This window comes from Homo sapiens, chromosome 4 (assembly GCF_000001405.40).
Source record: "Homo sapiens chromosome 4, GRCh38.p14 Primary Assembly".
NCBI lineage: Eukaryota > Metazoa > Chordata > Mammalia > Primates > Hominidae > Homo > Homo sapiens.
In genome coordinates, this window is record NC_000004.12 from 177,699,241 (window position 1) to 178,275,956 (window position 576,716).

The window sequence follows — 576,716 nt, forward strand, 5'->3', positions numbered from 1 at the left end:
TCCACAGGAATAGACAACTCGGGATAAGCCAATAACCCCACCGAGCAGACTCCTTCCGCCAAAGGACCTCAGAAAACTGCCTTGATCCAGAAGCCTCTAATTGCAATACGCTTATTTGCAAGTTTTTGTTCTTTATTCTCTATATTCTTTCCCCCTACTGGAAAAAGGTTCTGAATTTTTAGCAGATACCCCTCTCCTGAAGTCATAGTACTGCACGACTCATTGATAATGACCAGGTTATGTGAATTCACTGTCACACCAGATGACGGAAAAAAGATCACTAAAGAAGAAACAACATGACTAATTCCACTTGAAGAGGTGAAAATACACTGTTACAACATGATACAAGATTACTAACCACTGAGTGAACAGTGTTGCAAGTTTGGATTGATCATATCCCCAGGAGGGGATGGTTTGTCCTTTAGCTTAGCCTGAAAGCCCACCAGATGCGGAACTAATGAAATAAAAAAGTACCTGGTGATAGCAAGGGTATGCATACGTGGGTTGAGGGTGGGGATGAGAACTTAAGCAGAAATCATGACTTGCAAAATAGACTGATTTATTATTCACAAAATAAATCTATCAAACAAAACCATAATATACATGCCACACTATCTGTAATTAGATTTTTTAATATCAGCTTTATCAGACCCATATGCTCCAGGAAATCAAAGAACAACAGAAAAACTTCCCTCCATTTCTACATGAACCCATGTACTCTAATGGTGAGATCACTGACTAGTCCAGCACTTTGCCTATTTCCTGTATCTTGGAGAATCCTTGCCAAAACAAGCTTATGATTAACTTCAGCCTGTCAAATTCTAAAATAGCTTTTCCTTAGCTTCTCCTATGAAATACTCCGTGATCATTCATGTGTATGTCATTCTTTGCTGCAGCAGGCTACATAAACCTATGTCTTTTGAGTTACAAATATCTTCTCAGTGGTCTTTAGTTGGAGGATCTGTCATTAGTTTAAAAAGGTAATTAGTTTTTAAAAATTGTTTTGAAAAAGATATAGATGAGATCCAACACTACCATTTCAAATTTTTATTTAAATGGCTAGAGAATATTATATCGATTTATTTTACATAGTTTTCTCTTACAGCTTTTAATTAAATCTAGATCCTGGTGAGTGGAAAATTAGACAGTTTTAGAGAATGAATAAAACAAAAATATTCTAAATATACAATCATATCATCTGCAAACAGAGACAATTTGACTTCCTGTCTTCCTATTTGAACACCCTTTATTTCTTTCTCTTGCCTGATTGCCCTGGCCAGAACTTCCAATACTATGGTGAATAGGAGTGGTGAGAGAGGGCATCCTTGTCTTGTGCAGGTTTTCAAAGGGAATGCTTCCAGCTTTTGACTATTCAGTATGATAGTGGCTATGGGTTTGTCATAAATAGCTCTTATTATTTTGAGATATGTTTCATCAATACCTAGTTTATTGAGAGTTTTTAACATGAAGGGCTGTTGAATTTTATCAAAGGCCTTTTCTGCATCTACTGAGATAATCGTGTGGTTTTTGTCACTGGTTCTGTTTATCTGATGGATTATGTTTATTGATTTGCATATGTTGAACCAGCCTTGCATCCCAGGGATGAAGCCAACTTGACCATGGTAGATAAGCTTTTTGATGTGCTGCTGGATTTGGTTTGCCAGTATTTTATTGAGGATTTCGCATTGATGTTCATCAGGGAAATTGGCCTGAAATTTTCTTTTGTTGTTGGGTCTCTGCCAGGTCTTGGTATCAGGATGATGCTGGCCTCATAAAATGAGTTAGGGAGGAGTCCCTCTTTTTCTATTGTTTGGAACAGTTTCAGAAGGAATGGCACCAGCTCCTCTTTGTACCTCTGGTAGAATTCAGCTGTGAATCTGTCTGGTCCTGGGCTGTTTTTTCTGTTAGTAGGCTATTAATTACTGCCTCAATTTCAGAACTTGTTATTGGTCTATTCAGGGATTTGACTTCTTCCTGGTTTAGTGTTGGGAGGGTGTATGTGTGCAGGAATTTATCCATTTCTTCTAGAATTTCTAGTTTATTTGCATACAGGTGTTTATAGTATTCTCTGATGGTAGTTTGTATTTCTGTGGGATCAGTGCTGATATCCCCTTTACTATTTTTTATTGCGTCTATTTGATTCTTCTCTCTTTTCTTCTTTATTAGTCTGGCTAGCATCTATCTATTTTGTTAATATTTTCAAAAAACCAGCTCCTGGATTCGTTGATTTTTTTTGAAGGTTTTTTGTGTCTCTATCTCCTTCAGTTCTGCTCTGATCTTAGCTATTTCTTGTCTTCTGCTTGTTTTTCTCCTTAAGCTTATAAGCAGCTTCAACAAAGGGTCAGGATACAAAATCAATGTGCAAAAATCACAAGCATTCCTAAACACCAATAATAGACAAACAGAGAGCCAAATAATGAGTGAACTCCCATTCACAACTGCTACAAAGAGAATAAAATGCCTAGGAATACAACTTACAAGGGAGGTGAAGGACCTCTTCAGGGAGAACTACAAACCATTGCTCCAGAAAATGAGAGAGGACACAAACAAATGGAAAAAGATTCCATGCTCATGGATAGGAAGAATCAAGATCGTGAAAATGGTCTTACTGCCCAAAGTAATTTATAGATTCAATGCTATCCCCATCAAGCTACCATTGACTTTCTTCACAGAATTAGAAAAAACTACTTTAAATTTCATATGGAAACAAAAAAGTGCCCATATATCCAAGACAATCCTAAGCAAAAATAACAAAGCTAGAGGCATCATGCTACCTGACTTCAAATTATACTATAAGGCTACAGTAACCAAAACAGCATGGTACTGGTACCAAAACAGATATATAGACCAATAGAACAGAACAGAGGGCTCAGAAATAACACCACACATCTACAACCATCTGATCTTTGACAAACCTGACAAAAACAAGCAATGGGGGAAGGATTCCTTATTTTATAAATGGTGTTGGAAAACTGGCCTAGCCATATGCAGAAAACTGAAACTGGACCCCTTCCTTACACCTTAACTCAAGATAGATTAAAGACTTAAACATAAGACCTAAAATCATAAAATCCCTAGAAGAAAACCTAGGCAATACCATTCAGGACATAGGCATGGGCAAAGACTTCATGAATAAAACACCAAAAGCAATGGCAACAAAAGCCAAAATTGACAAATGGGATCTAATTAAACTAAAGAACTTCTGCACAGCTGAAGAAACTATCATCAGAGTGAACAGGTAACCTAAAGAATGGGAGAAAAAATTTTCAATATATCCATCTGACAAAGGGTTAATATCCAGAATCTACAAGGAACTTAAACAAATTTAGAAGAAAAAAAACAAACAACCCCATCAAAAAGAGGGCAAAGGATATGAACAGATGCTTCTCAAAAGAAGACATTTATGTGGCTAACAAACACATGAAAAACAACTCATCATCACTGGTCATCAGAGAAAGGAAAATCAAAACCACAATGAGATTCCATCTCATGACAGTTAGAGTGGCGATCATTAAGAAGTCAGGAAACAACAGATGCTGGAGAGGATTTGGAGAAATAGGAACACTTTTACACTGTTGGTGAAAGTGTAAATTAGTTCAACCATTGTGGAAGATAGTGTGGTGATTCCTCAAGGATTTAGAACTAGAAATACCATTTGACCCAGCAATATCATTACTGGGTATATACCCAAAGGTTTATAAATCATTCTGCTATAAAGACACATGCACACGTATGTTTATTGCGGCACTGTTAACAACAGCAAAGACTTGGAACCAACCCAAATGCTCATCACTGATAGACTGGATAAAGAAAATGTGGCACATATACACCATGGAATACTATGCAGCCATAAAAAAGCATGAGTTCATGTCCTTTGGAGGGACATGGATGAAGCTGGAAACCATCATTCTCAGCAAACTAACACAGGAACAGAAAACCAAACACCGCATATTATCACTCATAAGTGGGGGTTGAACAATGAGGACACATGGACTCAGGGAGGGGAACATCACACACCAGGGCATGTCGGGGAGTGGGGGGCTAGGGGAGGGATAGCATTGGGAGAAATACCTAATGTAGATGACGGGTTGATGTGTGCAGCAAACCACCATGGCATGTGTATGCCTATGTAACAAGCCTGCACATTCTGCACCTGTATCCCAGAACTTAAAGTATAAGAATAAAAAAAGGAAAATACTTATAAGAAATGTGGTGGCTCACGCCTGTAACCCCAGCACTTCGGGAGGCCGAGACAGGTGGATCACCTGAGGTCAGGAGTTGGAGACCAGCCTGGCCATCATGGTGAAACCCCATCTCTACTAAAAATACAAAAATTAGCTGGGCGTGGTGGCAGGCACCTGTAATCCCAGCTACTTGGGAGGCTGAGGCAGGAGAATTGCTTGAACCTGGGAGGCAGAGGTTGCAGTGAGCCAAGATCGTGTCATTGCACTCCAGCCTGGGTGATAAGAGTGAGGCTGTGTCTCACTACAAAGAAAAAGAAAAGAAAATATTCCTTCTTCATTCCCTTAATGTTTAGTAGTGTCAACAACTACAAGCATTTATGAAAATTCATGCGTATAAAATAAGTCTTACTTCATTTTTTTAACCAATAGACTATCTTTATGATGTCCAATTTTTTAAAGAGGCAAATCCAATACCTGAATTATCAATTTATTCTATTTTCTACAATCAAAACAGGCAAGTTAAAAGGTATAGTCTAATCAAAAGTGCTTTTTAAAAATTAATTATTTTAGATTTCTAGAAAACTCCACCTGACACTATCTGAATGCTGACATAATAATACTACCCCATGTCCCAGCTATTTATTGTCTTTGAATTGTCCTCAGGAAAAAAATTCAGAGAAATTATGAGCTTCAGACTAACCAAAGGGAACAATTACATAAATTATTCAATATTGAAAATGTGTGTAATTTAGGCTATTATAATTATACATAAAATGATAAAAGCAATTTCACATTTAAAAGATCACATTTACCTTTTTCCTCTCAGGGAAATATATATGCATAAAATAAAGCTTAGGTAGCAATTATAAATTATAGATAAAAATTGAATAATTACAGTCCTGGTTTCTTACATTGTGATTATGATGATTATTTTATTTCATTAAACATACTTACCAAAACCTTTAACTAACTGCATTTTGCCCCATAAAGCTAACAAGAAAAGGGAGTCAAGCCCTGCTTCAAAATTTTTCAGTGTAAGTTCTCACCCATGAATGACACAGACTTTAGAGTTTGAAATGGCATGAGTGAAGTTATACGGATTAACATGTTTAACAAAAAGAGCCAGTTTTTCTTCTGCCTTAGGCTCCTTCTGATCCAACACAAAATCTATTTAGTTATATGAATAATTATGTTATCCACTTCATTTCCCCAAAATAAATACACTTGAGTGGAAAGTGCCCCATTTGTAATGAAATCTTTGTTTCCATTTTAAGCTCATTAGTCCATTTAATTCAAGAAAATTAAATCGAATCAAGGAATGAAAATTTCAATAAGCATTGCCGTTTAGGTTCTCATCATAATACACAAAAATGAAAACTCCCTAAGTTTTTGCCCCTAGTTTAAACTGCTACCCTTGTTAGATTAATTCTTGCTGAATCCTTGTGCATGCTTTATAGTAAGCAAGGAAATAAACTTTGTTTCAAGAGTTCATTTTATCAAATTCAATTTTCTAAACTGCTGTGTTTTTTTTGAGGTAAAACTAGATATAGGAATCATTCAAAATAAAGAGATGTCTTAATTTTTGCATTATTATTATTTGAAGATCAGGTTAGAATGGAACTCCTTTGCTGCACCTAAGTAATGTAGTTGCAAATGTTGTGTTATTTCACGTAATTCAAACAGTTTAGGTATGACTCAGTTAGGTGATTAGTTGATATTATTAATTTTGACATAAGTCTGATAGCATGCAGCACACTCAGGAAATAGGTTTATTGAATCATCATTTATTAATTGGAGCTGCGTATCTATTTTGTCCACATTGAGATAAAAATTCCTTTCTTTAATATTTTTCCGATAGTAAATATAATTGCTACTAATTAAAAAACATTTTGGAAAATATTTTAGAAAAATAACAACCAAAAATTAGCCATAATTCCACCATCCAGATTTATCTACACTGTGCTTTTAAAATTTCATCAATAGTCTTTAAACATATATACCTTAAAATCTGGTCTAGAGCCATAAAGACAGTATACAAGGTAATAGTATGTTAAATTTTGTAAGCTTCCTATTATGCTTAACACCATATTATGTTCCCATATTCCTAAGTATTCTTGCACCTGTTGCAATGTCAATTTAACCCACAGTGATCAGAAAAGCATATCAGTGAAATTCTTAACTGCAGATGACTCATTGTCACTCAGAGTTGTTCCGGAATATGTGTGAAGTCCAGGTGACAGAGCCAGTTCTTCACTGTTGTCCTCTGGTCCATCTATAGGCAGTGACAGAGCAGACTCATCAACATTTTGAAGCCTCCTCCTCTGGTCTCCTTTCCTCTTACCTTTTCTACTTCTTTTCTATAGGTAGCATCTCTGCTACACATTGCTATTCCTTTTTCTACCCATATTTGTGATTCTTCAGTGTGGAGTTTCTACAACAAAAAAAGAGGCTGGCCGAGGCGGGTGGATCACGAGGTCAGGAGTTCAAGACCAGCCTGACCAAGATGGTGAAACCCCATCTCTACTAAAAATGCAAAAGTTAGCTGGGCGTGGTGGCGGGTGCCTGTAGTCCCAGCTACTTGGGAGGCTGAGGCAGGGAATTGCTTGAACCCAAGAGCTGGAGTTTGCAGTGAGCCGAGATTGCCCCACTGCCCTCCAGCCTGGGCAACAGAGCGAGACTCCATCTCAATAAACAAAAAAAAAAAAAAAGAAAAAAAAAAGAAAAAGAGGCTGGGCTTGATGGCTCACGCCTGTAAACCCAGCAATTTGGGAGGCTGAGGTGGGAGTTTGAGCCCAGGAGTTTGAGACCAGCCTTGGCAACATGGAGAAACCACATCTCTACAAAAATACAAAAATAGACCCGAGGCCAGGCGCGGTGGCTCATGCCTGTAATCCCAGCACTTTGGGAGGCTGAGATGGGCAGATCACCTGAGGTCAGGAGTTCGAGATCAGCCTGGCCAACATGGTGAAACCCCGTCTCTACTAAAAACACAAAAATTAGCTGGGTGTGGTGGCACACACCTGTAATCCCAGCTACTTGGGGGGCTGAGGCAGAAGAATTGCTTGAATTCGGGAGGCGGAGGTTGCAGTGAGCCTAGATCGTGCCACTGCACTCCAGCCTGGGCAACAGAGTGAGACTTTATCACAAAAAAATATATATATATTAACCAAGCATGGTGGTGTACACATGTAGTCCCAGTTACTCAGAAGGCTGAGGCAGGAGGATCACCTGAGCCTGGAGGTCCAGGCTGCAGTGAGCTGTGATTTGTGCCACTGCACTCTAGCCTGGGTGACAGAGGACAGAGGGAGACCTTGTCTCAAAAAAAAAAAAGAAAGAAAAATAGATTGTGTGTATATATAATTTTATGTAAAATTATAAATATACATTTATAAAATATATTTATATTCTTACATAAAAGAAAATGATTTTATATATATAAAATATTATATTTATATACACAATATTTTTTCTTTTAGAAATGTAGTTTTTGACTTCTCAGTCCTGACATACTATATTAGAGAAATACATTTTCTCAAATAAAAGTGAAGATGGTGAGGGTGCAAAAAGGTAATGAAAGCATAGACCTTTTTCATAAGTGTTAAACTGTGGGTTATTCTGCATAGCATGATGCAAACCTGGACTGTTCCTGCTACCTCACCTGGAACATGAATCATTTCTTTGTCGGGTGTCTTCTGGCTATAGATGCTACCCTCCCATTAGTCACTTGGTACCCATCGTGGTGATCAGGACATCACAGGGCTGGTGTTCAAATAACTCTTACTTTACTTAATCATGGCCCCAGAGTGCAAGAGTGGTGATGCTGGCTATGTGGATATTCCAAGAGAAGCCATAAATTACTTCCTTTAAGTGAAAAAGTGAAAGTTCTTGTCTTAATAAGGAAAGAAGAAAAACTTTTATTGCAGCATATTGTTAGAATTATTCTATTTTTATTATTAGTTATTGTCATTAATCTCTTACTGTCCTTACTTTGTAAACTAAACTTTCTCATAGGTATGTATGTATAGGAAAAACGTGGTATATATAAGGTTCTGTACTATCTGTGGTTTCAGATATACACTGGGGGTCTTGGAACGTATGCCCCACGGGTAAGGGGCATGATTGTAATGGCAACATATTATGCCATCATATGGACATACCAAACGTATTTAGCTAATCTATTATTCAAGGATTTAAGCTATTTTTACAGTTTCCATTTATAAATAACAATGCAATGAAAACTGTTCTTCTCCAATAGATTCCTTAAGATAAATTCCTAGAGGTGAATGATTAGATCAAGAATATAAGCATTTTTATGGCTCTAAATTCGAAATATCATGTGTCTAATAGAGAGCTATGATTGACACTCTCTGGTAGTTGGTTATTGTCTGTTTGCCTCCTCTTCAACTGACCCGAAACCTAAGATCCATCTTTGCCTTTTTCTGTTCTGCTTTACCTCCTAGGAAGTTGATTGGCGTGAGCTTGATTACACCATATGGGCTTCCTTGCCCTTGGTGTCTGGTTGGGTTCGATTAAAGAAAGGCACTGGCAGGAGATGGAAAGGTGGGAATAGAAGATCAGGGGATTTATCCATACTCATCACACCTTCTCTATTTTTCTTCCTGGAAATAACTGTGGTGTACATTTAGAGTTCTTATAGGAAATCCCAATTTCTACAGTGCAGACTTTAACCAGTCTCCTGTAATCCAATTTTCTCCCTTTCTGGGCTGAAGTTTGGTAATGGTTTTCTGCTGCTTCTACTTCTTTGGTGCCTCGCTTATAATTTGTAATTCCCTTAACTGTGTTCACACCCCAATAAATAGAACCTATTGACTCCGCATACACTGACTTTCTAAAGTAAGTCCAGAAAAGTTTTCCTGATTCCTGGGACTGCTGGCCTCCTCCCTGAAAGCCCTGACTTGCCTGTAGCACTGTGATTGATACTTAAGACTCAGCGTCATGAGCAATGCCCCACATCTGCCATGTACCTGTGCCCGCATGACTGCCCAGCCACCCCGAAATCAAGATGACTTCTCTCTTGTGCCTCTTTTCAACTCTTGCATAGTGCCTCTCAGTAGAAGACTACAGCTGGAACCCTGCTGTGAAAAACAACTAGGAAATGCAAGAAGAGCTTAGAAGGGTAAGCCTGCTTCTGAAAACAGCAAGCTGTATCTGGTACCGTTCACCACTTGGATAATAACTTTTATATACATCTTCCACTCATATTTAAACTTTCAAACTCATCAGTGGCAACATCATGTTTTGCCTAACATGGTGCCAAGAAGATGTGCTCATTACAAACCCCAAAATAGGAGGTCAAACTTCCTATAAGCCTCTGTACTTTCTTGTGATGTGTATTCATTTACTAGTACAGCCACCGTCATGTTTTGATCTTATACAACTTAATGACCACCACCACCAATTTACAGTAGAAAATTTTAGTAGATGGGAATGAGCTTCTGCAAAGGATTCTGCAACTTGTCATGAGGTTGTATGTGGAACTTATAATTTTTTCATTCCATATTAATTTCTTGTTTCTTTGCCCTCAGCTTGAGTTTTATGAAGTCATAGCTCCTGACCTTGTAGATTGAGTCAAATTATCATTGAAATTCTGAGTCATGCCAGGCGCGGTGGCTTACCCCTGTAATCCCAACACTTTGGGAGGCTGAGGCGGGCAGATCACCTAAGGTTGGGAGATGGAGACCAGCCTGACTAACATGGAGAAACGCCATCTCTACTAAAAATACAAAATTAGCTGGGTGTGGTGGCACATGCCTGTAATCCCAGCTATTGGGAGGCTGAGGAGGGAAGATCGCTTGAACCCAGGAGTTGGAGGTTGCGGTGAGATCGCGCCATTGCACTCCAGCCTGGGCAACAAGAGCAAAACTCCGTCTCAAAAACAAAACAAACAAACAAAACAACAACAACAACAAAAAAGAAATTCTGAGTCATTAGTGATCTTACTACTTGGGAGTGTTTTAGTGTTTCATTATCTTATGTCATTGGACAGGGGCATTACTAAGAAGTACAATCAGGATTTCACTTGAATTCCAGAAATTATTCTTGTGGTTTCCATTTTGTAGGAACAGCTGCATTTTTCCCTTGATAAGCAGGAATGATCAAATGTGATTCACCTTTGTTGCTAATTGATGACCTGTACATGATAATGTGGCAGCCTCAACTTGGAATTCAGGACAGCCATTGTGCTCACAGGTGGAAACATATTATCTTTTTAAAATCAAAGTCCTATAAATTATTATTGTGCAAGACTTGGAGGAGAGGAAGTGTAATAAAGAATTGGACACCATATTTTGATATTTGATTTTGATATTTGACTGCCTCACATGCCTTGCTCCCATGAATACCTCTCTGCCTCCCGTCTGGGCACACTGATAAGAAAGCCTGGCTGCTCTCTCCTTTGGTGCAGGCCAGAGGTTCAAATGATACAAATTCCTGCCTGTGTACAGCAGCCCTCACCATGCTCCTACCCCAGACACAATAATAACCCTTAGGCCATGAGGGATCCACCTTCATGGATGGGATTAATGCCTTATAAAACGGCTGAAGGAAACTAGCTAGGCCGACTAGTTCAATTTTTTACTTGCTCACTCAAGCCAGTTTTGGGCCTGTTGAGGAGACCTGCCCTGCTCCCTCCAGAAAATAAAAGTAATAAAGCTTTTCATACCCTCTTAATAGGTATGTGGTGTTATCAGTCTTGACATCTGATCCAAATGATCAGTGGAGGACCATCCTGTATAGAGGTGCTACAATAAGTGGTAAAAATGTTGATTTTGATCATTAGGATTAATAGTAAGAAGAGCCATTGTATTTTCATCCTTTGGCTCCAAATGCATTTTGGCAATGGGAAAAGCAACTCCTCATGTTGGTAAATTGCTATCTTTCAAGATATAAGGATATATTAAAGAATAGCATTCCAGATATAAAACGAGTTATCACCAGCCAGCTTCATAATTGATCTCTAATGGATCATTTTACCATTGTATAAATAACATATTTGTGTCTTCCTTTTGAAAACTTACAACTATTTTTAAAAATTTGCTGAACTAGCTGAGGCCCCTAGCAGAATGATGAATAGAAGTAACAATGTGAGGCAACTTTACTTCATTTCTGAACTCAAGGGGGAAAAAGAGCAATGTTCACTATTAAGATAGATGCTAACATTTTTTCTTCAGATTTTCATTATCAAATGTATCTGTTATTTGTCTTTGTATCAAACCAAATCATGAGTTAGTAGCTTCAATCATTATCATGTATTTAGATGCTAGGTCTCTGGGTAAGAAGTTTAGGCTAGGCTAAGTTGGGTAATTCTTTGATGGTCTTGATAGATGATGTCTGTTCAACTAAGCCTTATAATTGTTGTGAAGTGATCTACTTTATTTCTGGTACTTCATTTTGCTTTAAAGTCTACTTCTTATTTTAACATAGCTACCTTAATGTTCTTCGATGGGTGTTTATATAGTATGTCTTTTTCTATACCTTTACATTTTCTGCATGCAAATAATTCAGATGTATTTTTTATGGGCATGTATATATACATTTTGCTTGTATTTTTTCATTTAGACTGACAAACACTTTTTTTCACATGGGAAATTGTGAATTTATTTATACATTGAGTTTTAATTCTGTGATATGATTATGTTATTCTTATTTGGCCCTAATATTTTACTTCTGATTTCCTTTCTTTTTGACTGATTAATATATTTAATATTTTTATTATTCTATTTTTCTTATTGGTATTTTAGTTATACAGTCTTTCACTATTCTATGAATTGTTAACCTAGACATTTGATGCTCTCTTGACTTATGTAATTCTTTCATTTAATATTTTCAAACACAACAGTGTATAAATTTTTGTTTTATTCAAAAATGTTACTTTTTTTTTTTTTTGGTCTCACTCTGTCACCATGGCTGGAATGCAGTGGTGACATCTCAGCTCACTGCAACCTCTGCCTCCCGGGTTCAAGCGGTTCTCCTGCCTCAGCCTCCTGAGTAGCTGGTATTACAGGCACCTCCCACCATGCTTGGCTAAGTTTTGTATTTCTAGTAGAGATGGGGTTTCTCCATGTTGGTCAGGCTGGTCTCCAACTCCTGACCTCAAATTATCTGTCCTTCCTCGGCCTCCCAAAGTGCTGGGATTACAGGTGTGAGCAATTGCGCCTGAAATATTACTTTGTATTTACCCACATATTTCACATTTTCATTGCTTTTTGCAATTAAGTATATATGAAATCTTCTAACTGTGACCTTGCTATCTCTTATCCCCTCTTTTGTAGTTTTTATTGTTTTGTCTTTCTGAGCTTTAGTCTTGATAGTTTCTTCTCATCTGTCTGCAAGTTTACTACATTCTTCATTTATATCTCATTTCCTCTTATATTTGCACACTAAATTATTAATTTTGGTAAACATATTTTGTGTAAAATGTTTACACTAAACTTTTTTTTAAAAAAGAGTTTTAAAAAGTATGATACCAGTTTTTTTTTTTTTTTTTTTTTTTTGAGATGGAGTCTTAATCTGTTGCCCAGGCTGGAGTGCAATGGCACGATCTCGGCTCACTGCAACCTCCGCCTCCCTGATTCAAGCGATTCTCCTGCCTCAGCTTCCCGAGAAGCTGGGATTACAGGCACCTGACACTGCGCCTGGCTAATTTTGTATTTTTAGTAGAGACAGGGTTTCACCATGCTGGCCAGGCTGGTCTTGAACTCCGGACCTCAGGCGATCTGCCCGCCTTGGCCTCCCAAAGTGCTGGGATTACAGGCCTGAGCCACCATGCCAGGCTGATACCAGTTTTTAAAATCTTTTAGTTCTTTCTTGAAATGCTGCTTAAACTTGCGTTTATAGTAACTGTAGATATTTTATAACCCATACATATTATTAATTCTACTCTTTGGAGTACCTGAGGACCTAATTTTATTTAATATTTTGTGTATGTTGGTCCCTACTCATCTGCCATATCTTCTAATTTCCCTAGATATCTTTGTGTAGTGGACATTTTAGTTGAAGCACTATTTTTAGAAATAAATTTCAAGATATTGGATAATCTAATATCCTCCCAGAGAGAACTTTTTAACCTCTTCAGGACCTGAGAACATAAGAAATATATGACCAGCCTAATCCAATTTCAGAAAGTTAGATTGTTTAGGACTGCTGGTGTAACTCAAAGAGATGTTATAGTCCTATGTAAGGGCTTGCTTACTTCTATGTATGTTTACTCTTAGGACACAGCACTTTAAAACTTCAACTCTAAATAAGAATGGTTTACAGTGCCTCAAAGTTAGCATGTTCTATTGTATTCTTATTCCTCTTCTTCTTGTTCCACAAGGGTACAAATTTCCTGCTAATTCTATCAGCATAGTGGCCCTAAATGCTTGGTTTCTTTCACTGATATACAATGTATATCAGTGTATCTTAGCCTTGTAACTTCTTGTTATTTGATTATTCTAGGAAATTATTTTAGTTACTGCAGTTATAATTTTATTTTGTTTTAAGTAAAGATTGCTATTTCCTAAGTTCACTATTACTAAAATCAGAAGTCTCCCACTTCACTGTTTTATTTAGGCATTTTCTTCCCCACTCTGTGTCTTAGTCCATTTGTGCAGCTATAACAAAATGCCTTAGACTGGGTAATTTATAATCAGCATACATTTATTGATCACAGTTAAGGAGGCTGGATATTTAAAGATCAAGGTACCGGCGGGATCATTGTCTGGTCAGGACCCAATCTCATTTATGAGGCATTAATCCTATTCATGACAGTGGATTCTTCATGAGCTGATCACCTCTTAAATGTTTCACCCCTTAATACGGTGTGCTTTGGGTATAAGTTTCAGTATAAATTTTGAAGAGCACACAAACATTCAAACTGTACCACCCTGATAGGAAAAGCTGATAGAACCATAAATCTCATGAACTAGAGATGATTTACACAATATTTTATTGTAAAATAAAATTCCCTGATCAAAGGCAATGCTGAGTGAAACGTTATGATGATGAATAAGATATTTAATAAATATATGGATGGTAGTGTTGGCGGAATTAATACAGATAGAGAATGCAGCTGCAAATTAGGTGTAAGTGTCTATTTTACTGCGGACAAATGGCTGCTCCTGCCATGATGGAAGAATTCCAATGTAATCAATCCTAATTTGCTACCAGTTGGCTGTTCTTCCTCTCCAGGGAATGGTGCCATATCAAGGAATCAACACTATTCTGTTGTTGACATATTAGATATGCAGTAGTAACGTTAGCCAAATCAGTCTTGGGAAGACAAGATTATGCAATCATTTTATCCTTGCTGGCATGGCTATATTTTTTATGTACTCATTTAGCAAGAACCAGGTCATTTGGGGAAGAAGGCAGACTGACCTCTATTGAATAGATCATTTTATCTACCTGATCACTAAGAGCTTGATTTATAGAAGATACGCTCTGATGATCGATCTTATGGCAGTTAAAGCTTCGTATGCTCAGTTCTTATACTGAGTATCAGTCCAGAGATCTCATACTCATTCCTCAAATGTTATTCCTTCAGAGCCTATGATAATCAGCGAAGCCATTAGCCACTGTTCATGTTTCAGTATGGCTCCAAAACTTGGTTATCTCTTCTTAGAGCCGAAGTAGACAAACAGATGTGTTGTTCCACATTCTATCCATGGGAAGTAATTTTTTATCCACTGTTATTCAAGGACATACCTGTGAAGGACTTTGGGAGCAACCAGTGTTGCCTTAGGCCGTATCAACCTATTATATGGAACTATCCTAAATGAAGCTCCAGATTTTTTTATTTCTCATTTAACTGGTCATAAAGAATTCCACATGAAGCCATAGATTTGGGTGGAGGTAGAGGTGGTAATAGTAGGTCCTTGGGAGCCTGAGCCATTGATTATAAGATTTTTGCCTTCAGAAAGAGCTTTGTCCTGATCTTTTCTATAACACTCACACTTGGCAATAGAATACTTAACTCTAGGCCTTCATAGATCATACATATTTTCTGATACATATATATATTTTTTTTTGAGATGGAGTGTCGCTCTGTTGCCCAGGCTGGAGTGCAGTGGTGTGGTCTTGTCTCACTGCAGCCTCCACCTCCCAGGTTCATGCCATTCTCCTGCCTCAGCCTCCCAAGTAGCTGGGCCTACAGGCGCCCGCCACCACGCCCGGCTAATTTTTTGTATTTTTAGTAGAGACAGGGTTTCACCATGTTAGCCACGATGGTCTTGATCTCCTGACCTCGTGATCCGCCTGCCTCGGCCTCCCAAAGTGCTGGGATTACAGGCGTGAGCCACCGTGCCTGGTCAGATACGTGTGTTCTAGTATACATATTTTCTGATAGGCAGGTCAGATCACAAGATCCATTTGTCACTCATGGTCAGGTATTCTGTCTCTACTAGTGCCCAGCATTAAGCCAGAAGTTGTTGTCAAAAGGAGAATATCTTTTGGAAGAAGAGTGCATGCTTATCAGAGCTTGTCAGAAGCTCCATGTACACCAACCATATCTGCCACAGACACTTGCAGTTCTATTGACCTGGCTCATACAGCTCAAGTGGCTTAGTAGCTTGCAGTGTCCTGGACTTACTCTTGTTCTTGAACCCACAAAAATTGACAGCCTTATAGTTTATTTGGTAAATGGGTCCAATAGGTATACTATACCAATAAGTTATATATAATTTTCCCATTGTAGAGAGTTGTACTTCTTTCTTAGAAGAAAATCCCAACAACTTTATCATTTTTCCTTTGGAAAAACAATCTAACATACCTTAGAAAACTAGACTCATAGAATCTTTTCTAAGTTAATGACCATGATTTTCACTTAATTTTTACTTTCTGATAAGAGGTAAGCATTTCTTACCAATAGGATAAAATAGTTATTACTTCCTGATCAATCAGTCCAATCAGCAAGTGACCAATATGGCAAAATGGTATGATGCTTAAACTGATATCAAGATAAGCAAGGTCCATTAAAGACTAGACTATGACAATAACGGAGATGACATAATCCTGAGGTAAGACTGAGAAGTTATGCTTATGTCTCTACCAAGTAAAAGAAAACTACATCTAGTGGTCTCTACTGAGGACAAATTGCTGCTCCTGCCATGATGGAAGAATTCCAATATAATCAATCTTAATTTGCTACCAGTTGGCTGTTCTTCCTCTCCAGGGAATCGTGCCATATCAAGGAATCAACACTATTCTGTTATTGACATATTAGATATGCAATCGTAATGTTGGCAAATCAGTCTTGGTAAGACAAGACTATGCAATCATTTTATCCCTGCTAACATGGCTATATTTTTTATGTACTCATTTAGTGAGAGCCAGTTCATTTGGGAAAGAGGGCAGACTGACCTCTACTGACTAGATCATTTTATCTACCTGGTCACTAAGAGCTTGATCTATAGAAGATACACTTGATCTATAGGAGATCTAAGAAGATACATCTCTTTTTTCATTGATAGAGATAACAAAGCATTTTTTGAATAGATAGCTTTATGTCAGATGGCAGAGGCTGTGTTAATTTGCTTACAAAGATAAGACATCAGTGCAATTAGGGTTCTCATGTGGTTATATAATGAATTTGTATTGTCATTTTTAAAGATAGGTTTGCCTTATACAAAGGTTAATGAGAAAGTTAAGTAGAAATATAATTCATTGTTGCTTTAAACTTTGAAATTCCCTGAGAAATATGGTTTTGAATTTAGTTGTCTATTTTGACAGAGGAAGTTCAATTGGTTCTATCTTTTTCTTTAACACATTGATCGTAGTTATTTTACATATCCTATCTGAAAGGGTCTATATCTTGGCCATTGCTTACTGATTAATTTCTCTCTTGTCAATACTCCTACTCCTACCCCACCCAACTCTATTTTTTTTTTTTTTTGAGACATAGTCTTACTCTGTTGCCCAGGCTGGAGTACAGTGGCACGATCTCAGCTTCCTGCAACCCTTTCCTCCTGGGTTCAAGTGATTCTCCTGTCTCAGCCTCCTGAGTAGCTGGGACTATAGGCACGCACCCCCAAGCCCAGCTAATTTTTGTATTTTTAGTAGAGATGGGATTTTGCCATGTTGTCCAGGCTGGTCCACCCAACTCTATTTTATGGCTCATCATTTTTGATTAAATGACAGACACTAAGTGTAAAAAACAAACAAACAGAAAACATACAGTTCAAACCTGTGTTGTTCAAGGGTCAGCTGTGCTCCATTTCCTCCTGGGTTCAAGGGATTTTCCCACTTCAGCCTCCCGAGCAGCTGGGATTACAGGTGCCCGCCACCACACCCAGCTAATTATTTTTTGTAGTTTTAGTAGAGACGGTGCTTCACCATGTTGGCCAGGCTGGTCTCAACCTCCTAACCTTATGATCCGCCCTCCTCTGCTTCCCAAAGTGCTGGGATTACCGGTGTGAGGCACTGTGCCTGGTCATCCCCAGATTTTTAATGGAAAATGATGCTGTACTGAGATGAAGAGCTTGTAGTGAGTATGAAATCCTCATGTCTTTGTGTGTGTAGGACTCCCAATTATATTCCAAACTGATATTCTAATCATACTCAGTCTTTACAATTTTAGCTGAGTTCTTTCTACCCGCTTCTATGACAGCCACTCCTTCCTCTCATGCTTTGGTAAAGGGAAAACCATTTGGTTTTCTTCCTCCTCCTAGGGATTTGTCACTCTTGCATTTAGGTGTCTTGGTTACCTTATGACCTTCAGCTCTTTGATGAGTTATAGAAAAGTTAGGTTGTATAGATTGTCTATTTTTTTTTTCCTAGATGTTAGGATGGTTGTGACTTTGGTACTTTCTACTACCAGTAAGATTTTTGACGCAGGAAATTCGAGGCAAACAAAATCATTGGAAAGTTTGAGAAGTAAAAAAATATGGAAGCTCAGAGATTATCAGGAAGCCACCTCCAGCGGTTTTATCTGTGATCACACTGAAGTAGATGGTTCTCAGCAGGGCATCCAAATCTATAGGCTTCTGCCTTCAGCAAATTGCTGACAACTAAGCATCTACTTGCTGTTGCCACTTGAGAATAATCTCTTCCAACTTTCCAAACCAATAGATAAATTTCTTGTAGAAATCTTTCCATAACCTTCCTGGCAAGAAAAACTTGCAAGTAAAGTGTTCAAGATTAATGCCTCTGCATACCGCAAAGAGTTTGCAATGGTATAAAATAGACTGAGTATCAACAAATAACATCAGGCACATCTCAACCCATTCAATTTTAATTTCCAGTATAAGCAAATGATTAAATCTCTAAATATGTGTTTATATAACTGATCTTTTAAATAAATGTTACATGTTTTATAATCCCTAAGTTATATTTAGAATATGCTGTAATGACTCTGCAAATATCACAGGATAAACCATTTTAATTTATTTTAAAAGCACCAAACAAAATTTCTAAAGGAAACTCATGCTAAGCAATTGTTAAAATTAATCTCTGCTTGATAGAAGTCATATTAGTATATAGATTCTATACCTTATGAACTTTGGGGGCTTATGCTTTTTAAATAAAATAATTACATAGATTATAAAATGCTTCATTTTGGACATAGTAATTAATGTGCTAGTTTATGTGGGTAAAATATTATCATTTTATATAGATTTTATAGCAAGGTTTTCTCAGAGTCAATGCTATCAAGTCCAGTATGCACTTCTTAACAATGTATTCTAAGTTCTTCAGAATACACCTATGGATAAAATACTACTCAGCAATACAAATGAATTAACTACTGATGCATACAACAACATTGATCTCAGAAAGCAATATACTTAGTGAAAGAAGCCAGGCATAGAAGAGTTCTACTGTATGAGTCTATTCACATTAAACTCGGGAAAGGACTAATTTAGTGAGACAGAAAACAGATCAGTGGTTGCCTAGGACTGGGGGTATGAAGGGGGCTGACTGGGAAGTTACAAGAAGGAAATTTTGAGGCAAAGGAGATATCCTATATCTTGATTTTGATGGTATATAAATTTATCACAACTCACTGAAATGAACACTTCAGTGGGTGCACTTTATTTACATAACTCATATTTCAATAAAGTATAATCAGTCCACCCTATCGGTGGGTTCTGCACTCATAGAGTCAACCAATTGCAGACCAAAAATACCGTAGTTCCCCCTCATCTGCAGGGGAAATGTTTCAGGACCCCCAGTGGAAGCCTGAAACTGTGGATAGTACTGTGGCTTTAAATACTGTTTTTTTCCTATATAGTAAGTGGCAGGTAGCACATGTAATATGGTTGCGCCAGACAAAGGGATGATTCATGTCCCGGGCAGGACAGAACTGGATAGCATGTTTCACCAAGATACTCAGACTGGCATGCACTTTAAAACTTATAAATTGTATAATTCTGACATTTTCCACTTAATATTTTCAGATCACTATTGATGGTTAAATTAAAACCACACAAGCATGATTAAAACCTTGGACAAACTGGGAGTCGTGTATTAGGGGAAAAAAACTAATAAAAATAACAATACAACAATAAAAAAAAGTATGGGCCGGGTGCAGTGGCTCATACCTGTAATCCCAGCACTCTGGGAGGCCGAGGCGGGCAAATCACAAGGTCAGAAGTTCGAGACCAGCCTGGCCAACATGGTGAAATCCCGTCTCTACTAAAAATACAAAAAATTAGCTGGGCATAGTGGCGGGTGCCTGTAATCCCAACTACTCAGGAGGCTGAGACAGAACCCAGGAGGCGGAGGTTGCAGTGGGCTGAGATCCTGCCACTGAACTCCAGCCCAGGCAACAGAGTGAGACTCTGTCTCAAAAACGAAAAAAAAGAAGTATGAATAAAAATTACAGTATAACAATGATTTACATGGTATTTACATTGTATTAGGTCTCATAAGTGATCTACAGATGAATTAAAGTACATAGGAGGATTTGTGTAGGTTACATGCAAATACTGTGCCATTCCATAAAAGGGACTTGTGGAGCCATAGATTTGGTATTTCCTGGGTTCTGGAACCATTCCCTCTTGAGAGACAAACTACTTATTAAAACAAAGAAACAAGCAAACAACCAACAGAAAAAAACTGTCAGATTGGCATGAGGTGGCAAAATTCAGTTTAATGGGGGAGGATGGACTTAGATATAACAAAAACTATAACTATACATGATTCGAGGCAAGATGACACAGTTTTCAGGAAAGCCTTCTGTTAGAGAATATTCCTAACAATCAATAAGATGTTTATCTGAATGGTGGTTATCCTCACATCTTCTGGAAGAAACAAATATATATATATACACATATATTCTTTTTTTTTTACTGAGACTTTTTTTTTCAAGATGGAGTCTTGCTGTGTTGCCCAGGCTGGAGTGCAGTGGCACGATCTCGGCTCACTGCAACCACTATCTCCTGGGTTCAAGTGAGTCTCCTGCCTCAGTTTCCCGAGTATCTGGGATTACAGGCACATGCTACCACACCCAGCTAATTTTTGTATTTTAAGTAGAGACAGGGTTTCACTATATTGGTCAGTCTGGTCTCAAACTCCTGACTTCGTGATCCGCCCGCCTCGGCCTCTCAAAGTGCTGGGATTACAGGTGTGAGCCACGGTGCTCGGCCTCACTGAGACTTTTAAGAGGGAAGAGACACTGGAGTCCACATCTTTTCCTCTTATAAATGATGGCATTTCACAACCTGAGCAGCAACTGAGTAGGGCTGGAGCACAGGTTTTTTGAGTCCTGCTGTTGGCGCTTCTTAGACCACTCCTCCAGCATTCCCCACCACTGGGAGTTAACGTATAACGTGTAGCAGAAATAACAACAGGCTTTGGTGCCCTATAGACAAGGATAAGAATCCCAGCCTTGCCACATAGTAGCTTTGTGAACTTGGCTGGATTACTTGCATTCTATTTGGTTCAGTTTATTTGTTGGTAAATGAGAAAAATCCACGTGAGCATTAAATGGGGCTGCATATATGAAGCTCCTAATGCAATGGCTGGCATATAAGAAATGTCAAATAAACACTCAGTATATTAAGCTGTAGTAATAGAGGCCAGGTTTCTTATTTCCATTCTACTTAATTAACGTTCTCTGATATCACTCATGTTTTGTGAGAAAACTTACAAATCAAACAAGCTCCATCACTCCTCCCATCTTAAATGGTGATATGAGTTACCAAGAGGACTTTTTGCCACCTATTTGCATGATCCTTAAATTAGTTGTTTAAATTCATCTAAATAAGTTCACTTAGTTAAACTAAAAAGTTTAAAAATGTTCATTTTGTTAACTTAGTTCATCCAATCGAGTAATTAGATCATAATTTTAAATCCAAATTGTACATGGGACTAATTTAAAACTTTTACAAAGGAAAACTGCAACCCATTGAGCACAAAATACATTACAAAATGTTAAAACCGAAAGGACACTTAGAAATCAGATATTGAAAATGTATTGAATTTGTAGCTGATGAAATTGTTGTTCAAGTAGCTTAAAGATGTGTCTAAAGCAATTGAAATCATTAACAATGGCCCTGGAACCATAACGTGTAGCTCAAACATGGCCTTCAAAGTCAGGCAAGTTGTAATTCAAATTCCATCTCCATCATTAACTGTATCTGTGTGAACATGGAGAAACTGCTTCACATTTTTTAACTTTAGTTTTCTTATCAATGAAATAGAGGATAACAATAATTACCAGATAAGATTGTCATGAAAAAATGAAAAAAAATATATATATGTATAATGTCTACATAATGGCTGGTGTATAGTAGGTACTCAAATAATGTTAAGGCACTTTGATACCTAGTGCTTTTCAGACCATGCCACCATGACATAAATAGAAACCATTGGCTTCCCAGAATCCCCTGTGCTCGCTCAGATAGTCATTTTATACTATGATTTTCATGACCATATTGATTGGATCAGGAGTACATATAAGAGCCACTCATATTTGCATCCTTCAGAATTTGAACCACAAGAATGAACAGAAAAACCAGGCAGAAAAATCACACATGAAGTGTGAGTTCATGGGAATTGTGCCAGGCTTAACAACAACACTTCAAAGATCCCCACATCCTAATCTATGCCACCTGTGAGTATACCTCCTTCCATAGCAAAAAGAACTTTTCATATATAATTAAATTAAGTGTCTTGAGATGGGGAGAGCAATTTGTATTTTTCAGATGGCCCAAAGGTGTTTCTAAATGAGAGGCAGGCGGCTCAGAGTGGTAGCAGGAGACGTAGTAATGAACCCAAGAGGTTGGAGTGATGTGAAAGGGGGTCATGAGCCAAGAAGCATTGGTGGCCTGTAGAAGCTGAAAAGGGCAAGGAAAGGAATTCTTCCCTAGAGCCTCCAGAAGGAATGCAGTCCTGCTGACACCTTGATTTTAGACTTTGACCTCCAGAACTGGAAGATAACTAATTTGTACTGTTTTAAGCCACTGTGTTATAATTTGTTGTAGCAAAAATATGAAACTAATGCAAGAATGTTAGATAACTTGAATGAAGGTCCCCAGATCCTTTCTGCAGGAGGTACCTGGTGTCACGTTGAATCTAAGATCACATTTCTGATCCAATTTCCTTGAGGGCCCTCATTATAATGGCCCTCTATTCTTAAGTTTCCTTGAGGTCACGACCTTTCCACCACCCCACCCAATAGTTTGAGAGAGGTAGGAGGTCTCTCTCCTCTCCTATCAGACAACTGGTAAATAACACCCATATTGCCTTTAGCCATTCATTCATTAAATATGTGATGTTGATTACAAGGGTCTAGCTGAGCTAGCCAAAGAATGACCTAGGGCAAGCTTATTATTGGTAATGCAATAAACATAAAGTTCTGTATCTTAAATTGCAGCTAGAAATAGAAAGGGAATATAAATACATGTATATTTCCAGCCTCAGAAGCACACTTAAATATATAGGCCACTTAGAAAGGAAAGGGTAAAATAATTTGTTTAGAAAAGTGATATTTAAAATGAACACATTCTAAATCATTCTTGGAGGCGAAAATTATTTGCAACAACAACTACCTTCTAGGAAGAACTGTTCAATGGATTGTAGTATGTATTTTTGGCTGCCTTGCAAGTATCTGAGTGAGCTGAATGTTTTCTTCAGACTGATGATTTTGAGATGTGGAGCACTGCAGGTTGAATACTTTAGTGATAATGAAACATGCAATTCAAATACACCCTTGTGATGGCTATAATTACAAAGAAATGGTTTACAGAGAAGGCTATATTTGAAAAGTAGATTTCGAGATTTTCTTGTAACTTTAAATGTTAAGATGAATAGAAGACAGAATCACGTTCTTCGGTTTTCAAGTGATGGTAGATGACAATACTTGAATGGATAGTCTTGCCTCACTTAACGAAAGGGATACATTCTGAGAAATGTGTCAGGTGATTTCATCGTTATGTAAACACCATGGAGTGTGCTTATCCAAACCTAGATGGTACAGTCTACTAGGCATCTAGGTCATGGGGTTTACCCTACTGTTCCTAGGCTATAAACTTGTCAAGCATGTTACTGTACTGAATACTATAGGCAACTGAAACACAATGGTAAGTATTTTTCTATCTAAATACAGAAAATGTACGGAAAAATATGCTATTATAATCTTGTAGGACTACTGTCCTCTTATATGTGGTTGTTGATGGAATTGTTAGGTGGCACATGACTGTACTTGTTTCCAGGCACTCTGAACTTGCTAACTTTGTCCCGAAGATGCACTGGCATTAAAGAGCAATGGAAAAATATGAGGAGTTAAAATCTCGTAGAAGCAGGTACAATTGTATGAAAAGGTCATTTTCTTGATGGATTACATCACAAGGATTTTAAATACTTATTCAGCATCGCCATCGAGCACAGTTCCTCAGCCTTGGCTGCAGACTGAGGGGAATCACCTGAGGTGCTTTCAAAATGTAGGGACACCTGACTTCTACCACCAGAAGCTGATTTAACTGGTTTCAGGTGTGGCCTGCGTATGTTTTAAAGCTTCTTGCACCCAGATAATGGTAACATTCAGCCTGGCCTGGCCTGCCCACCTGCTTGCTTTTGGATCCATCCTCACTCTATGGCTACGGATCTCTTAACTGAAACTAACTTTTGGCTGTCTAAGCCTTAGCAGGTCTGATTGTCAACATGGCATTACTTCCGCTATGAAAGACAAGCAATGACCCAGCTAAAGCCCAACACACTGGGAATAGCTGTCACAGTGATCTCAAATTAAATATTATCAAAACATCCAGGACCCCTGCCACCAATTTTTCTCTCCTCATAACAAGATATTTTAATAACTCTGATCCATATGTGGGTGGGTGGGTAGCAGTAGCTACTTGGATAGCATCTTGGCATTACAAAGGCAGTCATTTATCCTAAGAAATCTTAATTCAGCTATTGTCTCTTATTTACCTTGGTCTTGAACTTGTACTAAAATCTAGAGACATGCTGTTGAAAGAAGTAACCTAACTCAATCAGCTGACAAGGAAAGGAATATATTCTGCAGACCTATGGACATTAAAAGTTACTCTGCTTTAATGGAAAGTGTTTTTTTCTCTGATTTTATTTATTTTTTATTTTTATTATTTTTTTGAGACGGAGTCTCGCTCTGTCACCAAGGCTGGAGTGCAGTGGCACGATCTTGGCTCACTGCAACCTCTGCCTCCAGGGTTCAAGCGATTCTCCTGCCTCAGCCTCCCAAGTAGCTGAGATTACAGGTGCCCGCTACCATGCCCAGCTAATTCCTACATTTTTAGTAGAGATGGAGTTTTGCTATGTTGGTCAGGCTGGTCTCGAACTGCTGACCTCAGGTGATCTGCCCACCTCAGCCTCCCAAAGTGCTGGGATTACAGATGTGAGTCACCGCACCTTGCCTTTCTCTGATTTTATAACCTTATTTCTTATAATATTAATTTAGTAATCTAACATAAATACACTTTTTAAATGACAGGGATTACTGTTACCACTTTCATCTGTTCTCTAGTCTGTGGCTTGCCCTTTACTAACCTCAAAGTTGAGTGTCATATAGGGATCTGGGTTGGAGGATTTTGTTTCTTATCGTGGAGAGACTCATTTTCTAGAGGATGAATAAAGGGTATATGTGATGCCTTACAGAGTTTGGAAGCAAAAGATCAGTTGTAGTAAAATTGTTCGAGCTGTTTCTTTTGTGTGTGTGTGTGTTTTTTTGTTTGTGTGTTTGTTTGTTTGTTTTTTTGGTTTTTTTTTGAGACGGAGTCTCAGTCTGTCACCCAGGCTGGAATGCAGTAGCCTGATCTCTGCTCACTGCAAGCTTTGCCTTCTGGGTTCATACCGTTTTCCTGCCTCAATCTCCCGAGTAGCTGGGACTACAGGCGCCCACCACCATGCCCGGCTAATTTTTTGTATTTTTAGTAAAGACGAGGTTTCACTGTGTTATCCAGGATGGTCTCGATCTCCTGACCTCGTGATCTGCCCGTCTCAGCCTCCCAAAGTGCCGGGATTACAGGCGTGAGCCACCGCGCCCGGCTGTTCGGGCTGTTTTTTACCTGGCAAGATGTTCTGGCATTGTCAGAACCAGGACAAGCTGGCTGTGTGTTTTGCAGTCTCTTCTCTTATTCCAACTATGTAAATATATAACGTTAGAACACAAACATACACACAAGCTGTGGTCAAAGAGAAAGATTTCTCAAAGGAGCTGCATCTGTGAGGAATTCTCGAGAGAGTGTAAGTAGGTGAGGGTTTACTGAAGAATAACATGGCAGCATGAGATCCTGCAGGAGAGAAAATCACAGAAGATGGTGGTCATATTAAAGGAGATATATGCCTGGAAGTGGTGGATCCTAGAAGCAGGGGAGGCCTCGGAGCACCTGCCAGGGAGATTAGTTTAGGCATTGCAGTGGACCCAGTCAAACTGCTGGCTCCCTGCACACTCCCTGCGTCACTGTGAGCCACGGCACTGGAGACATGACATCCAATAAAAGTGGGAGCAGTCCTGAGCACAGGGAGGCTGATAAGCCTTCATAACCTCATAGCAGATAGTCTTAAGCTATCTCAATGAGACTAGTTTTTAGGAGCAAATAATCAAAGTGGATATAGCAGACAATTTGTGTAGAAGCATGTAATTGCTGAAAATCAAGAACTAGAAGCAATAAGAACTCCCCACCCCAAAAAGTGAGAAAAGAATCTGAATTGGCAATTCACTGAGAGAAAATAAAAATGGCCAATTCATATGAAGCAATTCTCAGCATAACCACACATTTAGAAACTGAAATTTACAAAGAAATTTTTTTTTGGCAAAAGTAAATGTCTGATAATGTCAGTGGTGGCGAGGATAAGGCTAAGGTGTCATATATTACCAACAGGGAGAAAATAGTTGTGGACACTAAATAAAAATGAGCAAAATCTAGTGAAATTAAAAATATACAATCTATGATTCAGCTACTTTAATTCCACATGTAAAATTTTGAAAATATTAATTACGGTAAATAAAATGGCATTACAAAGATGTTTATTGCACCAGTACCATAACAGCAGATAAGTGAAGAAATGTTATATATCTATGAAAAGCACCAGAGTAATGTCACACAACCATAAAATGAAAATTATCATCAGTTAAAAGAATGAATTATACCTACGGTCATCAATATGAATACAGCAAAATATAAATTTTTGAGTGAAAAAGCAAGGTAAAATTGAATACTTTGAGCATTACACTATTTATGTGAATATTATGGCACAAGACATTAACAAAATTATATACACACATATTAGTTGCCTACATTCCTCTTAAACGTTGTCAGTCTACTTCCTTTCATAACAAAAGTTGTCAGAAGAATTGCCTGTACTTGTTTTCTTTTTCCTATTTTCTTCTTTAACTCACTCGTGCAAGGCTTTGTTCCCACCTCTCCACTGAAACCACAAAACCAATGTTGTCTGTGACCCCTACCTTGTCAAATACACGGATTGTGTCATAGTCCTTGACTTTAGTGACTCACTGCCTCTTTCTTGAACTCATTTCACTGCTTGCTTTCCAACATACCACACTTTTGTTTTCCCAAACTTCAATTTGTTTCTAGTTTGAATAAATTAAAATTGAGTTTAAGAAAAGGAAGTTAGAACTTACTTCCTGTAAGTCTATTTATCTTTTTCTATCATTTTACATACTACGTAGAAGCTGATGGCACTAAATATCTTCAGAACAAACTTCTCCCCCTGAAATCCAGGCTTAGTTAATTAAGTCACTTTTCACTATATCTGCTTCCACTACCTCCTTGGAAGGTATTATAATTTTTCACCTGAATACTGCAGGTCTAAAAATACGTCCTCATAGGCTCTACTTTTATACAATGACAGTCTATTCTTTATAAATCAGACTGGATACACTTACAGAATTCCTGATATAAGCTTCATATTTTTGAGTGAAATGTGGGTTGTAAGTCTTAGCATTGACTGATCAAGGGAGAATTAGCCCTAAATTAATGAATTATAATAACTAAATTTTTATACCTTCTTTTTCACTTGTGACATGATACCTGAATTATTCAGAGTGCCTACAAATCTTGGGTACTCATTTCGAGGAAAGACATGACCTTATATTCCACTTGCCAGAGAGGGGTTAAATCATCATCTTGAGGTTACAGCAATCTATAGATTCTATACATATTTTAGTGGCAGATTTCAGTGCTTGCTTTATATATATTTTAGCAGCAGTTTTCAGTGAGTGGCAGATTTCAGCAAGTGCCAAAATCTCACTGGGACAAACCCTTCAGAAAATAGAAGAGAATACTGCTGTCTGGGACTAGGTGAATACAGATCTGTTTTTAATTTTCAGGCTTCCTTGTGAAAATTTAATGTTTAAAACATCTAAGCCAGGTTAAAAGTTCTAATAGTTCTGACTGCTGGTAGAACGGACATAATTCTTCATTGCGAGGTGTCCTTGACAGAACGCCTCTTGTTATTATAGAGATACAGGCCTTATGAAGATTCTTTCCTTCATGGTTACCTCTCTTCCTCTGTTTTCATTTGTTTGTTTGACCAAGTCCTACGCTGTGCATACTCCAGAATCACACACACACTGTGTCACTTATCAATCCTGCCGTCCCTGATTTCAGTTGATGATTTTTGTCTATTACTAATGTAGATTATCTGATTCTACCATCACTCTATTAGCTGCTAATGGCCTAATTCAATTGTTATCTATAATCTGTTATTTTTCTTAAGAAATTAGGTCTATGATTGAATTTTTCATAATTTTTCTCTGCAGCAAACTTCGTTTGGAACATCTGGGAGTGATAACTCAAAAGTAGCAATATTCTTGATATGGACAGGGTAGTATAGTGAAAGTGGCGGTGATTATCCTCATTTAAAAAGTGAGTCTATTTTACATTTTAATTGTGGTGATGAACATATTTCAAGGAGATACTAGCTTATACTTAGGAGAATGCTCTCAGTGCCAACAGACAATGAGGGATCAATTTATCATTAACTGATTAGACGAGACTTATTTTGGCAATTGGAAAGAGAAGGCAAATATATCCAGAATGTTCAGAGAATTTCGTTTTTTATTCCACTTTCCATAGTCACTTGTATCCAGAGCTTATATTTTATTTTTGAGTTGAATAAAATAACATTCATAATGTTATGGCATGATGTGTTTTGGTACATTCAGCAAGTGCCACAATCTCACTGGGACAAATCCCCATACCATTCATAATCGCCAATAGTTACAATAATCACTGTTTAGCTTTGTATTATGTACTATAACTTTTACCAGGCAATAATAGTCACTTGAAATAACCATATTCAACTTAAAGGAAATTTAAGAGTTAAAAATATCTATGTGATTATCAAAGAAAATGTAAAAAGCTGAACATAGAACTGTTTCTAGTAATATGGTAGATAAGCTACCTAGAAGCTTGGCTTATACACCACAAAACATTTAGGAGACTTGTATAAGAAAACTCCCAGTATTTTTTTTTTTTTTTAAAGGAAGCTAGAAACCAGAGCTTTCAGCTGAGGCTGTGAATGCTGTAAGCTACACGGATGTGCTTTGGTCAAGGAATGGGCCGAGGCAGACATCCCGGCCTGCATGACTCAGCGGGACTGGTGCACAGGCACACACCTCTACTTGTTATATAACCTGTTTCTGTAAGCTCATACTTGGCTCTATGCCCCTATTGTTTGTAAAAGGTATAACTGCCCTGCTGATGCTGTGCAGGGGCTCTTGGGCGTGGCTTGGCTCGGCTTGGCATAACATGGCTCAACATGGCGCTGGTGCCCAGAGAACGAGAGAGCGAGCCAAAGCTGTCCGTCTTGAAGGCGGGCAGGGGGAAGCCAGGAACCAGGAAAGAGTTAAGCTTCTGACCCGGAAGAAAAGGGAGAGCTGGCCGCGCAGCTGTGCGTGGAAATGGCCGGCTCAAGCAGCCGAGACAGAGCAGAGTGTGAGAGAGCTAATGGAAGTAAGCTGCTGAAGAAACCGTATTCACCTGCCTATGGCCCGTGAGTGTTCTTGAAGCTATCTGGCGTTCATCCACCCACTCCCCTCGGACCTCAGCATGGGCTGGAACCTCACCCTAGACCTAACAGATGCTCTCATGAGCACTCTTCAAACTCAGAAATTTCCCTTACGTCATCACGAGCCGAAGATTTCTAATTAAAGTATGTCAAGATGAAGTGGACTTAATTGACATCTGCCTTTTAAAGTATAATTCGTTCTTTTCTTGAAACTCGGATCTCTAAGTAGTAGAATATTTAGTAAATATAACTCCCATCCTTATTCTAGGCGATTTGGGAAATAAAATATTAGATGTGAAGCTTAATACAACGTTTGAAAATATTATAAACACTTTGTTTTAGTCTATTATTTTGGTTGTTAATGTCAGAAACTCAGATCAAGTTGGATAAATTTAGGAGACTCAAATATTTTCATAAGGGTGCGTTTTCTCTCCATTTCTAGTATTTCCTCTGTAGTTTAGGTTTATTTTCTCCCTCTGTAGATGGACTCCCTCTATAAAGTCAAGGAATATTACGGCCACGAGTGGTGGCTCACGCCTGTAATCCCGGCACTTTGGGAGGCCGAGGCAGGCGGATCACGAGGTCAGGAGATCAAGACCATCCTGGCCAACATGGTGAAATCCTGTCTCTACTAAAAATACATAAATTAGCTGGGTGTGGTTGTGAGTGCCTGTAATCCCAGCTACTCGGGAGGCTGAGGCAGGAGAATAGCTTGAACTAGGGAGGTGGAGGCTGCAGTGAGCTGAGATGGCACCACTGCACTCCAGCCTGGTGACAGAGCAAGACTCCATCTAAAAAAAAAAAAAAAAAAGTCAAGGAATATTACTAGCGGCTCAGATTTGGTTGCATAGTTTATCTGCCACAGTGGGAAAGGGGTGTGAAGCCTTCTTACCCAAAAATTCTGATAAGAGTGACTAGAGTTAATACAACGTGATTCTGATGATTGGCCCTTGGTTCTGAGCCAGGTTGTCAACCCAAAACAACAACAAAAAGCTAAGAGAATATGCTAATCCCATTGCCAAGTCTAGCACCATGCTTGATGCCAGAGAGTTGCGTCAGTTCCAGCCAAATTACACAGATAATTAGGAGAGAAGAGATAAATTGTCAAAGAAAACAGGTGTGCAGTTACTAGCAGGAGAGCAAATGAGTGAGTTTACTCTTCCTCTGGTACTCCCAGAACCAAAAATGTCCAAAACCTAAACTTCATATGTCATCTCATTTTATTTGCTATTTGGTGAGTAGCTTTACCAAGTTGTCATTCTTTGAGAGCTCTAGGATCAACGGATTCTTCTCCCTGCCTTTGAGCTTTTAACAGATTCTTTAACGTCCGCTGAACTGTTAATACACTGCAAATGGCATTGGATAAAGGGAATGGGTTGTAGCTTGCTTCTGCCAGTAGTTACTATCAGTTATAATTGTAGACAATAAATCCAATTTCTTTAAACTCCAAATTTCTTGTTTGAAAAAATTCTATGCAAGATTCAATCAATTTTTTAGACTCTAGATCCTCTTGGATCCAAACAAGTTCCCTCGGTTCTTTCAAAGTCACTGAATTTGATTGCCATATATTTATAGAGTTCATGGCTTGTAAATATAACTTTTGGAAAATACTCAAAATTTTAGATTATTATAATTGCAGATCCTTTTTCACCCCACTAACATCTCCTTTCTCCCGATTGTATGCATTGTCATCGAACCTTCGTGGTCACTTAATAAGTTTAAACAATTTTGGATATTTCCAAAAGCCCGTTTTGTTTTACCTTCAATTTGAAAATCAAACAAAATACTAACTTAGACTCAAACATGTAATCCCTTTCAAAGGTGTAGATTTGTTTTTCTGTTTTTTAGCTCCTAATGAAACTGATAAAATATTTATTTTATCTAATATAACTAGAGAGAATATTGGTCATTGGTATTTGCATCCCTTCCTACTGTTCATCTTCAGTATGTTACAAATTTTAACAAATATCTTAAACAATGGCCTATGAGTTTATGTATTTTCATTAGTTATAAAATATAACTGACATAAAATAAGCTGCATGTACTTAAGGCATATAAAGTGATAAGATTTGATACGTGTATACACCCATAAAACCATCACCATAATCAAGAGTGAGTACATCCATAATCCCCAAAGATTTCCCGTGCCCCTTTCTTATATCTTTTCTTCCCCCACCCATGTCCAGGGCTACCACTGATCTGCTTCTTTCTCTATAGATTAGTTGTGTTTTCTCAACATTTGCATAAATCAAGCCACGAAGTATGGCTTCTTTCAGTTAGCATAATTATTTTGCAATTCATACATGCTCTTGTGTTTCAATAGTTCAATATTTCTCACTATTAAGCAGTCTTCCATGATAGGTATATACTAAAATTTGTTAATCCATTTAATGATGGGCAGTTGTGTTGTTTCCTGTTTCTGATTATTACATATAAATCTGCTATGGCCATGTGTATACCAATTTGTATATGGATGCATGCTTTTTTTCCTCTTGGGTAAATACCTAGGAGTAGAATGTCTCCATCATATGATAGGTAGATGTTTAAATTTAAGAAGCTTACGTTGTCTTACAAAATGGTTGTAGTTGTTTACATTGCTGCCACCAATCTTTCAGTTTCAGTTGTTCTGTGTTCTTGACAGCACTTGGTATTGTCAGTCTTTTAAAATTAGACAATCTAATAGATGTTTATTGATATAGCATTGTGGATTTAATTTGCATTAGCCTAATGATTAATATGTTAAGCATCTTTTCTATGTATTTATTTGCCATTTGTATGTTTTCTTGGGTGAAATATCTGTTCAAATAGTCTGTCGACTTTTATATTGAGTTGTTTTTTAAAAAATTATTGGTCTGAGCATGCTTTATATTTTTTTAGATACAAGTCCTTTGTTAATGATTTGCCTCAATTTTCTGCTAGGCTGTGGTTTGCCTTTTTTACCTGTTTAGCAGTGTATTCTGAGGATCAAAAAAATTTAAAAATTGAATGTAGCTAAGTTAACCATATATTCCTTATTTGATTATGTTTTAGACTCATATTTTTAACAAACCTCTGTAAACCAATTTTCACAAATATTTCCCACATTTCTTGAGCAACTTTTCGTATATTTTACATGATATAGAACAAAGTTCATTTTTTTCTCCATATGGACTTACCATTTTCCTAGTGCTGTTCATTGAACACAATCCTCCTACCACTGAATTGCTTTGACAAAAATTGTATTTGTGGGTCAATTTCTGGGCCCCCTATTCTGTTTTATTGATGTACTTTTCTATGTTGATGCCAATTAAATCAGTCTTGATTACTGATGTGGTTTGGCTGTGTCCTCACCCAAACTCTCATCTTGAATTGTAATCACCGTAATCCCCATGAGCCCCACCTGTCAAGGCAGAGACCAGGTGGAGGTAATTGAATCATGGGGGTGGTTTTCTCAATGCTGTCCTCTTGATGGTGAGTGAGTTCTCACGAGATCTGATGGTTTTGTGTTTGTTAGTTCCTCCCGAGTTCATTCTGCTTCCTGCCACACTGTGAAAAAGGTGCCTTTCTTCTGGTTTGCCTTCTACCATGACTGCAAGTTTCCTGAGGCCTCCCCAGCCATGCAGAACTGTGAGTCAATTAAACCTCTTTCCTTTATAAATTACCCAGTTTCGGGCAGTTCTTTATAACAGTGTAAAAATTGACTAATACAATTACTGTAACTTTTTAAGTGTTGCAATCAATATCCTATAATTTTGTTCTCTTTTAAAATTATTTTGACTATTCTAGTTCCTTTGGTTTTCATATGAATTATAGAATCACCTTGTCAATTTCTACAAAAATTCTGTTGAGATTTTTATTTTTATTGAAATTGTGTTGAATCTTTAGGTCCCCTCTGGGGAAATTTACATCTTAAGAAAATTGAGTCATCAGAATTATAAAAATGGCACATCTCTCCCTTTAAGTATTCTTTAATTTCTCTCAGCAATGTTTTATTTTTAGTGCATGTCTTGTATATCTTTTGTCAGATTTATTTGTAAGAATCTCATTTTTGATGCAATCTAAATGTTTCTTAAATTGTCAGTTGTGTCCACTGCTAGTATGTGGAGATATTTGATTTGTTTTTATCTTTCCACCTTACTAAATTAGTTATTAATTTTGATAGCTTTTTGTAGATTGCATCAGGTTTTCTACAAAGTCACAAGTGTCATCTGTGAATGAAGAGAGTTTTATTTCTTCCTTTTCTATGTGTATGTCTTTTTATTTTTTGATGACTTTTTGCACTGGCTAAAATGTCCAGTTCAATGTTAAATAGAAGCAGCGAGAGAAGACATTTCTATCTGCTTGCTCGTTTTAGGATGAAAGCACGCTGTCTCTCACCATTAATTACGATGGTAGATGTTGGTTTATTGTAGATGTCCTTTATAATATCGAATAATTTCCCTTTTATTCTTACTTTGTTGAAAGTTTTTATCAGGACTAAATGTTGGATTTTTTCAAATGTTTTTTCTGAGTTTAAGGTTATCATATAGTTTTTCTTTTCAGTTTGTTAATATGGTGAATAATACTGATTTCTCTTCAAACGTAAAATCAAACATCATATATATTTTCAGATTCTTATATATTAAAATTTTGTTTGAAACTTTACATTTATGTTCATTGGGAGTACTTGTTTGTAGTTTTTCTGGAAATGTCTGCTTTTGGCATCAGAGTAATTCTGGCCTTACGGAACGTGCTGGGAAGCATTCTGTCCTCTTCCATTTATGTTTGGCAGAGTTCAATGAAGTATTTAATATGAGCATATAATTTTCCTTGTGGGAAAGCTTTAAATTCCCTTTTTAAAATTAATATGAGACTTTTATCAATTATTTTTGTTTTTGAAGTAATTTGTCATTCACATTATATTGGAGTTGTTGAATATTTTGGCATACATTTTTCATATGATTACCTTAAAATTCTGTTAATACATAGAATATGAACTACTGTTATTTTTTATTCTTGGTATAGTTAATTCGGATCTTATTCCTCCCTACCTTTTCTTCCTGGCAAATCTGACTCAAGTTTTATCAGATTTTTTTTCCTCTCTAGAGACAGTTTTCAGGTACATTGATTTTTGTTGTTGTTTTTCCCCCCAATTTTTCTTTTTCTATCATGTATTTCTGTTCTGATCATTAATATTTCCTTTCCTTTGCTTTATTGGGCTTGTTTTTTTTCTGACTTCTTAAAATAGCACATGTGGTCATAAATTTGAGTACTTTTTTCTAATATGGCTTCTTCAAATTTATGCCTATACACTTACATCTAGTGACATTCTAGTTGTTCTGACATTTTGTGCTTTCATTGGCATTCAGTAAAATTTCTAACTTCCAATTTGATAGCTGCTTTGATCCACATATTACTTAGAAGTGTGGTGTTTTAATATTTAATTAGGAATTTTCATGAGAACTTTTCTATTAATGACTTGTAATTCAATTGTCAGAGAACATACTTTGCACTAATTGAGTTATTTTAAATCTGTTGGCTTGTGTTATGGCCCTAGATGTTCTATATCTCAGTAAGTGTTCCATGTACTCTTAAAGAATTGGTGTAATCTGCTGTTAATTGGATTCTAAAATTGTCATTTTTTTCTTTTTACCATTGTAACCATTTTTAAGTGTACAGATAATAGTGTTAAGTATATTCACATTGTTGTGAAACAGATCTCCAGAACTTTTTCATCTTGTAAAATGAAATCCTATACCTGTTGAACAACTTCCCATTCTCTTCCCCACCCCCCGCAAGGCCCTGGCAACCACTATTTTATTTTCTATTTCTATTAGTTTGACTACTCTAGATACCTCAAGTAAATGGAATCATACCGTATTTGTCTTTTTGTGGCTGGCTTATTGCACTTAGCATAATGTCCTCAAGGTTCATTCACGTTGTAGCATGTAACAAGATTTCCTTCCCTTTTAAGGTTGAATAATCCATTGTATGTTTATACCATATTTCATTCATCCATTCCTCCATCAGTGGACATCTGGTTTGCTTCACCTCTTGGCCATTGTGATAATGCTGTTATAAACATGGGTGAGCTAATATCTTTGAGATCCTGCTTTCAAAACTGTCAATTTCTTTGATTTGGTTGGTAGTGTTCAAGACTTCCATACGTTTATGGAATTATATATTTGTTCTATCAAGTTTTGAAAGAGTGCTATTGAAATCTTTAACTGTAACAGTAGATATGTATTTCCCCTTGCAGGTCTATTGAGTTTTTGCTTCATGTACTTTGAAGCTCCATTACTGCATACATAGAGTTTAAGATCTTAATGTCCTCTCAACGAACTGATCTCTTTATCATTGCAAAAAGAATTTTTTTTGGTCTTTGGTGATATTCTTTGTTCTGTAATTTACTTTGTCTAGTGTCTTGCAGTTACAGCCACTTTATTTTGATTAGTTTAGCATGGTGTATCATTGTTATTCTACCCACTTAGATATCAGTGTTAAAGTTTCATTCCCTTTAAGCAGTAAAAAGATAAAACTGTATTTTTTATCCAATCTGATGGTTTTTCTACCTTTTAACTATAGTGTTTGTCACTTACACTTAATGTGATTGTTGACATGGTTGACTTTAAGACACCTGAAGTTGGCCATGGAGTTTATGACTGGCCATTTTCAACTTCAGTGTGAATACAGAATATTTATATTCCTGCATATTTTATTAAAAATTGAAAATGGAAATCTTTCAATTGGTCACAGAATGGAAACTAAAAACAAATACCAATGTTTGCTTTTATCAAGTTGATATGGTTTGGCTGTGTCCCCACCCAAATCTCATATTGAATTTTAGTTCCCATAATCCCCACATGTCATGAGAGGGACCTGGTGGGAGGTAACTGAATCATGCGAGCAGTTACCCTTATGGTGCTTTTGTGATAGTGAGTTCTCATGAGATCTGGTGGTTTTTTTGAGGGGCTTTCCCCCCTTTTGCTTGGCACTTCTCCTTGCTGCCCCCATATGAAGGACATCTTTGCTTCCCCTTCTGCCATGATTGTAAGTTTCCTGAGGCCTCCCCAGCCATGCTGAACTGTGAGTCAATTAAACCTCTTTCCTGTATAAATTACCCAGTCTTGGGTATGTCTTTATTAGCAGCATGAGAATGGACTAATACACAAATGCTAACCTATAATTGTAGTATTTAAAAAGAGACTATAAATTGAGGCTTCTACTGTTAAGATAGAAGCCTAGTTTAAATAAGAGTTTTCTAAAATGTCTTAATTGGCAAATCCTGGACCAATTTTATTTTTATAGGTAGTATTGTATGCTATGCATGAAGCTAGTTTGATAAATATTGGTTAAATTGGATTTTCTGAATCTTCCTGGATGTTTAGTTTAATACATTTTGTCTCATGCCCCTAACATTGCTTTTATCAATTTCTAAGACTATGTCTAGGTTTCTAATTCCTTCTAAAGTTTTAAATTGGCAGAATCATTAGAAGCAGTCGGATAAGTTATCTGCAGATCCAGGAAAATTTTGATTTCACTGGTCACATTCCCAAGGTTGTCCAATCCCATATTCTTCCATTTTACAATGTGGCCTGTAAAAAGGAAGATAATTTTCTCACTCCTTCCACTAACTCCAAACATGAGGAACCTCTTTATATATTTATTAAAAAAAGGTATGATAGCTTGATAAAGCTGGAGTTTGAATTATGGTAAAACAAAACCAAACTGTTTTATGCATACAGTAAGAAATTATATATATATATAAATTATATGTGTATATATAAATTATATGTATATATATAAATTACATGTATATATATAAATTACATGTATATATATAAATTATATGTATATATATATAAAAATTTTGAGACAGAATCTCACTTTGTCACCCAGGCTGGAGAGCTGTGGCACAATCTCGGCTCACTGCAACCTCCGCCTCCTGGGTTCAAGCAATTCTCCACCCTCAGCCTCCTGAGTAGCTGGGACTACAGGCATGTGCGTGGCTAATTTTTTGTATTTTTAATAGAGATGGGGGTTTCACCATGTTAGTCAGGATGGTCTCGATCTCCTGACCTCGTGATCCGCCCATCTAGGCATCCCAAAGTGCTGGGATTACAGGTGTGAGCCACTGTTCCTGGCCAAAATTTTATATTTCTACCTTTATATTCTGTTTGATATGATTCCTAAGTTATTAATAAATATTGTATATTTTATATCTAATAAGAATTGAACTATTAACAAAATTACTAATATACACATACATAAACTTGAGTCAAATGGAAATAGTCTTGATATATTCCACTCAATTGTTAACTGGTGGGAATGGATTTATGATTTAACATAGAAGGCAAATTTAATAGTTGTTTGCATTGTGAAGATAAGTCCCTGACAGCATTTCTTTTTATTGAAACTGATAGTTATAACTACTTTGAACCATTTACTTATACATCTATACATAGTGATCTTTAAAGACAAAATATTGAGTAATATTATAACATCTGGAGACCTATTAAGCCGTTATAAACAATAGGTCATAGAACACTTTCACAGAGAGAACTGATTCTAACAAATTATTGTACTGACCCATATAATTATCTTTAATACAAGAAGATATGATACTTTTAAAATAATGGTCAGAACAGAACTATAAAAGGATTTACCCAAGTATATGCTGATGCATATTTGCCTGTGATGCCCTAGTATGACAGACTGAGGACAAATATGATGAACATTACTCCAGATAAAGTTTCATTTTCAGTTCTCACTAATCTAGAACATGCTACTTTAGCCAGGACAAGATAGGTAGTTTATAGGTCTCATGGTGACCACATCATATTCCAACAATAACTAGCCTTTAAAACTCAGCAGTTTTTAACAGTAGTTTCTCATGCTTTTCGGTGATTATATGCTGAATAATGTCCTAATGTTCTGTTGGAATGCATAGTTTGAAAATATGAGATTCACTGATGCAAGTCTCAAGTAAAACCACATTAAACCTTCATCCATGACTAAGTGTAGTTCTTGCGGGGCAGGAGATAGGTGGGAAACTAAAGGAGGAGAGCAAATAGGACAATGCTCTTATAGGATTGTATTGAACTACAAGTTCAGATTGTGTTTCTGAGTTTGCTAGTAGTATAGAAAGCCATATATGTATGTGTGTATATGTGTGTGTGTGTGTGTGTGTGTATAGAGAGAGAGAGAGAGAAACAATGTTACACATGGTAGCTGATCTCAAGCCATCTAAAAAAGCTTGTAAGTAACATATTAGCATTACTATGCTTCATATGACATACAGGGCACAGAGGATAATAGTACTGAAATTAATGTTACTACTAATTTTAATTTCCCAGGTGACTGGAAAAAATTTCAAGTTTCAAATTCAGAATTCCACCAGCATGATTTTCTACTTCTAGTACTTCTTATGAAAGATTGTATTTTCCAAAGATGACTATACCCATGTATACATATGAAAATCATCCTATATACTTAAAATGTAATGGTAATATACCTCTATTGAGAAGTACAATCTATGTTCCCTCTTCCCAAAACTGGGCGTACTTTTGTGACCTCTTTGACCAATAAAAAGTGGTAGAGGGGTGTTGCATGACTTCTGAGGTCTGACCATGAGTGGCGATGTGGTTTCTCTTTTCCTTGAAAGACTTGCTAATAAAACGGAAAGGCCATTGTGTCTTGCTGAGAGTCCCAGCTAGTCCCCTAACTGACCGTCAGCATCCATGGTCAGACATATGAGTGAATGAGGTTTCAAATGTTTCTAGGCCTGGATTTTAAGTCTCTCAGCCATGTCCCAGACATTGTGGAACAGAGACAAACTGTCCCACTGTATCTTGTGACCAACTGAAGCAGACAGATAATTATTCTTTCAAGCTCTAAGTTTTGGGGTAATTTGTTGCACAGCAATAGACATAGTTTTATGATTGTACCTGTTTTCTTCATGGCACCGCCACATTTGTCCCCCTGGCTACATACATTTAGCCCTAACTTTTTGCTACAATGGCAAGGTTTAGGAGCTCTGACAGTACCAGTTCCAGCACTGGGGAGGGTAAGTAAGTTTGGAATGTGATAAAAGATACCAGGAGGAATAATTATTTCTGCAATATCAATTACTACAAGTATGGTGAATCCAGAAGTGAAGGAGAAAGATTAGATTCAGCAGCACTTTGAAGCCCATCAATATGTAATATCACTATGAAGTTGCTTTGCTATTTTGCTTCAATAGCTCGTGATTAAAATAAACTTTATTAAATTCTAATTTAATGATCTAAAATATTATTTTACTATTAGAATGCATTAGCAGTGCTTAAACATTGAATTGTTATTGCCATTTGTTAAGATTTAGAAAACACCTGCTTTTAATAAGTTGGTACTAGCAGTAGGTCTTTATTTGAAGTTGAAATTTTTCCTTAAGGTGTTTGAGAAATAAGTGTACGAAGCTTCATTTCTAAAAAAAAAAAAAAAACAAATAAAAATAAGTGGTCAAATGAAGTTGTACTCATGTTATTTGACCATAGTTAACATTTTACAGTAAAAAGAGTAGATAATTTGCAGTTGGACAGTGGATTTTGAATATGTAGGCAATATTGATTAAAACAGTCAACTAGTTAACCCCTTTCTCAGTGACCTGAATAACCCAGTGCTATTGCTATTGTATTGTGCATTCTTTTCTTGAAACTCCGGAGAAAATGCTGAGTCTTTTATACTTTAGCTAACAAATTATTGGAGAAAATCTTGCATTAACAACTTGTGATTTATAGGTAATTTCTTGTCAGTGACAGATTTATGATCTCTTAATTTTTAGCCAGGTCTACTTCTGTAAGTACTAAACTCTAGCATTTATTTTTTAAAATTGGAAATTAGAAACATTTGACTTAATGACGGTTGTCAGTATCAATAGAATGATAGTATGAGCAGTGATCTGCAAATTTTAAAAAATCAAATGACATGGATTTATTATGTTTTAGATGACCATATTTTAAAAGCCTTATGGAAACATAGTCCACAATACATAATGTGTTAGAGTCTGGTCAGAATTAAAACAAAAATAAAGCAATTGCCAAACTAAAATTTCATGCAACATAACTTTTTAAATAAGAATAGAGAGAGACATTTCCAGTGACATAAGCAGGTGAGTTTTCTTGGCTCTCTTTTTGACTACCTCCGTGTGATCCCTATTTTCCTGCTAGAATGTACCGCCGGTCAGGTAAAGTTTAATATTGGATTTGAGTCTTACTCTACCAGTGGTGGAATACAGCCTATTTATATACTTCCTTAGCTATTTTTTATAATGCTATTCAAACTACAATTGTCTGCCAGGAATACTCAATGTTTAAGGTTCTAATCCATTCCACCTTCTCTGTGAAGGCCTTCCCTTATCACCATCTAAGCCACTTCAATTTCAGGTAAACCTTCCACAACTCACTTCCACTGTTAAGGAATCTCATGTATACCTCTCCTAGAGCTGTGTGATTGTTTTTACAATATTTTTTTCTGAACTCATTGAGGGCAGAGACTGGGTCATTTTTTTGGAAGTGACGTTCCATGGGACAGTGCTTGGAATATATTACAAACTCAATAAATCCAGTTTGAATGAATTGAACCCTAAATGATAAGAAGGATATTAGAGTTTTACCTTAATAAGAGCAAAGAGTTAAAGACAGTGCAAGGCATAATTTTAATGCGTAATTAGACGAGAGAAGAAGGGAGTAGGGGGATAACCAGTAGATGAGACTAGAAAGCTAGAATGGAACCTTTAAATCCAGCTCATCTGTTACTTCACCTGGGAAAGCTTCTCTAAGCAGGGTGCACAGAAATCTGTTCTATGAACTCTTTATAGAGTTTCCTTAACTGTCTCATACAAATTTTTAGATACTATCTGGTATTAGTCATTTGTGGATATGATTTATCATTTCCGTTGAAAAGTGAAACTCTTCAAGGCATACTATGTTATACCTCAGGTTTCTGGTCCCAGAAATACTTACTGTTACAGCTTCTACAAGTGAGTGTTCAATCATCATTAGTTACATAAATAAATGTATTTAAATAAAAAGGCAAATAGTTATTATATAGAATTCTTTAAAACTGGCTTCAGAAAGGTCATAAATCAAAAAACAGTGACATATAGTGAAATTACATGCTGGACGTTATTTGTGAACTTTTCATTTCTGAAAATATAATTAGAAATAATATTTATAGTTAACTACATACATAAAACTAATTCTAGAAAGAAAAATAATGCCAGCTTTCTTTGTGCTATGAAGACTAAAGTAAGCATTAGCTGTCTGCTTTTATGAGAATTTTTTTCCCCTTTGTTATAATAAAAATGTCCTTCAAATCCTCAGGCATTCTGAATTTCTAGAAACAAAACTGAGAGCATTTAAAAATACACGTTGTTAGACCATGATTTATTATAGTAATTATTTTCTAAAAACAGAAAACATAAAAGCACAGGACCTGAGGGCAGGGACATCTTTTTCATCCTTTTGGCCCCAGCTTAGTACATTGCTTTCAGAGAATAGGTACTCTATTTTTTACAAAGTATACTCTATCTGCTGAACTGAACTAAACTGACACACGCAAAAGAGTGAATATGAACATATACATTTATACATGTCAACATGTGCATGTTTACCACACTTAGGTTAATTAGAAACATTTTCCGTTGGAGTAAAAATACTTGCTAACGTTCATAGTAAGGAAAAGAATGGAAAGAATACATTAGGAACCTATTATATATAAGGCATTGTAGAAGATACTAAGAAGCATAAAATTCCTAAGAAATTTCCACTTTAATGAGAAAAATAGCCTATGTATAGAAAGTTAAGCAACCATTAAGGATAACTAACAGTGCAATATATTAAATAGGTAACTACTGAGTTGTGATCATTATTTGTGTTTCCACTCGTCATCTGTTTTTTCACCCTTTTTAATATCATCCTGGTTTCCTCGAGGAGGAGCACTCTTTTCTACCTCGGTAAGGTGGAATAGCAAGGTGCTTGTGTTTTTCCGTTAGAGTCTCGGTAGTATATTTTTGTTAGATACCCTTTTTATACTGTTGACAGCCAAATGACAGACAGGTGATCCTGGCCAATAGTATCTCTCACCTGGGACATTGAGGCTAAATTGGTACAAGGTTAAAACATTCATAAATGATGAGCTCTGTCAAGGTACCTATAAGCTTGCGTAGTGGTCCCTTCTGATAGCTGTATGTTCCTATCTAGTCTGAGGATGGTTGTGTTACCAGTGGAGGGTCTTGACTATGGGTCATCCAGGCTCTTGGCATTTTGAACAAAGAATTGGACAAAATGCCCAAACAAAACAACAAAAGAAGGAAGCAATGAAAGCATAGGTTTATTGAAAGGGAAGTACACTCCATGGAGTGGTGGTAGGCTCCAGCAAGCGGCTCAAGAGCACTGCTTACAGAATTTTCTGAGGTTTAAATACCCTCTTCCCATTTGTTAGTTGGTTACACCCTACGTAAATGAAGGAGTGGCCCACCACCGGTCTGGTTGCAGGAGGTGACCCATCAGAAGTCCTCTCCATTTTTTAATCTTCAGGCTGAAAGTGGGGGTTACCTCTGATCCTTTTGTTACTTGGACATGGAGAGGTGGGGTTTTCTTTTTGATTCAATTCTAGGAAGTCAGTGAATATTGAGCTTAGGTTCCCTGCCTTCAGACCCTATTCTCCTCCCTCAGTTATTCACCCTTTCCCTCAATCCTCTGAGTGGCCTTTCATCCTGCTAGTAACAGCTGCAATTGTTGAAAGTTAGGCAACATTGCTTGTTTTGTTCTTGTTTCTATAGATTTTTTTGTTGTTAATTCAGCTTTTTAAAAATCCTGATTAAAATAATTACTAAATACTTCTAGTAAATACTAGAAAAGGTCAGAGGTAGGAGAGAGTTCTATGCTGCAGTGCTCTGAAAAAAAATAATTTCCAAAGAAATATTTGATGTGGGACTTTGAAGGATAGATACAAATTGACCAATGTTAAATGAAGAAGGCAGGCAGGCTTTTTAGTGATGAGGAAAGCCTGGTATTAAATGTTAGAAACTGAAGATCATGAACTGCCACTGGGAGAGAGAGTAAGTAGAAATAATTTTATGTGGAACTACAAATGTAGAATAGAAAAGGGGTTGAGCACATATGTTTAAAATCCTGATTCTGGGTTTAAGTGTTTGGTGTTTATGACATAAAATATTTGAAGATAAAACCAAGTTAGAATGCAAAAGAGTAAAGCCCTACTTTAGATAAGAAACAACTAATATTAGCTACAGATCAATAAAATGCACTTTTAAAATATTTTTTTGCCTTGCTATTGAGTCTTGTTTCAAATTAAAGTATACACAGTACACATAATAATCAAAGTTGGTATTATAAATATATAAATCCTATCTAAATTAAGAATATTACATGTTTTCTCTTATATAGAATGAGAGAAAGAAAAAGCTAAGTCTTCTGAAATCAATTTTTGAGATTTCATCTTAAGATTGGTAGACAAGGAAAAATGAGACAAGAAGTAAATCACAAAATTACGAAGTACAAGGAGATTTTTGAGAATTAAAAGAGAAACTTAGAGCTTTTGATCATAAAGGAAAAAAGGAAATTGCATCCTTCTGTACAATTACATCAGTATTGATGTATAATCCACACCATTCAGTATCTAAAATTTGACTGGGCCTAAAATAGCTGCTGTGATTTCCATGCTAAATTAACAAGATAAATTACAGAGCATCATTTTATTGCTATTGTTGATGAAAAGTAAAAGTTGCAATCAATCATCTAAATGAATTTTGGCATTATGGTTTGGGCAAAACATCTGGATTTGGATAGACATGTTTTGGTTTTTATTATCTGCACAAAGTTACACTCAGATTTCCATACTTTTTCTTTTAGGGAATGTATCCTATCAATATGTTTTCCAAGGTTTTAACTACTAATTACTCTGGTTTTGATTAAACATAACACAAACTAAATAATGGAGCTTAGATATTAGATACCATCAGCATTTGTGCTGTACAAATGGTAGCCATTGGCCATATCTTGCTACGGAGCTCTTAAATTATGGCTAGATTGAATTGAGATGTGCTCTAAATGTAAAATACATACTGACTTTGAAGACTTAGTATGAAAAAAGAATTATACATATTCATATAAAAGATAAAATATATATGGCTAAAACATTCCTGTTAAAGTAATTTCACTTGTTTCTTTTTACTTTTTAATACGGTTACTAGAAACTTAAAATTCTACTTGTGGCTTGCATTGTGTGTCTACTTGACAGCACTGATCCAGAGCCTGAAGTAATGAAATCACTGTAGTTGAAGACGGAAGGCTGCCTTCTCTCTCCTACGTTCTCTGATCAAATAACCTGGGGCCTAATTGTGGACACAAATTGCTTAATTGTAATCAGTGATCTTGGTTTCTTCTGGGAAACCAGTATCTAAGCACCCATGATTGTTGCTCGTATAGCGAAGACTTGGCAATGAAAATTTCATAGCTCAGAATATGGGGTCAGTGTTGATAGATGAAGGGTTTTGAGCCTCCCCCTCCATCTTGACCCATAGGCAGGAGAGGATACGCTTATTTCAATGGGCAGTGGGACTATGTAGGGGCTGCCCAGGAACCGTGAGGCCTCCATGGCAGGGCAGTCATGAACTCTGCCTTCACTCCTAAGATCAGTTGAGTATTGGATCCATAAGCTGGCTAAGTGCACTGGCTTGCCATTGGATTAAAAAAAATGCCTTTTTCAGTGACAGATTTGTTTTAATTCAAGTACTTAGACTGTTTTTTTTTAATTGCAAAGCATCAAAATTGGGTTTGAAAAGCTGCTTATCTTCATTATGTTTTCCCAGGGGGTGGCCTAAGATTCCCCATGTCACCGTATGTACAGAAAACATTATTTTGAATAAATGTGAATTCGCAAGTGCCATTAATCAAATTTACAAGATGATTGTTTTCTAATAAGCTTTGCCTGTCAACTTTCTTAGTAATTCTTTTACACCCCATGGTGAAAATGACCCATCATGCAATCTGTTGATGGCATTCATTGAATTAGAATTAGGCTTATAATAAATCTCACATACTTTAAAGTACAGTAATCAAGAGGATATGTTACTTAGCATTCAGCATTTCCATCTGTTGTACATTGGTAATCACTGGGTATTTCAGTCCAGTGCAAGAGCATATATCTGCCCTGCCTACACATCTAAAAAAATAGGCAATGTATTTGTAAGCTCCTCATTTTTTGCGTTGTAATTCAAAACATTTTCCAAAGAAATTTTTAAGGGATAAGCCTATATAACATGAATACTTTAAATGTTGAGACAGCTTTTTATTTAAGTCACCTACCTACACAATGTAAAATCTTAAATGTAGGTAGTCCTTGTTTTGCATAGTGTCATGTTACTGAAAGCTTGCGTAGATGGGAATGGAGTCCTCTTTCGTAGGTTCCATGGTAACTAGCAATTGCCAAACTGTTTAGGAAAGCCATATGCCTAACTATGAAACACTCAAAATTCAGTTAGACACATTATACCATTAAGTATAAAATTAGAAATAAAGACAAGTACCATCGTAGATAATTGTCAGATATTTTGTGCCAAATTTTATGATATTCCTAAATCCACTGGAGACTCCCGAACTGCTATGGATTTAGAGAGAAAAGTCATCTTCTCAGTTGTCTTTACCGTTTTATCTCTTCTTTCACGTTTACGCTACAAAAAATTGATTATAAATCTGGTTGCTGTGCAGACTAAGCATGGCAAAATGACACAGCAATTTAGGAAATGTTTTGTAAGGTTCTTGGTGAGCTACTAGAGTCAAACCAATGGAGTGGCATAATGTCAATTTGCACCCTATTGACAAGTCCAGATTTACTCACTTTGATAAGATTCTTCTGTAGATAACTTACATTTATCCTAAAACATAAATCTCCAAGCTTTATGTATTAGTGGAGAGGATTTTATATGCAGAGAATTAGGAAGCAATGAAAACTACCGATTTTAATTTGATCTGTTTGAAAATATTGAGAAGGTCCAATGCAATATAAGGCTAACATCCACCTCCTTGTTCCTATAACGTGACCACCCCTCATCTAGCATATTTTCATTCATCTTGACTCCTTTGCCAGTACAAACAACCTAACCAAATAATAATACTGAATTACAATAAATTGCCAAGAAATATATTATTTCCCTGAGTTATTTTAAAAATTCTCATAACCTTATGAAGTTGGCATCATAATTATGTCATTTTTTCAGAAGATGAAATAAAGCTTACAGGAAATGATATATAAAAATTCCACAAATTACATGAACAGCAAGTGGAAGAGTTAAACCTGGGAACCTGAACGGAGCCAGTCTAATTCCATAGCTTTTCACTGACATGCTATATTGCAACTCCCTGTTCCTTGTGAAGAAATCCGTAACTCATCTTGGGTTTCTGGTGTGTTATTATCATTCATATTCTCTCTCATTTCTTTATTACCCATTGTTTCTTTCATCCTTTATAATTTCGTCTTATTTTTCAAAATTTTGCTGAAACTACAAACCTCCCAAATTTCTGCTTTCTCATTACCAACTTAGCCTCATTCTTTTTGGCTTTATTCAAATGACATCAGATACAATTAACCAGGTTAGCCTCTTAAACGTCTCTCCTTCATTTTGACAGCAGCATATTAAACTATTTCTCTTTCCTTTTTCATAGTGCTTGTATTTCTCATATGCTGGCTCTAACTACAAGTATTTCTGTGTTTTATCTTTGATCATCTTTTTGGTAATCCATTTTAATAGCTTCAGCTCTTGTTTCTAAGATGATAATGCCTTATTTTTAATTGAGAGTCTTAAATTCTCATTGGATGTCTGTTCTAATATTTTGAATTGTCTGATGTTGACTTCCACTGGGACACTTCTCTACTGTATTCCAAGGCTCATCTAAGAGGAAGATTTTTTCATAAAGAAGGCAGTTGCTCCAGCACTTTGCTGCCAGATTAATAGACACAAGACAGCATTCTCAACATCTCTCTTCCCTCTTAAGAGCAACAAAAACAAAAATAAACAATAAATATTTACTCTTTATATACTTGTCTGGATTTTCAGACCTAGTTTAATGTGACATTTACTTATCAATCCCTCTTCACAATACTTCCTCTTATTGCATTCCTGTGTTCTCCCATGCCCCATGTTTTCCTTTCTTTTTCCTTTTTTCTCTCATCTCATTGTCCAAAAATACATCATCTTCACTGCCCATAATTTTACTCTTTTTTTTGTTTGTCATGGTGTTTATTATTCTTCCTACTTATCCAAGTTTTTGTAAATTGCATTGGCAAAAGTGAAAACCAATATCCTCCATTAAGCGGACTACTTCTCTGCCGCCTCTTCATGGCTTTTGAATTATTAAATTGTCCTGGAATACTTGTTTGACTCTTAGTATAAGAGTGCATGTTAACATTTGTTAAATTTGCATGTGTGTTATTCATTAGTTCTCTTATGGTGACAACCATTTTTTTCTTTCCTATTCCTCCTATAACGCAGCAGTGCTAAGCACACAATATGCATTCCAGTAAACACTCATTTTGATGAATTCTTGGTCATCAAATACATGTTTTGTTTCTCAGAAAACTAAATGGGGAGTTAGCTCTTATTCTATGTGATGTTGTGACAAGAATTCTTTTTAAAAGTGACATGTTGGTTACATAACTCCTAAGTTCTTCAATGAATTCTGATGACTTTTTACTTAAAAACCCAATGAATTATAATTATTCAGATATTCTAGAAATACTTTGTACAAGGCTTACTTCTCAACCACAAATTAGACATGCATAAATATGAATTTGAATGACACCCATTTAACCTACCTTTTCTGTAAGGTTACTACTTTAAGCCATTCATTTATTTGTGACTAGCTACCACTTAGCTGCCATATAATAGCATTTATATACACTGTCCTCGTTCTACTGTCTTTTATCCTTCACATACCCTTGGTTGCATGGCATCAGAGACTTACCGTTACATAGCTGCAGTGGCTTATTCGTGTAACTCTGTTACCTATGGCGTTTTGTATTAATTTGTATTCATTTTTGTCAATAGGAAGATAATTTAAGACAAAAATGAAGCTTTGCTTTTCTCTAAATGCCCTGTGGGTATATTATAGTCCATCCAAAGATATTTCTGATTATATAACTGCATTTATTGAGTATAACCTTAGCCTGACAGTGAAAGAGTGTTTTCACCATGTGCAAGAGGCCATTTGTCAAAACTGACCTTTTCTGTGAAACGGCTACAATTATTAGTTGATCCAAGTGTCAAAGCTCCATCATAAGATAAGGAAGTCAGCTAGGAAATTTTTTCTCATTTGATAATAGGTTTCCAAAAGAGTTAGAGATGGATTTGATGTTTCTGTCTAGGGTTGAAAACCTAGCCTGAAATGTGCTCGAAACAATTTAGATAGCCATCTTTGTTGAACTGAGTTACACATCACAATTTTGGTCTTCTTACAGATTGTTCATAAAGTACACTCTGAGCAATATCTTATTTTCATTTATGTTTTAACTCTAACACATAAGCAATATACAAGAAAAGCTTTATAAAATAAACAAAACTTCTCTATATGATACATTGTTTTACAGAATGTGATTTTAAGCAACAGATGACAATGAAGTCTTATGAAACTCAGATACAGATATAACATGGATGTTATATTAATGACAATTTATAATTTACTGTAAAATAAAGTGCCATAGTTCTATAAACAAGATAAATAGTATAAATAAAAATTAATAAGCATGAGAAATTCAAAACCAATAAGAAAAACTTCATCAGGAAAACTTTCAATGGGACTAACAAGACAAATTTCTTCATTTAACAGACTATAGACATCCTTCTACGTATCAGCACAATGCTTAGATGTAGATGGTATGCCAAGATTGTGAGGGCTTGCACAGATTTTATAGAATTAAAACATAATCACATGAAATAGAAGTGTTAAAATAAAACTTTTTGATTGGAAATAGAAAGTGTCAAAATGACACTCTCAAGTACAAAAAAAATGGAACAATGGGAAAATAAAGAAGCAGAAAGGGAGAAATTTTTAAAAGGCAAAACAAAAGAATTTTACATAAAATTCATGAAGTGTGGTAGGCCTCAAGCTTACTTCCATGATAAAAATGTCCCGGCAAGAAACTAATGTGCCTTGTAATGGCTAGTGTAGCATTAAGTCAGCCATAGGGAGAGCTAAAAATGACCTTGCTAAATCCATCTTTTTGCTGTAGAAGATGTCACCTTGAAGTTAAGAATAGAAATATGAACATCATAGATACATGTTAATTATGGGTTTGTCTACATGAAGATACCAAATGATACAGAAATAAGTATATTGGAATAAAATTGGCATGAGTAAATTTCTAAATGCCAGTAATTTTTAAAAATTAAGTTTTATTTTTAACTGACAAATTGTATACATTTATGGAATATGATGTGATGTTTCAACACATGTTACATTGTAAAATGATCAAATAAGGCTAATTAGCATATCAGTCACCTCAAATATTTATCATTTCTTGGTGCTGAGAACACTTAAGATCCTCTCTTTCAGTTATTTTGAAAAATGTAATTATTAACTATAGTCATCCTGCTGTGCAGTAGAACACCAGAATTTATTCCTGACATCTAATTGAAACTTTGTATTCATTGGCCAATGTTTCCCCATTTCTCTGTCAACACCCCTCTACCCTCACCCACCTCTGGTAATCACCATTCTACTCTCTATCAGTTCAACTTTTTATATTCCACATATAGGTGAGATTATATTGTATTTATATCCCTATGCCTGGCTTATTTTACTGAACATAATGTCTTCTAGGTTTATACATGTTGCAAATGACAGAATTTCCTTTTTTAAGGCTGAATAGTATTCCATTGTGTATATATGTCATATTTTAAAAATCTATTTGTTGATGGACACTTAGATTGCTTTCAAATGCTGGTTATTAGGATTAATGCTGTAATAAGCATGAGAGTACAGATATCTCTTCAGCATACTGGTCTTAATTCGTTTAGGTATATATGCCCAGGAGTGAGATTGCTGGATAGTTGAGTAATTCTATTTTAAGATTTTTGAGGAATCTCCATACTGGTTTTCAAAATGGCTGTACTAATTTACAATACCGAAAGCAGTGTGTAAGTATTCCCCTTTCTCCATAGCCTCACTAACACTTATCTATCATCTCTTTGATAATAAGTGATCTAATAGGTGTGAGGTGATTTCTCATTGTGATTTTAATTTGCATTTCTCTAATGATTATAGATGGTGAACAAATTTTCATATATCTGTTGGCCATTTGTATGTATTCCTTTGGAAAATGTGTATTCAGGTCCTTTGCCCGTTTTTAATAGGGTTATTTGTTTTCTTGTTGTTGAATAGTTTGAGTTCCTTGCATTATATAATCTGGGTATTAGCCCCTTATCCAATGTACGATTTGTAACTATTTTCTCCCAGTGTGTGGGTGGTCTCTTCATTCTGTTGTTTCTTTTGCTGGGCAGAAGCTTTTTGGTTTGATTCAATTACATTTGCCTGTGTTTTGCTTTTCTTGCCTGTGCTTGTGGGGTCATATCTAAGAAATCACTGTGCAGGCCAATGTCAGAAGTCAGCGAGCTATTTGTCTATATTTTCTTCTAGTAATTTTATAGTTTCAAGTCTTTAAGTATTCAATCCATTTTGAGTTGATTTTTGTATAAGGGGTGAAATAAAGGTTCATTTTTATTCTTTATATGGATATCCATTTTTCCAGCCTCATCTATTTAAGACTGTCTCTTCCCAATTGTGTGTTCTTGGCACCATTGAAAACCAATTGACTGTAGATACTTGGGCTTATTTTGGGGCTCTCTATCATATTTGTTTGTTCAATATATCAATTCTTATTTTGTCAGTACCATGCGGTTTTGATTAATATAGCTTTATAATATATTTTGAAATCAGGTAGTATGATGCCTCCAGCTTTGTTACTTTTGATCAAGATTGCTTTTTGGCTACTTGGGATCTTTTGTGGTTTCATGTAAATTTTAGGATTTCTTTTCTATTTCTGTGAAGAATGACATTAGAATTTTGATAGAAATTATATTAAATTTGTTGATTGCTTGAAGTATGAATCTTAACATTCTTCCAATCCACGGACAAGGGATATCTTTCCATTTATTTGCGTTATCGTCAATTCCTTTCATCTGTGTTGTATATAGATCTTTCACTTCCTTGGTTAAGTTTACTTCTAGCTTTTGGTGTATTGTAAATGGAATTATTTTCTTTTTCAGACAGTTTCTTCATGTATAGAAATGCTACTGACTTTTATAAGTTGATTTTTGCATCCTGCAACTTTACTGAATTTCTCAGTTCTAAAACTTTTCTTGTGGAGTCTAGACTTTTCTAAGTATAAGATCATGTCATCTGTGAACAAGGCTAATTTGATTTCTTCCTTTCTATTTTTGGATGTTCTTTATTTATCTTTCTTGCCTAATTGCTCAGGCTAGGACTTCCAGTAATATGCTGAATAGCAGTGGCAAAAATGGAATCCTTATCTTCCTGATCTTAGAGATAAAGCCGTCAACTTTTCACTGAGTATGATGTCACTGTGGGCTTGTCACATATGGCTTTTATTGTGTTGAGGAATATTCCTTGTATACTTAATTCATTGAGAGTTGTTATGGTGAAAATATGTTAAATTTTGTCAAATGCATTTTCTACATCTATTGAGATGATATGGTCCTTCAATCTGGTAATATAGTGAATTACTGTATTAGTCCATTTTCAGGCTGCTGATAAAGACATACCTGAAACTGGGCAATGGATAACTTATTAAAAGAAAGAGGTTTAATGGACTTATAGTTCCACATGGCTGAGGAGGTCTCCCAATTATGGCAGAAGGCAAGAAGGAGCAAGTCACATGTTGCATGGATGGCAGCAGGCAAAGAGAATGAGAACTTGTGCCGGGAAACTCCCATTCTTAAAACCATCAGATCTCATGAGACATATTTACTATCACAAGAAACAGCATAGGAAAGATCCACCCTCATGATTCAATTATCTCCCACCTGGTCCCTACCACAACCTGGTAATTATGAGAGCTACAAAATGAGATTTGAGTGGGGACACAGAGCCAAATGATATCAATTACATTTATTGATTTGCATATGTTGAATCAACCTTGCATCCCACGGACAAATCACTTGATCATGGTGAATAATCCTTTTAATGTACTAAATACTGTTTATCAGTATTTTATTGAAGATTTTTATATCTGTGTTCATCAGTGATATTGGCCCATAGTTTATTTTTCATGTAATGTCTTTATCTGGTTTTGGTATGAGGGTAATGCTAGCTTTGTAAAAGGAGTTTAGAAGTATTTCCTCTTTTATACATTTTTGGAAGAATTTGAGAAGAATTTGTATTAGTTTTTCTTTAAATGATTGGTAGAGATCAGCTGTGAAGCCATCTGGTCCTGAGCTTTTCTTTGGTGGAATAATTTTAATTACTGATTCAATCTTCTTACTTATTATGGTCTGTTCAGACTTGAAAATAAAAATGGAAACATAACATACCCAAACTAATGGGATGCAGTAAAAGCAGTTGTAAGAGGGAAGTTTATAGCAGTAAATGCTTACATCAAAAAAGAAAGATCTCTAATAATCCAACATTACACCTCAAGGAACTAGAAAAAGAACAAACTTAGCCCAAAGTTAGCAGAAGAAAAAGAGATCAGAGCAGTCATAAATAAGGGACTAGAAAAACAAAAGATAAATGAAGAGTTGTTTCTTTTTAAAAGTGAAACAAAATTGATTAAAAACTTATAGTTAGACCTAGAAAAAGACAAGACTCAAAATGAGAAATGAAAGAAGAGACATTAGGACTGATAACACAGAAATACCAAAGATCATAAGAGACTTTTGTGAACAGTTATACACTAACAAATTAGACAACTTAAAAAATGGATAAATTCCTAGAAATATTAAACCTATCAAGACTGAATCATGAATATTGGAAATCTGAACAAATTGTTGATCTAATCCCTCCCTTCAAGGATGCTGTGTCTTATTTTTTTTGAGGCAGGGTCTCACTCTATTGCCCAGGCCAGAAGGCCAGAGTGCGCTGGCACAGTTTTGGCTCACTGCAGCCTGGACCTCCCCAGGCTCAAGTGATCCTCTCATCTCAGCCTCCTGAGTAGCTGGGACTACAGGCATGTGACACTATGCCTGAATAACTTTTGTATTTTTTGTAGAGACAGGATTTTGCCATGTGAAGGCTGTTACCCTGAAAAGTCATCTCTCCCTAGTTTTTGCTTTGAATGGTACAGTAAATCATCTAAATCTTCTGCAAACTGAAGCTGAAGGATAATCATAATAATCAATGGATAACTTATGATTATTCCATGACCTGTACACATTTTGTTTGAAAATATTAAGCACTCCTTCAATGTCACTTATAAATGAATAGAAAAATGAAAAATGGTTTAGTAATTATCTATACTGTAATTTGAAGCATTGGTAACACTAAGAACTAATGTGTTTTATTTCATTGTAAAAAACCTACCAGGAGTAGTTTTGAGTAGTGTTTGCCTTTTTCTCATTGCATAGCTTACAATATGAAGCAAACATCTTTGCCTACACAAATTGTCATACTCCTTTCTGAGTTTGCATCAGCTTTCAACATTTTATCTTTTGTGCCTTCAATGTTGTATAATATCTGAATTCCTTTAACAAGAAGCTTTTCTCCCAATTTTCTTCCTTTTAATAATAATCACTTTCCTTACTTATATGTAAGTTCACCTTTATGGCATTTTTTTCTGGCTGCAAGTCTAGAGTCTCTTGAACAACAGCTGTGTCAAAATTTCCACCGTGTATTTCTTCCACTTTCAATTTCTGTTTGAATCTTTAGCCAGTTCTTCTTTTCAATTATGCAGTTTTGTAAAGATGTTCAGTTTATCACTGGGAGTAAAGGAGGCAACACAACTACAAGCTTTACTGTCTGTGCATGAACTAAATAACAGATGTACAGTGAGGAGCCACCAGTAGACTTTGAAGTAATTCGTGTGGTCATGGATCATGATGCACATGTTGTTTATGTAGTAGTTTTCATGCTAAAGAGCTAGCAGCAAAGTTTATACTTCATGCAATTACAGTTAACATAACTATACAGTTAACACAACTATGCTAACTGAAATTTAAACTGTTAGGTAAACCACAGTAACTTAGGTTCAAGCATATATTGAAGCTATGCAAAGTACAGACTGCCTCTGTGTGTGTGTGTGTGTGTGTGTGTGTGTGTGTGTGTATGCAATTTTGTATGCTCTCTTGTATTGTTTGGCTTACGCATGTCTATCTTCTTGTAAGCCTCAAATATTCTGTCCCTCTCTCTCAGAATGTAACCTTAAAAGCTGCATAGTTGTTTTAAAAACACCTCTAAATGCCCATAGTTTCCTCTGAATCAACTTTTGACATCTCCACACTCCTTGTGATGTTGTCATATGATGATTTTAGGATTTTCCTATAATAGTCTCTAAAGATATTTTATACTCCCCTTTTGAAGAGTACCTTTTGCTGGAGGAAAAGATATGGAAAGTTGGGCAATTGGGGCACAGTGAGTCATTTGACTCACACAGATATGAAAAGTCTCAAATTAAGCTGTAACTTCATCTTTAAATGCTCTTATTTGTACAATCTGAATATACACAGACAAGATTTAGATAATATTACTATTTTTATTTTACCAAACATGTTCGTTTTCAGACTAAGCTATCTGTAATATACCATTAAACCCATATTTATTAAAAATATTTCAATTTTAATGTTTTGTTAAAATGTAATGTACAGACATACCAATGTGTATGCTTCATATAGAATGTGTATATATGCTCTTACTACATACATATTACATTATGCCAACAGCAGCAATTTAAGTATACAATTTCAAATACATAAAATTCATTTGGTTATTTTGGCATCATTTAAAAATCTTGGGTACTCACAAAAGGAAGAGGCTCTAGGTTTCTTTTCTGAAGGTGTCTTTACTAACACAAACCTCTTAGTGTCATAGAATTGCAGAGCTGGAGGAGATCATGGATTATTTGTATACATCTTTCACTTTATCAATGAGAAAATGGGAAATCAAAAAAGATAAGTGAAACAAAATGAAAGTGGGATCATATTTTCTCAACTCCACGTAGTAAAAATACCTCTGTGATGTTTATAATCTGTAAATTAGACTTTGTGTTTATCGTTTAATTCTCACAATAAACCTCTGAAGTCAGGCGGCAGGAATTAACGCATCTGTACCAATAGAAAACAGATTTAAAGGAGTCAAATGTCTTCCCTGAGGTGACACAGCTGGCGGGTGGAGAACTCCTGACGCTCTCATCTCCTCATTGTGGAGCCCAGGCTTTATCTGTTACCCACCCGTGGCTTTTGTAATGGAAATGGAAACAGTGTCCATGCATAGGTGTAGAATCTCATTTACAGAAACAACGACATAAAGCATTGAGTGATTTTCTGCATAAGCCTTTGGCAACCTTGATGTTTTTTTTTTTTTTTCCTAAGGTTGGCAGGTGTTATCACTTTAATCTGCAAAATATAATTTGCTTAGAACCACTTTTAATTCAGGGTTAGGCCAAAAGCTTCCTGTATTCATATAGAGTGAAATGATTACTAACTCTGAATGCAGACTGTATTCCTTTTAAATCATTCGTGTACTGTTAATGCTTTGCATGTAGAGCAGTCTAGGTGGGCTCAGAGCTCAGTTATCCTGTGTCTCTTCCTTCCCACTTCTACCACTAACTTGTGTGGCAGTGCCTGCACTCATTGGTTGACTCCTCCAAAGGGCTCCTAAACATTATAGACAACTTTTCATTATGTTGCATGCATATATTCAGAATTTCCTTTCTACAAAAATATGTGTTATCTAGGTAAGAAAGATAGATATGCTAACACAGATCACATACATTTGTTAAGGAATTAAAAATGGTATTAAACCAAGTACGTACAATATCTATCCTTACTTAAATATCTTGTTTTTTTGAGTTCTCTGTATTGGTACTATGAATATAAATCAGCCATCCTAAAATAAGAGGATGCTTATTATAAAATGGTGACATTTCTAAAGCAGTGATAACTGCTATCTAAGTTACACCTGTGATTTCTCCAGTGCATCTTTCATGCTCAACTACCCTGTATACGAGGCTTAGATGGTTAAAATCTTTGTGCAGAAAATTACATTGTCTATAGCAAATTTGATGTGATAAGTGAATCATAAAAGTAACTTTGAGACCAGATGTGATGGCTCACGCCTATAATATTCCCAGCACTTGGGAGGCCAAGGCGAGTGCATCACCTGAGTTCCAGACCAGCCTGGCATGGTGAAACCCCATTTCTACTTAAAATACAAAAATTAGCTGGGCATGGTGGTGGTCACCTGTAATCCCAGCTACTTGGAGGCTGAGGCAGGAGAATTGCTTGAACCCAGGAGGCAGAGGTTGCAGTGAGCTGAGATCACACCATTGTACTCTAGCCTGGTCAACAGGAGCAAAACTCTGTCTCAAAAAAATAAAAAAATAACTTTGATCCTTTTGTCAAGACATAATAAAACCAGTGGTAAACTTAATGGAGTAAACATTTGCAGGTATGTTTGTGGTATTAAAGTATTTGCGTTAAAATGCCAGGATGAGTATTTTACATAGACCTTTTCCAGTAACAATATACAATCAACAATTTTCCCTTTGTTCATCATAATTATAAAAGGTCAAATAATTATACTTTTTCTGTAAATGGTAACTAATTTCAATAGAATTTATAAGTGTTTCCAATTTTTATGAAACTTTCTAAGATTCACTATTTAGAAATATTTCACTTAAACTTACCTGAATTAAGTTTGGCAAATCATGATTTGTCAAGCAGTCCGTTGGGATAATACTGGACAGGTTATCTTTACTCCAGCATGGTTTGGTCACCCTCTCTTACATTAATGTCTTGAAATTCCACTCGGAGTTAGCTGTATGTAACAAGCAATTCGTTTAAGGTGAGGATCCTTACTTAAACATGTCTGAGGTTTGCGTATTTCCTAGAGGCTCACGTTAAATCCCTCCAAGTCTAATGACCTTGCCACCTGCTTCCTCACAGAAAACTAACATTTACATTTGTAAGGTTAAATCAAATATATAACGGGAAAAGTAGGAGGAATAACTATTATAAATCAAAGAAACATATTATAGGTTTTCTCATCTTCCCTGACAACTTAAACTTTCGTATAATGATCACATCAAGAACAATATCTAATCATGAGTTGTCTGCATATTGAGGTTGACAATTTCAGTTAGTGTGACAAACTGAAATAATTGTTTTACATAACACATAGGCTTTTAAAAAATGAGATTATTCTGGGTTATGATCTCAAGAAATATGTTATACTATTCCTGCCACCATAGCTTCCACACTCTGTAAAGAGATCCGAAATATGCTGTAATAGTATGGCACCAAGCTGGTGAGATATTTTGGATAAGATAAACAAGTGCAATTGAATAGATTCATTTATTTTTGATAAAATTCTAAGCAATGTCCGTTGTGAGGAAATATGATTTAAGAAAAATAGACTTGTAAATGTATTTAAGCGTAGTTAATAAATGAAAGAACACAGAACAACTTTTCTCTCACAATTGTAATTAACTAACTAATTAATTTGTTTGTTTGAGACAGAGTCTCGCTCTGTTGCCCAGGCCGGAATGCAGTGGCACAATCTCAGCTCACTACAACCTCTTCCTCCCCGGTTCAAGTGATTCTTCTGCCTCAGACCCCTAAGTAGCTGGGACTACGGGTGCATATCACCGCGCCTGGCTAATTTTTGTATTTTTAGTAGAGACAGGGTTTTCCCATGTTGGCCAGACTGGTCTTAAACTCCTGGCCTCAGGTGATCCATCTGCCTTGGCCTCCCAAAGTGCTGGGATTACAGGTATGAGCCACTGTGCCCAGCTGTATCTCACAATTTGAAATAGTTTCTAAATGTAATTGTTTTTCCCTGAATCTCCTGTTCCCCGCAAACACCCTCATCTTGTTATAACTCTGTGCCTGGGCCTTTGGGTTTACAAATCTCAGTAAGAGTCCATCAAACCTCTCTAAGGCATTGGGGATTTTAAAAATATCCTCATCTTCTCAATTTTATTAATTTGCATAGAGTGCTTACAGTTTCCTTTTGAATAATTGCATTTCTATGACAAATGTAAACAATTTGCTATACCATGTCTTACTTGCTTTCCTGGAGAAGATAACTAGCAATTTAGTATAATTTTCATTCTCACCATAGTTTGTGTGATCTTCTGTTTTTGGAATTCTAGACATTTGATGTTAATATGAGGCCAGGTTATCTTTATTCCAGCAGGGTTTGCTCACTCTCTCTCAAATGTCTCATCTCACATCCACCCTGCACTTTGAGCTACATTGACTGTTGTTGGTTGAGAGAGTTGACATGGCTACTCAGCATCCTTCTGGGAGGCAGGTAAACTGTTGTCCCCTGTTAGAATTAGCAATGGTATAGGTTGATTTATTTTCTTCATTGTAAGGCATTCTAATTCAACTAGTTCAATTTAAATTATAGTCAACATTAACAGAATGATTTCATGGAATCTCAAAGGACTTTACACAATTAAATCTGCTCATAGTGAATCAGTTCCTATTGTATTAACAGCAAATGACTTCTTTTACCAGAAGTTGCATTCTAGGGCAGCAGGTCCCATAACCTTAAAAGTGGGGAAAAATGTTTTTGGCACTTTGTGATATCATCATATTCCAAGATATACCAGAAAAATCAGGATGACAAATGGTTTTCTCTCTTCAATGGCATTTATAAATTTCAGCCACATTATTATTTTTATCTTATCTATCTTCAGCTATCGGCTTATCCAGCTGCCTAGACTTCTCCTTATAAATCCATACCTTCATTCTTTAAGTGATTTTTAAAAAATAGACTTTTCTTGTTTAATTCCAGAAGAACCAGATCCTAGCTTTCTAATGGCATATTTCTCTAAACACATAAAAAGATTTATATTCTATAGCTTAATTATAGTGAAGAAAGTAGTTTTCATCAAAAGAACTTGGTTAAAACAATATATTTATGGTCTTAAGTATGGCTAGATTTGGAATGTGTTAAGAGTTACCACGGTATCAGTCTGAGAAATGTTACTGAGTGATGCTATGAGGATTGGTGTTTTGACCTACACAATACTTGATGCTTTAGAGCAGTGGTCCCAGCCTTTTTGGTGCCAGGGACTGGTTTCATTGAAGGCAATTTTTCCATGGACCTGGGGGGTGAAGGCTTCAGGATGAAACTGTCACTTCAGATTATCAGGCATTAGTTAGATTCTCATAAAGAGCACTCAACCTAGATCCCTTTCGTGTGCAGTTCACAATGCAGTTTGGGCTTCTATGAGAATCTAATGCTGTTGCTGATCTGACAAGGGGCAGAACTCAGGTGGTAACGCTTGCTCTCTGCTCACCTCCTGCCTTGTGGCCTAGTTACTAACAGGCCACGAACCTGTACCTATCTGTGGCCCAGGGATTTGGGACTCCTTTTTTAGAGTTAAGAGTGAAGCATATTCTCAAAAGATATTTGCAGTATAAGGGGATATAATGGTGTGTTAGGATAGTATGATGGCAAAATAGCTACTATCATGATAAATTAGAATAAAAGTCCTGCAATATTCAATCGTGAGTGTTATGAAATAATAGAGAAGCAATACCAACTTGTATTTGAGACAGTGAAAAATTATACCTTTTTAAACCTAAAGAGTCTTATTTAAGGAATTATCTCTACATATTTTCCACAATTCTTTTTTTTTTAAGAGCTAGGGTCTTTCTCTGACTAGGCTGAAGTGCAGTGGCACACTCACAGCTCACCGAAATCTTGAATCTTGGGCCCAAGGTATCCTCCCACCACAACCTCCTGAGTAGTTGGAACTACAGGCATGCACCAGAATGCCCGGCTAATTTTTAAGTTTCTTGTAGAGACATGTCTTGCTATGTTGCTGCCTAGGCTGATTTCAAATGTTTGGCCTCATGTGATCCTCCCTCCACAACCTCCCAAAGTGCTGGGATTATAGGCGTGAATCACTTTGCCCAGCCTAACCACAATTCTAATCTAGTTAAGAATAATTTGGAGTCAGACTGTTGGAGTTTTTATCCTTGTGGTACCACTGAGGGCACTGGATAAGGTATTTTGTATTCCTGTTTCATAATTTCCTCATCTACAAAATGAGGATTAAAATCGTATTTCATAAAGACACTATAAATTATATGTGAGAGCATATATGTAAGCCATTACATAGCACGAGCTCACAAACTTTAGCTAAAATTCCTTTCATTATTGCTATGTGCAAATCTGAGGAATCCAAAATTGAAAACAACAGCAACAACAGAAAATACTGTTCTTTTCCAAAAAAGGAAACCTGCCAACTTACAGATTATACAAGATAGTGAATAGAAAGAATGTATTTTATAGTGACTGAAATTCGAAATCTGTGCTTGGGTGTTACAGCAAATTTAGATGATCGAAAGCTCTCAGATTAGAACTCTGCAGATTTATTTCAGTCCAGATATTTGATATTGCTTGAAGCAGTTGTTTTTGTGGTTCATAATTTTCACTAAATCAAACCTTAATTAAAAAGTTTCTGCCTGGAGACGCTTCCTTTGAATTCCTAGGCGAGGCTCAGTAGGACTGTTGCCTGTTTGTGACAATATTAAATGTCAGGCTGACAAATGTCAGCTCAACAGATGGGTAATTGTATACATTAACCCTACTAATGGACAGATGTGTTTTAGCATAAATTGTAATATAATCTGTGACTAAAACCATAGCTCATATAGGAATAATCCTATTTACAAATGATAATGTTAACATATAATACACATTTATACAGTACTAGTTCAATAATACCATTATACATAATTATGTATGAGCACTTCTTAATACTAGGAACTCTACATTAAACATAGGTGTCTTAGTTGCATTGCTGAAAGAGTCTGAGAGAAGGGCCACAGTTCTTATTTGAGACGTGACTCCAACAAGTAGGAGAGAAGAAGCAGGGAAGGATGAGAATGTGATCAGTGTCATCCTAGTAGGCACCAGGGATTGAATTTTGCAGGGCCGTCAGAGAAGCATGTAGAATACTCCTTAGAATTGCCTGCAGGCCGTGGCATTTGTCCAGTGGCAGCTTTTCCGTGTCGGTTGAGGGTGGTCTCCAGTGCTGCTGATTATCCCTCACTTCTATAATGCATTTGTGTCGGCCCAGTCAGAATCTCAGACTGAAGATGACTCTACAACAGAAATCTGAAAGTGGTTGGAAAGGCGATGGCAGTGGAACACTAATTTTGAGGGCCAGTAGACAAGTAATTCTCCACTTTGGCTGTGGATAAAATTGGAGGGGCCCAAGGGAATGAGGAGGGGCAGCAATAGCATCTTCTGTTCTGCCTTTGTTTTGCCTGCCCTTGGTATTGCTCAGATCTCTCACTAAGTCTACTCCATTACCAAGCCTGTAAGATGGTGGCCAGCCACAATTTATTAGACTTCTTATGGGAAGTGTGTGCAACAAGCTTGAGTCCTCATTGTTGCAGTTGGTTCAGGGGCAATAAACAGTATATCTCTTTTCTGATCACCCATGCTGGATTTCCCTCCCTCTTGCCCAACAGTTCAGTTTGCTAGTGAATGCAAGGCTGAAATGGAAGAATGCAATCCTGAATTTTATCTCTGGGGGATTTGACCTCCTGTCAGGTCATGAATGCTGTAATTTGCCTTTCACTGCTGTCAGTAAGCATAGAAACACCAACAGACGCCCCGGGGACTTCTCCAGGTTCCAGGCTACTTATCCCCAGCAGGTAGTCACACGACCCTAGAAACTCATGACATTCAGGTCCGCTACGATCACCAGCGTAATCTGTGCCTATAACAGGTTCGGTAGTAAGAAGCCACAGTTGGCATCTAAGACTTGCTCAGAAGGAGCCTGTGCTGTTTTGCCCATGCGTCGTCTCTGTCTCCATCGCCAGGACAGATTCCTTTGTGGGTCCACAGCACCAGAACCAGGATGGCCGAGGAAAGGGGCTGGCTGAAAGCCTCAACAAATCATCTCGTCCACCACACATTTGACAGCCTCATCTGTGCAGAATCCTTTCTGATGGACACTGACACAAGACACAGAGATTCTCATACTTTGTAGTTTATCTCAAACGCCCATCCACATATTTGTTCCACAAACCTCCTGGTTTACCATCGTAATCTTGCTATTTTGAAGACCACGTCCAAACAGCGAAGACATTTGCCTCTGCCTAGGAGTTCACATACACCTTTATGTTAGGCTAATTCTGCCTCTATACAAAGTCATCTGAGGGTAAAAAAATGTGGCATTAAACTTTGTTGAGTAGGATTTTCTAATCATCACCTTTAATGCCACCTGTGAGTCTGTAGTAGTTTACTAGTGTAAAACATTAAGCTGTACTGTCTCCCATGTATGAGCCAGATAGGAGGTCCTCCTGCCCCGTATGCTAGTCACAGGGGACCTCTTTAATGACACAGGTTGTGCTAAGAAAGGAGCCTTGGTTCAAGAGTTCAGAGGCATAGAAGTTCTCTGTATCCTCTTTACTGACTTTAAGACTTTGTAAGACATTTGATTCATCTTAAGCCTGATCACCAATGTGTACTGTGACCATTGCATGAAGGATTTGTGCTGTACCCAACTGATCTTATGACTTGAAGATCTGATGATACTCACCTCATCATGGGAAGCTCTGATCTTAGTCACTGATGTCCCATGATCAGATGCTAACTCATCATGAAGACCCCGTGGCATGAAAGGAGCCATTTACCAAAGGCATCTTTCTCTGCCACAAAGAGCATGGCCTTGCTCTAAAATCCTAGCAGTTTGTACTGTGACTCTCCTATAAGGCCCTGCCAGAGACTTTTCAGTGCATCTTTATTTACTGTGGCTACCTATGGCAGCATTGACTTTTCCAGGTCACATAGCTCAAATGGCAGGGGTTTTGCAGCATAGTCTAGACCTGATAGAGTCCTCTCTTGTTCTGGGACCCACTTGAAACTGACAGCCTTATGAACCAACCCATAATTGAGTCATAGTATTTTCAAGGGTGGCATAGGCTGCCGCTAAAATCCTTGAGGGGCCTGTCAAAGCACTGGAGCTCTTGCTTTTTAATAGGGAGCTCAAGGTATACTAACTTGTCCTTTACATTGGAGGTGCTGTCTTAAACTGTCCCAGGTCATTGGACCTCTGAAAACTTCACCAATATAAAAGGCCTTGCCGCTATTCCTTGGTCCAGTTTCCATACACTGTGCCAGCATGAAGCTCTATAGAATAAGATGTCAAGTCTGTAGAATAAGATGGCCGAGGAAAGGGGCTGGTTGAAAGAGAGGCAAGACTGTGAATGTGTACTGCTGCCCTTTCCACATAAAAGCAAACTGCTTTTGGACGAGGCTTGAACAGACTGTATTCATTATATCAATAGCTATATACTGAGTTCCAGAAGTTGCGTTGATCTATTTTAATAAAATATTACTTCCAGCACATGGCTGTAATAAGGGATTCTACTTGAAGTTTCTTTTACTTTCCTGTCATCTGCCATAATTTCATTTATAAAGGGACCATAAATGTTAATTCAATAGTAATATATTAGTAATTAAAATGCTATCATATTTTAAGTCTGAGGATGGGATTAAACTTTATAAAGCCACCTGATACAGTATTGCTTATGATTTATTAGGCTGGAGGGTGGAAGTTTTAGGGGCTTCTATTTGGTCCTTCCTGCTATAGTGATTCTTTTAGGGTCAACATATCAAGTGAGGTTTTGATAACTGCCAAGTGTATTCATTCCAGTTATACATTAGGGGACGTTTGATTCACTCAGACCCATTGGACCTACTTGCTTAACTGTAGTAAGATAGAATACTTGGGCTACTATGTATGTCATTTATCTACTCGATTCCATCAAACCTCTTTTTTTTTATTTTTTTCTAGACAGAGTCTTGCTCTGTCTGCAGGCTGGAGTGCAGTGGCGCTATTTGGGCTCACTGCAACCTCTGCCTCCCGGGTTCAAGCAATTCTCCTGCCTCAGCCTCCTGAGTAGCTGGGACTACAGGTGTCCGTCACCACACCCAGCTAGTTTTTTGTATTTTTTGTAGATATGGGGTTTCACCATGTTGGCCAGGATGGTCTCGACCTACTGACCTTGTGATCTGCCTGCCTCAGCCTCCCTAAGTGCTGGGATTACAAGCGTGAGCCACCACGCCCAGCCTCATCAAACCCCATTCTAACCAGGGTGCTACTATGGATTTTGGGAGGCGTGGGGAAGGAAAGAGGTCCTATAATGTATTGGCTTTCTATTTCTGTGACACAGATTTTCACAAACTTAGTGACATAAAACATTATAAGCATTATCTTACTATTCTGTAGGTCAGAAGCCTGCACATGGCATGATTAGGTTTTCTGTTGAGGGTTTCACAAGGCTGAGGTCAAGGCATCAGTTGGATTGTGTTCCCATCTAAGGCTGGAGGCAACTATTGGTCCTATCAGTTTGCTCTTTCTTCCAAGCTCACTTGTAATTAGCAGAATCCATTTTCTAGCAGCTGTATCACTGAGATCTGTTTTCTTTTATTGCTGTTAGAAGGAGACCATGCTCCATTCCTAGGAGACAATCTCAAGTCCTAGCTGCATGACTCCCTTTAAGGACTCTTTCACAATATGCACCTATTTCTTCCAAGCCAGCAGTAGAATTTCTATCATGCTTCCAATTTCCTTTTTTAAGAAAGGTCCAGACCTTTTTTAGGGCCTACCTGATTAGGCTAGGCCTACTCTGGATAATTATCCTTAAGATTGATTTAGGAATCTTGGTCATAGCTACACAATTTCTTTAACTTGTCACATGAGATAACCCAACTGTGCAAGCAAAATCCATACGCCCAGTCCCAACCACTCTCATGAGGAAGGATTACAGATTATGTCTACGATGGGGCAACAATCTTGAAAGCCTTCCTATAATTTTTTCGCCTACTACACCCAATATTGTTACCAGCTCAGACACTGTATTATGCAGCCTTATGAAAAGTTTGTGTATTTCCCTTATAAGAGACTACAATAACTCAGATAAATGGCTGCAGGTCCCATTGGAGAAAGACTCACTACTCACATTACAAAGACCAGTTTATTGGTGCTATCGTCTACTGAGCAATATAGGAAAGTCATAAATATTTTGGTGATATCGCTCTTTTCGCCAGTGCTGTATTGTGCAACTAATGGAATGGAAATGATTTTGAGGATGATTAAAACTAACAGCATAGCAAGAAACTTGTCATTGGTGTTTCTAATTTCTATATGGAATTATAGAATGGTAGATGACACTTCTTGCTGTGGTCTGAAAACAAGAAGTCAAGGTACATACATGCAAATACTCCTGTACATGTTATACCTTTAGCTGTGTAACAATGAGCAAGTTATATTTCCTCCTAAGTACAATTTATCTTCAAAATGAAGTGTCTTTCGGATGTTAATCTTCAATGATTCCAACACACGTGGTGTTTTCTCTTAACTTCTTGGCACCCGATATGTTCCTACTCCGTAACTCCCCATTTATTTGAAGATAGACAAGTGTTTTCTACTTGAGCCACAGAGTTTGACTTATAGTTATAGAATTATACCCCATTAAGTCAATTGGGCAGGAATTTCTATTAAAGCAAGGTAATTTTCTGATGTTTTTTCTGCAGGTCTAGAAAATAGATATTCAGCTACAATGTATAATAACGACAATGGACTTAATTATAGCTGACATGGTTGTAAAGAACAGAGAGAAAGCTCTAACCATTCTAGATGCTCATGGACTTTATATCTCAAGTCTGTGGATTCTGGCTTAGTGAGCTATTTGGGATAGGTAAGCAAAACAGTATGCTTTTGAAAGGCAAATTTTCCCAGAACAAAATTTTATCTGACAATGCAATTATCTAGAGACTTAGTTGACTGCAGACATATTGACATTATATGTCCACATTTAGAGATGTACGAAGCCTTGTGAAATCACCTTTAACTGTGTCATCATTTATGCCCTGGGAAGTCAGCTATTAATAAGGTAAATGCTGCATCTCAAAATGGAGATTCTCAGTTGTGTAGCTGTGGCTAGTTACTCAGGTGGGTCTCAGAACAGACTTAATGAAACCAAGATTTCAGATCATTTTGTTCTGCTCAGTTCCATGACTAAAGTCTGCCCTTATTAGGTGCAACCCAGGAGATCATGGGTTATTCTGTGAAAATTCATCACGATTACAAGTGGGGGAAATAAAACAAAAGAGAAAAATTCCTGTTTCCAACGGTTAATGGGGTCATCTCCATCAATAAAAGTATGCATTCGGGCTCTCTAGAGAAACAGAACAATAGAAGACAAATACAGTTTTGAGAGGGGATTTATATGGGGAACTGGCTCACATTACTATGGAGGCTGAGAAGTCACAATAGGCTGTCTGCAAGCTGGAGAATCAGGAAAGCCAGTAGCATGGCCCAGTCCAAGTCTTACTGAACTTATGTAGTGATCTTATTTTACTGCTTCTCCAGGATAATATGTCCTTCATACCACATACTGTATGCGGAGTATTTATTATTACTTGAGTACACTTCCTTGGAAAGGACATCAGGGGTTTCATAAAGGCCTCAGAACCAGGGGTGCTAACAGTGTAACTCTCAATTTGAGGTCAAAGTCCTGATGTATTAGGGTTCTCCAGAGGGACAGAACTGATAGGATATATGTATATATGAAAGGGAAGTTTTTTTGGGGGGAGAATTGGCTCACGCGATTACAAGGCGAAGTCCGACAATAGGCCATCTGCAAGCTGTGGAAGAGAGAAGCTGGTCATTGCTCAGTCTAAATTTGAAAGCCTCGAACCCAGGGAAGCTGAAAGAGCAGGCTTCAGTCTGTGGCCGAAGGCCCCAGAGCCCCCGGGAAGCCACTGGTACAAGTCCTAGGGTCCAAAGGCTAAAGAACCTGGAGTGTGATGTCTGAGGACAGGAGGCGTGAAAGCAAGCATCCAGCATGGAAGAAGAAAGAAGGCAGCCAGAAGCCTCAGCAAGCAATTGTCTTCACTTCCACCTGCTTTGTTCTTGCTGCGCTGGCAGCCAATCGAATAGTGCCCACCCACAATGGGGGTGGGTCTTCCTTTCCCAGTCAACCAACTCAGGTGTCAATCTCCTCTAGCAACACCCTCACAGATGCACCCAGAAACAATACCGGCCACCTAGGCATCACTCAATCCAATCAAGTTGACACCTAATATGAACCATCACACCTGAAAACCTGGGGGGGCCTCTGGTGCAAGTCCTGGTATCTGGAGGTTGCAGTGCCTGAGCTCCTGATGTCTAAGGGCAGGAGAATATGGGCATTCCAGCTCCAGAAGAAGAAATGTACCTTTCCTCTGTCATTTTGTTCTGTCCAGGCCCTTCGCCAATTGGATGGTGCCTACCCACATGGGGTGAGGGCGGATCTGTCTTACTTAGTTCACTGATTCAAATGCCAATCCTATCTGGAAACACCCTCACAGAGGTACCCAGACATAATGTTTTACCAGCTGTCTCAGTATGCCTTAATCCTGTCAAGTTGATACCTAAAATTAACCATCAGAGTATACAATATTTTTTTACGTTTTTGATAATTGGAATCTTAAATACTATTTGTTTTCAAGTTGTATACTACATACTGTAACATAAGTCATCTTTCAAATGAAATACTTTCTGTAAATCTTACTGCTTTATGCATCTGTATGTTAAACTGTGTAATACATTTATTATCTCATAAAATTTATTCACTGCATGGTTCATTTTTTTAATTTATGCAATCTTGTGTTGTCACCAAACTTAAGTAGTTTTAATTGATAATTTCACAAAGTAGCTATGAAGTGCAATAAGGATGTTGGAGATACCTGAGTTTGTTTTTTCTTCCCCTTTTCTGCTGTTCCTTTTAATTAAAGATCCATAGTAATTTTTTTTCCAAACTAAGCCCCCTGGCTTGATAATTCACATTTTTGCATAAAATTGTATGTTTTTTGCTTTTTCTTGAAATATGTGTACATTACACATAAGTTTTATTGGCTTACAATATCAAAATCGGAGTATAGAGCTATGTTGAGTCTCCTAACTTATGCTGTTAAAAAGTACAGTGCCGTTTTGCAACGTCGAGTCCCGGCCTTTCTGCTTCCTATGGGTTGGTAGCTTTATATATTATTTAGATTCATTTTTCAACATTGATATTGCATTGGGCACCTTCCAGTCTTTGCTGATTTCGCCTGCAGTGTTCTATTAAGTATTTTTGCTAAGAGTTGTTCAGTCTGTGTTCTGGTTTCTCTTAAATTCTGAAAATTCCAAAATGATATTCTACTGAACCAAGGTGATTACATGCTTTGAATGGATCTAGTGACATATTTGTTTGTCAATTTACGGTACAAAGAGAAAATTTAAACTAAATTTTTTTCCCCGATGTATGAGATTTTAGGAAATGCACCTTTTCAGATTTCTCAATTGACAGTTACAAACAATCAGAATGTTGAAGAATTATAACCACAGTCATCATCTGCGGTTGTTCCCCCTTGCTGCCTTGAGGAATACCCTGCATTTGTACATGTTTCTCCTCACCTCAAAGTTGGAAGTGTGTGAATGTTTTATCACAAACTGAGGTGATGAAGCCGAGTTCTGGTGAGGAAGCTTGTATATCATAAAGAATACAAAACTGGAAATAATATAGTACTGGGTTTAATCTGGACTGGGCTATTTTACAACAGCTGACATTGACAATTTAACTTCTTCTAGGTTTATTCTTCTTATTGATAAAATAGGCTAATATCTACCCTAATGGCTTTTGGAGGATGAAAGGAGACATTTTTTGCACCTAGTGGATCTTACACTGCCTACCACATGGTAGGTATTCTTAAAATGGTTGTTTTCCCTCTCTATCCAACACAGTCAACTCATGGAAGAGTTGCTCACTAATATTACCATGAACTCATTCTGGTAGAGATTGTGCCAAATGTACTTGTAAGCTAGTGTAGCAGTCTAAGGAGCCTGCTTCCAGCTTTTATATTGATAACATTTCTTGCTATCAACTTTCTTTGGTTCTGAAATGTGAGCCTAAGCCTCAATTCTATGTACCTATGTAGGCTTCAGTTCATTTTTTCCAGCTTAACTGGACACATGAGTTTTTCTTAGATTTAGACTGACCCAGGAAACTGCCTTGAATGACCATATACTATCCAGAGGTGAGACTGTGTGGGCAGGATGTCCACGTATCCCTGTTTCCAAGTTTATTTGAAATGATAGTGCTCCACTGGGAGAGTTCATAACGTTTCCTACCTTTATACTCTAGACATCTTCTTCACAGACACTACACATGTGCGGGGGTGTGCAGGTTGCACCGTCAATGAGAGTTTATGTAAAACACTTAAGAGACTTCAGTGTACTGGGCAGCTCAGCTGATTAGAGTTATGTTATGATCAAAGACAGTTCCTTGTTCTCAGTGTAGGAGGGGCTTAAAAACAATAGCCCTTCCTACCAAACCTGGTTGGAAACAAGAGCTTGTTTTGAAGCTGTGTTTGCATACTCATCTCTTTGACATTTAGGTTCTATATTTGCATAGTCTGAGGAATATGAAGTTAGAACTTCCTATTATCAAATCACCTCTTGGAGTGACTACTTAACAGTTTGCTCTACATTGTGCAAGTTTAGTTCTTATAGAGGAGCAGTGGAGGCATTCTTATTCACCTAGATCTTATTTAGTGGATCAAAGCCAACTGATTTATGCGGAGCTAGACAGACACAGAACCTTGAAAGCTGTTGCTGTTGCTTACTCTTAGCTGTTTGATGGTAATTAATATGACTGTCATTGCATATCATGTTGTCTTTGAATTCTGCCACTTTAATCTTTAAAATTATTTTTAGCTTTACTGGGTGTTTTTTTTGTGTGTGTGTGCTTCACATTGTTTTCTTTGGTCTTACAGACACTTAACAAGGCACATACTGCCTGTAATTAAACTGTGTGTTGTTTTTCATTTATGTATAGAAATTGATCTCTCCTACTTATCACTAACACATTTTATATGCACCTTAATTTTATTGTGCATATAAATCCACATCTGTGAATATATGCCACTCAACATCTATGGGAGGAATTATAGCTAAAATGTTTCTTATTTTCAGCAATGATTATAATTATTTCTTCTATCTTCTTCTGCCTTGCTGGCCATTTATTCTCTCTTTGTCTTTTAAAATTGTGTTCATTTACTTTTTTATGCCTGTAGAATTACATACTAAGGTGGAATAGTACATAGTATTAGCTCTACTAGTATATCTCCAATCTCATTTCCACTTCTTAATGGACTCCAGTCAATGTCTTGGTACTAAAAGCCTGTCACTACTTTCACTCTGGCCTTTTTATACTTTTTCATTTGCTTGTTTTATGGTATAGTTGCTCTTTTTTGTCAAGTGGTTTATAATATATTCTTCCAAGTGCCAAAGTTTACAATCTAAAACATCTATAACTTCACTTCATAATGACTTTCTACTACTATGTTTCTCATATATTACTTTTTGGAATAGCTAACAGAAATATGCATTTGATATAATTTCTATTTTTTTTGCTAACCCAACAAATACTGAAACATGCCCCCTATCAATTTCCTTATTACCCCTAGAGCTATCTTATATAAAAAGTTAGTATCTGGGAACAATGGCTGTAATGGAAATTTGAGGGATAAATCATTTTTAAAATCGTATTTTATAACAGTTTGACTTCTCCTTTCCCACCTACCAGACAGGGCATCACTCACACTCCAGCACTGCTATGAGTGTCTGACATGGTGTGGTAGGATATGGACTGCTCTTTCATGCAAGTGTATGCTTTGATTTGGTAGCAGTGGGTTTACACTAAAAGCATCATGACAACTTTAGTGTGGACCAAGATGCGTTCTCCTTGCTAATTCTTTTAGAGCCAGTCTGTGACAGTCATCCCAGAGCAATCTGCCATGATTTGGGGTCATTCTTGTTTTGGAAGACCTCCAGAGAGTTTGTTAATTATGAGGTTTACATAGAGGTTAAGTTCATTCAGTGTCTGGGGTAGTTCAAGAAACAATGATTCATCCAGAATATATGTACTACATGTGCTGCTAAATCCTATGGCCATGCTTACGCTTTAACCAGTATATTTTTAAAAGATGATTATTGCCACTACTGAAATGACTTCCATATAGTCAACTGAAATGACTTCTATACAGCTATCAAATATTTAATAGTGCATGGGAAGGAAATCTTTTTATTCATGGGTACTTGTTGAAGCTCTGTTCTTCAAGCTGCATGTTGACTTATCTGTTAAGTAAGCCTACTGTCACAAAGATGTCCCATGTCAGTGGGGTTTGTCCCTGATTCCCACTTTATTTAGGGGCTATACATTGGACACATCCAGACCCTTGTTACCACTGCTTCATTTCAGCTCATCCTAAATTGCTTAGGTGTCCTGCAGTCACCCCCTCCTCAGTCATTAACAGAATTAAGCTGCACAAAGCATGGCTTCATTGTCAGTGGATTGGATGTATTACAAAAGCTCATGGAGTTTTTTTTATTGTTTTCTGCCATTTAGTGATACATTTGGCTTTTAGGAAATACAGGTGAACCAATTCAAAAAGATTATTCAAATGCTATTGCTCAGTGTGTATACTACGATAAAGCTTTTTTAAATTAACCTCTGAAATAACAGCTTCAGCTTTACACAAAACTGTACACACATATTTAAGCGTAGGTAGTAAGAAGTTTCTGGATGTCTTTTGATGGAAGATACTTAAGCTACCTTTGGATTATACCTAGGTTTACATACAGGGAATATATCCAAGCAGATTATGTTGTCTGAGCTTTTTCCAGCTCTGTTTTCATTGTTTACACAGTATATATAAAGAAGACAGAAGCAGGAAGCACAAACATCTTTTTATGGGCAGAGTTGTCTGCATGGCAAAGAGGCTTGGACTATATCCCTTAGTAGTAGAGTGCCAAAACCATTTAAACCCTTGGATTTTTCCAATTCAAAATAATTTCTTCATGGAAAATAGATGACTAAGGAAAAGGAGGGAAAAAAGTAGTGAGAGGCAGAATATCTGATTTAAATATGTACAATATGAAAAATCAGGACTTTATAATGTAAATAATGTATTATACAAGTCAAATTAATTTTTTTCCATATTTCTGCATTTATGCCTCTAATGTGGATAAGTTTTTATCTTTTTAATCCAAATACATGTATTTGATTAAAATGCTCCAATGTGTATAATGCTCTGCTTTCCTTTTGGAGAATATACCTCTTTGCTTGCAAGTTATTAGTTGCAAACACCTGCTTAATTTTATTATGTCTTAAAATGGTGAATATTTCTATAAAATGTTGTTTTTGTTATAAAATTGTACATTAGTCAAAGTTTTGGTTTCTCTTAATTTAGTTTTGCATTTTAGGCTTGCCTTAATTACAGAGACGCAAAACGACATGTTGGGTTTTTATAACTGAATTTTTCATTTTTCTTCTGGAACCAACATATTTTAGTAATTGCTAAATACTTTGTAAAACCATGAAAAAATTAAATGCCTCACCTGCCCTAGACTCGTAAGAGTAAGAATAGTTGGCATAATGAAGAATTTTTAATACAGACTTTTTTATACTTGGGTTACTTCAGCTTTATTAGAAACACACTGCTATAAACTTAACAATTTTTGCAACACATTCAAGTAATTGCTTGACAGAATCATAGCTTGTCTTAACATGATACAAAAATGTGAAACATTAATAACTATAGTCTCAATTTTGCTCCAATGCAAAACATTCTGTAAGCCTATTTAATCAGAGCAAGATCAACTTTCTTGTTCAAGATTTTAAACATTTATGTTGTCCTAATTTTACTGCCATATATTATGTAGCTAGGTTTGTGAGATAAATGTTGAAGGTAGAACACTACCACTGAAAGCTTCTTAAAAGCACAAATAAAATTTTCTAATTATTCGAGGAAGGAGAAATGCTTGCAAGGCCCGCCATTTGCAGTCAGCCTCTTCCATTTGATTAGAATCAGTGAAATGGACACAAGCTCTTAATATGAAAAATATTTTCTCCTTTCTCCCATTCTGACACATGCGCGATCCCTTTTAAAATATAGTTGAACAGTGAACTAAACAGATACTTTAGAATAGCTGCATCAATTTCTCCATCTGTTCATTGTTGATTCAATGGAGCTGAGTAAATCAGAAGTGGGATTTAAGAATCATGAAAAGCACTCAGTCAGCAAGGACTTACTGAGAACCTCCAATGTAAAGAATACTGAACCAGTCAACATACGGCTAAAAGAGAATTCAAAGGCAGACTCTGGTCTCAGACGTATACTTGATAGATGATTCAGTATTTCAGAAAACATCTCTTCCTATAAAACATTATTTGGTCTCTCTCCCTCCTCTAAGTTGGGCTTCATAAAAATACATGAAAGATCTTCATGTCCTTTAGATAACATCAATATAGATGATTAACCACTTACGGACCCATAAGCGCTGTCAACTCACTCAAGTTTTCAATGATTCCATACTGCCTGTAATTATTAAATGCAAATTCTTCTTTCCTATTTCAACTTACATAGACTATAAACTCAAATTTGCATTTCAATACAGTATCTCTTTAGTATTAAGTAACGTTATTACTACTACTTATTGTGGGTAGTGTCTACTTATTCTGTGTCCACTTTATCCAAGCCTCTGACACAGGATGACAAGCATACAGGCAGTCTTCACTTAGTCACAGCTTTTAGTTAAGACAGTGCCATACTATCAGAACCATGTCTAAGCTTTGTACTTTGCATTTTATTTTGAAATGATTTCAGACCTACGAGTTGCAACAATAGTATAAAGTTTCCATATATCCTTCACGTAGTTTATTGGTTTCAGTTTATATAGCCATAATACATTTATCAAAACTAGTAAATTAACACTGGTATGATATTGTTAACTAAACCACCGATATTACTTGTATACTAGTGGTTCTTCTACTAATATGCTTTTTCTTTTCCAGAAAATTGCATACCATCCAGATCCAATGTGGGATATCCAGTCTGGGATACTATTTCGCATTTAGTTTTCATATCTTCTTAATCTCTCCCAATCTGTGAAAGCTTCTTGAGTGTCCCTTGTCTTTCATGATCTTAACACTTCTGATGACTACTAATTAGATTTTTTTTTCAAATGTCCCTTCGTTTGTGTTTGTCTTACAATTAGATTGAGGTTACAGATTTTGTGGAAAAATACCATTGAGGTGTCATATCAGGGATGATACCAACATGACTGACTTTTGGCGATGTTGACCTTGACCATTTGGTTAAGAAAGTGTCTGCCAGGTTTCTCTAGTGTAAAGTGTCTATTTCTCTCTTTCTACACTTTAATCATTAGAAGAAAGTTACTGAGTACAGCCTACACTCGAGGAGTATGGTGGTAGTGGTTAAATATCATCTCTGGAAACAGGTGGTGACAATTTGTGGACTCTTGTTAAAATTATGATAGTAAATATTTCAGGAGTACAAATATCTCTAACTATTCATGACAAATTTTAGCACTGCTCCATAGATCTTGCTTGTAGCTGTTATTACTGTGGTGTTCCTAGAAATAGTGATGCCTCAGTAGCAATAAGAAAACAAGGTGTTGCTTTACAAATAGCATTCTACAATAAAAGAAAACGAGCTCACTGGAGAAATGGCTGATTCTAGGGCTGAGTCAGGAAATACACAAGATGAACCTGGAGCATCTTGCATTGCCAGAAGGTAAATAAATGCTATAAAAACAAAATAACAACAAAAACAACAGGAGCTTGTCAAAAGGACACAGAAACAAGCCCCCAAAATCTGTCAGTAGCCAAAGCTAGAAAAATACAATGACCAAAGTAAATAGTGACAGTATTGGATTATAATGTCAAGAGTAAAATAACTGAGTCTATACTACCATTCTGATAAAACTAAATGACTGAATAAATGCAGAAGAGAAAAATATTGCTTATGGAATTCCAGTTATTAAAAGTAGAAACAGTGAGGGAAATAGGAAAATCACTGAGTCACAAATGAATTCTAGTATCCGATTTTATATCTGTCAAAAGTGTATTTCACATAATTTTATCAAATATATAAACCACTTTGCATCCTACTCTTTTACTTAGCAATTAATCCAAATATCTTATGCCATATATCTTATAATAAAATTAACATTGTAGAAAATTTGGAAAATGAACAGAATTAAGAAAAATACATGCATTCAGGCCAAAAATGAATAAGGCTCTTTGGATTTTAGTATATTTATTCAGTTTTTAATTTGCATTTTTACACTGTTAGCATTTGTATATTTATACATATTTTGTAGAAATTTTGAATAATACTGCAGATGCTGTCATTTAGCAATTTCATGAACTTTTTTCTAAGTAGTATTAAGTATTTTTTAAAATACTAAATTACTGGGTCCTCTTATGTAGACTATCCATATACATATCTAAAAGTCTCCCTTAGACATTATATATAGAATGCTATAATAAATACACATATATAAATCTTTGCCTACATGTTATTTTGGCTAAAGGTAAGTTCTTAGCAAGATGAAGAGGTCAAATAATAGAAACACTTAAAGCTCTTGGGCACATAAACATGGCTTCTCAATACTATCATGAAACTAATACAATTTAATTAACTACTCTATTATTTTGGGCATTTAAGTAAATTCCCTGCATTTTACACTATCAGCGATGGTATCTGCATCTTTACCTGAATTATTGACTGTGAATTATCAACTCTTTTAAGCTGCTAATACATATTGATAAATTGGCTTCCAAAATAGATTGCACCAGGGGAAATTCCCACCATCAATAATTGTTTTTGTCTCATATACCCTTGAAATGTTAACTATAATCATTTTGTTTAAATCCTTGCTAATTTTACATATGATCAAGGTATTTAACTGCTTTTCTTTGATTACTTAGTGAGAGAGATTGAACATACAACATTAAAAATGGACCTGTTCTTTGAAAATGTTATATTACATGAATATGGATATAAATTTATCTTTCACGTAATTTAGCCCATATTTCTAATAGTCAATTAGTCATCACTAGATACTTCTATTAATTCAACATAACTTCAAAATGGACTCTTATTCATAAAAATTTTTAATATAAATATATATTTTTTGATGGCAGGCAGTCAGAACCTAGCAAATAAAACTACTTTGAAAAGGACTGTGAAAATTAACCTGAAAAAATAGCCTATATGATATTTTTAAAAAATATGTTTTTATATTTATACTCATTTTAGTTCTTTTAATTTTATGGAGTTCAAATTACCATGTAAATATTATTAAAACATCCAGATTAGTTATTTTACATTCTTTTAAGATATAATAAAAATTTGAAATAATTTCTAGTAATTATAACATTTTGCAGTCCCAACAGGGAAAGTCATCACAATTTCAATGAGATGCTCTAGAGTAGCTTTTAAAATATAAACTATGTGTATATCAGTAACCTGTTAGTAGGTTATGAGTATGTAACTTGGAATGCCATTAATATAATATTTTGATCATTAACCTGTTGAAATTAAGCTAGTAGGTCTCTATAATTTAATGAAATAATACATACTTGGATATGTTCCGCTGTGTTGTCTGCCAAGGAAAAAAAAAGACACATTAAAATCTTTATGATTGAAACACCTAAAGAGGCCAGAAGGGACTTTAAGTTCTCTCACAGAAGTGCAAGAAGATACAAAAATGAAGGTGGAATGTACATTTCATTAGGTTAATGTCTCTTATCAGCAAAAGTAGAAAAGCCATCCATCTGTTGAACTAGAAAACATGTTTGCCAAGCACTTTATTCCTTTTAACTTTAATTCTTTTGTATTTTAAGAAAAATGAAGTCTATACATTTGCTATTATTACTTTTAGATTCTACTAAAGTTAAGCAACTTTATTCAACTTCATTGAATTTCCTCTCAATCTCTTTTTAATTAGTATTACTACTTAGGTATAAAAAGGTAGAAATAGAACTTGATTGGTTATATGGATATTCTTTTTATTTTTTCATTGATTCATTTCTTCATTTGAAAAACTGAAGTGGCAGATTCTGTCAGGGACTGCATTGAATCCTTGTACAAATCTGAAGATAAGTCATGGTGCTTGCCATCAAGTTGTTCTCACTGCAGTGGCAGGAAGAATTAAGGTGACCACAGCCTTGAGAAGTGCTTTAAGAAAACAAATCCATGAGGGGGATTATCTATGTCCTTGATGAAATATGAGTAAGAGGATAGTCCACATCATTGGAGTAATCGAAGGCATCCTTTGGTTTCTGGTTTAGAATCTTATTTGGATAGCAATCGTAGCAGTCTCCTAATTGCGAGTTAGATACACATGAAAGCAAACGAAAACTATGACCAATCATGAATCTCACAAAATTCAGTGAATGATTGGATTGATCTGGGTGGGGGGGTGTTTTGACAAATTGGTATTGACAGCTAACACATGTATAAGCTTCCTATATGACAGGTACTGTTCTAAGTGTTTTATCTATAATATGAGGTTTAATCCTTACAACAAACTTGTGAAGTAGTTAGAATTTTCCCCATTTTACAAGTGGTTGAGGCAAATTTGATAAATTCTACTGGAATCATACATTCGGATTCCAGGGTCTGTGTTCTCACAATCTTTATGTTCTGTTACTTTATAGAAGCATGGGGGCTAACAAATTTTAATCAAAAAACTGAACCAGCAGTATGCACTGGGTTGTACTCCTTTTTTCTTGAAGATAGTCCAGGAAGGATGTAGGAAGAAAACTTTAGCCTTTCTCTCACTATGGTTCTTGGCTGAAATCTGAGACTTTGATAAAGTGAAACATATTCTTTAAAGTTACAACTACAGGTATATGATCATATATGTCATATGATATGAAAGGTGCTTCATATCTGTACAGTTTAATGCACTTTGCATGCTGTGTCAGCCACTCATATAATACAATGGACCACCACGCCCTTTCAACTTTCATCAATGTGGCTTCTGCAGTCTAGGACAGAAAAAGAAAAAACCAGAATTGATAATGTAAAGAACATGAAAGCTAGAGTCTAGTTGCTCAAAACAAGCATATGATAAATGAAGACAAAACAATCTAAATTTGTTTAGATCAATGATGAATGACATTCTTACATCTGAATATGTCTGTTTCTTAAGGATGGATGGCTAAAGGAAACTAGAAATGCTATAGTAGAATTAAAAGGAAATATTAGAATTGATAGAAAATCAAACTTCCAGAATACACAAATGTGCAGCAAAATGATGCAAACTCTAATAAAGGAATCCAAAGAAGAAAGAAAAACTTAACACAGGCAATATTTAGTATAAAAATCAAATGATCAAAAACAATTGTTAGACTGGCTTCTTACTTGGTTTGCGATATTAAACTTGAGAAAACAATGTAGTAAGTATCTAGATATTTTAAAGGGGAAAATAGAATTAAGCAAGGATTTTCTATAACTGAACAGTCATCCATGTGTGAAGGCAGCAGAAAATATTCTCATGTGGAAGAGCTCAAAGTATACCAGTATCTAATTACAGAACTAAGAAAATAGAAACAATTATCAAAACATTTTTTCTTTACATACAACTCTTTATTGTGTAAAATACTTTGAATAGAATAGTTGAGCAGAGATACATAAAGTGTTCCAATTTTTATCTAAAAATAGAAACATACTGATATCTGCTTGAATGTAATTAATGCATGTTAAATATGTGCTTTTATAAAACACCCTAGTAAATTAAAACCTCAAAATCACTGAAAAGGTAGACACAAACCAAGCATAGTTTATTGAGGTTCATAACATATGCAACAAAGAGTGAGCAAAGCGAGAAACACGAAACCCCAAAGACATAAAATAGGGGAACAGAAAACCAGCCACAACTCTTATGAGAGAAAATTCAAATGGTTCCAAGTTTTACATTAAGTTAAGGATATTCAATTAAAAATAAAGTTCAACTATTTTTGAGATAGCTGGGAAGCAAAATTACTGATATAAGTTAAAAATTAAAGATTAGGCAATAATTTATTAAGCAATAAGAATAAAGTCAGGTTGATCATATTAATTTCAGACAAAGTTGAATTTAAGGAAAGTCAGTGCATTAAAGTGTCTTATAAAAATACAGTGGTCATGAATTTTTAAATTTGTAATAAAGATAATCACAAAAGGAAGTTAGGAGATGATTTGTAATTTGAAGAAAAATTAATCAACAATTTAGGAAAACAAAATCCATTTAATATATAGCAGAGACCTGTTAGATAATTTTACTGAGGCCCTGTGATCTTTATTTGAAAGATTAAAACCCCCCAAAAAGGTTAAAATTTTCAGTAGCTCAGTAAGTATGATTTTTTTCCCGTCCTTCCAGCTTTTTTTTTTTTTTGTAGTTGTTGGTAATACAATCTTGATAGTTTATATATTCACTTTGATGTCAAACCCAGCTAGGATACTATGTTTCTCAGCCGGTGTTGCAGCTGGTGTGAACACAGAACTGGGTTCTGACCAGAGATGTAAATGAAGTAGTGTGGGACTCCCTAAAGGCAGCATTGTGGGAAGATTCCACAAGGCAGCTGGCTCAGTTCGATGATAGGACCTGTTTGCCGTTTCCTCTTGCTCCTTCCAGCTATCTAGAACACAGATATATAGCTGGAAATTCAGTAGTGGTTTCAGACCAGGAGGTCATGTTGATAAGAAAGCCATGGACTAGAATAGCAGAGAAAATGAAGAAATTTGGGTTGCTGATAACAATGGAGTTATCATTTTTGATCTTGATTAACTACCTTTAGATTTGTTTTATGAGAGAGAAGAAAATCCTCATCTTGTTTAACTGTTATTTTGAGTTTTCTGTCTATTGCAGTTAAATATCATTTCTAACCAAGACTGAGATAAAGGGTTTTAGTCTTAATGTTGAATCCATTTATATACTATCCAAAAACAATGAAATATTTCAAGTATCCATATCATATTTTTTTAAAAATGAATCTAACCTAGATGTGAGAGAGATTAGTACGTATTAAATTTCTAAAATGCAATGGACTGAGTGGAACCCTGAGTAATACCTAGAAACTATTAAATAATACATTCTAAAACAAAGCTTCAAAAAGTTATAACTATTTAGCAAAAAATGGCAAAAATGAAAAACATTAAGTAATTATCAGGCAGGAAAGGTGACATTATACCTGCACTAATGACCACAAGCTTCTAGGCTCAAGATCCTCTACCTATCTTGACCCACTAGAGGTGTCAGGGGTTCAAGACACCCTACCCTTGTAGCCTCCTGGGGAGGGCTGTGGACCACCTTTAATTACACACATTTGGCCACATTATTAGGAGTGATTCATAGCCTGTGGCATAGTAATTCCACTTCTAGATACGTGAGAATAATCCAAAATGCTGACTGGGATTTATGCAAGAGTTCAAACTTAGCAAAACAAAGGAAATAACAAAAATGCCTAGCAATGGAAAAATAGTTAAATTATGGAAAGCAGATAGCTAGCCAATCATTATAGGATAATGTCTTGGTCTATTTGGGCTGCTATAGCAAACTACCATAGACTGGGTTGTTTGTAAATAACAAACTTATTTCTAACAATTCTAGGGGCTGGGCAGTCTCAGACTGAGTTACCGGTGTTTAATGAGGGCCTGCTTTCTGCTTCACAACAGTACTTTCTGGCTGTGTCTTCACATGGTGAAGGGGATGAGGAGTCTGTCCTTTGCCTGTTTTATAAAGACACTAATCCTTTATAAAAGACAAGAAATGGGTACGGGCTGTGCGTGGTGGCTCATACTTGCAGCACTTCGAGATGCCAAGGTGGGTGGAGCACCTCAGGTCGGGAGTTTGAGAGCAGCCTGGCAAACATGTTAAAACTCTGTCTCCACTAAAATATAAAAAACTAGTCTGGCATGGTGGTTTGCACCTGCAGTCCCAGCTACTCGGGATGCTGAGGCACGAGAATTGCTTGAACCTGGGAGGAGGAGGTTGCAGTAAGCCAAAATTGCACCACTGCACTCCAGCCTGGGTGGCAGAGTGAGACTCCATCTTGAAAAATCAAGGCAGCGGGTTCAAAAAAAAAAAAGAGACCTAGTATTTGATAGCACAATAGGTTGTTGACTGTAGTCAAAATACATTTAAAAATAACTAAAAGAGTATAAGTGGATCGCTTATAAAACAAAGAATAAGTGTTTAAGGAATTGCATACCTCATTTTCCATGATGCGATTATTATGCCTTGAATGCCTGTATCAAAATATCTCACTGAAATAGAAAAGGTTCCCTTGTCCCCTCGAAGGGTGTGTGACAAGGGGAGTGGCTGGCCTTTTCAGTGCCCCGCTGCTCAAACCTCTAGGGGAACATACAGACGGGCAGGTTGTGGGGCTCCGACCCTAAGGCAGTGACTAGTGGTGGATGTTTACAGCTCCTGAAGCCCCAGTGGGTGTGTGTTAAATGGTGCTCTTTTAGTTTGCTGTCTATAGGCATTTAGTTTGCTGTCCATAGGCAGCTTGTATTAACCAGCTCAACTGGACCCTCTACCTTGTCATAAGGACAGAGGGCTGTCTGTTTCCCGGGTTCTTGCCTTGGTATACTAGAAGAATCGGACCACAGGTGGACTTGGAGAATGAGTGCAAGGTTTTATTGAGTAGAAGTAGCTCTCAGCAGATAGGGGAGCCAGAAGTGAGATGGTTTTCCCCTGGAGTCAGGCCACAGCGGCCAGGCTCTCCTCCAACCACCCTGGCCAAACTCCATGTTGTTCTGCCAGTCAATGGCCTGCTTGTGTGCCAGTGCCTGCCAGTGTGTTCCCCAGGTGCTCTCCATGTCCAGCCTCTTATATCTTCCTCCACCCATCCACACCTCTTGACGTCCAGCCCTTTTTTTCTTCTTCAACCAATCTGCTTTTCTGGAGATTCAGGTGCTTGTATCTTCCTCCACCAATCTGCTTCTCTTAACCAGCCACTTGTGTGTCTGCCTGCTAAGGTCTTGGGTTTAACAGGCCCAGGGTGGGGGCGTGGCGGGTCAGGGTGGTCTTGAAAAATGCAACATTTGGGCATGAAGGCAGGAGTGCCTGTCCTCACCTAGGTCCATAGGCACAGGCCCAAGGGTGAAGCCCTAGCCAGGGACTCGCCTTTCTCTACCCAGCACTTCCCTGCCCCCCTCCCATATCCTCATGTATCCCATGAATATTAAAAAGCCCTTGTGAACTAATCATTCTCAAATGTTCTACCTCCTAATTTCATCACATTGTGGGTTAGGACTTGAACATGTAAATCTGGTCAGGGGGACACAAATGTTTAGACCATAAAAATTTTAATGAAAGAATTTAACTGTTTTTGTCAGATTTGTCAAAGATCAGATGGTTGTAGATGTGTGGTATTATTTCTGAGGGCTCTGTTCTGTTCCATTGGTCTATATCTCTGTTTTGGTACCAGTACCATGCTGTTTTGGTTACTGTAGCCTTGTAGTATAGTTTGAAGTCAGGTAGTGTGATGCCTCCAGCTTTGTTCTTTTAGCTTAGGAGTCTTGGCAATGCAGGCTCTTTTTTGGTTCCATATGAACTTTAAAGTAGTTTTTTCCAATTCTGTGAAGAAAGTCATTGGTAGCTCGATGGGGATGGCATTGAATCTATAAATTACCTTGGGCAGTGAGGCCATTTTCACGATATTGATTCTTCCTATCCATGAGCATGGAATGTTCTTCCATTTGTTTGTGTCCTCTTTTATTTCGTTGAACAGTGGTTTGTAATTCTCCTTGAAGAGGTCCTTCACATCCCTTGTAAGTTGGATTCCTGGGTATTTTATTCTCTTTGAAGCAATTGTGAATGGGAGTTCACTCATAATTTGGGTTTAAAAACAAGAAATGGGGAAAGGATACTCTATTTAATAAATGGTGCTGGGAAAACTGGCTAGCCATATGTAGAAAGCTGAAACTGGATCCCTTCCTAACACCTTATACAAAAATTAATTCAAGATAGATTAAAGACTTAAATGTTAGACCTAAAACCCTAAAAACCCTAGAAGAAAACCTAGGAAATACCATTCAGGTCATAGGCATGGGCAAGGACTTCATGTCTAAAACACCAAAAGCAATGACAACAAAAGCCAAAATTGACAAATGGGATCTCATTAAACTAAAGAGCTTCTGCACAGCAAAATAAACTACCATCAGAGTAAACAGGCAACCTAACAGAATGGGAGAAAGGTTTTGCTATCTACCCATCTGACAAAGGGCTAATATCCCAAATCTACAAAGAACTTAAACAAATTTACAAGAAAAAATCAACCCCATCAAAAAGTGGGCGAAGGATATGAACAGACGCTTCTCAAAAGAAGACATTTATGCAGCCAAAAGACACATGAAAAAATGCTCATCATCACTGGCCGTCGGAGAAATGCAAATCAAAACCACAATGAGATACTATCTCATGCCAGTTAGAATGGCAATCATTAAAAAGTCAGGAAACAGGTGCTGGAAGGAACACTTTTACACTGTTGGTGTGAGTGTAAAGTAGTTCAACCATTGTGGAAGACAGTGTGGTGATTCCTCAAGGATCTAGAACTAGAAATATCATTTGACCCAGCCATCCCATTACTGGGTATACCCAAAGGATTATAAATCATGCTGCTATAAAGACACAGGCACACGTATGTTTATTGCGGCACTATTCACAATAGCAAAGACTTGGAACCAACCCAAATGTCCATCAATGATAGACTGGATTAAGAAAATGTGGCACATATACACCATGGAATACTATGCAGCCATAAAAAATGAAGAGTTCATGTCCTTTGTAGGGACATGGATGAAGCTGGAAACCATCATTCTCAGCAAACTATCTCAAGGACAGAAAACCAAACACTGCATATTCTCACTCATAGGTGGGAATTGAACAATGAGAACACCTGGACACAGGAAGGGGAACATCACACACCGGGGCCTGTTGTGGGCTGGGGGTAGTGGGGAGGGATAGCATTAGGAGATATACCTAATGTAAATGATGAGTTAATGGGTGCAGCACACCAACATGGCACATGTGTACATATATAACAAACCTGCACATTGTGCACATGTACCCTAGAACTTAAAGTATAATAATAATAATAAAAAGAATTTAACTGTATTGATTATTCTGGGACAATTTTAAAATCAATATAAAAAATAGATGTAATCAATAAAACTTTCAAAAAGAAACAAATGTATTAAAGGTGTTCTCTATTTAGTGGGAAAATAGCCAATTCTTTTCTTTCTATGATTTTTTTCATTTTTCCAGTTTTCTGCATGCATGAGTTCTTATTTTCATAGAAAAATTAGATTTTTTAAAGAATAGAACTGCATCTAAAAAAATTAAAACAGATCCATAAAAACATGTTCAGTAAAATGTTATATAAATATGAAGTAATCAGGGAATTCTTTGAACTAAGTTTATGAACCATATGCTAGTAAGCATATGCTGTCAGAATCAGGAGAGAATTGTTTTGCTATATTCTTTCAATGTGTTAAGAGGGAAGACGATATGGTTTTACATATAGTTGCTCCTGAGGTTGAAAAGCATTTCATTGAAGGTTTAAAAGTCCACTTTCTTATACATAGAAAAGATTTGTGTGATGCAGAGAAGTTTCCCAATGTCTCATTATAGACCAAAAGAACCAGACTCAGAAAATATTAAGTCAAAAGGCAAATGGATGATAAACCCTACATCACAAAAATCTTTTCTATGTATGAGAAAGTGGACTTTTTTAATGATATGATAGTTTACCTAGAAAACCCTAAAGACTTCCCCAAAAAGCTCCTGGAACTGATAGATAAATTGAGCAAAGTTTCTGGTTACAAAATTAATTAATGTATACAAATCAGTAGCTCTTCTATACACCAATAGCGACCAAGCTGAGAATCAAATCAAGAACTCAACCCTTTTACAATAGCTGCAAAAATATATATATACTTGGGAAGATACCCAACCAAGGAGGTGAAAGACCTCTATAAGGAAAACTACAAAACACTGCTGAAAGAAATCATAGATGACATAAACAAATGGAAACACATCCCATGCTCATGGATGGGTAGAATCAATATTGCGAAAATGACCACACTGCCAAAAGCAATCTACAAATTCAATACAATTTCCACCAAAATACCACCATTGTTCATCATAGAACTACAAAAACAATCCTAAAATTCATATAAAACCAAAAAAGAGCTTGTGTAGCCAAAGCATGACTAAGCAAAAAGAGCAAATCTGGAGGCATCGCATTACCTGATTTGAAACTATACTATAAGGCCATAGTCACCAAAACAACATAGTACTAGCATAAAAATAGGCACATAGACGAATGGAAAAGAATAAAGAACCCAGAAATAAACCGAATACTTACAGCCAACTCATCTTAAACAAAGCAAACAAAAACCTAAAGGGGGCAAAGGATACCTTATTCAACAAATTGTGTTGGGATAATTGGCAAGCCATATGTAGGAGAATAAAACTGAATCCCCATCTCTCACCTTATACAAAAATCATCTCAAGATGGATCAAGAACTTAAATCTAAGATCTGAAACTATAACAGTTCTAGAAGATAACATTGGAAAATCCCTTCTAGACATTGGCTTAGGCAAGGGTTTCATGACCAAGAATCCAAAGCAAATGCAATAAAAACAAAGATAAATAGTTGGGACCTAATAAAACTACATAGCTTTTGCACAGCAAAAGGAATGATCAGAAGAGTAAACAGACAACCCACAGAGTGGGAGAAAATCTTTATAATCTATACATCTTACAAAGGACTAATATCCAGAATCTACAAGGAAATCAAATTAGCAAGAAAAAAAACAATTCCATCAAAAAATGGGCTAAGAAAATGAATAGACAACTCTCAAAAGAAGATATACTAATGGCCAACAAACATATGAAAAAATGCTCAACATCAGTAATGATCAGGGAAATGCAAATCAAAACCACAAGGTAGTAACCGTACTCCTGCAAGAATGGCCATAATCAAAAAATCAAAAAATAATAGATATTAGCGTGGATGTGATTAGAAGGGAACACTTCTACACTGCTGGTGGGGAATGTAAACTAATACAACCACTATGGAAAAAAGTGTGGGGATTCCTTAAAGAACTAAAAGTAGAACTACCATTTGATCCAGCAATCCCACTACTGGGTGTCTACCCAGAAGAAAAGAAGTCGTTATACAAAAAATACTTGCACACACATGTTTATAGCAGCACAATTCGCAACTGCAAAAATATGGAACCAGCCCAAATGCCCATCAATCAACAAGTGAATAAACTGGTGTTGTGTGTGTGTGTGTATATATATGTGTGTGTGTGTATATATATATACACACATACTAGTGTTTGTGTGTGTGTGTGTATATATATATGATTGTGGTTTGAATAAAATCTTATATTCAGTCTCAATTTTTCTGAAAAATTTCTTTGAAATTAATCAAACATGGAAAACCCCACAAAAACCTAAATGGAAGGTTTTCTTGTTTTAGAAACGCACTGGGGGCAAAACAGCTGGAGTGTGTTTAATGGTCTCCCTTATGAGCAGGGTGTGTATAGCATATTATGCTGTTTGCAGAGTCCTGTGAACTAAACTAAATGGGACTTCTGGTTGGATTTGTAAGTCACCTAGGTTTAGAGTACTAGAAGCTGTGCTACTAGAAGGAATACCCCAATAGCAAGGGAAAGGAGAGCTATAGTATAAGTTTTTCTTGTCCATATGTATTAGAATATTTTTTATTAGCTAATTTTTTAAATTTTGTTTATTTATTTATTTTTGAGACAGTGTCTTACTCTGTCGCCCAGGCTGGAGTGCAGTGGCACGATCTCAGCTCCCTGCAACCTCCACGTCCCAGGTTCAAGCGATTCTCCTGCCTGAGCCTCCCAAGCAGCTGGGATTACAGGCACCCACCACCACGCCCAGCTAATTTTTTACTTGTTGTTGTATTTTTAGTAGAGATGGGGTTTCACTATTTTGGCCAGGCTGGTCTCAAACTCCTGACCTCAGGTGATCTGCCTGCCTCGGCCTCCCAAAGTGCTGAGATTATAGGTGGGAGCCACGGCACCAGGCCTGTTTTATTTTTTATCTAGTATTTTGTTATTTTGATACCTCTCTCATCTGGGTCCCAGCATGTGAATATCTCTTAGCTGAAGGGAGGTTTGCTATACTAGAATATAAAAGTGATAGGATAAAAATTTTGGGTTTTTTGAAATTCAAAAAGTTCTAAGTGGAAGGAGTAGGGGCTGGAAGAATGTACAACTGGAAATATTCCTATGTTCATAGCAGAAACAGTTGATGGACTAGGTTAGGGTGTGGCGGGGGCAGAGAATCAGATAGAATTCAAAAGCAGGTTATCTTAGTGGGTCTCATTTGCAGGATTCAAGGGGTCCTAGAGTAAGATATTAGAGATTTGAGAACAGAGGTGATTTGTTGTCCCAGTTTTTGGCCAGGCTTGAAAAGTGGTAAGATCTCACTCTGTACTGGGAAAGGCAGGGCAGCACAGGCTAGGAAGGATGGCAGGCCATTTTGAGGCAGTAGTGACCTAAAACAGCCTCATAGTGTTTAGGGTCAAGCAAAAGCATCAGAATTTTTTTTTTTGGTTACCCTAAAAGGAGCTCCAAACTGCTGGAAACACACAGTGCTTAGAAAGGACTTAAGTTTGGGAGTGAAAGACAATGATACCATGACCTTAGCGGTAGACACTGAAGTCTATACAGGGTAACATACATTTCAACAAACACTACCATGGTCCAGCGTGGACAAGCATCCATCTCTTCAGTGGCATTACATAAATCCTAAGAACCGTTCAAACTTAAAAGTTAGATCATCTTCAATTAAAGTGATATTACTTAGTTGGGTTAGTTGCAGCTTTGAGACTTGTAACTCATAACTGAAAGACATAATTCACCAATAATCCTGATAAACAGAGCTTTTGACAGTTTGTGTTTCTGATTATTCTCCAATACATTTTCCAGATTGAGTTTCCTTAAACAATGATGTGTAGACATAAGGAAGGACTCATGAAAACATTGAAATAGATTCTAGTAAGTCTTAGACCATTAAAAGTAAAATTTTACAATAAACGTGAGCAAAGCTTTAATAGTACAAAATTGTAAAAGATCTAGAGCAGAAGTATATATAAAATAGGCTTAAAAATAATGCAATAGTTTTATAAATATAGCATACTAGTGTTATAAATTCCCCATTAAACATCAAATTAATAGAAATTCAAAATCCTTTCGTCTGGTGTGATTCTATACAAGCAAAAGGATTTTCTTTCATATCTAATCATTCAAGTTGTGCTTATTTGGCCTCCTAAATATTTTTCCATAATTGCCTTTTCTTCATCACTTCTACAGCTATAAATACAGACATCATGCTAAATAGTGGAGACCTACCATGTATGTGGCTCCTCTGTGAAGGAAATGACTGTACAGTGTGACAAAGGTTTTGCTGGAGAAATACAAAGTACTACAGTGGAGGTGATATCGTTTGGATATTTGTCCCCTACAAATCTTAGGTTAAAAATTGATCCCCAGTGTTGTAGTTGAGGCCTGATGAGAGGCGTTGGGTCACAGGAGCAGATCAGTCAAGAATGGCTTGGTGCGGTCCTTGTGGTAATGAGTTTTGCTCTATTCGTTCCCACGAGATCTGATTGTTAAGAAAACCCTCGTACCTCCTCTCATCTTTCTCCTTGCCTCTCTCACCGTGTGATATTTGTTCCCCTTCCACCAAGATTAAAAGCTTCCTGAAGTCCTGACCGGAGCAGATACTGGTGCCATGCTTCTTCTATGGCCTGCAGAACTGTGAGATACATAAACCCCTTTTCTTTATGAATTACCCACCCTCAGGTATTCCTTTAGAGTGATGTAAAAGGGACTAACATGGGACAGATCTAACTTATCCTGTAGTGTTGAGAGGAGGTGCCAGCTGGGCTTCCTGGGTCAAGTAGGGTCTCAGAAAGCTGTGAAACTTACTCATTTCCTGCATCAGGACTTCTTTCGGTCCTGGATGAATAAGATTGAAGATATATGCTTAAAATATTCCTAACACCGGGGTTTGTGCATGTGTTTTCTTCCCCAAGAAAGCTATAAACAGCACAAATTTTGCTCTAAGTTTCCCTGTGTCCTCTCTCCCTCTCTCCCTTCCCCCTCCCCTGAAACTAAAGTAAAAAGAATGCTAACTGCCCATTTTTCTGTGACCAGCGGACCTTATCTATACTCCCAATTCCAATTCCTTGTAAACATACTTTGTAAAGTCCTGTAAGATCCTGTCTCCTTTGCCATGCCGCTACAAGGCCATAAAGTAGATAAAACCTAAGTTGCAATTCCAGTCTTCCTCAAATCTAAGACATGTCACAAAATAATTTACTGCCTTTGTTTCTTGCTCCTGTAACAAGCTTCCTGCCTCACGTATCTCCCACCTTAAAATGTTTAAAAGGCGAATACCCAAACTAGCAGTGGCTACCCTTTCGGGACCCCTTCCACACTGTGGAAGCTTTGTACTTTCACTCTGCTCAATAAAACTTACAGCTTTTTCTCTCTCTCAGTTGGTGTCTCTATCGCTCGCCGCAGTCAGCCGCCACACCAATTCTTTGGCGTCGCTAAGCAAGAACCTTAGGCGTTACAGTGTCAGGGATGAAAGCCCTAAAGAAAATAACTTGAGACTGAGAGGAAGTTTTCTGGGTAAAAGGTCTTTGGAGTGAGGATGGAAATGGGGTGAGAACATTAAGAATAGGAAACAGCATGTGGATGGTATCTGAGAAAAGGGAGAATAAGGAGGGCTGCCTGAAAATAGCTAATGTGGTGGAGCCAAGAGTGCGAGGGGAGTCACGTGATACAAGGCTGGAGAGGATCCAGAGGATCGAACAAGTTAAGGATTTGTTCTAAAGGCAACCATCAAAGGGCCTTAAGCAGCAGATTGACATAAACTGTACTTTTAAAGAAAGCTCTACCTGTTGTGAAGAAGATGGAGTGGAGAAGAGGAGCGAGGACTGGACTGGGCAAGATGGGTTGAAGTTAAAAAGCCGCTCCATGTGAGGGATCCTGGTGACCAGGGCTAAGGCAACTCCACACACACACACACACACACACACACACACACACACACACACACACACGTATGTATACATATACATAAATGCTTATATTCATGTACCAACGTTTGATTTCAAGTATCCATTAAACAGATAAAATGACCATATAGTAAACATTTTTCAAAAACAAAAATACGTTTTGCAGTTAATCTAACCATGTAGGTAAGAAATACCTTAGGGAAATGTCTTTCAAAAGCTGTCTTTTGAAAGCTTATGTTTCAAGATGCTCATTTAGGGTCACGGATTAGAGACAAGATGAGATTTTTAGTTTTGGTTAAGAGACTATGATTAATTCTATTTCCAACTGTCCTAGGTGTTTGCTGAAATGTCAGCAAGGTGTCACCTGTCCCACTAATTGAAATGGCAGGACGTTTCCTGCAAGAAATATGAACCACGGTAGTACACTGTGTGAAAAATCCTTAGTGATGTGGAAAAAGTCTGTCACTGTGTCAAGGCCTTCAGTGTCAGCATGGAATATGCATATCATGAATTTGCAGGTGGAAGAATCGGCCACATTATCTGCCTCAGTACCTGGTGATTGAGGAGAGTCTGAGCTGCTGCAGTAGGAATTGCAAGATGAAGGATGAATGCTGGGGTCATTTTGTAAATTAGTGGACTTCAAGTAATTATCTTTTGAATTGAGCATAGTTTACACAAAGAGAAGATACCATGGTTGAATACATTGTGAAAAAAATTGCTATGCCTCTAGTTAGGTCAAGATAAAGAAAAGGAGAGCAATTAGTAATTGGAAAAAAATCACCAAAAAAGTTGAATGTACTCCCTGTTGCCACAGAAAAACATTTGGACCATAATAGTCAAGTCTGAATTGTTAATCTATAATGTGTACACAATACTAAATTGAGGGGAAATGACATTAAGATTATAATTAATGTGCATTTTCTGGCAGGACAGGTGGAGGAGGAAAAATTATGGACATTTATAGTTTGGTAATAACTGGTTATTAGAATAATTAAAATCTGAGGCCTATATCAATCAGTAATACGTATGAAGCATCCACAGAACGCCTTGTCAAGCTCCTGTGGAGATCCTTATTTTTCCCATCCAGAAAGACCTTGGCAGTCAGATACCATTTGACACCTATCTTGCCTCTAGAACTACACGTTTGAAGTATTCTCGGAACTAGCTGAACTGTAAAGTATATTAACACTATGTATATAATTTTACTTTCTCTATTACTTATATAGCTGTCTCATATAAGGTTGTCTGCAAATATAAGACCACACCCCTCAGAAGAAAAGTGCAATTTGAAGTTAGCTTTATCCAACTTCACATCCATTTAATATGCTGACATATGTCTTTTTTAGAATTATATACCTCTGTTGTGTCTTCCTGCAAGCAAATTAAGATGCAAGCTACAATGGCTTGTTACATTTCTAGGTCTTATATTTTTTCCTGACCCCATATTGGAGGCAAGTTTTCTCACCTCCACTCATTTCTCATTTCGAAGTCATAGGTTTAACCTCCATTTTCATGCCTAACATCCGTTTTGACATTAGGTTATATCTTTAGGAACCTGATGTTATTGATTAAAATACTTCAGCATTCAATATTTTTGTTCTTAACGTCATTTAACTTATAATAATCTAGTTCCTGAAGTCGGTCATGTCCCAACAATCTAAATTACATCTTAAGTTCAGTTCCCCAAATATTAGTATTTTTGATAACAGTTCTGTAGCACAATACGTTCAAGATTGGTATCATCTCTTAGTGTGACCAGAAGTTTCAGCTACGGGGTGCTGGATTCTACCAAGTAAGAACCAACTTTCTGCTGTTTATCTACTTTCCAGAAGCTCCACAAATTTAAATGTTCCTGGATAACACCATTTCCTGCTACTATCTAGTGAACTCTATTAACTGCTGTGAGTAAAAGTAAAGAATACCCTACCGAGGCAAACTATAGAAAATTCAGCCTCAAATCATAGGCTACATGTTGACCAAGAAGGCTACACTGTCCAGGTAGTGTACCTGCATCATGGTGAGGCCACCATCTACCTAGTTCCCAGTCCCTGGAGCAAAAGTTCTTGTGTGTGTATGTGTCAGTCCGTTTTGTTTTGCTATGAAGGAATACCTGAGGCTGGGTAATTTATGAAGAAAAGAGGTTTATTTGACTTATGGTTCTGTAGGCTGTACAAGAAGCATGGCACCAGCATCAGCTTCTGGTAAGAGTCTCAAGGAGCTTCCACTCATGGTAAAGGCAAAGGGGAGTAGGCATCACATGGTGGGAGAGGAAGGAAGAGAGAAAGGAGGGGAGGTGTTTGGCTCTCTAATAGCCAGATCTGAAAACTGAGTGAGAACGCATGCAATCCTGTGAGAATGGCATGAAGCCATTCATAAGGGATCTGCACCCATAATGCAAACACCTCCCACCAGGCCCCACCTCCAACACTGGGGATCACATTTTGATATGAGATTTGGAGGGGACAAACATTCAAACTATTTCAGGGCATATTGCGGAGTTCATTTGACTTGAAGAGTTTGTTGTTGCAGCATAACTTTCAAAATGAACACAAAAAATTACTAATTTGTCTATTGATTTTAGGATTGTGAAAGAAAAATATTGAAGGGTGAATAACAGTTTGATAAGTGAACTAAGAGAGGGTGGTATATTTCAGGCAGAAGAAATAAACATTAAGGAAATTACAGAAAAATGCAAACAGTGTGTTTAGAGATTAGGAACTATTTTGGAATTATTCTCTTTTCTACTTTCCCATTATACTGTATATCTCTACCATAACATTTTTTCCATGGTTACAAATTAATTTTGTATATGTCCATTTCTTAAACTTTGAGTTCCTGTGAGCAAGAACATATTTTTTCATCATTTTGTCCTCCATGTAATCTATCTTGTGCAAAATAGCTATCTAATGTTCATAAGTTTAAGTTACGTAGAATTAAAGAACTTATTTTCTTTGAATGTTTAATTCCCTTATTGAAAACATTGTCATTTAGATACACACTCCCAGAAAAAGTATCTATTCTTCCCTGAGAAAGACATACAGGACTGCCATGGGCTTTGTGTAAACAAAGTGATTTCAAGCTGACAAGACACATTTAGATTTCTGAGTAATTATAAAAATAGCCCTAGATAAAGTCCTTATAAATGCTTATAACATTAACAGCTCTGTGATATGCATAAATACACGTAAGTAAAATGCCACAGGTTATAGTCCTTAAAAACGCTTCGTGCTTACAGTTCACATAGCAGTATGCATAAATACACGCATTATAATATCACAGGATGCAATTGTTAGAAACTGCTTGTAACATTAACAGGTCTTACCGTGAAGTGCATGTAATAAAAAATACTCAACAGAAGTATTCATGGCCAAGACATGGGCTTAACCACAAATAATTTTTCAATTGGGAGCAACAGATTCAAAGCATTCAGTGGTGCTGTAAATGTTTGCATGCTTCTTTTCAACTAAACCAGACATTATGTGACCTGAAACAAAATTTTAGTAACTTCAAGTGGTTTCGAAAGAGTTAAGTTTGTTTTTTTATGAAAAGCTTTCTGTCTCCCCTCTGCCTTTGAAGCTCTTCTACAGAATGTGAATGCATATGTGTGTAAATATCCTCATTGTTTCCAATGCCAGAGAAGATCTTCACAGTGATTCTATTTATCCAAGGAACTGAAATTTATCAGGTCTTAGATCTTTGTAAACAGGACTTTACAACTCAAGATATACTGAAAGATTGACATTGGAGCCTTCCTTCAGGACCAAAGCTAGCTGTCAAATTCCAAGGACATCTATAGGATAAGCAGCATTGCCCTTCCTGTGTAGGTGGCCACCAGCGTGTGATTTCAGCTGGTTTGAGATGGTTTCTAGCAAGAATCCCTCACACTAGTTCCTGTGTTTGGTTGGTATTTCTCTTAATTAAGAGTGATTTTCTTATTATATTTATCTTTATAATTCAAATATTTCTATAACATTCATTAAAAACACACAAGTTATCGTAAAATAATTTCTAGAACAGAAGCGAATAATATTCTATGATAGGAAAATTGAGGAATAAAGTGCCAAAACTGGAGTTTGAACAGTACTGAAAATATTTTAGACCAGTGATCAGTTAGAAACCAGATCTGTTTACTACAAGGAAAAGGGTAACAGGATAAAACCTTATTAGCAGTGGTAACAGGGAAAGATTCAGATGGGTTGTTCAGTGTCTGCCCTCTTTTATAGAGCCCCCTGGTAATAGTCAGCAAATAATGGTCACGCCATAGGAACCTGGCAGTAAACAAAGGGCAGTCCTAAAAATGTAGAGTCTAGCCTTCCCTTTGATGAAGATGACCGCCAGTATGATACACTCAGGTCAATGATATTACATTTTACCTTCCCCAGAAGACAAGCCTGATAATGAGATGCCCACCATAAGGAATTTCTGATGACTTCTCATAGATTACAGAAAGAAATTCAAAATTCAGCATGACAAACGAGACCCTTCATATTTGATGTTGCACTTTCCTTTAAGATTTACCTTTAACATCTGTTCTCTGTCTAGCTCCAAGCATATTGCTAAGCAGAGGTGGTATTCTTCACACTTCCCTTTTGCACTTGAACTTTCTCTTGCCGGGAATGTTCTCTATTTCACCAGAGGAGCTCCTGCTTAGCCTTCAAGACACACTTCATTGTTCTTTTCAGCTTCCTCAGTGGACCAGTTATAGGGCACTTCAGAATGTTTCAATTTTGTGTTTAGACGCCTCAAGGAGCCATTAGTCCCTTAGCTCCATGAGGAAATGGATTGTCTCTTATAGGAGCCTCATGTGCAACTATAAATTAACACAGAATCTGATATGCTTATCACCATACAACTCTACAAAAACAATGTTCACATTGAAAGTTTTTTTTCTGTTTTAATAAGTACGCCAGATTTAATGGAAGTATTTTCTTTTGTTTCCTTTTTCTCTAGTATATTTAGATTGCAATTCTAAAATTGAGACTGGATGACACCTGAAAATGTGAAATGAATAAATAATATGAGAACTTTTAAAATTTTCTGATCTTTCTGACAAAGCTCAAGTTTTGTTCGGAGTAACTCATATTTTTAGAACTATTTCTAAATGTTTACCTTAACATGTAATTTTCCGTTGTGAGTTTTAAATAATGCCACATAAAATGTAACCAGTTATAATTTTATTAAAAATTTGGAGACCAAGCTACTGAAAAAAAGTTGATGACATTAAAGAACTTTCATAAAGTATGTAATTTAGTTTTGTGTGTGAAGCCTTTAGTAATTGGACAACTGGCTGCCTTGTGAAAATGCATTATTATCACTAATATCTTCATTATTTGTAGTATAACCATATGCCTCATGATTCTTTGTGACAGCCTGTTGTTATTTTGTGAGAAAGATGATTAGGCTATTATTTGATTTCAGCACATGTATGGTTTATCAGAAAGTCTGCACAATGTGAATAGGCAGTTTTTACACCCTCAAAGCTCCAATTTTGTAATAATTATATAAATAGTATTCTCCTCAAAGTGAGGCTCTTCTTGTTAATGTCCAGTGTACAGAACTTGGCTTGAGTATGGGCATGAAACAAAGCAATTGCGCATCTGCAAATACAGGACATGTACTACCATGTTTGTGTCAGTTTCTTACAAAGGCTAAGAATGGTTGTGGTGGTGGGGGCGGGAGGAAGGTAATGAGTGGGTGGGATTTAGCTGAAGGATTAGAAAAGAAGCAGCTCATTGATTTATTCAACACATACCTCTTTGATTCCTAGTACCGAACTGTGGTTTAATGAATTGTAAGGTATAGCATAAAAACAACGGTTAGATTAGTGGTTTTGCCCTTGAGAAATGTTTCCCGCCTGTAGTCCCAGCTACTCGCGAGGCGGAGGCAGGGGAATCGCTTGAGCCCGGGAGGCGCAGGTCGCAGTGAGCCATCGCGCCACTGCACTCCAGCCTGGCGACAGTGCAAGACTCCGTCTCAAAAAAAAAAAAAAAAAAAAAAAAAAAAAGAAACAGAAATGTTTCCACCTGATGATGAGCTAAACAATTAGATATTATGGCATCATAGAGAAATAAGAAATATCCAGAAATCTTATGCTATATTATGCTGCATATTGATATTTATACCACATAGCCAAGTTTTTCCTTTTTAAGGAATTCCCCCATCCTAGAAGATATTTGTAGTTATTCATATATGAAGATTCCTCACTTTTGAAACTTTAGGTCTGTATTCCATTTGGATTTATTTCATTTTCTTTACCTCCACAACTGGTAGGATTTCTGTCTACCATCCATTTAGGTTCTCATTTTGACTATCCAACTTCTTGAAAGATTCAGCACTTTTCAGCCTCTGAGCTCTGCTCTGTTCCAAATAAACTTTGATTCACCTTCGCAGTTCTGATTTCTCTCATCCCTGGGACTTCTTTTTCTTGCATGAAGTCCTGGGAGCAAGCTTCTCACGTGGTTTTGTTCCTTCGTTGTGGGGTGGTCGGGGGAGTGTGGTCGGTTCTAGATAATTTCCTAAACAAAAACATTAAATTGCTTTTCCAGGTGCCAAAAGAAAAAAAAAAAAACTCTAGCATTACGTATGGCAATCAAAATCTTCCTCATTATGATCCTGTGACCTACTATTCCAAATATTTGCACTTTTCCTCAGAAAATATTAAATAACCATTTTCAAACACATTCTTCCTTTCCACCACAGTCACTTCTAGTTATTTGTGTTAGTTACGTTCTATAAAATTGTTAAGAAAAATAAATTAGCAAATACTGAACCATTTGCTGCCAGGGGAAACACGGGGTCAGATTTTCATGAACAAATCAATACATAACTTTGATGTTTGTTTCTATTTAAAGACACATTATTTGATATATATTGTTGATTCATTAACAGTAAGCTTATAATCACATTATAATATGTATCTGAATGAAGTTTATTTAACAACATGTTTTCTTTGTAAGGAATGTGACAGCCTTGTTATGCTAGAAACTACTTCAAGCTGTGCTTGGGGGTTATTTTAAACACCAACAAAAATCACAAAAGAGAAAAATGCAAATATAAATATGTCACTGAGAAAAGGATACTTGTTTATAGTAGGAGAGCTGCGATAAGAAGGCACAGTGTCACCTGCTTTGACCTCAGCTGGGAACGTTCTTGTCAGGCAACTCGAATTTTTCTCCGTTCTGCACAGGTCTGTGAATGACTGTGAAAGCACTGGTAGTACTGATTTGGGGTTACAAATAAACTTTAACAAGCAGGTGAGTTTGCAAATACAGAATCCACAAATAATGAGGATTCTGTCCTTGCTTCTAGTTGAGGTAAAAGCAAAAAGTTGCAAATGGATTAAAAAAGACTATTTTTGGCAGAAGTTGTAGCATTCTTATCTATTGTAGTATTCAAACATATATTCTCATTTTTAAAAGAATGATAATGGTTAAATATATACTGAGTTCTCAGTACGTATCAGGTCCCGTGCTAAATGCTTTATGTGTGTTAACTCGAGCCTAATCCAAAGTTTGAATTGTGGAGGAAAGTTGTATTATATTGTGTTAGCTTGGATGCGTACAGGAAAGAACTAATAATCTGTGAGCCAAGCAGCCACCGTAAAGTTGAGCTCAGATGGAACAGGTGACAATGATAGGATTAATAGGAAATAAGTGTGAGGGCAGAGTGAGTGCAATCTCAAACAGTGTGTATTAGAAGACGTTTACAAATAACCTGTTAACAAAGCCACATGTTTGCATGTTTTATACCAGAACCTTGAATGTGGGAAAAAATGTTACCGTCTTTGCAAAAGAATTACATGCACTTAAATTTTTGAGAAAAGATTGGCTCCAAGAAGTTGACATAACTATATTAGCTAAAGCTCAGCTTCCAAATTGTAATCTTTTGTAGGTTTTTTAAAAATGTTTTATTTGCACATTTTCCTCCATTTTCTCAGGAACTCCATGTGAAATGACATTCTTTCCCACCTTGGAGGAAGGGGTGAAATGTGAGGCATTCATTTACATGGAACAAAATGAGTGTAAAACTTTTAATTATATCTTGGCTAGAATTTGCCTGAGAATTTAAAGTGTAGGCCTGGCCTTATGCCCCTCACCTAGCATTCAAGGGAAATGAAATAATTAAAAGAATTACCAATGCTTTTAAAGCATGACCTTTTACAGATGACTCACAGTAGATGATTTTATATATATCAACTAGATACAGTCAAATAGTCAAGAACATTTTGCCTAGAAACTCACTTGTTTTTTACTGCTATAATGTAGGCTAACTTTCTTTGACCTCTGATGTGTAATAGCCTCATATCTTAAAACCCCCACTCAGATCATCCTCTTTTATTATGAGCTATTTCATCGTCATACCATTGCTGCTTCCCTTAAAGAGCATCATTATACTCTTGACATTATTTTATCAGATGGACTTGTAAACTATCTAATTCCATTAACAAATCTATGAAAAAAGGGGTGAGGAGGGCAATTCTTTTAATTAACAAGTTGATTTTATACCACAAAATAATGGAACTACCTTGAAAGCAAATTTAAATTAACAGCTTTAAATGAGTTGGTTATAAAATGCTTAGATACAAAGAAGAAAAGAATGAAGCAGTAAAAGAAGATAAAGAATGAATATCTTCTTCAAAAGAAGGCTGTATAGATACCTATCACTTTGTGGTGAAGCTCTTCTAGTATACTAAAATATTTGATCCAGCACAGCAAAGAGTCTTAGAGAGAGAGGAAAAGAAAGATTAAAACAAGACCTAAACATGATGGTTTCTGTCTCTTGTGTTGCCGTGCTCTGAAACTTGGCCTTATTTTACCCTTTAGTTTCTGCTTTCCCCCACCCTTTTCCTATCCTGTGTTTTGTGGGTCATTTCATTTGCCATTCTCTGCAGCAAATCCAAAAAGAAATCCTAACTTGTGGTTAACAGTATTAGTACCTCCAAATTCCTAATAACCCCTCTATTCCTCTGCATTCAATCGATTTGACGCTCTGTTTTCAAGATTGTATATTTTGCATTTTTCATCAGAAAAATAACAGTATCTGCTTTATCAACTTAAAATTAATTGATTTCAGAATATATCTATATTATGACAGCTGATTCATTTATGCATTCATCAGTAAACATTGAAGAAGTGCCTAAGGTGCTTCAGAAACTATGTTAGGTTCTTATTAGGAACCAATAAGGAAATAAAACTACCAGGTGCCTGGCTCTCATGATCCCTTCTGTCTAGTGGAGGAGACAGACTTAATAACACGATCGCATGAGTCAATGTATCATCACAAACTGAGACAAGAGCTGTCGTGGAAGAAATCCATTTGGATAAGCAGAAAAATCTCTGTGAAACGCCCGGATGTCAAAAATGATTTCCCTAAAGAAGTAAAACTTGAGCTGAAATCTAACCACAAGAAGAGGTGGTGGTGGTAGGCAGCATATCATAAAAGAAGCATGTGAAACCCTACACAAGGGAGGAATGGGGAAGTTTGAGGAACCAAGAGATGACCAGATATGCAAGGGAGTATGGCGGAAGATGAGACTAACAGGGCGGAATCTACCAGGGCATTTGGCACCTCACGTGCTTTATTTTGGGTCTCAGCCTAGTGCAATCCAAAGCTGAGAGAGAATTTTAAACTAGGAATAGATGGAAGAAGTGAGTAGCCAGGACATATTTGCACTTTGAAAAGTCTACTCTCACTGAGATCATTTTTTTTTTCTTAAGTCAGTAAATACAAGAATTACATATTTCAGGATATGAGAATATTTTCCCTCTATTTTTGATTGAATTTTAATATATTACTTACTGTTTATTTGGCCCCTAAGCTAAACATTATTTGCTGTGTCAGTTTTGAAATCATGTATCAAGTCTGTAACTAACCTAAAAAATTTAAGTAGAATGTATCCTTTACATATAGGATAAAAGACAAAGGTTTTTCTATAAATTTAAAATATTGTATAAGTGACCTTGACAAAGCAGCAGTTTATGATACGCTGTATCTGACCTGAAAGAAAATGTTTTTTGTTTGCTTTTTGTTTTTTACTTAAAATTACTCCTGTATTACATAGCATAGAACAAGTTCCCAAGAGGTTGTGAGCCGGAGTTTTGGGGCGTCATTGCCCCAATGCATCAGTGCAATGCATCTTTCCTTTCAGTGGGAAGAGAGGACCATGAAATTTGACTGGATTCCTCTTCTTTGTTTGGCTGATCTCCGGTATTGGTTTGCTTTTTCTATAACATGTCCTTGAGCAGTTTTCCAAGTAGGTTATTGCTCCTTGTGAATGTTCTCACTCGGAAGTGTTTTCTATAGCTTTGGCCCCTCTCCTAACTACGCCTTATTTTTAAATGATTTGCCTTGTTGAGTAGTATCCAGGTTAGGGCTCCAACAATGTGGGCCATATCGTGGCACATACAATATTTCAAAAAATAATATAATTAAGAAAGTAATATTCTTTTTTTTAGATAGTGTCATTTGTTTCATTATACTGGTCTTATCTTTCGTTTCATTTTCCAGGTATTCTATAAAGATATACTTTCAAGAATTAGACCCACTGAAATTACATAAATCTTACCAGTGAAAGCAGGGACATCTTGCTGATGAGTAGCTATGATCCCTCCCTTTTCTTATTTATTTTTGTTTTTATTTTATGTTTAATTGATGCTAATTGTGCATATTTATGAAGTGCAGTGTGATGGATGTTTTGATATATATAAAGCTTGTGTAATGATCAAATCAGGGTATTTAGCATACCTTCACCTCAAACGTTTATCATTTCTTTGTGGTGAGAACATTCAAAATTTTTTCTTCTAGCTATTTTGAAAAATGAAATATAGTACTGCTAACTATCGTCACTCTAATGTGCGATAGAACACGATCACTTATTCCTCTTGTCTAACTGTAACTTTGTACCCCTCCACCTATCTCTTCCCATCCTTTCACCCCTGCTCCTCCCCATCCTCTGGTAACTACTGCTCTACTCTCTACTTCCAGGAAGTCAACTTTTTAAATTTCATATAAATGAGATCACGCAGTATTTGTTTTCTGTGCCTGACTTACTTCGCTTAACATAATGTCCTCCAAGCTAATCTGTGTTGCCACAAGTGACAGGATTTAATTCTGTTTTTGAGGCTGAATATTATTAAATTGTGTATATATGCCACACTTACTTTACCCATTTATAGGTTGGTGGACACTTAGGTTTATTTCATATCTTGGCTATTGTGAATAATGCTGCAGTAAAGATGGGGGTGCAGATATCTTTTCAACATAGTGATTTCATTTCCTTTGGATATATGGCCAGCGCCAAGTGGTAGGATTTTTTGATCTTATGTTCTATTTTTAGTTTTTTGAGGAACCTTCATACTGTAGTCCATGATGGCTGTAGTAATTTACATTTCCGCCAATAGTGTGTAAGCTTTGCTTTCTCCCGTCCTTGTTAGCATTTGTTACTTTTTATTATGTTTATGATAGCCATTTAAACTGGAGTGAGGTGATAATGTCATTGTGGTTCTAATTTGCATTTCCCTGAAGGTAATATTCTCGATAGCAGAAGAAGCAGTATGACACCTTCTCTGTAAATTTATGTTTCTTCTCAATAGTCACTTGTGTCTGTGACCTCTGGTGTACATAGTATACATTTGGCTACCTCTGAAATCCTTCTTTATACCACCCACAAGTAAAAGCAATGAATAGAACTTTATCATCACTCTATTATTCCCATGGTTATCTTAATTCACATACTATATTCCATTTATTTATTTATTCAATTAATTATTATTGATTGATTAATAATAAACTAACAATTATCACTGTACCAGGTACTGGAATTACAAAAGAGGAAAAGGCATGATTTCTGCATTCAGGAACCTCTCTGTTCAGTAGGGAAGAATTGCATTAAAAATAGATCATCAGTAGAGTGTGATAAATCCATCATTAGATTCATGTTTGAAATGCCACTGGAGCACAGAAATAAAAACTATTTGGGAGACTATGAATTATGAAATGGATTAAATATTGCAGATTAGATAGGACACTACCTATTGTATATATTTCCAGAAATAATCTAACCATGATCTGATCAAATTTTTATAAAACAGATAATGGTTTACATTTTCTCAAGTATCACAGCAGTTAATTTTAATTTCTGTGATATCATCCTGCTTTACACTGCCTTTCATGTCAGAATGAATCCCTATTTCCTGAAAATATCCTGCAGCTTACACTGACTCTTCTGCAATGAATCATGCCTGCAGCCTAAGTACTTGGTGCCTCATGATGGGGGCATATTATGTTCAATAACGACATGAGCTGACAAATGTGAGGATTTGTTTTAACTGTCACATCAGTTAAAGCCTGATTAGATGTCCTTATCAAAATACATACTGATAAGACAGCTGTGCTCCACTTTTGTTTTACCAAACCTAGCAAGTATTTTATTTGCAATAAAGAAACTGAAGGGCCATCAAATTGTGTAGAGCCATCTGCTTCTGAAATTAGTTTCATACAGGGGATTTAATCCACAGTAATTCTTATCTACTTATGATCTTGGAAATGCATTGTGTTCTTTAAGTCTACAATTAACTACGAGCATCTAATTCTACTCTATCACCTTATATCAAGTGTGTTAGCGCCATTTTCCAAATGGCAAAACATGGTAATAACCCAGGACTTATGCATGATAATGAATCATATCACAGGGCTCAGTCTGTCTAAAAAAGTACTAGGAACTCTCTATGCCTGCTAAGAAGCATATGGAGAAACATGACATATGATCCAGTTTATAAAAGAACAACTTAAAAATTTAATGTAGTTAAGAGCAGGTGGGAATTCTATAAATAATGAGTCAGACTACATTTTGTCAACATCTCAATTGGGACTGAGCCATATATTGCCATTGCTTAATTTTCCTCAGCCTCTTGGACTATAGGATAACCCATTAACCATATTTTATTCATCTATGTGTTCCTAGGGGCATCTCTGACCCATTTTTCACAAAACATAAGGAATTCATGTGCAAGGTTGAATATATGTGAGTTAGATCAAAGGTGTTTTAAGATGTTTAAACGGCTTAAATTCATTTTAACAAGATGTCTTTTTAAGACAACCTTTCCCAAGCCCCCCAAAATCAATATCTATCGTTATTTGCATCTACAGTATATGGCACCTTCTTATACTATCTATATATAGTCTGTCAAATAATTAGTGCACTGCCTGGCTTCCACCCCTGTTTGTTCCCAAGGCTGTTAATGCTGCTGCTTTTCCTCACTAATTCTAAGGCTTTGACACACGTTAATGTGCTCTGACCCAAACAATGAGCAAACTTTCTGGTTCACTAACACAATTGCTTTTTGCAAGGCTATGTCTAAACAGACCACTATGAGAGATGAATCTTCATTCCCTGGAGTTTAGCAGTCCAAAAAAAAAAAAAAAGTAGAGCGTATAAGTGTGATGAAACATGTCTTCTGTTATTAAGAAAAAAAACCCCTTGTTTTATATAAGCAGAAACAAGTGGAGTATACTATAGGTTAAAATGTTAATATTTGTAACATAGCAATTTTGACTTATTACAGTGTCCTGTAATATATTTCCTTTATCAAATGAATGCACATAAAGTGGAATTTTTTAATGAGAAACAAGTATATTTATGTATTCCAGATTTATTCATTTTATTCATATACTATGTGTTTTAATGTGTACTTATACACAAATAAATCAACAATATATAAATGAATAGCCTTTGAAAACTATCCTTTTAAAACTAGTAAAATGCATATCCAATTTAACTTTTGAATATTAATTACAGTACTTTTGAACCTATAAATACAGTAAGTTCTAAGATTCATACTTTAAAAAATGCAAATAACATGAATATCCTTTGATTTATTCTTTCAATTTATTTAAACAATATTCAATTAATTGACATCTGTCAGGCAGTGGGGATGCAATTATGACCTAATCAAACTTAATTCCCACCCCTTTGGGTAGATTTGATTACACTTTAGAGAAGAAGATGGATAATAAAGAAGCGAACAACAAATAAATATCTAAGGAGAAATTATAAGTACCATAAAAGAAAGAAATTAATCACCACCCAGATGAAAATAGAGACCATATATCTGAGTAAAAGAGTCTCAGGGTGGAAAATTATGGACTTGGATCTATGCTCTGATGGTAGGGGCTTGGACTTTTTCAATGCCGACATCGAAAATAAACTATCCCCTAATATGAAACCTAGTAATGATTTTACAAAGAGAAAATTGCTCTTAGACAGAAACATTCTAATGTTCTATGTGAAATTAATCAGGTTTTCCAATTAGAATAGCAATGAGAAAAGTATTACAACTTAAGAGCAATGCAGTATTCATTTTAGTGTGTTTACCCTACTTAAAGTGCTTTATGGTGTAATTTTGTGTCATGAGATGAAGTTAATTAAATTTGATAATTCTGTATTATTCCTTCAAATAACTAGAGAAAAAATTAACTCACTTTCCACATGTTTATGGGACTAAAAGAAGGTTGAGAATCACTGGCAAAAATAGTGTGGTTCAACTATTATGCCAAATATGTAATTTATACATTTTACATCAGATTGAGAAAATCCTTGTCATTCTTTTCCTTGGTTTTGTGATTTAGAAAACAATATCTATTACATGTAAAACTAGTAAATATATTACATTTAAATATCAAATATATACTGATAAGATTAAATGTACTGAGTTTATCCTAAATAGAATGACATTGTTACAAGAATTCTCTTTTGACTTTATCACTAATGCTTAGTGATAGACTTAAATATTATTAAGTACAGTGATTTAGGAACTTTGTGTGGTAGATCCTGTGTTTGGGTGTTTCTTCTACAATATTTCTGTGAAGTTAATTGTAATTAACAGAAAAAAAAAACATAGGAATATAACCATACTGTTTTTTATTTTTAAGATACTCATTTTATTTAAAATGTATTCATGGTCTAATAAATTTTTCTTTGTTCCCTAAATTACAATAATGATCTTAGTAGTGTAAAAAAAAGTGGATATTGACTTACATACAAGCTTGATGAAATGTAACTAAAACAGACACAAAATGGAAAGATTCTGATTCATTAAGACAATATTGTTAAATTATTAATACTACCCGAAGCAATCTACAGATTCAATGTAATATGTATCAAAATCCCAATGTCATTTTATATAGAAATAGAAAAACATTAAAAAATCCATATGGAACCATGAAAGACCATAAATAACCAGATCAATTTGGAGAAACAAGAACAGAGCTGGAGGCATTATTGTTCCTTATTTCAAAATATATGACAAATCTATAGTAATCAAGACAGCATGGTACTGGCTTAAAGGCAGACACATAGACAAATGGAACAAGAATAAAGAGCTCAGAAATAAACCCACACACATATGGTCAACTGATCTTTGACAAGGTTGCAAAGAATACACAATGAGCAAAGGTATTCTTTTCAACAAATGGTGTTGGGAGATCTGGATATCCACATGCAAAAGAGTGATATTTGATTGATATCTCACACCATACATAAAATTCATCTCAAAATGGATTAAAGAATTAAACATAAGGCCTGAAACTGTAAAACTCCTAAAAGAAAACAGGCAAACACCTTCAGGACATTGGTCTTGACAATGATTTTATGGATATGACACCAAAAGCACAGATACAAAAAGCAAAAATACAGTGGGACTACATCAAATTGAAAAGCTCCTACACAGCAAAGGGACTACAGATGGCCCCTAGCTTATGATGATTTCACTTACAATTTTGACTTTACAATCGATTTATTGGGGTATTGAATGCATTTTTGACTTAGGATATTTTCAATTTGGATGGCTTCATTGGGACATAACCTCATAACAAGTCAGGGAGTGTCTGTAAATCAGACAGTGAAAAGGCAATTTATGGAACGAGAGAAAATATTTGCAAACCATATATCTAATAAGGGGTTAATCTCCAAAATATATAAGGAATTCCTACAACTCAATAGTAAAAAAATAATAACCCAACTTAAAAAAAGGGTAAAGGACTTAATAGATATTTCTCCAAAGAAGATGAAAAAATGGCCAACAGGCCTGTGAAAAGGTGCTCAACATCACTAAATCATCATGTAAATGCAAATTCAAACCGCAATGAAATATCACCTCTCAGCTGTCAAAATATGTATTGTCAAAAGAGGGAACGTACTGGCTAGGATGTAGAGAAATGGGAACCCTCGCACACAGTTGGTAGAAATGCAAAGTGGTACAACTGTTATAGAAAACAGTGTGGAGATTCTTCAAAAAAATAAAAATAGGATTACTATATGATTCAAGTAACCCCACTTCTGCATATTTATCCAAAAGCATTGAAATCAGGATCTTGAAGATCTATAAGACCCTTATGTGTATGGCAGCACTATTTGCAATAGCCAACATGTGGAAACAATCTCAGTGCCCGTCCCCAGACAAACGGATATAAAACTGGGGCATATGCATAGAGGGGTGTGCCTTTGAACCTTTAAAACAAAGGAAATCTGCCAAATATGATAACATAGATGAAGCTTGAGGACATTATGCTAAGTGAAATAATCCAGTTATAGAAAGACAAATGCTACATGATTCCACTTTAATGAGGTATCTAAAATACTCAAATTCATAGCATCAAAGAGCAGAATGGTGGTGGCAAGGGGCTGGGGTTTGGAGAGATGGGGAGTTACTTCCTAATCAGGGGCTTACAATTTCAGTCAAGCAAGATGAATATGCTCTAGAGATCTGCTGTACAAATTTGTACCTTTAGTCAATAATAATGTACACTTTAAATACTTAAGAGGGCAGATCTCATGTTGAGAGTTCTGTCTTATTTTCACCAACCTGTATTTCATGAGTAAGAATTTATAAGACAAAATTTAGAATACTGATCCCAGTGGTTTGAGATAAACATGCAAGGCCAGCAGACTTAATTTACTTTGTTTATAATCAAATTGCAATTGGAGACGCAAGAACCATTCTCACCGTGCTGCTTCTGAACATTACAGCCATGAGAAGAAGGTGCCAAACTTTCTAATTACTTCACTTTTCTTCGCTGTGAGGAGCTCTAGACTTTAAGAGAATGGTTCCTTTTCTGCCTCTGTGCTCACATTGAGACTAAAAGCAGGTTGAGAGAAATGATGTACATAGTACATAGCCACATTTAAAAATCTTACTGATACTTTCTTAGTTCTTAGTGAAATGAGAGAGTAAGGTAAACCACTCTAAGAGCCTATGCAACTCCAAATTCAATGTCACTATTAAGTCATATTTGGTAGTATAGTAATGCTTACACCCATTATTAAAATTTTGCTAGCCTATTACTTTACAATTTTTAACTTAACCATGATGATAATGGCTGGGCGTGGTGGCTCACGCCTGTAATTCCAGCACTTTGGGAGGCCGAGGTGGGCGGATCACGAGGTCAGGAGATCCAGACCATGGTGAAACCCCGTCTCTACTAAAAATAAAAAAAAATTAGCCGGGCGTGATGGGGGCGCCTATAGTCCCAGCTACTCGGGAGGCTGAGGCAGGAGAATGGCGTGAGCCCGGGAGGCGGAGCTTGCAGTGAGCTGAGGTCGTGCCACTGCACTCCAGCCTGGGCAACAGAGCGAGACTCTGTCTCAAAACAAACAAACAAGGAAACAAACAAAAAACCATGATGATAATGCAGCAGGAAAGTTCCCTGACTCGTTCATGGGCGGGAACTGGAGTGCATGGGTGCTGGGACTAGCTGGCCACTTAGGTGCCAACAGGGGTGAACTCCACTCATTGGAACCCACAGTGTTCCACCCCTCGCGAGAAGGGGAGCATGTGGGTGAGTGAGTGCAGGGGCCAGGGCGAGTGCTTTTGGGAGCCAGCAGGAGCAAACTACATTCTGGACCTGCAGCAGCATCTGGGGGGCATGCTGCGACCCCTGAAGCCCCAGAAGGAGAGTTACAATGTCCTTTTAGCTCTACTATCTGTGGATGGTTTAACTGTTAACAGCTCAGTGCAGGGTCAGTGTGACAGCCTTTTGTACCCACACTCATGGCACCCGAGTTCTTGTCTGGTGTCCAGGAGGGATGAGGACACATGAATGAATTGAAGATGGTAAATGTAGGGGATTTTATTGCTGATGCAAGAGGCTCTCAGTGGGAAGGGTTGCTGAGAAGAGGACAGAGTAGGAAGGTAATCTTCCCCTGAAGCCAAGCTTCCTGGCCAGACTCCTCTCCTAAAGCTATGCCATTAAGACATCCCTCTGAAGTTAAGCTGCTTCTCTCTAACATCCAACCATAGTCTCTGACATCCAGCTGCTTCTCTGTTAGCTGAGCCTGGGGTTTTTATGGGGACAGAATGGGGGATGGGACAGGCTATGACTGGTGGGAAAACAGGGGTGTAAGTTCTCACTTTGGGCCATGGTATCAGGCTTTTCAGCTTGAGGGTGGGGCCCTAGCTGGGGACTCAACCTCCCAGAATTTCTCTGCCTTCTGTCCCTATCAATAGTAGACTGTAAATGCATTTAAATTATCTAGATAAAATTATTGAATAGAATAAAATTTAGTAGAATTAAAAAAACACACAATGTAAAGCTTTTCCTTAAATATTACACAACTCTTGATTCTAACTGCTTTTTGGGGAAAATCAAATATCACAAAAATATATAAATAGAAGATCCAGCTTTAATAACTGATTTTAAAAAGGATTGTTTCCCTTGGACTTCGCATTCTTGGAATAATCTTCTCCCCCTGCCACCCCTCCTAAAAGAGTGAGAGAGGCCGGGAGTGGTGGCTCACGCCTGTAATCCCTGCACTTTGGGAGGCTGAGGCAGGCGGATCATGAAGTCAGGAGATCGAGACCATCCTGGCTAACATGGTGAAACCCCGTCTGCACTAAAAAAAATACAAAAAATTAGCCGGGCATGGTGGCAGGCGCCTGTAGTCCCAGCTACTCGGGAGGCTGAGGCAGGAGAATGGTGTGAACCCAGGAGGCGGAGGTTGCAGTGAGCCGAGATCGTCCCACTGCACTCCAGCCTGGGTGACAGAGTGAGACTCCATCTCAAACAAAACAAAACAAAACAAAAAGGGCGAGAGAAAGTGAAGGCAGAAAAGCAGAAATGAACAACAGCAGTGGCAGCTCTCCTGCAAACACCAAGAAGCAGCCACCCAAAAGGACTGTGGTCTGGGAATGAATTTCCCCTCCAAGTTATAGTGCTGTAGGTGTCAACTGCTAAATAAGCTTTAGCACGGGGTAGCAGTTAATTGATGTAATTGATTATTTTTCCTCAATAGAAAACTGCATCTTCTTTATGTACAATCGTATCATGGGGAGAGTTAAGTTTAGACAATTTGAACAAGATGTAATTATCAATTATGGATTCCTCTGGGTCCACGGTCATTATTATCTTTTAATGACTTTGTTCCTTTTCATATGATTATTTGGAAATTACATAGTTATTGTTCCCCTTAGTGAATTGCAAAAATTTTCTAACACAATGACATTCTAATGAAAAAAACAAACCTAGTAAGATACTCGTATCATCCTTTGGATATTTTGACAAAGCATGACTTAAAACAATTCTATGGGGAACAATGAACCAAAATGACACAAGTGTACCACAAAACGATTTCATTTTTGATGTTCCCTGCTAATATTTTTATTGACCTTTTAAGTTTATCTAAGAGCTTTTTAATGCAACAGGCTATGTTAGTAGGGCTGTGTGTGTGTGTATATATATATATATATGTAAACTTTTTTTGCACAATATCATACATTTCAGTCTTTATCACGCTGGGAACAATAAAGTAACAGACTGCAATGCATTAGCATCATAAAGAAAATGTAATAAATGACTTTATAACTGTAGTAAAAGTTGCATGAGCACCAGCAGCTGTACCAGAGATGTTGCTACAGCAGCGCTTTATGACCTAATGGCACTCAGTGGGCTGATAATATTATGTGTGTGTGTGTGATGCCAGCAGTTTCCAAGGCCTAGATTTCAATTCGATAAATAATTGAAAGCACTTTTAGACTTTCCCATAAAATGTTTAACAAGGGATCAAATCCTCCCTCCCTGTACTAGAAAATTAAATAGTTTTTATGGGAGTATTTTATGATGAAATCCTAACTACTAACTGTGGGAAAAGTGGTATTTTTAAACACAGCAGTTGAAAATAACTCCTCAAAGAGTTCGTATTGCATTGAATTTGATGAACAGTTCTTTCAACTTAAATTTTTCTTCTTTGCTTAAGTTTCTGGCTTTTCAATTTTGAAGCCTGCCTGTAAGAACTGGGTTTTTTGAAATGAACGTGTGGAGGATGGCACAGTCATGGAGCACTGTGGACACGAATCAGGAATGCACATAGGCTAGAGGACTGCAGTGAGTCAATATTCTGGAAATGACAGAATGGATATTCCTGTGCTGTCAGTGTGCAATTCACCATGGGTTCTTTACGCTGTTAAAGGGGGACAAAGAAGTGAGACTGACTTTTCTCCTCTCTTTAACAGAACACATGAGATGTAAAATGAGTGCTCTGTGAGTGGTTAAAAATTTCTTATAATGTACATACAATCTATGAGATTGGAATTTTATTTAAAATGGAGAAAACAAAAAATATGTTTCCTTCAAATAAGAGAAATGTTAATGGTAATTTTTATTACTACGTGTGACTTTTTTTCTTAAGAGGAATAATTTCATAATTTTTGTTAAATGCCTTGCTTCTTCTGCCTGTTTTTGGCTGTTCAGAGTCTGAAGGGAATTAGTGTATACACTGCATCAATTGAAGTGAGGTTACTAATCAACTGTCATAAACATTGTCTGTCAATGACGCCATATGGCATATGTTCTTAGTTAATCCAATATACATCATGAGTGGGACATCATCTTAATGTGATATGAAAAGACAAAAATTACATAAAATAGTGGAATCTCTCTGAGACTAACTTGTTTAAAACTATCTCTTGAGAATGATTTAACAGAAAGTAGAAAAAAACTAGCAAAGACAACAAAAAAGAACACTTAAAAATGGTTAGACTATATATGCTAAATGTGACCACCTCAACTCCCCAGTAGCTCCTTACTCCAATTCCATTAATAAACAAAAGGGACAAGAAACAGCCATCAGTATTCCCACTAACCTAGGTGTAAATTTTGAGCAAAGCCATTTTGTCTAAAGTAGAACATTCTTCTCCCTCATTTTTTGCTTTATGTTTATAATATTTTATTTGCTTTTGTAATAGCATATTCTCTGAGAAGAAAAAAAGCTGTTACTATTTGCCATCAGGATGAAAAACGTAAACGACAGGTAAATAATCTCATCTTAAGACACCGTGATAAAATGAGCATGAAGTTGAAGAGACTCTGAGATGCTCCTACCATCTGCATCAAATAATGGAAAGATCATTACTGGATTTGAATGTTAACTCTGCCCCTCAGTAGCTGTATGACTTTAAAAAAAATCGTATGGCTTCTGAGATTTGAAATGTATTTAATCACGGACTGATGTGATGCTTATGGAAATTACTAAGCAGACAGCACATAACTTAGGAAAAAGCAGATCCCAGTTTGTTGCAAATGTTTCTTACTGTGTATTTTGCTCTCCCTCTCCCTTTCTCTAATAGCTCACTGAAATTCAAAATTCCAGAAAGTTTGAGATGACATTTCCATTGGTGTTCAGTTTTTGAGCAACTGTTTTGCCCATATTTGCATGTCTCTATTGTAAAAATTTCAATATCATCACATAAAGCATCCTAAGTTTCTTCCTGTACAGAGATGACAACAACATTGTTAGAGGAACAAAAATCTATGGTTTTCCCAGCAGCGTCTGAATGAGGGCAATCTGCGTAACTACACACAGGACTTCCATCCCAATGAAAACTCCTATCCTTTTTCAGTACAACTGTGTAAGGGTTTGAAGGAACGTGATAAATCAATACATCTCTTGACCACCCATGCTTAGAACCAACAAAGAAATAGAAATAGGAGTCAGAGAGAGGGAGACAATACTAGCTATATTTCTTGAAAAAAATGTTAGCGGGCTAGGTAACAGAAAACATCAAAATAAGACAGACTTTCCAAACCAGTCAGGCTGTGTTAGATAAATCCCGTAGCTACAAAACTTAAAGCACAGGAGAATAGCACAGAATCCAGCCCTTCTCCAAGACAAAATGGAGCAAAAGGGCTGAACCATACATGTTCAGGGCTGTCTTCTAAACTCAATCTACCACACTCCCTTTCGGGGGAAAGAAGAGTAAAAGAACAGGGAGCAATTCAAATGAAACTTCTTCCACCTCTGAGAGATGGATTAAATTCTCCGTTAGCATTTTTTGTTTTCTTTGGCTTCCTTTGTTTCTTCAAACCATAGTCAGCCACAATGTGCTGTTTTCATGAACGATACTGGCCAGCCTGGAAGCACAGACCTGCTTCCACCTTGATGAAGCTGCTTCCTGCATAGCAGACATTGCTTCTGTGGATGGATCTTCCTGATGCCACTTCAATGCAGTGTTGATTTTGTTACATGGTCCTGAAATGTGCTAAAATGGTTCATAAGTATCTCCCACTCTGCACCAAAGACTGAATGTCCTGTTTTCCACCTACATGCTGTCAAGGTGCACCAGCCAATAAGCTCATCTCCTCTTCAGTGGGTCGAAAATGAATGTTAAAGGTGTGCCTGTTAAAACTGAAAGACCAAAGAAATTAAAGTTGAAAACTAATTTTCTTACTCTTGTGGTTAGATGATTTATTGCTCAAGACTTTTAAAAACAAACTCTCCAAGCCCCTCCCCAAATTCCAGTGTTGTATTTTGCTTAGCCTTTTCCCGAAGGATTCCCCACGCAGGGTTGTTCTGGGTTGGGGGTCTGTCTTCCTGCAGCTGAAGTCAGACCTGAATTGCAGGGCAATGTGTGTCATTCTTTTCAAATTCAGAAGATGAAATCAGTGAGTCTCTGTTCATTCTCAATTTTAAGCAGGACAAACAATGAAACAAGAAGGATAACCCAACTGGCCCTGTATGGTAAAAGTTTAGAAAACAAAATCAGTTACCGAAAATAAAACCATCTACCTAAACACTACTCTTTGGGATCATGGAAGACCGCAGGGAAGACTCAATTACTCAAGGAGGGAGAATGGAAGGAAAAATCTTCTTAGCCAGGGTGCTGGCCAATCTATGCCGTATGTTCACAGTCCACATAATAACTCAATTGAAACAACTCTTCATTAAATGTTTACTTTTAATAGCATATTTATATGGAAAAAAGTCACCCATTGTACCCCATCTTCTCTTTCTTAATGGAATTTCAATCACTGCCGCTCTCTGGCAAAGGTTATAAATTTGTGATGCTAGCAGCCCAAACCTGGGCCTCATTTCAAACCACCTTTATCCCACAGAACATAGTTAAACCTCTTAATTTCCATTTCCTCTTAGAGCTTTTCATTTCTGAACCATAGAGACACATGATGTTAAAATCTGTTAGAAGCTGATGCTATTGCTCCTTTGTGTGGAATTACTGAGTCCTCTAAAATCTACCCCATCCACGTAAGTCCTAATGGTTTTAGCACCCATTTGTGCTAAACGGCTCCATGTCCCTATTTTTGTGTCAGCTATCAGGTCATCATCGGTAGGCTCCTGACACTACTGTTGATTTTCCTGCAAGTGAAGTACATCTGCTCCAACTTCCCAGGGTAATCTTCGCTTATCATTTTCGGATATTTCACTACTTCTTCCCAGAAAGTGTCATTAAACCTCCTTGTAAACTCGGTTCAGCTCCTTCAGTGGCTGCATGGGGTTGATAAGATTTCTGGACTGAATTGTTTCTTCTATTCCTTTTCCTGTACTTTCTGGTATAGTAACAATTCACAATATTACATCTTATGGGGATACCTACATGCTTATTGATTACAAATCAGTGAGTTCTGGGCCCAGTAAAACCATTCACTCATCATTCAAACTACTCACTTTCATCTACAAAACCTAGAGATGGGTAACCCCACAAAACAAGTTGTTTTTCAACACACCACCATCAACAACAAAAAAACAAGCCTGGACTATTATTTTCCTGCCAGATTCCCCTTTCAGAGGCTCATTTTGATTTGCATTCTTTTAGCGGTCTTATTCCTCAAATTTCTCAAGTTATTTTCTTAGGGAATAGGCAAAAATAGCATGCCTACCCTTAATTGCTGTCGCCGCAAACTCATGGAATAATTTTTTGAGAGTTTGATCTTTCCAAACTCTTCTAAAATTTGTACACATTTTAAATAAACAGTAGAGCTGTCCCAATCTATAAGGTACATTTTCCCAATGGCTCTAAATACAAGCCTCTTTTTAAAACATCAGTGTCTTGCATTCTGAATCCCTCTGCATGCATCATCTTGGTCTGCTCTCTATGCATTATGCTATGTTTCTTGACATCCTTGTCATAAAAAAATACACTTTTATCTTTTAGAGCAATTTGAGGTTCATAGAAAAATTGAGAAGAAGGTGCAGAGATATCCCTTCCCCAACACGTGCACAGCCTCCCCTATTATCAACATCCCCACCAGAATGGCACATTTGTTAAAATTGATCAACCTGAGACACATCGTTAGCCAGAGTCCATAGTGTACATTAGAGTTCACTTTTGGTGTTGTCTACTCCACGGATTTGTACAGATGTATAATGGCATGTATCCATGATTATAGTATCATGCAGGGTATTTGCACTGCCCTAAAATTCTCCTGTGTACTGCCTACTCATCCCTCTCTCTCCCCTAACCCCTGGCAGCAGCCACTGATGTCACTAATTTTTTTTTTTTTTTTTTTTTTTTTTTTTTGAGATGGAGTCTCGCTCTGTCACCCAGGCTGGAGTGCAGTGGTGCAATCTCAGGTCACTGCGACCTCCGCCTCCCAGGTTCAAGCAATTCTCCTGCCTCTGCCTCCTGAGTAGCTGGAATTACAGGCGTATGCCACCACACCCAGCTAATTTTTGTATTTTTGGTATAGATAGGGTTTCACCATGTTGGTCAGGCTGCTCTCGAACTCCTGACCTCATGATCCACCTGCCTCGGCCTCCCAAAGTGCTGGAATTACAGGCATGATGATCTTTTTACTGTCTATACAGTTTTGCCTTTTCAAGAGTGTCATATAGTTGAAATCAAACAATATGTAAACTTTTTGGATCAGTTCTTTTCAGTTAGTAATATTCACTTACAGTTCCTCCATGTTATTTGGTGGTTTGATAGCTTTTTTAGTGGTGAATAATATTTCACTGGATGTACCATTGTTTATCTAACCACTCTACAGAAGTACATCTTCATTGCTTCTAAATCTTGGCAAATATGCATAAAGCTGCTATATGGCAAATATGCATAAAGCTGCCATGTGCAAGTATGTGTGTGGACATACATTTTCAGCTCCTTTGGATAAATGCCAAGGAGTTAAATTACCGAATTGTACATTTAAAAATATGTATAGTTTTGTAAGAAACTGCTGAACTTCCCTCTTAAGTGGTTGTACCTTTTTACTATTTTGAATCCCTACCAGCAATGAAAGACAGTTCCTGTTCTTCCACATCCTTATCCATATTTGGTGTTGTCAGTGTTCTGAATTTTTGGCATTGTATTAATAAATGCACAGTGGTATCTCTTTGTTCTAATTTGCATTTCTTTAATGATGTATGATGTGGAATAACTCTTCATGTTCTTATTTTCCATCTGTATCTTCTTTGATGAGGTTGGCTTCAGCCCATTTTTAAGTGGATGGTTTTCTTCTTGTTAAATTTTAAGAGTTCTTTGTATATTTTGGAAAACAGTCCTATACCAAATGTCTGTCACAAATATTTTCTCTCACTCAGTGGCTTTTCTTTTCATTCTCTTGACAGTGGCTTTCAAAAAACAAATATTTTTAATTTTAATGAAGACTACGTTTTTTGCTTGTTTCATGTTTTTTTTCTGTTTTTCTTTTTTATTGTTGTTATTTTCTTTTTGAGGCAGGATCCCACTCTGTCTCCCAGGCTGGAGTGCAGTGGCGCCATCTTGGCTCACTGCAACTTCCATTCCCCAGAGTCAAGCGATCCTCCCACCTCAGCCTTCAGAGTAGCTGGGACCACAGGTGCGCCACCATGCCTGGCTAATTTTTGTATTTTTTGGAGAACATGGTTTTTGCCATGTTGGCCAGGCCGGTCTCGAACACTCCTGGACTCAAGCAATCCACCTGCCTTGGCTTCCCAAAGTGCTGGGATTACAAGCCTGAGCCACCGTGTGAAGCCAGAAGTCTACCTTATCAATTCTTTCTTTCACAGGTTGTTATTTGCTTCAGTCATTTCTATGGAATAAGAACTAAAAACAAACTATTTTCAGAATACCTTTTTTAAGAAGTCATACTACTCATTTTTTTTTCCAGCTTCAACTTCAAGATGACTATTTTTTTTAAATTTAGCTTCGTCTAAGGTCCCAACATTTCCTATAATAAATATCTTCTCATCTTTCTGCCAAATCGTTTTTTTAATTGGTCTTCATATTTCATATTTTCAACAGATTCAGCTCCTCCTTGATTTTCTAAGTAAACTTGAGTCTTAGAGACAATATCTATCGACAGCTTTTTAAAATAGTGTACTTGGCCTTTGGGTTTACAGTAAATTTATTGAATTATTTAACTACCTTAATTCAGAAAAATGGTATATATATTTGTTTGTAATAAGTGTCTACTACTTTTAAATTTTGTATTGAGATATGATTTGCATAAAAGTACAATGTTTAAAAGTAAATTTTTAGTGAATTTGAAAAGGTATAACCCATACTTGAAACTCATACTTGAAAAATAATAGAGAATATTTCCAGCACATCCACTGTACTCTTTTCTGGTCAATTTTGTCCCCAGACTTCTAAAGTGAATTGGAAGTTCTGATTTTAAATCACAATACATTATCTTTGCCTGTTCTTAAGCTTTAAATAAAAAAAAATCCTTTCCTTTATTCTACCAACTTGTATTTTCTTTTCTTTGGTTCTAAGGTAGAAGCTTCGTTTTTTGCTTTTTGTAACAACAGACATTTAAAGTTATAAATTTCTCTCTAAGGGCACCTTACTTGCATCCCACAAATTTTGATAGTGTTTTCATTATCACTAATTTGGAAATATATTATTTCTCTGAGTTCTTTGATCAATCGGTTATTTAGAAGATTGTGGTCACCTTTTAGGGAGTATTTTTTAGTTATTTTTTGCTATTTCTAATTGAGTTCTGTTACGATCAGAGAACATATTCAGTATGATTTCAATTTTTTAACATCTATTGGTTTATTTTACAACCTGGCATTTTTCTCTCTTTGTGAATATACCATGTGTACTTCATAAGTGTATTCTGCAATTGTGATTATACAGTTCAATAAAACTCAGTAGGTTAGGTTGCTAAGAATATTATTCAAATCTTCTATATCCTTTTAAAATCTCGTGAGTGGAATCTTAAAATCTAGAATTCCATGAGTCTGTCTCTTAAATCTGTTATTAAAAACCTTGTTATAGTAGCATGAATATTTAGAATTCCTTTTTGAAATGGAGTCTCGCTCCCTTTAGGCTGCAGTGCAGTTGTGTGATCTCGGCTTACTGCAACCTCTGCCTCCTGGGTTCAAGCGATTCTCCCGCTTCCACCTCCCGAGTACCTAGGACTACAGGTGCCTGCCGCTATGCCTGGCTAATTTTTGTATTTCGATTAGAGACAGGGTTTCACCATGTTGGACAGGCTGGTCTTGAACTCCTGACCTCAGGTGATCCACCCGCCTCGGCTTCCCAAAGTGCTGGGATTACAGGTGGGAGCCACTGCACCCGGCTGTAGGATTTGTTTTTTTGATATTGATATTTTTATCTTTTTGAAATATGCTTCTTCATGTCCAGTAAAAACATGTCTCCTACCTTCAAATCCTTGATATCATTACATTCCTATCTATTATATTGGATCAAAGATACATTGTATCTACATACATACACATATAAACACATTATATATAAAGGCTTTAATATTCTGTAAACAGTATGTCAGTGGATCTTTTCAAACAACCTAGAAATCTCTTAAAATGTTTAGCTTATTCACATCAAATGTAATTATTGATATGATTGGGTAAAAATCTTACATCAAGAGAGTCTTACTCTGTAGCTCAGGTTGGAGTTCAGGGGCTCACTGCAGCCTCAACCTCCCAGGCTCAAGCAATCCTTCCACCTCAGCCTTCCGAGTAGCTGGAACCACAGGCATGCGTCACCATGCTCAGCTCATTTTAAAAGTTTTTTAGAGATGGAGTCTCTGTTGTCCAGGCTGGTCTCAAACTTTTTGCCTCAAGTGATCCTCCAGCTTTGGCCTCCCAAAATGCTGGGATTACAGGTGTGGGCCACCACAACTGGCCAGATTATTACATCTCTTATTTGTTCATTTATTCCTTATTTCCTACCATTTTTGATATTAATATTTCTTTTCTTTTTTTTCTTTTTAGTATTTTAATTTGTCTCAAATTAGTCTTCAGAAATATGTCCTTGTGGCCGTGTGCGGTGAGTCATGCCTGTAATCCCAGCACTTGGGGATGCCAAGGCCGGTGGATCACTTGAGGTCAGGAGTTGGAGAGCAGCCTGGCCAACATGGGGAAACCCTGTCTCTACTAAAAATACAAAAAAAAATAGCTGGGCCTGGTGGTGGGCACCTGTAATCCCAGCTATTCAGGAGGCTGAGGCAGAAGAATCGCTTGAATCTGGGAGGCAGAGGTTGCAGTGAGCCAAGATTGTGCCACTGTACTCCAACTTGGGCAACAGAGGAGGACTCCATTAAAAAAAAAGTCCTTGTTTTACTTCTTAATAGTTGCTCTAGGGTTTCAATATATCTTTTAATTGATTTTCTATCATTTTACATTAAATAAATTATAGAAGTAAAATTTTTCAGTCCTTTGTTTTATCATATATTTACTTCTATATATGTTACAAGCCTCACAATCTTTGCTATTATTTTTTGCTTTAAAGACCCAGTGGTGGCCGGGCATGGTGGCTCATGCCTGTAATCCCAGCACTTTGGGAGCCCAAGGTGGGTGGGTCACCTGAGGTTAGGAGTTGAAGACTAGCCTGTCCAACATGGTGAAACCCCATGTCTACTAAAAATACAAACATTAGCTTGGCATGGTAGCAGAAGCCTGTATTTCCAGCTACTCCAGAGGCTGAGGCAGGAGACTTGCTTGAACCCAGGAGGCAGAGGTTGCAGTGAGCAAAGATGCGCCATTGTACTCCAGCCTGGGCGACAGAGCAAGACTCAGTCGCAAATAAATAAATAAATAAAATAAAATACTCAATGGTATTTAACTAAGTAGAAGGATGCAGTTTTTTTTAAATATCCATATGTCATCACTTCTGACACTATTCTTTTTTGTTGATATGAATTTCCAGGTGTAGCCATTTTCTGTATCACTTTGTAGTGTTTCCATGGTTCACTTTTTTTCTCTGCGTTTGTTTGAGTTCACTGTTGCATGATAATTTCACTAGTGATCCGCCTGCCTCAACCTCCCAAAGTGCTAGGATTACAGAGGTGAGCCACTGTGCCCAGCTGGTGTGATTGTTTTTGGATAAGAAGTCAGCCATCATTTTCCTTGTCCCACTGTATGTATTGTGTCTTATTTCACTGCTTAAAAGTATCTGTTTATCTTTCATTTCCAACACTTTAATAGTGATCTCTCTTTGTGCTTTTATTTTTATTTATGGCCTTTTTGGGACCATTTATGCTCCTTACTATGTGGCTTGATGTCTTCTTCAGATTGATAACAATTTTATCATATTTTCCAAATGCTTTTTTATAAATAAGAAATATCACCCTAGAATGAAATATCATTCTAGGACTAAATATTAGATGATATTTTCTCACAGGTAGTAAATGTTTAATTCATGTTTTTTCGAACTTTTTTCTCTGATTAAATGGACACAATTCTATTAACCTGTTATCAAGTTAATTTATCCGTGTTTCTGCCATGTCTAATTTGTTGAAATTTATCCAGTGTAGTTTTATTCACAAATTGTTTTTTTTTTTTCTAGAAAGTTCTTCTGGTTCTTTTATTTCTCTTCTGAAATAAACTGTCTCCTTACCCTTTTATATCTTTTTCTGTAAATTCTTTAAAAAAATTTATAATATTAAAGGTTTTTATCTGCTAATTCCAATAATTTTGTCATCTATAATTCTGCTTCTATTGACTGCTTTTTCTTTCATTATGAGACATATTGTTCTGCTTTTCTGCATAACTCTTAATTTAAAGAATCTAGATATTACATATAAAATAATAAGTGTAATATTTTTGTCTCATTTTTTTCATTTTCCCAGAGACTACAACTCTTTTTTTCTATATATTGTCTGGCATTTATGGTAAGTAGAATAGGTCTCATCTGTACCTTTAATTAGATGAATTCACCTGTGAGTAGTCCCAATTCCACTCTCCCAAGCTTTCACATTTAAAAATGTGCAAATATTTAACCTGGGATGGGTTGACTACTATTTTAGATATTTTTCGGGTTTTATTCTGATACGGCCCCTGGATTCAACCACTGTGAGAATGTCTGTGACATAATTTACTTACCATTTCTTTTCCACTGATGCTTTCTAGTCATAATTTTAGCAGTGTGTGTGTGTGTGTGTGTGTGTGTGTGTGTGTGTGTGTGAGACTTGCTATACTGAATGTTTTATTTTTGGATTTACATTTCTTCCGATTCCAGTTTATCTTGCCATCCCACACTATCTTCTAAGGCTTGATTGATTTCATATTATTACTGTTATCTCAGTCTGGTACATCCATTATCAGATACTCACACAAACTCCCAGGTGTGGAATCTTTCTTGGTTCTCTGTTTCCTTATGAAGAGATATTTTTTCTCTGGAATTTAGTGCACCAAGGCTTATTTTTATCTGCTACCTTTTACTGTCTCCATAAGAATATATAAACTTATTTTGTCTGGGTTTTGCTTTTCTGTAACCATAGGAGTATTGTTCTTTCAGATGTATCTACGACCTAACTAGTATTAGATACTTCCTATTTCTTCCTATCCCGTTAAGAAGACCATTGCTTTTCTTTGGATTAATACATAGTTTGGGTCCTGAGATCTTAGCTCAGGAACATAATTTACAGAATTAGCAAATTGAAAGCTAACTCAAGAGCATGTAGAAGATAGTGGCTAAAGGACATTCTACTTGAATTCAGAGTTTGTCCTTCAATGTTGCTGTCTAGTGGCCTTGAAGACAATTCTGAATGTCTTCAAGAATGTGGCAGAGGTTCTATATAATTCTAGAACTGTATAGTTTTTCTTAACATGAAGGGTTTAAACTAGAACTTTTCCTCTCTAGGGTAAATAAAATAGTAATAGCTTGCACTTACTGAAGGCTTCCTATTTGTCAGAGTACGTATGTAGCTAACTGGTTTCACCTAAAGCAATCCTAGGAGATATTTAATATTATCATTTTAATTCATAGATGAGGAAAATAAAATAGAAAAGTTCTAATAATAATTTCACAGTTCAAAATGGCAGCACTGGAATTTGAACTTGACTGTTTCTTTCCAGATTCTGTTATTTAAATAGCTTTGTTCTATTAGCCCTCCAGGAGTTGCCCACGAGAAAAACCACAGTAAAGTAAGCACTATCATTGTCTTCCTTTCATGGAGACCTTTTAATGGGACTAAAAGTCTCTTTAAGTGCAATTTTACTGAATGTGCCACTTTTTAATGACGCTTGGTCCATGCATTTCAAGATCTGCTATAGAATAGGTTATGTAAAACTGGCTTGTGTGTGGGTTGCTAATCTACCTCTTGTTAGGTGGCAAAACCTTTGTGCCTGCTGACATGAAACAACCATTCACCTGTAGAAACACAGGCTTTTATCTTGGAGAAGACTGCCTCATGCTTCAGTGACTGCAAGTTCAAATGCCTCAGGATCCTGCCGCGAAAACTGGCGTCTATAGTGACCAGTCCTGGAACCATCAAAAGCATCTCTGTTGGTTATTTCAATCCCAAATTCCACTCATTGTCAAATACTAAAGAGTCTCAGTGTGGGTTTGACACTCATATTTTCTACCCAAATTTGGATCAACTAAGAAATGGACAAGAATCCAGCAAATTGCTATATTGCAGATAAAGTCTGGGTTGGAAGATGATCCCCATGTATTTGGAATTAATGGGCTACCTAGTACATAACCATGGTAATACAGGGAATGGCCCCTCCAGCCTCAGATGGGGCTTGGAACATGTCAGGACTCTCTCCTCCTTACCCTAGATGCAAAGCCTTAGGAACAGCCATGACATAGCTGTATGGGGCAGGTGTTGCTGTAAGTAGAGCTATCCCAAATAAAAGAAGATGAGTTACATTATGTATCTAATTAGCTAACAAATGACCCTAATAATACTCCAAAACAAGTGTGATGTGTTCTCTCACGGGACGGGGGTGGTGGCTCACACCTGTAATCCTGGCATTGTGGGATGTCGAGGAGGGCGGAGCCTGAGCTCAGGAGTTCCAGACCAGCTTGGGCAACACGGTAAAACCCCGTCTCTACTAAAATACAAAAAATTAGCCAGGCGTGGTGGCACGCGCCTGTAGTCCCAGCTACTCAGGAGGCTGAGGCAGGAGAATCGCTTGAAGCCGGGAGGCGGAAGTTGCAGTGAGCCGAGATCGAGCCACTGCACTCAAACCTGGGCGACAGAGCGAGACTCTATCTCCAAAAACAAACAAACAAATAAAAAACAATTGGGGCAGGAAGAACAGATGTGTTATTCTAACAGAATTTCCTCTTCCCAAAGGCAATAAAAGTCAGAGATAAGCATAATCCACAATACACTTGATTATGTCTTCTTGACATTTGTCCCTGCCTGATTCTCTAAGTTTACTTTTGGAAAAGCAGATGTATCACATTCATTCCACTGTATAACAGCTAGTGGAAAGGAGTGTTGCAACTATGTACCACAGTGGAGGTACATGTCATCCTTCTGAATTATGTCATATTGAACTTCAAAAGATTTAACAAATTCTTTGAGATTTTAAAATCTTTTAATTTCCTCAAGAATTCAAAATTTTACCTAGGGAATTCTCAGCAAAATCACCAAGCACTGGGTTTCATGGTGAATATGCAGACTTTCCATTTGAACACTTGGAAGAACTTCTTTTACGTTCCTCTCAGGACATAGAGGACCTTATGGTCCATTCTCCTCCCCCAATTCAATTTTCTTTCAGGAGAGGGTCAAAAAATCACGTGAGGTTTAATGTCAAATACCATCTGAAAGCGTTAATCGTCTTAGATTTACCTGGAATTAAAAATAAGTGAATCCAAGAAAATGGCATAAATTTGGAATTTTTAGGCATCAATCAGTGAGTAAGGAGAAAGGGGTCTTCCTGATGTCATTTAGATGAGAGTCATCTTCTGTGGTCTCACATAGCTTTTGTTTCATCATCAGGTAAAACTAATTTAAGGAAATCCATAAAAGCCTTATCCCTTTAACTCTGAGGCCCAAAGTTTTGCATAATATCAATTTGTTTTCTGGAGTATTACCAAGGTCATTGTTTGGCAGATTAGATTATCAGTCAAATTGGGTGTTAAATTTCAAGACTGCATATTTGGGTGCAATAATCTAATATATAGAAAACTCTATCAAATTTTTAAAAGATGTAAATCAATATATAAATTGCTGGAAACTGAAGCACCTGTGCCACTTGGTACTTTTTTTCTCTCTTTTTATAGAGGATCATTTATAAATAGTAAAATAGAACAAAATTTATGGAATGGGCCCACAAAAACACAAATGCTGTCATGAATACGTACACAGTCCATCACCAGAAGGGCTAGCTGAAAGAAGTGTTTTGTTTTTGTTGCTGTTTTAAATCTTCTGTGAAAATGTTTATGGTGAGATTGTCTGTCTGTTCCCTATGTAACTGTCCATGGGATAATTCGCTGCTTGAGTGTAGCTAAAGAAATAGATGTTTATTTGGTTTTGTTTGCCGATTGATCTGTATGGGTGATGGCTTTTGGTGACAACTGAAATGTTTTCTAATTTTAATGACTCATTTTCATAATGTCCAAAAATTTAAATCTATATTCATTAAAATCCCAATATACTTTGTGTAATCATATTTACTGTATGTGTATCTATGACTGCGTTTGTGGTTTTGTGGGCTCATTACATGTTTTATCTTATTTTATCATTTAAACATATATTCTTCCATTGTTTTTATATGTATGCTACCTTCTACTTTTTAAAACAGACAAAAGAATATGACAGTAAAAATTTTAATTTCTGAAAATTATTCCATATTTACCAAATTGTAACAACTTGCCAATTTATAAAATAATAATCCCAGTGACACAACTCATAATATATTGATAAACATGTTCAGAAAGCTCATTTTTCCCCTACTAAATCTTGAGATTATCATCGTGGGTCAGTGAATGTCTCCCAGAGATGAATACACATAGCCCTTCGAAATGATTCTTTGTTCCTGGATGAAAGGTCTGTCTGGCTCTACAAACATACAATGAATTTGATTTAAAAAGAAATAGTGTGGCTTCTCTCCAACACTTGACCTCTTCCCCTACAGCTTATTCTAGAGTCAAAAAACGTTTTTTTTTCCTGTATCTCAATTATCTCTGTACTGTCAATATTTGTGGGGATATGCCATTTCAGATTTTAAAATAATTTTTGTCATTAGAGTTTTTTAAAAAAATAGATGCTTCAGGCAAGTCCAGATGATGATTGTTTTGACTTCAGCAGTTCAACTTTCAAGGCCTGTGGATTTTGTGCTTATGGTACCTAAAACACTGCATAGGTTTTTGCAGAGAATGCTTCCCACTCAGAGCCACCAAAAAAGCCAGAGGAGACTTCATCCAACAGTCAAGCCTACACCTTGTCCTTGCCCTACAGTACCAGTGGTGTTGAAAACATCGTTTCCATTGCTTTGTTTCTTAAAAATGTGGAATAAAATAAAGATGTAAAGTGTTTATACATTATTCAGAGGTAATTAAATGGTAAGTAATGAGCTAAAAAGCCTGAGTATATTGGATTCTGTGATTCCTTGACCTGAATTTATGTGTAAGTTCACCAAACAAAACCTGTACTTGAAAGCTTGACATAACCACAGACATATAACACATCATCCTTTGTTATTTACTTATGTAAAAGATTTAGGATGGTGGAGATGCAGAGAGGTTCACATGTAGAATTCTTTCTTCAGATTCACAGATGAAATTTATTTTCTTGGTATTGTTTGCTCCCTTTAAAAACAAATACGCCTTTCCTATATATATACCTACTACAGTGCTTTGTAAAATACGATTTTGAAATCATTTATGCATCATACAATTACTTTATTATGTTGGAAGGTAATTTTAAAAATGAAATATGAAATTAGAATAGATAAAAATACAGTAGAAAATGCAGAAATATATTACACATAGAATAAGAAATGTTTAGTAAACTTTCATTTCAATTATGTGTGTTTATGCAAATTCATGCATAAATTGTGTTGTAATGACAAAATATCATTTTACCATATCATAATGGTAAAATATATTTTTGTGTGTGGAATAGGGGCAAAAGTGTTTGTAAGTTACTGATTTAATGCCTAACAAGGCGTGGTTATATAAACAGCCAATAGCTCATTTGTAGAGTAGACATTGATCTATAAAACATATTAAACACCTCAGGATTATTTATCTACAGTATCAGAAATGTGTCAAGCTTGATATAAGAGATCAATCCATGTTCTTAAGTCTAACCCTAAGCCTTAACCTTAAGTGGTTTAGAATTAAAGATTAGCCAGGCTACATATTTAAATTTTGCCACCTAGGACTCTTTCAAGATGCCTGAAATAAACCCCAAGTTGTGTCAATGTTCCTTTCGATAGTATTGATTGAAAATATCCTCTATGCCAAGCCCTAATTTAGACACTGGGGACATAGCTGTGAAGAAGTCCTTACCTTTATTGAATTTACAGTCTATGAAAAAATAGGTAATAACAATGAAGCCAATTTTGATATAGGTAGGGATATAAAAATGATATTTAAATATGATATAAAGCAGCGTAATAAATGGACCGTAGCCATGGGAAAGTGTTTTAGATAGGCTAGTCTTAGAATGTTTCTCTGAAGAGGTGACATTAAGGAGGAAATGTAGTATCAAACAGAAGAAGCCGTGTGTGCAAAGTAGAAGGTAGCAATGAACCTGGTGTGTTTGGGGAACAGTGAAAAAGCCAGTATGGCTGAAATGATAATGATCATGGGTTTGTTACAATACATAGAAAAAATGTGGACAGAACTCAGAACAAGTACAGCTTTCTCTAACTTTTAAGAATTTTGGACATTGTTTTGCAAGTGATGGGAATATTTTGAAGATTTTGAGCTGAACAGTGATGTGGTCTATATATTTAAGAGATCTTTGTGACTGTCTGAAGAACAGATGATGAGACGGCAAGCATTTGAGGAGGAGGTCGACTAATGAGTCTGTGTAAGTGGTCCAAAAGATAGTTGAAAATGCTTCAGATTAAGGTGAGAGGTTGTCACACCGAAGCTGTAGTTGTGAAAAGTGCTCAGAGCTAACAGAAATACTTAATTTGGGATGGAAGGGAAAACAATATTTTATGGACATTTTCCCTGATTAAACGGTAATGTCTTTATTATTGTAGACTAAAATTAAATTCTAAGCCCCACCCAAATGACTGAATGAGTCATTTTTTGGAGAAGGGGACCCCAGAGTATCCTTGAAAACTGAGTTCTCAGCCATGATAGCATGGTGGGGTCAGACTATCCTCCCCTTGCTACCCATGATTAGGCTTTCTTCCCTAAGAGCTCAATAGGAACCGGCCCTTTCAAAAGACTCCACCACTGATCTCAACCAATCTCTGGTTGCTGCTCCCCCCTTCTTGCCTGATAAGAAGCCACTGACCATGGACTGTTTCTGGCTAGTAAAGGGAGCATGCATAGGAAGGGTCCTGATGTTCTCTGCTTCATCTTTTCACTTCAGAGAGCCAAAAACTTCACCCTGAGATCATAACCATTATTTGAACATGAAGCATGAAGCTCAAAAGCACTTGCATACGTTTTCCCTTTCATAAATATTCATGACTCCTATAGCTTACTGAATATGCATATTTGGCCACTCTGCTCAGCATAAATTTCTGTTCCCTTTTCCCCCCTCTCCAAGTATCTGTGGTTTCTGGCTGGAGGCTCTGCTTCTCAGCCTGTCAGCATGGTCACCCTGCTGGCTGTAGCCCTTTATAAGAAATAAAATCTTCTCTTCTCCTTCTCTAAATTTATAAATTGCATATTTTTAAGTTAACAAAAGATGGGGAAGTACACAGATGAGGCAGGTTTACTTTATTTTTTAATATTATATAGTGAAGAAAAGACATGGAAGCAAAGTTCTATTTTAAACTTGATAAGCTGGAGATGTCTGCTATGCTTCCAAGTAAAGATGTCAAGTAGACAGTTTCATCTATGGATAGAGATGATTTAAAACTTGGGAATCAAGATTATATGTATGTGATCATTTGACTCCTAAGTTTCTAACGCCTATCTCTGAATTATTCATCCAGAACGTCTTAAACTAGCCTTTCCTTCTAAGATCTTAACCTACGGCAAAGACACACAAGTGGCTCTTTGATTAATTCTACCATCATTTCGTATTAATCTGTTCATGCATTCATTCATCAAATATGTATTGAAGTGATATTTTTAAATGTGGGATTCAAAGAGATAAACTGGGAATGAAAAGAGAGAGGACTAGGCACTGAACCTCAGAGTATTTCGACATTTAAAGATTCTAATAAGGGAAGGAGTCAGTCCAGAAGATTAGAAATGAGAAGCCTGTATTTTAGGCAAAAAACCAGATTCATGTAGAAAATACTCTAAGAAGGAGTAGAGGCTGTGTCAAGTGATTGCCTAATGAAGGTCACTGGGCTTGACAAGGTCCATTTTAGTAGAATGATCCTTATGGAAATCTGGTTGGGGTGGGTTAAGGGGACAGTGGGATGTGAGGCCGTGCAGACTGCTGGTTTCAACTGTTTTTTTTTTTTTTTTGAGGAGTATTCCTATTAACATAAATGAAATCAGGCTTCAGCAGCGTCCGCAGCAAGTTAGGAGGCCAAATATATTTTTTTTACATGGGAGATACTTAGATGTTGATAGTATTTTAGCAGGAAAGAAAAGTTAATAACATGGGAGAAAAAGTTGTAGGAACAAATTAGTTGTTTAGATGGGAGGGGGTAAGACTGTAAAAATGATGGGTTGAATTTAGATAGGAACCAAGAAAGTCTATCCCATATTATTCCAAGGAAAGCAAAGAATATAAGTGAAGATACAGTGAAATTATACAAAAAAAAGTAAAAAAAAAGAGAAGAGAGAACAGGTGTGGTAGGTTTGGGAAGAAAGAAAAACTATGAAATAATCATCTTGGAGAAGAGGAGAGAAAATTGATCAGAGAAACTAGCACAAGATTGCTGAGTAGTGCTGGAGGCTCACTTGGTACTTTTTTACTTAAATCTGTATTAAAAGCGGGCGTGAGTCCTTGGTTTTCTGTAATCACATTTGGCTGCATGGGTGATGGCACAAAGCAGAAAGAAAACTGGATTTAACCAGACCTGGGGTGCTGCCAGGTGAAAATGATAGGTGGGGAGACAGGCAGAAAAAGTTGAAGCTGCATGTTAGGGAGTAATTGCAGTGTTCACTAGACCACTAGACCATTAAATCTGAATGGTTTAGGAAGTAAAATAATTTCAGGAGGGAGGTATGGACAATGTAAAGGAGGGCTGAACTAATGTCAGGAAAGTTGTAATAGTAAAAGTCTGGGTGTTTGTGTTCCTATCATAACTGAAAACATAAGAGGCACTCATTCAATAATTGCATGCCCGAAATTGGGATTTTTTTAAACCTAGTTGAGTTATTGATAATGCTAAAATTTAGTTATTGTTAAAGATATGAGTAGGGCATTTGGTGGCTGAGTTAAGACCGAAGGAAAAAAGTTATCTGCAGATAAGTCAAGAAACTTAGGGGCCAGGGTGTTGGCCAGATCCCTCTCAAGGATGTGGGCACTACCAGGATTGATGAAAGAAATAGTGCTGAGAGGAAGGTCAGCAAAATTAAATATTTGCCAAGAAGTCATATTCTTTGTGTGTCAATTTCTTTATGTGAAGAGTATAATCAGATTAAATAGATTTTTCTCTAAATTTTTAGAGAAAATTTAGAGAAATCTCTTCTTTGAAGAGATTTTCTTTTAATTTTTAAAATGTTTAGCCACTAAAATGGCTCTCATGATTAGAAACTTTTGAAAATTTCAGCTGTTAATCAAATAACTAGAACCTCCCTGATGCTTAGCAAATCTCCATTTCCTTTGCCACATTTTAATATTTATAAGTGTTTCTAGTCTTAATGATTTTCATGTGTATGAAATTATTAGTTATTGAGGATAAAAAACGAAAAAGGCAGGCTTCTATGTGTACATTGTAATTGGGGGTGTAGTCAGGGTGAGAAAAACATAAGAAAAATGAATCTTAATGAGAATGCAGTTACAATAATCCATTTATTTAATGACTATTTATTGAGGGTGTCCTGCGTACCAAGTATTTTTTTTCTTTTTCTTTTCTTTCTTTCTTTTTTTTTTTTTTTTTTGAGACAGGGTCTCACTCTGTCACCCAGGCTGGAGTGCAGTGGTCTAATCTCAGCTCACTGCAACCTCTGCCTCCTGGGTTAAATCAATTCTCCTGCCTCAGCCTCCTGAGTAGCTGAGATTATAAGCACTTGCCACCACACCCGGCTACTTTTTTGTATTTTTTTAGTAGAGAGGGGTTTCACCATGTTGGCCAGGTTGGTCTTGAACTCCTGACCTCAAGTGATCCACCCACCTTGGCCTCCCAAGGTGCTGGGATTACAGGCATAGTTTTTGTGCCACAGATTAAGTGGTGAATAGGCCCTACTTCTCTAGTGATCCTATGCTAGAACCAGATGATCCCACATCTGTCCATTTGAAAACCCGCACATGTACACTGTCTTCAGTCCTGATGAGAGGAGAAGCCAGCTGGACTTCATGGGTCCTGGGTCGAGTGGGGACTTGGAGAACTTTTCTGTCTAGCTAAAGGATTGTAAACACACCAATCTGCACTCTGTAAAAACGCACCAATCAGCACTCTGTGTCTAGCTAAAGGATTGTAAACGCACCAATCAGCACTCTGTAAAAACGCAGTAATCAGCACTCTGTGTCTAGCTAAAGAATTGTAAATGCAGCAATCAGCACTCTGTAAAAACGCACCAATCAGCACTCTGTGTCTATCTAAAGGATTGTAAATGGACCAATCAGCACTCCATACAATGGACCAATCAGCAGGATGTGGGCAGGGCCAAATAAGGGAATAAAAGCTGGCCATCTGAGCCAGCAGCAGCAACCAGCTGGGGTCCCCTTCCATGCTGTGGAAGCTTAGTTCTTTAGCTCTTCACAATAAATCTTGCTGCTGCTCACTCTTTGGGTCTGCACTACCTTTACGAGCTGTAACACTCACTTCGAGGGTCTGCAGCTTCATTACTGAAGTCGGTGAGACCACGAACCCACTGGAAAGAACAAACAACTCTGGTGACACCACCTTTAAGAGCTGTAACACTCACTGCAAAGGTCTGTGGCTTTGCTCCTGAAGTCAGCGAGACCATGAACCCACAAGACGGAAGAAACTCTGGACACATCTGAACATCTGAAGGAACAAATTCCAGACACACCATCTTTAAGAACTGTAACACTCACTGTGAGGGTCTGGGGCTTCATTCTTGAAGTCAGCGAGACCAAGAACCCACTGGAAGGAATAAATTCCCGACACACTGAGAGTGTGTATGTGTGATTCCCTGGGGTTCAGAAGCTCGTAATACAAGAAGCTGTAATACAAGCTTCTGAACCCCAGGGAATCACACATACACACTCTCAGGGTTCTTTCTACTCTGTTTCTTAGATTCATTATAATTGTCTCTAAGAAGGACTCAGAGTTTTAAAAATTGTTTCTCCAATGTTATGCAGAGGATTACAAAAGCAGATTTTCAGATTTTTTTAATAAGAAATTGTGATTCAAGGAGTCTAAGGTGAAGCTCAGGGATGTGTATTTTAATGAGTTTCCTAGAAGAATTTGATACATATTGTCTGAGGACTAAATTTTGAGAAAAACTACCTTAGAGAAACAAAAATAACGTGATCTTCCCTGGGGATAAGGATTAATTAAACCTTAAAAACATCAAAGCAATGCAACTTCTTTCTGGGAGATTAAGAAAAGTTTATGCTTCACAGGTAGGATACTCTCACAGAAGGAAGCTGAGAAGTTCATTTTGTAATTTGTAAGTGTTATTATTGGGTGTTCACACACATGTGTGAGATGTGGCTCCCCTGGACATGTTACCAGCCTGATGAGGTAAAGAGACTATTAAAAATCTGAAGAACTCCAAGATACCATTCTTGCTAAAAGCAACACAGAAAACAAAATGCGGTTACATCTCTAGGGTACCGCAGTGGACACCCCAGCAGCTAAATAAAGGCTAAAGATAATATTTGGCAAGAACCCCTTTTCACAAAGATCTTCATAATGATTTGATATGAACATGCCCTATATTAGTCCACTTTCATACTGCTATGAAGAAATACCTGAGAGTGGGTAATTTATAAAGAAAAAGAGGTTTAATGGACTCACAGTTCCACTTGGCTGAGGAGGCCTCACAATCATGGCAGAGGCAAAGGAGGAGCAAAGGCACATTTTACATGGTGGCAGGCAAGAGAGCATGTGCAGGGGAATGCCCTTATAAAACCATCAGATCTTGTGAGACTTTTCACTATCATGAGAACAGCATGGGAAAAACCTACCCCCATAATTCAATTACCTCCCATGAGGTCCCTCCCATAAACGTGTGGATTATGGGACCTTCAATTCAAGATGAGATTTGGGTGGGGACACAGCGGAACCATATCATGCCCCAATGTGACATAAAACAAGGTCAAGTGAGACAAAAAGCTCATTCATTAGTCCCAGGGCCTGCCTTGTGTTTCCAACATAATGGTCCAGGCCAAGATATGTCTTCAGATCTTTCCGTCCACCTTCTGTGGACCTGTCAAGATCATAATGCTTGCTCTGTGCTTCTTGTCTTGACCTAGATCTCCATCCTTCTCTCACTCCTGAACTTTTCTACAGAGCTTTAATTCTTCAGTAATCTCTCTTACATATTAACTTGACTGTAGGATGTTCTCCCTCTCCTTGCCATACCTCAATCCTAGTTCTCCCTGAGGAAACTAATTCCTCTGTAGTCCTTTCACGTGAACTGCTTATTCCTCCAAATGCTGTTTATCTCAGGGTCTAGATCTGGAGTTGTCAATGAGTTTTACCTCTATTCGCTACTTCAATGCTCTCAATTCCCTCATCCTACTTTAAAGCTTTTGTTCCTTTGAGATTCACCATCTCTAGCACTTCACGTATTGAGTATTCCCCAACTCATCTCATTCTAGAGTTTTGATTTTTTTTTTTACCCTCCCTTCTGTGAAGTGGTAGACTGATAATGCCCTTAATGTCTTCAGTGATCTCTGTACCTTTTGGTACTCACTTTACTTGACCACTTTTCAGAATTAGATATGGTTGACCATATTTTCCTTCCTGAAATTCACTCCTCTGGGCCTCTAAGTCACAGGGCTATATTTTAGTATTCCAGGACCCTCACTTGGGATCATTTGATATCACCTGCCAGATGAGGGAATAAAAACAAAACTAACAAAAAAACTCAATCACGTTAACTAGTTTCTTAAAGTTCCCAGTACGAATAAGGGGCATAATGGAAACATAAATCTATGGCAAACATGGGATCTTTACCGCTACATTTTATGGACCTCCTGATTTTGAGGAGTTCTTAATTAGTTCAGTGATAAACAGAGGCCTTGGGAAGGCAGAAGGTAACATGGTGATTCTGGAACCTGGAAATGGCAGTTGGATGTTGAAAGCAACTAGTGTTTCAGAAGATAAACCTCACTGACATCCTCCATACTATGACCTTTGAGCCTCAAGTGAGACTCTTATTACATCCCCAAAGTTTTAGTCAGATGCCTGAAATAATTATTTTTACCAAAAGAATAAAAAAAAATCGGTACAACAAATAACTTCCTGATCATGAAGCTGAATTCCTTTTACTTTAGGGCCACTTCTCTTGAGTCAGCAAACGTTGTCTTTGTGTTTTTTGTTGGTGTCTTCATCTAATTATGCAGCCTCATGTTTGACTGTCTCCATCAAAATACATTCAACATTATTTCCCTACTCTATTGCTACTTCTGGAAAATACAAACTTTTGTGAGTATTCTGATTCAAAATTATTATGACAAATATGTCTCCATAAAGGATTGCTAGTAACATGATTAGCTTTAAAATATGGATATATAAATTGTAACCTTCTTTTAAATTAAATAACACAACTGATACAATTTTTAATCTTCAAATGTTCCAATCATGTTTTTTCTTTCCTGCCACAAGAGAATATTAAGTCGATTAAAAACAGATTTTTGGCTCTATGCTGAGTAGAAACTTACCTAATAGTAACTTATTTAGTGTCCTTGTGAATACAGCTTTCTAATATGCCACCAGGGAGTAAATTCAACTTTGTGATAATTTGGATTATTAGGTATTTAAAAAAATAAAACCTCAGCTAGAATTGTACTTTTAATACAAACAACATTGCTTTATGTTGTCAGCTCCCTAAGGAGAGTTACTCTTTTTTTGTTGGAAGTAGTTTTTCCATTTACATAATTTATGTTCAGAAAAAGAATTTCAGATAATGATAATGTCATAAAAGGAAAGGTTATTATCTATATCTATGTAAAAATGTGATGAGAGGTACATTTTGATTTGAGGAGAATGAAAGATTGGAGCTCTGTGATGCTTTTGAATAAAGTATATTTGATTATTTCCTTTCTTGTTTAGTCCAACTGTGGTTTAGGAGGACTCCTGCAAGAAGACAGGTGCATAAAGATACTTATCAACTAGATAAGAGTCCATTCAACCTGGAGGCTTATTTTACTTTTTTATATTGCTATTGTAGAAATGCAGTTAAGTGCAAGGTCTACTGATGGAGATATCATGAAATGATAAAAAATTTATATTTGTTCTCACTATTCTTATTATCTTTATATATAAACACATAGATAAAACACAATTTCATAACAGAAAAGGAAATTGACTTTTTTTCCGCTTTTAATTCTGTATTGAAAATATCTTCATCATAAAACACACTTTGGCCCATGCAATTTGATACCTACTTGCAAATCCTTATCAGCAACATACTTTTAGATCTTTGGATCCCTAAAACTGTTACTATCAAAGACATATTCTCTCACTTAAACCTGCTTATATACATGCCTTGGTTGAGTATTAATTTTCTTTTACCTTATTTGTAAGACAGTATTAAAGAGAATCACTATATAAATCAAAGTTATTATTTTGGTAAACTGATTATTCTTTATATTGTATGCAATAGCAAAAAGAAAAATAAGCAAATATCCTCCCAATTTAAGGGAGAATGAAAATGAATCCTTAGGAAGAGAGGTGAAAAAATAATGGTTTTATTAAAATAATTTACAATCATTCATTGAAGCTGAGCTGTACCTTTTATATAAGTTTTTCTGTATAAATTTCAACGAATCCTTCTCCACATCTTCTGTGGTAAAGAAAGCATTAGTGTTGTCATTTCCATGGAAGGCAGTAAAGCCGAGCTGCTGGGATGAGTTGCCCAAGGTTACACACACGTGGTAAACAACCCAAGTCTTCTGGTTCCAACACAAAGTGTTCTTTTTATTAACCACAGCTGCAATCTCACCATTTACATTTTGGAGAATAATTGGAAATAATTGGATTATTATTGGCATATCTTACATGTACATAGAACTCTGATTCTGCATGTTTTTCCACCTTTAAAACCAAGCAGTAAAGTATGTTCCCCTTTTCTGGGGATATTTTTGGATTAAGTAATCTTAAGAAAACAAGTATCCTAAAAAAATATGATAATAAGAATTGCTGGTTGACTTTTATTCTTGCCACAGGCAGCAGTTTGGCAGGTGCATGTAAGTCTTGATGAGACTGTCTTATTAAATTATAGGACCAATTAGTGCACCTAGATATATTTTGACTGGTTCTATACCTATGGCACCTATAAATTATAATTGGCTGGTGATGGTTGTGACTTAACTATACCTGGAACTGATAATCATATGTTATAATTTCATATAAATGATAAAAATAATTATAACTCCCAAATCTTGGTGATTGATTTAGCAATAGTCTTTTAGAAGTACCGTAATACCTTACCTAAGAGATTTTAATAATCTTGAATTGATTCAATGAGATATTTCTTCAAGTAGTTCTAAAAAATGCATAGATTTCATTATCTTTACTATGCTGTGACAAGTAAAACATTTTCCGTCCATGAGTTTTTGGAGATACGAATTCTGTCATGGAATTACAGACTGGAGTTTTACGATCGCTGAGAAAATAATCATTAAAGATAAATCTATTAAATCCTAATAAATAGACAAGTCATCTAAGCTTTAGCATCTACAGTTATGTGGGGTGGTAATGGTTCAATCTTTCACTTTTGTTAAGAAGCTGAAATGTTTTTCAAAGATATTGAATGTTAACAGCAAAAGATAAATTCTTCATGTTGACACAGTGTTTCAAAAGAAGTGTCGATGTTATACTTATAGCAGGTGAATTACTCTTTAAAAATCTGTTGTCTGCATTCCTGTGTGTGGCTTCCTGATCCTCTCTAGTTTACAGCTTACAAGTATACTACCTGTCATCGTTCAGAAGGCTTGTTTCTAGTATTCTTGGCTGAATATTCTGTGTGCCTTAAATTTTTAAAGACCAATATGGATGTGGCATAGACAGGTGATTCTCAAAGGTTAGCATTCACCAAAATTGCCTGATGGGCTTGTTGACATACAGTTTGCTACAACCTACCCCCCAGAGTATGAGACAGTAGATCTGGAGTAGGGCCTAACAAATAATATTTCCACCAAGTACTAGATGATGCCGCTGGTCTAGAGCTTTTGATAACCACTGGTCTACAGTAACAGTTAATAGCTGGTTCTCTAGAGACGGACTGCCTAAATTAAAATTTATTTCTGTCACTTAATAGTTGGTTTACATTCAGTGAGCTGCTTTTAACTCTGTGATTTAGCTTCCTCATCTGTACAATGAGTCTCATACCAGTACCCAGTTCATAGAACTATTCTAAGATAGTACCTGGAACAGAGTGAGCACTCAACAACAGTCAGATATTATCATTCTTTTCAGAGATCCATTTGACTCTAAGCTCATGATAGCCAATAAAAAAAATTATCTTATTTTTTTTTAATAAACATACTGTGTTCATGGTAAGGAATACTGAATATAGGGCAGATAATACCTGGAGTAATGTATTTAACTTTTGCAAACATATTTTTAGAAAGGCTTTGATAGTCTGGAATGAGTCCAGGGAAGGTAAAGAGACTTAAAATTCTGCCACATGAGGGAGGGGTAGAGACATTTTTTGAGAAGGGAGTCTGTATTAGTGACACCCTAACTGTGTTAGAATACTCAGGCACTTATCATTGCCTGAACACAGATATGCTATTCAGTGCTTTTTAAAGAATTTTTGCCTTAATATAAAGAACATTATATCAATTATATTTTTCCAAAAGAATGGCTTACTCTGTGTGTTTGTAAATTCCTTGTTATTTACTGTGTTTAAAAAAGAAATGAGCAATTTTTTATTATAAAGTTTGGAAAACTATGTCCTATCTTGCTAAGAAAGCTGAGTTAGCCTCTCTTTTAGGGACTTTCTATATCTAAAATACTCCTTGGTCTTATGAACTTGCTTTTACATTTGACCCCATAGATTATGTTTCCAAATGTCAGACTATATTTAAAGTCTATGCAATTATGATGGAGTAAAATGTGACACAAAATCTGTTAATTTTATTCAGTAAATTCTGCCTGCTTGGCCCCACAAGAAGTGGAATCTTGATTATGTCAGTCCTGTTGCTTAAATACTAGTCTGGGACTATTATACTGAGCTGTGACAAATTGGACTGTCCATAATTTCCAATCATGCCTGATTCCACTATTGTTGTATGAAGATGGACTGCACTATCTTAGTGCAACCACTTGGCTCACCACAATGCAAAGCTGCTGTTGCGGCAAAGACAACAAGAAGGCCTGCTGGCAAATAGGCTACTTGAATCAGACAGTAAAGCGAGAAGCAAGGAGTAATGGTTATGAAGATAACTATCCTCAGGGAATATTTTTTGCTGTGAAGCGTCTATGAGTGTTTGGTGCATAATCCATTCAGTTTACTTAATGCTTTTGCCAAATCATGCCCTCATGTTTCTGTTTCCCTCCAGACAAATGAATATATGTGAAATGACAAAACTTTAGGTGATATGTGGCATGGAGATATTAAACAATAAACTACAGTGAAATAAAAGATTTAGAAGAATCTTCAGCAAAATCACTGTTATAAAAGAAAAGGCATGGAGTTGGATAGACCTGATTCAATGCCACTTCTTTTCCTTTTTTATTTATTTATTTTTTTGAGGCAGAGTTTTGCTTTTGTTGTCCAGGCTGGAGTGCAATGGCACAACCTCGGCTCACTGCAACCTCCGCCTCCTGCTTTCAAGGGATTCTCCTGCCTCAGCCTCCCAAGTAGTTGGGATTACAGGCATGTGTCACCACGCCAGGCTAATTTTGTATTTTTAGTAGAGACGGGTTTCTCCATGTTTGTCAAGCTGGTCTCGAACTCCTGACGTGAGGTGATCCGCCCACCTCAGCCTCTCAAAGTGCTGGGATTACAGGCGTGAGCCACCGCAACCGCCTAATGCCACTTCATTTACTAATTCCTGTTTGGACTTTAGCAAATTTCAGTAGGGCTTGGTTTCTTATCCATAAAATGGATAATTATGCCTTAAGCTTGTTGTTGTTTTGTTTGTAAACTGCGGGGAAAGATCTCCATGAACTAGGGAATGACATGTCCTCTTTGATAAGCAGACTTTTTACATCCAGTTATACAAGTCAAGTTATACAAAGCATAACTTGACAGTCACATGTAGTAAAAGACAGAATGGCTTATAAACATGCAACGCTTTTCTTGAACCTTAATTGAATGCATTTAGCATCTAAGGAAAGAACAAGTCTTTGGACTTGTTCTAAGGAAAGAACACATGGACACTCAGGTACTGTTCAGGAACCAGGAAGTGAAATACAATACAACATCAACATCGACTACTCTGTTGCCATTTTAAAACTATGCCTTTGGCTTTAAACATTAAGTGTTTTGTTGTTGTTTTAATTCAATGTTCAACAGATACCAATCTGTGGAAAATTATTTTTCCTGTTTAAGACTAGTTATCTGAGAGAGTTCCAGTCTCTATTATGGTTATATAACATTTGTCATTATAAATTGAGGCTTGTGGATTTGGTTAGTGAAAGGCAACCTGAGAGACTAATTCCCTCGCAGTGTGTATTAAAAGATTTCTGAGCCTGCATGGATGAGAGCCAAACCTTGCATACTCACCAGCATGATCCATTTTACCCTACGAGACCTTTTGGGAGACAGCCGGCCAGTTTGTTTTGAAGTAAATGCCCCTGGACACCAACTTTACTGCATGCAGAAATTTTGAAACATCTTAATCTCCCTTGTTGTGAAGTGTTCAGATTTAGAGGCAATGTAAGGGAATTGACTATAACTTAATGGACAAGTCTTTACTAAATGTAACACATAATTAGATGTAGACTTCTGAATTCAAAATAGGTTTTCTGAAAACCTATTGTATCTGGGATATGTTATTGAATGAGTAATTCAGTGGGAGTTACGAAGGGACTGTAAAAATGTATTTGTTAAATGGTGAGCATATCATAATAAAAAGTAGACCATATTTATGGAATGCACCGTGTATGTCAGGCATTATATATGACTTTTTTTTCTTTGGAGACGGAGTCTCGCTCTGTCGCCCAGGCTGGAGTGCAGTGGCGCGATCTCAGCTCACTGCAATGCAACCTCCGCCTCCTGGGTTCACACCATTCTCCTGCCTCAGTCTCCCTAGTAGCTGGGACTACAGGTGCCTGCCACCACGCCCGGCTGATTTTTCGTATTTTTACTAGAGATAGGGTTTCACTGTGTTAGCCAGGATGGTCTCAATCTCCTGACCTTGTGATCTGCCCGCCTTGGCCTCCCAAAGTGCTGGGATTACAGGCGTGAGCCACCACGCCCGGCCGTATATGACCTCTTAACCCTCAAAACATCCCTTGGAAGTAAGTTATCTTAGTCTCCCTTTAGGTAGCTGGGTCATAGTAAGGTGAAAATAACTCTCACAAGTTTCACAGCTGTTGAGTGCTTTGCCCAGAGAGTCTGGCAGAGACCCTGTGCTGAAAACACTCTGGAATACTGTGGTATGTTAGAAGATGTTGCAGAGATACAACTTGTTTCTTCCCAACATCTATCATACCACTTTTGCATGCTAAGAGGACATCTGTAAGATTGAGAATGCAAACAAAGAAACAAAAAACCCAAAAACAACTTAACTGTAATCTCCCTTTTTCCTTAGGTGTAACTTTTCTCCTTAGGTGTGACTAAATTCTGACTATGATAATAAAAGTTGTAAAGCTGGAATTCAGGAATGTCACATTAAAGGAAGAATAGGTAGTTTGTGAAATAATTGTATTATGTGTTTCGTTACTCTTCATCCTCTTTCCCTTTTGGTGGTAATGTAGGTATAAAGTTTGGAGCCCCAGCAATCATTTTGGATCTTGGGATGACCTCAAGGATGGAAGTCACATGCTAGTATGCTTATGCAGATAAAGAGTTGGTCTTTGATGAAATGCAAGCTGCAGTATCAAGTTTGGACATTTTTCATCTGGACCACTTTTTATTTGATGTAAACCCTTGTGCATTTAAGCCAGTTACATTTTGAATTTTCTGTTATAGGTAATCAAATACGATCCTAACAGCTAACAAGAAAGAGAAGGCAGCAGTAAGAGATAGAATATTTTTAACCATGTTTTTATATTAAAAATGGAAACGGGCAGCAGTGGTGATCTTTTTCATATCCCTCCGCTTCACTCATCTTTATCTTCTTTCATGGGTATCTCTGTCTTAATGCGACTTATGAGTTTGCTAGCACTTCAGCATAGTTTCATAAAGGCAGGATGAACCTGCTGTGGGATTTTAAATGATGTAACCGATAATGTCCCCTAAATGGAAAACTTGTGAAAATGAGAGGAAGTACTATGAATAACTATAATTGTCTAAAGGGTGTAAGCCAGGGCTGCTCTAGATATACCTGGATGTCAAGTCACCCTAGGTTTAATGATAGAAAGACTGAAGAAAAAGAGGAAAAGAAAGAAAGGTACTGTAATAGAAAAACGTGGACTAGAGAAATAGAGAATGACTGATTTTAAAAAATACATCTAATTTCTATTCTAAGGTGCTTCACAGTTTCATGAATCGTAAGTGTAATAAAGATTAGATACTGATAATGGTGCTTGCTATGATTATTATTACAAGGATGATCCCAATTATGATCTATAAAGCCTGTTCAGCATGAACACCAGGTTTCAAAGGGAGGTGATGAAAAAACAAGACCTAAAAGGAATCTCAGATTTCTGCCAGTCCTTTGCAGGAACAATGCATCAGGGGCTGATAGAAATAAGTAAGTCTGCTAGTTACAATTTCTTTTCCCAGAAAACCATAGGCGATCTAGGTAAGCTTTAAACAGACATGAAATTCTAGTTGATGTTCAGACCTTCTATGACCGCTAGAATTTGGAGTTTCAGATTTTTATGGCTAAAACGTGGGGTTTTCTCTGTGGTTTACAATAGCATACACTTAAGCAACAACATGAACAAACATACCTGTTTTTCTCTGAATCCTCCTGAATTAATGCTGAACAACCACCGAGGCAGAAAATAGGAGCAGATACATATGAAGAAGAATTCTTAGAGTATTAGAAGAGTATGGTGATACAGCAGTTTCTTGAGGGTGGACTTAAAAACAATAACGAGAAACCCAGTGGGAATGAGAAAAAATAATAGACTGGTTAATGACAGAGCTAACTAAAGAACAACAACAACAAAAAGAAAAACAAATAAATGTAGCCATTATATCAAAGGACAGAGAACCACAATATAAAAACTAAATGGGGAAAAAACTAGTAATAAAATGTCTCCTCTCAGGTGGGCACAAGCTCATGATAGAAAGTCAGTAAAATTTTTTGAGTGTATTGTAATTGATGATTCAGAGCAAGAAAAAAAAAAAAGCCTTTTTCTTCCCTAGTCTTCTAAATGAATCTTCCCATTGTGATCTCAACAAAAGGCCAAAATAATTAAAAAGGAGTAAGTTATGTGTGCATAACAACCGTGGAAAAACAGGTACCCAACAATGAAGAAAAGCAATGCAACTGAGAACAATAGTGCTTTCAGGATAAATGGCTTCCCAGAAGCTTAATTTCCAATGAGAAAAAAATGTTCTGAAAATTGTACCCAGGCTGTCACAGAACACAACATTTAGATGGTCTGTTATTCTGGGGAGATTAGCCATAGATAAAGAGAAACCTATTTTCAACTTTTAATTTTTCTCCCTGTCACAATGTGCTTTCTGGCTTATTTTGTTTGGCTTTAAGTGAGACAAAAATATTCTTCTACTTATAAATAACATACTGGTGGCAGGTGATTGAACTCCAACCTAGACATATATTGCTGAGAGAAATGAACAAAAGCACTTGTGGAAAGGAGAAAAGCAGAAATTAAGTTTACTATTTTATATGTTGCTTTTCCAAATTTTTAATCCTTAGCTTTTAAATTATTAAGAAATACATAATGTGAGAAAGGATAACAACGTCTAAAGCCACTTATTTAAAAAATCCTTTTAAATAACTTTCTGGATAGTAAAACGAGTCAAATTTATTTTTAACTATTTCACTTACAAATTTTAGGGGTTTTTGTTACTCACAACAGATAAATCTATACACCACCACTTCCTCCCAATAAATTTTTTCAGTTTTCTTTTTTTTTGGATTATTTTTGTTATATTTCATGTACTAATTGATACATATGAAAGAGAATAAGAAGTTGTATATGTAACAGAACACAATTTTTAAAATGAATATCAAACCAGTACCCAACCTAAGAGCCAGAATTATTGTATTTCCCCGAGTGTTCTTCATTCCCCAGCTCCATGAACAGATAATCACTGTCCTAGATTTCATGTTTTAATCTTGTACTATTTCTGAAAAACACAATTTTATTGCATATATGTTTTTTCTCTATGTAAAACATTATTAGTTTTGCTTGCTCTTAATTTGTATAGAAATTGAATCACACTTCATTTGGTCTTCTAAATTAGATTTTTTTTTTGCTCTGTATTGCAAAGAATCACACGCATTGTATGTAGCTGTAGAACCTTCCTTTTCACTGCTATGAAATCCCATCACATACACAGAGTGCAATGTGTTAATTTTTCCGTTGAATAATATTTTTGTTTTTGTTTTTATTTGTTATGAACAAAGCTGCTACGGCCATTCTTGTGCGGAACTCCATTTTCACATGCAAAACTAGTTCTATATTTTCAGCGGATAAATATAGCATTGGAAATTTATTTTAATACAGTAGGTGAATATTCAACTTGAAGGATAATTCCATCTTGTTTTCCAACATGGTTATATCAATTTATACCTTCAATAAAGGGTTTAGGAGCTCTAATTGATTTATATCATTTCCAACACTTGGTATTTTCCGATTTAATTCTGGAAATGTAATAGGTATAAAACTGTATTTCAACGCCATTTTAGTTTGCATTTCCTGATTACTAATGCAGTTGAATATTTTATCCATCTATATTTTCTTGATAATTCCTCTTTTATATGTCCATGTCTTTTGCAAATTTACACATCAGATTGTTTTCAATCGACTTGTTTTTTTTTTTTTTTTCATTCAGAATGGTTTATTACTCACGTATTGAGCAGTGTGGCTCCCAACCAGATCCAAAAGTGGCTTGAGAAAGCCAGAAAAGGAGACTGGCTTTGGGCTTTTATGTTGGTCAGGGTGTGGCTGAGCTGAGGATGCCATCCAGCAAGCCTGCCCTTTGTACGTGAACTTCCCGCCTGCTGATGCCAATGGAGGGAACACTTGGACTTTCTTACCAGCTTGCCCACATGGAGGGTAAGAGGAAAAGTGGGAGTGGTGGGGTTCAAAGTTGTCTCCAGTGAAACATCAAAATTAGAGTCACACTCATAAGTTATAAGGTAGGAACCCAACTTCACTGTATCCATGTGGTTAGCCAATTGCCTTTGTGCCATTCACTGCATAGTCCTTTCTTTCCCCGGGGTTCTGAATAGAATATCTCTGTTCTATACCAAGTTTTATGTCTGAGTGGGTCTGTTTTTGTAACATTTTTAAAATTTGTTCATGCTGGTGCCATTGTATTCACTATTATCTAAATTATAATAAATATTGATATTAGGTAGGGTAAGTTCCTACCAACATTTTTTTCTTCTTCATCAATACTTTGTTTACTATTTGCCCTTACTCTTTCATGCAAATTTTAGAATCAGTTTGTCAAGTTATGTGGATGAAAAAAGCTTTTGTTTTTATATTACATCAAAGTTATGAATCAGTTTTGGGAAAATTGGCATACATAAAACATTGAGATAGCCTATCTAATTAACAGGCATAAAGTTTCACATCAGCAAGTTGCATAAGCTCTAGAGATCTTCCAATGTACAGCTATTGTACCTATAGTTAACAATACTATATTGTATACTTAAAAATTTAACAGGGTAGATTTCAGGTTAAGTGTTTTACAACAATAAACTTTTTTATTTATTTATTTATTTAGTATTATACTTTAAGTTTTAGGGTACATGTGCACAACGTGCAGGTTAGTTACATATGTATACATGTGCCATGCTGGTGCCCTGCACCCACTAACTCGTCATCTAGCATTAGGTAAATCTCCCAATGCTATCCCTCCCCCATACCCCCACCCCACAACAGTCCCCAGAGTGTGATGTTCCCCTTCCTGTGTCCATGTGTTCTCATTGTTCAATTCCCCCCTATGAGTGAGAATATACGGTGTTTGGTTTTTTGTTCTTGCGATAGTTTACTGAGAATGATGATTTCCAATTTCATCCATGTCCCTACAAAGGACATGAACTCATCATTTTTTATGGCTGCATAGTATTCCATGGTGTATATGTGCCACATTTTCTTAATCCAGTCTATCATTGTTGGACATTTAGGTTGGTTCCACGTCTTTGCTATTGTGAATAATGCCGCAATAAACATACGTGTGCATGTGTCTTTATAGCAGCATGATTTATAGTCCTTTGGGTATATACCCAGTAATGGGATGGCTGGGTCAAATGGTATTTCTAGTTCTAGATCCCTGAGGAATCGCCACACTGACTTCCACTATGGTTGAACTAGTTTACAGTCCCACCAACAGTGTAAAAGTGTTCCTATTTCTCCACATCCTCTCCAGGACCTGTTGTTTCCTGACTTTTTAATGATTGCCATTCTAACTGGTGGGAAATGGTATCTCATTGTGGTTTTGATTTGCATTTCTCTGATGGCCAGTGATGATGAGCATTTTTTCATGTGTTTTTTGGCTGCATAAATGTCTTCTTTTGAGAAGTGTCTGTTCATGTCCTTCGCCCACTTTTTGATGGGATTGTTTGTTTTTTTCTTGTAAATTTGTTTGAGTTCATTGTAGATTCTGGATATTAGCCCTTTGTCAGATGAGTAGGTTGCAAAAATTTTCTCCCATTTTGTAGGTTGCCTGTTCACTCTGATGGTAGTTTCTTTTGCTGTGCAGAAGCTCTTTAGTTGAATTAGATCCCATTTGTCAATTTTGGCTTTTGTTGCCATTGCTTTTGGTGTTTTAGACATGAAGTCTTTGCCCATGCCTATGTCCTGAACGGTAATGCCTAGGTTTTCTTCTGGGTTTTTATGGTTTTAGGTCTAACGTTTAAGTCTTTAATCCATCTTGAATTGATTTTTGTATAAGGTGTAAGGAAGGGATCCAGTTTCAGCTTTCTACATATGGCTAGCCAGTTTTCCCAGCACCATTTATTACATAGGGAATCCTTTCCCCATTGCTTGTTTTTCTCAGGTTTGTGAAAGATCAGATAGTTGTAGATATGCGGCGTTATTTCTGAGGGCTCTGTTCTGTTCCATTGATCTATATCTCTGTTTTGGTACCAGTACCATGCTGTTTTGGTTACTGTAGCCTTGTAGTATAGTTTGAAGTCAGGTAGTGTGATGCCTCCAGCTTTGTTCTTTTGCCTCAGGATTGACTTGGCGATGTGGGCTCTTTTTTGGTTCCATATGAACTTTAAAGTAGTTTTTCCAATTCTGTGAAGAAAGTCATTGGTAGCTTGATGGGGATGGCATTGAATCTGTAAATTACCGTGGGCAGTATGGCCATTTTCATGATATTGATTCTTCCTACCCATGAGCATGGAATGTTCTTCCATTTGTTTTTATCCTCTTTTGTTTCCTTGAGAAGTGGTTTGTAGTTCTCCTTGAAGAGGTCCTTCACATCCCTTGTAAGTTGGATTCCTAGGTATTTTATTCTCTTTGAAGCAATTGTGAATGGGAGTTCACTCATGATTTGGCTCTCTGTTTGTCTGTTGTTGGTGTATAAGAATGCTTGTGATTTTTGTACATTGATTTTGTATCCTGAGACTTTGCTGAAGTTGCTTATCAGCTTAAGGAGATTTTGGGCTGAGACAATGGGGTTTTCTAGATATACAATCATGTCATCTGCAAACAGGGACAATTTGACTTCCTCTTTTCCTAATTGAATACCCTTTATTTCCCTCTCCTGCCTAATTGCCCTGGCCAGAACTTCCAACACTATGTTGAATAGGAGTGGTGAGAGAGGGCATCCCTGTCTTGTGCCAGTTTTCAAAGGTAATGCTTCCAGTTTTTGCCCATTCAGTATGATATTGGCTGTGGGTTTGTCATAGATAGCTCTTATTATTTTGAGATATGTCCCATCAATACCTAGTTTATTGAGAGTTTTTAGCATGAAGGGTTGTTGAATTTTGTCAAAGGCCTTTTCTGCATCTATTGAAATAATCGTGTGGTTTTTGTCTTTGGTTCTGTTTATATGCTGGATTACATTTACTGATTTGCGTATATTGAACCAGGCTTGCATCCCAGGGATGAGGCCCACTTGATCATGGTGGATAAGCTTTTTGATGTGCTGCTGGATTCGGTTTGCCAGTATTTTACTGAGGATTTTTGCATCAATGTTCATCAAGGATATTGGTCTAAAATTCTCTTTTTTGGTTGTGTCTCTGCCCGGCTTTGGTATCAGGATGATGCTGGCCTCATAAAATGAGTTAGGGAGGATTCCCTCTTTTTCTATTGATTGGAATAGTTTCAGAAGGAATGGTACCAGTTCCTCCTTGTACCTCTGGTAGAATTCGGCTGTGAATCCATCTGGTCGTGGACTCTTTTTGGTTGGTAAGCTATTGATTATTGCCACAATTTCAGATCCTGTTATTGGTCTATTCAGAGATTCAACTTCTTCCTGGTTTAGTCTTGGGAGGGTGTATGTGTCGAGGAATTTATCCCTTTCTTCTAGATTTTCTAGTTTATTTGCATAGAGGTGTTTGTAGTATTCTCTGATGGTAGTTTGTATTTCTGTGGGATCGGTGGTGATATCCCCTTTATCATTTTTTATTGCGTCTATTTGATTCTTCTCTCTTTTTTTCTTTATTAGTCTTGCTAGCGGTCTATCAATTCTGTTAATCCTTTCAAAAAACCAGCTCCTGGATTCGTTAATTTTTTGAAGGGTTTTTTGTGTCTCTATTTCCTTCAGTTCTGCTCTGATTTTAGTTATTTCTTACCTTTTGCTAGCTTTTGAATGTGTTTGCTCTTGCTTTTCTAGTTCTTTTAATTGTGATGTTACGGTGTCAATTTTGGATCTTTCCTGCTTTCTCTTGTGGGCATTTAGTGCTATAAATTTCCCTCTACACACTGCTTTGAATGTGTCCCAGAGATTCTGGTATGTTGTGTCTTTGTTCTCGTTGGTTTCAAAGAACATCTTTATTTCTGCCTTCATTTTGTTATGTATCCAGTAGTCATTCAGGAGCAGGTTGTTCAGTTTCCATGTAGTTGACTGGTTTTGAGTGAGATTCTTAATCCTGAGTTCTAGTTTGATTGCACTGTGGTCTGAGAGATAGTTTGTTATAATCTCTGTTCTTTTACATTTGCTGAGGAGAGCTTTACTTCCAAGTATGTGGTCAATTTTGGAATAGGTGTGGTGTGGTGCTGAAAAAAATGTATATTCTGTTGATTTGGGGTGGAGAGTTCTGTAGATGTCTATTAGGTCCACTTGGTGCAGAGCTGAGTTCAATTCCTGGGTATCCTTGTTGACTTTCTGTCTCGTTGATCTGTCTAATGTTGACAGTGGAGTGTTAAAGTCTCCCATTATTAATGTGTGGGAGTCTAAGTCTCTTTGTAGGTCACTCAGGACTTGCTTTATGAATCTGGGTGCTCCTGTATTGGGTGCATATATATTTAGGATAGTTAGCTCTTCTTGTTGAATTGATCCCTTTACCATTATGAAATGGCCTTCTTTGTCTCTTTTGATCTTTGTTGGTTTCAAGTCTGTTTTATCAGAGACTAGGATTGCAACCCCTGCCTTTTTTTGTTTTCCATTGGCTTGGTAGATCTTCCTCCATCCTTTTATTTTGAGCCTATGTGTGTCTCTGCCCGTGAGATGGGTTTCCTGAATACAGCGCACTGATGGGTCTTGACTCTTTATCCAATTTGCCAGTCTGTGTCTTTTAATTGGAGCATTTAGTCCATTTACATTTAAAGTTAATATTGTTATGTGTGAATTTGATCCTGTCATTATGATGTTAGCTGGTTATTTTGCTCGTTAGTTGATGCAGTTTCTTCCTAGTCTCGATGGTCTTTACATTTTGGCATGATTTTGCAGCGGCTGGTACCGGTTGTTCCTTTCCATGTTTAGTGCTTCCTTCAGGAGCTGTTTTAGGGCAGGCCTGGTGGTGACAAAATCTCTCAGCATTTGCTTGTCTGTAAAGTGTTTTATTTCTCCTTCACTTATGAAGCTTATTTTGGCTGGATATGAAATTCTGGGTTGAAAATTCTTTCCTTTAAGAATGTTGAATATTGGCCCCCACTCTCTTCTGGCTTGTAGAGTTCCTGCCAAGAGATCTGCTGTTAGTCTGATGGGCTTCCCTTTGAGGGTAACCCAACCTTTCTCTCTGGCTGCCCTTAACATTTTTTCCTTCATTTCAACTTTGGTGAATCTGACAATTATGTGTCTTGGTGTTGCTCTTCTTGAGGAGTATCTTTGTGGTGAACAATAAACTTTTTTAAAAAAAAATATCTATTAATATAGAAATTCTCATCTGCATGGATTTTAATATCTTCAAATAAGCTACATCACATTTTTGCACAAATTTTAATTGGCTTCTTCCTACTTATAGTTTCAGCTGCTACTATAAAAGCAACTTAAAAACTTCATTTGTACTACCTGCCGCTGTGTTTAAAAATTCATTTTTATGTATTTTCCTTAAGGCACTTGTTATAAATTATTTAACAACTCAGCAATATTGAGCTATCTTTTTATGCTTACCTCTGTTTAATAAGTGATGGAATCCTTGCCAATGAGAGACATTGGTTTTATTTGGAAGAGGGAATATAACCAGTCTTCAAGTGTTATTATTGCTCCTTGGTAGCAGAGACCTGGTGTGGGCTTTACAGATGTTATATTTTGTGTTGGATTCTTTACTTACTGTATACATACTTTTTTTTACTCCAAAAAGGTTTTTAGAGACAGGGGTCTCACTGTGTTGTCCAGGCTGGGTTTGAACCCCTGGCCTCAAGCAATCCTGCCTCAGCCTTCTGTGTAGCTGGGATTATGGGCATGAGCCACTATGCATAGCAGTGCTTACTGTTTTAAATTACTTGCACTACTATCACACTAAAGGCAGCTGTGATAATTGTTGGTGGTTTCCTTTGATTTTCTTTTGTTATTACAAATTGCAGACTCTCTTGATTCTTGTAGTAAACTTGAGAGTTCAGAGTGAATTTTCTTGTCTTTCGTCCTACCACCCCTTTAAAATACTAATTATTTACCTCTGTAATAAAGTATCTCATACTTGAAATGCATAGTTTCTTCTAATATTTTATGACCAACATTTTATTAATACAACAATCCAAGTTATACCCTATTATTTTTCTGTTTTTTAGTTTTTCATGTAAGCAAATATATAATATGCAAGTCATAACAGTTTTTTTTTTTTTTAAATATGGCTCTCTAATTCTTAAGTCATCAATTTATTTTTCTTATCTTAGTGCACTGGCTAGGTCTTCCAGTATAATAATAAACAGAATTGGTGGCAATTATTCTTTTATGATTTTAAAAAGAATTCTACTTACATTTCATAAATAAGAATTTTGTATACTGTGATATATTAGTAGAAGTCCTTTACCCCTTTTCCAGGATAATTGTGTAACAATGTATTTTTTGGTTTGTTAATAATTTTATTATCGATGGGTAATACCTTTTTCAAAGGTTTTTGTTGGTCGGTTTGTTTTTAGGAAATAAGATTTAAATTGAAATTCAATTTATTTAAAGTTATAGGTCAACATAGGTTAACTAACCTATAATGAAACAGCCTGATATGCTCTATAACTTTTAGAGAAAATAAATGGCAGTTTATTTTTTCTGGAACTGCTTTCATTTAAATTATATATATTTTTAATTTATACATAAATTATATATAATTCATATATTTTGTATATATTTTATATAATATTTTATATATTTTTTAAAATTTCTATTTTCTGACAGAAACTAATTCATTTTAAATTTCTGCTGTAGTGTTACTTTTCTTCAATTTCCTGTCTAATATTTTTTGTGACTTCTCTATTTCTTGGTTTATCTATATTATTAAGCTTCAAAAATTTGTCTTCATTGCTCCTTTTCATCTTTAATGGTTATTTTAAATTTCAATTAAGTCTGCTTTGATTATTGGTTTCTTTGTTTTCTGTGTTTTTTTTTCTGTTTCTCCAACTATTTTTTAAAGATTGATTACTTGGCTAGTCGTGGTGGCTCACACCTGTGAACCCAACACTTTGAGAAGCTACAGAGGGAGGATCCCGTGTGCTCAGGAGTTCAAGACCAGCCTGGGCAACATAGTGATATCCTGTCTCAAAAAAAAAAAAAAAAGTTGGATTATTTCCTTTCCCTCAAATTTGTACGTTCTTTTGTCTAATGTTTTAGTTTTTATATCTTTAAACTTCATACTTTCAATTCATTACAGCTAGGTATACACAATATTTATTTCTATTTTCAAACATGTTACCGTAATATTTTCTCACTCTCTATGCATGTCAGACCTTTCTGGTATCACTGTCTTCCTCCGGAGACATATGCTTTAGAAGTCCCTTTAGTGAAGGTCCATTTCTGCCATTTCTTGTTTTTTTCTTTATTTTAATATCCCAAAATGAGTTTATTTTACTGTCATTTATAAACAATAATTTCTTGTCAGGTTGTAAGTTAACTTTAAAAAAAATCCCTTTGATGATTTCACTGTCTTCTTGCTTAATGCTTGCCATTGAAAAGTCAGTAATTTTAAGTTATATGCATTTTTTTTTTCTCCCTGGATGCCTGTAAAAAAGAAATTGTGTCTGCTTCTTCTCAGATTCAGGGATGGCACAGGCTTGGAGCTAATTTAGTCCACTTTGTGGGCAATGTCTTAATATGGGAGTTCAGGGTTATGTGGCTCAGTCAGCCCAGCTTGTCCCGGGCCTGAAGATGACTACTGATCTCGGGGCTTTTTGCATCCCCTTGAGTCTTTAAGCTCATCTTCCCCAGCTCCAGTTTCAGCCTGTTATTTGTTTAACACAGTCATTTACTTTATTGTTTCTGGTGGCTTTTTTTTTTTGTAGGTGATTTTCTCACATTTCATTTACTATATATTGAAAATATTGTTACTTTAAAATCTAGGATCTAGTTGTTTGATATTGTAGAGGTTCTCAGAGTACCTACATCTCTGTACAACCAGAAGCAAATGTTCTTTCATGAATACAGTTTTATTCTAACACAGTCACATGATTAATTTATGTATTGTCTAAACACTATAATTATAGATTTAAGTAGTTGTAATATAAAGCGTACGGCCTACAGAGCCTAAAATATTTACTATGTGATCCTTTACAGACAATTCTTTGCCAACCCTTGACAGTTCTACATGACTAAAAACTAATTTACATCTGCTCCATTGTCTATGCTTAACATTTACTGCATCTTTGTATCAATTAACATGCTTTCAGTTGCACGTAATAGTCCCAATTCATGACATTTCCAGATTTAATAAACTGATTAATTCAGCAACTTACACAACATTATTAAAGACAGTTTATTTGATTTCCTGAATCATCCTCAGTGTGCTAGTCTTTGTTCTCCAGTTCATGGTAGTAAGATGGCTGCTAGATGATCATGCAGACACAGTAGGAAGAGATCATTTCCTAATGTTAATCTTTTTGTGTATCAGCCAGGAAAAGCCTTTCCTGAACCCATCCCTCTGCACATTTTCCCTCACATCTAAGATAGTGTTATCTGTTCATACCTAAACCTGCCACTGGCTAGAAGAGTAAGTGTCACGATTAATGTAGAAGTCAAGTTTCTGCTGCAATAATGGCATGAAGCAAACATTCCCAGTATTTCAATGGCTTCTATTGTGAAATATTTCTCCTCACAGGTCTGCAGGTCAGATAATATAGCTTTTTCTTTAGAATACAGGTCAGGCTAAGGTCCTTTCCACATTCCCTCTCTTTGAAACTGTTGCTGATTGGGTTATGCTTTTCTAATGGGGGCAGATAGGATCTCCAAGAGGGCAAATAAAACCACCCAGGCACATTTAAGGCCCTCGTAGGGCCTGGCATACATTATATCAGCTCTCCTTCATTGGCCAAGGCAAGTCACACAAGTTCAGTATTAGTATAGGAAAAAAGACCTCTTAAGGGGGAAGCATAAAGTCACACGATAAATGGTATGGTTATACAATCCTATTACAGGGAGGGATAAATGATTGAAAACCATAATCAATCTTTACGACTAGCTCAAATAAATCAAAATTTTGCTCTTGAATTGAGTAGAGGATCAAACTCCCAGAAATATTACCACTACTTGATATGATCACGAAATAAGTTTTGTTATCAAAAGATAAAGAATGGATGCAGCTTTAGTCTTCATTTGCTTCATTCCAAGTGCTGTTGCAATATTTCCCGTACCTGAGGAAACTCAAAGGGATGGCTTTAATGCTATCAGAAATCTGAGTCCTTAGAGTAAGAAAATAAATACAAAATATTCAAAAATTGCTTGTACTAAATAGCGCATATTGACAACAATAGTCAAACATAATATGCCACTATTTTCTCCATAAACAAAAGTCCCCCAAATAAATCGCATCTCTCCAGTCTTGTCACTTAGAAATAGTAACTTAAATATTTTCCATTTAAAATAGTCTAGAGACTCAAATTTCTTACTGTTGTCATCTTTCACACATGAAAACTGTTTCAATTTTTTTTTTCTAATAGTATTGCTTAAAACACTAATTTCTTCCTACTTTTTTTTTTTCTTTTTTTGTTTTGAGACGGAATCTCACTCTGTCGCCCAGGCTGGAGTGCAGTGGTGGGATCTTGGCTCACTGCAACCTCTGCCTCCCGGGTTCAGTGGGACTACTGAGTAGCTGGGACTACAGACGCCCGCCACCATGCCTGGCTAATTTTTTGTATTTTTAGTAGAGACTGGGTTTCACCGTGTTAGCCAGGATGGTCTCGATCTCCTGACCTCGTGATCCGCCCGCCTCGGCCTCCCAAAGTGCTGGGATTACAGGCATGAGCCACTGTGCCCGGCCTCTTCCTACTTTTTACAAACTGTATTTTTTAATCAATGATATAAAAACTGACTTCTTTTGTATAAGTTACTCTTCTTACTATTTTTCTGATATGATTGTCAAAAGACATGATCTTTTATGACACTGAACCTTGAGGACATATTTATTAACCTTTTTCCTTAGAAGTTAATAAAGGGAGGTTACTTTCCAGTAGTTGATCTTATTTTTAAGATTTGCTATAAGTTGTAAAGAGTCATTCAAAATAAATCATTTTTCAACCCATCCCTCCAGTCATACCGATAAGAAAGGCATTTTTTTCGATCATGTCTTGTTAATGAGCACATTCTTTGGGGATGCCTCGGTCCTAATTACAAGTGGGCAGGCAGCCATGAGTGCAGGCTGGAAGACCTGGTGAGCGGCAGGCCAGGGAAAGCATGCGGTGGTGCTGGGGGCACCCGTGCGGGACAGAACTGGAGCTGACTCTAAGGCTCCAGGGAGCAATGGTAAGCTGCAAAATGGTACTAAGGGAAGCACACAGAAAATTACCAGAGAAAGACAGATGGTTGGGATGTCCAAAGCTAAGAAGAAATCTCTAAAATGACTAGTGAGAGGGAAACGGTAGATGGAGTCCCTGAGATAAAAAATAAATAATAAACTAAGTGTCTGCACGAGGCAAAGCAACAGCTAGATGTCACAGTGCCGAATGGCAGGCAAGTCCTCCAACAGCCTAATTCGTAAGGGTACAGCTGCCAAGGAGGGTCAAACCAAAGTAAACTCTCAAACCTAAGTATTACCAGTTAGCATCCTATCTTAGGGTCACAAGTGAAAATTTCAAGGGTTGGGAAAGTGATTGTTATTATTGTCAGTTCTCCCTCTGTTTTGTGTAGGTGAACTCATTGTTCAAACAATACTGAGAGAATATGCAGACAGTGGTATACAAAGTTGAAGAAAAACATTTTGAAGATATTTATCTTTTGAAAGGTATTTCTACCTAGACCCAACTCGGTTAAGCTGTTAATGCAACTTCTATGTATCAGGTTTTCCTCTGGAATTTAACAGCCTCTTATTTTCTCCAAGGACCTTTGGCTGTTAAACAGTGTTCATGTAAGCCCACACCACTGGCCAGAAGAGGCATGCTCAGAAATCACCATTGAAAGCCCCAAACGTCATCAAGGAAAACCAGTAAACATAAGAAAAGTTAGGGATGAAAGACACCTGGTCAGTTTTTCTCACTCCCATGCCACGTCAGATTTACAATATGGATTACGTCAGAGCTATTCATCTGGATTACGGTGAGTGTCAGTTTGCTATGTGCTAAGTACCACAACCTGGGTATCTTCAACAACAAATTGCCTCAAAGTTCTGGAAGCTGAAAGTCTATAATCACTATGTCAGCAGGTTTGGTTCCTTTGGGGGCTTCAAAGAAGATTCTCTTCTATTCCACTCTCATAGCTTTCAATGGTTTGTTAGCATCTTTCTTTGAAATCCTTTGGCTTGTAGATGTAGCACCCCTACATCTCTGCCTTCATCTTATTTGGTGTTCTTCCCGTGCATGCGTCTCTGCGTGCACCTTTCTGCTTTTTATAAGGATACCAATCGTATTGGAAAGACCTACCCTAATGACCTCACTTTACCTTGATTGTGCCTGTAAATATCCTATTTCTAAATAAGGTCATATTCTAAAATACCGGGAGTTAGGATTTTAATACATCTTTATGGAGGGCACAGTTCAACTCAGAATGGGTGCAAGAAGCTGAGGAATATGTCAAATACAATTTATTGCATGTCTTTTAGAGATCACTTCCATTGTCCATGTATTAATGGTGAGAAAATTGAGGTCGAGACGAGAGAAATTACTTGCTCAAGAAGGATCATTAGAATGGTCATAGGTGGGTCTAGGCCGGAAGCAAGTCTCTTGATCTCCAGCACGATGCTTTTGAAGCTTCATTGTAAATACCACTAAACATTATTTACCCTTTAGATTAGTGCTTCAGAATTTTTGGGTCACATAGTCCCTTTGAGACTGTGAAGGAGTCTCTGAACCCTCTCCTCGGAAAATGGCTGTGAACAGAAACCACCCCAGTCTTATACAACTTTCAAGGACATCTTTGAACCCTATCTCTAACTATCCTCTCTCCAGATTTTCTTTAGTCAAGTCATCTTAAGTATGTTTTGATTCCTGAGAAAATTGCTTAAAATGCTATAAAATTGTCTGAAATAGCAAGAAGAACATGTTGACTTTTGGCTTGGAAAAAAATGCATACTTATCCAGAGTGGGAAATTTCCCCCTTATGGCCTTTGCACTGATCATAAGTGAGAAGTGGCAGAAAGAAAGGGACTGTGTTCAACAACGTGATTCTCATCACATGCCAGCTCCTTCAGCTTTCTGTTTAACAGTTGGGCAGGTAGGCTTGCCTAGGGTTTTGCATTGATGCACTGTAAACATATTCGTCTTAGTTACGAAACTATAGAAAGCATTTAAAATAAAAATAAACCTCTTTCCAATTTGCATTGCACATAGTGGATTAATTTGTCCAAAGTCCATGCTATTTAAATGAAGTTTACATTTTCCAAATGTTTAACAATATGAAAACGAATATTTCACTTGAAAGTCTGAAAGCACACCATTAGAGTCATTCAGATACATGGATGTTACATCTGGAATTTTATTAAAATTCAACGTTTTTGGCTGCTGTCCTCTGGCTCTGAGCATTGGCCCCATCCTGTTGTCATAGCTCTCATCTGACTTGTTCCTCCACAGGAACTTTCCTGCTTTGGAAGCCTGGGGTACACGATCTAAGGCCTAAAAGCTGCTTGCTTTCAGCTAGGACTCCTTCCAAGTCCTAGCATGTCAATATGCTTTTACAAAGATCGCTATATCATGGCTTACTTTTTTATCATTGCAACAACAATGATAGTTAAAAACAGTGTTCAGAGCAAGGTTTGCTCTTTTCAGCAGTTTCTTCTCTCCAAATTGCTTCTTCCAATTAACAAAAAGGAGTTGAAAACCCCATTTCCTGCAGCCACCTGTGGCCTCCCTTTCTTTAGGATAAATTTCTCTGGCACAATCAAGAGTTCCTGTAAGCTCCTGGGTTCTTTTTGAATGGAAATTAGGTAAAATGAATTTTGATTCTTTTTCAGATCTGGGGTAGTGGTGGGTGTTGGATGTAAAATTCCCTGATTATATTTCAATCATCGTCTCACATCTTTTTTATAACACAACCTCTGATACTTTTAAATTCAAGATATTGACATCATTTTGCCGGTGAAACAGATGCTTTGGCACTGAATTTGGAAGTATATACCTTGGGTGATACTTTCACATCTAGCGGAGATTAAATACGGATATTGACAAGGTGGCAATTATCATTTGAACTCAGACACGGAGGCTCACTTTGCAGCTAATTTGGCACAGAAAAAAATTGTTCTAAACAATCAAAATTTTAACCAGAAGTTTCAATATGTATTTCACATTCTTTAGAGGGCTTGTGAAAGCCTATATAATTTGAACTACCCTGACTTTTCAGTTTCTTCCTTCGTCTAACTCTCTAAGCTGCTAGAACAACCACAGTCCATACTGAACTTTGTGCACACGGAGATACTGGATGAACAACGGACAATGTCCAGACCATCTCTGGAAACAGAACCCTGACCCACACCCCTTCAGCAACCTGCCAGGAAGGCCAAGCCACAATCTCTGTGGCAATTGGCTCAGGACGGTAAGGACTTGCTCAAAAACTGCCAGCTTCTCTATTTTTTTGCCTCTGTTTTTAACTCAGGACCAACAAGAGATAGCTAAATATGCTCACCAATCAGATGAGAATTTTTACATATAGGCTCTGTCCTGTGTTTGTTTAAAACCTTGGTTTTTCCTTGGATTACAGTGTTTCCATAATTCTGTTTTTTTAACCTATCTATAGCTTCTATTACATTACATTATATACAACTTTTGCGTTTTTCTTAAATGTGTATATTTTTAATACTTATGTTTCCTAGGATATAAAAAATTTTGAATTTTCACATGTACGTGGCATTCTTCTTTCCATAGCTGGCAGGACTTCATCTCCCATTGCACACCTCTTCGAATGTTGAACACTGTCTGACACACGGTTTTAGTTGCCTTGATTATATATGCCCAATACCACCCTATCATTTGCTATTCGATTCCTGACTTTTGCTTGAATTTCCTATGTTTACTTTTGCTATGTTGTCTTGATAACAGTATTCTCTCATTCTCAACTGAATTTCTTCCCAGTAAGGTATTGTGGTTATCTTTGAACAGTGTTTCTCAAACCTTAATATTAGTATGACCCACCTTTGGATATTGTTAAAATGAATATGCGAATTCATTACTTCTGGGTTAGGTTCACATTCTGAATTTCTCCTATTGCCCAACTCCCAATGCTCTTGGCCCACAAAATGCACTTTGATACATTTTGTTTTCCAAATCTGAGAGATTATAAAAAATTTCTGAGGATATAGATACATCAATGTCTATATATCTACATCTACATACACACACACATACTACACAGGCAGTTGTTCCTCTATATCCGTGGGTTCCCCAACCAAGGACTCAAACAACCACAGAGAAAATGTTGTTAGGCCTAGGGCAGTTGTATCTGTACTGGACGTCTACTGACTTATTTTTTGTCATTATTCCCTAAAAAATACAGCATAACAACTAGAGTCACCCCTTGGTACATGTGGAGCATTAGTTCTAAGATACCCCACCCCTGTGGTCAAGTCTCTAATATAAAATGGTATAGTATTTGCATTTAACCTATGCACATTCTCTTGTATACTTTAAATCACCTCTAGATCACTTATAATAGCAAATACAATGTAAGTGCTATGTAAATAGTTGTTACTCTGTATTTTTAAATTTGTATTATTCTTTGTTTTATTGCTATTTTTTACTTTATTCTTTCAAATATTTTTGATCTGTGGTTGGTTGAATTTGCAGATGTGGAACTGGAGGTTATGGAGAGCCTAACTTCTTTCTTTTTTTTTTTTCTTGAGATGGAGTCTCGCTCTGTCACCAGGCTGGAGTGCAGTGGTGCGATCTCGGCTCACTGCAACCTCTGCCTCACGGGTTCCAGCGATTCTCCTGCCTCAGCCTCCCGAGTAGCTGGGACTACAGGCACCTGCCACCACGTTAAGCTAATTTTTGTATTTTTAGTAGAGACGGGGTTTCACCATGTTGGCCAGGATGGTGTCCATCTCTTGACTTCATGATCCGCCCGCCTTGGCCTCCCAAAGTGCTGGGAGTACAAGTGTGAGCTACCACGGCCTACCTTATTTCTACAGCATTTACACAGATTTGGATCAGTCCATTCCAACTCATCCCGCTGACTGAGTTAGCCATGCTTATCTTGTCATCATCCCCGCACTCTATACTCACCCACATGAAGACACACGCAGTCGTGTATAACCATTGCATTTGGTGGTGTGACAGGCTCTGGCTTATGGTTGATTTTGAATTATATTATTTTTTAAAACTATTTTAGAATATGTCTATTTTCTAAATGTAGCACTTTACGGCATTTTATTATGTAAAACACGTGAAGGTCAGTGAAAATATTGAGGTCTTATGCAGCCAAGGTTAGAATTTAAAAGGTCTATATGTGAATCTGTCATTGTACTTTTAGAAAATAAAGGTGAAGGCTGGGTGCAGTGGCTTACACCTGTAATCCCACCACTTTGGGAGGCCAAAGCAGTGGGATCGCTTGAGCCCAGGGGTTCAGGATCAGATGGGGCAACATAGTGAGTCCCCATCTCTACAAAAAAACCCCAAAATTAGCTGGATGTGGTGGTGTGTCTATAGTCCCAACTATGTGGGAGGCTGAGGTTGGAGTATTGATTGAGCCCAAGAAGTCGAGGTTGTAGTGAGCCGAGATTGCACCGTGCTCTCCAGCCTGTGTGACAGAGTGAGACTCTTCTGTCTCAAAAAAAAGAAAAAAAAAATTTTTTTTTTGGTCAAATTCATATTCTGAGGTTTAGTCATTAATGTGAATGGGAGTAAGATTTATTCAACATTTACTTTGTGAAAGATACATTAGGCTTACTTAACTTCATGAATTTTAAACAATAATTTGTTGAGTACCTAAATCTGAGAAATTGTGACATTAGATTTCCATGCAGCATGCAGTGTTTTTAAAAGTTTTTAATACCTAGTTTTATTTTTACTATTAATGCTATGAATTAATATATTTTATTGTTGCAGTTAGTAACAAACTTCTTAAATTTTTTAAATAACATTCTTTTATACATTCAGACAAACAATTGGCTTTAAGAAAATTATAATAAACATCTGCAAATTAGATTCAAATATAAGAAATTATTTCACCATATCTAATTGTCTTATCTCAATGTGTCATTTATAGTTCAAGAAACTGTGACTCAAACAGATTGTAGTTTTTGTCTAGGATCATTTTCCAACAGTTGAAATAAGAGTTTAACCTGGGTCCTTCGATGCCAAAGCTGGGGCTGTAATCAGTATGGTCCAAGATTTTTACAATAGCCCTACAGAAATTCTAATTAGTTAACAGATATGCCATAAGTAATTTTATACAATGTAGACAAAACTATCTGATACTAAAAATGTGGAAGAACAAATGACTATTAATTGTAATCTGAGATTGCAAGTGAAGAATAGATCACTTTTATTCTGATGTTTTTAAAACTTCCAATAATTTTCATTTTTTCATTTTATGATACTCTTATCAAACACATCTGAGCTAAACAAACTTGATTCTTTTATCTGTCAATATTACTCATAAATTAAATGTGGGAAAAGTCAAATATTTGAATTATTGCCTCTAAATACATCAGCCAATTTAAATTTCATAATATGCCATTTCAGTTGCACATTTAATAGAATATGCTTGAAAATCTAAATTCGCATAAGAGATAAACTTGGGAATGAACTACATCATAATGGCTTTAAAATATCCCTAAAAGTGCTTTTTAAAGAAAAGAATAGTTCAGTTCACTGGGTATATATTTACATTTTATTAATATGTTGACAAAAGTCTAGTGCTTTGAAAACTAAAATCCAGAGAGTTGATTTTTGAGTATGAATGGTGATAAAACATAAGAAAGTTATGAAAATAACACTTGGGCAAAGTTCCAGTAAAATTAATTTTCAGTAGCTTAATGGTAAGAAACTTGGTTGTGATAAATAGATGGTGCATATACTCCAAATCCATGGGGGCTGGAGAGGTACAGTTGCTTACTCTATTAACATTATTCAAATAAACTAATCATGAGAAATGAACAACACAAAAGAAGTCTCAAAGACCATGTACTTTTGAAACTTCTCATTGGTTAGCTCATGGATTTTTTCTTTTTTTGGTGGGTCTGTTAGATCAGGTTTCCCACAAGGGTTGCAAGGGCATGTCAAGGATGATGAAGAGGTGTAGAGGAGTGAGGAGGGATTGCTGCTTTGTAGATCACCTCTCTCTAGATAAATGACACTTTTGACCAACAGTATTTTCAGCCTGGTATCAGGTTCTCTACAATTTAGTAGCTTAAGATGTGAAATTAAATTAAATTGAACAAGAACCAAACATTGCAGATTGGCATCTTATTCAAACTTGATCCAAAGACATGATAGTTTGATTTGTTTGATTATTATAAGCATTTATTTTTATTGTGCTTTTCATTTGTGTGGGAATATCCATGGCTAGCGAATAATCTTTGTAGTTTTCTATTACCTTATTTTACTTGCTAACTCCTGAATTCTTTAAGCCAAAAGCCCTGAATTTGATGGTTTTGAAGATCCCTTTGAAATCGAAATTCTAGAATCATATGCCATAGATAGAGCATGCCTGGTACAGAATTGTGAACTTGTAGCAACCGCTGCCACAAAACTGCTGGAATACTCCACTTATTAGGATGTAATTTTCATCAGGGTCTAGACCAAATGCTGCCATTGCACAGGACATCATACCACAAATGGGACCAAAGCAATGCAGCTAGTTTCTCAACTTTGCTTAGAGAAGTAAGCCAGATATGGCTCATTCTCTGCTTGCCTTCACCAGTGCCAGAAGTCCAAGACTCCGGAGAAGTCAATCATGACTCAGACTGTTCTCATACCGTGGTGCACGACCTGTGAGGTGACTCAGTATCCCACTTCCCCCTTCTTCTGAAGTCCTTTAGCAGTGGACTCTGGAACACCAATTTTTTGAGACAGAGTCTTGCTCTGTCGCCCAGGCTGGAGTGCAGTGGTGCGACCTCAGCTTATTGCAACCTCCACCTCCCGAGTTCAAGCGATTCTCCTGCCTCAGCCTCCTGAGTAGCTGGGACTACAGGGGTGCACCACCAGGCCTGGCTAATTTTTGTATTTTTAGTAGAGATGGGGCCTCACCATGTTGGCCAGGCTGGTTCCAAACTCCTGATTTCAGGTGATCTGCCTGCCTTAGCCTCCCAAAGTGCTGGGATTACTGGCATGAGCCACCACATCCGTCCTTGAAACACCAAATTTTTGACCTGCACGTTTCTTTATATTTTAAATCTGATCTTTGAATACTGCATTTTCCTTAGCCTTCCTGCCCCACTCAGGCACATTTTTTCTACAGCTATCTCAAATATGGCTCATTTTTCTCCGTGGAGGCCCATCGCCTATCAAGTTCCTCCCAGGTTCAGCCACAGCCACCGGGTTGCGGCTCCAGACCCCAGGATCCCTGTGCTCTCGGGGGCCCAGGAAGCCCCTTGCCCCCACAGGCTTGGAAGTGCCTGCTCCCATTCTCTAGCCTCTTCTTGCTCCCAGTGGCTGCTCCCGGGCGGAGCAAAGTTGTGGCTGAGCCCAGGCACCATCGTGACCTGGCCTAGTGTGCACGCATTTGGGGCGATGCTGACACGTCAGCCCCCTACCGCCTTGGCTCCCTCTGGACTTTGGCCACCAACGATCATGGGAGGAAGGCTGAGAGGATATTCAGGGCGGCTCAGCACGGGCCTGCAGAGGACCCTCAGCAAGAACAGCCTGGACGCGGTGGATGGCATGTTGATGGCACCAGGAGGTAGACAGGCTCTTGAGTGGAAAGGGGTGGGTCCCAGGTGAAATCCCACCTTCAAGCCGGGGATGGCCTGAAGACTGGAGGCTGGGCTGTCAGTTTTGGATGGAGTCTGTGGCCCAGAGTGAGAATTTACGGTGCTTTTTCCAGGCCGCCCATGGCCACTCATGGACCAATCAGCACACACTTTCTCCCTCCTGAGCACGTAAAAACCCCAGATCCACCTGACTAGGACAGACATTCGGACTACCAGCTGTGGAAAGGTGCTACCCACTACAGGTCTCCTCACTGAGAGCTGGACACTTGCTGGGCGACCTGCCTGCAGAAAGGACCTACCCAGTATGGGTCTCCTCTCCACTGAGAGCTGGGCTCTCCTTGGAATGACACACCTGCAGAAAGGAGCTACCAACTGTGGGTCTCCTCTGAGCTGTCCTGTCACTCACTAAAGCTCCTGTCTGTCTTGCTTACTCTCTAGTTGTCTGCATATCTCATTCTTCCTGGATACAGGACAAGAACTCGGGACCCACTGAATGGCGGGACTGAAAGAGCTGTAACGCAAACAGGGCCGAAGCACGCCCCCCCACCCTCCGCTCACCACGTTGGGGGTGACAAGAAGGAAAGAAGAGCTGCGGCCCTTCGGGGATTCTAGACCCAGGGGCTCCCTGAGCCAGGGGTGTGACACCCTTTTTGGGGCTCCGTGGTTCCTGGCGTCTCCAAGGTTCCGGCACCACTGCGTTCCCCTCATCCAGACACGGGTGCCCTCAGTGGAAGCTGCTTGCAGTACATCTGATCCAGTCACAGTCCTGCACGAAGCCAGTGCCTGTGCCGGCTCCTGGACCTGCCTGCCCCGCTGCAGTAACTGGCATGCCTGGCTGTGTGCAATGGCCAGACCCCATGCTTGCTTGCTCACACACCCCTTGCCACTCTGCACCTGGCTTGCCCTTGGTAGGCATGGGATCCAGGCTGCTAGACTGAACTGAGCTCAGCCTGCTAGGCTAAGTGGGCGGAACAAACCCAGTGGGCCTGAACAAGAACTCGGGCAAAGGCGCCACCGGCCACAGAGGTTTCCAGCTGGAAAAGTGACACCCTAAGGATTCCGAGACACTATTGGATTGGGGCCCAACTTTTATGACCTCATTCACCCTTCATTAGTTCCTAAAAGGTCTTATCTGCAAATATATTTAGACTTGGGAGGCCTTGAGTATATAAATTTGACAGGGGTTGGGTGGGGGGCGGGGACACAGATTAGTCTGTAACACCGGGTGATTATCTTTTTATACAAATACCCTCAATTTTCTTTTATTATTTTTTAAAAACTCACCCCAATGCTCATAAATATGTCTCAGCTACTGCTGGTTCCTTTTCTAACTAAACTTTAAATATTGGTTATTAGGAATTGCTCCCAGTTGCTCTTCTGTTTTTGCAATCTCTTACTAGATGATCTCTGTAAGGGCAAACACAAATTAAAATTAAGAGGGTTAATTTCCCCTGTTGAGAATAAGGAAAGAGAATTCTTGCCCCTTTCTTTTCTTATAGAATTACTTTAGAAAACTTGTATTTTCTTCATTTCTTTGAAATGTATTTAAATATTTTTAAAAGCTAAATAAACCTCTTGCCAGTTTTAAGGGAGAAGAATGTCTTTATCAAGGACCTGGAAAACATCTCTTTGGAATGTAAATATTAAAGGAAGATAAGTGCCTCCATCTCCCAGGTTCTGTGGGAGGGTAGGACCTAACTTCAGCTAAAGCTTGGCTCTAAGTTGCAAAACTACTGTCTATCATACAGATATGAGAAGTGTATTTTCCTTTATATAAAGCCACCTAACTAGTCACCCCAATCGCTAGGTGAATTGCTGTGTGTGAAAAATACCGCTGCCAAGTTCTTGACTTGAGGACTAGTCATTCTTTATCTTGAGGGCCTGAATGTAATGAGTTGTATCTACTTGGCTACATAAAGGGATAAGATTTCTTTCCATCTTTGCCATTTCTTAGCAAATTGCCTGGGATGTATATCACATTCTGGTTTAATACTTGTTCAATAATAAAATTGTTTTCTGCTATCTTTGTGGAGAGGTTATCCAGGATGGGAGGATAATTGGTTTTCAATTATATTTTCCTAATATCTCATTCATATTTTTTGCTGGCTCCCAAATCTGATCTCTGGCCAAGGCCTCTTCTCTAAGTCAGATTCTCTAGATTTCCACATGGATGTCTTGCAGTCATTTCAATTAAAAAAAAATAAAACAAACTCAAAATACAATCCCCAATGTTGTCTTCTACACCTTGTCATCACCAAGTTTCTGCCATTTCAATGTAACGTGCAACTGTTGAATGGTTCCTGCAAACACTATATTGACTTTTTTTCTTATTACACACCAGCTTTATTTTTTATTTTATTTTAGCAATGTGTCAGCAAAGCCTCTTGCTTGTATTTCCATTCAAGACCAATGTAATTTCAATGTAGATCTTGATGTTGTCATCTTCTCTGGTCTTACTAGTCTAACATCCTATAATTTTGTGATGGGAATATTGTAATATTGCTTATCTTTCTTTGTTGATTTTTACCTCTCCCTAAACTACATTCCACACCATAACACATTTTCTTAACAAGTCTGTCTCTTAACACAACAGTCTATTTGCAAAATGTGTTTGACCATAGGACAGTTTTGTAACTTTTGTGATTTTCATTGAGCTATTAACATTTCCATTCGCTCATTAATTCATACCAAAAATATTTATTAAGAAAGGACTGTGTGCCAAGAAGGTAACTAGCTTTACTTGGAATGCAAATTGATAAATATAACACTAAGACATACAATTAATTTATTTTCTTTGTGAAGTTATTTGATAAAATTAGAATTGATTTACCACCTACATGGTCAAATGTAATGCTGTTAATGAAAGTCAGTGCATTCCATACAATACCAACTTATTTATTAAGCATAAATCAGAGCTATGGCAGATGTGGCCAAGGAGATGCCCTGTACTGGACCACTCACTGTGTAATTAAATGTTCCTGTCTCACAGTGCTCTCCAAACATTACAGAGATTCTTTTTTTCTCTAATGAAAATAATTGTTTCTTTATAGTAAGTAGTCTACTGCTGTGATATTTCCAGGAAATGCATATTATGAAAAACTAGAAATTGAATCAGAAGCATAAAGTAGCCCATCAGCTGAACTCTCAGGATTCACAGACCTGTTGAGGTCCAAAGTGAAGTAGGTTGTAAAATCACTGTTATCTCACTGACAGGGTTAAAGTTTTTGAATATGTTCAATGAAAAATTGAAATATGAGAAGTAAGATAAAAATTCATGAATAAGATTGTTTTTATGCAGCACCTGTTAGTTTTCAGGCATTTATCTAGGCATCTCCAAAATTTGTGGTGCATCAGTGAATAAAATGCTCCTTTTCACTCTTCCCTATCTTACACATCTGGGCATGGGGAAATAGAATATAAAAATAAGCATGATGATAAGTAAATTGTAGTGTTATGTTATGAAAACATGACTAACAGAGAATTGTAAGGTGGATATAAGGTACATGAGTCAGGGTGCCAGATGGGGACAGCTAACAGGATTAAATAAGGTGGTGAGGGGAGGTTTTCTTGCAAGAGGATTTGAAGACAGTTGAATGAATTGAGAGTTTTAGCCAATGGGATATCTGGGACAATGAGATACCTGCAGAGGGGCCAGGTAGAAAAAAGGCGCTAGAGTGGGGACCTGATGAGTGTGTTTGAGGCACTGCATGGAGGCCAGTTGGCCTAAAGTGGAGTGAGCAGGAGAGAGGAGTAGTAGGAGGGAAGAGGAAGTAAGAATGGCAGCAGCGAGCCAGATTACCTATGGCCTTAGGTGTCATCAGGCTGTTGTGAAGACTTGGCCTCTAATTCTGTTTACGATGGGGACTCATTATAGGGAACTGAGCAGAAGAGCACATTGTCTCACTTATAGTCAAACAATCACTTGGCCGGGTGTGGTGGCTCATTACTGTAATCCCAATATTTTGGGAGGCCAAAGTGGGTGGATCACCGGAGGTCAGGAGTTGAAGACCAGCCTTGCCAACATGGTGAAACCCCATCTCTACTAAAAAAATACAAAACTCAGCCAGGTGTGTTGGCAGACACCTGTAATCTCAGCTACTCAGGAGGCTAAGGCAAGAGAATTGCTGGAACCCGGGAGGCTGAGGTTGCAGTGAGCCAAGACGATGCCATTGCACTCCAGCCTGGGCTGACGACAGTGAGACTGTCTCAAAACAACAACAACAACAAAAACAATCACTTTAGCTGCAGTGATAACTTTAGGGATGAAAGGAAGAAGAAAGGCAATATGTTAGAGGTTACTGCAATAACACAAATAATCGGTGATAATAGAGATAGACAGGAATTAGAAGTGGATTTCATGTGAGTGCTTGGTTTCTGGACATCCTGTGAAGATCAAGGCCCCTGATTTGCTTTTAGACTGGATATAGATTGTTAGAGAAACAGAATGACTCCAAGGTTTTGGCCTATGTCATTGGAAGATTTGAGTTGTTATCTACTGAGAAGGGAAGTCACAGATGGAGTAGTTTTTGTGTGTGTGGTTTTAGATTGTGTTAGTAGAGAGGATATCAGAAGTTCAGTTTGGTGTTTCTTATACTGAAGGCAACTCTGGGATATTTACGCCAATGCAGAAGTGGATAGGCAGATGGGGAGCTTCATGTCTGCAGTTTGAGAGATAGGTCTGGGCAAGAGATGGAAATCTGGGAGTTAACAGTTCATAGGTGGTATTTTAAATGATGAAACTAGTTGACAGCAATTGAATTAGTATAGGTAAAAAGGTAAAGAGAACTAAGGATGAAGCTTTGGGGTGCGCCAATATATAGAGTTCCAGACAACAGAGGAGAAATAGTGAAGAAAATTGTAAAGAAATGTAGTAGAAGGAAAACCAGCCAAGTCAGTTGTTTGAAGTACATTTTGGTGTAATCAATAATAACATTTTTTTTGTAGATTGATATGAAGGGATGAGGGCTGAACTAAGTCTCCATCAGGCTGATAGAGTGTGATGGAGAGGAAGGACTTGTGGCCTAAGTAGCTGCCAGTGGCTCCACACTGCAGCACTCACAAAGACCACATGCCTTAAAGCTCTGCTGTCACCGTCTTGACATGCTTAATAATTCAATAATTATTCAATTAGTATTTAAGAATAATTCAATACTTCAATTTTTAACAAGTCCTTCCATTTTAATTTTACATTGGGCCCCATATATAATGGGATTGGAGTATCTGATGATAGAGAATGTTGGGGAATTGCATTCTATTTTTAGATTATGTTTTAAGTATGTGATGTATAATACAGAAGCAACTTATTTAGAGATGATTTGGAAAAAATCATAGATCTTTTTCTGATTAAATCCCCTCCTCCCTGCCATTTCTTACAGTAGAGTTTCATAATCTTTTCCAAACAAAAATAGAATTTCTAATTGCTAAAAGACTTTATGTTATATGCATAGTTCTGCCAATTGCTTTCTGGATGGTAGATGTGTCTAATACAATATTTACTTGCTTTAGAAATAGATATATTTGGATTAAAATCCTTTCTCTGTTTTTTAATATTTGTGACCTTGAAAAAAGTATATAACATTTTTGAATTTCATTAACTTCATCCAAACAGTAAAATGTATAGTATCTTTCTTCAGAGAATATAAATAATAAACTGAAACGCCTGACACACACTAAGTACTTATTAAATGGTAGCTATTATGATGATTTCTTAGAAAAAATTGTTCCATGTCTTAATTTTCTCTCTTTTGAAACTCAAAAATATCTATATGCCTACCTTAAATTTGGGGAATTAAAAAAAGAGATAATGCATAATTTTATTTACTTGTATAGCAAAACAACTTATTTTTGAATAGGTAATCCAGGCTTACTGTATAAAATAAAATGGTATTATAAAAACAGTTGTATTGTGAAAGTTTCTATCCTCCAGTCTTTTAGCTCCCCTCCCAAAATTTAACCACTTAACATATTTCTCTGTATCCATCAGGATTCTTTTTGCCTTTCAAAAATGGTAGCATGCAATACACACTCCTGTTCCCCTTGATTTTTTTTTAACCTTGGCTTAGGTATTATACCTTTATCAATGCATATAGAGATTCCTCCTTTTTTTTCTCTAAATAGAGACTCTCTATCAAGGTGACCCTCCAAGAAGCATGGACAAAGCAGAACATGTTTAGGGGCTAACCACGGAGAATGTACTATTCACTTTTAAATACAAGTAAGAGATACCTAACAATACATAGGTTCTCCAAAGAGCTCATAGGTGGTATTTAAAATGATGAAACTAGTTCCCAGGAGACCCTGCGAAAAAGTTAGCAATAAACACTATCAGATCTAAAAAGCAGGATGCCAGTTGGTCAAATAAAACATATATGTATATTTTTTGCTCGTCCCTTCTACCTGTTTTGGTCCTGGAAGGGCCAAAGTTTATGGGTAGCAAGAGTGTAAATCAGCACAAGAACAAGACAAAAACAATTAAACCGGCCAATAAACTCCCCATCTTTAACATGGTTGGCAGTCACTAAGTCAAAGCTCTGAGAAGGGAGAATACCTATGACTACGAAAAAGTTTAAAGTTTAGTTATTGTTATGGGCTGAATTGTGTCCCCCCCAAAATTCACATGTTGAAGTCTTAACCCCCAGTAGTGGAATATCTAGTAAGCCCCAGTGCAACTGTATTTGGAGATAGAGTCTTATAAAGATAATTAAGATTAAATGAACTCTTTAGGGTGAACCCTAATTCAATAGGACTGCTCTCCTTATAAGAGGAGGAGATTAGAACACAGTCGCGGGGGAATGACTATGTGAAGGCAGAGAGACAATGGCCATCTAAAAGCCAAGGAGAAACAACCCTGCTGACACCTTCATCTTGGACTTTTAACCCCCACATCTGTGAGAAAACACTACATATATTGATTACTAACCCAAGGATACTTTGCTACATAAAGTGGCAAGGAAATTAACAGGACTTGTTTTAACTTCACCCCAAAGCCAAAAGAACTAGTACCAGGAAACACATTTAAAAGAGAAAAGGAGAAAAAAACCCAGTAAAGACACTTGAAAATGATATCTCATGAATCCTGCCTATTAAAACATTGGTTTGCACATAGATGCACTTCGGGAGAGTTGAAATTTTATGATACTTTTCTTAATGTATCCCCTGCCATTATTTGAAGTTATCTTTTTCCCTTTTAGTGATATTAAAAATGTCTTCATGTAGATTCTGGCTAGTTTTAAAATTTAGTTTTATATATTATGCATAAATCTAGTATTTTCTTCCGTAATATCTATATGGAAGTTTATTTTACATACAGGAAGGATATTGGTATGTTAATTTTGACTCCAGCTGCCACACTAATTTATCTCAATGTTTACATGACTTTTTTTAGTCAAATCTTTTGGATTTTGTATGTAAGTTATACAATTATTTGCAAATTGTGATAGCTTTATGTCCTCCTCTATGTCTTTTATTATGGTAATACCTTAAAAACTTTAAATGAGAGTAACTGTGGTAGACACCAAATATAAACAACTTTTTCAGCTGACGTAGATTTTGTAAAAACTCTTAAAGAAAAATACATATACTTAAAACAATATTTAAAAAATAAAGAATGGATACTGAATTATATAAAAACCTCAGTATCTATGGAGAAGATCACATCATTTTGATTTTGTTTTTATCCTATGGTGAATTATATTAATATGTTTCCTGATTTTGATATGTTCTTGCATGTATGGGATATACTCTGTGGTGTTTCTTACTGTTGATCATATTTGTTTATTGGTTTCAGGATTTTTACATTACTTAGCATGAGTAAAACAGATATATAGCTTTTAAAAATATATGTACTTTGGTGCTTATTGTCAGTTTTCTTGGACTTGATTAAAAAAAAAGAACTTGGGGCTTTCACTTCTGTTTATGCCACAGTGAATGTTACTGGACATACCTTCTTGACGTTAAATAAAACTAAAAACCAAAAAATTCTAGCAATATGAACAAGCTATATGAAACAATTATTTTTCAGAAATTGAAAGATAGGCAGTGTAGGACTATGACCCCTGAAAAAAGGGAAACAAATAATCTAAGCCATACAATCACCCCACATTACAGACTGCAGCCATTTCCCAGGTCATGGAGTAGAGGGGTAAACACAGGCAGAGCACAGGGGTCTCAATGAATTGCAGAGATGAGTCTCAGAGTTCAGGGAAATTGAGGCAAACTGAAATTTGGGGCAAAATATTTGAGGCAAGGTAGCTACCCAAATAAATAGCTCTAGAAATCTGAAAAAAAAAAAAAAAAAAAAAAAAAAAAAAACCCAAAAAAACAAAAAACAAAAAACAAAAAACTGGTTAAGCACTAACCACACATGGGAGAGAGTAAGACTCCACCAGACCAGCAAAAGAAGACATTCTGAGAAAGAAGTGCCAGGGACTTCTAAGCTAGAAAATGTCTACTACTCAAAGAGGGCTGTGAGGAGTTTGCTATCCAAACAGTCAGATGTCACAATGATATCACTGCCTCACTGTGAAATTATAAGAATGATTATATATATAGTACTACTTAGCTAACTCTTGAGTGAAATCTAAATCCTCTAAAATACACTTAAAAACTATTCTCTAGATTAAGCTGCATTGCATTTAGCTGACTCTGACCAGACTAAACCCATCCCTCTTTCAAGATAGAAAACAAAATATTAGCATTCAACAATATCACAATTACAATGTCCACAATCCAATCAGAAATTACTAGACATGAGAAAAGACAGGAAAATGTGACCATTAACATGTCGAATTGATTAATAGTCATAAAAATAGAAATGAAAGAGATGGTAGATTAGCATAAGAACTTTAAAAAGACTATTATAATTATTTTTGAGAGCTTAAAGGAAAACATGTACATGATGAAGAAAGAACTAGAAGAATTTTAAAAAGAGCCAAATATCTTCAGAGATAAAGAATCCAGTATATAAAATAAAATTTCACTGGATAGATTTAACAGCAGAATAGATATAGAGGATCCACAAGCTTGTAGAGTTTTGTCAAATTTCATCAAACTGTCCTCTTAAAATGAATGCATTTTATTGTATTAAAATTACACTTTAATAAAATTCACTTTCAAAAAAATTAGAAACTTTCATTCTTATTCTAAGTTCTAGAGCATCCTAGATAGATTGAAATTTCTGTCTTAAAGATGAGAGACCTTTCTCTGAGAAAAGTGTGTGGTCCTCTTGATTTTGTTGAGAGTAGAATCTCTTTTACTACTTTCTCGATTTATTTTATGGAGTTTTATTTTTATTTTCTCTCATTTCTGGGGTTAGGGTTTGTAGTATATATCAACCTATAAATAATTTCACCAGAATCTCAAATTACTTGCATAAAGATGGGTAAAATGGTCTCTTTTGCTTTTTAAATTTATCATATGTACCTGGTTACTTTCTCAGTATCATTTCTCATTTTATGTTATTTGTTCATTATAATACAATTATATATCATAATTATATATTAGCTATAATTATATATATAATGGCATTAATATGTAGAGCTCAGTTTCACAGAAATGAAAGAAATACATATTCAGCTTGCTTAGGTCTTAAATACTCCTATGACAAGTATGTATTTAAGTAAACTTTGATGCTTTATGTGATTATTTATACTATTTTACTTTCAATGTAATTGCTTCCTTTAAGTACAAAGTAACATTTTTCTTAAAGGGCTAGCTCTTTCTCTTCTAAATATATGTGATTATTTTCAAATTCAAACGTAAGCAAAAGTAGAAAAAAGTAGTATCAATGAATTTCCTTGAATCCATTGCCCAGATTCCACAAACTGTCAATTTTCTTCTCTTCCAGTTTTATTTCTTTTTCCACTATTTTTTTCCAAATGTTTTGAAGCAAATCCCATTTTATCTGTAAATACCTTAGTACATATCACTACCAGATAAGAAACTTTGAAGCTGAACCTGAATGTAATCAAGCTTTTATATTAACACGCCTATGGGAAATACAGGCAATAAGGAAAAGCAACTAAAATGACATTATAAGGATGTAAATAGCCAAATCTAGAATATGAGATATTGTACCGGACAAATGACACAAAAAAATAGCATGGATGAGAAGACATGAAGAGGGAGAATTTTTGTCTAGGTAGTAAGCCTTAAGACATATACTATGCAGATGCATCTGTGGAAAGTGTTTGAATCCTGATGAACTGTCAGAAAAATCATCTTGAGGCAATCATAATAAACTGTACACAGAAATTAAATGATATTAAGGAAAAATATTAATTTTCTTGGGTTTGATACTGGTGTTGTGGTTTTCCTTTTTTTTAATAAAAGAGAAAAACCTTTAAAATTATAAAATTCATGTTATCGAGGAGAAAAGCATTATTACTCAGAATTACTGTACTTCATTGTTTAGCTTAAGGGTAGATTGTGAGATACAATTTGCTGAGTTAAGTTTTGTTTAGGTTTTAATACCTGAAAACGTATTTTCCCTTACAGAACTTCTTGTATCATGAATATACTCCCTTTCTTAAAAAAAAATGACTATGATTATAACATTCTTCATAATTTCTTCTGTATTGGAGTTTTATTTTTAATTTTTTAAATAAACCTAACCCACAATGAATATTGCCAAGATGAAGGTCTATTTGCTCTAGCCACATCGTTTGAAAGGGGGTTGAAACATCCTCTCATTGAGAGTAAAGATACAGGAAATGGTGGGGGTTTCTTGCTCCTAAGGTGTCCCTGCAGCTGTGCCTCAGACTTAGTAATTTCACAGAAAACAGATTGAGGCCTTCTGTTTTACCCAAAGAAAGTTGGACTTAGATGCTGGTGGGATGGAAAGAGGAGATATTTTCAATTAAGAGTCCCTGTAGGGAGACCTATAGGGAGAGATGCAGAATACTGCCTAGATCCCCGGTTTAGGACTGAAGCACTGATTGCCTTATGTGCTAGGCGTGTTGGCTTCTGAGGGCTCATAGGTGAGTAGAGCTAAGGATTGTTTCTGGTTAAAGCAGGCTTCCTTACTCAACCCCCAAGAGGTTATGTTGCCTACCTTTGTAGTGATTCAAGGGTGAAGCAACTTGGCCTCAAATGGAAATATCTCTAAGAGGCCATTTTGGCCAGTCAGGATATCAGCTGAAACCTGCGTTGCAAGTCTATTGCTGTTCACCTCTTCTACCTAATATTGCTTCTGTCATGCCCTTACAAAAATTGTTTCTGGAAGCAATGTCTACTAAACTACCTGTTTTTCCCCAGATTCTCTTTCTTGGGAAAATGACCCATGGTAGAACTCCACAAATTGAGATGAAAGGTAATTACATATAATATTTCTAAGTAGTTGACTCCAATCACTGTTATACTAAATGACATTCAGTGGCTGATTTAGGGGGAAAATGACTTGAAATAAATGTTAAATGTACGACTTACAAAATATAGGACTTTAGCCATTGAAATAATCTGATACAACCTGGAAAATACATGGGTTAAGTAATGGCTGTAAAATTGACCTAGTGGAGCTACATAGAGAGTGGAAAGCATAGTTCATTGCACCCACTAAATTCAGTAGTATGGTTTTCCCCTCAAGCTATAGAGTAAGAAAGAGGTCGACAACTTAGCAATTTGCAGCAGACAGTCCACCATTAGCAAGAGGAAAGAGATCACTAACTCATTTTTCAAAGACTCTCTTTAGGACTTTACCTGTCAAGGTCATGATCAAATTTATGCTTTAGTCTTCAAAAATGCTATGTCTCCATGTCAGTATTTTCAAGTCTGTAATTTATAGGGCCAAATCACATATTTTGGAGGTACTTATTCTACAAAAACCTTTCTGTCTTAAATATTATCATCTTTGTACTCAAAAGAACTGTATTTCCTTTTCTTTTATATTTTGAAAAATATGTCTAAGGTTTCTTTTTCCACGTCAGGCTCATTGTTCTTGATATGCTGTTAGCATTAAATAACATAAAAACACCAAAAGGGAATCAAAAAGGAATAAAGAAAGAATTGGGCGCAAGGGGATTATTCTGTTATATTAGGATGTAATTTACATAAAGTAAAATTTGCTAGCTGCAAGAGCACAATTCGATAAATTTCAACAAATGTCGACAGTCATATACCACAATGATGATCATGATATAAGACTTTTCCATCACCCCAAGTTTTCTTATACCACTTTACAGACAATCCCACACTCTGATCCCTAAATGCCTGTAATCACTGATCCGCTGCTGTCATCAAAATTTTGCCTTTTCTAGAATTTTACCTGAATGGAATCATACAATAGTAGCTGTTTTTGTCTACATTCTTTTGCTTAGCGTGATGTTTTTGAGATTCATACATGAGATGCTCATTTTTTTTTTTTTTTTGCTGAATGGAATTTCATTGTACAGATTTATCACAATTATCCATTAACCAGTTTTTAACATTTATTTTCTTTCTAGTTTTTGGTTATTACAAATAAAGCTGTGTTGATATTCCAGCACAAGTCTTTGTGTGAGAATACATTTTCTCCAAGTAAATACCTAGTAGTGGAATTGCTGGGTCAGGTGCTATGTATATGTTTAATTTAATAAACCACCAAACTATTTTCCAAAGTGACTGTACCAGCATTACTGCATTTTTACCAGTAATGTATGAGTATTCCAGTTTCTCCACATTTTGACCAACACTTGGTATTGTAGATTTTAAAACAATTTTAGTCATTCAAGTGATTATGTAATGTCATTATGATTTTAGTTTGCATTATGATTTTAGTATGCATTTAGTCTCAAAACTAAAGCATAATGTAAATCCTGTATCAGATACATATTTTGCAAGTGTTTTCTTCCATCTGTGGCTTGCATTTTCTTGATTTTTTAAGCAGTATCTTTTGAATAAGAAATTTTAAGTGTGTCAATTTTAACAATTGTATTTTATGTATAGTGTGTTTTAAAAATTCATCCCAAGAAGTATTTTTCTGATCTAAAGTCACAAGATTTTCCATGGGTTTTCTTATCGAAATTTTATGTGTTTAGTTCTGACAGTTAGGTGAATTCAAGTTACTTTTCATAAATGGTATGAGGAAAGGAATGAGGCTGATTTTTCTTTTTCTTTTTTTTTTTTTTTTGAGACGGAGTCTCGCTCTGTCGCCCATGCTGGAGTGCGGTGGCGCCATCTCAGCTCACTGCAAGCTCCGCCTCCCGGGTTCACGCCATTCTCCTGCCTCAGCCTCCCGAGTAGCTGGGACTACAGGCGCCCACCATCAAGCCCGGCTAATTTTTTTTGCATTTTTCAGTAGAGACGGGGTTTCACCGTGTTAGCCAGGATGGTCTCAATCTCCTGACCTCGTGATCTGCCCGCCTCGGCCTCCCAAAGTGCTGGGATTACAGGTGTGAGCCACCGTGCCCGGCCTGATTTTTTTTACATGTGGAAATTCAATTGTTCCAGCAACAATTTTGGGAAAGACTATCCTTTCTCTGTTCACTTACCTGAGCACCTTTGTCAAATATTAATTTACATATGTATTAATCTATTTTGGGGCACTTTCTTTAGTTCCATGTATTTATACGTCTATACTTACATCAATATCATATTGTTTTTGTTGGTCTGATAGTGTAAGTTCTCCAACTTTTTCTTTTTTCAAAATTGTTTTGACTAGCTTTGGTTCTTTGCATTTCCACGTACATTTTAGGAAGAGCTCCTCAATTTGACCAACAAAAAAAGAATGCTGGAATGTGATTTGGATGTCACTGAATCTGTTAGTCAATTTGGAGAAAATTATTATCTTAATAATACTGAGTCTTGCCAGTAGATACTTACATGTTCCTCAGTAACGTTTTGCAGTTTACAGAGTACCGATCTTGTACCTATTTAGTTAAGTTGATCCTTCAGTATTTCATACTTTTATGCTGTTGTTCTATCTTCTTATTAAAATTTCAAATTGCATCCTAACATTCAGGAATAAAATTGTTAAAATATTGACAACGTGTCATAAAGCTTTGCTAAGATTCTTTTTATAGTTCTAATAGCTTATGAGTAGATTCCTTAGGACTTTCTACATGGATATTTTGTTTTTGAAAAGACAGTTTTACTCCTTTCTTTCCAAAGTTCTTGCTTTCTATATATTTTTATGCCTTTATTGCATTGATGGGGACTTCCAGGGTAATGTTGACTAGGAGACATGAGGCGTTGCACATCTTGCATCCTTACCAATCTTAGGTGAAAGGTATCCAGCCTTTCTCCCTAAAACACGGTAGGTGTAGGTTTTTCACAGATGCTCTGTATCAGATTGAAGATGATCCTGTCAATTCCCATTGTGCTAAAGATGGCTGTTTAATTTTGTCAAATCAAAAAAAAAAAAAGTAAAATGACCATATGGCTTTACTCTTTTATTTTGTCAATATGGTGGTAAATTGCATAATTTTCAAAAGCTAAATCAACCTTGCATTCCTGGAATAAAATTCAATTGATCCTGATATATTATACTTTTTTCGTATTGCTGAATTCAATTTGCTAAAATTATATCAAGGATATATTTGCATCTATCATCATAAGGTGTAGTGCTCTATTATTTTCTTGTGTAATGTCCTCATCTGGTTTTTTTTATGGAGGGTACTGCTGGCTTCATGAAATTAGTTATAAAGAACAGAATTTTCTTCTGTTTCTAAAAGAGTTAATAGAGGACTGTTACTACTTCCTTAAAAGTTTGGTAAATTTCATCAGTAAAGCCACTTAGATCTGGAGTCTTTCCTCTTAATTTTTCCGCTTTTAGGAACTTAATCATTTCTTTTGTGAATATGGATACACATATCACATGTTAAGGATGTATCCTTAGTGACCCTGATGAAATTGTTTGCTCTTTTACCACGAAGGTTATCCTAAAGATTTGATCCATAAAGCGAGACGAATTATGCTAGGTTGGCTGAGTGCTTAGCACTAGAATGGACAAAGGGCCATACTGTTGCTGGGGAGCACATTGGAGCCCCGTGAGTGTCCCCATATTTGGAAATGGTACATACTTTCTTATATGGTTTCAGATCAGAGTGTTTATTGTCTACTCTTCCCTCCCTGAACTGTGGCTCACTAATGGTTTTTTCATCTAGCCCTGCACTCCTCCGAATATAGTATAATCCCTAGTGCATTTTTAATACTTATGTAATAAATGGAGTTTGTCTTCAGTTGTATCAGAGATTTGCCAGTTTACTAAACATAAACAACAAAACTCTTAACAAAATAGTCAAAAGAAACTCTAGATTAACTATGGTGTAGACATATCAAAATATCTTTCTATCTCATTTTTGATCCATTAAGTGTCACTTTTTCCAATTTTTAAGTAGAGTTTATTTTTTAGAGCAGTTTTAGATTCATAGAAAAATTGAGTGGAAGGTGCAGAGATTTCCCATATACTACATTCCCATATGTATCTGCCTCCACATATGCCCAGCCTCCCCAACTATCAAATTTCTATACCAGAATGGTACAATTGTTACAATCAATGAATCTACATTGACATATTAGCACTCAAAGTCTGTAGTTTACATTATGGTTCACTTTTGCTGTTAGTGTTGGACCAAATATATAATAAAATGTATGCACCATTATAGTACCATACAGAGTAGATTCATTGCCCTAAAAATCCTCTGTTCCATGCCTGTTCGTCCCTCCCTCTCCGGTAACCCCTGGCAGTTATTAATCTTTTTAATGTCTCTATAGTTTTGTCTTTTCCAGACTGTTATGTAGTTGAACTCATACAGTATGTCGACTTTTCAGACTAGTGTCTTTCATTTAATAATATGTATTTAAGGTTCCTCCATGTCATTTCATGGCTTGATAGCTCATTTATTTTTAGTAATGAATAACATTCCATTTTCTGGACTTACCAGAGTTTGTTTATCCATTCACCTACCAAAGGATATCTTGGCTGTTTAAAATGTTTTGGCAATTATGAACGTTTTGGCAATTATGAATAAAGCTGCAATGAATATCTGTATATGGGCATTTGTATGCACAAAAGTTTTCACCACATTTGGATAAATACTAAGGGGCATGAATGATGAATCATATGGTAAGAGTATATCTAGTTTTATAAGGAACTGCCAAACAATCTTCCAAAGTGGCCAAACCATTTTGCATTTCAGACAACTGAGGACCAATAGTTCTAGCTTGGTCCACACACTTGCCAGCATTTGAAGTTGTCCGTGTTCGGAATTTTTGTCATTTTAATAGATGCGTAGTCTTACTTCATGGTTGTTTTACTTTGCCACTCCCGAATCACATATGATGTTGAGCTTCTTAGGCTTATTTGTCATCAGTACATCTTTGGTGAGGCATCAGCTCAGGTCTTTGGCCCATTATTTAATTGGATTGCTCACATTCTTATTGTTAATTTTTGAGTTCTTTGTATATTTAGAATGAGTCCTTTACCAGATAATTCGTTTGCAAATAGTTTCTCCTAATCTGTAGCTTATCTTCTTATTCTTTGAGCAGTGTCTTTCACAGAGCAGAAGTTTTTAATTCTAATAAGTTCAGCTGATCAATTCTATTTTTTTCATGGATCAAACCTTTGGTGGTATATCTAAGAAGTCATCACCATACCCAGGACCATCTTGTTTTTCTTGTCATGTTTGAGAATTTTATAGTTTTGCTGTTAGGCCTATCATCCATTTTGAGTTAATTTTTATGAAGGGTTAGGGTCTGTATCTAGATTTATTCTTTGGCATGTGGATGTTCAGTTGTTCCAGCACAATTGAGAAGAGTGTCTTTGACCTATTGTATTTCAAAGATCAGTTAATTATATTTGTGTGGGTCTATTTCTGAGCCCTCTATTTGTTACATTGATTTGTGTATTAGTTCACCAGTACCACACTTTCTTAATTGCTGTACTAATCAGTAATCTTACAATAAGTCTTGAGGTCAGGTAGTGTCAGCCCTCTGACTTTGTCCTTCTCTTTCAATATCATGTGACTATTCTGGATTTTTGCTACCCCATGCAAACTTTAGAGTTTACATTTCAGTTTATTGATATCCGTGAAAGAACTTGCTGAGATTTTGATTGGGGTTGCATCAAATCTATAGACTGGCTTGAGAAAAATTGACATTGTGACAATATTAAGTTTTCCTATGCATGAACATGGAATATCTCACCATTTATATATGTTTTGATTTCTTTCAACAGTGTTTTATGGTTTGCCTCACATAGAACTTCTACAAATTTAATTAGATTTATCTCTAATTATTTCATGTTTTGGGGTGTAATTGATACTGTGTTTATAATTTCAAATTCTACTTACTCATTGCTGGTATAAAGAAAAGTGATTTTGTAAAATATTAACCTTGTACCCTGCAACCTTGCTATAAACATTTATTGTGGGAGCATTTTTTTGTTTATTTTCTTGAATTTTCTATGTAGACAAACATGTAATATGTGAATAAAAACAGTTCTATTTTTTCCTTCTCATCTAGCATCACCTTTATTTTCTTTTCTTGGCTTATTACATTAGCTAGAATTTGCTATTGAAGTTGAAGGTGTTCTTTCCTATTCCTACTTTGCTGAGAGTTGGAAAAATCACAAATGAGTGTTGGATTTTGCCACATGATTTTTGCATGTCTATTGATATGATCGTGTGGTGTTTCTTCTTTAGCCTGTTGATGTAATGGGTTATATTAATTGATTTATAAATGGTGAATCAGACATGAATACTTGAAATAAATCCCACCTGGTCATGGTGTATATTTCTTTATATAGATTGTTGGGTTTGATTTGCTAATGTTTTGTTGAGGATTGTTGCATTACGTTCAGGAGAGGCATCGTTCTGTATTTTCTTTTCTTGTAATGTCCTTGCTTCGTTTTGGTATTATATTAATGCCAGCTTCATAGAATAAAGTAGAGAGTATTCCCTCTTCTGTCTTCTGACTGTATGGAATTATAGATGGGTGGATTTTTTTTTTCTCTCAAGACTTTAAATACTTCACCCTACTCCCTTTTTGTTACATGGTTTCTGAGACATTAGATACAGTCGGAGCCCCACAACCTGCCCATCTGAAAGCTCCCCCTAGAGGTTTGAGCAGTGGGGCACCGAAGAAACGAGCCACACCCCCATTGCATACTCTTCAAGGGGGAGAAGGGAACTTTCCCAGTTTCAGTTTGGTGTCTGACATCAGTTTGAGAGAATTCTTGGTCATTACTTCCTATATTTCTTCCTTTTATTTATCTCTTTCTTCTCCTGCTGCTGTTTCCATTACATATGTGTTATTCCTTGTAGTTGTCCAAAGTTCTTGGATATTCTGTTCTACTTTTTGAGTCTTTTTTCCTCTTGGCTTTTGAGTTTTTGAAGATTCTTTTTAGTTTTCAAAGATTCTTTCTTCAGCTGTGTCTAGTCTACTGCTAAGTCCATCAAAAGCATTCCTCATTTCTGTTACAGTTTTTTTGATCTCTAGCCTTTATTATTTTTTTTTAGAATTTTTATTTCTCTACTTACATTGCCCATCTGTTCTTGCATGCTACTTTACCCATTAGAGCCTTTAGCATATTAATTCTACTTGTTTAAATTCCCAGTCTGATAATTCAAACATCTCTGCCATCTATGCCTGTGACTCTGATGCTTGCTCCATCTCTTCAAACTGTGTTTTTTTTTTCTTATTAGTATGCATTGCGGGTTTTTCTAGATAGCTGGACATAATGTACTGGGTCAAAAGAGCTGTGGTAAATAGGCCTTTGGTAATGTGGTGGTAAGGTATGGAAGAAAAGGTAGCCTTCTATTATCCTATAATTATTTCTCAGTGTTGTAGTGAGCTTTTGCCCCCAGGCTGTGAACTTCACTAGTGTGTCTCAGTTCCTCTCTCCTTTCCACTTAGATGGGACAGGATGGCTAGAGTGGGCTGAAGTTTGGTATTTCCCTTCTGGTAGGTTGATTAAGCTTGGGAAAAACACTCAACAGTGTAAACTCTAATAAAATAGTTTCTCTTGAGGTCAGGTCCCGGTAAGAACAGAATTCTCCCATGTATTTCAAAATTATGACCTTTCCCTCCACCCTTGAAGTACAAGGGGATTTTTCTCCGATATGTGAAAATCTGGCTGAACTCCTTTCTACTGTAAGTCAGCAGTACACTTACAGAAGTGTGTGTGGCCCCATATGGCTAGATTTCCTGAAGTTTTTAACTCGGCCTTATCCATACTGAGCTTCCACCAATTTGTCACTTAGTTTTATGTTTTTCACAAAGGCACTGGCTCCCATGGAGGATTCTGCTTGTGGACCTGCTCAGGAAAGTTGTGATTCTCTGTAATCTGTCTTTCCAGTTTGTGGAGGGGGAAGCAGGCTGTCCTGGGACCTCACTTATCTGATGAATCTAAGAAGAGTTGTTGAATTTTCAGTTTGTTTAGCTTTTTGCCTCTTTGTTAGAATAAAGTGTTTACTTTCAAGCTCCTTATATCCTGAGCCAGAAACTGGAAGTCCTCTTACCTGTTAGTATTTTAATTAGATAATCCCTACACATTCAACTGAATGTGAATTTGTGAACTTGTATGTAGTGTTTACCAAAGAGATTTGCCAAGCTTGTGAGTATATCATAGTGGTATTAACAGGATTTCCCATCCCCACGATCCCCTAAAAACAACCAAAAAAAATTTCCATTGTAGCTTTGTAATACTCAAAGGAGAACAATAAACCTTTGACTTAAAAATGATGAGTAGGAATATTTTTGTGATGTACAGTGGCATTGTGGCACTGAAAATGTGATAGATTTTAACATAGTCAGAATTTAAACTTTAGCTTTTTCACTTTTTAGCCATATTATGTAAAGGAAGATATATAATGTCTTTGAATTTATATTTCCCTACTAGTTTTAAAAAAGTGATTTTTGAAATATTGAGTAAAATAATATTTAGGACAATTCTTATATAGGTACTCAAATATTTTCTCCAACTTATGTAAAATTTGCTCATTTTGGGGAATCTGAAGATTATAATTAAAAGAGCTCTATTTGTATAAAAGGAAGACAGAACATTTTGGAAGGCTGTTACAAGAGTTAAAGAAGAGAGAACTGATAGAAAAGTGGGAAATGGATAAGACTTAACTCATAAATGTAAATTAAATGGTAATACTAGATTTTAATTTGATATAAAATTTCTTACTTAGAACAACCTAAAGCGCATTGACTTCAAATTGGTTGGTCAGAGTAGAAGAATCCAAGAAAATGCCAATATCAATCTCAATTTAGAGTAAAAGGAAGCCAGGAGAGCGCAGGCAAGTGTCCAGGTTCTTTTAAAATAAATCATCTAGATACATGAAAGCCATCCTAGAAAGGAGTCTGGTGGGTGGCAGAGTCCAGATCATTCAATTCTACTTAATTTGGAAAGAAATCCAGTGCCAGATTATACAATGAATGCACAAGGTTTAAATTGAGTAACTGCTCAATTGTAGAAAATATGTGTTTATCTTTTCAATTTTTTCCCATACTCTGATTTACTTCCATTGATTTTCTTGCCAAATTAACTAGGATGAATTCTACATCAAATAAAATAGTCTGTAGGAATCATTTGGGCATTTTTTTAGAGGTGATTCTTTGAAGAACTTAATGTTTTAAATTGTCATTTACCTATGTACTCACAAACATTGTAAAACTGTATTAGAGGTCGTCCTACCAGCATTTGAAATTGTCTGCCTATTATCTCTGTAGAGTACTGTTTGCTGTAGTATTAAAACAATTTTGCAAAGCTTGAAAGTAGGAAATTTGTTTATTTTGCTTGTTTTAGTAAAAACAGGTGTGACAGAATCTAAAAAGAAAGTGCTATAGAATCAAATCAAATCACAAAAACAAGAAGTGCCATTTTCATAGATAGAAATTTTGGAAATCAGTTGTTTTTGGTTTATAGTTTTTCCATGCTAACACGCAGTATTCATTAATAAAACATAGTCATTCTTTATTATAGACAAAGCAAATGTTCCATACACCACCCTAGAGAAAGACCATTTAGAAATAAACAAGTGGTGCTGAAGGAGATGTGTAATTTAGCAAAAATAGCCACCCAAGCTGAGTTATCTTTTGGGAAAAGGAAATAGGAGACAAACAACTATCCTGAAGGGAGTTGATTTGGAAGGAAATTAAACATTTTCCCATGAGAAGCACAGCTTAGAGAGATATCAAGTGTTTGTGAATATCACCCAGCAGCCATTCAAGACAAAAAGAACACCCAAATGACATATAAACAAATATGTTTTCTTTTGTAGTTGTTCATTTGTAAGTTTTTAAAATTACTTGTAATCTGTTAAAAATCTCATTGGTCTTTTGTTATTAATTCAAAAGCATTCTTATATTTTCAACTTTTTAAAATTTAATTCTTGCCTTCAGTTTCCCTAATATTTTGTAAATCTCCTTTTGAATCAGCATTTTGCACTTCACTTTTATTAGCATCGTTTTTTTTCTTAAAGGTGAAGCAAGTTTCTTATCTTTAAAGATTTGCCATTTCAGCTTTTTATTAGTGACTTTGAAGTCCTTAAAATATCTCTCCTGATTTAACCTTACAATAATCTTAGTCCTATGTTTGCTAAAAATCAAAGCCAAAGATGATATTCAAAGTTGATTTTGTCCTAAAAAATCTTATTTTGGAGGTTTCCATCTGAAATTAAAATAGAATTTTATAGTTTATAATTCACTGAAATATTGTGGACAGGGTAAACATTTGGAAGCCCTCTTATCATTTCCTCTTGTCATCTCAACTTCAGACTCCCTGCAGTCATTGAGGCGAGCTAAGCATGCCAGTGGAACTCTACAACCTTACACAAAGAAATCTAGTTTTCTTTTGCTAGTCAACAACTACTCACTGTATCTTGACTTCAACTTATGACATCTCTTGGTCTTGTTCATTTCAATGCTCATATGTGAAGAGTTGCCCAAATAACTCCATTAATGAAATGCAATCTATGTGAGAGTCTTCCTCTGCCATTCTGTGGTTAGCATGCTGATGGTCTATGCCCTGTTTTTTATACTATTTTTATTTATTTATTCATTTACTTATTTATTTTTGAGATGGAGTCTTGCTCTGTCACCCAGGCTGGAGTGCAGTGGGGTGATCTCAGCTCACTGCAACCTCCACCTCCCAGGTTCAAGCGATTCTCCTGCCTCAGCCTCCTGAGTAGCTGGGACAACAGGCGCCTGCCCCCATGCCCAACTAATTTTTGTATTTTTAGTAGAGACGGGGTTTCACCATGTTGTCCAGGCTGGTCTCGAACTCCTGACCTCAGGTGATTCACCTGCCTTGGCCTCCCAAAGTGTTGGGATTACAGGCGTGAGCCACTGTGCCCGGCCCTATGCCCTATTTTATGTCTCCGAAACAGAAAGGAGAGACATGCAAACACATTTTCATGAGGAATTGTGGCTCACTTCCTCAATTCTCAGCTATTTTTGCAGCTTTAATTTTACTTTCTGAGGAATGTAAGAATATTATCCAAGCAAATACAAGCCTTTGGTTAAAATCACTGGATAATGTAACACTTGATCAATAATCCTATTTCCAGTGATTTTCCTAATCATAACATTTTATTCACAAACATCCAGACAGTTATATTTACATTCAACTCACCTTCTTGGTGTGGGCTCTTACCAAAACAGACCTGAGAAAAGGTTTCAAGTATACAACTGGGAAGATGGTACCAGGAAACACTGGTAGGGAAGTGAATTAAAACAGGCAAATGAACAAACCGTAGTTGCTATATGCCACTGACTAAAGAAGGTACTACTACTTCTGGTGAGGTTAATCTCACTGTGGAATTCTGTGGCAGACTCTAGATTTTGCATTATACTTGTTCCATCCAAGCGACTGGGAAACTGTTTTTATTTAGGTTTGTTTGTTTAGCAAAATTCTTATGTGTGATTTGTTGATATCTTCGTTTGGAAACATCAATGCCCAATATTTCTCACTGGTCCTATAGAGGCCTGAACTTGCTTCCACAGCTTGGAAATAGAAATTTTTCAGGCAGAAAGTAGCAATGTTTATGCTAAGTATATCTTTTCATGTCAGGACATAGAGGTGAGATATGAGAGTATCCTGACATGGTGTAGACAGTAGCTGCTATGCATCCGCACCCTATCCATAACCTTGTCCTACTAGCCACGTATGGTCTTCATGAAATATGGGAGGTAGCTTTAGTTTTGTGATTGTTAATTTTGTGTGTCAACTTGACTGCTAAGAGATGCCCAGACACCTGGTAAAACATTGTTTTTGGATATGTTTGTGAGGGTGTTTGCAGAAGAGATTGACATTTGAATCAGTGGACTGAGTAAAGACCTATCAACACCCATGTGGGTGAGCACGGTCCTATTTGTTCGGGGCTCAAATACCAAAAAAGGCAAAAAAAAAAAAAAAAGGATAAATTCTTTCTCTCTCTTTTTTAGCTGAGACATCCATCTTCTCCTACTCTCAAACATCAGAGATTCTGACATATGGGCCTTTGGACTTTGGGACTTACACTAGGGCTCCCCTGCCACCCTCTCACCCCCAGTTCTCAGACCTTTGGCCTCTGACTGAACTACACCACTGTCATCTTGGTTCTGAAGCTTACAGAAGACGTATCACAGGAATTCTTGGCCTCCATAATTGCACGAGTCAATTCCCATAATCTCCTTTTACATATCTATTCTCTTATTGATTCTGTTTCTCTGGACAACCTCAACTAATATAAGTTTGTCAAATGTTTGCCTGGAATCATCCTAGGAATTACTCTTCCCAGATACCTATATTATAGAAGTTCAGGAATGTTGGCCAGATACCTTTCCTTGCCCCATATGGAATAGTTAATGTTTACTGATGCTTAATCAGTTCCAAACTCTACATACTATTGAATAAATCACTTAATACAACCACATACTGAGCTATCTGATATTAATTCCATTTTTACTGATGATGAAACTGAGTCAAGATAAGTTACAATATTTAGTTAAGGTAACACAGGTTCTTATGGTATGATTTCAATGCAGGCATGTTTCATCCAAAGCCCTGGTTATAATTATTCTTCATTCCTAGATTATCAAATCTTCTTAATCAATCAATGTCAGGTCATGTTGATATCTGGCAATGTTGGAGTATGTTTCATTTTGAGAATGGTAAATATTCCTTAGGATCACTTTGGAAACTTTTTTTTTGATTGATTGATTGTCATCTTAAAAGTATATAAGTAAGAACACCTCATCATACCACAAAGTCTCTACTAGTGACAGTGAAAACCCACGGAGTCAACTAATATTCTACCTATGCACTTGCATTTGATGTGCTGGCTTTAATCAATGCCAGGAAGCTCCAGTTTTTAATCTTTGAGCAGATATACACATGTGCATATCAAATTTTCAAGCATTCTCTTAATAATTAGTTATTTCTTTGTTTCACTGTCTTCCTGTTTAGTTAACCAGCAGAGCTAGCTGATAGAGGCTAATGTGCTTTACTTATAATACAGTCTTTTTTTAAATGTATTACTAGTAAAGTATTAGCCAAAATTCTGAGTTATTGTTAGTGATAACTTTTAACATTTGGCAGTATAATAGCATATCAGTCAGGGTTTAGGCTGGAAACAGAATTCACGGAAAGAAATTCTGATGAAGACAGTGAAAAGGCTATCGTAAGATTTGGGCAGAAATAAAGAGACACACAGGCATATCGAGGCATCCAGAGATTAGCAATACCACTGGGAAGACATTTCCATTCCCATGCCTAAATGCCCAAGGTGGTGAAAGATGTTACTAGAACCCAGTGAGAGCTGGAGCTCAGAAGGCCCAGCCACACAGCTGACCTGGTGGAGGAAACCTTCCTGCCTCTGGTGGAGGCAACTACTGCCATGAGAGGCAATAATCTGAAGCTGGAGAAACAGAGAAGAAATAACATCTTTCTTTCCTCTAATCTCAAAGCCCCAGAATGCAGAAACAATGATTTACATGAAACTCAGGAGTTAGCCTCCTGGCTCACAGAGGAGCAAAGAAAAGCAGAAACCAGATTGGCCGGGATGTGGTGCTTAAATAACCGGTGGAAATACTTAATTTTGGCTCATAAATAGAGCTTATATTATCTTCCTTTAAGACTCTTTCTCTTTCTATTATACTATACTTGTACTTTGTTTTGTCTCTTTTTAAATTATTTGACTTAACAAAACTAAATTTTATGTTGTACAAGGAGGATGCAATGTTCATTCCCTCTACTTCACAAGGTTGCTTTGGAGATCATAAAAAATCAATTGTTTTCTCAATATCATACACGACCCCTCTGCCAACTGTGGATAGACTGAAGCATGGATGGTGGTTATATATGTCCTCGACCCTCTAGATACTTAGACCCTCCTAGGCTCTTTGTTCAGTACTGTGTGAAATTATAAGGAATATATAAAATTAACTGAAAGAAAGAGAAAGCAGTATAATTCTTAAACACATAAAATTGGCTCTGTGTATAAAAAGAGTAGAAAAGAAGTTGTTAACCGCATGGGTGAGAGGAAGGTATCAGTAGTACACATCTGAAGGATTACCATATTATAGATTGAGAAGAAAAGAAGTAGATTAAGCCGGTTTAGTGTCTGGGATGAAAAAAGAGAATAGAATACTTTTCCTTTACCAGAGGTGACGACTGACAGAGGTGCAGGAGAAAAGAGTATATCTATATTTATTAGCAGAGTATGAATTATTAAAAGGAGAATTAGGAGTCTATAATTAGTGTGTAGCTTTTCTATCCTGAGCTTTACTAATTTGAACATAAGTTTGTGCTTTTAATCAGCTGATGAACCAAAAGTGGGAAAGGGCATAATCAATACAATAAACTCTAAACATTTTATAATTCCAAGATTATATAGTCCCAACATTTAATGGAGGTCCAATGAAAGCATAAATCCTTGAACTTGTGAAGCTGGGCAATAACAGGCTGCTTAGATAATTCAAACATTATGTACACAGCATCAATAGAAACAGACTAGAAATTTACCAACAAGTAAGCAGGAAGCTTGCCAGGCTGTTCAGAAAAAACTGGAGTTTAAAGATACATCCCCATAATGATCCATAGAAAACAGATGTATTCATTTGTTGCACCAATTATCTGTTACAGATCCACTGATGTGATTTCAAAAACAAGGAAGTACCGTGTGACACAATTTGCTTTGAACTTCTATTTCTGAGGTCTCTTATTTCCTGGAATTCAAAGCCAAGGAAAAGAGGGCTGCAGTTAATCTTCCTTTTAGTTATTATTATCATGATTATCAGAATTACTATTATGAATTTTTTGAGTCCCTTTGTACTTCTGTGTCAGTATTATTACCAATGATTACCTATGCAGTCATTATAGGAACTCTCCTAGTAAGCCCCTAGAATGTTTGTATCCAAGATTCAGGTAGGTTTTAGGTGATGTCTGCTCACACTTGTTTTGACATAAAACAAAATTTCCTGCTTTCCAAATGCTGTACATTGTCTTATAAACCTGAGCCATTTCTCTTCTTTGTGAACAAAGAGTTGTAACTGGCCAAAATATAACTTTTGCACTCTTTCATTCTAAATTGCTAAAACGTATTGTTTCTGGGACGAATGTGCTATTTAAAAATTTTGCTTCTCAGTTTCATATAATTAGTCTCCCACTCTCCAGAAAGCTGTTGGACAGACTGTTGGAAGTAAGATCAGGAGTCTATGAGATGAAATTTTTATAACTCAAATCCCTGATCTTCATTTTAGTTCTAAATGTTGGCTAATTCTTGGCAGGGCTCAAGAGACCCTATGTAACTACAAACCATCTAGGAAGCTGGAGGCCAAGAATTAGGTAAACATTGAAAGTACTTATTAATTTTTGCGGGAATAATTTGATGAATTTTTTATGATGTGAGAAAAAAATTAAAATTAGACTGTAATTTTGAAAACAATCACATCTGTGCAGAGTACCTTGCTCTATTCTAGGAAATTTAAAAAATAGAAGGCATGATTTCTATAAAATGAGAGTATGTATATACATTTTTGTTACTAGTTGTATATGGAAACAGGACGTTTTTGAGGTTTCCTGTATATGAGACTCTTCATGGCTATAGAATGAAGTTTATAGCATAAGATATCTATGGTCACACTTTTATCATTTCTCTCCAACAACAGGCTTATTTTTTAAAAAAAGTCAGGTACCATTTTACAATAAAAAATAAGTCATTTGGCCAGGTGTGGTGGCTCATGCCTGTAATCCTAGCACTTTGGGAGGCCCAGGCGGGGGTGGATCACCTGAGAGGTCAGGAGTTCAAGGCCAGCCTGGCCAACATGATGAAACCCCAGTCTCTACTAAAAATACAAAAATTAACTAGGCATGGTGGTGCATGCCTGTAATCTCAGCTACTTGGAGGCTGAGGCAGGAGAATCGCTTTAACCCGGGAAATGGAGGTTGCGGTGAGCCTAGATCACACCACTGCACTCCAGCCTGGGCAGCAAGAGTGAGACTCTGTCTCAAAAAAAAAAAAAAAAAAAAGTCATTTAACGGATATCATGTTTGACAACATTATCCAGAATCTGGAATATTAACCATAATACTAAAAGAACAATTAGCATTATCAAAATTATAATAAAAATATATATTAAGTATTCATTGGGAACAAGTATCAACACGTAATTGAAACTTAACACTTTCTAACTTTTCTTTCTTTCTCTTTGTAGTGCCTTCTTAACACTTTTAATCATAGTTTTTCAATGTGTAAATCTTCTTTGCAGTGTTAATTGATATTTAATATTTCAGTTCTCTTTTCTGGCAGGACTACAAAATGCTTATGAATTTTCTTGAGGTTATTAATGCTGCCACTTTAGAAAAACATCAAATTTGTCTACTACGTACAAACAGTGTAAATTAGAAAACAGTGGTTTAGGCCGGGCACAGTGGCTCACGCCTGTAATCCCAGCACTTTGGGAGACCGAGGCAGGCGGATCACGAGGTCAGGAGATCGAGACCATCCTGGCTAACACGGTGAAACCCCGTCTCTACTAATAATACATAAAAAAAAAAAAATTAGCCAGATGTGGTTGCAGGTGCCTGTAGTCCCAGCTACTCGGGAGGCTGAGGCAGGAGAATGGCCTGAACCCGGGAGGCGGAGCTTGCAGTGAGCCGAGATTGTGCCACTGCACTCCAGCCTGGGCGACAGAGCGAGACTCCCTCTCAAAAACAAAACAAAAACAAAAACAAAAAACGGTGGTTTCTATGCAGTTACTGAAATTGTAAGAGTAGTACCCACCAAATTAACAATTTCATGTGGTTGTACAAAATACTCATAAGTCTTGCCTTTTTCTGGCTCTTTTCCTTTTCATTCATTAAAAAATAGTTTTCTTACGTTTGAAAATTCTTCTTAAGAAAGAAGTATAAATTAGCCGGGAGTGGAGGTGCATGGCTGCAATCTCAGCTACTCAGGAGGCGGAGGCAGGAAAATCGTTTGAACCTGGGAGGCGGAGGTTGCAGTCACGGTGAGACTCTGTCTCAAAAAAAAAAGTATGATTTTCTTGAAATTTCTTTCTTGACCTCCTCTAAAGTTCTTATGTTTATCTAGGGGTGTCTGAGTCTGTCTTCTTCTTCACATACTCCTTCAATTTTTTTTTTTTGAGACTGAATTTGCTGTTGTTGCCCAAGCTGGAGTGCAACGGCATGATCTCGGTTCGCGGCAACCTCTGCCTCCCAAGTTCAAGCGATTCTCCTGCCTCAGCCTCCCAAGTAGCTGGGATTACAGGCCTGCACCACCACGCCTGACTAATTTTGTATTTTTAGTAGAGACGGGGTTTCCCCATGTTGGTCAGGCTGGTCTCGAACTCCTGGCCTCAGGTGATCTGCTTGCCTCGGTCTCCCAAAGTGCTAGGATTATAGGTGTTAGCCACCATAATATTTTTAATTGCTTTCTTGGTCAGGTGTACATAAGGAGGTGGGGGACTTAAACTTCACCATAGAATTTCCTTTCACCAAATCTTGCTGAAATGAACAAAAACTAGTAAAAGTAAATAAATGACAGAAACAAGACAAATAAAAAGTTCTACCAACAAAGTAAAATAAGAGAGAGATAATCTAATAAAATCATGTTCAAAACTCCAAGCCAAGGAATAAAGCAAGATTCATTTCATTGGTTCTTGTAGGAAAAGCAAAAAGAAATGACAGTTTAACAAACTGTTGTATTTCTCTAGAAACCAGGATGGTTTCTAGAGTAAATTATAAAGTCCTGAGGAGTTGGCCATTAACATCTCCAAATGTATAGAGGAAGAAAACAACCTTTTCCCTAGTCTGATTGAGGAATAGTGGAAAGTACTGACAGCTAGAAACACAGTAAAGCATGGTAAATTGAACAGGGCTGATTCTCTTTAATAAATTAAAGACTATATGCCTACATATCGGATTGGGGAAATGATCCAAAGCCTAATGGTACCCTTCTATGTGAGTAGACATATATCACTAAATTAACTGAAATAAATACCGCTAATGGGAAATTAACAAAAGTCAATGTGTTCTAATAAAGACTGCATATGGCCTGAAGTTAAGCTATTGAAACTCAAGGATAAAGACAGAATTTTTTTTTCGACAAGTAGACCAATAAATATCAACTAAAAGCAGGAAAAATTAGGGTGATCTTCAACTTCTCCATAGAAACAGTCAAAGTCACAAGACAATGAAGCACAGTCTTCAAAGGACTGCAGGAAAGAAAATGCAACCCAGAAACAGTATTCATGTACAAGTGTGAAAGAACTTACGAGGTATGAACCACGCATTTAAAGTAAAAAAGAAAAAAATATTCCTAATAAGGCTATTTAGACAATTAGAGATTAATCAAAATCATGAGCTCAGGATTCAAAGTTATTGTTACTTGGTGAGCACAGAAACCATTCATATGTAGAAATAATAGTGATAAAACAACATGGCACTACCTGTTGTTACTAGGTACCTGATAGTTTTCTAAGGACTTCCTTCAATTAATTTTCTCAAAATTTTAGAATGTAGATACTATTATTATCTCCATTTTATAGACAAGAAAAATGGAAGTGTAAGTGGTCAAGGCAACTTCAAAGGCACAGAAAGAGGCAGAGCAATTAGTTTGAATCCAGGAAGAGTCACAAGGATGGCCAGCCTCCCTCCCACTTCCACTAACTGCCCCTGTAGCCCCCAGCCCTGCAACCATAGGCATTCCCGCTACAGAGCACATGGGGCCATCACAAACCTGGCTCAGGGTTATTAGGGAAGCCATGTTGCCTTTTGATATATGTTGCATTTTAATTTGAATTACTGTAGATCACTTAATGTGAAGGAATTCCTAGTATATTCACAGTTATATTTTTCAATTTGCCATTGTTCTCTTTGTCATAGCTGTTATTCCTTTTTCTCTCTTGCCATCTTTTGGATTCATACTGTGATTATTGTATTTATTCAATTTTCTCTGCTCTTGGCTTGTCAATGATATGTCCTCCTGCTAGTATTTTAGTGGTGACCTTCCAGATTAAAACGTGCATCCTGGGCATTGTTGTTATTATATTATTAGAGTGTATCATAAATCGGTACTTTTATATTCTCCAGACAAGTCTAGGGACATAGAGCACTTTAAGCACATTGATCTATCTGCCTCTGTGTTCAGGACTGAATCCTGACAGATATAGATATAATAACTCTACAGAAAGGTCACAAATCATAAGTATGCAACTTGACACAAAATGAAAATATCTGTATAAACAGCACCCACATCAAGAAACAGGACATGGCCAGTATAGGAAAAATTCTTATGTCATTTACCAGTCCTTACCACCTCCAAGAAAAACCACCATGTGACTTCTAACATTTTACAAAAAGGTTTTGTCTGCTTTCAAACCTTAAAAATGAAATCACGATTAATACATACTCTTTTGCCTTACTTTCACTCAAGACTCCTACATAAACCTTTGCTTCTATCCATGGTATTTTTTTATTTTAATTGCTATATAATATTGCACTGTACAAATTTACTGCAATGTTACAGATACTAATTCTGTGCTATAAACCATTGAAAAAGACATACTGACTTACAATAATTATGTATGTAATTATATGTATGTATCTGTGTTATATATAAAATGTTTATATGTTAATTTATGTAGTTATATATGTATATTATATATTCCATGCCAGAAGACAAAACCCACAGCCCTAACTCTCCTCTGCCTTACTCTCCATCTAAGTCTTCGGTAGAACAATGCTCTTACGATTCTTAGAAGCCCGATTATTTCATAAAGAGGATCTGAAAGGCATTCCCTGAGGATATTTTTAGGTCTTTTTTCTGTCTGAAAGATTTTATGAATCACTTCATTAAATATTTCTGGGTTCTTAATAAAGGATGTTATGGTGCTGAGATTTGTTCTTTGATAATTTGAGAATGTTTTGCCATGAGGGGTAGGCTGGAAATGAGAAGCAATTTTATTTTACAACCCAGTATGTCCTGGCTTTTTACAAGTTCAACTCTTCTTTATGTCTTGTCTCTCCTCTCACATTTTATCTCAGACAATGAGAAGATACCAGATGGCACTTTAAATATTCTACCTGAAAATCTCCTTAGCTGGGTCATCAAGTTCAATGGGCACTTTTCCTAGTTTTCTCATTACTGCAGATGACAGCGTTGTCAACAATTCACCGTCTGCAAAACATGGGCCATGTTCCTCCCCCTTCCAATAACAGTTCCCCTCCTTTGAGTGTTCACTGGCAGCCTCCTGGGGCCTCTACACACCTCACTAACAATTGTCAGGACAGCCTTTAGGCTGTCACCCACTTTCTGGTTCTAACACCAGTGTCACAGATTCAAGCACTCATTTCTGGTATCCAATTCTGTTCCACTTATTACTGATACATAAAAAGTACCTCAAAATACAGTGACTTAAATCAATGCCAATCCTTAATTTTAGTGACAAACCTGTAATTTGGGTAGGACTATGCTGGGTCAGTTTATCCCTGCTAGGCCCAGTGTTCGCTGGAGTCAGATTGATTCAGGGCTTGGGGATTAATTTTAAAGGTGGCTTGCTCATGTTGGGGGCATGATGGCACAAGCAGGCAGCTGTAGGCTCATCCAGGGTTCAGTTTCTCTCCAGGCTGGTTAGTCAATGGGCTGCCTGGCTTCATGATAGCATGGTGCCTGGGTTCTAAGAGTGAACATCTCAGGAGAATCAAGTAGGAACTATCTGGTCATTTTATGACTTAGCTTCAGAAGTCACATAGTGTCACTTTAGAAATAATTACCCGTCCACCCAAATTCAAGGGGAGAGGGATACTATACATTCCACCTCTGGAGAATAAAATTGTCAAAATTTTATTTTAAAAGGAGTATGTTGGATTGGAGATTATTATAATTAGTCTCACACCACTGAACCATTTCCCTGTTAAAGAATGTGGCCTTATTTTTCTATTTGTGGATAAACAGTGCTATAATATTATTTTAGTGCATTTCTTTGGAGAACATATATTTACGTTTGTGTAACCATCTAGAACCATAACTATCAGATGTTAGGATTTGTATATGATTAGCTTTAGAAGATGATGCCAAACAGGTTTCACAACTGGATCACAGGCATACCTCATTTGATTGTGCTTCTCAGATACTGTGTTTTCATTTATTTAATTAATTACTATTATTATTATTTTTGAGACAGAGTGTCTCTCTGTTGCCCAGGCTGAAATGCAGTGGCATGAACTCGGCTCACTGCAACCTCCGCCTCTGAGGTTCAAGTGATTCTCCTGCCTCAGCCTCCTGAGTAGCTGGTATTACAGGCGTGCACCACCACACTCGGCTAATTTTTTGTATTTTTGGTAGACACATGGTTTCTCCATGTTGACCAGGCTGGTTTCGAACTCCTGACCTCAGGTGATCTGCCCACCTTGGCCTCCCAAAGTGCTGGGATTACAGGCGTGAGACACCGCACCTGGCCAGATACTGTGTTTTTTTACAAATGGAAGGTTTGTGGCAACCTTGCATCTAACAAGTCTATTGGTGCCATTTTTTTTTAAACAACAAGCACTCATTTCATGTCTTTGTGTCACATTTTGGTAATTTTTGCCATATTTAAAACCTTTAAGTTATTATATATGCTATGATCTGTGATTAGTGATCTTTGATGTTAATATTGCCATTATTTTTGGGTGCCACAAATTGTGCCCATATAAGATGACAAACTTAATGGATAGATGTATGTGTTGTGACTGCTCCATCAATTGGCTTTTCTCCCATCTCTGTCTTTCTTTGGGGGCCTTCCCTGAGACACAAAGATACTGAAATTAGGCCAATTAATAACCCTATAATGGCCTCTAGTGTTCAAGTGAAAGGGAGAGTTGCACAACTCTGACTTTAAATCAAAAGCTAGAAATGATTAAGCTTAGAAATCAAAAGCTAGAAATGATTAAGCTTAGTGATGATGGTATGTTGCATATTGAGATAGGCTGGAAGCTAAGACTCTTGGGCCAAATAGTTAGCCAAGTTGTGAATACAAGTTGTGAATACAAAGGAAAAGTTCCTGAAGGAAATTAAAAGTGATAATCCAATGGACATATGAATGATGAGTCTTATTGCTGATATGCAGAAAGTTTGAGAGGTCTGGATAGGTCAAACCAACCATAGCATTCTCTTAAAGCCAATGCCTAATCCAGAGCAAGGCCCTAACTCTCTTAAATTCTGTGAAGGCCAAGAGAGGTGGGGAAGCTACAGAAGAAACTTTGAAGCAAGCAGAGGTTGGTTCATGAGGTTTAAGAAAAGGACTATCTCCATAATATAAAAGTTCAAGGTGAAACAGCAAGGTCTGACGGAGAAGCAGCAGTGAATTATCCAGAATATCTAGCTAAGAAAATTGATCAAGGTGGCTACACTAAACAACAGATTTTGAATGTAAATGAAACAGCCTTCTGCAGGAAGAAGATGCCATCTGGGGCTTTGATAGTTAGAGAGGGCAAGTCAAGGGCTGGATTCAAAGTTTCAAAGGACAGACTGACTCTCTTGTTTGGGGTTATGAAACTGGTGACTTTAACTTGAAGGCGATGCTCATTTACTATTCCCCAAATCCTAGGACCCCTGAGAATTACATTAAATATACTCTGCTTATGCTCCAGAAATGGAAGAACAAAGCCTGGATGACAGTACATCTATTTACAGCGTGGTTTACTGAATAATTTAAGCCCGCTGTTGAGGCTTACTGCTAGGAAAAAAAAGATTGCTTTCAAAAGATTATTGCTCATTGACAATGCACCTGGTCACCCAAGAGCGCTGATGAACATGTACAAGGAGATAAATGTTTTAATGCTTGCTAACGCATCATTCATTCTGCAGCCCATGAATGAAGGAGTAATTTAGATTATGAAGTCTTATTATTTAAGAAATACTTTCTGTAAGGCAGTTGCTGCCATAGATAGTGATTCCTTTGATGGATCTGGGCAAAGTAAATTGAAAACCTTCTGAAAAGAATTCACCACTTTAGATGTCGAGAACATTCACAATTTATGGAAGGAGGTCAAAATATCAAGATTAATAGGGGTATATACCCAAAGGATTATAAAACATGCTGCTATAAAGACATATGCACACACATGTTTATTGCGGCACTATTCACAATAGCAAAGACTTGGAACCAACCCAAATGTCCAACAATAATAGACTGGATTAAGAAAATGTGGCACATATACACCATGGAATACTATGCAGCCATAAAAAATGATGAGTTCATGTCCTTTGTAGGGACATGGATGAAGCTGGAAACCATCATTCTCAGCAAACTATCGCAAGGACAAAAAACCAAACACCACATGTTCTCACTCATAGGTGGGAACTGAACAATGAGAACACATGGACACAGGAAGGGGAACATCACACACCCGGGCCTGTTGTGGGGTGGGGAGAGTGGGGAGGGATAGCATTAGGAGATATACCTAATGTTAATTATGAGTTAATGGGTGCAGCACACCAGCATGGCACATGTATACATATGTAACAAACCTGCACGTTGTGCACATGTACCCTAAAACTTAAAGAACAATTAAAAAAAAGAGATAGGAATTTTTAAGAAATTGATTCCAACTGTCATGGTTGACTTTGAGGGGTTCAAGACTTCAGTGGTGGAAGTTTTTGCAGATGCGATCGAAATAGTAAGAAAACTAGAACTAGAAGTGGAGCCTGAAGATGTGACTGAATTGCTGCAATTTCATGATAAAACTTGAATGGATAAGGATTGCTTCTTATAGATGAACAAAGAAAGTTGTTCATGAGATCAGATCTCCTGGTGAAGATGCTGTGAGCATTGTTGAAATAACAAGGATTTAGAATATTACATAAAATTAGTTGATAAAGGCAGTGGCAGAATTTGAAAGGATTGACTCCAATTTTGAAAGAAGTTGTACTGTGGGTAAAATGCTATCAAACAGGACTGTAAGCTGTAGAAAAATATTTCATAAAGGCAATAGTTAATCAATGTGGCAAACTTTATTGTTGTCTTACTTTAAGAAATTGTGACAGCCATCCCATCCTTCATCAAACAGCACTCTAATTAGTCAGCAGCCATCAACATCTAGGCATGATCCTCCACCAGTAAAAGATTATGACTAGGTGAAGACTCAGATGACTATTAGCATTTTTTAGCAATAAAATATTTTAAAATTAGGGTCTGTACGTGTTTCTTTCAAGACATAATTCTATTGCACATTTTTAGATTACAGCATAGCGTAATATAATTTTTGTACCCATTGGGAAATCTAAAAAATTTATGTGACTTGGTTTATTATGATACTGGCTTTATTGAAGTAGTCTGTAACTGAACCCACATATCTCGGATGTATGCTTGTGTATGATTTTACAATCCCACTAACAGTTTATTTCCACTCCTCAAAAGTACTTGTGTTTGTGTAGGCTAATAATAGCTGGCAATTATTTGTTCCTTGTCCTTGAGAAGGAGAGTCTGATTCTCTTCCCTTTCAATCAGCTCTGGCCTTGATAAATTTCTTGGCCCAGCAGACTGCAACAGAATTGAAGTTGTAGGACTTTCATGGCTAATTAGAAATTATGAAAAACCCAAACCTTGTGCTTTCTGTTTGTGCATCTTGAGATCCCCTTGTTTAGAGCTACACGCCCCGATGGAAATGGTCTGACCACCCTGAGATCATGTGCTGGAGGTCTTGTTGACAGTATGGTCCCAGCCTTCTAGAACATTTTTTAGATGTCTGTCACATGAATGAAGTTGTCTTGAGTATTGCCCACCAGCCCACCCACTAGACTAGTCTTGAATACTGCTAATGATTTCCAACAAGGCTGTGACAGAAGAATCACCAGTGTAAGGCTGCTGGATTCTTGACACATGACATCATGAGATAGAAATAAGGAAACAGAAATTTAATGAGAAAGAGATAATGAGATATAAAATTGAAGTGCTTTAATCTATTAAGTTTTGGGGTAGTTCATTCTGCTGCAATAAATAACTGGAAGGGTATGTTGTTTTAGCCATTATGATCGCTATTTTGCTTTAGCCATTATGATGTACATGTGGTAATAGAGCATCGTGCTTTTAGTTTGCATTTCGCTGACAATTATAGTGCTGAGCAACTTTCCATGTTTCGATAATCTTTAGTGACATCCTGTTCAGTTTTTTTCTTTTGCCATTTTACACTGAGATTATTTTTCTTTGTGGATTCTTTACATTAGATTGACCTATATAGAGTTGGGCTTTTAAAAAATTTCTCCTTTAATTCTGTTTACTATTGCTTTATTCATCTTGAAGCTTGATTAATGGTCTTATACAGATTTAGGATTATGATACTTTCCAGATATGTTGGCCCTTTGCGGCAGTTATCTTTTGACACAGTGTTTTATAATAACGACACAAATCTGGTAGCCAAAACAATAAGGAGCTATATATTTATTACAAGTCAGTGGACTGACTGGGCAAATCTTTTGGTCAAAGATAGATTCACAGATGCAACTGCAATTCGCTGGGGACACTTAGGCAATTCTTCCAAGCTTGGCTTAGCGCTCTCATAAGTTGCATAAAAACTGTGCTCCCCTTCATGTGTTTTTCACGTTCACAAGTCTCTCCTATCATGTTGTCTGGTAGCCTTCTTGAAATATTCTAACTGTGGTCCCTCGGCCCAACACACACACACACACACACACACAAACATAAACCAGGAAGAAATTAGAAGCACACGATACTCTTTCAAGCCTTTGCTTTCAATAAATCTGCTAATATCCTTTTAGCCAAAGCAAGTTTGTCAGTCTGTACCCAATCAGGAAAAAGAGATGACACCATTATTTAAGTAGAAGAAGTTTAATATAAATAATTATGAAGCTATATTAGGAGAACAACCTATAAAGATGTAAAGATAGTTAATAGGTGCTCCAGGGTTGTGAGAAGATCAATAAAGGAGGGAAAACATAATAGAGGGTGGTGTTCTTCCAAGGCTAGGGGTCCAATCTCATTAGAGAAGCTGCGGCTTTAGCTTACTTGATGACAGTAACACACACTGATGACATCTTCCAGAGTTAGTTCAGTCACCTGGTAATCAGGCTATAACTTTCATGCACGTGAAGGTGAGCTGAGACTTGGGGGTAGGTATGCAATGAGAGTTGGAATGTCACTATCGTTGGCAAACACAAAAAAAGAACACAAAGTTCATATAGAGGAGGCCATGAAGAGTAAGCAACTAGGGCAACAGAGAGCTGAGGCTAGCAAGTGGGCACATAGAATCATGTCACTGCTGTGTGCATGAAGCCTGAAGCATGTGATTTCCATGTTAGGAGGGCCCCTGGAAGCAACCTTCCAGGATGCAGGTAAACCTAGGCTGGTGGGAGATTGCACAGGGTGCTTCTGTGGGTATGAGGCTGGGAGCATGCAATATTTATATCAGGAGAGCTGTGAGAAATACAGCTCTCTCCTGCAGACAAGATAAAGGCACATAGGGAGAGCAGGGTGCTACTAGGAGGCTTGGAACATGTGGTGTCTGCACTGGGGACCCCGAGAAGTCACCAGGCCAGGCCAGAGTCATAGGACCACTGAGGGACTACCACTCTGGACATCGGCTGGGGCAGAGACCCAGCAGATGTCCACACATTTATGGCCACAGATAGATAGATCATAAAGCAGGAGCAAGAAAAATAAAAATACAGAAAACTCAACTCAAACTTAGAAGAGCACGCTTTTTCTTCCTACATTGTCTTTCTAGTGACCTCTCCTAACAAAACATCATGCTTACTGAAAAGGAGAAATAAATACAATGATATTGCAGAGTAGGTACTGAGGGTGAATTTGGAGCTAAGGGACCATAAATTGATGACTAACACAGGCAGTCATGTGGCAAAGCTTATATTCAGCGTATGGGAAAATTGACTCCATCTCTTTAGTGAGAAAACTGCAAAAGCATAAGACAAAGGGCAAATATAAACATAGAGCTTAAGTTTTTGGTGATCAATCAAAAATGTAATAAACCACAAGTCAGTCCCCAGCCATAATGACTCAGAAAACTTCCATGTAGAAAACATGCTCATTTCTCGCCTTGATCCCTCCTCACATTTCATTCAGTTACATCAAATTCATAATTCAGGATCTTCTGATCAACCTCAAATCCACGTATGTGGTTCCTTTTGTGTAGCTCCTTATATTCTGCAGAATTTTTGATGAAAGAGGGATGTTATCTGGACCCCCCCACCACCTGTAACTTCAATGGTGCAAAAGAAAGATAACTACCTGATGCATTTATTGTAGAAAATTTTACTAATTTTCTACTCAAGAATGAGAACAACGGCCATATAGCTGTCACTGTCTCAATGGTATTCTGAAATCTAGCTTGGAAAATGTTGGCAGATATTCCGAATTTTGGAATATTTTATTTAGGACTTAATTATAATAATTGAGAGTAGACCTACAAATCATTTTCCTCCACATTTCTTGGTTCTGGTTTTTTGGACATTCATTTTATTTTTATTCTTCTCCTTAACTACTTCTGAAAGGACACTGGAAAATTTGTGACTTAATCAACTTTTACATTCTCCTTTCTGCCTATAGAAAGATACGGCAGAGAGCTTTTGTTTTTGCATTTTGAGCAACATCAGTCCATTTAAATCCAGGCTGGAGGCATTTTTGACAATTAAACTCCCTTAGAAACTTTGCGGGTTTCCAATAAAATTGACTTCATTCAACACCATTAACCAAAATCCACTCCTACAATTCCCTAACAAATATGCTACTCTTCCTAGATACATGATCACTTTGCCCATAATAAGCTGCTATATCACAATGTTCTCTAGATTTTTGAAACTGAGATAGTATCCTATGCATTGCATATTTGAGATGGTATCTACCTTAATTAATTCACAAGTCTTTTACTGCCATACCCTTTATTTTAAATGCAATTGCATTCTATATTTTCTTTTGAGAAGCTTTTGCTCTCTGGAATGTTTGGAGATTACATTTTCATATCTAACATATCAAGTTCTCTTTGCTTTATAAATTCTGTAAATTCATCTCTGTATGTTCTAGTACAGCTTATCATATGTAGCTTTTACGGGCCAACTGACCCTGTCAACATTCCATTAGAAATATGTTTTGTTTTGGTCCTAACCAACTGTTCACTAGGTATATTTTTCTATATTCTAATTTAATGCACATGATTGTTCTATGGTCATTTCACTACTGCCCAACACAGGCTGTAATGTTTCTGGTCTTCAGTAATTTTCTTACCATTTTCTAGCCTTTCCTATCAATTTTCTTGCTAGTTTTTTTTCAGCTCTGTCCACTGTCAAGTACTAAAACCAGTACATATTTTAAATTTTGTTATGATATCACTCCTCTTCTGATACCAGTTTCTGTATCAGTTATCTGTTTTATATAATAATGTTTCTAAATGCAGTGGCTTAACAAGTGAACATATTATTCTTTATCTGTCTACAAGTGGGCTGAGTGGTGATTGTATTCATTTCTCAGTTCACTACCACAATGCTAGTCAGCAGCATGTAGGTTAGTTTATTGATCTTGGCTGTTCTCTCACTCCCACTCTCTTGCCTCCTTCTTTGGAAGCTGTCTGACTATTGGCTGGACTATTACAGTCTTAGTTTGGACAACTTATCTCTTCCCATGTGTTTCTTTTAGCCACATGTTTCTAAATTCTTTCCAGAAGGATAGTTTGGGCATATTCTTCTGACTATCACAGACAAGCAAAAGAGAAATCCAAAACCCACAAACACTTCATCAAGGTTTTATTTATGTTAAAGCTGCTAACATTATTTTTGGCTAAGACAATTAATAGCAGTAAGCCCAAATTTAGGGCTGGGAAAATATACTCGAACAAATTAGTTAAATGAATTTCACAGTCACAGCAAAGGACATGGATACTGGTGGAAATGCACAGTTGAGGTTACCAATACAATCATTCAATTATACACCTTTGCCATTATAAAATATACATCTCTTTCTTTCTTAATGCTATTTGTTTTACCTTAAAATTGAATTTTCATGATATTAATGTATATAGATAAATTTTTTGTTATGTTATTTTTCACTCAATTTCAATATTTCTGAATACAACTGTAATTTTTAAGACAACAAATTGCTTTTTTTAAGGCCAATAATCTTAGTGTTTTATGTAGCATATTTAATCCATTTATATTTATTGGTATTGCTGATATCTCACTTTTTATTTTCTCTTTGACCTACCTCTTCTGTGTTCTTTTTATTCCATTTTTGATTTAATTAATTTTGTCTTATTAATTTCTTACTATGCTTCTACCTTTTCCTATAGATATTACAGCATGCATTTTGATGTATTATGGAGTTTAAAACAAACGAATATTTTGACCATTCTCACAATACCGTTAGCATCTTTAAAACTGTTAAGCTCTATCAACTCCGCACCCACCTCTTGCATTTCATGAACATGTATATCAATGTACATATTTTGGCCATCATAGGAAACTGTAATAATTATTTATTAACATGAATAGTAATTTATATTTATATAGTTACTCTTTTCAGTGCTTTTTATTCCTTTTTACATTTTTACATTTCTATGTGGAATAGTTTTCTTTCTAATTGAAACACATATTTTAGTTTTTTCTTTTTAATATATTCCTGCTGGCAACAAATACTCTCAAACTTTTCTGAAAATATTTTTATTTATTTTCTTTTATTTATTCCTTGAATCTTTGTTTTTCTTGGAACACCATTGTTTCCCCTTCATTTTTGAAAAGAATTAAAAAGTACAGTGAGTTCTCATTTATTCTGAGGGGACCTATTTTCTTCCTACAGGATACCTATCTAGTCAACTACCTTTTTAATTTTAGTGATAATTTGTTCATTTGAGGTATTACGTGGCACCCAATAATTAAGTAGTGAAAATAAAATACCATAGCAACAAAATTAGGTTAAAAAATGTTTAAAAATTGAAGTGTTTGCCTAAACTTGTAGAGAAAGGTATCATCTTTACAAACTTTTTGAGTCATTTTTTTCTTTCAGTTTACTGACAGTTAAATATCATAGTTGCCTCCATTGTAAGTATCATATCATTATACATACTTTTTGGAAGGGGTATTTCTGAAGCTCTATGGTAATAAATTGCATGTTTTGTGATCATGTCCACTTGATATGTTCATAAAAGTTACAGATACTCTTGCCATAAATACATTTAAATATCAAATTTTATACATACACAGAAAATTGTGTATACATTTTCAGTGAGTTCACATATCTAACTAAATTATACTTAAATAAAAGTACAGCTTGGGCTGGGCACAGTGGCTCACGCTTGTAATCCCAGCACTTTGGGAGGCCGAGGCGGGCGGATCACCTGAGGTCAGGAGTTCGAAAACAGCCTTAACATGGAGAAACCCTGTCTCTACTAAAAATACAAAATTAGCCGGGCGTGGTGGTGCATGCCTGTAATCCCAGCTACTCGGGAGACAAAGGCAGGAGAACTGCTTGAACCTGGGTGGCGGAGGTTGCGGTGAGCCGAGATCGCGCCATTGCACTCCAGCCTGGGCAACAAGAGAAAAACTCCGTCTCAAGAAAAAAAAAAAAGTAGAGCTTGGACAAGAATTAAACTTTGACTACCAATTATTCAACTACTCATTGTTCTGTAGCACATTTACTCAATTAAATAAACTACAAGAGTGTAATTTAATAGATATAATTTTTTCTTTTAGGAATAATCTCTATATATTTTCTCTATATAATTACAGAAGTAATTATTGTTTTATTAAAGTATTTTCAACATTTATGAAAAATATTAATGCATATTGACATGGTAGAAAAGTTATGTTTTGTTGCATTATTTAAAAAATTAAATTATTTTCTCTATTTTGGGGCATACAATTTATAGATGCCTAAAAATGTTGCACGTTTAAAAAAAAGACAAAGGTTATTGAATAAGTGGAAAACCAAAACACAGATCCATTAGACATATAGTAAATAAACATCTTATAGCTTTTACATCAACAGAAATTACAATTGTGCTGCTTTTCTGTTAGATGGGGACAGATTTCTATGGCATACTTGCTACATTTTCACCTAACATTTTCTTTGATCAATATTCATCATTTAATAGAATACTTTACGTGAATCTTCACTTTATTATACTGTTCTTTTACCAAGTTATTAGCACTTTGGAAGAATAGTGTTGTTAATTTTGCTTTCGGAATCTCCTACAATTAGAGAACATAGCATAACTCTTTTTACAGGTTAATCAACCAAAACGTTATCTAGGTAAGATCAGTTATGAAATTAGGACTGTACATTCCTGAATTCAAATCCAATGACTAGCCCACCGTATTTCTACCATGATTCTTAGCAATAATAACATAAAGACTTCATTAAAACACATAAAAAGACAAATGAAAAAACACACCAAAGAAGCCCCAACACCATCAAAAGGAGGTTGGTTAATTCTGATTGATAGGTTCAAACAGCCTTTGCACACAATTTTCCCAAATAAAAAAGTCCAAAGTCTTTAAGACTTGCAAAGCCCTTGATTGCTTCTCTGGTATCCTTGTCATTAACCCCTTCTTTTCCACCATCCGCACTAACATTTTACTCTGCGGTTATAGTTGTTTTTAGGTTTCAAAAGTTTAATGTTTGTTATCTCTTTCTATTGCTTTCCCAATATTACTCTTCTCTTACCCATAAAGTAGCAATAAACTCACTGTATTTTGTGTTTTTCATTTTCTTCATAACTCCTACAAACTACATACTGAGTGAAGGAGAAACCATGTCACTTTTGCTTGTCATTGTATCTCCAATGTTCAGAACAGTAATGGGTATATATTTGTTGAATAAATAACATAAACATACTGCTAGTGAGTCTGATATTTCCAATCTAGAGCATTAATATAGCTATGTAAATAAGTTTCCCTCATTGATTTCAGTGCCTTTATATTTAGAAACTACAACGATTCTGCTAGAGAGAAAAAAAATTACTTGTACTAAAACACACATTTTCATAGAAATTCTCTAGGATCCTCTCTCAGAAAAACATCTATTAAACATTGGATGCTATTTTCCATTAATGCTATTTTAGGAGTGATAGACTTTAGAAAAATTTCTAGAGTAACAGAACATATTATTATATGTAGTAGCCTCTACATTATTTAAGTATTTGATACAACTGATAGAACAATTTGAATATCATGTTTAAGAGGGTTTAAATGTCTATTCATATAATGTTCTAATGCTAAAGGCTAAGAAGATCTGGTTGCTAAACCAACTGAGAGCAGTATTATCTTGAAATATATATCAGTTTTATAGCAGCATAAGGTCAGACTCTAGCTATGATAACTTTTTCTCTAGTGATCCATTGAGGGCAGTGTAAGGGTTTTATGATGATATCTTCATTCTCCGTCAATCACTCCATTTTAAACCTAGATCTTTGGATATTTGCTAACAAGATTTCTTTACAATTAGAATCACACTTTAAGATTCTGTTGTGACAAATATCTTAAATATAAATATTTGTAGGATAGTACTCTTGTAATCTAATGTGGTTTTGTACCCGAAGTCTTCTAAATAACTTAATTTTCTATGTAACCATAGTATTAATATAACAACTCTGTACTACAGTAATAGCCTTTTAAAAATATTCAAAATATTTCATGCCTGTAGAGGGAACAAATAAAAATATATTCAAATTAATATCCTGTTGTGATCATTGTAATGAACATACTTAAACCTTTGCTTCATGACTCAGGTTCATCATTTTGCTTAGTGATTTTACTTTTCTCTAGAGTATGTGTAAGTGCTGTGAACTCAGCATAATCTTGGGTTTATCTCTTCCTAAATAAATTTCACCTACAGCCATGATTTAATTAATGTGCCACCACATTATTATTATTGTGTGTGTGTGTGTGTGTGTGTATGTCTGGGGGAATTGCCTTTTCTAAAAACAGTGTAATGCACATTCTTTAACTCTAACAAAACTGGTCTCCATATATAAAGAATACAACATCGGTGGTATTCTGAAGAAAGGCTAGAGCAGTATAGTCAAAATGCAATGCAGGATACATTGAAGTGTCCAAAGAATAAGGCAGGTGGGGCATCTTTATGAAACTGTTACCAATCAGAAGATGAGCACAGAGTGGAGTCTGTGTCAGAGAGGTAGTCCTGAAACAGGGCTTTAAATGTTGTGGTTAAGAAGATAATATGTATCTCAACATTTCAAAATCAGGTTTACATAAGCTACTAAATATTCACCAGGGACAGTTTATCCTTAAACCATAAATCTATGCCAAGTATAGTTCATAAAACTGCTATAGGGAAGTTCTCATTTGTCTCCACAATGTATTCTGAGAAACCTTACTGTACAGCAGATTGTTATAAAAATTTTATATTTTCTCATAGGAACAATGTTATAATTTGATGTTATATGGTAGACCAAGCATTTAATAAATCATAGACATGACTGAAAATATGTCTGAAAGTAACATACAACTACGAATTTGTGCAATAATTTTAAATGATAAAATTATGCTTGGTGTTCTGTTCAATGAACATAAATGTACTATATACTCTGATAATTCACAGGCCCCAGTGAATCATAAAATGAAAGCAGAATATATAAAAATACAATTCTGCTACATTATAAATTTGACCTATCATAAGATTAATTTAATTTTCCTCTGTGATTTTGTATATTGTTTTCTCTAAGGACCTCCTCATTCTATTACTACACCCCCATACACAACTGAAATAGTTCCTATATTCAATGTAAATTTTAATACTCAAATCCATCCCACTTACAGTATGATTAAATGTTGAAACTGAGAAGCATCTCAGACCAAAGTGTGGAAAAGATCAGATGGTTATTTGGAAACCCTATTTCTAAATGGTAGAGGGTGTGCCTGAGCTACTACTGACATACGTTTGTATGGATGTTTTGTTTGTTTTTGTTTTGTTGTATTTTTGGAAGTCAATTGTATAAAGGAAAAAAATTACTCTTTGAGCAATTAAAAAACACGTGGAAGAATCTCCATAACTCTTTCTCTCTGTTATGTTCAAGGAGGTGTCATTTCAGATACTGTGCAAATGTATTTATTCCAGGCCTTAAGTATATTTCTTTAAAATTTTGGTCAATATGCTCTTACTGTTTTTTTTAGCTGTTTTTATCTACAGTATCTTCAGTATTTTCTGACATCAGCTATTCCCAGTCTCTTATATCTTTAATTTTATCTTGCTGAGGCAATTTGGCTAATAAGCATGTTCAAATTTCACCTGTGTCCCAATGTAAACACACACACATACACACAGAAAAACAACAACAAAAAAATTTTAAGAACTCTTACCTTTTCCCAGACATCAGTTTCTGTGTTTATAACAAACCTTCAAAGGATGTCTGTGCACGCTGCCGCTGCCTCTGCTTCCCATTCTCATGACGGTGGAGCTTCCTCCCCTCTGCTTTCTGGCTTTCTCAAATGTTTTTTAAAGTAAGTAGCTGACAAAGTCAATCAGCCTTTGCCATTCCTCCTCTTTTTCTCCTCTGGAACATGTGACACTGTCAACACTTCCTGGAAATCCTGCACTCTCTCACGATGTGCTCTTGTACTCCTCCTGCTTTTACTGCTGTCTTCTCAGCTTTTTCCTACTCCCTAACACAGTTTTTGCTCTAATATTCTGCACTTGTTTATCTTTTCCAGCACAGTTATCTTCACCAATCTTATTTATGCACAGCGTTTTTCGTTTCTTCACAGAGAAAGTTTCCCAATTGTCCATCCGTTTGCTGACTTCTCCAGGACTCACATTCCGTAATACCTGCTGGGAATTCTGAGCTGGTTATCTCCCCAGAAGTTTTCTGCCCTAGATAAGCTACTTGCTTTCTTCCCGTTTTATCAGTTTCAAACCTAACTGCTCTCTAAAATTCAGGTGCGATATCAACCCGGCTGTGAAATACCCCAGTTTCAATAAATGCTCCTTCACTTGTGCTGCTTTCTACCTACATTTAGAACCTCTCACATCTATTCTTACATTTGTTTACTAAATGTGTTCTTATCACTACAACAGTATTTTCAAATTTACTGAAGGAAAAGAAACAATTCCGAAACAGCAAAGTTATTAAATATTCAGTTAGAAACTATTTTGGTAATATGCATATCTATATCTATATCTATATCTATATCTATATCTATATCTATATCTGTGTGTGTGTCTCTCTCTCTCTCTGTGTGTGTGTGTGTGTGTGTGTGTGTGTGTGTGTTAAAAGTTAGACTTATTTCCAGGATTTTTTTATTAGAATTTGTGAAAATGCTAACAGTGTTAAAATACAGTGACCTTAAAAGCTAACAATATGACAAGGTTGGCTTCATTTTTAGAAGTAGGTACACTGTCTCCAAAGGGTTTTATTTACTACAGATATTTGGTCTGTATATTTAGTGCTGAATTGTATGATTCTAAACATTAAAATGTAAGCAGCACATTTAACATAAAAAGGAAACCAGCTCTAGGTGAGATACATGTGTCACAGAGATTCTCAGTTATTAATGTTGCTACAAAATTTCCATTCTAATAGCACCACAAGAATCCAGGTATGCATAAGGCAGTCTCCATTAAGAATCAGTAGCAATCTTATGTTGCAAAACATAGGGTGTCTTTAGTTTTAATATGTTAATTTTTATCTCAATTCTGTGATATCACTTCAGTGTGGAGAAAACTGAAAAAATACACATCAGGTTCACTGCTGATTAAAAGCTTTTATTTACATTTTTACCTGATTTTTCATTCTAACCTAATATGCTAATTCATTAAATAAACTTCATATTATCATATTGTGAATTATTATCAGTAGCCCAGATGGAATCTTCATGTGAATTCAAGATAAAGGCATCCTATCTCAATATGCTTTACTTCCAACTGTCATACTGATTTCGTTGGAACATACATGTCATTGCTATCTATCAAATAATTGTTGCAACAAATATATAAATACATTATATTTGTGAATGAATGGCAGCTCCTTAAACTGTGGCATGCTTGTGTAATACACGACCCCCACAACAGTGTGTGCTGTGTGTACAGGCCATGGACTGTGCTACGGTTTGCAGATTAAATGTCCCTGAGCTTCAGTTACCTAATTTCTTAAATGAGAATGGCACCTATCTCATGACTTTTTGTAAGCATATGGAAAGGTATTACAACGTGAAGTATAAAATCATTATTCAATAAATCTGTTTTCTGTGTGTGTGTTATTTTTTAACCTATACTTCAGAACACACTGAAGATTACTTTCTCTAAGAATGGTGTCCTGATGCTCTCGGCCAGGGGTCAGTACGTTTTTTTCCTATAAGCTACCACATAGTAAATACATTAGGCTTTGCAGGCCGTCTGTTCTCTGTTACGACTACTCAACCATTGTGTTATAAAAGAAGCTGTAGATAAGACAGCATGCAAATGAATGATCGTGATTGTGTTCTAATAAAATTTAATTTACACACACAAACAAAAATAGACTGTATGATTTGGTCCACAGGTTATAGTTACTGACTCGTCATGCCAGCCCACACTATCTCATTTTCAATTTTCAATTTTTAGGCTTTGATTCAGAAAAAAAGTTTCAAAGTAAGGAACATTAATTTTCTCTTAAATCTCAGTTTGTGCCTATATTAAGGCTGAAGTTAGAGAAAGCTTATTTGCTGAAGGCCTCTTTTTCTTGACTGTATGTATCTCTGAAGTTTTTTACTTTCCTTTTTCCTTTTCTCTTTTTCTTGACTGTATGTATCTCTGAAGTTTTTTATTTTCCTTTTTCCTTTTCTCTTGTCTAAACTGATGTTTTTCTTCCCTTCTTTTGGGAAGAAAATACTTTTTTTTTCTATTGACGTTCATTATTTAGGCATTATTCCATTTTTTTTCACTTTTTTTCTCATAAGTATATGTTTATAAATCTACTTTATGTAAGCAACTTTATTTTCTAAAGTTATATACTTTTTTAATTAAATAAAATGCTCAAGGCAGCCTTTCTCATATTCTGGGGTGCCCAGCATCTATGTCATACCTTTTGTGGCCTTTCAAAATTCCTATATTCTGATAGTCTATCTCCTTATGAATTTTTGCTCAAGTGAAATTATCAACCCTATTAATGGTCAGAGCTATTGTTCTACAAGTCACCATTAACTCGAGTTTGAGGCCTGAAGCAATCTGTGAAAGAAGGCCTTGGAACAATGCAGTTGTTCTACCGTGTATCACAGAAAAGCTAATTTAGCTTTCATAATGAAAACAAGTATCAGTGTCCTGAAGTTTCCCAGCCCTGGGCAGGGATGCGTATTCAACTCCATCAATGTGAAAATAAAAGTTATTTTGCTATTTTTAATAGCGTCTATTACTCAAAGAGTATTTACTGCTTCTTATTCTTCCTTCAGAGCTGGTTTATTTATTTCAGTCTTATTCTTGCTATAGAGAATCTAACTAACTTTTTTTTAAAAAAGAAAACTGAAGTCAAACCAATAATCTTCAAAGACATATGAAACTACTGTATGCCAAGCAGTGTGGCATCAAGTACAACCTATTTTAAAAGTTAAGAAGAAACATAATGAAAGATTTGAATGTACCACCTACACTATATTATTGATTATGTTAACCCAAAGTACATACTATGTAGCTAGTTAAGTATTACAACTTTGTTTTAAAAGAAAAGGGTCAGGCGCGGTGGCTCACGCCTGTAGTCCCAGCACTTTGGGAGGCCGAGGTGGGTGGATCATGAGGTCAGGAGATCGAGACCATCCTGGCTAACACGGTGAAACCCCATCTCTACTAAAAATACAAAAAAAAAAAATTAGCCGGGTGTGGTGGCGGGTGCCTGTAGTCCCAGCTATTCAGGAGGCTGAGGCAGGAGAATGGTGTGTACCCGGGAGGCGGAGCTTGCAGTGAGCCGAGATTGTGCCACTGCACTCTAGCCTAGGTGACAAAGCAAGACTCCATCTCAAAAAAAAAAAAAAAAAAGGCAATACACTAAATATGAATTTAAGTAAAATTCAAAGCAGAATATTCTTTTATTAGAATTTCCACCAATACACTCAAAGGAATTCAAAGACTCATGACCACAAAACAAGTTTGCATTAATTATCACGGTGTGATATCAGTATTTTTAAATATATACATGCCCACTTATGATAGGGTTATGTTCCAGTAAACCCAAGCTAAGTTGAAAATATCATAAAGTTGAAAATTCATTTAATACATCTAATATACCAAACACCATAGTTTAGCCTAGACTACTTAAACAGGAAATTTTTCTTGTCCTGTTTGCAGGCTTTCCAACAAGGGTGTCTCACTTACTCAGCCGGCAGCTCTCAACCCCTTATGGGAGAGTAAGCGCGCAGGTGAGTGTGTGCAGGAGCCGGAGCAGTGCTTTTGGGTGCTGGCAGGAGCAAAACTCTGTGTGGTGCCCAACAGCAGCTTCTGGGGGGAGTTCCTATGACCCCCGAAGCCCCAGAGGGTGTGTGTTACAGTGCTCTTTTAGCTTTGCCATCCACAGATGGCTTAAGTGTTAAACAGCTCAGTGGGCCCTCTGCCTTTTCATAAGGGCAGAGGGTCAGTGTGGCAGTCTTTAGTGTCTGCACCTGTGGCACCTGAACTCTTGTTCAGCATCCAGGAAAAATCAGGTCATATGAATGAATTGAAGGGTGGTGAATACAGAGGATTTCATTGCTGATGAAAGTGGCTCTCAGCGGGAAGGGGAGCTGGAAAGGGGATGGAGCAGGAAGGTGATCTTCCCCTGGAGTCCAGCCATCCAGGCCAAACTCCACTCCAAAGCAACACTGTTAAGCTGTCCCTCTGAAGTCAAGTTGCTTCTCTCCAACGTCCAACCACAGTTCTGATGTCCAGCTGCCTCTCCTCTTCTCCCCTCCTCTTCTCCCCTCCTCTGCTCTCTGACAGTTGGGTCAGGGATTTTTTTTTTTTTTTTGAGATGGAGTCTTGCTCTGTCATCCAGGCTGGAGTGCAGTGGCACAATCTTGGCTCACTGCAACCTCTGGCTCCTGGGTTCAAGCGATTCTCCTGCCTTAGCCTCCTGACTGACTGGGATTACAGGTGCACACCACTATACCTGGCTAATATTTTTATATTTTTAGTAGAGACAGGGTTTCACCATGTTGGCCAGGCTGTCTTTTTTTCCTGACCTCAAGTGATCCGCCTGCCTTAGCCTCTCAAAGTGCTTCAATTACAGGCATGAGCCACTGCATCTGTCCCCTGGGTCAGGGTTTTTATGGGTACAGGATGAGGGGAAGGGCAGGCCATGGGTAGTTTTGGAAAAGGCAACATTCTAGCAGGAAAATAGGAATGCATGTTCTCACTCTGGGCCACAGGTCGAGGCTTGAGGATAGGACTTTGCCAGGGACCCCATGCTTTTCGCCTAGAATTTCTCTGCCTCCTTTCCCTATTGCTACCATAAACGTGCTGAGAACACTTACTTTAGTCTACAACTGGGAAAAATCATCTAACACAAAGCTATTTTATAAAAAAGTGTTGAATATCTCATGTAATTTATTGAAAACTGTACTGAAAGTGAAAAACAGAATGGTTGTTTGGGTACTCAAAATACAATTTCTATTGAATATGGATCATTTTTGCACCATCTTAAAGTCAACAACGATTAACTTGAGGACCATCTGTATGGATTAAGATATACATAACCTTGGTTTAGAATCATTTTCATGCTCTACTACTCTACTCCTACTTTTTGTTTTCTCTGAGTGGGTATTATTCCAGACCATGTCATAGACCTGCTCAGCTCAGTGTTTCCCCCTTTCATGGATTACACTCAATTATAGCAAAAATTTGTTCCCACATTTGTAAAAAGTACAGCTTTTTGATTAATTCCCAGGTAAATAAAAATTGCAAAATACATGCAAAAGAAAAACAGGAATTGAAAACAGTACCTGGAAAAATTCTAAGTTACCTGCAATCGCTATCTACAGATAAAAATATGATAATAAATTTTATTTTTTTGTATTAACTTCTCTGAAATGAGTGAGTATTAATCTTAGAAAACATAATCACAATCTTCTATGATAAAAATTTCTTTCAGCTCTGAGTCTATAAATATCAACTAAATGCATGGAAGTACTGTAATTTCTAGAAGGGGCTCACAAATGTTGATCCTATTCAGGAACTTTTGGGTCTTCCCAAGTTCTAGCGGGAAATATTTAGCTGTTGTTACTGTGCCTAGAACTAGTTGAGGATAGTCTGAAACTCAGGCATTTGACTGCAAGAAACTTCTAGCAGCTCTTTCCACAAAGACATTTTATCATTGGCTTTGGAATTAATTGTTATAGTGTGAGGACCGTAGGGATGCAAATGTAAAGTCACTTTCACTTTCAGGGACTAACTAAAGTTCTGTTACCAAAGAACAAAAAGTTACCCATTTTGCTTGTAACTGAAATAATATAACCATATCCAATATATTTATTCATTGTACAGGTAATTATTAGGCACCCAATATGTCTCAGGCATCGTTTAGGCAGTTGAGATACGTCAGTTAAAGAGAAAGAAAATGCATAAGAAACCCTTTATTGAAGGCTACACAATCCAAACATGTTGAGGGTTAAATGTTACTTTGTACAATCTTTCCTCACACTGTCTACCTGCTATATTTCACTAAAGAACAATGAGAATTTCTTGCTTTTCTAGTTTCATGTTTTGGGAATAGCTCAATTTTTCAGCAATGCAGAAGTCATTGACAGACAAAAATATTTCGACTACATGATTTATTATCTGTCATTAAATGAAACACATACATTCACAAAATTGTTGTTCTTGTCTCATGAATTTTCAGATTAACTTTTGGGTTTCTTTACTGTTACTGCATATATATTTTCTCTTAGATTTCTATCTATACTAACAAGAAGACTAACTTTTAATTTTCAGAGAAAAACTACATATTCTCTATAAATATTTTCAAGAGCTCCATTTACCATTAATATGTTATACTTAATAGCCTAGCCTGGTTATTGAATATATATATGTAATTTTACTGATTAGAATTGCTTTAGGTCAGAAGTTCTTCTTTTCTGAAAGTGCATCGGAGGATTTCTAATTGATGAGTTCCAAAATTTGTTTTATATTCCTGCAGAATTTTGCCAACACAGTGAATGGAGCAAAGGGCTGAAACAGCCATAGCTCCATGAAGCTCAGATGACACTTCTGCAAAATGAGCTTCAATTCAGTTACATTTACAAGTAAGAATTAGTTTTCTGGCCTTTGGCTCCAGATGATGGACTCCTATAATTAGACTTTAAAGTTTTGCATGTGATTAAATCTGCAATCCTTTGATTCCCCTCACCAAAGCACGTTATACAAGTTTTTAAACCTCTCTCTATTTGCCTTCAAGCTTTTGTGCTTTTCTCCTTATGTAATCTCAAAACAGTTTAATAGGACATCTATTTTGAGTCCTATAAATATAAATACCTTGGGGAGTTTTTTAAAAAATAAATTAGATAAAAATTAGTATGATGACTACTCTTTCTCTCCTTTTTAAAAATGGGTTAAGATACTTTGAAAAACTTTTAAGGTTTATAAAGTAGGTATAGAAGAGGAAAAGTTTAGAGAAATCTTACACTCTAAGAGGGAGCTCATTTGGCATCAAAAGATAAAGGCACACAGTCCTGCCAAAATTAGAAAGGGACAAAGCCAATAAAGTAAAATATCTTTTCTTTATGTATAGCCCCTGGCATATTATACTTGCTTAGGAGATGTTCATTTAGTTATAATTATAGTTATATTATAATTATAGATAATTATATAATGATTATATAATTTATTATGATAATGAAAATGCCTCAGAGCTGGTGAACAAGTAATCACTGGATTAAGATCTTCTTGGAGGTGCCTCCATTTCTAACAAGTCCTTTTATTTTTATGTAACATAAATTATGCAAGAATATGTGCTTAATAAAACAAAGGCAAGTCAAATGAAAGTAAAATTTCACATTATATTCTTTGATTATATATATGTGTTTTTTAAATTTTATTTTGGTAAGATAGAAAACATACAATTTCAACCATTTTAAAGTGTTCTTCTTTGTCTATTGTAACAATTTTTGACTTGAAATCTATTTTTTTTAAGTAAGTGTAGGTACCCCTGCTCTCTTTTGAGTATTGGCATGAAATATCTTTTACCATCCTTTCACTTTCAACATAGGGTTGTTCTTAGACCTAGTGTGAACCTCTTGTATAAGCATGTAGTTGGAGCCTGCTTTTTTTATCCATAATAATTCTCCGTGTGTGTGTGGTTTATTTATCAATCAGTGGACACTTGGTTTTATTCTACCTTTTGGCTATTATGAATAATGCTACTATGAACATGAGTGTACAAGTATCTGTTTGAGTCACTGCCTTCAATCCTTTTAAATTTATACCCAAAATTGGAATTTCTAGTTAATATAGTAATTTTATTTTCAATATATTGAGAAACCACCATACTATTTTCTATAGTGGCTGCATCATTTTACATTCCCACCTGTAGTAGTGCACAAAGGTTCTGATTTCTCTACATTAATGCCAACACTTGCTATTTTCCTTTTTTGATAGCTATCCTAATGGGTGTGAAGCTATATCTTAGTGTGGTTTTGATTTACATATTGCTGATGATTAGTAATGTTATTTGTTTGATGTACTATGGTTCATAATACTCTCTTATAATCATTTTTATTTCTGTAAAATCAATATTTTCATTTGTAATTGTAGTTGTCTTCTCTTTTTTATTGTTAGTAAACCTAACACTTTAACAAATGTATTTTTTTGCGAAGAACCAACTCTTGGTTTCGTAGATTTTCTCTGTTGGTTTTCTGCTGTTTTCCTATCTCTGGAAATTCCCATAAAAGGAATTTTTATTTCCTTCATTACACTACCTTTACAGTTACTTTCTCTTCTTTTTCTAGTTCCTTCAGGTGTAAAGTTAGGTTGTGAATTTAGATCTTTCTCCTTTTCTTTTTTATTTATTTATTTCTTTAAAATTATTCTTTAAGTTCTGGGATACATGTGCAGAACATGCAGGTTGGTGGTTTGCTGCACCCATCATCCCGCCATCTACATTAGATGTTTCTCTTAATGCTATCCCTCCCCTAACCCCCCACCCCACTGACAGGCCCCGGTGTGTGATGTTCCCCTCCCTGTGTTCATGTGTTCTTATGTTCAACTCCCACTTATGAGTGAGATGAGTGAGAACATGTGGTGTTTGGTTTTCTGTTCCAGTGATAGTTTGCTGAGAATGATGGTTTCCAGCTTCATCCATATCCCTGCAAAGCACATGAACTCATCCTTTTTTATGGCTGCATACTATTCCATGGTGTATATGTGCCACATTTTCTTTATCCAGTCTATCACTGATGGACATTTGGGTTGGTTCCAAGTCTTTGCTATTGTGAAGAGTGCTGCAATAAACATACGTGTGCATGTGTCTTTATAGTAGAATGATTTATAATCCTTTGGGTATATATCCAGTAATGGGATTGCTGGGTCAAATGGTATTTCTGGTTCTAGATCCTTGAGGAGTCACCACACTGTCTTCCACAATAGTTGAACTAATTTACACTCCTACCAACAGTGTAAAAGCGTTCCTGTTTCTTCACGTCCTCTCCAGCATAGTTGTTTCCTGACTTCTTAATGATTGCCATTCTAACTGGCATGAGATGGTATCTCATAGTGATTTTTATTTGCATTTCTCTAATGACCAGTGATGATGAGGTTTTTTTCATACGTTTGTTGGCCACATAAATGTCTTCTTTTGAGAAGTGTATGTTCATATCCTTTTTGATGGGGTTGTTTGTTTTTTCTTGTAAATGTGTTTAAGTTCCTTGTAGATTCTGGATATTAGCCCTTTGTCAGATGGATAGATTGCTAAAATTTTCTCCCATTCTGTAGGTTGCCTGTTTACTCTGGTGAAAGTTTCTTTTGCTGTACAGAAACTCTTTAGTTTAACTAGATCTCATTTGTCAATTTTGGCTTTTGTTGCCATTGCTTTTGGTGTTTTAGTCATGAAGTCTTTGCCTATGCCTGTGTCCTGAATGGTATTGCCTAGGTTTTCTTCTAGGGTTTTTATGGTTTAGGTCTTATGTTTAAGTCTTTAATCCATCTTGAGTTAATTTTTGTATAAGGTGTAAGAAAGGGGTACAGTTTCAGTTTTCTGCATATGGCTAGCCAGTTTTCCCAACACCATTTATTAAATAGGGAATCCTTTCCCCATTGCTTGTTTCTGTCAGGTTTGTCAAAAAGCAGATGGTTGTAGATGTGTGGTGTTATTTCTGAGGGCTCTGTTCTGTTCCATTGGTCTATGTGTCTGTTTTGGTACCAGTACCATTCTGTTTTGGTTACCATAGCCTTGTAGTATAGTTTGAAGTCAGGTAGCATGATGCCTCCAGCTTTGTGCTTTTTGCTTAGGATTGTCTTAGCTATACAAGCTCTTTTTTTGTTTCCATATGAAATTTAAAGTAGCTTTTTCTAATTCTGTGAAGAAATAATAGACACAATAAAAATGAGAAAGGTGATATCACCACTGATCCCAAAGAAATATAAACTACCATCACAGAATAATATAAACACCTCTATGCAAATAACCCAGAAAATTTAGAAGAAATGGATAAATTTCTGGACACACACACCCTTCAAAGACTAAACCAGGAAGAAGTCGAATCCCTGAATATACCAGTAACAGGTTCTGAAATTGAGGTGGTAATTAATAGCTTACCAACCAAAAAAAACCCAGGACCAGATGGATTCACAGTCGAATTCTACCAGAGGTAAGAAGAAGAGCTGGTACCATTCCTTCTGTAACTGTTCCAAACAATAGAAAAAGAGGGACTCCTCCCTAACTCATTTTATGAGGCCAGCATCATCCTGATAACAAATCCTAGCAGAGACAATAAAAAAAGAAAATTTCAGCTCAATTTCTCTGATGAACATTGATGTGAAAATCCTCAATAAAATACTGGCAAACTGAATCCAGCAGCAATCGAAAAGCTTATCCACCATGGTCAAGTTGGCTTCATCCCTGGGATGCAAGTCTGGTTTAACATACGCAAATCAATAAACACAATTCATCACATAAACAGAACCAATGACAAAAACCACATGATTATCTCAATAGATGCAGAAAAGGCCTTCAATAAAATTCAACACCCCTTCATGCTAAAAACTCTCAATAAACTTAGTATTGATGGAATGTATCTCAAAATAATAAGAGCTATTTATGACAAACTCACAGCCAGTATCACACCGCATGGGCAAAGCTGGAAGCATTCCCTTTGAAAACCGGCACAAGGCAAGGATGCCCTCTCTCACCACTCCTACTCAACATAGTATTGGAATTTCTGGCCAGGGCAATCAGGCAAGATAAAGAAATAAAGCGTATTCAAATAGGAAGAGAGGAAGTCAAATTGTCTCTGTTTGCAGATGACATGATTGTATGTTAAGAAAACCCCACCGTCTCAGCCCTAAATGTCCTTAAGCTGATGAGCAACTTCAGAAAGTCTCAGGATACAAAATCAATGTGCAGAAATCACAAGCATTCCTATACACCAATATTAGACAGAGAGCCAAATCATGAGTGAACTCCCATTCACAACTGCTACAAAGAGAATAAAATACCTAGGAATCCAACTTACAAGGGATGTGAAGGACCTTTTCAAGGAGAACTACAAACCACTGCTCAAGGAAATAAGAGAGGACACAAACAAATGGAAAAACATTCCATGCTCATGGATAGGAAGAATCAATATCGTGAAGACGGCCATACTGCCAAAAGTAATTTATAGATTCAATGCTATCTCGACCTTTCTTTTTAAATGCAAGCATTTTTCAACTATAAAATCCTGTTATCACTGCTTTCACTAAAATCCCTAAATTTTGATATGTTTCAATTGTCATTTATTTCAAGATACTTTTATACATTCTACTTTTTCCTGTAATTTCTTCTTTGACCCATTCAGAAGGGCACTGTTTGATTGTAACAAATTTGTGGATTTTCCTAGTTTCGTTCTGCTTTGATTTCTAGTGTCATTCCATTGATTAGAAAAGACACTTTGTATAATTTCAATCTTTTAAAATTTATTGAAAGTTTTTTTGTGGCCTAATATATGATGTACCCCAGAAAATGTTCCATGTGTGCTTAAAGAAAATGTGTTTTTCTATTGCTGGGTGCAGTGTTCTGTATATGTCTGTTAGGTCCAAATGATCTACAGTGTTCACGTTCACTGTTTTCTTACTGATCTTCTGTTATGTTTTTTCATCCATTATTGAATATGGAGATTGAAGTATCCTACTATTATTACAGATGTTTATTTCTCCGTTGAATACTGTTGATATTTGTTTTTGATATTTAGGGAGCTTTGATGTTTAGTTCATATATGTTGGTGATTATTACACCTTTTTATGAATTCACACTTTTATCATTATAAACTGTCCTTCTTTGGCTAGCGTAACAATTTTTGACTTGAAGTCTATTTTTTTTTTTTTTTTTGGAAATAAGTGTAGGTGCCCCTGTTCTCTTTTCGGTATTTGCATGAAATATATTTGACCATCCTTTCACTTACAACATAGATTTATTCTTAGACCTAATGTGAACCTGTTGTATAAGCATGTAGTTGGATCCTACTTTTTTATCCATTCTGCCAATATATGTCTTCCGAGTTTAGAGTTTAATCCATTTACATTTACATAATTACTGATAGGAAAAAAGTTACTATTGCAATTTTGTTTGTTTTTGTTATGTCTTACAGCTTCTTTGCAACTTCATTGTCTTTCTTATTGCCTTCCTTTTTGCTTATTTTTTTAATGACAGGTTTTTATTCCCTTCTAATATCCTATTGGGTACATTCTATAGATTTTATATGTGGGGTTACCATGGGGGTTACATATTGCATCATAAAGTTATAGCAAAAGCTATTTTAAAATGATACCAACTGAACTTCAATTACATAGAAAACACTACTTCTTTACCACTCTGCACCCCCCGATGTATGTTACTGATGTCATAAATTGCATCTATATATAATGCATGCTCCTTAACATAGATTTATAATTACTTTTGTGTTTCTTTCTTTTAAAATCTGTAGTACTATTACGTGTGTGGTTGAAAAGAATGTATTCTGATGCCATTGGATGGAATGTTTTATATATGTCTGTCTATTATGTCTATTTGGTCTAAAGTGCATTTAAAATCCAGTGTTTCCTTACTGCCTTTCATTTGGACGATCTATCCATTGTTGAATGTCAGGTATTAACATTACCTATAATTATTACATTGCTATTTTTTCTCCCTTTAGCTATGTTAATGTATATATATGCTTTGATGTTGGCTGAATATATAATAGTTTTATCTTGTGATAAATTGACCCTTTGTCATTATATAATGACCTACTTTATCTGTTGTGATAGTTTTTAATTTTAAGTATTTTGTCCGATGTCAGTGTAGCTACTCCTGCTTTCTTTTGATTATCATTTTCATAGAGTACCTTTCTTCATCCCTTTACTTGCAGTTAATTTGTATCCTTAAAACGGAGGTGACTCTCTTATAGGTAGCATATGGTTGGATTTTATTTTTGGTTGTTTTGCCCCCCCCCCTCCATTTAGCCACTCTGTCTTTTTATTGAAGAATTTAGTCCATTTGCAACTAAAGTAATTATTGATAGGTAATCGATAAAGACTTACTGTTGCTATTTTGTTAATTATTTTCTAGCTGTTTTATAGATTTTTTGTTTCTTTCTTCCTCTCTTCCTTTGTGATTTAATGATTCTCTATATTGGTATGCTTTGAATCTTTTTCCCTTATTTTTTATATATTCACCGTAGATTTTTGCTTTGTGGTTGCCATGAAGCTTACATAAAATATCTTACAACACTCTATTTTGAGCTGATAACAACTTAACTTAGATCATATATATGAACTCTACACTTTCACTACCCCCCATTTTATGTTTTTGATGTCACAATTTACATTTTGCATTGTATATTAATTAACAAATTATTGTAACTATAGTTATTTTAATACTTTTGTATTTTAACTTTTATACCAGTTATTATAAATCATTCACATGCCACCATTATAATACTATCCTGAATTTGATTGTTTACCTTTACCAGTGAGTTTTATGCTTTCATATGTCTTTAAGTTACTAATTAGTATTAATTTATTTCATCTCAAAGAATTCCTTTTAGAATTTCCTGAAAGTCACATCTAATGGTGAAGAACTCCCTCTTCTTTTATTTGTGTGTAAAAGTTTTTATTTCTCCCTCATTGCTGTATGACCGCTTAGCTTGGTAAAGTATTCTTGGTTGAGAGATGCTTTTTTTTCCCCTCTCTTTCAACGCTTTGTATATATTATCTCACTCTGCCCTGGCCTGTGAGGTTTGTGCAGAGAAACCCACTGATAGCCACATGAGAATTACCTTATATGTGATTAGCTTCTTCCCCCTTGCTGCTTTCAAAATTCACTCTTTTTCTTTGATTTTTGACAGTTTGATTATAACATGTTATGATGCAATCTTCTTTGGGTTGAACCTCATTGGAGATATGTGATCTTCATGTACTTAGAGTTCCATATCCCTCTCCAGATTTGGAATGTTTTCAGTCACTACTTTTAAAGTTTTTAAAAACTTGTTAATTTCTCTCTACTATACTGCTAATGTTAGCTTTCTTGACATCTTATAAATCTCATAGGCTTTTAAAATTTCTTTTTTTAAAATAACTTTTTCCCTTCTGGGTAATTTCAAACAACATTTCCATGAGTTTTCTTATTCTTCTGTTTGTTTGATCAAATCTCTACTTATGCTTTCTATTTTATTTTTTAATTCAGTCATTGCATTCTTCAGTTCCAAAATTTCTGTTGCGTTCTTTTTAAAAAATGTTTTATTAATGTTGTTTAAGTTTCTCATTGTGTTCTTGTATTATTTTTCTGATTTCATTAAGTTGTTTATGTCCTGTTGTAGCTCACTGAGCTTCCTTAGAACAATTACCTTGAATTCTTTGTCATCCAATTTATGTATTTCAATTTATTTTGAAATAATAATTCAAAAGACTGAGGATATCAGTCTTTTTTCTCTTAAGACATCCAAATGATTGGAGGTATCAATCAATCATTATGCCTAGTTGATGCATAAAATTAACCATCACAAATCTACCCCTTGTCAACTTGACACCCATACATGTTTCCCTAAGCCATAGTTAATTTCTAAATAAGGATAAGAGGTAGGACATACTTATATTTAACATGAAACAATTCAAAATGCACTAACTCTTTATCCAAAAGGTAATCCAAAATGTATAGGTGTTGTTCACTCTCTTCCTTGGTATCCTGTAACTTAAATATTATGATGTAATCTTAAGAACACTTAAATACTATGATATAATCAACTTATATAATAAGGAGGTAATAGAGAAAGAAAAATACATCTTCTATGAACACACACAAATGTGTCCATAACAAAATAAGAAAAATATCCTTATGACGCTTATAGTCCTTGCTTCTGGAACTGGTCACATTGTTGTAGTTGGTATTTATAACCACCTTCTTCCATTATCCATTCAATATTCCCTTTGCCTTCAGCAAGTACCTCAGCTGATGATGGTTCTTTATTTAATGAAGTAAAGGGTTATTCCTGAAGATTCCAAGTCATTAGTAGTCCTGTCTTAATTGGGTTGTTTTGGTTTGTTCTTGGCTTTAATCACAGGACACAGCAATACTAAGAAATATCTCCCATATTCCAGACATTTTCTTTCTTATTGCCAATGTGAAATAGTAGTCCAATTTCCCCTTTGTAAGCAGGATCAAAACATTGTAACTCTCTTCTTTTCCTATTGATTCAGAGACATGAAGATCCCAAAGTGGGTGAGTAACAGTCTTAACTTTCAGTTAAATAGTGTAATTGTTGTGTCTTGTTGTAGAAGCATTTCTCCCTTTGAAGCTAAGACTGTTAGGCCAGCAGAGCATAAAGTCATGGGAACACAAAGCAGAATTTTTCTAGTGGGCCACTAGGAGTAGCAGTGATGCCACAGCCATTTGCACCCCATGATTCCTGGACCTGTGAATCCTGGATATGGGGGTGTAACCTACCACATTTGGCAGCTGATTGACCTGAGAGAGTTACAAGTACAGAGAATACTCAAACGCATCCTGTTTTAATTCCCAGTGTCAACATTACTTTGTACCCTCACTGTCAGTACCCTAATTTAGATCTTTATTGCAGTAGGAATAATTTATTACAGTAGTCCCTAAATTATTTACTTCTTCCATCTCGCCTTATAATTTCTTGAGCATTTATTCTACATGCTGCTATTTTACATATCATTCCTTCTTAAAATTATGTAATATTCCTGTGTTCACAATACAAAGTTTACATAATTTTTTCAAACTTTCAATTACATGAAAAATGACCTCTATTTGCCTTACAGTTCAAAATATGACATTATACAATGCAAATGACAATTATGCAAAATAATTTTGGCTAGATAAACACTTTGGCTTAAAAAATATAAAGATGAGTTTAAATCTCAAGCTACAAGAAGCATAAGGACACAGTTTGACCTTAACCATCTTTTGTCTTGGCTCTCTCATACAGAGCTCTGCTTCTTTCTGAATGTGAACTTAACTCTTTCTCACTGATGATAGCTGTCTCCCCATGGGGGTAATATAATTACCAACCACTCTAGAGCCATACACTTCATAGTTTCTGTCACTAGGCAAGAAAAGACTCTTTTTTCACCTCATAAAATTCTGGAATGCAATCTCACTGTTATGGTCTAGAGTCATGTGCCAATAGAAGATTCAGCTCTTGCAGAGACTTCATATTTGAAACAGAAACAGACAGAAAGCAGGAGATAGGGGAGGTAAGATCAAATGAGAGTTAAAACACAAACACAATCTTTCAAATTTCTTTTGACTTTTTCTAAACAAAACCTGATTTCTCCAGATTTTCTGAGACATACAAAATGCATTTCAATCTGTGTTAGTGCCGTGTTTCTCAACTTCAATGTCTATTCCGTGTTCCCATTCGCACATCCAAGTTTTGAACTTCCTATATGGGGTTCAAGTCTACTACTTCTACAAAATGTTTTAAAAGCAATCCAGACTTCAGGACTTTTAAGTTATTCTAATGACATTTTTTACTATTTAAAAAGTGGTATATACTAATTTCTGTTCCTGTTTACATTTATTCTAATATTCATTTTTCTGATTATATGAAAAATATAGCCTCATCAATGTAATAATCAAAATTTACAATACCTAGTAACTCTAGTGAAGAATGAATTTCCCAACACTAATTTCTTTTGCTGTTACTGAAATCATAAAAAACCAGGCATTCAAATTTTGAGAACTCTTGAATGTCAAATTTAGAACTCTAATATGAAGGTGTTAAGAATTTGTATAATTTTTCCATGAAAAATCAACAATAATTAAAATTGAAATTATGCTTTTGGAGGATTAATGTGGAAGTGCTTTTTTGATTAGTTAAAAATCAAAGAAACGAGGCAACAAAACTCAAAAGATGATTTTATTGCAATCCTATTTTCCTATTTTGATTTTATTCAGTGTGATTCTTCTTATTCAAAAAAAACAGTTTACCTAACTGCAGAATTCAAGACATGATTTAGACTTAAATTAAGCATTTTATTTTTATTTTAAAAAATTAAAAATATGGGGGGAATAGAGAGATGTAAGTCAAAGGGTACAAAGTTTCAGTTTATGTCAGATGAATAAATCTAGAGATCTAAGTACAGCATGAGGAGTATAGTTAATAATATTATACTATATACTGGAAATTTTCTAAGAGAATAGATTTTAGGTGTCCTTCGCACAAAAAAGGTAACCATGTGGATATGTTAATTGGCTTGACTGTAGTTATCATTTCACTATATGAATATATATAAAAACGTCATGTTTTATGCATTAAATGTATGCAATAAAAAGAAAAAATTAAATTATTTACCACTTTTATGAAGGCCAAAAACTTCTTTTCCCACTCTGGTTGCTCTGGATAGTGACAGTTTTTAGTTCATCAATTATATGTATATGTAATGTTTCCGTTTTGGTTCTTTATAGTGAAGCAAAAATTCAAGTAAATACTTTTGAAGCAAACTATGTATCTTCTAAATTTTTACAATTTTATAACCTATTCTTTTTGAACGATTTACTGCTTACAAGAAGCTGAAAAAATAATACAGAGGGTTTTCATGCACATTTCACGCAACTTCCTCCAATAATAATAATAGCTTACATGACAATAGCACATTGTTAAAAAATGGAAACTTACATTGAGGTAATACTGTGAACTGAGGTACAGGTTTTATTTGAATTTAACCAGTTTAGATATGCACTTTTATTTTTAGTGCATAGTTCTATGCACCTCCACCTCCCAGGTTCAAGTGATTCTCCTGACTGAGCCTCCCAAGAAACTGGGACTATAGACACCTGCCACCATGCCTGGTTAATTTTTGTATTTTTAGTAGAGATGGGGTTTCATCATATTGGCCAGGCTGGAGAATTTTTTAAACATTATTTTCACCAAACTTGTTTCTTTGCTTTGATCCTGAAGACATTACCTTTTCAGATGGCTTTATACATAGATTTTGCTTTATGTGGAACTTTTAGATCATGGGTTTGGACTATGCTGTTTCAGATTATTGTGCTAACAATGGGTTTATCTTGACTATGCATATAATTTAAAGGGAAAAAAAGGAAGGAACATGTAGACCAGTTGACTATACATGGTTTTATATTGGGTCCTCTACTAAAAACTTTAGAATATAATTTTGAAAGAAGTTAGGGCTTGAAAGAGCTTGACCAGCGTATAAAATGCTAATGCATGATGTTTTATAAGTACAAACTCAACTGAACTTTATTTATTTTAATTTCAAATTTTAAACTTTAGATTCAATCAGCGCACGTGTAGGTTTGATATATGGGTATGTTGTATGATGCTGAGGTGTGGGGCATGATTGATCCTGTCACCCCAGTAGTGAGCATAATATCCAATATCAACTGAATAGTAATACAAGACTTGCCAAGTTGTCTAAAGATTTAAAAGATGATAAAACATAGGAAATGGACCCAGATGAGTCTATTAGAACACAATCATATACAATTGAAAAGCAAGCTCTTAGTTGGATACTTTCACAGAAAAACCAGTGAAGAAATTCTACCATTTTTGAAATGGTAAAGTAGTTACCATAAATAGTAACACATTCTTGTTCCTGAAACAGGTCTGCCAGGAATTATTCTTGAAAGAGCTCTTATTGATTGGGCAAGACTATTACATAGATATTGAAACAATGCTACCAACTCCTGTCATAGCAAATATCTTCCTCTAGAAATTAAAACTAATAAACTGAGGAAATAATATAAGTTGATGAACCTATGAAACATCTACCAGTGAAAACGAATAAACTAATTAAAAACACTATATTGATCAAATACAATATGCCTTTGAGTATATATGGCAACCAGACAGATGTATCCTCTGAAAGAGTGATAGGTTGATTTTTGTGTGACAAGAGGAAGAGAGAAAGGGTGAGGAGGGAGAGAGAAAAGGATAGTCTGGGGGTGATATTGATTTGGGGAAAAGAAAATTATTGCTCAGACACATTGACCTGAAAGTAAAACCAGATGTACAAGGAAAAATAGAAATAGAATGAAAGTAACAAAAATAATAAGAATGAGCTGTTTGAAATCAAGGACAAAGGATGTTTTAATAGCAAGTGTTAGAAATAATTGATTACACTTTATTTATTTATTTGTTTATTTATATTTATTTATTTATTTATTTGAGACAGAGTCTCGCTCTGTCGCCCAGGCTGGAGTGCAATGGTGCGATCTCAGCTCGCTGCAACCTTTGCCTCCCAGATTCAAGCAATTCTCTTGCCTCAGCCTCCCGAGTAGCTGGGATTACAGGCAAGCGCCACCATGCTGGGGTAAGTTTTGTGTTTTTAGTAGAGATGGGGTTTCACCATGTTGGCCAGGCTGGTCTCGGACTCCTGACCTCATGATCTGCCCGCCTCCGCCTCCCAAAATGCTGGGATTAAAGGCAGGAGCCACCACACCCAGCCTATCTTCACTAATTTTACCAGGCAACTCTTTCAAATGATATTAAGTATAAATAGACAAACTGAGCTTTAAAGTTTAAGAAGGTAATATGTTGCAAACTTTAAACATTATGAATTCATGTATCCTTTTTTAAAATAAGTCTTCTAATACCTAATAATGTTACTTATCTTTGGCTTAATAATAAAATTATAAATTGACTAAGATGGATTGAGCATTTATTCCATTTTAAAAACTGGACACTACTTAGTAGATACAGATTTTATTCTTATTTTACTCATGAAAATAATCTACCTAAAATAGAAAGAAAGTTGATAAGTAGTAAAGAAAGGACTCAACTTTGGTCACTAGTAAGATAGTCACATATTTACCTAGGTATAACTATTGCAAAATCCTCAAAGGAGGTTGATACCTTCCTTTTTGCTTCATGTTTTTGAGAACAGTAATTTGTTTGACTATACAAACAAGAATGCAGCCATGAAAAACGAAAGACCTTATGGCATTAAAAAAAATACAAAAGAAAACAAAAAACGAAAACAAAATTAGCTACTTAGGAAAAAATAGACAAGTGTTTTCTACCTCTCTGTTTCCAGCAAGAGAATTTTCAAGTATGTACTTTTGCTCATATGGTCCTTTTGTTCTCTCGTGTTTCCAACATTCTGGCAGAAATCACTGTAAAAATGTTGGGCAGTGCAGAATTCTATGAGGCTGGAATAGATTTTGAAGTATAAGTCCCAGGTAACATGCCTGCAGTATGCAAAGTTCAAACAACCTACCTGGTTAGAACAAAACAAGGGTTTATGACACTGTTAGAAAACATTTCCCTGAGAGCGTCATGTGGGAGAATAAAAGCCTCTTATGCCTGCATAAATCTGTTTTCTGTTGCTATAACTGATTACCATATGCTGAGTAATTATAAAGAAAATAAATTTATTCTTACAGAAAAAAAAAAAAAAAAACTTTCAAGAAATATTTTGGCCGGGCGCGGTGGCTCACGCCTGTAATCCCAGTACTTTGGGAGGCCGAGGCAGGTGGATCAAGAGGTCAGGAGATCGAGACCATCCTGGCTAACATGGTGAAACCCCGTCTCTGGTAAAAATACAAAAAAATTTAGCTGGGCATGGTGGCGGGCTGTAGTCCCAGCTACTCGGGAGGCTGAGGCAGGAGAACAGCGTGAACCCAGGAGGCGGAGCTTGCAGTGAGCCGAGATCGCGTCACTGCACTCCAGACAGAGCAAGACTCTGTCTCAAAAAAAAAAAAAAAAAAAAAAAAAGAAAAGAAAAAAGAAATATTTTACAATAGTTTTGCTTTTTCTGCTCGGGTTTCATGATGCAGAATCATGCTGTAAGGATCAGAATCAGCAAAAAAAAAAAAAAAAAGAAATATTTTACACTATTTTTGCTTTTTCTGCTCGGGTTTCAAGATGCGGAATCATGCTGTAAGGATCAGAATAAACTTTTACCAATATGATTGTTTCTGTAATATTTTTGATAATTTCCTTAAAGATATAATACACATTTTACCATAAACTCATATAAAAATAGCTGTTATCATGGATTACAATAATAATAAAAACGTCATGAAGCGTTTTCATTTTTGTGTCTTAAAGTTAAATGTACGTATACATATTTAGGTAAACCATAATTTTTTGTAAAGACAAATAACTACCCAAGACTAACACTTTAAAAATTGTGAAGAAATTAAGGGCAAACAATTTGTCTTTGATATCAGAAGTGAGTACTCCAAAAGACAAACATTAAAGAAAACCATTCGCCTGTAGTCCCAGCTATTTGGGAGGCTGAGGCAGGAGAATGGCGTGAACTGGTCAGGCGGAGCTTGCAGTGAGCCGAGATCGCGCCACTGCACTCCAGCCTGGGCCAGAGCGAGACTCTGTCTCAAAAAAAAAAAAAAAGAAAAGAAAAGAAGACCATTGCCACTTTTAGAGAGTTAGAATTAAGTAGTCTATGTATATATTTTTCCTTCAGTATCACAGGTAGAGAGTTTAAGCACAATCTCTACATGATTTAAAGTTATCTGAGCCTCCTTTTACACTAGCTGTAAAAAGGTCTGAACAAACTGAATTTGATAAATATGAAATGACAAACATTAATTCAATGCTGTCACATCAATGTATTTAAATGGGGCAGTGGAGAGAAAGACCAATAATTAGGCAGAGAACTCAAAGATGTAAAGCAAAGTGGACCACAGGTCATGGTACTGGAGCAAGAGAGGCACTGTGCCTGTAGAAACAAACCCAGGGTCAACAGGAAAGCAGGCAAGGTACCTGGTGTCCCGTTTGCTATTGGTAATTAACAAGCCACCCCCCAGATGTGGTGGGAAAATAGCCATTAAGCTCACAGACTGCGTGGGTCTGAAATTCAAGCAGGGTACAGAGCAAAAGATTCGTTTGTAGTCCACAGTCAGGCTTTAAGAATGTGTGACTTTCAGTCTCAAAACCATGTAAACCCCACATAAACGAGAACAAATTGCACTGTAGAAGAGCATGTGCACTAGAAGATTTTGCTATCACGAGCATTCTAAAATAAAAGCTATCATGATTAGGGACATGGACAAAGAAACTCCTTGATTACCTGGCTAGGTGAAGTACCATTACCCTGGCTGACAGCAACATATTTTAATAGACTTTACTAAATCTTTTTTACTTTGTATCCAAGGTGTATCATACAATACCTTACATATGTTTGGTTAATATTTATTGCATATTCAATTATGGGTTAAATTTTTTAAAATGATGATAAAAATAAGCCCAACACTAAAGCTGGACTGACTTTTTAAAAATTGAGATATAATTCGTACCATAAAATTCACCTATGTAAAATGTACAAAGGTTTTTAATATATCTACCAATGTGTGCAAACATCATCACTATCTAATTGCAGAATAAATTCATACCATAAAATTCACCTATGTAAAATGTACAAAGGTTTTTAATATATCTACAAATGTGTGCAAACATCATCACTGTCTAATTGCAGAATATTTTTATCACCCTCCAAAGTAACCTCATACCCATTGGCATCTGCTACTCAATTCACTCTCCCTCCAGTCCCTGAAAAACACTAATCTACTTTCTGTCTTTATGGATTTGCCCAGTTGAGACTTTTGAATGAAATCACAGAGCATGTGGCCTCTACATCTGACCTCTTTCATGCAACAGAATGTTTACAAGGTTCATCCATGTTGTAGTATGTAACAGTACCTCATTAGTTTTTATGGCTGAATAATGCAGATATACCTTTTTTTGCCATTTAATTGTTAAAAATTTATTTTTTCTCAACTTTGTAAGGCTTTTATATTGTCGCTGTAAACAGCCTTGTATACTTTTGTATGGACATGTTTTAAATGTTTTCAATACCTAAGAGTGGAATCCTGGGTTCTATGATAAATATGTTTAACATTTTGAGAAAATGCCAAATTGTTTATCAAAGTGTCTGAAACATATTACATTGCCACCAGCACTACATAAGGGTTCCAATTTTTCCACATACTCACTAAAACTTGTTATTGTCCTTCCTTTGGATTATAGTCATCCTAGTGGGTGCAGAATGGTTGTAATTTTGATTTGAGTATCTCTAATTACTAATGATGTTGAATATCTTTTCGTCACAAGTTACTGGCCATTTGCGCTTCTTATTAAAGAAAAGTCTATTCATGATTTTTTGCCCATTTTTAAATAGGGTTCTGTTAATTGGGTTTTCACTCAGTTCCCTTTCTGTGAGTTATTTCACTTTCTTGATGAAGCCCTTTGAAGCAAAAATATTTAATTTAAATGTAGTCCAATTTATCCATTTTTTTCTTCCGGTTTTGATGTCACAGTTAAGAAATCATTGCCAAATCTAACGTCACAGAGATTTATGTGTATATTTCCTAAAAATCTTAATTTTTAGCTCTTACAGTGAGGTCTTTGATCTATTTTGAGTTAGTTTGTATGTCATGTGCTATATAGAGGTCCAATTTTCCTCTTTTGCATGTGGTTATCCAATTGTTGCGACAATAGGTTGTCTTTCCTCATTTAATTATCTTGGCAACCTTGTCAAAATTCAACCGATAGTAATGTAAGAATTTATATCTTCTTAATTCTACTCCTTTGATATATTTGTCTCTCTTTATGCCAGTACTATACTGTCTTAATTACTCTAGCTGTACGCTAAGTTATGAATTGGAAAGTTTGAGTCTTTCAATTTAGTTCTTTCTTTTAGTTTCTGACTATTTTTTATTCCATTTCCATGTAAATTTTAGGATCTGCTTTATTTTCTACAAGAAAATAAAATAGCCAGTCGAGATCTTATTAGAGATTACGTTGAATCTGTTGATTTAAGTTGTATTGCCACCTTTACAATATTACGTCTCCCAATCCATTAACATGGGATACCTCTCCATTTATTTAGTTCTTTAATTGTTTTTGAAAAGAATTTTACAGTATAAATGTGTAAGATTTGCACTTCTTTTGATAAATGTATTCCTAAGTATTTTATTCTTTTTGATGTCATGAATAAATTTGTTTAGTCAAACAAATCATTTTTTGATCATCCATTGCTAGTATATAGAAACACTATACACTAGTATGAATAAACAAAAATAAATTTTTATTATTCTTGTATTCTGTAATCTTGATAAACTGATATATTAGTTCTAAGAGTTTTTTTCTCTCTTTTTTTGGTGGATTCCTTTGGATTTCATATTCAAGATTATATCATGTCTTAAAAGAGATAGTTTCTCTTTCTTCCTTTCTATGTGACTAAATGCTCTGGCTAGAACCACCCACGTTACGATGAATAGCAGTGACAAGGGTGTACGTGCTCACCTTGTTTATATTCTTAAGGGGAGACTATCAGTATTTTACCTTTTTTTTGTATTATTTGTAATGTCACCTGCAGTTTTTTTGTTTTGTTTTTAAAATAGATGCCCTTTATTAGGTGAGAAATTTCTCTTTTATTTCTACTTTGTCTTGTTTTTTTTTTTTTTTAAACATGAAAGGGTATTGAATTTTGTTAGATAGGAGGTTTTTTTTTAATCATGAAAGTGTATTGAACTTTGCATCTAAGTGACAATTACGTTTTCTTCCTTATTCTATAAATATTGTGTATTATATTGAATGATTTTCATAGGCTGAATGAACCTTGAAGCCCTGGAATAACTCTCAGTTAGTTGTGGTGTACAATGTTTTAAAATGCTACTGAATTTGACTTGCTAGTGTTTTGTTGAAGGCTTTTGAGTCTATATTCATAAGAGATATTGGTGTGTAGTTCTTGCTCATTTGTCTTTTTCCTTATAATGTCTTTGAGTGGTTTTAAATTTTGCCATTATTTTGTTGAAGGCTTTTGAGTTTATATACATAAAAGATATTGGTCTGCAGTTTTTGCTTTGTTTTGTTATAAGGATAATATTGAACTCTTAAAATGAGTTGAGAAAATGTTTCCTTCTATTCTATTTTCGAAATAGTTTGTGAAGGATTGGTGTTAATTTTTGTGTAACTGTTTGCTAGATTTCACCAGAGAAGCCATTTAATTCTAGGCCTTCTTTTATGGAAAGGTTCTTGATAACTAGTACAATACATTTTCTGGTATGAATCTAATTAGAATTTATTTCTTCTTGAGTCAGTTCCAGCCACTTCTTCTAGGCAATCTAATTTATTGGCACACAGTTGTTCATATTATTCTCTGATAATCCTTTTTCTCTCTTTGATTGCTGATTTTAGTAACTTGAGCCATCTCTTTTTTTTTAAGCTCAGTCTAGCTAAATATTTCTAAATTTTATTGATCTATTCAAAGGAATAACATTTCATTTATTTTTCTCTGTTTATTTCAGTTATTTTCACTCTAATCTTTATTATTTCCTTCTTCTTGCTTTTTGTTTAGGTTGTTGTTATTTTGTAATTTCATAAGTTAGAAAACTAGCTTATTGATTTGAAATCTTTTCTATTTTTTAATATAGACATTTACAGCTATAAATTTGTTCTGAGTCCTGCTTTAGCTGTATTCCATACGTTTTGGTATGTTGCTTTCATTTTCTTTCATTTGTAAATATTTCTATTTTTTCTTGTGAATTATTTCTTGACCCATTAGAAATGTTTTCTATAATTTCCACGTATTTCTAAATTTCCCAATGTCTTTCCATTATTAACTTTAACTTCATTCCATTATGTTGGAAAATATATATTGTATGATTTCAGTCCTTGTAAGTTTATTCAGATTTGTTTTATGGCTTAGCATATGGTCTATCCTGGAGAATGTTTCATGTCCACTTGAGAATAATGTGTATTTTTCTGTTGGCAGAGTGCTCCATAGCTGTGTGTTAGGGGAAGTTGGTTTATAGCATTGTTCAGGCTTCCTATATCCTTGCTGATCTTCTATCTAGTTGTTTTATTCTTTATTGATACTGGGTAATTGAAGCCTCTACATATTCTTACTGAGTCTTTCCTTCCTTCCTCTTTTCTTTCCTTCTTTCCTTAATCAATATAAAACGTATTTTGCAGGCTGGACGAGGTGGCTCATGCCTGTAATCCCAGCACTTTGGGAGGCCAAGGCAGGAGGATCACCTGAGGTTGGGAATTTGAGACCAGCCTGACCAACATGGAGAAACCCTGTCTCTACTAAAAATAGAAAATTAGTTGGGCGTGGTGGTGCATGCCTGTAATCCCAGCTACTTGGGAGGCTGAGTCAGAAAAATCGCTTGAACCCTGGGAGGTGGAGGTTGTGGTGAGCCGAGATCACCCCACTGCACTCCAGCCTGGGCAACAAGAGCGAAACTCCATCTTAAAAAAAAAAAAAAAAAAAAAAAAAAGTATTTTGTCTCTAGTAACAATTTTGGCTTCAAAGTCTATTTTGTCAAATATTAGTTTGTGTGTTATACCTTTATTATTTTCAACCTTTTTTTGGTCTCGAGTCTAAAGTATATCTGCTGTAGGCACCACAGAGTTTAATCTTTTTAAAAATACATTCTGTTAATCTGTGCTTTTAATTGAAGTGTTAGATAACTTTGCATTTAGTATGTTTACTGATAGGGGAGGAATTACCTTTTCTACTTTGTTATTTGTACAGTGTATGTCTCCTTTCTTTGTGTGTTTATTCCTCTGTTTCTCAATTACCATCTTTTTGTACGTGTGTTAAGCAGATATTTTCTTGTGTACAATTTTAATTTCCTTGTCAATTCTCTTATATATTTTTGAGTTATTTTCTTACTGGTTGCCCTATGGATTAGAATTAACAGCTTAATATATAATCATCTAGTTCAGATTAACAACAATTTAAAAATCTATGGATCTTCACTTCTATATACTTTTATTTCTTCCTCCATGTTTTCATTGTAAAATTGCATCTTTGTATATTATTTGTATATCAATACAGTTCAGTAATTTTTTCTTTATGTAGCTATCTCAATTACAGAGATGTAAACGAATTACACACACACACATATATATATATTTGAGTTTATCTTACTTGGAGTCAAATTTTTTGAATGTGTTGGTTAATGAATGTTTTTCTTCAAATTTAGAGAGTTTTTGTACATCATTTATCGAAGTATTCATTGTGCCTCTTTTTGTTTTCCTTATTTCTGGGACTCCAATTAACTGTATGTTGGTCTACTTGATCATTTTCCACAGGTATCTGAAGCTCTGTCTATGCTTCCTTCTTTTACTGTTTGTTTGTTTCTCAGACATTTGCTGTTAATTGTTTTTGGCAACTGCCCCAAGGAAAAATCTGGTTGCTGTGAGAAAAGCTTTGAGTTAGGTCAAATAAAGATAAGCCCTGTTTCTGGATGATTTGGGGAACTGTCAGACAGTTCAGATGATCATAATGCACTGCAAAGGGGGTGTCTGGATAGTTCCCAATGTGTGTTTGTTCCCCCTCTGGTAGCTACTAGGCTGCTGGTTTTATGACTACAGTAATTGCAGGGCTGTTGATTTTCAAGGCTACCACGTAGCTGGGGATAGGAAGATGGAAATAGAGCATGTTAAAACACCACAGTGTTTGTTGTTTAGCCATTTTTCTTGAATAAACACTTCTCAGTTTATTGAAAGCCTTGGTTAGCCTTCAGAGTTGTGATAAAATTGATTTTGACAATTTTTTCAGTGTTCTGATTGTTTTCATGGAGGAATCGATTTTTGGAAGTCCTTCCTCTGCTGCCCCTGCTAATGTCATGGCACTAATCAATTTTAGCTTTTTTTTTTCTTTTAATGATTTAGTTGGTGCACAAATCTTGTGAAGCTTTAGGATCTTCATTAACAAGAGAAGCTCAGTTTCTGATTCAATTTTAAAATGCTAAATAATGCAGTTCTGGTTGTTGTGAAGTTATATAAAACAACATTTCAAACAAAATCTCCTTTTAATTGGAAAATTTTAAATAAGGACAGTTTTAGTAATAGTAACAAACACAAAATTAATTCTTTTTATGGGCGTTGTAAGGGCTCACCATTCCTTAAATAAAAAGTTATTGTAATTGTTCTTTTCATCATTGAAACCAGTAATAACAATGCACATTTACATTTACATAAACAAAAATATTCAATTTGTGTTATTTTTTTTTAGCAAACAGAAGCAATGTAAACTTTCATTACTGGATAAGGATTTTTAACGTTGGTAATAACAAGCATATTGTGAGCATTGTTGCACTTGAAGTGTTTTTCACAAAGATAGTCTGGGGACTAAAAATGGAAACATTAAGGCAGTTTAGGTAATTTAATTTAAATGTATTTATGATGGTATTATATCAAACAGATTGTTTACTCAGCACAGTGGCTAAAGTCTTTTCTTGCTTCAGATACAAAGAATTTACTCATAGTTAAGAACTATAGTCCCCGATTTAGACAAAAAATTAATAGGGACAAGAACACTCAGAAAAGATCTTAATAGCCTGGATGTAATCAGGGACCAAAATTTAATTTGGCTGGCCACAATGCCTAATTTTTCGATAAGTTCCTGCTTTCTGATACATGTTGTTTTGTCCCAGAGTAAAAATGAAAGAATAAGCTTAAGAACCCTCAAAATTTGTAACTATCTTGTGCTAGAAAAAGAAAGGGGTGAGAGGTTGTGGAATGCAAGTAAGAAAAGACCACATAAAACTTACACTGGCCTTAACACAGAAGATCAGAATTTGGCTCACAGTTCTTCCATAATTATCTATGAAATCATGAAATTAGAGGTTTCAACTCTCAAAATTGGATAACAGTAATAAAATGGCTATTATGTAAATGAGATGAGAGTATATGAGAAGGTTGAAATATGCCTTTGTATAAGTTGTCAGACGTTCTTATGACTTCCCAAATAATGCTTTCTCAAGGAAGCTTCAAACAACTGTGTTTGACTTTGCTTTTCCACTTTTCTCAACCCTCTGTTGATCATATATTACAGTCTGCACACACAGGAAACTCCCATCACAATGACAATTTGGCACATTAAAATACATGTCTTCATATGTCTTTGTGCTTGGTATTTATACTGCCACAGGAAGCTCAGTTCAGAAAGTCTCTTCTGTGCAGGACGGTGCCTGTGTAGAATATTTTGGATGCTCATAGGGTAATTGGACTCTTTCTGAGAGAACTCAGGTAAATGGTTTTTCACTATAAAGAAAATATTCTCTTTCAGTGTCATCAGGGGCCTGTGTGTGGCTTGGTGGGAAGAAAGAGGGTGTTAGGAAAGATCGCAATAACTTAACTTGCAACCTGCTGTTATGCACCTGACAGCTGAATAGATGCTTTTTCTCTGTGGGAGCCTGTTAACCTGTTACCAGCAAGTCTGATTCTTGCTGAACTTGGTACAATATTAATGAAAAGCCGCAGGAAGCAGAGGAGAGGTGTGTCCCAGGCCATGCTAGGTGGCCGCGACTCCAGTTAATCACCTCCCAGTTCTTGTTAGAAGTTTCCTTTTCCTGCCTCTTTGAATTAAAAAATATCGGGTTTATTCAGGATGTAACTACAGAGAAACATTTTGAGTTTGGAATCAGAAGGCTGGACCAAAAAAGAAGCAATCTTGTTCAACTTCAAAAGATTAATGGGTAGAAAATTTGAACAATAATCTTAAATGATTGAGAGAAAGTTCTGAAGGCAGGGTATTTGATAAAAATATATTTATTTCATTTAAAGCATTTTCTGAAGAAGAAAATTAAGTTTTAAGTTAAAATTATTATAAGATTTAAATTTATTTAAAATTGTACTAGAGAACTAAGTAATATAAAGCATTAAGCTTACTGTTTCTCTTTAGTGAAGGTCTCATAAAACTCATATAAATCTTTGTAAAAATTTTTACTGTTAAAATTTATAAACTATTACCATTAAATTAGATTTTTTCTCCTCTTTTTCAGGCTTGTTTTTCTGATTTCTTCATCTCTCTTGTGTCTCTGCTGCCATTCCTCCCTCTCATGCTGGTCCCTGGAGACGCGATAGTGAACAACAAAATGTTGACCCTGCTTCCTGCTCTCGGGGAGCTTATTCTATAGCTATAGATTATATATTATTCTATAGTAGAGGGCACAAGCATGAATCAACTGTAAGAGAAAATGTAAAACTGGAACATTGGCTATCCTTGCAGCCATGGATAAACATGAAGTAAATTTTTCTCCTGATGGTGATATTTTATATATATATGCGTATATATATATATGTGTGTGTGTGTGTGTATATGTATATATGTATATGTGTGTGTGTATATATATATATATAGTGTGGTACAGATAGTGATATATATATCTATCACACTATATATCACACTATGTATATCACACTATATACATATACATATACTATATACATATATACATATATATGTCACACTATGTATATCACACTATATATATATAGTGTGATAATATATATAGTGTGATATACCTAGTGTGATATATATATCAACACGTATGCCTGAGAGCACCGTTGTTGGATATGAAGGTCTGGCTATGATCCCAGTTTTCTTATTAATTGACAGGGTTGAGTCAGAACAGTCAGCAGATCATGCCAATCGCTTTGTGTCAACACCCTGTTGAGGAAGCTGTAGCTATCTTTGGTAGCAATGGTCAATGTTCCAGTTTTCTGGAACAATTTTCTCACACAATGAATTCATGCTTGTGCCCTCTACTATAGAATAAGCTCCCTGAGAGTAGGAAGCAGGGTCCACATATATGGTGATGATATATATCATCACCACATATGCTGATTTAAGCATATATGTGCTTAAATATATATATACTGCATATATATATATATATATATATATATATATATATGCTTAAATCAACATGTCCCTTTCATGTCTGCAAAATGATAGCTTATGAAAATATATTCACTGTTATGGTGTAAAACTGTCCCTAATGCCATTTCCCCTTTATTTATTTGGGTTTGTACATTTTGAAGTACTGGTAGAAGAAAAGAATTGTACAATTTTCTTAAAGTTTATATTATGGGAATAATAATGGAAGTTCCAACTTTTCTTATTGCTAGAAGACAGCCATAGTTTTTACTTTTCAACACCAATTCCTCAGGTAGGTGACTGTACATAATTTATAAAAATGTCTTCAATAAATGACTACTATTGGAACAATCACTGGAACATGGTGATCTATTTGCTGTTCCAAGAATACAAGAGAATCAAATGTTAGATTTTTTTTCTTTCATGGTTTACCTGAATTCCATGCTATAAGTTTGGTAAACTTCTTTTTTATTACACAGATGTACTTAGCTAATGTGGTCATTGATAAGAGTGTTTTTTTAAAGAAGCAGAGATGAAAAAAATCAATGTAAAAGTGTTCATATTGGGAAATGAGCTGCAGTAAGAAATGATTACAGGCTTTATTTAAGCTGTGAATCAAAGCAAACATATATTCTCTTTGCCTGGAAGACTGATGAAAGTTGGCAGCAAGAAAATTAAAATTTTTCTGTATATTCACTATATAATTGAAGTTCAGTTTCTGCAGATTCTGTCTGTTCTCTCATTGATTACTCAAGCACTTCTAAAAAAATTCCTGCCATCTTACTCATAATGCACCTTCATAACAGGCACGGTGTTCAATTCTCTTTGTGCGATATAGTTAGCAACAGTGCAGTAGTATAAGGTGAGTATTACACCTTGAAAAGCAACTTTTTTTTTTTTTTGAGACAGAGTCTCGCTCTGTAGCCCAAGCTGGATTGCAGTGGCGTGATCTCGCTCACTGCTGCTTCTGCCTCCTGTGTCCCAGTTCAAGGAATTCTCCTGCCTCAGCCTCCCGAGTAGCTGGGATTACAGGCATGCACCACCACATCCAGCTAATTTTTGTATTTTTAGTAGAGATGGGGGTTTCACCATGTTGGCCTGGCTGGTCTTGAACTCCTGACCTCATGATCCACCTGCCTCAGCCTCCCAAAGTGCTGGGATTACAGGCATGAGCCACTGTGCCTGGCCTGCAACTTGTTTATTAAAGGCTGTCATATAAAAAGCATATATTTCAAGAAATTTTCTTGATATTGAGAACCATATATGGCACCTAAAGACTATGCATTTATATGATTAAACTGTTTACGTGGCTAAAACAAAACATATCATCTAAAAGACAATTTTCAAATCTTTTGGTGGGATTGTTATTTGGTGATGCTTTATAAAATTTTATTTAAAATTTTTGCTTTTCAACTTGTTTTAATATTCTCTTGTCTGTAAGAAGAGAATAAATATTTTCAGATACTTTTATATTTTAGTCATTCTCATTGCAAGTTGCACAGAGAACATCATCAACTTCCATGTGACATATCTGGTGGATAAGTTCTTTCAGATTAATCCATGCAATTTAGTTCTGCATTTATGTGAATAGTTTTTAGTCATTTTGAATTCACAGAACCTTTGAAATTTTCCACCTTTTTGCTATGACTATTATCTGGTCGTGGGTCATCCAATTTTACTTAATAGTCATTTATCTTGCTTCTCTATTGTAGTGTTTCCTCTTCTGTATTATAGGCGAAGAGATTGAAATATTATGATTTTTTTCTATTTTATTTTTATTTTTTGCATTGTAGGTTATGGGAAGAATGTCTTGAATCTTTAAATGATATGTGTAAAAGTCATTGTACATTAATTCAGACAATTTAGCTATGCTCCTTTTATATACGTATTTTAAACTTCCTGGGGTCACAGACGTGTTTTGAAAAGTAATGAAACTATCAAATGCATATACAATTTTGCATTTACTATTAGAGGGATCATTGGCACCCTTAAGACATTCTAAAGACTTGTGGATATGCATACCCACACGGGTAGAGACTGCTGGGCCATTTAAGAAGATATTCAAGATATACAACTACATTAAACACAACAGAGGCTTACTAGCAGGAATATTTTTTCCAAGGAAAAATAGGGTGTTTTGGAGAGGATGGCATGGAGGATGGTAATTTGGGGATAGGTTATTGAAGAGTTTAGGAAGAGGATTATAGGTGGTTTAGTTAGGAGACCTAAAGAACACACAGAAAAGTATTTCATCTTACACCAAGCTTATGTTTTACAGAGAAGTATCTACTGTGGCAAGACTAACACTACTCATTTTTGAGTTACCATAAGACAGATTTCCGAATTCCATTTAGGATGAAGTTCAAAAGTTCTAAGATTTAATAGCTGAAATGCCATACTGGTTTTTAGAAATATTTGAATTTTATATTGAAAGTATGTTTGTTAAAAATGAAAACAATGAAAGAATTTACGAGTTTACATAAAAGCCATTTCCTAAAAATTTTTCTAGATTTCCTTATCTATTGGCAATGGGAATTAGTGATTGTACTTTTGTCATTTCCAAGGCACATGTCTTAGAACCCAAAGCAGCTTATTAAATGGCAGTCTCTGGACCAATATAAACTAGGTGTTAATTTTAAATCCCAAAACTAGGAAGATAAGTATTGTTTAAATGTTTAATGGTTCCATTACTAGAAAAAGTCTTTCAAGATTTGAAAACTAATTGTAGTCTCTATTTCAAGGTTATAGAAAACTGACTGGGATAGGGACTCATTTAGTTATTCCATGTGCTTTTGGACATTTTTGTTTGGCAAATCTGTAGTTAGATATCATTATTTCCCTTTAAAACTCCTTTACCAATTTGGCTGCTTAGATGCCCTACTAGAAGAGACAGAAGACAGCCCTTAAGTCTGGTAAATATTATTAAAATCTATAAAACAAGGCAGAGAGAAAATAATATATTTTTACCTGTTTTATACTCTAAATTCATTTTAAACTTTTTAGTTGACATTTTCAAACAAAAATGTGATGAGAATAATATAACAAACCCCTATATATATCACGGAGCTTTAATAATTTTTAATACTTTGCCATATTTAGCATATTTATTATTTGTTGAAACATTTTTAATGTTTTTGAGTGTTAGAACCATTCTTAATTGCTTGAACATATACAGATGATTGAATAAAACAAAATATATTGTTCAGTGGGTTAGCGCACGCAAAGACCTGTGTAATGTCTACCGAGGTTGGGATCTAGAACATGGTCAAAACCCAAAGATCATGCTGCTTCCTCACCACTACACCCTACCTCCCAAAATTAAACAAACAGTATCCTGAGTTCCATGGGAATTACTTTGCTTTGGCTTGCAGTTTTACTTAAGAGAACATGCATTTTTAAATACTACAGTTTTATTTCATAAATTTTAGTGGAATCATAGACTAGGTATTCGTTTGTATCTGGCATATTTCGAATATTCGTTTCAAATATTCCTAAATGTTATTGTGTGTAACACTTTTTCATTAACTTTCAGGGTCGTATAGTATAGATGTACCATAATTTGTCTATTTCACTGATGATCAACATTTGGAATGAGTTCTCACTTTGCAATATTATAATGCTGTATAAAATTCTTGTGTATACCCTGTTTACACACATGTGCATCCATTTCTCATGTCTGCAGAGAAAAATTATAGGATCATTAGATATACAGATCCATGTTTAGAAGGCAATGACTATTAGGTCTACTTAAGTCAAATTTTTAAATCGTGTTATTTACAGATCTGTATTCTTATGATTTTTTTTCTTTTTGTTACTGAGAGAAATGAGAAAATTCTCCCACCATGACTTCAGACCTATCTATTTCTCATCTAATTTTTCCCAATTTCTGGCTGTTCCGATTTCTTGCCCTCTTCCTAATTTTTCTTGTGAGTTTTGATTAAAGATCTCTGAAGAAGAACATGTCTGTGGATGTAAACTTCCCATGGGTTTACAGTCTCAGGCTTTCCCGGCCTTTAACAGCATATTCAAAAATTTAACTATTTTTACCTGTTTACCAGGCACCTCTGCTTTCCTCCCAAGCTCTGCCACAGTTGGACAAATAATTATCTCCTGTCTTTCTTTGGAGGTGCTCTTTCCTAAACTCATGTCTACTTTTTCTTTTCTATTTTTTTTTCTTTTATTTTTAGAGATGGGATCTCTCTTCTGTCACTCAGGCTGGAGCATAGTGGTGTAATCAATGATAGTTCACTGCAGCCTTGAACTCCTGGGCTCAAGGGATCCTCCTATCTCAGCTTCCTGAGTAGTCGGGACTAAAGGTATGCACACCCATGTTCCGTGTTCTGCTAATTGTTTTTTTTGTTTTTTTGTTTTTTTTTTTTGAGAGCCAGGGTCTCACTTTATAGCCCTGGCTGGTCTCAAACTCCTGCCTTCAGGAAATTCTCCCACCTCGGCCTCCCAGAGTGTTAGTATTATAGGCGTGAGCCACCTTATTTTTTTCCTGAAAAAAATATGATGTACACGTTTTGATATATGTATACATTGGGGAATGGATAAATCAAGTTAAATAATATTGCTGGCCCTCATTCTTTTTCTTTAAATTCCCAAAAGTTTCTCTTTCCCATACACATGCTTTTGGTGTTTTTGTTTTCAATGTTTTCTGAATTAATTTATATAATCCTTTTCTGTCTTCTATTTTGTCTATTAAGATTTTTATTAGTATTTACCTCTTCTTTTTTATTTTAGTATGCATTTTCCAATTCTTAATATAATTCATAAATTCTTCTTTGTACTTTTTCCTTTTATAATAAAAATATTCAAGAGTAAATGCTTCTTTTAAGGTAAAGATTTCACCGATGCATTGGTTTTTATATAAAGGCTACTTTAGATGTGAAAATTTAAGTTCCATTTAGGTTAAATATGTAGGACATCGTTTATTCATATGTATTTAAATAATATCAGAGATTGTATACAGATGCATAATTAGCTTTTATTTTGTTTTATGGATGTGTAAATATATTCTCAATTTGAAGAATTAATCTATTAAAATAATTCACTGGTTATAGTCCTTAAATTCTTCATTATCTTACTTATTTAACTCTTGATCATATAATTTTGAAAAATACCTATTGAGATTTCCCAGTATAATTTTGTCAATGTATATTCACACTTTGAATAGTTTTTTTATAGAGTTATTGTTATTTGACACATAAAGGGTTTTGACTTAATCTCTTTCCTAAATTGTGAATTTTAACACTATATACTACCCTTCTTAGCACTCTAAATAATGAAAACGTTAAGGTTAAAAAATTTCCCTTGGCTATAACTTTCATGGTGACCCATTTGCATTGATCCAGAGGTTAATTTTAGAGTGTTATTTTGCTTAATGGTTTTAATATTAAATCCCACTGTGACTGATAATATTTCCAATCTTGATTTGTTTTCTTCTTGAACTGAAGAACATAACTTAGAATTTTCATGCTTTATTTTAGTGTTCTTTCTTTCTTGTAATAGGGCTTCTTTCTGGTAATAGAATAACCGTTTCCATTTAGCATAACAGTACTAGACATTTTCATCATATTTTTGTTTACTGTTTATTGTAGTTTTTTCTTTTAATTTTCCATGACTTCCTTGTTTTTCAGGTATAGAGTTGTCCTTTTTTAATTTGAAATTTCTCAAGAATTCTTTCATTATATTAGAGGTAACTTCTTTTTCATAGTACTTACAAATGAACATATATTTCTCTATTATCATATAAAATTCTCTAACCCCCACTTTTTCTCTTTCTATCCCTCTTAATAAGATAGGACGTGCCAGATGCTTCTATTCCCCTGCTCCCTGTCTCCTCCAGTGAGACTTTTAAGACACTTTTGCTATGACTTCTATAATCTCAAAGCCACTTAAGCTCCTACATCTTAGATGGCTTTTACTTTTACTTCATGCAATTATTACATTTTTAACCTAGAGTATATTTCTTCATAAATCTCTATGTAATATTTAAGCTATACATCGTCATTTATTCTATATATCCATAAACAACTCAAAGTTTAATAATTTACCACTCTTCACTATCTTCTCATTTTCCCGTATAGGTTGGGATTTACTGCTTTGTTTATAATTATTCCTGGAATATTTTTCTTACATTTGGCATATGAGTGATATATTTCAAATCCTTGTATTTCCAAAAGCATCTTTTTTCCTCCCTGATAACAATGATATTTGACTTGAAGCTCTACTTGCAACCTAGAGTCCTTACCTCTTCTTAGTCTGTAGACATTATATTGTTCTAACATTTTCTTTTTACTCGGTGTGAATAAGCCATGGTTAGTTTGATTTGTAGGCCTTTTTAGTAGCTTAGTCTTTTTTCTTTTTTTTTTTTTCAAATTTTCCAATACTTCTTTGTAAAATTAAGTTCATAAATACTATTAAGAATTAGAAATAAAAGAGGGATAGAGAAAGTGTGTGTGTGTATTGAGCTTGAAATTCCTTCTGAGGCCTCTTTGTGTTGTTATTGCAGTGGTGTTCAAATAGTGTCTATTCTTACTATTTTTCATTAGATTCTGTCAGCTCTGTGTATTTCACTTGCTTTTCCTGTCCAGGTTATGTGCATTTAGGTCTGTCAGTCTTCTTGAACTCCTCACTTTTCTCTAGTTCTGCTACTGGGATTTATTGAGTGGCTGAAATCCTGTGAGGGGCAGGGGGCACAGTAGTTTCTGTTCTTTTTGATCAGTGATCCTCTAGCTATCAGTTTACCGTTCTCCATTTAGGCACTGGGTTGAAGTTCCCTGCTCTTTATCTGTGTGCTTTGGTGCTTCTCTCACCTAGAGGAACCAGCGAGTCCTCCAGGGAACACCTGCCTTTTTCTTTAAGAAAGAAAAAGGGAGGTTAGGGGCACAGCAGAGTTCTCTGCACATTCTTCCATTTTATTTATATTATGGTTCAATTTGAAAAAGATGTGATTTATACACAACTTTTTAGGCATCTATTGAGTAAAATGAAATATATCTGTAATCTTCTTAGTACATTATATTTATCAATATATCATACTTTTATTACTTGGTGGAAACACTATTAAGTAAGAAGTTCATTCTCATTTCATGTTCTTAAATATTTACAAGATGCACTGCTTCCTATGCCAATCTATGATTAAATGTAAAAGGGAATTCCTAGCACAAGTAATTTAATAAAATTTATACCTATGGACAAAGGAAATTGAAAAATATCAAACGGATTACTAAAAGTCTCATTTCTTAGGCTAGAATTGGAGAATTAAAATAAGACCTAAGCTTTAGTCTTTCTATGTTGTAAAGACTTGTATTATGTAAAGTATTCTTGCTTTTTAACTATACAGTGAAAAATGTAGTTACTACATAATGCCACCAAATACATTGCTGGACAAACACTTGAAAAGATCTAATTTAATGGCAATATTTTTTGTAGATTGCATTTAACAATCTTATTTTATGTCTATGTTTGGTTGGAATAATTCTTAGGTTTCCTTTCTCAGTTTTTTTAAGCATAAGGTCCTATTTGCAAATAAAAGACATTATATAAATGTCAGATTAACATTCATTCAAAATATAACATTTTGAAAAACATTGTTAGTGGAGCTATGGAAACTACTATTGGTAATCTTTGGTGGAAAATCATATTTTGAATAAGAATTACTTGAACTAATAATCTATTAAATAGAATCATTCTCATGAGGGATTTTATAGGTACTTTTGCAGTTTCTTAAGTAAATTCCAAAGTACTATTTCTTGCTTTAAAAAAAACAACAACAAACAGGCTTTCTTTGTTAGGTATCTTTATAGTTGATGGCCTGTCAGGTTCAGGCATTAAAACCATTTTTTAAAAAATTATTTTCATGAGTTATGTTGACTATTTCTCAGCTAAGCTCCATTTCACCAAAGATTGACCAATTTTGCACATGGCATAATTTTCCAAATTGCTTCCTATACATATTTAATGGATGACATATCTAACAGAAACAAACCTCTCTAGGAATCTAGTAATGGGATAGTGTTGTTAGATACAAAGGAAAATCTCATTTTGAAAAGTTAGACCTTTTATTTGTTTACCAAACACTCTGTATTGTAGTGTCTTAGCAATATTAACACATTTAATACCCATAACTATACTTTGAGGTTATTATTCCAATTTACTGAAGAGGAAATTTAGACACAGCTAGGTTAACACATTTATCAGAAAAGTCATACAGGTGGCGGATGGCACCAAAGATCCCATCCTGAGCTTCTTCCTCTAAGGCCCTATTTTGAGCCTCCAGCAAAGCTGACTTCCTTGTGATGGCTGCCTCCAATTTACTGATTGTGGGAGCTAATGCAAACTGCTTAACCTCTCCATGCTATGGTTACTCTCCCCAGAAAGTAGAGATGATAATACTTACTCTGTTTTTTTTTTCATAAGATTAAAAGAAATGATAGATGTAAATCATTTAGCAGGGTACCTGACTTCTATTATTATCTAATAGTTCATTTTGTTAAATTACAAGTTAAAAAGAAGTAAAATCTTTGAAAACGCTGAGTTAGGTTTAATCACAGTAGAAGTTTTACTGATGTGAGCAAGTATTTTGGAAAAATAGACACAGAGTACATCCTATGACATTTCATTTTCCATTCCATCTTTAATATTAGCTTTCCCCCAAAAGGCAAGAATAAGTCCTGGAAATTATACTAGACCACTGTACATCTTAATGTTCTTCATGAAATCCATTGTTGGATTTTTCTTTTTTAAATAGAGAGGTTGATATTGATTTCAATATTTGTAGGAGAAATATATTTAAAAGCTTTTCGGCTATTTGTAACAAACATGATTTCCTACTTGTGTCACTGTACAATATTGGATGGGAGGCTATTTAATTGTATATAATCCATTAACCCCTTTGATTCTTTTTGTAGTAACTAAAGCTAGTAGTAAAAAAAAAATGTAAAATCTGCTTTGATCTGCAGTTATTAACTAGAGGATACTCCAAATTTGGATTTAAAGCCATATATTGTGTAAAGCTACTACTCAATGAAAAATCCTCAATTATCTTAAGAGCTTGTCTTTACCATGCTTTTACATTTACAGTGCTTTCCCCTTCTCCCTTTACAAAATTTCTGCTTCCATAGTGCCGGGATGATTTAAGCAATTATTTATGATGGCATTACCTCATACTCATTTTCTTCTCAGCAAAGTTGCATCTATGTCAAGACTAAGTAGTGAGAGCCAATTGAACTTACTCCCCCTTCTTTGCTATAATCAATAAAATGCATTCCCTTGAGATCACACTTATTTTTCTCCTTGGATTAGCTGCAGTATTCTTTTACCCTGCAAATAGGAGAAAAAAAAAAATCAAAAGCCCCAACGACATTCCAAGATTCTGTTCTTGTCTTACTAAATTTCCTATTGTTGGATTATGGTAAGATTATAGACTAAGTGCAATTAAAGACACAAGCATGTTTAGAAAAATGGTTGGTCAGTTGATTTTGACAATGGGATATTCAAAACTCAGTATGAATCCTGCCTATATGAAAACACAATATGTGAATGATCTGGAAAGCATTTCCATTTTGACGTTAAGACCTTTATTATTTACTTTTCAGCTACTTTTGTGAGAAGTTACCAATCACTTCGTTCTGTGATGTATTTAGTCAGAGGCCACCAGATTAATTTTCTTGGTGACATGAGTACTATGGAAGCAAAAGCTAAAACCCAAATCAATGCTTCTATATGTTTTAAAATTCTCTGGCTTTTGGATAATAAAAGTCTGCTAATATAGGCAAAGGATCTTTTTCCATTGTAAAGTTTGTAGAAATTGAAAATGATGCAAGCAATTTAATAACATACTTTAGAGATGTTTTTTAATACTCCATTTAAAACATTTTAATAGAATCTTGCAGTTGAGAATTAAGATTCAAGTATTAACGTTTATAACAGGGAATGATAGACATGTTAATTCTGCCCATTATGGCGTTTAGTAAAATTGTTACTACGTGACAAATTCGTATTTTCTAAAAAGAAAGCTAACTTTAAAAAATTTCTGGTTCAGGTTGTCTAGCTCATATTCTTTTTTTCTAATATAAAATTATAGACTTGGAGGAGGGGTCAGAAAACACTGAAGGGAGAAATAAAACCAAGAATCTAAAAGTTTTATGGGAGTTCTCTGGGTATATAATATTATTAAGGCAAGCGTAACTACCAGTTGACCTGAATACCTCTAATATGTCCATCCCCCGAGACTGCAGAGTCACGTTCTCAAAAGGAAAACCGATTAGATGTCAAAGCTCTCTGAAGCACCTGAAGAAACCTTGAAAAAGACTATAAATTAAGTTTAGGGAGGCTATAAAGATAGTGGAAATGGATAGCCAAAAGTTGCAGTTGGATTAGAGGCTGTAAAGTTGAATAGCTACCTGATGTGCTCCACTTTATAATATATGATGCTTAGAAACCTTTGATATTAAAATGAAGTTGGATCATTATAAAAATAATTAACTTGGTAACTCAGAAGGGCAAATATTTACTCAAAGCATTTCTATATGGAGGGCAAAGTGAAAATAGAGTTTGAGATCTGAACACATTCTAAATAGTTACTTTTCTCCCTGTCTACAAGTCGGTAATTTCTAAAGATCACCTTAGTATAACCTACAGATACAGATGTAGAGATACTATTGAGTCTCTCTAATAAAGACTGTTGGACCTATATGAATAAAATTCATTAAAAAATAAAATGTAGAATTTTGTAGATTGCTCTTTAATCCATCAAATTTACTGAATAACTGTTTAACTCTGCACTTCATTACGCCTGTCTGGGTACAAAGATGTACAGCTTTATGGATACTCCACAACTCTAAAAAAAATGTAGAATTTTTTAGGTTGCTTTTTTTAGTTCATCAAATTTACTGGATAATGGTTTAACTCTGCACTTCATTTATGCCTGTCTGGGTAGAGAAGTACAGCTTTATCCATACTCCAAAACTCAGATTGGGTACTTGTCTACATAGAATATCTGATAGTTATACCTGGGTCAATTTATTTTACCCTGACACATTATTAGGGACATTGAATGCCCCCACCTTTCCAGATTGTTGACCAAGCGATTAATCATTGCTTGATTAATTTTTATTAGCAATATAAATGAGTAAACGAATCAAGTAAACAATGGTTCTATTTTGCCTTCCACATGATTAATCAATTTATAAGATTATTTTTACTTTTGAAAATTTCTTTTTATTTGCTCTCATAATTTCTAGAAGAAAGCAAATTATGAGTGTTTACCTTTTCCAAAAGTCTACCAAAAGGGCTTTGGTAATAAGATGATATTTATTCCTGGTAGACATCAAGCATGTAATCATTATTTTAAGAAGAGCATTGAGAATCCTTTGCCTAGAAGACCTGTTGCATCTATATTTATTTCCTTCTTTTCTTTCTCCCTCTCTTCAACCCTGCTCTTTTCCTTCCCTCTCCCTTCCTTTCATTACTACTTGCCTTTCTTTTCCTTCCCTTCTTTTCCCTTCCTTTTTTTTTTTTTACATTGCATTCCTCTCCTCACTTTTCATACGGTTGTACTAATACTCTCCTTACAGTCTGGGCCTCACAGGTAGAAAATCAAATGGATTTGAAGAAACAAATAGATCTGAGCCCATGTTCCTGAGGCACTACGCTCTATCAAAAATAAACAAATAATAGGATCAGGCATTCAAACTGGTGTTCCCATCACACTTTGTATATTTATATTGCAAGTCTAACCCTTTTCATTCTAAAAATATACTATCAATATTTGCCTATCTTTCCTATTAGAAGGTAGTATCTAGAGTTTTTTCACTTACATTAGTATGTTTATTACTTAGCATGATACCTACTTGACCAAGCAGATTAATCACTGCTTAATTTTATCAGCAATATGGATGAATAAAAGAATCAATAAATAACCATTTTGCCTTCAGACAAAGGAGTCAATGAGTACATTCAGAAAGGACCAGCCATAGAATTCGTAATTGCTCTTTCCAGGACTCATGGTTAGATAAACATAAATATAGGGCCCTGCAAGCTTGCTGAAATAAAAAAAGTACATTGAGAAGATTTGCTCCAGGAAACCACTTTGTCTAATTGATGTATTGGTTTCCTTAGGGTCAGCATAAAATTAGTCCTTTAATTTGTTATGGACTGTGATGATCAGAAATGTTCACTCTTTGTGGGTCTGTCTTCTGATGTAATTGCTACAGTCTTGAGTTCCTTAAAAAAAAAAAAATCGATGATCCTTAAATAAATCTTGAGCAATGTTCAGGTGATTATTTCTGCTCCCACCATCTCTCTTGCCTTTCCTAATACCTTTTCCCTAAATAAAGCCTTTCTCTAACACAACTTTTATCCAACTGGCTTTTAAGCAATTGAATTTTAGCTCTAGTGTCAGGGCATGTTCAGCTGCAACTTTGATGCAATAGTCTCCTCAGTGACTAGTAATGAAACTGTATAGTAGCATCAGTGAACACTGAATAAAAATTTTATCAGTTTTCTCTCAGTTTACATTGATGGGGGAGCAAAGATAAAATGGTGACGTCACTAATGTGAGAATTGCGATGTGTTAAAATTAATTCACAAAAATTTATATGTTTGTTTTCAAATGATATAAATATATTCAGTCTTCCTTAGCTATTTCTCTTGTCTTCTTTTCCACCTGATATTTTTCTGATACATATTTATTACTTTTCAATAAAAAGTGCTGTAAATCTTCAAGATAAAAGTATTATTATACACATCTTCCTTCTGTTCTTATGTGAGAATTTATCGAAAACAATGAGCATTAATTGGTGTGGCTGATTAATCTTTTATATCCCTGCCTACTACAGTTATGTAATTTCATAATAATAAAAACCTGGAAATATATATTTTTTTGCTTTCATGAGGCGTTATTCACCAATTGCCCTGGCTTACGCGTGCCCTCCCCTCCACCCCCCAACACCTGCCACTCACACACACGGATTTACTCTGTAGATCTATGGACTGCATTCTGCTATCCTTGAGTCTCTAAATCTTTATGAATTCTGGCTAGAGATTGTTTCAACATAGGAATTCACATGTTTTTTGCTCATATCATTTTTCTTTTCATTTTTGCATAAATTGTTAGAAATGTATTGGTTAAAAATTTTAAGTGCCCTTAATTTTTTTAAAAAAGCTAGTATTTTTTCTGATGAAAAATAAATTTATACCTTCTTCCTTGAAATATGACATACAAAATTTAAAAAATGCTAGAACATAATTAACATGGGCCTAGCTGAGGACCAAACCATGAAGTAAAAGTGAAAGAATTAGCTCATAGTCCTACAAAATTCAGAATTGAATTAGTTAAAATATAAATCTAGTAAATCTAATCTATAGATTTTAACGCATCCTACATATTTGTATTTAATGTATATATTATTAAGGAAATTGTTTTTACCAGCATTGCACGTGTACCATTTCACATGCTATATTTCACAAGAAATATTGCTCAGCCTCCCCACTTTGTGTGTTAATATTCTCTAAAGAGCCCAGTTGCACTATCCAACTGAAAAATCACTTTAATCAGTCTGTTTAGTAGTGAGGACGAGGATAATTTAACTCTAGAGGATTCTTTCCACTTGACTAATAGATAGAGCCTCAGATCTCAACCCGCACTTTGAAAAAGCATTCTTAGGAACCCACGCCAACTGGACGACTGATGGGGTACTTCACTATTTTGTGGCAGGAAAATAGGAGTATGAACATCCCCCAACCATAATGTGTCTACTAAATGAAAATACATGTTTTATTAGAATGAAAACCCACAGAGAGAGATTATACGAGGGCAGCAGTTTTCCCTTTCTGTTGTGCACACAAAGTAAACTGGAGCATGCTTAAGCGTGGACTCTAAAACCAGATACTCTAGGCTTGCTTTCTTCAAGGTATTTTTCCCTCATCTTTACATTATCTTTACAAAAAATTAAGGCCAATTACAGAGATTAAAAGAGTGAGAGTGGAGAAAGTACACAAATGCAAATATTTATACTTTAAGGATTCATGATATTAATAAAATTTTAGCCTATGTTTTCAAATATCAATGCCAGCCCATTCAATACTTCTTCTGAGTTTAATTTTTTGATGTAGCACTTACTGCTGTGCAATTTTAATATATTAACCCATTCTCCTGTTTATTATCTGCCTTTCCCCACTGGAATGTTGGCCCACATGGACAGGAAGTTGGTCTGTTTTGTTCATTGCTCTATGCACAGTAACTAAAAGAGCACCTGTACTTTATGGGAACTCAATAAACATTTGCTGAATTCAGCCAGGAAGTCAGCCTCAGAATGGTCATTGGAAAAAGAGGAGTTTCAGTATGGGAGCTCAGGAGGACAGTTTACAAAGAAAGATCTCCATTCTCCTCCTCACAGATCTTCACGATCTGTCATAAATATTCTACGTGCCCAGATCTTTATAAGTATCTGTAATGAATGATGTTTACAGTAAGATAGATATTTTTCAAAGACAAAAATCCAATTTTATTAGAAACTTCATGCCTCGGGCCTACATGTTGTGTAGTTTGTCATGAACTCTGTAACTGCTCATCTTTGCTTCTCATAGCGTACACATGTACATTCATTGTGCATATTGTTTTACGGAGAATTCATGCTTGGAAACATTTCCATGAATTTTGGAGACACTGTAAGAAATCAAGTTCTTTATGCTGCATGGTCTCCTTTTACACCAAACAAATTATAAGGTAATGTTAACTTAGTATATTTAGGAAGAAAGAATAATGCTGAAATTTGCTGTTGTACTTCTAAGATGTTCAATTTCAGGATAGAGCAGCATGAATTTATTGAGTATCAATTAATGATATAAGGCAATTTAAGAGCATTATCTTAATGCTTAATCTTAGAATGTTTGTTTTAATATTATATGCTGAGGATGAAGCAATATTGAAGTGCTATAAGCTTCATTTGTATTTAGCATAAAAGATTTTAAACTAATTAACCTAAAGGTGTCCAATAGGTTTTTCTTCTCTGTCTTTGTGTAGTTTAACATATATTGATGTTAAAACATAATTATATTTACTTTTGCCTAGAGAAGTAACACCACTTGGGGAAAATATTTCTGAGAGATAAGAAATACCCTTTTATAATATTTTCATATGCTCACCAAATCATTCTATTAGTTTGGCAAAATCCACAGACATTTATTTCCCACTGGCACTGGCTACACTGAACGTTTACCAAAGTCATTTCATTTTTAATGAGATTCTTTTGGCCTTGCTGTTTAAGCGCCAGAAAGTGCCAGAGGGTAAAGCTATACAGTAGGTTGAATAGTGTCTGACTCTGTCCAAAGACCCAGTTAGGAGAGTTTAGTCAGGGAGAAATTTTGTCCTAGATTAGTTGTTAATGTCCATGTAAAACCATAGAGTAATTGCGCATTTTAAAATTTACTTTGCTATAAGGCACTTGGTTTAAAATGTTTTTGGGAGTTCTGCCTTTATATTTCTAACAACGAAGTAACAAAAAAAAATCCAGATATCATCTGGTCTAAACCTATATTTAGGTTGAATGTGAAATAATCTAAGACAGATGGTGATCTGTGTTATTTTGGTAGAGTTTACTTCTTTGGCTTTAATTTTCACTGGCAGGTGGATTCAAAATTCAATCACAATAAAGTTATTAATTTTAGATGTATTTTAAATAGAATGACTCCCACTATTTTCTCCTAGCATTATAATTTATGTTTTATATTCATTATCATGGTTTATACATTTGGGCAAATCTCAATTTTCTGAATCTTGGTTCCATCTTTTAGAAAAAGATGGAGGTTTGTTGGGGAAGCTTAATGGTCAAAGTTGTGGATATAATAATAAACCAGATATAGGCTTAATTATGCCTATCTTTATTTACAGAAATTGAAACAATTTTGAACCAACACTCAAAAATCATGAGATTTTAGTTCAAAATCTGAATTCCCAGGTTCGTCTGGAAAATTGGAAAAGCTACAGATTAGAAGGCAACATTCTCACACAGTAATAATCATCTAGAGCCGATCACTGGCTGCTTGCTAGTTGGTCAGTTTCTATGACTTCCTCTTGCCTCTTCTCTCTGACACTGAAACTAAAGAAAATTTCTAAAGGCTACTTTAAAGTTCATATGGAACCAAAAAAGAGCCTGCATTGCCAAGTCAATCCTAAGCCAAAAGAACAAAGCTGGAGGCATCATGCTACCTGACTTCAAACTATGCTACAAGGCTACAGTAACCAAAACAGAATGGTACTGGTAGCAAAACAGAGATACAGACCAATGGAACAGAACAGAGCCCTCAGAAATAATGCCACATATCTACAACTATCTGATCTTTGACAAACCTGACTAAAACAAGAAATGGGGAAATGATTCCCTATTTAATAAATGGTGCTGGGAAAACTGGCTAGCCATATGTAGAAAGCTGACACTGGATCCCTTCCTTACACCTTATACAAAAATTAATTCAAGATGGATTAAAGACTTAAATGTTAGACCTAAAACCATAAAAACCCTAGAAGAAATCCTAGGCATTACCATTCAGGACATACGCATGGGCAAGGACTTCATGTCTAAAACACCAAAAGCAATGACAACAAAAGCCAAAGTTGACAAATGGGATCTAATTAAACTGAAGAGCTTCTGCACAGCAAAAGAAACTACCATCAGAGTGAACAGGCAACCTACAGAATGGGAGAAAATTTTTGCAATCTACTCATCTGACAAAGAGCTAATATCCAGAATCTACAATGAACTCAAACAAATTTACAAGAAAAAACCAACCCCATCAACAAGTGGGTGAAGGATATGAACAGACACTTCTCAAAAGAAGACATTTATGCAGCCAACAGACACATGAAAAAATGCTCATCATCACTGGCCATCAGAGAAATGCAAATCAAAACCACAATGAGATACCATCTCACACCAGTTAGAATGGTGATCATTAAAAAGTCAGGAAACAACAGGTGCTGGAGAGGATGTGGAGAAATAGGAACACTTTTACACTGTTGGTGGGACTGTAAACTAGTTCAACCATTGTGGAAGTCAGTGTGGCGATTCCTCAGGGATGTAGAACTAGAAACACCATTTGACCCAGCCATCCCATTACTGGGTATATACCCAAAGGATTATAAATCATGCTGCTATAAAGACACACACACACGTATGTTTATTGAGGCACTATTCACAATAGCAAAGACTTGGAACCAACCCAAATGTCCAACGATAGACTGGATTAAGAAAATGTGGCACATATACACCATGGAATACTATGCAGCCATAAAAAATGATGAGTTCATGTCCTTTGTAGGGACATGGATGAAGCTGGAAACCATCATGCTCAGCAAACTATCACAAGGACAAAAAACCAAACACCGCATGTTCTCACTCATAGGTGGGAATTGAACAATGAGATCACATGGACACAGGAAGGGGAACATCACACATGGGGTCCGTCGTGGGGTGGGGTGGGGGGCAGGAGGGATAGCATTAGGAGATATACCTAATGTTAAATGACGAGTTAATGGGTGCAGCACACCAACATGGCACATGTATATATATGTAACAAACCTGCACATTGTGCACATGTACCCTAAAACTTAAAGTATAATAAAAAAAGATCATTTTTTCAACAAATGGTGCTGGAGCAACTGAACATCCACAAGCAAAGAATAAAAAGGTTCTAAACACAGACCTTACACTTTCACAAACATCAACTCAAAATGGATCACAAACATATACGCAAAATGCAAAACTACAAAACTAGAAGACAACATAGGAGAAACTGAAGGTAACTTTGGTGATGACCTTTCTTTAAATCACATTTTATCACAGTTTATTTGTAGAAGCAATTAGAAATCAAAATACTGAAAAATGCTTTGCTATACATAAAAAATTCCTATTTTTTTTAATTACAAGGTGATGCCTGTGCATGGATAAGGCAATTTTTTTCTTACAATTTCTAAATATGAAGATAACTGGATTAAAACTATTAAAAATGGAATATTGGTTTCTTTCAGGCATTATTGGTTAAATTAGTGAAATTCAAAGTGGAAAAATATGCTAGACATCTATTAAAATAGTCATTTCAGCTATGGTAGCTAATTACTCTTTTAGTAGGCATTTTAAGAGTCTTTCATAATGTATAGAAATTGAATGGCTATTAAATCATTTATTCATTTTTTTTAAAAGACAATTTCTTTTGTCATTGTGCTTTAAATTTTTTTCAAGTAGATACTATTTTTCTGTGTGTCTCTAACAGGAAGCTTATAAAAGTTAAACCAAGAAGGATAAGCATTCATGGAAAATTAAAAGACCCTATTATTTAATAGAACTTAATAATATTCTTATCTGTTTAATATGCAAACATAGTGTATCTATGTAAAAAGACTGCAATTTAAAGCCCCAATTCAAACAAACCATAGTAACGGAGATGAACTACATTCAAAAAGATATATCATGAAAAACTTAATGAACTCAAAGGAAAAGGCTGACATTTCAGGAGGGTTTATTTTGAAATGCAAATAAGCACAAGCACTGCTGCTCTGAAAAGCAATTATATCACAAATGAATAATGAATTGTCATACATCAATACTTTTTTAAATGGTAATTTTTAGAGCTGTTCTTATTAAATGAAGAAAAATTGCACATAGAAAAGTAACACATGGCAAATACAAGGGTAACTGAAATAACTGTTGCCCAGAAATTTGGAAACATGGATGAATACACCAAGTTCATATTAAGTTAAAAAAAAAGAAGTAACTGATTTTTACTGTTTTTATTCTCTGCTGATGTCTTACACATTTATGATACATCATCAGTGGAATTATGATGTCTCAAGATACTTGTGAACATGAGGTGTATGACTAAGACAAATTCATAAAATGATTTTGTGTGTGCGTGCACATGAGTGTGTTGTATAATTGCCGGAGTGTTTAACATAAAATTGTCAAGATTAATGACTAAAGGCAGTGTTTTGAAGATGTTCAGTTAATTTTGGACTTAATACGATTCTTAAATCCTATTTGGAAATGTTTAGCAATGACAGAATAGCTACTCTCATTCAGCTCATCATTCGCCATGAATTACTTTACTTAAGAAGTTAAGCTGGAAATCATGCTGGTGTCAATGATTAAGCCAGACATTTGTGTACATTCCCATAGCATCAATGATCATCTTCTGAACTCTCTGGAAGAAGGATGATTTGTCACTTGATATTGAACAGATTCTTTGAAATGTAAAATGTAGTGTTTATTTCATCTAAGATAAAAAAATTAATCTTAGCTCACAAGCAAAGACGGAATCAATGATAGTCTTTTCATCATCTAAATGCCTTATAGGATGCCATCTCAATGCCTTAAAGGATACTTTCCAGTTACAAGTAGTAACTGGAAAGTATGACTTGCTTACCTGATTTCTCATGAAATTATGCCTTTGGTAAGCTCCTTGGTCAAGGATTAACCTGGCAAATACTTCTTGGCAGAAATCACCCTGTGGAGCTTAATAGGATTGCATGAATGGCATGTCTAATATCATAGAGTTAAGAAATAAAATGTTAAGAAAAGTCTCAGGATTAAAACTTTCTGACAATGACCTCACATTGTTAAATCACATAATATGACTAGGTAAGTCAAGAGCCAGAATCAGAAGATACTTTACGCTGGCACAGTCCAATTCCAAAAATTAAATGTAACTTTTACTTAACTTAAATGTAAATGTAGCTTTGTGACTATTTTTTTCCAGTTATAAACTGAATAAAAGTAAGCAATGCTGCTAGTTAAGAGATTGAAAACAGAATTCTGTATACTGTGAAAGCACACCATAATGCAATGCATAAGAGCTGGCATCTTGGTGTAGGACATGTCAGGTTTATTTTTCCAAATCAAAGAAATTAACAATGTTGGAAGATATTTCTATTTTCATTTTTTGAGTTTTCAATTTCAGCTTTTAAATATCTCCAATAACATACTTACTCTTGTGGCAATATACTTATATTTCAGTACTAACAGTTCATACATCTTTCTGAGAGTTGACAATGTTTACAGCTCATCAATTGCATTCATTTATATTACATGCTTTATCCATTAACGCAATACTTGTCTTTAGCTCTAAAGATGTCTGAGTCAGTATCTCTTAGGCTAATGACAAGAGAAAAATTTGGAGAAAATCTAACTCATCCTAAACATAAGATGTCTATCCTGTATTTTAAAGTCCCCAGAAATGGGCTTTAATGGTGCTGTCAGAAACTTGTTAATTTTGATTTTCAAATGTGTTTATGTATGTGCATTTTCAATATGTACATATGTATGTATATCGTATATCTTAGCTTGTTGAACATCTATATCTTTAATCATTTATGCTCCATTGAAATGATATAGATATGATCCTGTACGCTATGCTAAAACCATAGTCTAAGAGAAATGTATATAAAAGGCAAGGGCCAACTTTCCACTAAAATTGCCATTTACTAGGTCAGGATATGTACACTTATTTGGAAGAAGACACAGCCACATGGAAAGAAAGGTTATGAAGTTCTATTTCTTATAATTATTTAAACGAGTCTGAGATTATAATATTTCTCATATGTAGAAATGATTTAATATTCACTTAGACTTCTCTCAATGTATGGAACACATTTGAATATAACATTCGTTTAATTAAACTATTTATTTAGAGTTTCCTTGAATGACTTTCTCTACAACCTGACTTCAACAGATAATTGACAATTCTACACATCCTTTTATAAAACTGACTCCTAAATACAATTAATTAGTAAGCTTTGAAAAACTCCCACATCTCAAGGATGTTTTATAAAAAGACAAAGTTAATGATTTCAAATCTTAATTTATATTAAATCAAACTATTCCCACCATCTGCAGAAAGAACTATCTTGCTTTAAAAATTGGAGAAACAGAAAATATAGCCACTCAATAACCACTGCATCACTAACCTTTATGGTATATGACCTATGGTGCCATTTAGGGTCATGATCCCTTCTTTCATTCTTAGATAATATATCCATTGCTCCTATATGTAGAAGGAACTATTTAGAGGCAAATGCTATTCAAGTACTGTTCCACAGAAATAGAAAGGTACAATGTCATGGTGTTTGGAAGTGAACTGATGATGCATTGCACTAGCATATAGAGACATTGTTCCCATAAAACTTGTAACATTATAGTTCAGGGACTATTTAACCTTTAATACAAATCATTTTTATTGTCCCAATAGAACTCGCAACACTTTATTCTTTGCATTTCTCTTCAGCACTGTGTACCAACTACATTATTATTTTGTCAGGGTGGAAAGAAAAGACATGTTAAGTCTAATCCATGTGCAAACACATCTGAAGAATATTTAGGAAGGTACACATCTCCATCAAATATAGAACATGAAGACTCAAAATTTGTCACTGATGACAGAATATTTCTGAAATAAAATGATCTTCCAGACTTTCCTTTATTTTCAGAATTACGTACAGTTTTCCGCTTTCTTTTACATGCTATCAGTGATGTGCTTTCAAATAATTCTAATAAAACAATTCTGCAACATTGAATAGGGAAAATGCCAGAATAAAGCTTACTGCCGCCAGTGTGTTTATTTTTCGTACTGTCTATTTGCTATTATTTATTTCTAAGTTTATCTGGCAGAACTCATCAGAAAAAACATAAAGTCAATTTATTTCTAAATTTTAAAAATCTTTTTTTGATAGGGACTTAAGTTCATTTACATTAGAATGTATCTTCTGAGGAAATTGGTTCTTCATCTTTTGCTAGTTTGTTTTGTCTTGCAATCACGTTCCTTACTCTTTTCTTTTTTACAGTTTGCCAAAGACAAAATTTTCAAGGGGCATAGTATAGGGAAAAGGGGAAACAAAAAGAAATACAATATAACTAAATTAAGTGCTTTAAATTCCAGTGGGAAAATAAAAATGATTTGTGTTAAAGGTTAAATAGTCCCTAAACCATAATGTTACAAGTGTTACAGGAATGATGTTTCTATATTCTTGTGCAATGCACCATCAATCTACAGCCAAATACCACTGACATTGTATTTTCTTTTTTTATCTCTGCAGAACATTTGGATACCACTTACCTCTGAGACAGTTCTTTTGGAAATTATAAATATATTTCTTTCCGGGGATCAAAAGAATCCACATCAACATGAAAGATGAAGTGTTGAATCTGAATTCACAGCTGCTTTATGCAATCTGGAAAAAGTACGGGATTTCTCATTTTAGTTCAGTTCTCAAAGCTTTGTAGATAGAGGCCTGAAATGAAATATTTGAATTTTTAAAAATATTCTTCTTGTCTGGCTGTGTAAATGATTGCAATCAATCAGATTTTCTTTGTTCAAGAAAAAAAACATGAAATTACAATATGAATATTTTTCACATGTAATTTTAGTTATACAGTGGGCAATGACTGACAGCTTAACAATGTCCCACTGTGGCAAGAGTAATGTGTTATTTTGGGAAAAATATTTTTACTTAAGAAAAGTTAACTTGCAATAAGTTGATTTTAAAAGTCTCCTTGGAAAATAATTTTGAAGGTCACAAAAGTATATTTGGAGTCTATTATTTTACAATTTTATAAACTAATTTTAAAAAATGTATTAAGACCTTACCTGTTACAAAAACAGAAATCTGCAGCAAAAATAAAATGATCTATTTCATGGTTGTTTATAATATACAAACATTTCAGAGAAGTATCATTGCCTATTTCAAAAGTGTTACATTAATTACAAAACAAATTTTAAATATTGGAAAAATTATATTACAAAAATAAATTCCAATGGCAGGATAGATTATTATAATCAAATGGATGCATTTTTTGCCATTTTGAAAGAAAAGCTATGTTCACTGGACGTTTTATAATTACACTGTTTCAACAAATCAAAACTAAATATTTTGTGATTTTGCTTGAAGATTCCAAAATGAGTTCAATTTTAAACTGTAAATATACAATATTTAATATAATTTCCCCCTTTGAGTGGGAGATTTTACTGTAAAATTTGTTTTATCCATAAAACAAATTTAGTATAAATATTGTTGTAATCAAATATTATACAGAGTTTGAGAGTGATGTCCACAAAATGGTAAATAAAATAGAAGATCTCCTGCCATCACTCCTTTCAAAAGAGTACAACAGGAAACTATTCAAACCAAAATTCAAGGAAGTAGTGGAGAAATCCCTGGGTCCATGTGGAGTTTAGACTTTAGACTTTATCTTACATGCAATGGGAAGCTATTTACAGGTTTTAAGCAAATGATTATGTCTGTGTTTTAAAGGTATTATATTCTAGATGCTTCATGGAATTACGTCATTTATACTTTATAAATCTATAATGTGTAACTGATTAAAAACAAGCTTGGAAACATAAACTCAAGTTAGAAAATATGGGTTTGACATAAAACCTTAAATATGTTTCATTTGTTTGCTTGTTTGGCTTGTTTGTTTCTAACACAGGTTTAACCTACATGTGAGTCACCTTTGGATTGATGAGTCTAGAGTTTGAAACAGACAATCTGGGTACATATATTTAGAGAAGGTCAGTCCGCAAATGATGCTTAATGATCCCTGGGTGATGATCACCTTAAGGAGAAAGTGCATGGAAAGAAAGGTCCACACATACTCTGAAAAACTTAAAAATGGTCACATAAGAGGAGCAAGACTGAGACTCACATTTTCTCTACCTTGAAAGGGACAGAAATAGCCATATACATAGGAATAAATCATGTTTCTTATAATTATTTATGGAGTCCAAGGATAGAAAGGATTTGCCAGGTAACCATTTAGTGTTTGCTGAATTTATAATGTGTGAAATTGACAGAAGCCTGAGCTGCAGGGGAAAACCTGGAGAGTGAGAATAAGGGTCTTAAGAAGTAGTGGTTGTCTTGGTCAATGTTGAAAGGTCAAAAAAGTGAGAACTACAATTGGTCATTTGGATTTGGCTACATAGTCACTAGTGACTTCTGTAAAGAGCAGTTTCGGTGGAGTGTGGGGATAGGAGACCTACTGAAAATGCACCAGAGAATGAATAGGAGGTAGGGGAAGGGAAATAGCCTGTGTGGGAACAAACAAAACAAACAAAAATGTTTTTAACAACCGCCCTTGTTTGATCCTTCATCCTTGCGAATTAAAACCCAAAGGAGAAGGTCTTACATGAGATCACTGCACTCATACAAAATGTAAATCAAAGGAAACTATGAATGACTCAAAGCCAGGAGTTCTAGCAAACACATTATTTAGGTGGCAGGATCGTGATGTAAAATGGTCCCAATAGGTTGGAAAGATACAAATATAGGTTAGCGTTTTTTCATGTCAATTTTCCAAATTCACCAATGACGCTCCCTGCTATTATTTTGGGTATATCAAGGATTCTAAATAAAAACATTCAAAAATCTATCTTCACAATTTTTGGTCTTCTTCTGAACTCTGAAAATTTATCTTTATTCCACTTAACATCCTTTCATAGCGTCAACAGTAGTAATAATGGTTGCCAGTTCTAGATTTCTACCATTTACCAACAATAATCCAATTGGTTTATTAATTTAATCCTCATGGCATAAATTGAGGTTTAGATCATTTGTGCAGATAATAAATTGCTTAAGCAATTTATTTAATTGTTTTTACATAGAATTAAATTAGTTTTTACCTAGAATGTTTCACTTCTAAAACCCACAAATTCTTAAATTTGGATCAATTCTCAATACTGCTTCTTCATATGCCAGGCTGCTGAGTACAACAGAGAAAATCACACAGCTGGCTAGATGAATATCTAATTTATCGTATATATTTATACTACAATGTATTCTCAGAAATTTCATCTGGGTTCTTTCTTTTTTTGGTCACTTTCTCATTTCTGCTCTGCCATGACTCAAAAACTTCTCTGTTCAAATATCTTACCCAATATCCATTATAATCTTCATTGTCAAGAACCTCATATCCTATTTTACAGAGAGATTTGAGGCCAGCAGATTTAAACTTGCTTTAATACCTATCTTTATAAACAAATGTATTTTTTTTCCTACATTCATTTTTCTCTTCTTCGTTCCAGGCTCAAAGAGAAAATGGCCCCATTCAGAGTTTAAGGTTATTCTTTCTGTAATTTCCATCTGAAATATACTTCTTTAGATCTATTCTTCACTGAGAAACTACAATTTGTGCTTCAAAGCCCTGCTTACATTTTCCTTTTGTGAAACAGTTTCTGACACAGGAATTTTCTGCACGCTCCCCAAACACAGTCAGTAATTTTTCTACAATGCTAAGGCTATACCTATACACACATTCATCGTACTTATCAATGCATGGTTTATGAGGTGGGTGGCAAACATGGTTGAATATTAGGAAAAAAAGTTTCCCAACCCCCTTTGCCACATACTATGATTCTATAGGACTGAGCCAGAGCTTAGAAATTGATGATTCATAAATATTGCTATGTGATGATAATGATCATCCTGGGTTGGAAACCACTGAATCATAGGCCTCAGGTCAGGGAAACAGCTTTAATTTCAGCTCCGAAACTTAATAGAAGAATGGTTTTCCACAAACTTCTCAAATATCTGACTCCCAGCAATAAATCTTTTCTCTGTTTTCAAACTATGTTGGGATTTCTACCACGTCTTCCCATTTCTATCAGTATCCCCAGCCATCATCATCTCTCTCATCTGGCCTAATGCAACCTCCTGACTGATCTCTGATTCACACTTGCTTCATCTATTATATTTTCTCCGTGTAGAACTGAGAGACTCCTTTATGGAAAAGTAATATAATGCCACTTCTCTCCTTAAAAATCTTCCAGGGACTTCCTTTGACATGCAGAATCTAATCCAAATTCTTCACAATAGCCTATATGAAAGTATAACTTGCTGTTACAAATTTCCCTTTTCCAATTCCTGTTATTCCTTTGATTTCTCCTACTTCCTTTTCACTTGTTTATTTCAACTCAGCCATGCTGGGCTCCTTAATGTTCCTTAGCTACACTAGACATGCTCAGGCCTCAGAGTCCTTGGATTTAATATTGTTTCTGTGTAGACTGTTTCCCTGCAGATATTCATATGACTCTCTTCTTCCCTTTATTCAGATTTCTTATCAAAATCACCTCCTCTGAGAAGTATTCCTGGCAAAAGAGTATGCACACATTGCATTCACTCTTACTCATCACCGCAAATCACTTATTAATTTTTAAAAAAAATTTGTTTTTGTCAATTTCCCTGACAAGACAGGAAAACACGACATGAATTGAAGAGGCCAGAGAATTCTGGGCAAGGGATGCATGAATGGTTCTTGGTGGTGGATGAGGAAACATTGGGGAAGAGATAGCAAGTGATTATATTCCATCCTGACCAATAGGGTCACTCACAGTGGTGCTGAGACCTTAGCAGCCAAAAGCTCAGAAATAGGATCTGATTTCTTAGTGCCTGTGGAAGACATCAAACCAGGAAAAGTGATGCAATCTTCTCAGTAAGGAGACTGCAATATTTGTTCTTCCCTAATTTTATTTGCAAAATGTTCAATCACAGTTTTACTTCTGTGAGAACAACTCTTTCTTACTGGGACTAACACAAACAAAACTTTTTTCTTTTTTCTTTTTTTTTTTTTTTTTTTTTTTAGATGGGGTCTCGCTCTTTCACCCATGGCACAATCTTAGCTCACTGCAACCTCCACCTCCTGGGTTCAAGCAATTCTCATACCTCAGCCTCCCGCGTAGCTGGGATTACAGGTGCCTGCCACCACGCCTGGCTAATTTAAAACTTTTTTCTATATTTAAATTTTTTTCTGTATAGTCTGGTTTCTATTTAACAAGCACTGTAATTAGATGGGGCAAAATTTGTTTAGTGTGATCTGGTCATAGTTAACTGGTGATATTATGGTGAAAAGCTGTATCATATTTTTCCAATTCCATTTCTAGTCTCTAAAACCATTTCTTCCTCACACACTGTGTTTTGAAGACAGAAGTTAAGTGTTTTTGAGTCTGGTTCCAGGAAGCCTAAAATAACATACCAATTATTTTGATTAAAGAAAAAGGTTGTGGGTCATTTTCCTCATTAGACTATGTCAGTTATGGTATTGCTGAACATCTATTATTTTTTCTCCCAAATAAAAATGGGCTCTATATAATTTTATTTTAGTGTTGAATGGAAAAAGTGTGGTCCAGAAGCCTTGTTATTAGTTTTCCTTTGTAAAATGTCTCTCAGTTAATTAGAATCGTATCCATTTATAAATATTTCATTGCAAATTTATTAAATAAGCTTTAAGCCTTGTCACAGAGGTGGATGGTGATTGTCTAATTTAAGCCTGAATTTTTGTCTGTAACACTGCCTTTGTCTGGTGACAAAATTTTGTATGAGCTTAGTGAAAGTGGGTTTAGCTTATTCTATTGTCCTTTTGTTGCATTGCCATGACAATGTTTCATACAGACCTATATTCTCTTTTACTTCACTCTTTACCACTTTATTATCTGTTCTACCTTTAAATGACTTCTGCATTAATTTACACAGTAATCCATTGTGCATTGGTGTATGCCACCAAAAAACTAAAAGCATCTAAAAATATGATTACTGTATATTCATTGGTCATTCATTTGCTTTCAATGTAGAAGATTTAGGTGAGGTTCATAAGAACTGGAAGATTTATCAGCTGTTTCAAAAAAAGTCTATAATAAGTGTGCCAAGAGACATTACCTCATAGAAATAAACCCATGAATGTTTGATGTCCCCTCCAGTTTACTCCTGTACTTTAAAACACATCATAATGCACGTTTTTCAAGTTTTATTAAAGTGAGCATTTTTCTATCTATTCAAAATATCATATTCAGCATAGTGATTATAGGAAAATCCTTTGGATAAGGCAAATGACTCTGGATTCTTTCTAGTCCTGGCTACAACTGAATTTAATAGGACCTTATTAAAGTCAGTTTAACTCAAAGGGTCTCAGTTAAGTATTCTCGTCATTTTCTTTCTTTCTTTCTTTCTTTTTTAATACAGGGTCAAGCTGGAGTGCAGTGGCCCAATCCTGGCTCACTGCAACCTCTGCCTCCTGGGCTCAAGGCATCCTTCCACCTCAGCCTCCCAAGTAGCTGGGACTACAGGTATAAGCTACCACATCTGGCTAATTTTTGTCTTTTTAGTAGAGAAAGGGTTTTTCCATATTGCCCACGGCATTCTTGAACTCCTGAGCTCAAGCAATCCACCCACCTTGCCTTCCCAAAGTGCTGGGATTACAGGTGTGAGCCACCACGCCTGGCCAGTATTCATTTTTTTATGAGGGAGTGAGGGGTCAGTTTTCTGACCCATGAAAGCAGATATTGAGAGTTTAAGCATTTTTAAATTTAAAATAAAGTTTTATATAAGATCGCTTTTTGTTAGTAACTTAATTGCTCCTTGGATGCTGTAGATCAAAATTTTAAAGACCGTTAAGATACAACTTTATATACACCACGTGCCTCATTAGATGATTTGGTCAATGAGAGCCCACCTATACAACAATGATCCCATAAGATTATAATACTATATGTTTTCTGTACCTTTTCTATGTTTAGATACATAAGTACTTACCACTGTGTTACAATTGCCTACAGGATTCAGTAGAGTTCATGCTGTATAGGCTTGTAGCCTGGAAGCAATAAGCTATACCATATAGCCTAGGTGTGTAGTAGGCTATACCATCTAGGTTTGAGTAAGTACATTCTATGATGTTCCCACATTGACAAACTCTCCTAACAATGAATTTTTCAGAATATATCTCCATCAAGGAGAGACATGACTGTACTGCCTTTTGTTTGTACCACTGTGTTCTTATTCAAAGAAAAATATGCACATTACACACAACTTTAAACTTATTCACACTCATATTAGCAATCAAGAATGCAGGAATGTACAGTACATGCACGAACTGTGCCTTGACCATTTGCTGACCTGATACATGACTTAATGTATTTGATCTCACTTGAGGAAATCGAGTTTGGAAAAGAAAATGTGCATTTAACGTAAGTAAAATTATATTGAATGTTTCTTCCTAGTTTAAAATAATTTTTCAGTAAAACAGGATCTCTTAAAATTATTTCTCATTAAACATTGAGCTATTTTTCTTTTATTAGAAATTACCTATCAAAATAGTGGCTGTCTCTCTTAATTAAAAGTGGATTGGTATAATGATATACTATTGGATCTGTACCCTTTCTATTCTGTTTTTTTATTCTAATTTATAGAGTAATCACAACTATGATATCAGGAATAAAAATGTCCTCAAGAACAGGTGCCTAATTGGGAGAGAATTTGACACTTCCCATTTCCATTTTAGGAGTTAAAAAAATCTACACGTTAAGTTATTTTTATAGTTAAGAAGTTTAAGTTTGTTTAAAATACCACAAAGTATAAAACGTGATCTGAATATTGTTAAAAGGTCATGCAAATTAGAACCATGCTTATTCAATTTGAATCAAAGTATATTTAAGCCATTTTTCATAAAATTATTGAGATTATTAATATTTAATAACCTAAATCATTTTTATAAAGTGATAATAAAACAGATTATCCTAAGAGATTGTTTTTGTTATGGCTGCATCAAAAGAAGCTAAAGTGCATTGTGGCAGGAAGGACTAGTGTCATTTATAGTGACATTCAAGTAATCTGGGTGTGATAGATGCTTGACTGCTAAATTTATGCTAGGATTAGCACCATTTATCTGCTCTTAGTGTGTTAAATACTCAATGAAATATGTATTTATGAAAGTAATTCAGTGTTTTTCAAATTTCATGACGCTTTTAATAAAGCTGTTAAATTAACAGCTTTATGGGGTTATAATTGATATACAAAGAACTGCACATATTCAATATGTACAATTTGATGAGTTTGAACATACACAAACACCCATCATATCATCACCGCAATCAAGGTAATCAACATATCCAGCACATTTTAATAGTACCATAAAGACTTCTCCGCCTTTTAAGAGTCCTGGTAGTCTCAGTGAAACAAAATCTCTTGATTTTCAACATTCCTCTAATTTATCAGTTCTTTCCAACTGGGATTTACCAAGCAATGTCATTTTGTGTTGAATTACCATGAGTTTTTAAAAGATGCTAAAAGAAATAAAGTATGTTAGAATTTCATTGCCAATCAAGATTTTGATATGCGATCTGAATTTTTAGACCAGTGGTTCTAAGGTTGGTGAGGGAGAGGGGAAGTTGTACTGTGTGGGAGACAGTTGGCAACGTCTGGCAATATTTTAATTGTCACAATTGCAGACTGGTGCCAGAATCTAGTATGTAAAGGCCAGGGATACTGCTACATGCCCTACAAGGCACAGGGCAGTCTTGTAGTATCTGGCTTACAATGTCAGCAGTGCTGAGGTACAGAAACACTGATTTAGATTAATCATTGTACTCAAAAGTATAGAGTGAGCAAAATGTGTTGTTTGCCTTGTGAAATTTGGAGAAAAAAAACAAAGCTCTATCCAACCATTCTACATTTCTGACATCTGTGTTACATATGATTGGAAATTCTCTTTCTTCTAAATACCCATTGTGTGCTTCAGTGACTGCTGGGATACGAGCCACTTGTTCCTACAGTAATTGTCACAGGATAGCTGCCAGATGGTAATACTGAGAAGCACAACATGAAAAAAAAGTGTGTTTTTTTTCTCATTTCATTCTATCTTCATAGGCTAAATAAGTTAGTCTAATGTTTGTTCTACCCTACTTTAAGCAGAAGACATAATTCCTTCTTGCAAATGGCGCCTAAATGGTGAACAGACATGTCATGTGAGATTCTTTTAATAGATCTGCTTATTATTTGCCCTTATGGACCATTTGACATTATTCAAAGAGGAAAGATTTTTTTTTTTTTTTTTTTTTTTTGCCACTAAAAGAGAATCTGGGTAGGCCTATGACTCTTCTGTTCACTCTTGGAGAGTGCTGTGATAACTTTAAGTCATACATGCTATTAGAATGCCCTGACTTCATAATATGTATAGCTATGCATTTGATTTAAATCTTCACCGTGACATGTAAGACTGGCTTCAGGAAGGCTGTTGCCTGCAAATAGGCGTGACCAGCTTGTTCTCTCTTTTCCATTTGACTTTTTGCAAAGCCTCTCAAATTGAAACAGAGAGAGGGGCATGGTCAGGGGGTAGACTTTTACTTAGAGGTGCTGCTCTAGAATGGGTCTGCATTCACTATGTCTGGCAGGTTGTTAGCATGGACTTTTCCAGTTACTAGCCTAATTTAAGGTTTCGTGGTATCACTAAAGCGCCTCTGCTTGGACTCCCTGCCATGACGTGGCTACAGGCACCCTTCCCCTGAGTACTACTCCCTGTATACCTCTGGTTTTTCAGGGGTCCCTTTCATGGAAAAACTCTTTTGAGTCTCACTGTATACACACATGATACTCTTGAGCAGGAATCACATTGGCTCCAGGCCGACACTTCCCTGCATGACAAATTATCTGAATTATAAGAAACATTTACCTATCATTTATCTTGACAGATTCTAGCAGTGAATTTCCTACCAAAGAATTATGGCAGAATTTCTTTCTTCTTGATGGCTAACCTTCAAACTCCATGAAACACAGATCAAGGTGACCTTTGTGAGTCACCTGTCTCTAGGCTTAAGCAGGTAGCATCTTTCCGGTCATCCACATTTGGAGAGAATATTGGAACTCAGCACAGCAGCAACACTCTCCAAAGTAATCTCTCAATCTCCATTCTCTCAAACTGATATGCCGAGCTACATTCAAAATCTGTACCTTTGTAGGCTCAGAATTTACTCGGATAACTGACATTTATTGTCAATTGGGGCCTGAGTCTAAATATCTAAGATGCCATTTGTGATTACCGGAAGCATCCACATCGCAATTTGCTCATGAATCAAAATTTCATAGTATTTGGAAAGATAGAATGAAATCATATTGATAGCATTGTCCTCATGCCTCATTCTAATGGTTAAAAACTGTAAACAATATATGTGCATAAAATACTCATTGGAAATTACAAATGCACATAGATATCTATATGTATATATGTATATGTTTATACACGCATGTATATGTATATGTACACATATTCATGTATATGAATATATGTACACATATACATGTATATGAATATATGTACACATATACATGCATGTATGCATATGTATATACATATGCATGCATGTATGCATATGTATATATATACACACATATGCATATGTGCATAAAATTCTCCTATATGCACATATACGTATATGTGTATATATATGCATATATATGCACATATACGTATAGGTGTATATATATGCACATATACGTATAGGTGTATATATATGCACATATACGTATAGGTGTATATATATGCACATATACGTATAGGTGTATATATATGCACATATATGTGCATAAAAGATATACATATGTATACATATATGTGTGTATATATATGTGTGTGTGCATATATATAGTGTTTTTCTTTGTTAAATGGTTTATAATAGTGCAATTTTCAATTTTGGTGTGAAGTATTAAGTAACTGATGTTAAGACAGAAATCTAAGAAAGTTATTTTAAACAGTAATATTTTGGCAATGCAAAGCTATCTAGTAATATTGCTCAGACAATACAAAGCTAGTTCTATTCATATTTGTCCTGCTGATCTGGAAGATAAAACTGATCCCTCCCTGCAAGGGCTGCACTAGCTGGAATGAGACATTGTGTTTGTAGAACCTATGATCTTCTTTACAGAGAAAAGCAATTCATAAAGTTAGAAAAGGGCATCATGTAAAATCCAACTCACATTTTGTAGAAATAGCATGAGGATTGCTGAGAGTGCTAAGAAAGAATAAATAATAGCAACAACCAAACCAAAAACAACAAGAAAAAAAATCCTATTCTCCATAGTTTATTCTTGAGAATATGACATGCAAAAAGTATGCCTCAGAAAATGTATCTTAAGGGGGAATGTTATTTGTGTATTTTTTTTCAAAAGGGCCATGTTCTTAACTGTTTTTGCACTGCATTTATATATTGTTAATGTCCTTTTATAACTTGAATATATCTTAATTCTACAGCCTATTTTGCATTAAGTGCTCTGGATCAAGGCATGCCAATATGCTATTTTTGATCTTGTATTTTAGTTTTGTCTTTTTCTTAATTCCAGGTAGCACACATGATTATTATGAGAAAATGTTTTAGATTTACCTGTATGTTAAACAATTTTATTTTTGTTGTTAACTCTTCTTTCATCTCAGCTTCTTTATAAGATTATTTTCCTTTTTCCTGAAGTATGCCTTTGTAGGTTCCTTCAGTGAAATTGTATTTACCGTGTTGATGAGTCAGTTTTTATTTTTCTGAAAGTGCATTTATTTCTCCTTTAGTCTTGAATACTTGCTTTGCTGGATTAAAAAGCTTACTTGATCCTAATTTGCAGGCATCAGGGCCTTAATTTGAAGAGACTTTCTTGTGGAGAAAATGTGTCTCCTGCTTCACTTGAGGACCATGAATTCCTAACAACGTGGTACCACTTTGTCTTCCTTTGAGAGGCCTGGTTAGTGTGAGAACCTCGTAGTCAGCTCTCCACCAAGGATATAAACAATGTTATTAGCGGCATCTTCCATTTCAGGAAGATATTACAATGGTTTTTACAAAGAGCATTTCACACAGGAGTATGTTCAAATTTTATTTGATCTGAGATATGAGGGTATACCTAAGGGTGTTCATGGTATACTGTGAAAAAATTTCTAAATTGTAAGTAATTTAAAAATAATAATAATGTTAACATACTAAAAATAAATTTAATAATTGTAGTAAAGTTTTTAAAGATTGTCAAAACCTTTTTCCCCTGCCTTCTTTGTACAAGGCTTAGGTGGTAGACTTGTTAAGTAGGGAAATGAGATATTCAAGTTTAATGCTTAAGGCACAATGGGTTAATGACTATAATAACAGGTAATACTCTTCAAACTGTTGTTTGATAATACATGGAATGACTAAGTTCATGTTAATAATGCACAATGGTCTTCAGTGGGGGAAGCAAGGGTAAAATTGAGATTTAACATAGAAACTACAGATTTAATATGTAGCATCACTTTACCACTCAAAATTTAATTTTCAGATCACAAATTTTATATCTATTTTGTTCTAATTTTAATTACTGCCTCCAGATTTCTTATGTAAATAAATTCTTATAGATGGTTAGATTATGTACCTCTCATTATTATTGTTTGTCCTAAAATGGAATCAGTTTACAGCTAGAAAGACATCATTACCAAACTGGATCTTATAGATGGATCCGCCAGATCTCAGTAGTTGTTCAGAGCTCCAGGGTCTGTCAGTCAGGATGGGGGGCCTAGAGAGCACTCTGCCATGTGGATGTGGCACATTCTGTAACCACATCTTGCTCAGATTACATGATACTTAAGACTCATCAAGCCAAACTTGAGAGGAGGTGGCTCTTTTGGCAAGATTTCTAGTGATCCCAGAATCTTTGTGAAGAGAAATTCTTATTTGTTTACAAAGCTATTATAATATGTATAAAACACTAAGATTTAATTTTATATTAATATTTGTAAGTATATTTTTGTTCTGGCATTTGATTAAAAAATATAATTCCAGAAAGTACATTTATAAATAATACATAACAACAGTCATATAAGCTTTTTTTTTTTTTGAGACGGAGTCTCACTCTGTTGCACAGGCTGGAGTGCAGTGGTGTGATCTTGGCTCACTGCAAGTTCTGCCTCCTGGGTTCACACCATTCTCCTGCCTCAGCCTCCCGAGTAGCTGGGACTACAGGCGCCCGCTACCACGCCCGGTTAATTTTTTTTGGATTTTTAGTAGAGACGAGGTTTCACCGTGTTAGCCATGATGGTCTCAATCTCCTGACCTCATGATCCGCCCGCCTCAGCCTCCCAAAGTGCTGGGATTACAGGCATGAGCCCCCGTGCCCGGCCTAAACATCTTTTAAAAATTTAATTCTACTCCTTATATGGCTGTCTTGGTCAGAATTGTTAAAATATAAATGTAATAAAAGCCCTAGCACCATCTTATATCTTATAAAGAAGAAAAATTACTTTTAGCTTTTATAGTGAAACCCACCAAAATGATTGAGTCTGACAGTATTTTTCAAAAACAATGTTAACAGTTTGACAGTATTTTTCATAAACAATATGGCCCACAAAAAGTGAACTAACAAAATTTCTTAAAATATTGGTAACTTCATTGATACACAGGAAGGTAGGTGGGCATTGGGTCTCCAACTTAAGCATTTATATGAAGCATTCCAAAATAGTTTCTTGTTTTGCTTTGAGAGATGTGCAAGTTCACCAACATAGAGAAAGTCTTCAGTTTTGAATCATTTTAGTGCTTTGTAATAGTAAATGGGCATAAATCAGGGCACTTGTATAATAATAGCCTACAGTAAAGAATAGATGTTTCAGCCGGGCGTGGTGGCTCACACCTGTAATCCCAGCACTTTGGGAGGCTGAGGTGGGTGGATCACCTAAGGTCAGGAGTTCAAGACTGGCCTGGCCAACATGGTGAAACCTCATCTCTACTAAAAATACAAAAATTAGCTGGGCATGGTGGTGGGCGCCTGTACTTCCAGCTACTCAGGAGGCTGAGGCAGGAGAATTGCTTGAACCCGTGTGGCGGAGGTTGCAGTGAACCGAGATAGCACCACTGTACTCCAGCCTGGGCAACAAAGTGAGACTCTGTCTCAAAAAAGAAAAGAATAGATGTTTCAAAGTGTTTTAAAGAATTATTTACTATCCATAATCTGGCTTTTTACATTCATTTTCTTATTTTTAAATCTAGCCCTTTGAAATTCATCAACTGTCATGTATTATTTTCAGATGAAAATAATGAGTGATTATTGAAAATGGAATTTAAAGTTCTCTGAATCAGATGGGAAACAAAAACTTGCCTTCAGTTTTTACAGATTCCACCAGACTGTAAAATTTGTGATGTCATAGATTTTCTCTGTTTTGTTTGCTGCTGTATCTCTAGTACCTACAAGAGTGACCCACACAGTGAATTCATGCATTACTGCATGCATGAATGAATAAATGTATAAAGAATCTCACATGTGGCCATTGCTCACTTATTCAGCTCACAACCGTGATACTCTGTGTCACATTATTTTATCTCCTCTCTCATTCTAACACCTAGCTTTTATAATATGCTTTTCCTAGCATTATAGTTACATTTAGACAGGTGATTTTATTTTAAAAATGCAAACCATTCTTTACAAATGCCACTCAAAGCCAATAAAGAATTAATCCCTTTAAGATATATACTTGCATATATTGAGACTTTCAAGCAGAGTCAGACTTTAAAGCCACCAAATGAAAGAGCTCTCATATGTGTCCTATTATCACAGAGGCTGAGTACCAGGATTTTACTTTTAAAATTTTTATATTCTGTCTCTCCCCTGCTCTTCTAAATAGAAGGGAAAAAGCCAGTATGTTGGCTATACAGTCTTTATGTTGCATTTTCTCAGAGAAATGTTGAACAGTTATGAATAGAAAGAGTAAGAACCCAAAAGCATGGCCTGAGTCATCCCTTGCTTGTCATTTTGTGGGGAAGTTGAGTCTCATCCTTATCAGTTCTGTTGCTAGCCTGGGAAGCTGAAACCACAGTCCCTTCCAAATGATAACCATAATTTTCTCCCTTCTACTTTATTTTCTCATTTTTTCATCTTATAATGAGCAGTTACAAAAACTTTTGGGTCCAAATGTTTTACCAAGTCAGTTAACTTACTTCTTAACCTTTTTGAATAGCCCATTTGAAGCCAGTTAACATTGTTGACTCTAAAAAGACTAAATATAAAGTTTTACTAAGATAAGTCATCATGTTGAATAAATACACAAATATGACCTTTGGTATGGATGTGCATATAAGCAGTGGGGTAAAAGCATCCTTGTATTTAAAAGTAAAGAATTCTGTACTACAAGTAGAAATCTACATGCAGAAACACACACACAGTCTGGCCGTAGCTACAGGTAGCATGCATGTTCCTTTTACATGTGAGTCAGAAAACCTGATTTTATTATGCTCTGTGTTATTCATCAAAGTAGTGAGGGCCTTTGGGATAGTGTGCATTCCTTGCAGAGAAAGCAAAACAAGCTGTTGAATTTTCTTTTCTTAGGAGAGAAGACAATGAGGTCAGCTAGAATGATGGATTGTCATCACTGGGGCACGGGAAAGGGGTTGAGCAAGTCAATGTATGTTTTCCAGAGCCTACAGAATGTGTCTGATTCTCTGAAGTATATTTTTTCTAAATGCCAGGTGAGTATGCAATGCTAATGTGAGGTAGAGATTATTGTCATAAGCATTATTACTTAACATGTTTTTCCTCTTATATGCTACACATTACGATATAAGCTTTAAAATATTATATTGGTTTGATTCTCACAACAAGCCTGTGAGTTTGGTATTGCTAGCAATAGTTAACATATTTGGAAAAGTCGGAAGAGAGAGATATAATAACTCGTACCCATGGAATTAATCAACCATTGATATATACAAGGAGACTGGTTATTTTAAACAAAGGGAAAGTGTGACTAAATAAAACTTTAAATGAAAAGGAGTGCAAAAATGCTATCGGGATCGGAGATACATTTTAAAAAATTTGCTATGTATTACAATTAAAAAATATATTAATGAAGTATTTTGAATAGAGTTTCCTAAGTCTAATAAATTTTGCCAGGGCATGAGTGACTAAAATACAAACAGGCTCCTCAACATATTCTCCTTCACTGTTTCATCAATGCCATACGTACTTATTAATGGTTAAGAAAAATACACCCTGCTATGGTTTATTGCCAAATAGCAAAGATGTAAATTACATCTCCGACACTGACATGCCACTACATTATTAACAGGGCCACGGAGGCCATTGAAAGTACACTGTATGCACATTTACAGTAGAGGACATATTAAATGGTAAGCTTTAGTATTTTAGTATATTTAATTTGGCACACTTGTTGCTGTTCTTTGTGAATGTTAATCTTTCAACCAATACAGCAGCATGTCAGTATCTTCATTTGCAGGGTATAATAGGCTTATATCCTGAAACAATAAACTTATAATAGCTTGTCTGTTGCTTGGTGGAGATGTGCGTATTCAGCACGAAGGTGTTGCATGCCCTATTTTTGCTCAAGGTTCTTTACACATGCCCTTCCTTTCCTGTCAGGAACACAAGCCACATTTATAAGTTTTTGCTATAATACCAACTACATAGTTTGGAAATTTTCCATTGTAGTACAATTCACTTTCTTTTTCCATTATTGATATAATTATAACTAGGTACATCTATATTTGAAATGTGAAGTGAGCATTAGACTGGTTTTTAATATTACATTGAGACTGATTTCTTTTTTTAGAGACAGAAGTAAGATTTGGAAAAGGTGCACGCTTGTAGTATAAAACAGAAATGTACATAAAAGATCTTAATACAGATTACTTCTTTCTACCAATGGTAATATTCAACTTGGTATTCATCAGTGGGAAGGTTTGAATCCATTCTATTTAACTACTTTCTTTTCTGACTAATTTCATCTCTGCAATACAGTAGATATATTATTAAGAACCAAAAATTGAAACAAAACATTTATAGGTCACTTAATAAAAGATTTCTCTTCCAAATATTCTAAAATGGTATTAACACATATTCTATTTAGAACCCTTACTTCCTGTGATCTGTTATATTAAAACAATTGAGGTATAAATTTCTAGATAAAAGGGCATTACTCTAAAATCCCTTTCAAAAGATTGCAGCCTCAGTTGTACACTCGCATCGAATGACCCCAGTGATTGTGCTGCTTCATTGCATTTTACTTCTGACATTTCTGTCCTATGCACAAGATTGAAAAAGATCAAATTTGATTTGTGGCAGTCACTACTTGTTATCTTCAAATAAGTATTTGCAGATTAAACAAAGCATGATTCTAGAAGTAAGCATTACTGAGCCTATTTTAGAAAGACTTTTGTAAAATTAACCCATTTTTTTTTACCATCAGACCTATGTGGTAGGACATAGAATGCCTGTCGCACATATTTCCAAATGAAGTGTGACTTTAGAATGTGCTCCTCATTATGCAGGTCCAACTCAGCATTTTAAAGCTTTTCAAATCAAGTGCATTGGCACCATACACTTAACTGAATTTTTCGAAGATTTTATGGTTATTATCTAAAATACTGTACTAGCCAATCTATTATTTTCTCAGATTGTGTTTCAGTTTTAGTGATTAAGTTTCTGTTTTGCAAATTGATACAATATTGAGGATTACATATATTTTAAACACACATACAGATAACACACACACACATTACCCCTATACTATTAAATCTAGAACTTACTGACCAGTGTAAGTTTTTCCTCTACCTTTGGGAACCTTGAGCATAATAGCTTTGTTCATTAGATTATACTATTAACTACAGATAATTAAATGTTACTTTAGAAACTGCTGTAATAAAGTGATTTAGGCTTACCAATTTAAATCATACAAGCCTTATTAAAATAGTAGTAAAATTCCATTTATCTCTTAAACAACTTTAAGGACTTTTTGGAAAAACAATAATGTATTTAGTATACTCCCCTTTAAAGGGGTTTCTGATTTTTTTTTTCTCAGCAGTCTAAAGGCAGCACAGAGCATTCCGTATATTAATTTCAAAACAGATTATGTTTCATATTAAATAGAAGATGACATATTTCAACTATTTTGTAGTGGAGAATAAAGCATGGAAATTTATCAGCCTGGCTATTCTATTGTGACTTTTTTTCTAAGTTGAAATGCTTCCAATGACATTCCCCAAAGAACGATTTTTACATGAATGATCCCATATATATGTGTGCATGAATATGTGTGTACATATATATGTAATTTATTTGGTAATTTTTTTTGGATTTTTAAAATTTTTTTTACTTTTGTAGAAATGAGGTCTTGCTATGTTGTCCAGACTGATCTCAAACTCCTGCTCTCAAGCAATCCTCCTACCTTGGCCTCCTGAAGTGCTAGGATTACAGGTGTGAGCCATTGCACCCAGCCAACTTTTGGTGCTTTTGAACACTACTCAGCTTTCCAAGAGGGATTCATGATGGGCATGACACCTCCAAAAAATAGAGTGACTTAGGGCAAAGATGGTAGACAATGTTTGCTTGTGTTAAGGAGTTTTGCCTCTCAAAAGTGCAAGGTTTTTTATAAAACATAGGAATAATTTTACTTTATAGGATTGATGCGTTAAATTTAAAATCTATGAAATGCCATTCACTATTCATGTCACATGGTAAATGCTCAATGAATGGTAGCTTTCATTAATATTACTAATAAGAAAGTAGTTGTTAAATATACAGATTCTATAGCCAAATTATTTCTCTACTATTTCTTAGCTATTTATCCTTTTCAAGTCAATTAACTTCTCAGAGCTGCAGGTTCCTCTTCTATAAAATAGAGATAAAACTTGCCTCTCAGTAATTAATATATACAGCATAAAGTGCACAACAAAACTATGAAAAGTGTTGCTCCTATTTTCTTGTCCCATAGAGGATGTGTCTTTAGTTATTGAAGGTTAACCAAGGAATTAGTAGTGTTTTGTGCAGAACCGGGTTGGAGGGGAGTCTGGAAAGACAACTAAGAAACAGGTAAACATTATAAAAGTTACCAGAAATATTACAAATGTTATTACTTCATGCCACTAATAATGCAGTTTAGAACTGAAGGAGCTGCACAACTTAGCCAAAATGTAACAAGAGGAGTTGAGGGAACATGGAAAGAACTGGATTATGAGAGTGCTTGGTCAAGATGGGTGGAGATTATGCCAGAAGTCAAGAAAGTTACTGGTATGGAAGCACCCACCTGTTACACAGGAGTTCCATCCTACCATGCATCCGGGATGGCTCTTAAAGCTGAGAGAGAGCCAACTATGAATGAAGGAGCAATGCTATTGTATGGCAGGGGGTTGAATAAGGGATAGATACAGACTGTGGGCTGCAATGGATGCTACAGGACGTTGCCCAAACCCCCTTTAAGACCGAAGCACTCGTTCTCCAACTGCTGGGAGTGTTGCTGGCTGATCACTGTAAGTGAGGTCTACCACCTTGGAATTGAAATCACCCACTGAAGAACAGAGTGGCTTCATCAAGTGTATGGAAAGCAGCCTCTACTCAATGTCTGTTTGATGTGGATGGTATAAAGATTTCTGCTCTTGTCTTCAAGGTGGGTCAGCTCTGAATGGACACTGGAGTCCGGCACTCCCTGTGGAGTCAGCTGAGGTCCTGGTTGTGACCGCATTGCAGTTTAACACCTCTTCTGCCAATCCTACTTTATTCTACTCCCTAACAGACTTTTTAGTTTTCCTTTTTGTAAAGATACATAACATAAAGTTTACCTTGTAACAATTTTTACATGTACAGTTCAGTGGCATTAAGTACACTTTTACTATTATTTTTCAACCATCACCACAATCCATCTCCAGGTCTTTTTCATTATCCCAAATTGAAATTTGTAACCTTTAAACAATACCTACCTATTCTCCCTACCCTCAGCTCTGGCAACCACCATTTTACTTTGTGTCTTTGTAACCCCAAGCCAATTTCCATCTTTTAATATTCATATTTAATATTTAATGATCAACTAAAATAAATTGAAATCAAATTATTGTATCAAATGTTTTTCAAAATAAAAAATTTTACCTGGGAATACAAAAATATATAAATATATTTTTATGAAGAACCCACAGTTTAGTTAAGAGGTCATAGTATGACAAACATCCAAGAATCTCATTTTTTTTCTCCTGTTTTTTTGTTAAATCTCCTGTTTTTTTCTTAAACTTTTCTATTGATGCTCACTTGATGTGTCATAATTTTAGCCAGATAATATTTTTGCATCTTTCTTTTACTGTCTCTTCATTATTTTGTTGGTAACACTCTTATAATTCATTTTTTAAAATACTTTGATTCTTGCATTCATTTACAGTTACAATTAGTTTGCACTCTCATTGATCTGTTTCTTGGCTCCTGTTACAGATTCCCTGGAACTAGTCCGCTACTTTTATCTGACTTATTTCCTGCTTTTCATGACCAGGTATCAAGCACACTCTCTTCCAGTTGTACAGTTGGAAAGACTGAACTCAAAGTCTGAACCTCCATGTTCAGAAATACTAACTAACTGTGCAAACTTGAATCAGCTTTTTCCTTCCAACTTTTATTTTAGGTTCAAGGGGTACGTGTGCCAGTTTGTTACACGGATAAATTGCAAGTCACAGGGGTTTGGTGTACAGATAATTTTGTTACCCACAATATCAGCATAATACCTGATGGGTAGTTTTTTAGTCCTCACCCTCCTCCCACCCTCCATCCTCATATAGGTCCCAGTGTCTGTTGTTCCCTTCTTTGTGTCCATGTATACTCAGTGTTTAGCTCCCACTTATAAGTGAGAAATGTGGTATTTGGTTTTCTGTTCCTGTGGAACCAATTCTTTAATGTATTTTAGCTTCATTTTCTACATATGTTAACTGGAAATCATCATCACTTCTCACTCAATACTATAGGTGACATAACACAGCCTACTTTTTATTTTAAAAAATTATTTTTAAGTTCCAGGGTACATGGGCAGGATGTGCAGATTAGAAAATTTTTTAAAAAATATTTTGTGTAAACAATTTAAGAAGAGTATAGAAGCCAGGATGTTTGCTGATATACATGACAGTTGATATTGGAATCTTTTGAATGTTCATATATGTGCCTACCCATTGAACAGCCTGGTTGCAAGAAGTTTAAGGCACTAGAGGAAATACACAGAGAAATTAGACACTGCAATTGTTAATAAAGCTCTGTGGTACCATGCCTAGTGGCTTCACAGCAAATAAGTAGGAATTAGTAGTCTTTTCTGGGTTCAGAGGCCGATTTAAAATTTTAGATTTTAATGTACTATGAGCTTTACACCTTCTAAGGTCTTTTGCAGTGCAATTTTGCCAATATTAATTATTCTGAACTTATCCTTGTAATTTGTATTTTTACATCTGCTATATCCTTTTGATTTATTGCTTTGATCTTATTTTAGGTTCAGCAATAAATTTTGGTTGAGGTCCTGATCACTCCAGTTAATTTAGTGAACTACAAGATATAAAATTATTTTAAGTAAAATCTCCTCACATTTTCACCGTGGTAGGGGTCAGGGAGAGTTCTTACATGAAATATTTAAGAAACATCTGACTATAACCCAACCAGCATGTGGAGAAATTACATTATTTCTTAGACTATTTTAACATCAAAGCTCTGAAGTGAAGGATAGTCATTAAAAGCCGAATTACTGAAAGCATATCTGGTTAGTGCACTTAAACACATTTCGGCAGACTAAAATAATTTAAAATCTGAAGTGAAGTGTGATCCAGAATCACATATGTCAATTACTATGTTGTCTGTGGTATTAAAAATGCATGCAGCTGGAAGCTTCAATTATATGAGATTTCTGACTTAGAGATGCTTTGACTTTTACTTTTTGAAAAAGTCACCTTTTCAGAAATCCAAGGGAAAACATTTGTAAAATGCATAGTGCCTTTTCCAATTACCTCTTATTGAAAGACAGAACAACACTAGAGAGTTATAAAAGTGAACTGAAAATATGATTTTGTATGAAATTTGATTAGTGTTTGTTGAAACCTTATCTAGGAAAAGTAAATCTTTGTGCCAGACTTTTCTTCCTCAAGTCCCGATCTCATTAAAACAAATGTGATCCAGTATTTTTTGTATTCTCTCATTATAATAAATTTAGAGTTTAAAATTATATTTTTCAAGTAAATTTTGGACTTATATCTCACAAATAGGTAATATTTATTTTCTTCCCATTAAAACAAAGGCACGCAAAATTAAAATATGATATATATCATATATAAATATAAATATTACAGGCTTTTTATTGTGCATTTCCTGTATGTCACCAGATCCTTTTTTTAAAATTATCTTATATAAAGCTACATGAGTTGCTTCTAAATATGTGACTAATAGTTACATTATTAGAGTGATGGCACTAAAACATGGACTGCTATGGTTTAAATATGTCCCTAAATTCAGATGTTGAATCTTAGTGGACAGCTGGGTATGGTGGCTCATGCCTGTAATCTCAGCACTTTGGGAAGCTGAGGTGGGTGGATCACCTGAGGTCAGGAGTTTGAGACCAGCCTGGCCAACATGGCAAAACCCTGTTTCTACTAAAAATACAAAAATTAGCCAAGTGTGGTGGTGTGCGCCTGTAATCCCAGCTACTAGGGAGGCTGAGGCATGAGAATTGCTTGAACCTGGGAGGTGGAGGTTGCAGTGAGCCGAGGTGGTGCTAATGCACTTCAGCCTGGGCAACAGTAAGATTTCGTCTCACAAAAAAAGAAAGAAAAAGAAAGAAACTTAGTGGCCCTAGTGATGGTACTAGGAGGTGGGGTCCTCAGGAGGTGATTAAGTCGTGAGGGTAGAGCCTACCTGAGTGGAATTAGATACCTTTATAAAAGGGCATGCTGGAAAGAGTGTATCGCTTTTCCTTTTGCACCTTCTGCCCTGTGAGGACACAGCATCCTTCCCATACTGAGGATGCAATGTTCAAGGCAGCACCTGGAAAAGCAGAGACTGGACTCTCACCAGACACCTGACCTGCCGGCACCTTGATCTTAGACTTCTGAACTTCCAGAACTATATAAGAAATAAGTTTCTGTTCGTTATATTACCTGATATGTGGCATTGTATTATAGTAGCACAAAACAAACTAAGAAATGGACCTTGAGAAATCATGAAACCATCCCTTAAAACAAACAACAAAAAATCCCAGTAACATATATTTTTATTTTTTAGGGAACAGATGATGTTTTTAAAAACCATGTTGTCTTCAGATTTCAAGTCAGTTTAGGTCTCAGATACAGATAAGGAACATGACATTTCTGAAGCACATATTTTTTCCTTAAAAAAATCTGTGTTATTTGCAAAAGATCTAGTCCCTCTGATTTCTATTTGCTGGAATGTCCTTCCTTTTTTCCGTCTCCAAATTCCCAGGCACAATGCAGCCCTTCACACTTCCTGGGGAAGCAAGCTGCACAGTGACCCAAACCACACTCATGTATGTTGGAGTGGTTCACTGATTTGATGGTTTTCTCTCGTATAAATGATATTTTTCATCTCCAAAAATGAGCCTGGGCTGACTTTTGTTCAGAATCAAAGAGAGTGTTGGAATAAATCTCCTCTTCAAGTAGCAGGAGAAAATCAAATGTATCTCTCATTAAATAAAAAGTCAGTGTGAGTTTTGGAACTCTTCCTATTAGCTACAAAACATGTCTTATAGGATCCAGAATGAGGATGTGAAAGAAAAAAATGACCTAATTTTCTAAAGGGATTTTCACATAATAGTTGTTCGGTAGAGTGCCATTGAAAAGGTCTATCAAGTAGAGAAGATATTGATATTCTTTAAGTGATGAGGAAAAGTGACATTCTTTTCACAGCTATAAATTCAGTCTTTGGCCAACATTCTTTTTATTCATTTCAGGTCTTGTTTTTTTTTTTTTCTTATAAAAATGTGAGAACATGGCATCGTTTTCAATTGGATATTTTACCTTATGTGGCATGAATTATCACTTTCCTCACTGAACGGCATGCACATTGCTATTTCTTGGATTGCACATATATTTGTGGTTTTTATTTAAGGTCAGGAATTCAAGGCCCCAAGCATGGGATGAGATTCCCCTTAGGCAGCATTGTGACACCAACATCTCCCATTCTGCACACTGCCACTGCCTTCTCCCCAAAAATATACTTCATTTTTCCTGAAATAGTTAAGTAAAATGGCTATTCTCCAGATAATTTTAAACCAATCTAAAAGCAAACAATTTAGTCGTTTTCCATCTTTTCCCCACCTGTGCTATAGAAGTTACCAGTATTTGAAACTGTGGCCTTAAGCCTCAGCAGTTTTGGTGCTCCCTTTTCAGTGGAATAATTATACCAAGGAACAAGCTGACCAGGTTTTGAATGGAAATGTGCCTGCTACTGTAAAAGCAGGCCAGGGGATTCTGGTCACTCTGCATGCTTTCACCCAAGACCATTTTTATCATGTTGATTCTAATCATGGGTGTAGTCACGTAAAGTCCAATGTTCGAGTTTTGCAGTACCCCCAAGAAGACTGAAGACTGGTATCATGAAATCCTTCTAATGTTAAAAATAATTTTAATGAATTGTGGCATTTACCTTAATGTTTTGGGGTTTTTATTTTAGAAGATTTTGACAGGGGAGTAATTCCTATGTTTTTAATTACACTACTTCATAGCCAAACAGTATCTTGGAACTTGCCTTTTTCTATACCTATTTAGCTGACGCTAAATCAATTGAGGAATGTCCCAAGAATATTTAGCATGTTATTGGTCCAGCTAGAGTTGTCTTCAGTTCTATTCTAACATTGTTTTCTGCTGTACTAGGTTGTACATTTTACAAACAAAAATGGGTTTCCAAAGATATTATATTAGGAGATTCCCTAAAATGTCAATAATAAAGAAAACCATGACTTTATTACTCTCTTCACAAATCTTAATTCCTATATAGAGCAATTAAAATCATGCTGTTATCTGATCAACGGACAACAGCTGAAGCAGAGAATGCCTGGGCCTCCATACTCCCTGTTAGAACAAGGTGCTCTGTGGTGTCATGCTGACAGGGCCTGGGAACAGAAGACCTGTCTATCTGTAAACTACATAGTGGTTGTTGGATCTGAAGCCAAGCACTTAACCTCTATTTGAGAAAAGATTACTCACATATGTAAAATGAAGGAAATATCTTACCTGCTTCACAGAATGGTAGTTTGATAATACTTATAAAATATTGTATAAAGGTATAGTTTTGAAATTTAAAAAATCATGTAATGTCAAATTATCGAGGATAATTATCAGCACGATCTGCTCAGCAGAAATATGGCACTTGCCTGTTACCCCACCTTGTACTATATATAAGACCCTAGATTTCTGTTCCCTGATTGAAATATCTAAAGCAAGCAGATATACAATCCTTGGGAGAGCCATTTTTTTTTCAATATCCAGGTTTAGGCAAGTGATATAGCACTGTGCAAGCATTTTAGAGCCAAAGTCAACGAACTAAATCATTAAGAGACTCTCTAAAAACAAATTTACCTATGTTTTGTAACCAACTTTTTATGTTACGGTGACAGATAACTCATGGAACTTGAGCTTCTACCTAAACATTTTCAGTTCCACCTTGTCACATCATAGAAGTGTGTTTTTTAAACCTCTGGTGTGATTTTTATCATTTACTGATTTCAATACAGTGGTATCTCCTTAGAACAGATTAAACCTTCATGCATTTTAACGTATTCTCCTGAAAGTATTAGACCTTTATCACTACGTCTAGAAAGAAATGTGTATTTGGAGGAATATTTCTTCTTTTTAATAAATATGCCCCTATTCATGTTGCAGTGCCATTCCTCTAAATTTATATAGCATATTTTTGTATCCTGTCATCATGGCATTTGTTTTGTGATTGGCCTGTATTTTCCCAGGTAGTAATTACTTTACATACTAATTTGCTACACACACACACACACACATTCACACATACACATAATTTGCTTGCTTATATATTTATTCTGTATAAATATCCTGATACAGGCTACTTTTTCCTAACAAGTATTTTTACCACCCATTTGTTAAAATCATGCAGGCATTCATTTGATTCATGCAGCTGGTGATAAACCAGCTCTATTTGCAGGCCTCACGCATGCATTTGGCTATGTCAAGTGACATGATTCAGTTATAAGTGCATTCAAGCATACATTTACCTCTGAATCCTTGAGTGTTCTTGAAGCAAGCCACAGAGCTAGCTGTACTGCACTGCTTCATAGATGAAACTCTAAATCAATAGTTTTCAGAGGTATGAATATATATAATTATTGTGTGATATTATTTCATGTTTCAAAGGCTATAAAAAGTAGATTTCTCAGATCAGAAGATGTGACACATTTACACATGAAGGATACTTTCTAATACTCTTATCCTCTCTGAAAATCTATGTAAATTGTAACTGCTAACAAGAACACTGATATTCACATATAGTCTTACATGAGAATTTCATGTTTATATACAGAAGCAATAGATTCAATACGTACTCAATGCATTCTATATATTAAGGTTTGAGATACATACAAGCTAAAAGAAGACAAAGACTGTAGCATTAAAACAAAGAGCTTTCCAAGTTAATAAATAATTTTAGTTATAAAGGTAATTACAACTTACTGTTATTTGGAAATAGAGACTAGTAGCTACCACTTCTTTTTCTTTTCACTTTTTTCTTTCTTTTTTCTTTTTTGGGTACATAGTAGTTGTACATATTTATGGGATTCATGTGATATTTTCACACAAGCAAACAATGTGTCATACTCAAATCAGGGTAATTGGGATATTCATGACCTCAAGTATTTATCATTTATTTTTTCTTTTATTTTTATCATACCACTTATCACTACTTGACATTTTCTTATTTATCCATTTTCTTATTGTCTATATCCTTCTAGAATGTAAGTAAGTGTCATGAGGGTATGGACATTTTTTGCCCTGTTCAATGCTCTATCTAAGATGTTCAGAAAAATTCCTAGCACGTAGTGCTAAGTAAATATTAAATTATGAAGAAAATATAACAGGGTTCACAATTTTAGTTTCTGGAATTTTCCAAAATTATATGTCATTATTATTATTATGCTTTTTTTAAAGCTACAATAATTATATCTTTTACTTGGTTTTTATTATTTTTAAACTTTACATATATATGTGCATATTTATGTAGCATTATGTTCACATTCTTATATTTTGAAGGAACAATAGCAAACTTAAAGATGCCTCAAAGATATATAATATATAATACATACTATTCCCCAAAGAGGTAAGAATAGAGATGGAGTAGGCAATACCAATACTAAGGAAGTCAGCAGAGAGTAGAGCATTTTTATTTCTGGGAAAGGGAACCACAGAAGAAATACTGCCTAGTCACTTAGTCAGTTGTTTTCCTGCATAAATCTGTCAGAAGAAAGAATCAAAGATAATGTGTGAAAAAGTCCCACATATATTACAGAAACATTTGAAAAGTTACTACTATAAGAAGTAGTGAGTAGGGTGAATTATGAGCTTATTTCAAGACTCTAATCTGGTAATGCTCTCTCCCTGAAACATAATTTTAAGGCTTTGATGGTTTTACTCCTACAATTTAAAAAAAGAGAAGAGTGTATCCAAAATATACAAAGAACTCTTAAAATTCAACAGTAAGAAAACAAACTAATTTAAAGTGGTCAAAAGATCTGCTTTACCAAGAAAGATATACGAATGGAAATAAGCATATGAAAAGATGCTCAACATTTATCCTTAGGAATTTGCAAATTATAATAACAATAAGATGCCACTATACACCTAAGAGAATGGCTAAAACAAAAACAAATAAACCAAAAAACCCTGACAATACCAAAATCTGGCTATGGTGCAGAGCAACAAGAACTCTCATTCATTACTGGTAGGAATGTAAAATGGTATAGTCACTTTGGAAGAGTTTGGCAGTTTCTTACAAAGCTAGAAATATAGTCTTTTCATATGATTTAACAATTGCATGCCTACATATCTTTTGTGCATTTACACAGTGATGAAATATTCCATGTTAAAAAGAAATGTGTAATCAGGTCACCAAAGGATAAGAATAAATCTTAAATGCACATTGGTAAATGAAAGAAGCCAGTCTGGAAAATGTCACATACTGTATAATCCAACTATATGGTATTCTAGAAAACGCAAACTACAGAAACCATAAAAAGACCAGTTGCTTGCCAAGAGACCAAGGGGAGGGGGTAGGTAAAAAGTAGAGCATAGGGGGTCTTTAGGGTAGTGAATCTATACTCAATGATGCTTTAATAGTAGATACATGGCATTTTGCCTGTGTCAAAACCCTCAGACCTTTATAGCACAAAGAGTGAACATTAATAAAGAAAACAACCATTTGGGAAGTCAAGGAATCCCAGGAAAGATACAGGTTGAGACATGAGAATCTAAGCGTATTGCAATTGTATGAAACAGCCTCGATGAAGAGGTTCAGTTTGGGGAGATACTGATGTAAGTAACTTTGAAAAAAATGAAATCCAAAAAGGCAAAAGGAAATTCACATAAACCTGTACCATAGTTAACAAAATTACTTTTCATGGGAGTAGAGCTTCATTCTGAAACTGCTTTTTGGGGATATAGAATTGATCAATTAAGTAAATGGATGACACATGGTGGGAGGCGGGATTCCCATGGCTGAAGTGTGAATTTACAGATAAGCAAGGAAAGGAGGGTAAAATAATCCACGTGGTAATGAAATTAATTTGAAGCCATAAGTACACATGTTTAACCTAATACAGATGATTTCATAGAGAAATACTTTAGATAAACGTATATACACAGGTTAGTATACACGTATGGATTTCTCTGTCCATTTAAATGAGAGGATCTGTAAGAAATGACACACCAGTAGCAATGAGCATGCCTAGTGCTCAGATCTTAGTTTCTCCTAACATTCTTTAATAAAAAATGACCCATTGGACCTACGAGAAATGGCTGATTATAGGGCTGTGATAGTAAATATACAAAATGTGTCTGTAGTACTTTGTAATTTCAGAAAATTCTAAACACACGCACACACACAACTTTGATTGGGAGTATGTCAAAGGAGCACAAGAGCAAACTAAAGAGCTCCCAATGTCCAAAGTGCAATGCTAGAGGAATTTGAGCAACAAAATAAATAAAATAGTATTAGATTATGTCAACATATAAAATGGATATTCCTGACTCTATATATTTACAGTAAAGTATTGAACAAATTAACAGAGAGAACTTAAAATCTCCCATGCAGAATAATATTTTTAAATAACTTATGTAGGTACTCCATCCTCAAGGAGGGAAAGCACATCTCCTCACTTGTTAAATGTGTGCTGCACAAAGTAACTTCCTTCCAGAGCCCAGCACAGAAACAGGATAGAAAAGGGGTAATTTTACAGTGCAGAAAAATGACAAACACCTTCTCAGCCAGGTGATAAAGGTCAACATTAACAGTGATAAATCACGTTGTTAGTTTGCACTCTTCACATAATGCGATGAATATGGCACTTTATTTCTCTGACCTTTCCCCCCAGACCCATAACCCCAATCCAATCATGAAAAAAACAAATTCCAATAGAGGAACATCCTACAAAATTCTTGACCATTACTCCTCAAAGCTGTCAAGGTCATCAAAATAAAGTCTGAAAAACTGTCATAGCTAACAGAAGCCTAAGGACAGATGGCAATTAAATTTAATGTGGTGTCCTGGATGGGCTCTCTTAACAGAAAAAAGGACATTAGGGGGAAAACTAATGACATGTGAATAAAGTCTAGACCAGAGTTAATAATAATGCATCAATATTGGCTGACTAATTGTGACAAATATCTCGTACTAATGTAAAATGTTACTATTAGGAGAAACTGGGTACGGGGTAAATGGGAACTCTCTGTACTACTTCTCAATTTTTCTGTCAACATAAACCTGTTCTAACAAATCAAGTGTATTTGTAAATGGTAGGCAGAAGATAAACATCACTCTGAGGTAACTAGAATGCTATTTTTGAAGCTGAATAACTTGTTTTCTAAAATACTGAGTAACATTAATCAAAAGATTATGATGCACAATTGTTTACCCTGTGAGCTGCATGTGACTCTATTCCTGAGCTGATCACCAACTCAACAATTTTTCTTATGTTCAAACTTGCAGAACCTAATAATGTACATGTTTTATTCTAGATTCAAGCATTAAGCACTGTGCAGTTTTGAGAGAAGAAGTTATAAAGCAAAACTGACTTGAGTAACCACCAGCCCAACATTCGGGACTTTGTGGGGATTGCTATGGCTCTGCCGGACTTACAAGCAATAGTGATGCAGAACCTGTCATTAGCATGTGTAATGCTTGTCAAAAAATAATCTCCCAAGAAATGTTTTAATTTTCACTGGTCAGTGCACTACCAATACTAGTTTTGGCATGGCGGATAATAAATAACAAACCTTTGTTTCGAATACATGTTTGTCCAGTTTCTACTTTTTGCTAAATCCTGTGACCATGTGCTCCCACTTGATAGCATGTTATATGGTACTAGTAAATTTTACTTGCTGTTTAATAAAGGAGGATTAAATGAATGCTGTGCTACAGTGGGTATACTGACAGGGAAGGCATGATAGAAAACTGTCTAAATACAACTGAGGGAAGAAGAAAGTGTTGAAGGGAAGGTGAAAATGTGCACTGAGGTTTGATGGGTGAGTAGGACTTCAGAGAGTGGAGAAGGCCCTATGGCTTTTTAATGGAAACAATAGCATGAGATAAATGTCAGGGCTATGGAAACGCATACTGCACCAGGGCAATGGTTGTAAGTCTGAGATGGTTGAAGAACAGGGTTTAGGAAGAGATACCGTGAAAAGTAAAGCTTAGAACTGAGACAAACTGTCTCCAGCTCTGGATTCTCAGTTATTCCATTTGAAACCTAGTAATATAAACAACTTGAATCCATTACAAAGGTTTTGATCTGACTTGGGCTTTGGAAAGAGATTTCTGACTTTCTGTAGCTCAAAACTCTAAGCAACTTAGTTTTCTTCTCTACTCTTTTTTTCTAAAATAAGGATAATGATACCCATCTGACTGAAATTTTATGAGCATAATGCAAAATTCAACATGGAATCCATGGTGCTTTACAAAATAATGTGTGTTGTCTCTCCACAGAATGAAGTAGTATTTGATACTATTAACATAGAATTCATGAAAATAGAAAAAAGAACACTTCTTGAGTGGTGAAAACTTCCCAGTATGGTAAAAGTTAATTAGAATTTGTGTGAATTATACTGTGTAATTACCAAGGCAAGCAGAGTATTAATATGAATTTAAAATAGTAAGAGTAAGATTAAAGGCATATAATTTAGTTCAAATGTGACATCTTGACAACCTGCAAAAATTGCTAGAAATGAATGGTTCTTAATATTAAGAAATATAATAAGGATTGGTTGATTATTTAATAATTTAGATAATTTACATAAGAGTTATTGCAATGTGGGAACAGTGTTCTTGTTAACTGATTGTATTGTGTGGTTATGTTACCGACTACAAAAATTTAAACTAAGGGGAAAGAATCACTTTACTCTCTTTTTATGTGAAACGACATTACTCTCACTGTATTGTTATAGTTGTAAATCCTAATATTTTGTCAAGTAGAAAACATAATCTCTAGGTGTTATGTGGTTCCTTGACTTAATCTAGTCCTGATGTACTAGCCCTTATTATTATTTTTAAGCCTGTTGATTTTCCTTGGTCCATAATCAATCTTATATTTGACATTTTAAAAAACTTAAAAAGTTTTATATGTATATTATATATATATAACTCATCAAATGAGTTTTATATATATAAATGAGATATATATAAATATAAATATATATATACACATACACACACACACACACACACACACACACACACCTCATTTGATGACCTGAAAGCATGAAAGCATATACTGTATGTTCTGGACTTGGGTTTATGGAATAAAAATGTATGATTTTTAGGAAAATGTTATGTTTCTGGTCCAGCTGTATTCTGTTCACTCATTCCCCAAGTTAAATAAAATAATTTGTGTTCATTTTGTTTCTGAGTTAGTTTTCATCGTATAAAATTGGAATGATCCTAATTTTGACTCCTTAAACAATGTTAAAGGAATAAACCATGCTATTTTTTTTAAAGAAAAGCTACTTCAAATTCCTATGCTTTGTAAGATACAGTGGATCAATATAAATGAGCAAGGACGTATAGACCAATTTATTTAATGTGTCCAAGGAAATAGTACATTTCACATTTGTGCTATTTTCAAAGTGATCCTGGTTAATTAAAAAACAACCACAACAACAAAAATTCAAAGACTATAAGCCTAACTTGATCCTTCAAAGCTGTAAAAAAAAAGTGTGATTAAATATCCAAACAGAGTTTCTATGTTTTGTTACTGTGGCTGTCTCTTTGATATAGGTATTACTGAAGTATGTGAAACAATAGAAATTCTTAAATGCATTTAAGCTGGTCTATGAATTTATAAGGTCTATGAATTTAGGCTAAACATGTAACAAATCTGCACTGTTAAGCAACAATAAAACATACACTTATTCAAGTAAATACAAAGAAACAATGACATCTCTCAGGAAGAGAAAGAAAATAAGATTGGATAAATTTTAAAAATGATACCTCTAATTTTATTTTTGCTCATTCTTTTATAGTGTGATATGTTTTTTAGAAATCATGTCTTGATATTTCTTTTAACATCTCAAATTGGCTCTTTCTTATGATTTTCTATTTCTGTAAATGTTTAGTTGTGATAGAGTTCTCTACATTCATATATATGTATATATATGTGTGTATATGCATGCATATATATACATGTGTATATCACCAACATCGTTTTTTTGTTGGTAACCATAACAAACATAAAAATGTAATTTTATATACTTTATATGTTTACAATATTAAAGCCTTAAAATATGTTCTATATAATCGGTAATATATGCCAAGTAATATATAATGTGGGATATATTTAATGTATAATATATAGATATGAAATATGATAGAAAATGTATAATAATAACATAGAATATATTAGGAGTCCTATATTGTCTATTCTGAATTACATATATAATCATGTCTTATTTATTTATAACAAACCAAAATAAATGATAATTAAAGCAGAAAGCCTGCTTTGCTTAGATAAAATTCACACTAATTTTTAGCTAAAATTTTATGTTGTCATAAAGAGATGATTTAAAATCTACGGAGTGAGTTAAGGGTCTGATGTCACTCTTCTGCATGGGGATATTCAGTTTTCTCAAGACCACCTACTAAAGAGAGATTCTTTTCCCCATGGTGTGTTCTTGGCATTTTTGTTGAAAAATCATTGGATTAAAGACTTAAATGAAAGACCTGAAACTGAAATTACAAGAGGAAAACACAGGGGAAACCTAAACAATATGTGTCTGAGCAATAATTTTTTTATTTAACCCCCAAAAGTCAGGCTACAAAAGCAAAAATAAACAAATGGGATTTTTTCAAACTGAAAAGATTTTGCACAGCAAAAGAAACAATCAATAAAGAAAAGAGGCAACCTACAAAATAGGATAAAATATGTGTACATTGTGTATTTGTACAAGGGGTTAATATTCAAAATATATCAGGAACTCAAATGCATTACAGCAAGAAAATAAATAATGCATTTAAAAAAATGAGCAAAGGACCTGAATAAAGATTGTTTAAAAGAAGACATACAGTGGCCAAAAGACATATTAAAAATGCTCATTATCACTAATCATCAGGGAAACGCAAATGGAAACCACAATGAGAATCACCTCATGTCTATTAGAATAGCCATTTTCCAAAAGATGAAAGAGAAGTGTTGGTGAGGATGTACAGAAAAGGAAATCCTTGAACACTGTTGGTGGGAATGCAAATTAATTCAGCCATTATGGGAGCAGTATGGAAATTCCTTAAAAAATTATATAACAAAACCTGAATATGATCCAGCAATCCCACTGCTTGATATGTATCTAAAAGAAAAGGCAATCAGTATATCCAAGACATATCTGCACTGCTGTGTTCACTGTGGCATTATTCATAATAGTTAAGTTATGGAGTCAACCTAAGCATCCACCAATGGATAAATGGATAAAGAAAATGTGATATACAGGCTGGGTACAGTGACTCATGCCTGTGATCCAAGCACTTTGGGAGACTGAAGCTGCAAGATTGCTTGAGGCCAGGAGTCCGAGACCAGCCTAGGCAACACAGTGAAAACCCATCTATACAAAAAAACCGTAAAAATTAGCTGAGCATGGTGGTATGTACCTACAGTTTCAAGTACTACTATACAAATTCTAAAATTTGTATGTAGAAAATACCAGTTATATGACTCGGGAGGATCCCTTGAGACTAGGAAGTTGAGGCTGCAGTGAACCATGATGGTACCACTGCACTCCAGCCTGGATGACAGAGAAAGACCCACTCCACCTTAAAAAAAAAAAAAAAAAAGAAAAGAAAGAAAAAAATGTGATATACATACACAATGGAATACTATTCTGCCTTAAAAAATTGTCACTTGTGACTACATGAATGAACTTGAAGGACATTATATTAAGTGAAATAATCCAGGCACAGAAAGACAAATACAGCATGTTCTCATATGTGGGAACAAAAACAATGAAACTCACAGAAGCAGAGAGTAGGATGGTGAACTACCAGGGGATGGCAGGTGGGGATCTGGGGGAGATGTTGGTTTAAGGGTACAAAATTTCAGGAACACGAGATGAATAAGTTCAAGAAATCTATTGTACCGCATAGTGGCTATAGTTAATAACAATGTATTGTATACTGGAAAATTGCTGAGAGTAGGTTTTAAGTGTTTTCACCACAAAAAATTATGTAAGGTACTGCATATTAACTAGCCATTTCATAATGTATACTCTACAAAAATAATGTTGCCCTATATATATATATCTATCTATATATATATATATATATATATTTGTCAATTAAAAATGTTTACTTAAAATTTGTATGTAGAAACTACCAGTTATTTTGAAAACCTTGAATTTATAAGGATTGGTAAACATGCACATTTAGATTTTACAATGAAACAAAATAAGGCAAGCATGTATATTTTTGTTTGCTTTAAAACTAGTTTATCATAAATTTTGAATGTGTTGAATGCAAAGAGGAACTGGAATAAAATTTTTAAACTATTGTCTTCCAATATGCTGTTCAGGATCTCTTGTCTCAGCTTCTTTTTGGAATATTATGCATAGCTCACAGATTTCCAGCCACTTTGAGTCAAAAGAAGTCTCACTTTGAGAATTAAAACACATATCAAAGCTAAATAATGAAAAATCTCAATATGGAATTTAAAGCTTAAGTATCATACAACATTATTATTTTTCCTCTCCCCTCAGTTCAGGGGCCTGCAGTAGGGACAAGGGTTGTGGTCTTTTCCTCACTCTTTCTTCTATGTCTTCCATGTCATGCTGGTAGAATCTTCAGGATGGATGTCAGGTAAATTGGAATGGAGGAAAAGAAACAAAGTGCTTTATAACTGGGGCTATTATTACTCTGCTTTCAATAACCTTTTCGAGGCAGACATTCACATGCTATGTCTCCCATAGGATTCATTTCTTTCTCTTTAATTTGAACTCTTGTGACTCTCCTGCAAATCCTGCATAGAGAACCTAATTACTAAGATTTTCTTGCTTGAAAAGTTTGCCCCCTTGGCTGGTTATTTTTAGGACAGCTCAATCTTGTCTGTCTTCCATAGTGTCCATTTGACCCACACATCCTTCATATGTCCACAAAAGGGATTCAGTCTGTCTGACTGCTGCCCTCTGCCTCTTCCGGCTACTGTTCTGCCCTCAGGATTCTACAGGAAAGGAGCAGCACTAGTTTCTATGTCCATACATGTCCCTTTCAATGTCCTGGGGGAAAATAAAATGCTCCATTCTTTGAAAACACCTTTCACAGCATTCCCACTGCTGTTCCACGCTGTACCTAAAAGTTTATGCAACTTGGTGCACATCTGCCCAAAAAGTTGGGTGCAAGTCTTTCCTTTTGTAGAGATCTCTGAGCATTTCCTTTGAATATCACCTTCTTTTTTCCGAAGAAGCCACCTTATCCCCAATTCTCCCAAGGAGCACTAGGCTAAAACTTCACTGCTCTATCCAACTCTTTTCAATTTTATTCAGTGTTAATTTCCACAAACTCTAGATTTCTAGTCTTTAAAATATAGACTGGGAGGACGAGAGTGTGCATCATAGAACTGTTTTTTTTTTTTTGGTTTTTTTTTTGTTTGTTTTTTTGTTTTTTTTTTTACCTTTAAGAAGCCTTGGAAGAAGTGTTTAGCAACAACTTATATCTCTCTAGTGTAGGGTGCGTATCTCTTTCTAATGTCTAGAGTGTAATCATCTCTTGCTTTCCGTTTGGGGCCTTTTACCAAATTATAATAAAGTGGGGATACAAAAACAATTTAATAAAGAGTCACAGCATTGCAATTAGGAGACCAATAGAAAGAAGTCTGCTACTGATCTTTTTCTGTTGATTAATCTACTTTCTATTCAGAACCAAATAACCAAACAGAAGTTTAGACACACTGCCCATGTGTACAGGTAGTCATGTATCATAGAAAAACAAGCCACCTAAGTCACTGTATTCGTCAGGGTTACCTGGAGAGACAGAACTAATAGGATGTGTGTGTGTGTGTGTGTGTGTGTGTGTGTGTATGATTTATATATATAAAGGGGAGTTTATTAAGTATTAACTTACAGGATCGCAAGGCCGTGATGCAAGCTTAAGGAGCAAGGAGAGCCAGTGTGAGTCTTAAAACTAAAGAACTTGGAGTCCAATGTTTGAAGGCAGGAAGCATCCAACATGGGAGAAAGATGAAGGCTAGGAGGCTAGGCCAGTCTCGCCTTTTCATGTTTTCCTGTCTGTTTTAAATTCACTGGCAACTGATTAGATTGTGCCCACCAGATTAAGGGTGGGTCTGCCTTCCCCAGCCCACTGACTCCAATGTTAATATCCTTTGGCAACAGCCCCTTAGACACACTCAGGATTAATACTTTGCGTCCTTCAATCCAATCAAAGTGACACTATTAACCACCCGCAGTCACTGACCTACAATAGGCACAGATTGTGTTATTTCTATTAAGATTATTGTTTCTCATGTGGCTTATTTGGCTTGTCTTTCTCATTTTAGAAATTCATTCCTTTTCTCTTTATTGTAAATATTTACTATTATTTCTTCTTCCCATTCTTTAGCAGTTGTTCTATTATTATTACAGTTGGGTTAAATCTGAATGATTAAAAGGTAGGAAACATTGATATCTTAGTATTGTTTTACTGTGCTCAAATTGTATTGCAAGTAATCAGATATATCTATTCCCTAGGAAGACTTAAGATGTTGTTGCTCATTGTCTGTAATGTAGAAAAAGTAGCATGTTATATTTAAATTTTGATTAATTGGTGACAAGTTGAATGGCTCTGCAGACTCTCAACAACATTCGGGTTTGAATTCAAATGAGCACATTTTCAAATCACCTCAAGCACTATACTTTTCCTCCCATGAGCATTAGAATAAGGTATTTTGAAAATAAAAATGAGAAGTTGTATTGCAATTAAAGATTTCAATGTAATTTAGTAGAGATAGGCAATATTCTAATAGTGAAATATAATGACATTTCAAAGCTCCCAGTGCAGTTTTATAAAAATTTATATTTCTTCACAAATTATGAAAAAATAGGTTACTGCAGAAAACACCTTTTGCAAAGCCATGGTAAAATAAAAGAATTTTCCACAAAATTATGAAGGACAGGGGTGAAAAGAAAGAATTATGGTAAAATAAAGAGAATCAGTTGCCCCCTGATAGGTCTTTACTTCACAAACAAAGTTTGTGAATTGCATATGGATGTATTTTTGATCCACATATAAAATGTTCTGGAATGTTTGTGCATTATTAGATTGACAGAAAGTTACAGTAAAATTGTGTTTTTGGTGTACCGTCATGTTTTTGATATAGCCCATAGCACTTTAAAAATAAAGCATAAACAGGTTAAATGGAAATCACCGAAAATATTTATCATGGAAATACTAATTTCACTAAAGCTGGTAGGTAACTATCACCATCAGACAAAGCTAACTTGAGATAAAGGAGTATTATCAGAGAGAAACAGAACTTTTGAACCACGAAAATATTTGTAAGTCAAGACAAACCTTGTACCACAAATAATGAAAAAGAAAACCTTAAAATCAAATAGCAGAAACAATTTAACTCAACTGGTTATTAATATTTTATATAATTACACACAAGTAATTAACTTATAAAACCTTTGAATTCAGTAACCTAAATATAGACCTTTAGTAAGCAAAGTCTCCAAGGAAATATGTGTTTGATGCAATGTTTCCCTTAGTTTAGAAATATCTGTAACAAGGCTGGTTCAACATATGCAAATCAATCAATGTAATCCAGCATATAAACAGAACCAAAGACAAAAACCACATGATTATCTCAATAGATGCAGAAAAGGCCTTTGACAAAATTCAACAACCCTTCATGCTAAAAACTCTCAATAAATTAGGTATTGATGGGACGTATCTCAAAATAATAAGAGCTATCTATGACAAACCCACAGCCAATATCATACTGAATGGGCAAAAACTGGAAGCATTCCCTTTGAAAACTGGCACAAGACAGGGATGCCCTCTCTCACCACTCCTATTCAACATAGTGTTGGAAGTTCTGGCCAGGGCAATTAGGCAGGAGAAGGAAATAAAGGGTATTCAATTAAGAAAAGAGGAAGTCAAATTGTCCCTGTTTGCAGATGACATGATTGTATATCTAGAAAATCCCATTGTCTCAGCCCAAAATCTCCTTAAGCTGATAAGCAACTTCAGCAAAGTCTCAGGATACAAAATCAATGTGCAAAAATCACAAGCATTCTTATACCCAATAACAGACAAACAGAGAGCCAAATCATGAGTGAACTCCCATTCACAATTGCTTCAAAGAGAATAAAATACGTAGGAATCCAACTTACAAGGGACGTGAAGGACCTCTTCAAGGAGAACTACAAACCACTGCTCAATGAAATAAAAGAGGATACAAACAAATGGAAGAAAATTCCATGCTCATGGGTAGGAAGAATCAATATCATGAAAATGGCCATACTGCCCAAGGTAATTTATAGATTCAATGCCATCCCCATCAAGATACCAATGACTTTCTTCACATAATTGGAAAAAACTACTTTAAAGTTCATATGGAACCAAAAAAGATCCCGCATCGCCAAGTCAATCCTAAGCCAAAAGAACAAAGCTGGAGGCATCACGCTACCTGTCTTCAAACTCTACTACAGGGCTCCAGTAACCAAAATAGCATGGTACTGGTACCAAAACAGAGATATAGATCAATGGAACAGAACAGAGCCCTCAGAAATAACACCGCATATCTACAACTATCTGATCTTTGACAAACCTGACAAAAACAAGCAATGGGGAAAGGATTCCCTATTTAATAAATGGTGCTGGGAAAACTGTCTAGCCATATGTAGAAAGCTGAAACTGGATCCCTTCCTCACACCTTATACAAAAATTAATTCAAGATGGATTAAAGACTTAAACGTTAGACCTAAAACCATAAAAACCCTAGAAGAAAACCTAGGCATTACCATTCAGGACATAGGCATGGGCAAGGACTTCATGTCTAAAACACCAAAAGCAATGGCAACAAAAGCCAAAATTGACAAATGGGATCTAATTCAACTAAAGAGCTTCTGCACAGCAAAAGAAACTACCATCAGAGTGAACAGGCAACCTACAAAATGGGAGAAAATTTTCACAACCTACTCATCTGACAAAGGGCTAATATCCAGAATCTACAATGAACTCAAACAAATTTACAAGAAAAAAACAAACAACCCCATCAAAAAGTGGGCGAAGGACATGAACAGACACTTCTCAAAAGAAGACATTTATGCAGCCAAAAAACACATGAAAAAATGCTCATCATCACTGGCCATCAGAGAAATGCAAATCAAAACCACAATGAGATACCACCTCACACCAGTTAGAATGGTGATCATTAAACAGTGAGGAAACAACAGGTGCTAGAGAGGATGTGGAGAAATAGGAACAGTTTTACACTGTTGGTGGGACTGTAAACTAGTTCAACCATTGTGGAAGTCAGTGTGGTGATTCCTCAGGGATCTAGAACTAGAAATACCATTTGACCCAGCCATCCCATTACTGGGTATATACCCAAAGGATTATAAATCATGCTGCTATAAAGACACATGCACACGTATGTTTATTGCGGCATTATTCACAATAGCAAAGACTTGGAACCAACCCAAATGTCCAACAATGATAGACTGGATTAAGAAAATGTGGCACATATACACCATGGAATACTATGCAGCCATAAAAAATGATGAGTTCATGTACTTTGCAGGGACATGGATGAAATTGGAAATCATCATTCTCAGTAAACTATTGCAAGAACAAAAAACCAAACACCGCATATTCTCACTCATAGGTGGGAATTGAACAATGAGAACACATGGACACAGGAAGGGGAACATCACACTCTGGGGACTGTTGTGGGGTGGGAGGAGGGGGGAGGGATAGCTTTAGGAGATATACCTAATGCTAAATGACAAGTTAATGGGTGCAGCACACCAGCATGGCACATGTATACATATGTAACTAACCTGCACATTGTGCACATGTACCCTAAAACTTAAAGTATAATAATAATAAAATAAAAAAAAGAAAAGACAAATGAGTAAACATGTTCTCATTGTTGGTAGCTAAAGTTCTCACTCTGAAAGAAAGCCAGAAAACGTATGGAATGAGAGAAAATAAGAATATGTCCTTTACCTTGTTTTGAAATAGAGATATAAGTATGATTCATATTTTTAGCAGAAAACAGAATTCTGCAGTAGCAATGAGCACACCTATTACTCAAGTTTAGTCTTATAAATAATATTCCCCACTATAACTAACCATTGTTTCTTAGAGAAATGGGGGCCTCTGGACTAGTGTAGGGAAATTATAAGTTGAACCGAGGCAAGAGTGCTAATACATTAGAGAAGTTATGGTAAAGCACAGCAACCAACTGGAAGGAATTCTCATTGGCCACATTTGGGACACTTGGAGGGTAAAAAACATAACAGTGTTGAATTATTACCCATTTAATTAGAAAAATAATTCATGAATCTATAATAGCACTCACAAAAATAGGAAGAGAAAAAGAACGTTCTCTTGAAGGAATACCAGCTAAGGAATGTAGAGAGGTAAACAGAAATAGCAAATCAACAATGCAATATTAGATTCAGGCAGCATCCTCTGAGAGAAAACACACTGAGAAAAAGGATAGTCACACAATCTCAGAGTATCTTCTACAGATTGCTTAGAGAAAATAGGTTCATTCACTAATTTAGTATCATCAATAATGATAAATAACAGACATTGCTTATTACCTAATGTGATGTGATAGGAATAGTGCTACACACCTATAGAGTATTCTTGCTCAAAATCTTTACCCTGAGTCTAATTGTTAGAAGAAAAACTCAGAAATATACACATTGTGTGGTAAAGTACAACTGTGAACCTTACAACTAATTTGGACTGTAAAAAATATTAATAACATGTCAAGTTCTTGGACATTAAAAAAAAAGCCTCAGTAGATTTTGAGATTAAAAGAGATTTATGAGATATTGTAATTAGTTGTATGACCCTTAATTGGAACCCAGATTGGGAAATAAAAACCTGCAGAAGACATTTTTAGAAACAATGGGAAACTTGGATATGGACTGTATAGTTGATACTTTAAATGAAATAAAGCATGTGGTTTTTACTATTACTGTAGTTCTGAGAGCAATGTATTTGTAATTGGGACATAAGTGTATTAAAATTTAGGTGTGAAGTATTAGGATATCTGCAGTTACTTTCCTACTTTTAGACAAAAAAATTGTACAGAGAGAAAGACAAACAAATGTGTAAATTATTTTTAAATCACTTGTGAATCCAGGTGAGTTGTTTAGAGTTTTTCTACTATTCTATAATTTTACTTCATGTCTCTATTATTTTTCAAAATAAAAATTGGACAAATGATTCACTGTGTATAATTTAAGGGATCAATTTTTACAAAGAGCCATGATATCTCAATGAAAAGAGAAGCCTACCCATTTTTCATCCCAAGAAAAATTATATCAAAATTCAATTTAAAAGACAGGTTCCAGAAAAATCCTCATATTTAAAAAACACACTATTATACAATGTTAATTCAGATATTTCTCTACTTATTAATTCTTTTAAAATTAAGAAAAGCAAGATATATAGTTTGTTAGAGATAAATGTTTATTTTTTTAAAAGTGTAAATCTGAAGAGAAACCTATTCTATTGACTATTCTTTAATATGTCCCACTGGAAAGAATAATATGAGTTACAGAGTGTTGCAACCTTTAGTTTATTTTTAAATCGAGAGGAAGCTTGCTACATTTCAAGAAAGTTACCAATAGAATAGTATATTTGGACATAATGTTTGTAATTAACTGTTGTGCACTGTTCAGGTTTATTACTAAAATTTAGTTTCATTTATTCTGTGTTTTTAAAAAATCTGAGGACTATTTTTTAATGATTTATGCATCTTTGACTGCTGACCATGTTGTGTTACATTCTACCAATGGCATGGATAAGCTAGTCTATAATTTAAATTCATTTTTGATTAGTTATTATACCTAAATAAAATAGTGTAGACTATACTATGTGATTCCTAAAACTTATATAATCAATTTTTGCCAATTCCTTGCCTATCCAAACTTAAAATACTAAGAAGATAGTGTTTCCCTTAGTGAAATTTTAAGTGTGGAATACCTACAAAATTGTGCACAAATCATGTGTGTGTGTGTGTGTGTGCACGTGCGCATGCAATTCAGTAAATTTTAACCAACTCTGCACATTCAATAAGCTCCCAGGTCAGGAAATATTACCAGAAAAGGACGCTTGTCATCAGCATCCTTTTCTACTATTGGTCATCACTGATCTCATTTCTAACAAAGATGAGTCATTTCCAAGATGATGATCAAATTCACAATTATACCATAAATTTTATGTCCATTATAGTGTTAATGGACCTTTGGATTATGTCTAGGTTTTAAGTGTTACAAATGATGCTTCTATAAAAATTCCAGGACATGTCTTTCGGTTCTCATATAAACGTACTCTTGTTGACATACACCAATGAATAGAATTGCTGGATTAGAGGATATTAATATTCTCAGCTTGAGAAAGTGCTCTCACAGTTACCACAGTGATGTTAAAAATTTTTATTCCTTTTATCAATAGATGAGAGTGTGGATTGCTTCTCTTTCCCACCAACATTATTTTCTACATCTTTCTATTTTAGACATTCTGGTTGGGTTATAATGGTATTGGCTTATAACATGAATTTGCATTTTCCAATAAATAATGTAATGGTATTGGCTTATAATAAGAATTTGCATTTCTAATAAATAATAATTCCAACAGAATAGTCTATTTTGACATAATGTTTCTAATTAACTGTTGTGCACTGTTCAGGTTTATTATTAAAATTTAGTTTCATTTCTTCTGTGTTTTTAAAAAATCTAGGGACTATTTTTTAATGATTTATGCATCTTTGACTGCTGACCATGTTGTTGTGTTAGACTCTACCAATGTATTTTGAACTTTGTATTTGAGTGAAGTTTTTCATGTTACAGCTTAAAAGATTTCACCTTTTTTTAACTTATAAAATACTGTGTAAAAACCCCCTTTATCTCTGCTTCTTACCCTATCCCTGAATCTTACATTTTCAAAGCCTCCGGTAAGATGTGCTCCTTTGAAACATTTACTCAAAACAAAATAGCCTATGTTTTTAGAGTTTTAAAAAATGTGTAAGATGATATAGTTGAGCAGCCTATTTCATGTGTTTTTAGTCATTAGAATTATTCATTAGGGAAGTTACTATCACATCTTTCTCTTATAAACTCTTATTAGATATTTGTACTCTGGCTATCTGGTTTCATTTGGTAGGTTGAGTTTTTAAAAATAATCTGTTTTTTAGAGTAGTTTTGCATTCACTGCAAAACTGAATGGAGAGTACAGGTAATTTCCATATATTCCTTGTACATAAACACAACCCCCCACTACTGACATCCTGCACTAGAGTTTTACATTTTTTATAATTGATAAACGTGCATTGACGTGTCATCATCCAAAGTCCATAGCTTATATTCAAGTTTACTGTTAGTGTTCTATATGCTACGAGTTTTAACAAATGTATAATGACATGCATACATGATTATAGACCCCAGAGCAGTGACACTGCACTAAAAATCCTCTGTGCTCCTTTCATTTATCCTTCCCTCCCCACAAGATATGGAAAACACTGATATTTACTGTCTCCATAGTTTTGTTTTTTTCAGAATATTATTTAGTTGGAATCATAAAATATGCCATTTCACATTGGTTTCTTTCACTTTATAATATGCATTTAAGGTTTCTTCATGTCTGTTCATGGATTGACAGCTTAAATTTCTTTTTTGTACTGAATAATATTCCATTGTCTGCTGTTGTATCTAGTTTCTTTATCCATTCACCTACTAAAGGGCATCTTGGTTGCTTTCAAGTTTTGGCAATTATGAATAAAGCAGCTTCTTGACCAACTGGACCTAAGAGACATCTACAGAATACTCCACCCGACAACCATGGAATAAACATTCTTCTCACTCACACGCAGAACGTATTCTAAGATTGACTACATGCTTGGCCATAAAGCAACTTTCAATAAGTTCAAAAAACTCAAAATCATACCAAGAGTATGTTCAGACTACAGTGCAATAAAAATAAAATCAAAGCCAATGAAAACTGAACAACTTGCTTCTAAATAACTCATGGGTAAACAATGAAATTAAGGCAACAATCAAAAACATTATTTGAAACTAATGAAAATAGAGACAAAATTTACCAAAATCTTTGTGATGCAGTTAAAGCAATGTTAAAAGATCATAGTGTTAAACACCGTTATCAAGAAGTTAGAAAGATCTCCAATTAATGATCTAACATCACACTGCATTAGTTTGTTCTCACATTGCTATAAAGAACTATCCTTAAAAATTTTTAAAGAAAAGAGGTTTAGTTGATTCACAGTTCTGCAGGCTATACAAGAAGCATGGCTGGGAGGCCTCAGGAAACATAATCATGGTGGAAGGTCAAAGGGGAAGCAAGCAAATCTTCGCATGGTGGCAGGAGAGAGCGAACAAAGGGGGAGGTTCTACACACTTTTAAACAAGCAGATCTCATGAGAACTCACTCACTATCATGAGAACAGCAAGGGAGAAATTCGACCCTATGATCCAATCACCTTCCACCCAACTCCAATACTTGAGATCACAATTTAACATGTGATTTGGGTGGGAACACACCAACAGGAACTAGAACAAAAAAAGCAAACCAACCCCTAAGCTAGCAGAAGAAAAGCAATAACTAAAATCAGAAAAGAACTGAATGAACTTGAGATGCAAAAGTCCATACAAGAGATCAGTGAAACCAAGAGCTGTTTCTTCCAAAGAATAAACAAAGTTGATAGAGCACTAGTTAGATTAACAAAGAAAAATGAGAAGATCCAAATAAGCTTAAGTGCAATCAGAGATAACAAAGATGACATTATAACTGATCCCACAGAAACACAAAAGATCCTTAGAGACTATTAAGAACACGCTATACATACAAATTAGAAAATCTAGAGGAAATGGATCAACTTCTGGAAACTACAATCTCCCAAAATTGGACCAGGAAGAAAACAAAATCCTGTCTACACAAATGGCAAGCTCTGATATTGAATCAGTAATTTAAAAACTACCAACCAAAAAAAGTCCTAGACTACATGGATGCAGCCAATTTCTATGAGTCATACAAAGAAGAGCTGGAAACAATACTATTATAACTATTCCAAAAAAATCAAGGAGGAGGGGCTCCTCCCTAACTCATTCTAAAATTCAGCCTCATCCTGATACCAAAATCTGGCAGAGACACAACAACAACAACAACAAAACTTCATGCCAATATCCTTGATGAACATAGATGCAAAAATTCTTAGCAAATTATTGGCAAATTGAATCCAGTAACACACCGAGAAATTAATTCCCCATGATCAGGTAGGTTTTACTCCTGGAATACAAGGTTGGTTCAACATATACCAGTCAACAAATGTGATTCACCACATAAACAGAATTAAAGTAAAAAAACCATAATCATCTCAATGGATGCAGGAAAAGCTTTCAATAAAATCCAACAACCCTTCTTGATAAAAAAAAAAAAAGATCCTCGATAGAATAGGCATCAGAAGGACATACCTCAAAATAATAAGAGCCACCTATGACAAACCTACAGCCAATATCATACTGAACCGGCGAAAGCTGGAAACATTCTCCCTAAGAGCTATAATAAGACAAGGATGCCCACTCTCACTTCTCCTGTTCAATATAGTACTTTATGTCTAAGCCAGAGCAATCAGGCAAGAAAAAGAAATAAAAGGCATTCAAATGGGAAAAAGAAGTCAATCTATCTCTCTTAACTGATGATATAATTCTGTAGTTTGAAAACCTTTAAGTCTCTGCCCATAGGCTACTGGAACCAATAAATGATTTTAGCAAGATTTCAGGACACAAAAGCAAATTACAAAAATCAATAGCATTTCTCTACACCAGTAACTTCCAGGCTGAGTCAATTCAAGAATACAATCCCATTTACAATACCCACAAAGAAAATGATATACCTGTTAATACAGCTAACTAAAGAAGTGAAAGATCTCTACAAGGAGAACTACAAGACACTACTGAAAAGAAATCAGAGATGACAAAAATAAATGGAAAAACATTCCATGCTCATGTATTGAAAGAACTAATGTCATTAAAATGGCCATACTACCTATAGCAATTTACATATTCAATGTTATTCCTATGAAACTACAAATGTCATTCTTCACAGAATTAAAAAAAAAAAAAACAAAAACTATTCTAAAACTTATGTGGAGCCAAAAAAGTGCCTGAATAGCAAAGCAGTCCTAAGCAAAAAGAGCAAAGCTGGAGACATCATACTATCCAACTCCATATTATATTACAAGGATACAGTAAGCAAAACAGCATGGTACCGGTATAAAAACAGACACCTAGAACAAAGAAACAGAAGACAGAAACCAGAATAAAGCCACATATCTACAGCTATCTAATCTATGATAAAGTCGACAAAAATCAGCAATGGGGAAAGGACTCCCTATTCAATAAATGGTGCTGGGCTAGCTGGCTAGCTATATGCAGAATAATAAAACTAGATCACTGGCCAGGCATGGTGGCTCACGCCTGTAATACCAGCACTTTGGGAGGCCGAGGTGGGCAGATCACTAGGTCAGGAGTTCGAGACCAGCCTGGCCAACTTGGTGAAACCCCGTCACTACTAAAAATACAAAAATTAACTAGGCATGGTGGTGGGCACCTGTAATCCCAACTACTCAGGAGGCTGAGGCAGGAGAATCATTTGAACCCAGGAGGCGGAGGTTGCAGTGAGCCGAGATCATGCCATTGCACTCCAGCCTGGGAGACAGGGTGAGACTTTGTCTCAAAAAAAAAAAAAAAAAAAAAAACCCAAAAAACTAGATCGCTAGGTTTTACCATAGCCAAAAATTGACTCACAATGGATGAAAGATTTAAAGTAAGACCTCAAAGTACAAAAATCCCAGAAGGAAACCTAGGAAATATCCTTCTTGACATCAGCCTTGAGAAAGAATTTATGATTAAGTCCCCAAAAGCAATCACAACAAAAATAAAAATTGACAATTGAGAATTAAACTAAAGAGCTTCTGCACAGCAAAATAAACTATCAACAGAGTAAACAGAGAACCTACAGAATGAGAGAAAATATTAGCAAACTATACATTAGATAAAAATCTAATATCCAGAATAGGACAGTAAACAAATCAACAAACAAAAAACAAATAATCCCATTAAAAAATGGGCAAAGGACATGTATAGACACTTTTCAAAATAAGACATACATGTGGCTAACAAACATATGAAATCACTAATCATCTGAGAAATGCAAATTAAAACCACAATGAGATACCATCATACACCAGTCAGAGTTGCTTTTATTAAAAAGTCAAAAGACAACAGATGCTGGCAAGGCTGCAGAGAAAAGAGAAAGTGTACACGATGTTGATGGGAATGTAAGTTAGTCCAGCTACTATGGAAAGCAGTTTGGATTTTCTCAAAGAACTTCAAACAGAGCTACCATTTGACCCAGCAATCCTATTACTGGGTATATACCCAAAGGAAAACAGATCATTATATTTTAAAAAATGCACTTGTATGTTCATTACCATGCTATTCACAGTAGCGAAGACATGGAATCAACCTAGGTGCCCATCAACGGTGGCCTGGATAAAGGAAATGTAGTATATATACAACGTGCAATACTATGCAGTCGTAAAAAAGAATAAAATGTTCTTTGCAGCAACGTGGATAAAGCTGGAGGCCATAATCCTAAGCAAACTAATGAAGGAACAGAAAATGAAATACTGCATGTTCTCACTTAAACACAGGAGCTAAACATTCAGCTCACACGGACAAAAACATGTGAACAATAGGTACTGTGGACTAATAGAGTGGGGAGGGAGGGAAGGGGATGTGGGTTGAAAAACTACCTACTGGGTATATTATACTCACTACATGGGTATAATATACCCTTGTAACAAACCTGCACATGTACCCCCTGTAACTAAAATAAAAGTTGAATTCTTTAAAAAAATGCTGCTATAAGCATCCCTTTTCAGGTTTTTGTGAAGACATAAATTTCAATTCCTCTGGATAATCACCAAGGAGTGTAATTGCTGGATCCTATGGTAAGCGTATGTCTAGTTTCGTAAGAAACTATCAAACTTCCAAAGTGGCTTTACTATTTTGCATGACCACTAGCAGTGAATGAGTTCTGTTGTTTCACATCCTCACTATCATTTTGTGGTGTCAGTGTTTTGGATTTTCACCATTTTAATAGGTGTGTAGTGGTATCTCATTGTTATTTTAATTTGCAATTGTCCAAGACCTGATATCAAGCACCTTTTCACAGGCTTACATGCCATTTGTGTATTTTCTTTGGTAAAGTGTTTGTTTGGGCCTATTGCCCATTTTTAATTGGGTTGTTTCCTTATTGCTGGGTTTTAAGACTTATTTTTGTATTACAGTTAACAGTCCTTTATCAAATATGTCTTTAGCAAATATTTTCTTCGAGTCTGTGGCTTGTAGTCTCATTCTCTTGCCAAAAATTTTTAATTTTCATGAAGTCCAGCTCATCAATTCTTTTATTTATAGATCATACCTTTGGTGTTAAATATGAAGTCATCACCATATCCAAAGTTATCTAGATTTTCTCCTATATTATCTTCTAGAAGATTTATAGTTTTACATTTTACATGTAGATTATTTTGGCTTGGTTTAGGGGAAGGATGTAAGAACTATGTCTAGATTCATATTGTTTTGCATGTGGATGTTTGGTTGGTCCAGCACTATTTGTTGAAAAGATTTCTTTTCTCCATTGAACTGCTTTTGCTTCTTTGTCAAAAGTCGGTTGACTTCATTTGAGTGGGTCTTTTCACCTGTTCCATTCATCTGTTTGTGTATTCTTTCACCAATATCACATAGTCTTGATTACTGTAGCTTTATAGTAGGTTTGAAGTTGGGTGGGGTCAGTCCTCTAACTTTATTCTTTTCCATCAATATTGTGTTGGCTATTTGGGGGTCTTTTTACTCTCCATATGAACTTTAGAATTAGTTTTTTAATAGCCACAAAATAATTTCTGTTGAGATTTTGATTGGGATTACACTGAATCTATAGTAAAATTGAGAAGAACTGACATCTTAGCAATATTGAATATTCTTATCCCTGAACATAAAATTTCTCCATTTATTGAGTTCTTTTCTGATTTCTTTCACCAGTGTTTTATAGTTTTTCCTCACATAAATATTGTACATATTTTGTTAGATTTATGCTTAAGTATTTCATCTTTTTGGGTGTTAGTGTAAATGGCATTGTGTTTTTAATTTCGAATTTCAGTTGTTCATTATTGATGTAGTAAGTCACGAAAGCAATTGACTTTTGTAATAATAACTTTGTATCTTGCAACCTTGCTATAAATTCTTACTCCAGTTTTTTTTGTCAGTTCATTTAGATCTTCTACATAGACAGTCATGTCATCTGCAAACAAAGACAGTTTTATTTTTTCCTTCTCAACCTCTATATTTTAATTTCCTTTTCATGTCTTACTGCCTAGCACTTTCAGTATGATGTTGGAAAGGAATGATGTGAGGGGACAGTCTTGTCTTTTACCTGATCTAAGTGGAAAAACTTATTTTTAAAAAACGAAGTCTGATGTTAGCTGTAGGTTTTTTTGTAGATACTCTTTATCAAATTGAAGAGGTTCCCCAGTACTTTAATTTGCTGACAGTTGCATTTCTTTAAAAAATCAGGATTAAGTATTGTTTTGTCAAATGACTTTTCTCCATCTATTGATGTAATCATGTGATTTTTCTTTGTATGTTTATTGATGTGATGGATTATATTAGTTTAATTTTGAATTTTGAACCAATCTTACCTACGTGGGATGAAGTCCGCTTAGTTCTGGTGTATAATTCTTTCATAAATTATTCATCTCAATGTGTTAACTTTTTTCTGAGGATTTTTGCATCCACGTTCATGAAAGATATTGTTTTGTAGTTTTCTTTTCTTATAATCTCCTTGCCTAATTTTTGTATAAGGCTAACTCTGGTCTTACAGAATTAATTAGAAACTACTCCCTCTAATTTTGTCTTCTAGAGGAGATTATAGAGAATTTGTATAATTTTTTTCTTAAATGCATGGTAGAATTCACTAGTGAACACATGTGGGCCTGAGGCTTTCTGTTTTGGAAGGTTATTCATTATTGATTCAATTTTTTAAGTGGACATGCCTATTCAGATTGTCTATTTGCAGGTTCCTTTTTCATTCTCTTAAAGCTGCCTTTTGAAAAATAGAAATTCTTAATTTTAATATAATGTAATTCATCAATATATTGTTGAAGGATTAATGCTTTTGGGTCCTCTTCAAGATATCTTTGCCTACTCTAACATCACAAGAATGCTCCTCTAAGTTTTGTCATTTGTTTGATTTCAAATTTAAAAGGCAAGAAAAACTTTAATGCATTTAGAATAGAATTTTGTGCACAATATCAAGTAGGCATTACTTTAGGACATTCCATTGAATTATCACCGTTAGTTGAAAGTCCATGTTTCCCCTCTAAACTGCAATGTCACTGTTGCCATAAACCAGGTGACTCTGTTTGTGTAGAAGTATTTCAGGACTGTTTTTCTGATCACTTAACATAATTTTCAGATAATAAATGTAATTAAACTAGCATTATAATAGATCCTAAGTCTTCCAGTGATGTACTTTTTCCACAATACAATCTTGTTTGTTTTTGGTCATATGTATTTCCATATGCATTTGAGTTAGTTTGTTGATTTCAACACTGACATCTCTCTCTCTATATATATAGTTATTATGATTATTTACAATAATATATAATTATTACAATTATTATAGTTATAATTTTAATAATTGTAATAATTCATGGAATGAATTTGTATCACCCAGATAAAAAATACATTTAATAATCTTTTCATATGTTCATTGCTCTTTATTTTGTATGTGATTGCAGTTTTTTATGTCACGCTGTATAGATTCTTTTATATTTTCTGTGTTTATGTCAGATAGTGCCTTTTTTCATTCCTTTCCAAATTGTATCCACATTTAAAATATTTATTCTCCATTTCGTTTTGGCTAGAATGACAAGTGTAATGTTGAATAGAAAGGCATGATTTTAAATATCCCTGTCTTTTCCCAAATTCTAGAGGCAAGGCCTTAAAATTCACCATGGGAATATGGTATTTAGTGGAGATTTTACACATGTTTTTATTAGACATAGATACTAAGAATTTCAAAATATAAATGACTGACAAATTTTATCAGATGTCTTTTCTGTATCTATTGAAGACAAGTATTTTTCTCCGTCTTTTGACATAGTCACATTGATTTCTCCTTTTTTGTTATTGTGGCAGAATATATTAAAGCATTAATACATTAATACATCAAATACTAAATGACCAATCTTCCTACAAATAGCTGGGGTAGATTATCTTGTACATAATTATAGATTTATTTATGTTCTTTTTTCCATCTATTTTTACAAGAGAGATACTTCTAGACATTTATTTCCAGAAATTATTTTGGAAATTTCATTTTTTTATTATCTTAAAATTTATTTTAACGCCAAGATTATGCTAGCTTTATTAAAATATTTGGTAAATATTTTCTTTTTTTTATCTTGTCTTCAAGACTTTGTATACAACTGATGTTATTCCTTGAGTGTTTCAAGAAATTTGTAGATGGAGTCATATAAACTAGTTATTTTCCTTTTGCGATGGTGTTTAATAATGCATTCAAATTTCTTCAATAGATGAAATATGCAAATCTTTTATTATTCTGTCAGCTTTAGCATGTTTATCCTAATTTTCAAATATATTGACATACATTTATTATGATGATAATATTAATAGTGTTGTAATGTCCCCTTTTAAATGTTGGCATATAGTTATTTTTGTTTTCTTTTTTTTAAATTAATAAGTGATATGAGGTGTTTATCAAGTTTATCAATCTTTTCAAAAAATCAACTTTTGGCTTTGTCTAACTTTTCTATTATACATTTTTTATTTTTTAGATTTCTACCCATATCTTTATTACATCTTTTTACATAATAAGTTTAATTTGCTTTTTTCCTCTAATTTGAATTAGAAAACATTTCAAATCTTTTGTTACTCATATTCTTTTGATATATTCATCTAAGCCAGTACATTTTATTCCAACTATGCTTTAATTATACCCTGCAAGAATTTATATGTTTAGTATTCAGCTAAATATTTTCTAATTTCCATTGTTTCTCTTTTGAATTCTAGGATTTTCTAAGATATGTGGTTTGATGTTTTCACACTTAGGAATTTTCCAGTTATCATTTCTTAGAGAAATAAAAACATTTTAATATTTTAAACATTTTGAGGATTTCCTTTGACTTAGCTATAAAATTTGGCAAATGTTTCATGGCAACCGAGAAAAAAATATATTTTTTGTTGTTTTTTGATGCCAGATTCTTTCTATAGGAATAAAAATATTTTAAATTATATTTTAATTAAAGAGGCTGAGAAGGGAAAGGAAGGAGGATGAGAAGAAGGTAATCAAGGGTCAAACATACAGTTAGATAAAAAGAATAAGTTCTGGTATCCAATAGTACAGCAGAGAAATTATAGTTAACAATAATTTATTATATATCTCAAAATAGCTAGAAAAGAATAATTGTAATGTTTCCAACAGAAAGAAAAGATAAATGTTTGAGGTGGTAGATAACTCAATTGCCCTGACTTCATTATTCCACATTGCATATACGTATCAAAATATCACACATACCTTCAAAATAAGTACAACTCTCATATATAAATGAAAAATAAAAGAAAATGATTCCTTGTTCACTTTTCCCTTCCTTCTATCAGCTACTGGAGGAGGTGTTAAAGTATTTTTTAATATTGAAGGTTACTTTTTCCCATCAATTTGATTAATTTTTGCAATATATAGGTAATAGCTATGTTACTAAATATATAGAAGTTTGAGATTACAAAATAGTTATAATTAATTATTACAAAATTTTTTTCTTTTAGCTAGTAATGTTAACTGCTTTTAAGTCACATTTATTTAGTCTTTCCATGGCATATCATTTTCCAAGATTTTCTTTCAACCCTTTTGTATCTTTTATCTTTGCAACAAAACTTTTGATAGATTTAGGTTTAGAATAAAATCCAGCTCTACAATATTAGTGCCTAATTTTGAGAATTTACCACATATTCCATATAACTGAAATTGCTGAGTTTTACCTATAATTTTATTACATGTTTTCCATTTGACTCACTTATTTTAAGATCCTACCTTCCCTCCTATGTTGTCTTCTTTTAAATTAATAAATACTTTTAATTGTTCCATAATTCCATTTAATAATGTGATATTCTTTCATTTTTAATAATTTAATTATGTTACGGATTACATTACATATTCTTACATTTTTCAGTGTAATACAAATATTTCTGCAGTAAATCTACATGGGAACTTCAGAACACATTGCTCCTTCAGGTGCTTTTGCTGTCTGCATAATTTCCTCTCTCAATACATTCAAAACTCCACAAAACACTACTGTTGTTTTGAGTAGTCGATATTTACATATATTTACAAATTTAACTCCCTTTCCAGTATTCATTATTGCCTCTTGTAATCATATACATAGATAACTATATAGTTGTGTGTGTGTGCATATATATATATATATATATATATATATAAAACATAACTATAAATTAAATGAAAACTGTTTTTTGGCTGCATAGACCAGCTTCTGATATCTGAATCAAATTAAGATGTTAAATATTCATAGAAACCAAGTTATAGATATAAAATTAAGTTTTAAAACACTTTAATTCAATAGTGATTGCTAGTCATTTTAGGGCAAACAATCTAATAATAAATTGGCACATTCTCCAAATTGCTTGGCAATTAGTAAAATTGTTAAAAAGAATGCATTTTTTTAAGAATAGAAATTTTTGGGGGGAGGAGCCAAGATGGCCGAATAGGAACAGCTCCGGTCTACAGCTCCCAGCGTGAGCGATGCAGAAGACGGTGATTTCTGCATTTCCATCTGAGGTACCGGGTTCATCTCACTAGGGAGTGCCAGACAGTGGGCGCAGGTCAGTGGGTGCGCGCACCGTGCGCGAGCCGAAGCAGGGAGAGGCATTGCCTCACCCCGGAAGCGCAAGGGGTCAGGGAGTTCCCTTTCTGAGTCAAAGAAGGGGGTGACGGATGGCACCTGGAAAATCGGGTCACTCCCACCCGAATACTGCGCTTTTCCGACGGGCTTAAAAAACGGCGCACCACGAAATTATATCCCGCACCTGGCTCGGAGGGTCCTACGCCCACAGAGTCTTGCTGATTGCTAGCACAGCAGTCTGAGATCAAACTGCAAGGCAGCAGCGAGGCTAGGGGAGGGGCGCCCGCCATTGCCCAGACTTGATTAGGTAAACAAAGCAGCCGGGAAGCTCGAACTGGGTGGAGCCCACCACAGCTGAAGGAGGCCTGCCTGCCTCTGTAGGCTCCACCTCTGGGGGCAGGGCACAGACAAACAAAAAGACAGCAGTAACCTCTGCAGACTTAAATGTCCCTGTCTGACAGCTTTGAAGAGAGCAGTGGTTCTCCCAGCACGCAGCAGCTGGAGATATGAGAACGGGCAGACTACCTCCTCAAGTGGGGCCCTGACCCCTGACCACCAAGCAGCCTAACTGGGAGGCACCCCCCAGCAGGGGCACACTGACACCTCACACGGCAGGGTATTCCAACAGACCTGCAGCTGAGGGTCCTCTCTGTTAGAAGGAAAACTAACAAACAGAAAGGACATCCACACCAAAAACCCATCTGTACATCACCATCATCAAAGACCAAAAGTAGATAAAACCAGAAAGATGGGGAAAAAACAGAACAGAAAAACTGGAAACTCTAAAAAGCAGAGCGCCTCTCCTCCTCCAAAGGAATGCAGCTCCTCACCAGCAACGGAACAAAGCTGGATGGAGAATGACTTTGAGGAGCTGAGAGAAGAAGGCTTCAGACTATCAAATTACTCTGAGATACGGGAGGACATTCAAACCAAAGGCAAAGAAGTTGAAAACTTTGAAAAAAATTTAGAAGAATGTATAACTAGAATAACCAATACAGAGAAGTGCTTAAAGGAGCTGATGGAGCTGAAAACCAAGGCTGGAGAACTACGTGAAGAATGCAGAAGCCTCAGGAGCCCATGCGATCAACTGGAAGAAAGGGTATCAGCGATGGAAGATGAAATGAATGAAATGAAGCGAGAAGGGAAGTCTAGAGAAAAAAGAATAAAAATAAATGAGCAAAGCCTCCAAGAAATATGGGACTATGTGAAAAGACCAAATCTACGTCTGATTGGTGTACCTGAAAGTGATGGGGAGAATGGAACCAAGTTGGAAAACACTCTGCAGGATATTATCCAGGAGAACTTCCCCAATCTAGCAAGGCAGGCCAACGTTCAGATTCAGGAAATACAGAGAATGCCACAAAGATACTCCTCAAGAAGAGCAACTCCAAGACACATAATTGTCAGATTCACCAAAGTTGAAATGAAGGAAAAAATGTTAAGGGCAGCCGGGAGAAATGTCGGGTTACCCTCAAAGGGAAGCCCATCAGACTAACAGCAGATCTCTTGGCAGAAACCCTACAAGCCAGAAGAGAGTGGGGGCCAATATTCAACATTCTTAAAGAAAAGAATTTTCAACCCAGAATTTCATATCCAGCCAAACTAAGCTTCATAAGTGAAGGAGAAATAAAATACTTTACAGACAAGCAAATGCTGAGAAATTTTGTCACCACCAGGCCTGCCTTACAAGAGCTCCTGAAGGAAGCACTAAACATGGAAAGGAACAACCGGTACCAGCTGCTGCAAAATCATGCCAAAATGTAAAGACCATCGAGACTAGGAAGAAACTGCATCAACTAACGAGCAAAATCACCAGCTAACATCATAATGACAGGATCAAATTCACACATAACAATATTAACTTTAAATGTAAATGGACTAAATGCTCCAATTAAAAGACACAGACTGGCAAATTGGATAAAGAGTCAAGACCCATCAGTGTGCTGTATTCAGGAAACCCATCTCACAGGCAGAGACACACATAGGCTCAAAATAAAAGGATGGAGGAAGATCTACCAAGCCAATGGAAAACAACAAAAGGCAGGGGTTGCAATCCTAGTCTCTGATAAAACAGACTTTAAACCAACCAAGTTCAAAAGAGACAAAGAAGGCCATTACATAATGGTAAAGGGATCAATTCAACAAGAAGAGCTAACTATCCTAAATATATATGCACCCCATACAGGAGCACCAAGATTCATAAAGCAAGTCCTGAGTGACCTACAAAGAGACTTAGACTCCCACACATTAATAATGGGACACTTTAACACCCCACTGTCAACATTAGACAGATCAACAAGACAGAAAGTCAACAAGGATACCCAGGAATTGAACTCAGATCTGCACCAAGCGGACCTAATAGACATCTACAGAACTCTCCACCCCAAATCAACAGAATATACATTTTTTTCAGCACCACACCACACCTATTCCAAAATTGACCACACACTGGGAAGTAAAGCTCTCCTCAGCAAATGTAAAAGAACAGAAATTATAACAAACTATCTCTCAGACCACAGTGCAATCAAACTAGAACTCAGGATTAAGAATCTCACTCAAAACCACTCAACTACATGGAAACTGAACAACCTGCTCCTGAATGACTACTGGGTACATAACGAAACGAAGGCAGAAATAAAGATGTTCTTTGAAACCAACGAGAACAAAGACACAACATACCAGAATCTCTGGAACGCATTCAAAGCAGTGTGTAGAGGGAAATTTATAGCACTAAATGCCCACAAGAGAAAGCAGGAAAGATCCAGAATTGACACCCTAACATCACAATTAAAAGAACTAGAAAAGCAAGAGCAAACACATTCAAAAGCTAGCAGAAGGCAAGAAATAACTAAAATCAGAGCAGAACTGAAGGAAATAGAGACACAAAAAACCCTTCAAAAAATTAATGAATCCAGGAGCTGGTTTTTTGAAAGGATCAACAGAATTGATAGACCGCTAGCAAGACTAATAAAGAAAAAAAGAGAGAAGAATCAAATAGACGCAATAAAAAATGATAAAGGGGATATCACCACCGATCCCACAGAAATACAAACTACCATCAGGGAATACTACAAACACCTCTACGCAAATAAACTAGAAAATCTAGAAGAAATGGATAAATTCCTGGACACATACACTCTCCCAAGACTAAACCAGGAAGAAGTTGAATCTCTGAATAGACCAATAACAGGATCTGAAATTGTGGCAATAATCAATAGCTTACCAATCAAAAAGAGTGCAGGACCAGATGGATTCACAGCCGAATTCTACCAGAGGTACAAGGAGGAACTGATACCATTCCTTCTGAAACTATTCCAATCAATAGAAAAAGAGGGAATCCTCCCTAAGTCATTTTATGAGGCCAGCATCGTACTGATACCAAAGCCAGGCAGAGACACAACCAAAAAAGAGAATTTTAGACCAATATCCTTGATGAACATTGATGCAAAAATCCTCAGTAAAATACTGGCAAACCGAATCCAGCAGCACTTCAAAAAGGTTATCCACCATGATCAAGTGGCTTCATCCCTGGGATGCAAGGCTGGTTCAATATACGCAAATCAATAAATGTAATCCAGCATATAAACAGAGCCAAAGACAAAAACCACATGATTATCTCAATAGATGCAGAAAAAGCCTTTGACAAAATTCAACAACCCTTCATGCTAAAAACTCTCAATCAATTAGGTATTGATGGGATGTATTTCAAAATAATAAGAGCTATCTATGACAAACCCACAGCCAATATCATACTGAATGGGCAAAAACTGGAAGCATTCCCTTTGAAAACTGGCACAAGACAAGGATGCCCTCTCTCACCACTCCTATTCAACATACTGTTGGAAGTTCTGGCCAGGGCAATTAGGCAGGAGAAGGAAATAAAGGGTACTCAATTAGGAAAAGAGGAAGTCAAATTGTCCCTGTTTGCAGACGACATGACTGTATATCTAGAAAACCCCATTGTCTCAGCCCAAAATCTCCTTAAGCTGATAAGCAACTTCAGCAAAGTCTCAGGATACAAAATCAATGTACAAAAATCACAAGCATTCTTATACACCAATAACAGACAAACAGAGAGCCAAATCATGAGTGAACTCCCATTCACAATTGCTTCAAAGAGAATAAAATACCTAGGAATCCAATTACAAGGGATGTGAAGGACCTCTTCAAGGAGAACTACAAACCACTGCTCAAGGAAATAAAAGAGGATACAAACCAATGGAAGAACATTCCATGCTCATGGGTAGGAAGAATCAATATCGTGAAAATGGCCATACTGCCCAAAGTAATTTATAGATTCAATGCCATCCCCATCAAGCTACCAATGACTTTCTTCACAGAATTGGAAAAGACTACTTTAAAGTTCATATGGAACCAAAAAAGAGCCTGCATCGCCAAGTCAATCCTAAGCCAAAAGAACAAAGCTGGAGGCATCACACTACCTGACTTCAAACTATACTACAAGGCTACAGTAACCAAAACAGCATGGTACTGGTACCAAAACAGAGATATAGATCAATGGAACAGAACAGAGCCCTCAGAAATAATGCCACATATCTACAACTATCTGATCTTTGACAAACCTGAGAAAAACAAGCAATGGGGAAAGGATTCCCTATTTAATAAATGGTGCTGGGAAAACTGGCTAGCCATATGTAGAAAGCTGAAACTGGATCCCTTCCTCACACCTTATACAAAAATCAATTCAAGATGGATTAAAGACTTAAATGTTAGACCTAAAACCATAAAAACCTTAGAAGAAAACCTAGGCATTACCATTCAGGACATAGGCATGGGCAAGGACTTCATGTCTAAAACACCAAAAGCAATGGCAACAAAAGCCAAAATTGACAAATGGGATCTCATTAAACTAAAGAGCTTCTGCACAGCAAAAGAAACTACCATCAGAGTGAACAGGCAACCTACAAAATGGGAGAAAATTTTCACAACCTACTCATCTGACAAAGGGCTAATATCCAGAATCTACAATGAACTCAAACAAATGTACAAGGAAAAAACAAACAACCCCATCAAAAAGTGGGCGAAGGACATGAACAGACACTTCTCAAAAGAAGACATTTATGCAGCCAAAAAACACATGAAAAAATGCTCATCATCACTGGCCATCAGAGAAATGCAAATCAAAACCACAATGAGATACCATCTCACACCAGTTAGAATGGCAATCATTAAAAAGTCAGGAAACAACAGGTGCTGGAGAGGACGTGGAGAAATAGGAATACTTTTACACTGTTGGTGGGACTGTAAACTAGTTCAACCATTGTGGAAGTCATTGTGGCAACTCCTCAGGGATCTAGAACTGGAAATACCATTTGACCCAGCCATCCCATTACTGGGTATATACCCAAAGGACTATAAATCATGCTGCTATAAAGACACATGCACACGTATGTTTATTGCAGCATTATTCACAATAGCAAAGACTTGGAACCAACCCAAATGTCCAACAATGATAGACTGGATTAAGAAAATGTGGCACATATACACCATGGAATACTATGCAGCCATAAAAAATGATGAGTTCATGTCCTTTGTAGGGACATGGATGAAATTGGAAATCATCATTCTCAGTAAACTATCACAAGAACAAAAAACCAAACACCGCATATTCTCACTCATAGGTGGGAACTGAACAATGAGGTCACATGGACACAGGAAGGGGAACATCACACTCTGGGGACTGTTGTGGGGTGGTGGGAGGGGGGAGGGATAGCATCGGGAGATATACCTAATGCTAGATGACGAGTTAGTGGGTGCAGCGCACCAGCATGGCACATGTATACATATGTAACTAACCTGCACAATGTGCACATGTACCCTAAAACTTAAAGTATAATAATAAAAAAAAGAATATAAATTTTTATGATTTTAAGATAGTGCTATATAAATTATCTGTAAAATATACTACAAACATAGTGGCTTTAAAAAAAAAAAGACACATCTTTATTCTCTCACCTATTTCTATTGAACAAACATCTCAGCATGATTTATCTCATTCTTCCACTCAGGGTCTAAGAAGGGTGCCTTCTGGAATCAGCCAGGCCACATTTTTATCTGGAGGCTTACCTGGAGAAGAATCCACTTGCAAGCTTGGTCAGGTTGTTGGCAAAATTTATTTCCTTACCTCGGTAGTAGGACTGAGAGCTCTAGATTTTTCCTGACTGTCACCTGGAAGCTACACTCAGCTCCTGGAGGCTATGCACAGTTCCTCCACGTGTGTTCCTCTCCACGAGCAGTGAGCAATGTGGTGGCTTGCTTCTTCAGAGCCAGCTGGAGAGCACAATGGTGAATCTGCTAGAAAGATAGTATATCATATAAAGTCCTATAATGATGGGAGTGACATCTCAGCACTTTACCATATTTTAGTGGTTAGAAGCAAATTCTATCTTTCCCACACTAAAGCGAAGGGATTATAAAAATGCATAAGCACCAATGGGTTGGAAAAATGAGAGCATCTCAGATTTTGTTTGCCACAGGATCCTATCATTAACGTGGCTCTTCTAAATACATAGTTTCAAAAATAAACTTGAGTCTATTAAGAAAAGGAAAAGTAAGTCAAATCAGAGATTTATTCATTATATAAATAATATATCCATCTTCAAAAATGTGTTTCAAGTTTTGTATATGTGTGTAGAAATGTTTCAGAGAAAGTTTAGAATTCTATTTCTTTATGAAATTTTAATTGTTAACTTCAACATTTAATCTTTGTGTGTGTCTTCGCTAAAGATAAAAAAGAATCATTTAGTTTAAAACCTGATTATTTACTCAGAATTGCATTTTTCCTCAATACTGTATACTACTGGTATTTAAAACTCCAGTTAAAGTTTCCAGAGAAGAAATCTTAATAATGAGAGAATACTTGATTCAACATCTATAATAACTTTCAATTCACCATTTAAAATATTTTTAGTCTTAGGGCTTTTGTTTTTGTTTGACAGGTATTTTTATTCTACTTTCTCTTGACTGTTATTGCTGATTCTTCTCCACCCTAAGGACATTTACACTTCATCACAAGAAGCTAGATGGAACATTCTGAACTGCTTATTCCTTTAGCATATTTGACACTTACTTTGACTTGGGTACAAAGTTAGAAATTTGCATTTGGTTTCCTTTATGATGTTAGAAAGTTTAAAATGCATAAAATAACATGAAACTGTTGCTTATTTTTGTGTAACTCATAAAATATATTTGATAGATTAATTTTTGAAACGTACATATGTAATCTATTAAGATATAATAACATAAATATAAATCAGGTACTTAAATACGCTAATAATTTAAAGCAATGAGGTATTGATCATTTTATACTGAATTTCTTTGTGAACATGCTGTGCCTTTGGACACTCAGATTAAAGCAGAGTGGATATATGAAAATTAGTAACAGATAGCTTTCCCCCTTTCCATATTTGATTCTAATAATTCATAATTAACATAATGTTTACTTAAAACAGAGTAAAAGAATGTTTCTTTCTTCGTAGCATAGGTGACCACTATAGGTAAACAAATTGTCTAAATGAAATTGGCGGAAAGTATTAAGAGTACATCCAAGAGTTGTTTCCTTGGATGACTAGATTCGATGGAATTGGCCAATGGATTCTTCCTTAACCATACGCTTATTGCACGCACTGAGGTTCTGATATTAATTCAAGTTTTGATCAGACTACCCAAATTTTTATGAACCACAACTTTAATTCAAAACTTGAATACTAGAGCACTTGTTATTCAGCTAATAAATATTTTATAATAGTTTATTTTGAATATTTTTTTCTGGAATTTTGGGGGATACATTAGGAAAAAAGTTGAAAGAAATGTTGAAAGACAAAAGTTGAAAGAAAATGCTGATCTATGTGGTATTAAAATTAAAATTCACTTTCTGAACCCTGCTTCAAAATGTGTAACCAACTGAGAGCTCCTTTTGAAATCATTCCGGTCTTCAGGCAGATCCCAAACTCAGCTATTTCAAGAAAGTTACTTGCCTAGAGTAACATTTTTTTTTTCCTTTTAGTCAACACTGGAGAGTTCTCTCTTACCACTTCTGAAATTCTTTAATTTTTTATTATAAATGAGACATAGATGATGTGAGCCTTTGATTTATGAAACATTTCCAGTCACTGTCTTATCATATGCCATGTAATAATTATAGATATATTATTAGCATTGATATAAATATAAGCAAAAAGCAATCACAGAATATAGAAGTAAAGTGCACAGGCTTTTGAGTCAAACTGATTTGGTTTCAAAGGCTGTATCTTGGAAGCAGCCTGACCTTGGGTAAGTTACCAGAATCATATTTAACGTACAACATTAATGTGAGGATTAAGTGAAGGAGTGTATGAACAACATTTAGCACAGTGCCTTCCCAAAGTATTCTCTGATCACTACTTTATGATTACTGATACTACTGCTGTTGCTACTATAATTACTATAATATTTCTAATCCCCCTTCTCTAATTATTGCTCTAAAACTACAATCCACATGGTAAACTTGTAGCAATCCTCACATGCCTAAAGGTCACTAATGTGAAGAAATGGCTGCAAACTATCGCAAGGACAAAAAACTAAACACCACACGTTCTCACTCATAGGTGGGAATTGAACAATGAGAACAGTTGGACACAGGAAGGGGAACATCACACACCGGGGCCTGTCACGGGGTGGGGGGAGGGTAAAGGGATAGCATTAGGAGATATACGTAATGTAAACGACGAGTTAATGGGTGCAGCACACCAACATGGCGCATGTATACAGATGTAACAAACCTGCACGTTGTGCACAGGTACCATAGGACTTAAAGTATAATAATAATAATAAAAAAACAATCAGACAGGACTTTCCCTTTAGGTAAAGGTGGACTAAAAAAACTGCTGGACTGACCCACACACACCTATATACTCTATAATTATTAATTTAAAAAGCAAATACTTGAAGGCACTGGAGAATGGACAAAAGGCATAGATTTTGGTAGGACATTCACACGCAGAGGAGGGCATAACAGAGTGATTGCACCCATTTTTGCTATGTTTAGACTAAAGGCAGGAACAGTTAGCACCAAATAGTGAATATCAGTGGAAAACTCAGTATTGTTGGCCTGAGAAACCAAGAAATTGAATGTCAGGCAACTACGACCACTGAACAGAAAAGGCAAAGTCCAGGCAACTAAAGAGCCAGACAAGTGATACCTAAATTACAACATCTTGCATACCTGGCTGACGACTCAACCATTCACTTACAGACCAGAATGAATGCATTCAGCTAAAATTAAACGATCAAAACTAAAATCATGAGTGGCTACCCAAAAAAGAGGCACATTTTGCATCCAAACAACCTGTTTGCTAGAACAAAAGAAATGACACATCAGAAAGTTAATGAGTAAATGCATATTCTCCACAATGTAACATGAATAATGTCCGTGATACACTGCAACAATGATCTAATATGCAAATAATTTATAATGTGGGATCCATTTTCAATATTAAAAAATTAACTGAGACCAAACCCCTGAGATAAACCAGATAACATTAGCACATGAGGATTTTAAAACTGCTAAAAAGAAGATTCTCAATGTAAAAAAAAAAAAAGTTTCCAAAGATCAAAAATATAGGAAACATTAATGGAGCGATAGAAACAATAAAAATTAACAAATGGAAATTACAGAGATAAAAATAAACAATAACTGAAAATTTAAACATATAACTGTTACCTCAAGGAATGGTGATAAAGGAGGCAGTGAACTGGAAGATACAGCAATTAAAACTATTACTTAGAAAACAATTTAATAAGTGAATAGAGGCCCAGATAACCATCAGATAATATCAAATAGTTTAATACACACATGATTTGATTTCTGGATGGAGAGTTTTATGGAATTTTGTCCCTTCAAAACCTGTATGCTGAAGTCCTAACTCCTAGTACCTCAGAATGTGACCTTATTTGGAGATAGTATTGTTGCAGATGTAATTAGTTAAGAAGAGGTAATGTGAAAATAGGATGAACTCTTAATTCCATATGTCTGGTGTCTTATCAGAAGGGGAAATTTGGATACTCACATCCATAAAGGGAGATTGTTCATGAAGATAAAGGCTGAGATCATGATGATGCTTCTACTATTCAAGGAATGTCAAAGATTAACAGAAACCACCAAAAGCTAAGGTAGTGGCATTGAACAGATTCTTCATCAGAGTCTTGAGAAGAAACCAGTTCTGCTCATCTCATGATTATAGATTTCTAGCCTTCAAAACTATGAGAAACTAAATTTCTGTTATTTATGATCCTCATATCTTTTTGTGATACTTTATTATGGCAGCCTAGCAAATGCATACAGACAGAAAAGAGAAAATGAGGGCAAAAATATTTGAAAACCTAAAGGCCTATTTAAAAAAAAAATAATGAGAGATGTGAAGTTACTGATTTCTACCATGATATAAAACATGAGGATGAGGATAAGTTCACTTTTCTGATTTAAAACTTTCTACATTTTATGAAAAGTAGCATAGAATAAACTCAGAACTAAGGAATCACTTGAACAATTGCTAAATAACAAAATAAAAATGTTTAGATGAACATTAAAATGTGTCAATAAATAAGAGGAAACATCAGATAGAATAACATATACTAACATGCTACCATAATAATTGTTACATGAAGCTATAATAGACTCTCATAAAAAGCCACCGATTATCATAATGGATAAAAAGAAGACATGTCTTAAGTACAATGAAAGACAGAAGTTGAAAACAAATGTCTCAGAAATATATGCTATGCAAACAAAGAAATCTTAAGAAGTGTAGTACAACTTTTGCTAAATAGATTTTAGTATAAAAATAATTATCACCTTAAGAAAAGTGGGACATTTCCTAGTGAAAAAAATTGTCAATTCACCTTAAAACTGCATCAATTGTAAATGTGTATGTGACCTAATAAGAGAGCTTCAAAATACATGTAGAAAAATGGACACAATTAAAGGACAAATTATACAAGCCCACAAAATACCTGAACATCTTAACACCCCTGTTTTGGAAATTCATATAACAACTCGATTTAAAATATCAGTGAAAACATGTAACCGCTGAACAGCATTATTAATCATGTGACCTATTTAATATTTTGGGGCACTCCACAGGCACACATTCTTTTCAAGTGGATGGCATATATTAACTATGATAGACAATACGCTGAGACAGAAGTGTCAACAAAACAAGATGCGTTACAATTCTCTACCATAATTACAATGAAAAATAATAAAGCAAGCGTATCAAAAATTTTCAAAATACTTTGAAATTAAACAAAAATGATCCCAATAATTCATGGGTCAACAAAAAAATCGAGCAAATGAGAATACATTTTGAATTAAATGGAAATGTCAACACAACAAATTAAAAGATATTGGAGAAAACTAAACCTAGTTCTTAAAGATGTTCTATGATTTTAAATGAATATGTTAGGAAAGATAAAATATCGTAATTCAGTGTTCTAAGTATCTTCCTTAACAAACACAATAAACCAACAAAAAACAAAAGCAAACCAAAAAACCCAAACAATGAAACAGTGAATTATCCAAAACATAAGAAGACACAAAATCCATAAATGGGTCAAAAAGTTTAACAACTACATTACAGAAGAAGATATATGAATGGCCAACAAGCTCAAAATCGCTAGTCATCTGAGAGATTCAAAATAACACTACAATATCCTAACACTATATACCCACTTTAGCTAAAATTAAAAAGGCATCTGTTCGTGAGGATATGGAGTAACTAAAATTCTCATACTTTGCTTGCGGGAATGCAAAATTGTACAGTCATTTTGGAAAACAGATTAGCAGTCACCTGTAAAATTCAAGCTAAAATTCCTTATGACCTAACGAGTCCAGTTTTAGAGATTTACTCAAGAGTAATGAAAATACATATCTATAAAAAGCCCTGTATAAAAAAGTTGCTAACAGTGTTATTCATAGTAGCCAGAAATTGGAAAGAATCCAAATGTCCATCAACAGATGAATGCCTAACGGAATGTTGAGATAAGCATAATATGGACTTCACACACAATTAAAAGAAGCAAACAACTGACACGTGTAACAGTCTGGGTCAACTGCAACACATCATGCTAAGTGAAAGAATTCAGGTAACACATACTACACATGATTTTATTTAGATGACATTCTGGAAAAAGCAAATGACATCAAAACAGATCGATTACAGCTAGGGTTCTGGGAAAGGGGCTTGAGGGAAATACTCAAGATACTGGTAAAATTCTATATCTTCATTGTGGTCATTGTTACATGAACACATACAACACCTCAACACTTCTCAAATCGTTCATTTAAAATAAATGACGTTTTTTGGATGTAACATATACCTCAATAAAGCTGTCAAAAAACAGAGCAGAAGAAAAAACCAACCAACCAACCAAGCAAATTGTAGATTTAGTAAAAGAGCCAGTTTATATATTAAATTAGCCACTAATTGTGCCTGGTTTTTAATAAGATGTGTCATGTCAATAAAAAAGAAAAATAAAACATTTGGCACTTGTTTTTAAATGACCTTTCAAGAGAGATAAAGAGGGCTAAGAATAGGCTTTAATTTTCAAGCATTTTATGCTATAACATAATAAATAAATAAACATGGTGGCAGCAGGGGTGTAGTGGTTAGAAGCACAGACTCTGGTTATGCAGCAGGTTCTCATTTTGCTGTCATGTCGATGAGAGAAAAACATCACTCTCCAGGAGCTACTGTCTGTCTGGAGTCTGCATGTTCTCCCTGCATCTGTGTGGGTTTTCTCTGGGGACTATGAGTTCCTCCCATGTCCCAAAGCTGTGTCCGTTAGTGAACTAGCAAGTCTCCAGGATCCCCGTGTGAGTGAGTTAGGGTGTGTGTGAGCCACTCTGCCATGCTTTGGCATCCTGGCAGTGTGGGTCCTGTCTGGTTCCTTAAGGGCTCTAGCCACCTGTGACCCTGAACTGGAGTAAGCAGGTAAATACTTATTTTACATGTTTTATCTTTCTTAAATGTATGTATAGCTCACATTTATTTTAATGTTTATTATGACAACTATTTTAGGTCATTATTTAGATATTTGGTGATATTTTTGTGACCACAAATATGCCCTGGAAATTTAACTCTGGTTGATGTCAATTAGCCTAAAGAAAAATTGGTTTCTTATAGTTGTTTTGCTTTTAGTTGCAGTTTCCAATAACCTATTATATAGAGCACCTTTGAGATAAGTAACTATAATACATCTTGAAAAAAGACTCCATCTTACATTTCTACAGGCATCATGTCAACAGGGACAAGATGGTTCACCTAATCAATAAAGACTACATCCAGCCAGATAAGGACACAACCAGGTATACTCTTCCACTAACAGTCCTTACCAGAGGACTCTGTGACCTTAAAAAGAGCAGGACGCCACCAATTCAAAACCACTGTGTTAACAGACACCATATTGCTGTCACTTGTGATAAGCACCTAGTATCTGCTGCTGAAGGCTCTGCCTACATCACAGACTCTTGATGGACAGATGGATGACCCAGACCCAGGACAGGATACTCTTTTTGTCCACGTCTCTCCCTGGACTGGTTAAATTAACTCTTTTTCTGTCCCCTTTTACTTAATGTTAAATGTTACTTTGTTTGTTGTGATATGTTTAGTCTATGACATTTACAAATTGATTAAGTATACTATTTATTTATGGTTTGCAATGTTGACCGACTTGTGGAGTGGCTTGAGCCTGTGGCTGTGACTACTGAGTGAACAGGACGGATTAAGGAGAATTGCTCCCTTGGTAACTCCATGGAACTTGTAGCTTTCATGATTTAAATAGGATTAATAAAGCCTGACCATTGTGGAAAGACAAAAACATGCATGGGCCTAGTTATCTCTGACCTTCTGTCACTCACAATAATTGGCATAGTCAGTGCTTTTGCTCCACAGACACATTTTCAAAACTAAAATCAATTGGCATTTATAATCACATGACTATAAAAGCTAAATTAAGAAAATTCCTAAGGCCAAAGCCTCTACTAAGACTTAAATTAGAAACCAAGCTGTTTTGCAAAACAACCTGCCACTCTCTCTAAAAAGGTACATAATCTTGCTTCACCTTGAAAGCCCGGCTCCTTAGGGAAATCTTAGGTGATAGGATTTCTGTACCCATGCCATGTAGACTGAAGGCTGACAAGGTCTTGGTTGGTGCCAAGCTAGAAGCTGGTGGAGCCAGAAAGGCTCATACTGAGCAGGGTCTCAACAATGAGATGGTGGTTGTCAAAACAAACTTGTCATTTGGCTGAAAGAAAGGAAAGTGAATTATCGCATAACCTCCACTCATATGGTTGGTTAAGGTGAGAAACTGAAATATTTATATATTAAGAAACTAAACAGAGTAGCCACTAATATTGCATAATGTGTCGGCCCTAGGAAAGAATGGTCATAGAGGGCTCACTGTCCAAATACGTTACTTAGTGTTGAGGCACCCAACAGAGTTGGAAGTCAAAAAAGGCTTCCTGTATGATGAATGCCACGAGGATATACTGTCATACTTGAGGGACCCCTAAAATATTAAGCCCGTAATTACCAGAGTCCCTAGAGAAGAAATTTCCGTACTTGTAATGCAAAGTATCTAATAGATACACAGGGATCCCAAGAAAGGCAAATAGATAGCTCATAAGATTTTAAGGAAAATTCCTTTCAGATGTAACTTTAAGGGAGGACCCTTGGGACCAAATGGGGACCTGGGTCCCATTTCAGAGAATTTAGTAGATTATGATGACCCTGCAGTGGAGGTATATGTGTCAAGACCTATAGTAACTAGAAAACAGTTATAGATTATAATCACGGAAATGGCAGACCTCAGGACATCAGTGAGGAAGCAGAATACGCCAGAGCAGAATTACAAAAAATAAGAACAGATTTTTGCTAAAGACAGACCACAGATGTAGACTGGCTCCTCCATCTATGGGATTATGGAGCAAACATCACAGAACTATCAGGCACAAAAATGCATCAGATCCCTACATTAGCAGAAAACACATTACTAAATGATCGCCTATTAGAACTAAAAAACTACCCAAGAAGCATCCTATCTCTCTGGGATTAAATCAATTAGCCTGGAAATCTGCCCACTCATATTTAGACCCAACAAAATTAGGAGACAGATTCAAGTGGAATGATCTAACACAGGCACAAAAGAATACAAAAAAAAAGTCAGCTATCCTAGGGATGGTATACGATAGATATAACCAATATGCGACTCCACTTGAAATTCCAGCTACAAATGAAATTAAAAGAGCACTTCTATTAGGAGCACCACCAAACCTGAAGGTCTCCTACATGAATGCTCTCTCAAGCACACATGACCCTGCAAGATATATTATACTAGAAACTTTTAAACTTTCTGCAGAGTTAGGAACCCATAAGGTAATATTTATGACAATCCTGATATAAACACCAAAAGATAAATTCAGGAAGTCACCATTTTTTATATATATATATATATATATATATATATATATATATATACACACACACACACACACACACATATATACACATATATATACACACATATATATACACATATACACACACACACATATATATAGTATACATATATACATATACGTATACATATATACATACACGTATACATATATACATACACGTATACGTATATACATACACGTATATATATACATATATGTATACATGTATATATACAAACAACTCTGGGACTTGTTTGAAAAAATATATATATATACGTATATATATACACACACATATATATACGTGTATATATAGTATATATATATTTTCAAACAAATATATATATTTTCAAACACGTATATATATATATATATATATTTTTTTTTTTTTCAAACAAGTCCCAGAGTTCACTCAAAATGGACGTAAGCCATCTTGGCAAAATAAATCAAGGCAGATGAGTCAGCAACCCAGACAAAACAATTGTCAATCTAAGCAAAATAATTAGCAACCAAGGACAAAAGGACCAAACTGGCAATAAGGCTGTCTAAGGCCACCGGCTAGATACTAAAATATATGGGCAAAGACATTCTTGAGGTCCAGGACCAAACCCACAACTTCAGAAACAATAACAGCAACAATAAAGAAATTTTACAAGAAAATTTTTATCAAAAAACTGGAACCCCCTTGAGTACAAGCTATAACAATCAAATCCAGGGATAACAAACCATATGTGCAATTAGCTATACAAATTGACAAATAGGTATACACATTTCTTTTAGAAACCATATCACAAGTAAGCCTTCTTAGATATAATTCCTGACATTCTGACACAAATGTCCATATAGAAGGACTTGGAGGAAAATTAATTCAAGGTTTCCCAATCTCTGCTTTTATACTTCTCTACAACTCTAAACCTATACCTTGAAATCGGTGGTGGCCTATTAAAAAACTTAAAGGAACTAAAATTCTCTAATCTAGCACAAATTAAAATGAAACCCATAACACTGCCTATACCCTACTGAAAATTAATCATTAAAGGGAGGACATAAAGAAATAACAGCAAAAATCTAGAATTTCTCAAGGAAGATATTAAAATTGGAATTTCAAATAACTTTAATAGTTTAGTATGGCCTGTTCTAAAACCAAATGGGAGCTATCAATTAATGACTGACTATAGAAATCTAAATAAAGTCTCACCTAAAATGCCAAGTATTACCAGATGCAGAAGTCATCAATAAGATCACGATCTATAACGGCAAATACTATGTAATTATAAATCTGTTGGACATTTTCTTTGCATACCAATAGACCAAGCCAAGAATATACCACCTTTACTTGAGGAGGCAAATGAGGAGGCAAACGATATCGATTTAAAAGTTTACATCAGGGATGTCTAAATAGTTCAGGAATAGCTCTTCTTTTTTTTTTTTTTTTTTTTTTTTTTTTTTGAGAGGGAGTCTCGCTCTGTCACCCCGGCTGGAGTGCAGTGGCATGATCGCGGCTCACTGCAACCTCCGCCTCCTGGGTTCAAGCGATTCTCACGCCTCAGCCTCCCAAGTAGTTGGGACTACAGGCTTGTGCCTGGCTAATTTTTTGTATTTTTAGTAGAGACAGTGTTTCACTGTGTTAGCCAGCATGCTCTCGATCTCTTGATCTCGTGATCCACCTGCCTTGGCCTCCCAAAGAGCTGGGATTACAGGCATGAGCCACCACACCTGGCCAGCTCTTCCATTTTATTATCACACATAGACCAGTCCAAATATACATCTCAAATAGTATCATACATAGATGACATTATAATGATAAACAAGAACCAGGAAAAACTTTTCTAAAAACCTCCCTTAATAACACGCTTAAGATCACTGGGATGAACTATTAATATAGATAAAACCACAGGCCCAGACACCAGCTGTAAATTTTCATGAGTACAATGTTCACGAGAAGGGAGAAAAATCCCGACCACAGTGATAGATAAAAGAAAAGCCCTTAAAGCATCAAAAAACAGGAAGGACAAAGACTAATAGGTTTATCCGGATATTGGAGACAACATATGCCTTACTTAAACATCATCCTGAAACCAATAGATAACATAACTAGAGAATTCCAAGACTTCACATTTGGACAAGAACAAAAACTAGCACTTGAAATACTCAAAGGTACATCACTATGTCCCAGATAGTGCATTATCCATCTCCAGATTCACAAATTAGGTTGCAAATTCTAATGAGTGATAAATATGGAACATGGTCAATATGGACAGAAAAACCAGATACTAAATCCATCCTACTTGTCGAATTTTGGACAATAAAATTTCCATACTCTAATAACAAATACATCCCATTTGAAAAACACATGTGGCTTACACAGGAAGCCTCGAAAATACTGAGCCTCTGACTGGCAACAGCATTACAATAAGATGCCATAAGCCTTGTCTTCACTGGATAAAATTGAGTTCTGAAGAACTGACAGGTATCCAAATTGATCTAAAGCTGCTCACATGGTAATGGTACATCCAGGCTTTAAGGGTCAACCAGGCCTCCTCACCAAGGACATTCACAAGACTGAAATAGACTCGCCGGAATTTATTCTGAGGACAAGAACAATCCATGCCAATCCAGGTAGATGGGCCCAGTCTGGTCTAATGTCTAGAATAATACCTTGTTTATAGATGGATCAGCTGCCACGACCCAAGGCCAGACCCAACAGACAGCAGCAGCACTCAGACCCAAGGACCAAAAAATCCCGAAGACATCAGGCAAATCACTCTCTGCACAGCATACAGAATTGATTGCAGTTGTTCCACATCAGACACTCAGTATTAGAAAATCAAAAGAAAATTTACATTTTATAGATTCATGGATAGTTGCAAGTGGCATAGCCCTATGGTCATATAAATGGAAACGAAATAATTTCAAAATTAATAGTGAAGACATATGGTACAAATATTACTGGGAGGAGATATCTGAATTATCAAACAGAATTAAGATATTTGTGAAACATGTATCAGCACACCAAAAAGATTATTCAGAGATGACAAAATATAATAGGTAGATGCACTAACAAGGAACATAACCACTGACAAACAAAACATACCCAAATTAAAACTACAGGGAAATTCAGACAACTCATGGAGACATTCATTACCATCTCTACAATTCAGGAGAAAATCAGACAATGAATGGGAGATACTAGAAGTACCCTCAGTAGCTTTAATGAAACAGGGAGATGACTTTAAACAGATACCAGAAGCAGCTTGTAATCAAATACTCCTATAATTACATAAGCAAAAAGAACAATTGGGCATATACTCACTGTACGGGTGGCTATCAGACAGAAATCAAAAGGTGATATGGCACCAAGTTAAAAAGCCTATAGCTAATTGTGAGCAATGTAAAACTACCTAGATGAATATAGAAATACTAAACAAAAAGATACATACAAACCCAATGCCTTTTGCCGACAGAATTTATAGGACCATTAAAGCACCACTACCAATAAAAATATGCAGTAACAATTGTGAATGTATATGTACATGGATTGTCATAGCAATAGTAGGCAGACATCCATCTGACAAATATACCATCTCAGCCTTAGAAAATTGGGTGGCTCACTACAAAACACCTAAAGTAATTGAAAGTGATCAGCGAAATCATTTTGCATCAAGGGCTACAAAAGCATTGACAGATCAGTGAGATATAATACAGTGCAATTTCCACCTACCTATAATCCCATGGCAGGAAATCTAGAGAGACTTAATGAACTATAAAAAGAGGATGAAAAACCTTAGACCAAATGAGTATATTCCAACAAACTCTTAACCTGGTATGTTTTCATTTAAATCAAAAGGACAGACTCCATAAGAGCAACCCTCAGTCTCATCTTAATCAACTGACTTTAATGGTCATAAAAGAAAAGGGAAAATATGATGCAAATATTGTACCTTACAAAGTGAGTACTAGACTAATTTACAAGACTATCCCTCAATAGTGCATTCTGGCCAACAGACACAAAATACATATTGGACTACAGGAAAAAGAGAAGAGTCACAATTACACAAAATCCCTACTAAATCTACTGATTGCTGGATGTCAGCATCTTCCAGAAACCCATTATGGTCCTGGATACCACTGGAGATAAGTATTTTTGATAAAGGACAACAAATAAAATGGGATAGTTAATATTTACAGGTAGTCACAGACCAGATACCTACAATCTGCTGTTATCTAACTCACCACTAGTACTTGGACCATTTACACCCACATACAAAACAACAGAGATTATTAGCACATTCTTTACACAAGATGATCCAAGAAACATGATCATATTAGACAAATTTACCTATAAAACCAAATATGTATGAGATCAAGTTATTTTTCTATTGTGCCCACTGAAATTTTGAAGATGTAGATAGAGACAACATACAGTTTCAATTAATTGACTGGTGGGAAACAGTAGGAACCAAAATAAATGTGGGAAAAGTCACAAAAATAGATGCAGGTATGTCAAATTCCTTTTTCTCTATTATCCAGCCATTCCACGAATCATAGAATATGGTTACATGGTCGGCCCAACACCCTATTTACAAAAATATAACCAGACTAGACTCCCATTTATGTAAATTTATATCTAAAGTCAGCTCTTTTGGAAAAGCTATGTTAAACCTTGGGACACTGAACCATGCATAATTGAGACAGGATGCTGGAATGACATGTGTCACTAAAAGACACACCACTAGAAACCACAGTGGACCAAGGGGACAATAAAACCTCCACCTAAATTACTAAAATCAAATGTATTTGAACCCATGCTAATTAACCCTTAAGATTAATTTACAAATCAACACCTAGGAGAGTCAAAATATTTTTCAAAAACTAAACATTTTTTTTTTTTTTGGAGACAGAGTCTCACTTTGTTGCCCAGGCTGGAGTGCAATGGTGTGATCTCAACTCACTGCAACCTCCTCCTCTTCGGTTCACGCGATTCTCCTGCCTCAGCCTCCCAAGTAGCTGGGATTACAGATGCACACCACCATGCACGGCTAATTTTGTATTTTTAGTAGAGACAGGGTTTCACCATGTTAGCCAGGCTGGTCTTGAACTTCTGACCTCAGGTGATCCAGCTGCCTTGGCCTCCCAAAGTGCTGGGATTACAGGCGTGAGCCACCGTGCCTGGCTGAAAACTAACAATTTAAAGTCACAAATATCTAACCACGATGTCTACAATTTGAGGGACAGGGATATAACATACAGCTCATTTTACCAAACTTACCACCACTAGAAAAATATCATTTAGAAATCTGCTATAAATGTTCGCAACAATTGGATTTCAAACTTAGTCACTGCAGAAACGCAAAAAGCAGAAATTCAGGAAGTTAAAACAGACGTATTTAATTTGAAACATAAACTTAATTCCTACATGTCAACTACCACATCTATACTGTCATCAATTTCACAGGCACTTAATGAAATAAATCAATGATAACTCATACCCATGTTCTTATAGAATATCAAAAGGAATTCAGTTACAATATTGATCACAAGGTAGACATCGAAAAGTCAACATATTTACATTAAGAAACCTTATGCTGAAAAACTAGGGCGAACACAGTGGACTAGATAAGTACTTTAGTAGCTCAGACTTGGAACAATATAAGAAACACAATACAATCGGGAAAATCATTCATAGAAAATTGGGACAAAGCAGCTATATTTCAACTGGATACATCCAAACCATCAGGATGTGACGATTCAGGGCAATGTATATTCAACCTTTGTGAATTAAGAGGAGAAGACTCACTATTGGCATATTGGCACAATGACAAATCCACAGACAAATGAAAGACATAATTTCCAACTAACTTCCTTAGAAAAGCCACTATTTATTGATGGTTATTTTATATAAAGATAATTAATATTCCAACAGTCAAACACTATATACTATATCTTTCAGGACATACTACCTAAACTAGATTACTTACCTATCAGCATTACAAAAATACCCATAATGGCTCTAGTCTTAGGAAACTTCACTTGGATAGTGTGCTCAGAGAAAAATTATAACCTGATTATAACCACACAAGTCGAAAGCACCACAACATACACTTGCAATTAGAATGTGTCAAACTGATGTATGTCATAAACATCACCCTCACAAACACTTCAAAACTTACCACTATATGGAAGAAACAAAAAGTAGAGATTTTTGTTCATCATTGTGGCACTCCAACATAAGAAGAAGCACCTTGGGAAGATACCACACAGACGAAGACAAACAAGAAAACTCAAAGAAACTTGAACAGGCTCATGATAAATTCCATATAGAATTAGCACAATTAAAATGCACTACTGAGACGGTAACACATAGAATAGCAATATTAAACACATAAAATCACATTTGAAAAATACCTAGACGGCTTACACTGAAGATGTACCTTCTTGCAAACGATCAAAAAGACCTTTAGCCACACTTCTTGTAACAGCTCATGGTTAGCTTGAAAACTAATAAATATATTAAAAAACTGGATTCCAGAATTGGTCTAAAATCTTTGAGAACATTTATAGAACTTTGTTATCTTCGTTGCAGTCATCTTCTTTGCCAACTATAAACTGAAAAACTGCATTGCTAGCCTTTGTAAAACAAAGTTTGTAAACAAGCTGCCAAGAGAAAATTAATTACCAAGGCCACTTGTAATTTTTTACTTTTGTAACCCCTTCCTCAAATATTGTTTGCATTGTGATTACTAAAATCATGAGGTGGATTGTTTAGAGCACCCTAGACATAAGTAACTCCAGCTTAGAAGATGACACCATCTTACATTTCAAAACGTATCATACCAACAGGGAAAAGATGGGTCACCGCGTTGATAAAGACTGCATCCAATCAGATAAGGACATCACCAGGCATACTCCTCCGCTATCAGTCCTCACCAGAGGGCTCTGTGGCCACAAAAAGAGCAGGACTTCAGCAGCTTGAACCTCCATCTTAACAGACAATGTCTCACTGTCATTTGTGATAAGCACCCAGCATCTGCTGCTGAAGGCTGTGCCCACATCAAAGACTTTTGACTGATGGACCATCCAGACCAGCACAGGCCATTCATTTTGTCCACGTCTCTCCCTGCACTGATAACCCTTTTTCTTATCCCTTTTCTCTCAATGTTAAATGTTACTTTGTTGTGAAATGTTTCATCTATAACATTTTTATATTAAGTACACTACTACGTATGGTTTGCTATGTTGACTGACTTGTGGAGTGGCTTCAGCCTGTGTGCCTGTGGCTCCGACTGCAGAGTGAAGGGAAGCACGATGGAGAACCGCCCGACTACAGACGGAAGGGGAAGTACGATGGAGAACCGCCCCCTTGGGAGTTCCTTGTAGCTTAGGAGTTTCGTGATTGAAATAGCATCACTAAAAGTCTAACACTGTGGAAAGACATAAAGGTGCATGAACTTCGTTATGTCTGACCTCATGCCACTCATGATACAATGGTTTATATTAGAAGTGTTTAGGGTCATTATTTAGAAGTTTGTGACCGGAAATAGGCCATAAGAATTTAACTCTAGTTTGTTTCAACTAGCCTAAGGGAAAATTGGTTTCATTATAGTCCTTTTGCTGTTTAAAGTCACAGTTTGCAGGAATCTATCTACCTCTTAAGTGATAATTTACTGTATAGACCCTGAGGTCAAATCAAATCTGCGCCACTTACCGTGTGAATTTCGGCGGTTGCATATCCCTCTGTGTTTGAGTTTTCCCATTTTATAAATGCTGGTAAAAATAGGGTTCCTCAATAAGTTTGTTGTGATGATTAAGTAGTTGTCTTAGTCCATTTGGTGTTTGGTGAAAGGTACCACATGCAAGAGAACACAGGAGAGAGGGCAAGAGGAGCCCAACTCACTTTTATAACTAACCTGCTCTCATGAAAACAGTATCATTCACGGGGGCAGAGTCTGCATGACCTCATCACCTCTTAAAGGTCCCACCTCTCAACACTGTTACACTGGGGATTCAGTTTCCAACACATGAACTTTGGGAGAAATACTCAGGTCATAACCTCACTTTTTCCACATAAAGCACTTAGAAGAGCACCTGCTATAGTCTAAGTACACAATAAACACAATTATCATTAGAAATCGTGCATGGCTTGCTGAAAGAACAGTAATGCATGAGGGAAGCACACATTTAATCAATTTAAATCCATTCAATTTTAGTGTGGGCTACTGATTTAGTTAATTGAGGCAAGTAAAGATTCAGGTTTTTCCTCCAGAATTTCATTTTACTCAAAGCCTGAGGAATTCTGTCAGGTGGTTGCGAATGACTTCTTCCATGATTTGGTTAAATCTCTATTTTAAAGTTACTGAATACATTCAAAACCAAGAATATACTTTATAATGAAACTGAAAAAAATGAAATTCAAGAGAAAAGGCATTGTATAAATAATTGAGAATGTTTGTACTGTATTTGAGCATTAATCTTGATATTGCTGTGAATAAATTTGCCCACAGGCAAATATGCTACTTACCAAATAAGCCTTTAATATGTACTTAAAGCAATTATTAATAATATGTTATAATAATACCTTTTGAGTACTTATAATGATGTTAAACACGGGAATTGTGACTGAAGACAGAATTTTAAAAATTAGCTTCTAAAATACCCAAAATAGATCCTTTATATTCACAGTCATATAAAAGGCAAAATGATTATAAATGGCAAAAACCTGAACCCCAAATAGGGAATACATTTTCTAGAATAGTCCTTGTTTGTGTAAAAACCACTGATTTCAAAAGTCAGCTACTTTACAGCAAAAAATTGTACCTCTTTGAAATCAATGGGAATTTGATAATGCAGAAAAGGGATTTCATTAGGCCCTGAGTAATTAATTAAAATGACAAATGTGTGTAAATGATGAATATAGACTATTGTAATTAGAGACTCACCAGGTGTAGTAAATATGCTCGACTTTCCATTTTCAAAATTGCTTATAGGCTAATGATAAGATGATTTTCCAGGGCTCATCTGAAATCCCAGCTCTCTGCAGACAATAGATTATCTGATTAAAGTATCCCTTGCAAGAGTGAGCATGCATCTAAAGACATACAGAGGTGATAAAATAAATGTTTAGAATAGTTCCAGAGAATGAAGAATCTCCTTAGGAGGTAAAGAGTTGAATGACATAATTAACTTGGGGTTGGGAGGAAAGATATTTCTTCATATTTTGCCTTTAAAACAAGGTTAGTGAAAATATATTTGTAACTTTTAATAAAATTTCCCAAATGTTGCCAAGAATCTACCCAGATCTTTCCTCTTTTAAAAACTTGATATTTGTCCAAATGTGATTAATTCGATAACTTATCCTCCCCACATTTACAAAGGGAAAATTCACAGCTGTTACTAATTACAAGTCTACACACCATAAAGTAATTAAATAAAAATCCAAGTTTACTAGAAGGCTAAATTTAGATTGACTGGCTTGAATTAACAAACTTTTTTTGTAAACTCATTTTTTTAAAGTGAATTGCCTTACTTAACTAATTTGGAATATATTTTTAAAATAATTGATGGAGAGATTTAGAGAACAGAGAAAAAGGTAGCTGTAATATTATGAATTTCTGATAGGAAAAATAAATGAAAGTCAAATATCTAAAATTCCAACAACCAATGGACTCCTCTTCTTGAAGTATTACAATGTCAAAGTGGTTGTTGCCTTCATCTTCTGTAGATTGACAGGAGCAGCCCTACTTAGAACACTCTTAGTTAATTTATACTATCCTCAAAGCTACCGTGAGAGAGGTTTTATTGCACACCTACTTTAAAGGTAAGAATTCTTGAACTGTTAATTACCATATTAGGTTTCATATAGTCAATAAGTACTATTGCCAAAATTTAGAAAAAGGTGTTTCTAATTCCAGATTCTGTGCTTCTTCCTCAGGTGGACTTCACCTTTAGATATCCCCATTTGTCTTCACGGTCCTTTGATATACTCCTCAGGGCCGCTGTGTGTGACCATATTGGATTTACACTGCACAAGTGGTGGGTGTGTTATACATAGACAACAATGTGACTGCTTTCTAGAGTTACCTAGTGCAACTGCTCCTGCTCTTACTATGACATTTCTAGTCCTTCTTATTTGCTATCTTAGCCATATTTTTGGAGATTACGTCAGCACCCGCAAAGCCTTTTCCCTCACAGACATAATATCTACTCATTGAAATGCACTTTCTTCCAGGTGAGAAATTTATAAATGTTATTATCAACTTCTGACATTATGCCTTGCATATATAAAGGACTAAAATATTTGGTCAATAAGTAAATAAATGTTTAAATTCTACAAAACTAGCCTCCAGGTATTGTTTCATTTATTTATGAACATATGAATGTATACATGCATGTATTTGTATATGTATGGATGGATTATGTATGGGGACTTAAAGTGAGCATGTGGTCACTGTATATCTCATTGTTTTATGGAAAAGTGCCAGTTACAAATAACGGACCAATAAATAACTGTTTAAATCAGGTCTGTTCTTGAACTGGGAGGTTAAAGAATTCTAGGAATATATTGTACAGTAAATTATGATTCATTTGAAAAAGAATTTGAGTATTCAAGGCAAAGCAAATGCTGGGTGGAAGAAGTTCCAAGAACATAAAATTTAACACAGCATTAAGATATTTGTAAGTGAGACTTGTCCGGAAATTGTATGGGTTTCTTGAAAGGAATCTACTCCAGGGGCATGGAGATAGAGATGAGAGATCACCTTTCTGGTGTCTGTCTAAAAAATTCTTCAGCCGGGCGCGGTGGCTCACGCCTGTAATCCCAGCACTTTGGGAGGCCAAGGCAGGCGGATCAGAAGGTCAGGAGATTGAGACCATCCTGGCTAACACGGTGAAAACCCATCTCTACTAAAAATACAAAAAAAAAAAAAAAAAAAAAATTAGCTGGGTGCGGTGGCGGACACCTGTAATCCCAGCTATTCGGGAGGCTGAGGCAAGAGAATGACGTGAACCCGGGAGGTGGGGCTTGTAGTGAGCTGAGATCGCGCCACTGCACCCCAGCCTGGGTGACAGAGCGAGACTCCGTCTCAAAAAAAAAAAAAAATTCTTATAGACTGGGGATATTAGGCCTTTGTTGGAAGCGTAGTTTGCAAATGTTTTCTCTCATTCCGTAGATTGTCTGTTTACTCTGTTAATACTTTCTTGGGCTCTAAAGAAACTGTTTAGTGGAAGGCTGATTATTCGGTACTATGCTCACCGCCTTGGTGATGGGATCATTCATACACCAAGCCGGAGCAACACAGTTTCCTCATGTAACAAACCTGCACACATACTCCCTGAACCTAAAATAAAAGCGGAAAAAATAATTAAAATAATTTATTCCACAATAACAACAACAAAATCTTGCTATAGCAATGGGTTGGCAGATTAAATATACTACGCTTTCACTCCAGTTGGAAAGTTTTGTCATTCTGTGAATCCCTATGTTTTTCATGAATATCACGTCAGGTTGTATATTCTTTAAGTTATTTATTAGCGAGAGTTTTGGAGAAATCTCATATTTTACAAGTAATCTTTGACCATATGAGTTTCTAAAAATGAAAAAAATTCTTATTATATACTTTGTTATAATAATTTTTGTTTCCTTTTATTAACATTCAGTTTTGTTCCTTTGCTTGAGAATAATTCCAAATGAACCAATAATAGATCTTTCAATTTCTCTGTAATTAACACTGTCTATTTTTCCAGAGGTCTACTGGAATATTATTAGATTCTCTAGTGGTGAGATATCCTGCCATTTTTAAACTTTGTAGATAGGACTTCTGCCACTTAGATAACCATATGGGAATGAATATATATTGTAACCCCTTGGTATCATTTTACTATCATAACTCTCATTCTTTGAAAGGCAGTGAAGCAAAGATCCGAGATATAGGGTAGAACTGTACAATTGGCTTTTCAATGTTCTGGGAAGAAAGCAATGTAATTAAATTCTTGCCAGTTCATGTTGAGTCAAAAGGCAAAATCTAGAAAGCTATAGTTTTCCATTTCTTTTAAATATTCTTGATTTTAAATCCTTTGACCCTTGAAGCTAGGCATTCTCTCTTCTTTCGTTTCTTTAATAGTTTAGTTTCTTCAATGGCAAGGCAATGTTAAGTGCAAGCTGCAAAACTCAGAGAAAATTGGTAATTGCTACATATTAATAGTCAGGCTAGCTTGGGGTTTTATGGTTAGTCAGCTGGTAATTAGCTAAGACATTTGTATTAGTCTCTTCTCACGCTGCTATGAAGAAATACCTGAGTCTGGGGAATTTATAAAGGAAAGAGGTTTAATTGACTCACAGTTTTACATGTCTGGGGAGGCCTCAGGGAACTTACAATCGTGGCAAAAGGCATATCTTTACAGAGTGGCAGGAGAGAGAAAGAGAACCAAGCCAAGGCGGAAGCCCCTTATAAAAACCATCAGATATTGTGAGATCTTACTCACTAGCAGGAGACCAGCATGAGGGAAACTGCCCCCGTGATTCGATTACCTCCCACGGGGGTCCCTCCCACCACACCTGGAAATTATGGGAACTACAATTCAAGATGAGATTTGGGGCGGGGGGACCAGGAAAACTATATCAAGATTTTTGTTTTCTTTATATGAATGTTGAAGTTTGAATGAATGTCAAACTCCAATATTGTACGTAGGGTTTAGTAATGATATTCAGATTTAAAACTTTCAATCCAATAGCATTAACAAAAGGTAATGTAACTGTTTAGATATATATTTGATATATCTTTTATTTTGTACAAATTATATATATAATATATAATACATACATAACTAATCTGACTATTCTGTAAACTTGCGCTTAGCAAAAAATAAACTACTATAAGGTAGTATGGATGTAATTTTTCAATATTGTCGGAATATATCAGTGAGATTAAATAGTAAATTTCCACTAACATGGTATTTTAGGAAAACAATTAGCTGCTGTGTATCAAAAATGCTTCTTTTAAGTAACATTTGCCTTTTCTATGGGTATACATGAGTATCTGAGGAGTATATTTTAATCTTGATTTGCATTTAATTAAACCAAAATGTAAAGAAAATAATTGTTTGTTATTTAATTAAATTATCAGTTAATTACCTGAACCTACATACTTGGATATTTTCTTGACTCAAATTAGTATTTTGCAATTGACTGAACTGCCTTTTATCTATGTTTTATCTCATTTCTGTCTCTTGGAGTTTCACTAGCTTCCTCCACCAAGATAGAAGACTAAATTTTTCAGATATGTGAACATATTTAATTTTAATAGATTAAGTCAATTTAGAAGTCTACATAATAAGTTTCAAAGTTCATTGTAGTTAGCTGTGTATTTCAGAATAGAGCTCTATTTGTCTGCAATGGCTGTGGGCAACTTGTAAGTCCATAAATGAAGACTGTGGACAAAATCACCCATTGCAGCTATCACCAAACTTGAATGACAGCCCCTGGAGAACTGAGCTGAAGTATAAATGAGTGACAAGTGCTGATTTTCCTAGAATACAGAGGTACAAATGACCTAGATGAGAACCCGTTTCCTAAACTGAAGCTGCTTTCCAAGTGGGAGGTTGCTACAGGTGCGGTTTTCTGAACCAACTGCCAAGAAAGAAAGGAATCCAAAAGAAATTTTAAAATGATTCTCTCAAGAAACATGCTAAAGAACACCACTTTGTAAGAACAACCTTAAATAGTCTCTGTTATCAAGCTAAAATAGTCATCACTCCCTAATATATCACTCCATAATTGTCCTGGTCTGTGAATTTCTTCTAAGGTTTAAAGATACATCCAATGGTCCCCAAATTTTATTGCAGCTTATCCCAGGTATACATTTTTATTTTGAAGGATAATTTGTTGTGATTGGAGTTGATAATCCTGCTGAAATCTCTATTTGTAGGGGCTTAGAATCCATTCCTTAGTGTTATGTCTTATTTTAGACATTTTTGAATCATCTTTTGGTCTTCCACATTTAGTAAATTACAAGCTTTCAAGGATAGGGAATATGACATTTATTTTAATATCTCCCAAGACTGTGAAAATTACTGTCATATTTAAAAATTCAAACTCTCAGGTAAATAATGACACATTGTCAGAACCCCTTGCTGTGATTTTTTGAAACATGGCTTAGTTCCATGATTGAGATTGAATTTAAAGGAGGAAAAAAGGTCACAGAAATGAGAAGCAGAGATCCTAAAAGCAACTCATTAATTTGTTCTTCTAGGCATAGGACCCCTTTGTCCTTAAATATATTTTCCCTGTGTCACACACAAAAAGAAGAATGTACAGGACAAAATGAACACAAAATATGTGAACACATGCTTAACCAGCTTGCTCACTCTTTTCTTGTTCTTTTTTTACCCCAACATCAATTTGGATGTGGGTATTATCACCTACTAGCCTTCTATTCTGTCTTTCTCTTTTCCTCCTTCTCCTTCTAACTCTTTCACTCTATCCATCTTTCCCCCTCCTTTCTACATATTATCTCTAAGCCTACTTATTCAGAAATGACACTAACTCTTTTAATCAATCCATCTTTCCTCCTCCTTTCAACATATTGTCTCTAAGCCTAATTATTCAGAAATTTCTTCTAAAAATTTTCTGTTTATGATTTCCAAAGTATCATTTTCTAATGTTTACTGCAATATTATTGGAACAGGAAGCTTGTTTTGAAATCTTGTAAATTGCCTTATAAACACTTATACTATAGTAACTTATACTGTAATAAGTATTCTATTTCTGGATATTTTAATAATTGTTTTTAATTGTTAAATAATACTTCCAAATATGTTATGTAAAAATGTTGTGTAGGTTACAAATCACATAGACACATATTTTTCTTTTAGTACTATATGTTCATGTTTGCAGTTTTTGAATATGATTCTTAGTGAAATAAAGAAAAAGACTACTTAGGAAAAAGTATCAAATTTTGGATTATAAGAATTAATAAATTATAGTGGTTGTTAAATAACTATCGATGTCTGATACAATTTATTATTTTTATTGTGGTGTGTAATAGAACAAAAGCATATTAACATTAAATAAAAATGTAGTCACACAAAACATATGTTTAAACAAATAAAGGAAATCAGTGACAAAAGAGAGTTGCAAAACAAAACTAATTTTATTTTATAAATTATTAAGGGAAAATATCGTAAAATAAATAGCTATGTGAAGAGAGATAAACTAGGTGACCTGATAGAGGCCTCTTTAAATCAACAAATTCTCAGATTCACTGGGAAACTATCCATCAAAAACACAGGCTCAGGTGGCTTTAATACATTTCTGCTCAAGAAATTGAAAGTAATGAAGAAGAGTGTGTACTCAAATGACAAAGATGGAGAGGAGTTCTGTAGAGAGGTTTTCTTTCCAAATGATGAGGCAAAGGAAAGGGTGACACTGATGACGAAGGACTTTTAAAAAATAGGTCATAGAGCCTACATAAAAGAACAGAATTTTAGCTTTTACTTTTGATTCCTTAAATATTAACTAATGATTTTTTATGGTATGCAATGTTATAGGCTTAGTGTAGTCATTTTGCTCTTTTTTATTATTTGAGAGGAAACATGAATGTAATTCAATAAATGCTTCCATTGAAATATGTGCTTCATATTTCCAAGCTGTTTTAAAATTTACATGCTCTGTGGTTTTGTAATACATATTTCATCTTATCTGAAAATAATTTGCTACACCATTATGTATGTATCCTTACTATATTTCCATCCTCATAATATAATTGAGATCATTTTTTCTTATTTTTAAACTATAATGACCCTGTAATCACCTGATGAGTTCTTCTTGCTCACTGCCCAGATAGAGCTGATTTACTGAGACAGCAGAATTGCAATAGAGAAAGGCTTTAATAAATATACAGCAAGCTAAGCAAAAGACATGAATTTATTAATCAAATCCATCTCCCCAAAAATTTGGAGATTAGGGCTTTTTTAAGGGTAATTTGGCAGACATGGGGCTAGGGAGTTAGCAATGAAAAGATACGAAGTTAAAGTGAGTTTTTGCTGCCTTCAGTCCCTGGGTGGGACGGCAGAACTAGTGGAGCCAGTTTACAGATGTAGATGGTACCAGCTGGTCCATCAGACTGCGGGGTCTGAAAAGTATCTCAAACACCAGTTTTAGGTTTTACAATAGTAATGTTATCCATAGGAATAATAAGGGATGTTAGGAATCTTATAAGGTCTGGCTGCATGACTCCTGAGCCATAATTTCAAATCTTGTGGCTAATTTGTTAGCTTTACAAAGGCAGTCTGGTCCCCCAAAAAGGAGGGGGTTTGTTTCAGGAAGGTGCTGTTACTATATTTATTTGAAAGTTAAACTGTAAACTAAATTCGTCCCATAGTTAGCTCAGCCTATGCTCAGGAATGAACAAAGGCAGCTTGGAGGTTTAAAGCAAGATGGAGTCAGTTAGGTCAGATTTATCTCACTGTCACAATTTTTGCAAAGATGGTTTCAATCTGTGTTCTATGCCCAAGAATCAAACAGGAAAAGATACAAGAATACGTAGACAGTAATTTTGTTTTTTAGTCAATAGCCTGGATTTTCCTTACCAAAATTTTCCTCTCCGTAAGTGTTACAATGATGCAAATTCAAAATTCAAGTGTCCACTTTTACTTATGGGAGGGGAAGATCGATTCAAGAAAAGTAAGAAGTAAAATCTTGATAGATTTTTGGTGGCTAGAGCATAGCAGAATACACTTTCCTTCTGCTTGACTGCCTTGGAACACAATGGCCTCTAACGGCCATTTGACACCATGAAGAGTTGGGAAAACAATGAAGATTTGGAAAGGAAAAAAAGGGCCGAAGTAAACATTTATTTGGCACCTTAAAAAAACCCTGAACTTTAAAAATTTTCCATTTAATCAACTTTCACTTCCTTCTACATGTTGTCATTTTGCAATATCGTCAAACAATTTAGGCTTTTAAAATGTAGAGTTGGGATTGCAAAATGTAAAATTTGACCTTTTTTCCCCACATGAAGTTCGTAGGATTGCTGGAAACAAAAATGCTAGTATCCTGAAATGTAAACTTCACAAATATAGACTTCTTCACTTTTTTTAAACAACACAGTCATTTATTGTTTATTGTTCATTTCTTGTGTCTATACAGTTAAGCATGTTGTAGGATTTAGATCAAATATAAAAATAAAGTTTTATCAAATTAAAATGTTACAGTAAAAATACTTGATTTTATAAAGACAAAATTAAGCAGAAAAAACTGACCTATAAATTAGATGTCTATTTTTTAATCTTTCATAGATTGATGTTTATATTAATATGAATTCATATTTATTAGTATATCAGCTGGATTACAATAACATTAAAATATTGTGACTAATAATATTTATGGGGATGATTAAAGGTCTTTAAAAGATTATTATCCTTAATAGATGACAGAAAGTTTTGTAAATATTTTATATGTAATCCTAACAGCATTAATATAAATTATATATAATTATTTTTCCATTGTATATATGAGGTATTAGAAATTTAGTAAAGTTAAATAACTTGTCCAAATTCAGATGAAAAGGATGCTATGTAGCTGGGATCTGAAGACATACTTATGTACCTAATAATTACAACATTTCATTTCATGTTATGTTATATTCTATTATGCTGGTTATGCTATGCTGCACATTTTATTATACGATAATGAAACTTTATATAACTTCTGGAATACAAAAAACTGACATGTGCATGTTCAAATCCTTAATTATATTGTATGAATTTGAACGAATTTAAGTAGTTTATGGTTTTGTAGAGAAATTCTTCATAACTTTACATTTTTAGTTGTCCTCCTTAATTCCCCTCTAGAATACATTCTGACCACAAAAGGAATTGGCAAGGATATCAGTGTATAACACATGATTAAGTATTTGTACAAAATATTTTTCCACAGAGGGTTCTTGTAAATTCTGGACCTGGGGTGGGTAAGGGAGTGTGTAATCATTATAAGAAATTCAATGTAAGAGGTCTGAGATTGAACACCACATGTTAACAGAATTTGAGATGTTGGTTCTATCCATAGGTGGCAGGAATTTGGCACTGAGATCACCTGCAGGATGTGGCAAACTTCACACTGCTACATTCTCACAATAGGGGTTGGAGAAAATGTGCCCTAGCTCAGGCAGATAGCAAAGATGCTCTTTAAAAAAATCTTTGAATTTTACAGGTATATACTAATTATATATATGGGATACATGAGATATTTTGATACAGGCATACAATGTGTAATAATCACATCAGGATAAATGGGGTTTCCATCACCTCAAGCATTCATCATTTCCTTGTGTTAATGAACATTCCAACTGTACTCCCCCAGTAATTCTAAAATGTACAATAAACTATTGCTGAATGCAGTCACTCTGTTGTTCTGTCAAATCTAGATCTTATTCATTGTATCTGACTATATTTTTCTACCCATTATTCATCCCCATTCTCCATCCCCTACTTCACTACCCTTCTCAATCTCTGGTAACCATCATTTAGCTCTCTATCTCCATGAGTTCAATTGTTCTAATTTTATTAACATATTATTTCATTATTTCCTTTCTGTTATTCTATTATGATCAGAGAAGAGACTTGATATGATTTTAATGTTTTTGAATTTTGTTTTGTTTTGTTTTTGAGACAGAGTCTCGCTCTGTCGCCAGGCTGGAGTGCAGTGGTGCGATCTCGACTCACTGTAACCTCTGCCTCCCGGGTTCAAGCGATTCTCCTGCCTCAGCCTCCCAAGTAGCTGGGACTACAGGCACGTGCCACCATGCCCAGCTAATTTTTATGCTTTTAGTAGAGACAGGGTTTCATCATGTTGGCCAGAATGGTCTTGATTTCTTTACCTCGTGATCTTCCTGCCTCAGCCTCCCAAGTGCTATAATCCCAAGTGCCGGGATTACAGGTGTCAGCCGTGCCAGGCCTGAATGTTTTAAGACTTGTTTGTGGCCTAACATACGAGTTATCCTTGAGAATAATCCATGTGCTGAGAAGAGGGATACATATCCTCAATCTGTTGAATGAAATGTTCTGTAAATATCTATTAGGACCATTTGGTCTATAGTGCAGATTAGGTCCAAAGTGTCGCTGTTGATTTTCTGTCTGGATGATCTGCTCAGTACTGCAAGTTGGATGTTGTAGTTTCAACTATTTTCCTATTGGAGTTTATCTCTCTAGCTCTAATTATATTATTTATCTAGGTGCTCCTGTACTGGGCATATATATATATATATATGTGTATATATATATATATATATATATATATGTGTATATATATATATATATATATATATACATTGTTACATCCTCTTGCTGAGTTGTTTATCATTACATAATAAACTTCTTTGTCTCTTTTTATAGCTTTTGTCTTGAGTCTATTTTATCTGATACAAGTATAGCTATTTCTGCTCTTTTCTGGTTTCATTTGCATGAAATATCTTTTTCCATCCCTTTATTTACAGTCTATGTGTGTCTTTATTGGTGAAGTGTGTTTCTTGTAGGCAACATATTATTGGGTCTTGTTTTTTAAATCTATTTAGCCAATCTACGTATTTTAACTGGAGAGTTTAGACTATTTAAATTCAATGTTATTATTAATAAGTACAGACTTAATCCTGCCATTTTGTTATTTGTTCTCTGGTAGTTTTTTGGTCCTCCCTCCCTCCCTCCCTCCCTTCCTCCCTTCCTTCCTCCCTTCCTTCCTTCTTTCCTTTCTTTCTATCTTCTCATATGTGAAAATAATTTTATTGGGTATTACATTTTAATTTCTTCCTTTTTATTTTTTGTGTTTCTGTTGTAGGTATTTTGATTTAAGGTTTCCAAAGGCTTACCAACATCATTTTATAACCTGTTATTTTAAACTGGCAACAAGTATGATTGCAAAAGCAAATTAATAAATGAGCAAAGAGAAAACTAATAAAAACTCTTTACTTTGTCTGCATCCCCTAACTTATTAGCTTTTTGCTGTTTCTTTTCATGTCTTATTAAATTGTCTATGTCTTGAAAAGTTGTTGTAGTTATTATTTTTGATAGGTTTTTCTTTTAGCCTTTCAAGATATGAGTAAACACACCACGATTACAGTTTTATAATATTCTGTATTTGTCTGTAAACTTACTCTTACCAGTTAATTTTGTAACTTCAGATGATTTATTTTTTTTTAACTTTTAACTATCAGTTCTAGGGTACATGTGCACAGCATGCAGGTTTGTTATATATACATATACCTGTACCGTATTGGTTTGCTGCACCCATTAACTCGTCATTTACATTAGGTATTTCTCCTAATGCTATTCCCTCCCCCATCCCCTTACACCACAACAGGCCCTGGTGTGTGATGTTCCCTGCCCTGTGTCCATGTGTTCTCATTGTTCAATTCCCACCTTTGAGTGATAACATGTGGTGTTTGGTTTTCTGTCCTTGTGACAGTTTGTTCAGAATGATGGTTTCCAGCTTCATCCATGTCCCTACAAAGGACATGAAGTCATCCTTTTTAATGACTGCATAGTATTCCATGGTGTATATGTCAGATGACTTCTTATTGCTCATTGACATCCTTTTCTTTCAGATTAAAGAACTACGTTTAGGATTTCTTGTATGATAGGTCTGGTGTTGAAAAAATCCCTCAGCTTTTGTTTTTCTGGGAAAGTCTTTATTTCTCCTTCACCTCTGAAGTATATTTTCACTAAGTATTGGATTTCAAAATAAAAAAGTGTTTTTCCTTCAGCACTTTAAATATCATACCACTCTTTCCTGACCTATAAGGTTTCCACTGAGAAATCTGCTGCAAGATATATCACAGCTCCTTCATAGGTTATTCTTTCTTTTCTCTTGCTGCCTTTAGGATCCTTTATTTATCAGTGAACTTTAGAAGTTTGATTACTAAATGTCTTCAGTAGTCTCATTTGGGTTAAATGTGCTTGGTGTTCTATAAACATCTTGTACTTGAATATTAATGTCTTTCTCTAGGTTTGGAAAATTCTCTATTATTATTTATTTGAACAAATTTCCTACTCCTAACTCTCTTTCTATCTCCTCTTTAGGGCCAATGACTCTTAGATTTGCTCTTTGGAGGATATTTTCTAGATCTTGAAGACGTGCTTCATTTCTGTTAATTCTTTTTTGACTGTTCTGTTATTTCAATCAGCCTGTCTTTGAACTCACAAATTCCTTCTTCTGCTTGATCAATTCTGCTATTGAGAGACTGATGCATTCTTCAGTTTGTCATTGCACTTTTCAGTGCCAACATTTCTGCTTGATCCCTTTTAATTATTTCAATCTCTTTGTTAAACTTACCTGACAGGATTCTGAATTCCTTCTCTGTGTTATCTTGGATTTTATCGAGTTTCCCTAAAACAACTATTTTGAATTATCCATCTGAAAGGTCACACATCTCTGTCACTCCTGAACTGGTCACTGGTGCCTTATTTAGTTCATTTGGTGACATGGTGTCTTCCTGGATGGTGTGGATGCTTGCAGATGTTCATTGATGTCTCAGAATTGAAGAGTGAGGCATTCATTCTCATATCACAGTCTGGCCTTGTCTATACTCATTGTTCTTGAAAATGCTTTTCACATATTCAAAGGGAGTTAAGTGTTGTAATCTAACTCTTTGGTCACTGCAGCCATATGTACATTAAGGGGGCACCCCAAGCCCAGTAATACTGTGACTCTTGCAGATCTGTAGAGGTACCACCTTGGTAGTCTTGAGTAAGTTCTGGAAGAATTCCCTGTGTTACTAGGCAGAGTTTCTTTTTATTTTCTCTTACTTTGCCCAGACAAATGGAGTCTTTCTGTGTGTTGAGTTGCCTGGAGTTAGGGGAAGGATAATGGAAACACTCCCATGGCCACCACTGCTGGGACTGTGCTCGGTCACACTTGAAGCCAGAACGATGTTGGGTCTTTCCCAAGGCCTGTGGTGACTATTTCCTGGCTATTGCTGATGTTTATTCAAGGCCCAAGCGCTCTTTAGCCAGTATGTGGTGAGTTCTGCCTGGCCTGGGTCTCTTTCTTCGGGGCAGTGGGTTCCCTTCTAGCTCAGGATGGGTCTGGAAATGCCTTCAAGAACTAAAGCCTGGAATCAGGGATTTTAGGAGTCGGCTTGGTGCTTTATTTTTCTGTGGCTGAAATAGTAACCGAGTTGCAAGACAAAGTCCTTTTTACCCTTCACTCTCCTTTCCACAAGCAGCCGTCTGTCCTTGTGGCCATCACAGCTGGAATGTGCTGGGTCACACCTGAAGCCAGCATTTTACTAGGCCTTGGCCAGGGTCTGTGCCAACTGCGACCTGGCTATTGATGATGTTTATTCAAGGTCCAAGGGCACTTGGGTCAGCAGGTCATGAATTCTGCCGGAGCTGGGTCCTTCCATTCGGGACAGTGGGTTTCCTTCTATATATCTAGAAATGTTGTCTGGGACACAAGCATACGTATGTTTACTGCAGCACTATTTACAATAGCAAAGTCACAGAACCAACCCTAACGCAATGAAAGACTGGATAAAGAAAATGTGGTACATATACACCATGGAATATTACACAGCCATAAAAATGAATGAATCATGTACTTTAGAAGGACATGAATGAAGCTGGAAGCCATTATCCTCAGCAAACTAACACAGGAACAGAAAACCAAACACATGTTCTCACTCATAAAGGGAGTTGAACAATGTGAACACATGGACACAGGGAGGGGAGCAACACACATCAGCACCTGTTGCAGGGTGAGAAGTGAGGGGACAGAACTTAGATAGTGGGTCAATAGGTGCAGCAGACCACCATGGTACACATATACCTATGTAACAAACCTACATGTTCTGCACATGTATCTCAGAACTTAAAGTAAAATATAAATGAATGAATGAATGAATGTTGTCTGGGAGATATGGCCTAAAATGGTGCTTTATTTTACTGTTACTCCTTTATGTTGCTGTTGCTGAGCTCGTACCCAAGTTGCAAGACAAATTCCTCTTTACTCCTCTTTTTATTCCCAGAGCTACAATCTTCACTGCCTGGAATTGGAGGAGGGGTGACATGACCACTCCATTGGCCACCCCAAGTAGTATCTCACTGGATTGCATGTACCCCAAGTCCACTGGCTCAGAGTCCAGCACAGCACCAAGACTAGCCCAGCAATTGTAGCCCTTTGCCTAGACTGCTTTTTAGGTTTATTTAAGACTACAACGCAATTTAACCCACAGGGGTGGGGCTAGCCAGAACTCAGGTTCCAGCTGCCAGGATAGATAATTCCTCTCTGGCTAGGGCTAGTCCAAATGCTTCCTCTGTGGGCACAGGTCGAATTCTGCCCTGTGCTGCTTTGCACTGTGACAGAGCAGCACTGAGTTCTAATGTAAAGTTCCACAATCACTTTGCTGGGACTTTACAATAGAGGAGGGATGATGTCAGCAATCAAGACTTTCTTTTCCACCCTCTTCTTGCCTCTTTCCTAGATATGATATGTAAATCAGGCTTCCTGATTTTTGGTTCTTGAGAAGGTGCTTTCTTGTGCAGACAGTTATTCAATTTGGTGTTCCTGCAATGGGAATAATTGCTGGAGGGTTCTATTCGGCCATCATACTCTGCCACTCTCAGCATTAAGATACTCTTTTAAAAAAGGATTTCTGTAGTGAGTTAAAACTTCAGTGTTCCCCCATCATGGGTTTATAATATAAATTAATATTGATGTAGGAATTGTTGAGCCAAAATATCTTGAAGATTGGTTATAGGCGGGTAATATTTCTGAGGCTCTCAGAGGCATAAACATACAAAGCAATGTGGAATATTTCTTTATGTGTAGATTTATGGAAAAGGGAGCATATTGGACACCAAGAGCATGACTTGTTACAGACACACAGTCTTAATAAGTTTGCTGTTGCAGCAAATCTCCTGCAATGGATTCTTCATTTAGATTTAATTTAGTTTATAATTTGGAATCTTTATTCAATCTACTCTACATATTGATTTTGAAATTGCCTTGTGTAGTACATATTTTTTTCTTACCCTCTCAAGGTAACTTAAAAAATGTGTCTCAGTGGGTTCATTTAAATTTTCTTTCCCCTATCCTTCTATTATTAAACATTTTCCCTCCTTTATGCAGCTAATAGTTAACAGAACTAATTGCTAAAGATCTGTCCTCTATAGCAGTGAATACATAATACAATCCTAAATTTGGAGCAAATGTTTTGTCTGCGTTATTAAAATTTGGGGAAACACTGATGATAGTTCTTAACTTGTCTGTACGAAAAGTCTTGCAATTTCACAATGCCTTCTGATCTAGCAATTTTACAATACAATCTTTCTTTACCCGAAGAAAGCCTAAAAAAGGAATAGCTCATTAGAAGATCAAGTAAAGTGGAGTAGAAAGTGTGAGAGATTTACAAAGGTTAAATTTCAAAAGTTACAAATCTTTTAGAAAGGTTTTTTTGAAGATAAAACTTTGTTTTAAGGTTTCAGCATTCTAATTAAAAACTCTAACTTTTGAATTCTTGTTGTTCTGCCCTCTAATTTTTACAGATTCTCTTTTAAACAGACTAGTTAATTCATTTTACATGTAAAAAGTTTCTCCGTAATGGCCATTGTTCTGTGTCAACCTAGTTTCTGGTCATTAATTGAGGAACTTGCAGGTTTAGGATTAAAATGAGATTTTATATAGAAATTAGACTCTCTTTAAGAAGGAGGTTGAGATTTGGGCAAAGACAAGCCCATGAAAAACTAGAAAGCAGTGCACTACATTTGATCAGTGTGTGTGCTTAAGAATGTTGTTGTGGGTTCCCCAAATAGGAACAGGCAAGAAAGGGGTCATTATGATCAACAACTTGCCAGCTGTTGCAGTTCTTTTACAAATCTATAGAACAGAGAATGCGTTCATGAAGGTTTTGTAAGGGACCTAGGATAAAGTTTGACTAATACCTTTTCATGACTAGTCAATGGTCTAATGGACTTCCAACTATGATTACTCAGAGTCAGCTTGGATTGGATTGGAGACTTATTAGGATATTGTCTCCATCCATCCTCTACAAAAGACTCCTTGATATGTGTTCAACAAGAACAGCAAGGATAAAACCAAAGCCCTATAACTTGGTGCATATAGAGAAACAACAGCAAAAACACATCAAACAGCAGAAGATAAGCATTTTAATAGAAAACAACTTGCCAGTGGTAAACTTTCAAACCAAAGCCTTAGTGAATCTGCATGAAAAATCTAGGTCTAATTTGTCAAGTGATGCACTTTTCAACCAAAATTACCTTATACACAGATCCATGCTTGAAATTTTTATATAAAAATATAGGTTTACTTATATGAAAACCTATTTGATTACAAATTGTAAAATAATGAAATAAAATTTGCACCAAAACATCAATAAAACTAATCAGGGCATGGATCTTTATTGAGACTGTCTCACACAGTGGATCTAAATAAAAAATGGTGTTTTGTCATAATCCTTCCAATGAACACAACTGTTGGCCTGAGAGCCTCCTGGAATTCTGCTGAGTGTATTCCAAACAAACCTGGTGGAAGCCCCAGAAGTCCTCATGAGACCAATTTTCAATAGGTGAAATTAAAACTGTTCTAAATATATTTCTTATTGTGATGATCAGATATCGTCTGCCTGAACAGGGCAGGCTGGCCATCTTATAAAAGGTTTTGGGAGTCATGGAAACAGGGATTGGTGGTTGACAGGTGTTCAGATGCATGTTGACATCTGCAGAAGTAGGCTTACTGAGGTGAGATGCTGTTTGGTTGGCACTCAGAAGTGAGTTTATGGAATAAGTCTACTCCTAATTGCTTACTTTCATTAACAACATTTTGACACTGATGGGTTGGCTTACGAAAGATTTCTGCTGAACTAAGTTGTCAATGATTAGCTGAACAAGGATTAACAGTTTCTGGTAGTTACTTCTTACCATCAATACAGAACAATAAATATTTTTCTGTGTGGAAACCTTTTCCCCCGCAAAGGCGTATTAGATGTCGTAAATGTTGAATGAAATTGCTGCTTCAGCATTCATTTTTAGGCCTGACATAAATTGTTTAAAACCCAGGTATACCCTGTCACCTTAGACCTATTGAAAAATTACCTCCCCTATCTGATTGTTTACAGTGTAACAATCTTGTAAACATCTTGTTTCTCATCTTACTGACCCACAACATGACACACTCACAGTTCCCATATATGATAAAATCTAGAGGTCAACATCAGAATCATGTAAAAAAAGTTCTCAACACAGAATCATGTAAAAAAGTACATGCAAATTTTCTTTAAACTAGACAATCTGTAATTCTGGTGGAAAAGTCTAAGGAATAACACCCATGAACTTTAAGAAAGGAAGAGTCACACAGGTCCTCTCTCTCTTGCTTTCCACTCACTGTTTAACATCTGGATACCTCCAGACTTCTTGCCAGCCTCCTGTTGGCACCCCAACCTCTCTAGGACCTATAAGTAATACATTTCTTCTGTTTCATGTACTTTGGTTTTACTGCCTCACGTGTCTCACTTGACATGCACAAACTTGAACCTGACCTTCTTTCCAGGCCAGCTCTCTATCTTAGAAAGTGGCTGTCTTGGTAGGAATAAATGGGCCAAGGGTTATAGGAGAGCCCCACAAGCATCTGGTGGTATAAACAAGATTCCTGTGAAAGGAATATTTGGCCATGGGTTGGATTCTTCCACATTAGGGAACCTTCCAGGATTAGGAAGTATCGCATGAAAGGCACACTCTATATACCCATGACCAAATCCCTTGAATTTTATGGTCAGGGCATTACAAGAGCCAATGAGGCTCTTAAGATAAAGACCTCAAGAACAAATTAGAAAGAAACAATAGCAATAGAACACTAAGCTAGAGTAAATCCAAAAGAGTGATATGAAACATTAAGAATGCTAATAGAAGGCCCAAAGTTAGAAATTAATGAGCTTTGATAAATATTAAGAAATATGTTTCATTTTATTTATAAGCATTTGTTTAGAGAAATTTTCTGGTTGATTAAATTTTTAAATAAATAATACAAATTTCATATTTTAATGTTTTAATTACTGAATGCCAATATGGATTTATTTTACTAATAAATCTTGTGAAAGATTTCTTCTTTCATCTTGAAATAATGACTTTATTATGTTTATTAAAGAGAAGTACAATAATTATTTAAAATCATCAAACAGCACTACAAAGAAGGGGAAAAAATTCAAGGATCCGTAAATCTCAAATAATCATCCTTAGTGTTAAAACCATTCCCTATGCTAATCCATAAATCCCACAAATGTTAGTTTTAGTTGTACTTAATTGCATTCAGTGTTTACCATTTATCCCTTTAACATTATACTTGTTCTAGAGTTATATTTTGGGCTACAATTTGTAGGCTTATTTTATCGTGTTCTTTGAAATTCACACATTTAAAGTTGTTTGCTTGTTGCTTCTAAACTTGATCACCATATTCTCTGAGTATAATATCCTCTGGCTTCACTTATCCTGCAGGATATAATATACTTTAAAAATATTTATTCTGCCTTTTAATGTTTCTCAGGAGAAGTGTGAAGCCACCTTGAGTTTTATTCTTTCATTATCTCATTTTCTTCTGCAAGAATGACTGAAGAGATGTTCATTTTTCTCAAAGTTCAATAAATGAACCAGAAACCTACGTGGCCTATACTCAGATCTGCTGAGTCTACTTGATTTTAATACTATTAGAATATCTTACTACATTCTAGAGGCTAGAAAGCTAAAGATTGTTTTTTTTCAAAGTCCTCTTTTTCATCTTGACAGATGCATCTGTATAGGAGTTTTGGGAAAGGTACATAATATCAAGAAGAATTGTCATACGGGCTACTTTTCCTTTGTTTAAAGGCTTTGTAGTAACCTCACCTTAGGTAGTTACCCTGCTCTCTTATATCAAATATCCTAGTAACCCAACCCTACTAAATTTTATTATCTTTGCTCCTTACATGTAGTGGAGGGTAGTGATACTTAAGGTATAGGTGTAACTGACATGATAAAGAGACCCAAAATAAAATGAAAATGTAGTTCTCCATCACATAAAGTGAAAACATGAGTGATCTTTGCTGGTGTGGTTTTTAAAGAAAATCCCTATTATTTTATTACTCTACAAAATTCTGTGAACTATGTCTCATGTGATATGGTAGGTCCATATCTAGGATCCTGCTTCAGGAAATTATAAGGTCATAGAACTGGGAGGCAAACAATTTCTTTAAGCAAATGACACAGGATTTACACCTGTTATTTCTGATCATATTCGGTTGTTAAGAACTTGGTCACATGTCATTTGCTTCCTGAATCCCCTGTATAGAAAAAAGGGTAAGCCAAGATACTATGTTGTAATATGCATCACCAAAATAACAGTGGCTTAAAATGAGAACCACTAGCAATATAGGTCTTGTTTCTACTATAGATGTCATGGTTTAACATGGGGGCAATTTGCTCATTATTGACATTCTTGACGTTTGCTCATTATAGACACTCATGAATCCACACTAGTAGAGCATTCATGATCTCCAATATTGCCTCTTGCAGTAATGCAAGTTATGGAGATTACTGTATGTGAACAGCAGAGGTCATTTCTGTTCATAAATACTTATAATATTTTGATTTTAGTCTCCCAAACTGCTTGTGGAGAGTGATGAGAAGTTAGAATGTTTCTTTTATTCATCAACACTTTTCAATGCTTATCAAATGAAATTGTGCTACTTTTATTATTTGACTCCTGCTACTGTGTGTGTGTGTGAGCGTGTGTGCATGCATGTGAATATGTGTTTGTTTTACTATTTTTTTTTGTTTTGTGTAAGGTATTAGGATAAAGAGACTCTGTAATACAGTTTCACTCTACCATTTTTACCCAGAAATATTTTATCTTCAAAATGTATTCCATAGCATATACTCCATTTTAATCAACAAATAAAGTGTTGTTATGGGCTTTCCAAGTTTTTGCTACTCTAAATAACACTACAAAAATACCCTTATGTCAATTTCCAATTATTTTTAAACATTAATTTTTTCAAATCTAATTGCACATTTTCAGGTTATTTGAGAATATGACCATGTTATAGACAGATTGTATATATACAACAAAACCAATATGAATGCAATTTCACTTATCACTATCACTGGCTACTTTGTTCTTTTTTGCTTTTAATTATTTTCTTAAAACTTTAACCAATATGAAGAACTGACATTCATTTGCTACTGAATTTAACTATTTTAATGTCTATTGTACATTTTTCTTCATACTGGTGAATTGCCTATTCATGTCCTTTGCTAATAAAAAATTACCTTATTAATTAAACTACTATTTACAAACCATAGAATAACCGGTGGTGATCGAAGATTTTTATTAATATGTTGTTTATATTTTAATTTTTAAAATAATCTTTAAGTATAAATTTAATATTTGGTAGAAAATCTTATAAGATTTTAGTTTTGGGGATTTGCCTTTCTTTTCACACTTTTGTGTTCATATTTGAATAAATATCATTCATCATCCTAAATTATAACAGTATTACAAAATGATTTTTTCTAATTATTTTTCCCAGATACTAATTTTTATTTAATGTAAGCCAGTATCTTTTTTAAAAAACTATTTTATTTTTAAGTTCCATGGAACATGTGCAGGTCGTGCATATTTGTTACATAGGTGAGTGTGTGCCATGGGGATTTGCTGCACCTAACAACCCATCACCTACATATTAAGCCCAGCATGCATTAGCTTTCCCTTAATGTTCTCCTCCCCACCATCCTCTCCCAAGAGTTCCCAGTGAATGTCGTTCCCCTTTAAACTCAGTTAATACTTGAAATGTACATCATTTACATCTTTACTTAACATCATAAACAATTCTCTTCTTGACATGAAATTCAGTGCCACTCATTCAATAATCCTTACTTTATTTTTTGATTGTGATGCTATAGTTATATTTAAAAATTCTTAATACTTATTAATATTTAATTATCTTTCAATCATATAGCTATATTACTGATGTAATTCTTAGTAATTTGAGTGCCAACTACTTTTCATTTACTTTATGCTGCTTCTTAGGTTCATAATAGGGCATACATTTTTAAGCTGGTTTTGCTATATGACTATAATTTTATAGAATTAAAAATTATAGGTATTTTTATTGAGAATACATCAGTTATTTAATTTGAAATTAATATATATTTGAGTGATATTGAATTTTGAAATTTTTATTGTTCCTTAATAAAGATCTGTGGTCTTTTTAAATAAATATTGTACCTGATTTTTTCAAAGTTTTTCACATTATATTGATCTTTGCTAATGTTAATGCTTCTTTTATAAAAAATATGCTAACTGTGAATTATTGATTTCTGCCTATTGATTTGTATACAGAAATCTTACTAAGTGATCTTGATGATTTTTGTAGCTTAATAGATGATTTATTTGTGTTTTACAGGTAAATAATGTTGTCATCTGAAAATAATAAATATTTTGTTTCTTCCTCTTAGTTATCATATCATTTTATTACTTTTGGCAAAAATATGCAAAATGATGCAAATTTAAATAAGTTGAGACACTATTTCCCTGACTTTAATGATATAATGTACTTAGTGTTACAGTCTTCAGTGGGATTTTGGCTGTATGTTTTATATAAATATTATAAAGTTAAGGAATTAACTTTCTATAATATTTTTTCCAAAATGCTAATGGATATTAAAAAATTGTAATGACCTCTTCAATATTTGTAAGCATGAGACCTAGTTTATTCTTCTTTGTCCTGTTAATGGTGTTAATTAAATTAATAGATTTCTTAATGTTGAATGATCCTTACATCTCTGGAAAAGTCCCAACTTATTCATTATATCTTCTATTACTTTTTAAAATACTATGACAGATTTCATTTTGAAATATTCAATTTAATATCTTTCACACATATGCACAAATAAAATTAGTCTTTAATTAGCTTTTGAAAGCTATCTTTGAAGGATTTGGTGATTATTTCAAATGGGTAAATGATTGGAAGTATTTCATCCCTTATTAATTTTGAAATTGTTTAAAGAGCTAGACAATCATGGGTCTTTTGATATATTGACATATCTTATCTATAAAACCATCTAGGCATAATACAATTATTATAGGTAGCTCTTGAGCAATTTTCCCCAAAATATTTCTGAGAGTTTATTAGATTGACTCTTTTCTCTGTTCATTTTTCAATCATTCTCCCAATAATGGAGATAGTTTTTGCTTTATTAAATCTCCTCACTTTCTGTTAGCTTGTCTTACTCAAGAATTTAAAACTTTAACTCAGAAGGGCAGTTGATATAGATTTATAACTCAAGTTCAATGAGCCAGTAACCTGGTATATGGCAAGGGAAGCCAATGGATCATGGTTAGTCTATAGAAACCTGCTCAACATGGTTTCTTCTCATTATGAAGAGAAGAAACGTGAAGAAGTGAGTCCAATCTGGCCTGACAACTACATCCCAGAAAAGGTTCTGTCCTGTACTATTATTATGCCTTCCTAAAGTCCGCAATCTTATGAATGTAAGGTCTTCTAGGATATCTGCACAAATAATGCTTATTCAAATGAGCAGTCAGAGTCAGGAATAATGACCTCCTAACTTTTCCTTATCTTACATTTATCTCAGCTTCTCTCCTGCAGAATGATGTGATTCTGACAGGACCTGTTTCCCTGACATTGTGCAGTCTCTTTCAGTAAGTAGAATTTCCAAGTCAGGAAATGAAAACTTCTTATCTAGTATCACCTATTTTAAATTCAGAAAAAATTGATTCAAGCATCTGAAAGGTGTATGGCATATGACTTTAATTTCCAATGCTGGTACAGCTGTTTGCTATTTTTATAGTTGTATGGTTATTACAATTGCTAGTTTGAATTAGTGAATTCAAATGCTTACTGACAAATTTATTGCAGTGAATACTGGAAAGCCTAGTACAAAAGAGATGTTAAAGATACTAGTAGGTTCAAAACAGAGTTACAGTTTTAAAAAGTCTGTGAGCTCATACATAACGTGAAAAAAAAGGAAGGATTTAAGTCTGCTTTAAAAAGTTAAAATGTTAAATATTCATATATCTGAAAGTTTTTTTCTTAAAAAATTAACGGTAGAAAAACCACAGGAAGAAAGGAATAAAAAGGTAGATTCGGTTTTGATTAAAAATATTTCTGATAATCATACCTAATAAGTCGGCTTCATCGTTAATGTACTGATTTCTTCTTTACTAAAACATTTCTAGTAGAAATTGATGACCACCTGCCACAGGTAAAATTCCTGTATGAGGAAGTATTCCCAATGTCTCCTCACTAATTTTTTTTTTTGTTCAGGTTTCACATTTCAGGTTCTACAGTGTTACAGACAAAAATGTTTTCTTTGTTGTTAATACTGAGACTCGAGATTTATTATTTGCCTTTACTCTGTTTTATTTGCACAGAGACAGGTTAAAATTGTATATTCTATTTTGTTTCTACATTTATATGATTTTATGTCATGTCTCATCATTTTAAAGATTATTTTTTCTTATATTTTGCACCTGAAAGTCTGAAGCTTGGTTTCTGGTAGATAGGAAATTACAGTATGTGGTGAATAAGATGAACCTCTTTTTCCAGATTGGAAAAGCAGATCTATGTAAAACCAAAAGCTGAATAGTGACCTTTAGTCTTCTATCAAATTTTGGACTATTGATTTTTCAAATCAGAGGCATTTTGGTTCATTTGTTATTCATCCACCCCATATTAACCAAACATACACCATGTGGCAGGATTGTCTCTGTTGGGGATACAGCAGTGAGCAAAACGATGTAAAATCTCTTCTCTCATGAGCTTCTATTCTAATTTGGGAGGTGGAGACTGACAATAAACATACAGACAAACCAAGATAACATATATGTGGTGGAGATAAAGGTTTAAATGTATGTCAGAGAAGGAGAATTATTGGTCATACCTTTTTTAGGAAGCATTCTCTGAAAAGCTAAAATTCAAGCCTTTAATGACTGAGTGAAAGAAGCAAGTATGAGGATGCCCACAGTAGGAGCATTTCAGGCAAAGAGAACATGGTGAAATTCCTGAAGCTACAGTATCTGGGGTATTCAAGTGACAGAGGACAACAAACAAGAGGAATGTGAAAGGAGATCAGAGAGAGAATGGGGGACAGATACTTTAGGCACTGTGATAAGCTCTGATAAGAACTTTACACTTTATTGAGTGAGATAAGAAATTTTTTTATATCTGCAGTGAGGATGCAATACCCAGCCTTGTTAGATTGACTTTAACTTCGTGTTACATAATTTAGAACATACTACATAAGGGCAAGTGCTGACTCAGAAAATCATCTCAGGATAAGAGCACAATAATCCAGGTCAGAGACGATGGAGATTTGGACTAGGGTGCTAACAGTGGAGGAAGAGGAGAAAAGAAAGGGAATGAGACAGCCATCTACAGGAATGGAAGAAATAATTTTCTAAGAAATGTATTACTATGCAAAGCAGTTGTACCACACACCTGCGGTTTGTCTTTGAGAACAGAGTAAAAACAGGCAAGCTGCATTCTTCCCCGGTCCATCATTATATAAGCAGAATTCTGGATTTTTGAACATAGGTGAGTTTTTTTCCAGGGAGATCAGTGATGAGGGGAAAGAGATGAAAGGGATTGATGAATTGTTCAAGGAATCATGGAAACTGAGAATCTATGTCACATCCAATTATTCTTCACTTTCTCGAAGAGGATTTACAGCACTTCAAATAACTATACCTATTATTTTCACTTCTGCTTGGAGCCAAGCACTAGAAATTAATAAAATATGTGGGCATTTCACTACAGAAATAAATTATGAAATATAAAGTTTGCTACATAACATTCTCTAGAAAACATACATCAAATAAAATCAATACACATTGTATAGTTTTGTTTTTAAAATTGATTCAAAGAACACTAGTTATTTTAATGATACTATGCATGAGTAGGTTTTGTATATGATTAAAACTTCATGTGGCATTTGAAGATATATGAATTAGTGTAGATACAAGTGATTCTTCTAAAGGAATCTATCATTCAAGCCTCAGAATTGGTGACCACGTTGTGCTAAAGTCTCTGATATTCCCTGTGCTTTTCGTTAGAACACATCAAACTTGGCAAATATTTATTTAATTCATAACTTGATGCATGTCCACTTTTTCTTACATTTTAAAGGTAATACTCATGGGCTTTCTTATATCATCCTTGCTTCACCAATACCTAGAATATTTTCTGCTATTTAGTATTAATATAATCATTGTTTGTTGAATACATGAACATATTAATTAATGAAAAAATTGTAGACCATTTTGGATAAAGAATAAGAAGATCTGGTTTTACCTCTAGCTCATATAAAACCAAATGTATGAGCCTTCGAAGTTGATTTCACCATGAATATTTAACCATGAATTCCTTTTATTGTCAATGATGTGGAACAGATGATCATTAAATGCCACACAGATTAAGTTTGTGACAGCAGCTACATTTGGAAAAACCCATCTTTGGGTTGGTAAAAACCTGGACTTTGCAGGTATAGCTCAGGGGTAGAGCATTTGACTGCAGAAACTTGGTCTTAGAGAAACTTTGAAAATTAAGTCCTAACCCAGTAAAAAGAAATGTCTAATAAATCTAATTATCCTTTTTCAAAAATGTGGAAACTCTGGGGAGAGAGAAAAGTTAATGGGTAACTGGGTAATCAGAGCAAAATATTTTCTTATCTTTTAAGGCAGTCTACAGAAAGACCTGTAATTCTAAAAGGACTCCACCCAGGCAGTGGCACAACCATGACTCAATGGGTTCAAATGATTCTCTCACCTCAGTTTCCTGAGTAGCTGGGAGTACAGGTATGCACCAAATGCCTGGCTAATTTTTTTTTAATTTTAATTTTTATTTTCTGCAGAGACAGGGTCTGGCTATGTTGTACAGCTTGGCATCCTTGCCTTAAGCAATCCGTCCTCCACAACTCCTCAAAGTGCTGGGCTTACAGGCATCAGCCACCATACCTGGCCTAAGGAATTCTTCATGGTCCATTTGCTAGGAATTAGGCATATTTGAAATAGTGTTGATATACAGGTGCAATATCATTATTTCACCCTAATATTTCTTTGCAGAATAGTCTTGAGTTATAATTAGTTGAGGATAATCTGAATTTAAACGTAGTAATCAGTCAGTAGGAACAAGATGGCTCTTGGGATTTTGTTCCTAAGCACATGTTTCTTTTTTATCATTTTAACATTTATAAAAATCTAAATCACAGTGTTTTACATAATAATTATATATTAATAATGGAATTTATTATATATGGAATATATATGACATGACAATGCCCATACACACAGAGATAATGTCCTTTATCCCATCCACTATTTATCCTAGTCATTTCAACTAGCACTGATGGCTAATCACTGTATTCATCCAACTCATGTGGATATTCTCATTCAGAAATACATTCTTAAATGTAGGAATGCACCATTTGAATTCAAACTCTTTTTTTGTGACTTTGGATTTCATAGCTATAAATGTTTGATAGATTTCATTGATGAAATACAGAAACAATTTCTCTCCTGACTGCCATGAACAATACTAGAAAGCTAATGAGCTCAGAGTACAAAATTGTAAATATTTCCATATATTTATCATTACATTGTTTTTTAACTAAAATTTTTAAATTTATACATTTTTTATCTATTGATATTATTTTTTATTTTATTTATAAAATACCATGCGTGTCTTGCAAAGCAAACAATATTACACATGCTGCAAGCAACTTTGGAAACTTTAGTGAGAAGAAGCAAAGCAAGCTGTCAGACACTTCAGTAATTGAATCTCTTTGAGAACTGTCTTGGTTTGTCAGCACTGACTTTCCTGTCAAAAGAAAATAAAATAACTTGGAAATTCATCTGAGATAACTCCAGGGGTATTCTGATAATGCCAAGGCAAGAACACTAAGTGCTTTCTCAGAAGCTGTTTGTACTAGGATACCCTCTTCCTAGTATGTATAAGTTCATTTTAGCCTTGAGTTTACATTATCTGATGTTGAGGTCTGAGATTTAATAATGACCTGTCAAATGGCAGTACATAAGCCTTCCTTCTGCTATTAGGATGCACACCATCATTGCTTAAATTGCCTAGTATACCCTTTGTCAATTACTTTGTAAGTGCTATCCATCTTTTACTGCTTCCGCACTTGGATTGCTTGTAAAATGTTTAGTGGTTAATTATCCTGGAAGGAAGTCCAACTTATGAAAAACCAGGTAGAAGAAAAAAATGTCATAAAATTAATGACTTATTCTCCAGTTCTTATCTGATAAAGCAATGTTAATCAGATCCCTTTGGAAATTTACCCTTGACTACCATTCAGCGCTCTCTATAATCAGCTTCAGAAATTTTCCACTCTGGCTTCTCCCCTTTGGCCCATGCTTTTCTCCAAAGGACTTGAATGTATTAAGAAGAGATTGACAGCTCTCCTAACAACTGCAGACTGTGCTAACACCAGAAGGAAATAAAGGTCTTGAAACTTCTCTGTACTGAGATCAGAAATATCAAACATGAACATTTATCCATAAATGAAACCAATGCTCTAATATGCATGGGCTGACCTTGAGTTCCCATTAATCAGTTAGAGGAAAAGTTATAGAAAACGTACAAAACTACATACTTAGAGGTATAATAAAACAATTTTTATACTTTTGAAGATATCACACTGAAGAATGTCAATATAAAGTGCCATGCTGGCATAGAAATGACTCATTTATTGTTCAGTTTTACTTTTACATCTAACAAAAGGATTAAAAAATCCTTAAATTAGCAAAAATATATTTTTATTTTAAAAGGGACTTTTTATGATGTGTACATTGTTGAAATCAAGGTATATAATATTTGTTCACTTAAATATCGACATTTAGAAATATATTTAGACAAAAATATAGACCTTTAGACATTTTAAGTATAGATATTTAGATAGTCCTTCATGCCTTCTTTTACATGAGAATGATTATATGAAGGCCATATAACTAAATCCAGTTTATATAAATGTTTTCCAGATTGTGGGTTTTTAAATACCGTTTATGGCTGTTCATACCAGGTAACTGGAGTTGAGAAAGGCCTTTTCCTGCTGTGGCAGGTATTGTACAGCTCTTATCATAATTTCAGCCACCTCAGTCTACCAAGGATATGCGTTATTTTGTTTACAACCAAAAATTATGAGGTTGTGCTCCAGGACAGCAGTCCCCAACCTTTTTGGCACCAGGGCCGGTTTTGTAGAAGAGAATTTTTCCATGGACCCATGGGATGGGGGGCAGGGATGGTTTCAGGATAATTCAAGCAAATTACATTTATCATGTACTTTTTTCTATTATTAAAACATGTAATATTTAATGAAATAATTATACAAATCACCATAAGGTAGAATCAGTGGGAGGCCTGAGCTTGCTTTCCTGCAACTAGATAGTCCCACCTGGGGGTGATGGGAGACAGTCATAAATCATCAGGCATTAGACTCTCATAAGGAGCATGCAACCTAGATCCCTCACATGCACAGTTCACAATAGGTTCCCTCTCCAATGAGAACCTAATGCTGCTGCTGATCTCACAGGAGGCTGACCTCAGGTGGTAATGCAAACAATGGGGAGTGGCTGTAAATACAGATGAGGCTTCACTCATTCACCGGCTGCTCACCTCCTGCTATTCTGCCCAGTTCCTAACAGGCCGTGAACTGGTACTGGTCCGTGGCCCGAAGCTTGGGGACCCCTGTTCTAGGGGACTCACATAATGCAGCACAGGCTTCTTCTTAGGCTCATCAGAGGTCATACTTTTTCAGATTCTACTGAAAAAAATATTAAGGTAGAAACTTCCTTTTTTTAAGTTGGTAGAATTTCATATTAAATTATTTAATCTTATTCCCCTACTCACACTAAGAAAATATTATTCAACTGAAATAAACACAATGGGTTTGTAAATTCATTTAATTGTTCTTTATCCTGTGGATACATCTCCTCATATCTTAGGCCACGTTCTACTTTGTTCATGTCACCTAGCCATCAGCTATCTCAAATTTTGTATAGTGATAACATGTTGGACAATACATTACTATCATTTAGTCCATCAGTGCGAAGTAAGTTTCAAGTTTCATCAAATTCCAAGTAGTATATTGCTCTCAGTATTCATCAAACTTTAAATTTGATGTTTTATATAACAACAGGATAAATTTCTGGTAAGATTAATACTCTTAATTTAAAGAGAAGGCATTTCTGATTAAGGTACTGTTTTGTATCAGAAGAAATAATAGTTGACTATTAAGGCATATATATGCTTTATAGGTCTACAGTAAATTTTAAAATTAAGTAGTTAAGTGTAGCACATTATTAATTTGGATTTCAAATTGAAATTTAAAGTACACTTTGGCTGTTTTACATAGTAGTATGAGTTTTAAAAGTCAAGGTAATTATTTTGAAAAACATCAATACTTTATGTGTGTATAACAGCAATAAAATAATGCTATCATTTTCTGATTATGACCAGAAATCTTTGTGTTAAATAATTTTCAATTAATTAAAAAGTAAAACCCACCTGTGATGTCATTCATAGAGATATTTCAGTGCATCCTCATATAAATTTATGTTCTATAGAATACAAAGAAATTCTACTTTCCACATAGTTTTGGATTCTTTTTATTGTTCAAATTTTAAGAGAAATAGAAGTTTAAAAACTTGTTATTTGACTCTTTGATGTTGGTCAAAGTAGAATTCTTTGGAGAATTAAAAGTGCAGCAGTGCAGTTTGGATACATCTCCAAGAATCAGGAAAGTTCTGTGTCTAAATGCTGAGTCTGTTTCTTTGACTATTTTAGGATATTCCCCAGTAAAGAGCTCAGCTGAGTCTTCTGAAGTTTGTTGAGAATGCGCTCCCCTACATGAGGGACCTTACTGCCAAACTAAAGAGCCTCAGCCTTCAGGTTGTTTTGAACTTTGGCTCTCTACCTGGTATCTATTCAGGTTCTTCAAAGAGAGACCTCACGCAGGGATCCCCCAGGCTGAGGATGTAGTTGCAGAAACCACCGGAGTTGTTTATAGTACCTTTAACTCAGAGAGCATTGCTTGTTCCTCTGGGCTTAACCCTTGGATTTATGCCATTTGCCGCTGAAGTCTTATCATTTTATCAATTTTTAGCATTATTATGCTTGATTATTTGATCTCATTTATAAGTATTGAAAAAGAAGTGCTTAGCTCTTAGAATGACGGGCGGGAAGCAGAATCACTTGGCTTTTCCAACGGCGCATATTTATTTTCTTCTTCTTCCTTCATCCTAGGTACACTCTTTACAGTAAAATCAGCCTCGATATAATACTAGCGATCTGGTAAGGAATATGGTGCAGTGTGACTAAAAATCTTTCCCTGAAAATTAACAAGGGGTCAAAGAGGCAAGGGGGCAGAAGTAAAAGAATAGACATTTTAACGAAAATCAACAAGAGGTCAAGAAGACAAGGGGGCAGAAGTAAAGGAAGAGACATTTTAAACATTTCAAGAGAAGGGACATTTTAAACACCTTATGTACATGAGCACACAACTTTCTGCAAGAGTGTTATGTGGGCAGTATCAGGAGTCTCCTTTAACAGATGGTAAAAATGAAGCTTACAAGTTATCTGTGGTCACAGTGCTAGCCAATGATAAAGCCAGGATTAAAGTCCAAGTTTCATCTGACATTAATAGTATCACTTTTAGCCACTGGAACAGTTATCTTCTTACCCGTGAACAGTGCAGTCTCATTATGAAAACATGTGACTTCTAATTTTGTCATGAGCAGTCCACAGCAATACAAAATAAACCAATGGGAAAGAAGTCCCATCAAGGGAGGAAAATTTCATTGTAAACTATGGCATTTAACTTTCATAAATAACCAAGCAGTTCTGAATCTGCCATTTCCTTCCTGGGAGGTAAACACCAGAGTGTCCAAAATCAGTATCTTCGATGCCTTGAGTGCCAGCATGCTGCAACAGACTTATTTTCAAAATGGGTAATTCAGTGGGTTAGTGGAAAGAGATGAGCCTTTAGAACCAACTTGCAGTGGGTTTTAATTTCACACAAGCTCTTATTGGCTGTGCCAAGATGGGGAAGTCCACTTCTCTGAAGGGATTTAGACATTTTTAAAATAAAAATAATATTTGTATTTTTGCACTTACAAAGAATAAAAATATATAAAGCACAGAATAAGTATTCAATGATTGATATGATTTTCATTGTTATTAGTTTTATCATCACTTGACTTTGAATTAAATAAATCTGTGAGAGGTAAATCTTCCTTACTCCATTCACATGGAATTTTCAAGGATATTGACAAGATTTTGAATTATTTCTGAGAGATTATTTAAGAATATACATGAATATGTGTGTATATATGTGTAAGTGGATATATATGCACTCACATATTTAGGCATATATACAGGAACATATATGACATTTTATGATATAATTACATATAAAATATAAGTATATATACTTATATACGTATGATATATTTATACATTATGTAATATATATAGTATATGTTTTAAAAACATTAGTTGAAATAAATCTATAGATCTTCCCACATGTATTCAAAGGAATAATATGATTCTCCCGATTGTGTTTTGTTTCAGCTACTTTCAAAGAAATCTTTAGATCATAAAAAAGTAAATCATCAATTTTCCCTGTACTATTCACCTCTAAACATAAACAAGAAACTATGAGAGCCGAAATGTAGTCACTCCAAGGATACAGACAAAGACAGAAATGCAGACCTCAATATTTTCCTGTTTGATTTAATGCTGTTTTTTGTAAAATTTTTCCAGGGCCTGAAACTTAACACGATTTTATGCATTGTCTTTAAGTAAAAAAGCACATGATTACAAGCAAAAAATTAAGGGCTTTGGATGGAGCATGTGCCCTTAGAGTTTATACATTATCAGCTTTATTTAAAAGCTATCTCAGCCTCCAGAGTCTACCACATAAAAAATTATTGCCCAAAGATAGAATCTGTCTAGTCCCCGCTTTTGTTAACTGATAAATACTACCTACAATGGCTTTTTGTCCCAAATTTGGTCTCTATTATCTAACTCCAATTCCAGTCTGCCCATCATATTGTTATACTATGCATCTCCTTTACTCAACCTTGAGTCTCTCCCTCTTCAAGTGATTATCCATAGAAAGTTCCTAACCTTTATCACCAAAATAATAATCAAACTAGCTATGCTTCATTATGCTAGACTAGCTCCATACAATACTTTAGTGGTGCTCTATCCGCCTAACAATTGACAGTTATTTTCAAATAAGGTGTCTTATACAGGGCAAACCTTTGGTCATTGTAATACTATATTACTATATTAATTAATTGTAATAATATATTAGTATATTAATTAATATATTTAACAAATCAAGAAGTTTTTAGAAAACAAGAAAGAAGCATGTATACACATAGAGGGAACATAGGAAAGTCAAGGCAACAAGTGTTTCTATAGATTCTGTATTGTTGGCATTTAAATTATAAGCAGGTAATCCGGGTTTCAGACCAGGTCATTATCTGAGTCATTAAGTGCTTTGTGTGCCAGGCTAAAGGCCTTAGACCTTTGCCTGATGACTGGAGCAAATTTATCAAAGGATTTGCCTTGGTGAGTGCCAGTAAATAATCTGTCTTCAAAAGATCTCTGATGGCAAGAAGCAGCATAGACCGAAAAGAAGTGAAGTGAAGAAACAGGATGACCACTTTAGGGTCACTATAACTGAAGGTCCAATGAGGATTGTATGAGTGATGAAAGTGAGAAGAAAAATCATCAACATACTCTCAAAAGATAAATTTGATGGAGCTTGGGTAGTGATTAGAAGTGGAGAATGACAGAGTGAAGGAAATTTAGAAACCAAACTATATTTATTATGTTTCTGTCTTGAGGATCTAAGTGGATGATAGTTCCAACAAATAACATGGAACTTGAGGAAAAATGCAATATTGTAGGTAGATGAAAAATTTAGTGATATCCATGTTGATGTTCTTGAATGATTGAGATATTTGTCTGCAATATTAATCTCAGTTAAGCACATTTGAAAGTGATCTAAAACTGATTCAGATAATTCTAGCTTTCTGACCCCTAGTACTCTGTGTGTGGAAAATTAATTCTACTTTCCAATCTCTATTGTAAAATGTGTGAATACTACCTCAGGAATCCAGAACCCCTGAGTTCCTGGCTCATATCCAAGAGTGTATAGTTGAAGTTATTTTTCTTCATGCAAAGGAGAACATTGATATTTGAGAAAGGTAACTCAAACACAAGGACTCTACTATCTATCACCTCTGAAATTGGTGTAAATTCTACTATTATATCAAGTTGGATTATCAAAATGCTTATCTGACTGGCTCAAGCCTCTGAACAAATTTTCACAGAAATGCCTTCATTGCATTATTTTTAATGTTATGTCCTTGTCTTTTATTAGGTAGAGATTCAATAAGTGGACATATGAAGAATGCTTCCAGCATTGTTGATAAGTTGCTATTGAAGACACTGTCCATTATTCTGTTCATTGCCACTCATCTTTGAACCCAGGGAACATACTAATTTTAGAACATATTATTGAAAAACTTTGATTCCTTTGAAAAAAAAGCAGGTTTGATATTTTGGTCAGGACATAGATAGTGTAGAATTCAATTTGTTTTTGCCTGAATTCTCAGACTTAGACTATAAGCAAAAGCAATAATTATATTTAGTCTAAGTTAAACTTAGCAAAAGCTCCAAAACTATACATGCCTATTTCATATAGTTTCCATTATTCTAGATTTAAAAATCATTTTAATTACCTATTTTCTTTATAATAAAATGTTTTAAAGTGTTTTGAAAGTGCTTAGGTCATTAAATCATACATGAATAAATTATTTAAAATTCCATAGTGGTGTATTTGCTTAGAGGTAATCATACCAATATTTTATTTCAATATTTTCCACCTCAAACTTTAAGACAATTTGTGGTAAGTATATTGAAATACGTTTATTCAGAATTCTGATGTTGAAAGAGTTTTTATTTTGTTTCTTGATTCCAAGAGATACCATTCCATTAGGATTCTACTTTGCTTTCATTGGTTTTCCTATAGTAAAGGAAGAACATCTTTTTTAAAAAAATTCTGTATGATGATATAGATTTTTAAACTACCTAAATTAACCTATATATAAGACTAGTGTATAATTTTTTTCATTAAATTTTTTAGACTACACACGTTTTTGCTTTCATTTTTAACCTGTATCTTTTAAAGCTTGAGAGATACCTCTCTTTTCTTTGCCATATTATTAAAATGATTTCATTTTGCCTATAAAACTTAGTGGAATTGAGTGTTTGTAGTTAAGATTTGTTGTAGTGTCTCAATATATACAACTCTTCTAAAGACTTCGGAAAGCTTAGTGCTGGGCCTAATTTAGAGAAAAGTATCAAGCAAAAATATGGGGGAGGTGAAATTTGCCCTATGACGATAGCACTGACAATCAAAGAGAAAGTAATTATATAGAGGAGCTTCACTTATGAAGACAGAGGGCAAATGACCGTAAGTTTTAGGAAGAAATAAAAGGGATCTTAGAATGATGACTATATCTGGTAGGGCCACCATAACAAAATACTATCTGCTGGGTGGCTTAAATAAAAGACATTTATTTTCTCTCAGTTCTGGAGGCTAGAAGTCAAAGATTGAGGTGCTCACCGGATGCTTTCTAGCAAGGCCTCTTCCTGGATTGTAGATGGCCACCTTCTCCCTGTGCCCTTAAGTGGGGGTTGGTAGGGAAGAAAGAGACATCTACTACCCCTTCTTTTTATAAGGTCACCAGTCCTATTGCATTAGGGCATCACTCTTATGGCCTGATTTATCCTTAATTACCTCCCTAAAGACCCTATTTCTGAATACAGTCACACTGGGGTTGAGGACTTCAAGATATGAATTTTAGGGAGACAACAAATGGGAAGAGGAGGGAAGAGAATAAACATAACCTGAGGCTGTTGTCTTGAGTTTCACGCCACCTTTGTGTTGTCAGACTCAGACTTCGAGTCCTAGCACAGAAGACTACAGGGAGCCAAAGAATCCAATGTGGAATAAATTGAAAACAGTTAAATGGTGCTATTTTTTAAAAGTAGAAACAGCAAAGTATCACAAGGACAAAAAACCAAACACCACATGTTCTCACTCATAGTTGAGAATTGAACAATGAGAACACATGGACGCAGAAAGGGGAACATCACACACTGGGGCCTGTTGTGGGGTGGCGGGGGAGGGGGGAGGGATAGCATTAGGAGATATACCTACTGCTAAATGACGAGTTAATGGGTGCAGCACGCCAACATGGCACATGTATACATATGTAACAAAGCTGCACGTTGTGCACATGTACCCTAGAACTTAAAGTATAATAAAAAAAAAAGTAGAAACAAAGGGAAATTGGCTTAATGAGGTTCACTGAACAATACACATCTTCAGTAAAAATGCAGTACCTCAATTTTAAAATAAATCTGATTGACATGTTTGCATTCATACTCACTATCACAAAGAATATTTGTAATCAAAATGAAAATGCAAGTAGAAATGATGTATTCAAAATTTGAGACTCAAAACTTGGGAAGAGCAAATCATGCTTATGAAACCCCTTGTTAGACTTAGTTTGTTTCTCCTTTTTCAAGATAGCACCATTTTAACTGTTTCCAGTTTCTTCAATGTTGGATTCATTGGCACAATTTTCATTAGGATGATTTATTTTTGTGAAAAATTTAAATATTTGTTGATTGTTTCTTCAGAGCATACTAATTTTTAAAAAATACGGCCATTGTTAAGTTTCTTTGGTGCCATTATTTCAATCAAATATAGATTCATGGGTTAAAATGTTCCAAGCCAAATTATTTCTTAGTTTGATCTTCTCATTAATTTTTAGTCAATAGAAACTGTAATGTGTGCAAGCAATTTCACCCATTCTTAGTTTTACTATTGATATTATTTGTACCAAATCTAGTTTTTTTCCCAAGTCTTAAATTTGTAGATTGCAATGTTACCCAAAAGAATGACAACCACATAAAATTTTTCATAATTAAAACAAATGAGAATATGTGGCTGTTTTACTGTTTATGGGCAAGCTAAATTGGCAAAATTTCAGAAGGCAATTTGGCTTCATCTATTTAAAGTAAAAAGCGAAAATAAACACCAGCAATGTGATTTCTAGGAATCTCTGTATAGTTCTGATACATAAGTTGGTAAAAATGTACAGGCACTATTATCTTTAATAGCATAAATGCAGAAATAAATTAGTATCTATCAGGCTAAGAAGGGAAAAATCAATTGGTCCATTTATCTCCTCTATGCTGGTTAAGGAAAGTAAAGGACTCGAGTTTTTCAAAACAGCTTTTGTTCACTGAAAAGCATATCTCTGATACTACATTGCTATGACACAGGAATTTATGGGTGTCATGTTCACCACAGCAGCAACAAATATTTGTTTAATATTTAGTATGCCCATTTATTTATATGTATTTTCTCATGAGATCATCATCATAATGGCAACTGACACATATGACACCTAGATGCCAGACAGTCTTCAAAGCACTTTGCATCTACTGATTCATTTAATTAGCTCCATAAAGAAACTGAAGCATGGAGATATTAGTTTAATTATCTAAGGTCATATAATTGGTAAATGGATTTAAACACAGGCAGTCTCTGAGTATAGACATATGCTCTCAACTACTTTGCTATGCTGCCTTAAAAACATGTCACACACCACAAGCATTACAACAGTCTAGTAATCAAAGAAAACAAAGAGTAACCTCAATCTTCAAAGACTGACTGAACTCATTGGGAATAGGAAGTGCTGGATATCACCCTTGTGATGTACTGAAATGTGGCAGAGGGAATACAAGTGCCCAAACCCTTGTGACTGGTAGATTTTCATGTATCTTGATTAGTGTAGCCTGAAGACAAAGGCTATACAGATATGCCATTAGTTTCATGTGAGTGGAATGTAAAGGTAAATTACAAAGTAGATTTACATTGTATCATTTTGTGACATTTTCTAATGATTAATAACTATTTCTTGTGATCTATTCTTCTATTGCAATTTTAGATATTTTTTAATAATGAAAAGAAAGATAATTGCATATAAACAAGAATCTTAATGCTAAATTATGGAAGTACAGCATCTCAGTATACGTAATATGGTAAAAATGAAAAACAGGAAGGAGCATGACCTATATTTATTCAGTGTTGTATACCTAGCACCTAGCACAGTGTTGAGAGAATGAAATAGCTGAAATCAAGGACAGTTCATTGGGAAATGAGGTATAAGACCCATATATTGAAGAAAGCAAGCTTTCTGGTCATCAAAAAGATTTTAGTGATACTAATTCCAAATGAAAGTAGATAGATTTATCAGTGTCACCCCTGGCATATAGATTCTGGGTAAGAAACCAAAATTATTCTTAAGCTCATTGATCATAAGTTCAAAAAAAGTCCATCAAAGAAGAATTATTCAGAATTGATGGATTAGGACTCTAATGTTCATTTATTTTTTCATATAGTTCCACTTTTGTTTTAAAGTCATTTAAAAACTATATCCAGTAATAAACCTGAAAGTATTTATTAATCTGCATGCCATAAATCCCTGGAGGTCTATGAGAAAACTACAAAAATGAAATTTTTTATCACGTTGAAAAATTTACATTTAACTATCAAACATTTAGATAAAAATTTGCTAACATGGACTTAGTTTCCACTTCACAAGAACAAAATATAAAAGAATAACGCATATTTTATCCTTACATATTGACATAATTTTACTCTCAGTAGCATGCAAAGGTATTCATAAAAATAAAGGAAAGGTTTTTGCTTTTTTATAGACTGCAATTTATGATTTACAACAATTTTAAATACATTAGAAATTAGGCCAGGCATGGTGGCTCACGCCTGTAATCCCAGCACTTTGGGAGGCCGAGGCAGGCAGATCATGAGGTCAGGAGATTGAGACCATCCTGGCTAACATGGTGAAAACCCGTCTCTACTAAAAATACAAAAATCAGCTGGGTATGGTGGCGAGCGCCTGTAATCCCAGCTACTCGGGAGGCTGAGGCAGGAAAATCGCTTGAATCAGGGAGGCAGAGAGATTGCAGTGAGCCCAGATTCTCCTATAGGTGATTTGGCTCAGCTTTGATACTCTGCTTCTTACCATCAGTGGACTATTAATGTGTGTTTGGGAAGGCGCTTTAGCCTTTGGGATGTGGAGGAACAGTGAGCACTCTGAGCTTTCCTTCCCCATCCTCACCTTATCCCACGTACACAGTGACGGCTCTGTGGAAAAGATTTGGTGAGTGGACACAGATTTTATTTCTATTTGGGGTTCCAATTCATCATAGAAAATCCCACATGCAACCACGAAGCATCCATTAAAATTATGTCTGGATATTTCCTATCCAAATCTATGGCAGATCTGTTCTTTCTCTCACCACCCCTCAATGGCTGAGTCCAGCCATATGCCTTGTTTATTTCTGGATTTCAATTTATGTAGTTTCTTAACATCAACAATCTCTCATGATTTAAAAGTTATGGTTTTATTGCTTTGGCAGAATATTCTTGATATAAAGTGATGATATTTTGGGAGTGTCTACCTTTTAACTAAAAGCAAAAATACTTGTTGGTAAAATTTTCATTTTCTCTTTAATGAATTCTCAGAGCAGTTTTGAAAAATTTTCTTGCTATTAAAATTGGAAATAATTTTAATTATTCTATATACAAAATGATATGCTAGTATGTGTATGCTAGTAGCTGAAAATACAGCAATAAGTCACTTGCTTTTCTTTTCAAAATGACTTTATATATTGTTAAATATGGTGACTTTAATGTCACCTTTTTTAGCGTTTACCCATTTTGCTTTGTGGCACCCATTTATGTATTAAACAGCTACAATGTGCTAAATAGTAGTTGTTAATTTTGCACACTTAATTAGTTTTGAATCTTTAAATCACATTATAGGTATGGACTAACATTTGCGGAAGTTGCTACCAGATGGCAATGCTAACTGGAAAACATCCGTAGTAGCTAATTATGGCTCTTCAATACCATGGGGTAAAAAATCATTATAGCTCCAAGAAAATAAACACCTTTTAAAAATACAACAAATCATTAATAAATTGCCTTTCATTAGAGGAATGTGAACTTGAAAATACCAGATAAACAAGAATTAAAATATATTTATTTGTACATTATCCTGATTATAAAATTATTTAGGGGAACAGAAAAAAATACATGTGAATGATTAAGAGGAATAAATTAATTACAGAAGAAGTCAGAGAAAAGTAAATTAGACGTTCAGGAGGTTAAATCACAAAAGATGTGAAATGAGTTACTATGGTCTTTTTACATGATGAGAAATAATTTTAACTCTGAGCTTCCTGGTTTTTCAGCTGTGTTGGCATGGTTTATACCTGTAGTTAGAGTGGTAGAACTAACACACTGCAGATTAGGTAATAATAGGGAAATTATTTTAATTGCTGGTGATTTGATTGTTTCTCATAATATGTGATTCTTAAAATTTTCACTTCAAGCCACTGAGTCTTTTGCTTTATCTTGCATTAAGTTCCAGACAACTGTTGTTTGATCAATGACTCATTGATTAGAGTATTGTCTGAGACAAGCTGCATTAATTCTTTAAACACTGGCAACTCCCTAGAGTAGAAAGTCATTGGAGTGTCAACTTTTTGACCTCAGGCCTCAACAGCCAAGGGTTGCCTATCCACAGGAGATGTATCACATGAGTTCTTGAAACAGACCATAAGCTGTGTTCTTTCCTGCAGTCTTTCCACCCTCCTGATGCTTCCATTACATCTGCTTGAAGGCATCTAACCACTCTCAATGACATAGGATTAACATGAGAATACCAATTATCACAAAAGGATGGTATCTCCATGCTCTCCCAAAATTTGAAGTGATTAATCTGTCTGCAGTTGGCCCACAGGTGGAAAAAAATGCCATCTGTCTATATTCTACCATACACTCTGTCACCTCAGAGACTCAAGATGTCTCCTCCCACCCCTTTGTGGTTTCACCCAAAGTCCTTCATCCTCTCCTTGCAGCCCTCTTCCCTGGGTTTCAAACTTGAGAACATAGAGTTTTCACATTTTTCATCCTCTATGTCCACTCTTCACTTACACATATCCAGAATTTTCACAAAAATATCCTCTTCCACCCCAAACCTAAACATATCTTACAAACCAATTGATACAAATTAATTTATCAAACCTTTCAACTCTTCTAGGTAATCAGAAACATCTTGACAGTAAAATTTCCTCTAAAATAACCTGGGATAGTATGCTTGCCCTAATTCTGAAAGTTCAAATGTCAACTTTCCTTGTGGATTCTTGAAATTGTTCTTAAAAATATTTCTTCCAACCTAGTATAGAACTTATCACACTCTCCCTTTCATTTGGAATTTACACTTTCAGATCAATCTGATTACTGCTCTTATGCCAACAACTCCTGTTGTTCTATCAGTGAGGATTTACTTCTAAGGTTGATTCTCAATACATTTTGAGTTCAGTTGACTCGGCTACACAACTCTTAAAACTACACTGCTTTTCTGTTATCAGAAAGAGCTCTTGTACTCAATTCCTGTTTTAAGCAACATTCCTTTGTGACTGATTCAAAATAGCTTATGCTATCTTGTGATCCAAAAAGCAATGATTGTAAACCAATATATAAAGACAGATTTCCCTATAAGTACATTGTGCTAACCTAGTTACCTTCATGTTTACAGGCTGAACATAAGGCCTGACATATACACCTGGAAAAGCATAATCTGTTTCCTATTTGTCATTATGTGTCATTCTCAAACACAACATGCAAATACATAGCATTCCTGGGAGCTAATGGAAGTGAGTTCACGAGGGGGTTTCTTGTATTATTTCTATACTTTAAGAAAAGTTAAGACTATCATTGCTTTTTGTTGGGAGAAGTCTGTACAAGAAATCACTATTCTTTATTTTATCTCTTGACAACCTTAAGACCTTGATAGCAAATCATACTTTTTCAAGTTTTATTATGGCAAAATCAGCTTTGTTTCTTTTTCCTTCAAAATTTTAAGACGATAAAATGAGTGTAGTGCTATTTAGGCAGTGAAGAAAGAAACATTATGTTGAGCTGTACCCTAAAGACATTTCTTTTGTATTATAATGCTTTCTATCCACAGACGTTAGTTGAAAATTGATATAATAGTGTTTCTTGTAAGTCTACCAGAAACAAAACAAAACAAAAAACATTTAAAAAGTAGATTAGATATAATTGTATGTGACAAATGAGCCTGGTAGAACTGTACTAAAAACCCATAGGGAATAATTATCTATCAGTGGCACCTGCAGAGGAATTATAAGCAGCTGCAGAATTTGATTTTTGAACAAGAAAATAGAGAAAATTACTGCAAGATTGGTATTAAACATTGAGAAGCTAGACAACAGAATAAAATATAGAACGAGAAGAGGAAGTTTTAAAAAGGATTTTAATCCAGAGATAAAGTGTAACACGATTAGAAATTTTTAAAAATTATTATGGAAAAATGTACAGGGACAATTAGTGGGGAGTTATGAAAAGCATTCAGATTGAATTTCACACCAAACATGTGATTCATATTTAGGAATATGTAAGTGTCTAAATTTAGAAAATGGTTTGTTAGGCAGCAGGGTGTAATAAAAAGCATATGAGCTCTGCAGACATAGATGTCTCCATTCTCAGCTGTGTCTTCTACAAGATGTATGGCTTTTGAAAGTTACTGATATATCTGATTATTTGTTTACCCAGTCCTGTGAACAAATGAATTTGCATTTGTTTTATGCCTTGTAGACCTTGATGCATAGTAGGTATCTAGAGCAAGTGATTTTCCATTTCCCCCTTTTTATTATTTTGGTAATTTCACAAAGCTTCATCAAGTGTGTGTGTGTATTCAATTCTCATTATTCATAGTACTTAGGTCCTATAAAATTGGCATGAAAATGAATTACGGAATACTAAACTGTTGCACCTATGGGAAATGTAGAGCTAGGTTCCTGTAAGCCTCTGGTCACATTTTCATCAACTGATCAACCCAACCTTGCTTTATAATTGTTTCTGTTTAGGCACCTTATTAATATATTATCAAGTCATTAACATTGAATCCACAGCCAGCAGCCCTGTTACTCTTGCCCAAATAAAGCTGTTTAATACCTGTATTTTCTCTGTAAGGTGTATCACAGCCTTCTTGTATTTAGGAACACCAGACAGCATTTCAACACCATACTTGGGGGCCATTGTAAAAGACAAATCACCAATAAAAAGCACAAAAATGAGAAAAATGTGGCCCCAAGTGTGGTATGGTAAATGCACTTGCTTATAGCATGAGAGCTGAAACAAGAGGCAGAAAGCAGCCTTGTCTGTCCTCAGCTGGGGACATGCTCACTGGGTGACTCACATTTTCACAGCTTAGTCGATGCACTGGTCTGAATGTTTGTGTCCCCACCTTTCCCAAATTTACCTCTTCGACCAGGTGAGGATACAACAAGAAGGCAGGCCCGCACTGGATCCTAAGTCTGCTGGTACCTTGAGCTTAACCATAACAGCATCCAGAACTGCGAAAGAAAAGAAATTCTGCTTACAAGCTATCCAGTTTATGGTATTTTGTTATAGAAGCCTGAGTGGACTAAGACACACGCTTCCTCAAATGACTGTAAAATTGCTGCAAGTATTAATTTTGGAGTTACAAATCAATTTAAGCAAGTAGGCAAATCCACACATATGATCTGTGAATAATGAGACTAGTGGTAAAGACTTGAACTATATTAATGAATAGGACATAGTCTCTGTTTTCAATAAATTTATTCATATACCATATTTTTCTAAATTTATTCATATACTATATATGTTTTTCTCAAATGAGAAAACCATAGAGAAAAAAAGGAAAGCATTTAGTACTCCAGTTTTCATATATATATACACACACACACTAACATATATGTATATATTCATTCATTCATACTGTTGTTGAAGGCCTCCAAGCTGAACATGGCCTCAGTCTCATCAGAACACAGACACCCTATAGCACGTAGCCCCTCAAATACATGGTGACTATCATTTTAATTGAGAATAATGGTGGGAACTTTCAGAAATGTTCTGAAATTAGTCTAACGAATATGAGAGTAATTTAAGGAAGTTTTAATACTGCCAGTTGCAGTAAAAATAATTGAAAATTAAATTACATCCACAGGAAAATATGGAATACCTATTGAGACATCAACATTGGGAAAATTAGCATGCTGAAACAGAGCCAAAAAGAATAAACTATTTTCTCTCTGTAGGAATTGAAAACCCTCTGGTATTGGACTGTATGCTGATGAGTCTAAGTTGGAATACTTCTGGTGTAACCACATCCCGGGGGACCATTATGGGATACACTGTTGTTCTGACCCACCATATGCCACTCTTCTTGCCTGAGTCATTCTCTAGTATTTTTCTACAATGGAAGCATCTAGAATAATTTGATTGCTAAGGGAATTAACCTGCTCAGTGGTTCTTTACCTAAGCAACCTCTATAGAGCAGTGTCTTAGTAAGGTGGGTTAAAGATTGACAGGTCCACTGCTGAGGGTCACTATACTTACAAGAAGAAGAGAAACAAAGTTCCAGCATCCCCTTGCTACCTCCCTCAGTCTGCCTAAATTCCTTCATCAGTGCTATAATGGAACTCTTATATACCTCCTCTGTTGCAATTTTTATTTTTTTCTCCCTCTATACTGTACGTCACTGTCTATTGTCCACTTGCCTACTTTCCCATATATAAATAAATTCCTTGAAAACAGGGATGATGTTTTATTCATTTATGTAGTTTAAGTCTTTAGCACTGTGTTCAATATATTGAAAGTTCTCAAAGACTTTTGTTAAATGAAGGACGGCGGAGATCTAAAAAGAATCAGAGATAGGGCCAGAGACGAAAAGATATGAAACCTTCCGTAATAATAGTCTGAGAGAAGCCCACGGCTGTCACACAGAGAGGAGAAAGAGAGCATCTGTTTCCATCGCTGTTGTAAAGTTGGCCTGCCCTCCTTTCCATCTCCTCTTCAATGATACCATCTTGACATCAATTTTTATTCAGAATAAGCATTACCTCTGCATCATTAGACTTACATGAAATTTGGTTTCTGAAATATCTGTTTTTATTCCCTTTCCTTGATAGAGAGGATGAAGGCTAAGGGTGATGAAGTTTACTATACTCACCTGCTGATCATTATCACTAGTTTTACTCAAATCCAATAAGCCAAAATGGATACTTTTCTTAACCAGCTGTCAGTCTTTAAGATTGCCTCTGTAAGAGGCAACACTCTATAGAGGTTGCTTAGGTAAAGAACCATTGAATAGGTTAAGTCTTTTAGCAATCAAATCATTCTAGATGATTCCATTGTAGAAAAATATCAGAGACTGACTCAGGCAAGATCATTTCAAGATGAGTGGCATATGACGGTTCAGGAGAACAGCGTATCCCGTAATGGTCTCCCGGGATGTGGTTACACCAGAAATATTTTAACATCCTCATCAGCATACAACCGAATACATTGGCACATAGGCTTCTCTTTTTCTAAAAGATGAAGACAAGCTTCTTCCTTTCTTTTATGAAGAGGGGATTCCTATTTCTATGAAGACCTGGTATATTGGACAAAAGAAATGTTTGCTCATATTTATTTTATAGAAAACACACTACAGCTTCTCTTTTTATACTGTACAAAATTTAGTCAAAAGTTTTATTGAGATGTTGAAAATGCTTAACATAAAAATTTATGTAAAGAACTTGTTTTTCATTAACATCAATCCACTGTAAACAGTGAATAAATTATCTCATCTAAACAAAAGGAAATAATTGAAAATATATGATTATGTAACTGCTCATGGTTCAGATGAAATTGCCTGATGAAAGTCAACTATTAGAGTGGCTTAAACATTTCGTCATAAGGATAAAATGGACACATCTGATTTATGCTACTGTTCATAACAAATACATTATATTTCCAACTACGTGTTTTACATGATTTTCAAACTATATTTGTGGATAAATTTTGTGTCACTTGGTAAAAACAATTATACTGTCTTAAGTTTCTTCTTATTGGAAATGGAAGGAACTTTTTTTAATATCTGAGAAAGAAGAGACAAGATAAAAGAAAAGAGAGAAAACAACCGGGGGGAAAAAAAAGCAGAGAAGGTAAGTGACTAGGATGCTTGATAGCCAGTGGTGGTGAGAACTCTCAGCTGGTTATGAAGCTGAAAGGACTTTTAGAAACAGAAACTGTAACTTTACATTGTTCACTCTCCAGTGTAGGATAGTACTATTCACCTGGACACCAACTGCTTTTCTGCTGGATTCTGTGAACGAAGTGTGTGAATGGATTCCTGTATGCATTTAGTTTAGCACTAAAACAAGACAAATTTGGAAAGTTTCTGAACTGATCATTAAGGAGTTAAACACCTTAAATTTTAACCAGCATATTCAATCTCAATATTAATAAAAAAAAGATTTAGATCACAGTAAATTACAAAGTGTGACTTAAGTTGACAGTTAAATGGCTAGTGTCATTCCTTCACAATTTCTAGTTTATCCAAATGTGTACATATATATCATACACATACGCTTTCACATAAACACACACACACATATTTTTGAAGTTATAAATTTCCTACTAAACTCTTCTTTAGATGTCTTTTAGAAAATTTTGTTATTTTATTTGTTCCGTTAAAATATTTTACAATTTCTCTAATGATTTTTGACTCATATTCCATATGAAGTGTGTTTAATTTCTCTCATATTTGAGGATTTCCCAAATTACTCTGTGTTACTGACTGCTAATTTAATTTTCTTGTATTGTTTCATTTCTTTTTCATTTTTTCACTCATATTATGGCGCAGAAGATGACTAATGTGAAGGTTTGTGTGCTTTTGAAAAAAAAAGTGTATTCCGTTGTGCTGGGTGTAACGTTCTGTAATTATCAATTAGGTGAAATTGGTTAAGAGGGGCCAGCCGTGGAACTTGGGCTGGGTGGGGGTGGGATTGAAAAGGAGCATAAGGAAACTTTATGAGCTAAAAAAATGCTCTATATCTTGAGGGTTGTGTATTTTATCATAGTTAATTATATTTCAGTACAGGGGTTTAAAACAAAACCCAAATCACCCTCCAGCTAAAGCTTCAGTTTTTGGTAATTCTTAACACGAAACACTTAAAAATAGTTGTCCACACTCACTGCTTCTACTTTCTCTCCTTTGCTTCTTTCTAATATTGCCGTAAATCAGATTTTTACCTCCACGACAACACTGTACCATTTCAAGAATCATCAAAGACTTCCACATTAATCTCCTGGTATGCATGCGATTACTTAACAGTTACTCACTGTCTCTCAGCTTCAAGCTCCTTCTCTGTCTTCTTTCATTTCTCCCCCTTTCTCCCCTTTTCCCCCTTTCGTTTCCTTTTCTTTCCTCCTCCCTGTCTCCCTGCCTCTGTCTCTCTTTCTCTTTTTCTTTCTTGTTGGAGCTTGGACTCTGACTCCATTTCCAGCAGGATTTTCCGATTTTTTTCTGTTCATTAAAGATGCTAGAGAGGAATGAAAAGTTGGTGGAAGGAATAGGACATCTTTCCTGTTTTCTGTTCCTGTCAGAATCAGTTCAGTAGCAACAAACTGTTTACTTACTCAGCTCCTGGACTCCTTTGACATTTTCAGCATCAGCAGGAAAAACTCTCCCTCCAAGAGATAAGCACCAGCTATGTAAGTTTAAGCTCCAGCATCACAGCGCCCTCCTCTGTGCTCTTTTGTTTCATGAAGCCCACCTGTTCCCTTCTGTGCCAACAGACTTAGCAGGTGAGTTGCTTCCTGCAGACATTTATCTGTGTGTGAGCTCAGCATTCCATTTTTCCTCCTTCAGCTTGACAATACCGTGTAACCAAGTCCTGGTATTAATTCCTCTCTCTTTACATTACTTAGTGTGGCTTTTGATTTTCTGATTAGTATAAAATGTGATACTAGGAATGACGCTGGGGACATACATTCAAATTTGAGACTGTGACTTTGATTTTGCTAAGCATTTGGAATCAAATTATAGGAAGAGATTTTTGAAACTTGAAGACTATGTACCTATTTTGAAAACCTCCTTTCCTGACAATTTCCACAGCTTTTGATGAAGTTACTGGAAGAAAGTGGTGTTTGGGAAAGATCAGACCAATATAAATTTATTAACAAGATTATTTTAATAAGAGATATCCATTGTCATACTTTTTATTAGAGGATATTAAACTTGTATCCATGTATTTGGTAATCTACTCTTTGTTTTGGAATAGACAGTTGAGTTTGTATTCAGTTTAATATGTTTAGAAATAAAGAGTACATAGCTAATAATAGAAAACATAGAATCTCCTATCAGATTTGGCCAAAAACTTGTAGTTTGATCTTGGGCAAACACTTAATAACATTGGATTATACATTTCTCATGTGCAAAATGAACAAATAGTACTATTTGAGTATTAGGTTCTCTTCCAGTTTTGTGGTCTCAAAGTAAAGATACAGATGTTTAGATTCAAGCTTTTTTACCCATGTGAATTAAATGTAGATAACCTCTGAATCATCTCGCAAGAGAGTCATACTTCAAAACAGATGAGAGAAAATTTTAGTAGAGACTAATTTTGGAAGATTAAATGCTATGAAATACTATATTTTTCTTATATTTAGCAAAATATTACATTAGAAACTATTAAATAATTCAAAATATAAACAAATTATAAGTTTTAAGCGAAGTAATTTTAAGTTTTAGGGGAAGTCATTTTTGATATAAATTAGAATATTCTTCATCCAAAAAATAATAGGCACAGTTACCTTTCAAATAGCAAAATAAGGATTGAAATAAGTAACCCCATGAGAGCAGCAACTCAGGAGACTGTCAACCTGTATTCAAATTCCCGTTTGATATACGAGTTAAACATGGAAGTTCAGAGATCATGAAGGATCTGCATTCATAAAAAGCTTCTTAGATCAAGGGTAATATAGATTCATCATTACTACATTATTTAATTCACAGTTCATTTTTGAATTTTAGTTGCAATAGTATTTGTATATTTTATCAACTGATTCTAATAGCTCCCCGAAACTTTTTGATGTTCAAATTGTTCCCTTTTTCCGTAACAGTGTGTCATCCTATTGCCTTTTCTTTTCATTAATTGGAAGCTGATCGAATGATACCAGTTCATCATTTGGGGTGTATAACATTTTCCACTTCACAGTAATAGACTTTCTGTAATTTTCCATTTTTCTAATATTTATGGGTTCATATATGGTCTCCCAAATTTCATCTACCTTATTTTATTATTCCATTTCGTTACTCGATATTTTTCAAAAAACAACAGAAGCAAATCACTTCATATAGAAAAAAAATCAATGGCCACATTCTGGTTCCTTGAAATCTTGGTCTACTTGATTCAAGGCCCATTTCATGCTTGTGAAGACAGACAGCCCTACATAAATACCTAAGAATCAACGCAGGATCTATAATATCATGGTCTTCCTAGACTTTGGTTGTACCTTCTATAATTACTAAATTTATTCCACATGGTAAAGTCACAGAAAAAAATCATTAGATTCATCCTCAATTTTTTTTTCTTTCCAGAAGAAGAAATGCTTTTCAAAAATAAAAAAAAAAAACTTCTTACACAAAGCATTTATGAGAGCAGCAGTCTTTAAAAGCTCACTCATTGAAACATTCCCACTATTTCTTTACTTCATATAACGCTCAAATCTCCCACAGCACTAATTCCATTTTATTCTTTCCTTCTCATACTTTCATATCTCACCTTCGTCCCTTCTTTGCCCTTAAAACCCTAAGTTACTGTCTTTTGTATTTCCAGACAAATTCATCATCTTCTTTTCCAGTGCTCATCTTTATTTTCTATTTGCACATCCGAGTTCATCAATATGCTTAACAGATTAAGAGTAGTCACATTCCTTAGAAGTTAACTGTGTTTTACAAAACATCAATTTTGTTTTTCATTGCAAATCCAAATACTTTCTATATAGAAGGTCCTACTAGAGGATGAAAATATTGCTGCAGTTTCCTGTTGTAATGACCCCACCACTGAATCAAGACGGCTATTCCCCATCACTGTGTTACCATTCCCTACTCTGATTATTTTCACCTGCATAGAGTCTACAGCGAGAAAATTCTCCTCTAAGAGACATACCTCAATAGAATATGAAATACTCTGTTTTAAAAATATAACTTTCAAGCACTTTTATTTAAGCTTCAATCAGTCTATCATCATTTATAAACTATCTACTTTGGTACTATCCATGAAGTGCCAAAGTGATGATGTTTCCTGTTTTACAGTGAGATCAAAATTGTAATGGATTCCAATAGTTTAAAGAAGCTATAAAATGAGCGCATCAAGGAAGAAATTGCTTGTAAGCTGAGTAGACACGTTTCAAAAAGAGTCAGTAATATATTCTATAGGAATGTTCTTGCCATTGATATAGCCGATCAAGATGGCTACAAATGGTTTGTGTGAAGAATGAATACCTACTACATAAATGTCTGTTATATATTTCTGCTTGTATGCTGTTATAAAACTGATAGAAAGTGTCTCTAGTTCTAGTAAAAAACTTGCCTAGTTGCTCTTTTTTCCACTAAAATAAGTGCAACTTTGCACTGATTATAAGTAAAAAAAAAAAACAAAAACTATCAGCTTATATTTTTTGGAGTATAGAATTAAATAACTTTACTCAATTCAAGTTAATTAGGTGGTAGGATAAATCACTGTTTGATGCTTGCACTGATTTTACAAGCCTCTTCATGAGATAATATATTTAAAAGTAAAATTTCCATTTTAATGCCTAAAAACTGAAACTTATATTGGAGAGCGTTATTGTTTCTTAATACCTTTACTCAGTAAATATAGGTAGGTTATTTTTCTTCCTACTTTTGTGGGGATGTTTGAATGTCAAAATGACTTTTTATGAAAAGAGTAAAATAAAACACTCATAAAATAAATTATATGCAAAAATGAGTTAAATATAGTCTTTTCGGTCACTGTATGTATCACACATAATTTGTATACAACAAAGTAAATTTTTAAAAATTTTTTTTCAGATACAAAACTATACAATGAGGATTTAACTTTCAATTGCAATACTTTACAAAATGCTATTCTAGGTTGAATTTCTCCACCGTGTGTGTGTGTGTGTGTGTGTGTGTGTGTGCCTATGTATAGTAAAATCTACGTATAACTATATTTATATATATTTACATAGATATACAGATATATCTATATCTTTGCCTCTATATATCACATATAAATATTTAATACAGAGAAACTGTTTTCAATTTTGTCAATATCAGAATATTTTCTTTCTGTTAACACAATATCACATTTTATGCATACACACATGATCCATTTTAGTCTACTTTAAGTTTCATTTTGAAGACACCACTTGCATTTGTTAACTGCCCAGTTTGAGCTATAAAAACCTGGACTACAGCAGTAGCTTTCTGTGAATAGAGATTGATATTAAAGCAACTGAAAATGTTTATAAAATGCTATTGCCTACTGCTGATCTGGGGATTTACTACACAGTTTATTAGACTTTTTCCTTCACCATTGATAGTGGCAGGAGGCAGACAAATGCCTAGGTAGATAGGGACGGGTCTCCAGTGAAACCCCATCTTCAAGTCAAATACAGCCTGAGCCTGAAAGACCTGGCTGCTAGTTCCAGATGAAACCTGAGACCTGAAGTAAGAACTTCTATTACTGTTTGCCTGTGCTTTCCTGATTTGTTCTTTCTGAATAATGCTTTTTAACCAATCAAATGTTGCTTTTTCCAATACCACCTATACCTGCCACTGCCCCATCCTGTGCCTATAAAAATCCCGGACCTAGATGAGCTAACTTCAGGTCAGAGACCACCTTCTCCTCCCCTGTTCGCTGAGAGCTGTTTTGTCGCTCAATAAAATTCTTTGTCCTCATCACTCTTGAACTGTCAGCGTGACCTCATTCGTCTTGGACATGAGACAAGAACTTGGGACTCACTGAACACAAGTACTCAGAAGGCTGTAACACTGTGGTCCTCTGTCCTCTGGGGGAGGGCGGCTGCCCCACATGACAGGAAGCAGTGGCAAAGCTGAGCCAGCCCCAGAGCCACCAGCCAGAGCAGGGCAAGGGGCTGACAGAGCTGTTAACATGTCACTATCCCTAGGGCTGCGGATGGCAGAACTAAAAGAGCTAATTAGCAAGTAGAATCGCCCCTTCCGGGGCTTCAAGGTCTGAGCACCCCTCTTGGGGTGCCACCGCATTCCCTTCGGGGTGACATGCCTGGTCCAGCTGCAAGCCCTGCCTAGAACCTGCCTGTGTACCGGTGCTTGGAACAGCCAGCTGGACCCCACACTCACTTGCTCACACACCCACTCCTGCCAGGGGCTGAGTGCGCAGCCACAGTAGCCACGGATTTAGCTGGTGCACAAGCCAGGCACGCCCGGGCAGGACGAGTGGGCGGGCTTCTTCCTGTGGCAGGTAGCCTGGCCAATCAAGGGCCAGGCAGGGGCGTTGCCGGCCAGAGGTCCCTGTCTGGCAAAATGACCAAGAAAAATTCCGAGTCACCAGCACATATGAAGGATAGAGCATGTTCCATCTGGTGATTCTCAGTATTATTCAGAAGGAAGAGAAGGACTCCACCTTAAAGTGAGGGAGTCTATCAGAATGTTGGCTGCGGGGGGATGGGCGGTTGAAATAAACATTGGTGATGATTTAATGATAGTAGCACATAATAATGCTACTCTCTTTCCTCACCATTCTGTAGCTCTTAAACTAATTTGTTTTCTATTAATAATTATATAACTTTTATTCTGATATTTATTGAATATTTATGATGTGCCAGATCCTTACAAAAACTTTGTCTTAATTCTCACAATCTCTCTCTAAGGCAGATAATCTTCTTATTCTCCTTACATATGAGGAAACTGAAATGTTAAGTCACTTATTCATGTTGGATATTGTAATATCTAGAGCTCAAAAAGATGCCCATATGGCATCAAATTCCATAATCTAAAATGCTATTATTGTACTATTTGTCTAGTGTTGCCTCAGGTTAGTATCAAATGCATCTTACTAAAATTATTTATTTTAAGAATATTCAATATATTTTTTGCATCTAGTAATGTGATTTTTGCATCTAGAAAAAACATGTGTTTTTAAAAATTACTGCAGCTGTGCATCTGATCAAAGAACAATAGATTTAATCACTGCCTTGAAGGTGCTACACATTATTGATAATAAAATATTAATTTTTTAGATGAAATATATGCATCCTCAAATTAAACATTTCATTTTCTACTGCTTTTCAAATGTATTATAGTTTATTTTTCAATAATATTTAAAATAATGAGAATTGATATTCTTAGTCAGAAATTTTAAAGGCAAAACTGATTACTGCATTAACTTAGAACTGAATGATCTGTACAAAAAAGGATAAAAAGATCAAATGTAAAAGTAGGTCTTAATATCTAGGTAAACTCACACTTTAAAATGAACTTTATAACACTTCCTTAGCATTTTGTAGTGCATATGTTTTTTGCTCTTTTTTTTTTTTATTTTAATAGAATGTGCTATAGGAGGGCAGGCGCAGGGGCTCACACCTGTAATCCCAGCACTTTGGGAGCTTTGGGAGACCCAGGCAGACGGATCCCATGAAATCAGGAGTTGGAGATTAGCCTGGCCAACATGGTGAAACTCTGTCTCTACTAAAAATACAAAAATTAGCCAGGCGTGTCGGCTGGCACCTGTAATTCCAGATACTCGGGAGGCTGAGGCAGGAGAATCGCTTGAACCCAAGAAGTGGACCGTAGGGTTTCTTCAAATAACAATGAAAATAAGCTATTTCCAGAATAATACTGGTGAAATTCCTTTTGTTTTTCTATTTTATGTTGTTTCTGTTATTTAGATGTTTAATACTGAAATCTATCCCATTCAGTGCTATGCTTTCTGACTATATCATTTTAAAATGCTGTGTCCTCAGTTTTTGCAATTTAAATTAAATGTTCTGCTTCATGTAAAATTGTAATTCCAAGCTCTTTAGCCAAACCATGATAATTTTAAAAAGTGAAGAACTGAAAATTATATGATTTTTTGAATTTACTTAGACAGGTATACAATAATAATTAGGTAAAAACAAAATCATCTTTGGAGGTCTGTGGTCACTCATTTTGGATGACTATATTAATAAAATTAAGATAACTGTTATATAGCTTATTTATTTTATTCTTTGTAACATTATCCTGAAAATGCAAGAAAGTCTGATAATAGCTTATTCTTAGCTGTATTTATAAAATGACTACCAAAACAATATGCTTATTTCAAAGTTATAGTCATAAGGGGAAGTGTTAATATTTATCCGGCTTGGCACTTAAAGGATTTTGGCTCTAATATTAATATATTTAATTTGCAAATTATTTTTAGGACATGAAACACTTTTATATGTAATATACCATGTTATTCTTACAGAATCACTACAAGGAATTCCATTTGACAGATGAGCAAAGTGAAAAAATAAATGATTAAGTAATTTACCAGCCCACATAACTAATGTGTGGCACCCAAAGCACTTCTTGACAGAATTAGGCATTAATTTGTATGAAACTACATCATAACTACAGATAAATATAGTCAGTAAATACTAGTTGATAGACAGGTTTTTATATCTATATATAAATTGTTTTATCCTCAGCATAGTTTTAGAACATAACAACAGTTTCAATAGTCTCCTACAAACTACAAAGTTATGTTCTATTTCTTCAAACTTCTCAGATATTTAAATATACAAGCAAGCAAAAAATATTAGTCTTAGCATCTGTTTGTATGTTGTTTAAGTTTTTTTACTAAATGTTACTTTTTGAATTTATAAGGGAATTATGATGATCGCTAATGGCTTTGTCATTTCATAGCAACACTTGATTTATTATACGTTATTTATCTTAAAGAATATGTTGCCAGTCAAGTGAGTTTTTCATATTTTGGCATGATATTATATGTTAAAATCTTCACCACTGTAAGGTCAAAAAACTGCAAAAAAACAGTAAGTAAACTCAGAATAATTTGAATAAGGAAAATTAAAAGAGCAGAAATTAATGAGAAGAAAAATGAATAATAAATATAAGTAAGTGACAGAAACAAAAATTGCTTCCTGGAAAAGACAAAATAATTCGTAAATCTCTAAAAACAAATGACCTCAAAAAAATGTAAAGAAAATTCATAAATTGCAAATATATAGAATGCAAAAGGATACAAGTAATCATCATAGAGTTACTAAAATGATACTAGTTTATGCAAATATATTCAATGTCTTGGGGCAACTATTTTCGAGGAACTTAACTGTGTCACGGAACAAGAGTCAAGAATATCAGAATGCAAATATATCCAACATCAATAAAATAATATTCCTAATGTCCACTATGCAATAAAAAATAAGCAGGTGTGCAAAGCAGCAAGAAAATGCCACCCATAATGAAGAGAAAAATCAATCAAGAGAGACAGAAATGATACAGATAATAGAATTAGTAGAAAAGGACATTGAAACAGGTATTACAACTATTTATATGTTCCAGAAGTTAGAGGAGTGACTGAGCATGTTTTACACATTCTGAAAAACACATAAAGATACAAATCAACTTTCAGAAATGCAAAGTTCAATATCTGAGATATTTTAAAATCACCTGATAAGATTAGAAGCACACTGCAGAAGAAAATCTTTGTGAATGTGAAGATACAGCAATAGAAAATTTTCAAACTAAAACAAGGGAAAAAGATCTGAGGGAAAAAATGAACCAAGCATCAGGGACTTGTGGAACAACTGTAACAATAATATTCGGTAAATTAGACTTAATCCAAACTCAAAACATAAACTTTTTAAAAGACACACAGAATTAAATATTGCGAGAAAATATTTGAAAAATGTATATACTTAAGGATTTGTACTAGACTATGTATATATAAGTGTGTACAAATTCATATAACATTATCTGTATATACACATTCAGTCATAAGATAAATAGCCTCATAAAAATTATCTGTTGAACAGATACTTCAACAAAAATTTATGTTGACATAAGAGCATATTAAAACCACATTCTGGACCATAAAACACATCTTAACAAATTTAAAAATGGAAATTATACAATGTTTGCTCTCAGAACACAATGAAATTAAACTAGAAATAAGTAACAGTAAGATAGCTGGAAATTTTCTAAATATTTGTAAATTAAACAACACATTTCTAAATAACATGTTTTTAAGTGAAAATGAAAACACAACTCGTCAAAATTTGTGGGATGCAGCAGAAGCAGTGCTTAGAGGAAAATTTGTGGCATTGAATTCATATATTAGGAAAGAATAAACATCTAAATTCAATTATCTAAGTATTTGGAAAACTAGAAAAAGAAAACAAATCAAAGTAAACAGGAGTAAAGAAATGATCTAAATTATAGCATGAATTAATAAAATTAAAAACAGAAATTAAGAGAGAAAATAAAAGCAAATAAAACAAAAACTGGTTTTTTGAGAAGACCAATAAAATTGATAAGATTCTAGGCAGGCTAGCTAAGAAAAAAAAAGATGAGGAACAAAAAGTATTAATATTATAAATGAGAGAGAAGAAATCACTGCTGATCCAGTGGATATTAAAAAATAATCAAGGAATATTATGAACCAACCTGGGCCCACAAATTTGATAACCTGATGAAAAAGGCAAATTTCTTAAAAGACGCAATTTGTCAAACTCATGCAAGAAGAAATAGATGATCTGAGTAAGTCTGTATCTGTTAGATACTGAATCTAGAACCAATTGCCTTCCAAAACAGAAAGCATCAGACCCAGATGGACTTGCTGGGGAACTCCACCAAACATTTAAGAAAAAATTATACAAATTATTCACAATCCCTTTCAGAACTTAGAAGCAGAGGGGAAACTTTCCAACTAATTCTATGAGATCAGCATTTCCCTAATGCCAAAATCAAACAAAGACATTAGAAAAAAGAAAACTACTGACCAAAACTACATAACTGTCATGAACACAGATGCAAAAATCCTCAACAAGATGTTAGTAAATTCAAACCACTAATTTATAGAAAGAATTGTACGTGAAGTAAATTCATTTTATTCCCAGTATGCAAGGCTGGTACACCCGTCAAAAATTAATGTAATCCATCACATCAAGTTGCTCAAAAAAGAAGGCTCATATAATTAGATCAGGAAAAAAGCACAAAACACACACACACACGTGCGTCACAAAATCCATCCATGCATCATAAATATTCTCAATAAACTAGGAATAGATGGTTACTTCTTCAACTGGGTAAAAAACATTTACAGAAAGCTTCAGCGAACATACTAAATGGAGAGAAACTAGAAGCTTTCCTACTGAGAGCAGGAACAAGGCAAGGATGTCCCCCTACTATTGCCTTTCAACTTTATACTGCAAGTCCTAGCTAATGCAATAAGACAAGACAAGGTAATGAAAGGTATTTAGATTAGGAAGGAAGAAATAGCACTGTATTTGCAGATGATATGATTGTCTACGTAGAAAACCCAAAAGAATTGACCAACCCCCACCCCCACTGGAACTAATAAACAAGAATAGCAAAGTTGTAAGTTATAAGGTTTATAAGGTTAATATATACAAGTATTTCTCTTTCCTATATCCAGCAATGCACAAGCAGAACTTGAAATTTAAAAAAAAAACACAATCCCTCTTATATCAGTACTATGAAAAATAATAAGTATAAATCTGACAAAATATATGCAAGATATGTTTAAGGAAAACTATAAAAGTCTGATGAAAGAAAAGAACTGAATGGAGAGATATATCATGTTCATGGATAGAAAGATTGAATATTGTCAAAATGTCAGTTCTTCCCAACCTGATCTACAGATTCAATTCACTTCCAATAAAAAATCCCAGCATGCTATTCTGTGGATGTCAACAAACTGATTCTAAAATTTACATAGCGAGGAAAAAGACCCACAATAACAAACACAGCTGTGCTCCTTGATAGTTAACCAAAGGAGCTGAAAACTTAGGTTCACACAGACACACACACACAAAAATTGCACATGGATGTGTAAAGTGGATTTATTCACAATTGCCAAAATTTGGAAGTAACCAAGATGTCCTTTAGCAGGTGCATGGATAAAGCAACTTTGGTTTATTTACATCCAAACAGTGGTGTTTTATTCAGTATTAAAAATAAATTAGCTTTGAAAACATGAAAAGACAAGGAGGAAACCTAAATGCATATTACTAAGTGAAACATGTCAATCTTAAATAGCTACATACTGTATGATTCTGACTATATGGCATTCTGGAACATGCAAAATTATCGAGATAGTAAAAAGGTCAGTGGTTGCCAGGAGTTATGGGGAGAGGGAAGGCTGAATAGGCAGAGAACAAAGGATTTTGGGGGCAGTGAAAGTATTCTGTACACTACTCTAATGGTGGTCTCTTGTCATCATAATTTTTTCTAAGCCCAAAGAATGTATAACACTAAAATTAATCCTTAAGGTAGACTTTGGATGATAATGATGAGTCAATATAAGTTCATCAATTGTAACAAATGTTTCACTCTTGTGGGGGATGTTGATAATGGGGAAGGCCATGCGTGTTTAAGGGTATTGCTAAAATTAAACATTTGGATCATATCAAGTTTTGGAGAAGCTGTGTTACAATTGAAACTCTTATACACTCTTAGTGGGAGTATAAAATGGCCTAACCATTTGCAAAAAAAATTTTGAAAGTTTCTTAATACCTTGAACATCTATCAGTCATATGACTAAGCAATGATTACATTGTATTACACTGTATCTTGTTATATAATATGTTAATATATATTACATAATATAGTAATAATGGCCACAATATTATTAGCTATTATTACTAGCTACCATTACTAGGTATTTACCTAAGAGAAGCAAATGCTTGCATGCACACAAAACTTACATAATACTGTTCAGAGAAGCTTTATTGCAATAGCTCAAATTGGAAATAACCTAAATGTCTATCAGTATGTAAATGCAGAAAACACATTGTGCTATATCCATACAATGGAATAGTGCTAAACAATAAAAATAAATAAACTATTGTTATACACGATGACATGGGTGAATCTCAAAATAATTATGTTAAATAAAATAAGCCATACCAAAGAAGCACATCTTCTATATTATTCCATTTACATAAAATTCTAAGAAATGCAAACCATATTGGCAGAAAAACAGTTGTGTTTTTTGTTTGTTTGTTTGTTTTTTGCCTGGGGATGGTAGAGATGGACTGAGAAGTGTGAGAGAGATTAAAAGGATCACAAGAAAACATTGGGAAGTGATGGACATGTTTAGCATCCTGATAGTGGTGATTAGAAAGTGCAATCATGGAGGAGTACATATGCCAAATTTACTAAGTTGCACACTGATAAACCTACACAATGTTTATAATAGCTAAAACTAGAAAGACTGGCAACCAATTGTTGGCAAGGGTTTGAAGCAAAAGGAACTCACATATATTTCCTCTGAAAGACATTATCTTACGATAGGAAATATATATTTACCATATGATGGTGCTATTCCATCCTTTAGTATTTACGCTGCAGGAATCAGAACAAAAGAGTTGTTCATATGTGGTCATAGCAACTACGCTCATGAAATCCCAAACTTGGAAACAACTCAGACGTTCATCTATGGTAAGTGAATGGCTCATGGTAATATACGATGCATACTACTCAGCAGTAAAAACGAACAGCCTAATGATGCATAAAAATAGTGATATGTGTTATAACTTATACTGTGAGAAAGAATCCAGCCGAAAATGTACATGTATGATTCCATTTATAGTAAGTTCTGGAACATGCAGAACACTGTTTCAGTGATGAAGAGCAAATCAAATTGCCTAGAACTGAAGCTGGGAAGTTATTATCCACAAAGGGAAAGGTTTCTAGAGACTTTAACTGGTGGTTATACACATCTGTCAAAATTCATTAAAATGCACACAAAATTGGTGCTTTTTATTGTATAAAAATTATATCTCAGTAGATTTGAATTAAACAACACGAAAGAATCAGGTTCCCAAGAAGCTGAATCTTGACACATTGACGTGACTTTTTTTTTTTTGAGACGGAGTCTTGCTCTGTCACCCAGGCTGGAGTGCAGTGGCTCGATCTTGGCTCACTGCAAGCACCGCCTCCCGGGTTCACGCCATTCTCCCGCCTCAGCCTCCCGAGTAGCTGGGACTACAGGCGCCCGCCACCACGCCTGGCTAATTTTGTTTTTATATTTTTAGTAGGGATGGGGTTTCACCATGTTAGCCAGGATGGTCTCCATCTCCTGACCTCGTGATCCGCCCACCTCGGCCTCCCGACATGACATTTTATATGGCTATTGAAATGCAAAATTTTGCTACCTTGTATTTTTGTAAAACTGAAATTCACATTCAGAGCTAAGGTCGTGATACCTTGATTCAGCAGTTGAAAAATGGCGTGATTACAAATGAAAGCACAGGTCTACCCATGAAATGCCCAAAGTCCAGCCAATTCATTTCATGTATGCACAAACTTATTGGACATAATTCCTTTTTAAAAAGGTTAACTTCAATGTAACCACTGAAAAGCTAAATTATGAATTATTTTATGTATATAACGGTTTTGTAGAATTTATTATTTTTCCATGCTTGACCTAACTTAATTCTACATAATAATGTAAAAGTTACCCTTGATTTTTGTTAGAATATGTGTCACTATCCAGTGAGGAAGCTTCTCAGTATGGGAAATGCTAAACATTTTATATTTAGTGTAGATGTAGTTATAATAGAAACCCCCCAAAATATTATAACTTCTGGTTAAAATTAGAATTCAGAATATTTTTCTTATGTCCTAAGCAGCTTATACACAAATTCCATTGTTCACTCAAGGTGATGCCCCATAGAGTTGGCATGGTTTAATCTCACTAAATGTAGGTAGTGAAGAAAAAAAAAAGGGGGGCTCTTTTCATCTGATCACAACTAAAAACTAAGCCTAAATTCAAGTCAAGGATATGTGAGCTATCTAGTCTTATACCCAAACTCCCCACAATCCAAAACTGTTTGTTCAAATCTGACCCAAATTAAAGAAGATTGAGCAAAAAGGACAGTGAAAACTCAATCTATTTGCTCTTGTGACATGCGTTTGACTTATTTATCACTGCTGGGTCTACTGACTGAATTCACAAGAGAAATTAGAGCTCTTTGTATTTTCTGCAGCAGACCAATTTAATATGCCAAAAGACTGTTCACTCTCATTTGCTTCCTCGACACCTGACAGACAACCGAGTAAAACTTTTTTTTATTTAAATAAGGAACTAAGATCAAGAGTCTAATAGTTCTGAGTTCAATTCATAGACTTATTACTTGTTAGACTTAACCTGGGCGAAGCATTCCACTTGGGCTGACATGTATAGAATGTAATAAGAATTGAATAGAGACTGTGTGGTAAATTCTTTGTGGGCAATGAAGACTAGCTGTTGGTAGATATTAGGGTCCCACCAAAAGAGAAATTCTGTCATAGGAGGCCACTGGAGTACTATAACAAATTAGTCAACCTCAACATCCTAGATAATTGGATTTCTGTTGCTTAGACTTGGTTGTTTTTACTTGTCAGCAATCATAATCATTCTATTAAATAATTATTTATGGCCGGGCACCATGGCTCACACCTGTAATCCAAGCACTTTGGGAGGCCGAGGTGGGAGGAACATGAGGTCAAGAGATCGAGACCATCCTGGCCACATGGTGAAAACCCGTCTCTACTAAAAATACAAAAGTTAGCTGGGTGTGGTGGCACGCGCCTGTAGTCCCAGATACTCGGGAGGCTGAGGCAGGAGAATCACTTGAACCCATGAGGTGGAGGTTGCAGTGAGCTGAGAGCACACCACTGCACTTCAGCCTGGCAACAGAGAGAGATTCCGTCAAAAAAAATAATTATTATTATTTAGATTTATAAAATAATACATGAAATTTAATGGTTGGTCTATTATCAGCATATTTATCCATCTAATCAATATTCTTCCAATTCTGTTTCACCCATTTTTTAATTAGTTTAGTTATTAAATCAATAAAAAGTATTACTGCAGAATGCAAAAACATGAATGATTCTCACAGGCAATATATTGAAGGAAAAAGCCAAACATATTATCATCAGATGATTCCATTCATACAAAGTTTGAGACTAGACAAAATTTAATTTGTAGTGTAAGAAAGCAGAATTGTTATTATCTCTGGGAAGGACCATGAAAGAATATTCTGGAATAATGTATATTTTGTGTAAGGTATTTCACCCATTTTAATAGTTCATAAATTTATATTAGAAAGGTCAGCATTTCTCTTGAGGAATATATGAATATAACAATCCACAATATTTTTTCATCTGAAAAAAAACCTCCATAGAGTAATAATTGTCAAATTTTGCATTATTATCTCTAAAAAGTAATGTCATTCTTCTTTGAATTTTTCTCTACATTATTTGTACAGTGTTAGAGAAAGTGTCCTTGCAAACTGTATTTATGAGTAACATATTAGTTCAGCCTGAGAACAAAAAATTAATAATGTCATAGGAAACCATTGGAGTACTATAATAGTGTACAGATTTCAACATTCCTTTTGCCCATCAATTTGTTTAAGATTTGAAGCAGCTTTGGGAAATAATATTTATATTTAATATAATATTAAAATTTTAACATAGTTGTTACTTTTATTGAGATTACTTTCCTCTAATAGTTATTTTGGAGTTGTCACCATTACAACATAACAATTTATAGGTTTTGCTTATAAATTTTAATTTTAACTTTAATACAACCCTGTTTTTTGGGTAAAAATGTGATATTACTACAGTATCTACTCATTAAAGTTAATAATATAAGGCTAAAACTCTTTTTCAAAATAAACAACGTTTGTTTGCATACTTATTCCCATAAAAATGGATAAAAACAGAAATTCTTTACAAGTTATTTCAACAGGCACAAAACTATGAATAATTTCTCGAATAATTATTCCCTTCTAAAGAAGCAAAAAAAAAAAACAAAAACAAATTTTCCTCCATGAGCTTTTCAAGTTTTGTGTGATTCATTCATAGTAAAATTTGCTTTACCCATTTGTTTTTTACAAAAGGCAAATCATTTAATGACACACATGAGTGGAATAATCAGTCAAAACTAAAATTTTTATGAGCTTGAGATAAGAAAATAAACACCCTGTCATTTTTCTTTTATTTTCGTCTTTTCTACTTTTAACAGCCATACAGAAGTCTAAACTTACCACAAAGAAAGGCTGCTCCCATGCTATTTTATAAAGATGCAGAATATTATATAATTCAGCTTGGTATTAACATATTGAAATTAATTATTCTTAAAGTTATCTTAGAAGCTGAATGTGAAGGTTCATTTTAAAAATAGAGAATTTAATTGTATTATAAACTCAATATTTAATAATTAAAATAGCAGTCTGGCATGGTGGCTCACGCCTGTAAGCCCAGAACTTTGGGAGGCCAAGATGGACAGATCACTTGAATTCAGGAGTTCGAGATCAGCCCGGCCAACGTGGCAAAACCCCATCTCTACAAAAAATTAGCTGGGTGTGATGGTGTGCACCTGTGGTTTCAGCTACTTGGGAGGTTGAGGCAAGAGGATCGCTTGAGTCCAGGAGGTGGAGGTTGCAGTGAGCCAAGATGGCACCACTGCACCCCAGCCTGGGCAACAGAGTAAGACCCTGTCTCAAGAAAAGAAAAAAAAAAAATTAAATAACCACACAACTAAAAATGTGATATAAAATAGAACAATGAATTGAGTGATCTCTTTTAAAAGACCACTTTGATACTTCACTAAAGTTTAGTAATATAATTAATAATTAAAATCTTAGAAAGTTGTTCTTACTTATTATAATAGCATGTTTTCTTTTTTTCTTTTTTCTTTTTTTTTTTTTTTTTTGAGACAGAGTCTCGCTTTGTTGCCCAGGCTGGAATGCAGTGGCTGGATCTCCGCTCACTGCAAGCTCCGCCTCCCGGGTTCACGGCCATTCTGCCTCAGCCTGCCAAGTAGCTGGAACTACAGGCACCCACCACCACGCCTGGCTAATTTTTTGTATTTTTAGTAGAGATGGGGTTTCACCGTGTTAGCCAGGATGGTCTCGATCTCCTGACCTTGTGATCCACCCGCCTGGCCTCCCAAAGTGCTGGGATTACAGGCGTGAGCCACTGCACCCGGCCTATTTTTTTTCTTTAACAATAGTAAAATAGACTTTTTTCACCAAAGATGTTCTGTTTTAGAAAATAAGCAAAGCAAATAAAATTTAAATGATAAAATAAGAAAATAATTGAACCTGAAGGATAAGGGAAATTAGTTCTTTAACAGACATTCATAATCTTATATATAGTCTAATCTCACTAAAAATATTATCCTATAGATTATTCCATCTTTCTACTCATTTTTCGAATTACTATTTTTATGATAATATAGTCATATAATTTTTCCAATTTTCTTATATTTCATTGATATATTGGTGCCTACTGGCAAATATATATATTTGAAAAAGAAATATAGATATCTAGATGTTTATATATAAATATGTATTTTTTTCTTTCTTTCTTTTTTTTTTTTTTTTTGGAAATGGATTCTCGCTCTATCACCCAGGCTAGAGTGCAGTGGCACAATCTCAGCTCACGGCAACCTCTGCCTCCCGGGTTCAAGCAATTATCATGCCTCAGCCTCCCTGAGTAGCTGGGATTACAGGCATGAGCCACCACACCTGGCTAACTTTTGTATTTTTAGTATAGACAGGGTTTCACCATGTTGGCCAGGCTGATCTCAAACTCCTGACCTCAAGTGATCTGCCCGCCTCGGCCTCCCAAAGTGCTGAGATTACAGGCATGAGCCCCCACACCCAGCCCTAGGAAATAGACATGCTGTTTAATAAACATAACTTTATAATAATTTTGGCTATTTGGCACAGTTCATCTTTTTTTTTTCAAAATACCTGTGCTAATTCTGTGTCTATTTTTCCCAGATGAATATGACAGAACTTGTTTTATTTCTAATAAATCTGTTGAAATAGTGATTAAGATTCATTATCTGAGAACACCATTTAATCAGAAATTCTGTTATTCTGTAAATTTTACAATTTTCAAAATATAAATATTAAGTATTTTGTGTTAAGATTATTGCTAGGTAGTTTTATTGGTCTGATAATTGAATTAGTTTTCTTTTGTGTAATTAACTTGGTTATTGCTAATGAATTTAAATTATACTTGTTTAATGTTTATTTTGCCACATACAAAAAGTCTTACTTTGTTCCTTCTCATAATTTGACAGCAGCTTCTCTTGGATTTTAAATGTAGAAATCTGATAACTTCCTTTATAGTATCAATGTCTCTTCACTTTTTTAGGCCCCTAAAGTTACCTGATTTTGTGTGCAAGACCCTCATAATGTTCTCTTTTTTATTAATACACAAAAATTGTACATAAATATGGGGCATGTGATATTTTGATATATGCACAAAATGTTTAATGATCAAATCCGAGTATTTGGGATATATATCACTTCAAAGATTTATCAATTCTTTGTGTTGGGAAGATTTAAATGGTTATCTTCTAGCTATTTTGAAATATACAATACATTATTGTTAGTTATAGTAACCCTACTATACTATCGAACACTAGGACATCTTCCTTCTATCAGACTGTATGTTTGTACCCATTAACCAACCTCTCCTCATCCCCTTCAGCACCACCTTTCCCAGGCTGTGGTAACCATCATTCTACTCTCTATCTCCATGAGAACCACTTTTTTAGTTCCTGCATATAGTGAGAACATGAAATATTTGTCCCTCTGCACCTGGCTTATTTCACTTAACATAATGACCTCCAGTTCCATCCATGTTGCTTCCAAAGACAGGATTTTATTTCTTTTTATGACAGAATAGTATATATATATATACACACACACACTATATATATACACACACATAAGTACATATATATATGCACATATGTATACATGTATACATACATACATATATACACATATTTCTGTGTGTGTGTGTATATATATATATATATATATACACACTATACACACACACACACACATACCACATTTTAAAAATCCATTTATCCATTAATGATAGAATCCAGGTTGATTCTATATCTTTGCTATTGTGAATAGTGCTACAGTAAACAGGAGGCAGGGAAGTATCTCTTTGATATACAGATCTGCTTTCCTTTGGATAAATACCTAATAGTTGGATTACTGGATTGCATGGTAGTTCTATTTTTATTTTTTTGAGAAATCATATTGTATAAGTCCATTTTCATGCTGCTATGAAGAAATACCTGAGACTCCGTGATTTGAAAAGGAAAGAGGCTTAATTGACTCACAGTTCTGCATTGCTTGGAGACCTCAGGAAACTTACAATCATGGCAGAAGGCAACGGAGAAGCAGGCACCTTCTTCATAGGCTGGCAGGATGGAGTGAGTGCAAGCAGGTGAAATGCCAGACTCTTATAAAACCATCAGATCTTGTGAGACTCACTCATTATCATGAGAAAGCCATGGGGAAAACTGCCCCCATGATCCAATTACCTCCACCTGGTACTGCCCTTGACCCAGGGGGATAATGGTGGTTACAATTCAAGGTAGATTTCAATGGGGACAGAGAGCCAAACCATGTCACATGCTGTTTTCCATAATGGCTATCTTTACATTCCCACCAACAGTGTAAAACTTCTCTTTATATCCTTGACAGAATTTATTACTTTTTTGTCTTTATTCATAGCAGCCATTCTCGCTGGGATGAGATATTTCATTGTGGTTTTGATTTGCGTTTCCCTGATGATTAGCGAGTTTAGCATTTTTTATATACCTGTTGTCCAATTGCATGTCTTCTTTTGAGAAATATCTATTCAGAAACTTTTCCAAACCTTTTAAATGAGATTATATCTTTGCTGATGTTTGAGTTCCTTGTATATTCTAGATATTAGTCCCTTGTTGGATGAATAGTTTAAAAATATATTTCCCATTCTTTGTGTTGTCTCTTCATTTCGTTGATAGTTTTGTTGCTATGCAGAAGCTTTTAATATAGTCCCATTCACCTTTTTATGTTTTTGTTGCCTGCTCTTTTGATTATCTTAACCATAAAATATTTGCCTAGACCAATGTCCTAAAGTTTTTCTCATGTTTTCTTCTAGTTGTTTTATAATTTCAGGTCTTATGTTTAAGTATTTAATCCCCTTTGAATTAACTTTTGTATATGGTGAGAGGTAGAGATATATTTGTATCCTTCTCTATATTGACATCTTGTTTTCACAATACCATTTATTGAAGAGAGTTTCCTTCCCCCAGTGTATGTTCATAGCAACTGGTCAAAAATTAGTCAGGTGTAAATACAGATTTATTTTAAGCTTTTCTATTCTTCTCCATTTTTCTGTGTGTCTAATTTTATAACAATGCCATGCGTTTTAGTTACTCTAGCTTTATAATACATTTTGAAATTGGGTATTGCGATACCACCAGCTTTGTTTTGCTTGGTATTTCGATGGTCATTTGAGTCTTTTGTGGTTCCATACAAATTTTAGGATTGCTTTTTTCTATTTTTGTGATGAATGTTATTGGCATTCAAATAGGGATTGCATTAAATTCAAAGATTACTTTGGGGAGGATGGGCATTTTAACAATATCAATTCTTGTGAACATGAGCATGGGATATTTTTCCACTTGTTTGTGTTTTCTTCAATTTCTTTCATTAGTGTTTTGTGGTTTTTCTTATACAGGTCTTCACTTCCTTGGTTATATTTATTCCTAAGTATTTAATCTTTTGTAGCTATCGTAAATGGGATTGTCTTCTTGATTTCTTTTTCAGCTGACCCATTATTGGTGTATAGAAATGCTACTGATATTTATATGTTGATTTTGTATTCTGCAACTTTACACAATTTATCAGTTCTAAGAGTGTTTTGGTGAAGCCTTTAGGTTTTTTTATGAGTTTATGTTGTCTTCAAAGAAGGACAATTTGACTTCCTCTTTTCCAGTTTGACTGCATGGTATTTCTTTTTCTTGTCTGTATTGCTCAAGCTAGGATTTTCAGTATTACATTAAATGACAGTGGTGATGGTGGATGTTTGTCTTGTTCTAGTTCTTAGCAGAAAGGCTTTCAGCTTTTTCCCTTTCAGTATAATGTTAGCTGTGGATTTGTAATATATGGCCTTAATTATGTTGAGGTATGTTCCTTTTATGCCTAATTTGTTGAGAATTTCTATCATGAAGGAAATTTGAATATTATGAAATGCCTTTTATACATCTATTGAGGTAATCCTATGGTTTTTGTCCTTTACCCTATTGATTTGATGTATCATGTTTGTTGATGTGCATATGTTGAGCCATTCTTGTATCCCAGGGATAAATACCACTTGATCATGGTGTATTATCTTTTCAAATTATTGTTGGATTCAGTATGCTAGTATTTTCTTGAGAATTTTTGCATCTATGTTCATCAGGATATTGGCCTGAAGTTTTCTTTTAGTCATTATAGAATCCCTATGTAACTTGCTTTCAGGGTAATAGTGACCTCATAGAATGAATTAGGAAGAAGTCCCTCCTCCTCCATTTTTTTATTAATAGACAAGAATTGGTATAAGTTCTTCTTTACAAGTTTGATAGAATTCTATCATAAAGCCATGTGGTCCTGGGCTTTTGTTTGATGAAGATGTTTACTACTGATAGTCTTGTGACTCATTATTAGTCTATTTAGGCTTTCTATTTCTTCCTGATTCAATCTTGGTAGGTTGTCTGTGTCCAGGAACTTATCCATTTCTTCTAGGTTTTAAAATTTGTTAGCATATAGTTGTTCATAATAATCTCTAATGACTTTTTTTTACTTTGATGGAAGTTGTAATATTGCCTTTTTATTTCTCATTTTTTGTCCTCTATTTTTTCTTGGTTAGTCTGGCTAGCTATTTATCAATTGTATTTATCTTTTTAACAAACCAACACTGCATTTTGTTGATCCTTTGTAATTTTTAGTCTCTATTTCATTTGTTCTTCTCTGATCTTTATTATTTCTTTCCTTTTACCAATTTTGGGTTTGATTTCTTCTTGCATTTCTAGTTCTTTAAGGTGCATTGTTAAAATTTTTATTTGAGTTATTTCTACTTTTTAATAAAGGTGATGCAGGCATAGAAAGACAAGTACTGCATATTGTCACTCATATGTGAGTGCCAAAAAAGTTGATCTCATGGAAGTAGAGAGTGGAATGAGGGTGACCAGAGGCTTGTAAGGGTAGTGAGGCAGAAGTCCTAAAGATAAATTGGTAAATGGGTACAAAAATACAAGCAGATGGAATAAGTTCCAGCCTTTGGTAGCAATGCAGGGTGACTATAGTTAACAATAATTTATTGTGTATTTCAAAATAATTAGAGGAGTGGATTTTCAATGTTTTCTCAACTCAAAAAGTGATAAATGTTTTAAGTGATAGATATAGCAATTACCCTAATTTGATTATTACACATTGTATGGTTGTATCAAAATATTACATGCACTCCATAAAAATATACAACTATTACCTATCCATGAAAACTAAAAATTAAATAAACATAAAATATTTAAAAAATGACTGGGGACTTGTCTGACAGATCATAGGAAAAAATAAATACAAATAACTTTAAAAAATCCTAATTTTAATTGCTAATACATTATTTCCAAAATACAGTCATGAGATTTATTTTTTCACTAGAAATGAGATAATGTCAAAATGTGATATAATCTCAGAGTTAAATGAGATAATATTGTGATGCTCAGTATATGAGGAAAGGAACGTTCCTATACATTTTTTCCAAGTAATTACTTAATAACTCTCAAGGTTACAACTTGTCATAATTATAATTACAATTAATATCACTTGAATTGATTTAGCAACTCAATTTTTAGGCATTATTTTACACATAGCATTGATCCCATGGGCACACATGTAAAAATAGGTATTTATAATGTCATTCATTGAAATATATTTGTAGTAACAGAATATTATGAACAAATTTAATGTTCATCAACAGAAAACTGATTTAATAATGTATATGTTCACGCAGTAGAATACTATGAAACAAAGAAAATAATGCAAACTAAAACAAATAGACAAAAATCGTGTGTCACTGCTGCCAGGGAGGTGAAAACTACTCCCAAGTATAATACCACATGAAAAAGCAACTTGTAGAACAAAGTCTGTGATGTATAGCACCTGGGATGGAAAGACAAAAGGAAAAGATAAATGATAATAGCTGGGCTAATACTCAAGCAAAGTCTCAATAATTTTTACCCCTATGGTAACAACTATGAAAATTTGAGTCCCAAGGGAAACAAGGCCAGTGGAAGGTTTACTGTTCAACAGATTAACACCTGTGTAGATTGAATTTTAATTTATCTTTGTGTATATTACCTATTCCAAAACAACTTAATAATTTTAAATACATTTACAACACGTGAACTTGCTTGACTTGACTTGAAACCAAATCTTAGTTAAATCCAAAGTAAGACTTGTTAATATGCTACTTTAATTTTAAAAATAATGTTTTCAAAACTCACTAAATCAAAACATTAATTTAGCAACATACTGTGTCACAGAAGTTTCTGTATGATTCATGAAATCAAAGCACTACATAGTAAAAATGTGCTTTGTGGCCAGGCGCGGTGGCTCACGCCTGTAATCCCAGCACGTTGGGAGGCTGAGGCGGGTGGATCACGAGGTCAGGAATCGAGACCATCCTGGCTAACACGTTGAAACCCCGTCTCTACTAAAAAAATACAAAAAATTAGCTGGGCGTGGTGGCGGGCACCTGTAGTCCCAGCTAATCGGGAGGCTGAGGCAGGAGAATGGCATGAACCCAGGAGGCGGAGGTTGCAGTGGGCCAAGATCGCGCCACTGCACTACAGCCTGGGCGACAGAGCGAGACTCCATCTCAAAACAAAACAAAACAAAACAAAACACTGTGCTTTGTGCTAAATAACTAAATATATAATAACCACTTGTAACAACTGAAAAATTCTTTGAACCACTAATATATATTGCTATATGCGTAAAATATTTAGAAGCAAAGGATATTCCTGTTCTCTCTAATACATAATTCTTGGTTATTTTATTATTTTGTGAATGACATCTGACTTTCAAGAAGATTATTTATTTTTAAACAGCAAACGCAAACCACAAAGATAGAACAAGGTTCCCTTTTAAAGTTGCATGACTTTCAAAGTTATAGTTCTCTTTTGATCCAAGTATATATTTGAGTATCTATTTCCCTTCATACTTTTGACATGTTAGTAATGAGTTGAAACCCAGTCTGATGGCTAATATTGTCTTAACATGATGCATTTGCTTTAACGAAGCATTATGACAAATACTTTTTGATTGCAACATAGTTTTCTTCATTGGTTGTTCAAAAGTGACCAATTTTAGTAGCTACTCTGAAATATGTAGAAATATATGTTTCAATCCAAGTTAATACATTGTTAATGCATTTCAAGTGTTTGTGCAGAGTCAACATGGAAATTGAATTTCATTTGAAAGCAAAAACAAGTTACCACTTCTCACTGAAGTGTTTATGAATATGTAAATGTTAGTCTAAATCATAGTATAGAGATCTTTTCTGAGGCATCTTTAATTATCTGAAAGGATAAATATGAGACTCATTGTCATTTGTAAGGGAAAATGACAGGCTGTAATAAAAGGAATGAATGCTAAGCATAGATTTAAAAACTGTATTACATTAAACAATGTGAAAGAGGATATGGAAATACTAAAGATCTCAGGAGACCCAGATAACATTTAACATAGACTCTTTCAGTAATTACTCATATTGTATGACTTTCAAAGTTATAGTTCTCTTTTGATCCAAGCATATATTTGAGTATCTATTTCCCTTCTATTTTATTTTATCTATTTTAACTTCTATTTCCTCTTGATTTGCTGTTAACTGGTTATAATACATACCTTACCAACTTCCAATATTGGTTGTAATGACAAAACAGTGAACTATATATGAAAAATCTTTAAGAGTTATATAAAACACCAATTAAACATATTATTTTTATAATTCTAGAAGTATTTTTATTATTTCATAGTTGTGATGACTGAACTAACAATAACCCAAGTAATTAAAACAAATTTTTATTAGTATTTATTAAATAATCTATATGTGACTATGAATAATTTGCCATTAACTGTCCTGGAAAGAAGGAAGCTTGGTTTCAGCATCCTATGCCTCTGGAAAAGAAGAAAACATAAGAGAATCATTAAACCTTTTAAAAGAGACTGGGAGAAGTATTGATGAATTTCTCATAAATCTATTTTCCCTTGTACTATAACAGTACTCTCCAGTTTCTACGTGCATTGGAAAAAAAGTTTTGATTTTGTTTGACTTAGGAAGCTAACTTTTTTGTGAAAGAGACAGATACTCATTGTCCTTCCCAGCTCTTCTTGGATGGTTTGGAAAGAGCTTTCCTCTAATTCTGATCAGAAGTAGCAGCAACAGCTGGTTCTCCTCCCTCTGATGGAGATTACCACCATTTCCTTTCCCACCCCAGCTGACGACGGTGTCTATTATTTATGATCATTAGATTACACTCATCCCTCAGCTTTTGGGCAGGTATACAAAACCAAATCAGCACATCAATCTTTTCCTCTCTGAGTTTCCAGTCTACGGATTCACACCTGCCTCTTTCCCATATTTATTAGGCAAAAGCCTGAATCCACAGATGGGCCTTAAACTGTGAAGGAAAGGAAAACAAAATTTGGAAGAATCAAATGCTACAGATAATTTCATAATCTTGATTATATTTTTTAAAAAGTAAAAAAGATTAGCAGTTGATATTCTACCATTGCGATTCTCATTAGCAATGTTTAATTCTTACTAAACATTTTTAGATGAAAATGCAATAACATCTGTAAATACAAAAAATAAAATTTATGTTTAAATTTATTAATATACATGGGGAAAGAAAATCCTTTCCGATTTAGTAAAGAAACAAATACTAATTCCTTGTAGAAACACTGAGTAGGCCTAACGGATAGTTTAGAAACTGGGAGAGGGGCTAAACGTTGTTCACAAAGAAAATACATGAAGGTGTTCCTAAGCAAATGCACCAAGATAACTCTATTGAAATAATTCCATGAAATTCAAGTTCAGTATTATCTCCACTTACCCAGTTGCTGCAAAGCTTAAAGTATTTCTATAGTCATACCCACATGTACAAAATCATCTTGATGCTTGGTTAATATTATTGATTGCCTTAAGCACTGCAATTAACTAAGTTATTTGGCCTTTTATAGGAGACGTAAATTGCTGGATACTGTATCTTAAACATAAGAAATATAAAACTAAGTTTGTAACTTCTGCAGTGTATAACATAAATCAACATTGAGGCCAGGACTTTCCTTTAGGGTTCTATTTACAAAGCCACTATAATTGAATGAAAAGTAAGAATGGTGAGGGTAAGACCCTGTGAAGAGGGCTTTATTTCTGAACTAAAGATAGATTTTTAAATACGTGCCCTCTCACATAGCCTTCACCTGAGTTTCTAGCAGCAGCTGTGCCTTGAAGTGCACACAGGAGCTATGAAACTCTAAGGGGAATAAAAGGACTAAAAGAGGAAAAAAAGTTCAAGACGTTTAAGTCAACACTATAATTATGTAGAAATAAATATAACATGTAACATATCAATTCTGATAATAGCCTCAATATGTCATCTACTTATAATTTCCCTGCTTTTAAGTAGCTTATACTGAATCAAATCGAAGTTATAGTGAAACGAACCAAGGCCAAAACTGTTTAATTGTTTAGACTTTAAGTGAATTAATGTCACCTAACTGCTTAAGTGAATAATTATGAGGATTTTAAAGCCCAAAATTTTCTTCAAATTTCTGTCTCTATTGTTATTTTTATATATCTGCAGTATATTTTAAATAGTAACATTTCTTTATACACATCATTATTTCCTTATCTTTCTTCATATTCATATCAATCTATCTAACTTAAGGCTCTCAGAATAACAACAAAGTATTTCAAGTTTTCAGTCTTAGAATTGTCAACTTGTTAAAAAAAAACCCATGTTATAAGTCATTTGAAATGACAACTTAATATTAACAAAAGGTCTACATAGAAAATACTGATTCAGGAAACAGAATATAGGGAGGGAACTGGGAGCTAGTTCCCGAAACCCCACTGCTCTGAGCTGGGGATGGGTTGGGGTTAGGGCTAGTAAAAACACCATGAATTTTCCTATTTTTTTGAATGTGGCTTTTTCTTAGTTGGATATTTATTTGTTTGTTGTAGACCTTTGGCTGTTTTTCTGAGTTCCTATAAAGTTATTTTAGCCAGTCTCTAGTTTTTTATTTTATTTTAACGTTTCTGTTTTGTTTTTATTATTATTATTTTAATGCCTCTGGTATAAGAGGGCCTGGAACTTCTTGGTTCCAGCCATATGGCTGAAATCACTCCTCTGGAGCTATTTTTAAAGAAATATTTTGGCTCAACAAAATTAAACACTGGCATATCAAGTAAATTGGAGTAAATCAATGAATGGGTCTTCACCTAAAACCATGTGATTTTCTTATAACATAGTGATCGTGTATGCTGGATTTAAAAAAATAGCAATTATACCAATAAGGAGTTTTTGTCCAAAAACTTGTCGAAAATTGTTAACTGTATCAAACATGTAAGATCATTAAAGTAATGTCTCTTGGACTGCCATAATCCTTATTCTACATCTCGGACAACTTAGCGCAACACATTTTCCATCTCAGTGACCTACATCTTGGGTAAAAAGCTGTTGCAATGAATTATGATAATATGTATATCATAACATAGTTAGCAAATTTAACTTGTATTAAACACTAGGTTAAACACGTTTAGTGTTAGCAACTCTATGTCATATAAACACGTGTGATGGAAAATGCCATAAGGAATGTGATAGATATCAGGTACAAATGTAGATTCAAACAGCATGTGATCCTAACTTCCATATGTAAATGCTGGTAGTCCTGAGGATTCACTTATTACAATGTTTGAAATCTGCTATTACTTATAGTAATCAATGGCACTTTTAATACCTTTACTTCTCTTCAACTTTCCTTTTTTATGATTTATATCTCTCAAATATTTCAGCCTGTCCATCATTTATTTCGGTAATGTATGTGTCTTTTCCAAAACTGACAGAAGATGATCTTGAAGGTTATAATGAAATTATCACTTGAAAATAAAAATGCAATATTCCCTTTTAACCCATGTAACATAAAGCTGTCTTAGCACTTTCTTACAAGTAGGATAAAAATGCACAAATTTTTCAATTATGCTAAAAACTAACATTAGGTTGATGGAAAACCCGCAATTACATTTGCACCAACCTAAATTATAATCACAGTATTATACTTTTGTTGTCACACAATTTCTAATATTATAGTTATTAATATAATATAAACACAACATAAATTTTAATATATAATCCTATAAATATAGGATCTATAACTTCTGACTTTCAAACTGTAAAACTTTCTGTACTTATTAACCTATTCAGAAATCAAACCAAAAGCTTTTAATTTAATTTTAAAGTAATTCCATGATTCTGCATGACCAATTTTCCAGTCTCAATGCCAAATATTTCCAACATACTTTCCAACTTTTTCTTGAATCTCCTTATAGTCTCTGTGCTCTTTTCTATTACCACGTTTATACCCATCACTCTGCTTCAGAAACAGATTAATTGCATCATTTCTTCAACGAATATGTCTTATTTCATCTCTACCCTCTTCACACCAGATGTATGTCCTTCTCCTACCGTTGGTAGAAATGGCTTCAAATATTTTGCGTAACTACTATTTAAATAATTTACAAACTGTATAATATTTTACTAAGTTTATGTAAGATTCTAAATCTTCTGTTGTCATTTCAACAATATTCACAGCATCTTCACTAGGAGTAGCTTCCATTACAAAAAACTACTTTCTTTGCTCACACGTAAGAAGCAATCCTCATCCATTCAAGTTTTATCATAAAATTCAGCAAGTCAATCACATCTTTGGCTTGACTTCTAATTCTAGTTCTCTTGCTATTTTCCCACTACCTGCAGTTACTTCCTCCACTGAAGCCTTGAAACAATCAAACTTATTCATGAGAGTTGGAATCAACTTCTTACAAACTCCAAACTCCAGTTAATGTTGATATTTTGACCTCCTCCCATGAATTATGAGTGCTCTTGATGGCATGTAGAATGGTGAATTATTTCCAGCAGGTTTTCAATTGACACCTGGATCCATTAGAGAAATCACTATCTATGGCAGCTGTAGCCTTATGAAATGTATTTCTTAAATAATAAGACTTGAAATTCAAAGTATTACTTTATTCATGGGCTGCAGGATGGCTGTTGTGTTAGCAGTCATGAAAACAATAATCTTTTTGTACATCTTCACCAGAGCTCTTGGGTGACCAGGTGACTTGTCAGTCTTTTGAAAGGAATCTTTTTTTCTGGGCAGTAAGTCTCAAAAATGAGCTTTAAATATTCAATGAACTATGCTGTAAACATACATGCTATTTTCTTGGCTTTGTTGCTCCATTTATAGAGCACAGACAGAGTAAATTAAGCATAATTCTAAGGGCCCTAGGTTTTATGGAATGATAAATGAGCATTGGCTTTAACTTAAAGCTATCAGTTGCATTAGCCCCTAATAAGAGAGTCAGCCTCTTTGAAGCCAGGTATTGACTTCTCCTTTCTAGCTATGAAAGTCCCAGATGACATTTCTTCCAACATAAGGCTGTTTTGTCTACACTGAAAATCTTTCATTTAGTGTAGCCACCTTCGTCCATGATCTTAGCTAGATGAATTTACTGCCATGCACTTTCTACAAAAATTCTTGCTTCACTTTGCACTTTTATGTTATGGAGACAGCTTCTTTCCTTAAACTTCATGAACCAACCTCTGCTATCCTCAAACTTTTCTTCTGCTGCTTCATCACCTCTTTTAGCCCTTATAGAATTCATTGAAGAGAGGTAGGGCTTTGCTCTGGATTAGGCTTTGGCTTAAGGGAATGTTTTGACAGGTTTGATCTTCTATCCAGACCACATTCTCCATATTAGCAATAAGTTTGTTTTATTTTCTTATCATTCACATGTTCACTGGTGTAGCCCTTTTAATTTCCTTCAATAACTTATCCTTTGCATTCTCAGCTTGGCTAAGCGGTGCAAGAAGCCTAGCTTTCAGCTGACGCCTTTCTCACTAGGCTTTCTCACTAAGTGGCGCAGTCAGAACACACACATTTGTCAATTAAGCTAGCAGTTTTGTACAGGAATGCTTCATGGTGCCTCAGAACTATTAGAATAGTCTTAAATAAAAATTATAGAAGGCCATTGTTTTGGACTAAATTCCTGTACTAGGTCCAACAGACCAAACTAAAAATTAAAATGGAGTCACTCATGCTAAAGTTCCATGTCATCAAACCTAAACTAAGTTGTTATCCGACCTTCCCACATATTAGGAGAGAGATATAACAGCTAATTTTCCCAAACTGACCAATATGAAGTCTTCAACTGGCATGACAATGAAGTTTCCTCTGCTTTAATTCTTATGCACATAAAAAAGATATCCTGAGGTAACTCGATGTTAACTAATAATTTATGTTCCTATTGTTCTGTCCAAAGTAACTAATACACTCTGTTCTTTGCTTCGGCTTTTTTAATCCCTTTTCTGTCTGTAAAGCCAACTTCTTCTGCTCAACTCATTGGAAGACTTATTCTATTTTATAGAATGAAATGTTGCCTGATTCTAGAATTGCAAATAAAGCTGATTCATATCTTTAATCTAAATTTGTTGTAATTTTGACTTTCATCAATGGTACCATCAAGGATTACTAATCACAGATCACCATAACAGATATAAAATTAATAAAAAAGTTTTGAAGTATTGTAAGAATGACCAAAAGGCAACACAAAGACACAAAGTGAGCACATTTATCGTGCAATGGATAAACCTCACCCTGGGAAAACCACCTTCCTGATCACGGTATCTCCCCTGCCAGTTAAGTGAAGTGCATATTTTTGGCAATACGGCACTGGCAGAACTGTTCAATGCAGGGTTGCCATAAACCTCCAACTTGCAAAAAATACAATATCTGCAAAATGCAATAAAATGGCATATAAAAATATGTATGTTTATATGTATATGTGTATATATATGTTTACACATTAATATATGTATATATACACATACATTCTTTTAATTTCATGTAATTATGAGTCAAGTGCTAAAATAATCTATTTTCTGGATTAAATTGTAATAATTATTAGTTCTGGATTAAATTGTAAAATTAAAATAATTTAGTCAAATATGCACTTATAGCCTGTCTAACCAATTATTAAATATGAACAAACGTTTTTCAAAATGCATCTTAGTTAAAAGAATAAGCCTTTGAAAATTTTGTTTATGCATCTCTGAGTAAATATTACTCATTAGTTGGATAAGAAATTTGGCATTATTTCTATTCTTACTTTTTAACTTTATTACCATAACACCTGAGAAAATTTCTTCATGTAAATAAGTAAAAGAGAAAAGAAAACGTTGGGATGTAGCAATGCCCCACATTATTGAAACCCCTACTGATTTAAAAGTTAAAATCATACTGTACTCTGTCATCAGAAATAGACTCTACATTTTGTTAGTTAATAATTTAATCAGGTTTTATCTCAAATTTGTCCTAAGCAAAGAGTTGGAAACCACTCTTCTTACACACAAGTTTGTTTCCTAGTAATTATCACATAGATTTTCTTTTTTTTTTTTTTGTCAGGAGTTTAATTCAGAAAAAGCATGATATAAAAGATGAAGTCAAGATGAGCAGCAGTTATTTAACCACATTAGAACCCAGGCCTGTAGTTTCTTTTGCTAGAGACATTTACATAAGCAGACATCATCTTTAATCTTTGTTTATATTGTCACAGTCTTGTTTTTAGTCCTTTTGCCTCTTAAAACTAAGCTGTCATTATTACTTGGACATTTTTACTGGCTTATTCATTCCAGTTGGGATTTCCTTCCAACCTTGCCTGGGAAATCCAGTTACTAATGCAACTACAGATAACGGTAAGCTCAACTTCCACTACAGTAGCCATTTCTGTTTATCAATTTCTAATTTGTGAAATACAGAGCTGACGACTGGAGATACATAAATGAAGGAGTCTCTTACTACCTGATGCAGAGAACTGTGCTCACCTGCATTGGTAGGAGTTTTAATTTCACCATTTTCACTAGAAAATTTTCGCAACCTACTCATCTGTCAAAGGGCTAATATCCAGAATCTACAATGAACTCAAAAAAATTTATAAGAAAAAAACAAACAACTCCATCAAAAAGTGGGTGAAGGACATGAACAGACACTTCTCAAAAGAAGACATTTATGCAGCCAAAAAACACATGAAAAAATGCTCACCATCACTGGCCATCAGAGAAATGCAAATCAAAACCACGGTGAGATACTATCTCACACCAGTTAGAATGGCAATCATTAAAAAGTCAGGAAACAACAGGTGCTGGAGAGGATGTGGAGAAATAGGAACACTTTTACACTGTTGGTGGGACTGTAAACTAATTCAACCATTGTGGAAGTCGGTGTGGCGATTCCTCAGGGATCTAGAACTAGAAATACCATTTGACCCAGCCATCCCATTACTGGGTATATACCCAAAGGACTATAAATCATGCTGCTATAAAGACACACGCACACTTATGTTTATTGTGGCACTATTCACAATAGCAAAGACTTAGAACCAACCCAAATGTCCAACAACGATAGACTGGATTAAGGAAATGTGGCACATATACACCATGGAATACTATGCAGCCATAAAAAAGGATGAGTTCATGTCCTTTGTAGGGACATGGATGAAATTGGAAATCATCATTCTCAGTAAACTATCGCAAGGACAAAAAACCAAGCACCGCATGTTCTCACTCATAGGTGGGAATTGAACAATGAGAACACATGGACACAGGAAGGGGAACATCACACCCTGGGGACTGTTGTGTGGTGGGGGGAGGGGGGAGGGGGGAGGGATAGCATTAGGAGATATACCTAATGCTAAATGATGAGTTAATGGGTGCAGCACACCAGCATGGCACATGTATACATATGTAACTAACCTGAATATTGTGCACATGTACCCTAAAAGTTAAAGTATAATAATAATAAAATAAAATTAAAAAAAATTATCACATAGTTTTTCAATACTAATGTCAGTGTGTTATGATGTTTTGTTTAGTTGACTGGTGTGCTAGTACCTATTACATAGATAGCAATGCCTAGACTAAGAATTAATAAGAAGTGTCTTTCTTTAGAAAATGAGTTAAAGGGTGACCTTTCAAGCAGATTAATTTTAAGAAAAGTATAAGAGAAATTGAAGCTCTGATATTAATAGCTTAATATTTTCTATATTTATACGTCCCAGAAAGTTTTTGAAATCCCCAGAAGTATGTAAACCCCATTCTGAAAACTCCTGTTGTCTTGCACTTGATAGAGTCTGAAAATCAGGCTTTCATTTTAAGCTGCTTGTGATACCCACTGTTGTTTTACAAATATTTGTTTAAAATCCTTAGGTAAGGTAAGTCACTTGAGTAACGGTTGGTTTATGTTATGTACTTTATGATGCTCAGCCACAACTTTCAGTGCAAAATAGAATCACAAATATGCACTTGCTTAATCATCACTTTTAAAAGCATGAGTGGAAAGGGTGAAAAAACACCCCCAAAAACACAAGGAAATAGAACGATGTAGACATTTTTAAATAGTAATACCAAAACATTTTATATTCCAACTTTAAAGCATTATAATTTATTTTGAAGAAAACTATAAATTAGATTACAACACGTTTCTGAATATAAAGTTAGACTGCAAATTAGTGGGAGTCCTTACATTTAAATTCAATTTGTAACACAGTCACATCCCCACGCATGCACTTGCTGCTTCCCCATGGGTATATATGTACATCCTGAAAACGATATTTTTGTTTACACTTATATATATATATATATATGTGTATATATATATGTATATATATATATGTGTATATATATATGTATATATATATATGTGTATATATATAATTTAAAGAGCTTTATTTTGTTTTCCCAGTTGGATATTTCTTGAGGGCTAGTGTCACAACTTTTTACAAAATAAGCTACATGTAGTTTTGAAAAGAGCAAACACTTATGAATGTTTTTTCATTAAAAATACCTACAAGAAAGAAGAAACAGAAATTTGGAAAAAAAACACTATCAATCTAACACTTCAGAGATCACTACATATTGAGCATCCTTAATCTGAAATCTAAAATCCCAAATGCTCCATCCCAAATTCAAAACTTTTTGAACACTGACAGAACACCACAAGTGAAAAATTCCACAGCTGGCCTCTCGTGACAGGTCACAGTCAAAATACAGTCAAAATTTTGTTTCATGTACAAAATTATTTAAAATATTGTATAAAATTACCTTTAGGCTATATGTGTAAGGTATGTATGAAACCTAAATAAATTTCATGTTTAGCTTTGCATCTCAGTGTTAAGATATCTCATTATTTATATATAAACATTTCCAAAAATATACACAATCTGAAACTCTTCTGGTCCCAAGCATTTTAGATAAGGGATGATCAATCTGTCCAAGGTTTTTTCCGTAGTTTTTGTCATTTTTATATTATCTTACTAAGTGTGTTACATTTCAACATCTACCTGTAAATAGATTCCATATTCTTATACATTCACTTGATTTATTTTGATTTTAATTCATTTTAATTTTGATTTTTATTCATACGGTCAGGATAATCTTTATTCTCCTAAACTATACATTGTATTTTACAACATAAATGTGCTTATCAAGACTTAACCCCTTTGTTGATACTTAGCTAGGCAAGAGTTTCATCTTTATAGGTAAATCCATTTCTCCACATTCTTAATAATTTCATTTGATTTCTAATTTTTCTAACTGCTTATAATTTACAATTCTAGTACTATACAGAATTTAGTTGAATATTCTGAATAATTTTAGAAAAAAATCATTCTGTGAATATTATTGCAGAATGCATTAATCTTTTTCATAGCCGATAAATTTCCTTATATCCCCATATTACTGGCTTTATGTTTCAATGTGTAATATAAACTAAACTATTTACACATTCTCCATAAAGCTTAGAAATAAACAACACAAAAGTAAGAACATAATGTGTAGCTGATCTGTTATATAGGAATAGTTGACCTTAACAATGTATAATACCTTAGAATTTAAAGAAGATATTGTGCTATAAAATTGAGAAAATATATATGGTATTTACAAATATGACCACATTTCATACTATAGGAAGAAAGAAAAAAAATCACCTAAAATAATTACTATATCACTTCTGGTTTCAGCTTCATGTAAAAAAAAAGTGAGTACCCTTTTCCTTACAACAAGAAATGGGACAAACTAAAAGTTACCAGCTTTTCCTAAACCCATAAGAGAACTCAGGTGGCAGAACTGTCCAGTCTGAAATTTGGAGCTACAGGATCATCCAGTGAGCCTTAGCTAAGATCTGCCTATCTGGAGCAGATGCTGCTGAAATCATAACTGGTAGGAATATTTAAATGGTATGTTTATTGCGGCACTATTCACAATAGCAAAGACTTGGAACCAAGCCAAATGTCCAACAATGATAGACTGGATTAAGAAAATGTGGCACATATACACCATGGAATACTATGTAGCCATAAAAAATGATGAGTTCATGTCCTTTGTAGGGGCATGGATGAAGCTGGAAACCATCATTCTCAGCAAACTATTGCAAGGACAAAAAACCAAACACCGCATGTTCTCACTCATAGGTGGGAATTGAACAATGAGAACACATGGACACAGGAAGGGGAACATCACACACTGGGGCCTGTTGTGGGGTGGGTGTACAGGGGAGGGATAGCATTAGGAGATATACCTAATGTTAAATGACGAGTTAATGGGTGCAGCACACCAACATGGCACATGTGTACATATGTAACTAACCCGCACGATGTGCACATGTACCCTAAAACTTAAAGTATAAAAAAATGGTAATTTTGATGAACAGCTGTAGGATGAATGTATATTCGTGTTAAAATAAAAAAAAAAGTAACGCCTGAGGACAGCAGTCTCAGAGTTGTCTCCATATGCTTGTGGGGCTTTACCTCCAGAAAAAACACCAGAGGCTCATAAGGAAGATCCTATATATTCTTCTCTATATCTCCAGAAGGAAGAGGGTGAGAGTAATCATTGTGAAATATATCCGAGCCTTCTCCACAGCAAACATAGTCTTCTGGAGGAGAAAACTTTGGCAGTTTAGGCATTGAGGGTTATCTCAATTGGAAGAAGTTGAATTATACTACTTCAGCCCCTTCTATTCTTCCTGTCTCATGAAGGCCTAAACCTCACAAGTCTAGGCTTGAAAGTGAAGGACAGAGGATACTGCAGCCAGGGAACGAATTTGGAGGAAGGAGAGCTAAGCTATTTCATAGGGGGCAGAAACACTTTGAAGGTCACAGCCCCAAGACATAAGACCATTAAAAGACTGAGATGTGATCAGAAAATTACAGAACACTTCTCCTTTCCCACAGTTTACAACGATATAGTAGGGCTCCAGTGTAAAAGTAGTGGATTATAGCTGAAAAGAAGTAAGATACAGCCTCTCTTAGAAAAAAAGTACTTAGGGAAGTTCAAAGTCAAGAAGGAGGACAAAAACAAGGCCATTGGGAGAATGAAAGACTTCTGGAACTGACAGCTACCACAAATATTAAACACAGCCCAACGCTTAGCACACTACAGGCCTGTTTGCTTCAGCACTTATCACCAAAACATCATATCTTACTTTCAACAAAAATGTTACCAAGTTGGAAGGCATGACAAAAGCAAGAGAGAACATAGTCTGAAGAGCAAAACAAGCATCTGAACCAGATTCAGATATGACACTCATGTTAGAATTATCAGTAGAGAATTTAAAATAACTATTATGAATATGTTAAATGATTTAGTAGAAAAAATAATTCAATATGCATGAGTGAATGAGCAATGTAAGTAGAAAGGTGAAATTCTAAAGAAAAATGGTAAGAAAATGCTGGAAATTTAAAACACTGTAATAGAAATGAAGAATACCTTTGAGGGCTTATCAATAAACTCAACATAGCTGAGAAAAGAAAGAATTTAATTTAAAATAATCGAATAAAAATTTCCTCCCCAAATAAATGTAAAAGAGAGAAAAAAACAAATAACAACAAAAAAACAGTGTATCTAAGAACTGTAGTCCAATAAAAGGTATAATATATCATCACTGTAATACCAGAAGGAAAAGCAAAGAACAATCTGGAGGAAATATTTGAAGTAATAATGGCCGAGACCATTTTAAAATTAATGACAAACACCAAACAACAAATTCAGTAAGCTCAGAGAACACCATGCAGGATAAATATAAGAAACAAAGAAACATAAATGCCACACCAAGGATATATTGTTTTCAAAACTTAGAAAACAAGAAACAAAGAGAAAATTTTGAAAGACAGGGGAGGTAAGGGATGGTAGGCATGTCACCTACAGAACAGAAATAGGAATTACAGGGAATTTCTTGCTATAAGTCACGCAAAGCAATGAGAGAGTGGAATGAATTATTTATCACATTAAAAGAAAAAAACCCCAACAATTTATAATTGTATATCCAGTGAAATTATTCTTCAAAACAGAAGGATAAAGCCTTTCTCAAGGAAAAAATGAATAAATTCATTACCAGTAATCTTTCCCTGAAGGAGATGATAAGTTTTTTAGACATAAGGAAAATTATGTAGGTCAGAAACTCAGGTACATAGAGAAAGGAAGACCTTTGGAAATGAATTAAATGAAATAAAATCCTTTATTTTTCTTATTCCTGAACTAAACAAACACTAGCTGTTTAGTTGACCTAAAACAACTAGTGTTTGTTTACAACATTAATAAGTAAGAATGTACAAATAACTACTGTTTGTTTAAGGCATTAATAATAAGAATGTACTAAGTAATGATAGCATATGGATAAGTGAAATGAATGACAGTAATGTCACAAAAGATAGTGGGGAGGAATTGGTAATATTCTATCACATGGTATCTGCAGTACATGGGAAGTGGTATAATATCACTTAAGGGTGGACTTAGATTATTTAAAATGTAAATTATAACTGTAGGGCAACAGCTAAAAAAAGGGAAATAAAAATATAATGTTAAGAGAGGAAATGAAATGGAATCATATAAAATGTGAAATTAAAACCCCAGAGGGCAGAAAAAGAGAGAAAAGAAACAAAAGCAAACGCAATGAATATGTATCAGTTACAAACACTATAAATGTGAATGGTCTAAATATGCCAGTTAAAAGACAGAGATTGTTATAGCACATACAAATTATGAACCAATTCTATATTGTCTACGAGAAATCCACTTTAAATATAAAGACACAGATGGGTTAAAAGTAAAGGAATATAGAAAGAAATGCCATGTTAACATGAATTTTAAAACTGCTGAAGTACCTAGAGTAATATCAAAATTATGTTAGTAATATGTTAACAATAGATGTTAAATGTGGATCTGTAGTATCTTCAGAATTTTTCTATAAATCTAAGGCTACTCTTAAACGAAATAGTTATTTTGAGAAAAATAACTTCATCGGAATCATGTTCTTAAGCAGTAAGGGCAGTATAATGCAATGTTGAAAGAAATAATATCCACATATTTATTGATACATGGAAATAAAACTATAAAGAATATTCTTAAAATAATTAGGCATAGTTTACTTTAGAGGCCATTCTATAATATGTATACTTTAAATGTTTAATTTCATCCTCTGGATCTTCTTAGGTCTTGGTTCCCTAGAATCAGGGACAGAAGAAGAAGTTCCTGTATGAATTATTTATTAAGGAAGTGCTATCATGCAAGGAGGTAATAGAAGCAAAACCAAATAGAAAAGGAAGTTGAACAAAGAGGTGTGGCTCAGCCTGATTTTACAGGTATACCTGTAGTTTGAATGGCTCTTCACGATTGTTATGTCTCCATACAAAGGGTCTGGCTTTTATATTCCCACATTAGTCATGGGCCTCAGTCCTCACTACCCCCAGGATGTGCACATTAGGACACCAGGAAAATCACTTATATGGGTATGTGTTGCTTTTGTTGGCAGAAAGCCATGATAAATAGTTTCATGTAGGCTGTTTAAATCATTTGTTGAAAGTTATAAATTAGATAAATTAATTTTTTAAAACTTTCTTTTCTTTTGCTAATAGCCCACAGTGTTTTTCTATAATTTCTATGTCCTCAGATAACATGGAAGGCTCACACTATTTCTTGTTTGTGTAAATGTTTTTCCAAAGCAGACTGCATAGTGTACCTAGATATTACTTTTTCTTTATTACTCTCTAGTGTCTTTAAACATCTTAAAGATAGGTCCAGAGTCTACAAAATAGGAAATTAACTGGTAGCCTGACTCCAGTGGAATTATAAATCCTCAATGCAAACATTTCTCTTTTTTACAACTTTGTTAATGATCTGATTTTACTCCATATTTTCAAAGCTAAATCACTACTGTTCAATTAATTTAAGGCTTTTAAAATGCAAACGTATAGTTGTAAGAGAACAGCTGCACTAAAGTGCTATTTGCTTAATCTGCAAGGCTATTGTTTCAGAGACACCAAGCATTCAAACGAAACATACTTCACTAGGAATTATCAGGAGTAAAATGAAGTGATGTTTTTCTCTACAAAATACAAAATAGAGTTTAAGTGTGATGCTGTAAATTGAGGTATAATGTAATCAATTCATGAAGTACACATAGCTGCCTTACATATTTTGTGTCAATTGATGGATTTGTGTTAGAATGTAGTACTGTTTACATGATAGTACACAATGATTGGTTATCTAGATTAAATCATGGGTATAGTAAATCTAAATTAATTATTACCTGAATCATAGTCATAAATTTCATTTTATTAGAAATAAACAGGTTTTTAATTAATGCTTTACTCATAGCTCCCTTAAGAATAAATATGGAATGAATGGACTGTTTAAATGCATCTATATATATATACATGTTTATACTTAGCAGTTGAACACACATATATCTCTAGATACATATAATCATAAGTTCAATATCTTCCATCCTTTTAATCAGTTTTCCAAAGACAAGGATATAGAAACTATTAAAGTGAAGAAAATATCTATCAAAGATTAGGGAAGCATTACATGAAGAAAATTATTTTTTGTTTATCTCCTGGAAATAATACATTTAGAGCCAAGTTAATTTATTTTATTATTGTATCACACACAAATATAAGCCAAGTTTAATTTAAGAAAGCTAAACATCATATTCCTGTACCTATATATTTTTAATGCTGTTCATATTTTACATATCTTTTTATGAAGAATTGATACTTGTCCACAATTCTTTAATTATTAACTTATGAGCTTAAGAATCTTCAAAAGGTAAACTAGTTATCTGCAAAGAACTATTCTGTCTTTAATCAAAGATATATCAAGTCTCTTTGATCTGATTAACAATAGTTTGGGGAAAAAAAAGAAGTAAACCTGCTTCTGGTCGGTTGATTAAAGACACTTTCTCTATGTTCTATCATTTCAGAGATAAAAATTCTATTTAATTAGTGATAGATTTCAACTTAAATTGACCAAAATTCTTCAGCTGAATTAGACAATAGACTAGAGAATTTTCACATACATTTACATTTGCATTAGTTAAACATTGTATTTCTCTTGTGAAAACAATATGTTTAGTTATTCAATAAAGCAATTTTAAGTCCTAATACATTTAAAAGTAATTGTTATAGTTAATCAACATACACTCAAATGACTGAAGAAGAAAGAATTTAAGAGAGAAAAGATGGTATATTGGCATAATGAACCAGGTATCTTTTGAATCACGTCTAAGTAACGATTTTTCAATTAATGATAATTGTTTTAAGATATTAAGCTGTTGGTGTAAATATGTGACTATATGCAATAATACTACCTCTATGTAAACTATATGACATATTATAAATTATACAGCAAATGAATATTTTGTTATGTTCTATTTCTATGTATTTATAGCAGCCATTATGGCATAGGATATAATAGAATAATTTTTTAAAATGAGTCCAGAATTTACCAAAATGTTGACTGATTACCGAAGAAAACTGTGTCCAAATTATTGAGATTTAATCATCTTAAAAGTAGGTTCAGAGTCTACAAGATTGTGTTTCTTTATGAAGTTTTAATTACTTTGATGTGATTCATATGTAATATTTTCCTTTAAGTTTTAAATAATCTGAAAAGGTGGGATTGAGAGGATTAAGTTTACTTCCAGAGTAGTATATGCACTTTTTTGGTTTGAAAAACTCTGAATTAATATAACTTGCTTAGTCTAAGAGGAACACCATGGTAGAACCAAGATGAGAGTGCAGTGCCTTACATTCTCAGTGTTATTCTCATTCTATAGCACTGAACTAGCAGGAGCAAATTTCTTCATTTATTAGTCTACATTACCATACACATAAATATAAACATATAAAACATTGTGTAAGTAATTTTTAAAAATCTCTTTCTCCATCCCTACTTTTCACTCTCTCTCTCTCTCTCTCTCACACACACACACACACACACACACTCTGTCATGTCAGAATAATGGAAGTAAAATTATTAGGGAAAACCTTAATATGTGACTATTAACCCATCATGCTGGTCAAGGGGTCAAGGCTCCACACAGTATGCACTTTCAAATGAGAGTTATTCTTTTCACTATTACAGGTATGTCCTATATTGGAGTCCCACAAAAGTGGGTTTTGAGACAGAAAATTTGAATGCAATTTGGGAGCAATCTGAAAAGGCACCTATAGGAAGAGGGCAAGTGAAACATGGAAGAACAGGAAAGGTATACAGTTTACATTAATAAGCATATCGCCATTCTGAACAATAGACTCTTAGACCCTGTGAGGACTTACAGGAAATGATTTAGATCATATCTAAGAGTAGTTTGCTTGAGAGATGAGGAAACTGGTGTGTTTATATTCCAATTCCCAGTGATCATCATTTGAGAACTGTTCTGCAGAATCACCTTTTGTGGTAATTAGTTACAACAGGAGTAGGAAACTAGCACAATGTCAAAAATATGGTTAGTTAAGTGGGAAAACTGTTGGTAGAATAGTGGTGTTTTGCTTTCGTTATTTTTAGAATGCCATGCTGTGACATTCATATGAAGAATTAATATATAAATTTCCTTGTGCTTAGAAATTCCACATCTAGGGAAATAGGGTTAATTGTGTATCATAAGGCATTTACCCAGACATTCACTGAAGCATTCATCAACATTATTTATTGAATGCTGTGCTAGATATTTTCAATTTGCTTCTCTAGATCTCCCTCTATTGCATCAAAGAGCTCCCTAGTTATTCACCTTCTGGTTGAAAATGGGAGATTGTAAGTTCGGTTATGTCATCAGAGAGGGAAAGAGAGTGCAGTCAAATGATGTATTCTCTCCTGACTCCCTCATTGCAGAATTTCCCTCATGACCTAGTACTTAAGCCACAACTCCACTGAAATGGCTTTCTCTGTATCACTCTTTTATTCCCTCTATTTGGCCCTTCAAGGAATAATAATTTAGGTGTGCGTTCCATTTCTTGTTACCCATGACACAGGCTGATACTAGAGCTCACTAGATGGCAGGTATTTTCCTAGTTGCTACCATTATATCACTCATTTAGCTCACATTCTAGTTGGCAAGTAGAACAACACAAACATAAATGAGTAAAACATATGAATTTATAGGAGAAAAAGTAAAGGTAAAAATAATTGAAGTTTCAAGAGAGAGACTGTTGGATTTGACCAGGGGAGTATATTTAAAAAGATTTGAGGGGTCATCTGTGATAATCTGGGTAGATGTGTGTATGCAGGAGAGCATTCCAGGTAGAGGGGTCATTAAGAACAAAGACCCTGAGATAGAATTGTGCCTACTGTGTTTGAGCAATAATGAAGAGACCAATGGAACTGGAGAGGAGTGATCAAAAGGGAGAATACACGGAAGATGCAGTCACAGAGATGGACAGTTCTTATAGAATTTGGTAAGCTATTGTAAGGAATTTGCCATTCAATCTGAGCAAAATCAGTGGTTAGTGCAGGTATTTTAGGAGGGAAGCGAAATAATGTGTCTTATATTTTAATAGAATTACTCTTTCTGCCATGTTAAAAATAGAGTGAAGTGGAGTGAGATCCGAAGCTGGAAGTACAGTTAGGAGGCCGTCCCGAACATGGTGGTAAACAGATGTCAAGGATGTTGACCCTGGGGAATGGGTTGGAGATACAGAAAGCCTGTTTATTTCTGGATGCTTTTCAATGTTGAACCAATAAAATATCTGTCTTTCTTTTTCTTTTTCTTTTTTTTCTTTTTTTTTTTTTTGAGACAGAGTCTCACACTGTTGCCCAGGCTGGAGTGCAGCGGTGCGATCTCGGCTCACTGCAAGCTCCACCTCCCGGGTTCACGCCATTCTCCTGCCTCAGCCTCCCGAGTAGCTGGGACTACAGGCGCCCGCTACCACACCGGGATATTTTTTTTTTTTTTGTATTTTTAGTAGAGGCGGGGTTTCACCCTGTTAGCCAGGATGGTCTTGGTCTCCTGACTTCGTGATCCTCCCGCCTCAGCCTCCCAAAGTGCGGGGATTACAGGCGTGAGCCACCTGACAAATGTGAGAAAAAAATAATTAAGGATTTCCATATTCCCAGCTACTGAGGAGGCTGATGAGGGAGGATTACCTGAACCCAGGAGTTTCAGATTGTGGTGAGATATGATCGCACCCCTGCACTCCAGCCTGGGCAACAAAGCAAGACCTTATCTCACAAAAAATTAAATAAGTAAAATCGTTAAGGATAACTCCAAGATATTTTGATCAGAGTAACTGAGAAGTTCTGACTTTACTGAAATGGGAAAGACTGTGGTAAAGCTAGTTTGTGCAGATATTTCGAGAGATTACTTTTGGATGTGTTGAATGTGATGTGTCTACTATACATCAAAGAGGACACTTTGAGTAGCGAGTACGGAATATGGATTCTATCTCAGAGGAGAAAACTATACAGGATAAATAAACTTGGGATTTATCACCATATTGGGATTTAAAGCTGTGAGAATAGTTAAGATCAGCTAAGGATTTTGTATACGTATATAAAAGAAAAACAGTAAGATGACTGGGCTTTGCCTGGATCTGTTCACCATTTAAATGCTTGCTTTGTTAGAGAAAAATAAATGACAAAAACCGACTTTGGACAAACAGCCAATGAACACAAAAATCAAGTGATGCTGTTGTAACATAAGCAAATAAAGGGAGTGTTTCCAAAAGGATGGAATGCCCAATGTTATTAGTGGCCTAAATAAGATCAGGACTTGGAATTAATGATTCTAATTATTAAGATGGAAGATATTGGGGATCTTGGAAGAGTTGAGGGGTGAAAAATCTGATTGGATGAATTCAAGAAAGAATAGAGAAAAACATATTTTCAACGAGCTAGAATGAAGACATGGAGAAGGGAGGGGAGTTGTTTTGCTTTGTGTCATATCTAATATGGAAAAGAAATAACTGGGTACTTCTATGCTGAATAGAATGGTATGTAATAGAGGAAAAAATATTGACACATGAGATAAAAGAATTGCCAAATTCATTTGTCTCTGACTATCCAAAAGAAGGTATAGTTTAATGCAAAAAAGAAAATATTGTCCTTAGCTAGGAGCAAGGAGAGTTCAGCTGTCTAAGAGGAGAATAGCTTGTGCAGGCACACATGAGTGGAAGGTGCAGATTTGCAGAATTTCTTATATAGGTTATTTTGTTTTCTCACAGGGGGAAAAAGTAGGCAGTGGAGTGTGAGTGTAGGAAATGAGATAGTCAAGGATTTTGAAGAAAGAAGGTAATATAAGGAGACAGACATTTCAGAGACAAGTAGAATGAATGAAGTTAAATATGGTTGTCTAAAAATCCAATAGCCCAGTAAATTTAGTAATCATATGTCCAAAGTGACATTACTCCACAAACGTGCTTGTTTGTGAGTTTATGTGCTCTTTTGTGTGTGTGTGTGTGTGTGTGTGTGCATGCTACCTACCCTCAGCTGCACTTGTATGGACCTTGAGAAATTGAATAATTAAATTTATTGAGAGTTGTTATTTTAGAAAATGCACGTGATGAGATAAAAGTGGTGAAAATTTTTAGGGTATTTGTTTGGGTGTGATTACAAAATAGATTTTTATATATCAGTAACTTGTATGGCCTTACCATATACCAGGCACTATTCTAAGTTATTTACAATTATTCACTCATTGAAATATCATAACAGCCCTGTGAGGCAGATATTATAATTTTCCCATTTTTATCAGTGAGGACACTGAGGCATAGAAGGGTTAGGAAATTTGACTAATGCGTAAGCACTTTTAAAGGATAGACTTAAATCTCCAACCCTGGCAATCTGTGTCTACAGCTCATGCCCTTAAGGAATTTGAGCAGGATACAAAGAGAGGAAAGTACATGAAGTGGGAAGTAAAATAATAAACCTTACAAGAAACTGGGATACTAGATGGAGTAAGTGGGAAAGGAACCAAGATGGTGGACTTCGGTCACTTTCTTACATATCTTTGAAAGCGTATTTACTAATTATGCCATGTGCATGTTCAGAATGCTTTCTTCATACAAAATCTACTTATGTTTAGAAAAAGTATTTATGAGTTTCTAGATTAATAATTATTTTTCAGTTTTTGATCTGTTTGGTTGCACAAATATGTTTACTTCATGATAATTTATATCAAGAAATTTGCATGTAATTTATATCAGTAAAGTAAATTAGTAGTTAAATCAATAATTTATATTAATAAATTATCATGAAATGATTATCAAAAACTAAAAATTATCATTAATACAGAAAAATCCTTTAGGCAAATGTCCAGTCACTACCACCATCCTTTATTCCATGATTAGCCCTATTCTGCTTCTAACACAATAATTTTTATTGCTTAATTTTTAACTTCATATAGATATAATCGTACTTAATCTTAAATTTGAGAAATGTGTTCATGCTATTAGAACTAGCAATAATTCATTTATGTCTTTGTATAGCATTACATTTTAAGAATATACCACAAGTATTTATCTATACTATTATTGATAGACAATTTGGTTATTGCCAGTTATTAGCTACTTTAAATTGTGCTGTTATTCATACTGTCATAGGTGTTTTAACTACATATTTGCCTATGGAATTTCAATGTAATTACCTAATGTTACAAATAAATAGGATTCTATTACATATCTACTCTGCAAATGTTGTATTAGTGTTCTTTTACATTATGTCGCATTTTTTCCTCCAGTTATTTGTACTTTGACAGGTTAGAGGTGTTTTGGCTTTGAAAAAATGTTTCATGGAAGTTGCAGAAATCTTTCAAAATCACATTTATTCATGATCAGAAACACCATGTCTTATAGCAAATTTATCTAATCATTTTCTTTTAAATATGCTTCATCCCAAAATACAGATTAGTATAATTCTAGCTTTATAGAAGAGTTTGAAATTTTTCTTTCTTTATTCTCTAGAAAAGTTTAAATACTATTAGAATAATTTGTTCTTTTTAGATTAGATAATTAAACTGTGAAATTTTCTGGGAATTATCTTTATTAAGTGCTTAGACTTTGACAACTTTTATAATTATTTTATAATAATTGGTCTATTGAGATTTTATGTATGTCTCTGAGAGTTGGTGGCAGCCATTGCATTTTTATAAAAATCAATTCCATAGAGGTTTTTGAATTTGATTAAAATATTCTTTTAGCTATTTACAGCTTTCTCTCTGTTCTATTTTCATAAACAATTTATAAATTTGTATCTTTACCTTCTTGTGATTTTATTGCTTATAACAGCTCACTATCTTTTAATTATATTTTTCAAAAATCTAACTCCTTACTTTGTTTGTTAAATCTAATTTTCCTCAGTAATATAAGTTATTTCTGCAGTTATATTTATTAAACTCAGTCCATTTCTCTTTTTAACTTACTAAATTTAATGCTTACTAAAAATCCCTGGGTGCTGAACTTAAGGATTGGTTTTTATTATCATTATTTTTATTTATTTTTTCATTCTTCCCAAACAGTTGTTTTGGAGAAACTTTTAAAATGCCCTAATTTGTGGAGTTTATTTTTTTTCTTCTACTTTAAAGAGACAGCTTTTATTTTTTCATTATGAACAGAGAATATGATAGTTCTTAGCTTTGAAAATTTATTGAGATTTTCCCTATGGTAAAATTTATTGAGATTTTTCCTATGGTAGGCCATATAATTACTTTTTATAAACATTTGATTCATATATTATAAGAATATAAATGAGTAGATATTGATTGATTAACTGATGAATTCAACATATACTTACTGAATATTCAGTATGTCTTTGGCACCTGGAACTGATTAAAAAAAAAAGAAGCAAGCATTTCTGCCTTCTTGAATTTCACACTATAGCTGGAGAAGGAATAAAATAAACCATGCACATTGTACTTAAGTACATAATGCTATCTCTTTTTAATATGATAAATGCTTTGAGAGAAATAAACAAAAAGAACAGTAATGAAGGGTAGAGAGCAAGAGTTTAAATTTTATATGTGAAGGTTTGGGAAAGAAATTGAGAAAGTGTTACTTGAATAAAGACTTGAAGAAGGTTGAAAAGAGACCCCTTTTCATATCTAGAGGAAAGAGCATTTCATGCAGAGCACACAGCCAGAGCAAAGGCTGTCAGGTATGTGAGTGTGCACCTAGTATAGTCTAGAAAGAACAAAAAAGGATAGTGTGGCCGGAGAAGAGTGAGAGAAGGGGTGCAATTGGAAAGAATAACGTCAGAACTGTAATGAGGTCATTGTAAGGACTTTGAATTGTAGTCCAACAGTAGCAGGAAGCACTGGAGGCTTTTGAGGAGAACAATGGTGTGATTATATAAATGTAATAACTATAGTATTAAAAGACCCGATCCAACAGATCTGTGGTGAACAGAATGGCTGCATGCAGTACTTCTGATGAGAGATTGTCTTGGCTAAGAGTAGGATTGTAGCAATAAAGAATTGGCTAAATTTTGGATATTTTTCAAAGTAGATCCTTCATAAAGAATTTCTTTCTACAGTGCTTGTGGGAAATGAAGGAAATACATAAAAAAGGAAATCCCTATTGTGGCCTGAGCAACTAGAAATAGAGAGTCCCTCAGACAAAAAGGTCTTATAATGAAATAAATATGGGGAGGGGGATCCAGAATTCAGCCCTGGATTTGTTCAGTTTGAGGTGTCTACTAGATATTTAAGTGAAGCCAGATACGCAATTAGATGTTGGAGTTTAATAATTAGCTATACAAGTGATTTAAAAACACAAGGCAGGAAGCTATTAATGACGGTACGAGTAAAGACAGAGAAAATAACAGACTCGAGGATTGATATAATAATATCATAAGGGTGGAGAAAGATCAGGAATCAGGAATCAGAAGAAATGAGGAGAGTAGTACAAATGAAACAAGAAAGGAGGAGAGTGCCTGATTTAAATTGGTTTAAGAAAAAATGGGAGAACAGGGTTGGCGACAGTGAATATACTTCCACAGTTTTTGTTTTAAAGGAGATTCATGTGTTGTATAAGATCCACCAGAGAAAGAGATGTACCACCTCTCCCTTCTCAGTTTTGGTGTTGCCACATGCACAGTAGGTAGGAGATGGATTTGCCTTATGTTGGTGGCTATAAACCCCAGGCTTGATGACTCTGGTCTAGTCTTTATCTGTGGATTAGTTGACATCTGTCAGCAGCTAGGAAGTTGACAATCATTTTCTCCCTTTCTTTTCTCACTAACTGTTTTAAGGTGCTCTCTGTACGAAATAGGGTTAGGCATATTTATGCAATTTCTTCTTCAGCTCCTTCATTCAAAAGCATTACAAAAATATAAGGTTAAAAATAAGGTACATAAACAAATAAAATTTGAAATTAAAAACAGATTAGCAATAAAAAAGTACTACTTAGGTATAACCCTATCTATCTATCTATCATCTATCTATCTATCATCTATCATCTATCTATCTATCTATCTATCTATCTATCTATCTATCTATCTATAGATAGATATGACCTATATGAGAAAAACTATAAAACTCTGATGAAAGAAATCAAAGGACTAAATAAATGGAGACCAATATTGGACAGGTGTCAGTTATTCTCAGCTTGATCTATAGATTCAATGAAACCCTAATCAAATTCCAAGTTATTTTGTGGATATGGACACACTTCTTGGAAAGCTTACATGGAGAGAAATAAGATCCAGAATAGCCAACACAACAGTCAAGGAGAAGGACAAAATTGGAGGACTGCCATTACTGACTTAAAGACATATTATAAGGCTACAATAATCATGACAGTGCAGTTTTGACGAAAGAATAGACAAATACATCAATGGAAGAGAATAAAGAGCCCAGAAATGGGAGCATGTAATATTGTCAACAGATCTATGACAAAGGGGCAAAGACAATACAATGGGGCAAAGATAGTTTTTCCAACAAATAGTTCTAGAACAACCGAACATCCACATGCAAAAATAAATGAATTTAGACATAGAAACTTCACAAAATTTAATTTAAAATAAATCACATATCTAAAGTTAAACACAAAACTTTTAAAAACTCCTAAGAATATAACCGAAAAATATCTACATGATCTTAGACTTCATAATTGTACACCACAGGCATAATCCATGAAACAAAGAACTAGTAAGCTGGACTTCAATAAAGTTAAAATTTTCTGCTGTATGAAAGACACTGTCCAGATAATTAGAAGGCAAGCCACAGATGAAAAGACAATATTTATAAGACATATCAAATAAAGATTGTTATCCAAAATATACAGTAAATTCTATTTTTTAAATTTTTAATTAAAAATAATAATCATATATTTATATGGTATAACATGATATTTTGCTTTATGAAAGCTAATTATAACCATCACTAGAAGATGGAGTGAGTGCTTGTGAGTTGGTGTGATCCTCTGACTTTAAACATTCTGTTACTATATATATTTTTTAAGGATCATGCTTTAATAATTTGTAAAAATAACAGTGAAAAATTGGTAACTTGTATTTAAAGTATTTTACTTTTGGTTACAACTCAGACTGTTTTAGGATATAATTTTGGAAGACTTGCCTTTTTTAAAACTTCAACTTTTATTTTAGATACAGGGATGCTTGTGCAGATTTGTTACATGGGTAAATTACACCCAAGTAATGAACATAGTACCCAATAGGTAGTTTTTCAACCTACCTCCCTATCTCCAACCCTCCAGTAATCCACAGTGTCTACCATTTTCTTATTTGTGTCCATGTGTGCTCAATGTTTAGGTCACACCTAAAAGTGAGAAGATGCAGTATTTGATTTTCTCTTCCTACATTAATTTGCTTAGGACTGTGGCCCCCTGCTCTATCCATGTTTTTGTGCTGCAGAGGACATTGTTTCATTCTTTTTCTGGCTCTGTTGTATTCCATGGTGTATATGAACTACGTATGCTTTATCAAATCCACCATTAATGGGCACCTAGGTTAATTCTATGCCTTTGCTATTGTGAATAGATTGGTGATGAATGAAACCAAAAGTTGATTATTAAAAAAAAAAAAAAAAAAAAAAAAAAAAACAAGTGTAAGGAAAATGGCTGGGCTTCAGTCAGGAGTAGGCTGAGGCAGACATCCGGTGCAGCATGACACAGAGGCTTTGGGGCCCGGCACACAACCCCGTGCACTATGTCATCATGTTTATGTAGCCATTTTGATGTAACCTGTTTTTGTGAGCTCATACCTGGCTTTCAGCGACTGTTGTCTGTGAAAAATATAACTGCACTGCTGACTCTGTAGTAGGGAGAGAGATGAATAAAGCCATGTCCCACCTACGGTCCCTCGAGGGTCTTTTCAGCTACCCACCACCTGTCCACCAACTCCCCTCCGACCCCAGCTCAGGTTGAAACCTGACAATTGGTGTAGTTGGCAGGATCCCAAGGTGAGACAGCCCTTAGTCCCCGATGATCCCGGTCAGCCATGTGGCCCCAGCATGGGTTGTGGTACCCGCTGGCAGCCGTGCTGCTAGGATGGGCCCTGGTGGATAGGTCCCCCATGAGCAGGGAGAAGGCGCAGAAGCACCTGGAAGCACAGAACACTGAGGGAGCGGCGCCTTTGCCAGTAGAGTTGGATGGACGATTTTGGCTGCGCTATGGGAAGTACAAGCTCAGTCTCTGCGGGATGCAGCGCAGGTAAGGGACCTCCAGGCACAAGCAGAGAACCTGGAGGCCTGGATACACAGCTTGGAATGGGAATTAGGGGCTGCCGTTAGTCGGGCCTGGGCCCACCATCCAGGTCAGAGACCCTCGCTCGGTCTGATACCAAGGAGGAAGGACACCCTGTTGTGGGCTCGCCCAGTGGTCCATCAGAAAATAGAGCATGAACAGCCTTTGGGGCCCCAGGGGCGGGCTCAGGGACCCCCTACCATGACAGAGCACATGTCACACAGTGCCTATATCCCAACTGAGTTGCAGGAATTAGGTAAACAGTGCCGGCAGCACGTGGGGGAACCCCTACCTGCCTGGATGCTGCGCCTATGGGATGAGGGAGCCAACAGCATTGTCTGCTCCACCTCTGAAATGGAAAAGTTGGCCTCCATTACGACCCATTCCTCCCTCCATCGGCGATTGCAGTTCAGCAGGCAGTTACCATAGGGGCAAGGTGACTACACCCTAATTGAATGACTGATGGTGGCCATACGAACCGTATGGAATGATGCCGGAGAAATACCAGAAGCTGACTAAATGAGTCATATATAAATTTGGTGCAAATAATTTGGGAGACGGGTATATGGCAGGCTATGCTGGATCTGAATACCCAAGGGCCAGATGATGAACGCTTTACCTCCCACGTGAGGGACCTTGTGTTAGGGTCTCCGCCTCCGAGTGTCTTCGGCTCCTTGGCCACTGTCCTCACTCCATGCATGGGGTGCCACATACATGTGGGTACTACTGCCGTGGCGGCCCACAGGGAAGCAGAGGGCTGTTGGGGGGACCGGGGAGTCCCTGCCATAAAAAGGGGGCAGGCAGCCCTTCCACAGGACCCCACCTCATGGGACAAAAAGGGGCCCCAACAGGTGACTCACATGCAGATGTGGACTGATGATTTTGGCTGGGGTTGCCGGAGAGAAAATTGATAGGTAACCCGATAAAGCCCTGTTAACTTTGTGGAGGCAGTTGTCCTAGGAGCAACAATTCTAGAAAATTCTCAAGAGGGGGCAGGACAATGCTGCTCGACCCAGTCCCGCACAGACGCGCCAGCTCAAGGACTACTGGCAGACGGGAGGAGGTATAGAGCCCTTTGTGTTTGCTTAGGGAACTGGCTGAGGTGCCCGGCTTGGGGTGCCTCCTAACGACCGAAGGCCACATGTGGAATTGGCAATCCACTGGTTCCCCAGCAAGGAACAGTGTGTGCTGGTCCTGGTAGACACCAGTGCAGATCGCAGCCTCATCTATGGGAACCCGGATAAGTTTCTGGGCAAGGCTGTATGTATAGACGGCTGTGGAGGCTGGTCATTGAGAATGAAACCTGTATCTTTGCACCTTGGCACTGGCCACTTGGCTCCCTGCTTATACACCGCATATGTCTCTCCCATACCTGAATACGTTCTGGGGGTGGATATTTTACACAGCTTGGCTTCACAAACCACGGCCGGATAATTCAGACGCCAACTATGTGTGGTTAAGCCAGTACTGCGCTGACATACGGGCATCACCCGCCCCAGGTCCTGCCACAACCCCGACGGGTTAATTCCACCTGTCAATACCACTTGGCTGGTGGGCAGATGGAGATAACTGAGACTATTCATAAGTTAGTGAAGGTGCAGATAGTGCGTGGCATGCACAGCCCTTACGATTCTCCAGTATGGCCAGTCAGCAAGCCTGATGGACCTTGGTGGGTGACGTTGGATTACTGAGAACTAAATAAAGTAACACCCCTTTTACATGCAGCTGTGCCTTCTATCACGGATTTGATGGACCACTTGACAATGGAATTGGGACAGCACCACTATGTGGTGAACTTGGCCAATGCATTCTTCTCAATTGACATTGCTCCAGAGAGCCAGGAAGTTTGCCTTCATGTGGGAGGGGTGACAATAGACTTTGACGGTGTTGCTGCAGGGCTATGTGCATAGCCACGTCATATGTCATGGTCTCCTTGCCACGGATTTAGTGACCTGGAAATGTCCAAAGGGGGTCCACTTATTCCATTATATTGATTATGTTATGTTAACCTCTGATTCTCTTGGAGATTTAGAAGCAGCAGCATCCCTCCTGTGACAACATTTGGCAGTATGCGGTTGGGCTGTCAACAAATCAATGTCCAAAGACCTGATTGTCTGCCAAATTCTTGGGAGTTATCTGGTTGAATAAGACAAAGGCCATACCAGAGGCCATCACTGATAAAATTCAGGCATATCCCCGGCCCACAACGATGTGGCAGCTACAGACTTTTGTGTGCCTTTTGGGATATTGGCAAGCATCGCACCCTATTTGGCTCAGTTGATGAAACACTTGCATTGGTTGACAAAAAAAGGAACTACCTGGAATTGGGCTGATGAGGCTGAGATGGCTTTTCTGGCAGCCAAGCAGGCCATACAGCAAGCACAGGCCCTATGAGTGATTGACCTGGGGCGCCCATTTGAAATGGATGAGCATGTGACCACAGATGACTGTGGCTGGGGCCTATGGCAGTCCATGGAGCACTTCAGAACACTGGTAGACTTTTGGTCCCAGCTTTGGAAGGGAGGTGAGCTCCGATAGTCACTGATAGAGAAGTAGTTAGCAGCTTCATATGCTGCCCTTCAGTCTTGTGAGAGTGTGATGGGATGGGCTGAAGTCATCGTGTGGATGACTTACCCAATAGTGGGGTGGGTACATTCAATGACCCCCCAGACAGGACAGCACAGACATCCACCTTAGCAAAGTGGGGTGCCTACTTAGAACAGCAGAATACCCTGAGTATAAGCCCCTTAGCAGCAGAATTATAAGAAGTCAGGGGACCTGTAGTCCTGATGCATGATAAGGCCATGGATCAGCCTGAGGCACCCTTAAACCCTGAGCCATCAGCATTTAGAAGGGCACTCCTCCATTCCCAATGGGGCATGGTATACAGATGGGTCCAGCTGGAGTGTTACTGCTGCCTGGACCATTGTCATGGTCCAGCCTATTACTGATACCATATGGTTTGATACTGGGTGTGGACAAAGCAGCCAATGAGCTGAACTTAGGGCATTGTGGATGGTGATCACCAAGGAAGAGACACCTAGGCTAATCTGCACCAATAGCCGGGCAGTTTGTAGAGGCCTAACCTTGCAGTTAACGACCTGGAAGTTACAGAATTGGCTAGTTGGCCACCAGGCCATTTGGGACCAGGCCATATGGCAAGACCTATGGGAAATGGGTGTAACCAAGGGATCACCCATAAATCACCAAAAGGATGTAACTATTTATCATGTGTCAGGCCATGTGCCTTTGGCTGCCCCTGGCAATGATAAGGCAGGTGCCTTAGCCAAGGTCCAATGGTTGGAGTCAGCACTTACATGATATGTAGCCCCATGACTGCACCGAAAATTGGGTCGTGCAAGGCGTAAACTAATGCAACAGGTCAAGAAGCATTGGGATCTGTCCATGTCCAAGCAAGATATCTGGGAGGCCTGCCGGAAGTGCCCAGTGTGTGCACCGGCATACCCCCAGGTGGAGACAGCTAGCTGCCCAGTGTTACACAACAAATGACAGTAGGGTGGATGCCCTTGATTAGGTGGCAAACAGACCACATCAGGCCGCTGCCAAGGTCGCGGGGGCATACGCATGTGCTGACAGCTGTAGACACGGCCACCAGTCTGTTGTTTGCCTACACTTGCAGGATGGCTGACCAATAGCATACCATTCAGGCCCTGCAACAGTTGTGTGCCCTATACGGTCACCCCCTGACCATTGAAAGTGATAGGGGAACACATTTTACCGGACAGCAGGTACAAGAGCGGGTGCAATGGATGGACATAAAGTAGAGGTTCCATATTCCATATAACTCACAACCCACTGGCATGATTGAGTGATTTAACGGACTCCTGAAAAATGGGTTACAGTTGCATGTTACTCCCCCTTCTTTACAGGGCTGGAGTTCAAGGTTGGACCTCATGCTCTAAAACATGAATGAATGGCTACGGAAAGGTGGCCCAGACCCGGTGGAGTCACTGTGACACTGGGCCACTGCTCCCATCCTGTTACAGATACACACTAAGGAGGACCTCTTCCAACCAGGTATGAGGACGAATGGTAATCTGTTGTTGCCTGCCCCAATGCCCCTAAAGGCATGGGAACAAAAAGCCTGGCTTTGGCCATGGACCCTCATAGCCTCCCATTGCCAATGGTTGGCTATCATAGACCCCTGGGGGGAGTGCGTACAGTATGATTTACATGTCACTCCTTAGGTATTTAATATATGACCTCTACAATTGACCATTCATAGGGAAATGACCAGGGAAGGAACCCTTCTCCAGGGGACATATGTATTGTTTGTGCAGCCTATTATGAGCTCCCCAGTGACTTTGGAATGGATACAGGACCCAAACGAACAATGGGGAGCTGAAAAGGTATGGTACCATCGCTCAGGGCAGAAGCCCTTGGCAGCTGCATTGTTATCCAGAGATGAAAGGTTGGCCTGTATTTTGCCTGAGGGGTGTGATATACCCGTCAGTACCGGTGCCTGCTTTGTCGTTTCAACCATAGGTTGACATGCTCCAACAGCATTGTGGACTGGGCCCACACCTATGCTGAGGTGACCAATGTTTCCAACTGTTGGATCTACACTGCCCTTCTAGCAGCAGCTCTGGACAGCTTGCCCTTGCACATACATCCAGCTTCTGCGGAAAACTGGACATGGTTAGAGACTTAGGGTACTATGGCCAACGTTTGGAACATGACACAGCAAGCTTCGGATAGGAGGTGCTGCAAAACCCATGGCATGCCTGCCTCCCGGCTGACCTATAGCATCTATGATGGATGGGGCTGGTTAGTTGGAGAACACTTGGTGCCCCCACTACAGGTACCATGATGGATGGAGCAACATTGGGGTAATGTCACGCATAGCCTGCACTAATATAACATATGTCACCACACCAAAGGCGTGGTGGAATAGGTGGCCTCATCAAGGCTGGGCCCTAATGGACTTTGTGCCCCCTGGAGTTTATAGGTGTGTGGAGACATGGGATCATCATACTTACCAGTGAACTGGACTGACTGCTGTACTGGGGGGCGGCCTTATGTGCCTGTCACTGTTATTCCAACATTGCCTAGACACCCACATAACTGGGAGGTGCTACAGTCCCTGTTTTTGCGAGTGCGACGAGCTCCCGGTGGCTCTACACCTTAGCATTAATCATCCCTGGAGCAGGTGTCAGAACTGTAGAAATGCAAGTTACGGCCCTTGCGGAGCACACTACTGGAGTCTTGAATTACACCCTAGTTGCCCTCCTTCTGTAGACAGATGAGGCTGATCAAACCAGTAGGTGGTACTGCAGAACCAGATGGCCCTAGACATATTAACTGCTGCCCAAGGTGGCACCTGTGCTCTTTTGGGAATGCAATGTTTTACCTTCATCCATGACAATCAACAAAACATAACAGTAGCTTTGCAAGGAGTTTCCCAGAAAATCAAGGCAGTTGAGAGCCTTACTGATGACCCCTTACAGACATGGTAGGCATCTCTGGGCTCTGGCTTATATTGCACCCTAATAATTATGGGCAGCATAGTGGGAATATTACTAGTGAGCTGTTGCTCCCTGTATTGCTGCTGTGGCCTCTGGGTCCAAGGTTCTGCCCTGTGGGCAAGTCTCCCCACTAGGAGAACTCCCTTGGCCTAGGGAGTGGAGTGTAAGGAAAATGGGTGTGCTTCAGTCAGGAGTAGGTGGAGGCAGACATCGGTACACCATGACACAGCGCTGGTGCAACACCCTGTGCATTACGTAATCACATTTATGTAGCCATTTTGATGTAACCTGTTTTTGTGAGCTCATACCTGGCTTTGAGCCACTGTTGTCTGTGAAAAATATAACCGCATTGCTGACTCTGTAGGAGACCATTTCCCACCTGCCTATGGTCCCCTGAGTGTTCTTTCAGCTACCCGCCACCCGTCCACCGACTCCCCTCGGACCCCAGCTTGGGTTGCAACCTGACAGCAAGGTTGATAGACTGCTAGCTAGTGTAACAAAGACAAAAGAGAAGATCCACATAAGTACAATCAGAAATGACAAAATGACATTACATCTGATCCCACAGAGTTTCATAAGATCCTCAGAGACTATTATGAACAAGTCTATGCACACAAATTAGAATATCTAGAGGAAATGAATAAATTCCTGGAAGCACACACTCTCCCAAGATTGAATCAAGAAGAGATTGAAACCATGAGTAGACCAATATAGGGCTCTGACAATTGAATCGGCAATAAATTCTTAAAAGTCAACAATAAGTAAATTAAAAACCTGATTTAAAAATGGGTGAAGGACCTTAACAGACACATCACAAATGAAAATACATAAATGACAGATAAGCATATGAAAAGTTGTTCCACTTTATATGTCATTAGAGAAATGTAAATTTAAATGACAGCGAGATACAGCCACATACCTCTTAGAATGGCCAATATCCAGAACACTGACAGCACCAAACGCTGGTGAGGAGGTGAAGCAACAATAACTCTCATTCATTGCTGACACAAAGGCAAAATGGTAGACACTTTGGAATTCAATATGACAGTTTCTTATGAGACAAAACTACTCTTGCCATGTGATCTAGCAATCACACATCTCGGTATTTACCCAAATAAGTTGAAAACTTACATCCACACAAAAACCTACACAAAGTTGTTTACAACAGCTTTATTCATGATTGTCAAAACTTCAAAGCAACCAAGATATCCTTTACTAGATGATGAGAAAAATAAACTGGTACCACCTGACAATGGAATATAATTGAACAATAAAAAGAAATGAGCTACCGAGCCATGAAAAGATATGGCGGTAACTTAAACGCACATAACTAAGCGAAAGAAGCCAATCTGAAAGGGCACAGGCTATGTAATTCCAACTATCTGACACTCTATGGCAAAACTATGGAGACAGTAAAAAGGTCAGTGGTTGTCAGGGGTTAGAGGTGGGGGGAAGGATAAATAGGTGGAATACAAAGGATTTTTAAGGCAGTTTTAAACTATTCTGTACGATATTACAATGGCGGTTACGTCATTATACTTTTCTTCTGAACCCGTAGAATATATAATATGGACAGTGAACCCTATTGTTAACTATGGACTTTGAGTGATAATGATGTGTCAGTGTAGGTCCACCAATTCTAACAACTGGACCACTCAGGTGGGGGATATTGATAATGGAGTCTATGCCTGTGTAAGAGCAGGTAGTATATAGGAAATCTCTGTATTTTCTGTTCAGTTTTGCTGTGAACATAAAACTGCTGTAAAAAGGTCTCTTAAAAATAAGGTACAAACCATATCAGTTTTGTGATTTACAGAGATTTGTTATCTGAAACTAATTCACAACATATTTATCTGTTACATCATTTAGTGAGTCAACTTTTCGGATAAGAATCTTAGCTAAAACATGCGGTGTTTGGTTTTTTGTCCTTGCGATAGTTTGCTGACACAGGAAGGGGAACATCACACACCGGGGCCTGTTGTAGGGTCGGAGGAGGTGGGGAGGGATAGCATTAGGAGATATACCTAATGTTAAATGACGAGTTAATGGGTGCAGCACACCAACATGGCACATGTATATATATGTAACAAACCTGCACGTTGTGCACATGTACCCTAAAACTTAAAGTATAATAATAACCCCCCCACAAAAAAAAATCTTAGCTAAAACTGAGAGGAAAAACATTTTGTCACTTAATCCATAGGAATAACAGAAATACAAGGAATTAATTGTTTATATCATCACAATAAATTCTTAACAAGAAAATGTAGTATTAAAAAAATAACCAAATTAGAATGAATGGCACTTTTAAAATAATGTAATATAGCTAGAAAAAAATAGTGTATTTTTTTAACAATTCCAATGATACTAAGTAATAAATTCTAGCCCAGATTTTTTTTATAGCAAGTTAATTTAGGACCTAGTTACATATTTCTCTTCCTCCTGGTTGGGGTAAAAATTTAAGCTTAATGCTGCCCAATCAATATTTCAAAAAGCTTGTCTTGATCATCTTCTTTTAATTACATAATAAAGTGCTTCTAAAATTACTCTTTCAGTGGAAGCAATTGGTTTATATATTTAAATGTCTGTCATGGCATATAAAGGATCAGGTGCACTCTTCAAAAAGAAAAAATATCTTTCCTCGTATTCTGTTATATTGTCCTTTTACTTTTTAAAAAATTGTCATATTATTTGCTGCCTTTGAACTTATCAAAAATAAGTAACATATCTTTAGAAAATAAGTAACTCCTATAATTTTAAAGGGCATTGCAGGAGTGAGAATAAAGCTTTACACATTTTTAACTCTTCTCTAACATTTGGCAATCAATGCGAGCTGTATTAGTCCAGCTTGTAAGGTGGAAGCTGTAACTGTAACTTCCAGGCTAGTCACATAGTTCCCCTGAGGTCAATAACCTTTTAACACATCTACAGGTTGGTGGTGTAAAATAACAGCTCTTTGATTTTTAACAAAATATGGAATGATTCATTCAATAATACACTGAAATTTTATTGAGTCTATGTGTATGATGGAATTTTTGGGGATCTTACAATTTAACAGTAAATAAAAAGTTTTAAAAAAGAATCCTTCAATTGAGATATAGAGAGGGAAGATGAACGGTAAAGAATAAAGAATTAATAGGTGAAAATAAGGCTTACTAGAGGACAATAAGTGCTATGCAAATTTTTTAAAAAGAGGTAGACGGTTGGTGGGTAGGTGTCAATGCTAAATAGGGTGGCTGGAAGAGGCCCCAGAGAGAAGAAGTAACGAGCAGATACCATCATGGGAAATGACCTTTCTGGTAGGGAGCCATATGCTGGAAGAACAAAGACGTTCTTCTAATGTGAAGAGAAAAATATAGTGGAAATCACTGAATATGTGTCTCCATGTTCTTTGGTCCAACAGGGTTATAGAAGCAGTGCTCAGTAGCCAATTAGGAGAATAAAAGGGCAAGGAATTGCAGAGAGAAATAATATGATGAGAGAAATTTTGCCTTGAGGTTTTCAGGTCCCTGGTATAAGCAACACACAGACAAATATTGGGCCCACTTAGCGTAATTAGACTAATTAAAAGCAATTAACCCATCCTCCACCTACAAAATGAAGAAGTTTAGAGCTGCAGCTCAGCTTAGATATGTATGCTTCTGGTTGAAAAAACCCTTCAGCTAATTTGTCCTGCTGCTGTGTTAATTGAAACTCAGTTGATTGAAAAAAAAAAAAAAAAAAACTTGGAAAAGAAAAGCCCTTCATCTAAAAAGAGAGTCATTTATTCTGACAATTACAATTATTGAAATGTTCTTTTCTATACCTATATGACAGGAATATTATGCTGCTAAGCATATACGCATCCACAGACACATAGGCCCACCAAAATACACAGAATTTCTCTTAAAAGATTAGAGTGGTATTTTTAATAGAAAAAGAAGACCCATAGGATGTAAGCTTTGAAGTAAATTAAGATTTGCCTTTACCATATTGGAAAATAAAGTTGTGATTGGAAGACTTGATTTTAGTGGGTTAAGAAAAGAAGTATTTTATTCAGAATATTTTACATATAAAGATTTGTGCCCATATACACACAAACATTCACAGAACATATATACAGTATCATTATCAGAGGCTGAGCTCTGAAATATTTTTATTTTCTGTGTGATAATGTATGAAGGAATGAGTTACCATCATTCTAATTTTATTAAGTAAGCTTTATCAATTTCTATACACAAAAATACACACATATGCAGACACATAGGGTTCAAATATAATCTGTATTTCTATAAATTTTGCTTTATAAAATGCCCCTTTTAAATCTTGCTCTATTGTGAAGTTGACAGGGAGTCTTTAAAATGATTATAATTAATTCTAGTGTTATATGCTTAACTGATAGATATGTTAAGTATCATAGAGGAATAACATCCACCATATAGCTGCAAAAAGAATTTTAGAAGTTTGGCCAGTTTACAAAAGAAAAGGATTCTAAGAAAAGCAGGCTAATGAATAGAATAAACTTAGTCCAAAATATCATACATTAACAATAAAATTTTAAGCAAGTATTAATTTTTTCAAAGAAATCAATATGACATATTTAGGAGTTCATTACAGAGGAGGGTGAATAATAAACCTGGAAAGAAAAAGCATGAATATATCTTTATAAAATCAAAAGAATATTTGCTACTACTCTGTTTACCATTGTGCTAAATGTAGCATGTAGCATCTTGTCTTATCTTTATCTCTTTAATATCAGTATTTAAGCTAAGCAAACAGATTGCATTTTAGAATAAATAATAAAATTATCTCTGTATGTGTGTTGGTTTTTTTCTTTTTGTTCTTTGCTTATGGCCAGTCTTTTTAAAAATCCATTTCCTATAGTATAAACAGAAGGATGTATTTAAATCATGGATTATTCTTACTATTTAAAAATACTGCTATTTTATTGTGAAAAGAGCAGTACTAGGATTGAGAAATGATAAAACTATGAAAATTATCGTGTTAATGTAAAATCCAGTTGGTTTCACTAAAATGAAATAAAACCCAAAACCTGTTTTATTGATTCACACAAAACTTTATAAATTATTACCTACCCTTAGAGATTTTGGAACATTATAAAACAGACTTAGTTTCCCCCTATGAATGTGAAAGAAAATGGAAAAATAATCATCTCATGAGAAAATGGCTTTGAAACAAGAGTAACTTCTATAAGAAAACAGCTGTTTCAAGCACAATTATTTACAGATTTTTTTCTTGGACAAATAATTTCTTAAAACATCATTATATCAGAGATTACAATGTTCAATTAAGCCTGGAAAGAAAGCACTGTATGAGGAGATATAAATGTCCAGATTGCATCTTACCCTCTGCCCGGAAAAGCTAATGTACTGAGAACAGCAGGTTTTTGCAATAGAGAAAGAATGTAATAAATATACAGCCAACTAAGTGAGAGGACAGGAGTTTATTTTTACTCAAATTAGCCTCCTTGAGAATTTTGAGGCTAGAGATTTTTAAGAATAATTTGGCAGATGGGGGTTGGGATTAGAGAATCCTTATTTGTCGGGTTGGGATGAAATCATAGGGAGTAATAACTTGTCTTCTTGCACTGAATCAGTTCCTGAATGGGGCCAGCAAGACCAGATGAGCCTGTTTACCAGTCTCAGTGGTGCCAGCTGGTCCACCAGAATGCAGGGTCTGAAAAATACCTCAAACCCTAATCTCAGGTTTACAATAGTGATGTTATCTATAGGAGCAATTAGGGAGTTTAGGAACTGTGCGGCCTCTGGCTGCATGACTCCTGAGCCATAATTTATATTCTTGTGGATAATTTATTAGTTTTATACATGCAGTTTGATCACCAAGCACCGAGGGAGTTTGTTGCAAGAATAGGCTGTTACCTTCTTTCTTTCAAAGTTAAACTATGAACTAAATTCCTTCCAAAGCTAGCTTGACCTATGCCCAGGCATGAACAAGGGCAGCTTGGAGGCAAGAAGCAAGATAGAGCCAGTTATGTCAGATTTCTTTCACTGTCATAAATTTCCCTTGTCAGATTTATCTCACTGTCATAATTTTGCAAAAACAGTATCAGGGATATCTTTCCATAAACAACATATAGTTTTATGATTAATAGAACCCAATTATACTGAAGGCAAAATAATAGATTATTGTAAACTTCATTATTAATAAAAGAGTCAATTATTGAACATATAATATAATGGAAAATTTAGAAACATCCTATTTGTGAACTTAGTATGTAGAAATTTTTTTCTGTATCTGTGGAAGAAATGTAATAAACCAAGTTATTCCATTTAACCCAATGAATTTAAAAGAAAAAATTTGTTTTGGACATACTATTGCTTTAATTACATTTTGATATCATTTCAGGTATGGAAATGAATTGGCTACTATATGATGCTATTTGAAATGTATGTATTTATAATTTGTTTGAAAGCTTAGTATTTCAGTGTCTCTCAAAATAGTAAAGATGTTCGGCCGTTTGCGGTGGCTCACGCTTGTAATCCCAGCATTTTGGGAGGCTGAGGCAGGTGGTAATGAGGTCAGGAGATCAAGACCATCCTGGCCAACATGGTTTAGTAGAAACCCCGTCTATACTAAAAATACAAAAATTAGGCAGCATGGTGGCACGCCCCTGTAGTCCCAGCTACTCGGGAGGCTGAGGCAGGAGAATCACTTGAACCTGGGAGGCAGAGGCTGCAGTGAGCCGAGATCATGCCACTGTACTCCAGCTTGGGTGACAGAGAGAGACTCCGTCTCAAAAAAAAAGTTATTCATTCTGTATGATCTACATTGTACTTTAAAAATATGTCATATGGATATTACTATAAAATTAGAAATATTGTGTGCATACTCCTTGTACATCACTGTTTTATCCAAAAAGCCCACAGATTACAGAACTCCATTATTAGGGTACTGAACCTTCTTGATTTCTCTAATTCTCGGTTTGTAATATCAGAATTAGCTACTACATGGGAAATGAAAATGTATGTAGTAACTTGGCATTTCTAGACAGCTATTCTACTTGGAGATTAATGCTTTACTTCCCTCCCATTTTTCTCTCTTCCTGTTCCAGCAAGAGGCAGCAGAAAATCACCTTGGTTGTCCAAGGAAGATTAATAGTCTTTCAATCTGATGGTAAGTCAGGTCTTACCCACCAAGGAAGGGAGAAACACAGTATTAGCACACGGCAGAAAAAAAGACAAGCAAATAATATGTCTACTCTTGATAAAGAAGATTTTGATACATTCACAGAGCGAGAAAAAAGTTAGTAATAACTGCTGTGACAGTTAATGCATCCAGTATGTTTATATAAAATGTATGAAGAATATCGGTATTAAAAAAATAAAAAAGCAAAATGTAACAGTACTAGGAGAACTTTAAGATAGCATTCTCACTCATTTGTTTAGAAATTCAAATGATAAACAAGAATCGAGAATATCTGAATAATATTTTATAGCCATTAGAATATGCATGTATGTGTATATATGTATACACATACACAAACACACATTAACATGTTTATATGTATATATATGCAGTAACACGTGTTTGTGTGTGAGTGCATGTATATACATCTCCACAAAACTTTCATACAATTCAATGATGGTTTGTCTTCTAGCTACGAAACATCAAAAATAGATGATCAATTTTACCATATATGAAATTTCACAAAACAATAAAATTTGAAACCATTAAGAAAAGGCCATTTAAATAAATTAAACAATTAGAAATTAAATGCCAAACAAAACACTCTCCTAGGCAGTTTGCTTTCCTAACAGCTTACTAAGCTGCAATTACTCACTTTTCAAAAGCCCAAGTAAAATAATTACACTATACATAATATTTCTGACATGGCCAATGCTGAAAGTAAAGGAACATTTGCAGCCCTAAAATACTTGTATTATTTTACTAGAGAGAAAAATAAGTGAATCAATCATTTAAATAAGGTTATAAAAATAACCACATAATAAATTAATTATAAATAATTAAAAAAGAAATCAATTTAATCCAAGTGATTTTTTAAATACTTAATATCTTTAAAGATAATTGTTACAAATGGAAGAAAAGCAAAATATTTGTCACAATAATAAATTTATGAACACAGATATGGAGGCATGCTTCCATTTTCTGAACTTCCCTTGACTTTTGCCTGTTGTATATGTTAAGCATGCATGCAGTAAGATAGCAAAACAGAAACAACAGCATTTCCTGCCCTATTACGCTCTCAGAAGTATTAGCCTTCAGCGTGTATTAAGCCCATAGGTCATACTGGTAAATTGTTTTGAATGACAAAGCTACATAATTCGGCTAATAGGGATATCACAGCAGTGAGCAGAACATCGGTGCATCACATAAAAAGGGACATTCTCTCAGTGTGTCCTTTTGGTGCTGTCAACACATAATTTGACTAAAAATCGTCCACCCAGTCTTTCAACTGTAGTGTAACTAATTTTGCATAATAAGTAACCAGGAAGAAATAATTAGAGATTATTATATAAAAACCCTGTTTCCTTTCAACATTTGACCCACTAGCTTTAATAGTCTTCGTAGATTCTTTTCTGAGTCAAGTCTTTGAATGTTGCACATGGTGATTTTCCAACTTTATTATTCCTTCTATATAGTATTTATAGGTTGGAATTCTACTTTAAGAAAGAAATCTCCTTTCCTCCTCTATTCATTTGTTCATTTATTACCTGATGAACACACAGATTTTTATGTTATTCAATAGACTACAGGTTCATTAATATTATTTTACTTTGATTTTTTTTGTACTATATTTGGACAAAGAAACCAATTCAAAATAGCTCTGTTATTACATTTGGTATGACCAGCACCTTTGTTAAGCCAGATTTATTGTTTCTCCTGGTATTCAAAGACATAACAGAATTGAAATAAGTTTTGGATTTTGCTTACACAAGAATCACGCTCTCATTATTTACTTTAAATGTACTTTACTAGTCAGGACTACATAATAACATTGGGGTTGGAAACAGAAACTTTGTCCAAAGTAAACTTGAAAGTTTCTGAGCTATTACAAGCCAAGGCTCAATATGAGCACATATTCATGTGTGAGAGGCTCACTGTACAGTAACATTCTGTATAGAATACAGTCAATATTTATTAAATAGACAAGCTTTTATTTAAAAATTAAAATATGCCCTAATTTGCATATATGTAAATATTTATATATATTGGAAATCTACACCAGTAACTGCCATGATTGTTTAGAATATAGATTCACTAATTTGTTTTTTAGGAAGGAGTATTTTATCACTGATGTTTAAAATCGCCAACAAATACCGATAGTAAAAAGCAGGTCATCTTTTCACTAATTTTAAATATTAGTTTTACATTTTAGATAACACAGTTCCTTATTTTCTATACTCAGGACAGCCCATTTCCATTTGTCAGATTCGATATGCCACACTCTGACCAAACTTTTTTTATCCATTATCATGACCTTTGATTGTTTTTAGTAAATGCTTCTGCACTCAGCATTAATTTATCTAGCTAATACTAATTTTTAGGAGTACTAAGCAAGTGACTTTCCAATTTAGTTTTACTGATGAGTACAGGGCAAATGTAGCCAAATAAGACCAAAAGTAAAATAGTAAACATCCCTTTTAAGGAATAGGAGGAATATTGTATTATTTTGCAATTACATTTTAAGGTTGAAATTAGTGGAGGATTTCTCTGCATCAGACGTTTATATGTTCAAGAGATTATTTCTTACGTAAATGAAGAAATAAGGACACAAAAATAAAAAATAAGCTAGAGAAAGGAAAGCTGATGTTTGAAATAATAACATCAAGTATAACCTTAGATTTTTTAGTATAATTAAAAAATTAAATTTTATTTTCTTAAACTGTATACTTATACTTTCTTAAACAGATACTGTATGTATACACAGATGATTTCCTATTTGTGAAATTTTTATCATGTTTTACTTTATCTGTAAGCATTAATTGGCTTTATATTTGAATATTAATGTTACTTTTATCATAAAGCACTAAATATATTTTACAACAATGTGAACATTCAATGTATTAAAAGTATATAATATAAGTGGCATATTTGTGGCCCACTGGGTTCTATTTATTAATGAACTAGGCAGCAATTGCATGTTTATTTTCATGAAATATGTTCATGAAGAACACAGATGAGACCAAAGTTAAATAAATAATATACCTCTTATATTTTAAGAAAACCAATAATCTCAAATATAAATGACACTGCAGAAAGCCCTGGGACAATACAGTTCTTAGAGTACCACGTCTGCAAAAAAACAGTAATTTTTTTAACAATGTTATGCCAAAAGTTTAGTTTTCCAGAAGACACACTGCTAAAGTTTTTGCAACAATAGCACAGCTATGAAAAATTATCTGTAACGTTCCTAAGGAACACAAAAAGTATAAAAAGTGTAAGTTCTTAATTCCATGAATAATACATAGCTATCTGAAACATGTACATGTGTTTGTGTATTCACACTTAGAAGGGTGATGATCAACAGTTCTACTCAAACTGAAATTTTTAATTTCACTGCATGAAATAGTTATATATCCCTATTCAACATTAAATATTCTTTAGACACAATGTCTTACTTCTTAAAAGAAATCTGATAATAATATTTTTCAGAATTTTATGTAATTCTGAGTGGTTAGACTTTCTTATCATATTTGCTATGTTAATGTTATTTATTCTTTAAATACAGATAAGACATATACATGACCTTTAAGGCCAGTTATTTCCTAGTCCCTTATATTAAAATTATCTGATTTAACTTCACCTGTGTCTTTCATATGCTACAATACATGCTGGCATAACTATATAATTTGTATGTATCTTACATGAAATATTAAAATATTTAACATTCAAAATGATAATTCTAAATTACTTTATTGGTGTAGCCAAATAAATATTCAGTTGTTTACTTCAAATTCACTTATGAAAAAGTCATAATGTCCTCAATAATTTTTAATCAATCTCAAAAAAGGATTGATTATTATAGAAAGTCTTAGATTATGATGCAAATGACATAATGCAAGTTCATAGAAAGTCTTAGATTATGATGACAATGACATAATGCTAGTTCATAGAAAGTCTTAGATTATGACGCTAATGACATAATATAAGTTCATCAACATCAAAACTGACTTTACACAGAGGCATATTAGGACAATAGTCTGCTTTGGAGGATCATGGAGAATATTTTGAAGACATGGCATATTTGCTTATCCTAAAATCTTATCATTATAAATTAAGTCATTTGTTGTTTTCCAAACCAAGTTACACATAAAATAAAGAACTTGTAAGTGGGAAATTAAAAACACCTCCACGAGGCAAGTGCCAGACACATTTTTATAGGAAGGCTATATGACTCAAAAACAATAAGTGAATTGCAGAGGATCAAACATATTTTGTCCAAAAATATGGGTAAGGAGATCTTCATGGAAAATGATGCCGTAAAGATGCTATTACTTTATTAAAGTGGTGGAAAGAGAGCACTGGCAATGGTGGAAATGGTTCCGAAAAGCAGACATACAAATGCAAATCTTCAGAATTCTCTTAGGGCACATTATTACAATCACAAAAAGTGTATTAACATAGTATTGCATGGCAAAGAATATAACAATCTGTAATATACACTCAATACATGACTGACTTTCTAAAATTAAGAAATAATAATAGTAAGAATAACAATACCATTTTCATAGAAAGAAATTCTTATTACTCTATATAAATGAGACATAAGCTTCCTTTACTCGTAATCCATCTGTAGAGTTTAATTAACAATAATATACGAGCTGATAACTATCAGTGGAAATATAAATAAGAATGGAAATAATTGGACTTCTTAAAATTATTTGCTTCTTTTCTTTTTCTTAAATATTGGAAAATATGTATGATTGTTCTTAGAAAAATATTTGTTACCCATTGATTAGGATATCTTTTCATCTGGAACTGTCTGTCTATTCTGGAAAAAGCAGCTGAAAAGACCAAAAGCTGTGCATAGATTTATGTCAGCCACTTGGAGATAGACAAAATTTGAAGTTCAGCATCAAGGAACTTCAAGGAAGGAGAAGCTTATTAAACCTCCAATTGTTTGATTTGGCTTCCTGAAGAGCTAAACCATAGGACTAGGATTTTAAGAGGAACAAGAAAAAAAGAGAGGATTAGTGAAGTGAAAGACAAATTCATAGAAAATATCCAGGCTGATGAACAAAATGAATGGAAGACAAAAAAGAGCACTTACAAATTCTATGGGAACCTACTGACAGAAACTTATGTGCAAATTAGTAAGTCACAAATGGGAGAAGAGAAGAAGGGAAGAAGTGACAATGACTAATTAACATTGCAAACTGAAGAAATTCCAAAATCCTTAGATTTGAGAACTGCCCTGAAGAGAATCAATGCTTAAGCACATCCATAATAGAACTTCTGGAAAACAAAACATAGAAAGAGAAAAGGTCAAAGGCATTTGCAGTAAATTCAAATATAGATAATTCATTAGCAGAGAACTCACAATTACAGGAATATTCAGTGGTATTGATCAAGTTTAAAAAACAAGAAAATATTAATAAAAAACACATGTAGAGAAAATCTAAAGAAATATTGGCTGTGTAAATAAATGCCTTATTTAAAATAAAATTCCATTAAATACACAGGACAAGTGTGCTCCTTTCACTCTGAGTATAGAAACCTGAAAACAAACATCACTCTCAAAGGAAAAATGAGAAACAATGAGATAATATACAAAATATAATTATTTTAATCCATTCAACGAGTTGAAGTTACAAGTCTGTTAAGGGAACTCAACTCCAAGGAGTGTTAAGCTCTTTCCAAGAACACAAGATGTATGAACTGTTACACTTTTGGCAGGACACAGCCAGAAATCTGCAAAAAGCCAAACCAAAGCAATAAAACAAGCACAAAAATCGAACGATATTCTAAAGGGAAACAGTAGGGCTGAATACCAGTTTACAATGATTGGGAGCCCCAGATACAAGAGAAATGTATATTTAATCACAAATGATTCTTCACTTACTTCTGCTAGATTTTTAATAGAAATAGATTTAAATTAAAAACAAATAGCTTTAGGGGTACAATTGTTTTTTGGTTACAGGGATGAATTGCATAGTAGTGCAGTGTGGGCTTTGGGTTTACCCATCACCCAAATAGTATTCATTATTCTTAACAGGTAGTTTTCATCTCTCACTTCCCTCCTACCCTCCTCCCTTCTAAATCTCTTCCAATGCCTGTTAGAGTACCCTGTATGCCTTTACATATGCATAGCTTAACTCCCACTTGTAAGTAAGAACATGCAGTATTTGGCTTTCCATTCCTAAGTTACTTCACTTAGGATAATGGCCTCCAGTTCCAACTTGCATTGGTGCAAAAGACATGATTTCATTCTTTTTTTATGGCAGAGTGGTATTTCATGATATATATATATACAGTACATTTTCTTATCCATGCATCAGTTGATGGGCACTTAGGTTGACTTGAAATGTTTGCAATTGTGAATTGTGCTATGATAAGCCTAAGCGAGTAGGTATCTTTTTGATATAATGACTTCTTCTCCTTTGGGTACATACCCAGTAGTGGGACTGATGGATGGAATGGTAGATCTACTCTTAGTTCTTTGAGAAATCTCAATACTGCAGAAATAGATTTTTGATGGAAATCTTAATGGGCAGAGGAGAAGACTCAATAGAGTCTCCTTAGCGTTCTTAGGAAAGATAACTTTATACCAAGCAAAAATATGTAGTTGAGAAAAAAAATGGAGAAAACAGAGACTGGTTGCAAAATGGCTTGAATGGTGGGGTGACAGAGAGACAGCTGCTATAAAGCAGCTATTCTAAATATTTTTAAGAATTAAACTATGCTGCTAGAGAGCAGTAAAGAAATATAGGCTGTTTTTTCTCTCTCCTGATGAAGGAGTGACAGATTCCGTCATACATAGGCCCCAAGACATATGGATAGAAGCAAACCCATCTGCCTCTAGGGAAGGGTTGGGAAGAACCTGCTCCATGCTCCTGAGAGCAAAGCAAAAATCCACTGCTCTGGGGAAGCGTACATGCAAAATCCTCTGCCCTTGGGGGTGAGGCAGAAAAATCAGGCTCTGAAGTCTTTGGGAATACAAATCGCTGTTCCACTACCACTGTTCACAGGGGAATAACTTTATCTTATAGAAGACCCACAAGAAGCCAGGTGCAGTGGCTCATGCCTGTAATCCCAGCACTTTGGCAGGCTGAGGAGGGTGGATCATTTGATGTCAGGAGTTTGAGACCAGCCTGGCCTACATGGTAAAACCCTGTCTCTACTAAAAACACACAAAAACATTAGCCAAGCATGGTGGTACATGCCTGTAGTCCCATCTTCTGGGGAGGCTGAGGCAGGAGAATTGCTTGAACCCAGGAGGTGGAGGTTCCAGTGACGAGTTCACACTACTGCACTCCACCTTGGGCGACGGAGTCAGACTCTATCTCAAAACAAAACAAAACAAAACAAAACAATAACAACAAAAAAAGACCCACAACAGATACAAGACAAAATTTGGCTGCCATGGGTGGAGCAGAGGCAGGAACACTGAAAAGCCCTAACTCCTGAGGTCCAGGCATGCAGCCCATGCAAAGACTGAGGCTGGATGAGGAGAGACAAGAACTTGCTACCCCAGACATAAGCATAGCATTAGCATAAATAGTATCAAAAGCATAGCAACAGCTTCCACCACTGGAAGAGAGACAAGAGCAAAGAGAAAGAGAGAGAGAACATCCTGTTATTAGAAATCCAGGAACAAGGTGAAAGATGAGGGAAATAATGGAGCGGAAATGCCAAGAGAAGTTCTCCAGAATTCTAGGACACACAACAACAGCACAAAGAGAAATGAATGTGAAGTCTGTGGGAACTGAGAAAATGGTAATGACAAAACACAAGCCTACAAAACACAAGCCTGTCTCACAACCAACAATATTAACCTAACCCTACACAATAACGGCCTGACAAAGAAAGGGTCATACCCATTTCTAGGCATAAATAATGTATACCTGTTTCACCTGCTCTTCTAAACTTAATGTCTGGAATTTGGAATTAGCTATATTATATCAGAGATAAAAATTTCCTTTAGTAGTCTCTCCAGTAAACTAATCACAGCTGAGGAAAGACTCCACTGGACTTAAAAGTAGAATAATAAAAACAATTCAAAATAAAATGCAACAAGAAAATTGTAAAAAGATAAATAGTACACTCAAGAGCTGTGGCACAGAATTTAAAAGTACATGTATTTATAGAGAGAGGAGAGGGAGAAGAAAAGGCAAATAAATTCTTTGAAGAAATAATGGCACAAAAATTTCTAAAGTAAATAAAAAGCTACAAACCACAGATAAAGGAAGTTTCGATAACTCTAACAAGGTAAATACAAAATAAAAGAAATATTTTATAAAGAAAAAAAATCACAGTGTGCTGAAAAATGTTAAGATAAAACCTTGAAGGCATCTAAGGAAAAATGAACATTCTGTACAGAGGAAAAAAGATAACAATGTAAATAGCTTCGTTTTATTTTGTTTTGTTTTTCAGAAACTATGTAAGCCTAAAGAGAGTGGAGAGATATCTTGAAATTGTTGAAAAAAGCAACATGCCAACCTACAATGCTATACCAAGCAAAAATATCTTATATGGTCAAGATAAAAAGAATATAGAAACCAGTTGCAAGATGGCTCATATGACGGGTTTAGAGACAAGAACTCTCAAACATCTATTTTAAATATTTTGAAGGATTAAAGGAAAATGCAGCCTTAATAAATTAATAGTTTGGAAAATGCAAGGAATAAATGGAACCAATTAAAAAATAACCAGACACAGAATTTAGAATGGAAAAGTCCAAGAATCAAAATAAGAAATTCACTGCATGTTGTTAACAGCAGATTGGAGAGAATTGAATAAATGAAAAGTGAACTTCATGATATATTAGTAAAAATGACCTAATCTCAACATATTCTTTATAAGATTGAAGAACAGATTACCAGTTAGGTTCTAACATGGCTTATAGTTGGAGCCTCAGAAAAAAGAGAACCGTGAGATTGGAATGGAACAAGTATTTGAATTAAAAATGAACATTTGTCATTTTTCCAGTTTGATGAAAACACCTACTTACAGACCCATACCAGCAGATCATAGGCAGAATAAATACCAAGAAAATCACATCATAGTAAAACTGCTGAAACACATGACAAATTTTGAAAATAGCCAGAGAACAAAAGAATTATTACAAACAAAATACTGAAATGAGTGATAACTAACATTTAGCCAGACACAACTGAAGCCACAGATAATGCAATGATGTTTCTACAATGCTGAAAGAAAAGTTTTCAGAACAGAATCCAGGAAAAATGTTCTTAAAATTAGAAGGAAATACTTATACAGTTAAATAAATAGTGAAGTTTTGTGGCCACAGACCTGTATTGGGAGAAAGGCTAAAGAATGTACTTTAAGCTGAAAGATAATGGTACCAGGTAAAAAATAAGAAGAGTATCTGAAATTGCAAACGTGGGTAAATACACAATTTTTTATGAATTGATTTCTTTATTGGCAAATGGTAAGAGAAATATAACAGCATTGAAAGGTGAGATTTATACAGTATGTAGAAGAAAGAAATGAAAAAATAGAACAAAGTACAGTGGGTATAAAGTATAAAATGTAAAATGGGAAGTACAAAATAGGAAGTAGGAACCTAGAATCATCACAAGTGATGTGGAAAATGGAATAATAGTAAGTTTAAATGTTGAATATTTGAAGATGTGTAATATAAAATCTAAAGATGCTGCTAAAATAATTACACATATAGAGAGAGTTAAAAGGCACTAGAATATAAATTAATGAAACACAGTAATAGAAAGTAAAGGAATAAACTCACACATATAGTCACTGATTTTTAGAAAAAGGTGTTACTATATTATGATACAATATATATAATATGCTCACCTAATAGTACATAAAAATGACAAAAATTATATTGAAATGGGTCATTGGTCTAAATGTAAGAGCTGAATCTATAAATAAAATAGAAGAAAAATATGAAAAATTCTTATTATCTTGGGTTAGGTAAATAATTTCTTGAGTAGAATACAAAAATCATAAACTATAAAAGAAAAAATATATACATTAGACTTCATCAATTCTTTTTCCTATTCAAAATACATAAATAACAAGTTGGAAAGTAAAACTGTAGCCTAGTAGTAAATGTTTGCAAAATTTTGCCTGAACAAAGAAATGTATTAAGGAGATATATAATATCTATATTCCATAGAGATGTATAATATATGGAATATAGAGAAATAGATATTATATACTTAAAACTCCAATAATTCAATAATAAAAATAACTCCTTGAAAATGAAAAAAAAATTAAACAGACACTCCACTAAAGAAAATATAAGAAAAGAAAAAACCACATGGAAAGTTACTCAACATAATTAGTCATTAAAGAATGCAGATTAAACTACAATAAGTTGCAACTGTATACCTACCTGAAGCCCTAAAACTAAAAACAAACATACAAACACACAAAAAACAATAGCAAAAATATTAAATGCTGGCTAGTAGCAAGTGGAAATCACATAAAATGAGGGTATAAATGCAAAGTGATACTGTAACATTGAATAATGGTTTTGCAATACCTTATGATGTTAAATACACCACAAAACCTAGGGTATTAGTCCATTTTCATACTGCTATGAAGAAATACCCAAGACTAGGTAATTTATAAAGAAAAAGAGGGGTAATGGACTCACAGTTTCGCCTGTCTGGGGAAGCCTCACAATCATGCCAGAAGGCAAAGGAGGAGCAAAGGCATGTCTTACATGGTGGCAGGCAAGACAGCATGTGCAGGGGAGCTGCCCTTTATAAAACCATCAGATCTCATGAGACTTATTCACTATCAGAAGAACAGCCATGGGAAAAACCCACTCCCATGATTCAATTACCTCCCTTTCTGTCCCTCCCATGACACATGAGAATTATGGGAACTACAATTCAAGATGAGATTTGGGTGGGGACACAGCCAAACTATATTATTCTGGCTGTGGCCCCTCCCAAATCTCATGTCTTCACATTTCAAAACACAATAATGTTTTACCAACAGTCTCCCAAAGTCTTAACTCAGTCCAGCATTAACCCAAAAGTCCAAGTCGAAAGTCTGTTCTGAGACAAGCAAGTCCTTTCCACCTATGAGCCTTAAAGTTTCAGAATGTTCTCCTTTGGACTCCATGCCTTACATCCGGGTCACGCTGATGCAAGAGGTGGGCTCCCATGGCCTTGGGCAGCTCTGCCTCTGTGGCTTTGCAGCATACAGCTCCCCTCCTGGTTGTTTTCACAGGCTGGTGTTGAGTTTCTGTGGTTTCTTCCAGTTGCATGGTGCAAGCTGCTGGTGGATCTACCATCCTGGGGTCTGGAGGATAGTGGCCTTCCTCTCACAGCTCCAGCAGGCAGTGCCCTGTTAGGGACTCTGTGTGGGAGCACCCACCCCACATTTCCCTTCTGTACTGCCCTACAAGAGGTTCTCCATGAGGGCTCCACCCATGCAGCAGACTTTTGCCTGGACATCCAGGCATTTCCATACAACCTCTGAAATATAGATGGAGATTCCCAAACCTCAATTATTGACTTCTGTACCTCTACACACTCAACACCATGTGGAAATTGCCAAGGCTTGGGGCTTGCACCCTCTGAAGCCATGGCCTGAGATGTACATTGGCCCATTTTAGACACAGCTAGAGTGGCTGGGACACAGAGCACCAACTCTCAAGTCTGCACACAGCAGGAGGGCCCTGGACCCACCCCAGGAAACCATTTTTTCCTCATAGGCCCCCAGGCCTGTGATGGGAGAGGCTGTCATGAAGGTCTCTGACATACCCTGGGGATATTTTCCCCATTGTCTTGGTGATTAACATTCTGCTCCTTGTTACTTATGCAAATTTCTGCAGCCAGCTTGAATTTCTCTCCAGAAAATGGCTTTTTCTTTTCTATTGCATCATCGGGCTGCAAATTTTTTTTATGCTTTTATTCTCTTCTTCCTCTTAAACACTTCGCTGCTTAGAAATTTCCTCTGCCAGATACACTAAATCATCTCTCTTAAGTTCAGAGTGCCACAGATTTCTAGGGCAGGGGTAAAATGCCACCAGTCTCTTCACATAGCAAGAGTGACTTTTACTCCAGTTCTCAACAAGTTCCTCATCTCCATCTAAGACCATCTCAGCCTAGACCTTCTTGTCCATATTACTGTCAGCATTTTGGTCAGAGCTATTCAACAAGTCTTTAAGAAGTTCCAAATTTTCCCACTTCTTCTTGTCTTCTCAGCCATCCAAGTCTCTAGGAAGTTCCAAACTTTCCCACATTTTCTTATCTTCTTCTGAGCCTTCCAAACTGTTTCAACCTCTGCGTGTTTCCCAGTTCCAAAGCTGCTTCCACATTTTTTGGGTATCTTTACAGCAGTACCCACCCCTGGTACCAATTTATTGTATTAGTCCATTTTCATACTGCTATGAAGAAATACTCAAGACTGAGAATTATGAAGAAAAAGAGGTTTAATGGCCTCATAATCACGTTGGAAAGTGAAGGAGGAGGAAAGTCATGTATTACATGGTGGCAACCAAGAGAGTGTGTGCAGAGGAACTGCTATTTATAAAACTATTGTATCTCATGAGACTTATTCACTCTCAGGAGAACAGCATGATAAAACCTGCCCCCATGATTCAATTACCTTCCACTGGGTCCCTGCCATGACATATGGGGATTATGGGAATTACAATTCAAGATGAAATTTGGGGGAGGACACAGCCAAACCATCTAGCAACCTAACCCTAAGTATTTACCCAAGAGAGATAAGAACATGTATCCACATGAATGCTTGTGCTCAAAAGTTCATATTAACTTATTAATAATACCCAAAAACTATAAAAAGCTGATAGGACTATATTAATATCAGATAAGTTACACTTTAAGACAAGAAGTATTGCTAGAGAAAACAGAGTTTCTTCATAATGATGAAATAAGAAGTTGATCAGCAAGACATAGCAATCTGAAATTTGTGAAATCCTAATAAAAAAAGACCTCTAAATATGTCAAGCAAAAGCAGATATTCCCTAAGGGAGAAATGGAACAATACAGCACTACAGACATATTGTTTAATGTAATTTCTATAAATGATAGAATTAGGCAAAATACAATATAGAATATGTGAACAACCCTGAGACAACTGATATTTATAAATTCAAGTAATTTAAACAAGTGCAGAGTATATATTCTTTCAAGTGTACATAGAACATTCACTATGACAATCTCACTTTTATATTATACTTTCTTTTATAAATATATTTTGTATAAAAATGAGTTATAAAAATATAAGTATCTTAATAAATTCCAAAAGATGGAATTTTTTAGCATATGTCCTCTTATGAAAACAGAATTAAATTAGAAGTGAAGATAAATTAGATTTTCAGAAAAATTCCCAAATATTTGTGTATTTAATAACATTCGCTTAAATAACCCCTAGATCACAGAATAAAATATAACTAAATTTAGAAGGTATATTGAATTTCTAAAAGTTTAATTTTGACCTATAAGAGATATACGCAATGAAAAATATAAGCTATCAAAATTTTTGGGACACTGCTAAACTATAGCTTGAAGGGACATTTATAATGTCAATGCCTATGGTAGAAAAATGGCCTAAAATTAACAGGCTAAGATTCTTTTTTTTTCTTTCCAGCCTCCAAGATGAGATTGGCTAAGATTATTTCACAGGAAACTAGAAATGGAAGAGCAAAGTGAAGCTAAGGTGATCATGGAAAAGAAATAATTGATGTAAGAACAAATACTAATACCATAAAAACATATCAACATACGACTATGGGAGCAATGCATTTCAGCCCGTAACACTCCCCAGTAGAGAACAAGGTATGGATACCTGCAGTCATCACTTCATTTTCTTTCTGAGCATTTTAGGAATTGCAATAAGGCAAGGAAAAGAAATGCATGACATAAAGTTTGTAAGATAAATATTTAGTCACAGATGACAGTATTGTCTGCATAAAACTTCTGTAGAAATCTCTGAAAGAAGTGTCAGTAGTAATATGTGAATTTATCAAGATAGCAGGATACATGGCCAATTTTTAAAAATCAGTTGTATCTTTTCAATAGAAACAAGACATAGAAAATTACGTTAAACTCAAAATAATTTAGGATATTATCAAACACAAAATACTTAGAAGAAATTTAACAAAACTATAAACTTACAAACTAGTTAAAGTGGTAACCAATAAGATATACATAAGTGGAACGGTATTCCATCTTCAAAAACAGGAAGACAGTAATATTCAAATGTTCATTATCCCTCAATTGACCAAGAGATTCAATGCAATTCCAATGGAATATGTAGCAGGAATTCATAAAGAACAAAAAGCAGAATATAAAATATATGTGGAAATGCTAAGTACCTAGAAATGCCTTTTTAAAAAGGATGTTGGATGTTGGCCTTATACTGACTTCAACACTGTTGTGCAAGGGGATGAAAAGCACCATCATTTAGTGTGACATACTGTGGATACAACAGAGAAGTACTCAAGGAAACTCACACGTACTGAAATAGTGGAGTGCATGCAGCAACCTCAACTCCCATTCCACAGCATAGACTGAGCATCGTGCTCTCTCTACACCAAGGCTCAGGGCTTTCGCAGTGAGTGTCTCTGAATGTGGACTGACAGCTGACTCAGCACACTTCTGTGGGAGGAGAAGTTCCTTCCCACGCTACTTTACATATATATATATATGCTAACCTAAAATGGGCTAGGGCACACCTAGTATATCCAAGTAAGGCAAGTGTATCAAAGGATCTCCAGACCCAAGAATGGCACTAAGGAGAATGCATATCTATGCATATCTAAGACCTGAATCCAGTTTTGTGTGCCAGGAATGCTGCTATCAGCCAAATCCTTTCTGTCTCCCTGTCACTGGCTCAGTCTAGTTGAACAACTTTATTGCTAAACTGCCAGATAGAGGGACACAAAAGGACCTTCAGAGATACTCAGATTTCCCTCTCCTCAGTGAATTGCTGCATAGCAAACCCAAAGTAATCAAAACAGTGAGGTATTGACATGTGAATACTCAAATAGAGTAATGGAAAACAGTCTTGTAATGCTGCTACATGTATACACAGTCAGTTTTTTTTTTTGACAAAGTGCCAAGGTAATCCAGGGAGATAAATATTAAAACTATTAAAACTACAATGAGATGCTATTTTATACCCACTAGAATGGCTTCCACTAGAAAATCTGATAATAGCAAATGCTATTGAGGATGTGTGGTAACTTGAACTTTCATACATGGCTGGTAGGGGTGAGAAACAGTACAACCACTCTGAAAAGTAATTAACCAACTTATCAAAATGTTAAGTAGTCACTTATGCTATAGCTTAGACTGTTATTTGAAACATAGATCCTAAAGGTGAGTGCCATAAATCAATTTGCAAAAATACTATAAAATGCTTTGTCCTGCTGTCTTATTTAACAAAATATCCAAACACTATATTCATATAAATAAATATGCACACACACACACTCACAAAAATAGTTGAGCCTTATTATTTGTGGATTCCGTATTTGTGAATTTACCTGCTAGCAAAAATTTATAGTTGTTTGTAACCCCAAAATCAAAATTCTCAGCACTTTCAAGGTGATTTGCGGGCATGGGCTCAGCAGCAAAATATTTGAGTCACTCCAGGAACATGTTCTGTGCTGAGTCAAAGCAAAGCTACGCCCTTTTGTTTCGACTCTCACACCGCAAACGAGCATCCTTTTCACAGTCTACTTAATGTCACTTTTTTTCATATTTTTCTCATTTTTGTGGGTGGGTTCCCTGTTTATAACGGCCCCAAGTATAGTGCTGAAGCACTGTGTAGTGTTCCTAAGTGCAAGAAGGCTATGATGTGCTTTAGAGAGAAAATACGTGTGTTGGATTAGTTTCATTCATGCATGAATTATAGTGCTGCTGGCCATAAGTTCAATGTTAATGAATCAATAATATGTTACAACCAGAAAAAGAAAGAGGAAATTTGCTGATCTGTATGTGAGGCCAGTCCAGAAAGTGCTAATGTGACACCTATAGCGCATAATGAAGCTATGGAAAAGATAGAACAATAGGTAAATTTGTGGATTCGTGAGAAGACTGATTGTTTTTAAATGTAGTAGACAGCGTTGTTGTGAGGCTGGAAAGCAAAGAAATTTATGGTTTCATTATGCAGGGTCAGGAAAACGTTAAAAACGTTGAACACCTCCTGGCTGGTGTTGGCTTGCATGCATGTTTTAAAAGGTGATGGGGTTTGAGCAATTTTATGCTTGCAGGTGAGGTAGGTGCTGCAGTCCAGGAAGCTGATAAAGAATGTCTGAAATAACTGCCATGTGTTACACAGAAAAAGGATAATGTAGAAAAGCAGGTTTTTAATGTTGACAAGATTGGAATGTTTTATAAGAATGTTGGCAAAGAAACCTGCATTATGCAAACGGCCTCGAAAACCCCTGGTCTTAATTCATGCAAAGACAATGAAATTAATTATTTGTAACAAATATATATCAAAGAAGGTAGTTTTAAACGAAACACACAGAAAACAAAGCTTCGTATTGATCAGTTGATGAACATGTCCTGGCCAGTGGTACTCAGGAATCCAGTGTTGTCTTTCCCCGGGAAAAAGGGCTTTATATTTATTTGCTAATTGAGTGTTTCATGTCTTTAGAGAACATGACTATCGTGAACAATGAAAATCTATTATATATTCAGTCATATAATATATAAAGTCACATATATGTGGTTTAGTTTAAAAAAGTAAACAATCCTAATTTAATCTATGTCCCAGAAGTTGAGGAAATGAATCGCTTCAATGAGTAACTTTTAAATCATTTTGTATGTAAAAGAGTTTCCAATTATTTTCTTTCAAGAAAACTGAGGAATGATCAAGTCAAGTTGATAGCTGATAGGTCATTAAAATATTTTAATAACAAATCACTATTTGATTTTTAGCATGAAACATGAAAGTTGTTTAGTTAACTGTCTCTCACTCTAGGAAAAGTGTCGCCCAGGCAGGAGTGCAGTGGCGCGATCTCAGCTCATTGCAGCATCTGCCTCCCGGGTTCAAGCGATTCTCCTGCCTCAGCCTCCTGAGTAGCTGGGACTACAGACGCGTAACACCATGCCCGGCTAATTTTTGTATTTAATAGAGACAGGGTTTCACCATATTGGTCAGGCTGCTCTCGAACGCCTGACCTCAGGTGATCCACCTGCCTCAGCCTCCCAAAGTGCTGGGATTATGGGCATGAGCCACGGCGCATGGCTACAGGATTTTTTTAATTGTAGAAAAGTGGATTAATATAAGTAAGTCCTAATATTACTTATATCCTAATGAGTACATTTTAAACATTGATATAGTAGTTTCAATTTAAAATGAAATGTTTACAAAACCTCAGAAATTACATTATTTTTAAAGCTTTAAACTTAATATAAAAGCACTCAACATGAACAAAATACTTAGGTTACATACACATATTTTTAATTTTTTTTTAAATTGTCACAGGAACAAAACAATATTAAGTGATGTGAAAAAGTCCTGCTTTTTCTCAATATATTGTGCCAATTTCTCTAACACTATTCAGCAAAACTTTTTTTACCTAACAATATTATTACTTGTAAGTGTTCAATATAAACAAATATATGTCTCTTCTGAGTGCTCTTTTTATTAGATTGCTCTATATATGTGTTTTGGTCTAGCGGAATTTTAAAACTATTATTGCTTTGTATAATGCATGTACATCTGTTAGATGGTGCAAGTATGTGTGTGTGTGGATTTATTTATTTATATGGATTAGTGTCTGGAAATTTTGTTAAATCAGGTAGCAAGATAAACAATTTCATAGTATTTTTTCAAATTGCTTTATGGCACTCCTTTTAGCATCTGCTTTTAATAACAATTTAGGAATAATTGAGGTAAATATATTTTAAATGTATTATTCTTACTGACTTCAATTTAAAACATAACAAAATTTGAAACAAAAATACTACTATGATTTGAATGTTTGTATCCATTTCAAATTCAGACGTTAAAACCTAGTCACCAATACGATACTATTATGAGATGCCTTTGGATATCTGGTACTGATTAAATTATAAGGACAGGGCCCTCATGAATAGGATTAGTGCCCTTACAAAGAAGTGCCAAGGGATCCTGTTCATCCCCTCCACCCTGTGAGGACTTAGCAAGAAGATGCCATTAATTAAAAAAGCATGAAATTTGCCATGCCTTGATCTTGGGTTTCTCTGACTTCAGAACTGTAAGAAATAAATTTCTGTTGTTTATAAGCTACCAGATCTATGGTGTTTTGTTGTGGCAGCCCACACAGACTAAGATACCGCTGTAGGTTAAATTTACTTCATATTGAATGAGGAAGGGAATAAAACTAAGGCCAGATGAAACAAGCAGGGTGCTTTGTACGTCTCTGGAATGATAAGGTCTTGTAAAGTGATAAAATCTCTGTACCTGAAAATAATTATTTAAAAACATAGGAGGAGGAGAGAGACTAAAAAATAAAGAAAGCAAATTAGAAAAAAAGAATAGACTGAAGGATGTGGACAGTGGAAGGTGGGAAAAAATGAGGAAAATTATTATCTATTTACAGGAGCCGACAATAATCATTGCGAAATTACTATAGTGATGTTTTTTCCTTCTCTTTCCCTCCTAGTTGCCCTCCCATCCAGTGATCTAAATGTTTTAATTAAGCAAGAAAGTATTTATGAACTGTGTGGGCATGAAGAGTTTGGACAGCGAGCATTCTTCTTTACTAAAACAAATGCTAATGATAACTAAGATTCATTAGTTGACATGTGGTATGCAAATTATATTTCACACCAATGTTCAGTTCACAAATAATATTTCATGCCCAATAATCTTGTATCGTAAAACATATTATTGTAGCACTGTTTTACAATGGAGAAACAAGGCTCCCTCAGATTTGGTTAATTTTCTAATATCAGCAAGTAAGTGGCAGAGTTACAAATCACAGCTAATTCTATGCCATAAAAAAATGCAAGGAGTTGCATTTAAACTTATAGTTTAATAATTTAACATATTACCACTAATAATTAAATCATGAAAGATAATATATTGATTAAGGGTGCTTTGTGTACAGGGTACTCTGATTTAAAAAATTCACTAAATTCCCATATTGTCTCCTCAAGTTTGGAAGCATTACTATTCCCATTTCACACTAGAGAAAATTTACACAGAACTTAAGTAATTTGCTGTAACACTCACAGTTATCAAGGAATGGAGCTTGGCTCATATTCTGTCTCATTAATCTTCAAAGTTTAAGAAGTGTAACCTGCACTTTCCATAAAAATGGAGTCAGTCTTCCATATCCACAGGTTACGCATCCTTTGATTCAACCAACAATATATCAAAATATTTGGAAAAATAAAAAATAAAGAAGTAGCAGTAAAAATCAATACAAATAGAGATACAGTACATCAACTATTTACATAGCATTTACCTTGTATTGAGTATTATCTAGAGATGACTTAAAGTAATCTAGAGATGATTTAATGTATACAGGAGGATGTGCATAGGTTATATGCAAATACTATGCCATTTTATATGAGGAACTTGAGCATCCTCAGATTTTGGTGCCCTTTTGGGGTGAGTGCCTGTGGGTAGGGAGAGTCCTGAAACTGATCTTCAGGGAACACCTGCGAACCACTCTATGTTAAGTTTGTGTTCACATTATTTCCAAATACAGGGTGTATAAACTTTATTTGTCTCTCCAAATGATAAAATGTTACTTTGTTCATACTTGAGCAGTTTTAAACAAATTGATTTGATTGTGTACTTTTCTATTTTGGTTTTCAATGTGAGTATTAGTGTAAATATTTTGCTAATCCTGGATTAGACCTGTATGGAAATGAAACCAGCAAAAATATTGGGAAACAGCAAAATTAAAATACTTTGAAAAAATTTTCAAATAATCTTTGAATATTACAGCATTTAAGAGAATAATAAAATGATTGAAATAAAAAAGTGTGATCACACATTTCCTAATTTTGATTCTGTCAAAGTACCTCTGGTATATTTATTACTTTTAACAAATATTTTAAATGATTATTCTTACCCATTCATTTATAAGTTAACTAAATAAAACGAAGGATCATGGAAAACTTAATAATATTCAAGAGGTACAAAGTAATACTAAAAATTTATATAGGAGATTTTGATTTATGGCTTGAAAGTACTCTCATCTAGCTCTCATACATAGTTAAGAATTCTTGCTGGGCACAGTGACTCACACCTGTAATCCCAGGACTTTGGGAGGCCAAGGGAGGGTGGATCACGAAGTCAGGAGTTTGAGACCAGCCTGGCCAACATGGTGAAACTCCATTGTCCCTGTTTGCAGATGACATGGTTGTATATCTAGAAAATCCCATCGTCTCAGCCCAAAATCTCCTTAAGCTGATAGGCAACTTCAGCAAAGTCTCAGGATACAAAATCAATGTGCAAAAATCACAAGCATTCTTATACACCAATAATAGACAGAGAGCCAAATCATGAGTGAACTCCCATTCACAATTGCTTCAAAGAGAATAAAATACCTAGGAATCCAACTTACAAGGGATGTGAAGGACCTCTTCAAGGAGAACTACAAACCATTGCTCAATGAAATAAAAGAGGATACAAACAAATGGAAGAACATTCCATTCTCATGGGTAGGAAGAATCAATATCGTGAAAATGGCCATACTGCCCAAGGTAATTTATAGATTCAATGCCATCCCCAACAAGCTACCAATGACTTTCTTCACAGAATTGGAAAAAACTACTTTAAAGTTCACATGGAACCAAAAAAGAGCCAGCATTGCCAAGTCAATCCTAAGCCAAAAGAACAAAGCTGGAGGCATCACTCTACCTGACTTCAAACTCTACTACAAGGCTACAGTAACCAAAACAGAATGCTAGTGGTACCAAAACAGAGATATAGACCAATGGAAAAGAACAGAGCCCTCAGAAATAATACCACACATCTACAACCATTTGATCTTTGACAAACCTGACAAAAGACAAGAAATGGGGAAAGGATTCCCTATTTAACAAATGGTGCTGGGAAAACTGGCTAGCCATATGTAGAAAGCTGAAACTGGATCCCTTCCTTACACCTTATACAAAAATTAATTCAAGATGGATTAAAGACTTAAATATCAGACCTAAAACCATAAAAACCCTAGAAGAAAACCTAGGCAACACCATTCAGGACATAGGCATGGGCGAGTACTTCATGTCTAAAACACCAAAAGCAATGGCAACAAAAGCCAAAATTGACAAATGGGATCTAATTCAACTAAAGAGCTTCTGTGCAGCAAAAGAAACTACCATCAGAGTGAACAGGCAACATAACAGAATGGGAGAAAATTTTTGCAATCTACTCATCTGATAAAGGGCTAATATCCAGAATCTACAAAGAACTCAAACAAATCTACAAGAAAAAAACAAAAAGCCCCATCAAAAAGTGGGCGAAGGATATGAACAGACACTTCTCCAAAGAAGACATTTATGCAGCCAAAAGACACATGAAAAAATGCTCATCATCACTGGCCATCAGAGAAATGCAAATCAAAACCACAATGAGATACCATCTCACACCAGTTAGAATGGCGATCATTAAAAAGTCAGAAAACAACAGGTGCTGGAGAGGATGTGGAGAAATAGGAACACTTTTACACTGTTGGTGGGACTGTAAACTAGTTCAACCATTGTGGAAGTCGGTGTGGCGATTCCTCAGGGATCTTGAACTAGAAATACCATTTGACCCAGCCACCCATTACTGGGTATATACCCAAAGGATTATAAATCATGCCGCTATAAATACACATGCACATGTATGTTTATTGTGGCACTATTCACAATAGCAAAAACTTAGAACCAACCCAAATGTCCAACAATGATAGACTGGATTAAGAAAATGTGGCACATATACACCATGGAATACTATGCAGCCATAAAAAAGGATGAGTTCATGTCCTTTATAGGGACATGGATGAAACTGGAAACCATCATTCTCAGCAAACAATTGCAAGGACAAAAAACCAAACACCACATGTTCTGACTCATAGGTAGGAATTGAACAATGAGAACACATGGACACAGGAAGGGGAACATCACACACTGGGCCTGTTGTGGGGTAGGGGGAGTGGGGAGAGATAGCATTAGGAGATATATCTAATGTTAAATGACAAGTTGATGGGTGCAGCACACCAAAATGGCACATGTATACATATGTAACTAACCTGCATGTTGTGCACATGTACCCTAAAACTTAAAGTATAATAATAAAAAAAAAAACAAAAATGAGCTGGGTATGGTGGTGTGTTCCTGTAGTCCCAGCTACTTGGGGAGGCTGAGGCAGAAGAATCATTTGAATCCGGGAGGCAGAGGTCACAGTGAGCTGAGATCATGCCACTGTCCTCCAACCTGGACAATAGATCGAGACTCTGTTTCAAAAAAAAAAAATTCTTAATATATCATAGGACACATTTCATTTATTATTTTTTTTCTAAGAAAACTACCAAAGTAAAACACAGCTCAGGTATCAAAAGTTTCAATTGCATTTTTAGGCTTCCTCACTATTTGTTTTATTTTTTAGAGGTGTGAAAAAGAAATAGTGAAATAAATGAATTATGAAGACACCTGCAAGGCAATAGGAGCAAGTATAAGTTTGGAATAAAATATTGCCATGATTATAATGGGAGACATTTTGTAATTACACAGTGATTAACAACTATATTTCTATTTTCTTGCCTGGCTGTCATAAACAGCCCTTTTTGAAGCTGCACTAATATGAGTATTGAAAAAGAATACTTATGGCTCTTTTGAATATCTAACCTGTTTTGATTGAAGATTATGCAAATCACTTCTTACAGTCTTATTAAAAGATAACATTTAAGCTGAACACTGAACAATTCCAGTTAAAATATAGATCATGGAGTTAGTAGATTCTGCCTTACTGGTTTCTTGTGCACACTGCTAGGCCATATAAATATTGTATTTGCATTTTATATATTTTATATATCATCTATCTAGGGCCTGCTCTCTTCCACTATGATAATATATGCGTATATATTTTAATATTTTTGGCAGAATATTTTCATGCAAATTTGAGAGAAATTATAAACATTTCAGTATAGGATCTGGATCCTCAATATAACAAAGTGTATTAGAACTGTGAGTATAAGACCCTCTGTCAATGTCAGAAGATTAGGATTTTGGGTGAGATAAATAATTAAGAAAATCTTTGTAAACCTAGTGATCTACTTTGTTTGGCTTTCTTACCTTTGTATGAAACAAGGGAAAAATAATACTAACCAAAATATTTAAATGGAGTTGTCTCAGTGCCTTAATCTATTATATGGTTTTATTTAGAGCTTTGTCAAATTTTATTATAAATTGGAGGCAACTTAATATATGTATTGATTAACAACGTAAAATACATTTTAGATGTTTTAAGTAAAATCCTGGGAATTCCTGCTAGATCTTGGTAATATTAAGACATGTCAAAATTAAACTAAAGGAGTTAGTGTGTCTGCGTCCTTCTGGAAAAAAAAATTGAAATGTTTATTTGACTCATGAAAGAAATAAAATTGTACCAAGTGATGCATGCATTACGCTTTATAAAGAAAGCAGTAGTCCTCAAAAGACAAATCAAAATGAGAAAGAATTTAGGTGATCAAAACAAAATCCACTCATACTTGATGCTTGCAGTATTTGTTTTCCATTTGTATTTATTTACAGAGAATTGACTTGCTTCATAAATATAAAATTATGTTCTTGCAAAAAATATCTACATATACATAAGCAAATATCCTTGGAAACACGAAGATTGTTTCCAGCAATAACTTTGAACTGAGTAGAGGATCAAAAGGTGCTATGTTTCTGTGGCAGTAAATTTCTGGTCTTAATCTTGTTTTTAAAGCCGACTATTATGTTTGTAATGCAGATAATTGGGAGTGCGTTAGGGGACATTCAGACAAGCTGACCATGTTCGCATTTCACTCCTTTGCGAAGGTCTAATATATATGGTTTATCAGAAATGACTTTCCCTGTTTGGAATGTTTCAATGATGAACTATTCTTTCCGAAACTACCCTAGTGCTACGATTTATTTTGAAGGGATTCTCATTAAATTGTGCACTGCTGTATTGAAATACATGATTACAAAAAAAATGCTGACACAAGTATTTTTTCATGTTACTCTTTAAGTTGGTTGATTTTCTGTGAATGTTAAATCAGGGACAAGAGCTTACTATTCTTCATCTGCATAGAGATGAAGATATTGCATCAATTTATTATTTCTTCCTGCACGGTCAGATATTTTGTGCATGTGTGTGCGTGTGTGTGTGTGTATTTGTGATGGAAGAAAGTGTTCTAAAGAAATGCTTAGTAGAACTACCTTTTACTAGTATCAGGAGGATATTAAAAATTACTTGTAGTATTAAATATTTCTCTATGCAAGCTCAATAAGGCCTATGTAATTTAAATATTGTTCACAAAGACAATAACATTTAAAATACATCTTGTAATTCTAAATTTTAATGTCATTGTGGTAGTTAAGTATGTGGTATAAAAGTGTATCCCTGAGTTAAGATATTCTGTCTTTAGAAGACACACTTGAATAATTCATATCTTTATTTTGCCTAAATGTAAGTTTATTTTATATTACCGTTGATTAAGAAGAAATTGCTTTCAATCTAAAATTATAGGCCTTATTTAACAAATTTAGTTATATTTTAAGATAGCAATTACATATTAATTAGTCATTCTTGAGATATTGCTTATGGCATGTTTGGGAACTACGTCTTTACAACAATGCATTTTAATATTTTTTTATTTTTAGAATATACCTCACAAGTATAGAGATACAAAATATTTAATTATATTGCTTATAATATGTCACGTAGCTTTGTATATTATCGGTATTATTATCTTTAATTAACTGGGAAGAATATCTAATGTCTTTTGTATCTAAAATATTGTGCCTTGAAAATACACTTAGTACAAATATAAATATGCTTTAAGTGAGTGAATATATAATATTTTGGATTTATTTGAGAATGCCATTTTATATGACTGTGAATTCTCTAGCCATTTGTCAACACCTGCGGGACTGGACTGGACTGCAGAGATAAAAATGCATGAGGTCATTGCTCAGCTTGCTCCATCATCACCTCAGAATGAGGAAAGCAAGAAGAATAGCTGAAGAAAGTTGTCTACTCTCTCAAGGTGGCTGAGGGTCCTCTTCAATATGACTCATCTCATGTTTTTCTCTGATTCCCGAGATAGTGAAACCCAGGGAACATGGTAGTTTAGCTAGTTTTTACAGCAATTCTCTCTCTCTATCAAAATTAAAGGAAAATATCTAATGAGAATGCTCTTAAAATCTGTCTTCAAGGAATTATATCAGAATAGAATAGTGTTCACTATATTTTAACATGTTAATATAAAATATATTTTCACTCTTTGCATTGGTATTGGTGAAAAAAAAGTTACCTGATTACATTTTCCTACTTGTGTTAGATTGTAGACATATAAAGGCTAAATACATGCTCCACTCTTAGTGAAAGTTGATAGAATTCTTTAAACTATCTTTTACCCTTCCTTAAACTTTTCATATAATTATATTCAATAATATTATCCATATTGTATAAAAATTGTATGAAAATATTTTAAAAATCAGGGGAGATATCTATCTCTATATATAGAGAGAAAGAGACCTACTAGACACACTGTGAGTTCTGCAATGGATTTATCTGTAGCACTTCTTGGCAATAGCAGTTTGTGAAACACAAACTTTAATGCAATGCTGGATATCTTAGGACAATATACTCCATTCATGTGCATAGTGTTAAATTAGAAGGTAATCTTATCAAATAATGTAAGCATCATGAATATAGTATTGTTTGCAATTACTTCCCTAGCACCTAGAAAAGTAAGTAACCCTTCATAGGAACTGCAATGTGATTGAGTAACAGTCAATTTTAAGTTTATCACAATTTTTGAGAATTACTGAATACAAATACTTTTTTGTGAAATATATTTTGTGCCGTTGTGAAATGCACATATGTTAGGGCATTAAATTCTGCTTAAGTGGAGTATGGTTAGGAAATGTGGTAATACTCAAAAGACCTATCTAGGTGTTATTTTTATTGAGAATTGAATACATTTGATTTCAACAATCACATACTAATGAAGTCATAGATACATTTAACAAAAGAAGCAAAGTTACATTGTCAACACTAGTGAACTCAATGTATACATGTGAAGGCAGCAAAAAGAGAGTGGTGAGAGGAAATAGAAGAGTGCCCTTACCCACATACTGGTATGGCTCGTGGAGGACTTTGAGTACGAAGGTGAAATTATGTAGTTTGAGAAAGCATATCAAGTGATTGCAACAAACCTACCTCTAAACAAGTAACTTTTCTGAAGGAAATCCACACTAAAAATAAATTGGCCATAAGGGAGCTCTCTGTCTATGAAATAGTAATGTAATTTCTTTGCTCTGTTTTATGACTAATTTCCATTACTGAACACTTTCCAGTTGCATAAAAGTTGATATTCATAGCAAATGTATTAATGTTTACCACTAATAATATTCCTTTGTACAAATATAGTATCAATTATTTATCCATTCTAATTTTACATTAGGTAGTTTTCTTTTTTCTTTCTTCTCTTTGGTTTTTGCTATAAAATTGCTGCTTTACTACTTGTCATGTGCAAGTTTAGACATGTGGTATATGCCTACATCATGGGTTTCACACATATGCACCTTCATTAAGCAATGATGTTATACTCTTACAAGGTGCTTATAGCTGATTCTACTTCCTAGCAATGGCTATGCCCATCAAGCCACATCTAATACTTAATATCATCAGAATATTTAATTTCTGGTAATCATTTGAATGATTATTAAAACACAATAATGTACAATAAAATTTTTTAATTTATTTAAGGATTTTTATTTACATTTTTGGTAACTAATAAAGTTAAATAGCTAATTGTATGTTTATGGGCCATTTGTATTTCCATTCTATAAAATTCAAGTCTTTATCCATTATTTTTCTGTTCAATTGATTGTCTTAGTGTTTAGTAGAATTTCTTTCAACCTATACATATAGATATTTTGTGTGTTAAAAATATTCTCTTCTATTTTATAGCTTGTCTAATGTTATTTTTATTATGATGTATATGAAGAACAGTCTCTCAATTTGAATGCAGAATTTGTCTCAGACTTTCTGTTTGTGGTTTACATTATTTATATGCTTTTAAAACAGGATTTTCTACACCAAGCTCAGAATGATATTCTACTATTATGTAACTTATTTAAAATTAATTATAATTACTATCTCTTTTCTGTAATAATACCTCTATCTCATATCCACATGTGTAAGCATCTGTCAGGGCTATTTTCTTCCATTGACTGGATTTTCTATTTTCCTCCAATCCCTTAATGAGTACAATTTTATAATAAGTTATGGACATCTGAAAAGGGGCAATAAACATTTTTTTACTATATTTCTTTCTTTTTTTTTTTGGAGACAGAGTCTCTCTCTGTCTTCCAAGCTAGAGTGCAAGTGGCACGATCTCAGCTCCTCGGCCTCCCAGGTTCAAGGGATTCTCATGCCTCAGTAGCTGGGATTACAGGCGCCCGCCACCACGCCTGGCTAATTTTTATAACTTTAGTAAAGACAGGGTTTCATCATGTTGGCCAGGCTGGTCTCGAACTCTTGACCTCAGGTGATCCGCCTGCCTTGGCCTCCCAAAGTGCTGGGATTACAGGCGTGAGCTACCGCGCCCGACCCCTTTGTTCATATTTTTGGACATGTATGAATCTACCTTTTTTGAAATACTTTCTCAGGTCACAAAAGTAAAACCAAATCAAAACAAAACAAAAAACCCACCAATAGCTACTTATTATGGTTATATTTAATAATAAAATTAATTGGAAAATTAAAACATTTTCTACATTAAATCCCCTAAAAAGTAAAAGTGATATATTTTAACTGTATTTTGGACATATTTAATATTTATCAGTTAAGTTCTATAATATTCTCCAGAAAGTTTTTGTACATATTTCATTTAATATATTTATAGGTTCTTTATATTATTGTATCATAAATTATATTTTATTATTTATAAAGTGTTTCCTGTTGTACATAAAAATGCAACTTAATTTTTATACTGATTTTGAATCTAGCAATCTTGTTAATCACTTCTCTTATTTATATAATAATAATTTATTGTATATACCTTTTGATTTTCTACACAATAATGGAAGTTAATGAAAAAGTGTGTATCACTAACAACCATGAGTAAATAAAGGGTTCTTTATCTTTATTTGATAAGGGAATCTTATTAAACCTATGTGCCAACAAATTAGATAAATTAAATGAAATTGACACATTCTTAGCAGGACATAAACTATAAAAACTGACTCAAGAATAAATAGAAAACCAAATAAACTGATAAAATATTAATAGATTGGATTAAATATTAGAAACTTCCCATAAACAAGAGCTAAGTTCTAGAGGGATTCACTGGTGAATTCTACCAAATATTTGAGAAAAAAATTAATATTATTTTTTCATAAATCTTTAGAAAAATAAAAGAAAGGAAAGCACTCTTCACCTTATTCTATGAAACCAGTAATACCCTTTTCCCTGATACTAAAAAGAGACCAAGGCATCACAAGGAAATTACAGAACAATATTTTTGTATATAGACACAAAAATCACCAACCAATTACTATAATGCTATAGTATTACTATATCCAACTTGGATTTATTGCAGGAATGGAAGGTTACTTTAATATTTAATGCTCAATTAACATAATATGCTACATTTATTAAATAAAAGACAAAGCACATGATAATCTCAATACATTAGAAAAAGCATTTGACAAAATCTAATATATTTTCACAATTATAACATTCAACCAACTAGGAATAAAGTTATCCTTCTCAAATTAATAAAGGGATCTATTAAAAACTCACAGGTAACCTAGTGAAAGGTGAAAGACTGTTTTCCATTTAAGGACAGGAACAAAAGGAGGGTGTCTCCTGTCATCATTTCTCTTCAACATTGTACTGAAGGTTCTAGCCAAGGGAATTTAGAATAAATAAATAAATAAATAAATAAATAAATAAATAAAGGCATCTAGATTGGAAGGGCAGAAGTAAAACTATTGCTACTTGCAGAGAGCATAATCTTGTACTGAGAAAATCCTAAGGAATACCCCTCCACACACATACACATACAATCATTACAACTAATAGACAAGTTCAGAATGTTGCAAGGATAACAGATCAATATCCAGAAATAAATAGCATTTCTATATGCCAGCATTTTACAATCCATAAAAAATTAACAATATAATTTCCTGTACAACAGTATAATATGGAATAAAATATTTAAGAAAAAATAAAACAAATTTAAACTTGTATACCAAAACCCACAAAATAGCAATGAAGAAATTAAAGGGAACCTACATAAATAGAAAGAGATCCCATGTTCATGAATTGGAAGATTTAATATTGTTTAGATGGCAACATTCCCCAAATTGATCTGCAGATTCAAAGAAATCTTTATCAGCACTTCAGTTGTCTTTTTTTCTTTTGGTTACAGAAATTAACAAGCTGATTCTAAAATTCATACGGAAACTCAAGGGGCTCAAAATAGCAAAAACAATCTTGATAATGAAAAACAAATTAGGAGATCTCAAAATTCCTGATTTCAAAGCTTACTAAACAGCTTTATTAATGAAGACAATGTGGCACTGGCAAATATGTATTTCATATGTGTGTGTGTATATAGACACATACATATACATATATATGACAAGACAATTCAATAGGGAAAAAATCGTCTCAATAACTGTGCTGGGATGATTCAATATCCATATTCACTAGAACAAAGTTGGACCCCTATTTCAAACCATATGAAAAATTAACTCAAAATGACACAAAGATATAAATGTAAGCTCTAAAACTATACAACCCTTAGAAGAAAACATTGAAGTAAAGCTTGATAACTCTGGGTTATACAATGGTACTTATATATGACGCCAAAAATAAAATAACTAAAGAAAAGGTAGATACATTAGACTTAATCCAAATTAAACAGTTTGTGCTGCAAAGGATACCATGAGGAAAGTGAAGAAACAATCCAAAGAATGGAAGAAAATGTTTGCATATCACATAAGGCACTTGTATTCCAAATATATAAAAAACTTTTATAATTCAATAATCATAATTATAACTCAGTTTAAAAATTGGTAAAAGATTTGTATATTAAATTCTCCAAACTAAATCTACAAATGGCCTACAAGCACATTAAAAGATTATCAACATCATTGCTCATTAGGGAAACTCGAATCAGAACTGTAAGAAATGCCATCACTTTACAAAAATTAGGATGACTAAAATGAAAAGATAAACACTAAGTGTTGGAGACGAGGGAGAAATTGAAACACTTATTCAGTGCTGATGGGAATGTAAAATGTTGAAGCTGATTTGAATAACACTTTAGCAGTTCCTTAAATGTTAAATATTGGGTTACCATGTGTCCCAGCAAATTCCCTCCAAGGTATACATGTCCACACAAAAATGCACATACATGCTTACAGTTGCATTATAATAGCAAAAACATGGTTTAAAAACTTAAATGTGCATAAATTTTGGCATATTTATGCAATGGAATATTACACAATATTAAAAAATAAATCACATGCTGCAATTGGATAAAACATGGATACAATACGCTAAATGAAAGAAGACATCCACAAAAGACCACACACTGTAGGATTCTATTTATATTCAATGGGTAGAACTGACAAATTCTACCCATTGAAAGAAGTCAGTGATTGTCTACTGTAGGTACTGTAGGTGAGTGTAGATGAGAATGACTGTTAATAAATATGGGGTTTCTTTTCGGGTTGATGAAAATGTTCCAAAATTAGATTGTGCTTATGGTTGCACAATTCTGTGAATATATGAATAAACATTAGACTGTACAGTTTAAATGGGTAAGTTTCATGGCATGAGAATTATATCTTAATACAATTTTTAAGAAATAGAAGTTACATTTCCTCCTTTATAATCTTCACATATATTATTTATCTTTATTGCCTTGCCTGGCTGCCTAGGACCTGGTGCAATCTATTCATGCAATCTCTACTCACCACACATGAACTCCACTTGGCTTCTTTCCAATATAGTGTGGCAGTTTTTATTTGCAAATGCCTAATGAATATAATGATCAAGTGTAACCATAATGTTCTTCATCAAATGACTACGGAGAAATCCTAAATCACTTAGTTTATGGTACTTTCTTGAGCTCTCTTTTGAAGTGAGATGTATCAGTGCTTTTGCATGACTTTGGAAATATGTGTTTATTATTCAGTGATAGGCGTAATTACTATTCTGTGATAAGAGTAGTTTAACATTCTTGTTACATAACTAATGGTATAATAATGGCTAGTACCTTAATTATGACCAGGGAAAATATGAAGAAAATAATAATAGTAAAAGTAATTTGTATAGATGTGTAATGCCTACTATGTGTCAATTTCAAACACACATTCTAAGTAAATATTATCCCAATTTATTTGATAATGGTAAAATTGAAGTTCAGATTTTAACTTATCCCTGCCAAATTTTTCCTATTATATAAATTTTTTTAAAATTAATCACTATAATCACAGCACTTTGGGAGGTCAAGGAGGATTGCTTGAGGCCAGGAGTTGGAGACCAGTCTGGGCAACATAGCTAGACTCTGTCTCTACAAAAAAATAACAATTAAAAAAATTAGCTGGCATGGTGGGTTCACCTGTAGGCCTAGCTAATACGGAGGCTAAGGAGGGAGGACATCTTGAGCCCAGGAGTTTGAGGTTACAGTGAACTACGATTTTGCCAATGTACTCCAGCCTGGGTGAGAAAGAGAGATCCTGTCTCGAAACCCCCCCAAAAAATAAATAAATAAATAAAATAAAAATTGTAACCAAAATTTACCTTTTAAATCAAAAATGTTAAAATATCATTATATATAATTTATATTTATGTTCTAATACTGTTCATCTGGGAAATAAAATAATTGTCTAATACACGTCTAATAATTAGTTAGGCTTGAAACCAGATGGAATATAGAAACACAAAGATAGTTTTGAAAGTATATGCACCAATTTTTTTACTCTTTCTTTAAATAAATATACCTGAGACTAACACATTAACATTTAAGGTCTGCTAAACATCTACTATTATACTTTAAGATTAATTTGGTAATGTTTTATTTAATAATGACTTTAAAAATATACAACATTGTTATCTTAAGTATGTCTTTAATGAATTTTACAAGTCTGCATTTTAAGTCATGACTTGAATGCATTTCACAATATTATTTATAGCTTTAAGTAACTTGCTTCAGAATATATTGAGCAATTGTATTTATGCAATATTTTCCTACAATATTTGTTGAAATATTTGACCATAGCAAACATATTTTGCCACAAATTAGGCATTCAAACTTCGATATGTGTGCCTAATTATTCACAAAATAGAAACTCACATGAAAAGAATGATTTGCAGGTGCAATGTAATATTATTACTTTTTCAGCTAGTTGTAATTCTGCAAAAAAGAGTGAAATTTAATGCTAATTTAATCTATTCTTGGAACAATTTCATGGTTGAATATGACAGATAAAGAGTCCCACATTCAAACAAATAACATTTTGTAAACTTACAATAATTTTGATACAACAAGAAACATTTCTGACCCAGATTTTGTGGTACACAGATGGATAAAGAGATATGTAAATACATAGATAGCTGGCAAACAGATGGCTTTTTTTTTTTTCCTTTTTTTTTTTAAACACTGGTTGAAAGTAGCCTTCCACTGATGCATTTTTGCATGTTGTAATATTTAATATTATAATAAAGTGAGGTAGAAATTCATAGAAGAGGTAGAAAGTATATAAGTTTAAAAGTAAGAATCACTATTCTATTTTTGAAATATTATTGTATCACAACTAATAAAATGCAGGCGTAGATTTGAGAAGAAATTATACCCACACATTACTTATTTCTTGTTTACTACAACTCTTCAAAGCAAATTTGGATCTTCACACACTTAAGCACTGTCCCATGAGTAAAACTGAATGTATTTAGCTTATCCATTTCAATTCAAAATCTGATCTATTGATATTTTCCAGCGCTTAGAGATTTTTTAAAGAACACAGTTTTGTTGTTAGCATCTGCAAAAATAAAGCACATCTAAAATAAAAAGTGTAAAGTTTTCCATATTATAAAGTATGGAGTAGTAGTTTAAATGGTTATTTCAGCATTATTAATAAACAGACAGTATATTAAAATATTATGCAGTTGAATTTTTTAAATATTACATAAATTAAATACATACATACACTCTTTTTCCTTATGCTTATTTGTATATTTCAAATTTCACTCAGTTTCTTAAGAGTGGCCATGCCACTACATCTGGAATGACTATTTCTATGTGTATTTTAATCTTATGCATTATTTCAGGGCTCCTTCATAAATTCATGCTCCCTGTAACTCACACTTAATTTTTTTTTCGTTGTTGTAAGTACTATAGTTCTCAAAATATCATCAATATGCTTTTGAACTTTATCTTTTTAAAACAATATTACACTCACAATTTTTAATTTATATAAATATACAGTACACTATGAATTTAAGGACATAAATTATGTTCTTGAATCCTAGTAAATGTGTTATGTATTGATGCTAATTTATATATTTTTATGGATCATGGTTTTATGTAAGTTATTTCCATTCATAGTATATATAACAATACACCATATTCAGTGTGTAAACGATAAGGTTGATTTAAATTCTCCAAATTACTGCCTTAAAAAATGTCTACTACTTCGTCTTGTGCACTGTATATTCACCAGAAAATGGTAATCTAGAAGAGAGAATAATGTGGAGACTCAAGAAAATCAAAATACGATACCTGAAACTATGCTTATTTTCACTTAGTTCAATAACATTAAAAACACAAAAGGTAAGATTAATAACCTAGAAAGCAGGTTGTTAGAATATGTCTGAACTGAAACACCAAAACGTTTTTAAATAGAATAAAAATACAGGAAAAGATTTAAGCCATATGAGGCACAGAGAAACAGCATAGCATGCATGTAATGGGAGGCTCTGAGGGAAAGGAAAGAGAGAGATCAGGGCAGAACCAATATTTTAGGATAAAATGGCTAAATGTTTTTGAAACTGATGAAAGAAACAAATCCAAAGATTAAAGAATTATGTGAAATTGTGTGCATTATATGAAAGAATTATGTGAGAGAAAGAATCTCTGTGAATTCCAAGTAGAGTAAATAGAAAAAAAACAGTAAAACTGTGGAAAACAAAAAAAGAATAAATAAGCTTAATGGTAACCAGAAAAAGACATATTACCTTCAAAGGTATAACAGTCAGACTAAGGTCTAACCTCTGAAAAGCAAGATTGTTTTCTTTCAGAAAACAATGTAAGGGAAAGCTAAATTCCTGAAATATGCTATTATGGAGTCTAGACATGAAATCATGGTAACTTTCATCAAATTGATGGGAAGATGAAGAAGAGGGAAACAATATAAAATAGATTTTAGAGGTGAAGTAGACGGGACATGATGAATCACTTCTTGGAGGAAAAGTAAAGAGAAAAATGAAATCAAATACGAAGTCTAGGTTTTTCCTTTTTCACTGTCATTTTAACCAAGCAGCCAATCCCAATTACAAATTTTAGTAGGTCTGAGGCAGAGTATATGGGAGGAAAAAATGGATAATTAGGGTTAGTTATATTGAGTTTGAGAGGCATATTAGATAACTAAGTAAACAGATCTATAAATATTTTTTTTCAGTAGCGAGGGCGAATTGTAGGAGGATTAAATTTAAACATGGAGGTCAGGAGGGTTTCACTGAAGTGGTGTTTTGATAGAGTGGAGTTTTGTTCTTAATTCATTATTCCCCTGCAATGTATAAGGTAAGATAATACGGTCACAGATTTTGCCTTGTAATTGCAGTGTCTCCTACTGAAGAGAGAGAATACGTTCTGGTCACACTGATGTAGGCGCTGCTATGTTATTTTCTCCATCTAATGCTTTGTGGTTTGCCCTGTCTAGTGTGTGCAACTTGAAATAAAGTATAAATATGGATACATGGCTCAGTTTATCTTCTTGATACCTACCACAAAAGGAACATGTCTTGAGAACCTGCTTGTCACAGAATAACAGAAGTGGAATTGACCTATGTATTAGTCCATTCTCTCGCTGCTATGAAGAAATGGGTAACTATAAAGAAAGAGATTTAATTGACTAACACTTCTGCATGGCTGGGGAGGCCTCAGGAAATTTACAATCATAGTGGAAGGGGAAGCAAACACATTCTTCTTCACATGGTGGCAGGAAAGAGACCTGTGGAGCAAAGAGGGAAAAGCCCCTTATAAAACCATCAGATCTCGTGAGAACTCACTATCACAATAATAGCATGGGAGAAACCATCCCCATGATTCAGTTACCTCCCACGGGGTCTTTCTCATGACATGTGGGGGTTACGGGACCTACAATTCAAGATTTGGGTAGGGACACATCCAAACCATATCACCTAACCCAACTTGCAGCCTGGATCTAAACACAGTTGAATTTAATCTAAGTCATTCAGATTCCAGAGGGACCCCTAGACCAGCATGTTTGTGAGCATAGGAATGTCTCCTTTATAAGTCTCTGACAATTTTAGTTGATTTTTATGTAAAAAAAAATGATTAATGGGAACTTTGTTACTGGAGTTGGGATGTTGCTATTCTAATACAAACTCAAATATGTGCCATTGGCTTGGGTCTGGGCAGTGGGAAGTGAGAAAACTCTGATAAGAGGATATAAAAATAGCAACACATAACAACGCGGTGAGAGTTTGGCATGGTTTGCACCTGTGGTAACTTAGGGGTGATAACAAGCACTTGTGGAAATGAACAAGGAAGTTTTGAAGCAAAATACTGATAGATAGTGCTGGTTGTCTGCTTGATAGTTGTGCTTATTAAAGTAGTAGAAAACGTGATAGGAAAGAACTGACTTCTATGCTAAGAATAGCATGACTGAATAGAGAGATCACAGAAATTCTCAGACTTTCTGAGTGGTAATGAACTAGTTCCTGCCAAGTAAAAATGAACATATTAAATCTTGAACTCAAGGGAAAGTTCAAATTTAGTGTCAATTTCAGACTTCCATCCTAGCCTTAGGATAGAAACCACATCAAGGTTGTGGTCATTAAGATTAATAGATACCCTTTCACTTGGACATAAGGAATCCTAAAAGACTACAGACTGTCTCATGAAGCCTTTTGTGTTGTCAAATTTTTACTTATAGAGAGAGAGAGAGAGAGAACAAGAACTTGAGAGACAGAGAAGAAGAAAGAATAAATTCTCGGTATAACTTTTGACATTTAAAATGAAATATAATGAAATGCATAGAGTGCTTCAAAGTTTTTATTAAGTTGCATTGGCCTACTTACTACCAATCTGCACTAAAAGACATTGAGGCTATTCAAGATATTAAAAGACTTGCATGTCTATGAAGCAGCTTCAGAGAACTTCTTAGTTCCACAGGAGGACACATTTCCCACCACTCTCTCCAGATGTGGCAAAAGGGGACAATGGAAAAAAAGAAAGGACACCAGAAGATAGAGAGCAAGTCAAAGAAATTAATAGGCTGGGGAAAGAAGTTAAGGGAGCAGAACACGGATTTAATCAAGGGAAGAAAGGCCTCATAAAATCTGGGAACAGTGTAAGGTGACCTCACAAAATTGATCCAGTGGGATTTGAGAATTACCATGAACTAGTGACTTCTAAATTCCTCCCTTTCTTTTCATTTTTGAATGGGAGTGTTTAATGTGCTCCTCCTGTCCCTGTTTCACTATTCTAAATTAGGTGTGGAGAGGGGAGATAGAACTTGTATTTTATTTCATGTGTCTCTGTATTAAGAGAATCCAATTCTGGATGTGACAAAGATCACTGAGGAGTTCATGAAGATATAGAGATGAATTGTAATGCAGCCAAACCTAAGATAGCCATTTTAAGCCATATTAGACTAATGGGAGTCTATCATGAAAATACCTGTAGGAAGAGGTTCCAGGCATATGAAATATCAAATACCCAGAATCTGACATAATATTATGCCTGCATTTGCAAGAAATAGCTCAGAATTTAATATGGCTAGATTAGATTAAACAAGAGAATTAATAGAAGGGAGATGAAGAAAGGGAGGATGGAAAATCACAATTTAAAGTTTTATATAGGTTCTTGCTAGAATTTTAGCTTTCACCTAAACAGAAAATATAACAATGTGGATAGAGTGGAAAAGCATTTGAAAGATTTTGAATACTAGTAACATAATATGACTTATCATTTAAGATTTCTTCATCTTGCTGAAGGGACAAGTGAAGAATCAAGGTGACTAATTATAATCCAGGCAAGAGATGTGCCCCATTGGTGTATTGATGATAAGTGCTTAGATGTTGGGGTATATTTTGAAGGTTAAGCTTTCATAAATTGTTGGTCGAGTTTTTTGTAATGTGAATAAAAAATAAAAACAGGCAAGGGTAGTAGCAAAATTTCTGGACTAATTTAAAGCATAGAATGACCAATAATCAAAGTAAGGATGAACAACAGCAGGAAGAGTTTTCATTTGTATGTACGTATGCATGTATGTATGCATGTATGTATGTGTGTATTGGGGATGTGGTTAGTGTTCAGAAACTCGTTTTTACCCACAGTCAGTTTGAGTTACTTGTGAAATATCCATGCAAAATATTAAGCATGCTATTTGGAATATCAGTTTGGGATCTAGGGGAGATACCTGAGATGAAAATATATATGTTTAGGAGTTGTCTTTAGGTGGTATTTGAAACCAGAAGATTGTGTAAAATAATTAGAAGGTAAAGAATTGGTGCCGCCCTTTAAAGACTAGATCCCAGAGCATTTCAAAGTCAAAAGTGAAAGTGATTTTTTAAAAATGCAAAGTAGTTTGATATTGAACATAGTGGTATAGGAGGAAAAGAAAGACGTTAAAATATGAAAGACACCGATTGATAAGGTGATAATCGACTGAATGAAATGCTCTTGCAATGTCAAATAAGATGTGTAATAAAGAAAACTCACCATTAGATTTAGCAACATTTGTCAGTGACTTCTATATTGATAGATTTTGGCCAACTCAGTTTCAGTGACGTGGTGAGGGGAAAAAATCTGATTGGGATGGTGGTTTCTCAACAAAAGGTAAAAGGGGCAAGAGATGTGAAGGTGAGGTGAGGATGTAATTGTAGTTATGTGCTATGAAATTTAATCCTGCTAAGAATACATATAAGAAGGTAGTTGATACAGACAAAAGCTGTTATGACCAATGGAGTTTAGGTCTAGTTAAGTTTAAAATTGTTGTTGTTGTTTGCTTACTTGTTTCTGGAAATATGAGATAATGAGATAGGATGATAGAAAGTGATAATCAACAGCTGGATACTTAAGAAGACATGACTCCTAAATATAATGTGATATCCTGGATGGGATCTTGGGAGAAAACAAAACGAAACAAAGCAAAAGAGACATTAAATTAAAACTAAAGAAACATAAATAAATTATAAACTTTATGCAATAATAGTGCATCAATATTGGCTCATTAATTATAACAAATATTCCAAACTAATGTAAGACATTAATAATATTGCAACTGGAGTACATAAAAACTCTACCACCACTGAAATTCTTTTGTAATCTGAAATGATTATAAACTTTAAAGTTATCTTACCTAGCACTTTGGGAGGCTGAGGAGGGCAAATGACTTGAGGCCAGGAGTTTGAGACCAGCCTGGCCAACATGGTAAGACCTTGTTTCTACTAAAAATGCCAAAAGTTAGCCAGGCATGGTGGTGTGTGCCAGTTGTCCCAGCTATTCAGGAGGCTGAGGCATGAGAATTGCTTAAACCTGGAAGCAGAGGTTGCAGTGAGCCGAGATCAAGCCATTGTGCTCCAGTCTGGGTGACGGAGCAAGACTGTATATATATACATGTATATGCCCGTATATACCTACATATGCATATATACATGTATATATATACATACATACATACGTACATATGTATATTATAAACTTTATGCAATAAATATATACATATGTGTATATATCTATATATCTATATACATACATATATGTATGTATATATACAGAATACATAGATTTTATATATATTTTATATATACATATATATGCATATATGTGTGTTTGTATATTTGTATGTGTGTATATATATGTATGTGTGTGTATGTGTATATATATGTATCTATATATATAAAGTAGGAATCCTGAACCCAATGAAACCAATACTGGTTTCAGGTACTGGCGATAATGAAATGAATGACGAAAGATGATAAGAGCATGTGGCTGAAGTATAATGGAGGACAACTTCTCCAGAACTGAAGTTGTCAAGGAGCTGAGAGTTCAGCAAATTAGAAGGACTATGTGGATAATGAAATAAGCAAAATATTTCATGAGCAGTTTTGGATCAAATGACAATGAAATTGGAGCTAAACTTTTAAAGAAATGAATGGGAACAAGTTGGATGTCTTTAGTAGGGTGGCATGTGGGTTGGTGAAATTTGATAAAATGAGGTAGGACATGGGTGATGGTAATGCGATAGGGAGGAAGAAAGTTCTGGAAGCAGAGTGCAAAGTCAGGAGAAAACTCATTTATCTCCAGATCCATGCTATCAGGAATGGGAAAGAAAATCACACCATTAGAGAGAGTTGAAAGAGAACTTATGTCATCAGAGGGTAGCCACATTGTAGAGCGAATGGTGAAGAGGAGAATTTGAGGATATAGAGATTTTTCAGAACGCTAACTGAGAGTTAAAAATGGCAAAGAGAAAATATTTTAGGAGTTGGAATACTTGGGAGAAGGGTCTTATAAAAGGCAACTTTAGAGTTGTATTTAAAGCCTGGGACTGAAGGATGCTTAAGATGTCCTCGGCTTCTTGTGATGTCTGAGATGAACTGGGATAGTCTTAATTAACTGGGTTAATTGTGGATTCCTAAAGCTAAGAGGTAGAATGAGTCTATAACCATTGGCACATAGGCGAGCTTGCTAGAAGCACTCAGAGTATTGACAGTCACTCTTTGCTTCTGCTTCTGGTTGTTCAGAAGGTGGTGGTGAAGTGCTGTCTTTAAACACATAAGGTTTTTCTCTTGCTCTTTGTCTATCGGGGAGCACAGATCATGGTGGGCCAAATATATAAATTTGGAGCCAGGGAAGACATAAGGACTCAGAATGAATATCTGGTTGTCATAAGCCGTGGTGTTTAAAGCCTGCAGCTGGATGAGGTTGCCTATCATGACAGTTAAAACTGCAGGGAAAAGAAGGGGACGCAGGGCAATCCCCAGACAAGGCTGGGTAGAGATGAGGAAGAGGAGTGGAAAAGCATGAGAAGAATACATACTGAACTCACGAAAAATTGATTATTAGAATATGCCCTCATCTCCTCTAGCCCTCGCTTGATCTATTGTGTTTGCATGGAGCAACAAAATCTTAATTAAAATCAATTACCTAACAACCCTTGCCCACAAAGCTAATGGTAGCTAGAGGAAAACAGTTACCCTGCTTGGTTGCTCCTTGCTTTCACAAACACAAGCATTCTGCCCTAAAAGCATACGAATTACTTAGTCCATCCACTCCTCCGTTCTCGTACCCAGCTAATTCATAGTTTTTTTTTGTTTTTTTGTTTTTTTGTTTTTTTTTTGAGACGGAGTCTCGCTCTGTCGCCCAGGCTGGAGTGCAGTGGCGCGATCTCGGCTCACTGCAAGCTCCGCCTCCCGGGTTCACGCCATTCTCCTGCCTCAGCCTCCCGAGTAGCTGGGACTACAGGCGCCCGCCACCACGCCCTGAGAATTTTTTTGTATTTTTAGTAGAGACAGGGTTTCACCGTGTTAGCCAGGATGGTCTCGATCTCCTGACCTCGTGATCTGCCCGCCTCGGCCTCCCAGAGTGCTGGGATTACAGGCGTGAGCCAACACGCCCGGCTAATTCATAGTTTTAACTCTTTCTTAAATCTTCCCAAACTCCTACTCTGTCCTTCCTCCCAGATCAAGACCATGCATCTTATTTCACAGAGAAAATGTAAGCAATTAGGAAAGAATCCCCTATGGTATCTCTTCTCATGTGTTCTGACTTTCTTTGCAAACCTTTCTGTGTATCCATCTAAGAAAAATCTCTTTACTTATGCACTACATCCCATTTTCTGTCTCAATTTTAAGACATTTTCTCTCTCTATCTCATTTAATAACAAATTTGTTCTCTCCACTTGATCAGTAGTACCAGGATCAACCATGTCATTATTTCTCACATGTAGGAATGACTTGGTTCCCTTTCCCTCCAAGTAGTTCCTCAGTTCTCTGATCCCCTTTACAGCAAACTTATTCCTAGTGTCTAGAACACTTTTTACACAGTTTTCCATATAGTTTAGTTTCCTACTCCCATCATTGTCTTTCTTCCTTCAGGCCTTTCCTCAAATATCTGCTTTTAGATTCAGATTTCCATGATCATCCTTTAGAAAATTGCTCATTCTCCAGGTTTTATGACAGATACCTCCCTGTCCTTCTTTATAGCACCTGATATATATTTTTATTTATTTGTTAGTGTGTGTGTGTTTTGTTCCCTGACATGGCCCCAGCATCTAGAACAAAACCTGTAATTATTAAGTACTCTAGTTAATTGCATGAATAAATAAAAACTTTAACAAGTGAGTGTAACAGAACTTAAAACAATAATCTCAATAAGGAAGGAGCTAAGGATTCAAGCAGATTAAGACAGGGATATTCTCCTTAAATATCAGTGTGCTTGCTGGTGATGTAAGAAAACGCCACCCAGAGAGTGAAGGTCATGGCATCCTAACTGGAGGTACAGGCCTGAGGAAAGAAAAATATAAGATAACAGAGAGGAATCTGGCCAAAATGATTTTTTTAAAAAAAGAAATTTCAGTGAGAAGAGGAGTAGGATATTACAGCAGTAGCTGAAAAGGAATGTTGACAAGTTTTCTATTTTTTTAGATTAAATTTGATTTTATGCTGATGAAATTCTTATATATTTATGGAACTTTATTTTCTCCTCAATATCAGAATCAATTAATAAATAAAACACACGTGTCAGAAAAGTAAACATTAAAGTGTTAGCTGTATAAGTAATAAGTTGATTGGATAATTTTCTCTAAATCTACAGGGAAAAGGCGAGAAGTCAAATAATATTTTCTGTCTGCACCAGTCTAGATTTTGGGACAGAACATCTGAAAAACAGATTGGGTCTTGGATATAGATCTGAATAATCAGGATTGTGACCTGAATCTGGTCTGAAAAAGAGAGAAAACCAAAGTAGCAAATTACCTAGGTTTGTAAATTTTAAGGATAGATAGCTCTGTTCAGCAGAGAAAAGTGGATTGAAAGGTAAGAAAGAAAAGTGGATAGACAAATCTCACCAATAAAGAAACTGTTTCCTTCTTCCTGAGGACCAAAGACATTACTCTAGGGGAGCTCTCTTCGTTTAGAAACATGAAGATAAGGGAAAAGATGTTCCTCTTCCAAAAGGAATGATTTGGTAAACAAGGAGAAATTAATGATACAGTTTAAGGAGATATGATTGCAGGAGAAAATATTTAAATAGATTAAGAGAAGATAGAATGCAAAGCATAAACAGAAGTCTTGGCTTAATAGCCCAGCTGCGAGTGAGTTGTTAGATTTGGTGGTAGTGAGAAGAGGGAATACTCCTCCGTTTGCTTCAATCTACTAATTAAAACAGGTAATGAAGGCAGCCATTTGGAGTATAGAGGCAGGTTTGTGGATGGATAAGAATTACAAGGGGGAGTGATGAATAAAAGTTACTGAGGAAATATAAAAGAAATTCTGCATAGGGTTAAGAGGCCTTTTGAAATTTCTGTTCATTAATTTCAAATGAGACTAGTCAGCATTTTTATGTGATTTTTTAAAGTCTTGGAACATATTGCTGCTTGTATAAATTTGCAGAATAGGCAGATATTATAAGCAGGTTTGCAGTTTTGGTTGGTGGGAATTATGGAGGAAGAGATGGGACAAGAGGCTTAGTAGTGTTTGCAAATAAATTATTAAAATATTGGTCCATATAATTTAGACAACATAAGGAGTGAAGTAAAAATGTGAGAAAAGTGAGTGGAGGTGGTGAAGCATACAAATTAAAGTAAAAAAAACTGAAGATTTTAATGTGGTTAAAAAAGTTGTTGGAATAAGCAAGGATGAGAGAAACTGCTGGTCACATAGTGGCAAGCTTATATGACAGGATTCCAGATGTGTTACAGAGTTTGATGATAACAAGGGCAGGATTATACAAGTTGATGGTTGGAGTACGGTGGAAAGAAAGAAATATGATTGGATATGAAAAGCTTAAGTTATTGAAAATTCATAGACTGATAGAGATCATCTACTGGATTGTGATGTCATCAAGAGTAAGAATAGTAAGCATGTGGAGAAGGAATAACTCAAATTCTAAAAGTTGCATTAATAAAAAGCTAAAACTGCCCAAGGGTTAGAAAATGATACTCACATGAAACACCATAATTAGTATCATCTAAAGTTATCCACCTCAAAAAGCTGGTAAATATTTGTTTTTGAAATGATAAGGAAATCTTTTAGACAATGACAGAAACTTGTATTGATTTGCATTGGTGAGGATGTCAAGGACAACGATGAATATCCAGAGTAATAATGAATAACAGTTTCTTATATCTGATTTGAACATACACGCTCCCCAAAGTTTTGCCAGCTACTTGACTTTGTTATAAAATCTTAGCCAATATCATGTATCTGGTTAAGGCAGTTTCCTTGCCACTCAGCCTCCATTGTTGGGAAGAAACTTATAAAAAATAAGAAGCACTGGGCTGGATACTGGAGGTACATTGAAAGTCAGTCTCTGTCCTGAAAAATCTCACATTCTAGTGGGTGAAGTAGACATTATTCAATTTATCACATCATTAAATGTAAAACTGGACACTTCTCCTGGGAAACATTACTGTTTACAAATAAAGTGACAATCTAGCTGCAACCAGTTGTATAAACATGGGATTACTTTTTAGAACTACAGTTGTTCCAAGTGTGTCACTTTTACAATAGGAAAGAAATCCAGTGTTGACACAGCATAAAATTCTAGTAAAGGGTGAGAGACCATTTTTTATACTACAGTAGATTAGATATATATGCCCTTCAAAAAGAAAAACTGTTGTGTTAGAAAAACACTTCACACTTTAGGGTCGTCGAAAGATGTGGAAAAATATGTTTAAGCTCCATGGTTTAGCTGTAAGGAAAATAAAGGAAATCATAAGAGATAAAATTGAGAGACTAGAGAAAATCCAGAGAGGTATTTCAATGATGAAACTATTGACTCTGCTAAGGCCTACTGAAGGAGAGTTTGAAGTTTATGTCTGAACAGGGACTAGTGGGAAAAAATACTTTTGGTTCTGAGGAATCAAAAAGTTTTAAGGCCTAGTCTCAAAAATAATAGATCATTATTATATGGGAATGACTAACAAGTTTGACCATATATAGTATGCGAGGCACCATTCTAAGAAAATTGACTTAAAATCAGTTAATCTCCCAAATAACCATAATAACTCAGATTTTTGGAATGTAGAAATTGAAGTAGAGAAAGTTAGGTAAGCTGCTCAAAATCACATATTTAGTACATGGTGGAATTATGTTTCAACCTCAGCCATCCAGGTTAACCTAGATTGCTAGGTCCACATTTCGTCTAGGTCCACATTTCATCTCTAGTCTATATTGTTGCTCAGCTAGAGGAAAATAAAAAATATGCTCAAGAAAATAAAAATAACAACTCTACAAATGGAAATGGTAATGGATATTATCTGTCTCAGGCCTAGCTATATGTAAAGTGTTTAAAAAACAAATGCCTGAGAATTTTAAATTATCATCAGGTGATTTTTGAATCTGAATATAAAATACCGTTTGGTCCACAAATAAGCAAATTATTGATTTTGCAAGTTTCTTGTATTGGCAGTACTTTCAGGAGTTAATATGGAAACAAATAAATCTCATCTTGGAAGGAAAGCACCCTCAGCCCAGGACTCAGTTTCCAAAGATGAAGCTAAATTGAACCTCTGTTGAGAAAAATAAAGTAGATCAGTAAATCAATGAGAAAGACATTGGTCCTCATCACTTATTGTCAACATAAATAATAAATTCCACCACTAGATTTGCAAAGATTTAAGATATTTGGACAACAAAATACATAATACAAAATATGTGTCTTAATTGGTTTACAATATAAAAGATATCAAACCATGACTAAGAAAAAAAAAGAGGTTAACAACAATGGCAAGCTATTTCAAAATACAAACAAATGTAATTTGTTGAAGTGATCTATATATTTATGTGTGTATGTGTTCCCGTGTTAAGGTTAGAAATACAATGAGTGGTTTAAATAGTAGTTGAGGTGCCATTAAAGAGAGAATTAGTAAACTTAAAAACAAAATTGAAGGTATAAGCCTAAATGCATATAGGAGAAACAAGCATATTTAAAATGTGAAATTTAAATGAGATTGCAGAAGAGTACAGTAAGAGTGTGACTTTAAATTAGTCCTAGACGCTGGCAGTAGAGACATTGGAAGAAGGTGAAATTTGAAGATAAAGTACATCAGTATTTCTCAGAATCAGTAAGACTTTAAACTTAAGATTCAGAAAGCTTCACAGGTCCCAAACAGGATAAAAATTAATCTACAACTAGCAATATTTATCATGAAACTGTACCACAGTGAAGCCAAAAAGAAGATTGTAAAAGTAATAAGAAGTACAAAAAACTACGACAAATAATTTTCAAACTGCATAAGTGGAAGACAGAGTATATAGTACATCTTCAAAGTGCTGAGAGAAAATAATTTTTATATTAAAAATTTAACAGGAGCAAATTTACCACCAATATCTCCTAACTAAAAAAACTGTAAAGCTCATTTGAAAAAATATATTTAAACAAAAAGTATCACTAGGAATTAATGTGATCCCACATAATATTAAACTGTGTAATTCACCCTGCAGATATAATATGTTGGGCATTTTACATATATAACAAGATAACTTCAAATTAAGTAAAACTAGAAGTAACAGAATTAACAGGAGACTTAATAAATCCGTCTTCCGAGAGAAGAATTAAATGCAAGTCCCTCAATAATTGAGAGATCAAACAGAAGAAAAAAAATTATAGATACATACATATTTGAATAATGAAATTAACATGCATAAAATATCCCACATAAGGAATGGCAAACCTGAAAATTCAAAAATACACATTTCATGCATATATTTAACATTCAAACAAGCCCAATACAAATATTAAAGAATCAGGATTATGTCATATTGACTATGTTCTCTAAACAAAATATAACTGATTTTAAAAGGAATTAAAGATAAAATATATCTAAATAGAAAAAATGCTTCTGTGTAATTATTAAGAAGGCTGTCGGCTGGTGCAGTGGCTCACCTTTGGAAGGCCGAGGTGGGTGGATCAGCTGAGGTCAGAAATTCAAGACCAGCCTGACCAACATGGTGAAACCCCATCTCTACTAAAAATACAAAAATCAGCCAGGCGTGGTGGTGCATGCCTGTGGTCCCAGCTACTTGGGAGACTGAGGCAGGAGAATCGCTTGAACTCGGGAGGTGGAGGTTGCAGTGAGTTGAGATCACGCCATTGTACTCCAGCCTGGGCAACAAGAGCAAAACTCCATCTCAAAAAGAAAACAAACAAACAAACAAAAAACTACGTAACAGATATAATAGATATTAGAAAATACACGTGAAGAATAATAAAAGTATTAACTTTTAAAACAGGTAAGATTCAGTGCAAGAAGTATTTAGAGGGAGATTAGAATTGTAAATGCCTACATCTATAAAAAATAAAATTAAACACTTGATAGATATGATCCTGAGGTGGCAATGGAAGTGTGTTGCTTAGATCTTGTTCAAGCGAATCTTCTGCAAGGAGATTAGGTACTGGACAGACTCCAGCCTCTGTACTGTTGGACCTGCCGCCCCCACCGTATTATGCCAAGGACTCTTTTTCCCTGTGCTTCTCACAGACAATGACTGAACACAACGGGGATGCTGGAGCTGGGCCATACTTGCCCAAGACATTCCTTCACAGCACAGGCATTTTTTAAACTCTGTCTCCGTGTACCTGGCCTGCCTGAGACTCCTACTACCTAATCCTTCCTTCATCAGTCTCTCACTTCAGAGAAGTCAATGCTTCATGATAGTCTGATGCTGGATTCTCACAGCCTGCTTCTGACTCATCTTCCCTTCATCCTTCACAGTCAAGAGTGGCTCCACGATAACTGGCAAGGACAACTTACCCTGATCAACAGGAGGAAGTAGTGCAGCTTTTACACAATGGAGGCCAGGGGAAATACTGTAATTTCATGAGATCCACATTGGCTCCACTTGATACTCACTTGTTCAAGTGTTGCAGTGAATGGACACATGCTGTAGTCCAGGTCTGAGAATGGTACAATTGATTACCAAGGGTTCCTTTTCCTCATGAATAGGAGTTTGAGCTAGACCACCAAGGACACCATATGAACTCTTCAGTAAGATCAAGAGGCTATCACTGAGGGTGACAGTATTTACAAGGCACACTTAAAAAGTGAGATAACAGCTTTAAGACAAGTTGCAGTAATGTGGGCTTAGTTCTTTCCAGAAGCTCTCTCTAATACTTTTCCATCATGAAAAAAAGGCCTATGACAAATATAGATGTGTGCTGCTTTCCAAAAATGTTTGAGAAAGAGGATCTGTGTGTTGCAAGGGATCGATTGCGGTGCGATGGGAGGTGTAGCCCTCATATTTCTCTCCAAGCACACCTCCTACAAGGAGGGGAATTGGCTTCCAGCTGTCTCATGCTTCTATCTGCCACAACATTCACTTCAAGGTCACACTCTCCCTGGTCTTTTCAGAGCCAATAACGTTATGACAGTGGTATGATGGTGGGACTGTTCCTGCCCAATATGGGACTCTATTTGGCAATCTTTGCTCTGAGGTTTCCCATCATCCTGCCTGAGACTGTCCCAGAGCTGTACTTTAGTCTGAAGCTCCCCTTACCCAATCCTCCTTCCTGTCACTCTCCTTTCACAGGTGTAAGATGTGTACCATAATCTGAAGTTCTTCTCTGCTTGATCCTGATCCTTCTCACATAATCTTCATAGGTATTTTCTCAGAATAGATCTTGCCTGTACACATCTACCTTGACACCTGCTCCTCATAAGACATGATTTGAAAACATCCAACTCAAGAAAGTCAAGACAAAACTAAAAGACACAATATACCCAAAGAAATTAAAAGCAAAAAAGTCAAAATTAATAATCAAATGGAATACAAAATTGAAATAGGCTCACTCAAACGAAATTATTTCTTGAAAGTATTACCAAAACTGTTGATATTCAATCAAGGTTGATGAAATAAAAACAAATTATGTAGAAATAAACTATGAAATAAAATCAACCACACTACTATTGAACACAGCCCTTTATCCATAATGTTACAACCTGAGGTCAACTATAAGGGAGCTCTTTCTGTGCTTTGGGAAGTAAAGGCAGAATTTTAGATTTAGCCAGGGATGATAACTAATGTTCATCTACTTTGGGACATAGTTGTCCAAAATTTTTTTCAGAAATAGAGTTGTTCTTGGAGTTATCAGCCATTTGGTTAGGTATTTGGGGATAGCAAGAGAGGTTGGAAGAATCAGTAGAGGCTGTGATCACCTGAGGGTCACACAGGGAAATCTTAAGAAACTAAGAGGAACACAAAAGAAAAATAAAAATCATAAGCAATGAAGTAGGCTGACATCTATGATAGCCCCCAATGATCTCTGCCTCCTGGTATTCAAACCCTTGTATAATTTCCTCCTCTTGAGTGTGAGCTGGACCAAGAAACTGTTTTCTAACACATAGAATATGACAGCATTCTTGGAATATCACTTCTATGATTAGGTTACAAACTTCCCAGAGCAGAAACCTATAAATAGAAACCTCTGTGGGAACCAGTGCCTTGGTAGGGAAACCTAAACTGTGATTGATGAATTGCTATCAGTTCAGTGTGGACAAGTCTGAGAGATAAAATCTCTGGGGGAATCCAGTCATCAGGGGCCCTGAGATTTTTATCAATTTTACCTTTTGGAGATTTACCACATTCTCACAGTGAATATCAGAGACAATTTCCTTCATGCTTCCAGCAGAAGAAAGGGAAAATAAACTATTTGGAAATATTCCAGAGCATTCTGCTCTTCTTAACAAAGTCTGGCCTCAAGAGGAAAAACTATTGAATTAGAGCCTAACCTGCTGGGGTTTTCCAAACCTAACTGACCTGAGAAAAGGAAAATACCCAAATCCAGTTGGTTCTAGCTTTTAATTTGGAGGGAGGGAAATACTCAATTCCAGCCCTCTCTAGCCTTCCATGTAGGAGAAATAATATACTATCTCCAGCTCCCTCCAGCCTGTCCCACTAATGAGGAGAAGGTGACTGAGAAGCACTTACAAAGTTAACAGTCTAGAAGCAGAGAATTGCTGAAAGACTGAGACCTAGTCATGGAACCGAAGACTACTTTTCCTGTGGCCACCCGCACCCCCCCATATCTTATCATCACATTATAACAGCCCTATTTACAATAGTTTCTTTTATTAAGTATATCACGACTGGCTATCAAGAAAAATTAAGAAGGGATACGAAATGGCAAAAACACATAGTTTAAGGAAACAGAACAAGTGAAAGAACCAGACCCTGATATGGTAGGGATGTTGGAATTATCAAACTTGTAAAACAAAACAGCTACAATTAATAAGTCAGAGGGCTCCAACAGATTTAAAATAGACTGCATGCAAGAACAGTTGAACAATGTAAGCAGAGAGATGGAAATTCTAAGAAAGAATTTTAAAAATGCTAGACATCAGAAACTGCAACAGAAATGAAGAATGACTTTGATGGACTTATTTGTAGACTGAAATTTCTGAGCTTGAAGATATCTCAACAGAAAACTCCAAAACTGGAAAGCAAAGAAAAAAGAATGAAAAAAAAAAGCCCATAGCAGTACATCCAAGAACTGTAGGGCAACTACAGAAGATATAATATATGTATGTAGGGTGTAACACCAGAAGAAGAAGAAAATGAAAAAGGAACAGAGGAATACTTGAAATGCAGGAACATAAATTAGTACAACAACTATGGAAAGCAGTATGGAGAGTCTTCAAAAATTTAAAATTAGAAATAGAACCATGAAATTCTCTAGCAATCCCACTACTGAATATATATATATATATATATATATATATATATATATATATATATAATGAAATACATATGTCAAAAAGATATTGGCACTTCCATGTTTTTTGCAGCATTATTCACAATAGTCAAGAAGATAAGGAATCAATGTAAGTGTCTATCAATGGATAAATGGTTAAAAAATGTGATAGGCACACACACATACACACACACACACAGTGGAGTGCTATTCAGCCTTAAAAAAGAAGGAAATTCTGTCATTTGTAACAACATAAGTAAGTCTGGAGAACAGTGTTATATTAAGTTAAATAAGTCAGGCACAGAAAGACAAATACTGCATGATATCACTTAAATGTGGAATGTAAAAATTAAACTCATAGAAACAGAGTGTTATTAATAAATAGGGGTTCAGAGGAAGAGGATCATGGTTTTCAGAAGACATTCGTCATAGGACACCAAATTTTAGTTAAATAGGAAGAATAAATTCAAAGGATCTATTGTACAGCATGGTGACTACAGATAATAGCAATATACTGTACACTTGAACATCTATGAGAGTGTAGATTGCAAATGCTGTCACTGCACACAAAAAAACAAGTATGTGAGGTAATACACAGGTTAATAAGCTTGACTTAGCTATTTTATAATGCATACATATATCAAAACAACAGGTTTTATACCATAAATATATACCTTTTTGTCAATTTAAAAAGAAATAAAAGAGAAACATTACTACAGGTCCCAAGGACATTAAAAGCAAAATAAAGGAATACAATACTATGTACTATTCTATGCCCACAAATTTTATAACTACAAGGAAATAAAACAATTTCTGTGAGGATACAAGCTAACAAAGCTCACAAGAGAAGAAATAAACATTACACATATTGAATAAATTGAAACAAGAATTAATAACATTCCAAAACAGAAAGCACAAGGCCCAATTCGATTCATTGATGAATTCGGCAGCATGTTATTTAATACAAGAAGAAATTATATGAATTATGTACAATTTCTTCCAGAAGACAAATTACTTCTGAGAGATTATGAATTCCTTCTAGGAGACATCACCTTAATACCCAAGCCAGAGTAAGACATTACATGATAATACAATTATAGATGACTGTCACTCCTGAACATAGATGCAGAAATCTTTGACAAAATATTAACAAATAGAACCCAATAATACAGATTACAAAATTGTACACTATGACTAAGATTTATTTCACATATGCAAAGCTGGTTCAGTATTGATAAATCAACTAATGTAACTGATCACATCAACAGGCTAAGGAGGAAAAATTGCTTGTTTATATCAATAGAATCAGGAAAGGTATTTGACAAAAGAACATGACTCTCAGCAAATCAGAAAAAGAGAAAAACTTTCTCAGCTTGATAAATATCTACAAAAAAACAAAAACCACACACCAAAACTAATGGTGAGAAAACAGAAGCTTTTCCAACAAGATCAGGAAAAAGGTGAAGATGTTCCTTATGACCTCTGCTTTTTCACCTCATACTGAAGAAGCAAAAGATTCAAAATACCCAGCAAAATGCTGAAAGGGAAAAGAGACTGAGGAATGACACACTTCCCAACCTCAAGACTTACTATAAAGCTAAAGTAAGCAAGACAGTATAGTATTAGAGAAATAACTGACAAATAGATCAATGAAACATGAAAAAGCTCAGAAATACACTTACATAAATAGAATTAATTTATCTTTGACAAAGGAGCAAAGACAATATAATAGAGAAAAGATAGTTCTTTCAACAAATGGTGGAACAACTAAACGTTCACAGGAAAAAATAAAAATAAATAAATCCAGATGCAGATCTTACACGCCTCATAAAATTAATTCAAAATGGATCATAGACCCAAATGTAAAATGCAAAACTATAAAACTCTTAAAAGATAATGCAGGAGAAAACGGCTGTGATGACTTCCTGGAATGGTGATGACTTTTTAGATTATGACAACAAAGGCATGAGCCATGAAAGAAATAATTGATAAGGTGAACTAAATTAAAATGAAAAACTTCTGCTCTGTGCATGACAATGTCAAGAGAATGAAAAGACAAGCCACAGAACAGAAAACAAGGTTTGCCAAAGATACATCTAATGAAGGATGCTTATCCAAAATGTAAAAGTACCACTTGGCCGGGTGTGGTGGTTTACCTGTAATCCCAGCACTTAGGGAGGCCGAGGTAGGTTGATTGCTTGAGCTCAGGAGTTCAAGACCAGCCTGGGCAACATGGCAAAACCCTGTCTCTACAAAAAATATATAAAAATTAGCCTGGTGTGGTGGCACATGCCTATAGTCCCAGCTGCTTCCTGGGGCTGAGGTGGGAGGATCACTTAAGCCCAGATAGTTGAGGCTGCAGTAAGCCAAGATTGTGCCAGTGCACTACATCCAGGGTGACGAAGTTAGACTCTATCTCAAAAATAAAATAAAATAAAATAAAATAAAATAAAATAAAATAAAATAAAATGTCTTAAAATTCAACAATAAATAATCTAATTTAAAAATGGGTTAAAAACCTTATCAAATACCTCATCAAAATACATAGTAATGGCAAATAAGCATGGGAAAAGATGCTCCTTAACATACATCATCAGGAAAAGCCAAATTTAAAAAACCATGAGATATCATCAAACATCTATTAGAATGGCCAAAACTCAGAAGACTGACAATGCCAAATGCTGATAAAAATGTGACCAATGAAATCTCCAATTCATTGCTGCTGGAATTTCAGAATTGTACAGTCCTATTAGAGGACATTTGGTGACTTCTTTCAAAACTAAACATAATCTTACCTTACAATATAGCCATTGCACTGGTTGCTATTTACCCCCAAAAGTTGAACATTTATGTCCACACACATGTTTACATAAGTTTTATTCATAATTTTCAAAGCTTAGAGGCAAGCAAGATGCCCTTCAGTAAGTGAATGGAGAAAGAAACCATCAAACTCAGACAATGAACTATTATTCAGTGACAAAAAGAAATGAGCCAGGAAAAGACATGGAGAAACTTAATATTTTGTCTTAGTCTATTTTCTGTTGCTTATTACATAGTTATTGACATTAGGTAATTTATAAGAAAAAATGACTTTATTTTATGACTTTATTTATGGAAGCCGAGAGGTTCAAGGTCAAAGGGCAACTTCTGATGAGGGCCTGCTTGCTGGCAGGGACCCTCAGCAGAGTCTTGAGGTGGTACAGAGCATCACATGGTGAGGGGACTAAGCATGCTAGATAATGTCTCTTTTCCTCTTCTCATAAAGCCGTTAAAACTAATGCCATGATAACTCATTATTCCACCAACCCACTAATTTATTAACCTGTGAATGGATTAATCCATTCATGAGAGCAGAGCCCTCATGATTCAGTCACTTGTTAAAGGCCCCCGTTTTTCAATGCTGCCACATTTCAACAAGAATTTTGGAGGGAATAAACATGCAAACTACAACAGCATAATACTAAGTAAAAGAAGTCCATCTAAAAAGGCTACGTAAGCATATGAATATATGCTAGATATCATAGGTCATCAGAGAAAGGAAGATTAGAACTGCAATGAGATATCACTACATACCTATTCAAATGTTCAAAATCTAGAACATTGACAACACCAAATGATGGCAAGGATGTCAAACAACAAAGACTCATTCATTGATGATGGAATGCAAATTTCTACAGCCACTTTGAAAGACAATTTAGCAGTTTCGTATAAGAATAAACACGCTTTTAGCATATAATGCAGTGTTTATGCTCCTTGCTATATCAACAGGAGGAAAACATGTCCACAGAAAACCCTGAAAGTGAATGTTGATAGCAACTGCATTCATAATTGCTGAAACTTTTAAGCAACTGCTATGGTTTGGATGTGGTTTGTGGCCACCAAAACTCACTGACATTTGATCTGTCGAGGTAATGTTGGGAAGTGGTAATGTTAGGAAGTGGCAATGTTGGGAGGTGGCAGTGCTGGGAAGTGAGGTTATTGGAAGTTATTTAAGTCATAGGAGTAGATCCCACAAGACTAGATTAATCTCCTCCCTCAGAGGTGAATGAGTTCTCACTCTTGTGATAATAATTTAGTCCCCTAAAACACAGGTTGTTAAAGGGTCTGGCTTCTTCAGTTTTTCTTGCTCCCTGTCTTGCCATGTGTGATCTCTTTGTATGAGCCAATCTGTTTTCTGCTATGAGTTGAAGCCTCATGAGGCACTCACCAGATGTAGCTGCTATTCTTGGACTTTGCAGCCACTGGAATCATGAGCCAAATAAATCTCTTATTTAAATAAATTACCCAGCCTCAGGTATTCTGTTATAGCAACACAAATGTACTAAGACAACAACCAAGATGTCCTTCAGGAGGTGGATGGATAAACTGCAATACATCCAGCCAATGAGTTATCAAGACATGAAAAGACATGAGGGAACATAAATGCATATTACTAGCTTTTCAAAACTACTCTGAAAAGGCTACATATTGTATGATTCCAATTATAAGATATTCTAGAAAAGACAAACTGTGGAGACATAAAAACATCCGTGGGTTCCAGGGATTAGGAGAGGGAGAAATGAATAAACAGACTATAGAGGATTCTTAGGGCATCAAATGTAGTCCGTAAAATACTATAATCATGGCTACAATTGTTATACATTTCTTCAAACCTATAGGTGTATATTACCAAGCTGAACCCTTACATAACTATTGACTTTGGGTGATAATGATGTGTCAATGTGAGTTCATCTGTTATAACAAATGTACTACTCTGATGGATTACAGTGATAATGGGGGAAGTTATCCATGTTTGTAGGTGGAGGGGCAAGGAGTATTCGAGAATTCTCCATACCTTCTATTCAATTTTGCTGTGAATCTAAGCATTTTAAATAATTTGAATTTATTTTGCATCTACAAAACTGAAAGAATGATCATTTTAATAAATGAAAAATGCATATTAATGACTTAATAGTCAACATTGTAATCTGTAGCATTGTGAAAGATCTATGAACTCTACAATCATGCACACCTGTATTTAAGGCTTTCTGTGCCATATGATTTTTAAGACTATGGGCAAAGATTTAACCTTTGTGACCATCGATTTGCCCACACATAATAGCAAGATCAAAATAACACCTGAGAATTGAAGGGAAAGATAATGAGATGGAAAGTTTAGGTAATATAGATGCAGGATGAAAAAAGGCCTTAATATACATTAATTTCCTGCTAACTACATCTTCAAAATCTATTTATTAGGCGCTGAAACTATTTTTATTTCAAGTTGAAATTTGACATTTAGATTTTCTAAATCTCTGCTTTTATTTGGAAAGTTATTAGCCCCCTAGAATTAACAATCAAAGGAAAACCTTTACCCAGCATAGTTACAGGGTGGAATGTATAATTCAATAATGTTTTCACTGAAATTAATTAAAATTCATCTTACTTATGTAGTCAAATTTCTTCTGCAAAGATATTTCAGAACCTGCTTACAGCCATTCACTGGGTGATTTGTCAATTGCTTTTTTGTTTATTTTTTAAAGAACATTTTGAGAAAGGTCTCATGTAAATACATAATTATGTTTTCCTGAGAATTTTTCAGAATAAACAGAGAGGGAAAATTAAATTCTTCACAAGTAGAAGGCCAAGCATTCACTGACAGTTCAATAATGATAGACATTTCTGAATTAAATGTTTAATATAAATGTAGAAAGTGAAAGGAAGTTGTGTAAAATAATGTGTCAGCTTTAAAGAACCTGGTAACTGTTCAAGGATTAAAAACAAAATAATTGTTAAAGTTGCTCTTCAATCTCTAAGCTAAATGAAGAAAGCCTCAAAATCTGCTGAGTAACAAGGCAGAGAGTGCCAGAAATTCCTGAGAAATGACATGTAAATGAGTTAGCTAGGTAATGGCTGGAATGCCTAGGTTGCAACCTCCTCATATAGATCTTGTTGTTTTGTAGATGCCATGTTTCTTATTTAACTACCTTCTGTTAAACATCTAGATTATATCTAATCCTTTCCTAGAAGGTTTTTACATACTTTTTAACATACGTAATTATTCAAACTTTAATTGCCTTCTAAAGTTACACATGGACTGTGGTTTCACTATAGTTCCTAAAACTGAGTACTCCATTACTTTGATTTTTTTTTTTAGTTTTTTGTATCTACCATTCAATCCAACAATCCCAACAACTAGGTATCTACCCAAAGAAAAATAAGTCATTAAATAAAAAAGACACCTGCATTTGTATGTTTATTGTAGTACAATTTACACATAAAATATATGGAATCAACCTAAGTACCAAACTACCAATAAGTGGATAAAGAAAATGTGGTATACTTATACCATGGAATACTACTTAGCCACAAAAAAGATAAAAATAATGTCTTTTGCAGCAAGTTGGGTGGAATTGGAAGCTATTATCCTAAGTGAAGTAACGCAGGAACAGAAAAACCAAATACTACATGTTTTTACCTATAAATGGGAGCTAAGCTCTGGATATGAAAAGGCATACAGAATTGTATAATGAACATTGGAGACTCAGAAGGGGGAAGGGTGGGAGAAGGGTGAGAGATTAAAAATCACCTATTGTGTGCAATGTACACTATTCAGGGGAGGGGTACACCAAAAGCCCAGACTTCACCATGTTACAATTTATCCATATAAGAAAAAACCAGTTGTACCCCTAAAGTTATTGAAATTTATAAAAAGAAAAAAGCTGTAATTTTAAAGATATTTCTTTATAGCAGAATGACATTAAAAGTATTGAAAATTCTACATGAAAATATGATAGCAGATTTCCTACTTAGTTTACATTGACTAAAACCAGGTGGATAATTTAGAAGCTAATACCAAGAAATAGTAACATTATTTTGCATTATTTTTTAAATGTTCTGTTCTTTATATTTAAATCCAGTTACCAATATTAATGTTGTTAATGTTGAAAATATGAGTATCTGTTTTGTTGTAGCTATATGTCAGGCCTCTGACCCCAAGCTAAGCCATCATATCCCCTGTGACCTGCACGTACACATCCAGATGGCTGGTTCCTGCCTTAACTGATGACATTCCACCACTAAGGAAATGAAAATGGCCAGTTCCTGCCTTAACTGATGGCATTATCTTGTGAAATTCCTTCTCCTGGCTCATCCTGGCTCAAAAGCTCCCCTACTGAGCACCTTGTGACCCCCACTCCTGCCCACCAGAGAACAACCCCCGTTTGACTGTAATTTTCCTTTACCTACCCAAATCTTATAAAACGGCCCCACCCCTATCTCCCTTCGCTGACTCTCTTTTTGGACTCAGCCCACCTGCACCCGGGTGAAATAAACAGCCTTGTTGCTCACACAAAACCTGTTTGGTGGTCTCTTCACATGGAAGTGCATGAAATTTGGTGCTGTGACTCGGATCGGGGGACCTCCCTTGGGAGATCAATCCCCTGTCCTCCTGTTCTTTGCTCCGTGAAAAAGATCCACCTACGACCTCAGGTCCTTAGACCCACCAGCCCAAGGAACATCTCACCAATTTAAAATCAGCTAAGTGGTCTCTTCATACTCTCTTCTCCAACCTCTCTCACTATCCCTCAACCACTTTTTCCTTTCAATCTTGGTGCCACCCTTCAATCTCTCCCTTCGCTTAATTTCAATTCTTTTCATTTTCTGGTATAGACAAAGGAGACACATTTTATCCGTGGACCCAAAACTCCGGCGCCGGTCACGGACTTGGGAAGGCAGACTTCCCTTGGTGTTTAATCATTGTAGGGATGCCTCTCTGATTATTCACCCATGTTTCAGAGGTGTCTCACCACGCAGGGATGCCTGCCTTGGTCCTTCACCCTTAGCAGCAAGTCCTGCTTTTCTGGGGGAGGGGCAAGGAACCCGACCCCTTCTCTCCCTGTCTCTACCCATTCTCTGCTTTTCTGGGGGGCAAGAACCCCCCAATCCCTTTTTTCTGTGCCCTGATCCCTTATTTCTGTGCCCTGACCTCTTATCTCTGTGCCCCGATCCCTTATTTCCACACCCCGACCTCTTATCTCTGCACCCCATCCCTTATTTCCATGCCCCGACCTCTTATCTCTGCACCCCAATCCCTTATTTCCGTGCCCCGACCTCTTTTCTCTGTGCCTCAACCCCTTATTTCCATGCCCTGACCCCTTTTCTGCTTTTCTAGGGGGCAAGAACCCCCCAACCCCTTCTCTCCGTGTCTCTACTCTCTCTTTTCTCTTGGTTTGCCTCTTTCGCTATGGGCAAGCTTCCGCCTTCCATTCCCCCTTCTTCTCACCTTAGCCTGTGTTCTTAAAAACCTAAAACCTCTTCAACTCACACCTGACCTAAAACCTAAATGCCTTATTTTCTTCTGCAATGCCACTTGACCCCAATATAAACTTGACAGTGGTTCCAAATAGCCAGAAAATGGCACTTTCAATTTTTCCATCCTACAAGATCTAAATAATTCTTGTCATAAAATGGGCAAACGGTCTGAGGTGTCTGATGTCCAGGCATTCTTTTACACATCAGTCCCTCCCTAGTCTCTGTTCCCAATCCAACTCGTCCCAAATATTCTGTCTTTCCCTCCCACCTGTCCCCTCAGTCCCAACCCCAAGTGTCCCTGAGTCTTTCTAATCTTCCTTTTCTATGGACCCATTTGACCTCTCCCCTCCTTGCCAGGCTGAGCTAGGTCCCAATTCTTCCTCAGCCTCTTTTCCTCCACCCTATAATCCTTTTATCACCTCCCCTCCTCACACCTGGTCTGGCTTACAGTTTTGTTCCATGACTAGCCCTCCCCCACCTGCCCAGCAATTTCCTCTTAAAAAGGTGGCTGGAGCTAAAGGCATAAGTCAAGGTTAATGCTCCTTTTTCTTTATCCTAAATCAGAGAGCGTTTAGGCTCTTTTTCATCAAATATAAAAACCCAGCCCAGTTCATGGCTCATTTTGCAGCAACCCTGAGATGCTTTACAGCCCTAGACCCTGAAAGGTCAAAAGGCTGTCTTATTATCAATATACATTTTATTACCCAATCTGCTCCTGACATTAAATAAAACTCCAAAAATTAAATTCTGGCCCTCAAACCCCACAACAGGACTTAATTAACCTCACCTTCAAGGTGTACAATAACAGAAAAAAGTTGCAATTCCTTGCCTCCACAGTGAGACAAACCCCAGCCACATCTCCAGCACACAAGAACTTCCAAACGCCTGAACCACAGTGGCCAGGCATTCCTCCAGGCCCGCCTCCCCCAGGAGCTTGCTACAAGTGCCAGAAATTTGGCCACCAGGCCAAGGAATGCCCACAGCCCAGGTTTCCTCCTAAGCCATGTCCCATCTGTATGGGACCCCACTGAAAATCGAACTGTTCAACTCAGCTGGCAGCCACTCCCGGAGCCCCTGGAACTCTGGCCCAAGGCTCTCTGACTGACTCCTTCCCAGATCTCCTTGACTTAGTGGCTGAAGACTGACACTGCCCGATTGCTTCAGAAGACCCCTAGACCATCAGGGACGCCGAGCTTCGGGTAACTCTCACAGTGGAGGGTAAGTCCGTCCCCTTCTTAATCAATACCTAGGCTACCCACTCCACATTACCTTCTTTTCAAGGGCCTGTTTCCCTTGCCTCCATAACTGTTGTAGGTATTGATGGCCAGGCTTCTAAACCTCTTAAAACTCCCCAACTCTGGTGCCAACTTAGTTATCCCCACCTGCCCAGTTCCCTTATTAGGCTGAGACACTTTAAATAAATTATCTGCTTCCCTGACTATTCATGGGCCACACCTCATTGCTGCCCTTCTTCCCAATCCAAAACTTCCTTTGCATCCTCCTCTTGTATACCCCCACCCTAACCCACAAGTATGGGATACCTCTACTCCCTCTTTGGCGACCGATCTTGCACCCCTTACCATCTCATTAAAACCTAATCACTGTTACCCCACTCAATGCCAATATCCCATCCCACAGCATGCTTTAAAAGGATTAAAGCCTGTTATCACTCACCTGTTACAGCATGGCCTTTTAAAGCTTATGAACTCTCCTTACAATTCCCCTGTTTTACCTGTCCTAAAACCAGACAAGACTTACAGGTTAGTTCAGGATCTGCTCCTTATCAATCAAATTGTTTTGCCTATCCACCCCATAGTGCCAAACCCATTTACTCTCCTATCCTCAATACCTCCCTCCACAACCCATTATTCTGTTCTAGATCTCAAACATGCTTTCTTTACTATTCCTTTGCACCCTTCATCCCAGCCTCTCTTTGCTTTCACTTGGACTGACCCTGACACCCATCATGCTCAGCAAATTACCTGGGCTGTACTGCCGCAAGGCTTCACAGGCAGCCCCCATTACTTCAGTCGAGCCCAAATTTCTTCCTCATCTGTTACCTATCTTGGTGTAACTCTCATAAAAACACAAGTGCTCTCCCTGCTGATCATGTCTAGCTGATCTCTCAAACTTCAATCCCTTATAAAACAACAACTCCTTTCCTTCCTAGGCATGGTTAGTGCAGTCAGAATTCTTACAAAAGAGCCAGGACCGCACCCTGTAGCCTTTCTGTCCAAACAACTTCACCTTACTGTTTTAGCCTAGCCCTCATGTCTCCGTGCAGTGGCTGCTACCACTCTAATACTTTTAGAGGCCCTCAAAATCACACACTATGCTCAACTCACTCTCTACAGCTCTCATAATTTCCAAAATCTATTTTCTTCCTCACACCTGACGCATATACTTTCTGCTCCCCAGTTCCTTCAGCTATACTCACTCTTTGTTGAGTGTCCCACAATTACCGTTGTTCCTGGCCCAGACGTCAATCCGGCCACCCACAGTATTCTGGATACCACACCTGACCCTCATGATTGCATCTCTCTGATCCACCTGATGTTCATCCCGTTTCCCCACATTTCCTTCTTCCCTGTTTCTCACCCTGATCACACTTGATTTATTGATGGCAGTTCCACCAGGCGTAATCACCACTCACCAGCAAAGGCAGGCTATGCAATAGTATCTTCCACATCTGTTATTGAGGCGCTCTGCCCCCCTCCACTACCTCTCAGCAAGCCGAACTAGTTGCCTTAACTCAGGCCCTCACTCTTGCAAAAGGACTACGCATCAATATTTATATTGACTCTAAATATGCCTTCCATATTGTGTACCACCATGCGGTCATATAGGCTGAAAGAGGTTTCCTTACTACACAAGGGTCCTCCATCGTTAATACCTCTTTAATAAAAACTCTGCTCAATACCGCTTTACTTCCAAAGGAAGCTGGGGTCATTCACTGCAAGGGGCATCAAAAGGTGTCAGATCCCATTGCTCCAGGCAATGCTTATGCTGATAAGGTGGCTAGACAAGCAGCTACCTCTCCAACTTCTGTCCCTCACTGCCAGTTTTTCTCCTTCACATCAGTCACTCCCATCTACTCCCCTGCTGAAACTTCCACCTATCAATCTCTTCCCACACAAGGCAAGTGGTTCTTAGACCAAGGAAAATATCTCCTTCCAGCCTTGATTCTATTCTGTCATCATTTTATAACCTCTTCCATGTAGGTTACAAGCTGTTAGCCTGTCTCTTAGAACCTCTCATTTCCTTTCCATCATGGAAATCTATCCTCAAGGGATCACTTCTCAGTGTTCCATTTGCTATTCTACTACCCCTCAGGGATTGTTCAGGCCCCCTCCCTTTCCTACAGATCAAGCTCAGGGATTTGCCCCTGCCCAGGACTGGCAAATTGGCTTTACTCACATGCCCCAAGTCAGAAAACTAAAATATCTCTTAGTCTGGGTAGACACTTTCACTGGATGGGTAGAGGCCTTTCCCACAGGGTCTGAGAAGGCCGCCGCGGTCATTTCTTCCCTTCTGTCAGACATAATTCCTCAGTTTGGCCTTCCCATCTCTCTACAGTCTGATAACGGACAAGCCTTTACTAGCCAAATCACCCAAGTGCTTTCTCAGGCTCTTGGTATTCAGTGGAAACTTCATATCCCTTACCATCCTCAATCTTCAGGAAAGGTAGAACGGACTAATGGTCTTTTAAAGACACACCTCACCAAGCTCAGCCACCAACTTAAAAAGGACTGGACAATACTTTCACCACTTTCTCTTCTCAGAAATCAGACCTGTCCTCAGAATGCTACAGGGTACAGCCCATTTGAGCTCCTGTATGGACGCTCCTTTTTATTAAGCCCCAGTCTCATTCCAGACACCAGACCAACTTGGACTGTGCCCCAAAAAACTTGTCATCCCTACTATCTTCTGTCTAGTGATACTCCTATTCACCGTTCTCAAGTACTCATACATGCCCTGCTCTTGTTTACACTGCCAGTTTACACTGTTTCTCCAAGTCATCACAGCTGATATCTCCTGGTGCTATCCCCAAACTGCCACTCTTAACTCTTGAAGTAAATAAATAATCTTTGCTGGCAGGACTATGCTGAATCTCCTTAGGCACTCTCTAATTAGATGTCCTGGGTCCTCCCAATTCTTAGACCTTTAATACCTGTTTTTCTCCTTCTCTTATTCCGTTTAGTTTTTCAACTCATACAAAACCATATCCAGGCTATCACCAATAATTCTAAATGACAAATGTTTCTTCTAACAGTCCCACAATATCACCCCTTACCACAAAATCTTCCTTCAGCTTAATCTCTCCCACTATAGGTTCCCACGCCACCCCTAATCCCACTCAAAGCAGCCCTGAGAAACATCGCCCATTATCTCTCCATACCATCCCCCAAAATTTTCGCCATCCCAACACTTTACCACTATTTCATTTTATTTTTCTTATTAATATAAGAAGACAGGAATGTCAGGCCTCTGAGCCCAAGCTAAGCCATCATATCCCCTTGACCTGCACGTACACATCCAGATGGCCGGTTCCTGCCTTAACTGATGACATTCCACCACAAAAGAAGTGAAAATGGCCTGTTCCTGCCTTAACTGATGACATTATCTTGTGAAATTCCTTCTCCTGGCTCATCCTGGCTCAAAAGCTCCCCTACTGAGCACGTTGTGACCCCCACTCCTGCCCGCCAGAGAAGAACCCCCACTTTGACTGTAATTTTCCTTTACCTACCCAAATCCTATAAAATGGCCCCACCCCATCTCCCTTCGCTGACTCTCTTTTCGGACTCAGCCCGCCTGCATCCAGGTGAAATAAACAGCCTTGTTGCTCACACAAAGCCTGTTTGGTGGTCTCTTCACCTGGATGCACATGAAACTATATATAGCCGTGAAAATGTTGTGATTTATTTTTGATGACAATGTATGTATTATCTTCTCAAATATAACTCTCAATCTGAAATTTCCGTTAAAGTTCTTTAACAGAGCACTGTATAATTTTAAAACATCTTTAATTTTCAGTTCACTATCTGCCAACTTGTCTCTTTCTGAACTCATAACTTTTACAAATGATGAACTTTAATTCCTACTATGGCCATATTATTACATGCATATTCATTTATTGCAATTTTGTGTCATAACATTCGAAATTATCCACATCAATTTTGACTCACTCATTACTTTAGCATTCTAGCCAATTAAATATGTAATATATACTTGATAATGTTTTATTACCGGGTAACATATAAACAACAAAAAATTACAATGTTTTACAGTTAGAGAGAGATAGAAAGAGAAACTTCAATAGAATAGAGTGGAAGCCTGGAAGAAGGATCATTTAAATGCATCTGCAAACGAGTCAGTAGGACTTGTGGGGAGGTTAGGCAATGCGGAAACATGACATGAAAAGAAATGGAAAGCAGTATTCCAGTTACTCAAAGGGACAAATACAGAGGAATAGAAACATGATGTAATATGTCACACTAAGGAACAGCGAACTCCAGTGTCTCTGGAATGGAGAGAAAAAGGTTGGATATGAAACTGGGTGGATGGGCATTAATGATCTCAAGAAGCATGTTTATGTCATACTCAGGCAATTATATTCAGCTTGACATCAGGAGGAAAACAATTTTGAGTTGGAGATGACCTTGTCACAATGTCATCTCGCAAAGATCAGAGAGGTGGTATTACTAAATCTGTTCAAAGTTGGGTGCAGGGGCAAATGAGAACAGGAATCAGATTATGAAATTAGTGTAAAAGCTCATAAAAAGAAAGATGCATCTAAAATATTCAAGAGAGGGATAAAATGTAACAGAGTTTGGAGTAGAATCATCAAGTTTTTATGATTACTTGCACAGTGATTGGCCATGTAAATGTGAGAAAAATCTAGGAATCCATATTACAGTCTTGAGAAGCCACTAGCTTTTCTGAAAATTAACTGGTAAAGGAGAGATGTGGTCAAAGAGCGAGTTACTGTTTTGAACATATTGGAATAGAGGTTGCCGGGAGTGGGGGGAAAGTTTAAAAGGACATATCCAGAGGTTTAGGGTTGAGATGAGAATTTAAGAATGGTAAGTGTATATCTGGTAAACTTTTGTTGTTCATGGGACCATGTAAATGGAATCTGAAGTATTAGAAGTGAAAAGGCCAAGAATATTACCTTAGGGAGGAACTGGGGGTAAAACGAATTCTCTCATTTAAAGGGTTATTTGAAAAAGAAAAGCCCATGAAGAAAACTGAAAATTGATATCCAGGGAGTTATGAAAGAACCATAATAGAATGATGTCAATTTGTTATATTTTTTAACCTTTACAACAATTACATTGTTCTTGATGACTAAGATCATTAGTCTAATAACTATAATTAGTTATAATTATGCAAAATGGGAGTGTAATTTAATGTGCTATTTACTGTTCTCAAAAGATCTCGTTAATAGTGTTTATGAACAGTGTTTTTCTCCATCTTTAGACCATCTCTAAGGTCCTTCCAGATACACACCTAGGATGCACATGAACTCATGCTATATTTAGAATCATAGGTTTATTCCTAAAAATGCAAGTGATGTACACAGAACATTATACATAATAGTTGCTGAAAAAATCCATGAGGCTTTTTTAGCCTAACAGTCATTTTATAGATGAGTAAATCAAAGTCCAGAAATGATAATTCAAAAAGTCCAAATGTCTGTGTAGTTAGAGTTGGGGTTGAAACAGAGATGCACTTATTTTCTATTTCATTATCCATATTTTTTTCACAATATTGCACTACCTACTCCTAGGCAATTGGGAAGATTTTCAAATTAACTTGTCTTCAGTGATAACAATAGAAACTATTAAATGCAATGTGCCTTTTAATTATATCATAAATTTGCATTATGCCAAACACCTATTTTTTTGTTTGTTTGTTTTCACTTAATGAGCTGTTTTAGTACTACATGACATAGATGACTCAGATCTTTTCAAATAATCTTCCAGTCTCTGTAGTCATCCATGAATGGCAGGATCAGCACTTTTTTTTAGGAACTTAAGTTATAATATACTACTATTGCAAAATACGTAGTCAGCATTATGTTTGTATTTCTCCTATTTATATTCTATATGTATCTATATTTCTGAGTGTATTGAAAAAAATCAACATTAGGAAGATACAGGGATGAGGGTGTAGGAGAAAATTTGCTAAGCTAATGCTATGTACGATACTTGTCAGTTGGTCACCTATATCTCCACATTAGTGCCTTAGTTAATGTGCAGATTCACTGTGCACTTTTCATTTTATATATCATTTTCAAGTGTATTATATTTTGTTCTTTGATTATATGGCTCTTTATGTATAAATTAGAGATAATAATATCTGAATACTTAGGATTGCTAGAAGCACCTAATAAAACTGAAAATTATCTGTAGTTGTTTCCTAGGCTTCTTCTCTGAATTATGCCTTTTATCACACATAAGAGTTGCATCAGCTGGGCCCGGTGGCTCATGCCTGTAATGCCAGCACTTTGGGAAGCTGAGGACAAACCTGGGAGTCAGAGGCAGAGGTTGCAGTGAGCAGAGATTGCACCACTGCACTCTAGCCTGGGTGACAAAAGCAAGACACTGTCTCAAAAAAAAAAAAAAAAAAGAAGGTATTTATTGAACAGATATGTATGAGACACTAGGAATATAATATGAAAAAAGATATTTACAGATAGGCTTAATTAAAAGATTAGAAATATATTTAAAAAAATATTAACAATGGTCATACTGTTTACTTTGTTGTACATGTCTATATGTTTGAATATAAACCCATAATGTCTTTGTAATTAAGAAAAAAATTATTAAATTTATATATAAAGAAAACTGACTTCCAAATTCTCTTTCACCTTTCATTTTTATACTCCATCCTTTCTATGGCCTTTCCCTCTCAAAGACTCATTTATAGTCTTAAGACTTTATGAATACAATTTTAAGTGAAGGATTCGTTAGAAAAGAGAAGGATAACACATTTATATTATTGCTGCTTGCAAGTATTTCTATTAATTTATATTTATGAATTATTCATAGTATTAAAACTATGAAACTACAAATTCCTGTTTTTAAGGCATTTTTTAAAAAATAAAATTAATCTTCTTTATTCTATAATACTTTAACATTTCTCATGACTAAGGTAGTTTTTCTCTAAATCTGCATTTGCAAACCTAGCTGCACAATAAAATTACTTGAGGAGCTTTTAAAAATGTCTTGCCCTGGGCCCTACCTTTAGATATTTTAAGTCAGCCATTCTGGGGCCAGTTCGGAAATCCATAGTTCTAGGCATTCTTCTCAGATTTGCGTGCTTAATAATTCCATTCTTTAGAAGTGATCCACCTTTCACCTATGAATAATATCATCGGTACCTTTAAACAAATTGTAAGGTGAGTGTTTCTAAAAATTGACATAATTGAAGCTAAGCTGGTATTAGGGAAACTTACAAAGTCATTTCTACCACTCTTTCTACATAACTTGCATTGTTCTAAAAAGTACTCAGCAAAATTATGAAGATATTCTAGCCCCACAGTTATGAAAGTCTTATAAAGAAAAATCCTTCTTTTGGCCAGGTGCGCTGGCTCATGCCTGTAATCGCAGCACTTTGGGAAGCTGAGGCGGGCAGATCACTTGTGGTCGGGAGTTTGAGACCAGCCTGGCCAACATGGCAAAATCCTATCTCTACTAAAAATACAAAAATTAGCCAGGCGTGGCGGCGGGCCCCTGTAATCCCAGCTACTCTGGAGGCTGAGGCAGGAGAATAGCTTGAACCCAGGAGGTGGATGTTGCAGTGAGCTGAGATTGTGCCATTGTACTCCAGTCTGGGCGACAAGAGCAAAACTCTGTCTCAAAAATATAAATAAGTAAAAAAAAAAAAAAAAAAAAAAAAAAAAAAGAGTTGCATCAGTCCCACAGGACAGTAGCTTTGTTTTTAAATGATACAAATTATTTAAAATATTTGTAGTATGAGGTACTCTTCATACTTTAGAAAGTACATGTATTTTGCAGCACTTTTAAATACATTGATTATTAAAATATTATTGTTAACTAATAATTATTGATAGAGATAAATGAACATAATATATAAATGCAAACCATGTTAGCAATTATAAATAGTATAATGGAAAACATATTTTTCACTCAACTATTTTTAAAGATATTTTAATGGGAGAAAATTTTTAGTAAAGATGCAGTTGAATAAGAGTCTAATTTTATTTCATTAAGATTTTTTTCTAAAGGCATAATTTGGATTTGAAAAAATAAATTGCTGGGTGCATTGGCTCATGCCTGTAATCCCAGCACTTTGGGAGACTGAGGCAGGCAGACCACGAGGTCAGGAGTTCAAGAACAGCCTGGCCAATATGGTGAAACCCCATTAAAAAATTACAAAAATTAGCCAGGCGTGGTGGTGCACACCTGTAGTCCCAGCTACTGGGGAGGCTGAAGCAGGAGAATCACTTGAAACTGGTAGGCAGAGGTTGCAGTGAGCCGAGATCACGCCACTGCGCTCCTGCCTGGGTGACAAAGTGACACTTCATCTCAAAAAAAAAAGAGAAAAAGTAATAGAAAAAGAAAAAATAAATTAACTGTAAAAGTACATATAAACATGGAGATATATAAAATCATAAAAGGAGGGAGATCAATCTTCTTTGAACGTTTCTCTGTTATACAAAAAAAAAAACCCTCACTATATTCAAGTCTATGTACTTATAAAAACTAAAAACAAAATGTAGGATTCTTATACCTAAGCTGAAAGCATTTTTATAAACTGCATTTTATATGTTTGTTCAGAGGAACTTCATAAATGTCCAAATACTTAAATGCACCATCTAATAAAAATATATGTTACAAAAAAGAATATTGAGTAGGAGTACTCTGAATTCTCTGTTGCTTTAAACACAAGATATATAATTCTATCAATCTACAGGATATACATGCCACACTATACCATCTTTATCATCAAATGGGTAAAAATACCATCTTTACACTGTTTCTGTGCTTCCAAGCCTCTAAGAAGCTTTTGAGTTTTTATGATTTTATGTTATCATTGAGATGGTAGAATAAAGTAAGGTGAATATTTAAAAGTAACATAATATCCTATTTTCTGTTTATTCTACTCATCCTCATAATAAAACAGCTAATACATTCTGAAATATTTCAGGTTGTAAAGAAAGTTTATTTTTCACCACGTTGATGTAACTTGTTTGAGAAGTGTCTATCAAGAAAAAAATAGGAAAAATGAATGAAATTTATATTAAAAATTCTGTAACTCAGAATAGGAATATACAAAGGCTGTAAGTCAAAATATGATTGATACAGTATCCTTTAATCCTTATTATCCTTTGAAATAGAGATCCTAGATAATACCTGTTAAAAATTTGATGAATCAATTATTCATGTTTTTCTAATTACTATTTTTGCCTGTACATTTGCTATATTTTTCACCATAGATGAACTGTTTCTAATACTCACATGAAATAAAATTATCCCAAAGAATCTGTTTTTCTAAATTTTTCAGCTTCTTCCAATTTAGTTACGCTTACAAATAAATTCATCTTCTGTCCACAAGTAGCATATGCTTTCAAAGGACAAAATTTCTTGGCTGTAAACATTCTCCAAGCACCAGAAAATGTCTTGGCTGTAAACGTTCTCTAAGCACTGCCATTTATACAGGCAAGTGATTTGGAAATGAAAACTTCTATGATACAGACAAATGATTTGGAAATGAAAATTTCTATGTGACAGAATGTACATTTCGAATAAAGTTTTTACAGTTTTGATTTGCTTTCTATATTCAAAAGCTATGCTACACAATCAGACATACTGATCTACTCCCAGTGTCCTCCCTTGTTAATATTTAGACATTCTCAGTGGTCTCATGTGTTAGAGTTATCTAAAAGCATAGGAAATTTGAATTTTGTTTTGTTGCATTTTTTAATTTCATTCAGTGTTTAAATTACGTGTCTTGGAGGATGGGGAAAGATTAGTCAACAGGTACAAAGTTACAATTAAATAGAAATAAGTTCTGGTTTTGTGTTGCCCAGTAGGGTGATGATGGTTATTATTAAGAGTGAGGTATTGTATTTTACAGAATAGCTTGAGGAGAGGCTTTTGAATGTTCTCACCATAGAGAAATTATAAATGCCTTATACAACACACATATGTATCAAAACATCAAATTGTATCCCTAAATTATGTACAATTACAATGCATCAATTACAATAAGACTCATATAGTAATCACAGTTTAAATGAATGAAAGAAAAGTCTCAAAACCATAATTAGAGCATCAGACTAGGAGATATGTTTGTATGGAAATGTTAACTTATTTTTCAGGCTATCCAGGTGTCAGCCCCATAATTAAGGAAGGGCAGCAAAAGGTTTCCCTGTCCTCAAATTAAGGCTATAAGTAAGTATTTATTGAGCATCCAACTTTAGCCTCGCAGTTAATTTCTTCCTTGGAAGTCTCTAAGAATGTTTAAACAAACAATTTGCTGGGCTCATAAATCAGAACATCTACATTATGTCAAGTTTTTCTTTAAAATATTTCTAAATTTTATTTATAAGTGGCAAAAACCCTGAGATCTCTCTATAGTGAAATATTATATTCACAGAATAAGTGATTAGATTAACCACAAAGCTGTTATGAACATTTCCTGAATTGTGTTTATTTTAAGCCTGTATCAGATACATTGATCCACTTAAAAATAGAACCAATGCATTTTCTTATAAGTTCAGCATTAATTATCATGGTAAAGACAATCTACTGATTCATATCAAACATGAGACAAAATGAAACTGTTTAGACCTATTTTTCTTTTATATTCACAAAACTACAGTTTTGTGAAATCCATAACATTTTTGGTTTGTGATTACACAGTAATTATAAGACAGTGAGACCTATTCTGCAACCCCACAGGAAATTGTACTAATATATTAGAATTATAGACAACAAAAAAGAAAAAAGAAATAAAGGGAGAGAGAGGAAAGAAGAGAAGAATGGAGGAAGAAAACTACAGGTAGAAGTAATTCAGGGCATGTAAAAAAAAAAGTGGAAGAAAAAACTCACTTATATTTTTTACCTAGGCCATCTGGATAAATTAACATTTTGTATATGTATACATTTTATGAACAATAGAAAATATTTATTACATATAAGTAAGGCTTATTTTGGCCAAATATCATAAGGAAATTGAAAAATAACAGTGACTGAAAACCCAGAAGCAATAAAGGACAGAAAAAAATATAAACTTTGCTACATAAAATTTAAGAACAGTTTATACAACAAAAAAAAAATGAAGAAGTCAAAGGGCAAATAATACATTGGGGCCATTTTTGTAGTATCCTTAAAATATAAAAGTTTTAAAAATAGTTTAAAAGATTCCAAAAATCTTATAGAATAAATAGCAAAACGTATAAATAAACAAGTCATATGAATACAAATGATCCTTATACCAATGTGTGTGTGAAAAGCTACACTTTAACTATAAAAACAAATTTGATTAAAAATGACATCTGGGATGTCTTGAGCATTTATTATGTACCAGGCCATTAGGCACGTTGCAGAAACTGTTTTATATATTCCTCAATCTTGTGAGATTGGTACTATTCACATGCATGTTTTACAGTGGAGAAAACTATAGTCTAGAGAGGGTATTTCATAAGCTTGACCAAATTTAAAATACAAGGAATATGACATTTAAAATACAAGGCATCTCCTTATATTTGATTTGTTCAAAATTCCCTCATGTAGAAAAGATAGATTAGCTATACTTTTACATATTCCTTCCACAAAGTACAGCTAAAATTCCTGGAACTTACATATAAATCAAACAAAAGCATACTGTAAAAGGGAAGAAAAGAAGGCAGACTGCTTAGAGATCTTGGGACCCACGGAATGACAGAATAGGCAGTTCCCCTTGTTTTCTTTTTACCTCATATATCACAGACTCAATGTATGCTGGAGAAGTCATTCAACCAGTAAACACCAATGTGTGCAGACTAAAACAAAGAAACAAACTAAAAGCAAGAGAAACTCATTTTGTTTTCCTAAAACACCAAGCTTGAAGGGCAAAAAAACTATGCATACAATGACCATTCTCCTCAAGCCCCACACCACAGAAACACCTTCAACCACCATTTCCTCCCTTTGCCAGCGAAGGCCTGTCTAGCATACATCATCCATGTCCATGCATGTCCTGCTTTAATAAATGCTCCAAATGACCCCTCAACCTATGGAGGTGGTGTCCAAAGAGACAGCGTGACAAGTGAATTTTTTATCCCCGCCAAGCAGTAACGAGTTCTGCTACCTTTGTCCCGAAGTGTTATTTCCCAAAGGTGGGAGGGGCAGTCCAGCCTCTGCTCAGGGTCATCCACCAGACTTAGAAAAACAAAAGCAAAGAAACCTTCCATCCAATGCTGGTTTTGAATGCTTGTAAATGTCTCTTGATGAAATGTATTTATACAAACAAGTAAAAAAGTAATCCATATTTAGTACTTATTACTATTATTTCTATGTTGTTATGTACAAAGCTTTTAAAATTTTGTTTTAAAAAGCAATGATTAGCTACTTTGATTGGTATATTGTGGGGAATATATGTATATATATATGTATGTATGCTCATGCAAATCACACAAATATATATAAATATATTTATAAGACTTTTGGAAGTCTCAAGACTGTCATATATGACTATAACTATTTTAATGATATATAAACAGATGGTTGTGGTTTTGAATAAATTTTCAAGTGCTCACATCATGCATGGATTTTAAAACCACCTTATATCAACTATCTCTAATGGAGGAAAACATGAGTTGTACTTTGTAAAATTATTTTGGTTATTCAAGTGGCTCATGTAATAATGAAGAAGTGGATGGGAAAGATGAATGTAATGTTTTTTGCATGAACTGTAGTCATAGATAAAAGCAATATGACAAACAATATATTATACCTGCTATCATGTAATTATCGCTGGTATTTTTTCCTATATTTTCCCATACTAGAAAGTAATTTCTGTAAGCTCCAAATTATACCTTCTTCATTTTTTTCCTTTCTAATATATACAGTTAGGACCTAATAAACACATTTAATGAATATACTAATTCATTTTCCTTGATAAAAGTGCCATTTGAACTTAATGAAAAACGACAACAAAATTGTTTTACTTCTAAGGACGGCACCAAGCCAGGAGCCTGGGCACTTGTTGCAGGTTCCCCAAGTACAAAGTAAAGCACCTAGTCCAATGCCTGGTATAAAGTGGGAGTGCAGGAAGTGTGTAGTGAAGAAGACAGCTCTGGATGCTAAGGAGATTGCTCTTGGCATTCTTCCATGCCTTGATCATCCTTAAGGGTAGGCCAGATTCTAGGGATTGGCATCTACCTCAAATAGGAATCACCTAGAACATTATAAAGTCACCAGAATGGGGAAAGGAAGGCTAGAAGGGCTCAAAGAACCAAACTAACCCTCATCGTTATTCTGCTGAAGAAGAGCCATAGTCTGTCTGTAAGTATGTGGTGTGTGGGGGAAAGATCTTTAGAATAGACTTCAGAAAACCCGGAACCCCTTATTAGTCTTGGATCTCTGGGCCTTCTTCATCTATACAATCAGCAGACTGAGTTAAGAAATCTCAGAGGTTCCTTTTTGCTTTGGCATTCTGTGGAATTGGGATGATTACTATTAATCAGAATACTAACCACCACTTGTCAGATACTCATTGCGTGTTTGACATGATGCTAAGTACATTATTCTTTTATTTAGGCCTCATAACAACCCTATGAGGTAGATACTCTTATTGTCATTTCATGTTTTACAAAAAGGAAGGCCACACAGAGGTCGAGGGTGCAGTTAAGACTCAAATCCAGATCTGTCTAAATCAAAGGCCTGCTTCTTTACTATTATTATTTGATTAGTATATTTATATATTTATTTTAAAAATAATTTATTGAGGTGAAATTTACAAAATACCAAACTAGTCATTTTAAAGTGAGTAATTCAGTGACAATTAGGATATTCCCAATGTGTAAAATCACCACCTCTATCTAACTACAAAACATTTTGGTTTCTCCAGAGTAAAAAGCTATACCTTAATCAGTTTCTTCACATTACTCCTTACCTCAGACCCTGGTAACCGCCAATGTGGGTTCTGTCTTTATGGATTTAACTATTCTGGCTATTTTATACAAATAGAATCATATAATATGCATGGTTTAAAAATAGTTGAATAGGGACTGCTCCTCCAGGACTCAGAAGACACTCACAATACTATGAGTTCCCCAACTGTGGAAGCGGGGAAGGAAAATTCTCCTCTCCCGAACACACATCCCCACTGGGGAAACTGAAAGTCTGTTTGCTGGAGAAGTTTTCAAACTTATCTGGAGCCGAGTCAATCTAGAGAGCCCAGCAAAATACAGGGGTAGAAGAAGCAGCAGGAAATGTCCTGGGAGCTTGCTGGGTCCCTAAGCAGACCATTCCTGCCTGGCACCACAGGGCTCCTCCTGGAGGGCAGCCAGAGGAGCAGGGACAAACTCCCCAGGGAGAGGGAAGTCTCCAGCTGAACTTAGTAACAATTTGAACCCCACGAGAAGCTTCCTGGCCAGAACTCAGGGGAGGGTGCAAATCTGGTGTGCAGACTCCATAGGCGAAGGAAGAACCAAGCCCTTTTCTTTCACAGCTGGGAGGTGGCTAGCCTGGGTCAAGATCTCAAACTGGGCTTACCCACCACCTGGAAACAGACTCAACTCGAGGCTGTTAGAGAAGGCATGGTGGGAGTTGAAACCAGCCCTTCAGTTTGCATGGGAGCTGGGTGAGGCCTGTGACTGCTGGCTTTCCCCTACTTCCCTGACAACCTGCATGACTCAGCACAGGCAGCCAGAATCCTCCCAGGTACACAACTCCATTGACCTGGGAACCTCACCCCCATCCCCTACAGCAGCTGCAGCAAGACCCGCCCAAGGAGAGTTTGAGCTCAAACTCGCCTAGCCCTGCCCCAATCTGTAGGCTTTCCCTATCCACCCTGGTAGCTGAAGACAAATGGCATATAATCTTGGGAGTTCTAGGGCCCCACCACCACTGGTTCCTCCCCATCATATCACAGCTGGTGCTCCGTGGAAAGCACAACCTCCTGGCAGGAGGCCAACCAGCACAAAAATAGAACATTAAACCACCAAAGCTAAGGACCTCCACAGAGTCCCTTGCATCCCCCATCACCTCCACTGGAACAGGCACTGGTATCTACAGCTGAGAGACTCATAGACAGTTCACATCACAGAACTCTGTGCAGACAACCCCTAGTACCAGCTCCGAGCTGGGTAGACTTGCTGGGCGGCCAGATCCAGAAGAGAGATAATAATCACTGCAGCTTAGCTCACAGGAAGCCACATCCATAGGAAAAGGGGGAGAGCACTACATCAAGGGAACATCCCATGGAACAAAATAACCTGAACAACAGCCTTGAGCCCTAGACCTTCCCTCTGACAGCACCTACCCAAATGAGAAGGAACCAGAAAACAACCAGAAATATGATAAAACAACGCTCTTTCATACCACCCACCAAAATCACACTAGTTCACCAGCGATGGATCCAAACCAAGAAGAAATCCCTGATTTACCTGAAAAAGAATTCAAGAGGTTAGTTATTAAGCTAATCAGGGAGGCACCAGAGAAAGGCGAAGCCCAATGCAAGGAAATCCAAAATACGGTACAAGAAGTGAAAGGAGAAATATTTAAGGAAATAGATAGCATAAGGAAAAATCAGGAAACTTCAGGAAACAAAACTTCAGGAAACATCGGACACACTCAAAGAAATGCAGAATGCTTCGGAAAGTCTCAGCAATAGAGTTGAACAAGTAGAAGAAAGTCAGAGCTTAAAGACAAGGTCTTTGAATTAACCTTATTCAACAAAGACAAAGAAAAAAGAATAAGAAAATATGAAAAAAGCCTCCAAGAAGTCAGGGATTATGTTAAACCACCAAACATAAGAATAATCAGTGTTCCTGAGGAAGAAGAGAAATCTAAAAATTTGGAAAACATATTTAGGGGAATAATCAAGGAAAACTTTCCCAGCCTTGTTAGAGACCTAGACATCCAAATACTAGAAGCACAAAGGACACCTGGGAAATTCATCACAAAAATCTCTTCACCTAGCCACTTTGTTATCAGTTTCTCTAATGTTAACACAAAGGAAAGAATCTTAAGAGCTGTGAGACAAAAGCACCAGGTAACCTATACAGGAAAACCTTTCAGAATAACAACAGCTTTCTCAGCAGAAACCCTATAAGCTGGAAGGGATCAGGGTTCTATCTTCAGCCTCCTCAAACAAAACAAATATCGGACAAGAATTTTGTACCCAGCGAAACTAAGCATTATATATGAAGAAAAGATACAGTCATTTTCAGACAAACAAATACTGAGAGAATTCACCATTACCAAGCCACCATTATAAGAACTGCCAAAAGGAGTTCTAAATCTTGAAACAAATCCTGGAAACACATCAAAACAGAACCTCTTTAAAGCATAAATCACACAGGACCTATAAAAGTGAAATACAAGTTAAAAAGCAAAAACAAAAAAACGAAAACAAGGTACAAAGGCAAGAAATAGCACAATGAATGCAAAGGTACCTCACATCTCAATACTAACATTGTAAACATGTAAATGGCTTAAATGCTCCACTTAAAAGATACAGAACTGCAGAATAGAGAAGAACTCACCAACCAATGCTCTGCTACCTTCAGGAGACTCACCTAACATATGAAGAGTCACATAAACTTATGTAGCACCTAAGGTTCTTGCCTAGCCACGCCAAAAATTGGTGTGGTGGCTGACTGTGACAAGTGATAGAGACACGGACCGAGAGTGAGAAAAAGTTGTAGGTTTTATTGAGCAGAGTGAAAGTACAAAGCTTCCATAGTGTGGAAGGGGTCCCAAATGGGTAGCCAGAGTTAGATTATATAATTGCCTTTTAAACTCTTTAAGGTGGGAAATACATGTGGCTGGAAGATGTTACCAGAGTGAGAAAGAAAGGCAGTAAATTATTTTGTGACATATCCTAGATTTTGAGGAAAACCGGAATTGCAACTTAGGTTTTATTTACTTTATGACCTTGTAGCGGCATGGCAAAGGAGAGAGGATCTTACAGGACTTTACAAAATATGTTTACAAGGAATTGGAATTGGGAGTATAGATAAGGTCCGCTGGTCACAGAAAAACAGGCAGTTAACATTCCTTTTACTTTAATTTCAGGGGAGGCGGAGGGAGAGAGGACACAGGGAAACTTACAGCAAAATTTTCGCTGTTTATAGCTTTCTTCGGGAAGAAAACACATGCACAAATCCTGGTGTTAGGAATATTTTAAGCATATATCTTCAATATTATTCATCCAGGACCGAAGGAAGTCCTGATGCAGGAAATGAGTAAGTTTCACAGCTTTCTGAGCCCCTACTGGACCCAGGAAGCCTAGCTGGCACCTCCTCTCAGTTAAAGTAAAGGGGTGGAAAAAGATATTTTATGCAAATGGACAGCAAAAGTGAGCAGGGATAGCTATTCTTATAACAGGAAAAACAAACTTCAAAGCAACAGCAATTAAAAGAGACAAAGAGGGACATTATATAATGGTAAAAGGCCTTGTTCAACAGAAAAATATCACAATCCTAAACACGTAAGCACCTAACGTTGGAGCTCCCAAACTTATAAAACAATTACTAACAGACCTAAGATATGAGATAGACAGCAACACAATAATAGTGGGGGACTGCAATACTCCACTGACAGCACTAGACAGGTCATAAGACAGAAAGTCAACAAAGAAACGATGGGTGTATTGTTTATTTATTTTTATTTTTTGAGACAGTCTTGCTCTGTCGCCCAGGCTGGAGTGCAGTGATGCGATCTTGGCTCACTGCAACCTCCATCTCCTGGGTTCAGGTGATTCTCCTGCCTCAGCCTCCCAAGTAGCTGGGATTACAGGTGTCCACCACCATGCTCAGCTGATTTTTGTATTTTTAGTAGAGATTGGGTTTTATCATGTTGGCCAGGCTGGTCTCAAAATCCTGACCTCATATGATCCACCTGCCTCAGCCTCCCAAAGTACTGGGATTGTAGGCATGAGCCACCTTGCCTGGCAGAAACAATGGATTTGAACTATACCTTGGAACAAATAGACTTAACAGATATATACAGCACATTTCATCCCCATTTGCAGAATACACATTCTATTCAACAGTGCATGGAACTTTCTACAAGACAGACTATGTGATAGGCCATATAATAGCCTCAATAAATTTAAGAAAATCAAAATTACATCAAGCCCTCTCTCAGACCACAGTGGAATAAAACTGGAAATCAACTCCAAAAGGAACTTTCAAAACCATGCAATTACATGGAAATTAAATAACCTGCTCCTGAATGAGCATTGGGTCAAATACAAAATCAAGATGGAAATTAAAAAATTCTTTGAACCAAATGACAATATTAACACAAGCTATCAAACTTCTGGGGGGCTGGGCATGGTGGCTCATGCCTGTAATCCCAGCACTTTGGGAGGCTGAAGCGGGCAGGTCACCTGAGCTAGGGAGTTCAAGACCAGCCTGACAAACATGGAGAAACCCCATCTCCACTAAAAATACAAAATTAGCTGGGCATGTTGGTGCATGCCTGTAATCCCAGCTACTCGGGAGGCTGAGGCAGGAGAATCACTTGAATCCAGCAGCAGGCAGAGGTTAGAGTGAGCCAAGATCATGCCATTGCACTCCAGCCTGGGCAACAAGAGCAAAACTCCATCACAAAAATAAATAAATAAGAACCTCTGGGATACAGCAAAGGTGGTGTTAAGAGGAAAATTCATAGCCCTAAACACCTACATAAAAAACACTGAAATAGCACAAACTGACATTTTAAGGTCCCACCTCAACGAACTAGAGAAACAAGAACAAACCAAAATCAAACCCAGCAGCTGAAAGGAAATAACCAAGATCAGAACAGAACTAAATGAAATTGAAACAAAAACAATTACAGAAGATAAATCAAACAAAAAGCTGCTTCTTTGAAAAGACAAACAAAATTGATGGATCATTAGCAAAATTAACAAAGAAAAGAAGTTCAGAAAATCCAAATAACCTCATTAAGAAATGAAACAGGAGATATTACAACTGACACCACTGAATTACAAAAGAATATTCTAGGCTACTACAAACACATTTATGCACATAAACTAGAAAACCTAGAAGAGATGGATAAATTCCTGGAAAAATACAACCCTCCTAGCTTAGTTCAGGAGGAATTAGGTACCCTAAACAGATCAATAACAAACAGTGAGATTGAAATGGTAATTTAAAAATTACCAACAAAAATTAAATCCAGGACCAAACAGATTCACAGCAGAATTCTACCAGACATTCCAAGAAGAATTGGTACCAATCCTTTTGACTCCATCCCACAAGACAGAGAAAGAGGGAATCCTCCCTAATTTATTCTATGAAGCCGGCATCACCCTAATACCAAAACCAGGAAAGGACATAACCAAAAAAGAAAACTACAGACTGATATCCTTGATGAACATAGATGCTAAAATCCTTAACAAAATACTAGCTAACCGAATCCAAGAACATATCAAAAAGATAATCCACCATAATCAAGTGGGTTTCATACTAGAGATGTAGGGATGATTTAACATACACAAGTCAATAAATGTGAAACACCACAAAAACAGAATTAAAAACAAAAATCACATGATCATCTCAATAAATGCAGAAAAAGCATTCAACAAAATCCAGAATCGCTTTATGATTAAAAGTCTCAGCAAAATCAGCATACAAGGGACATACCTCAATGTAAAAAAAGTCATCTATGGCAAACCCACAGCCAACATAATTCTGAATGGGGAAAAGTTGAAAGCATTCCCTCTGAGAACTGGAACAAGACAAGGAGGCACACTGTCACCACTCCTCTTCAACATAGTACTGGAAGTCCTAGCCAGAGCAATTAGATAAGAGAAAGAAATAAAGGGCATCCAAATTGGTAAAGAGGAAGTCAAACTATGCCTGTTTTCTGATGATATCATCATTTATGTAAAAAACCCTAAAGACTCCTTCAGAAAGCTCCTAGAACTGATAAAAGAATTCAGCAAAGTTTCTGGATACAAGATTAATGTACACAAATCAGTAACTCTTCTATACACCAATAGTGACCAAGCAGAGAATCAAATCAAGAACTTAACCCCTTTTACAATAGCTGAAAAAAAAAATTAGGAATACACCTAACTAAGGAGGCAAAAGACTTCTACAAAGAAAACTACAAAACACTGCTGAAAGAAATCATAGACAACACAGACAAATGGAAACACATCTCATGCTTATCTATTGTGAAACAATACATTGTTCCACAATGTGAAACAATACATTGTTCCACAATGTGAAACAATACATTGTTCCACAATGTGAAACAACATTGTGAAAATGGCCATGCGGCCAAAAGCAATCTACAAATTCAATTCAATCCCCATCAAAACACCACCATCATTTTTTACAGAATTAGGAAAAAAACTTCCAAAATTTATGTGGAACCACAAAAGAGCCTGCATACCCAAAGCAAAACTAAGCAAAAAGAACAAATCTGGAGGAATCACACTACCTGACTTCAAACTAGAATATAAGGCCATACTCACCAAAATAGCATTGTACTTGTATAAAAATAGGCACATAGGTCAATGGTACAAAATAGAGAACCCAGAAATAAACCCAAATACTTACAGCCAACTGATCTTCAACAAAGCAAACAAAAACATAAAGGGGGGAAAGGACACCAGTTTCATCAAATGGTGCTGGGATAATTGGCTAGCCACATGGAGGAGAATGAAACTAGATCCTCATCTCTCTCACCTTATACAAAAATCAACTCAACATGGATCAAAGGCTTAAATTTAAGACCTGAAACTATAAAAATTCTAGAAGGTAACATAAAAACCCTTCTAGACATTGACTTAGGCAAGGGTTTCATGACCAAGAACCCAAAAGCAAATGAAATAAAAACAAAGATAAACAGTTGGGACTTAATTAAACTAAAGAGCTTTTGCATGGCAAGAGGCACGGTCAGCAGAGTAAATAGACAACCCACAGAGTGGGAGAAAACCTTCACAATGTACACATCTGACAAAGGACTAATATCCAGAATCTACAATGAACTCAAACAAATCAGTAAGAAAAAAACAAACAATCTCATCAAAAAGTGGGCTAAGGACATGAATAGACAATTCTCAAAAGAAGATATACAAATTACCAAAAAACATGAAAAAATGTTCAACATAACTAATGATCAGGGAAATGCAAATCAAAACCACAATACGATACCACTTTACTCCTCCAAGAACAGCCATAATAAAAAAAAATGAAAAACCAGTAGATGTTGGCGTGTATGCAGTGATCAGGGAACACTTCTACTCTGCTGGTGGGAATGTAAACTAGTACAGCTGCTATGGGAAACTGTGTGGAGATTCCTTGAAGAACTAAAAGTAGAACTACCATTTGATCCAGCAATCCCACTACTGGGTATCTACCCAGAGGAAAAGAAGTCATTATTCAAAAAAAAAAAAAAAAACTTGTACATGCATGTTTATAGCAGCACAACTTGCAATTCCAAAATCATGGAACTGAGAGGTGAAGGCAGCGGGGCTTCTGGGTCAGGTGAGGACTTGGAGAACTTTTCTGTCTAGCTAAAGGATTGTAAATGCACCAATCAGCGCTCTGTGTCTAGCTAAATGCTTGTAAACGCACCAATCAGCACTCTGTCAAAACGGACCAATCAGCACTCTGTAAAATGGACCAATCAGCTCTCTGTAAAATGGACCAATCAGCAGGATGTGGGTGGGGCCAAATAAGGGAATAAAAGCTGGCCACCTGAGCCAGCAGCAGCAACCCACCCAGGTCCCCTTCCATCCTGTGGAAGCTGTGTTCTTTCACTCTTCGCAATAAATCTTGCTGCTGCTCACTCTGGGTCCGTACTACCTTTATGAGCTGTAACACTCACTGTGAAGGTCTGTGGCTTCACTCCTGAAGTCAGCAAGACCACGAACCCACTAGAAGGAAGAAACTCAGGACACATCTGAACATCTGAAGGAACAAACTCCAGACACACCATCTTTAAGAACTGTAACACTCACTGTGAGGGTCTGTGGCTTCATTCTTGAAGTCAGTGAGACAAAAAACCCACCAGAGGAACCAATTCCAGACACAGAACCAACCTAAATGACCATCAATCAATGAATGGATGGATGAAGAAACTCATATATATATATATATATATATATATGTAGATGAGATACATATGATGGAATACTACTCATCCATAAAAAGGAATCAATTAAGGGCGTTTGCATCCACCTGGATGAATTGGAAACTATTATTCTAAGTGAAGTAACTCAGGAATGGAAAACTAAACATTGTATGTTCTCACTGATACGTGGGAGCTAAGCTATGAGAATGCAAAGGCATAAGAATGTTACAGTGGACTTTGGGGACTTGTGGGGAAAGGATGGGAGGAGAGGCGAGTGATAAAAGACTACAGATAGGGTGCAGTGCATACTGCTTAGGTGATGGGTGCCCCAAAATCTCACAAGTCACCACTAAAGAACTTATGTAATCAAATATCACCTTTACCCCAATAACTTATGGAAAAATTTTAAAAAATAGAAACAGATAAATAATGGAATAAGTAAAGCCAGGTTTGCATAATTTTTAAGCTATATTGTTAAGTACTTTTGACACAATAGACCTAGGGAAAGAGCCAAAGTCTTCTGGAATATGCAGCATTTCTCCAATACTTACTAAGCAAAGCAAAGAATTTTTCTTCAGATGTATTTATTATTTATTAGAAAGGAGTATTTCAAGTTCTCATTGTGTGTTTCCAGTTTAAGATTTTCACGTCTCATCATTTTTGTGTGTTTTATTTTTCTCTTGTCTTTTGAATCTGCTTTGTGGAAATGTTCTCAAAATTTTCTTCTGCATTACTGATATGGTTTTCTACAAAATAAACTCTGAGTTCAATTAAAATGTTAATTTTGTTACTGCACTTTAAGGTTATAAGCATCTAATGTTATTGTCTTTTAATATTGGCACATTTACCCTATGTGGTTTTCTGCTATGATTTTATGAAAGCCATATTATTTTTCACCTACCAGATGCTAAACACTTTTCTAAGGTATTTTTCATTTTTTGTATTTACAAAGGTTCAAATAATTCAAAGAAAATGCATTTTTTACTACCATATCTATATGCAGCAGATAAGAGGATGGAACTTAGTTTTAACATTTGCTTGCTTCATTAACATAATTAATAACAATTTTATTTCTTGCTTTAGATGTAATATTAAATTATTTATGTTCTTATGTAAATTATTCTTAGAAATATATATTTTATCCAAATTGATGTAAGAATTTCTATCTGTTCATTAAAAAATGGACTTTGTGAGTCTTGCTCTAAAAGTAGTTCTCACTATAGTGTATTGTTTAAGCTACAAAGGCAAAGCACAACTGAGAATATAAAATTTCTGATTAATACAGAACCATACTAAGAACCAAGGTGATAATGAAGTTGAATTTAAGAATTATGTAGATATACTATTACTATCAACCGAAAGTAGTAGGATAGTTACACAATTTAGTTCCAAAATGTGTGCAAGTTCAACTAGAGGTATTACAAAAAGAATGTCAATACTTCTCATGTAATCTTGACTACTTTATATAAGAGAAACAATAATGCAGGATTTCACTTTCACATGCCTGCAGAGGGTGATTAAGAATTAAACTGTTAAGAAAAAAAAAGCGAAGGGGGCAGGGGGAATTGGTGGTAAAAATGAAACTGCCAATTGCATTCAAACTAATTAAAAACAAAATACACAAAAATGACGAAACAAATCAGTCTGAAGGATAGATCACACAAGTTTTTCTTTTTTTTATGGTCCAATGTATATACTAAGTGAATAACTTTGGCTTTTGTTATCCTAACATAGCTATTGATTTTATTTTGGCTTATTTCCTTGACATTTTATTTTTATTTATTTATTAATTTATTTTGTTTTATTTTACTGTAAGTTCTGGAATACATGTACAGAATGTGCACATTTGTTACATAGGTATATGTGTGCCATGGTGGTTTGCTGCACCTAACTACCCATTATCTAGGTTTTAAGCCCCACATGCATTAGCTATTTGTCCTGATGCTCTCCCTCCCCTCCCTCCACCACAGGCCCCGATGTGTGATGTTCCCCTCCTTGTGTCCATGTGTTCTCATGGTTGAAATTCCACCTGTGAGTGAGAACATGCAGTGTTTGGTTTTCTGCTCCTGTGTTAATTTGCTGAGAATGATGGTTTCCAGCTTCACCCATGTTTCTGCAAAGGACATGATCTTTTTATGGCTGCATAATATTCCATGGTGTATATGTACCACATGTTCTTTATCCAGTCTATCACTGGATAAACCAATCATTTTGGTTGGTTCCAAGTCTTTGCTATTGCAAACAGTTCTGCAATAAATATACATGTGCATGTGTCTTTGTGGTAGAATGATTTACATTTCTTTGAGTATATACCTAGTAATGGGATTGCTAGGTGAATTGGTATTTCTGGTTCTAAATCTTTGAGGAATTGCCACACTGTCTTCCACAATGGTTGAATTAATTTATATTCCCACCAACAGTGTAAAAACATTCCCATTTCTCAACAGCCTCCTCAGCATCTATTTTTTCTTGACTTTTTAATGATTGCCATTCTGACTAGAATGAGATGGTATCTCATTGTGGTTTTGATTTGCATTTCTATAATGACTAATGATGTTGAGATTTTTTTCATATGTTTCTTGGCCACATAAATGTCTTCTTTTGAGAAGTGTCTGTTCATATTCTTAGCCTACTTTTTGATGGGGTTGTTTGATTCTTTCTTATAAAAAATTTGTTTAAGTACCTTGTAGATTCTGGATATTAGACCTTCATCAGATGGGTAGATTGCAAACATTTTCTCCCATTCTGTAGTTTGCGTGTTCACTCTGATGATGGTTTTTTATTTTTTTTCTGTGCAGAAGCTCTTTAATTAGATTCCATTTGTCTAGTTTGCTATTGTTGAAATAGCTTTTGGCATTTTTGTCATGAAATATGTGCCCATATTCTGAATGTTCTGTATGCCCATATTCTGTATGTTCTGAATGGTACTGCATAGATTTTCTTCTAGGATTTTTATAGTTTGAGGTTTTACATTTATGTCTTTAATCCACCTTGAGTTAATTTTTGTATAAGGTGTAAGGAAGGGGTCCAGTTTCTGTTTTCTGCATATGGCTTGCCAGTTTTCCCAGTACCATTTATTAAATAGGAAATCCTTTCCCCATTGCATGTTTTTGTCAGCTTTGTCAAAGATCAGATGTTTATAGATGTATGGTATTATTTCTGAGGTCTCTGTTCTGGTCCATTGGCCTATGTATCTGTTTTGGTACCAGTACCATGCTGTTTGGTTACTGTAGCCTTGTAGTATAGTTTGAAGTCAAGTAGTATGATGCCTCCAGCTTTGTTCTTTTGCTTAGGGTTGTCTTTTTTGGTTCTGTATGAAATTTAAAGCAGGTTTTTCTAATTCTGTGCAGAATATCAATGGTAGTTTGATAGGAATTGCATTGAATCTATAAATTACTTTGGGCAGCATGACCATTTTCATGTTACTGATTCTTCCTTTCCATGAGAATGAAATGTTTTTCCATTTGTTTGTGTCGTATCTTGTTTCCTTGAGAAGTGGCTTGTAGTTCTCCTTGAAGAGGTCCTTCACATCCCTTGTAAGCTGTATTCCTACATATTTTTTTCTCTCTGTAGCAATTGTGAATGGGAATTCATTCATGATTTGGCTCTTTGCTTGTCTTTTGTTGGTGTATAGGAATGCTTATGATTTTTGCACATTGGTTTTGTATCCTGAGAGGTTGCTGAAATTGCTTACAGCTTAAGGAGTTTTGGGGCTGACACGATGGGGTTTTCTAAATATAGAATCTTGTCATCTACAAACAGAGACAGTTAGACTTTCTCTCTTCCTATTTGAATATGCTTTATTTCTTTCTCTTTCCTGATTGCCCTGGCCAGAACTTCCAATACTAGGTTGAATAGGACTGGTAAGAAGGAGCATCCTTGTCTTGTGTTAGTTTTCAGAGGGAATGCTTCCAGCTTTTGCCCATTCAGTATGATGTTGGTTGTGTGTTTGTCATAAATAGCTCTTATTATTTTGAGATATGTTCCATCAATTCCTAGTATATTGAGAGTTTCTAACATGAAGGAATGTTGAATTTTATCAAAAGCCTTTTCTGCATCTATTGAGATAATGATGTGCTTTTTGTCATTGGTTCTGTTTATGAGATTATTGGGAAACCCGCCCCTGATAATTCAACATTATTTCACGTAAGTTCTTTTCTATTTCCCTAAGTGTCAGCCTGTCTGAGAAATAATGGAAAAGAGTACAAAAGAGAGAAATTTTAAAGCTGGGTATCTGGGGGAGACATCATATGTCAGCAGGTTCCATGATGCCCCCCAAGCCACAAAATCAGCAAGTTTTTATTAGTGATTTTCAAAAGGGGAGAGAGTGTACAAATAGGGTGTGGGTCATAGAGATCACATGCTTCACAAAGTAGTAAAATATTACAAGGCAAATAGAGGCAGGGCGAGATCACAGGACCAGGGCGAAATTAAAATTGCTAATGAAGTTTCGTGCACGCATTGTCATTGATAACATCTTATCAGGAGACAGGGTTTGAGAGCGGACAACTGGTCTGACCAAAATTTATTAGGCAGGAATTTCCTCATCCTAATAGTCCTGGGAGCGCTATGGGAGACCAGGGCTTATTTCATCGCTTATCTACAACCATAAAAGACAGACATTCCCAGAGTGGCCATTTCAGAGACCTACCCCTAGGAACGCATTCTCTTTCTCAGGGCTGTTTCTCGCTGAGAAAAAGAATTCAGCGATATTTCTCCTATTTGCTTTTGAAAGAAGAGAAATATGGCTCTGTTCCACCCGGCTCTCAGGCAGCCAGACCTAATGGTTATCTCCCTTGTTCCCTGAACGTCGCTGTTATCATGTTCTTTTTTCAAGGTTCCCAGATTTCATGTTGTTAAAACAATCTGTGCAGTTAACGCAGTCATCACAGGTTCCTGAGGTGACATACATCCTCAGTTTAAGAAGATGATGGGGTTAAGAGATTAAAGTAAAGACAGGCGTAGGAAATCACAAGAATATTGATTGGGGAAGTGATACATGTCCATGAAATCCTCAAAATTTATGTTCAGAGATTGCAGTAAAGACAGGCATAAGAAATTATAAAAGTATTAACTTGGGGAACTAATAAATGTCCATGAAATCTTCACAATTTATGTTCTGCTGCCATGGCTTCAGTGGGTCCCTCCATTCAGTGTCCCTGACTTCCCGCAACATGAGATGGATTACATTTATTGATTTGCATATGTTGAACCAGCCTTGCATCCCAAGGATGAAGCTGACTGGTTCATAGTGGATAAGCTTTTTGATGTGCTGCTGGATTTGGTTTGCCAGTATTTTATTGAGGATTTTTGCATCGATATTCATTAGGGATATTGGCCTGAAATTTTATTTTTTTGTTGTTTCTCTGACAGGTTTTGGTATCAGGATGAAGCTGCTCTCATAAAATGAGTTAGGGGAGTCCCTTCTTTTCAATTGTTTTGAATAGTTTCAGAAGGAATGGTATCAGCTCCTCTTTGTATTTCTGGTAGAATTCAGCTGAGAATTCATCTGGTCCTGGGCTTTTTTTGATTTGTAGGCTGTTAATTACTGCCTCAATTTCAGAACCAGTTTTGCATACCTATTTGTGACTAATGAGTAAAATAATCTCTAGCTAGAAAAATCATTGACCAGCAATTAATGTAATCTGAAACTGATTTTGCTGTCAGTCAGATGTATTTTATGACTATGTAAAATTATAGTTTTCATGAAGAGACATGAAGAAAATATCATTGTTTAATGATTCTAGAATCACTGGCCATGCAGTTTAGTAAATACAGAATATCAGCATTAAGAGTAGAAAGAAAATGGATAATGTTGTGGATAATCATCTTATGACTGATTAGAGCACAGAATTTCATTGACATGGCTCTACCTTTTACTACTGTAAGGAAAACGCTTTACTAAAGGACAGACATTATAACTACACAACATATTTAATAAGGCTCATTGATATTATTAATGTAGGAATACCTAAATGTCAAAAGAATAAAGTTGTTTCAATCTTATTGGAATGATTGGAAACATTGCAATAAAACAAAATATAAGACATTTTTCCTCTTCGCAAATTCCATTCCAAGCCTTTAATAAAGAGAAACTCAATTACAAAAAATATGAGTATGATAGTCTAGGGCAGCTTTATAGGCTTTATTTAGACAACATTATTTGTTGGCAGCCTCGACGGAGGTAGTAATTACTAGTGAGAAAAGCAAACACACAACAAAGAAAGATGGATCCATCTGAAGCATGAAAGTAAAGCTATTGTTTCTTTTATGAAAGGACAGTTAAAATTCTGCTGTGTTAAATTCTGCCATGTTAAAATTCTGCCATGTTAAAAAATTCTGCCATGGTAAAATTCAAATGAATGACCTTTTGCAATATATTGGAAACAAAAATACATTAATAAATATAGAAAACTGGGATGAGTTTGATTTTCTAATTGTAGAAAAAAACGAAAACAAAAACTTTAGACCTAGGCTATAATGTGAACTCCCAAAGTTTTACAAGAATTAAAATCTTCCAGGGTGTGGTCTCTAAACACATTAGAATGAATGTGAAAAATTAACAAAACATAGTAGCTCTAATACAAACTAGAAAACCTAGAAGAAATAAACTCCCAGAAACATATAATCTCCCAATATTAAACCAGGAAGAAATTGAATCCCAGAACAGACCAATAATGAGTTCTGAAATTGAATCTGTAATAAAAAAGTGTACAAACTACAAGAAGCCCAGGACCAGAGAGATTCACAGACAAATTCTACCAAATGTATAAAGAAGAGCTGGTACCATTCCTGTGGATATTGTCACAAACAATTAAGGAGGAAGGACTCCTCTGTATCTCATTCTACAATGAAAGCATTATTCTAATAATAAGCAGAGACAGAGACACAACAAAAAAAGAAGACTTCAGGCCTCTTTGATGAAAATTGATGCAAAAATTATCAACATAATACTAGCAAACCAAATCCAGCAGCACATCAAAAAGCTCATGGATAAATACTGTTAAAATGAACATACTGCCCAAAGCAATTTACAGACTCAGTGCTATTCCAATCAAACTACCAAGGTTATTCTTCACAGAATTAGAAAAAAAAACTATTTTAAAATTCATATGGTACCAAAACAGGGCCTGAATAGCCAAAGTAATCTTGAGAAAAAAGAAAAAAGCTGGAGGAATTACATTATCTGACTTCAAACTACAGTACAAGGCTACAGAAACCGAAACATAATGGTACTGGTATAAAAACAGACACATAGACCAATGGAACCAAAGAGCCCCCAAATAAAGCCACACATACCTACATTCATCTGATCTTCAACAACTGTGACAAGAACCAAGAACAAGCAATGAGGAAAGGAATCAATATTCAATAAATGATACTGGGATAACTGGCTACCTATATGCAAAAGACAGGAATTAGACCCTTTCCTTACACTGCATACAAAAATCAACTCAAGATGGACTAGAGGCTTAAATGTAAAACCCCATGTATAAAAACTCAGGAAGATAACCTAGAAAATATCATTCTGGACATAGGCTCTGGCAAAGATTTCATGACAAAGACACCAAAAGCAATTCCAACAAAAACACAAATTGACAAGTGGGACCTAACTAAACTAAGGAGCTTTTGCACAGCAAGAGAAACTACCAATAGAGTAAACAGACAACCTGTAGAATGGGAGAAAATATTTGCAAACCATGCATCTGACAAAGATCTAGTATCCAGAATATATAAGGAACTTAAACAAACTAACAAGCAAAAACCAAACATCCCCATAGAAAAGAAGGCAAAGGTCATGAACAGACACTTTTCTAAAGAAGACATACACATAGCCAACAAGCATATAAACAAATGCTCCACAGCTCTAATCATTAAAGAACTGCAAATTAAAACTACCATGAGGTACCATCTGACACCAGTCAGAATGGCTGTTATTAAAAAGAAAAAAAATAACAGATGCTGGGGAGGTTGTGGTGATAAGGGAACACTTATATACTGCTGGTAGGAATTTAAATTAGTTCAGTCATTGTGGAAAGCAGTTTGGTGATTTCTCAAAGAACTTAGAAGTACCATTTGACCCCGAAATCCAATTATTGGGTGTATATCCAAAGGAATATCAATCATTCTACCATAAAGACACATTCACATGTGTGTTTGTCACATTATTCACAATAGCAAAGACATTTGAATCAACTTAAATTCCCATCAATCTTAGACTGAATAAAGAAAATGTGGTACATATACACCATGGAATACTACGCAACCATAAAAAAAGAATGAGATAATGTCCTCTGCAGCAATATGGATAGAGCCAGAGGTCATTATCCTAAGTGAACTAATGCAGGAACAGAAAACCAAATATCACATATTTTCATTTTTTAAGTGGGAGCTAAACATTGAGTACACATGGACACAGGGAAACAACAGAGAGCTAATGTTATTCATAAGAACATTCTTTATTTTAAATACATATATCAGAAATAAATAAAGACGAAATCTGAGACCTGACTTCCCACCTCGAGAATCTGGGAAAACAGAAAGTCAACGTGTAGGAAGTAGTAGGAAGAAAATAATAAAGAGTAATTAGAAACAAATGAAATACAAAATAAAGTATGATAGAACAAATAAAGAAAAACAACTGTTGATGATTTTTTGAAATGATTAGTAAGATTGATAAACACACAAAAAGACTCACAATGAAAAATGTGAACAAATATGTACCACCAATAACAAAAATATGAACAAAGCAAAATGAGACAAACTGCAAGAAAAGAATGAATTGCAACATACTGTGTAGACATAGATAATATAAAGAACAACTTGAAATCAAAAAATGTATCATTTTTGTGCAATGGAAAAAATTTCTCAAAAAATACAACTTACCAATATTGACGCACACACAAAATATGAAATCTGAAGTGTGCAATATTGTTAAAGAATTTAAAGCTATCAATAAGTAATAAATTTTTCTAAAAATATTTAAAAATAAGTACTTATTTTGACTTTAAATTCAAGGGTAGTTTTGTTACATAGATAAACTTGTGTCATGGAGATTTTGTTGTATAGATTATTTAATCACCCAGGTATTAAGCCTAGTACCCATTAGTTATTTTTCCTATTCTCTCTCTCCTTCCACTCTCCACACTCCAAAAGGTCCCAATGTGTGCTGTTCCCTTCTATGTGTCTATGCATTCTCGTTATTTAGTTTCCACTTATACTTTCCTGTCCTGCATTAGTGATGACAGCCACGGGCCATCCAGATTGGCTGCTGCCATCACGCTGGTTACAGTGGGGAGGGGCAAGTGGTGGTGGCAGGAGCAGCTGTGTGAGTAGCAGTGGCGGTGGTGGGACCCCTGCGCCCCACATCTCCTGTGTCCTGCATCCCCGAGGTAGCCTACTGCACTGCTCCTACCCTCACCCAGCCGGGCAGGCCCTACTCCCAGGCCCAGAGCCTCCACTACTCCGAATCCTTACCCATCAGTGCTCTCGTGTACAGCTGCTTGGGGATTGGGGAGGGAGGAGGTGGGCAGTCCCTGGAGCCTACCCCTGGGAGCCTCCCAGAAACTGCTATGATGGGGGCCACCGCCATGAGGCCAGGCCAAGTCACTCGCTGGCAGAGGAGCAGTGCAGTCAGGCACAGGTTGGGGGATGAAGAAGCAGAGCTCTACCCAGGGTGGCACTGTGCTCCACAGAGCCAGTGGGAGCTGAGAACAAGCAAGGAGCCCCACCTCTTCCCAGTTGGTGGAGCAGGAGCGCCCCAGACACAACTGTAGCCTCCAAAGCTGCAGTTGCCACCTGGGCACCCCTGTGTTCTTGGCAGCCAGAAGCAGGCAGGAGCCCCACCATCCCAGGCACAGCTGCAGCCACCCAAGCCGCAGCTGTGGACCCAGGCATCCCTGCACTCTCAGGGGCCTGGAAAGGCCCCCCTTTCACCCTCAGGCTTGGAAGTGTCTGTTTCTGCTGCCTGGCTGCTCCCCACTTCTGGTACAGGCTCGGATCCTGGAGCAAAGATGGGACTAAGTCTGTGGGCCATCACAGCCTGGCCAGTTGTGTGTATGCTTGGGGCACTCCTGACATGTCAGCCCCCTACCACCTTGGCCACCTCCAGACTTTGGGCACCAAGGAGCATGGAAGGGAGGCCAAGGAGGGGCTGAGGGCAGCTTGACACTGGCCCGAAGGCACCCCTTGGCACAAACAGCCTGGGTGCCATGAAGGGTGGCAGGAGACAGGCTCCTGGGTGGAAGAGGGTGGGTCTCTGGTGAAGCCCCAGCTTCAAGCTGGGGAAGGCCTGAAGCCTGGGGGCTGTGCTGCTGGTCCCATAGACTGGAGTGGGAATGTGTGATGCTTTTCCCTGGGCCCACCCATGGCCACCCATGGACCAGTCAGCACCCACTTCCTTTCCTCTGAGGCCCATAAAAATCCCAGACTCAGCCAGACTCAAAGAGAGGATGGGAAGTGGATGGGGAGACAACAGGTTGACCAACTGCAGAGAGAAAGTGAGGAGGCTGCAAGATGACCATTTGCAGAGAGGAGCTACCTTGTCCACTGAAAGCTGAAAAAGATGATAGGTTGACCAGCTGTGAAGAGGAGCTACCCTCTGTGCTCTCTGAGAGCTGAGCACTTGTTGGGATGACCTGCCTAGAAGAGAGGAGCTACACTCTGTGCTGAGAGCTGAACACTCATTGAAACACCCTGGCTATGGAGAGAAGCTGCCCACTACAGGTCTCCTCTGAGCTGTTCTATTGGTCAATAACATGCCTCTTTGTCTTCCTCACCCTCCACTTTTCTGTGTACCTCATTCTGCCTGGACACAGGACAAGAACTTGTGACCCACTGAATGGTGAAGCTAAAAGAGCTGTAACATAAACAGGGCTGAAACATGTCCCTTGCTCACCACATTGAGTGTGAAGAGGACAGAAGAGCAATAGGCCTTTGGGGAGCCCAGACCTGAGAGCTCCCTGAGCCAGGGCTGTTACTCTCTCTTTCAGGCTCTGCAGTTTCTGGTGTCTCCAAGCTTCCAGGTGCTACCACATTCCCCGGTGCTAGCCGGGGCAGCTGCCTGCAGCACGCCTGATTGAGCTGCAGCCTCACAGAGAGCAGGAGCCCATGCTGGCACCTGGAGCTGCCTGTGCCATGTCAGTAGCCAGCGGGTCTGACTGTACACAGTGGCTGGACTCCATGCTCACTCACACACCCCTCACCACTCAACGCCTGACTTGCTGTCTCCCTTGGAGGCATAGGATCCAGGCCAGTAATGCGAGCTGAACTTAGCCTGCCAGGCTGAGTGGGTGGAACAAGCCCAGCAGGCCCAAGCAAAACTTGAGCAAAGGTGCCACAAGCCAGAGATTTTCAGCCAGAAAAGTGACTCCCCAAACATCCAGTAGCATTAGTTTGCTAAGGAAAATGGCCTCCAGCTCCATACATGTCCCTGCAAGGGACATGATCACATTCTTTTTTATGGCTGCATAGTAGTCCATGGTGTGTGTGTGTGTGTGTGTGTGTGTGTGTGTGTGTGTGTGTGTGTGTGTGTGTACATGTTCTTTATCCAGCATATCATTGATGGACATTTAGGTTGATTCCATGACTTTGCTACTGTGAATAGCGTCGCAGTGAACATATGCGTGAATGTGTCTTTTTAATAGAATAATTTCCATTCCTGGCAGGGTTTGGTGGCTCACGCCTGTAAACCCAGCACTTTGGGAGGCCGAGGCAGGCGGATCACGAGGTCAGGAGATCGAGACCATCCTGGCTAACACGGTGAAACCCCGTCTCTACTAAAAATAGAAAAAATTAGCTGGATGTGGTGGCGGGTGCTTGTAGTCCCAGCTACTCGGGAGGCTGAGGCAGGAGAATGGCATGAACCCAGGAGGCAGAGCTTGTAGTGAGCCGAGATAGTGCCACTGCACTCCAGCCTGGGCAAAAGAGCAAGACTCCATCTCAAAAAAAAAAAAAAAAAAAAGAAAGAATAATTTCTATTCCTTTGAGGATATGCCCAGTAATGGGATTGCTGGGTCAAATGTTATTTCTGTCTTTAAGTCATTGAGGAATTGCCACACTGTCTTCCACAATGGTTGAACTAATTTACACTCTCACTAACAGTATATGTATTCCCTTTTCTACACGATCTCGCCAGCATTTGTTATTTTTTGACTGTTTAATAGTAGCCATTCTGACTGAGGTGAGATGGTGTCTCATTGTGGTTTTGATTTGCATTTCTCTAATGATCAGTGATGTTGAGCTTTTTATCATATGATTGTTCACCACATGCATGTCTTTTTTTGAAAAGTGTCTGTTCATGTCCTTTTAATGTTTTTTTTTCCTTGTAAATTTAAGTTCCTTATAGAAGCTGGATACCAGACCTTTGTTGGATGGATAGTTTGCAAAGATATTCTCCCATTTTTTAGGTTGTCTGTTTACTCTGTTGATAGTTTCTTTTGCTGTGGAGAAGCTCTTTTGTTTGTTTAGATTTTGTTTGTCGATTTTTACTTTTGTTGCAATTGCTTTTGGCTTCTTCATCATAATATCTTTGCCCCTGACTATGTCCTGAATGGTATTGCTTCAGTTGTCTTCCAGGGTTTTTATAGTTTGGGGTTTTACATTTAAGTCTTTAATTCATCTTGAGTTAATTTTTGTATATGTTGTAAGTCAGGGGTCCACTTTCAGTCTTCGGCATATGGTTAGCCAGTTATCCCAGCACAAGTTATTGAACAGGGAATGCTTTCTCCATTGCTTGTTTTTGTCAGGTTTGTCAAAGATCAGATAGTTGTAGGTTTGCAGTCTTATTTCTGGGTTCTCTATTCTGTTCCCTTGGTCTATGTTTCTGTTTTTGTACCAGGGCCATGCTGTTTCGGTTACTGTGGCCTTGTATTGGGTTGGTGCAAAAGTAATTGCTGTTTTTCCATTACTTTTAATGACAAAAACTGCAACTGTGCACCAACGTATAGTTTGAAGTCGATGGCATGATGCCTCCAGCTTTGTACTTTGTGCTTAGGATTGTGTTGGCAATTTGGGCTCTTTTTTTGGTTCAATATGAATTTTAAAATAGTTTTCTCTAGTTCTGTGAAGAATGTCAATGGTAGTTTAATAGGATAGCATTGAATCTATAAGTTGCTTTGAGCAGTATGGCCATTTTAATTCAAGTAACAACTGATATTTCTTTCCCAAATCTTTTTCTGAGGCTGTATTTATCATAACATAATAAATAAGTAACCAAGGGCATTACAAGAAAGAAAAATTACCAATTGATCTCTCTTGCGCAATTAGATACATATATATCCTAAACAGAAGATGAGTGGAGTTTATTTCAGAAATGTGATGCTGATTTAATATTTGAGAAGCAATTATTATAATGTATCCACCACATTAATGAAAAAGTGAGAAATATTATATAATCATTTTAATGTATATGGAAAAATGATAAAATTTAACAACCATTCATGATACAGACTCCTTGCAAACCAAGAATAAAATGAATCTTTTTTAATTTTGTAAAGAAATAATACAAAACCTATAGTAAATATCACATTAAATGATAAAAATATTTAAATATTTCTCCCACAGATAAGCAAATAATTACATTTGCCCATTGTTACTGTTTCATTCAACACCATCCTGGTGGTCCAAGACAGTGTAATAAGACAAGATAAAATTTAAGGTATAAAAACTGGAAAGAAAGAACTAAAACAGCCATTATTTGCCAATTACAGAATGATATAATTAAAAAAATACAGGAAAATTTATGAATTTAGCAATGTTTGTGGGTAAACCTCAAGAAACAAATCAGTTTTATTTCTATATCTAAAAAAACTAGAAAATTAATTTGCATTATTTAAAGCATTATTTTCACTGTTACAAAGAAACATTAAATACTTCAGTACAGCTGATAAAAGTTTTGCAATAAGCTTGAAACCACGAAAACATTTTGAGAAAATATTTAAAAGCCTATAAAAGGATGAACATGTTATGTATATGTTTTTAATGCTATACAAAATATCAGATGTTTCTAAGCTGATCTATATTTTCAGTGATATCCCCATTTAAATACCAGCCACTTTGTGGGGAAACAGATGATTGACAAGCACATCTAAAATTTACATAAAATAGCAAATGACCAAGAATATCCACAGCTGGCACAAAGACCAAAACAAGAATTTACACTATTAGAGATCAAGACAAAATAGAGCCTAGAAATAGAACTCAGAATGTACATCCACTTGACACATGATAAAAGCTATATTAGAATTCCACAAGGAAAATAGAAACGTTTTATTAAATCTATCTAGATTAATTAGATATCCTTTTTAAAAATGTATCTTAATCCCCATTTTATACCATATCCAGAACATAGATATTTAACACATTAAAAGATAAACCTATAAAGCTATAAAAGAAAACGAAGGTGAACATCTTCATGACTCTGATGTAGGCAAAGTTTTGTCAAAGACAAAGGACTAATAATGTAAGTATAAAAATGATACGCTGTACTACAGTGAGATGTGTATTCATCAAAGTACATTAGAGGAATGTAATGGAAAATCAGAATATGAGAAGAGATATTTACAATACACATTCTCCAAGAAATGCATATACTCAGAATATATACAAAGGGATTTTAAGAGCAGTTATGAAATGACAGGCTGTCTCCAAAGAAAAATTGGCAAAATTATAAAGAAGTAATTCACAAGAGATTATTCAAATGGACAATAAATGCATAAAAATGTGCCCTTAACTCTCCTAGTAATGAGGCACAAAAGCAAATAAGAGATAATGCTACATTCCCAGCAGAATCACTAAAATAATGAAGAGATTGAAAGACAAGGTCAAGACACATTGTAGAACAAAGGCAGCTCTCATACACAGCTGGTGAGTAAACTGCTATAATCACTTTGAAAAGCTATTTGGTACAATTACTAAGGTTGAACTCAGGCATAATTATGGTAAATAATTTTAGTTCTCTGTGTATACCTAAAACAAATGTGTACATATGTTCATCAAACATATGAGGGAGGGAGGGATGGAGGGAGGAAGAGAGAGAGAGGCAGGGTGGGGGGGGGGTAGAGAGAGAAACAGAAAGAGAGAGAGAGAGAGAGAGCCATAATGTTCAAAGTAGTACTGCACGTAGTAGTTTAAAATCAGAAATACCCAAATGCCCTTGAACAGTAGAATGTGTAAATATGTTGCAGTATTTTTAAAAACGAAATGCTACATAGAAATGATAGCAAAATATAATGGAATCTCATAAACATAAATGAAGAGCAAATGAAGCCAGTTACAAACACTGTATGATTCAATTTAGATAAAAGTTCAAAAGCAGGCAAAACATATCTATCGTTTTCTTTCTTTCTTTCTTTTTTTTTTTTTTTTGAGACGGAGTCTCGCTCTGTTGCCCAGGCTGGAGTGCAGTGGCACGATCTGGGCTCACTGCAAGCTCCGCCTCCTGGGTTCACACCATTCTCCTGCCTCAGCCTCCTGAGTAGCTGGGACTACAGGGGTTGGCCACCACGCCTGGCTAATTTTTTGTATTTTTAGTAGAGACGGGGTTTCACCGTGTTAGCCAGGATGGTCTCGATCTCCTGACCTCGTGATCCACTCGCCTGGGCCTCCCAAAGTGCTGGGATTACAAGCGTGAGCCACCGCGCCTGGCCTACATATCTATAGTTTTCAAGTCACAATGGTAGTGTGGTGTCTCTGCAATCCAAGGTGGTGGGAGTTTAGGAAGGTTATGATTGGTAAGAGCACAAGTAGACTTTGAGGATGTCAGAAATGTTGGGTTTCTTGATCTGGGTTCTGGCTACACAGTTTCTTATTTTGTAAAATTCATTGAGCTTTACATATACAGTATGCATACTTGTTTGCAGGTGGGTTGTGCTGAATAGATAGTTTAAAATGTTTGCATAGAAGGACTAGCATTAAACGGATTAAAATAGTAAGAATGTGTATCTCTGTAAGAGAGAGTCCATCATCCTCTCACCTGTTTCAGAGATTGTATGACTAATAGAATTAGTATTCAATGAGATGTTAGGCAGTGTCTAAAAATAAGCTATATAATCAAATATCTTGTACTTGGTGAACTACCATTAATATTCTCATTTTAAAAACAATGAGAAACTTCAGAGAAAGCACAGCTATTTTATATTGTAAACTTAGAATTTCACAAAACTAATAGTCAGTGGGATATTAGCTCCATTATATTCTCTTCAAATGCCTAGAAGAATTCAATAATTTTTCAAAAAAAAACTTTGAGAAATACTTTACTTCCTAAAATATTCTGAAATGTTATCAACTAAGAAATAAGCTATAGATTACCATAGCAGTTCACAAACTCCTCCTGCCCTAGAGGCTCCAATTGAAAGCCAAAGTAAGCCCTAGCTTTTATAACTAATTGATGATATTCCTGGTTCTCAAACTCAGGTATAAAGAAGCTATGATTTTCTATACATCAATTCAGTCTTTGAATCACTATTCATTTGCATCATTTAAAAACTGGACCTCGGCTCCAGCCTAGTTTTCATTCTCTCCTGTAAGGCCCTGATTTGCCCCCTCTTGCTCACTCTGCTCTAGCCACAGCGGCCTTCTAGTAGTTTTTGAAACAAACCAGGCACCCTTCTTTCCTACCTGGGGCATTTGTATGTGCTGCTCTCATTGCATGAGTCTTCCTCACATTTTCATATGTCCTGCATTCTCACCTCCTTCATTGTCTTGAAGCAAATGTCACCTTATCAATAAGGCCTTACAGTATAAAATTGCAAGCGGTCAACCTTCTTTATAGCCACTTTTCTTTTCTTTTCTTTTCTTTTCTTTTTTGAGATGGAGTCTTGCTCTGTCGCCAGCCTGGAGTATAGTGGCGCAAACTCAGCTCACTGAAACCTCCGGCTCCCAGCTTCAAGTGATTCTCCTGACTCAGCCTCCCGAGTAGCTGGGACTACAGGTGCGCACCACCATGCCCAGCTAATTTTTGTATTTTTAGTAGAGACGAGGTTTCACCATGTTAGCCAGGATGGTCTTGATTTCTTGACCTCGTGATCCACCCACCTCAGCCTCCCAAAGTGCTGGGATTACAGGCGCGAGCCACTGCACCTGGCCTATGTTTTTTTTTTTTTTAATTTGAAAATTCAGCTATTTTCTCTCTCTCTCTCTCTCTCTCTCTTTTTTTATTATACTTTAAGTTCTGGGATATATGTGCAGAACGTGCAGGTTTGTTACATAGGTATACACGTGGTGGTTTCCTGCACCCGTCAATCCATCATCTACATTAGGTGTTTCTCCTAATGCTATCCCTCCCCTTGCCCCCCATCCCCCAACAAGTTCTGGTGTGTGATGTTCCCCTCCTTATGCCCATATATTCTCCTTGTTCGACTCCCACTTATGAATGAGAACATGCAGTGTTTGGTCTTCTATTCCTGTGTTAATTTGCTAAGAATGATGGTTTCCAGCTTCATCCATGTCCCTGCAAAGGACATGAACTCATTCTTTTTTATAGCTGCTTATACTCCACGGTGTATTTGTGCCACATTTTCTTTATCCAGTCTAACATTGATGGACAATTGGGTTGGTTCCAAGTCTCTGCTATTGTAAACAGTGCTGCAATAAACATACGTGTGCATGTGTCTTTATAGGAGAATGATTTATAATCCTTTGGGTATATACCCAGTAATGGGATGGCTGGTCAAATGGTATTTCTAGTTCTAGATCCTTGAGGAATCGCCACACTATCTTCCACAATGGTTGAACTAATTTGCACTCCCACGAACAGTGTAAAAGCGTTCCTGTACCTCCACATCCTCCCCAGTATCTGTTGTTTCCTGATTTTTAATGATTGTCATTCTAACTGGCATGAGATGGTATCTCATTGTAGTTTTGATTTGCATTTCTCTAATGATCAGTGATAATGAGCTTTTTTTTCATATGTTTGTTGGCCACATAAATGTCTTCTTTTGAAAAGTGTCTGTTCATGTTCTTTGCTCACTTTTTGATGGGGTTGTTGGTTTTTTCTTGTAAATTTGTTTAAGTTCTTTGTAGATTGTGGATATTAGCCCTTTGACAGATGGATAGATGGCAAAATTTTTCTCCCATTCTGTAGATTGCCTGTTCACTCTGATGATAGTCTCTTTTGCTGTGCAGAAACTCTTTAGTTTAATTAGATCCCATTTGTCAATTTTGGCTTTTGTTGCCATTTCTTTTGTTATTTTAGTCATGAAGTCTGTGCCCATGCCTATGTCCTGAATGGTATTACCTAGAAGCATCAGGCTACCTGACTTCAAACTATACTACAAGCCTACAGTAACCAAAAAAGCATGGTACTGGTATCAAAGCAGATATATAGACCAATGGAACAGAACAGAGACCTCAGAAATAACGCCACACATCTACAACCATCTGATCTCTGACAAACCTGACAAAAGCAAGCAATGGTGAAGGAATTCCCTGTTTAATAAATGGTGCTGGGAAAACTGGCTAGCCATATGCAGGAAATTGAAACTGGACCCTTTCCTTACACCTTATAGAAAAATTAACTCAAGATAGATTAAGTATTTACACCTAAGACCTAAAACCATGAAAACTCTATAGCCACTTTCTGCTCCATGTTTCTCCCTAGCATGTCTCACAATCTTGCATAGCACATTTATCATTAGATATGTATAATGATATCTATATCTACCTATATCTATAAATATCTATAATGATATATTTACATATATCTATTTATAAATATATAATTATATAAATTATATAATTATAGATCTATAGTGACATATAATTATAGATAGATGTAGATATAGATATCACTATCCATATATAATGTGTGTACCAACCACATTAATGAAAAAATGAGAAATATTATACAATCATTTTAATTTACATGGGAGAAAATTATAAAATTTAACAGCCATTCATGAGACAGACTCTTTGCAAACCAAGAATAAAATGAAACTTTTTAATTTTGGAAAGAAATAATACAAAACCTATAGTAAATATCATATTAAATGATAAAATATTTTCTCCCACAAATAATAAAATAACTACAACTGCCCACTGTTACTATTTCATTTAAAGCTATGTTGGTGGTTGAAGACAAATAATATATATATATATATATATATATACACAATTTTATTACATATGATTTTATTATATATAATTTTATTTTATATATAAGTTTATTTTTATATATATTTATATATGTGTGTGTATATATATATATATATATATATATATATTTGTGTGACCTTAGAACAAGAACTCACTCATCACCAAAGCCCAAGCAATTTATGAGGTATGCACCCCATGATACATATATAGCTGAAGCCCCGTATAAAATATATATATGTCTCCCTCCCTTTTCCCCTACGGCTACATTCTTGGCACCCAGAGCAGTGCCTGGCACAGAGGAGATGCTAGATATACACTTGTTGAATGAGTGAATGGGAGTATTATCAGTGCATCTCAATGGGCTCCATAGCAAACCCTCAGTCTTTGAATTTCAAAGTTCATTTTGAGATACCCATCACTCAAGTCTACATGGCCCTCAGACAGTATTACAACTTGCATGCAAACTGTCACAGAAAACTTTTGTTATTTACTTATTGTCCTGTCTATCCAGATTCTCTATGAGAGTATCTCTCTCCCCACTCTTGCCACTGCCTTGATTATGCTAATCAAAAGAAAGTTGTGCTTTCCTTCTGCTCTTGGACCTAAAGATCTTTTGCACTGTCTTTTCTCAGCCACAGTACAAAAGAATAACTAATAATGTATGGCTTTCTTAAAAATATTATGAAACTTTGCAGCCATTTAAAATTATACAAAATAAAACTCCTGTGTTATTTGTTATTTGTATATGTTCAAACATATACAAAATGTATATAACAGTATATTAAACTCCATTAGTCAAATTAACCAACTCATGGCCAATTATGTAATGCCTGTACTGTCATCCACTTCCCCCTTGATTATTTCGAAGCAAAACAAGACATATTTTTATAAGTAAATTTTCAGTATGTATTTACTATGTGTTATTTAAAGATAGAACTCTTTAAAAATTGTAACCATAATACTATATCACTCCTTAAATGATTAACAGTAATTCTTAATGTCTTCAAATATCTAGCCATTGATAATATTTTTCCTATTGTCTCTCTTTTGTTAAATTAAAAAATAGAAATAACTGGAGTCCATAGGTTTAATTGGTTGATATCTTTTTTATTTAGAGTGATATATCCCAGTTGTCTGGGTGGCATCCCTGCTTACACAGTTTGGCCAAGCATAATTTTTAATAGTAACCCCTTTCATTCTCAAAGTGTCCTGTTTACATGACCAATTATATAGTTATCTTTTGCATAACTGTCCTTTAATGTATAGGTTCTACCTTTTCCTCTTTACTTTCCCGTTAGATTGTAGTTTTGTTGAAGAAGCAGGTTGGCTATCCTACAGATATTTTTGTAATCTCTAATTTGGCATTTGCACCATTTTTTATTGTTGAACACGTTCTTCTGTTCTCAGTATTTCTGGGTAAACTGGTTTTAAGATATAGTGCCATGGTGAGATGCAAGTTTGGTTGTTTCAGTGAAAGTATTTCCTAGATGGTATTTCATACTTCCAACGAGTGAGATATAAATCTTGATAAATTTTTCTCTTGTGATGCTAACAAGCATTAGTAATCAACTCCTAGATTCATTATTTGATTGGGGTTAAAAATTGTAGACATGTAATATATATATATATAAAATATATATAAATATATATATAATATATATAAAAATATATAAATATATATATAATACATATATATACATAAAGGGGAGTAGATTAAGTATTAACTCACACAATCACAACGTCCCACAATAGGCCGTCTGCAAGCTGATGAATAAGGAGAGTCAGTCCCAGTCCCAAAACTGAAGAACTTGGAGTCTGATGTTCAAAGGCAGGAAGCATCCAGAACTGGAGAAAGATGCAGGCTGAGAGGCTAGACCAGTCTAGTCTTTTCACGTTTTTCTGCCTGCTTTATATCCTGGCCACACTAGCAGTTGATTAGATGGTGCCCACCCAGATTAAGGGTGGGTCTGCCTTTCGCAGCCCGCTGACTCAAATGTCAATCTCTTTTGGCAACACCCTCACAGGCACACCCAGGATCAATACTTTGCATCCTTCAATCCAATCAAGTTGACACTCAGTATTAACCATCACAACTTCTAATATTCCTTCCTAATTTTTAGGTAGAAAATGATTTCAAAAAGAAGTTTCCTCCATCAACATTTAGATTCCCAGAGGTATAGTTGTTTAGGCAATGCAGAATAAATGCTTGATGTTTCTCGTTGTTTGTCAGTTTTTAAAATGTTAAGTTTCATACTTAACAACCACAAAAGTGACAATTGTTAGCTCATGGATTTAAAATGTTGTATGTGTTTCAATTCATTACAATAATTATTGTTGAAGCTCAATTTTCCTATCTTCTGCCAATGGTCGATTCCTCTTGCTGGATTCTCTGAACTTTAAACAAGAAAATAAGAATATTTAACAGCATACTTCCATTTAAGTTTGGCAAGATGCAGGTATATCTTAGAGGTATTCCAGGTTCTGTTCCAGAACACTGCAATTAGGCCAATATCACAATAAAGTGAGTCACATGAATGTTTTTTCTTCTCAGTGCAAATTAGTTAGGTTTATACCACATTGTATTCTGAGCGTGCAATAACACTACTTCTTAAACAGTGTACATATCTGACTTGAAAATAATTTACTGCTAAAAAATGCTAATGATCATCTTAGCTTTCGGCAAGTCATAATCTTTTTGTTGGTGGAGGACCTTGCCTCGATGTTCATTGCTGTTCCCTGATCAGGGTGATGGTTGCTAAAGGTTAGGAGGGCTGTCGCAATTTCTTCAGATAAGACAACAATGAAGTTGCCATATTGATTGACGCTTCCTTTCACAAAAGATTTATCTGTAACATGTGATGTTGTTTCATAGCATTTTCACCATAGTAGAACTTCTTTCAAAATTAGAATCGATCCTCTCAAAACCTGCTGCTGCTTTATTATCTAAGCATATGTAACCTTCTAAGCCCTTTGTTGTCATTTCAACAGTTGTCACAGCATCTTCACCAGCGGAAGATTTGTCTCAAGAAATCACTTTGCTCATTCATGAGAAGCAGTACTCCATCCTTTCAAATTTGTATTGTGGGACTACAGTAATTGAGTTATATTTTCAGGCTTCACTTATCATTCTAATATTCTCTTGCTATTTCCACCTTATTCGCAGTTACTTCTTCCACTGAAGTCTTGACTCTTTCAAAGTCATCCATGAGAGTTGGAATCAACTTCTTTCAAGCTCCCATTAATGTTGATATTTTTACCTCCTCCCATGAAACACAAGTGTTCTTAATGACATTTGGAATGATGAATTGTTTTCAGAGATTTTCAATTTACTTTGGCCAGATCTATCAGAGTAATCACTATCTATTGCAACTATAGCCTTATGAAATATATTTCTTAAATAATAAGAATTAAACTTCAAAATTACTCCCTGATCCATAGGCTGCAGAATGGCTGCTATTTAGTAGGCCTGAAAGCCATATTAATCTTTCTTTACAGCCCCATCAGAGCTCTTGGATGACCAAGTGCTTTGTCAATGAGTAGTAATATTTTGAAAGGCATCTCTTTGTCTGGGCGATAGGTCTCAACAATGGGTTTAAAATATTCAGTAAACAATGTGGTTAAAATGGATGTGTTGTCATCCAGGCTTTGTTGTTTCATTTCTACAGCACAGGAAGAGTAGATTTGGCAAAATTCTTAGTGCCCCAGGATTTACAGTGTAGTAAATGAGCATTGGCTTCATCTTAAAGTCACTAGCTACATTAGCTCCTAACAAGAGTGTCAGCCTGTCCTTTAAAGCCTTGAAGCCAAGCATTGACCTCTGTCCAGCTTTGAAAGTCCTAGATGGTATCTTGTTTCAATAGAAAGCTGTTTTATCTACATTAAAAATCTGTTGTTTAGTGTGGCCACCTTCATCAATGATCTTAGCTAGATTTTCTGAATAACTTGCTACAGCTTCTGGAAAAGCACGTGGTGCTTCACCTTGTACTTGTACATTATGAAGATGGCTTATTCCCTTAAGCTTCAGAAAAGAACCTCTGCTAGCTTTCAACTTTTCTTCTGTAGCTCCCTCACCTCTCTAAGCCTTCGTAGAATTGAAGAATTATTGCTTTGAATTAGGTTTGGGCTTAAGGGAACATTGTGGCTGGTTTGATCTTCTATGCAGACTCTCAGATGTATTGCTTGTACACAAAATGCAGAATAAATGGTAGGTGCTTTATTTCATTTGCTGGTAAAACTTTCTCCACATTGGCATTAATGCTGTTTTATTTATTTATCTTTCATGTTCTCACTTGAGTAGCATTTTTAATTTTCTTCAAGAATTCTTCCTTTGCATTCATAGTTTGGCTTTTTGGCACAAGAGGACTAGCTTTTGATCTATGTAATCTTTCAACACGCCTTCCTCACTAAGATTAATCATTCTTTGCTTTTGATTTAAAGTTAAAACATGTGACTGTTCCTTTCACTTAAACATTTAGAGGCCATTGAAAACATTTATTGGCCTAGTTTCAATCTTGTTGTGACTCAGGGAAGAGAGAGACTGAAAAAGAGGAAGAGAGATGTGGGGGAACAACAAGTCAGTGGAATGGTCAGAACACACACAATACCTACTAAGTTTTCTGTCTTATATGGGCATAGTTCATGGCATCCCAAAACTACAACAGTAATATCAAATATCACAGATCACAGATTGCCATAGCAGATATAAAAATAATTTAGAAATTTGAAATATGGTAAGAATTACCAAAATGTGACACAGACATAAAGTGAGCTCATGCTGTTGGAAAAATGGCACCAATAGACAGGCTTGACACAGGGTTGACACAAACCTTCAATTTGTAAAAAGCATAACATCTGCAAAGTGCCATAAAGCGAGGTGAGATAATACAACTTATGCCTGTATTTTATGCACATTTTGAACATGTCTTGACCAGATTCTTCTCTTTGGTGGAGAGGAGGGAGTTGTTGAGAGGGGAAGGGTGTTTGCAGGGAGAGGAGTCATGGCATTTTGAGGATACAGTCCAGGTGTCAGTGATACACATTGCTAGAGGATTGGTCTATTTGGAAACATAGATAGAAAATATGTCTATTTTATGCAAGTATATGAGTCATATACTTATTCTTGTACACTTAGAAACGTAGGTTTTTATTTGTCCTTAATAATATTATACCTGCAGCTGATTTATTCTACCCAAACATGCCAGCTTGCTGTAACATCACCACAGTTATTTCCATTATTTCACAGTAAAGTCAAAGCAGTCTCAGAATAATGTGATAGATACACTATCACTGAGAAGCTCAAATAGTTACAATATTTTTTGTCATTTTTCCCCCTTAAGACATATCCTACTGTGGGGGTAATATTCAAAATACTGTATTTTTAAACTCTTACAAAAATTCCTCAGTTAAGTGTTATGCCAACATTCAGTATACTAATTTGTTTCATTTTCTTGTCTTTACAGAATAAGATTTTAACGACTTCTTTTCATATATATATAATATTTACACAATTCAGAATCATATATATGAACAAAATAAGCCTAAGGAAATTTAGTTTATATCTTTGTTCTCTGGTTGCCTCTAAACTGCATACTTCAATTCCTCCCTCATATACAAGCGTTTATTAAAAATAATTTGATCATACATATATGTAAACTCTATGTATGTATATAAATTTTCTCTATATGTATTCCCCATTCTTAGATAAGTAAAGGTATACACAGTTTAATCTGCCTTTACAACATATCTTGAAGACAACTTCATAAATCATGTATAAAAGTACACCTCATACCTTCTCAGAGCTGCCTAGTACCCTGTTACATCATAGTACTGTGACTTGTTCAACTGTTCTCTGATTCATAAATATCTGAAGTTCTCTTGGTTTTCTATTGCAAACAATAACCTTGTGTATACTAACGATTCTAATTTAAAAGCAATGCAGGACTACCGTAAGCAAGAAAGATGCCAGTACTTAGAGGGTTTTGCACTAATTCTCTAACCTGTCGAAATTCAGGATTCTTTCCTTCTGTTGGTTAGACTACATTTGAATTATTTTGATTGCATTGAACTACAAATATTTTGATCTTCTGAGTCAAAGACCACTTCAATTACTTTACATATTAAATGCAGTATCATACATTATGTAGCTATTACTCACACTCTGAACAATCTTCTGAAATAAGGATAGGACATATGATCACTGCAAAGATATTGAACTCTGCAACTTATGTCATTGAGTACTAGATATCTGGTAGATTTTGTCTAAAAACAACTCCTCATTTGGGCTACCACATCTTATTAAAATATCTTATTAAAAATATTAAATAAAATATCTTATTAAAGGTATTAAATAAAATACCTTATTAAAGGTATTTATAATTCCTTTAATTACTTCCTGCAAAAAAAATACAGGCTAATTATGAAATCCAGTCACAAATTTTGTTCACATTCTTTGGATACAAAGGAAAAAATGTTATTTTCCTTTGTTTCTAACTTATAAGTGAAGAAAACATATGCAAATTGTGAGAATGAATTCTTTTCAAACAAAGCAATTCCATTTTAGGAAGGGATTTGCAGCTATTACTTGTTTTCCTTTCTAAAATGTAAGATCTATGCTACTTTTTTTTATAATGAGACACAAGAATTTATCAAATCTTAAGAACAATGGTTACAGTCTAATAGTCACATTTTTTTTCTGCAAAGAGAAACAATTTCATGTAGTCTAGTTAAGTTCTCATGTCAGATCTAAAGACTTTTCTGAGAGTCTTACATAATTGCAGAAACAAAAAAATAATGGAGTGGTTTTGTGAGTTCAAACTTCATCAAATTTGTGTATTAGAATGCCTCCACTCGCTTGGCCTATTCGGAAGTCCCAGTAGAAAAATATCCAACAGAATTTTTATATTAGAGTGGTTAAATTTACATCTAATGCATATTTGAAAAAGTATACATTTGCTTATGATTGTCTTTCATACATCTGTGTGACAAATATTGAATATTAATTATATAAATTAATTCCTAGTAATAGTAACCTAATATGTCATTCAATACATAAAAAATAAAACTATTTTTTTTACAACTACTATGCTAATTTTGGCCACTTTCTTGAAAACAAGCTAAAAATAATCAGCAACTATCTTGTAGGGATAGCCCTATGAAATGTATTTTATCCTCCTTAATGTTATTAGGAATACAGTTTAATTTATCAAGAAGGATCTTTTAGTGGAAGAAAGTTGGGAAGAAATTATTTTTTGTTTTTCTATTCTTCTTTTGAAATGTTTTTCTCTTGATTATGTTTTTATTTTATGAATGCAGTAAACTTTGTAACTAATATGATTTACCTTTTAAAGTTTTGATTTTTAAAAGGTATGAAAACTAAACTGCAGAGCAATTCTAGTCATATCAGTATAGTTCATATTTCTGAATATGTTTATGTGGTTATCATTGTTTTACTTTATCTTTCTCATAAGACATAATTTACTAATATATATCTGATTCACTAATATACTAATTCACTATTTATTATTGAAAAAGGTATATTACCATCAGGTCACAATTAATAATGACAAGAATAATAATTATACTCCATGTCCAAGGTCATTCTGTATCCACAATGTCACAAAACTGATTAATTTATTTTTAAACTTTGATATGTGAAAAAACAGTCTTTTCATTTTAACTCAACAGATATTTAACAGAATTAGATTTTTTATTAGAAGTTTACATGTCAGAAAAATTTCTTCTTTAATTTATTGAAACCTTTCAGCAGGAAACAAAGCATATTTTGTAGGTTGTCAGCAGGAAAATAATTAGTGGGTAAGATGATGACTTCATAACCTGCAATTACGCACATAAATGAATTAGAACAAAATGAAGTATTATCAATCTTAATGCACATTACAGAATTGAGAGAAACATTAGTACCATGACAGCAAATTACTTAAGAATCAGTGATGTTAGATTTACTAAGATATACTTTAATAATGGTCACCATAGAATGAATTGCTAAATGCCATTCCTACCCGCACAAGTATATCTCACTTTATTTGACCACAGAACAGTTGAAAGAGCCTTTGAATGCAACCAGGAGTTGCAATAAGAGGCAATTAATGATCCATAAAAGGGGATCCATCTTTATGTGTAGCTTACTTTACTGATTTTTTTTGGGAATGCTAGTCCACATCGAACAAATTAAAATAGTAAAAAACACTCCAAAGAAAGATTCCTATATACAGGACTAATAACTTTGCAGAAACACAAAAAGCAATCTGGTATTCAGAAGACCTTTGAACTCCAGAAAAAGAGTGCAATCCCTTTTCACAATTTCCCTAAAATAGGAAAGATTATACTGCATGATTCAGAGCAAGTTATTTTTATTTGGTTATTAACAGTAACATAAAATGGAAACAATAGCTCGCTAAGCTTGCTAATGTTTGTAAATGATCTCACATTTTCTTATTCACTTCAAATTAGATTTGCATATACAGTGCAATATTATATAGTCCTGGATGTTATATATTTTACTTACACACTATGAAATAATAGAATACTTAATTCATAATAATGTTGTATAACAAGCCTGACCTAGAACTAATTGCCCAGTATGAGAACTTCACTATAATTAGCTGTATATTTGGGACCTTTATTGATCATATCATAAACTGAATAGTTGTAATAAATATCTGTATTTGAGATCCTGGTTTTATGTCCCAAAAGGTTAGCAGACTGCATGTATGACTACTTTATACCTTTCTGGATTTTCTTTGTTTAAAAAAAAACCTGAAGTAAATGACTATTTTTATATTATTTTTATAAGATTACTGTTCTTCATGTTATAATAGCTTTTATACACTCTTTGTGTTTCCTTCTTTGTCCTTCTCCCATTGGCTATCTCCCTCCTTGGAATCACATTACATGTGTTTTGGGATTTATTAAGCGACACATATTTCATGTGTTTTGTGATTTATTAAGTGACACACGTTTCTTTACTGATCAGTTGATATCTGCTTCTTGTTCCTATGATATAACAGTGATTATCTATGTATTTAAATGAAAATTGTAATTAAATCCTACAGTTTCTGATTCTTGTAACTAATTTTGGAAAAGATAAAAAGACAGATTTTAAAAAATATTTCTTCACTCCATTCGAATAACATTTTTCAGAAATAATAGTGCAAAAACCAGTATATGTTCTGAAAATGTTGCCCTTTTACTGAATAGAAAAGATTTTTTCAGAGACACAACTGTTTACAGCTGTTCAGTTTCAAATAGAGACTAATGCATGGACAATAATGAAAAAAAAAAACACTTTCGATGAAAATGCTGTAGGAATATCGATGCATATCACTTGATTTCTTTTATGCCATAATAGTTCATTCCTTTATTTCATCTCTTAAGCTACCAAAATTTCATCAAATCATGGGCAAGGAATCTGCTTCAGTTTCAATCACCAGTGCATTAAAGAGTCACATCCAGGGTAGACTTTGGTAAGAGGTTTTAATTGTGTCAAATAATTTTATGCATATGTTCAGATCTTATAGTTTTTTTCTTTATTCTGTTAATGTGGATGAATCCATCAATTGACCTTTGAAATGTTAGATCATTGAAATTCTTTAGATAAACCCCTACATGTATTTATCCTTCTCCTATATTTTATTTTATCTGCTAATATTGCTTTAAGGGTTTTGGGATTTACATTTATTAGGGTTAGTAATAGGCAGTTTTATTTCTTGTTACTTGTTTACCTTGTTTTGGTAGCAGAGCAATGATGATGTTTTAAAATGAGGTGGGAAGTGCTATTGTATTTTCTATTTTCTATAAAACATTGTGTAGAACTGTGATTATTTCTTCCTTAAATGTTGGATAAACTTTATCATGAAGCCATCTGGGTCTAAAATTTTTAAAAGATTTTATCAATAGGCATAAGGCTATTACTTGGGGCTTTTCCTATTAATTTTTAGTCAGTATCAGTAATGTGTTTTTTTAAAACATTGGATCATTTTATCTAAATCATCAAATTTATAGGCAGATTTTTCCCCATTAATCCTTTGTTGTTAAAGTTTCTCTTTCATTTCTAATTTTGTGATTTGTACCTTTTCTCTTTTCTTGCTTTTAAGTCAAAACAGAAATTTATCCATTTTAGTGTTTTATTGTAAAAAAACTGTTCTTAAACACAGTGCCTATAGTTAACAATACAGTACTGTGCACTTCAAAATTTGTTAAGAAGGTAGATTTCTTTTTAAATATTCTTACCATACACAGAGAAAAACAAAAACCAAATCTAAGTGACACAAGAAAACTGTAGGAGGTGTTAGATATGTCTATTACCTTGTTTCTGATGATGTTATCACAGATGTTTGCATATGTCCAAACTCATCAAATTGTACTTATTAAATGTGCAGAGTCCTCTGTATTTCAATTCTACCTCAATATAGCTGTTAAAAATCAATTAGGTACAGGTTGTTGATAGTGTTGTTCGACTATTCAGTAATCTTGCTGATATTCTATTTGTTCTTTAAATTACTGAGAGAGATGTGAAAATCTCCAATTCTAACTGTGGATGTATTTCTCCTTTCTTTTCTGGCAATATTTTCTTCATGTATCTTGAAGCTCTGTTACTGGAGGAGTACATATTTATGAAGTTTGGTGTTTGATATTCTTCTTGATCAATTAACTTCTTTACATTTTGAAGAGTACCTTTCTGTCTAGGGTAACACTACAGATTTTGAAGTCTAATTTGTTTTATATTAGTATGGCCACTCCAGTTTCCCTATGTATAATCTTTTCATGACATAGCTTTTCCATCCTTTTATACTTAGTATCTTGTGTCTTTACTCCTGCAGAGGATTTCTGGTAGACAGTATCTATTTGAGTCTTGGTCAATGTAATAATCTCTGTCTTTTATTTGAAATATTTAGGCCATTTAAATTTCCATTATTATCCAACCATCATTACAGTTGTGGTCAATCCATGGACCTGCATTTCATTTTTTCCACATGTCTCCTTTTTGTTTGTTTCTAATATTTTCTTGAGTTTTTGAGTATATTTTAGAATTTCATATTATCTACATGATTGGCTTATAATGCATACTTCTTTAATTTTGTTTTGGCAGCTGCATTAGGCTTTAAAATGTGCACGTTTCATCTGACTAATGTCTAATATCCAGAATCTATAAGGAACTTAAACAATGGGACAAACTTAAAAAGACATTAAAAAGTGAGCAAAAGACATGAACAGAAACTTCTCAAAAGAAGAAACTGTGGAGGTTATGGGGAGAAGGGAATGCTTATACACTTTTAGTGGAAATGCAAATTAGTTCAGCCACTGTGGAAAGTAGTTTGGAGAGTTCTCAAAGAACTAAATCAGAACTACCATTCAACCCAGCAATCCTATTACTGAGTATATATCTAAAAGAAAATAAATCATTCTACCAAAAACACAAATGCACTGGTATGTTCATCACAGCCCTATTCACAATAGCAAAGATATGGAATCAATCTAGGTTCCCATCAACTGTAGAATGGGTAAAGAAAATATGGTAAATATTCACTGTGGAATACTACACAGCCATAAAAAAGGAACACAATCGTGTCCCTTGCAGCAACATGGATGCAGTTGGAGGTCATTATGCTGAGCAAATAAATGCAGAAACAGAAAACCAAATACCACATGTTCTCACTTAAGCAGGAGCTAAACATTGGGTACTCACAGACATAAAGATGGCAACAATAGAGGGAGAAAAGTAGGAAGCAGGCAAGTGTTGAAAAACTGACCACTGGGTACTATACTCAGTACTTGGGTGATGGGATTAATTGTACCCCAAACCTCAGCATCATGCAATATACCCGGGTAACAAAACTGCACATGTACCCCTGAATCTAAAATAAAAGTTGAAATTATAAAAAATTAAATGTGCATATTTTGCTTATTAAAATCTACCTGTAAATAATATTTTGTCACTTCCTATGCAATGTTAGCCCTAATATTTTTGTACTTTTCTTCCCCCATCCAGGCTTTTCTGCTAATGCTTTCATATATTTTATACCTATATGGATTATGACTTCTGAAATATATTATTATTTATACTTTAAATAATTATACTTAAAAATTTTAAAATATAGAAAAATCTTCAATATTTACCCAACACTTACCATTTACTGCTTTTTTTAATAGTCCCATATATCCATTTTCTGTCATTTTCCATCTGCTTATGTTTCTTGTCTTGCAAATTGTGACACATTTTCTTGACTGCTAATTGTGTGAATAAAGTTTTTATCTTGTCTAGATATTTTCACTGAGTATGTAGTTCTTGGTCATAAGGTTTTTCTTTTTGTTTTCTTTTACTTCTTGAATCATATCAATCCATTTTCTTCTAGCTTGTATAGTTTGAGATAAGAAGTCTAGTCTAATTCTTATCCTTGCTCTTGTGTATGTATCAGTAATTTTCCTGTGACTAATCTTAATACTTTGTCTTCATTCCTGGAGCTTAGGAATTTCTGTTTGATGATCTTTGATGTGGATTGTTTATGTGTGTGTATTTATGTATACCTGTTATATATTATTTTAAATTTGTTAAAATTTCTGGTTATGGAAGGTATAGTTCTCATCAAAATTAGAAATATTTTAGTCATTACCTTAAAAAATATTTTTGGTTGTCCTTTTTAGGATTCTAATTTCATCTATGTTAAACCAATTGATATTTTCCAACATGTATCTGAATCTGTTTATTATTTTCAGTTATGTTTCTCCGTTTCATTTTTAATGGATTTTGTATGTTCAAGTTTACTAATATTTTATTCTACAATGCCCTAGTTGTTGTTCATCTCACTCAGTTAATTTCTGATTTATAATATTGTATTTTCCAACATTTTGTGAAGGTGTTATATATATGTGTGTGCGCATACATATGCGCGCATATGTATGCATATATGTATGCACATATATGTGCGCATACGTATGTGTATGTACATATATGCATATACGTATGTGTACGTACATAGATGCATATACATATGTGTACGTACATATATGCATATACGTATGTGCACATATATATGCATATACGTACATATATATGCATATACTTATGTGTACATATATATAACAACTTCACAAACTGTTGACAATGTACATACCCATATATATGGGTCATATTTTCTGATTCTTTGTATTGAAATATTTTCTCATTAGATGTTAGACATGTATTTTACATTATTGAGTGCTACATTTTATTTGCGTTTTTAAAAAATGCATTGGACTTTTCCTGCAAGGCAGTTAACTTACTTGCGTATCAGCTTGATCCTTTTGCATCATTATGTTAAAGCCCTACAAGGACCGCTCAGGAGTAGCCTTTAATCTAGGGTTTATTTAGCCTCAGTTACAAGCTATGCCCCATGTGGTGTCTATCCTGATTGCCATGTATATTCAAAGAGGTTTCTGTCCTGTGGCTGAAGGAATCTTGAGTGATTCTCCAAACTGTGTAAACTCTGAGAATTGTTTATATTGTAGCTCCCTGAAGGAAAATCCTTTCCTTAAGAAATTGTTCTTTCTTATCCTCATGGGATTTCATGAGAAAGTTGATATTTTAACCAAAGATTCAAGATACATGAATATTTTAAAATCTCTTTTTCTGCCTGGCTTTCTTCTCTCTGAAATTCTGCTTTGCAAATTCTATAAGCCTCTGAAGGGGTTAAAATATGCTATTCTGCCATATTGACTATTTAAGTTTAAGACATTTGACAAACAGCAGGTGCAAGATCACTTTGACCTTCATGCAGTTTCATATTTCCATTTTTCCCATGTAAAAGATACCCTCCCTCTACTATAAGGAAAGACAACATCTTTATCCTCAAGGATGAAAAGCTGAGACCAAAAGAATTCTGTACAGACCTAGTTAAAATAACTCTTATCTTTTAAGCCTTCCCACATAATTGTTTGCTTCTTCACAATGTACAATTCTTTGTTCCAATTTAGTATATAAATAACTGACTGCTTCTTTGGGTCTTCATTTCATTTCTTTCTTTCTTTTTTTTCTATAAGATGAGGTCTCACTCTTTCTCCTAGGCTAGAATGCAGTAGCAAAATCAAAGCTCACTGCAGCCTTGAACTCCTGGGCTAAGCCATTCTTCCTCCTCAGCTTCCCAAGTATCCAGGACAGCAGGTGCATGCCACTATGCCCATCTAATTTTTAATTTTTATTTTGTAAAGACAGGGTCTCGCTTTGTTGCCCAGGCTGGTCTCAGACTCTTAGTTTCAAGCGATCCTCTGCCTTCGCCTCCCAAAATGCTGAGACTACAGGTGTGAGCCACTATGTCTGGCCCTTTCAATTCTTTGTGAAGGCTCTCATGCCTAGTAAAACTTGTATTAAGTCAATTTCTATGCTTTTCTCCTGTTACTCTATCTTATGCCAATTTAATTCTTAGTCCTAGCTGGGAACCTAAGAGGACGAAGGTGGAATTTTTCTACCCCCACACCTAGTTTTCCCAAACTCCAGTTTATTTCTCTTCAACTTAACAGGATATCTGGGCTCTGTTTGATTTCTCCTCCACAAAAAGCAGTAAAAGCCTTGCTACCAGGCAGGGAGCTCGGGCAATGGTAGAATTCACTTTCTTGGTTTCTGTTCTTCAGGTGGTCATAACGCTATGCTTCCTGCTCCTGAATGTCAGAAAAGTGTATTTCTTCTATTTCATCTAATTATATAATTGTTTAGAAATTGCTACATATTTTATCCTTTAATGAATGTTCATGTAAAGTAGCCACAAACAAATTAAAAGTAAAAATTAAGTAAAATATATGCTTTTAAGGTTATGTAATTTCTCCATGTTAAACAAAATACTCACAAACTATACCTAATTTATCAAATAATATTGATTGAATTGAAATTTTTAACTTAATTTTTTACCTAATTCAGGGTAAAAATTCAAAGTAATTATTATCATTCTGATTAAATGCACACACTCATATTCATAAAATTTTGGATGGCAAAGACTCATCTTTGTCACATTGATTGCTGATTTAGCTGATTTTAGAAGTAGGTGCTTTAAAGATGCAAGAGCACCTAATTCCTTTAGGAGCCAGAGCTAATCTAATACACCGCATTTTTTGTTTGTTTATTTGTTTGTTGTAGTCAATAGTCTCACTCTTGTTTCCCACTAGCAGCAGAAAGAATAAAGATTATTGTGAATAACGTGTTATCCATTCACATGGCCTCTAAATACTAAGAATAGAGCACATTCTCTTTCATACCTATTTATGAAGATCATAGTTAAATTTATCTGAATTGCCTATTGATAGGATCATTAATGATTTATTTGCTAAGGTAATATATAAGACTGATTTTCTAAGGAGATTGATATAGTCGACATAATAAATTTTAGAATATGTCAACATGATTAACCACCTAGAATGATATTTGATGCTCCAAAAACAACAGATCATAATCTGCTCTCCTCATATTAACAGTGATACTATGAGGCAAAAATATCTCCTCGCGGATATTTCCTGGAATAGTTAATTAACTTAGCTACCATATCATAATCTTCCTCCATTAATGCAGTCTCATTAACAAACTTTCGTAGGCATCTTTGGAACAATTTTGTTTTCTGAAGTTGTGTCTTCCTGACAGACCATGAGCTGTAACTACTTACAGCTCTTCTTCAATCATGTATATAGTTGTCCATTCTATGAATCAACATTGCTATTTTCAATTGCTGTTGGTAAGAAAAATGTCAGTTTATTTCCAAATCTATAAATTTCACTCTGAAAGGCACTACAAAACCTAATGTATTATTTTCCACAAATCTTAGCTGTTTCACAACATAGATTTTAGATGTAAGCTGCCTTCAGGCTTCTGTATTTTACAATGATTATTATGTGTGTGATACATTTTTTGATCTGGGAAGAGTTTAAGCATTCTGAGTGTCACATTTTCTACTAGTCAAATAAATAAATCAAAAGGTTATAACACAAAGTTTGTTCTAGAGGTATAGCAACATGAAAAACAAAATTAAACACGTGTGGGGTTTTTCCTACATGATCTCTGCTGCTCCTGCCTCAGTATATTTTAAAAACTCCTTTCACAGAGAATGCATCCTCTACATGTTTTTGCTTTATGATTGCTTACTGAGAATCTAATAAAGTGTAAATGATTTATAGGTTTGTTTGTTTGTTTGTTTTTTGTTTTTTTCTTTCCGAGATGGAGTCTTGCTCTGTCACCCAGGCGGGAGTGCAGTAGCACCATTTGGGCTCACTGCAACCCCTGCCTCCCAGGTTCAATCAATTTTCCTGCCTCAGCCCCCCAAGTAGCTGGGATTACAGGCGTGGGCCACCACACCCAGCTATTTTTTGTATTTTTAGTAGAGATGGGGTTTCACCATGTTGGCCAGGCTGGTCTCGAACTCCTGACCTTGTGATCCACCCACCTCAGCCTCCCAAAGTGCTGGGATTATAGGCGTGAGGCACCATGCCTGGCCTATATAGGTATTTTTTAAATTCTCTTTACATTGTTTGGACTGCCTCTTTCTTTTTGATCTCTCTGTGCTTTGCACATATTTTTCTCATAACACTTAAAAACTCTACTGAACTTACATGCTCATGTATTTATCTCTCTCAACTAGAGAACCTACCAAGATCTGCATATTTTATCATTTTGTTCCAATTATCTTGTATATTACCTGCACAGTGTAGTCATCTAAGAAATGTTTATTAATTGAGGCCTTGGTATAGAAATATCCCATTGAAAAACTGACTTCTGGTACCGATATATCTAGATGTGCACCTTTTATACTCTGTCTTTACTGATCTCTGGCATTTGCTTTCTCCTGAATTAGCTTTACTGTAAGGCAATCGCACCCTTTGTTTTGATGGGATAACAAGAGATAGCTCCAGGTCAAAACCTACTAGTTCCAGCAGGTAGACAGAATCTCACTTCCCAAAAGTTTCCCTAAAAGTATTAGAATGGACTCTGAATATCCTTGTATGGGCTGCATGCCTGTATTACTCCATTTTCATGCTGCTAATACAGACATACCAAAGACTGGGTAATTTATACAGGAACAAGGTTTAATGAACTTACAGTTCCAAGTAGCTGGGGGGCCTCACAATCATGGTGGAAGGCAAGAGGTGCAACTCACATCTTACATGGATGGCAGCAGGTAAAGAGAGTGAACTTGTGCAAGGGAATTCCTCTTTATAAAACGATCAGATCTCGTGAGACTTATGCACTACCATGAGAACAGTGCAGGAAAGACTTGCCCCCATGATTCAATTACCGCCTGTCAGGTCCCTCCCACAGCACGTGGGAATTCAAGATAACATTTGGGTGGGGACACAGCCAAACCATATCATTCTACCCCTGGCCCCTCCCAAATCTCATGTCCTCACATTTTGAAACCAATCATGACTTCCCAATACTCTCCCAACGTCTTAACTCATTTCATCATTAACTCAAATATCCACAGTCCAAAGTCTCATCTGAGACAAGGAAAATCCCTTCTACCTATAAGCCTGTAAAATCAAAAGCAAGTTAGTTACCTCCTAGATACAACAGGGGTATAGGCATTGGGTAAATAAACACATTCCAAATAGGATTAATTGGCCAAAGCAAAGAAGCTACAGGAATGACGCAAGTCCAAAATCCAGAGGGCCAGTCAAATCTTAAAGCTCCACAGTGATCTCCTTTGACTCCATGTCTTGCATTCAGGTCACACTGATGCAAGAAGTGGGTTCCGATGTTCTTGGACAGCTCTGCTTCTGTGGGTTTGTGGGGTACAGCCTCCATCCTGGCTGTCTTCATGAGCTGGTGTTGAGTGTCTGCAGTTTTTTCAGGTGCATAGTGCAAGCTGTCAGTGAATCTACCATTCTGCTGTCTGGAGGATGGTGGCTCTCTTTTCACAGCTCCACTAGGCAGTGCCCCAGTAGAGACTCTGTGTGGGGGCTCCAACCCCACATTTCCCTTCTGCACTGCCCTAGCAGAGGTTCTCCATGAGGGCCCTGCCCCTGCAGCAAACTTCTGCCTGAGCATTCAGGCATTTCTATACATCTTCTGAAATCTAGGCAGAACTTTCCAAACCCCAATTCTTGACTTCTGTGCACTCTCATGCTTAACGCCACGTGGAAGCTGCCAAGTCTTGGCACTTGCATCCTCTGAAGCCATGGCCTGAGCTCTACATTGACAACTTTTAGCCTAGTGGCTAGGATGCAGGGCACCAAGTCCCTTGGCTGCACACAGCAGAGGGACCCTAGGCCCAAGCTAGGAAACCACTTTTTCCTCCTGGGCCCCTGGGCCTTGATGGGAAGGGCTGATGTGAAGACCTCTGACATGCCCTAGAGCTATTTTCCCATTGTCTTGGCAATTAACATTTGGCACCTCGTTACTTATGCAAATTCCTGCAGCCTATTTGAGTTTCTCCCAGAAAATGGGACTTTCTTTCTATCACATTGTCAGGCTACAAATTTTCTGAACTTTTATGCTGTGTTTCCCTTTTGAAACTGAATACAATTAACAGCATCCAAGTTACCTCTTGAATGCTTTGCTGCTTAGAAATTTCTTCCACCATATATCCTAAATTATCTCTCTCAAGTTCAGAGCTTCACAAATCTCTAGAGCAGGGGCAAAATGCTGCCAGTCTCTTTGCTAAAACATAACAAGGGTGAACTTTGCTCTAGTTCCCAACAAGTTCCTCATCTCCATCTGAGACGACCTCAGCCTGGATTTCTTTGTCCATATCATAATCAGCATTTTGATCAAAGTCACTCAACAAGTCTCTAGACAGTTCCAAACTTTCCCACATTTTTATGAATTATTCTGAGCCCTCCAAATTGTTCCAACCTCTGCCTGTTACCCAGTTCCAAAGTTTTTTCCAGATTTTTGGGTATATTTTCAGCAGTACCCCACTCTATTGGTACCAATTTACTGTATTAGTTCATTTTCATGCTGCTAATAAAGACATAGTCATGACTAGGTAATTTATACAAGAAAAAGTTTTAATGTACTTACAGTTCCAAGTGGCTGGAGAGGCCTCACAATCATGGTAGGAGGCAAGGAGGAGCAAGTTACATCTTACGTGGATGGCAGCAGGCAAAGGGAGAGAACTTGTGCAGGGGAACTCCTCTTTATTAAACTATCAGATGTCATGACACTTATTCACTATCACAAGAACAGCATGCGAAAGACTTGCCCCCATGATTCAATTACCTCCCACCGGTTCCCTCCCACAACATATGGGAATTCAAGATGAGATTTGAGTGGGGACACAGCCAAACCAAAACCATATCAATGCCCATGTTTGTAGTAAATCAGATGAGGTTAGCAGGAAGGGAAATATGTAGCCTGGCTAGGCCTTCATCACAAGGGAACCATGGTTGTTATGTGGGAGGGTGGTAGTGAGGTTAACTCCGCCTGGAATGCCAAATTAGGAAGAGTGGAGAGTTTAATTCCTAAAGGGAATAAGAAAGTGATTCTTAACAGACAAAAAAAAAAAAAAAAAAACCCAGATTATCACTACAATATAATAAGGCTTTGGAAAACAGCCTATAAGCAAATGAAAAACACATATTTTTCTGCAGTGCAACTATAACTAGTTTAGATAATGCTAAATCAGTTTAATAAATTCTGTAATATTAACTGACAATCATTTCTCCTTCATTTTTATTCTTTGAAAATGTGTAGTTTCGCTCAAAAGCTCCTCTTACTAGGTCTGTTATTTTACTAAATTTGTGTTTTCCAGTTTGATAAATTGAGTTAAAGTAAAGATATAGTGTTATGTTTATACTTTGCACATGTAGTCGAGTGTTAAAATATATTTTGAGTTAAAGAGAACTATTATAATAAAATAGTAGAAAATGTATACATGAGTTCCATTAAGAAAAATGAAAAGTAACAAAACATTTTTTCCTTCTCTCTGATATAAATACATACACACCTATACATAGAAAAAGAAAGAAAGGAAGAAAGACTTTAAAGCATAAAAGAGAAAAAGACAGAAAAATCAATAGCATCATCTATATATATTTAGTATTGATAGATACAGTAGACAGCCAAATGCTATCCAGGTCATTGTGCTCAGGGGGCTTGCCTAAACATGCCAATGGAGAAAAATTCCATCCATTAACATATGCGCAGTACGGAAAATAAATCTGTGTGGAGTGGCTCAGAATAAGGGCCCACCTGGCACTGGGAGAATGGGGTGGAGCCACTGGAAATTCCCACCTTATTCAGGGGGGAGGTGTCTAACGTCTTCAGCTCATGTATTATGGCCTGGTATTCAAACTGCGAGGTGGGAGCCTGTTGGCAGAGCCCCCTTTTTTTTGCTAAGAACTTTCTTTTAATAAATTCCACTCTCCTCACCTTTCAATGTGTTCACGTGCCTAATTTTTCCTGGTCATGAAACAAGAACCTGGAGTTTAGCTGAACTAAGGAGCAAAAAGTCCTGCATCACTTTGATGGCTGGAACAGGGACATGAGGAAAGGTGAGTAAAATGCGAACCAAAAAATATCCTTCCCTTTTGTTTCTGAGACTTTATATCCTCGGACTTCTTCTGAGGGTAGAGGAAACTGCCACCCACCCCTGCCCAGTTGCTCTCAGTTGCGAGGAATGTCTGCCTTGGCCCAAACCAGTCTTTTGTATGGCATCTTCCTCCTTTTTGGGACTGTAATGGCACCTATCTTTTCATTACCCTAATGGCTGCAGGCATGCACGTGGGAAGAACACATGAACGGCAGCTCCCTGCACCCTCTCCCCTTTCAGCTGGGTCCCAGACACATGGCCCGAGGGGCCTGTATAGCAGGCCGGCCAGCATTCCCTGCCACACATCCACAGGGTCTTCCCCTTCCCCTAGCAGAGAGGTCCAGCTCAGTCCAACAGCAAGTAAAATTTCTCTCCCTGTAGGAGAAACCCATTGGCAAAGGAATTAGAGGTTCTTCCTTCAGGCATCTTTCCGCCCTGAACTTTAAGCTGTTTTTTTGTTTGTTTGTTTGTTTTTTCTTTTCTCCACCCTGTCGACAGTTAACATAGCCCTGCACTTCAAGCTGTTTTTTTCTTTTCTCCATAAGCTCAGGAGTTAAGTTTTATATGAGAGGCTTTTTTTCCCCTCTTTTAGAAAACATTTTACTAGGCCAGGATCCCAAATATCACTGTTTATATTCTCTGTAAAGTTTTAGTTATGAAAAAGGATTTGTGAGTTTGGTCTTAAGCTATAGCCAATCTGGCATGCTTTGCCTGTCTTTCTGTATGGCTCTGTCAGAAAGAAGGACACCTTAAAATGAGATGCAGGTCTAGGACTCCATAGGCCTGCTGTTCAAGTCAGCCAGGAAAACTGGTCAATAGCAAACTTTGCTGTAGGCCTCCATCTTGTTTTATGTCCTTGGAAGTGTGACCTGTAACCACATAGCAGTGCTTTGTTTTAGCCTGTGCCATTTTACAATGGTGGCCCAGGTTCAATACTGGCTTATGGAATGAGTTCTTTCTGGTTGGATATCTGTGTGACCTTTGCCATTTGATGATTTTTCTTCCCCTCTACAAACAGTCCTGAAAATTCCTTTCTCTGAGCTCCTGGGAGGTTACCTTTGCTAAAGTTAGAAAGCCAGAAATATTGGCCGCTTGACATGGTTAAAGTCAGGTAATAAGGGATCTAAAAGGATTTTCTTAAAGATCACTCAGCTTAATTAAAAATGGATATGCAAGTTGTAGGTGTATTTAAAAGGCCTTTATGTTTTTCTCTTCTTGGATCTTGTTTTTCTGGAAAAAGGTTTTTTTCTCAGTCTACTGAATTTTTTTTTTTTCCATTTTGCCTTGGCACTCTTAATTCTTGCATGAGAGGTCCTAAGATAATTTCTGATGGACTGGGACTCCTTGGGAAAAGCAGAAAAGGTGCCACAGATTCTATTTTGGGAGAGACCTCTGTTTTCCTCCTGGCTCCTCAGGAATTAGAGGTGGATAGTTCCCTCTCAAAAACTGTTTTTGTCTTCCAGCTACACCTGTTTATTGGGCTGTAAAAATAGCATGCTTTCCTAGCCTTGCTCTTAAAGGATTCCACCTGGAGGACAATACTCCAATTACGAGATTGGCAAATGGAAAATCTTATAACTACTGGATCTGCTTCTCTTTGTCTGTGTGGTTATATATGTGTTGTGTGCGGTATATATAAAAAGAGCTCTAATTAATTGACTTAAAGAAGGATAAGTGCTTGGATCAAAACTGTGGTACCTTTTAGTTCATGTGACTTTAATCCTTGAGAAATAAAAATGGCCTTAAAGGTATTGGTAAAATGCAGATGTTGTCAAAATGTAAATTTTTGCCTAGGGTTAAAGGATTGTTTTGAATTAAATAAGATACAACTAAAACAAGATGTAGACAGATTGTAAAAATTAATCTTGAAAAAGAATTTCCATGTGTGAACATACTGACTAAATTCAAAAGGGTATTGCGTGGCTTTTCTGTAAATTGAGCATTGAAATAAAAGCACAACGAAGTTCTCTTAAGGCACCAATCTGCACTTTAGCAAAAATTGTAAAGGTTTTTGAAAGGATTTTGCTTTTTAAAAATCTCTGAGTCATCATTTTGACAAAATAAATCACTGTAATCTGAAATTCTCTTTTACAATATCAAGAGTTTTAAAGATCTAACATAAGTAACAGCCTTCCCAAAATCAAACTTCAGCTTCAAAATTTGTCTTTCCTGGCCCCTGGAGCATCCAGAAGAGTGGTAAACATGATTACCTGACATGATTAGGTACATGGCATTACCAAAATGATGTTTAATTGTTTTCAGGTTATATTTTAGGGACTAATGTTAACATATGTTTCAAAATTATATGGGATTTCTAACATTCTAATGTCTGAGTATATACTGTCATCACAATTAAGGTTGTTAGGTTAAGTTATTGTAAACCACGGAGATAACCAAACTTCTTTGCCTATCGTGTTTTTGAATATAACTACCCTGGATATGTTGTTATGCACAGACAATTGTTGTCTTATTTTGATCCTCTTTAGGAGATGTTTGATAATCAGCTACAGAATTTTGACAGGTGCTCTCAAATGCAGGTTTCTGATAACTTTGGAGATTGTGATATTGGAATAAAGTAAACATGTACAGGACTCATGAAGTGCTGAAACATTCACAAATATCAAGCAAAATAAGAGTAAACTGAATGGACTGAAATAATAGGAAACCGAAAAAATCTTTTTGACTTTTGTTTGGAACATTGCTGATCCTTTTTTTGTTTTGCACAGTCAAGAAAACTTACTTTGAACTATTTATGGTCTTTAATAATTGGGTAAGCTATACTCCTGTGACCAAAATTTGGAGCATATTTGTTTCTCTCTCTGCCTGGCTTCTCCAGAATTTGGAAACTAGTTTGTGAGTATTCTTATCTTATGCCAATATAGTTGTTTGTATCTGTGCAATAAGAATCAATTTTCTTTTGTAACAGCACACAATTAGAGAAACTGGTTGTTTTACCAAGGCTTTGACTGGAAGGGTATGGTTCTCTTTAAGGAGTCAAGCTCAACTTGCAGAGCCAATAAATGCCCCTTGGGAAAACTGGCCTCATACCTTATCTACACAGTCCCCATACAGGGTTCTTAACCTGAGGGGAGTAAAGAATGTCACCTTCTAACAGGCCCAGGAACCCCATGTTCTTGGGACCTCAAGAAGAGAGGAGTTCACCCAACTCGTAGGTATTTGAGGGTACAAACCCATGGCTGGGCTTGGCTTTAACAAAAGCCCTATCTGAGATTCCTTGTAGAACAGAATTCCATGAACACCAGTTTAAAAAGGCTATGTAAAATCAATTATAATTGCTGCACTTTATGCAAATAATCAGGCCCAGTATAAGGCTAAAGTCTATTCTGCAAACAACGCAGTCTTACCATGATTTGTTTTTAATGAAAATGAGGACTGGAGAGAAATAAATTATGTTTCAAAACTGATCATACACTTGTTATTAAATTCTAGACTCACTAGTTGTTTTTAAGTTTCTTGCCTACATTGTAGACTAATCCTTGGTTGTTCCTGTGAACAAAGCAGCAATCTCCAACTGCAGCTCAGAAGGAACAAAATGGATGGGTAATGTAAAAATCTGCATCAATATTCTAGTTCTGAGCAATTACGTTGCAAATCCTGCCAGGTGATGGAAATAAATAGGGTATCCATCACCCCAAGTTTTCCTTTTTGAAAGTAAGACCAAGGGAGATAACCAAAGCCAAGCCCCATGCACCCAAACCTTAGCAAGCATAACCATAGCCACCAGTTATCTGGGCATATCACAAGGCATCCTTTTTTCTCCCTTGTTGGAGGAAAACTAAATTCCCACCCCCACCCTCCGCACCCCCGCCTGGCCCCCTGTTAACCTGGGTGAAAGCTACTTTAACATCCATCGGCAGCACGCTGTTGCGGTCCCTGGGACTTGGAGATATAAGGATGGAAGACAGAAAGAGCAGTGCCTCACTTTGTCTCCCTCGTGTAGCCCGCGTATTCGCTAGGAAGAGAAAGGAACCTGGGATGACTTGCTCCCCTCTTTCTAGAGAAGAAGCCATTCATCTTCAGTCTGTACCCCTTTCAAATGCATCCTGAACCCCTGGGACTGCTTTGATAAAAGTCCCCTCTTTTCCCCTCCTTTGTCCTCTCTTCACTGATAGGTAATTGTGTCTGTATTACAGGACTCTCCTCCCAGATGCATCCTCCAAAACTGGGCAAAGTTAACTTCCCAAACCTTAAACTGGTTGGCTTAGGATTGGCCTCAGGGAAAGGGAACCCAGAAGCCTGACATGCTGGCAAACGGGTAAAAGTCATTTTTTTTCTTTTCCAGTTGGGTTTTTGGTCTCCCTCTCTGTGTGCAAACTGGTAAAAGGCCTTGGGATTTTTGAGCTTTCCTTACCCCCCAAAACTTGTTTCACTTTGATACATGTTTTCTAATAGCCCAGTTTGTTTCTTCTCACCTTCAATCCATCTGACTCCAAACTGTCATGCAACCAGAGCCTCAGACAATGGCCAATCTTGCCAGGGACCCTTAGATAGGCCTCTGAGGGAGATCTGATTTCCCAAACAGCGCCCCCTGCCAGCAGGAAGCAGTTAAGATCGATCTTCATCCTTAACCCTTATCCTTATTCTAATAGCAGTTAGATGTACTTTTTAGA

The 576,716-nt window shown here is 35.6% G+C and overlaps 5 long non-coding RNA genes and 2 pseudogenes across 7 annotated transcripts, besides 8 other annotated features; 3 read left to right on the forward strand and 4 right to left on the reverse strand.

Moving 5' to 3' along the window:
• Window positions 28,644–29,843: an enhancer, noted in NCBI's record as "MED14-independent group 3 enhancer chr4:178649038-178650237 (GRCh37/hg19 assembly coordinates)". NCBI's record gives its function as "activates an origin of replication core promoter dependent on BRD2, BRD4, P300/CBP and CDK7 cofactors, and independent of MED14, by STARR-seq in HCT116 cells {active_cell/tissue: HCT116}" and the evidence as "EXISTENCE:reporter gene assay evidence [ECO:0000049][PMID:35650434]".
• LINC01098 (long intergenic non-protein coding RNA 1098) lies at window positions 29,517–291,510 on the forward strand. The gene is given in 6 exon segments (NR_028342.1): window positions 29,517–29,777; window positions 33,127–33,239; window positions 261,522–261,665; window positions 267,435–267,538; window positions 276,564–276,703; window positions 291,239–291,510. It is a non-coding gene; the product is annotated as a long intergenic non-protein coding RNA 1098 (long non-coding RNA).
• On the reverse strand, window positions 57,143–59,676 carry LOC105377560 (uncharacterized). The gene is made up of 3 exons (XR_939511.2): window positions 58,935–59,676; window positions 57,504–57,634; window positions 57,143–57,176 (listed from the first exon to the last, which is right to left on the reverse strand). It is a non-coding gene; the product is annotated as an uncharacterized LOC105377560 (long non-coding RNA).
• Window positions 112,806–208,696, reverse strand: LINC01099 (long intergenic non-protein coding RNA 1099). 2 transcript variants are annotated; one of them, NR_108092.1, is made up of 2 exons: window positions 208,504–208,696; window positions 112,806–113,818 (listed from the first exon to the last, which is right to left on the reverse strand). It is a non-coding gene; the product is annotated as a long intergenic non-protein coding RNA 1099 (long non-coding RNA). The 2 variants fall into 2 exon arrangements; NR_108093.1 differs by lacking the exon at window positions 112,806–113,818 and adding an exon at window positions 204,144–204,708.
• LOC124900914 (uncharacterized) lies at window positions 132,109–132,195 on the forward strand (annotated as a pseudogene).
• Window positions 162,039–162,554: an enhancer, noted in NCBI's record as "H3K4me1 hESC enhancer chr4:178782433-178782948 (GRCh37/hg19 assembly coordinates)". NCBI's record gives its function as "activates a minimal SCP1, AML or CMV promoter by ChIP-STARR-seq in naive H9 embryonic stem cells {active_cell/tissue: H9 hESC(naive)}" and the evidence as "EXISTENCE:reporter gene assay evidence [ECO:0000049][PMID:30033119]".
• Window positions 162,555–163,070: an enhancer, noted in NCBI's record as "H3K4me1 hESC enhancer chr4:178782949-178783464 (GRCh37/hg19 assembly coordinates)". NCBI's record gives its function as "activates a minimal SCP1, AML or CMV promoter by ChIP-STARR-seq in naive and primed H9 embryonic stem cells {active_cell/tissue: H9 hESC(naive and primed)}" and the evidence as "EXISTENCE:reporter gene assay evidence [ECO:0000049][PMID:30033119]".
• Window positions 253,258–253,427: an enhancer, noted in NCBI's record as "experimental_76370 CRE fragment used in MPRA reporter constructs". NCBI's record gives its function as "activates a minimal promoter by MPRAs in K562 erythroleukemia cells, with activity observed for the non-introgressed 4:178873737 variant allele {active_cell/tissue: K562}" and the evidence as "EXISTENCE:reporter gene assay evidence [ECO:0000049][PMID:34662402]".
• Window positions 275,902–276,102: a silencer, noted in NCBI's record as "peak5154 fragment used in MPRA reporter construct". NCBI's record gives its function as "represses an SCP1 promoter by STARR-seq MPRAs in K562 erythroleukemia cells {active_cell/tissue: K562}" and the evidence as "EXISTENCE:reporter gene assay evidence [ECO:0000049][PMID:32103011]".
• A 17,106-nt stretch (window positions 291,511–308,616) lies between the features above and the next one.
• On the reverse strand, window positions 308,617–339,357 carry LOC105377561 (uncharacterized). 2 transcript variants are annotated; one of them, XR_939512.1, is made up of 3 exons: window positions 339,153–339,357; window positions 322,097–322,263; window positions 308,617–308,656 (listed from the first exon to the last, which is right to left on the reverse strand). It is a non-coding gene; the product is annotated as an uncharacterized LOC105377561 (long non-coding RNA). The 2 variants fall into 2 exon arrangements; XR_002959839.1 differs by lacking the exon at window positions 339,153–339,357 and adding an exon at window positions 330,070–330,234.
• Window positions 316,167–316,731: an enhancer, noted in NCBI's record as "NANOG-H3K27ac-H3K4me1 hESC enhancer chr4:178936561-178937125 (GRCh37/hg19 assembly coordinates)". NCBI's record gives its function as "activates a minimal SCP1, AML or CMV promoter by ChIP-STARR-seq in primed H9 embryonic stem cells {active_cell/tissue: H9 hESC(primed)}" and the evidence as "EXISTENCE:reporter gene assay evidence [ECO:0000049][PMID:30033119]".
• Window positions 391,775–392,069: an enhancer, noted in NCBI's record as "tiled region #9086; HepG2 Activating non-DNase unmatched - State 10:DNaseD". NCBI's record gives its function as "activates a minimal TATA promoter and a strong SV40 promoter by Sharpr-MPRA in HepG2 cells {active_cell/tissue: HepG2}" and the evidence as "EXISTENCE:reporter gene assay evidence [ECO:0000049][PMID:27701403]".
• Window positions 405,899–406,691: an enhancer, noted in NCBI's record as "OCT4-NANOG hESC enhancer chr4:179026293-179027085 (GRCh37/hg19 assembly coordinates)". NCBI's record gives its function as "activates a minimal SCP1, AML or CMV promoter by ChIP-STARR-seq in primed H9 embryonic stem cells {active_cell/tissue: H9 hESC(primed)}" and the evidence as "EXISTENCE:reporter gene assay evidence [ECO:0000049][PMID:30033119]".
• On the reverse strand, window positions 417,481–417,621 carry RNU1-45P (RNA, U1 small nuclear 45, pseudogene; annotated as a pseudogene).
• LOC105377562 (uncharacterized) lies at window positions 437,535–464,342 on the forward strand. Its single transcript, XR_939514.1, has 5 exons — window positions 437,535–437,906; window positions 441,830–441,977; window positions 442,186–442,309; window positions 450,498–450,559; window positions 464,189–464,342. It is a non-coding gene; the product is annotated as an uncharacterized LOC105377562 (long non-coding RNA).
• The last annotated feature ends 112,374 nt before the right edge of the window (window positions 464,343–576,716 follow it).